This window comes from Saccopteryx bilineata, chromosome 10 (genome assembly GCF_036850765.1).
Source record: "Saccopteryx bilineata isolate mSacBil1 chromosome 10, mSacBil1_pri_phased_curated, whole genome shotgun sequence".
Taxonomy (NCBI): domain Eukaryota; kingdom Metazoa; phylum Chordata; class Mammalia; order Chiroptera; family Emballonuridae; genus Saccopteryx; species Saccopteryx bilineata.
In genome coordinates, this window is record NC_089499.1 from 81373182 (window position 1) to 81940189 (window position 567008).

At 39.2% G+C, this 567008-nt stretch overlaps 2 protein-coding genes across 12 annotated transcripts; both read left to right on the top strand.

Annotated features, from left to right (window-relative positions):
• Nucleotides 1-63828: 63828 nt before the first annotated feature.
• On the top strand, nt 63829-425172 carry CFAP20DC (CFAP20 domain containing). Of its 11 annotated transcripts, none has more exons than XM_066245008.1 (16): nt 63829-64210; nt 66844-66933; nt 69758-69851; nt 70561-70594; nt 172640-172754; nt 207599-207755; nt 232261-232401; nt 276369-276505; nt 277157-277319; nt 280254-280361; nt 283827-284149; nt 294587-294961; nt 330681-330884; nt 348902-348963; nt 404219-404313; nt 424627-425172. In XM_066245008.1, the coding sequence occupies exons 1-16, from the start codon at nt 64190-64192 to the stop codon at nt 424737-424739; spliced, it is 2232 nt and encodes a 743-aa protein (XP_066101105.1). In that variant the 5' UTR covers nt 63829-64189; the 3' UTR covers nt 424740-425172. The 11 variants fall into 11 exon arrangements, with proteins under 11 accessions (XP_066101105.1, XP_066101103.1, XP_066101104.1 ...); XM_066245006.1 differs by lacking the exon at nt 70561-70594 and adding an exon at nt 78556-78628; XM_066245007.1 differs by lacking the exon at nt 70561-70594 and adding an exon at nt 78556-78628 and having other exon boundaries at nt 232264-232401.
• Nucleotides 425173-510778: 85606 nt separating this feature from the next.
• Nucleotides 510779-552726, top strand: FAM3D (FAM3 metabolism regulating signaling molecule D). Its single transcript, XM_066244325.1, has 11 exons — nt 510779-510892; nt 523825-523875; nt 525657-525764; nt 535876-535930; nt 537352-537360; nt 539043-539195; nt 540612-540670; nt 543436-543486; nt 548612-548696; nt 549454-549580; nt 552637-552726. The coding sequence occupies exons 2-11, from the start codon at nt 523863-523865 to the stop codon at nt 552724-552726; spliced, it is 750 nt and encodes a 249-aa protein (XP_066100422.1). The 5' UTR covers nt 510779-510892; nt 523825-523862.
• Nucleotides 552727-567008: the final 14282 nt, after the last annotated feature.

The window sequence follows — 567008 nt, forward strand, 5'->3', positions numbered from 1 at the left end:
CATCATCTATCCAGGGCCTAAGGGGTGGGGGAAGCAGCGGGAGGGAATGCTCCACAGTTCATAGCAGCGCAGCTGCTGGTCCATAGCAGTGCATGACATGTGTCCGGCACTTGCTGACGTCATCAGTGGGTGGGTGCAGCAAGCGCCAGAGGACAGAAGCCTAGGAGGCAGAGAGGCAAGAGGCAGAGAGCCAAAAGAGCCTGCAAGACAGCCTGCTTGTGTAAAAAAGGTTAATAATGTAAAAACAGTACACACACCATACACACAATACTGTGTAAGTGTAAGGTGCGTTGTGGGTAATCATTACCCAGTACATAAAGCAGCTTACACTTACACAAAGCACCATACATTTACACAGTGTGAACTACATTGGTCTTATACTATAAGAGACCACTATAAGATGTAGTTCACACTGTTCCCCAATGTATAATTATCTCCCATATCTCCCACTATTTTCCCATATTCTGAATGAGGAAACTGCTGAAATCAGTGGTTTCCGGTTTTGAATCTGCCTCCTATTGATTTCATTGGGAGTGTGGCAGATTTTGTGGAAGAGAGCTCTGGAGAATCTCGGGTTACCACACAATCGGCTGCAGCCTCCTTTTGATTTCAATAAGAGGCAGAGAAATGACAGTTTCCAACACATTTCTTCCTCTCCTATTCAAGTCAATGGGAGGCCGCAGCAGATTCCGCTCAAATATAGAGCATGTTGCTTAATTTTTTTCATGCTAGAACTTTTCCTAGAGCAGAAAAATTCCAAAGGTGGAATCCTCCACCCCCAATAGACTGAAAGAGGCCTCACACTGAGGAATCTACTGTGCGGATTCTGCAGTGTAAAAGATCTGCCTCCTATAGCAGTCTGGCTCAATGTCATGTTCTTCAAAGAAGGCAGATAATGTAGGAAACATGTGAATTTTATTTTTATCCAATTTATTTTTCCAAAGCTGAAGTTTCATTTGGAATTATTTAATTTTTTTGGACAAATTGAGGCACGTTGCATTTGGTCCTTGCAGTGATAAATTTAAGTTATTCAAGATGACAAAGATGTCCACCAAGTAAGCTATTTTCTGCAGCTCAGTTTTATCACTAAAAAGTGCTTCGAATTGCGGTCTTGCTTTCTGATTAAAAAATGTTTTCAGTTCACCACGAAGCTCAAAGACACGTTTTAAAACTTTTCCTCTTGACAACCATCTGACTGCAGTGTGAAATAACAGAGCATTGTTTGGTGCATCTAGCTCATTGCACAGTTGCCAAAACAGCCGACTGTTTAAGGCGCTCAACTTCTGTGAAAGAACATTTGCATATGCTTGCAGATGAAATTTCATCATACTTTCTTAATCTACCTGACACCCCATTTGCACTTGCCAGAAGTCCATTCACAGTGAAAGTTGAAGATGTTCCAGAGACAGCGCAAGAAGAGTTCATTGACCTAATTAACAATGATGCAGCGAGAACAGATTTCTCTATGATGCCACTGACAAAATTCTGGATTAAGTGTTTACAGTTATATCCTATTCTGTCTGAGACTGTGCTGCCCCTTCTTCTTCTTTTTCCAACAACATATCTTTGCGAAACAGGGTTTTCCAGCTTGCTGGTAATCAAGTCTAAATACCGAAGTAGACTTGTTGTGGAAAATGATCTTCACTGTGCCCTTGCAAAAACTGCCCCAAGAATTTCTGAATTGGTAAGCAAGAAGCAACCACAACCATCTCACTGAATTTGGCAGCATACTGATGCAAAATATTGCACTGTTGTTTACTGTTATATTACTGTTGTTATATTTGAACCCATGCTATGCCATGGTGAAATGTTATTTATTTGGAATTGTTGTTATATTTAAACCCATGCTATGCCATGGTGAAATCTTATTTATTGGAATTAGTAATAAATATTTCTCAATATATAATTAAATATTGTTTTTGTGATTAATCACTATATTTAAATTATGTTTGATTTGTAGCAATGAGAATACATAATGCATATCAGGTATTTACATTCCAAATCATAACTGTAGCAAAATTACAGTTATGAAGTAGCCACCAAAATTATTTTTTGGTTTGGGGTCACCGCAACATGAGGAACTATATTGTGGGGTCACGGCATTAGAAAGGTTGAGAACCACTGGCCTATAGTGATATGAACTTCCCTCTTATTACTGCTTTTGCTGCATCTCAGAGATTCTGATATATCGTATTGTCATTTTCATTTCTGTGTATATCTTTTGATCTCCGCTTTTGTTTCTTCTTTGACCCACTCATTTTTTAGAAGTATGTTGTTTAATTTCCACATTTTTGTGGATTTCTTTACTTCTTTTTGCAGTTGAATTCTAGTTTCAAAGCTTTGTGGTCAGAGAATATGCTTGGTATAATTTCAATATTTCTGAATTTGTTGATATTAGTTTTGTGGCCCAACATATGGTCAATTCTTGAGAATGTTCCATGTACACTGGAGAAAAATGTATACTTCAGTGTTTTGGGATGAAATGTCCTGTAGAGGTGTATCATATCTAGTTGTTCTAGTGTTTTATTTAAGGCCAATATTTCTTTACTGATTTTCTGTTTGGATAAAAGATCTAGTACCGTCAGCAGTGTCTGAGGTCTCCAAGTATGATTGTATTTTTGTCAGGTTTTATTTTAGATCAGTTAATAAATGTCTTATATACTTTGGTGCTCCTTGGTTTGGTGCATATATATTAAGTAGTGTTATGTCTTTTTGATTCAATGTCCCCTTTATGAAATGACTATCTTTGTCTCTGATTACCTTTGCTGTCTTGTAGTCAGCATTGTTAGATATGAGTATAACTACATCTACTTTTCTTTGGATATTATTTACCTGGAGAATTGTTTTCCAACCTTTCACTTTGAATTTGTTTTATCCTTGTTGCTTAGATATGTTTCTTGAAGGCATCTTACAGTTGGATTTTCATTTTGATCCACTCTGCTACTCTGTGTCTTTTTATTGGTGAGTTCAATCAATTTACATTTAATGTAATTATTGACACTTGAAGGTTTCCTATTGCCATTTTATATATTGCTTTCTGATAGCCCTGTATCTTGTTTGGTTCTTCTCTTTTGTTTTTCTATCATTTGTTTTTGTTTGGTTATATTCCATACTTTTTCCTCTGTTTCTTCTTTTTTAAGCCATGTGTTTCTGTAGTGGTTTTTCAAGGGTGGTTACCACTAAGTAATAAAAAGGATAAATATCATATTCATTGTGGTATGTTATCGCATGAGTGCTTCTGCACTCCATCATCCTTTGCTATTCTGTTCATCTTTGTCCTCTCCCGTTTTTTGTTTGTATTGCCACAGATTAATCTTGTTTTTATTGTGATCTTATTGGAACTTTTACTTGTGATTTTGTTTTGTTTATTTTGTATCTGGTTGGATAACCTCCTTTATTATTTCCTGAAATGGGGATTTTCTGGAGATAAATTCCCTCATCTTTTCTGTATCTGTGAATGTTTTCATTTCCCCTTTGTATTTGAAAAATAGCTTTGATAGATATAATAGTCTTGGCTGAATGTTTCTCTCTTTCAGTCCTTTAAATACTGGGGTCCACTCTCTTCTGGATTCTAGAGTTTCTGCTGAGAAATCTGATGATTGTCTAATGGATCTTCCTTTATATGTTGTATTCATCTTTTCCCTGGCTACCTTGAGAATTTTTTTCTTTGTCATTGGTTTGTAATAATTTCATTATGATGTGCCCTGAAACTTTATGCCAAAATGTGTCTGTTTTGGTTAAGATAACTCAGTGTTCTGTTTGCTTCTTGGATTCAAGTCTCTAATTCTTTCCACAGGCTTGGGAAATTCACATCGATTATCTGTTTGAATATGTTCTCCATTCCATTTTCTCTCTCTTCTCCTTTTGATATACCCATTATTCTTATGTTGCTCTTTCTGATGGAGTCAGACAATTCCTATAGGGCTTTCTCTCTCTTTTTTTTTTTTTTTTTGTATGTTTCTGAAGCTGGAAATGGGGAGAGATAGTCAGACAGACTCCCGCATGCGCCCAACCGGGATCCACCCGGCACGCCCACCAGGGGCGACGCTCTGCCCACCAGGGGGCGACACTCTGCCCCTCCGGGGCATCGCTATGCGGTGACCAGAGCCACTCCAGCGCCTGGGGCAGAGGCCAAGGAGCCATCCTCAGCACCCGGGCCATCTTTGCTCCAATGGAGCCTTGGCTGTGGGAGGGGAAGAGAGAGACAGAGAGGAAGGAAGGGGGGCGGAGAAGCAAATGGACACCTCTCCTATTTGCCCTGGCCAGGAATTGAACCTGGGTCCCCCGCACACCAGGCCGATGCTCTACCACTGAGCCAACCGGCCAGGACCCTCATTTTTTTTTTAATTCATGAGTCTCTCTCCTCTTCTCTCTTTAGAACCTCTAGTTACTTGTCTTCTATGTCACTAATTCTCTCCTCTATCTGACCTGTTCTATTAGCTAAGCTTGTTGCCTCATTTTTTAGTTCATGGATTCAGTTTTTCATCTTTGTTTGGTTCCTTTTTATAGTTTCAATTTTCTTGGTGAAGTATTCTTTTTGTTCAATAAATTGTTTTTTGAGCTCTCTAAATTGCCTTTTTGTGCTTTCTTGTATTTTCCTGAGTATTTTTAGGACTTCAATTTTTAATTCTCTGTCACTTAACTCCAAGATTTTCAAGCAATTGAAATTTTTTCCAGAGATTTTTCATCATCTATCTGAGCTACATCTCTGTCTTTTGTATCCATAATGTTTGATTCCTTTTTTCTTAATAGGATTTGAGAGTGGTATTGTTAATAACACTAATAAGAGACAATTAAAAAATAAAATTAAAATAAAAAAGATACAGTGAAAAAATAAAAATTCTATAATGATAATGGAACAAAAACTACAGAGAACAAGGAGCAGGAAGTGAGGAGAGATGACAAAAGAAATAAAAAATGAAGTAAAAACACACAAAATGCCACAAAAAATATGAATCCAAAATATAATAATTTTTTGATAAATGATCAAATGAGAGAAAAAGAGAAAGAAAAAGAAGAAAAAGTAAAGGTTTTTGAAATGAAACCCTTATAAAAAACAAGAATGAAAAATGTAACAACTTCGGATAACAAAGTTCAAAAGGAAAAGGAAAGAATAAAAAGGGAAGAAGGTAAAATGACCAAAATGGAAAAAAAAAAGAAAAGTAAGTTATAAAAATGTAATTTTGTGCTAGTTTTGAGAGGTAGCTTCTTTCTTTTTTTGGTAGGTGGCACTGTACTACAGTTTTTGACTCTGTGGTGCTCTTGAAAAGAGGTTTGCTGTTGTTTCACTTGGGGGCTCTGACAGTGGAAGACTCAATTTTCCAGGTGCCTCTCCCCACGTCTCTCCCATCTGAGCTAGCAGCCAGGGAATTTAGCTGTGAGATTCGCCTCAGCCACTGCTTACAGAGCAAAGGCTCTAAGAGCAGCCAAGTACTTCCTCCAGCACTGCTCAAAGCACAGTTCTGGGTAAGGCTGTGCCAACCAGAGCTGCCAGTGAGAGCAGGCAGGGCAGGAAGCCAATTGCTGATCAGGGGCCTTTCTAAGGGCCAGTGGACAGGTCTAGCATGTCTCAGCATGCCACATCCAGGAGCCAATTGCAAATCAAACATCTTTCTAAGGGCCCCCAGGCATGTCTAGTACACCTCAGTGCTCTGCAGGTCTAATCTCCACAGGCTTCTCCCTTGTGTAGCCCACACGACTTCGGCAGTGCACATGGAGGCTTGCACCTGCCCACTCAGGTGGCAGTGCATGTGATCTCAGAGCCGTGAATGCAGGCCTGTGGAGGCGCACCTCCTGGACAGTCCCAGGCCCAGGGATCCTGGCTTTGCACACATCCCGTGCCAATGGTTGTGGAGCTGGGAGTGTACAAATATGGTGGTAGCAGCCCACACAGATGTATATCACTGATAATCTCAGGCTAAGCCCTCAAGCCCGCATGCACGCACCCACGCCAGTGGTGCCAGGTGGAGCCACTCACACGCACACTGCCTGTGATCATGGAGCTGGAAGCACACAAAGCTGCTGGCACAGGCACCCTGTGCTGAAAACCTTTGTCAGAGCCTGCCATCCATACCCATGTCTGCAATCTTAGGCAGAGCTAGCGTGGTCTTTCTTCTGCTTGATCATCCACTTCAGTCTTGCTCCTTCCCTCTGCCTCTGACCCTCTGCTTTGCTCGGCTTCAGAGGAAAGCATTCCTTCCTCAGATCAGTGAGGAGAGCGAAATACCTGTTCTGTCTTATTTCCTTCAGATGGATTATGTGCTCTCTTAAATGAGGTCACACTTTAGAAAGAGAGGTGTGAAAGGGGTCATTTCAAAATTGTGTTAACCTAGATGCTCAGAAACAATGGACAGGGCTTGCTTAAGGCCAGGATGAGCCTTTTACAAAGAACCTATATGTCTTGGGCATGACAACTCACTGTGACCTTTCCACTTAGGGATTTATGATCAGATCATCCTGTGGAGTCACATTCCATAGAACCACTTTTTCATCCACAAGAGCATGAGATAAGAAGAAACAGTCAAATGTTGCCATAGGAATTTGGGTTACATTTAAGAGCATTTCAGAGCACCAATGACAATGGGAATGAGGTTCCCAAAAAAGATTGAAGAATCATCTCCTGTAGAGACTCCCCAAAACACAATAGGGGTAAGGGGGCTGCACTGCCCAATATGGTTGCCACCAGCCACATGTGGCTATCGAGTTCTTGGAATGTGACTACTCTTTGTTGAGATGTACCATAATTATTAAATGCACAACAGATGCAGAATACAGGCAGAAAAAGTAAAACATCTCATTAATAATTTTTACATTGATTACATGCTGAAATAATATTTTTTATACTGGACTAAATAAAATATATTGCTAAACTTAATTTTATTTCTTTTTACCCTTTTAAAATGTGACTACTAGGAAGTTTACAATATATCATATGTAGCTCACATTATATTTCTATGAAACTGTGATGGGTTATAGTATTTCAGGATGATAATGTCTGCAGGTAGGCATGTTAGAGTGAGAAAAGCTGTTGATACAGATTTGAGTACTGTAAGAAGTCAGGAGGAATCTTTGTTAGTAATTGTTGGGCAAATAAGTTTGTAAAATTTGTATTATTTGATTTTGCTCACTTTTATTGTTAAATATGGCCACTGCTCACGTGATACTGCTAATTACCTTACTGCTTGGGAAGGGGCTTTATTATGCTAATGTGTGTTGGAGGAGGAGTTGTTGCGCCAAGAAAAGTTTGTGAAGAAGGAGACCAGAGGCCACGTTTTTGCAGAAAGAAGCAGTCAAGATGGCGGGGTGCTGAAGGAGAAGCCAGTTTGTGCAGAGATGAGAAGGGAGAAAGTATGCAGATGGGGAACAGAGGTGAAGGGCTTTGTGAGCTCTGCTGAACTGGTGGGGGCCTTTGATTCTAGGATAACCTGGATGTGTCAGTGGCTTTAGGAGTCCTGAATGGAAAAGGAAGTGTTTTCCCACTGTGTGTATTTACTCGCCCGCCAGTGCAAGGCTAGAATAAAGGCATGGCCCACCAGTTTTAGGCTCCGCTGTTTCTCTACCATCTGCCCGAATCTAATGGAAACCTGTATGTGCCTGGCATTGATGGCCATGACTATTGGCCATACAGTAATATATTTCTTTCTCCCAATACCAGCAAGTCCCACTTAGCTGGCCTGTGCTACTTCACCACATGTACAAATATTTGTTCAATTATTGTCCCACATGCCCACACAATCTTTACAAACTGAATTTCAAAGCACTTCTTTATGCTGTTATTTAATCAGTATCTTAAAGGCTGACATAAAGTTTGCAAAGTTCAGCTTTCTTACTTTATTGAATTCTAAATAGTCAGTGTGTTGACAGAGTGGGTGACTGGGACAGTTTTGGCATAACAAACAATTTATATCCAAGGTAACGAGGAACCAAACACTGCGAGCACCAGCTCTGTTTACAAGTGTAGTCACAGGGTTTTACAGATTCTTTTCATGCCCCTGAAAACTTCACCTCTTCTCAGAGTTTTCTTTGTATTCCTACAGCAGTATGCCCATTTTATTTTTACATGTTGTCTTACTCTTAAGATCCTGAGGCAAGTGACATGACTTTATCTTGGTATCTTTAGTATCTAACGTAGCACAGTGCCTGGCACAAAGAAGACACCCAATAAAGCTTTTCTAGAATGTGTTCAACAAATGAGTTTTTCCTCAGTCTGGTCACTCTTTGACTCGAACCTGCACACCTACTACAGATTCAATTTATGGGCTTGTAGTTAATAAAATATTGCCTAGGGAATGTTTTAGGACCATTTCATGAGTATGTATTCAGAGTGGCTAAATCAAAGATAAAGTCTTAAACTTCCCTATCATGCCTTGGGCTATACTTTAAGCATTCCACAGGTTCAATATATATTGAGTAACAAATTGTAATCCTTAGACCAAACACTATTCCCACATACAGGTAATGGTCCTAACTAGTGATTGCTCTTAGCATACCCTACTTCTTGGGTAACACTCTAACTTTATGTATAAAATTATTATTCACACAATTTAGTGAGTATACCTCCAAAATGTAAGCTACAGCTTTGGATAAAATGTTATCACTAAAATATAAAGGCCAAATGATTCCTTCTGAATATAAACTCTATAGAACATAAAGATATTGTAAAACTACATCAAGAGTGTGTACTGAAATTATTTCTTAAGCAATTAGGTGTAGGTGAGTAGAGCAACAAAGTAGTTGCATTTATGTGAAGGACTAATATATGCAAACTTTGTGTTTGACCAGCAGCACCCAAGCCCTTGCTTCTGCACAAGGACACTGGGAGGCCCCATGGTGTTTCTGTTGGCTGCCAGAAATCAAAGGACACAAATAACCTTGTGCTGGCAGCCCCAAAGAGATGCTTTGTTTCAGCCAAAGCATCAGGCAACTTAACTACATGAAGGACAACACAGCAAATATCCATATTTTTTAATAAATTTTTGCTAAGATGGCAGTCCAAGTGTACTCTTGGGCTGAGTTCAATACCTGAATGAAATTTGAACATTAACCACTTAGGTACAAGTAAATTGGAAATTCAGTTTGGGGTATTTCAACAGGATGACTCTCTTATTGGGAAATCACAATTTTAAGGCAGAAGAAATGTGCATCACAGCAGGTTTTTCCTCCATACTTGCTGCCTAGGCTGCAAGAGTTTCACAAGATAGTCTTCACTGCAATAGGTGTGTGTGTGTAGACTCCTCCACATTTTGTAAACCTATATAATCAACATTTATACACATAAATGATATAAATGGCTGACCTGGCCTATTTCCAGGCCATAACTACTTTTATCCTTGGTGGCCACTGACTGCCTTAGATCTAGAGAAAATGTGTATGAAGAAATTGCAATCTCATTTCAGTAATTGATAGATAATGTGTCATAGGCATTGTGGCAGTCACAACCTCCAGCCATTTCATTTTTCCATAAATAAAGGAATAATCTATTGATGTAGATTCCACTAGGGGAATAAACATTCTTTGTGCTAACATATTCTCTTCTTGCTAAGAACTGCAATTTGACATTTCCCAGACAATCAATGCTGCAAAGAGATCCCATACAAATTCATATAAGCTTATTTAACCCATTGTGTGGCTGAGATGCTTTGGAAATAAATGTAGATAAATAGGGAAGGGGCTCAAAGAAAAAATGAGATTTCACAGAGCAATGGTCATACATAGGAAAATTTCAAGGGTATTATAAGTTGATTTGAGCCATATTATGAATTAATTAAGATATTGGATTATCTGAAAACCCAACTACCATTTGTAATAATATTTCCATGGGAAATGTATCTAAAATAATTTTCTGAAATTAATTCTATTTATATCATTTTTGCCTAGAGAAAGATTTAAATGAAAAGCAGTAAAAAGGGGGGATTTATTCACTCACCCCTACTTAATGGAGAAACAGACAAGTAAACAAAGCACTTGGTGTGCTAAATGCTTTCACAAAATAAAAAATAACATGGAACACAAAGGAAGGGCATCTATCTAAACTTGATGAGGACAGAGAGGTGGTTAAGGAAGGTGTGGGAATTATTTGAGAGAATTGAAAGAAGATAAATTTAGACAAAATATTCTAGGAAAGAATAAAAAACAAAATACAGTGGTACCTTGAGATATGAACAGACCAACATACGAATTTTTTTTAAGATACAAGCTGTGACTCAGTCCGTATTTTTGTTCGAGATCTGAGTGAAATTCCGAGATACGGGAAGCTGCCGCTAGTTAGCGTGTTGGCGCACGGTTCCAGTATCGGCAGTTTGATATATGAGTTGACTAACTTATGAACTCGGTTACAGAACAAATTAAATTTGTATCTCAAGGTACCACTGTAACACTTCTGGAAGCAAGGGAAATTAATAGAGATAAGGAAGACTCCCAGGTTTCTGGTTTTAGCTCCAGGAACATAGTAGTATCATTCATCAAGAGAGGAAACAAATAAGAGGTCCAGCTTGAGGAGGAAGATGTGAACTTAGTTTTGGATGTGTGGGTCTGAAGTCCTCAAGAAACATACAGTGGTAGTATCAGGATCAGGTCAATATCTGGAGTTGGGGCTCATGAAAGACTTCTGAGCTGGAGACATAGATTTTTAAGCCATAGAGATAGTAATTGTAGATTTGGCAGAACACAATCATCACACACCCCTATCAGGAGTGTACTGATGTGAAAAGGGGCTGTAGACCAGAACCCAAAAAAAACAAGCAATGAAAAAGAAATGGCCAGGATGAGTGGAGGAAAAATTAAAGATGCCACTGAAGCAAAACAGAAGGAGGATTTCAAGAATGAAAGTTTGATCAACAAGGATGATCAAGTAAGATAAGGATTGATAAGTTATATGGGGGCCATTGGAAACTTCAGTAAGAGCAATATAGTATCACTGTGCAGGAGAACAGAAACAATTCATCGGACTAAGAGGTAGAGGCAGGTAAGTAGACATTTCTCAAAAAGTGTGACTGTCAAGATGTACCTGGAATAACATGTACTGGATATAATATAGGCTTGAGGGAGGGCTGCTTCTTCATTTTGCTTTATTTACTTGAGTAAAGGAACCAGCAAGAGAAGGGAAGAATTTGAAGATACAAGAGAGAGGGGGATAGTCAGGAAGCTGAGAAAATTTTAAAGGATGTGCATGGGAATCAGAACCCAGGAGAAGGGATTAACCTTAGATAAAAAGAAGACTGCATTCTTCATTAGAGGAACAAAATAAAGGGGGGAGAAAAAAAAGAGTAAGATGATAAGTTTGTTGGCTGTAGTTGAGGGTGTTCTTTTTGATGATTGCTATTGTTCTCTGTGCAGCAACAAATGAGCTCAGCTGAGGAGAAGTGGGAGCAAAGAGGTGTAGAGCGACTGCTTTGAGGAGAGTGGTGAGTAAGAGAGAAAGAGCTGAGTCCCCACACAGAAAAAGATTTGCCAAAAACACTGCAAAGAGCCTAATAAGGTTGTGTGGTTTTCACCTTCCACTGGCTGAAGTACTGGCTCGGCTTGTGGACTCTAAGCTCTAAGATTTATGGACTGGCAGAAAACATAATAGTAAAGGAACTGAAAGCATCTATGAGATGAAGGAATACTCGTTGCAGGAAAAGACTGAGAGGCCTGAAATAATGAGACAGATAGTTTTTAATTGATTTTTAGAGACAGAGAAAGGGAGAGAGGGAGGTACAGAGAGAGAGAGAGAAACATTGATTTATTGTCCCACTTATTCATGCCATCACTGGTTGTTACTTGTATGTGTCCTGACTGGGAATCAAACCTGAAACCTTGGCAGGTCAGGACAATGTTCTAACCAACTGAGATACCTGGCCCAGGGCCAAGACACATAAATTGAACATTATGAAAGTAGAACAACTCCAGATGATGACAAAATTCAGAGCGTGGTCACTGGAGTAGTTGGCTGAAGTTGGTGAAGATAAGAATCATGGGAGTTTATAAGGTCACAGAAGGGAGCAGAAAAGCTGTGATGAATGCCAAAATTGAAGTTCTTAAAAAGAAGAGACAGAGGAAAGGATGTCATAGGACATAAAAACCAACATAAAAAACTTCTAATAGCGAAAGCATTTTGAGCAACAACAAAAAAATAGTATTGGATTATAGCACAAACAAAATAAATATCCAAGAATTTATAGAGACATAAATGAGATTTCACTTATATACAGAATCTAATGAACAAAGTAAACTAACAAACAAAACAGAAACAGATTCATAGAGAGAGAACAGGCTGACAGCTGTCAGAGGGAACAGGGGTTGAGAAATTAGGTAAAAAAGGTGAAGGGATGAAGCAAAGACAAAAATATACTCATAGACACAAACAACAGTATGGGAGTCACAAGATGAAAAGGGGTGGGACTGGAAGAAGAGGGTACAGGGGTGACAATGGTGGAGGAAAGAGACTTGATTGAGGGTGGTGAACACACAATACAATATACAGATGGAGAATTATAGAATTGTACATGTGAAATTCATTTGATTTTATTAACTGATGTTACCCCAATAAATTTTTTAAAAATTTTAAAATGAACTAATAAAATTAAATAATTAAATAAATATGGAAGGGACGAGAATAATTTAAATAATAAATGTAGAAGAAATGAAGAAAACAGAAAATTACCATAGCAATCACCACAGACGAATGCTAAAAGTTGTAACCAAAACATTACAGAAAAGCAATATTTATATAGCCTCAAACTATATTCCTCAAAATATTTATTGTTGTGGTGATTTTAATATATGTCCAAAATTTTTTCAATATTCTTCCTTCCAAAAGGTGGGCTACACTTACTGGCTCACTTTTACCCAAGAGTAGAAAAGGGGAAAAATAGTAATTTCACAGTAGAGAAACCCATCAAAACATCCCCTTAGCCAAGTGATCAAGGTTTACATCACCAGCATGAAGTCATATGACACCATGCACTCTCAGATATGATGTGATGGGAAGGATACTTTACTTCTATGGTAGTCTTTGTCAAATCCATAACCGCAGTTTAATCATGAAAACATCCCCAAACCCAAATTGAGGCACCTTCTACAAAACATCCATCAGTACTCTTCAAAAGTGTCAAACTCATGAGAAACAAGAAAGACTGAAAGAACAAAAGACAGTTGGAGAAGACTAAGGGGACAACTAAATGCAATATGCTCCTGGATCAAAAAAAAAAAGACACGAGTGGAAAAACTGGTAAAGTAAGTTCAAATAAAATCTGCTGTTTAGTTAGTTCTGTTATGACAATGGTAATTTTCTAGTTTTGATAAATGTGCTAAGGTTAGATATGAGGTTAACATTGGGGAAGCTGACTGAAGGGACTATAGGAAGTCTATCTACTTTATTACAGCTGTTTTGTAAATATGAATTCTTGCAAAATAAAAAATTTAAGAAACAAGCTTTAAATGCATGAGAATGAGTAGTTCCGACACTGGCATGTTATTAAAAGATAGAGGGCATAGTGAGAGTCAAAGCTGGATGGCATGAGGATCAATGGTTAGGAGGTTTTACAGATAGTGAAGAAGGAGTCATTTGGCATAACATTATAGAGTAAAGAGTAGATACCAGGTTATCCTCTCTGCCTTAGAGCCTAACATTTATTTGACTTGATGCTGTTGCTATGTCTGGAGATCAAATAAGAATTAAAAAGTATTCACTGCATTTGGTAATTATCTGATGCAAGTATTAATGTGGACCACTGGTCCTGATTAGTAAGGCTATCATCCTTGAAATCTGTCAACAGTATCAGTCAGCTCCATTCCATTACCCATGGCAGATCTATGCTACTTCCTGCTTCAAAGTTTGCAGCCCTCACAAATAGTTTTATAAGTGATCTGAGGAAAGCCACAAGTCCTAAGGTGTTTTGCACAATAGAGATGACTGACATGTTTGGAACCTAGTGAATGAGGAAGCTCTCAACTCATCTTTCCAGCTTTTCCCACCTCTTTCGAAGAGGGAAGTTTTTCTGCAAAGTACTCTAAATGTTAGGTCACATCAGAAAAACAAGTTAGCCTGACCAGAGCGTCGGACTGGGATGCTGAGGACCCAGGTTCGAGACCCCGAGGTCGCCAGCTTGAGCACAGGCTCATCTGGTTTGAGCAAAGCTCACCAGCTTGGACCCAAGGCCACTGGGTCGAGCAAGGGGTTACTCGGTCTGCTGTAGCCCCACAGTCAAGGCACATGTGAGAAAGCAATCAATAAAAAACTAAGGTGTTGCAATGAAAAACTAGTGATTGATGCTTCTCATCTCTCTCCATTCCTGTCTGTCTGTCCCTATCTATCCTTCTCTCTGTCTCTGTAAATAAAAAATAAAAAAATTAAAATAAATAAAATTTAAAAAAGAAAAACAAGTTAATAAAAAAGGAATTAAAAAAAAACTAGTTTGTTGATTGTTTTCAAACTAGTAATAGATGTTTTATATAAATTATCTCAATTGAATAATTTGAAAATATAAATAAAAACAGGTAAAATTCAAGACACTTGTAAATTCATTGTACTAATTTGAAAAAACAATAATTTGAAAAAACTCTAAATTTAAGATTTAAGAAAAAGGAGAGTCAAAAGAATGAGAAGGAAAACACTTTAAGGTAGTGACAAGTGAACTCATACACAATAGTTTTAATATCATTTAGTTTAATCCATGCTTTCTCTAGAGTGGTTAAGTGCCAGCTCACGACTAGAGCAGAATCACAACTGCAAACAGAGAGCCATGAAACAAAGGAAAATGGCAAAGGCACAGAGAGTAGACATTCCTCATCACAACCAGGAAAGCAACTTAACTCTGCATTAATGTTCATCACAGCTCCAAAAAAAACCTCTCAACTTTAGAAGGGTCTCTCTTGATCAATCAGTCTCCGTCTGACAAATACAACTAGAATTAAAATGGATGATGATAAATAAGTGAAAAAGAGATGATAGATTAGATAGACAGACAGGTAGACAGATATAAAATGATAATAAATGTGTTCTAGGAACCAAATCTGAAACTTCAGTGAATAATATCCATAAGATTAAAAAAAAAACCACAACACTGGCCATATGGCTGGGTTGGTTAGAGTGTCATCCCAATACACAAAGGTTACAGGGCACATACAGAAACAGATCAATATTTCTCTCTCTCTCTCTCTCTCTCTCTCTTACACTTCCTTTTTCTCTAAAATCAATCAATAAATTTTTTTAAAGTAAAAAGACCTCCTAACACTAGCAACATTTAAGTACTTAAATAAACAGTAGAAAAACAATTGCAATAGAACATTGCAGATTTTTTTAGTGCTTGACTTTTGAGAAGCTTGAAGTGCTTTATATCTAATGTTATTTGCACTCCCAGATAATTAAGTTGGAATCAGCATCATAAATAAATTAATTAATCTACTCAAAAACAAAACTGGCTGGACCAAATAAAATCTGGGTAGAGTTAGCTCAGTGGTAGAGCGTCGGTCTGGTGTGCATGAGTCCCAGGTTTGATTCCCGGCCAGGGCACACAGGAGAAGCGCCCATCTGCTTATCCAACCCACCCCCTCTCCTTCCTCTCTGTCTCTCTTTTCCCCTCCTGTAGCCAAGGCTCCATTGGAGCAAAATTGGCCCAGGCACTGAGGATGGCTCATGGCCTCTGCCTCAGGCGCTAGAATGGCTCTGGTTGCAACAGAGCAACACCCCACATGGGCAGAGCATCGCCCCCTAGTGGGCATGCCTAGTGGATCCCGGTCGGGCGGGTCGGGCGCATGCGGGAGTCTGTCTGACTGCCTCCCCTTTTCCAACTTCAGAAAAATACAAAAAAAAAAAAAAAAATCCAGGTAGAGTGTTGTATACAACATAGAAGAGTTAAGGTGAATATCTGGAATGGCATGCTGAGACTGTCTTAAAAGACATACAGTACTTTTTTGTTCAGTAATAAAAAATCACAAGCTAGAAACAAAAGAATGTGAATTTGAATAGATGAGGGATTTCTAGGCTTTATTTTATATGGTTCCTGACTAAAAACAGAGACTTTAATAACTATCACATTCAGATGGACTTAGTAATTATCTCTAGAATTAATAAATGCAGTATTCTGACACAACTTAAAGACAAATTTAGTAAAGTACCACATAGGTAATATAGTCAATAATACTGTGATAACTATGTATGGCGCTAGGTGGATGACGGAAATATCAGGGGGAATCCATTGTAAAGTAGATAATTGTCTAGTCACTACAGTGTACACCTGAAACTAATACAAAATACTGAAAGTAAACTTTAATTGGAAAATAAAAATAAGCCCTGGCCGGTTGGCTCACTGGTAGAGTATCAGCCTAGTGTGTGGATGTCCTGGGTTTGATTCCTGGTTAGGGCACACAGGAGAAGCGCCATCTGCTTCTCCACTCCTCCCTCTCTTGCTTCTCTCTGTCTCTCTTTCTCTCTCTCTTCTCCTCCTGCAGCCATGGCTTGATTGGAGCAAGTTGACCCTGGGCACTGAGGATGGCTCCATGGCCTTTGCCTCAGGCACTAAGAGGAGCACAGTTGCTGAGCAATGAAGCAATGCCGCAGGTGGGCAGAGCATCACCCCCTAGTGGGCTTTCTGGGTGGATTCCAGTCAGGGTTTATGCAGGAGTATGTCTCTCTGCCTCCCCTCTTCTCACTGAATAAAAAATTAATTAATTAATTAAGATAAATAAAAATAATTAATACAAATTTAATATATACTGGGCTATATAATATATCAATAGGGGATACAAACTATCTACATTTTAAATTATTCTAGTTAATCAATAAACATGTTCAGATAATTTTATTCACTTTAAATATTGGAATTACCAGTATTTTAAAATACCTTTTATTGAAATTCATATATAGAAGTGCACCTATCTTTTTGTTTGTTTGTTTTAAATAGACTATTTTCATAGCAGTTGTATGTTCACAGCAATCTGACCAGAAGGCACAAAAATTTCCCATAACTTCCCTCTCCCCACATAGGCACAGCCCCACCCTTACAGCCTCCACCAGGCAGTATATTTGCTGCAATTGGTGAACTTACACTGACGCATCACTACCTCCCAGAGCCCATAGTTTACATTAGGGTTCCCTCTTGGTGTTGTACATTCTATGGATTTGGACAAATGTATAATAATATCTATTCATCATTACAGTAACATACAGAACTTTTCACTGCCCTAAAAATCCTCTGTAGTCCTCCTATTCATTCCTCTCTCCTTCTAACCCCTGGTTACCATTGATATTTTTACTGTCCCATATAGTTTTGCCTTTTCCAGAATGTCACAAAGTTGGAATCATGCAGTTTGTAGCCTTTTCAGATTGGCTTCTTTAATTTAGTAATACAAATTTAGCTTCTTTCATATCTTTTCATAGCTTCATAGCTCATTTCTTTTTAGCATTGAATAATATTCCATCGTCTGGATATACCACAGTTTATTTACCCATCCACTTACTGAAAGGCATCTTGATTGCTCACAAGTTTAAAACTTGTTTTTATTTATTGATTTTAGAAAGAAAGAGGGAGACACACAGACACACCGACACACACACACATCAATCTGTTTTTCCACTGATTTATGCATTCACTGGTTGGTTCTTGTATGTTCCCTGACTGGGATCCAATCTGCAACCTTGGTGTATCAGGATGATGTTCTAACCAACTAAGCTACCCGGCCAGGGCAAGTTTTGACAATTATGAATAAAGCTGCTATAAACATCTATGTGCAGGTTTTTATGTAGACATAAGTTTTCAAATCTTTTGGGTAAATACCAAGGAGTGTGAGTCTTAGATCATATGGTAAGAGTATTTAGTTTGTGTGAGATCTCCAAACTGTCTTCCAAAGTGGTTGTACCATTTTGCACTCCCACCAATGGGAGTCCTTGTTACTCTACATCTTCTCCAGCATTTGGTATTATCAGAATTAAAAATTTTGGTTATTCTGATAGGGTTGTAGTGGCATCTAATTGTTTTAATTTGCATTTTGCTGATGACATATGATATGAAGCATGATTTTATATACTTATTTGCCATCTGTTTATTTTCGTTGGTGAGGTGTCTGTTAAAGTCCTTGACCTTGTCAATTGGGTTGTTTTCTTATTGTTGAGGTTTAATAATTCTTTTAATATTTCAGATAACCATCCTTTAACTGATGTATTTTAAAAATATTTTCTCCCAGCCTGTGTCTTATCTTCTCATTCTCTTGACAGTGTCTTTGCAGAGCAGAATTTTAAAATTTTAATGTGAACTCAAGCTTATCAATTCTAAACTCAAGGTCCTCTAGAATTTCTTCTGTGTCATCTTCTAGGAGTTTTATAGTTTTGAATTTTACACTTAGATCTATGATCCATTTTGAATAAATTTTGGTGAAGGGTGTAAGGTCTGTATTTAAATTCACCTTTTTTTGCACATGAATGTCAAGTTGTTCAGCATCTTTTGTTAGAAAGACTATCTTTGTTCCATTATTGTATTTCCTTTGCTCCTTTTATTAAATCAGTGGACTATTTTATATGGTCACATATTGTAAATGTAAAGGGAAATAACCATATTTTAAATATTATGGATACATCCAATTAAACAAAAACTCTTCAGTTTTCCATATAAATGTTTAAATATTATCAAAAACATTTGCTGGCATTTTTATCCCTCATAAATAGGTAACCATTTTCATTTCTTCTGAATGGCTTTTCAGTTATCAATTTTAAGAAGTTGAACCCAATTGAAAGAAAATAAAAGTATCTGGTAACCTGCAACTTTGAGACCAAGCATATTCCTTATACAAATTCATTAGAGACCTCACCCAATTTCAGATTAAGACATGCTAATTTAAATGAGGTAAAACAGCTTTATTCCTGGTCTCCTGTCTTTTCTACAAATCTCCTCAGACATGAATGTAATGATTTCAAACATATGGACTCTGAGCTCTGTTTGTAAGGAGGAACTACAAAGGAATGATGATCATGTGGCTTTACCCACAGTCCTTGTAGCTGCAAGATAGACAGGGTTGGCCAAGCTTGGAACTAAGATAATATGAAATGAGGATTAGCTCAAGAGGAGTTGCTGAAACTTTCAGTCTTCTCAAACCAGTGGAGTTCTGAGCTATAGGGGAACCAGGAGGGATTCCAAATTATCACAGTGATGCTTCATTTCCAGCAAAGATATTCTCAATTCATGTACTTCCTCACACCCCAGCATTGTACAGATATTTGTTCTAAACCTAAATGGATGAAGCAAAATGAGAACTGCTCGATAACTAAAAAAATCCAAAGGTAAATCTGACTTTAGGCACAGCTGGGCACAATAGCCCAAATAAAGCCATACAGATCTAGCTCCTCTGTCTCCATCTCTGCAGACACCATTCTCAGATAGGCACTTTCACAGTAGTCTCAAGACAGCTCTCTGGAGGTCACAGGGCTATGTCTTTCTTCATTTGTAGCCAGTAGAAAACAAAGAGAGTTCTTGTCCCAGCATTCCACCAAACAAGGATTTGTGTGTCTCCTTGTCTCCCAACTGATCACATGAGATTCTCTAAATAAATCATGATAGCCAAGAAATGTGATATACTAATTGACTCAGACAGGTACAGGGGATCCTCAGGTTATGACAGTCTCAACATACAATGTTTAGACTTTACAATGCTCACTCCCATGAAAACTTTAAAAAATTGAGATGTGAGTATTTCAGCTTACACCATTAGTATCGTACTTAGAGACTATGTGGGTGAACTAGTTTGGTTGTGCATGGAAGAATAATACGTAGTAATGTGGGATGTTTGTGTTTTTATGTTCTAGATTATGATTTTACAACTGTGTTAGGATAGGTAAGTGACTTAGGCTACGGTGTGTTTCAACTTACACCAAAATTTGGGTTATGTCACTGTTGTAGGAACGGAACTGCGTTGTAACCCAAGGACCCCCTGTATATGCTCAACCCTAGATGGGCATTGAAAGAATAGTACCTCATTAGCACAAAGGAAAATGGAGATATAGTTATCAAGAGAAGGGAAAATAAGTACTGTGAAGCCAAAATACTTCAAAAACCTCCACTAGTAACACTGTCAAGCACTAAAAGTTGGAGAATCTGGTTTATCTGTAAAGACTTCCACACAAGGTGACCAATCCCATATTAGAATAACCGTCTTCTCACAAATGCAGGGAGTCTTTCTCAGTGTTGCCCCCAAAAACACCTTTAAGTAAAAGGAAGAAAAAGTAAACTTTATTTGTTTGAAATGTTTTCACCAGATGGATTAATTAATCTGTGAAGAGCTGTGACATGATTAATACATAAAGCACTAATTCCCATGATTTCAGAAAGGGCACCCATGGAAGTGAGAGCTCTCATCTTGAAGGGATTTGGTGGCTCATTGAAAAGCTCTGAAATGCTTCCACTGTGGCACAACAAAAAATAAAAAGAGAACTCATACAGAGATAAAGACCCCAGAAAAATAATGCAGCAGAACACATTCAGTAACAGTGTTTATATTAAAATAAACCTGCTGGCTAATGCTACTTGAGCTGGGTGTGGAAGCCTAATGAGTTCTGGCAGTCACCCAAAAGGAACCATTCTGAGAACCTAACAATTGCTAGAAAGGCAAACACTCAGCAGGGGTGTCCTTCAAAGGGCACAAAGAAAACAGTGGGCCAGAGGCTAATCATATGGTTGTGAAAAATGCAAGCTTTTTCTTTAGGCCCTATTCAGAAAACAGGCAAGTTTTCAACAATCCATGCTAAATGTGCAGTGTTATAAATTAATAGGTAATCACAGTAATATGCATGCAATCACACAGTGATAGCGTATAATAGCAATGGATTAAATTTCCTTCACTGTTTATGAAACTCTCTCTGAAATTTTTTATCTATTAGATCAGCAATGGCATTATTCTTTTATTATATGTATTGAATAAATAGATGCATTTATGCATGAATGAAGTGAATTAACAGCAATTAAACTTTGGAAGTTTTTACACAGTGTTAACTTTCTTTTATGTACTTGTACATTCAAGAATTAGTGTGTTTGCTCATTCTTGCAAAAATTATTTTGCTATGTAAGTTAATTTCATATTACATTACTAGCCAAATTTTAGTATGGTCATAATGCCTATATCAGAGTCATCCTATCCTATACATTGTGTTTGAACGAGTTAGAGAAGGTGTCTCTCAAAGATGAATGTAGCTTCTTGGGCATGTGACTTGGTGAAAATATGGAAAAGAAGTAGAAAGATAAAAGGTACTCCATTCTCTGGAATACTTCAGGAGGTGGCAAGGGACTGGGCTGAATTTCCATCCATATGACCTCATCTTTGTTGAAAACGTAAGTGTACAACCCAAGCTCAGCCTATAAGAATGCAGAAAAATTATAAAGAAAGGAACAAAAGTCAGAGCTTTCTTGCTATTTTGTTTTGTGGAGTCATTTCCTGCAGGACAGATTCTATTAATAAATGATATAATCAATAGTTGTAAAAAACACCTGATAGAATATATTTAAATGTTAAAAATTTAAATTTCTCTGAAAGTGTTTTTCAACCTATTATTTCTTACCAATATCATTTTTCCTAAAGGCCAAGTGAAATAAAATCATTATAAAGGTCATCCATGTATTATATATGGTCACAAAGACTTTCTAGTCTAATCTTATAAAAAATTTTCAAATTAAAATGTTATTGCTCCCCCAAGGTTATTTTTTTTCATTTCTTTTGCATCAGCAAAGGTTATTTTTATTTCTTTCCCCTATGACTTCCCAATGACTATTGTGATCAACTAAGTTCCCCCACTCTAATTCTAAAAGGCCAGATGCTCTCAGAGCAGGAAAACTGGACAAATAGTGATAAAAAATGGTAATGAAATCTATTTTATCCTGAAGCAATAACAAAATGAATTCAGTTTTACAAAAGGATTCTGATTTGCATTCTGTGTAGTCTTCATTAGGAAAGCATACGAGCCGTATTCTTTTCTTGCTATCTTATAGCCATGAAATGCGCTTGCCCCTTCCAGGTGTCAGGCTTTGCAAACCGAGGCCTATTCTGTGTGTTGAAACAGAAAGAAGGGGATTGGAAACCAGCAGATCCAGTTATGAATTTCAGTTTTTTAACAACTGTCCTTATTCATGACAAATGACTAAGTCTCTCAGTTTCATTAGCTGTAAGATAGAGGTGGGGCTAAAGAGGTGATTATACACACAATAGTGGCAATCATTTATTGACAGCCCACTGTGTATATTGTACCTGCACTGGGGTGAGCACTTGCAGTTACATTATCTCATCTAACTCTTAGACGTCCTTTAATGTGAATGATTTCACAGAAGCTGAAGCCTGAATTGATCAAATAACCTACCAGAGTCCTAGAGCTAAGACAAAACTAGAGGTCTCACTTAAAAGTCCACCTGGGATTGCTTCTTGCATATTTAAAGGTTAACTGAAAAGCAATCTACAAATGTGAATCTCAGATAAGAGCTATTTGCAGGTTTCCTTTTTTTTTCTTCACATACCTAAGTGTTTTAATTCCAGAAGCATACACTGAGTTATCCCAAATGCTATTTTAAAAGTAACAGGATAGCCTGACCTGTGGTGGCACAGTAGATAAAGCATTGATCTGGAACTCTGAGGTCGCTGGTTCAAAACCCCAGGCTTGCCTGGTCAAGGCACATGTGGGAGTTGATGCTTCCTGCTCCTCCCACTTCTCTCTCTCTCTCTCTCTCTCTCTCTCTCTCTCTCTTTCTCTTCCTTCTTCTCTAAAATGATTTTTTTTAAAAAGCTACAGGACTGCTCTCTTAGTGGGCATGCTAAAGGTGGCTCTCTGTAGACTTGGGAATATAACTTACTACTGCCAAATCCACTGCTGTGTCATATCATCAGGTATTTATATGTCCCATAGTGTAGATTCAGATTTCATTTTGCACAACTCATATTTTTCTTAAGAAATGATATGATGCAGCCTGAACAGGCTTTGGTGCAGTGAATAGAGTGTCAGCCTGGGATGCAGAGGACCCGGGTTCGAAACCCCGAGGTGGCTGGTTTGAGCGCAGACTCATCCAGCTTCAGCACAGGCTGACCAGCTTGAGCACAGGGCTGCTGGCTTGAGTGTGGGATTATAGACATGACCCAATGGTTGCTGGCTTGAGCAAGGGGTCATTGGCTCAGCTGGAGGCCCCTTCATCCCTGATCAAGGCACATATGAGAAAGCAATCAATGAACAACTAAGGTGATGCAATGAAGAATTGGTGCTTCTCATCTCTCTCCCTTCTTGTCTGTCTGTCCCTATCTGTCCCTCTCTCTCTCTCACTGAAAAAAAAGAAAAGAAAAGAAAGAAATGATATTTTGTGAAGAAAATACCATGGGTTATAAAACAAATTCCAAAAGAAGAATTCTAGAAACATTTTGAAAATGGTTCCATCATGAAACAATTGGGTAGTTTCTGAAATGGCTGTTTTGGCTAGAAGAGATTTTTAAGAAAATTGCTTCAGGCATTTTTGTTTTTCAAATCTATCACGTGACTTCAAAGACACATAGATATGTGGTAAGTGCTTATTTATTCACTCATTCACTCAATATAATGTATGGACTACTTATTGTTCTGGACACCAGAGATATAATAGCAACCAAGATGGAAATGGTCCCTGACTTTATGGAACATGCAGAGACAGAAAATAAACAAGCAAATAAATACACAAAATGAGTACAGATTGGGATAACTGCTGCAAAGAAAATAAGATGTTCTTGTAGGGAAAACTTAATGGAGGAGGAGACAGTCCATTTTAGCTGGGGTAGTTAGGAAAGTTGTTATTGAAATTTGAAGAGTGAAAAGAAGCTAAACATAAGAAGAATCAGGCTTTCAAAGGCCCTTTTGAAATGGAAAAATTTAGGAAGTTCTGGAAACCGCGTGTGGTTGCTACATAAGAAACTAGGGGTTGAAATTAATAGCTAAATATCACAATTAATGGTGAAAGACTACTTCTTTCTTTTTTTAATGTTTATAGTATTGATTTTAGAGAATGATTGAGGTAGGAAGAGAGGGAGAGAGAGACAGGAACATTGATGTGCTCCTCTATGTGCCCTGACCAGGGATGTACCAGCAACCTCTGTGCTTTGGGACAACACTCCAACCAACTGAGCTCTCTGATCAGGGCAAGACTACTTTTTGATATGAGATAATAGATATTAACTAAATTTATTGTAGTGATCATTTCATAATATATGTAAGTCAAATTATTATTCTGTATACCTTATACAATGCTGTATGTTAACTATATCTCAATAAAAATGGGGTGAGACAAATAATATTGTATGCTTCCACTAAAAAAAAAAAGTGGTGAAAGACTGAAAGCTTTCCCTTTAAAATCAGGAGCAAGACAAAGATATTTGCTCTTACCACTTTACCCAACATAGATTCTTAGGTAAGAAAAACAATAAAAGGCATCTCAATTGAACAGGAAGAAGTAAAGTTATCTCTATTTTAACATGACGTGATCTTGTACATAGAAAATCCTAAGGTATCTGCAAGAAAAGAAAAACTATTAGAGCTAGTAAATGGATATAGAAAAGTTTCAAGATATAAGATCAATATATGAAAATCAATTATGTTCCTATATGTTTTCTTTTTTTATTTTTATTCAGTGAGAGAAGGGGAGGCAGAGAGACAGACTCTCGCATGCACCCCAAATAGGATCCACCCGGAAAGCCAGCCAGGGGGCAATGCTCTGCCCATCTGGGGAATTGCTCCATTGCTTAGCAACCAAGCTCTTATTAATGCTTGAGGCAAAGGCTATTGAACCATTCTCAGCACCCAGGGCCAACTCGCTCCAATTGAGCCATGACTACAGGAGGGGAAGAGAGAGAGATTGAGAGATAAAGAGAGAGAAGCAAGAGGGAGAGGGGTGGAGAAGCAGATGGGTGCTTCTGCTGTGTGCTCTGACCAAGAATCAAACCCAGGACATCCACATGCCGGGCCAACACTCTACCACTGAGCCAACCAGCGAGGACTCTATATACTTTCAATAAGCAATCTGAAAATAGAATTAAGAAAATAATCATTTATAAAAGTATCAAACAAAATTAAATGTTTAGGAGTAAATTTAACAAAAAGTGCAGAATTTATACACTAAAACCTATAAAACATTATTGAAAAAAATAAAGAAAATCTAAATAAACAGGAAAACATCACATGTTGCAAGACATCATTGGAAGACAATATTGTTAAGACTATATGAACAGACTCCAGGCAATTTCTATTAAAATCTCAGCTGTCATTTTTTTAAAGAAATTGACAAGTTGGTCTTACAATTCACATGGAAATGCAAGGAAATCAGAATAGTCAAAACAATCTTGTAAAAGAACAAAGTAGGAAAATTCATACCTCTCAGCTGGAAAACTTACTACAATGACCCAAGATAGTGCAGTAGTGACTTACAGATTACTAGAATAGATTTGAGGGTCCAGAAATAAATCCATGTTTCTACGATCAACTGATTTTGATAAAGGTGCCAAGACCTTTGAATGTGGAAGTAGTCTTTTTAAGAAATTGGTGCTGGGTTAACTAGATATCCATATGCAAAATAATGAAGTTGAAGCCCTTCCTCACACCATATGCCCATATTAACTCATAATGGATTAAAGATCTAAATGTAAGAGCTAAAAAACAAAACTCTTGGAAGAAAACACATGTTTAAATCTTCATGACCTCAGTCCTGGCTGGCTCAGTAGTAGAATGTCAACTTGGCATGTGGATGTGCCAGGTTCAAATCCCAGTCAGGGCACACATAGGAGAAGTGCCATCTGCTTCTCTACCCTTCCCCCTTTCACTTCTCTTTAAATATATCTTTTTCTCTGCCCCCCTCTTGCAGCCATGACTCAATTGGAGCAAGTTGGCCCAGGTGCTAAGGATGGCTCCATGGCCTCTGCCTCAAGCCCTAATAAGAGCTCAGTTGCTGAGCAATGGAGCAACTCCCCAGATGGGCAGAGCATCACCCACTAGTGGGTTTTCCAGGTAGATCCCAGTCAAGGAGCATGCGGGAGGCTGTCTCTGCCTCCTCTTTTCTCACTGAATAAAAATAAATCTTCATGTTCTTGGATTGGACAATGGTTTCCTAGAAATGACACCAAAAGAATGAGCCACAGTAAATAAAAAAAATAAATTGTTATCAAAATTGTGAACATTTGCTCCTCAAGAAAGGAAAAAATCCAAATCCACTGAATGGGAGAAAATATTTGCAAATTTTGTCTGATAAGGAATTTGTATCTAGTACATATAAAGACTTCTTATGATTCATTAATAAAAAGACAACCCAACTTTTTAAATGAGCAAATGTTCTGCATTGACATTTCTCCTAAGAAGATATACAAATGGTCAATAAGCACATGAAAATATGTTCAATATCATTAGCCATCAGAGAAATACACATTAAATCCACAATAAAAAAGAATTTGCCACTGGAATGGCTGTAATAAAAAAGACAGGTAGTGACAGTGTTGGCAAGGATGTGGAGAAATTGGAACAAATGGAGAAAATATAAAATGGTACAGCTGCTTTGGAAAACAACTAGGCAGTTCCTCAAAAGATTAACTGTAGAATTACCATAGGAGCCCGTAATTCTACTCCTAGGTATATATCAAAGAGAAATAAAAATACTCTATATGTCCACATAAAATCTTGTACATGAATGCTCTCAGCAGCATTATTCATAATAGCCAAAAAGTAGAGACAATTCAAATCTCTAACAACTGGTGAATGAATATATAACATGTGACACATCTGCACAATGGAGCTTTATTCAGCAAAAAAGCAGAATGAAGCACTGAAACATGCTACAATATGGATGAACCTTGAAAACACTATGCTAAATGAGAGAAGCCAGTCACAAAAATTAGATAGAGTGCCATTCAATTCCATTTACATAAAAGATCCAGAAGAGGCAAATCTGTGGAGATTAAAAAGTTGATTAGTGGCTGCTTAGGGCTGAGAGTGTTGGAGGAAATTGAGGATGATTGACAAAAGGTACAGAGTTTCCTTCTGGAGTGATGAAAATTATCTAAAACTGATTGTAGTGAAGGTTACATAATTCTCTGAATATTCTAAAATCCATTGAGTGTACACTTTAGATGGCTGGATTTTATGAGATGTAAATTATAACTCAACATTGTTACCAGAGAAAAATGCAGAGGGGAGAAAAGAGATGAGGGACAGGGACGCACTTGGAGATGGAGGCACATGTGAGAGTTTGGAGAGATTTGTTGGCCATATTATGCAACTAGAATCTTATACTAAGGGCAGAGAGAGAGAGAGAGAAGCCACAGAACGAGCTTAAAAGAATGTCTTGGAAGAGGCAAAAGTGGAAGGAGGGAGGGCAGTAGAATGCTACAGCAGATGCCCAGGTAAGAAACAGATGGATTTGAGACATTTTAGAGATAGAATGTCATATATATATATATGAGAGAGAACAAGCAGGTGATTAGGGTCTTTTATATTTTAATATTACAGCATCAAATATATAAATATATATAGTTAATTAAAATAAAAAATTAAAAGCAAGTTTTGTTGAAAAGGTTGCTTTTGCTTAAAAATACATTTGATATTAAACTAGAAATCTGTAATGGACTAGATAATTTGGTGGAATTTTCAATTTACTTAATTCTATTTTTTTAATAAAGGCAATTTTTATAAGGAATAGATATATTACTAAAATTTTATCCAGTTTTAAAATTTTGAGATGGAATTACAGTCACACAAATATATAAAAAGTGTCTGTTAAGCTATGAGTTTTAATTTGGTAACTCTAACTAACTGTACATCATATATGCTCACAGAATATCAAGATTTCAGGGATCTTAAAAGTCACTCATTTAGTCTAATGACCCTGCCATTCAATGACTGAATTTTTTCTACAGCATTCCTTACAAGCAGTCAGCCAGATTTGATATCCTATCAATGCTTAATATTTATTAATATGGAGATACTGGATTTTTAACATCCCCAAAGACTTACTTTGGACACTAACTTTAACAGTTTTAGTGGATGCTTTAAAAACATAAGCATTTTGAAGCTACACTATATAAAAGTACTATAAAGAAATTAATTTTTGAATTTTAAGAACTATCATCTGGAAAGAAATTAATTTTTAAATATAGTTATTTTACAAATAATTTTGTCAAATGTTTCTTAATTCATTTTTATCTTTGTATGTAAAGGAAGAAAATTATCTCAATAGAGTCAGAAATCATTTTCTTCTCTATTAGATGAACTGACCAACCATCCATGAAAAGTTTATATATGGTTATTAGCAAAAATGTACTACTGAATTTAGACCACAATGAATGAATCAGATATCTAGCAACTACAGCAATAGCAGATTTATCTAGCAATGTTGAGAAATAAATTTTACCATGCAAATAAATTTTACAAATAACTTTCTATTATAATCAATTCATGGAGATACATCTTAAAACATTTCCCATGAGCCTGACCTGTGGTGGCGCAGTGGATAAAGCGTTGACCTGGAATGCTGAGGTCGCCGGTTCAAAACCCTGGGCTTGCCTGGTCAAGGCACATATGGGAGTTGATGCTTCCTGCTCCTCCCCCTGTTCTCTCTCTATCTCTCCTCTCTCCCCTCTCTCTCTAATAAAAATGAATAAATAAAATCTAAAAAAAGTAAATAAATAAAAAATTAAAAAAAAAACATTTCCCATGAAAATCTCTCTAAATCTGTCTAAAGTGTTACAGTTCACTATCATAGCAAATAGATGAACATAATTTAAAAGCTGTTGATAAATCTTATTAGGACCATTATTTTTAAATTCCATATAATAATGCTAGTGATATAAATAAAAGTTAGCTTGCCCACACTTTCAGTGTTTCCACAGACAACAGGGTGAATAGACTTTAATGCCCACTAGGTATCCTATAGAAGTGGTCTGATTTCCTTTGAGAAAGCCTCAGGGAAAACTTTCTGTGCCCCACTTATTTCAAAACATTTTATCCTGATTTACTACTTGGGTATACATACCTCAGGTTCACTGCATAAATATCCTATCCATAAAAAGAGCATCTTCCTTGTACTGGGGGTTCTCCTTTGAGTCAGTAAGGGCTTTTAGTTGAAAAGCAATAGTAACTTTAGCCAATTAATTAAGAGATGCAGTTCATTAAAGGGATATTGAGAGGCTCACAGAATAGGTAGGAGGACTAATGTTTAGTACTAGAAGGATTAGGTTTAAGACTGATTCCAGAATAAAGAACTAAAACCACTTTGAAAAACAAAAATAAAAAATTACACCGGCTGTTTGCTGCTCTTCCACTGTCATTCACACGCTTTCCTGCCAGAACGGGATCTTCTATATTTTGATATCACAGCATCAAACATATAGTAAATATTTGATACCTTTTTATTTAACAGTATCAAACATTTATTATGCTTCTTGAATTGAATTAAAAGCCCTCCAGTATTTCTAGTATTTTTATGTATATAAAGAGATTCTACTTTTTTTATCAACATATACTACATATTTAAGAACAAAGTACTGCACTAACACAAATTGTATAGGATTCTCATGTTCCTTGTGAACTAAAAGAATTAAATTAAATTTGATAACAAGTTATACAGCCTGAAATCAATATATATCTGAACTTCATGCATTAGCTGTAGCTTAAAATTAATTGCCTCAGGGAGTGGGAAAAACTACAATGTGGATTACTATAAGGCCTAATTTAAACTAATGACATAATCGTTGTAAGCACCCTACACCTGGTATGCATGAGTAGTTGCTCTCAGATTGGAAAAGATTGGTGCAGAGCTACATTTTATGCTTGCTTGATTAATGCTAAACTCAGCTAACTGTTCTGGATAAAAATGAATGTATAAGTATTGTAGAGACTCATTCATTTCTTTTCACCTTGAACTTGAGCTGTTAATTTCAAAGTTGTATTATTTTGCAAACAATGAAGGCTTAAAATCTTTATACATATAAATCATTCAGATGCAAGTTAGAAAATTAAATTGATTCAGATATGAGCCACTTGGAGGTCTGTATTGAGAATGAGAACCTAGTGTTCTGATCAAATTAGCTGCTGCTATCACATAAAAAAAGGCAAATCATTATCCTGTCCCCATCAGTGCTCTTGTCTTCTGGCTAGAGGTTTCTAATCAACAATTTCTGATCTTGCTATACAACACAGGGGAACACTTTTTTCCTTTAGTAATGTGAAAAATGAGCCCTGGACTGAGAGCTTGGTTGGTTAGCATCGACCCAAAATGCAAAGGTTGCAGGTTTGATCCCTGGTCAGAGCACATACAGGAACAGATTAATGTTCCTGTCTGTCTGTCTCTCTCTCTTTCTCTTCCTGTCTCTAAAATCAATCAATCAATCAATAAAAAATAATAATAATGTGAAAAAAGAGGCCCGAAAATGTTAAAGTGACATATGATTAGGTCAAAACTAAGACTAGAACCAAAGTCTTTGTATGGCCAGTTCCATAAGCTTTTCATGATACTAGTGTGCTTTTATGGAAGAACTCTTAATGCTTTGATTGGTCAATATTATAATAATTAGCCAACATACTTAAAATTTGAGATTTCATATCAAAATCTGGGTTGCCAGCTTCTCTTTAAAAAGAAGAAAATCCCTTGGGTGCAGTCCAGGATTAGGGTGAGGCAAAATAGACACTCTGCAGACACAAAATTTCAAGGGGAGCCAAAAAGCTCAGTAATCAAGATAAATATTTTAATGCAATCTTTAAAGAATCAAAATTAACAGAAAAAGATCTATGATGAACAAAATATCAAATGTAAAATGCAGACAGGCTATTTTTCATTTGTTTTATAGCCCTCTGTTATTTATTGTACAGTGGGAGTAGTCATTTCCAAATATCCCTCTGTTCTGGGGTCACTTGACCATCAAGTCTTCCCACTAGGCAGAATTATGAGTTGACAATTACATAATTGAGCAACACAGGGCTTTATATATAGTCATGTTTTTTATTGATCTTTTAGTAAATTTTTTCACATAGTTTAAATTATGGGAAGATATTTTGGTAAATGTACATAAAGATACATGCTCTTCCTTTTGCCTCAGTCCCCACTATGCCGTTGCAAGGTGGTGCTGGCAACATACAGGTGACACCCAGTAGCAACAGAGTCTTCAGCCAGAGATACACTTTTCAGGCAGCACAGTCTTCAACCATCTTCATTAGGCCTCCTTTGCTTTTCCTCTGCTATCTTTTTTTTTTAATTTTACCATTAATTTAAAAGGGGGTAGGGGAAGAGATAGAGAAAAGAGAGAGAGAGAGAGAGAGAGAGAGAGAGAGAGAGAGAAGCATCAACTCATTGTTTTACTTAGTTGTTCCATCTCAAATGCATGACCTCCATCCGGCATGCAGGGTTGACACTTTATCCACTGAACCACCTGACCAGGGCCTCCTCTGCTATCTTTTGAAGGTTAGCAAGCCCCAGAATTCAAAGCTGAGCCCTTTCCTCTTCCCTAGGTAATCTCATCCAGAGATTAAACGCCATGGTTTAAATGCCAACTATATGCCAGTAACCCTCAGGTATATGTGTCTAATCATGTGATCTTTCCTCTGAGCTCTAGATTTAAATATACAACTCCCTACTAGAATGATGAATAGAATAACAATGTGACCTGTTCAAAACAGAAAAACTTTTGATTTTTCCCCCAAACTTGTTTTCCTTCAGTCCTCTCCATCTCAGTAAATGATACCACCATCATTCTTGTTCTTGAGATCAAACATTTAGAAGTCCACTTTGATTTAATTTATCTCTCCATCCCGCACTTTTAACTCATTAAGAAATACTATTAACGTTTTTTAACAAAATCTGAAATCTACTCACTTTTTCCATCTCTATTTCTACTATTATAGTCCAAGATATCACACCATCGCTCTTCCTGTTGCAGAAGACTTTGCACTGCATCGCCTTCTCTATTCCATATTCCATTTAACAGCTAAATTGATCTAAATAGAATATAAATCACATATGTTACCACCCTATTTAAAGACCTTAGTGTCTTTCTGATACAATTACACTAAACTACACATTCCTTACTATGACCTACAAAGCATATAATATGCATCATCACATTCCAACCATACTGGCTTCTATATTCTCAGAAACACTCCAGGCACAATCCGTCCTAGCGGTCTGTTATATTCACTTGGCCTGAAATGCCTACGTGGCTGGTTTCTTCTCAATACTCAGATCTTAGCTCACCTATCACTTCTCCAGAAAGGCTTCTCTGACCAGTTTGTCTAGAGTAGATTCTCTGGCCACTTTTCCTCATATCACACCCAATCTTGTGAAATTACCCTGTTTGTTTCTTTATCATATTCTTTCCTCATGTGAAGTTCATTGATATATTCTCAGCATCTAGCTTAGTGCTAGGTAAGAGCACATGCTTGATAAATATTTGCTAGATGCATGCCTGGGTCTATGAGTGAGTAAATGAGACCAACCACACCTCAAGCAGAACTTAATAGGAGTATTAGCTATTGTAAATTATCTAATGAACCATTCAGATTAATTTTCTCTCTAGGAAACAATGCTTGTTTTTCATTTTGTTTGATTTTAACTTCCTTGAATGTATTTGAGTTTATCTGTATGTGCTCACATGTCCGTCTCCCTGCTCCTATCCTCCTGACATTTATTGCATTTTTTGAATTTTTAAAAATTAAGGTATAATTGACAGGTAACATTATATTAGTTTCAGATATACAACATAGTTAAATATTTGTATACATTAAATAATCACCACAAAAAGTCTAGTTAATGTCTGTCAGGTTTCATAGATACAAAAAAATATTGTTGTTTCTTGTAATAAGAACTATTGTCTCAGCAACTTTCAAATACGAAATATAGCATTATTAATCATAGCACTACAATGTTTTGTTTTTAAAAATGTTTATCTGCCTAAGCTTACTTTAGAGCGAAATATTTCATTTTAGGGGAACACACAAATCCTTACTGTGAAACAGTATCTGGGTCCTGGAAAATAATCTTAGAGAAAACTTAGAATCAACAACAACCACATGAAACTATGTGAATTAGAAAGGAATCCACAAAATGAAGACTTAAAGAGACTTAGAAAATGGTAGCAGCTGGTATAACTTTTGGAAGATAAAAAGATTCCTCTGTACAATTTTTCCCATGACTTTCATTTTTTAATAACTTTAGATAGCATTAGTCTCTGTGCACATTTATTGTTCTTAAGTGACAGAGGCTCTGGTCACCATGAAATCTGGTCACCAAAAACAGAAATAAAGTATCCAAAGAGAAATTATTTTTAGTCAGTTCAGTCTTATCTTATTGTTGTGATCATTCTAAATCAGCAGCAAAAATCAAGATGCCACTTTTGTCTTCATCTCCTTGCTGTGATTTGATACAATCACCATGTATGTTTAAAAAACAAAACAAAACAGCCTTTTTTTTTTTTTTGTAGTTTTCTGACGCTGGAAACAGGAGTGACAGTCAGACAGACTCCCGCATGCGCCCGACCGGGATCCACCCGGCACGCCCACCAGGGGGCGATGCTCTGCCGGGGCATCGCACGGTTGCGACCTGGCCAAGGAGCCATCCCCAGCGCCTGGGCCATCTTTGCTCCAATGGAGCCTCAGCTGTGGGAGGGGAAGAAAGAGACAGAGAGGAAGGAGAAGGGGAGGGGTGGAGAAGCAGATGGGCGCTTCTCCTGTGTGCCCTGGCTGGGAATCGAACCCGGGACTTCTGTACGCCAGGTCGACGCTCTACCACTGAGCCAACCGGCTAGGGCCAAAACGGCCTTATTGACATATGTAAACTATACAATAAAATTCACCCATTTCAAGGGTAGAATTTAAATTATTTTTAGCAAATTTAACAAGTGATGCAAACTTTGGCATAGATCAGTTTTAAAACATTTTAACCTCCCCAATAAAGCTCCCTCATACCCATTTACAGTTAATCCAGTTAATTCTAGATCCAGGCAATCACTAATCTATTTTCTGTCTCTATAAATTTGCCTTTTCTAGACATATTGTAAAAATAAAATCATACAATACGTACTCACAAACATATAATATACAAACATATAATATGTGCCATTTTTTCACGTTGTATTATGTATTTGAGGTTTATCCATGATCTACCATGCAAATACGTAGTAATTATTTTTACTGCTGAATAATATTCAATTATATGAATATATCATACTTTGTCTATTTATTAAGTAATTGATGGACATTTGGATTGTTTGCAATTATTGACTATTATAAATAATGCTATGAACATTCTTTTTTTTTTTTTTTTCTTAAGCTGGAAACAGGGAGAGACAGTCAGACTCTCGCATGCGCCCGACCGGGATCCACCCGGCACGCCCACCATGGGGCGACACTCTGCCCACCAGAGGGCGCTGCTCTGCCCATCCTGGGCATCGCCATATTGCGACCAGAGGCACTCTAGCGCCTGAGGCAGAGGCCACAGAGCCATCCCCAGCGCCCGGGCCATCTTTGCTCCAATGGAGCCTTGGCTGCGGGAGGGGAAGAGAGAGACAGAGAGGAAAGCGCGGCAGAGGGGTGGAGAAGCAAATGGGCGCTTCTCCTGTGTGCCCTGGCCGGGAATCGAACCCGGGTCCTCCGCACGCTAGGCTGACGCTCTACCGCTGAGCCAACCGGCCAGGGCCGCTATGAACATTCTCATACAAGTTTTTGCGGGAATTGATGTTTTCATTTCTCTTGGTAGATACCTGGGAGTGGATCTGGTGGCTTATATTGTATAGTTTTATATTTAATTTTTTTAAAACTTTCAAACTGTTTTTGAAAGTGGGTTTGAAATGGTATCTCACATGGTTATAATTTTTATTTCCTTCATGACTAATGCTATTGAGCATCTTTTAATGTGTTCACTAGCCATTCAAATATATATATATGTTTGGCTAATCAATGGCACCATTAATTTGAAAGATTTTTTTATTGATTTTACAGAGAGAGGAGAGGATGAGGGAAAAAGGAGTATCAATTCATGATTGCTTCACTTTAGTTATGCATTGATTACTTGTTATATATGCCTTGACCCAGCAAGCCCAGGGTTTCTAACCAGTCTCCTTAGCATTCCAAGCCAACACTTTATTCACTACGCCATCACAGGTCAGTTGCCATTCCAATATTCTTTAGTGAATGTGTGTTCATATCTACAGCTCATTTTTGATTGGGTTATTTATATTAATATTGAGTTTTAAGTGTTCTTATTAAATTCTGGATGAAAAACCTTTGTCAGAAATGTGGTTTCTCCCAGACTATTGATTATCTTTTCATTTTCTTAATGGTGACTTTTGAAATGCAAAAGTTTTAAATTTTGATTAAGTTCAATTTATCAACTTTTTTCTTTTATGGGCTGTGCTTTTGGTGTAGCTAAGAGATAGCCAAGAAACTTTTGTTTAACCTAAGGTCTCAAATATTTTCTCCTTTATTTATACTAAAAGTTTTATATATTTTTTAGCTTACATTTAAGATCATGATTTTGGGGGGAGTACAGAGACAGAGAGAGGGACAGATAGGGGACAGATAGGTAGGGAGAGAGATGAGAAAAATTAATTCTTTATTGTGGCACCTTAGTTGCTTATTGATTGATTTCTCATATGTACCTTTACTGGGGGTAAAGGCAGAGCAACTGACCACTTGCTCAAGCCAGCGACCTTGGTTCAAGCTGGTGAGCTGTGCTCAAACTAGATGAGGCTGCACTCAAGCCGGAGACCTTGGTGTTTTGAACCTGGGTCCTCTGTGTCTCAGTCTGATGCTTTATCCACTGCACCACTGGCTGGTCAGGCAAGATTATGATTTTTATGTATGGCATGAAGTAAGGAATTTTATCTTTTTGCATGTGGGTATCCAATTGTCCCAAATAATTTGTCAAAAAAATTACCCCTTCCCCAATGAGTTTCCTTGGCATAGTTGTAAAAAAATCAGACTATAAATATAAAGACTTATTTCTAGACTCTCAATTATGTTCCATTCATCTTTATGTCTATCCTTATGCCAGTAACAGTCTTAATAACTGTATATTTACAGTAAGTTCTGAAATTGAGAACATCTTCCAAATTGTCTTTTTCAAAATTGTTTTGGTTATTATACGTGTTTTGTATTTCCATGTAAATTTTAGGGTCTGCTTTTTCATTAATGTAAAAAAAAAACCCAGAATTTTGATATGCATTGCATTAAATCTATATAGCTCAATTAGTGGAGAATTTCCATCTTAGTAATATTAAATCTTCCAATTTACAAACATGAAATGTACCTCTATTTACTGAGATCCTCTGTAAATGGTATCAACAAAGTTTCTAAATTTTTGGTGTAAAAGTCATATAATTCTTGCATTAAAGTTATTCCTAAAGTATTTTATCCTTTTTGGTGCTATTTTGAATAGAATAATATTTTCTATCTTCTTTTTTGTCATTGCATAGAAATACAACTGAATTTTTTCAGTTTGCACACATAGCTCTACATTTTTTTGTTTTATAGCTACGTAATTCATATACCATAAAATCTATTTTTAAAATGTATAATCCAAATGTGTAATCAAATTCAGTATATTCCTAGAATTGTATGACTATTACCACTGTCTAGTTCCAGAATATTTTTATCACCTCTCCAAAGAAACTTTGTGCCCATTAGCAGTCATTCCTCATTTCCCCTTATTCCCAAACCCTAACTAGCAAGCACTAATCTAATTTTCATCTCTATAGATTTGCATACCTTAGAAATCATACAATATGTGGCATTTTGTGTCTGGCTTCTATCATATAGCATAATATTTTCAAGATTCATTCATATCAATACTTCATTCCTTTTTATGGCTGAAAATAATTCATTATACAGGTATATCATATTTATTCTCATTGTTGAACATTTGGTTTGTTTCCTCTTTTTGGTTATATAAATAATGTTGCTTTGAACATTCATGTACAAGTTTTTGTGTGAAGATATGCTTTCCTTTCTACTTAGGAGTAGAAAAGCTGTGTTATATGATAACTTTACATTTAACCTCTAGAGAAACTACCAAACTATTTTTCAAATTTGCTGCACCATTTTACATTTCCATCAGCTGTGTATGAGGATTCCAATTTCTCCATGTCCTCACCTACATTTGTCTTTTTATTTTAGCCATCCTAGTGGGTGTGAAGTGGTATATCACTATAGGTTTGATTTTTCTCTGATGGCTAATGATGCTAAACTTCTCACGTGCATATTGACTATCTGAATATCTTATTTGGAAAAAAAAGTCTATTCAGATCCTTTGCTCACTTTCAATTGGTTTGTCTTTTTACTATTAATTATAATAGTATTTTATATATTCTTGATACGAGTACTTCTTTATTATATGCAGCTTAAGTGTCTGTTTGTCACCAATAGCTTATTGGTTGCTTGCGTAACTATACTAGCCAATGGGGTGAAGTTGCCACGGCTGAAAGCAAACTGAGAAGGTCAGGGGGAAGGTGAACATTTGTTTGCATTGGCAATCACCTGTTTTACATAAAAACTATGTCTTAAGGTAATTTCTTTTAAGAATGCCTCCTAGAAAATACAGCACTGAAGAGGAGAGAAAGGAGCTAAAGCTGCACAAAAACAGCTTTCTCGACAAAAAGAAACCACTGAGCAGAGAAAGACAAGGCTTGCTTCAGTCGCAGAGCAAATGCGTCTTTCTCGGCAAAATGAGACTGATGAGCATAGAGAAACAAGGCTTGCCTCAGATGCAAGACAAAAAAGCCTGTCTCGACAAAATGAGTCCCTTGAACAAAGGCAGGAGAGAAATGCAAAGAAAACGACAGAGTAATGCTGACCAAAACGCAAAAAGGATTAAAACAGTTTCAAATGGAGAAACTTTAATTTTTGAGCATTCCTCTGGTGACATGAATATTAAATGTGAACACTGTCAGTCCTTAAACTTCAAGTTAAAACTAATCAATTTGACAGTGGAAAGAAAAAATGTTCTCAATGTTGCAAGTATGGAAACATTATAGTTCCACTAATTGAGAATTATCCACCACTCTTGAATAAATTATTGACTAATCAGCATCCAAATAGCAAACTCTTAAGCGTGTTGGCATTTTTTTACCTGAGCCTGCATTTGGACACAGTCAACTTTATGTTGCCTGTTCAAGAATTCGTGAAAGGACGGACATAAAATTAAAAATAATTGATGGTCCTCTGCAAGGCGAGTTTAAAAATGATGGAAAGATCTACACAAGAAATGTTGTGTACAAAGAGATCTTTGACATGTGAATTAACATTTTATTATTTAAATCACCTTTATTTATTGAGCTAGTGGTGGCTCTTAAGAAATGTGCCACCAGTGGTTTCCTTCATTGCACTCTACTTTAAGCAGTTAAGCAAGTAGAAGGGGGAAACACTGTGGGGCACTAAGCAAAGGGGCATCCTCACCACCTGCCCTGGGTAATTCAGTTTGAATTAGCAGACACCTTTGCACAAATCATTTTAATTAAAATTTATAATATCTAGAACAGCGGTCATTTCGTATGACCGCTGGGCTCTCTAGTTATTAGACAAATGATTTGCAAATATTTTCTTCCAATCTTATGTCTTTTCCTTGTCTTGGTTATGTCCTTTGAAGCATGATTTTTTTTGCTTTGATGGTTTAATTATCTATTATTTTTCTTTTGTGGATTTGCTTTTGGTGATATGGCTAACCAACCACTGCTTAATTCAAAGTCATGAAGATTTACACATATGACATCTTCTTAAAATGTTGTAGTTTTAGCTATTACATTTAGGTCTTTGATCCATTGTAAGTTCAACTTTGAATGAACTATAAAAAGTAGTGTGAGATAAGAGTACATCTTTATTCTTTTGCATGTGGATATCCAGTAGTCCCAGCACTATTTGTTTAAAAGATTTTTCTTCCCTATTGAGTGATCTGTGCACCATCACAAGGAATAGCATTAGTCTTAAATAATAAAATACCAAATTATGATGTTATAATGGTAATATTATATCCAGTTGTTTCTGGTCATTAAAAGTCTTTAAATAATTTTTTTTAAGTTAGACCAATACTAGGAAAAAATTTCAGAGGCAGTTTCCACTTTAGACTACCTTAATAATCTTAATAATCAGCTTGATGCAATTATCTCCAGCCTGAAGAAACTTCTTTGTCAGAATTCTGTTCTTGTTACAAAAGAAAATGATGCTAGATCTTTATAAATTAGGATATCTTCTACTATATGTAAGAGAAACTTAAATCACACTGGCTTAAATAAAAATAAATTTTATTATTTCATGTAAGAGGAAGTCCAGAGATGGGGCAGGCCCCTGAGATGGTTGATTTGTTTGCATACTGAGGAAGGTGGACAGCATCCAGGAAAGGCATATTCTCCAGTGCCCTCTTCAGATGTATACAGGAAGGATGATGAAAAGAAGATAAGCAAGGAGCCAGGAAAAAAATGTGCTAGGGAGCTACTTCCAGGAAGTAGAAACAGTGACTAATCAAGGGGTAATCCTCACCCCCAGAGCAAGAGTCTGTTGTGAAGTCTGTAACATCTCAGAATATAATGACATAGCTAATGACCGCTATGTCTCCCTTTCAGGAATGGGAGTACTTATTGCAGTTTATTGCAGTTACCCATCCCTATTATCCTTGTATATTGAATGTATGGAAAGTAGATAATTTACCTTTTGTAGTTCATAAATTCCTGGGGCAAGAGGAGTCACATCATGCTTTAGGCAGTGTTTTTCAACTGCCAGTCTGCTAGAAATTTTATGCAGGTTTGTGAAAAAGTTAAGCACCCTAATGTTGTATGAAGAAGATTATAGACACAGTGATCTTAGTTGAATTTGCTTATACTTAGGGTGACTGTCACTTATCAGCCTGTATCATCAGTGAAAATACTATTAAGGTTTTTAAAAATATCTTTGGAACTTGTAGGCTCATATGAACAACCTTTTGTACCATGCAGAGCATTTATAAATCATGCACAATAGACAAAAATCATTTGGACAAACTTATGTAGTAGTCAATGCATTGTACATGTAGAGTTTGGAAATCAAGCACCAGCTTGTACCATGATGCACTGTTATGTGTGTTAAGGTAAAACTTTATTTGTTGTACCTTTCCATTTCCAGTTGGCTAAGTCACCAGTCCCCAATTGTAAAAACATTGAAAATCACTGCTAAAGAGAAATTATCATGCTATCTTAAACTCTGAGCCTGATACTGTGATTGGATAGAAATACTGAGTTGTCCACCTTGGGTATGAAATGAGTATATTTTGCATGTAGATGGAAAGGAAGTGAATATTTGTGACAAGGAAGGTGGAGTGGTAAATTATGTGTATTATTGTTCAAAATACTTGGTGATTCTTTCTGAGGGAAAATTATACATTCCTACTCACTAACATCAGGCTTTGACATATTATTTCCTTTGGTCAATAAAATATGAGAAGCCATATATACCACTTCCAAATAGAATATTTAAGAGCCACTGCATGATTCTACTCCATACTTTACTTATCTTTACCATGAAACTGATAATGTTTCAGGTAGGGGCTATTCCTCAGAATGGGTTCCAGTAAGAATATAACATCAAACTGAGCTACAGCTGACCAATGTAAGAAATGTTGCAATATGCACCACTATATTCATTACAGCATTATTCATGGTGGCCAAGACATAAAAACAACAAAAATATCCCTCAATACATGACTGGATAAAGAAGATGTGTTACATATATATAATTAAATACTACTGAGCCATAAGAAAAGATGAAATACTATCATTTGCAACATAGATGGATCTTGACAATACCATGTTAAGTGAAATAAGTCAGGTAGAAAAAAGTCAAGAACCATATGATTTCACTCAGATGTGGGATATAAAACTGAAAGCAACAAATGAACAAACAAGACAAACTAAAACTCATAGACACAGAAAACAGTACAGTGACTACCAGAAGGAAAGGGGTGAGGGGATAGTGAAGGGTAGAGGGGTCAAGTATATGGTGATGGAGGAAGATTTGACTTTGAGTGAGGGGCACACAATACAATACACAGATGATGTATTATAGAACCATACACTTGAAACCTAAATAATTTTATTAACCATCATTACCCCAATAAATTTAATACAAATTAGAAACCAAACAAAAAAAAATAATGTCACAAGACCAGGAAATAAACCTTTGTTGTTTTAAGCTTCTAAGATTTTGGGATTGTTTTGTTATGACAGCATAAATGGCCTCAGCTGACAAAAAAAAATGACTATTTTACAATTGTTACTGCCCTTTTGTTTCTTTAAATACATCAAAAGAGGCCATAATATACAAAGGAATACTTTGTGTCCTTACTTACTTTTAATTCTCAAGTCTAAAATGTTAGGAAGAGGCTTCTTTTAAGACAATATGGGGCACAACTCTTATCTGCAAATTTAAATCTACATAAATTAGTATCTTCCTACTTAACTATTTGTAAGGTTTTAACATCTAAATTAATGATGATATTATTCCAATATTCAACTAGAGGACTTGGAGTTCTCAATCCACACATTTAAAAATTACATTAGATGAACAAACCCTGTAAACCACACTTATTCATATTTGCATAAGTATTTCCAAGTTAATTTGTTTTAGATAAAAAGCCAAAATGCATCCTTGGGGTGTCTTACATAAGATGGTTTTTAATATCATACATTAAGTACTTTTTTATACACCAAAAAAATTTTCTAAATTAAAGCCATTCAGTTCTCAATATATTGCAACTATGGTCAACTATTTGAAGCAAAATAAGGAAACAAGTTACCTATAACAATCTACATTTTGGTTGAATATGGCAAAAAAAATAAAGTTTGTCACAGCAGATAACAGCATATTTGTATGTTCTAACCTGAAATTAAAAAATGTTTAAATTTTGTATTTTATTAGTCTAACACTATTTATGACAATACCTAATGTTCTTTTTCTAAATTTTTTTCCATTAAGTTGAGAGACAGAGAGAGAGGGAGGGGAGGAGAGAGAGAGAAGCATCAACTCCTTGTTCCACTTAGTTGTTCCATTTTCAGTTGTGCACTAATTGAATACTTCTCATATGTGCCCTGACTGGGATCGAACCCACAACCTTTATGTGTTGGGTGGGGCAATGTTTTATTCACTGAGCCACCCAACCAGTGCTGCCTAGATGTTCTTACAGATTACATATTATAGTCTTAAAGAAAATCATAATTCCAAAACTAGTTCTTCTATTTATAAACAAGATAACTTACTAACAAACTAAAGAATAATTTTCTAGACAATAAACAGAAAACAAAGCTTCTAAAGTCTCTTCAAATATGTACTTTTTTGAAAAATACTGTTTTTTTAATTAGAGAATTTATTATTTTCTTACAATTTTTAATTACAGTTGCCATACATTATTATATTAGTTTCAGGTGTACACCCCAGTGATTAGATATTAGATAACTTACTAAGTGATCTTCCCAATAAAACTTGCAACCATATAACACCATATCTATATATGATAGTTATTAGAATATCAGTGGCTATATTTCTTATGCTGTAATTTACATTAGTGGTTTTCAACCAGCAGTCCACAGACTGATGTGGGTCTGCCAGAAATTTCATGCGGAACTTGAAGATACATAATACAACAGAGAGAGAGAGAGAGAGAGAGAGAGAGAGAGAGAAACACTGATTTGTTATTCTAATTATTTATGTATTTGTTGGTTATGTCTTTTATGTGCCATGAACAGGATTGAACCTGCAACATTGGATAGGGATAATGCTCTAACCAACTGAAATAAAAAGGGCTATTTTAAATTTGTGAGTGTTTCAGGTTTTTTTCTAGAACTATGTAAAAGATAAGTTTCCTGAGAGAATTAATAACAAGTAATTTTATCTTCTATCCTTTTGATTTTTAGATAAACTTGTTGCATAATTTTGAGTCTGGAATAATTCTCGCACTTTCCTCTAGTTCTGTCCTTCTTTCACAAGATCTCTGTTGTTATTAGAGGTATTTTGTGTTTTCATATAAATTTTTGGAATATTTGTTCTAGTTCTGTGAAATATGCCATTGGTAGCTTGATGGGAAGTGCATAAATCTGTAGATTGCTTTGGGTAGTATGGACATTTAAATGATGTTACTTCTTCCTATCCGTAATATATGCTTCCACTTATTTGTATCTTCTTCAATTTCTTTCCTCAGTGTCTTATAATTTTCTGAGTAAAGGTCTTTTACATCCTTAGTTGAATTCATTCCTCTTGAAATTGTGAATGGAATTGTTTTCTGAGTTTCTCCTTATGATAGTTCATTATTGGTGTTTAAAAATGTAACTGATTTCTGGATATTTATTTTGTATCCTGTTATTTGGCTGAATTCATTTATCAGTTCTAGTAGGTTTTTGGTGAAATCTTTAGGATTCTCTCATGTCATCTCCAAATAATGACAGTTTTACTTTTTCCTTTCCAATTTGAATGCCTTTTTTTCTCTTCTTCTTGTCTGACTGCAGTGGCTATAAATTTTAGTACTATGTTGTATAAAAGTGGTAAGGCAAATATTCTTGTCTTCTTCCCAATCTTTTTTTATTTTATTTATTTATTTTTAAATTAATTTTAATGGGGTGACATTGATCAATCAGGGTATATAGGTTTAGAGAAAACATCTCCAAGTTATTTTGACATTTGATTACGTTGCATACCCCTCACCCAAAGTCAAATTGTACTGTTACCTTCTATCTAGTTTTTTTTTGTGCCCCTCCCCTTCCTCATCCCCTCCCTTTCTTCATCCTTTCCACACTCTTGTCCATGTCCCTGAGTCTCATTTTTATGTCCCACCTATGTACGGAATCATATAGTTCTTAGTTTTTTCTGATTTACTTATTTCACTCAGTATAATGTTATCAAGGTCCATCCATTTTGTTGTAAATGATCCGATATCATCATTTCTTTTTTTTTTCTTTTTTTTTTTTTCTTTTTTCTGAAGCTGGAAACAGGGAGAGACAGTCAGACAGACTCCTGCATGCGCCCGACCGGGATCCACCCGGCACGCCCACCATGGGGCAACGCTCTGCCCACCAGGGGGCGATGCTCTGCCCATCCTGGGAGTCGCCATGTTGCGACCAGAGCCACTCTAGCGCCTGAGGCAGAGGCCAAAGAGCCATCCCCAGCGCCCAGGCCATCTTTGCTCCAATGGAGCCTCGGCTGCAGGAGGGGAAGAGAGAGACAGAGAGGAAAGCGTGGCGTAGGGGTGGAGAAGCAAATGGGCGCTTCTCCTGTGTGCCCTGGCCGGGAATCGAACCCGGGTCCTCCGCATGCTAGGCCGACGCTCTACCGCTGAGCCAACCGGCCAGGGCCATGTCATCATTTCTTAAGGCTGAGTAGTATTACACACTGTATATGTATCACATCTTTTTTACCCAATCATCTATTGAAGGGTTTTTTAGTTGTTTCCATGTCTCAGCCACTGTGAACAATGCTGCAATGAACATGGGGTTGCATGTGTCTTTATGTACCAGTGTGTTTGAATTTGGGGGGTATATACTCAGTAGAGGAATTGCTGGGTCATATTTTTAATTTTTTGAGGAACCACCATACTTTCTTCCATAATGGCTGTACTACTTTACATTCCCACCAAGAGTGGATGATGGTTCCTTTTTCTCCACAGCTTCTCCAACACTTATTATTACCTGTCTTATTGATACTAGAACAGGTTTGAGGTGGTATCTCATTGTAGTTCTGATTCACATTTCTCTAATAGCTAATGAAGATGAGCATCTTTTCATATATCTGTTGGCCATTTGTATTTCTTCCTGGGAGAAGTTTCTGTTCATGTCCTCTTCCCATTTTTTTATTGAATTGTTTGTTTATTTGTTGATTTTTATGAGTTCTTTGTATATTTTGGATATTAGGCCCTTATCTGTACTGTTGTTTGAAAATATCATTTCCCATTTAGTTGGCTGTCTGTTTATTTTGTTGTCAGTTTCTCTTGCTGTGCAAAAACTTCTTAGTCTGATGTAGTCCCATTCATTTATTTTTGCCATCACTTCTCTTATTTTTGGAGTCAAATTCATAAAGTGAATTTATAATCAAGGTCCATGAGTATAGTACCTATGTTTCCTTCTGTGTAATTTATTGTTTCAGGTCTTATATTTAGGTCTTTGATCCATTGTGAATTAATTTTAGTACAAGGGGACAAACTGTAGTCGAGTTTCATTCTTTTGCATGTGGCTTTCCAGTTCTCCCAGCACCATTTGTTGAAGAGGCTTTCTTTTCTCCATTGTGTGTTGTTGGCACCTTTATCAAAATTATTTGTCCATATACATGTGGTTTTATTTCTGAGCTTTGTATTCTGTTCCATTGGTCTGAGTGTCTATTTTTCTGCCAATACTATGCTGTTTTGATTATTGTGGCTCTGTAATATAATGTGAAGTCAGGTATTGTAATGCCCCCAGCTTTATTCCTTTTCCTTAGGATTGCTTTGGCTATTTGGGGTTTTTTATAGTTCCATATAAACCTGAAGATTTTTTGTTCCATTTCTTTAAAAAATTACATTGCAATTTTGATGAGAATTGCATTAAATTTGTATATCACTTTGGGTAATATACTCATTTTGACTATATTTATTCTTTCTATCCATGAACAAGAAATATTTTTCCACTTTATTATATCTTTATTGATTTCCCATAACAATGCTTTGTTGTTTTCATTATATAGGTCCTTTACATTCTTTGTTATGTTCATTCCTAGGTATTTTATTTTTGTTGTTGAAACCATGAAGGGGATTATTTTTTTGGGCTTGTTTTCTGATGTTTCATTGTTGACTTATAAGAAGGCAATGAACTTTTGTATATTAATTTTGTATCCTGCGACCTTACTGTATTAGTTTATTTTTTCTAGTAGTCTTTTTGTGGAGTCTTTGGGGTTTTTGATGTATAGGATCATATCATCTGCAAAAAGTGAAACCTTTACTTCTTCTTTCCCAATATGAATGCCTTTTATTTCTTTCTTTTTCTGACTGCTCTGCCTAGAACTTCCAGCACCACATTAAATAAGAGTGGAGAGAGTGGACAACCTTGTCTTTTTCCTGATTTTAGGAGAGAAGTCCTCAGTTTTATGCCATTTAATATGATGTTAGCTGATAGTTTATCATAAATGGCCTTTATCATGTTGAGATATTCTCCTTTTATACCCACTTTGTTGAATGTTTTAAACATAAAATGATGCTATATTTTATCAAATGCCTTTTCTGCATCTATTGATAAGATTATGTGGGTTTTGTTCTTTGTTTTGTTGATATGGTGTATTATGTTAACCGTTTTACATATGTGGAACATCCTTGAGATTCTGGGATGAATCTCATTTGATCATGATGAATTATTTTTTAATGTGTTGGTGTATATGATTTGCTAGTATTTTGTTTAGTATTTTAGCATCTGTATTCATTAAAGATATTGGTCTGTAGTTTTCTTTCTTTGTGTTGTCCTTGCCAGGTTTTGGTATGAGGGTTATGTTGTGTTTGGAAGTATTGCTTCTTCTTCAATTTTTTGGAAGACATCGAATAGGAACCAAGTCTTTGAATGTTTGATAGAATTCACTAGAATAGCCGTCTGGCCCTGGACTTTTATTTTGGGGGAGGTTTTTGAAACTTGTTTCTGTTTCCTCCCTGCTTATGTGTCTATTTAGCCTTTCTACTTCTTCATGACTCAGTCCAGGAAGATTGTATTGTTCTAGGAATTTATCCATTTCTTAAAAATTGTTAAATTTGGTGGCATATAGTTTCTCATAGCATTCTATAATAATTCTTTGTATATCTATGATATCTGTGGTGATTTCTCCTCTTTCATTTTGGATTTTGTTTATACAATATAAGTCTTTTCTCTTTTTTCCTTAGTGAGTCTTGCCAAGGGTTTGTCAATTTTGTTGATCTTTTCAAAGAACCAGCTCCTTGTTTTATTAATTTTTTCTATAGTTTTTTTTTGTTCTCTATTTTGTTTATTTCTGCTCTGATTTTTATTATTTCTTTTCTCTTGCTGGTTTTGTGTTGTCCTTGTTCTTTTTCTAGTTCCTTAAGATGTAAAGTTAAGTGGTTTACTTGGGCTCTCTCTTCTTTGTTCATATAGGCCTGTAGTGATATGAACTTCCCTCTTATTACTGCTTTTGCTGCATTCCAGAGATTCTGATATGTTGTATTGTTATTTTTGTTTGTCTGTATGTATCTTTTGATCTCTGCTTTTATTTCTTCTTTGACCCACTCATTTTTTAGAAGTACGTTGTTTAGTTTTTACATTTTTGTGGGTTTCTTTACCTCTTTTTTGTAGTTGAATTCTAGTTTCAAGGCTTTATGGCCAGAAAATATGCTTGGTATAATTTCAATCTTTCTGAATTTGTAGATGCTATTTTTGTGGCCCAACATATGGTCAACTCTTGAGAATGTTCCATGTACACTAGAGAAAAATGTATACTCTGGCACTTTGGGATGAAATGTCCTGTAAATGTCTATCATATCCAATTGTTCTAGTGCAGGGTTAGTCAATCAGTTTATACCTACCACCCATTTTTGTATCTCTGTTAGTAGTAAAATTTTCTAACCACCCACCGGTTCTACAGTAATGGTGATTTATAAAGTAGGAAAGTAACCTTACTTTATAAAATTTATAAAGCAGAGTTACAGCAAATTAAAGCATATAATAACAATTACTTACCAAGTACTTTATGTTGAATTTTTGCTAAGTTTGGCAGAATAAATCTTTATAAAACAACTTATTATAGTTAAATCTATCTCTTTTTTTTATTCTTTGATTGCTTCACCACCACCCACCATGAAAGCTGAAATGCCCACTAGTGGGCAGTAGTGTCTAGGTTTACTACCACTGTTCTAGTGTTTAATTTAAGCCAATATTTCTTTCTTTTTTTTTTTTTTTTTTTGTATTTTTCCGAAGCTGGAAACGGGAATGCAGTCAGACAGACTCCTGCATGCACCCAACCGGGATCCACCCGGCATGTCCACCAGGGGGTAATGCTCTGCCCATCTAGGGTGTTGCTCTGCCGCAATCAGAGCCATTCTAGCCCCTGAGGCAGAGGCCACAGGGCCATCCTCAGCACCTGGGCAAACTTTGCTCCAGTGGAGCCTTGGCTGCGGGAGGGGAAGAGAGAGACAGAGAGAAAGGAGAGGGGGAGGGGCGGAGAAGCAGATGAGTGCTTCTCCTGTGTGCCCTGGCCAGTAATCGAACCTGGGACTCCTGCACACCAGGCCGACGCTCTACCACTGAGCCAACCGGCCAGGGCCAAGCCAATATTTCTTTATTGATTTTCTGTTTGGATGAACAATCTAAAGCCATCAGCTATGTAATGAGGTCTCCAAGTATGATTGTATTTTTGTCAATTTTTGTTTTTAGGTCAGTCAGTAGCTGTCTTATATATTTTGGTGATCATTGGTTTGGTGCATGTATATTAAGAAGTGTTATGTCTTCTTGATTCAATGTCCCCTTTATCATTATGAAATGACCATTTTTGTCTCTGATTACCTTAGCCGTCTTGTAGTCAGCATTGTTAGATATGAGTATTACTACACCTTCTTTTTCTTTATGTTATTTGCTTGGAGTATTGTTTTCCAACCTTTCACTTTGAATTTATTTTTATTCTTGTAGCTTAGATGTGTTTCTTGTAGGCAGCATACAGTTGTATTTTCTTTTTTAATCCATTCTGCTACTCTGTGTCTTTTTATTCATAAGTTCAATCCATTTACTTTTAGTGTAATTATTGACACTTGAGGGTTTCCTATTGGCATTTTATATATTGCTTTCTGATAGTTTTGTATCTTGTTTGGTTCTTCTCTTTTGTTTTTCTATAATTTGTTTTTGTTTGGTTGTAATCTATACTTCTTTCCTCTGTCACTTCTTTTTTTAAACCATGTGCTTCTGTGGTGGTTTTTTCAGGGGCAGTTACCATTAATTAATGAAAAAGATACATATCATGTTCATTGTAGTACATTATCTCATGAGTACTTCTGTACTCCATCCTTCTTTGCTACTGTTAATCTTTGTCCTGTCCCCTTTTATGTTTTTGTTGTCACAGATTTATCTTGTTTTTATTGTGACCTTGGAGCTTTTTATCATACTTGTAGTTTTGTTTTTTTGGGTTTTTTTGTTTTGTTTTTTGTATATTGTCTGAAAACCCCCTTTATTATTTCCTGAAGTAGGAGTTTTCTGGTAATAATTTCCCTCATCCATTCTGTATCTGTGAATGTTTTTATTTCTCCTTCATATTTGAAGGATAGTTTTGATGGGTATAGTATCCTTTGTCTTCTACCTTGTAGAGTTTCTGCTGAAAAAATTTGTTGATAATCTAATGTGCCTTCCTTTATATGTTGTATTCTTCTTTTCCTTGGCTGCCTTGAGAATTTTTTCTTTGTCATTGGTTTGTGCCAATTTCATTATGATGTGCCTTGGAGTAGGGTTTTTAGGGTTATGATAACTCAGTGTTCTGTTTGCTTCTTGAATTTGAGGCTTTAGTTCTTTCCACAGGCTTGGGAAGTTCTCGTCTATTATTTGTTTGAATATGTTCTCTGTTCCATTTTCTCTCTCTTCTCCTTCTGATATACCCATTATTCTTATGTTGCTCTTTCTGATGGAGTCAGACAATTCCTGTAGGGCTTTCCCATTTTTTTTTATTCTTGAGTCTCTCTCCTCTTCTCTCTGTAGTGCCTCTAGTTGCCTGTCTTCTATGTCACTAATTTTCTCTACTGTCTGGCCTGTTCTATTGGCTAAGCTTCTTACCTCCTTTTTCAGTTCATGTATTGAGTTTTTCACTTCTGTTTTATTCATTTTCATAGTTTCAATTTCCTTGGTGAGGTATTCTTTCTGTTCATTGAATTGTTTTTTGAGCTCCTTAAGTTGTTTTTCTGTGCTTTCTTTTATATCCCTGAGTATTTTTAGGACTTCAATTTTAAATTTTCTGTAATTTAACTCCAAGGTTTCTAAACTACTGAAACTTTTTTCTGTAGGTTTTTCCTCATCTATCTGAGCTACATCTCTATCTTTTGTATTTATATTTGATTTCTTTTTCTTAGTGGCATTTGAGAGTGGTATTGTTAATAACACTAGAAAAGTTGATTAAAAAAAGAAAATAATTTTGAGAAAATGCAGTGAAAAACTGAAAATTCAATTGTGCTAAGTGGAATGAAAATATGTAGAATGGAGGGCCTGTGTTGGGGGGAGGTGACAAAAAGGCAAAAAACAAGGCAAGAACCCACAAAATGCCATAAGGAAAAAATTTGAATCAAGAATAAAATAATTTGTTTGTAAATAATGGTCGAATGAGAGAAATAGTGTAAGAGAAGAGGAGAAAAAAGAAAAAAATACAGTGAAAAATGAAAATTATATTGTATTGAGTGGAACAAAAACTACATAGAATGGAGAGCCAGAGTGGGGGGAAATACTAAAGAGATAAAAAGCAAAGTAAAAAGCACACAAAATGCCACAAAGAAGAAATTTAAATCCATAATAAAATAATTTGTTTTGTGAAGGAGATTCAAATTAGAGAAAAAGTGAAAGAGAAAAGAATAAACAAAAAGAAAGAGGGAGAGAGATAAAAAGAGAAAAACTTGAGTTAAGTGTTTTGGAATGTAACACTCATAAGAAAAAATGGAAAATGTAACACCTATGGGTAATAAAGTTCAAAAAGAAAAGAAAAGAATAAAACAGAAAGAGGATAAAATGACCAATGTGGAAGAGAAAAAAAAATTTTAAAAGATAAAAAATACAAGAAAAAATGGAAAATGTTATAAAGACTGTAGATTTTTTCTGGTTTTGAGAGTTTATCTTCTTCCTTTTTCTTTTTTTTCTTTTTGGCTGGTGGCACTGTACCCCAGGTTCTGCCCCTGTGGCACTCTTAGGCTGAGATTTGCAGTTGATGTGTCGCTATGCTGATGACATAAACTAGGCCTTGTTCCTGTTGGTAGGTAGGGCTTGTTAGCATTTGCAGGCTCCGACAATGGGAGAGTCCATTTTCCCTGAGCCTCTTCCTAAATCTCTCCTTCCTGAACCAGTAGCCTGCAGATCCAGCTGTGAAGTTGTCCCAGCTACTGCCTGGAGATCGAGAGGCTCTAAGAGCTGCCAAATCCCCTCTCTATCCCCGCTCAAAGCAGGGCTCTGGGTAAGGCTTTGCCAGCCAGAGCTGCCAGCATAATTGGTAGGGATGAGAGCCGATAGCTTTTCAGGTGTCTTTCTATGAGTCTCCGGGCATGTCTAGTATGCCTCAGCACTCTGTGTGTCTACCCCCCCCCCCAGGATTTTTGCACTTTATAATCTGTATCAGCTGGCAGGAAGATGCCCCAGTCACTGCTTGCAGAGCAAGAGGTCCTAAAAGCTGCCAAGTTCCTCCTCCACAAGCATAGCTCTGTGTATGAAAGCTTTGTCAATCAGAGCCACCAGCTCAAGCAGGCAGGGGAGTGAGCTGACTTCTGGTTCTAGTTAAATTTGCCTTAGTGCTCTGCAGGTCTGCTCTCCACAGGCTTCTCCCTTGTTGGGAAGCCTACAGCCCAGAGCCCGCCCAACTTCCCAGTGTTCTCTGAGGTCTGTTCCATGGGACTGTACTTTTTAACCTGTATTGTCTGGCTAGAAGATGCCCTAGCCACTGCCTGCCGAGAAAGAGGCCCTAAGAACTATCAAGTCCCTCCTCCGGGTCCCCTTAAATTACAGGCCTGGGAAAGAAGGCTTTGTCAGACAGTGCCACCAGAGTAAACCCACCGGGCAGTGAGCAGACTGTGGATTAGGCTCCTTTCAGCACTCAGTGGATATGCTCTCCAGAGACTGTCTGTGCACCCTTCCCTCCAGCACTTTCACAGTTCTCTTTCTCAAGAATGTGCTTTGTTCACCTGTATGGCTGACGGAGGTGCCGCACCCATAGGGAAGCTGACTCTCCGTGCACTTCCCGCATGCTACCGTTTGGGGCACCAGGATTATACAGAGACTCTGGTCACAGCCCACGCGGAAGGCCACTGCTGACAGTGTCTGACCCAGCCCCTCTGTCCAGGAATGCAGGCGCCCACGCCCAAGGTGCCAGGTGGATCCACTCACACTTCCCCCACTTGCCAATCGGGAGACGGAGTAAACAAGGCAAGTGCTCGCCCACCTGTTGCAGGGTCTGGAACTGGCATTAGCTCCGTGGGCTGAGCTACTGGCGCACTCTCTCCTCGGCTTGCACATCTCTGCCCTAGCCCAGCTCTTTCCACTCCCCATCCCTCCCTTCCTCTGAGTTCCAAGTGAAAGCAGCCCTTCCTCAGGTCAGTGAGGAAAGTGGAATACTCCATTCTCCATTTTATTTCCTTCATACCTTTGTTTGATGTATGCATATTTCAGATGCTCCTGTGATTGTTTTTCTGTCTCTAGTTGTTGAATTTGTTGAAATTTCAGGGAGAGGTTTCGGGAGCACCCCTCACAGCACCATTTCTCTGACGTCACTCCTTCTTCCCAATCTTAAGGGAAATGCTTTTACTTTTTGCCCACTGAGTATGATTATGGCTGGGGATTTGTCATAAATGGCTTATATTATGTTGAGGTATGTTCCCTCTATTCTCACTTTGCTGAGAATTTTGATCATAAATATGTGCTGGATTTTATCAGTTGAGTTTTCTGCATCTATTGAAATGATCTTGTGGTGTTCATCCTTTGTTTTGTTTATGTGGTTTATCACATTTATTGGTTTGAAAATATTGTACCAACCTTGCATCTCCAGAATAAATCCCACTTGATTGTGGTGTATGACATGTATTTATTTATTTATGTAAATAATCTTTGCAATGTATTTCTGGATCAGGTTTTTCATTGAGTATTTTAGCATTTGTATTTGTCAGAGATATTGGCCTATAATTTTCTTTCTTGTAGTGTCCTTATCTGGTTTTGGAATTGAGATAATGCCAGCTTTGTAAAATTAGCTTGGGAGTATTTCCTTCTTTTAAATTTTTGGGATAGTTTGAGAAGGATAGGTGTTAGTTTTTTTAATATTTGGTAAAATTCAGCTGCGAAGCCATTCAGTTCAGGGATGTTTGTTGAAACTTTTTGATTACTGTTTCAATTTTACTAGTTGTTATCTGTCTTATCAGATTCTCTGATTCTTCCTGATTCAGTTTTAAAGATTGTATAGTACTAGAAATTTTCCCATTTATTCCAGATTGTCCTATTTTTGGGCATATAACTGTTCATAATATTTTCTTACAAACCTTTATATTTCTTCAATGTCAGTTGTTACTTTTCCTCTTTCATTTCTGATTTTATTTGGGTTCTCTCCTCATTTTCCTGATGATTCTAACTAAATGTTTGTCAATCTTGTTTATCTTTTCAAAGAACCAGCTCAATTTCATTGATCTTTTGTAATTATTTAAGACTCTATCTCATTTATTTATGCTCTGATATTTATTATTTCCTTTCTTATATTCACTTTTGACTTTGTTTATTGTTTTCTTCAAGTTTCTTTCATTGTAAAGTTAGATTGTTTCATGCTGCCAGATATTAAACTATACTATAAGGGCATAGCGATCAAAAGAGCATGGTACTGGCATAAAAAGAAACATATAAATTTAAGAAATAGAATGAGCCTGACCTGTGGTGGCGCAGTGGATAAAGCGTCGACCTGAAAATGCTGAGGTCGCTGGTTCGAAACCCTGAGCTTGCCTGGTCAAGGCACATATGGGAGTTGATGCTTTGAGCTCCTCCCCTTCTCTCTCTCTGTCTCTCCTCTCTCTTTCACTGTCTCTCCCTCTCCTCTCTAAAATGAATAAATAAATTAAAAAATAATAATAAATTTAAAAAAAGGAACAGAATCAACAGCCCAGAAATAAACTCACACATTTATAGTCAATTAATTGTTGACAAAGGAGGCAAAAAATACAATGGGGTGAAGACAATCTTTTCAATAAATGCTGTTAGGAAAATTGGACAGATACATGCAGAAAAATAAAACTAGACCATTGTCTTACACTATATACAGAATAAATTCAAAATGAATTAAAGACTTAAATGTTAGACTCAAAACTATAAAACTCCTAGAAGAAAATATTGGCAGTAAAATTTCTGATATTTCTCATAGCAATATTTTTTCTGCTATATTTCCTTGGGCAAGGGATATAAAAGAAAAATAAACATATAGGACTATATCATATTAATAAGTTTTTGCACAGCAAAGGAAACCAAGACAACTTACTGGATGGGAGAACATATTCGCCAATGATACATCTCATAAGGGGTTAATATCTAAAATTTATAAAGAACTTAGAAAACTCAACACCCCAAAAAATTCAATTAAAAATGGGCAAAGGACCTGAATAGATACTTCTTTAAAGAGACCATACAGGTGGCAAATAAACATATGATAAAATGCTCAACATCACTAATAATCAAAGAAATACAAATTAAAACCACAATTAGATATCACCTCACACCTGTCAGAATGGTTCTCATCAATAAATCAACAAGTGTTGGTGAGGATGTGAAGAAAAGAGAACACTTGTGCACTGTTGGTAGGGATGCAGACTGGTGCAGTCATGTGGAAAGCAGTACAGAGTTAGCTCAAAAAATAAAAAATGGAACTGCCTCCTGATCCTGACCCAGTGATTCCACTTCTGGGAATATATCCAAAGAAACCCAAAACACTAATTTAAAAGAATATATGCACCCTTATGTCCACTGCAGTGTTATTTACAACTAGAAAGCCTGGCGGTCATACAAAATGACCACTGTTCTAGATATTATAAATTGTAATTAAAATGATTTGTGCAAAGGTGTCTGCTAATTCAAACTGAATTACCCAGGGCAGGTGGCAAGGACGCCCCTTTGCTTAGTGCTGCATGGGGTTTCCCCCTTCTACTTGCTTAATTGCTTAAAGTAGAGTGCAATGAAGGAAACCACTGGTGGTACATTTCTTAAGAGCCACCATTAGCTCAATAAATAAAGGTGATTTAAATAATAAAATGTTAATTCACATGTCAAAGATCTCTTTGTACACAACATTTCTTGTGTAGATCTTTCCATCATTTTTAAGCTCGCCTTGCAGAGGACCATCAATTATTTTTAATTTTACGTCCGTTCTTTCATGAACTCTTGGACAGGCAACATAAAGTTGACCGTGTCCAAATGCAGGCTCAGGTAAAAAAAAAATGCCAACACGCTTAAGAGTTTGCTATTTGGATGCTGATTAGTCAATAATTTATTCAAGAGTGGTGGATAATTCTCAATTAGTGGAACTATAATGTTTCCATACTTGCAACATTGAGAAAATCCTTTCTTTCCACTGTCAAATTGATTAGTTTCTAACTTGAAGTTTAAGGACTGACAGTGTTCACATTTAATATTCATGTCACCAGAGGAATGCTCAAAAATTAAAGTTTCTCCATTTGAAACTGTTTTAATCCTTTTTGCATTTCGGTCAGCATTACTCTGTTGTTTTCTTTGCATTTCTCTCCTGCCTTTGTTCAGGGACTCATTTTGTCAAGACAGGCTTTTTTGTCTTGCATCTGAGGCAAGCCTTGTTTCTCTATGCTCATCAGTCTCATTTTGCCGAGAAAGACGCATTTGCTCTGCGACTGAAGCAAGCCTTGTCTTTCTCTGCTCAGTGGTTTCTTTTTGTCGAGAAAGCTGTTTTTGTGCAGCTTTAGCTCCTTTTCTCTCCTCTTCAGTGTTGTATTTTCTAGGAGGCATTCTTAAAAGAAATTACCTTAAGACATAGTTTTTATGTAAAACAGATGATTGCCAATGCAAGCAAATGTTCACCTTCCCCCTGACCTGCTCAATTTGCGTTCATCCGTGGCAACTTCACCCCATTGGCTAGTACAGTTACACAAGCAACCAATAAGCTATCGGTGACAAACAGACACTTAAGCCACAGATAATAAAGATACCCAAGATTTTGAAGTAACCCAAGTGCCCATCAGTAGATAAGTGAATAAAAAAATCTGTAGTAATTTTCCACAGAATACTACTTTACAGGAAAAAAAAAATCTTACTCTTTGCAATAGCATGAATGGACCTGGAGAGCATGCTAAGTGAAATAAGCTAGACAGAGAAAGACAAGTACCATATGTTTTCTCTCATATGTGTAATATAGTAGATAAAATTAACTAATAAAATAGAAATAGACTCATAGATAAAGAACAGACTGACAACTATCAGAGTGGAGGGGGGTTGTGGGGCTGGGTGAAAAAGGTAAAGGGATTAAGGAAAAAAACTCATAGACACAGACAACAGTATGGTGATTACCAGAGGGAAAAGGGGTGGGGGAAACAGAAAGGAGTATAGGGAAATAATGGTGATGGAAGGAGACTTGACTTAGAGTGGTAAACACACTATACAGTGTACAGATGACATATTATAGAATTGTATACCTGAAAGCTATATAATTCTATTAACCAATGTCACCCAATAAATTCTATTAAAAATGTTCTCCCACTAAGCTTTATTTTTTTTGCCTTCAATTGTAAATTTTCCTGTATTTTTTACAAAATTGTGACAAAGGAACACTCCTTAAAAATCAGCACATATACATTTCTATTCATAATACTTGAAGTGGAAAAAAAATAAAATAATCTTCCAATTAGTAAACATTTCTAGATTATTGTGTAGCAAAACAAATTTTGATCATCAAACCAACACTTTTTTTTTCCATTATCTTTAAATGATTTGATTATAATCTGCAACCAAAATATAAATTACAACTATATTGTGGTGAATACTGTACATTATTAGTTCAAAAGAATACTATTTCTTGTCAAATTTATAATCAGATTATCTAACTTGAATGACTATATTGGCATACAAAGGCTCTACCTTTTAAAAACTGTTTCTAGTCTACTCCATTTTTTTAAACAGAAGAATATAAAATTTTACGACAGCCCACATGGAATTCACACAAGCATGAAAATTCTAAAGACAGGTAAAGTGGGGTATATATGTCATTTTGGACTAAGGAGAGGTTGGTAAACCTCTTGCATGGCTACCCAGAAACAATGGGACAAAAGGGCATTTAGCTGAACAGATTTTTGCTTGGATGCTCCCAGTCTGCCACAATTCATTCCTATGTGCTGGGGAAAATAAAGGTATGCTAAGGTTCCCTTCCTGAGCATGTTTTTATATCCAACTTTCTAAATTCTTCCTAATCTTGTTAGCCTTTGTTTTCAGCTAGAAATCATCTGCATGCCAGGGTGGCACATTCTGGGGATACTGGCTCCCAACCCTTACAATACTCTCACACAACAGTGAGTTTGTAGTCTACTCCATTTTAAATACCATCCAATATCCATTAATAATATTAATACACCAAATTACTTTCTTTGTAGAACAAAGACAAGCACTTTAAAGTTTGTAAAGTGACTAATTCTTAATGTTATCAAATTAAGTTAAGCAATTTAATGTAATTACTAAATATACTGACTTTTTTTAAAAATTGTAGCAATTAGAGAAATTCTTTTACTGCCATTTATAATATATATAAATAACTTGGCTTAAGCAAAGTTGTTTGGGCAGGCTGGCTCTTCTTTTGTGAGGGAGAGGGTGCTGAATTGAACAGCCATTCATAAAGTCATAGCCAAATCCAAGTTTTTGGTCATAGCTTGCATTTATCTAATTCAAACAAAAGCATTTAATATAATAACATCAGATCTCTTTTTATATCTGGCTTTGAATTCATATTGTTAATGGTAGTTTTCATCACAGACAAAACAATTTTGATCTGAGCTGGGCAGCCTTTAGAATTGCCCATTGCCTGGATAGGCCATATACCATATGTTTTAAATAAAAATCCAACTATAAGTCTCCTGAACTTGTTAGGAGTTAAGAGGGTTATGGAATGACCCAACCTTAGGACAACTGGGCCTTAGACAATTACTTTCTCTCAAGGAAATATGGAGTTTAAAGTAAATGTAACTGGCTCCTTCCAACCTTTAATTGAATAAACAGAGGATAAAATACAAAAATACCTGAATAATGAGACATTCTGAAACACTATGATTAATCACTTCAACTCTGTAACTAGTTTTTCTATCAATAAATTGAAGTTATTAATTCACCTTTTTATCTTAATGGATTTTTAGTTGCTTTCTTCTTGTTTTCTCAACACTGAAGCCTATGGCTGTCTTTTGAGACTATATTCATCCTTTACCTCCTTCCTCATTCATTCATTCATTCAGTTATTACTTTGTTATACCAGGTACAAGGTTGAACTAGTACACCAAGCACTAGTATACTAGTAAACAAAACAGACATAGTCCCTGTTCTTTTGAAATCTACAGTCCAATAAAGATGGCCATTATTACAAACACATAAAAATTGCAGTTATTATTTCAATAATGCTAAGTACCAAGATACTATAAAAATCTATAAATATGGGGATCTGATCAATTTAGGGAGATCAGAGAAGGCATCCTTGAGAAAGAGACCCCTGACCTAAACATTGTAGAACAAGCAGGCCTTCACCAAAGAAAGAAGAGAGCGAAAGTAATCCATGCAGGAGGAAAGCACAAAGGCCCCACAGTGAAAGCAAACATGCTGACCATAAACAATTAAAAGAAAATTCAATGTGATTGAAATGAAGGGGGCTGAATAATGTACAATGAAACTAGCGAGCAAGACAGGCTCTATAATCATGAAAGGGTTAGAAGTAAAGGACTAATATGATTGGATTTGTATTCTCTAAACATGACTCTGACTGCAATGTGGATATAGATTTGAAAGAGGGCCATAGTGGTGTGTGAATTAGAAGGTTATTAAAATAGTTCAGGGGAAAGAAATCATAGATAAATCAAAATACAGGCATGCCTGTTTTATTACACTTCATAGATAATGCGTATTTTACAAATTGAAGGCAAGACCTTCCACAAGTGAGTATCACTTTATTGCGGTGATCTGGAATCAAAACCACAGCATCTCCAAGATATACCTGTATAAACTCCAGTGGAGGAAGAGTGGATTGATTTTAAAAGTATTTATTTAGATAAAATAAATAGATTTTGGTAACAGATTAAGTATGGGAAGTATATTAGTTTTTTATTGCTGTGTAAAAAATTACCTTACAACTTAGCAGTTTACAATAAATATAATTTCTGTAGGTCAGGAATCAGGGTACAATTTAGCTGAGTGCCTCTGACTCAGGCATAACCATAGGCTGTAGGCAAGGTGTTAACCAGGGGATGCAGTCACTTCAAGGCTCTACTGGGAAAGGATTAACTGCCAAACCCACTAATGTGGCTGCTGCCAGGCCTCTAGTCCTTACTGTATGTTGGTCAGAGATATCAGTTCCTTGCCACATGAACTTCTCCAGGGAGCTATCACAACACAACTTGCTTCCTTCAGAGTGAGGACACAGAAGGGGAGGAAAATCAGCATGGGAGTGAAGGAAGGCAAGTAAGAAGAAAGGAATGACAAGCAGTCTCAGGAATGACATCTCAGCACTTTTGCCATTTTGTATTTATTAGAAATGAGTCACTGGGGCCACTCCACATACAAGGGGAGATTATACAGAGGGCAGGCATTCCAGAAGATGGAGATCACTAAGGTCATTTTAGAAGCTGCCTACCATAGGGAGTGAGGAAGAGAACATACTGTGGCATTAGTAAAATTGCGGAGAGTGGAAAAGGCCCAGGCTTGGAGTTTTGTTTTGGATGGTGAGTTTGAAAGGACAAAGTACCTTAATTCAATCAACAAATATGTGTTTATATAATACCTACTAGGTGCCACACACTGCTCTAGGAGATAAGATATAATGAAGAACACAAAATAATTCCTTACCGTCATGAAATTTACCTTCCAATAGCTAAAGAAAGATAATAAACAAACAAATGAAATTCAGATAATGATACATAAGGGGTAGAAAGGAAATTACAGGATGAAGTTGTAGATTTATCTTCAGCTATGGTTTCAAAATACCCTTTTCAGGGACCCAAGTAGATTGTTAAAAGCCTTAAGACATCTCTCAGATTCCTCCTGTTCTCAATATATCTTTTCCTTCTCTTATAGCATTTATCAAAAACTGCTTTGTATTACAGTACAGGTTAACCTTTGTTGTTGTTTTTTTGTGTTTTTGGTTTTTTGGGGTTTTTTTGTATTTTTCTGAAGCTGGAAACCGGGAGAGACAGTCAGACAGACTCCCGCATGCGCCTGACCGGGATCCACCCGGCACGCCCACCAGGGGCGATGCTCTGCCCACCAGGGAGCGATGCTCTGCCCCTCCGGGGCGTCGCTCTTTTGCGACCAGAGCCACTCTAGCGCCTGGGGCAGAGGCCAAGGAGCCATCCCCAGTGCCCGGGCCATCTTTGCTCCAATGGAGCCTCGGCTGCGGGAGGGGAAGAGAGAGACAGAGAAGAAGGAGGGGAGGAGGGTGGAGAAGCAAATGGGCGCTTCTCCTATGTGCCCTGGCTGGGAATCAAACCGGGTCCCCCGCACGCCAGGCCGACGCTCTACCGCTGAGCCAACCGGCCAGGGCCAACCTTTGTTTTAGGCCAAAAAAATGCCATGTTCCCCCTACCCCACAAGATATCTTCATCTACCCCCTGGAACATGTGAATGTTTCTCTACTTGAAAAAAGTGTCTTTGCAGATGCGACTAAATTGGGTATTTGCAAAAAAGGAGATAACCTTAAATAATCCAACTGGGCCCTAAATGCCATAACAACTGTTCTTATAGAAGACACAGAGGAAAAGACACACACAGGAAACAAAGAGGCCATGTGACTACAAAAGCAGAGATTGGAGAGATGGCAGCCACAAGTAAAGGAATACTAACAGCCTCCAGAAGCTGGAAGAAGCAAAGAGCAGACTTACCTCTAAAGTCTCGAAAAGGAATGCTACCTGCTGACCCCTTGATTTTGAACTTCTGGTCCCCAGGACTATGAGACAATTTCTGTTGTTTTAACCCACCTATTTTGTAATCCATTACAACAGTACAGAAAATTTACATACCATTCCAATGTTATTTTCTATCAATGGATGGCGTTTATCACAAGTTGTAATTACTTGATTGTTCACTTGTTTATTGTGTCTCACTCCATTAATATGTAAACTTCAAGAAGATGTGGGCCTCTCCTGTGCACATAGTTCTTAGCATAGTGTCTAGAATATATTGCATTTCTAGGAATTATCTGTTAATTGAATGAATAGATAAATATCCCTCTATTAGATAACAAGTCTTATAAGATGGACACCATGTCTATTGACCATAATTCCCAAAACTTCCAGCACAGAGCTTTGCCAAAAACTGTTGTTGAACTAGGCTTGAGCTCTAGAAATCAGGAAGTCAAGATTCCAGATATTGTACTGCAATTTACAGCTATGTGATAAATTGTGTCCCACCTCTATCTTGTACTCATCTAGTATTTGAAGTAGAGTTCAAGTACGTTTGTTCCTTATCTATTCTTCTAGTCCTGATAAGGAACAAGTCCAGATAGCATTCATTTTTACACACTGTACATGATCCAAGTGCTTGACATACTGTGGGGAAAATGAATACTTGAGACTTTTGGGTGAATAAGAATGTCAGACTAAGTCATAACTGACATCATCACCGCATCCTTGAGTAAATTCCTTGTCAACTCTGAACCTCAATATTCTCAATTAAACCCTTAACTCCCAGGTTGTGAACTTGTGAACTACTTGGCCTATAGTAGCTCCATGAGTGGTACCTAATAACCCTATGCCACTGACCTAAGTCAACATTGAGTATAGCATCAGAAAAGAGCTCCAAACTGGCTCCATTACTTCTTGGCCACATGATCTTGGGCAACCTGTTTTACCTTTCTGAGCCACAGTTCCTTAGCAAAAAACTGACAATAATAATCACCTTGTTAAAGAAGTTCTAACATAAAAACTAAATGTAACCGAAGAGTTAAACTTAGAAGACCTGGCTCAATAATGTAATTATTTTGAGCAAAAAAAAAAAACACAAAAAAACAAACAAACAAACAAAAAACCTGTCAGCTTTTTAATATGTGCAGTGATCTTGAATAAATACTCCCACTTTCTTGGGCCTTTAAAACAATGGAAGGTGCCAGCAAACCCTATTATTGCCTCAAGAAATCCAAGTTTGGGAACCTTTGAACCAAAGGCCACGTGAAGGTTCCATGATTCCATTACTCTTTCCTTCAGCAACCTACCAGTTATCAGTATTTACAATGAAGAGAGACCAAGCTGACCTGTTGACAGGTTTCAAGAACAGTCCAGCACCTGAGGCAGCTCTGAAACCAGCTGTCCCAGTAGAGCCCGAACTCTACGTCAATCAGGCATCTCTGATTCGACTTCCCTGTGCAGTGGGACACTCCTGCTTGTCAGCTGGGCTGGCAGCCTCTTCGAGATTACTCTTGAGGCAGCTATGAGGATGCTACTGATAAATGCCAACACTAAATGCCACCGGAGAAAAGACATGACCGACACACAAATTAGTTGCAATAATCACACAGGCAGTTTATTACTCACAAATCCTTTTGGCATGCCTGGGTACAGATTAATGGGGCCCCGTGGGTGTACTCCTCTCGGCTGGCTTTGGTCAGAGTTCAGAGTGGCATGGAGACAGTCCACATAATCATTGGAGCCTGGACAACTACTGTAGCAGGGGGCCCCTCAGCTTTAGTACCTTTTCTGGCCAAGCCTTCTAACAGGTGTCAATCTACAGGATTATCACCTCAAACCACCTTTTTGTGAGTTCCTTGCAGGGAATCCCCTTTTATGTTAATCTACTGAAATGTTTAAATCAAACTGCTGGATGTGAGGGCGATCTGGCTGCGACATCTGTCACCCCATTGATCGCCAGGGTTGATTCGGCTGATCTGGCTGGCTAGGCGGGTGTCCCCTTCCTCCCTCACCGCTCCATGTGCGTCCCTCCCGAAGCTGCGCGCTCGGTCGAAGAGGACGACCTTCCTCGCTAGAGGAGAGGACCGTTCTTCGGTCAAGGGTATACGAGTAGCTGCGCTCCCCTGCTAGAACCTCCAAACAAGTCTCAAGCTCCACATAAATCAAACTGCTTTTTAAGATGTTCTTATTTACATTAATTTACAAAGTCAATGTAAATAACACCAAACCACTTCTTATCTAGGTATAACTTCACACACATACAAACTGGGTCCTGCTTGAAAGTCAGAGTCTGTTTATCATATTACAGAGTTATCGCACCAAGCCAATCTATTAATTCCCATCCAAATGGCATAACTTTTTTTTTTTTTTTTTTTTTTTTTTTACAGAGACAGGGAGAGAGTCAGAGAGAGGGAGGGAGAGATAGGGACAGACAGACAGGAACGGAGAGAGATGAGAAGCATCAATGATCAGTTTTTCGTTGCGACACTTTAGTTGTTCGTTGATTGCTTTCTCATATGGGCCTTGACTGTGGGACTACAGCAGACCGAATGACTCCTTGCTCGAGCCAGCGACCTTGGGCTCAAGCTGGTGAGCTTTGCTCAAACCAGATAAGCCTGAGCTCAAGCTGGCGACCTTGGGGTCTCGAACCTGGGTCTTACACATCCCAGTCCGATGCTCTATCCACTGCGCCACCACCTGGTCAGGCAAATAGCATAACTTTATTTAATTTTAATGATTATTTTAATATCATTTTAATTACTTTTATATATCTACCATATATATTTATATTTATATATAATCACTATAACTTTATATTACTACAACACCAGGCTAAGTTGACGCTTTATGCAGACACAGGTCCCGACCTAAGGAGACCACGCCTCACAGACTGGGCCGCCTACCATCTCTCAGAGACGCCCTGAATTGCCAGGGTAACGGCTGACATCACAGCGTAGCTTCCTGCTTGTTGGCATGAAGCCCATACAGCTAACGCGCAGGCGCCTGGCGAGAGCCAATGGGCGCGACCGGGATGTTGGCGCTGCTCAGTCCCGCCCCTTTCCGAGCCGATTCGCGGTGGGGCTGGAACCGGTGTGTCCTTACCTGTCCTGGGCCCGCGTGTGGTTGTTTGAAGCTCCGTGGCTGGACGCCCCGTCACGTAGGTTACGCACACAACCACTCCGTAGGGTCCGCCCAGGTAGCTGCGCTCCCGCACCGGGGCACCCCGGAGACCCGGGCCGCGATGGTGCGGGTGGGGCGTCAGAGGTGGAGCTGACCCGGGCGGAGAAGAGCCCACGGAGTCGGGCCACCCACGAAGCCCTTCCCCGCCGTGGGGCTCGGATTCCCGCCCGCCGATTTCCAGCTGTCTGGGTCACGCTACCTGCTGGAAGTCCCGAATTCCGTGCCCCCCAAGTCCCGGCCCCACTGCGGGAATGTTCAAAAATGAGTATCAGGTAACCCCAAACGGCTCTTCAACCTGTCTGTATAGCTTTCTCCTGTTGGGGGTGAGGGCAGAGCTTCCCCAACTTTCTATACTACTGTCTCATTTCCGGAAAGACGAAATTAATGGGTGAGTGGTCTTGATCCGAAAAGGAAAAAAGAAAAGAAAGAAAAAGCATCTAACGTATGGGGATATGGTTTGACTTTGTTAAGTCTCCATGTTTGTGCTTTCAAGATCGCTTCATATGAAGTGACAAAATATCCCCTAATTTTTGTGAACAATGTATATAGATTTTCTGAGATTCTGATAAAAATACGGATCTTAAACCCCAACCAGACTCCTGAATCAAAGGCTCAAGGGCAGGGCGCATAAAGCTTGAGTTTGGCTTTGGAGCGCCTTGGTACTCACTACTGATAAACACACTGGTATATCAGAAGCTATTTAGAAGAGACTGAATGAGTGAGTGCATGTACGGTTAAACCAAGAAAGTAAGCACTTTGGCTATTTACTATTTTCTCCAAATCTGGGGGTCAGTGATTCTCAAATGATGGGGTATACTAGGATCACTCAGGGGTACTTACAAAAATGCAGATTTCTTGACCCTCACCCCAGATCTAGTGAATCAACTGCTGTAGATGGAGCTAGTGAATTTACCTTTATAACAACTTAACACCCTAGTTCATGCTGATGCAGCTAGTCCAAAGATCACAGGGGAGAAACTGATTGTGAGTCTTCCTCAGTCACCTCGAGCATCCTGTAGTGCAGGGGTCCCCAAAGTACGGCCCCCTGAGGCCATTTATCCGGCCCCCACCGCACTTCCAGAAGGAGCACTTCTTTCATTGGTGGTCAGTGAGAGGAGCATAGTTCCCATTGAAATACTGGTCAGTTTGTTGATTTAAATTTACTTGTTCTTTATTTTAAATATTGTATTTGTTCCCGTTTTGTTTTTTTACTTTAAAATAAGATATGTGCAGTGTGCATAGGGATTTGTTCATAGTTTTTTTTTATAGTCCGGCCCTCCAACAGTCTGAGGGACAGTGAACTGGCCCCCTGTGTAAAAAGTTTGGGGACCCCTGCTGTAGTGGCTCAGTGCTTGACCTGCTTTCCTTACTTCGCTGGCATCTCCCTCCCTGCTTTACCTTCACTCTAGTCTCCTGCCCTCCCCTCCCCATCCCTACCTGAGCATACACTCCCTATTTACAGTCTCCTTTCCACCCTACTTCTGTGTCTCCATGCCAGAACAGTCCTCACACTGGCCTCCCACTCTTGCTTCTACCTTTTCGCCAAACACTGCCAGCCTTCTCATGAGTGACCCAAGAGAAGAGAGAACTTTCTTTTATTCCAATTATTAGAACAAATTTAGACAGTTTCTCTCACTTAATGAAGGTAAAATATTATTGATATTTAAAAAAAGGAAGCATTTTCCTGCTGTGGGAAACTGGGAAAACAGGAGAAAAATAAATGGGGAATGGCAGTTTTCTATGTCACCAAGTATAACAAACAGAACAAGCTTCCTTAAATTTAAAATTCATGGTGAAATATGACCTGGTCCCAGAAGCTGTAGTAATTCTAGTCACACACAGTTTGCTCATAATAATGTCTTCAGTGATTATGTGTTAAAACTTAGAAGCAAAAACATCTTTATATTATTGAAAAAAATTAAAAGCTGAAAATTCTTTACAAAAGTCAGACAGATGTGCTCATGTGCTGCTTACAATTCAAACAGGCTATAAAAGAGAACCATATTTAGTCTTTATTTAATATTCTTAATTTCTTGCAATAAACACTTCCTCAGATATAATCATCTTGTTTAATTCCTCTCCTTTATAATTAAAAGTTATGTAAATTCAGCAATGTGTTTAGTCTTGTTACATAAGCATGTCCCTCCATGTTCTCAGGTTTACCATAAAGAATACTTAACATACCCATAGATACGATTTTTTATTTTTCTTGCACAGATGTTATAGATCTTCAAGTTAATCTATATTAAATATAATATAAAATATTTATAAGAATGCTCAAAATAAGAGTCATTCTTTCCCTCACTCCCTCCCAGACTTTTTTATTGATCAGACTGAATTATTAATTTGCTCCTTTTTGAATAATTATTGCTGTCAGCACTATTGAGCTTTTGCTTTGTGCAAGGTATTGTGCTTGATGCTTTATATTTACTATCCTGTGTAATCCAACAATCCATTTTACAGATGAAGAACCAAAAGGGTATGTAACTCCAAAGCCAGCTAGTTAATAAATGGCAAAGCTGGTATTGGAATTTGGGCCAGTATGATTAAAAAGATTGTAACTAAAGATGATCAGAATTTATTAGTCTGGGTTGAATACAATGTTTTGTAAGCGTGATCTAACCATGTCAAATAAGTGAACCTCACACTGAGAGACTAAGGTTTGTGTGGCACAATTTATTTTTATTATGCTGTAAAAAAAACTCCTTAAATCTAAGGTGACTCAAATCAGAACTACTGTGGCTAGATATGATCAAGGTCTAAAGCAGGAGCAATAACAGGGATCATTTTGTCTCCCAGATCTACTTATCTAACAGAAGCCTAAAGAGTGGTTGTAGACTGTGGTGGGGAGTATCTTCTCCTTAGCATTGTCTTTCACTTTAAGTATATCATTTTTGTTTTTTAGGGAGGTGCATCTGTTGAAATCTTTAGTGCTCAGGGAAAGAATCCTGGATCAAAATGGAAGATCCTTGGCAGTCCATCTGTGATTTGGAAAGTAAGTGTAAGAAATTAGAGCAACCTAAAACCTGGCAAGAAATGAGAGTGATGGTTATAACAGAAAGGGCTTGATCAGATTTCAGAACTATTTTCCCTCTTCATTCACTCCAAAATCCTTTCATGACAATTTGGCTGCAGTCCTCCCAGATGGCACTCCTCAGTTTAGGATGTAGGCACAGCCCCTTCTCTGTACACTAAGTCCTGCTGTAGTCTTAGGTGACTTCAGTATCTGGGAGGAAAATCTCTCCAAACCCTTAGCTTCTCAGTTTCTTGATTTCTACTGACCTCTTCCTCTCTACTTTAGCATCCAATCCCATTGTCCCACACTCTACCTTACACCACAAACTGCAGGGTCTCTGAAATTACTAAGCAAGACACAAAGACATCCCATTTGGACCCCACTCTTCAGTTCTTAAGGCTGCTTGTCCAGTTACTCCCGCTTCTTCAACCTAAGGCCATTGGCCATTCTTCTTTCCCCTGTGTTTAGTTTCATTTATGTGTGTATTTTCTCTGTCTTCACTTCCTTTACTCTCCAGCCTGGAATCCGCAGTCCATTTCAATCACTGCCCAGTGAAGACCTTGAATGCCTGCTCCTTCTTTCATCATGTCTGCCAGCAAACACCAGCTCTTTCTGAATCCCCGGTTATCTGTCTGTATCTGGGTTTCTCGGTACCTTTGGAGAAAATATCTATAGCTTCTCAGATTGAGGATGCTATAAATTCAACCTGAACAGCCCAGAAAGTTCTCCTAACTTCGCTTAGTTTCTAAAATAATTCTTTCTCCAGTATCTTCAGGATAAGATTCTGTGGGTATGGATCCCTAATCCCTACCCACACAGGTCCTCACTCACTCACCAGAAGACCTCACAACTTATTTCATGAGGAAAAAACCTCATGGAAACTACCTCAGCTTGCTGCACCAGATCTAAAACCTATATCCATCACTGTCTTCTCTTTCTCTTCTCTCTTGTACACTTGAGAGAAAGAATGCCTTTCTAGGAACTCTGTTCTAAGGATATATTTTTAAAACTATTAATTGAGTATGTACTGTTTGTCAAACACAGCATTAAGTATATTACATATGTTATGTAATTTGTATTGATACAATAGCCTTGTGAGATAGGTACCTTTATGTCCCTTTTATAGATGATAAAACTGAGGCATGAGAAGGTAAGCAACTTGCTCACCATTATACAGCTTTTACTATGAATGAGAGATAAATGATGCTGTTAGGGTATATGGTAGGGAAATTAAGAAAGGCTTCCCAAGGGAATGACATTTTGTTGCTAAGAGCTAACTAGGCACTGGGTGGGGCTGATGGGAAGCAGAGCATTTCAGGCAGATGGAAAAGTATGTACTAAGTCTTTGTCTCAGGAGAGAACTTAGAATTTTTAAGAAACTGCTAGAAGGCTACTAAGGCTAGGGTGCAGACAGAGTAGAGAGTGCAGGGTAGGAGATGGGGTTTGAAAAACTAGGCAGAGACCAGACTACGTAGGGGCTTTTGGACCACATTAAACATTTTGAAAAACTGTTGAAAAGTTTTAAGTATATGCTGAATTTGTGAATGGATGGAATAAATAATATACTCAGTATATGTATTGATATATTCATTTCAAATACATAAGAGATGCTATTGTGGTGGGTATAATGTAAATTTATTACATGTTACTTAATTCTTAGCAGCCACTAGTTACAATGCATGAATTAACATGTACAAAATGGGAAAGTGGGAGTATCTGTGAAACTTTTCGTGTATGTGACAGAGACAGAGATAGAGAGAGGGACATATAGGGACAAACAGGAAGGGAGAGAGATAAGAAGCATTGATTCTTCATAGCGGTTCCTTAGTTCTTCATTCATTGCTTTCTCATGTGTGCCTTGGAGGGGGGGGGGGCTACAGCAGAGCCAGTGACCCCTTGCTCAAGCCAGCAACCTTGGGCTCAAACCAATGACCTTTGGGCTCAAGCCAGCGACCATGGGGTCATGTCCATAATCCTAGGATCAAGCCGGCAACCTCAGGGTTTCAAACTTGGGCCCTCTGCATCACAGTCCAATGCTCTACCCACTGCGCCACCGCCTGGTCAGGCCTGTGAAATATTTTAATTTGAGCAAAGGGGTCTTTATACTCAAAGATTGAGAATTTGGTCCATTAAAAAAAATAGTAACCATTTACATACCACTTTTACTCATGGAAATTGGACTCTGACGTTAAGTTTTTCATATCCAGGTTGTTTTGTTTCATTTTTTCCTGTTTCTCGAACTTTAGTTTTTTAGGTCACTTTAATTGTAACACTTTAATTTGTACTGATTTTAAGTAAATGATACAGATTATAGAACTTTAAGTGAGAGCACTAGTAAAAATAAATAAATAAATTAAATAAATAACACAGTGATTAATTCTGTATGAGCCATGGCCAGAAACTAAGGCCCTTTCAGACTGGTTACAGCATAGGTCATTAGATGATGTATTGCACTGTAACAGGACATGATGTTCAGCCTGTGCTGTTAGACGGAAATACACAGATTAATGGAGAGGATGGGTAAATAAACTCTGGAAACTCAAATTAGTAACTTGAGAATCCCTACACTTGGAGAACTTTTTCTCATTTGAAGGAAGAGCACCTTGACATAATAGAGGACTTGCCAAGTGGATTAGTGTGTCTTCTGTATTCCAGTACCCAGCAAGTCTCAAAAGAATATTAAGAACTAAGTCTACTTTTAAGTCATTTGAATCTGGGATTTGTTTCCTGTGAGTTTTCAGCTCCAATTTTAGAATAGAAACCAAATAAAATAAGTTTCACTACTGTTTTCATTTTTTTATAGGAGTTTGATAAAGAAGTTAAAAGTTTTGTGTTTGTCCTGGAAGGCAGCAGCCAAACAAACAAAATTCAGTTACCAAAGGAGAATAAGCAAATCCGTAAGTAAGATTTTAAATATTGAAGCTTAACAATTGATGCTTAAAATTACACTTATTAGTCTCATACAAAGGCACTAGTTTAACTTTTAGTGGCATATATTGACATGAAGTGATAGGATTTTTAAATTTAGAGAATAACCTTATGCCAAGCTTTTAAAAATACCTATTCTGATTCACTGTTTACTAGAAATCTAGCAATATTTTTTTTGTTTTTTTTCCAAGTAAGAGAAGGGGAGATAGAGAGACAGACTTTCATATGAACCTTGACTGGGATCCACCTGGCAACCCCATCTGCGGCTGATGCTCTGCCCATCTGGGGCCATGCTCACAACTGAGCAATTCTTAGCACTTGAGGTGGAGGCTCCACAGAGCCACCCTCAGTTCTCGGGGCTGGTACACTCAAACCAATCAAGCCACTGGCTGCAGGAGGAGAAGAGAGAAAGAGAGCGAATGGGGAGGGATGTAGAAGCAGATGGTTGCTTCTCTGGTGTACCCTGACTGGGAATCAAACCTGAGACATCCACAAGCCAGGCTGATGCTGTACCACTGAGCCAACCAGCCAGGGCCAGAAATCTAGCAGTATTTTAAAGAAGATTTAGGGGATTATTTAATAGCCATTAATTGTACTAGTAATGGTGTTTTGTTGAGTACTTAGTATGTGCCTATGATTTTCTAAGCATCTCACATCCTTACTATTGCTCTCTTATAGATAAGCAGAGTTTGTGTCCTTGTCAAGAAATCAGGTAAACTTTGAAATAAACTCAGGAATTCCTAAATGATAGGAAACTAATTCGTGAGAAAAAAAATTATGTAAAGTACAATACATAATTTTGTGACATATCAGCTTATATACCTTTAAAAATGTTAGAGTAGATTTCAATTCTCATTTACTTTGGAAGTTAAAGTCAGCATTTTAAGCAAAAGAAACTGAGAGATCACCTAAATTTAAGTTGAGAAGCCAATTATTGGCAGAACTGAGGTTAAAATTTGAGGCTCTGCCACCAAATTAGGTTTTGCATAAACTGATGTGATTTAGGAAATATAATTTTTCAAAATGATTAATCAGATTTTCATCACCTTTGTCCTATGTTTTAATGATAGATTTTAGGTGATTTAACAAATATAAATAAAGTTTTTTTTTACATTTATGATTTATGTATTCCTTCATTCATTAAGAAAATTTATTGAATACTACTATATACTAGGTACTATGAAAAGACTGTTCTTAGTCCCTGATTTTTGCATTTTAATTCAGTTTTCTAATCATAGACTCTATGCTTTATGTACCAGTTCAAGCTACTACATGCATATTTTAAAAGTTTGAGACATTAAACCAAGCCGTACAAGTAATAGATAGAAGATGACTAACTTAAAAATGGTTTTACCAGTGTTTCTAAAATGAAATAAGAAATAGAACCTCAAAGAGAAGGAATAATCATTGTTAAAATAATTAAAAAAATATTTTTATTGAATTCACTGTGGTAACATTGGTTAATAAAATTATATAGGTTTCAGGTATACAGTTCCACAATGCATCATCTGTATATTACATTATGCTCTCCACTCCAAGTCAAGTCTCCCTCCATCACCATCCATCCCCCTCTCCCCTCCTCCACCTCACCCACGCCCTTTCTTTCCTGCAGTCCCACACTGCTGTGTTTGTTTTTTTCCCTTTGCTTTTAATTTACTACTAAAATCATAATTTTAAAAATTACGATTTCCTCATAGTTCCTGATTTTTTAATAGCAGAATTATTTTCATTCTCACAAAAATTTATACATATAAATGGGATGAAATAAGATGAGCCAGGGAAACGTATCTGAAATGTAGGTTATTCTTTTTACAGGAGACATGTTACATCTTTTTTTAAGGATATTGACTTTGTAAGATAAATGCATTTGATTTGCAGGAACATGACTTAATCTAATCCAATGTTCTTTTGTTTTCTTCTTATTGCTGGCCCATACTTCCATGTGAAGCCCTCAGTGTCTATGGATATGACCTTGTTATTGACAAAATCAGATCACTTCTAGGAGCCTTTCTCAGTTGGCTCTGAAAAATATTTCTCCTCTACCAAAGGTTTAGTGACTAAAGACAAGCTCCCTTTTCCTACTTTTATCTAAAAAACATTTTTAATGTATTATAATTGCTTTATAAATGCGAAGATGAGGCCCTGGCTGGTTGGCTCAGTTGTCGAGTGTCAGCCTGGAGTGTGGAAGTCCTGGGTTTGATTCCTGGCCAGGGCACACAGGAGAAGTGCCCATCTGCTTCTCTACCCTTCCCCTTCTCTTTCCTCTCTATCTCTTTATTTCCCTCCCACAGCCAAGTCTCCATTGGAGCAAAGTTGGCCCTGGGGGCTGAGGATGGCTCCATGGCCTCCACCTCAGGGGCTAGAATGGCTCTGGCAGCAATGGAGCAACACCCCAGAGGGGCAGAGCATCGCCCCCTGGTGGGCATGCCGGGTGGATCCTGATTGGGCTTATGTGGGAGTCTGTCTGACTGCCTCCCTGCTTCTAACTTCGGAAAAATACACACACACAAAAAAAATAAATAAAATAAACAGAAGGAAGATGATAGTTTTAATTGGAAGAAACAGAGGAATTTTTTAATGTGTTTCTTGTACAATGCCCTGTAATTAAAAACTAATCTGGCTCATCTGTAGCATATGCAACACTATAACAAATGAAACAGTTTTTGCAATCTTTATGATTAATTATTTGTAATTTTTGATAACAGCTTTATAGTTATTTTTGCTTGTATAAAATGACCTTCTGTGTGAAGTTGTTATAGTTAAATTTAAATTAAATGGCACACCTTGAATAGAGAATTGGCGTTCAATTAACATTTCTAAATTTACTTCAGTTACCATTATGTGTTTCTATTTTAAGAGTAAACATCTACTTTATTCATGTAAATTTGACATTAGGTACCCCATTACGCATTTCCTGCTATATTAGGTGCTTCTGGAGAGAGTTTAATAATGAAATTGAGTATGTTTATTTTTTCACGTTAAATAAGAGTATTTCTGAATTACATTTGAACATCTCTAAATATGTCAAGTGTTTTTTGTTTTTTTTTACATAGCATCTTATCAAATAAAGTGATATCAGATTGTGCACTTCTCCAGTACAGGAATCTTGCATCATCTGTTGTGTACCCTCCTGCCTTAGTGAATCATGTATAGTTGGTGTTTAATAAGTTTGTTAAATTTGTTACATAAAGACACTATAACAATTTAGGTTATAATTTCTAGATATAACCAGTTTGTCCTGATAATGAGACTTGAGTAAATTGTTAGCTGGATAAATGAGCTCATGCTGCTCTTTAGCCTGGGACATGTTCTGTAGAGTTGCCCATAAGAGAAGCAGCTCTGTCACACGTAAACATCTATCATTTGAATGGTCTGTTCCAGGACTTTCTATTTGAAGGCTCATCTTTGCAACCATTTTTTTTCTCTGCCTGTGGCATCTGAACCCAGTGGTATTTCTTGGGATCAGCATCCCTGAAGCCCTGTGTTAATCTAAGTTTCAGGTACTCTGGAGGATGAAATCATATTTATGAGGTTCCCCCAAAACTTCTCCTGCCTCCACTTTGATGCTCTTTTTAAAATAAATCTCATTAAGATTTCTTCTGTTTAAAACCCTTCAGTGGCTTTGACCTTACCGCTCTACTTACAATGCTCTGTTCGAGTCACTAGTCATCTCTGTATTTCTGAACCCAGTAGCCAGTTCTCAACCTCTTCTTGCTTAGCAGAACAGCAGCATTTGACTAGGTTGACACCCTGGGCCTCTTTGATATATTTTCTTCATTCATCTTCCAGGATGCCCACTCCTAGTTTCTCCCTGATTCACTGGTGTTCCTTAGTTTCCTTTCAGATTCTTCCTCTTCTCTCTAACCCAACTGAATGTTGCAGTGCACCTGGACCTAGTCCTTTACCCTCTGTCTACATGTACTCCCTGGTTTATACAATCTCTGTCTTACTCCAGCTCATATTTCCAGCTCAGACTTCTATTTCCAGCTCCTGATGTGTGGTATTTTCAGTTGCTTACTTTACATTCTAAATACTTAGACAGATTTACCCTAGAAATTTCTCCTCCTCCTCCAGCAGACAGCCCATCTCAGTTGTTAGCAACTTGTCATTTCAATTGCTCAACCCAAAAATTCTTAAATAAGCCTGATTTTCTTTCTCTTCATTCAGTCCATGAGGAAGATTTTGTTGAGTCTATGTTTAAGTTAGAGTCATTCTCTGACTGCTACTTCTTACCACTTCCAATGTTGCCACCCTTGTCTGAGCCATATCTCATGCTTGTAGTATTGCAGTAGTCTCCTAATTGGCCTCCTTGTGCCTTGCCTCTTATTGTCAAGTTAATGGCTAGAGTGATACTTGTAAGAGTGATACAGCATACACACTCCACTGAAAGTGTCCTGTCTCTCTCAGTAAAAAATAAAGATCTGCAGGATTCTGCAGTTGGTGCCCTCCTCACTGTCAGACCTTATCTCCTATTACTCTTTCTCTTGTTCACTTTGCTATAATCATGTAGGTGTTTGCTGTTTTCAAACATAGCCTAGTACCTTAGTACCTGTGCACAAGCTGTACCTTCTGTCCAGAGCTTCCTTTTCCACAGAGCTACATGGCGCACACTCTCCCTTTCCTCAGGCCTTAACCTTGACCTGTGCTTTAGACTGTCCCTGCACGTTTGATCCCTTGTACCTGCTGTACTTTTTCCAATAGTTCTTATTGCCATTTAACATGCTACTTATTTATCTTACTGTTTTTCTCATCAATTCTAGAAAGTAACTGCCACCAGCACAGAAATTTAACCTATTTTGTTCACCTAGAACAGTGCCTGGCACATAGAGGACATCCAGTAAATCTTTCTTGACTAAATTAATGAATATATGAGTGGCTTCATATTGTTTTGGGGCTGAACTGTGTCCTTCAAGGCCTTGAATGATTGAGTTCCTAGCTATTTGCTGACTTATTTCCTGCTGCTTTTCCCCTTCTGTTTTTCCTATATGCCCTTTAGGTGTCTTAGTTCACTTACTCTATGGCCTTTTTCATTGCATGATGAACTATTCCCTCTCCCTGTGAAATTTGTTACTCTCCCCTGTCCCCATCTTCCTTACTCAGTCAACCCCTGCTTATTCTTCCCAGCTGAATTCCAATGTTATTTCTTCAAGAAAACCTTCACTCATCATCCTTTTCGCTCCAGTGACCCAGGATGGATTATATGGTTTCATAGCACCCTGACCTTCTCCATGGAACTAGACTTTAAATTCTAAGAGGGAAGAGACCATGTTTGTCTGATTCACTATAAAAACTTCAACTCTGAGTGTTCCACATAGTAGATGCCCAATAAATATTTATTGGATAATCTAATTTAATTTATATAAACAATCTTCTAATTTGTAACTTGAAATTATTGACCCAGTTTTACACAGGAAATGTAATAGGGCCCAGCCAGCTTTTCTGATTTGCCAAAGAATATGGAATAACCCATAATGAAGGTATATTTTTTCCTGATGTCCGTATTGAAGTGGAGAGGTGCAGGTTAGTGTGCTGTTTGTACCAGGGCTATGATGGTAACTAGTGAATAGTATGAGTCATGATTTACCAGGTTACTCATAAAGGATGACTAGTCCCAGCTTATTGGACAGTGTAACACTGGTAAATGTATATGAGATGTACAACTGTCATTTTCTATAATAAAACTACTGTAAAACCACTGTTTAAACATCTCCTGGTATTTTACCAGTTAAATTTGTTTCAAAATAAGCAGAAGAAAAGGGACCTAACCCCCTAAAAATAGAAATAGTTTGCCTCAGCCAGAGAACAGATGATAAAACTGCAGAAACCTGCATAGTTTAGTAAAAAGACAAAACTTTTAAATTTTATGTGGAACTACTTTTTACTAATAGTAGTTCCACATTCAGCATTACTTACAGTGATTAAAAATATAATGTAGACATGAAGAGTCCATTTGAATTTACTAGGCCAGTGGAAAATTATTAGAGTATAGCTTTTCTGACGCACAGGATCAATGTATGTCAGACGTTATTAAAGACTTTTTCCTTTGTCAGGTCATCTCTATATAGTATTGTTATACTTCTTTTAATCTTAGAAGTGAATCCTTCTGGAAACTAGGGCTTCTATATGTAAGAAAGTTGAATTACAAAGGTTTCTTTTTTAAGGACAAGTGTGTTTCATATCTAAAAATGTTCATACTAAAATGCCCTGTATGTGTTGCTCTTTGTGTTTGAAGAGAACAGTGCTGATTCAGTGAGATTAGGGACATAAATTAGGGACCTGTTGTAAAGACTGCATTTCATTTATCCTGGTGCTCTCTCAGCTTTATATACAGGGGCCATTGTGCAGTAGAAAAGTACCATTGGGCCAATCATTGGAAGATGCAACAGAGAGATTGATTAACTGGGTTATTTAAGTCAGCCCATTTTGGTATCATATTTTGGTTTTGTAGTCCAGTCTTGTTGCCTCACTGGCTTTTTCCATAAATATGGTAGATTCTGATTCCTAGAAAATTTTCTAAGATCAGATCCTGTTTATTTTCTATTTTTATTATATTGCTTACTTATGGATGGCTCTCTTGAGCAGTTTATAAGCTTACTGTTTTAAGCAATAGTTATCCTTGTATGTTTGATTTGAAAATATTAAATATATTTGATCAAACTAAATTTCAGGTGAAATATAGGAACTGTTTAAGTTGTTTAGGAATGCTGTTAAATAACTTACCAAAGTATTTATAAACCAGAAGGTCTCATAAATTTTTTAAGCATGTATTATTACTTTAAAACACTTTTTTGTTAAGCTAAGTCAGAATAAATAGAAAATAACATATTTTAGACTAGTTGCTTTCTTTTATCCTATACTATTAGATTTGTAGGAAACATCAGATAAATAAAGAATTTCCATATCCTACCCAAAGTCCCACATCAGGAACAAAGTTCCTAAAAGGTATATTTTGGAAAGTAATGATACTAAAACATCCATTAAGAGCAGCATAATTGCCTGAGCAGGCCGTGGCGCAATGGATACAGCGTCAGACTGGGAAGCGGAGGACCCAGGTTTGAAACCCCAAGGTCCCCAGCTTGAGCATGGTCTCATCTGGTTTGAGAAAGGCTCACCAGCTTGAACCCAAGGTCGCTGGCTCGAGCAAGGGGTCACTTGGTCTGCTGCAGCCCCCCAGTCAAGGCACATATGAGAAAGCAATCAATGAACAACTAAGGAGCCACAACGAGGAATTGATGCTTCTCATCTCTCTCCCTTCTTGTCTGTCTGTCTCTATCTATGTCTCTCTCTGTCTCTGTCACAAAAAATAAAAATAGCCTGACCTGTGGTGGTGCAGTGGATAAAGCGTCGACCTGGAAATGCTGAGTTCGCCGGTTCAAAACTCTGGGCTTGCCTGGTCAAGGCACATATGGGAGTTGATGCTTCCAGCTCCTCCCCCCTTCTCTCTCTCTGTCTCTGTCTCTCTCTAGCCCTTTCTCTCTCCTCTCTAAAAATGAATAAATAAAAAAATAAAAATAAGAAAAATAAATAACTTTGCTAAAGTGAGGCAAAAAAAAAAAAAAGATCATCATAATTGAGAGATTAAGCAAAAGTTCAAAACCTAAGAGGAAAGGAATTAAATGAATGAATCTAAAGAGGTAATATGAAATTAATTGATTTTTGCAGCAGTTGCAGACTTTACCTATCAAAAGTGCCAAGGGATTGTTTTTTCTCCAAATATTTTTAATCAATGTTAAGCTGGTGATGTGGAAGAAAAATCACAGTTCTTAATTTTGAGCATTAGATTAATTAAAAGTTTGTTAAATTAACAAAAAGTATTATAAATGAAAATGTGTTCCTCTGTGCATCTCAACGTGGACAGCATATTTAAAAACAGATAAACTAGATATGGCTCATCAGACCTTCAGCTGTAGTTGTTAGAATTGCTTTTCTTGATCCAATTTTTTTTATTAAGTTGTTTAGTACAGTTAAAGCTGTCAATGAATAAAAATAATTGCCACATGCCTTTATGGCTGCCTTGATGGGGATTCTATAGTTCAATTTTATATGTCTCTATTGAATATATTCTTTCACAGCCTTTTAAAATTAGTAAATAAAAATTACTTTAAATATTTAAAAATGGTAAATAAAAATTATTTTAAAAATTTTCATACATTGGTGGAACATAAAAATGAGACTAAGAGGCATGGACAAGAGTGTGGTGGTTACCAGGGGTGGGGGGAGGGAGGGAGGGAGAGAGTTAGGGGGAGGGGGAGGGGCACAGAGAACTAGATAGAGGGTGGCGGAGGACAATCTGACTTTGGGCGAGGGGTATGCAACATAATTTAATGACAAAATAACCTAGACATGTTTTCTTTGAATATATGTACCGATTTATTAATGTCATCCCATTACCATTAATAAAAATTTATTTAAAAAAAAATTTTTTTTCATAAAATTTTCACCAAGCCCACAGCTGGGACTTCTAAGAGGCAACATTTGTTATTAGAGTTTGATTTGATTTTCATCATTTTTTTGCTTCCATAATGAAGTTGTAACTCATGGGCTGCTATTATAGTTCTATATTATGCTGAAGTACTAAATGTACGCTTGTTGATGGCCTTTGTGTTTGTTTATACGCACATATAACTAACTGGTCTAGACATGTGAATGTGTATTTTTCCCCTCTCATTCTAGTTGGACTGATCCAGAGGTTTCTTGTACTTCAGATTTATATACCCCTGGGACGAGACTTCTCCACTGAATTGCTGTAAGATACACAGAGCTTCTTTCAGTGTTTTTTATATTTAGACATTTGGTCAATTAAAGCAATAGGAATAGTCATTAATTATAAGTGGCGGTTTATTTTTATTTTTTTGTATTTTTCCAAAGTGAGAAGCAAGGGACGGGGAGGCAGGCAGACAGACTCCTACATGCGCCCAACTGGGATCCACCTGGCATGCTCACCAGGGGGCAGTGCTCGGCCCCTCTGGGCGTTGCTCTGCTGCAATCAGAGCCATTCTAACACTTGAGGCAGAGGCCATGGAGCCATCCTCAGCACCCGGGCCAACTTTGCTCCAGTGGATTCTTGGCTGCGGAAGGGGAAGAGAGAGACAGAGAGGAAGGAGAGGGGGAGGGGTGGAGAAGCAGACGGGCGCTTCTCCTGTGTGCCCTGACTGGGAATCGAACCTGGGACTTTCACACGCTGGGCTGATGCTCTACTGCTGAGCCAACCAGCCAGGGCTACAAGTAGTAGTTTTTGCATTAAGGAGCAGTGACATATCAAGTTGACATAAAGTAATTAAACTAATTTAATCAGATTTCTTTGATATCACTACAGTCTGGAATTTATGTAGGGGAAGGAAGCAAATTTCATCTGTTTAAGAAAATATCAAAGGATCATGAATTTGGCAATAAATAGCCTGTAACTTAAAGAAATAATCCAAAAGTTTGAGATTTTGGTTCCAATGAGGGGTAATGTAATTATGTTTTGTACTGTCTGCTCTTCAGAACTATGTTTGGTTTAAAAATAATTGAAATACATCTTTTTAATGTTGTGGAGTTTAGAAATATTGGTCCTTTCTGTTTACTTATAGACAACTTATACTATATTTTAAGTGACCTTTCTATGCACAGATTTAGCAGAAATGAGAATATACAACTTTTACTCAGTTGTGCTATTTGTTATCTGAGAAAGTTCTAAGAATGAAAACATTTGATTTGTACACTCATATAGAATTGAATATTAAGTTTTAATTAACACAGGGTAGGGCAAAAGTAGGTTTACAGTTCGTATGGAAAATAATACAATAATAAATAATAATACAAGCTAAACTCTGTTTTAAGTACTCACAACTGTAAACCTACTTTTGCTATACTCTTTAAATTTGTATACTTTCATTACAAGGTTACATTTAGGTTATGCTATTTTCTAAATTTTTTTTGTCATTAGTAGCTGTCCAAGGTCCAAGCTTAAGCTTTTACTTTCCCTGCTGGAATAAATGACTTTTCCTATTAATGAAGGTAATTTTGTACTAGTTACACTGGTACAAATGAAGAGAAAGCAGATTGTTCCTTAATAAAATGGCAATAAAATAAATTTGAGGTTATACATTTATTACTCTTTGTTTATGTGAATTAGAATATTAACAATTTTTACAGATGTTAATAAAATATTTTTGCTAAGAATTTACGATCTTGCTTTCTAGAGTGATAAAGGATACACAGAGCAATTTGTGCTTTTGTTTTGTTCAACTTTAAACTTCAGTGAATGTTTAAGATTTCGTATTATCGTCTGCAGTGGTTACCAGAATCTTTAAAATGGTTCTTACAGTAATAGGAACAAAACATTTTTTGAGGCTCTTATGTATCTTCTGGTTCTGCAGAGAGAATTTTGGTGACTCTAAATTCATTCTAAGTATGCAAAGAGTACCAAGTCAAGCTTTATTTTTAATGTAGGGAAAATGGTTCTCTAACAAATGGAAGAAGGCAAATTAAATTTTTTAAGCTTGTTAAGCTCCTTGAGTAGAAATCCAGTTCAGTCCCTTCTATTTTCCTGCTCTCTAACACTTATACTTTGAGATTCATAAGAAGCAGTGATTGGGGCACTGGTGGGTGACTTTTTGATAAAAGCTGTGGAAGACCCTTGGCTGAATCTTTTGTGGATACAAAAGGTTTTTTTCCATAACAAATTAAGCTTTATTTGTGTCCCCAAACACTTGAGCTCATCACCATAGCCTAAGCACTATACTTTTTTAACTAATTTAATAATAATTAAAGCTTTAAGTACTAAGGAATTAATAGGTATCTTAAATTGAACTTAGTCATAGCAAGAAAGCAGCTGTCATAAGTAACTCTGACTTCTTTGTTACCCTAGTATTAATGCTGTTTGTCTGTTTAAGGATGGGAAACTGGTTTCAGAGATGATGGGATTAATGATTAGTTTTTGAATGCAGTTGACTACTCATAGATTCTCTTGTTTTCATGTTCACATGCACATTTGGATTTCCCAAGATGGTTTTAGTTTTATAGTTTTAGCAATATAAATATCTGATAGACACAAGGTCAAAATTATTAAGTAACATTGGGAGGACATTCTTTGTCCTGACATTGTGAATTTACCAGATTATAAGAAAATATATTAACTCTCCATTTGAATTTGTGGCTAATAATCAAATTTATTTTGTTTTACGAAGTAATGACAGAGACCATGTTTTTACAAAGAAGAAAGTAGAATAATAGGTCTAGTTTGTCTAACTACAGCTTATTTTTTCTCTTAAATGAAAGGGCTTTTATTCAGCACCCTTAGTGTTCTACTGTATTTCCAGCAGCATACCTCCAGGCTATTTTAAATAATACATTTCTCTCACAAGCTTGGAAAGTCACAGAGCAGAAAGGTGTCTGGCTTCTAAAATTTTTCATTGTCAGAGTTGGAGAGGCATTTTGTTTTACAAAGATACATTAATACCTCAAGAGGTTTTCATAACTGGAGTCCTGCCAGCTGGTTTATGGATTTAATAACAATTTCTCCAATATCTTCCTGTGTCTCTCATGTGCCCTGGTGATTGTACTGCCCAGGGTGAGGTCGTGTGTCTGGGGTTAGTGGATGCCCTAGAATCAGCAACAGCCATGCTTGAAGAATCAGTAAGTCAATAAATGATTGCGTTCCTGTTATTGTCAGGCAGTGTGTTAGACATGAGGGAGTCAGTGGACCTTGAATCTGTATACTTCTCCCCATCCTTACTGCTACCCTGCTAGTCCCAAACCACCATCATGTTTCCCTTGATCTACTCTTAGAGAATCTCTGTGGATTTCCCAGATTCTCCTCTTGTCCTATTCCAGTCTGGTCTCCACATTACAGCTACAGTAATCTTTTGAAAATACAATTGTAACCTTGGCCAGGTGCTCATTTGGTTAGTGCATCATCCCAGCATGCCAAGGTTGCAGGTTCAATCCCTGGTCAGGGCACATACAAGACTCAACCTGTGAATGCATGAACAAGTGGAACACAAATGATATTTCTCTTTCTTTCTTCTCCCTCTAGGAAAATCAGTCAACAAAAAATAAATAAAAAATAACTAATTTCCATTGTACCAAAAATAAACTCCCAAATCCTTGATACTTCCATGTGCTTTAGTCATTCACCTCCCTTGTCATCTCAGTCCACTCTGCCCTGCACTCACCATGTTCAGCCACGCTGGCTCCTCTCAGCATGCTGGCTTTCCTTTCCTTGCACAACAGCTGAGGTCTCTTCTTAAAGTCCTGTGCACAAGTAGTCTAGATCCCCATTTCATCTTTTCTTTTTTTAATATTTTTGTATTTTTCCATACTTAGAAGCATGGAGGCAGTCAGAGAGAGTCCCACATGCACCCAACCAGGATCCACTGGCATGCCCACCAGGGGGCGATGCTCTGCCCATCTGGGGCATCGCTCCTTTGCAGTCAGAGCCATTCTAGCACCTGAGGCAGAGGTCATGGAGCTGTCAGCACCCAGGCCAACTTTGCTCCAATGGAGCCTTGGCTGTGGGAGGGGAAGAGAGAGATAGAGAGGATGGAGAGGGGGAAGGGTAGAGAAGCAGATAGGCGCTTCTCCTGTGTGCCCTAGCCGGGTATCGAACTCAGGACTTTCACACACCGGGCCGACACTCTACCACTGAGCCAACTGGCCAGGGTAGGTCCCCATTTCTTTGCCAACTTCTACTCAGCTTCTCATCACAGCTTGTGTCCCTCCTTTAGAGAGATCTTTTTTGATTTTTCCTTAACTAAATAAGTTCCATCTCTTACGCTCTTTTCTAACCCCTAGCTCCTCTCCTTTATTGCAACTATACAAATTTATAGTTATATTTTTACTTGATTATCTGTCTTTTTGAGTAGACTAAGTTCCATGAAGACTAGGACCCTGGCTGTTTACCCGGCATGATATCTCAGCTCCCAACAATGCCTCTCACAGAAGCTCTGAATCTGAATGAGTGGGCTGGAGAGGACTAACGGACTGAAATGAATATACAGGACCCAGTTTCTGTCCTCATATAGTTTACTCTGATGGTGAAAGATCAGTTGAAAGACAATTTAGCCTGACCAGGCAGTGGCGCAGTGGATAGAATGTCCGACTGGGATGCAGAGGACCCAGGTTTAAGACCTCGAGGTCGCCAGCTTGAGCGCCGGCTCATCTGGTTTGAGCAAAGCTCACCAGCTTGAGCCCAAGGTTGCTGGCTCGAGCAAGGAGTCACTCGGTCTACTGTAGCCCCCCCCCCCACCCCGTCAAGGCACATATGAGAAAGCAATCAATGAACAGCTAAGGAGCTGCAACGAAGAATTGATGTTTCTCATCTCTCCATTCCTGTCTGTCTGTCCCTATCTGTCTCTCTCTCTGACTCTCTCTGTCTCTGCCACAAAAAAAGAAAAAGAATTTAAATACACCTTGAAAAAAAAATACACTTTGATAAATGATATGATGATATCAGAGCAAGACCTATGGGAAATGTGAAGTATTAGGGAGAAGTAAGTGCACAGGCTTGAACTTAAACAGAGTGTCAGATCCTGTTTTACCTCTGTGGGACATTGGGCAAATTGTTTAACTCACCTTAACTATGGATGAGGGTAATAATACATACCTCACAGAAGTGTCAGTGAGAATTTAATGAGAAAATTAACGTAAAGTATAGTGGCTAACATTTATTAAGCACTTACTCTATACCAGGATTCACTTTAAGCACTTTGAGTTACTTTATTTCAGTTAATCCTTAAAGCAAACCTGTAGGGCAGTGGTTCTCAAAGTGTGCGTCAGGGCGCGCTGGTATACCCTAGAAGATTTCCAGGTGCGCTCTATGGTATTCCAGAGAAAGATGTGCCTGTTGGGGACCAAAAAACCAACAGGGTTTTGGAGTTTAGATTTTTGGGGGACAGAGGTGTAGGGAATTGGCTGTAAGCTGACAGTCTGCCCACCCCCCTACCCCACTTGCCTGATTAGGTTGCAAAAGGCTGTTAAGCGGTGATGCTGGATTGTTTACACTACCCCCCATGTTCCTGGAAAGACTGGAGGCAAGTTTCTTCTATCCTTTGTTTGGTGTAAAGTTAAGATGATATGTATGGTGGGGTTTTCTGCACTCAACACAATTAAGAGCAAAAAGAGAAGAATTCTTCAATGTATTGATGAAGAAGTGAAAGTTTGCCTTCAAATATATGTCCAAACATTGAAGAAATCGCTAGGACACATCAGGCTCATGTTTCTCATAAACACAAGAATGAAAAAACTTAACACATTCGCACTGGGACCTGCCGAATTTACTAAATCTTACTGAGAATGTATCTATTTATATAAAAAGATAACTTTTTTGTCATTTTCTTATTTTTTAATCCCTCTTTTTTATGAATTCTAAAAAGCATAACTCAAGAAATGTAACATAAAAATATTTTTAATGTCAGAATAAATTTAATTTTGCCATATTTATTTTAATTACCATAAAAGCACATTTGGACTTCATATTTTTTACTTAATATTGAACTTAATTATTATAACATATTTCTCAGAAATTTGTATATAGTGCGCCTACAATTGTTTGTAGGATTTTAAATGCACCCTGACTTCAAAAAGTTTGAGAATTGCTGCTGTATGGTAATCATAATTATTGCTTATGTTTTACCATTTGAGGACAATGAAGTCCAGAAAAGTGAAGGAATTTGCCAAAGATTATAGACCTACTTACTAACTCTTAGATTCAGGATTCAAACTTAAGTCTAAATCTACACTTATCTTAGTTAAGAGGCCAAGAAGTGAGTGTCATCTAAATCTAGAGCACCACCATGCCTACTGCCATACTTGTAAATATTGTTATTTTTCTAACTACACATAGGTGCATGTGAAGTAGGGATATTTTATGTATTTGAATTTTGATACAAGATTAAAGTGCTAAGCCTTCTACATCTGTTTTAGGGGCTCCCATACATAATACAGTGTTACCATTAAAGTTCCAGGAAGGAAAGGCCTTTCATTCTGAGATGTTCCTGTTTGTCTTGACTCTTTTAAGAGAGATATGCCTGAGAGTTAAAGGAATAATTTTGCCCAAATCCTTTTTTTTTCCAGTACTTTGCATCTCAGATGTGACAATGCTCATATTACACTTAAAAAAAAATGAAAGTTAAGAATCAACTTTACTCCTTTATTGATTCTTTACTTTGGTTCATACCTAGGCTTTTTTTTCTTTAACATCCCAAAATTATGTTAACTCAAAATCTTGCACCTGTGGGTAAGGTGCTTTCAGAGCTTAGTAGCCTGACCAGCAGTTACGCAAACACATTACATTTTGCATGTAGAACAGAGGGAGTGTTTACTGTACTAAGACTTAATATATCTAGCAATACAGTAACAGAATTCTCTCATATTTCTCTCTTTCAGTGTCAACCCATGAAAGAAAATTCCCTTTCTTGCTTTGTACAAATAAACCTTCTGTTTTGATTTGCTTATTTCTTAGTATCAATTTCAGTTTTCATTTTAGTGTACTTCTGTCTCACTGTTTGACCTGAAGTTAAATGATTCAATAAATAACAGATATTTAAGAATTCTTTCATCTTGTGGTCCGTTCTGTACTGCATCATCATGGAAGGGGGAAGCCAGCAACTCCTCTATGTGGGCTGGTGGGTGTTCCGGAGCCTGGGAGCATGGGAGAAGCCCCATGAACCAGAGGTCTTAGAAAGGAACCACTGCATCTTTTAGTAAAAATCCATTTTGCTAACTTTGATGCTGCCAATCATACTAAGGGACTTTGGATGGGAATTGTAATTCATTTTCATGAATATTGTTGATCTGCATTAATTCCTTTATGCTTATTTTGTCCTGATCTTGGTGAATTCTGAGATTTTGTACAGTTAGTGCCTCTAGTGAATTGACATGTCTCTCAGTTTTACTCAGCTCATCTAGTGCTTTTTCAACATGTGGGATGAATACACTGAAAGCCAGGGGTGGGCATCATGTGCCATTAGGAGAGGCTGGGATTTGTAGCCTGCGATTCCTAGGGAATATCGTTACCAAAAGGTTTCACATGTTGAGCCCAGTGCACTGGTTGGACACGGGGACTGTGGAAGCTCACAAGGCTTCTTGGAAGGGCATCCTTAAAGAGACTTGGAGCCTGGGCTGGTGAAGGAGAGAAGATGAGAGAGCATACCCTGACTTTAGAAACAGTGAGGGGTGACACACATGTGAGCCTTTCATTGTGGGCAGAGAGTATCTATCACACATAGCTGTTTGCAGTACTACTTGCATTTGAAATCTGATAAGGTAAAGTCTTTAAAAGAGAGACCTCTAAATGGGTCCCTAGTCCTTACAAATTTTAACTGATGCTTTATGATCTCTTTATTGCAGTGTTTTGAATTTGAAGTGTATCTGAGTAGGGTTTAATGATTTTACCCTAGAATTCAATGGATTTATGATGCTCATTCCAGTTTTTGTTTCATCCTTTGGCTCTGTCCCCTAATAGTCTAAGAAATTTTAGGAGGTTTAGATTTATGTGGATGTCAGTTTTTTGTTTTTTTTTCATTTCTGTAAAGTAGAAAATTGAAATACATCTTCTACAAAAGAAAGCCTTAGTGTAAAGGTAATTTAATGAAAATTACTCTTATATTCCCTTTTCTGTATTGTTACTAGTGAATTAGAGAGGTCAGAAGAGAAATTTAATAGAAGTTTTGGGTTCTTCTACCTTACTGAATTCTGTTCCTACTGTCCCTTCTTCAGTGATGTTGGAGATAGTAGACTCCTTTGAAGCTTTAAACCAAGTAAAGTGAATATGGCCTCACAGCTACGACCTGTCATCATGTCATCAGTCTCCTTCAGCCACTTTAAAGCTACCAGAATTGAGAGAATACCTAAAGTTGATATCTTTAGGTCAGAATGACATTGGTGAGAGATTTTTGAGATTGTGTCCATTAAACCAAACAGAGCTCTTCCTGTGGAAAATTTATCTTTTTGTCATTTTGATGCCTTCCTTTGAAGAAAATAGTGGTTGCTGTAAAAAAAAAGATGTTATCTAAGTACAAAGTATTATATTATCCAATGAAATCATGTGTCCCTGAGTGAATACATCTCTAAACTAGGTGTTTAGGACTAAGTGAAGTGACCAGTGCTTGCTCATTTTAAAGTAGAAGTATTGTATACTAAAGTGGGAACAACATTGCAAGTTTCATTAGCATTTTGAATGCATTTCATGGCTAATTCCAATGGTTATTTCTTCTTTCTAAATCATCAGTATTTAAATCTTGTTATTTTAATTCTATCCAATTAAGTGTACTTGCATAATCAGTATATTTCTTACATGCATTAGTAAAAAGCACTTTTAATATGCTTTGCATACTTACTTTCATAATATATTAAATTTGCATGCCTTAAAATAGGTTTTATGTGGAAGGTTTAGATAACACATGTGGTAGGTATATAAATCAGATGCCATATTCTTTATTAAATAAATTTTCTTTAGGAAATCTTTTCTTCCTTGTTCTTAGTTCAGTTTCTTTTACTTTTCCAAATTATTTTAAAAATACTCTTAGATCACCTTGACACATGTTGAAAGCTAAAATAAAACTCTAGCAAAAGAAAAATTGCTCATGTGGAAATATTTGGAACTGTTCTTACTCTGTAAAATTATAATAAAAGGCTTGGGGCTTTAAAAAATTTTTCTTAAGACTTTATTCATTTTAGAGAGAAGACAGAGAGAGAGAGAGAGAGAGAAGGAGGGGAGGAGCAGGAAGCCTCAACTCCCATATGTGCCTTGACCAGGCAAGCCCAGAGTTTTGAACCAGCAACCTCATTGTTCCAGCATTCCAGATCGAGGCTTTATTCACTGTGCCATCATCAGGCCACATATACCTGTTAAGCACCATGGAGTTAAAAGATTGCCATTTGCATTATTGAGGCACAAGTTAGGGTCCTGTGGTGGGTTGGATGATAGGCCTGAGAGTCACTGGCTCTCTGCCAGTATTAGCTTGAAGACTCTGGGCGAGTTGCTGAACCCTCTGTGAGTCATAGCCTCATCTCTACAATGGGGATGACATTTATACCTACTCAGTGAATAATTGCGAGGATTAAATTGGATAATGACAAGTATGTAGTAACTGTATAGTAAATATTAATTTGTATTTTTTACATCCCTGACTATAGCTAGGAATGCTGGGATATTTAATTTTTAAATTGTTCTTCTGAAACATTTTGAGAAAAGTTGAGTTTGTTCCTTTCCCTGTGAAATTTGCATGGTACTCATCCCTGAAGAGCGGAGGTGCTCTTTTCCTTGGGAGCCTACTTGACTGTTGACTCAGGCAGGTTCTCTGGAAGGAAGTGATCAAAACAAGAAGAGAAGTAATTCCATCATTTGGGTATGAATGCTAATGACTTAAAAGACAACCATAGGAATTACTGGTATCATAGTCTTCGTATGAAGGGAGTTACAAGTGACCTGGCCAACTGTAGAACTGCAGATAGAGAGGAATGGTCATCTGTGAAGTATCAGGACCTGGGAAAACAGATAAAGCAGGTAGACTTCCAGTGATGAAGAGCGTAAGAAACAAGCCTTTGTGTTTCCCACTGTCCATGTTCTCCTGCACTAACAGGGATGATTGAAGATGACACAGCTGTCAGATCTTCAGATGCTCTCCCTTCTTTGCTACGGCAGATTGGGAAGATGTGTTCCTCTAATGCCCTTGATATGTAGCTGACTGTTCATTGTCAGGAGAAATGTTTCCTCTGATTTGGTTGTCCTTTTCTCTCGCTGTATTTTATTTTTATTCTGGCAGTTAATTATTTTAATTATTCAAAATAAAAATGATTTTAAATATCTACAAAATAGATTATAATTACGTATATATTTTGGGCCCTAAATTTCCATGATAATATAATTTATAATAATTTAAGACATTTTCATTAAGGGAGTATTATAGAACTATTAAATATGGAAGAAAAGTTCCTGGTTAATAATCAAAATATACCCTGGAACTTTATGCAGTCATTTAGCTTTGATTAAGTTGGTCAGTAATAAATATAAGGAGAGGCTCTTTGTGGGGAGGGCTGGTATCTTTAGCTTTCCTGATTTTTGTAATTTTTTTCCATGAAATGTACAATTTCTTACCTGGATGGACAAATATTTTAGAATCTTTATTTGAACACACAGAAATAACTTTGGTGGAATGAAATACATGTAGTAAAACACAAATATATCTTATAGTAGCACTTTTACATAAGTCTGTTATGATTTTTATCTCCACAAACATCTCTTCATCCTAACTAGACCTGGAGATCTTCAGAGGCCAAAGCATTTGCATCCCGATGAGACTTTTCATTGACTTTTGTATTTCTAAGCTCCATTTGTAAAAGACATTGCCCAGATGTTACTGTAGGCAGCAGCAGAGTTAATTGGATTTGGGGTTGTTTACAGAGCCCTAACGTAGTAACGGCACGTAGTGCATGACCAGTAAATGTTCATTTTCTACTTTCAGCAATTTCTGATTCCTAGCATTGTTAGACTCCTTTAAATCAGTTTCAGTTTGTGGTGTAGTGTACCTCTTTTGCTGGTAAAAGTGGAGATATGGATGATTTAAAATAGATAACTTGGTAATACATTTATAATTTCCATTCATAGAAGTTTTGGAGCTAGTTGGAAAGGATATTTAAAATTATGTAATCCCTGTTTTTTTGTCTTTTTTTTTTTTAAACTGATTTAGCGAAAGAGAAAGAGAGAGAGAGAGAGGAACATCAGTCTGTTCCTGTACATGCCCTGACTAGGGATCCAACTGGCAACCTGCATGCTTCCAGATGATGCTCTAACCAACAAAGCTATCTGGCCAGAGCTTGTTTTTATACAGTGCTGAGTCACTTCTGTTACTTCAGACAGAATAGTCTCTCCTCCCATTTTTCAATCTGATATGCATTTTGGGATGAAAACGTTTATATGTTCATATAAATATGAACAGAGGATGTCATTGCTCCCTCAAAAGGTTGATATGGTTCAACCTTCTTTTTAAAACTGGGTAGTAATATGTAGTCAAATAAGATGACATTGCAAATTTTAACTACATTTCATTTCTCTATTGCCAGGAGCTCTAATACCTGCTTTTAGTTTTGAAATAATCAGTATAAATTTTAGATTTTAATCTTAGGCAGCCTAGATTCATGGGAAAAACCATCAGACTTGCTCTACTCAAGCTTCTTCATCCATATACCCCACAAAGTTGATGGTCGCTGGCACCCTAGGCTTTTCTGGATGTAATCTCAGACACCTCTCCCTCCAAAACTCGCATTCCAGTCCTCCCCCTTGCCATAGACACCCTGGCTGTTCAGCACCCTACAGCCCTTTAGGCCTTTGTCTTAAATTTTCATCCAGCCTAATTTCATCTTTCCTCCTTTGAAACCATAATCATTCTTTAAGGTCAAACTCAAATGCATATCCTTATGACTCCTCCCCAGGTCCTCCAGTTCCAGTAATATTCTCCTCAGTGTTCCCATACTTGTGTGCATGATTACTCTGAGGGTAAAGATGTCTTATTCATCATTGCAATCCCCACAGCACTTAGAAGAATTCCATGTGCGTGGTGGGTCCTCAAGAATGCTTATTGTACTGAAATTTGATCTATTGTCAGACTGGTTCCTTGTTTAGAAAAAGATAGGAAACAAGAATGAGTCAAGAGCAGGTGAACAGCTTTAGCAAAGTATCTAGCTTTCCTTTTCTCAACCGATAATTACTGGAAAACTAGTGTTGGAGCCCTAATTTAATTTTTTATTTGCCCTGCCAAGTCTAAAGTGCACTTCTTTTAGCCACACCTTCAGTGGCAGGATGGTGTTTATTTCAAAGAACAAGGAAAGATAGAACTTAAGTAAGGAGAAATAAAGACTTTAATTTCTCAAAATGATTATGTGGAAAGGAATATATGCAAGAAAATGTTTTCGAGACTGTACTAAAGCTGAGGAACACCAAGGACTAAGCCACATTTCTTCAGTGCTTTTCTAGCTAAATAGTAACTAATTTGTTAGGTTTATGAAACACCTACAGATGTTAGGCTCATTGCATACTGTGTTTGCCAGGATTGCTAAGACTCTTAGATGAAAAGTGATTATCAGCTCATACTACAACTCCCACAGAACTTTAATTAAAATCAACATATTAGTGATATATCTATTTCATACTTTAAAAGCTATTACAATAAACTGAAACTCTGACAGTGATATGAGATTTTCAGTATAATTGAGATTGGTTGCATTTGTTAGTAGTAAATAGAAATAGCTGTTCTGTTTCGTAGACATAGGTATTACCATATTTCCCCATGTATAAGATGATCCCATGTATAAGATGCATCTTAATTTTGGGGCCCAAAATTTGAAATGTATTACATAAAGTTATTGAACTCAAGTTTTCATCATAAAATTCGTACAACTCCTCATCACTGTCAAAACTCCCATCCATTAGCTTGTCCTCATCTGTGTCTGATGACGAATCACTGTCTGCATATATTGCCCCGTCCTCAGTTCGACCTATGGTGTTTGAAATGCCATAACCACTGTATAAGACGCACCCAGGTTTTAGACCCCAAATATTTTTTTTTTTAATAATTTTTTATTAATGGTAATGGGATGACATTAATAAATCAGGGTACATATATTCAAAGAAAACATGTCTAGGTTATTTTGTCATCAAATTATGTTGCAAACCCCTCGCCCAAAGTCAGATTGTCCTCCGTCACCCTCTATCTAGTTCTCTGTGCCCCTCCACCTCCCCCGAACTCTCTCCCTCCCTCCCTCCCATGTCCTCCCTCCCCCCCCACCCTTGGTAACCACCACACTCTTGTCCATGTCTCTTAGTCTCATTTTTATGTTCCACCAATGTATGGAATCATGTAGTTCTTGTTTTTTTCTGATTTGCTTATTTCACTCCTTATAATGTTATCAAGATCCCACCATTTTGCTGTAAATGATCTGATGTCATCATTTCTTATGGCTGAGTAGTATTCCATAGTGTATATGTGCCACATCTTCTTTATCCAGTCTTCTATTGAAGGGCTTTTTGGTTGTTTCCATGTCTTGGCCACTGTGAACAGTGCTGCAATGAACATGGGGCTACATGTGTCTTCACGTATCAATGTTTCTGAGGTTTTGGGGTATATACCCAGTAGAGGGATTGCTGGGTCATAAGGTAGTTCTATTTGCAGTTTTTTGAGGAACCACCATACTTTCCTCCATAATGGTTGTACTACTTTACAGTCCCACCAACAGTGAATGAGGGTTCCTTTTTCTCCACAGCCTCTCCAACATTTGCTATTACCCGTCTTGTTGATAATAGCTAATCTAACAGGGGTGAGGTGGTATCTCATTGTAGTTTTGATTTGCATTTCTCTAATAACTAATGAAGCTGAGCATCTTTTCATATATCTGTTGGCCATTTGTATCTCTTCCTGGGAGAAGTGTCTGTTCATGTCCTCTTCCCATTTTTTTATTGGATTGCTTGTTTGTTTGTTGTTGAGTTTTATGAGTTCTTTGTATATTTTGGATATTAGGCCCTTATCTGAGCTGTCGTTTGAAAATATCAGTTCCCATATAGTTGGCTGTCTGTTTATTTTGATATCAGTTTCTCTTGCTGAGCAAAAACTTTTAATTCTGATGTAGTCCCATTCATTTATCTTTGCCTTCACTTCTCTTGCCATTGGAGTCAAGTTCATAAAATGTTCTTTAAAACCCAGGTCCATGATTTTAGTACCTATGTCTTCTTCTATGTACTTTATTGTTTCAGGTCTTATATTTAGGTCTTTGATCCATTTTGAATTAATTTTAGTACACGGGGACAGGCTGTAGTCGAGTTTCATTCTTTTGCATGTGGCTTTCCAGTTTTCCCAACACCATTTGTTGAAGAGGCTTTCTTTTCTCCATTGTGTGTTGTTGGCCCCTTTATCAAAGATTATTTGACCATATATATGTGGTTTTATTTCTGGGCTTTCTATTCTGTTCCATTGGTCTGAGTGTCTATTTTTCTGCCAATACCATGCTGTTTTGATTATCGTGGCCCTATAATATAGTTTAAAGTCAGGTATTGTAATGCCCCCAGCTTCATTCTTTTTCCTTAGGATTGTTTTGGCTATTCGGGGTTTTTTATAGTTCCATATAAATCTGATGATTTTTTGTTCCATTTCTTTAAAAAATCTCATAGGGATTTTGATGGGAATTGCATTAAATTTGTATATTGCTTTGGGTAATATGGCCATTTTGATTATATTTATTCTTCCTATCCAAGAACAAGGAATATTTTTCCATCTCATTGTATCTTTTTCGATTTCCCTTAACAATGCTTTGTAATTTTCATTATATAGGTCCTTTATGTTCTTTGTTATGTTTATTCCTAGGTATTTTATTTTTTTTGTTGCAATCGTGAAGGGGATTATTTTTTTGAGTTCGTTTTCTAATATTTCATTGTTGGCATATAGAAAGGCTATGGACTTTTGTATGTTAATTTTGTATCCTGCGACCTTACTGTATTGGTTTATTGTTTCTAATAATCTTTTTGTGGAGTCCTTCGGGTTTTCGATGTATAGGATCATATCATCAGCAAAAAGTGATAGCTTTACTTCTTCTTTTCCGATATGGATGCCTTTTATTTCTTTGTCTTGTCTGATTGCTCTGGCCAGAACTTCTAGCACCACGTTGAATAAGAGTGGAGAGAGTGGACAACCCTGTCTTGTTCCTGATTTAAGGTAGAAAGTCCTCAGTTTTATGCCGTTTAATAGGATGTTGGCTGATGGTTTATCATATATGGCCTTTATCATGTTGAGATATTTTCCTTCTATACCCATTTTTTTGAGAGTCTTAAACATAAAATTGTGTTGTATTTTATCAAAAGCCTTTTCTGCATCTATTGATAAGATCATGTGGTTTTTGTTCTTTGTTTTGTTGATATGGTGTATTACGTTAACCGTTTTGCGTATGTTGAACCATCCTTGAGATTCTGGGATGAATCCCACTTGATCATGATGTATTATTTTTTTAATATGTTGTTGTATTCGGTTTTCCAGTATTTTGTTTAGTATTTTAGCATCTGTATTCATTAGAGATATTGGTCTGTAGTTTTCTTTTTTTGTGCCATCCTTGCCAGGTTTTGGTATGAGGGTTATGTTGGCCTCATAAAATGTGTTTGGAAGTATTGCTTCTTCTTCAATTTTTTGGAAGACTTTGAGTAGAATAGGAACCAAGTCTTCTTTGAATGTTTGATAGAATTCACTAGTATAACCGTCTGGGCCTGGACTTTTATTTTTGGGGAGATTTTTAATAGTTTTTTCTATTTCCTCCCTGCTGATTGGTCTGTTTAGGCTTTCTGCTTCTTCATGACTCAGTCTAGGAAGGTTGTATTGTTCTAGGAATTAATCCATTTCTTCTAGGTTGTTGTATTTGGTGGCATATAATTTTTCATAGTATTCTACAATAATTCTTTGTATTTCTATGATGTCTGTGGTGATTTCTCCTCTTTCATTTTGGATTTTATTTATTTGAGTCCTGTGTCTTTTTTCCTTGGTGAGTCTTGCCAAGGGTTTGTCAATTTTGTTGATCTTTTCAAAGAACCAGCTCCTTGTTTTATTGATTTTTTCTATAGTTTTTCTGTTCTCTATTTCATTTATTTCTGCTCTGATTTTTATTATCTCCTTTCTTCGGCTGGTTTTGGGTTGTCTTTGTTCTTCTTTTTCTAGTTCCTTAAGGTGTGAAGTTAAGTGGTTTACTTCGGCTCTCTCTTGTTTGTTCATATAGGCCTGAAGTGAAATGAACTTTCCTCTTATTACTGCTTTTGCTGCATCCCAGAGATTCTGATATGTCGTATTTTCATTTTCATTTGTCTGTATATATCTTTTGATTTCTGCACTTATTTCTTCTTTGACCCATTCATTTTTTAGAAGTATGTTGTTTAGTTTCCACATTTTTGTGGGTTTTCCCCCCTCTTTTTTGCAGTTGAATTCTAGTTTCAAGGCTTTATGATCAGAAAATATGCTTGGTACAATTTCAATTTTTCTAAATTTGCTGATATTGTCTTTGTGGCCCAACATATGGTCAATTCTTGAGAATGTTCCATGTACACTAGAGAAAAATGTATACTCTGTCGCTTTGGGATGAAGTGTCCTGTAGATGTCTATCATATCCAGGTGTTCTAGTATTTCGTTTAAGGCCACTATATCTTTATTGATTCTCTGTTTGGATGACCGATCTAGAGCCGTCAGCGGTGTATTGAGGTCTCCAAGTATGATTGTATTTTTGTTAGTTTTTGTTTTAAGGTCAATAAGTAGCTGTCTTATATATTTTGGTGCTCCTTGGTTTGGTGCATATATATTAAGGATTGTTATGTCTTCTTGATTCAACTTCCCCTTAATCATTATGAAATGACCATTTTTGTCTCTGAGTACTTTTTCTGTCTTGTAGTCAGCATTATTAGATATGAGTATTGCTACACCTGCTTTTTTTTGGGTGTTGTTTGCTTGGAGTATTGTTTTCCAGCCTTTCACTTTGAATTTGTTTTTATCCTTGTTGCTTAGATGTGTTTCTTGTAGGCAGCATATAGTTGGATTTTCTTTTTTAATCCATTCTGCTACTCTGTGTCTTTTTATTGGTAAGTTTAATCCATTTACATTTAGTGTAATTATTGACACTTGTGGGTTCCCTACTGCCATTTTATAAATTGCTTTCTGTTAGTTTTGTATCTAGTTTGATTCTTCTCTTTTGTTTTTCTATCATTTGTTTTTGTTTGTTTGTGTTCCATACTTCTTTCCTCTGTTGCTACCTTTTTTAAGTCAAGTGTTTTTGTGGTGGTTTTTTTAAGGGTGGTTACCATTAAGTAATGAAAAGGGTACCTACCATATTCATTGTAGTACCCTATCTTATAAGTATTTCTGCACTTCATCATCCTTTGGTACTGTTAATCTCCATCCTCTCCCCCCTTTTTTTCCTTTGTTGTCACAGTTTAAGTTTGGTTTTATTGTGTTCTTGGTGGAGCTGTTACTTGTGGTGTTGTTTTCTTTTGTTCTTTGAATCTGGTTGGAAAACCCCCCTTAGTATTTCCTGGAGTGGGGGCTTTCTGTTGATAAATTCTCTCATCTTTTCTGTATTTGTGAATGTTTTTATATCTCCTTCATACTTGAAGGATAGCTTTGATGGGTATAGTATTCTTGGCTGAAAGTTCCTCTCTTTCAGGGCTTTAAATATTTAGACCCCAAATATTTTTTAAAAAGATGTATCGTATATGTGGGGAAATATGGTACCATTTTCTTTTTTTTTTTTTTTAAGGTTCAGTGCCATTGATTGGAAAATTGCATTATTTAAAATCATGTAATATTGATGTACCATAAACAGTGATTTATAATAAATGGACCAATTCACTATATTTTAGAAATAAATGTGTTACCATAAGCTTTTAAAATGTTTTAGTAGCTCAATTCTCTATTATTATAGGGAATCTATAAATATTATCTAATTTCCCTATTTTTATATGAAAAAAAAAAAAAGCCCTGAGACTCAGAAAGGGATGTGACATTTCTCACGATACAAAGATGCTTATGGGCAAAGCCAAAGACTAAAATCCAAAGCTCCAGACCTTTAGCATTTTTCTAAATATTTTTGCTACTTTTGGTGTTTCAGTTGGAAAAAGGTGAAATGCAGTATGATTTTATAATCATGGTTTCTGACACTTTTAAAAATGAAATTATTTGTGCAACTGCTTTGGACTCTCAGTTGCAGAAAGTTAATTCTATTACCATAATCCAGATTTCTATTCCCTACCACCACCCCTGCCCTCTAATAAATATGTTAAATTTGGGGGGTCAGGATTAGTGAGGTAAAACAAAACAACTACTACTTTTTTTCTTTAGCAAGAAAGGCAGAGACAGAGAGAGGGACAGACAAGGAAACAGACAAGCAGGAGGGGAAAGAGATGAGAAGCATCAGTTCTTTGTTGTGGCACCTTAGTTGTTCATTGATTGCTTTCTTATATGTGCCTTTACTGGGAGGCGGGGGGGAGCTTCAGCTGAGCCAGTGACATCTTGTTCAAGCCAGCAACCATGGGGTCATGTCTGTGATCCCACACTCAAGGCAACGATCCCATACTCAAACTGGTGAGCCTGCGCTCAAGCCAGATGAGTCCGTGCTCAAGCTGGTGACCTCGGGTTTGGAACCTGGGTCTTCTGCATCCCAGTCCAGTGCTCTATCCACTGCACCACCACCTGATCAGGCAAACAGCTACTTCTTTTAAGGATCATTTGGTTGTTAGGAATTGAAATCTGTTTAAATTATGCCAAGCAAAAAGATAAGTGCTAGAAGAACATGAAGAAATATTAAGGAGCCCAACTGTAGCAGTTGATACAGGACTTGAGAGGTGACTGTTGTCGGCAGCTTCTCTGTCTCACAACTACTCTCTCATTCTTGTTCTGTAAGTCTGCTTCATTCCTTTTTTTTTTTAGCGAAAGGGAAAGACAGATAGGAAGGGAGAGAGATGAGAAGCATCATTCTTCATTGCGGCACCTTAGTTGTTCATTGATTGCTTTCTCATATGTGTCTGGGGGGAGGCCTCCAGCTGAGCCAGTAACCCCTTGCTTCAGCCAGCAACCCTGGGCTTCATGCCAGTGACCTTTGGGCTCATGCTAATGACCATAGGATCATGTTTATGATCCCACACTCAAGCTGGTGACCCCACACTCAAGCTGGCAAGCCCGCATTCAAAGCCAGATAAGACCGTGCTCAAGCTGGTGACCTCCAGATTTCGAACCTGGGTCCTCAGCATTTCAGGCTATTGCTGTATTCACTGTTTCATTGCCTGGTCAGGCAATATGTTCTATTTTAGGTGACGTTAACTGATCACTTGTTTAAAGTGATATCTGCCAGGTTTCCTCATGGTTAAGTTACTCTTTTTCTCTGTAAAATTAATAAACCATTTATGGGGACATACTTTGATATTATAAATATCTTAGTTTTCATCAAGCTTTTATTTACTAGTTTAGCATGATAATTCTTGCCTAAACTTATTTTCACTGTAACGGTTGCAAAATAAAGTGAATTTAAAAGATATTTACTAATTACACGCTTAAGAAAAAAGTGTGGTGGCATTTTTTGGTTTTATGCCTAGCATATTTTGCCACATTTTTCTCTTCCTGAAACCATCTCCCCTCCTGCCTAATGGCAGCCTGTGTACTTCTAGTAAGACTGATCACAAGATTGTCACTGGTGTGAGCTTTGATTAATAGGTCAGTTAGCACATTCATTCATTTAGACACATTTATTCTTTTTGAAGTGGGAATCTGAGCTAGTTTGGCCCAATCAGAGTATTTGGGATGCTGCACTAGAAATGCTGTGGCCGTGAGGATAAAGCTGATCCAGGTAAGCAGAAGGGGAGAAATAGAAAGAAAATGGGTCATTGATGGCTTTTTTAAGCTGTTAAGTCATTTTTCCCTGAAGCCTCTCCTACTTCTGTAGTTTCCAATAATGTGAGCTAATAAATTCCATTTATTAAGTGAGCCAGCTTGAGTTGGGCTTTCTGTTAACTTTTGACACAGAGAGTACCTAGTAATTGTTGTTTTACCTAATATATATATATATATATATATATATATATATATTTTTTTTTTTTTTTAATTTTTCTGAAGCTGGAAACGGGGAGAGACAGTCAGACAGACTCCCGCATGCGCCCGACCGGGATCCACCCGGCACACCCACCAGGGGCGACGCTCTGCCCACCAGGGGGCGATGCTCTGCCCCTCCGGGCGTCGCTCTGTCATGACCAGAGCCACTCCAGCACCTGGGGCAGAGGCCAAGGAGCCATCCCCAGCACCCGGGCCATCTTTGCTCCAGTGGAGCCTTGGCTGCGGGAAGGGAAGAGAGAGACAGAGAGGAAGGAGAGGGGGAGGGGTGGAGAAGCAGATGGGCGCTTCTCCTGTGTGCCCTGGCCGGGAATCGAACCCGGGACCCCTTGCACGCCAGGTGGACGCTCTACCACTGAGCCAACTGGCCAGGGCTACCTGATATTTTTTAAATGGTAAGAATGATGTATATGTAAAACTTTTCAACACCAAACAAAAACCCTTTACCTATTTGTTTTCTTTCCAGCGTTATGATAGCACCCTGCCACTGGTTGCTAAGGAAGGTTAAAGCACTGCAGTGCCTATTCCTGTGCAGAAGGCACGCAAGCTCATTTTTTGCCATAAAGCCGCTATGGTTGTGGAGAGGGGCTATTGATTTGCACTTTTTTTAGTTAACCAAACCAACCTGAGAGAATTAAAACACAGTGTGGGCATCATGTGCAAGTATATTGGGTGTCATAGGAAACCCAAGGACAGTAACCAGTTGGCTGTGAAAGCCAGCACTAGAAAACCTCAAGCACTCTCTCTCGTCTTGGCCTTTGTTGTGCTTCCACTTCATTCCCACTCCTACCAGGCAATTTCAAAGTACCTGGAGAGAGACAACATGATTGAGTTAGTTTGGGTCAGACCATTCATTCCTGTTCGGTTCAGTTGTTCTCATTGGTATCAAAACAGTTTCAGAAGACCTAGTGTAGCCCTAGCTGAATGGCCCAGCTGGTTAGAGCATCGTCCCCAGCACAGAAGTTGCCAGTTTGGTCCCCGGTCAGGGCACGTACAGGGACAGATTGATGTTTCTGTCTCTCTTTAGCTCTCTCCTGTCCTCTCTCTAAAATCAATAAAAAATAAATACTTAAAAACAAAAAAGAAGACCTAGTTCTGCGAGTACAGAGACTTCAGGCGGCGATTCACAAAGAAACTCCAGCGTTGGCTACTGAAGAAACATTTATGAATGCCACAGCCAGCTGAGGGTATAGTTGTAGCTGGAAGAAATGGTCAGTGCTGCCTTCTTCCCTCCCAGGACTCCTGCCCTCATTGTCAGCCTGTACTTTCTCACTTGAATTCTTGCTAAGATGCTCACTGACAGAATGTTCAGGTTTGGACTGTAATGATTTCTGGAAGTGTTTTATCTTATTAAGTCAGTGTTTTACACCAGCAGCATCAACTACCGAGACTTTGTTAGAACTGCAAAATTTGGGGCCCCACTTCTGAAGTATGGAGAGGGAAACCAGGCCAGGGCCCAACAGTTTGTGTGTTTTTTTTTTTCATTTTTCTGAAGCTGGAAACAGGGAGAGACAGTCAGACAGACTCCCGCATGTGCCTGACCGGGATCCACCCGGCACGCCCACCATGGGGCGACGCTCTGCCCACCAGAGAGCGATGCTCTGCCCCTCCGGGGCGTCACCATGTTGCGACCAGAGCCACTCTAGCGCCTGGGGCAGAGGCCACAGAGCCATCCCCAGCGCCCGGGCTATCTTTGCTCCAATGGAGCCTTGGCTGCGGGAAGGGAAGAGAGAGACAGAGAGGAAAGCGCGGCAGAGGGGTGGAGAAGCAAATGGGCGCTTCTCCTGTGTGCCCTGGCCGGGAATCGAACCCGGGTCCTCCGCACGCTAGGCTGACGCTCTACCGCTGAGCCAACCAGCCAGGGCAACAGTTTGTGTTTTAACAAGTCCACCAGGTGATGCTGATGCACTTGAAGTTTGAAAACCACTGCCTCTGGAAATTCTGAAAACACACAGTGTGATCAGGACCTGGTATTTTCTTCCCAGCATTAGTTTCCAGCTGGACCCATGAGTACTACTTGAATATAGAAACCTGTCCAAGTTGCCTTACCCAGCACTTCATAGAGAACCCTAATCTCTGGCCTCTAAGAGTAAAAGAGATTTTTAACAGCTGAAAGGCTGCCATCCCTAGCTCTCGAGCCCATGTGTCTTCAGTTTAGCCCCAAGAGACCACTGTGTGCCCAGCATTTTTGGGGCATTTTCTGCCCATGTGCAGAAGTCTGAATATCTTTTCTTCCTTATTCACATCCCTACTCTTTATTTTTTCCTTTTCTTCTCTTCTTTGTCCTTTTTTCTCTCTTCGTCTTCTTTCTCATCCTTCCTTTTCCTCTTCCTTATCTTTGCCTTCTCTCTCCTCTCCCCCTTTTCCCCCTTTTCTTTACTTTTGCCCTTTGTCTTCTACTTCTTTTTTTTTTTTTTTTGCTTTTTCCTTCTCCCTTCTCATTTCTTGTCATTTTCCTCCTCCCACTTCTGGTAGGGGTAAACTTACTCAAAATGAGAAGGTGAATGCCTCAGGAAGTGGTAAATGCCATTTCTATAGTACTGGTTGCTACCCACATACATCGTTAGACACCTAAAGCATCTTCAGGATTGTCCAGGGTCTCAGCAAGACCACAGTCTTACATTCTTCAGCCCTCAGTCCCCTCAGCCTCCTAGACCACCTCAACCCTGATTCCCACCCCACCCTGATTCTAGGAATGATCTCACACGGTCCTGTGCTGCTCAGTGTTTACTAGTTAGCTCTGGGGTGAGGGTAAGATATTGATGAGTCCTGATATTTAGCGCTTGCTAATTTCTGTGGTTTAATGGCCACTTTCAAGCTACCAGCCTGACATCAGTGACTGAGGAGCTGGGAATAGTTGCTTACCAGTTGACTTGCACAAACCAGTTAAACCTGTTCATCACCCACTAAGTACTGCATTGCCAACTGTGGTCCGTATGTAGCACTACTGCCTTCCCTCATTAGTGCAGATGTTTGGGGGATAGCTACTAATGCATGAATTACTGTAATTTCAAACATAAGATGTTTGTTCACTCCTTAAGAGACTCATTTTTTTTAAAGACAGACATTGGAATAATTAAAAACAGCAGTGTATAATTGCTACAACACTACCTTTTAGTTTGATTAAATAAAATTCAACTGCATTACTGCCCCCCCCCAAATTGCAGCCCTTTCGATGACTTATAAACCCTTTTTCTTGTGAGCCTGAGCTCAATCAAAATATTGCTATAAATTGTCAATACTTTTGGATTATAGATATAAAAAAGTTTCAGTTAATATTCAGTTAGTATGGAGAATATCATCCAGTCACCTTATCTTTTTTATTTGCATCTCTGATGGATTTTTATTATTTTTAAGTAGCTTCACATTATGTTTTATGATACATTTTTTCCTGCAACAGTTTTACATACAGATGGAAATGTTGGGAGTCTAGTTTAAGGCAGATCTTTTTTTTTAATTCTCTTATGTGATTGATCTGGTCAGTGAACAAGAAATTCTTCGAGGCCATCCATCACTCCAGGCAGCAGCTGAGCTAAACCTTCTAACTCACTGCTTCCAGTCAGTCATGCAAGATTTGGGTTATAAATATTGAATGTGCAAACAACTGTTTAAATTAGCTGTCCTGTCTATTTTATGCTATTTCAGTAGAAAAGCATGCTGATATATTGTTTAGTGGCAAGAAGTAGAAGACAGTGAATTTAGTATTATCCTTTCATACGTCATTGAATTCATCCTGTTGGCAAATAGTTAAAATACTCAGATCAAATTAATTCTTGTTCCCTTAAGTTAAATTAGAAGTAAGACCCCCGAACATATCATTTATGTAGTTTTTGGGGGGATTTGATAGTCAAACAGTACCAAGACTGTTAATACTTACTTATAAAGGTAGCCATCTGTCATAAGTATAGTAGACAATTGCCAAATGCTCAGTTCTGTGAATTTTGTTACCTCTTTGTAATAACAAAATAGCTTAATATTTGGAAAATATTTAGGCAGGAAAGAAAGTAACAACTGGTTTATCCTATCATTCCTGGTAAGTATCTAGAATTTTGAATTTATGCAAGTGTTTGTTCTTCTGCTACTTGGATTTGCAGCAAGAGTGCCTGCTTTCACTGGTGTTGATATGCACAATAGATAAAGTGCCAACCATTTGTAGAGACTCCTAGGAGTCATTTGGCATGTAATGAATTTAGATAAAGTTCCAAAATTGCTATCCGTGTTTTAAGTTTATTCCTCAAATTATATTATGCTGGGAACATCCTTTCAAGTAGAAGACATGTATCTAAGCCTACATTAATAGTGCACATGAACTGCTTACCAGAGAAAAGATTGTCTCCCCTACAGGCATGCAAGGGTTTAGTGGCATATGTCTCTTAGCAATTGGAGTGCAATCTAACAAAATTTGGGTAACATTTTATGTTACTTTCCGTACCAAACATTGCTTATTTATATCCATTTTTTCTCTTCTTTCTTTTGGTCAGGGTAGCAGTGAGCTCATCTAAATAGATACACCTTCCTAAACTCCCTGATAGCTGGAGATGGCCACATGCCCTAGTTATAGCCAATAAAATGCAAGTAGAATTTGCTTAGTAGTACTAGCAAAGCTTTTTAAAAGTGATAGACTCGCCCTGGCTGGATAGCTTGTTTGTTTAGAGCATTGTCCTAAAGGGTAGAGCTTGTTGGTTCGATCCCTAGTCAGGGCACATACAGGAACAGATAAATGTTCCTGTCTCTCTCTCCCTTCCTCTCTCTGAAATCAGTAAAAAGGGAGGGGGGGATAGACTCATAGAACTAACTTCTCTTTTAGCCCTTTGTCATTTGTCACTTTGTTTTTTCCTTGTGTTTTGCCTAAAATATGAACACAGTGCATGGAGGCAGAGTAGCCTTCTTGAGAGCATGAATGCAAAAGCTATTTTTTGAGAATGGCACAGTGGAAGGATGGAGAAAAAAATCTGTGTCCCTGATGCCATTATTTAGCCACTACCCTTTCCTGACTGCCAGTTCTTACACTTGAGTGGGTAAATGAGTCTTATTCTTGTTCAAGCTGCTGTTTTTCAGGAGTAGCCTAATATATGTATATTACTAACAGGTACACTTCTCCTACTGAATTATCCAAGTCTTAAAGAAATTATACATTGTGTTTTTTAAAACATAGCCTATTTTGGAATACAAAAATAAACTTATGCTTATGTCCTTATGTGGAAATAAATTAACCAGTATTGCCATATTAATAAACCTTATTATTCGTAAATGTAAGAATGGTATTGATTAACCATTTTGATAATAAATACCACAGTTGCAGCAAAAAGCTGAGGGAATTTTTGTTTTGTTTTGTTTTTATTGTTCTATTGATTCGAGAGAAAGAGAGAGAGAGAAATGGAACTCATTTCACTTAGCTATTCCATTTAGTTGGGCACTCACAGGTTGCTTCTTATATGTGCCCTGACCAGAGATCAAACCTGTGGCCTCAGTGGGCCAAGATGATGCTTTAGTCAGTGAGCCACCTGCCTAGGCCTGAGGGAGTTTTCTTACCTCATCTCTTGAATCTTACTTCTTTCTCTTTGATCAATTCCTGTCATCTTTTCTTACCCGTCAAGGGCTCATAGTCAGGTGGAGATTAATTTATATAATAATTATAATGTAGTATTGCAAGACCTAGAAATATTTGTTACAAAGGTAAATCTGATTTTATTTTTCCCTGCTTAAAAACTTTCCGTAATCTTTGATGTGGTATTAAAGGCTGTTTCATTCTGGTTCTCATTGTCTTGTCGAATCACATCTCCTCCTTCCCTCCCTCCCTTCCTTTCTCTCAATACATTCCCTTCTTTACCCTTTTACTTCTGTGACATTCCTCTCATCTCCATCTTTGAAATCCCACTCATTCTAAAAACCTGAGTTCAAACGTCTTTCTCTCTGAAGTGTTCCCTGACTCTTCCATATTCTTCCCATAACAGTCTTTTTATGCTTCTAAGATAGCACTTAAGTTAGTTTAGAGTCTGGTTAGTTGACAGGTCTGCTTTTCCCAGGAGATTTAGAGTTCCATAAGGAGATAAGCTATGCTTTATTTTGCAACTCCAGTATCTGAGTCAGTGTCTAGAATGGAGTAAAAACACAAAATTTTTGATATATTTTCATAACAATAAGGTAAAAATATTAAACTTTCTGTGCCTCTCATTGAGCACTAGATTGTTTATTAAATAAATGAATTCCTATGAAGGAGAAGCTGCTGGTGACTACAGCATAATCATCAATTACATAACAAGTAATAGTTCTTTAAAGTCATCTCTGCATCTGCTTTTATTGGCCCATGACTGGCTTTCTTACTTCTTTGTGTGTCTTTAATTTTTGGATTACATACCACACATTGCATGTAAACAACAGTGAAGCCAGAAGTAAATTGCATTCACCTTCTGAAAAGCACATGCCCTTTTTCTTATGCCAGTTGGAGGCAGAGACTGAGTCAGTCTGTTTGGCTGGGGCAGGGCTTTGTTGTAGTTTTGCATGATTAGGTGTTACTAGTCTTTTGAGGGCAAAGTCAGATCTTTCCCTTCATCAGGGCTTGAGCTCTGACAACCCACAAGATTTAGCAGGTTTACAGACACACAGCTTTTTAAATTGTAAGAGAGCTTTCCCTGCTGCAGACTAGATGCCAGAGCTTTAGGCCACTGGAGAAGTAGGTCTCCATTCTCAGTCTTGCCCCTGGCTTTTTGTGAGATCTCTTCCCCACCACCCTGCCTGACACTCTGCCAGCCTAGAAGGTCTCTAAGCTCTCCTGGTAACCCAGCCCCCGAAGCTAAAATAATTCCAGAGTACCTTAGATGAATTTCTCTCTTTTCCAGTTCCATCCTCTCTATTCAATGTACTATCCTCAGGACTTGGTGAAGACTCATGGGGAAAAGTTGGAGGACAGGCTTGCTTTGTGTGGGACCTCTCAAAATTGTGATTCATCCTTCAGACTACATGCAGCTATTGAAATTTAGGCTGCTTTCTCCTTAACCCCATCAATGGCCCATTTGTCTTCCTTTTGCCCCGCTAGTAATGGAATAGCCATGGGTTTCTCCTTTCCTATGAAGGCTCATTCACTTCTGGAATTTAGTTCATTGAGGTCTTTTTGTATCCTTGGCTCTCTGATACAAACAAGTTTGTGTTTATCAGATTTATTTTGGTTGTTGGGGTGAGAGTAACAGTCTTTTCCACTTTCTGTATCCTAACCTCCCTCTCCTTCTCTCCCCTTCCATATCTCCATTCATGCTGTGTGTTTGTGTGTGTATATATAATGTAGGGATATTTTAAAATACTGTATTTGGGGTATCCTTTCTCTTTCTGTACATCTGCAAATTACTAAAAGGTATTCTTTTATATCTGTCACATGTAGAAGGAAATAGTTTTAGCTTTCCTATGGAAATAATTTTTTTTTACTGAAAACCACATTGTTTTACCTATTTTAGTGTGTCTATGATATTTGGTGAATGAGGACTTACTATTGTAGTTCATATTGTCTTTTAGGCTTTATTATATCTAGAAATGAGAATAATCAATGCTTACATTTAACGTGTTCACAAATAATGTTGCCTCTATTGACCACAAAGAAGATTAAGAATCAGATGATGAAAGCATTCAATTACATTAACATATTGAAATAAGAGCTAATGATGGATAGTTCTGTGACAGTTATTGCCTACCTAGAAGAAGAGTGGTGGGATATTAAACATGGGTTATCATTATTATTTCATATCAGTTGAGTTTATCTACACTGGCCAAAGGGATGTAAAATGACTGAATACAAACCTCAAGTTTAATTCATATACAAATTACATAAATGCAATATCAAAATTATGAGAGAAAAAAATTAATACATGATATATTTTTAGTTTGTTATATTCTCCAAATAGAGTGGTATCTACTACGGAGCGTAGTGTTGTGTTAAGTGCCTTCATATCAGTGAGCTTTCTTTGCACAACAAACCACTCCAAGATTCTATAAATTAAAAGTAGTATGTATTGACCAATTACAACAAATAAAATTGAAACAGTTATAAAAAAACTCCCAGCAAACAAATGTCCTGGACCAGATAGCTTCACAGGTGAATTTTACCAAACATTCAAAGAAGAACTAATACCTATCCTTCTCAAGCTATTTCAAAAAATTCAAGAGGAGAGAAGACTTCCAAGCTCCTTTTATGAGGCAAGCATTATCCTCATTCCAAAACCAGGTAAAGACACTACCAAGAAAGAAAACTTTAGGCCAATATCCCAGATGAACATAGATGCTAAAATTCTCAAAAAAATATTAGCACACCAGATCTAGCAATACATGAAAAAAATCATACATCATGATCAACTAGGATTTATTCTGGAGAGGCAAGGCTGATATAGTATTTGCAAATCAATCAATGTGATTTATCACATAAACAAAAGGAAGGATAAAAATCACATGATTATATCAACAGATGCAGAAAAAGCATTTGATAAAATCCAGTCCCCATTTATGATCAAAACTCTCCGCAAAGTGGGAATATAGGAAAAATACCTCAACATGATAAAGGCAATCTATGACAAACCGAGAGCCAATATCATACTCAATGGGCAAAACTTAAAAGCAATCTCCTTAAGATCAGGAACAAGGCAGGGGTGCCCCCTTTCACCACTCTTATCCAACATAGTTCTGGAAATCCTAGGCACAGCAATCAGACAGGAAGAGGAAATAAAAGGCATCCAAACTGGAAAAGTAGTAAAACTATCATTATTTGATGATGACATGATACTACTATACATAGAAAACCCTAAAGTCTCTATCAAAAAACTACTGGACCTGATAAATGAATTCAGCAGGTGGCAGGATATAAAATCAATATTCAGAAATCAGTGGCATTTTTATACACAAACAATAAACTCTCTGAAAGAGAAATTAAGGAAACAATCCCCTTCACTATTACAACAAAAAAAATAAAGCACCTAGAAGTAAATTTAACCAAGGAGGTTAAAGACCTATACTCAGAAAATTACAAAACATTAATAAAAGAAATCAAGGAAGACACAAGTAGAAGCATACTCCGCGTTCATGGATAGGAAGAATAAACATTATTAGAATGTCTATACTACCCAAAGCAATTTATAAATTCAATGCAATTTCTATCAAAATACCAATGGCATACTTCAAAGATATAGAACAAATATTTCAAAGATTTATATGGAACCAAAAAAGAACACAAATAGCCTCAGCAATCTTGAAAAAGAAAAATAAAGTGGGAGGCATCACACTTTCTGATATTGAGTTATACTACAAGGGCATTGTACCGAAAACAGCATGGTTCTGGCATAAGAACAGGCATACAAATTAATGGAATAGAACAGAGAACCCAGAAATAAACCCATGCATTTATGGTCAATTGATATTTTCCAAAGGTGGTAAGAGCATACAATGGAGTAAAGATAGTCTCTTTAATAAATGATGCTGGGGAAATGGGACAGGTATATGCAAAAAAAAAATGAAACTAGACCACCAACTTACACCTTTCACAAAAATAAACACAAAATGGATAAAAGACTTAAATGTAAGTTGTAAAATCATAAACATCTTGGAAGAAAACATAAGCAGTAAACTCTTCAATATCTCTCGTAGCAATATTTTTGTCAATTTATCTCCACAGGCAAGTGAAATAAAGGACAAAATAAACAAATGGAACTGTATCAAACTAAAAAGCTTTTGTACAGCAAAAGACACCATTAACAAAATAAAAAGACAGCCCACACAATGGGAGAATATATTCACCAATACATCTAATAAGGGGTTAATAACCAAAATTTATAAAGAACTTCTAAAACTCAATACCAGGAAGGTAAACAATCCAATTAAAAAATGGGCAAACTGACCAGGCGGTGGCGCAGTGGATAGAGCGTCGGACTGGGATGCGGAAAAAATGGGCAAAAGAACCAAACAAACACTTCTCTAAAGAGGACATACAGATGGCCAACAGGCATATGAAAAAATGTTCAACATCATTAATCATCACAGAAATGCAAATTAAAACCACAATGAGAATACCACCTCATTCCTGTCAGAATGGCGCTTATTAACAAATCAACACAACAAGTGCTGGTGAGGTGTGAAGAAAAGGGAATTATCCTGCACTGCTGGTAGGGAATGCAGACTTGTGCAGTCATTGTGGAAAACAGTATGGAGTTTCCTCTAAAAGTTAAAAATGGGGCCCTGGCCATTTGGCTCAGTGGTAGAGCATCAGCCCAGCATGTGGGGGTCCCAGGTTCAATTCCCTGCCTGGGCACACAGGAGAAGCACCATCTTATCCACCCTTACCCCTCTCCTTTTTCTCTATCTCTCTCTTCCCCTCCCACAGCCAAGGGTCCACTGGGGCAAAAAGTTGGCCCAGGCGCTGAGGACAGCTTTATGGCCTCTGCCTCAGGTGTTAGAATGGCCCTGGTTGCAGCAGAGCAACGCCCCAGATGGGCAGAGCATTGCCCCCTGGTGGGCATGCTGGGTGGATCCCAGTCAGGTGCATGTGGGAGTCTGTCTGACTGCCTTCCCCCACTTCTCACTTCAGGGGAAAAAATTTTTTTTAATGGCATTGCCTTTTGATCCAGCTATCCCACTATTAGGAATATATCCTAAGAATACCAAATCACTGATTCAAAAGAAGATGTGCATCCCCATGTTTATTGCAGCATTATTTGCAATAGCCAAGATCTGGAAACAGCCCAAGTATCCGTCAGTGGACGAGTGGATTAAAAAGCTATGGTACATATACACAATGGAGTACTACGTGGCTGTGAAAAAAGAAGGAAATCTTACCGTTTGCAATTGCATGAATGGACCTGGAGACTATTATGCTAAGTGAAATAAGTCAGGCAGAGCAAGACAAATATGATCTCACAGTATTTTTCACTCTGTAAGACGCACTTTTTTTCCCAAAAAAGTGGAGGGGAAAATGCCTGTGTGTCTTATGAGCTAGAAATACAGTATTTTATTAAATATTTTAACACATCATTTGGTTCAGAATATTTTTTTTTATTACTTTCCTCCTTAAAACCCTAGGTGTGTCTTATAGTCAGGTGTGTCTTATGGAGCAAAAAATACATATATGTGGAGTCTATAGAACAAAGTGAACTGAGGAATGAAATAGAAGCAGAGGCAACATCACAGGGAGCAGAAGGACTGCAGTCAGAGGGAAGGGGGATGAGGAGATGGGGTCAAAGAAGGTGAAGGGATTAGTGAATTTATATATACGTAACACAGAGATACAAATAACAGGACAGCAAATCCCAGAGGGAAGGGGGAGGGAGTTTGAAGTAAGGGGGGGCTAAAGGGGTGTAAATAGGGACACGGAGGAGGGGGGAAGGGTGCTATATTCAGTGGGACACTTGAATCCATGTTAACACAATAAATTAAAATTAATAAAAAAAATTTTTAAAATAAAAGTAAATAAAATAAAATAAAAGAGATACTACAAATATCTTTCCCATCACAACAACCCAATCAAGAATCACCTCAGCACCCTGGCCAGTTTGCTCAGTGGTACAGCATCGGCCCAGTGTGTAGAAGTCCGGGTTCGATTCCCAGCCAAGGCACACAGGAGAAGTGTCCATCTGCTTCTCCACCCTTCCCCCTCCTTTCTCTCTCTCTCTTCACCTCCTGCAGCCAAGGCTCTATTGGAGCAAAGTTGGCCCAGGCACTGAGGATGGCCCCATGGACTCTGCCTCAGGTGCTAGAATGTCTCTAGTTGCAATGGAGCTAAGGCCGAGATGGGCAGAGCATCACCCCCTGGTGGGCATGCCGGGTGGATCCCGGTCAGGCACATGCGGGAGTCTGTCTCTCTGCCTCCTTGCTTCTCACTTCAGAAAAATACCAAGTAAATAAATAAATAAATAATCACATCAGGCTCATAATGAAAATTTGTGGAGGCCATTGTGTGAGGAATTAAACAAAGGATGAAGGCAAATAAATTGTATAGTTTAACTATCTAGAAAACTCTATTATTTTAATAGCCATTATTACACATGGCTATCAAAAAAGTAGTAATAACTTTTTAAAAAATGTATTATGTGTTATTTCTTATGTGTCTGTAAGATGGTTGAAGGCTGATCTTGCCTGGCTTGCCTAGGCAGCTGTGCTGGAACCATTGTAGGCAGTTTGGCTGCACACATTCCTGCTGTACTATTGCAGAGGGACTCTGTCCTCTCCCCGCAGGAGACAGACACAGGAGTGGGAATGGCCACTTGCCATATGACACACATATTTAAGCAGAATAAAGAAGAGCACACGTTGAGTCTGCAACCAGGAAAGGAACCCCCACAGTGTGATAAGTGCAGCACAAGCTGAGGACTCTCATCATCACTAGGTAAAGAAGTGTTCTGGGCACAGGCCCATTCTTGTGCAGCTGAGAGGGAGTTGAAAGACGGTTTACCATACAAGTCTGCCTTTCCCAACTGATACATTTCACTAAGAGTGTCTGTTAATCTAGCAGGTCTGTTAAGAGAGCTCCTCTGTTCTAGTTTAAGCAGAAGTAATTTTGAGAAGAGCCCTTAGTAGTTGGGGACAATGAACATGAAATTAGAAAACCTTTATTGTACGTTTTGTTTTAAGTACAGGTACAGGCTCCTCTGCTTTCTTCCTGCAGTTTAGTTTCATGCCTTTCCCAGAATGCTATACAGTGGTGAGATTAAGATCAGCCAATTTTACCATCATTAGGCATAGTCTATTACTTAGATATGTTGATTGCTTCATTTTTGTATTATACCTGGAAAATAAAACAGGTATTTTCAAACTATTGCCCCAGTAAAATGAGATTTCATCTGTCTATTTCTAGATGTATTACCATCACCATCACCAACACTATGTTTCTGATATTCTTAACTTAGATCTTCTATGGGAATACCTGTAGGTTGCTTTGGCATATATATGATTGTTGGTTTAAAAGGTAAAGAATAGGCCCTGGCCAGTTTGGCTCAGCGGTAGAGCGTCGGCCTGGCGTGTGGGGGACCCAGGTTCGATTCCCGGCCAGGGCACATAGGAGAAGCGCCCATTTGCTTCTCCACCCCCCCTTCTTCCTCTCTGTCTCTCTCTTCCCCTCCCACAGCCAAGGCTCCATTGGAGCAAAGATGGCCATGCCGCGGACCAGCGCAGCTCCAAACAACGGTGCAGAATTAAGGAAACACACTCTGTCAGAACAAGACCGATGGGACCGGGAGGACTCCTCAAACTGCCTGGCAGCATCTGAGTGCCTCACAGCCCCAGTTCACTTTATTATATGGACCTATGCAAATCAAGGACCCTGATACAAAGTTTCACATCAAAGGCTAAGACAGGAACTCTCCCAAGGCAAAAACAGGATACATTAGTGAAATTTACAAACATCTGAAACAAACAGAGTCAGAGGAAGGGTATGTATATTGCTTCCTGCAACCCAAGGAAGGAAGTGGAGTGGGTGCAAACACTCAGCATCAAAGCCAAATATGGAGATGGAGGGGGGAGAACTTAGCCTTTTGCTAAGCCTTGAATCTATAATGGCTTCCTGCCATTAACGGTCCACAACATGGCCCGGGCGCTGGGGATGACTCCTTGGCCTCTGCCCCAGGCGCTAGAGTGGCTCTGGTTGCGGCAGAGCGACGCCCCGGAGGGGCAGAGCATCGCCCCCTGGTGGGCAGAGCGTCGCCCCTGGTGGGCATGCCGGGTGGATCCTAGTCAGGCGCATGCAGGAGTCTGTCTGTCTCTCCCGGTTTCCAGCTTCAGAAAAGTACAAAAAATAAAAAATAAATAAATAAAAATAAAAGGTAAAGAATAGTACTATAAATATAACCCAACTATAAAAGAAGTCAATAGCTGGCTATTCTGAAAGACATCTGACTTTCCAAGTATTAATTCTGTGTCTTAATCTCTTAAATAGATGACATAACATCTATATATATCAACAAGCCTCTGGCTAGTAGATCTGTGAAGATCTTTACTACCTTCTCTCCTTCTCAGAACTTCTGTAGGATGGTGACATCTGTTTGCCCATGTGTACTCATTCTTCCTGTCTCTTAAAAGAGAGGAAGAGAGAGCAAGAAATAGGAAACTGAGTTGTTATAATTCATAAAATATAAGTATCTTCCTTCAGACAACTGAGAATCTTATCTATAGTGTTTTTTTATTCTTATAGCCTCCCTTCTGTGCTGCATTTTAAGTGTGAGAAATTATGCATTTTCTACCCCCTCCAAACTCCTGTAACTCTTGAAATGCTTACAAAATAGGTCTTTTGATTCATCATATAACCACCAGAAAGAACATAGGATTTTCAGCCAGAAATCTTGGATGTCTTATGACTTTTTCATTAACCCAAGACCTTGGGCGAGTGATTTAATTTTCCAGGAGCCCCAGTTTCTTTATATGTAAAGGAAAAAATGCTTACTTTTTATGAGGATTAAATTTGATAAGAAAATGCTTTTTAAGCTGTACAAATGTTATTTCTTACTATAAGAAGGTCATAAGCACTCTCTTTTTCATGTAAACTTTAAGTAACAGCCACTTGGATAAGGAAGAAAGGTGCAGAAAAATAGAACTGGCCCTGGCCAGTTATCTTAGTGGGTTAGAGTGTTGTCTCAAAACACCAAGTTGCAGTTTCTATCCCTTGTCAGGGAATATATAGGAAGTGAGCAATGAACACACAACTAAGTGGAACAACAAATGAGAGCTTCTCTTTCTCTCTCCCCCTTTCTCCCTTCCTCTTTCTCTCAAATCATAAAAATAAAAAAAGCATGACCTATGGTGGTGCAGTGGATAAAGCATCAACCTGGAATGCTGAGATCACCGGTTTGAAAACCTGGGCTTGCCTGGTCAAGGCAAATACGGGAAGCATCTATTATGAGTTGACACTTCCCACTTCTCCCCCCTTTTGTCCCCTTTCTTTCTCTCTCTCACTCAAAAAGAAAAAAGAATAGAACCAATGCCAACTGATAAGCCCAGGAACACCGATTTGACATTCCTCCCTCTGATCACAGCAAGCATATCAGATCTGTGGCTGAGAATAGGAATAGTACAATGTAAAATTCAGTAATTCTCTCTATATTAATGTATTAGTAACTGGTATCGTTTTTTCCTTGTAGTGGTATCCAGGATACACATCAGTATTCTTTCCTTCTTTCTTTCCTTCCTCCCTCCTCCCTCCCTCCCTCCCTCCCTCCCTCCCTCCCTCCCTCCCTCCCTCCCTCCCTCCCTTCCTTCCTGTTGTTCTTTTATTTAAATTTTTTCATTGCTTTGAGAGAGAAAGAGAGGAAGGAAGAGAGAGAAAAAAGGGTAGGGAGAGAGAGAGAAGGAGAGAAGCATCAACCCATTGTTCCATTTAGTTGTTCTTAGTTGTACACTCATTGGTTGCTTCTCAAATGTGCCCTGAGGATTGAACCCACAACCTTGGCATGCTGGAATAATGCTCTATCCTCTGAGCCACCTGGCTAAAGCAAGTATTTCTTCTTTTTCTTTTTTTCTTGAGAAGCAGGGAGGCAGAGGGACAGACTCCTGCATGTGCCCCAACAAGAATCCACCTGCCAAGCATCACCTGTGGGGTGATGCTCTGCCCATCTGGGGCCATTGCTGCATTGCTCAGCAACCAAGCTGTTTTAGCACCTGAAATGAGGCTATGGAGCCATCCTCAGTGCCCAGGGCCAACTTGCTCCAACTGAGCCATGGCTGTGGGAGGAGAAGAGGGAGAGAGAAAGGAGAGGGTTAGAGGTGGAGAAGCAGATGACTGCACTTCTCCTGTATGCCCTGACCAGGAATCGAACCTGGGACATGCATATATCAGGCCAACGCTTGACTGTTGGGCCAGCCAGCCAGGGCTGCAAGTATTGATATTTCTTATATTCAAAATTGTAGTCTCATCAATGAGCTTAATACATAAATTACAAATTACGTTTTTTAAAATTTTGAATGAGTTTAGTTAACAGTAAACAATGCCAAGCACATGATAGTTGCTCAGTAAAATTTATTGAATAAATGAGTGAATGATTTTACATTTAAAAAATACTTCCATCAGCTTTTCTTGCTTAAAGCCATTTTAGTTATGGATATAAAGCATATTGTTAAGAAACATTAATTTTTCACAATAACTTGTATGGAAGTTGGAGGTATGACCTCTGGGATGGGAAGCTAACATTTATTCAGTTTGTGTGTTTGACAGGTGCCCACATTAGCACATTCTCAACCACTTAGGAATAAGAAGGTATTTATTATTTCCCTTTTGTAGATGAAGACACCAAGGTTCTAAGAATATCTTTCTGAAGGCTTCTCAGCCAATTAACAGAACTGGGACCTAAACTTCGTTCTGTCAGGTTCTGACAATCCATGCATTTTATTTGAAAGAGAGAGAGGAAAAGTATCAATTCATAGTTGAGGCACTTAGTTGTTCATTAATTGATTTCTCATATGTCTTCTTGACCAGGGGGGCTCCAGCTGAGCCAGCGACCCCTTGCTCAGGCCAGCAACCTTGTGCTCAAGCCATCAACCTTGGTCTTCAAGCCATTGACCATAGGGTCATGTCTGTGATCCCACACTCAAGCTGGAAGCCCTGCACTCAAGCTGGTGAACTTATGCTCAAACTGGATGAGCCTGTGCTCAAGCCGATGACCTCAGAGTTTTGAACCTGGGACCTCAGCATCCCACATTCGTGCTCTATCCACTGTGCCACCACTAGTCAGGCTTTTTTCTTTTTCTCATTGAATGTTTTATTCTATCTATCTATCTATCTATCTATCTATCTATCTATCTATCTATCTATCTATCTATCATTTATTTTGAGAGGTGGGGAGGGAGAGAGGGGAAAGGGAGAGAATAGGAAAGAGAGAGGAACAACTAACTGTTTCTGTATGTTCCCTGACTGCGGATTGAACCAGCAACCTCTGCCCTTTGGGATGATGCTCTAACCTACTGAGCTATCTAGCCAGGGCCCATATACTTTTAACTTCATTATTCTCCCTCCTAGACAAATGTTTAAAATGGTGGCCAATCACCAGGCATTTTAGTACATTATGGATATTTTTAAATGCCAAAGTTATAGTCTTGTTTAGTAGTTAATTTTTTCTATTTAGAAAATTCTCAGCTTTGGGAATTTTTCTTTACCACTTCTCACCTTTTTCTCCTTCCCATCAAGCCACACAATTTGTGGACAGAGAACTGGGGGAGCCCGTGACTCCTATGAGAGGAGATGGTAAGGTCAGGTGCTTCCCCTTCTTACCTGAGGCCACCCCCCTCACAAGTGTTGCCTGGCTAGTTCTCTGCTTTTGAGCAATTAGAAGGGAAGACTTTCCTTCAAAGGCCAAGCCCCTACAGCATCAGGGTCACACTCCGTGTTCTCTGGTGGTGTGCCTTTTTGTCACTCCCTACAGTTGTGCAGAGGCAGTGTGCTGGGCCCAGGGTTTGTACAGTGTTATCAAAGAACCTTCAAGTATAAAGTGTCTAGATTAAGTAAATAAATTATAATTTACGGTTCTGTATTAATTAGTTTAACAGTGACTTAAATCTCTGGATCTCCTCTTTCCTTCTCAGCAGGTTTCAGCCCTTTGAATTTACTCTTTTTTCTAACTCTTATTTGATTCCAGTGTGCATCCTAGTTTTAGTAACATTTATTTTTTTTAAGCTTCTCGGAATCAAGAAAATAGGTGAATTCTTACTTTTCATTCATTAACTTAAATCCAGCTTTCTCTGTTTTTGCCTCATCAACTTCCTGTCACCCCACTTAACTCTCTCAATGGGTACTGTCCTTTTATGGCTGAGTTTCTGGTCAGTGCCCTCAATTTTAGTTCAAATTGATGGTATTTTTTATATGTTACATTTCATCTAAGCTCCAACGTAGCTGGTGCCTCTTGCACTCTGCCCCACGAACTCCCCAGATGGGCCTTTCCTTTGGAGGGCACAGTGCTCTGCCCTGCTCCTGGGAACAGCACTTCCAATATTGTTATTTCCTCCCTTATGCCCACGAGTTTGCCACCCGCTCTTCTGTATCTCTTTCTCTCTTTCTTTTTAGAGAGGAAGGAAAAGAGACAGAGAGAAACATCGATTTGTTGTTCTACTTATTCAGGCTATCATTAGTTGATTCTTGTATGTACCCTGACCTGCAACCCTTGCAAGTTGGAATGACACTTGATCAACTGAGTCACCCAGCCAGAGCTTCCTCTGCTTCCTACAACTTCTGTTGGGATGGGTCACATCTGCTCAGTTCCATTGGAAAAATCTATCACATGGCTGACCCTAGAATCATTGGGATAGGGATGTATTCTCCTCCCACAGGGAAAGGAACAGGATATTTGTCCATTATGATCTAGTCTACCATGCTGCCTCATAAGGTATTGCGATGTATAAATGAGTTAATAGGTGTGAAAGTTTAGAATGGGGTCTGATCTGACACATAATCAGGACTCAGTAAGTGTCTTTTGTTATTTTTAGTAAGTCTCGTGCCAGGTTTCTGTGGTAAGTACTTTACATATATTTTGTAGTTCACTCTTGAAAATTGATATTATCCCATTTTACAAATGAGAAAATGGAGGCTTATAGTGGATAGGTAAATTGTACATACTGAGACTGTTTGCAAGAGACAGAATGGGCATTTAAACCAGACAATCCAGACTTCAGTCTTTGCTGCTAACCTTTCTATTCAGTAAATGTGTGTTGGGAAGATCCCTCCTAAACTTTCTGAGTCTGTGTCACTGCTGCCACTGCAGCCTCTATCACCCCTGCAGACACTGCCTTGACCTTGAAGGGCTCACTCTTAGGCAGCTGCCCACACAAAGAAACACAGCTGCTGAAGTCCCAAGCCTTTGGTTATATAATACCTTTAAATTTTGGGTTACTGTTAAACTTGAGTTAGTGTAGTCAAACAACATAGAAGTCCATTCTATTGAAGGCCAACTGAGTGGTTGGTACATGGACTCTGAAACTCTCAGTCCTGTTTGGAGAGCTGAATTTGTATCCCACTCCTGACCTCGTTTTTTATGAGCTCCTGCTTGTCTCATTTCTTGCTGAGGCCCCCATTCCCTCTCCGCACATGTAGTCCATTAGACATGGCTATTGAGAAAATTACCTATTTGTCCCTCTGAGGAAGGGCAAAAGGTAGAATGAGGCATGTGGACACTTGCAATCCTGTCAGGCTACTCTGATCCACCTTCAAGCTTAGGGTTTGGAATATATCCTTAAGAGAACTTACTGGCCCTCACATTCCACTTTTCCGAGTACAGTGCAGGGCAGCCTGTCCACCTCATACTTGGTTCTCTTACTGGTCATCCATGGTGATATAAGCTTCACGAGGGTGTAGACAATATTTCCTGGCCCTTCTGCATTTCCCCACAATGCCTCTGAGCTTGGGAGCATCATTAGAGGCTGTCAGAGAGAACTTGCAGAGATGAATTAGGAACATCTGTCTTTGGGCAGCACACTGTCTAGGAGCATTGCCTCTCAGTTCTAAAACAGATAGTTTTGCATCACTGAATTGAGGATTCAGATTTAAGGCAAGGGCCATATGTGAAGTAGTAAGAGCATGCTTTAGATAGAGCCAGATTTATACCCCACCTCACTGTGTGTTGTCTGTGAAAACTCTGAGCTTCAGGTTTCTCATCTGTAGGGTGGGGATAGTAATACGGTGTAGTGCTTATTTCACAGGGTTATTGTGAGGATTAAGTGTTAGTGTAAGTATTGGGCATACAAATTTCATAAATGTTAGGTATTATAAATAACAACACATATGGAAACATCTAGAATTGCCTAGAACAGTGTTTTTTATCCGCCAGTCCACAGACCAGTGCAGGTCTGCGAAAGCGTTAGCCACCCTGATGTTGTATGAAGAGTCTGAAGTCACTGGGTGGTTGAAAACCACTAGCCCAAAACAGTGCTACTCAAAGTGGCCATCTGCAGAGAGATGAGTAACTTGTGCCATGATGTAAATCAACTCTTTCATTTCTTTGAAAAACTTCTTGTTAGGAGAAGAAATATATGCTTGGTGATAAAGCTGATTTACGTTCTGGCTCCAGCTGCTTATCTTTATATCAATATATGGTAGCAAACAGTTCACAGACCACTCCTTTTTTCCTGGCCTAGGACATGGTAGGTAGTCAGTAAATTTGTTTAATTATATATTTTAGCCTAGAAAAACTCTTTATGATGTTTTCTTAAGGAAAATAAATCTCTTACTTAATGAATTTTGTAGATTTGAAGTTCCCTGTGTCTCAACACCTTATAAATTTATGTATATTATACATAGTTATAGTCTTTCTGTCTCTTCAAAGTTACAAATAGTGTAAATCACAGCCATTTTCTGAGTAAAAGCTGTGACTTTTTTTTCAGTAGTGCATAGATAAAGGCAGCCAAATGGGTCATCATGTGAAGTCTAAACTGGGTTTTTCCTGAGAGCAGGAAGACTTGGAGCAATATCCTTATTTTCTTTTGTCATCATGTCAGCATTTATTTACAAAATCAAATATACGGTAGTCCTAGACAGGTCAATCGGTTGGTTAGAGCATTGTCCTGATGTGCAGACGTTGCCGGTTTAATCCCCGGTCAGGGCACATAAACAGATTGATGGGGTTTTTTCTCTCTCTCTCCCTTCTTTTCTCTCTAAAATCAATAAATGAAAAAAATCAAATCTGAAAACTAAGCACAGTATATACAGGTGAGATTTATGTAAATAAGTTTGGAAACTCTGCCTATTGTTTACCAAAAAATATCAAGTATAGTGATTCCTAGAAAGGAATTAATATTATGTCAGTACTATTTTGTTGTTGTTCCATTTATAACAAAGCAGTTGAACACGAAATTCATAATTGTGTTAGTTTGGGTTTGCAGAGAAATGGAACCAGTAATACATATATAATATTTCTAGATTTACATACATACACACACACACACACACACACACACACACACACACACATATAGTTTTTTTACAAGGAATTGGCTCATACAGTTATGGAGGCTGGGACCCAGGAAGAGCCAGTGGTATGGTTCCAGTCTGAGCCCAAAAGCCTGAGATGAGGAGGAGGTGGTATAAGCTCCAGTCTTAGAGTCCACGCCTGATTCTGAGTCTGAGTCCAAAGGCAGAAGACCAGTGTCCCAGCTGGAAGATAGGCAGAGAGAGTGAATCCTACCTTCCTGTGTCTTTTAGTTCTATTCAGGCCTTCAGCTGATTGGAGGAGCCCCCCCCCACCATTGAAAGGGGCAATCTGCTTTACTGAGTCTACAGATTCAAATTTTAACTTCATGCAGAAATCTCCTCACAGACACACCAAGAATGATGTTCAACCAAATATATGGGCACTCTATGGCCCAGTCAAGTTGACACATAAAATTAACCATCTCAAAGACACAATGCCCTCTTTGTAAAGTGAACTTCTTGGACTCCTAGAAACCTGAGGATGAATTCTTTTCAAAATTAATTACTTAACCTAGTTTTGGATTTTAATTCCTTATTTTTGAACAAAATTTATTTTATCCTCTTTTTAATTTTTATAAGTGCTATATTTATATGAGCAGTCATTACAGTCATTTCTGCTGCATTATAATTAAACTTAAAGACATACACCAGTGGTTGTTCTGGAAATGTTTCAGTTGCAGGTGAATCCTATATCTGAGCTAAAAAAAAATAGATATGATAGATTACAGAGGAAACCTCTGAGTGATGGGGCAGAGGAAGGCAGCCTGCTTGGTGCAGCAGAATCTGATATCCTTCTCTAAATGGCATTGTGAGGATGTGCAAGAGGGTGATAACCCTGTGTCCTTCAGGAGGAAGGGTGAAGGTAGTGCAGCCTGAAGGTTCTCAGGGCACAGAGGAAAAATGTTTCAAAAAGAGGAAAGGACCATTTGAAAATGCAAAAGAAAATGGATATCCTAGGAATAAATTGGATTATTTTTCACTGATAGCTATCCTATAACCCTAAGGAACAGCAGTACCATAGCTCCACCTACTGCACAAACAGGCAACCAGGCAAAATACTGTCGGTTCAAAAAAACCTGACTTCTCCCACCCCAGGATTTTTTTTTCCTGTTTTTCTTAATCCTTTGGTTCTCTACCCAATAAAGCCCTTAAAACTTCTTATTCCTTGCTTCCAATAATCCTTTTTCACTTCTTACTAATTTCATGTTTGAAAGATTTATGAGTATCATTTTAGAAGCTGACATTTCAAAGAAAATAGGAAATTATAATTTGATGATTTGGTTAAGGTATCCGGAAAAGCATACACATAAAGCACAATTAGATGCATATCATACTTGAATACAATGTGTGAGAAAGGCAAGAAGAGGGAAGCCAACCAGCATTGCTATCTGGAGAGCAGAGGGGGTGGGGGTGTTTAAAGACAATCCTCTGACGCTAATTTGCTCAGTGCCTTGGGCAAGTTACTTACCTTTCTTTGTGTGCTGCAGTTTCTCCTTTAAAAGAAAGAAAAAAAAAAGAAGATAATGGCATATGCCTTTCCTCTGCCTCATAGAGTGCTTATCAGAATGATAGAAGATCAAGTAATGCCCCACTTATCCAGCCATCATACTTCCAGCCCCAGCCATCTGTAATGACTTTCAGAAGCAGGCAGGAGAGAGGGCTGTGAGCCAGGACAGCACATGCTTTAAGAAAAGTCAGAGTCCTTTGACTTGGAATTAATTATGTGCAAATTAAGCTCAGTGTGTAAAGTCATCTGAGGCACATGTGCATATGTGTTTCTTCTCAGTAGTTTCCCTTTTCTGTAATAACCTAAGAAAACAGATTTTTAAAAAAGTAGAAAGACAGAAAGGATGATTGTAAGGCCAAGGGCCACCACTGCCATCATGGCCATTCACATGCAGGTTCTCATTGAATTTGGACAGACGGTAAAGAAACAGCGGAGCCGAAAACTGGTGGGCCATCCCTTTATTCTAGCCTTGCCCCCCGCTGGCGAATAAAAAAAAAAATTGGGCTCACAAAGCTACTGACACTTAAGGGTTTTTCTAGAATCAAAGGCCCCCACCAGTCTCAGAGCTCTCAAGAGCCCTCACCTCTCTTCCCCACCTCTGTTCTCTCTGCACAAACTGGCTTGTCCTTCAGCACCCTGCCATCTTGGCTGCCTCTTCTGCAAAAACATGGTCTCTGGCCTCCTCCTTCTTCCTTCTCCTTACACTTTTGGGGGTGAAAACCCCTCCTCCAGCACACATTAGCATAACAAAGCACCTTTCCAAGCAGATAAGTAATTAGCCATATCATCTGGGCAGCATCATCCATGTGGAAAGTGACATTTTTAACAATAAAAGTGAGCAAAATCAACACAAATTTTACACTTATTTGCCCAACAATGATGGAGGGAGAGTGCAAGTGTCTCCTTCGAAAGTGACTGTGAAGGCAACTGGAAAGGAGATCCTGGAAGGCCAGCAGCATTCTCAGGCCAGACTGGGAGTAAACAACTCTCTGTATTTTAGTTACTCACACTGTACTAGGTCTGTTTTAGAGTTTACAGGCCTTAGCGAAAATTTTCTGAATCATGTCTAGAATGCTCCTTTACAAAGAAGTTTGTACTGCATTTTAGGAAGAGTTCCATTTAAAAAATGTCTTTAAAGGGATATGCTTCATTAATGCTGAAAATTAATATATATGAACTGGCTCATTTTTCTCCATGTTGGTAGACACATTCTATATTGTAGGGCTAGTGGCTGTGGCCATGTAGGGTCACACTGAATTTGGGCAGACAGTAAAGGAACAGAAGAGCCAGAGGATGGTGGGCCATTTCGTTTATTAAAGTCCCACAATGGTGGATGAGCACACAGGCAGGAAGACTGTTTCTCTCTCTCTCCCTCTTAGGACTGACTAGCAAACAGACTGGGAGCGTTTCTCTGGCAAACAATAGCAGAAAATGGCCCCTCCAAATGGTGGCAAGTAATCCACAACCTACAATCTGCCACCCTGAGAACAAGCACCTGCAGCCTTACACAGACTATACACACATGGTGCTGCCCTGTGCTCATGCACCAATCAGGCAAAGTACAAGTGAGCAAGCCTAACACACCTGTTTGCCCAACATACATCTCTTAGATATGTTTTGATTTCCTCAATCAAATAGAAAAAAATCACTCCCCCAAATTTTCTTTCTTATGGCTTCTGATCTGATTTAAATCACTTTTAAAATTATTTCAAAGCGAAAACAAGGAGTTAGATTCTGGAAAAATTATTTTGAGGGGCAGAAGGCCTGTGTCTTACAAAATGAAAATGTAAATTAAATATTTTTCAATGTATTTAGCCTGCTGTAAAAAGGCTTCCTTTTTTGGGATGTAACTGAAATCCTGACTGGATGTTTATGTGGGTATCTTTCCCATACCTTAAATAACTAAGTATTATATTTTCCTGCAGTAAAGGCAATAAATCATTCACATATTTCATATTGAAATGCTTTTCTATAACATTTTAATTAAAATATGTACTGAATTTATAAATGTAAACTTGAACAAATCCCAAATTCTTTCTGTTTATTGTCTGATGAGCAGGCAGAAAGCGACAGCACCCTAGTGTTCTTTTCCCAGCTGAGATGAGAAAATCTTTTCAGCATTCAAATGAGGTTGCTGTAGATCAGGACTTCTTAAACTATTTGAAGTACCAAATTTTGTTTTGTTTTGTTTTTTAATTTTTTGTTTGTCTTAATCAATATGCTATTCGGCTAAACATACATAGTACCACTGCACAGGTAGGGCTACTCGTGTGTCTCTGACAACCCCTAAACTGGTCTATGTCCTGCCCAATGAGATGAGTCCAGTGATCACATATTTGGATGTCACAACAATGTCAAATTGCTATATAATTTTCTGAATATTTACTCTTGATTTTGGTACTTACCTGATCATGGACCAAAAACAATCTGCTCTCAGGCTAGCCCCTTGAAATAGCACTGATACATTAGTGATATAACACACACACCCATGAACCAGACTGCCTGGATTTGAATACTGGCTTTGCAGACCCAGGGACATCACTGAACCTCTGGGGATAACAATGCTAGATCTTCTTATAGGGTTGCCATAAGCATTGTATGAACTAAGTACTTAGTTCCTTAAAACTAATAACTTAATATAATAGTTTGCTTACTTCATGTTTAGCAGCAATGATATTGTCACTAAATCAGGCAAGATAAATTTTAAACCTCCCTGAAATTTCAATATTTTGCCAACTTACCTAGAATAATTGTTTTGAAAGCTAATTTACTTTTAAGGCTTATATTGTTAAGCAAATATAACCCATGAAAGTAAGGAATCTAAGTCAAGGGTATTATTCTGGGAGAGTATGACTCATCCATTCAATTGGATAAATGATTCAAACATTAAAGAGTATTGAATATTCAGTTTATTGGACATACTTTTTCATATTCAGCCTTTAGAGGACATCATTCAGTTCCTGGAGGTAAACAGTATGTCACTGAACTTCTGTTGGAAGTCACAGCTGAAGAAATCTGACTGGAGATGTGTTTATCTGTTAACTTGGTCACAAAGATGTTATTGTCAGTGTCAGTTCCTTAGTATGAACTATTTTACTTGGCCTCAACATTTAAGTCTTAATGCTTAGTGCCATATAGACTAAAGCAAATGTGAGTCCTTTGAGTTATCCATAACAAAATATCATTAATAGTTTTGTATTAGTGATATGCCACTGTTCATAGTAAGTTCTCTAAATTAGTAACTATTGATATTTCTTCTGGCAGAACTTATGAGTATTTGTTTTCTAGGAAAATAACTATAAATTGTTGAAGGTGGGTGGGGAGCAAATGGACTTTATACAATGTAGATAAAAAGGTACAGAAAATGTTATAAATGCCTTCCTATGGAAGGAGACATTCCATATTTTGTTTGTGATTGTGTACCTAGAAAACATTGCTAGTGTTTTTGTTCATTTGTTCATTTGATAAATATTTTTTAGTGTCAATTATGTGCCAAGTATAGTTCTAGGTGCTAAGAATATTTTTAATGGTCAATATAGAAAAAAATCTCTCCTTCTGAAGTTTACATTCCTAGTAGGGAGGCAGGAAAGAACAACATGGGTTTAAAAAGAACAAAACAAAATAAATTGTGTTACCAAGTAAATAGCAGTAAGAAGGTACATAACAGAAAGGTCTACTTTAGGGAAAGTGGTAAAATAAGGATAGGCTTTTCTATGGAAGTAGCATTTCACCTGAGACCCAAAGGACAAGAAGGGAAATCCCTATGAAGAGCTGGGAAGGGATATTCCAGCAATGGGAAAACTATTGTTTACTCTGTGCTGCGTACTAGGCATTTCAAGGAACTAACTTGTCAGCAGTGGTAGATGATACTATGTCTTTTCTCCAGCTGTTTATAACCTGTAGTGGAAGAATACAAAATGACTGCACCCAAAAAAACCACTTCTATGTTCATTTACCATTTCTGTATTCATTTACAATGCCAGTATTTTTATCTCTTTGGAATTGTTAATTTCTTCATCAACTACCATATTCTCTCAGGACCTGTCCAAGGGCTGATCAGGGCTGCAGTTGAGTTCCCAAGGCATTTTCAGAGCACAAAATGCATTCCATGTGCTCCTGACTTTATTATATGGTATCCATCAGTACACTGCAGGAACAACTCTGGCATTTAATTCTATGGAGGGATTTTCTTGATACAAATCACTTTCATTTACTGTAATTTTTAATACATTATTCACAGGATTAGATAGTTTTGAAACTCTAGACTAACACCTTTTTCAGAGGTTATAATTCTTTCTATATCTGCTATATCTCACGCCTTGCTTCCTGCTTTGCTAATAGTAAATCAATAAATTGCTCATTTTTTATTCTTGCCCCTAATGAAACCATATATGGTCAGTATCCATTAAACTTTTTTTTTGGTTTGAAAATCCTGCTGCAATTTGAAAATGTCATATATGCTTTGAATATGAATTTGCTTTCAATATTGAAATATTGATCATGAACTACTCACAGTGTCCTCTTTGCATACTTCAGTGATACTGAATAATTCTTAAAGACAATCGGATATGAGTAATGCTTTATCAAGAGAAACTCTAGGAAGAATTTTTTTATTGATTTTAATTTTACATAGTTACAAGTCTCCCCCGAATATATCTCCCTCCCCCCTGCATGTGTTCTCCATGATACCCTCTCTGCCCCCACCCTCCACTGCCTTCCCCCCTTCCCTCCATGATTTACTATCCTGCCCTCTATCTCTCTGGGATATGTGTATATACTTTCCCTAATGTCTTTCCTTTCTTTGATCTCCTCCCCTCATCCCCTTTCCCTCTGACCGTTTTCCCTCTGGACTCTTTGACCCCTTCTCTGCCTCTCTTCTGTTCCTCAGTTCACATTGTTCATTGTATTCCTCATATGAGTGAGGTCATATGATTTTTATCTTTCTCTGCCTGGCTTATTTTGCTTAGGTCCATCCATGTTGTCGGAAAGGGTAAGATTTCCTTCTTTTTCATGGCTCGTATTATTCCATTGTGTATATGTACCACTGCTTTTTAATCCGTTTGTTTACTGATGGACACTGTTTCCAGATATTAGCCATTGTAAACAATTCTGCAATAAACATGGGGGTGCATTTCTTATTTTGAATTAGTGATTTGTTATTCTTAGGATATATTCCTAGAAGTGGTATAGCTGGGTCAAATGGCAGTTCAATTCTTAATTTTTTGAGGAATCTCCATACTGTTTTTCACAGTGGCTACACCAAGTCTGCATTCTCACCAGCAGTGCAGGAGGGTTCCCTTTTCTCCACACCCTCACCAGCACTTGTTATCTGTTGTTTTGTTAATGAGTGCCATTCTGACTGGTGTGAGGTGGTATCTCATTGAGGTTTTAATTTGCATTTCTCTAATGATTAGTGATGTTGAACATTTTTTCATATGCCCATTGGCCATCTGTATGTCCTCTTTGGAAAAGTGTCTATTCAGTTCGTTTGCCCAATTTTTGATTGGATTGTTTACCTTTCTGGTGTTGAGTTTTACAAGTTCTTTATAGATTTTGGTTATTAACCTCTTATCAGACATGTTGGCAAATATGTTCTCCCGTTGTGTAGTTTGTCTTTTTATTTTGTGCATGGTGTCTTTTGCTGTGCAAAAGCTTTTTAGTTTGATATAGTCCCATTTTTTCATCCTGTTCTTTATTTCACATGGAGTTAAATCAGCAAATATATTGTTGCGAGAGATGTCAGAGAGCTTACTGCCTATGTATTCTTACAAGATGCTTATAGTTTCACGACTTACATTTAAGTCTTTTATCCATTTTGAGTTTATTTTTGTGAATGGTGTAGTTGGTAATCTAGTTTCATTTTTTTGCAGGTAGCTGTCCAGTTTTCCCAACACCATTTATTAAGGAGACTGTCTTTACTCCATTGTATTTCCTTACCTCCTTTGTCAAATATCAATTGTCCATAAAGGTGTGGGTTTATTTCTGGGTTCTCTGTTCTGTTCCATTCATCTGTATGCCTGTTCTTATGCCAGTACCATGCTGTTTTGATTACAATGGCCTTGTAGTATAACTTGATATCAGGAAGTGTGTTACCTCCCAATTTATTCTTCCTTTTCAAGATTGCTGAGGTAATTCATATTCTTTTTTGGTCCCAATAAATTTTTGGAATATGTGTTCTATGTCTTTGAAGTATGCCATTGGTATTTTAATAGGAATTGCATTGACTCTATAGATTGCTTTGAATAATATAGACATTTTAATGATGTATATTCTTCCTATCCATGAACAAGGCATATGCTTCCACTTGTTTGTATCTTCTTTGATTTCTTTTATCAATGTTTTGTAATTTTCTGACTACAGGTCTTTAACCTCCTTGGTTAAATTTACTCCTGGGTACTTTATTTTTTTTCTTGCAATAGTGAAGCGGATTGCTTTCTTAATTTCTCTTTCAGACAGTTCATTGTTGGAGTATAAAAATGCTGAATACTTTGATTGCTGAATATTGATTTTATATCCTGCCACCTTGCTTAATTCATTTATCAGGTCCAGTATTTTTTTGACTGAGACTTTAGGGTTTTCTATGTATAGTATCATATCATCAGCAAATAATGATAGTTTTACTTCTTCTTTTCAAATTTGGGTGCCTTTAATTTCTTCTTGTTGTCTGATTGCTGTGGCTAGGACTTCCAGGACTATGTTGAATAAGAGTGGTGAAAGGGGGCACCCCTGCCTTGTTCCTGATCTTAAGGGGATTGGTTTTAAGTTATGCCCATTGAGTATGATGTTGGCTGTGGGTTTATCATAGATGGCCTTTATCATGTTGAGATATGTTCCCTGTATTACCACTTTGCTAAGAGTTTTGATCATAAATGGGTGGTGGATTTTATCAGATGCTTGTAAAGCTTGTAAAGCTTGTAAAACTCAACATCAGGAAAGTAAACAATCCAATGAAAAATTGGGCAAAAGAACTGAATAGACACTTTTTTGCATCTATTGATATAATCACGTGATTTTTTCCCCTCCTTTTATTTATGTGGTTAATCACACTGATTGATTTGTGAATATTGTACCAGCCTTGCCTCCCCAAAATAAATCCCACTTGATCATGATGTATAATTTTTTTTTCATGTATTGCTGGATCCAGTTTGCTAATATTTTGTTGAGAATTTTACCATCTAAATTCATCACGGATATTGGCTTATAGTTTTCTTTATTTGTAGTGTCTTTGCCTGGTTTTTGAATCAGAATTATGCTCGCCTTGTTAAAGGAGTTTGGAAGTCATCCCTTCTTTTGAATCTCTTGAAGTAGCTTGAGAAGGATAGGAGTTAGTTATTCTTTGAATATTTGGTAGAATTCGCCTGTGAAGCCATCTGGCCTAGGGCTCTTGTTTGTTGGGAGTTTTTTGATAAGTGTTTCGATCTCATTTGTTGTAATCAGCCTGTTTAGGTTTTCTGATTTTTCCAGATTTATTTTGAAAGATTATATATTTCAAGGAATTTGTCCATGTCACCTAAGTAGTCTAATTTTTTATGTACAGTTCTTCATAGTATTTTCTTACAATCCTTTGTATTTCTGCTGTGTTAGTTGTTACTTCTTCACACTCATTTCCAATTTTAATTATTTGAGTCCTCTCTCTTTTTCTTGGTGAGTCTGGTTAAAGTAAAGGTTAATCAATTTTCTTTACTTTTTCAAAGAACCAACTCTTGGTTTCATTGATCCTCTGTATTGTTTCTTTAGTCTCTAGGTCATTTATTTCTGCTCTGATCTTTATTATTTCCTTCATTTTACTTCCTCTGGGCTTTACTTGCTCTTCTTTTTCCAGTTGTTTTAGATGCAGGGTTAAATAGTTTATTTGAAATTTTTCTAGCTTCTTAAGGTATGCCTATAATGCTATGAACTTCCCTCTCAGGACTGTTTTTGCTGTGTCCTGTAGATTTTAAATTGTATGCTCATTTTTAATTGTTTCAAGGAATTTTTTTTATTTCTTCTTTGATCTCATTGTTAACTTATTCATTATTTAATAACATGCTATTTAGTTTCCAAGTGTTTGAGTGTTTTTCAGTTTTTCTATTGTAGTTGATTTCTAGTTTTAAGTCATTGTGATCCAAGAAGATGCTTGATATGATTTCAACCTTCTTAAATTTATCGAGACTCGTTTTGTGTCCTAACATGTAGTCTATCTTATAGACTGTATCATAAGCATTTGAAAAGAATGTATCTTCTGCTGCTTTAGGATGAAATGTTCTGCAGATATTTATTAAATCCAGTTAATCTAGTGTATCCTTTAAGTCTGCTGTTTCTTTGTTTAATTTTCTTTCTTGATGATCTATCCATTGATGTTAGTGGGGTATTGAAATCCCCTTCTATTATAGTATTGCTGTTGATCTCTCTCTTTATATTCATCAAAATTTGCTTTATATATTTAGGTGCTCCTATATTAGGTGCATAGATATTTATAATTGTTCTATCTTCTTGTTGGATTATTTATTTTACCATTATGTAGTGACTTTCTTTATCCCTTTATTTTAAAGTCTATTTTGTCAGATATAAGTATTGCTACCCCAGATTTTTTTTCATTTCCATTTGCATGAAATTTTTTTTTTTCATTTCTTTACTTTCAGTCTATGTGCATCTTTTGTTTTGAGGTGGGTCTCTTGTAGACAGCATATGTTTGGGTCCGATTTTCTTATCCACACAGCTACCCAATGTCTTTTGATTGGAGCATTTAATCCATTTACATTTAAGTTTATTATTGATATGTAGTTGTTTATTGCCATTTTATTCTTTAAACCTACATTCTTCTTTTACTAGATTTTCCCCCCTTTGTTCTGTTTACAATAGTTCCCTTAACTTTTCTCGCAGATTTGGTTTGTTTGTAATGAATTCCTTAAGGTTGGTTTTTTTGTTGTTTTTTTGGTCTGGGAAGCTTTTTATTTCTCCTTCAATTTTAAACGATAGCCTTGCTGGATAAAGAAGTCTTGGTTGTAGGCTCTTGTTCTGCATTACTATGAATATTTCTTGCAATTCTCTTCTGTCCTCAAGTGTTTCTGTTGAGAAATAAGATGTCATCCTTAAGGGGGCTTCTTTGTAAGTGATTGACTGGTTTTCTCTTGCAGCTTTTAGTATTTTTTTTTTATTTCTTAGCTTTGGTATTTTAATTATGATGTGTCTTGGTGTAGGTCTTTTTGGGTCCCTTTTTAATGGGATTCTCTGTGCTTCTTGAAATTGTGTGACTTTTTTCTGCATCAATTTAGGGATGTTTTTAGCTGTGATTTCTTCAGTCAGGTTCAGTATCCCTTGTTCTTTCTCTTCTTCAGGAACCCCTATTATGTGGATGTTGTTTCTCTTCTTGTTGTCACAGAGCTCTCTTAGAGTTTCCTCAGACTTTTTGATACTCTTTTGTTTTGCTGTTCCGCTTCCATGCTTTTGCTTATCTTGTCCTCCAAATCGCTGATTTGATCTTCTGCTTCATCCAGCCTGTTTTTAATTCTTTCTAGTGTAATCTTTATTTCTGATATTGTGTGTTTCATTTCTGTCTGATTCTTTTTTATGATTTTAATATCCTTTAGATACCAGCTATCTCTTTGTTTAGGTGCTCATTTTTTCCATCCATTGTTGCTCTAAGATCCTTGAGCATCCTAACGATCATTATTCTAAACTCTGCATCAGTATCTTAGTTATTTCCATTTCATTCAGTTCTTCTTCTGGGGATTTCTCTTGTTGATTCATTTGAATTGCACTTCTCTGTCTTCCCATTTTGTCTCTGTTTAGACTGCTTCTTTGGATGTGTTGTTTGTGTAGCTGGCTGAGTATAGGGTTGATGTTGTCTGCCTCCTGCTTTCAGTTGTATTATTTCTAAATCTTGTTGGGATGGCTTCAGCTGTTTGTAACCTGCTGCAGACTACTTGTCTGCTGCTGCTCTTTTTCTCTTTGTGACAATGTTTTCTATGCCTTCAGCTGGGACAGGTGTGAGGAGCCTTTCCTTAAGATACCACTCTAACTATGGTTGTTAGATCCTGAGCTGATGCTCTCCATATCTGGCTGCTGGATGTACCAGCCCTGGACCTCCCTGGCCAGAACCTGGCACAGACCAGTAGGGGTGACTGGCCCTTAGTAACCTTCTTGGAGCTATAGGAGATCCAGAATTTGTGTCTGCCTCTGCTGGGCCCTCATGTCATTGTTAACTATCAGCTGCACTCTTGAAATGACATTTTTCCACCAGCACCCCTCTGGCTCCGCCTCCTCAGGTACTCGGGCATCAGCACTCGGGCATCAGCACGGGCTTACAGGCCAAGCACCGCAGTTGGGGTCTCCCGCCCTTTGGAGGGTACTCAGCAGATTGGGGGGGGCACGTAGCCCAGATTTCAGCACTCAAATCCTATGTTCCTGATGCACCCCCTGCTTCTAAGTATCTCTCTGCACAGACTGCAGCAGGAGAGCCTCTGGTGGGTGGGGTAATTGCTTCCCTTTGCTTGCTTGGTTCTTCCAGGAAGAATGGGAACTTTAGATTTGGGGAGCAACCCAGTACAGGAGTCAGGGTGGCTGTCTCCCACAGTCTCTCTCTGTGTTCCGGAGACCATACACTCTCCTCTCATAACTCCAACCCTCTCAGCGCTCCTCGCTTCCAGAGCCCCGGGTAAGTGGTTGTGAACAGGTTTTCTGCATAGTCCCTTTAAGATGGAGCCTGGGTCTGAGAGTTCTGTCTTCCTCTCGCAAACAGTAACCCGGCTCTTTCAGCTAACTACTGTCCATATGCTTCCTCTAGTCTCTGGGACTCCAGGCTGTGGTTCTGGTCCTGTGGCTGAGGGTCCACAACTCTCCAGGAATCCCACCCCACCATGAGAAACCCTCCAGGCCACCTCTTGCTCCTATAATCAGGGCAGCCCTTTCCATGTCTCTGCCCTTCCTACCAGCTTAGTGTGGTTCCTTTGGTGTTGTTTGGTTATAGATTACTCTTAGTTTAGTCCAAAGTTGGTTTTTCAAGATGATTTTTTCTAAGTTAAGTGGTAATCCACTTTGGTTCTGGGAGGTGGGAGTTGTAATGTCCGCCTACTCTGTTGCCATTTTCTCATCTTGATCTTTCTTTATTTAGATACTCATTAAGTTCATTTGTTGTAGCTCTAAAATCCTTAACCATCCTAACAATCATTATTTTAAACTCTGCATTTGGTAATTTGGTTCCTTCCATCTCATTCAGTTCTTTTTCTGGAGATTTCTCTTGTTGATTTGTTTGTATTACATTTCTCTCTTTTCATTTTTCCTGTGTGTGGTTTGCAAGCTTGTTGGAATTTTGTATTTGAGGTTGGTATATGGGATGTGGCTCCTCGTTCAGGGTTTAATCCATCAGCCTCTGCTGGTTGCTTGGATTTTAATTCTCCTTAACAAGTTGAGCCACATAAAAGTCTTAATTTCCCTGCTGTTGGTTTGCTGAGCCTAACAGGAAATTTCTATAATTAGAACGGTGCTAGTGAGCGTATCTTGCTCTTCGGTCCCACTTGAAACTCTATCCAGGCCTTTTTTTCTTTTCTTTTTTTTTCCCCCTATATGGTAAGTTCACAGGAATGCAGTTAGTGTGACCTCTGAGAACCAGAAGGTGTGGTCTGCCCATTTATTCTCCAGGAGTTGAGTTCGTTCTCTGTATCAGAAGGGGGAGGTGTAGCTCAGGTCTTCCTGGAAATCTGAGTCACTGCCCCTCCCCTTTACTTCCTCCTTTCCAAAAGGCCTTTCTCGCTGATTGGAGCTGGAGTGCTTTCTGGAGGTGAGTCAATTGGCCTTACGCTAGGCTTGTGCTAGATGGAGGGATTAACCCTCCGCATCTATGTCCATCTCAGTATTGGAGAATGACTCAGCACAGTTATTCTTCTCTCCATCACCGTTTGTGTCCCTGTGCCTCCATCCCCTCACTCTCCTTATGCAAGACCAGTCCTCTCAGCTCTTTTCAGCCCCAGAGCCCCAGGTAAGTGGCTGTGGGCGAGATTTTCTGCACTGGCCCTTTAAGGCAGCTATAACTTCTTTGCAAGCCATTTCCTGCAGACAGAAATCCCACTCTTGTCCTCATTAATGCTGTCAGGCTGTCTTCTCCAGTCTCTGGGTCTCTAGGCTGGGGCTCTGGTCCTGGGATTGAGGACCCCACCTCTCAGGGTCTCTCTCCCTGCAATGAGAATCCCTCTGGACCCTTAGCCATCCTTTGTTTCTGGCAACTGGGGAGCTCCCACTGTATCCCTGCACTTCCTACCAGTCTCGGTGTGGTTTCTTCTGTGCTCATTGGTTTTCGAGTCCTGTTCTTTTAGTCCAAAGTTTGTTTTTCACAGTGATTGTTCTTAAATTAATTTGTAATCCAGTTTGGTCCCGGGAGGTGGCAGTTTGTATGTCTGCCTACTCCACTGCCATCTTGAAATCACTCTAGGCAGAATTTAAAGTGTAATTATCATTAGCAAAAATTCTAAAAACAGCATGTTCTTACTCAGTACTTTTACTTCCTTGCTATATTAATTCTGTATATTTCCTTTTTTTACATAAGATATGCTACTATTAGTAGTACAGACCTAGTGCCAGTTATGATAGAATGACATAGATTCTTTCTGTTTTATACATCATCAGCTAGATTTCTTAAAATTACTCTCAACTTTATTAATAGCAAATCTATTAAAGTGAAAAATAAACATGATATAAATTTCAACTTTTGTGTGATTGGAGTGACAAAAGACTCTGAAAGTGGACACTCACCTTTTATCCATGATTTTTCTTTATTTTTATAATTTATCATTAATTTTATACTGAGTCTTGTTAAACTATAATACATTAATTTCCTCTTGTGTTATCTAAGTTGGGAAAATGGTTTTTAAAAACATAGAATATAAATACTTTAGGAATGTTTGTAGTCTGAAAATTTTACTACAATTCAGGGTAGATGTCATAAAAATTTGGAACTGTGGGTATTGGTATTCTCTTGAAAAATTATTACTTTTTCTTCAGGCTTCTGTTTGAATAATAATAATAAATACCTTCCCAAAATGAGAAGTATTTTTAAAATAATAAATAATGATTTAGAAAAAAAAGACTAATGGTAGAATAAAATTTAGAAGTATTGATCACTAAATATTGTACATTTATATTTTTCTTTTAGGACCAACTGAAAGTACAAAGTATAATAATAAATAATTGAATGCAATGGTTCACAACTCTTCTATATATAATAATTATCTGTCAGGCTTTTAATTGATGTTTGTGTTTGTATGAAATATGTGATAGTCTCAGATTCCTCAATACTAGCTAGGTGTTCAAAAACTGAATTCAGTTCTGACATGAACTCCCTGATTTAGGTTAAAGGCTCAGTCCTACAAGACTGTCTCCACTTTGGATGTCAGCTGCGTTAGTGTGCCCAGGCTAGCAATAATTCTGACAAGCCAGCTATACATTGGGGGTTTCCAGGACCCCTCCTGAGATTCAATAATTGGTGAAATGACTCAGAACTCGGGAAAGAAAATGCTTTCTCCTACTGGTATATTATAAAGGAACAGCCAAATGAAAGAGATGCATAGAGCAAGGGATAGCATAATGGGATGCAGAGCTTCTAAGCCCTCTGAGGGCACACCAGCCTCCCAATACCCTGATGTGTTCACCACCTCAGGTGTTCTCTTAACTTCATTGGTTAAGATTTTATAAAATTTCTATTAAGTGGGCACATTTGAGTAAATCATTAGCCATTGGTGGTTGGAAATTCCAAACTTTTAATCACATGGTTGATTCCTCTGGCAACCAGTTCCCATCCTGAAGTATCTAAGGGTCCATCAAGAGTTACCTTATTAGAGTAAACTCAGGTAAGGTTGAAAGGGGTATGTTATAAAATTTTTAAAATGCTCCTATCCCTTCTATTATTCAGGAAATTCCAAGGGTTTTAGGAGCTTTCTGTAAGGAACCAAAAACAAAGACTGAATATATATGTATTTATTTCTTAATATACCAAGGATGGTCATTGGGATTGTTTCCTAATATTACAGCTTTCCTTCCAGACATACAGTGGAATTTCACTTTCCTACCCCTAATTAAATTAATTTATACTTTTTATTTTCATCCTTATGTGGTTTTAGTAACAAGGTTATATTTGATCATTTAAGTTGGGGAATTTTTACTCTTTGTCTCATCTCAATCTATACTGAGAACCTTAAAGGTTTGATAGAATTTGTCTTTAAGATATCTAGACCTGGTGCTTTTTGGTAGATTGATTTTTGACAATTGATACCAATTGTTTAATGGTTATAGGTATTGTTAGGGTTTATTTTCCTTGAGTCAATTTTAATAAACACTGCTCACAAAAATTAGAGGATCAGGGAATGTGCAGATAATCTAGTACTTTTTTTGTATAGTGCATTTTCACCAATGAAATAAAAGTTGATTTTGCATCTCATTTGCATAATCAAACAACTTTCTTTGACTTGTTTGCTTTTCTGATGTTCTTGTTTAATAAAAAAAGATCAAATGCTTCTTTTTTTATCACTTCATATTCATTTTGAAATATCCTCTAATTATTGTGAACCATATATTACTCTAGATAAATGTCACTTTGTTTCATATTTAATAGCATAATTATAAAAGTGATGTTTACAATAAATATTATATAGAGGTATATATAGTTATAGTTTTTTATTCTCTACTGCATCAGTTTAATGTTAATATTATATTTTCTTTCTAATGTTGTATATTTTTTGTAATCATTCTTTTCCAAAATTTTATGTCATTAGTCTCTTCAAAGAATCATATATTTTTTGCTTGCTTTGCCAGCACATATACTAAAAAAAATCATATTTTTGCTTTAGTTGCTACTCTAAAGTTTCTTTTTTGATTATTAATTTTTTTTTTGTATTTTTCTGAAGCTGGAAACAGGGAGAGACAGTCAGACAGACTCCCGCATGCGCCCGACTGGGATCCACCTGGCACGCCCACCAGGGGGCGATGCTCTGCCCCTCCGGGGCATTGCTCTGCTGCGACCAGAGCCACTCTAGCGCCTGGGGCAGAGGCCAAGGAGCCATCCCCAGTGCCCGGGCCATCTTTGCTCCAATGGAGCCTTGGCTGCAGGAGGGGAAGAGAGAGACAGAGAGGAAGGACAGGGGGAGGGGTGGAGAAGCAAATGGGCGCTTCTCCTATGTGCCCTGGCCGGGAATCGAACCCGGGTCCCCCGCACGCCAGGCTGACGCTCTACCGCTGAGCCAACCGGCCAGGGCCTTGATTATTAATTTTTATCTTTTTTCTACTTTTGTGAATGATATTTTTCTAACTTTTTGAGTTGAATATTTAACTCAAGAGGATTAACCTTACCTTTTTAATAGGCAATTTAAGACTATACATTTAGATGCATATCAAATTTTTATATGTAGCACTTGATATTTAATTATTTCTGTTCTTTTAGTGGTTACTTTTAAGTTTATAACATTTTTATATGCATTAACAAAATTAAAAATAATAGTGCATCCCCTTACAAAACAAGCACCTTAGAAAGCTTTAACTCCAGTTGTATCCTGCCCATCTCCTTGTTTCTTCCTTTATATTTCCATTTTTCTTGTAATTTTCTCAGATCACTTATATGGTGTTTTATCTGTCCTTTATTTAAATTAAAAAATTTTTAATTTTGAGAATCCTATTTGGATTTTTCAAATCTGTGTATGGTAGTCTACTCTTTTATTACAGAGTAATAAACTGTTTTTTTTAAACATACTTTATAGCAGTGGGCCCCAACCCGCGGGCCGTGGACTGGTACGGGTCCACGGGCCATTTAGTACCAGTCCGCAGAGAAAGAATAAATAACTTACATTATTTCCATTTTATTTATATTTAAGTCTGAATGATGTTTTATTTTTAAAAAATGACCAGATTCCTTCTGTTACATCCGTCTAAGACTCACTCTTGATGCTTGTCTTGGTCACGTGATACATTTATCCGTCTCACCCTAAAGGCCGGTCTGTGAAAATATTTTCTGACATTAAACTGGTCCATGGCCCAAAAAAAAGTTGGGGACCACTGCTTTATAGTGGTTTTCAGATTGCTCTATTATCTCAAGCCAATCTTCCTGTTTGCTATCTATCTGCTGACTCTACCTCATGCTGAGAAGTTTTGCATTTTCTTCTGTTGGGTACCCCAAACTTTTGCTGATTCAGAATCATTTTCAAATATTTTTCTTAGCTTGGGATTTCCTCACATATGGGTAGTTTAAAGGCCGTCAAAATTCATGCATATTGTTTGAGTATTTTCTGCCTGCTATAAACATATAGACAATCTGGACAATTTAAGAAAAATGAAGTTTAAATGATAAAAGAGAACGTTGATCAGGTGTCAGGATGAAGAGAGAATGGAAGGCAGGGCTACTGAGCTGTATGTCCCACAGTAGACTTTTCCTTAGCCCACACCTGGCCAGGAACAAGGTTATTTTGCTCCCTAGAGCTGTGAGCAGAGGTTTCTAGAACTGCTCTCATGGAGTGTTGCAGTCATTTCAGGGTCTGGCTTTATGCAGGAGTTTCAGTTCCAGCTCCGCATCTTATGTTAACTCCAGGCCACATCTGTCCCCACATAGGAGTTACGGTCCTGGGGCCCCTGTCCATGATTTTACACAAACACGTACACATACACACACACACACACACACACACACACACACACACACACACACACACAAGCACGCACTTACACAGAGTTTGGTATCAACACTAGCTCAGCAGCCCTGCCTTTTATTCCCTCTTTATTCTGACACCTGATCAGTGTACCCTTTTATCATTTGAACTTTATTTTTCTTACATTTTCCAGACTGTCTATGTGTTTGTAGCAGACAGAAAATACTTATTAGCTCAATCTACCACATTGATAGAATCCATTATTTTCCAATAAAGGAAAAATAATGGCTAATCAAAGTAGAGAAATTATAATGGCTTTTGCCTGATAGGCTGAATCAGGGATGAGAGTGAACTAGTTGGAAAAAAAAAACTGCTGAAACAGTCTCCTTTAATATCTGATTAATATCTTTATTATATGTGGCTTAAGTGTCTGTTTGTCGCCGATAGCTTATTGGTTGCTTGTGTAACTGTACTAGCCAATGGGGTGAAGTTGCCACGGCTGAACGCAAATTGAGCAGGTCAGGGGGAAGGTGAACATTTGTTTGCATTGGCAATCATCTGCTTTTGAAACAATTTAAGGCTGAACGCAAATTGAGCATGTCAGGGGGAAGGTGAACATTTGTTTGCATTGGCAATCATCTGTTTTACATAAAAACTACGTCTTAACGTAATTTTTTTTAAGAATGCCTCCTAGAAAATACAACACTGAAGAGGAGAGAAAAGGAGCTAAAGCTGCACAAAAACAGCTTTCTCGACAAAAAGAAACCACTGAGCAGAGAAAGACAAGGCTTGCTTCAGTTGCAGAGCAAATGCGTCTTTCCCGGCAAAATGAGACTGATGAGCATAGAGAAACAAGGCTTGCCTCAGATGCAAGACAAAAAAGCCTGTCTCGACAAAATGAGTCCCTTGAACAAAGGCAGGAGAGAAATGCAAAGAACGACAGAGTAATGCTAACCGAAACGCAAAAAGGATTAAAACAGTTTCAAACGGAGAAACTTTAATTTTTGAGCATTCCTCTGGTGACATGAATATTAAATGTGAACACTGTCAGTCCTTAAACTTCAAGTTAGAAACTAATCGATTTGACCGTGGCAAGAAAGGATTTTCTCAATGTTGCAAGTACGGAAACATTGTAGTTCCACTAATTGAGAATTATCCACCACTCTTGAATAAATTATTGACTAATCAGCATCCAAATAGCAATCAGTACATGGATAGCATTCGATCCGTTAATAGTTCGTTTGCTTTTGTATCCATGGGAAACAAACCAATTGACTTGCCTGACCAGGACTTTATTGCTTTAGACTTCATGGTCAAGTTTACCATCAAACTGGAACTTTGCATCCTTCTGATGGGAAAAGAAAGTTTGCTCAATTATATATACTTGATCCCTCAGAAGCCAGTTCGGCACGTTTAGAATGGAATAAAAGAGTTCCTGAGACCTTACTTAATGAAATGGGGGAATTATTTCAACACATTAACCCATTTGCTACTGCATATAAAATGATGGAAAGATCTACACAAGAAATGTTGTGTACAAAGAGATCTTTGACATGTGAATTAACATTTTATTATTTAAATCACCTTTATTTATTGAGCTAGTGGTGGCTCTTAAGAAATGTACCGCCAGTGGTTTCCTTCATTGCACTCTACTTTAAGCAATTAAGCAAGTAGAAGGGGGAAACCCCATGGGGGACTAAGCAAAGGGGCATCCTCGCCGCCTGCCCTGGGTAATTCAGGTTGAATTAGCAGACACCTTTGCACAAATCTTTTTTTTTTTTTGTATTTTTTGTATTTTTCTGAAGCTGGAAACAGGGAGAGACAGTCAGACAGACTCTCACACGCGCCCGACCGGGACCCACCCAGCACGCCCACCAGGGGTGACTGCACAAGTCATTTTAATTACAATTTATAATATCTAGAACAGCGGTCATTTCATATGACCGCCGGGCTTTCTAGTTCACTATATGAGATTTTAAAAACTGTTCTAGACATTGGAGATACAAATATGAGTAAGATACAATTTCTTTCCTTAAGGAGTCATAGTCTGTTGAAGAAAATGACATTAAACAAATGAATGCAATGTGAGAAATGCTAACAGAATTATGTGCAATTACTATGGAGCCTTTAAGTAAATGCAGTTCTTATTTTTAGTATTAGAGACATGTTGATAGAGTAGATGATATTTCTAAAAGGTCTGAAGAAAAAAAAAAAACAAGTAAAAACTCACCAAAGGTAAGGAAGGCAGTTTGATGCAAAGGCAAAACATTTGTAAAGGCCATCACTGCTATTGTGTACTGGTCTGGCTAGAGAATTAGGAGTGAAGAAGTGATGGAGTTGAATCTGGAGACAAAAGCAAAGATTTTTGGACTTTATTCTTTAGGCAAGGGATTCTTTGTTCTTGTGAGTTAGGAAGACAACATTGGTATTTATCTTTCTAAAGATGTGTTTAAGTTGCTTGGAGAAAAATTAGAAGTGAGTCAAGATAGGAGGTTTTGCAGTCAGGCCAGTGAGAGTGGATCAATGTGGAGAGGAAGATGTACAGGTCAGAAGTGGGTATTCTAAGAGAAAATCTCAGTTAGAATAAACAGAGAATGGGAAGGACAATCAAGAACCAACGTTCATTGAACAGGGACATGCTAGGCATTTTGCCTTAATTCTCACAACTCCATAAGATAAGTGATGATTTATAGATGAGGAAACAGGCTCAGAGAAGTTTATGAATAACCCACCATCACAGCAGGAGCTGTAACCAGGGCTCTCTGGCCTCCACCCAGATTTCTACACTCCTTTTGTTGTCTCTCTGTAGGGAATTTTTTTTATTCTATTTTTTTTTACATCGAAGTTTGCATCATATTGTAGTTTTATAAAGTGAAATGATGAGCAATTCGAGTCTCTAAATAACTATAATTTGAAGCTTCAAATTACTTCTCACCTGTAAGCTAATTAAATCTCGCAAGGCCAGCCCCTATAATGTTGAAAAAGGATTTGACATCTCTTGTGTACAGCTATCTTTGCAGTGTGATGCTTCTGCTCCCTGCATTTTCTGTTAGTCGACATGTGGTCTTTGGGGCTGGGGGAAAGGGTATCATTTCCACACCCTCCAGTGAAATTTATCAGAAACTAATTCAGAGGCTGCACTCTCATCGCTAAGCTCGTTCACAGTGATAACTCAGGGATGTCTGACAAATACAGTGTCAGCATAAATTGAAGAAATAGGAAGCCAGTAACAATTATTGCTGGTTGATTACAGGAGAACTTCTTCTGGGCTTTCCAAAAGAAAGGTTTGGTATAAGTAAGATCTAATTGTAAATAGCAAGGATGAAATACTATCACCAGCATCTCGGGGGAAACTATAGGAACACTGAGAGGCAATCATGAGCATCAGAAATAGCCTGAACCCACTCCTGAAACCATGCCTTACTCATAAGCTAAATAAGAATTTCTGGGTCGGATGTGAAGAGAATATATATCCTACTGGTTGAGAGGACACATGCTAAGCCACACTGCCTGGATTTGAAACCTGGTTCTGACACTCACCAGTTATGTAATCCTGGGCAAGTTACTTACTATCCTATTCCTACACCTCAGTTTCTTTGTCTGTGAGTGGGAATAATAAAACACACACATCTAATGGGGGTGTTTGAGGATTAAACAATGTATGTAAAGAATTTATAACAGTGCTTGGCACAGAGTAAGCCCTATATAAGAGTTTATTTTGTACTATTATCCTTGATATTTATAAACAATAATTTCTTTCAGTGTGTATGGTGATTGTCGTTAAACTTACATAATAAAAATATTCGATATCTTATATTCAGTAAGCAATTTTTTGAGTAGAATAAGAATAGACAATCTCCTGTATGCTTGCCCATTATGGTATTTTGCTCTGATTTTGTTGTGTAAATCTTTCAAATAGAAAAGATTTAAAACTGAACCATAAGTTCTAAAACTGCTGTCTAAATTGAATATGACTTTTTTGCTTTAAAAAATATTTTTCTTTGTTAAATTGGAAACAATTTAGTACACCCACATTCCTTCTGTTTTAAGTAATCTATATAAAATTAAAATTACAAGAAAGGTGGGATTAACCAGATTTATGATTGGCAAAGAAAAGTTGCAAACAGCTTCCATGTAGCAGGTGTAGCTATTTTAAAAATAGATGTACCAGACTGGTTCATAAAACTACCCTGTTGCTGTGCTGTTCCACAGATGGCCCCTTAAACAATTTAATGTCACTGAAATGGTTCTAGTAAAGAATTCTTTAAACAAACTGCAGCGACATCATTGTGAACTGTCTGAAATATTGTACAATCATTATCCTAATAGCCCATTGTCCAAACAGTTTCTTCAAATGTTTTTTTCCCCTCCTCTGGCTCTCCTTTTTCTGTTTGAAACTTCTTTCACTTAATACCATTAATCAGGCTTAAGTCATATTTTCTAGCTTCCTCTAGATTTCCTTGCCTTGATTTGAGAAGCCTTCTGTCTTCTAATCCCATCCTTTGTGAGTTGATTTTAATGACATTTAGGGTAACCTTATCTTCAAATTCTGGGGACTACTTGATTGTGGAAGGAGGGCTACCTGAGGGAGGGATTAACATGTACGTACAAAGGCTCAGTGGTGAGACACCTATGGCCTTGCATTTAAGAAGGGATGTAAACATTTAGCAGGTCCTTATGTAAAGCTCAGCATGTTGTACGCTGTGCCCTGCTTTCAGCTGCGGTAATGGTTGCATGGCTAATTCTATCACAGAGATACCACGCGTCCGTGTTGATGGTCACAGCAGACAAAGTTAGTCAATCATAGTCCTCCTTAAGAGCACTCCAGTCGTCACTCCCAGTCATTTGTGTTGGAACTTAAGATGAAACCTATTTGCCTTCCGGGATATGACTTTTGCAAAAAACAGTTATTTTTCAAACGGATTCTTTCTCACATTGATTTTCCATAAAAAAAAAACAAAATAACTGAGGACAAAACATTAAATTTCAACTTAGTGAAGGCATTTCTTTAGGGAGGAAATATAATATTGTTCAGAACACCAGCCGTCTCCAGCAAGCCTTTGGCAAGTGCTAGATTCAGTCAGTTCATAGCGAATTTTTTGATAAGTGCCTAAAGTGCTAAATTCAATGCTGTTGCTTAGGGTGGTATCAATATACTGAGGACACCAGACTGGAAGCAGAGCTGGCATCCTCTTATAGAAGTCCAGGACCTGACTTTCATTCTCATCAGACTGGGGGCCATCCTCTGTTTCTGCAAAGGTGGTAAATGAGGTGGCTCATTTCTCAGGAGTTTTGGTTATGCTCAGCACCTGGATAAATGCTTTGTTGTAACCTCTAAGTCCTGGAAATATTAAGCACAGAGATGCTTACTTGGACTTTGCTAAGCACTTTGCATACATTATCACCTTTAATCCTCACAGCAGTTCCACAATGTAGAGAGGCTACTTTTATTCCTAGGTTGAGAAAAGGGAGCCCTAAATTGCCTAACATACTGCCGATCAGTGGGAGAACCATGATGTGTGTCCAGGCTGTCTGACCACAGAAGTTGTCCTCTTAACTTCCACAATGACCCTCCTTCACTTGAATTGCAGGTTTTGTAATCCCCCTTATTTGACAGATCATACCATCGAGTCCTGTCTCTTGCTCCACAGAAGCAAGCCCTTTGGTCATGTGGGACTTTCTTGAAGGTAACTTCTAGAGCTATAGCCCTGAGGTTAAGGTTTCTAGTAAATCACAGCTTCAACCATCACCACTCAGATAATCCCATTAAAGTCAGGCTCGAAGAATATACCAAGAATACTCCAAAACTTGGATTAGAGTGGCTATTTCTGAATTTAGCCAAGAGGAAGCTGGTGATTAATGAGAACTAAAAACCAGAGGAGTGCTTTTCCAGTGGTTAGCCATGCTTCTCAAAATGTGGTCTTTGGACTACCTGCATTAGAAGGGCTAGGAAGTCCCAAGTCTAGGACTCTCTCCCTCATACTGCTTTAATTAACAAAGTAAGACTTTTCTTACCACCTGTACATTTGGAGAGTTCTCAACTCTGAGACAATTAGATTGCTTTAATTGAGAAAATGGAAACAGGGGAAAGCCATTGGCTTCTGAAGCTTAGAAAGAAGCTGGGAAGTGTGAAGGTCAGGAGCAGACGGGCATTGGAATGCAGGTAGTGGGTAAGTGCAAGAGTGCTGATGACACTGCCTCATGGGGGGCTTTGGGGTGATGTTATCTCCCTTCTGTACCCCGAAACAAAGAGCTAGCTGTGCAGGCATCTCCAGACCCTTTCCTTATGGGCTCCACTAATTCTAGAAAGGAACCACCCATGCCTTTCCTCCCTTAGTTCCTGAGAAGAGGGCTGGGGTTTCCCCAGACAAATGGCTTTAGGTGACAGGTCAGGATCCTCACCTTGCATGCACCTTCTCGCACTTCTGCCAGCTTTTTATGCAGATTTCTAGCTGGCCTTGGCACCTTGGCGGAAAGGGGAGAGACACAAAGGTGAAGGTGAGGCAGCTCCTCCTTGCCGAGTGAAGCAAGTTTCATAATGTCTTCACCTCCTTTCAAATCTGCCACCCATCATTCCATTTCCTTTTTATGTGTTTAACATGTCACATATCAGACAAGAAGCTGTGAGGACTAAATTGTATCCAGAATTTTCTATCTCAAGTCTTGCCACATACCATGTAAACCCTCAATAAGGTTTGTTTGCAGGAAGCACTGTTTGTCATTCACAGGAACTCACAGGGCTACTATACAGGCCACAAGCACATTGTATACTGCTCACAAAAATTAGGGGATATTTTATCACTTCATATTCATTATGACATATCCCCTAATTTTTGTGAGCAGTATAGTTTCCTGGCTGCTGTCAGGCTTCCCCCAGTGTTTGCTAGGATGGCTGGTATTTTCTTTCAGAAGTGATCTGTATCTAACGATTCCTGTTGCTTATGAAAAACATTTGCTTCAATTGTTTTACCTCCTTTAATTCTGATCCTCAGCCTTCATATACCACATGGGAGTTTCTAAGTGAGAAAGGCTAATTGTTTAGGTATTTTGGTCAAATTTAAGTATCAGACAAAGGGCAGCAAGAGTTAGCTGGGCATAGGAACAAATTATATTAAAGAGGCTAGTCGTCTGTTTTCACAAGAGCCTTGCAAGTTAGGTAGTGGCCCCATCTTATAGATGAAGAAACTCAAGTTCTGACAAATTACTTGCTCTAGTTTAACAGACAGTAAGTGTTAGAATGAGCATTTCAAGCCAAGTTGGCCTGCACCTGTGGCCTGTGGTTCCTCCAGCTGCTCTCTTTTGGGATGCCAGGTAGTGACAGGAATGGTCTTAGTAGCACAAATGGCTCTCTGCTGCTGCTGCTGTGCTCTTCTCCTTCCCCAGAGATGATGATGTCAGCAGGCCTGCTAGCCGCCACCCAGTGTCTGGACATCCTTCTTTCTCATCTACTTCTTAGTTCTCTGTTTTTCCTTGCTGTAGCTCTATTTCTTTGCCTACTTTTACCTCCTTCTAGAATTAGGGTATTTTTTGGCTTCCCCTCTCTTGCCAACTCTCAAAATTACTTTAATCTCTGTTAACTGCTTAGATGTTGAGGTGCACCTTGTTGAATGGATCCTAAGTGGAGGTTGACCATTATAAATGCAGTTTCTCTAATAACAACATGGTGTATAAGTGAAGCCAGAGGTTGCTTTTTCCAGACTGTTTCTGCAGAAGCAAGTAGACCTTTGCCATACTCTGAAACCTACAACAGCTGATGCTCCTCTCTCCGAGGAGGTAAGAGAAGTGCTTGGATTTCTCAATTTGTAATCAAGTGAAAGGTCGTCACCACTGTAGATGGTGCTTTAGAGTTGCCATCTTATCGCATATAAAAATGGGGTAATCTCCAGTCAGATGTCCCTACATTCAAAGCTAATCCATGTTTCTTTGTTCCCTTTCTTCACTTAAAAAAAAGATGTTGAAATGCCTAATATTATAGTACCAAGAGCGTCACAGAAAAAAAGTGATTTTATGCTATTGCTATAGAAATAGCAATAAGAGAAGTGAGCATAAACCTTGCTTTTAAATGATCCAATTCTTCTTTTTTAGACCATTGGTGCAGTAATAGACATTCTCCTTTTAATTAAACAAGGGGTGGAGTGTCTATCAATGTAGATTTTTACTTTACATAAAGACATATTTAACTTAAAACATTGCCCTCTAGAAAAATAAAGGCTAAATGGGTTTTTAAATGCTTCTTCAGCTTAGAATTCATACAGATGTTTCTGTGAATACGTTGTCTCTAGACACAGTCTTAATGATTTTCCTATATAATTTGGCCAACATTCATTCAGTTAATATTTACTGAGCATGTACCATAAGGCAGAAATCTACTAGACACATTGTTACTGCTCTTATATTCTGGAGGAGAAGACAGAAAGAAAAAGAAGCTAAATAAAACACTTAAAATTTTTGGTGAATATTCTAAAGGAAACAGGCAAAGGATTAACTAAGGAGGTACTTCTAGGTAGGCTGATAAAGATATTAAATTATGACTTGAAGGAAGATGAATAACTAGCCATTTGAAGAGTGAAAGGAAGAGGGGACCCACAGAAAGAAAAGGCCTGTGCAAAGTCCCATTATAATAACATACCAAAAATTTTTCTTAAAAAAAAAAAAAGAAAAACACTAAGTATGAAATAGAGCAGTAAGGAAGAGGGACAGTGACACAAATGAGATTGTCGTGTGTGATTTATCCCTCTAAGACCACTCCTGATCCATGCACTGCCCTCTACCGTGTGCTCAGTGTCTTGGGAGATAGGTTCCTCCTGTTCTTCCACATCACATTGTATTAAGTCCCCAGATCCCTTTGACCTAAAGGCTTCCCAGCCAATAGGAAGCACCAGCAGATCAGAGGACAGAATGAGAGAAGTCAGTGAACTGCTTTCCTTCCTTCCTGATGTTATTTCTCCTCTGAAGATCCGGTTGCTCTGGCTTTAGTCCTCCCCTACCCCTGTAGACCTAGGAATGGTAATGACTGCCCAGTGTTGTATTTTTCGTTAATATTTCCTTTGTTTGTTTCCTCAGCCCCCACACCTCCATAAGGTGACATATCTATACTGTTTGAACCATGTAGAGTGAATTCTTTTTCCTTGGAGGTCCCTGACTATAGAGAATGAAGCCTGGTGAGTGAGGCAGGGTAATGTACAGACCTTGTAAGCTAGGAATTCAGATTCTCAGAGCAGCATGAAGCCATTGAAATATGATCCATGTAAGATGGTCACTCTGGCTGCTCTTGAGGGTATTGAGTGGGGGAAGAAGAGATAAAGAATGGAAGCAGTGTGCCTGATCAGGCATTGGCGCAATGGATAGAATGTCGGACTGGAATGCAAAGAACCCAGGTTCAAAACTTCGAGGTTGCCGGCTTGAGCATGGGGTTGCTGGCTTAAGCATGGGACCATAGACATGACCCCATGGTCACTGGCTTGAGCCTAAAGGTCACTGGCTTGTGCAAGGGGTCACTCACTCTGCTGTAGCCCCCTCACCCCTGTCAAGGCACACAAGAGAAAGCAATCAAGAAACAACTGAAGAGATGCAACGAAGAATTTATGCTTCTCATCCCTCTCCCTTCCTGTTTGTCTGTTCCTATCTTTCTCTCTCTCTCTCTCTCTCTCTCTCTGTCTCTGTCAAAAAAGAAAAAAGAAAGAAAGAATGGAAGCAGTAAGACCAGCTGGAAGTCTGTGCAGGCAAGGGAAGGTGTTACTTGGGCCAGAGTGGTAGTGTAGGAGATGGATACATGAGTGAATTCAACATTGAACTACAAAGAGAATGTATAAATCAAGAGTGAATCTTAGATTTCCAGTTTGAGCCACTGGGAAGAGGTAAGAATTGCGAATCAGGGCTCTTAGGTTTCATTCAAAATGTCTGTGCTATATCCAGGAAAAGATTCAAGTAAGTAGACTGAATTGTCAACATGGAGATAACATTTAAAATTAGAGTTGGGAATGCAAATAGTCCCCAAAGAAAAGAATGTTTAAAAACAATAGAAAAGAGAATGCAGGAGTTCCCAGATTTAAAGGTTTTTAGGAGCTATCTGAATGCATATTTTAATTCCTGCCAAAATATTGCTTTAATGGTATATAAATGCTTCAGAAATCAAGTGTGAAAATGCTAGGTATTATATACTTCTTCCCATAAAATAAGCTAGCTATCCAATTGGACCTATTTTTTAAAAGAGCAATAGCTCTGTGCCTTGTAAGAGCATTGCCTCACTTCTGGTCTGACCATTGGCACAAATATAGCTCATGTGCCCACTTTAGCCTTGTGCTGGAAACTTGTGAATTGACTAAAGAACTAAATGGTTAATTTGCCTTCTCATCTCAAGCTCTTATTTCTAACCAACAGGATTATGCTCAAGTGGTGAATTCTGCATATTGTCTAACTTAATTGGGAAAAGTGTTTACATTGATAAGCTTCCAGCCCAATTCACTTGAAGGAAACTTTCTAATTTCACCTTTCATTTACTAGAATTAAGAAGATAAAAGAATGTATGAAAATGTCACCATGTGTTACCAGTAACGCAATCCATAATAACCAAATTTGTTTACTGTTTACTTCAAAATAGTCATCAACCACAACGAGATATTTCTTAGTGTGGTTTTTTTCCTATATAAATGATCATCCTCTGACTCCAGGGACTTATAGATTTTATCATATGACCTTCCAGCTTGTATATTACAGCATTGAACTGTCACCTGTCACATCCATTAGAATGTTATTGACAAAATGTTCACGCATATTGAACTAAGCTCTTGATAAACCACTATAAGTAAATTGTGGTGCTCTTACCTCAAAGGATAGCCTATTGATTCTCCACATGAGTATGGTCCTAGCAGAATGACCCTAGCCACAGTTCCCTGTGGTACCTGGAAATGCTGCATAATGTCTTTTTGAGGTCCCCAGAAGTAAAGAATTTTTAAAACATTCCTTTTTGTGTATTGTTGTTTGTATAGAATTTATGTTTCAAATAGTTAACCACTAATCATTACTAAAATGCTTCCATTTATAAGTTATATTACATGATAAAAGTAACACATGCTTATAATAAGATAACTTGGAATCATTCTCCAAAGGTAACTGTTTTTAATAGTTTGAGTCCCTTCAGAGGTTGTATATGTGAGTGTGTGTGCATTTATATGATATTACAATTCTTTGCATACTCTTTGGAAATGTGTTTGGTGTGGTGACTGTTGGGCTTTCTTCTTTATTTCTGTATTACTACATATTATTTTGTCTCACTCTTTTTAAATACCTGCCATATGCATGTGTATAGTACAGCATATTTATCTCTAGATAGACCCTTATGATGGACCTCTCAATTTTCCCTCTATTTGTTCCTTGGTTTTTTTTATTAGTGTTATAATGAACATCCATGTGTCTTTATTCACTTGTGAAATCTCCTGCATTTAAAAACAGGTGATATTTTTATGTAAAAGAAATAGAATAGAGAATGTATATAATACCTAAAGAGTCAAAACTTTCTATAGCTCTAGTGAGCCATTCAGGTGAGCAGAGGTGAGGAGGGAGAGAAAATGTAAAGCATGCATGTTGGAAGTGCTCAAGGACATTTGACAGATTTTCCCACTGGTGGATACTGTCAAATTTTTACTGACAGGCAACTTACAGCAATTTTTTTAAGTAAGAGGAGGTGAGATAGATAGGCTTCTGCATGCACCCCAACCAAAATCCATGCGGCAACTCCAGTCTGTGGCCAATGCTCCAATCAGCTGAGCCATCCTCAGTGCTCAGAGCCAATGCTCCAATCAAGCCACTGGGGAGCTTGAGATTGAGAGGGGCGTAGGGGGAGAGAAACGGATGGTCACTTCTCCTGTGTGCCCTGACCAGGAATCAAACCCTGGATGTCCACTTGCTGGGCCAATGCTCTGTCCACTGAGCCAACTGGCCAGGGCCACAGCAAATTTTTTAAAAGGTGTTCAAGACTTTAAATAATTGGAAATCTCCAACAATCAGTAGTATTTTATATTGATAATTGTACATCCTAACTGACTTGTAATTTGTGAAAAATGGCACATACCATCTTCATTGTGGTATTCAGAAAATGATCATTTATGATGGTATTATTCAGTTGAACAGAATAGTCAATTAACTGGAACAGGCAACACTCTAACCCTTTGTCTAAACAAAAGGGTACAGTGCCTGATATTGTGTTTCCTAAAATGCAGGTGAATTTGTTGGAAATTTATGGCAAAGTGTATTTGGGGGGTGGGGATTAGGAAAGTGGGTAATATGAGAATTTCATAATTTGAATTCTCACTTTTATGTTAGAGATGGCTGTTTTTTAATGTACCGGTAAGCAATTTATGCCCAAACTGTGGTTCTAAGGAAGGTGAGTGTTGCTTGAAAACAGATGATCTTGAAGAAAGAGAAAACAAATCCATTAAAAGCGTACATCTGAAAGAGCAATATTCTTATAGTTACAAAGCACTTCACAGTTTCTAAAGAGTTTTCATGATCATTTTCTAGCACAATAAATGAATAGATGTTATCTCCATTTATAGGTAAAGGAATTGAGACTCCAAATGTTTGGCTCTAGTTCCTGTAACTCTTTGTCTTTAATAACAAAGATATAAATCATACTGTAGTTGTTTCCTAGAGCTGCCATGACAAATTACCACAAACTAGATGGCTTAGAACAACAGAAATTTATCATCTCACAGTTCTAGACACTAAAATCCCCAAAGCGGTGTCCACAGGGTTGGTTCCTATGGAAAGCACGGAACAAGTGCCTGTACCGTGCCTCTGTCCCCTAGCTTGGCCAGTCACCAGCAGTTTTTGGCATTTGTTGGCTTGTAGATAACATCACTCGAATTTCTGTATTGGTTGTCATTTCACATCCTCTCCCTATCTGTATCTGTGTCCAAGTTCCCCTCTTTTTATAAGCACACCAATCATTTGATTACCACGTACTGTAATCCAGCATGACTTATTTTAATTTGATTTTATTAGCAAATATTCTGTTTCCAGAACAGGTCACATTAACAAGAACCAGGGGTTAGGTCTTGGACATGTCTTTCTGGGTTACCAGGTCAACCCACAGTGATGACTGTGGGCCACTGAATTAATGTTTTCCAGGAACACAAGACATCATGAAACGTTGTGTTTTGTACTAATAGAATAGAAATAATAGTTCTATTCCTTTCTCTACCTGTTTCCTAAATTTCTATTTTCCCAAAGTCCCATCACCAATAAGTGTTGGAACTGTTAAAAGTTTTTTTGAGATACAATTCACAAAGCATAAACTTCTTTCTTTCTTTCTTTCTTTTTTTTTTTTTTGTATTTTTCTGAAGCTAGAAACGGGGAGAGACAGTCAGACTCCCGCATGCGCGCAACTGGGATCCACCCAGTTGGGAGACGCCCACCAGGGGGAGACGCTCTGCCCCTCCAGGGCGCTCTGTTGTGACCAGAGCCACTCTAGCGCCTGGGGCAGAGGACGAAGAGCCATCCCCAGCGCCCGGGCCATCTTTGCTCCAATGGAGCCTTGGCTGCGGGAGGGGAAGAGAGAGACAGAGAGGAAGGAGAGGGGGAGGGGTGGAGAAGCAGATGGACACTTCTCCTGTGTGCCCTGGCCGGGAATTGAACCCGGGACTTCTGCACGCCAGGCCGACGCTCTATCACTGAGCCAACTGGCCAGGGCAACTTCTTCCTTTTAAAATGTATTATTCAGTGGGTTTTAATATATTCCACAGTTGTGCAGCCATCACCATTATGTAATTTTAGAAAGATTCATCACCCTAAAAGTACCTATACCCATTAATAGTTACTTTTTTTGTTTTTTAATTTGAGAGAGCAGGACAGACAGAGACAGACAGGAAAGGAGCAAGATGAGAGGCATCAGTTCTTCATGTGATACCTTAGTGGTTCATTGATTGCTTTCTCATATGTGCCTTGACTGGGGGGCTCAAGCAGAGTGAGTGACCCCTTGCTCAAGGCAGTAAACTTGGACTCAAGCCAGCAACCTTGGGCTTCAAGCCAATGACCTTTGCACTAAAGCCAGCAACCATGGGATCATGGCTATGACTCCACACTCAAGTGGTGACCCTGTGCACAAGTTGGGTGAGTTCCCCCACCCAGCCAGTCAAGCTGGCTACTTTGGGATTTCGAACTTGAGTCCTCAGCATTCCAGGCCGACACTGTATCCACTGTGCCACCTCCTGGTCAGGCCAATTAATAGTTACTTTTAATTCCTGCTACCCTCAGCATTTTATTTCTTTCTCTGTAGATTTGCCTATTTTGAATATTTCATATAAGTGGAAACATACAACATGTAGTCTTTCTCTGACTTATTTTGCTTAACATAATGTTTTCAATGTTTATTCATGTTGTAGCATGTATTGATAATTTATTCTTTTAATGAATGAATAATAATCCATTGCATGGATCTGCAATATTTTGTTTATTCTCTTATCAGTTCATAGACATTTGAGTTGTTTTAACTGTCTTGACTGTTATTAATAATGCTGCTCTAAACATTCATGTGCAGATTTTTGTGTGGATTTGTTTTTAATCCTCTTGGGTATATACCTAAGAATGAAATTGCTGGGTCATATGGAACTCTACATTAATTTTTGAAGGACTGCAAAGCTGTTTTCAAAGTAACTATACCATTTTATATTCCCATGAACAATACAAGAATGTTTCAGTTTCTTTACAGCCTCAGCAACACATCATACTCATTCTAGAGCTAGTTGGGTATGATATGGTATTGCATGGTTTTGATTTGCATTTCCATGTCTGCTAATAGTGTTGAGTTTCTTTTCATTTATTTATTGTCCATTTATATATCTTCTTTGGAGAAATGTCTATTTAAATATTTTCCCATTTTTAATTGGATGAGTTCTTTTTATTGTTGAGTTGTATGAATTCTTTCTACATTTTGAACACTAGGCCCTTCTCAGATAAATAACTTGTAAAAATTTTCTCCTATTCATTACTTTCTTGAGTATCCTTTGATGATCAAAAGTTTTAAATTTTTATGAAGTCCATTTATCTCCTTTTTTCTTTTGTTGCTAAGAAATCATTACCTAACCCAAGGGCATAAAGATTTTCACCTATTTTTTTAAAGAGATTTGTAATTTTAGCTCTTACATTTAAATATTTGATCCAGATTGAGTTAATGTTTAAAAAAAGAAACTTCACAACCTAGGAAAAGAATTTTCTCGACCTGATAAAGGACATCTAATAAACCAGCTTATCATACTTAATAGTATAAGACCATGAAAGACTGAATGCTTTTCCCCTAGGATCAGAAATAAGACACTGCTGTCTCTTCTCACCATTTCTGTTCATCATTATATTGAAGATTCTAGTCAATGCAATAAGGTAGGAAGAAGAAATAAATAGTATAAGGCATCCATTCGTACTGGAAAGGGAAAATCATAACTGTCTTTATTCACAAACAACACAAATGTCTGTAGAAAAGTAATAAATGAGTTTAGCAAGGTGAAAGAACATGAAAATCAATTACATCTGTATATACCTGCAAAGAAAAATCTGAAAGTGAAGAAAACACTTCTATGCACAATATCAAAAAGAATAAAATGCAAGATTTGTATACTGAAAATTAAAAATACTGCTGAGATTAAATTAAAGATCTAAAGAAGTGGAGAGCCATTCTACTAGAAGGTTCAATATTGTTAAGTTGGCATTTCTCCTTGATCTAAAAATTCACCAGTTGATATTTTACAAAAGTGCTAAGGCAATTTAATGGGTAAAAGAATCATCCTCTCAAGAAACAGTGCAGGGACATTTGGCTATCCACATGCAAAAAGTTAATTTACACCGTACCTCACACTATATACAAAAACTAGCTCAAAATTGAATGTAAACCTAAAAGTAAGAATTAAAAGTATAAAATGTCTAGAAGAAAATAGAAGGAAATCTGTATGATTCCTCTGAGTTAGGCAAAGCATTTGTAGATGTGACACCAAAATGCAATCAATAAAAGGAAATATGGTAAATTGGACTTGATAAAAATAAAAAGGTTTTGCATTTAAAAGACACCATTAAATAAATGAAGACAGTCCACAGACTGCTGAAAGTATTTGCAACTCATATATATGATAAAGTTCTTGTATCCAGAACATAAAAAGAACTCTTCTTATTCATTAATAAGAAAGCATATCACCCAATTCAAAACTTAGTACAAGATAATCATATAGTAAAAAAAGATGGACAGGTGGCTTCATGATAATCTCAACATCATTTATTAATTGCAAACTGCAAATTGAAGCTACAATGAGATACTGTCTCATACTCACCACAATGGCTATCTTCCTGGGTATGTACCTAAGGAACATGAAAACATTAGGTCCTCACACAGAGCTGAACATGGATGTTCCTAGTACCGTTGTTTAGATTGGCCAAACCTGGAGACAGTCTACAGCTTCATCGGCTCACCTGGTGAATGAATAAACAAAATGCAGCATATCTATATATTGGGATATTATTTTGTAGTAAGTATTAATAGATGCTACAATATGAATGAGTCTCAAAAACGTTATGCTAAGTGAAAGAAGTCAGATACAAAAGCTTTCTATTTTTTATTCCATTTATATGAAATATCCAGAAAAGACAAATGTTTAAAGACTAAAACCAAATTAGTGATAGCCTGGGGTGGGGGTGAGAGTAGGGATTGATTGCAAACAGGCATGAGGGCTCTTTCGGGGACAGTGGGAATGGAACGTTCATCAACTGAATTCTGGTGATTTTTACATAACTCCTTAAATATACTAAAAATGTACATTTAAATAGTAATGTATATAAATTATACTTTAATAAAGCTGTTTTTAGAAAAGGTATCAGATGTTATTCATGAAAGATTCCAAGAGCAGCAGTCATTAATTTAATAGAAATTATGTGAAATATGCATTATAATAAACCTTAACTATTAAAAAAGGCCACTTTTTGTTTAAATAAGTACATGAAAGCATCTTAGGTTCAGAATTACTACTGTTCTTTATTAAGGATAAAAGAATGCTCAATGAATTTAAACTTTAGATGAAAAGATTCAAGAAAAACTAATGGAATAAAATTCCCTTTGTTGACTGTGAAGCATTGCAGTGAATGTGTATGGGAGACTCTATGCATGAAACCTCCTTCTATAGACAATAATTTTAAATTTCAGTATACAGCCATATTAGCTATATACCAAAATTCATTGCACATATTTAAATATACTATTTTGTAAACTCACTGTACCTTATTATACTGACAGTTATTTGATAGTATCACTGAAAATGTGCATTCAAATTTTGTTTTTTTAGGTCATGATAAGAAAATAAATACTATTTTGGCTTTAAGAATAAATGATTCTAGTAAATGAATCAAATCATCAGAAGTCCTACATCCATTTTGCAAGTTCATTCTAACCTGAAACAAGCATTCATAAATGGTTGTAAATGATTGTACACACAGAAGAAAAGTGAACAGGCAATCTGAACAGATGAATTTATCTATACTCTTGGATGGTTGTTACATTTACTCAAATACTCACTGAGATTGCCATTGTGAAAAAAAATTGTCAATCAAAGATGAAAATATAAAAGTAAATTGAAAAGTAATTTTACTTTCAAATGGTATGCAAATCTAGATGTTAAGTTTAGAATGAATGTCGTTAATGACCATAGCTCTGAGAGTTATACACCTGCTGATCACTAGAATATTATAATAAATGAGGTTCATTTTCCTGTTGACTACCCCATTTTTTCTCAGCGTGGTCTCATTACTTTTTCTATCACATTGCTGATCCTTACCTATAAATGCTCACTTACAGATATAAAAATGTATTAACTCTCATATGGTTTTTCAATGAAGTGTATCTTTAAGTGCAGGACAAGCGAGGCCATGGTTGCTTGTCTTTTTCTGCTTTGTTAGGTCACAAGAGTTTTAGATGGTGAAAATCCAGCCTGTAATTCAAGTGGAAAGCTGTTTTATAAGCAGCCTTCCTTACAGCAACTAAATTGTCCCTCCAAAAAGCACATCAGCATAATGACACTTTTAAGTAATCACACATATACATTTATATTCTCTCTCTCATGACTAATTTTAATTTTTTTAAAGTAGCAATTCAGCTTGCTTTCAGAACCATTTAAGCTTAGCATATGATTTTGTTTTCCCTCCTTAACCAACTCTTCTTAATTATGAGGTAGGGAAGTTTTGCATATTTAGTTTTGCAAAGACAGTAGAATAAATCCTCATCACCATATAATGGCTTAGACCTGATACCTCTGTCCTAAATTGGGCACATGATCCTTTAGAAATTCATCCAGCAACTAGAGACTAATAGTTGGATTTAACTGAGAACTCTTTTGCGCACACCAGACCTGGCCTCCACATGGGCAAACTCAGGCCATGCACTCACTGTGAGCCTTACAGCTTAGGGAGCCACCTCTCTTAATATTTGTTAAATTATATTAAACGATCCACTATAGAGAGAAACAAATCTTTTTTTTTTTTTTTAATTTTCACACAGTCCTCAGGAGTATTCTGTCTGGAACCCTCTTCCTCCAGATATCTGCATGGTTGCTCATGGCACATTCTCTGGTAGGCCCATTCTAACTACCTTTCCTAAAAGGACCTTTCCCACCCCACGTCTATCACCTTGCTGTACTTTATTTTTCTTCATGGTCATTATTGAGGGCTGACATATTTCATATATACTCACTGGTTTATTACTGTCTTCTCTTATTAAAACACATGCTTCATGAGGGCGGGCACTTGTTTTATTCCCTGTGATATCCCAGTATCTTCTTTCATGTGAGCACCCAGTAGGTGCTCAGTAGATGATCAACTATATCACTGCAGTAGTGCTTCAGCAAGGGCAGTTCAGCAAATATTTCCCCATTAACTACAGAGCTCTAACCCTGTGAGGTACTGTCATAATCATCACGTGGCCTCAGCCCTCAGGCCGCTGCAGGCTGGAAGAGGCAGACTGCAGATAACTGCCTGTGGTGGATCCCGTTCATGTTTTACCAAGACCCACTGCAGCAAGATGAAAGGTGTCACAGCCCGCACCACCCCACCCCCACGCTCCAGTACAGAGACTAGGACATTGCAGATGAAAGGTGTCACAGCCCACACCACCCCACCCCCACACTCCAGTACGGAGACTAGGACATTGCAGATGAAAGGTGTCACAGCCCGCACCACCCCACCCCCACGCTCCAGTACAGAGACTAGGACATTGCAGATGAAAGGTGTCACAGCCCACCCCACCCCACCCCCATGCTCCAGTACAGAGACTAGGACATTGCAGATGAAAGATGTCACAGCCCACCCCACCCCCACGCTCCAGTACAGAGACTAGGACATTGCAGATGAAAGATGTCACAGCCCACCCCACCCCACCCCACCCCCACGCTCCAGTACAGAGACTAGGACATTGCAGATGAAAGATGTCACAGTCCACACCACCCCACCCCCACGCTCCAGTACAGAGACTAGGACATTGCAGATGAAAGATGTCACAGCCCACACCACCCCACCCCCACGCTCCAGTACAGAGACTAGGACATTGCAGATGAAAGGTGTCACAGCCCACACCACCCCACCCCCACGCTCCAGTACAGAGACTAGGACATTGCAGATGAAAGATGTCACAGCCTGCACCACCCCACCCCCACGCTCCAGTACAGAGACTAGGACATTGCAGATGAAAGATGTCACAGCCCACACCACCCCACCCCCACGCTCCAGTACAGAGACTAGGACATTGCAGATGAAAGATGTCACAGTCCACACCACCCCACCCCCACACTCCAGTACAGAGACTAGGACATTGCAGATGAAAGATGTCACAGTCCACACCACCCCACCCCCACACCCCAGTACAGAGACTAGGATATTGATACAGAATTATATAGTCATGTATGAGCCACTTAAATTTTAGTTATTAGATAATTAAAGGCCAAAACCACACAGAGTTCACTAAAGAATCCACAGCAACTTAAGTTGGTGATAGGTGGTACTTAGGTAGAATTTTCTGTTTACCAGGTGCTCGCTAAGCATTTTTTTGTACACACATTTATGTAATACAACAATGCTAGAATACTATTATTTTTTACATTTTACTGAAAAAACTGAGACACAGAAGGTTAGTGACTTGCCCAGTGTCATACAGCTAAGAAGCCAGAATTTAAACCCAGAATATCTGGCTTCAAAATTATTGTTCTTGGCTCTAGCCGGTTGGCTCAGTGGTAGAGCATCAGCCAGGCTTGTGGAAGTCCTGGGTTCAATTCTTGGTCAAGGCACAGAGAAGAAGCAACCATGGCTGGAATGGTTTGAGCAAGTTGTCCTCAGGCACTAAGGAAGGCTCCATGGCCTTGCCTTAGGTGCTAAAATAGCTCGGTTGCTGAGCAATGGAGCAGTGGTCCCGGATGGACAGAGCATTGCCAGGTAGGGGGCTCGCCATATGGATTCTGGTTGGGGCACATGCGGGAGTCTGTCTCTCTGCCTCCCCACCTCTCAATAAAAAAAAAAAAGAAAATATATTGTTCTTGTCCATTATAGCATACTTCCACACTTATTGATAATATCATAACAGTTAATTATACACACAAAAAATAGCAGTACTTGAAAACTACAGTCAACTCAAGAAGGCATTACTGAATTTGTAATAAAAGCGATGAATTTGTAATAAATTGTCCTTCCCCCAAATTGCAGAAATTTTATCTCTCTTGTATCTGTACATGTGCAAACTATTTACAAACTGCCAAGCCTTTCAGGGAAGTCAGACTTTTTTGTAAAATTTAGAATGAGAAACTTTTAAACTCTAAAAATGGACTTAGAAATACCAAATTCTAGTAACCCTTTTAAACTCAATTAGAATGTTACTAGCAAGTGGTAAAACTGTACTATATGGACTGCATGTTATTCACCCAAGAAAACAAAGGAAAAGATTTGTATATTTGCATCAGATTATGGCCCATGAAGTGGACTATAGTTACTGACCTAGAACACCAAGGGGAAATGAAAATAATTCAGTAATAGAGGTCAGAAAACATGCTGTGGTAGTAAAAAAAGATGTGATTATTTTCAATTTGTAAATCTTAGTTGTTTTCAAGGAGGAGATGGTATTTCAAGCCAAACAGTGATGGATGAATATAATTTCAGTAGGCATAATGAGGGAAGGGGCTTCCAAGGGGCATGCCTAAGCAGAGGCACGGAATACAGAAGGACAGAATGTGTTTAATAGCAGCAAGGAGGATGGCATTGTAATTGTGGCAGATCATTCGAGTGTCCCATGTCATCCTCTGGGTCCACCTCTGATATCACTTGCAGATGCAGTGGACAGTTTGCTGTAAGCTTGCTTGGATAGTGTCCCACTAAGTGCTACCCAGGGCTTTCTTTGACTCTGTGGGAGCCTGCTCTGCTTACAGGCCAGCACATCCTAGAAATGCTGGGGCGTTAAGGCCCCCAGAGGCAACCCTTAATCATTGGGCATTGGGAGTCAATGGGTATGTGCTCTCCCCTCCACTCCTCAGCTGGACAATGCTAAGAGATGCCTGTACATGTCTTAGACATCCTAGTGGAATGGAGACCTTTAGCAGTATCATTGACAGTGTGTCCTTTCTTTGGCTTTTCTTCTTTCATTGTCTTACTCTCCCTGCTACCTCATTTCTGCTTCATGGAATCTCTCCAATAAACTCCTCTCACCTATATCCTTTTCGCAGACTCTGCTTTTGAGAGTTTGCTTCTTAAAGAGGCTGCATGACATGACCATGTATGTACATGAGATAGCTCAAAGGATTGGATTGTCAAACATGGGAGTCAGAGCTCTTAGCCAGTGCTGAAGCCCACGTAAAGCAGAGACAAACCTGGGACTACCATCACAGCTCCCCAGTCCTTTCTAAATGCACTTTGGCCCAGACTTACCGGCTACCTTCTCTAAGCAATACAGGCAGCCTCATCTCATTTCACGTCAGTTTACTGGGCTTCACAGATACTACTCTTTGTACAAATTGAAGGCAAGACTCCCTCCAATAAAAAGATTATGATTCACTAAAAGCACAGATGATGGTTAGCATTTTTTAGCAATATGGTATATTTAATTAAGAGATAAACAATGCTAATTGCATACAACAGACTACAGTATAATGTAAACCTACCTTCTGTAAGCACTTGGAAACCAAAAAATGGTGTGTGGCTTGCTTTATCAAAATATTTACTTTACTCTGGTGGTCTAGAACTGAACCTGTTAATATCTCTAAGATATACCTGTACCTGAGAGAGAGTGTCACCCACCCAAAGAGAGCTGTTACATTTAGAGATCATATGACTTTTTCAAGGAAGCCATATCCCATTAAGTGCAGTTTCCCCATCTACAAAACAGAGAACGAATGTCTTACCTTCAGCGAAGGGCTGTTCTGAGACTTAATAGGATAATGTCTATAAAATATTCTAAAAAGAGCTAAAGCACGTTATTTTTCTCTCTCTTGGATTATGATTTCTGTGTCTTAGCTACTTTCATATCTCTGGTACCTTGTACTGTGCACTGAGGCCTTGACTAAGTATCAGTGGAATAAATGAATGAATCAGAGGGAAAATTTAAGTATGTATGTTTGTATTTATTATATTATTTGAATTTATTGGGATGACATTGGTTTGCAAAACTATGTAGGTTTCAAGTGTTCTACCCAACAAAACACCATCTGAGCACCACATCATGCACTATTCGTCCCAAGCAAAGTCTCTTTCTATTCCCACTTTGCCCCCCTTTGTCCACTTCCACTTAACCTCCACCCCCCTTTCCTATTTGCTATTACCACACTGTTGTCTTGTGACAGCATTGATAGACTTGGAGATCATTGTGCTCAGTGAAATAAGCCAGTCAGAGAAACACAAATACCATAGGATCTTATTAATATGTGAAATCTAATGAAGAAACTAATGAAATAGAAACAGGGACATGGACACATGGAGCACTGACAGCTGCCAGAGAGGAGGTGGGTGGGGGACTGGATGATAGATAGTGAAGGGATTAAGAGGAAAACACATATATGGACGAAACAGGGGAAATTTAAATAGGAAACCATAAAGTCAAGCAGTTCCTAGTGACGGTGGGCTACAGAACAGGACTCTTCATGTAAGTTGCTAAAATGGAATAAAAGTATTGATTGTTGTAATGAAAGAGGTTTATGTTTAGATTAAATTTTATTCTCTGTGTAGACATTTAAAATCACCCAGAATGATGGCATAAGAGGTGCTAAATTGCCCAGAAATAAGAAGGAATGTTCTAAAGATCAGTATTAAGTAGACTTAAGAGAGAATAGATTTTAATATTTTAAAGTTTTAAAATGTTAAAATATTAAAGAGATTTCAGTGTATTTAAACCACTCATCAGTCATATGCTGAGTCACACAGTGTCTTATGACATTGTTTTTAAAGAGGAAACTTTACAAAGTATATTTTCTGACTACAGTGAAATCAAATTAAAAATCACCTGACCAGACAGTGGTGCAGTGGATAGAGCATTGGACTGGGACACAGAGGACCCAGGTTCAAAACCCTGAGGTTGCCGGTTTGAGCACAGGGTTGCTGGTTTGAGCGTAGGATCATAGACATGACCCCATCATCACTGGCTTGAGCCCAAAGGTTGCTGGCTTGAAGCCCAAGGTCTCTGGCTTGAGCCTAAGGTTACTGGCTTGAGCAAGGGGTCACTCACTCTGCTGTAGTCCCAGTCAAAGCACATATGAGAAAGCAATCACTCTGCTGTAGTCCCCAGTCAAGGCACATATGAGAAAGCAATCAATGAACAACTAAGGACCCGCAATGAAGGATTGATGCTTCTCATCTCTCCCCCTTCCCATCTGTCCTTATCTGTGCCTGTCTCTGTCTCTGTCATACATACAAAAAAAATCAATTGCAATGCAAATGTAGAAAAGACTGTACTGTTTGGAAATTAAACAGCACACTTCTAAGTAGCCCAGGATTTAAAGAAGAAATCATACAGAAAATTAGAAAAATATTTCAAACTGAATGAAATCAAAAGTGTTAGAATTGGGGGAATACAGGTAACATAATACTTAGAGAAATGCTTACAGTTTTAAGAGAACGATTTAAAATTAATTATCTAACTTTACATCCTAAGAAGTTGGATGGGGGAGTGAGGAACCCAAAGTAAGTAGAAGGAAAGAAATATCAATAATAAAAATAAAATTGGGAATCAATAAAATTGAAAACAAAGAATAGAGAAATTTTACAAAGTCAAAGTTGTTTCTTTAAGAAGATAAACGTGAGCCAGACCAGGTGATACTGCAGTGGATACAGCATCAACCTGGGACGCTGAGGACCCCGGTTCAAAATCCTAAGGTTGCTGGCTTTAGCACGGGTACAGCAACTTGAGTGTGGGGTCGCAACCTTGAGCCTTGGATCATAGATACGACCCCAAGGTTGCTGGCTTGAGCAAGGGGTCACTGGCTCAGCTGGAGTCCCCCAGTCAAAGTATGTATGAGGAAGCAGTCAATGAACAATTAAAGTGCCACAACTATGAGTTGATGCTTCTCATCTCTCTCCTTTCCTCACTGTCTCTGTCTCTCTGTCTCTTTCTTGATAAAAAAAGGAAAAAAAAAGGAAGAGGAGAAAAAGAAAAGAAGAAGAAAGAAGAAGAAGAAGGATAAACCTGATAAACCAAAAGAGATATTACAAATCTTAATGTCAGACATGAGAGAGGATACTTCTACAAATCCCATTGATATTAAAAAAGATAATGAAGGGGAAAAGATGAATAACTTTATGCCAGTAAACTCAGTAACTTTAAATGAAAACCACAATTTACCAAAACTGAATCAAAAAAAATTAGAAATTTGAATCGCTCTATAATTAAAGGATTGAGTGTGTAACCAAAATCTTTCCACAAGGAAATCTTTAGATATAAATGAATTCTGTTAGCATTTAAAGAATAACTAGCACCACTGTTATCAAATTTCCAGGCAATCAAAGAGGAGTAAATACTTTCCAGATCACTTTATGGGACTAACTTAATTCTGTTATAAAAACCTGACATAGATAGTACAAGAAAATTACAGACCAATATCCCCCATTAACATAAGTGTAAAAATCATCACCAAAGTGCTAGCACAATTGAAATTTATGTCAAGAGTACAAGACTGGTTTCACATACAAAAATAAATCAGTATGATTTAACATGTGGACAGAAGAAAGGAGATAAACAATAAAAACATCTCAATTAGCGCAGAAAAACCATTTGACAAGATATCACATTCTTTCGTTATTTAAAAAAATAACACGATAAAATTAGAAATAGAGGAGAACATCCTCAATCTAATAAAAGAAAATTTCTTTTAACATTTGGTAGAAACATATTGAACACTTTCCCCCTATTATCAGGAACAAGGCAAGGTTTTGTACTCTCATCACTTCTGTTCAGTATGTGCTGGAAGTCCTAGCCATTGCAGTTATGTGAGAAAAAGAAAAAGTACAGTACAAAGAGTAGGGAAAAAAGAAGTAAAAGTCTTTATTCACTGAAGACATGATTATTTATGCAGAAAATTTTTAGGAACCTACAAAACAGCCACTAGTACTCAGGAGTGAATTTAACAAAGTCACATGAAATAAAGTCTATATACAAAAATCAATGGTATTTCTATATACTGGTAGCATTTGGCTGGTAATTTTCAATTTTTTTTTTGTCATGTCAGAAAACAAAATAGGAATTAATTTAACAGGATGTACAAGACTTCTAAATTGAAAACTATAAAACATTGTGAAAAATTAATAAACAAGGACTACATAAATGGAGAGATATATCATGTAAGTTGATTGGGAGACTCAATATTGTTCTCCCCAAAATGATCTATAGGTATGGCATAATACAAGTTAAACCCTCAAAAACTTTTTTTTATAGAAAATGATAAGTGGATCCTAAAATCCTTAAGGAAAAGCAAGGACTAAACAAACCTTGAACAAAGCCAAATTGAAAAGGTTTTTTTTGTTTGTTTTTTGTTTTGACAGAAACAGAGAGTAAGAGAAAGGGACAGATAAGGACAGACAAACAGGAATGGAGAAGATGAGATGCATCAATCATCAGTTTTTCATTGCGACTCCTTAGTTGTTCATTGATTGCTTTCTCATATGTGCCTTGACCAGGGAGCTACAGCAGAATGACCCCTTGCTCAAGCCAGCAACCTTGGGCTTCAAGCCAGCAACCTTTGGGCTCAAGCCAGTGACCATGGGGTCATGTCTGCGATCCCACACTCAAGCCAGTGACCCCACGCTGAAGATAGTGAGCCTGTGCTCTAACGGGATGAGCCTGCACTCAAGCCGGCAACCTCGGGGTTTCAAACCTGGGTCCTCCGCATCCCAGTCCACTGTTCTATCTGTTGCACCACTGCCTGGTCAGGCTAAAGAGTTTTGTTCTTTTTTAAACTAATTTTAAGACTTACTATACATCTGTAGTAATCAAGGCAATGTGACATTAGTATAAAAATGGACAAATGGATAAATATATAAAAGAAATGGGTCAATAGAGTCCAGAATTAGATCCACACATATGTATATATAGCAATTGATTTACAACAAAGTAGCAGTGCATTTCAGGGAGTGAAGAAGAGTCTCTAACAAATGGTGCTGAGATGGCTGGATAAACATACAGAAAGAAATAGACCCACACCCACAACTACCTGACACAATGCACAGAAATTAATTAGGCATATATCATAAACTAAATGTAAAAACTAAAACTATAAAGATCTAGAAAGGAACATAGGAACGTATTTTTGCAACTTTTGGCTAGGCAAGGAATTTTTAGGACAAAGGAAGCACACCTGGCCCTGGCCAGTTGGCTCTCTCTCCTTCCCTCTCTCCCTCCCTCCCCCTCCTGCAACCATTGCTCAAACGGCTTGAGCAAGTTGGCCCCCAGCACTGAGAATGGCTTTGTGGCCTCACCTCAGATGCTAAAATAGCTTAGTTGCTGAGCAACAGAGCAGTAGCCCCAGATGGGCAGATCTTTGCCTGGTAGAGGGCTTACTAGGTGGATCCCCGTCAGGGCACACATGGGAGTCTGTCTCTGCCTCCCCACTTCTTACTTAAAAAAAAAAAAAGAAAGCACAACTGTAAATATTGATAAACTGAACTTCATGAAAATTAAAAACTTCTAATAAAGACATCATTAACCAATAAGCTAATCTAGACAAAGCATGTATGATTTTGTGTACTATTCTTGATACTTTTCCATAAGCTAGAAATTATTTTCAAATAGACAGTTAAAAAAGATACCATTAGTATAATAGGCAAGAAAATATTCACAGTACATATAATGATAAAGGATACATATTTGAAATATTTAAAGAACCCTTACAATTATAATAAAAAAATCAATAAAAATTGAGTAAAAGACCTAACAGACTCTTTACAAGATTCACTAGTAAATACATGTAAAAGTATCCAGTGTCATTATTCATAAGAGAAATGCAAATCAAATCACAATGATATCCATTTCATACCCATTAGAATTGGCTAACAATAAAGTCTGACAACACTAAAATTTGGTGAGGATGCATAACCACTGCAGCCACTTTAGTGAACTATGTCTTCAAAGTTAGACACAGAGTTTCCCCAATGACCCAGTAATGCAGTTCCTAATTATCAAGAGAATAAAAATACACATCCATCATAAGACTCTACAAGCATGTCCTTACAGGTTTTCATGAGAAAACAGTACTGGAAACAAATTTTCATCAATGGGAAAATGGATAAATGAATTGTTATACAGTGGTACCTTGAGATATGAGTTTAATTCGTTCTGTAACCGAGCTCGTCAGTCAGTCAACTTGTATATCAAACAAATTTCTCTCATTTAAAATAACTGAAATAGATGTAATCCGTTCCAGCCCTGTGAAACACCCCCAAACCATCCTAAATTATGAAACAAGATGTTTTTAATTAAGAAACACATGTATACTTTCCCAATGCATAACAAAATATATGAAATAAAAGAAAACGTGTTATTTAGTACTATATTTTTACCTTGGAGACAGATGAGTGCGGCTAACGGAGGTGAATGGTGGAGGAGGTGGGAGGGAGGAAGGGATGCAGGCACTGTAGACACATAAACTAAAACTGCACTTCCTTAACACTAAATGTAAACTAAAACTACATTTTCTTTACTTTAAACAAAACTAAAACTGCACTTTCTTTACTTAAAATGAAACCACAAAAACTTAATTGTAAAAAAAAAAAGCACTTTCTTAACTTTAAAATTAACCTAAGCTTAACATTACTTATTTTTCATTTAATCATCACCTGTTTTTGCCTTTTTGGCTGCACTTTCGGCACTTTCACTTGCAGGACTTTTGAATAAAAATCCATCCAAAGAGGCTTGCTTTTGCCTGCCTTTTAAAATGTTACGGAAATGTGACAAACAAGTGTCATTATAAAGTGCTGAAGCACGACCAGTTGAAAGTTTTTCTGGGTTTTTCTTTTCAATGAAATTTGAAAGCTTCTCCCACATTGCCAGCATGTCTTTAATTTCATTTGTAGAAACCACTTCCTCCAACTCTACCTCCTCCTCACTACTTACTAATCTCCTGCAGAAGCTCCGTATGTTGCATCATCTGTAGCTCTTTCAGCCCCTCAGTTGAGAGTTCCTCCTCATGTTCCTTGACAAGCTTGTTTACGTCACCCTCATCTCTACCTCCAGACCCATCAACTTTCTTGAGGGACACAATCTCCTCCAACGCTTCTACTTCAGTCTGTCTCTGGTTTGAATCCTTCAAAGTCCCTGTCTGCAACAACATCAGGTGATAACATATCACAATGCTGTAGTGATCTTTCCAAAACTCTTTTTTTTATATAAATAAATTTTTATTTTAATGGGGTGACATCAATAAATCAGGGTACATATATTCAAAGAAAACATTTCCAGGTTATCTTGTCATTTAGTTCTGTTGCATACCCATCACCAAAAGAGAGATCGTCCTCCGTCCCCCTCTATCCAGTTTTCTTTGTACCCCTCCCCCTCCCCCTCTCCTCCTCCCCTCCCCCCACCCCCCATAACCACCCCACACCTGTCCATGTCTCTTAGTCTCATTTTTATGTCCCACCAATGTATGGAATCCTGCAGTTCTTGTTTTTTTCTGATTCACTTATTTCACTCCACATAATGTTATCAAGATTCCACCATTCTGCTGTAAGTGATCCGATGTCATCATTTCTTCTAGCTGAATAGTATACCATGGTGTATATGTGCCCCATCTTCTTTATCCAGTCTTCTATTTTTTTTTACAGTGATTAAAAGCCTTTAAGCAAACTCTTGACCAATACAGCAAGAATCCATAAAAGAGTAGTGTCCTTAACATGTTCACCAAGTCCAAGTTGGCCCCCTCACCATGCCAAATTCCTGAAAAATGCAACCCAACCACAGTTCAGTGTTAGGAGCTGTCACAGGGAGCAGGAGTCCAGGAAAAGTCCACATCCAGGAAAAGTCCTCATGGCACTGGAATTGTTGTCACCATTCTATACTTTGCAGCTCATGTCCAAGTCCCAGTGACCGCTGCTTCTAGCTGGTAATGATTCAGGTAGACTTTTCCAAAACTCTTGAAGGGTTAGATTTGTATTCTCAGTCACCTCAAAGCAGCAGTGAAATAAGAACTTTGTGTAAAGCTTTTTAAAGTTGGAAATGACCCGCTGATCCATAGGTTGCAAGATTGAAGTCGTGTTGAGTGGGAGATAGAGGACTTTCATGAATTTGAACTCATCGAGAATGTCATCTTCAAGACCAGGTGGGTGGGATAGAGCATTTTCAAGGATTAGTAATGTTTTCATCTGGAGTTTATTTTCTTGAAGATATTTCTTCACTGCAGGACCAAAGACGAGATTTACCCATTCAATAAAAAACTGCTGCGTAACCCATGCCCTAGCATTGGCAGCCACTTAACCTGCAGTTTTTCTTTAAGAATCTTATGAATCTTAAAAGCTTGAGGATTTTTGGCCCTGGCCAGTTGGCTCAGTGGTAGAGTGTTGGCCTGGTGTGCAGGCGTCCCGGGTTCGATTCCTGGCCAGGGCACTCCTTCCTCTCTGTCTCTGTCTTCCCCTCCCGCAGCCGAGGCTCCATTGGCCCCGGCGCTGAGGGTGGCTCCATGGCCTCTGCCTCAGGCACTAGAATGGCTCTGGTTGCAACAGAGCAACGCCCCAGATGGGCAGAGCATTGCCCCCTGGTGGGCATACCGGGTGGATCCCGGTCGGGCGCATGCGGGAGTCTGTCTGACTGCCTCCCCTGTCTCCCCGTTTCCAACTTCAGAAAAATACAAAAAAAAAAAAAAAAAGCTTGAGGATTTTTGGAATGATACACTAGCAGCGGCTTTACTTTATAGTCACCACTAGCATTTGCACACAATGCAAGGGTCAGATCCTTCATGGGTTTATGGCCTGGCAGCTTCTTCTCCTCTGCTGAAGTCCTCCAGGGCATTTTTTTTTCCAAAACAATCCTGTTTTGTCACAGCTGAACACTTACTTGTTGGCGGATGTAGCCTTCCTTTGCGATAAGTGCAGCACAACGTGCAATGTACTCCTCAGCTGCCTTAACATCAGCACTCGCAGCTTCACCATGCCTCACCACCAAGTGGATGCCAGATCTCTTCTTGAAATTTTCAAACCAGCCATGACTTGCTTTAAACGTATCTTCTGCTGCCTCTTTTGAGGTTGATGGTTCTTTCTTCTTCAAGTTGCCGTAAATAATACGTGCCTTTTCGCATATTACAGTCTCTGTCACTGTATCTCCTGTCAGCTCTTTCTCTTTCACCCACACCAGCAGAAGCTTCTCCATTTCTTCATGGATATTTGTCCTTAATTGGGACAGAATTGTAGTTCCTTTCGCTGGATTTGCGCTTTGATGGCATCCTTTTGTTTAAGGATGGTACAAATTGTAGATGTATTGCGGTCGTACAGCCTTGCCAGTTCAATCACTGGTACACCACAGTCATGTTTTTCTATTATTTCTTGCTTTACTTCTATCAACATCATTCTCTTCTTCTTACCACTGTCCTTTACACTCACTTTCTTTGGCCCCATGATAACACAAAAAAAAAAGTTAGTAAGAAATGCAAAAATGATACAAGAATGAGTACAGCACATGATATTCAACTTGATTCTACTGGTAACACATGAGAAAGAATGAGATGCTGGTGTTGTGCTTCTGATACTGGACCCATGCACCAACGCACCAACTAGCGGCAGCTTCCCGAATCACAACTCGTATCTCAGAATTTCGCTCAGATCTCGAACAAAAATACGAACCGAGTTGTAGCTCGTATCTTAAAAAAAATTGTATGTTGGTCTGCTCATATCTCAAGGTACCACTGTATAGCCATACAAGACACAGCAATTTAAAAGAACTATTGGTACATGTAACAATGTGTATAAATCTCAAAAACACAATGTTATCAGTGAAAGAATCCACTTATAAAACAATATATTCTATACCATTCCATTTGTAAGAAGTTCAATAACAAACAAAACACCTAGGGTGATAGAAATCAAGAGTGATGATTGACCAGAAGAGTCCAGGAGGCAACTTTCTAAGGTGATAGAAATGTTTTGTATTTTGATTGAAATAATGATTACATGTGTGTATACATTTTTCAAAACACGTGAGATTGTACACTGAAATTTGTGCATTTCAGTTACACACAAAATTTACCCCAATGAAGAAATAAAAGAACACAACTATTTTTATGGTATCCATTCATCATGCAGGGAAGAATGTTGACTCTAATAGCTTCCTATTGTGAGCAATAAATTTATGAATTCCTTACCTTGGTGTAAAGACCCTGCATGATTTGGCTCCTGCCTGCCTTTTCTACTTCATGTCCTTTCCTCCCCTTCTAGTTGCAATGCCTGCTGGCTTTCCTGTCTAAGTAGGTCATTTCTTGATCTTTTATAGTTCAGTCTCTTTGTTTCTTCATTGCATTTACAATATTTGCATTTACTTTGTCTCTGTACTTTATCCACGTGCCTTTTTCACTAGAGGAGAAACTCCAGGAGGGTAGGGACTTTGCCTTTTTTAACTATTGTGTTCCCAGGATATTGCCTGGTTCAGGAAGTACTTGTTTTTTTGTTTTTTTTTTAAATTTTTTATTAATGGTAATGGGATGACATTAATAAATCAGGGTACATATATTCAAAGAAAACATGTCTAGGTTATTTTGTCATCAAATTATGTTGCAAACCCCTCGCCCAAAGTCAGATTGTCCTCCGTCACCCTCTATCTAGTTCTCTGTGCCCCTTCCCCTCCCCCTAACTCTCTCCCTCCCTCCCTCCCATGTCCTCCCTCCCCCCCCACCCTTGGTAACCACCACACTCTTGTCCATGTCTCTTAGTCTCATTTTTATGTTCCACCAATGTATGGAATCATGTAGTTCTTGTTTTTTTCTGATTTGCTTATTTCACTCCTTATAATGTTATCAAGATCCCACCATTTTGCTGTAAATGATCTGATGTCATCATTTCTTATGGCTGAGTAGTATTCCATAGTGTATATGTGCCACATCTTCTTTATCCAGTCTTCTATTGAAGGGCTTTTTGGTTGTTTCCATGTCTTGGCCACTGTGAACAGTGCTGCAATGAACATGGGGCTACATGTGTCTTCACGTATCAATGTTTCTGAGGTTTTGGGGTATATACCCAGTAGAGGGATTGCTGGGTCATAAGGTAGTTCTATTTGCAGTTTTTTGAGGAACCACCAAACTTTCCTCCATAATGGTTGTACTACTTTACAGTCCCACCAACAGTGAATGAGGGTTCCTTTTTCTCCACAGCCTCTCCAACATTTGCTATTACCCGTCTTGTTGATAATAGCTAATCTAACAGGAGTGAGGTGGTATCTCATTGTAGTTTTGATTTGCATTTCTCTAATAACTAATGAAGCTGAGCATCTTTTCATATATCTGTTGGCCATTTGTATCTCTTCCTGGGAGAAGTGTCTGTTCATGTCCTCTTCCCATTTTTTTATTGGATTGCTTGTTTGTTTGTTGTTGAGTTTTATGAGTTCTTTGTAAATTTTGGATATTAGGCCCTTATCTGAGCTGTCGTTTGAAAATATCAGTTCCCATATAGTTGGCTGTCTGTTTATTTTGATATCAGTTTCTCTTGCTGAGCAAAAACTTTTAATTCTGATGTAGTCCCATTCATTTATCTTTGCCTTCACTTCTCTTGCCATTGGAGTCAAGTTCATAAAATGTTCTTTAAAACCCAGGTCCATGATTTTAGTACCTATGTCTTCTTCTATGTACTTTATTGTTTCAGGTCTTATATTTAGGTCTTTGATCCATTTTGAATTAATTTTAGAGGAAGTACTTGTTAATATGTGAATGGATGAAGGAATGAATGAACAAATGTTCTTATTCTATATTTTGAGAAAGTGATAGTATATACTTATGTTTATCTATTTAGAATTTGACCCTTACCTAATTCCTACAAGTAAACCTTTAATAAAACTGTGTCTCAATTGAGTTTTTGGTTTTTGCAACCAAACTTTTTGTTTGATGCAAGGGAATGTTTTTTCCCCTTTTCCTTTCCAGAATCTCTGTATAGACTTTTCTTCCATTCCCTAATCAGAGCCTCTTACAGAAGAGACCCAACAGAATTACTTCTGACAATGCTTACCAATTATATTTGATCCTGTACTCTATTGGTAAAATGTTTGAACACACTAACCATATAGGTACATTTATTTATTTCAAAAAATATATAAATGTTTTGCTGTCCTACTATGTAATGAAATGTGCACAGAAATAACATTTCAAAAGATCAGGATAAAAAATAGTTTTAATACTTCCCTCTTGCACTTCGGGAGATTGCTGTGTTCCACCCCCTTCCCCACATGCTCATCCTAGGTTGAGCACATTGCCTTTGGGCAAATGTTATGCTACATTTACTTATACATCTAAGTGTAAAACTATAGTAGTATTCAACAGTTTTCCATTTAAAACCTTACCTCTAACAATGGATTAAAAAAATGTATTACTTTTTAAATGAATTTATAGCATCCTATAGTGCTGGTAGGGTAGAATTTTTAGCTTTATGGGCATACTGTGAAATTAATTTACTTAATTTTTATTGTACTTATTCTCAACATTGTTCAATGATAGTTTTCTGCAGAAAGATATGCAGAATTTTGTAAAGAAAGGAAATAATGTTTAGAAACATGGGCAGGGGAGGCAAAAAAGAGGTATAGAAAAGGCTATGTTGACTTAAAAAATAGTTAATTATACTATAAACATTGGTAACTGTATTTGAATGAAATATCTCCTTAGGGGATTGCTAGTTGCACAAAATTAACAGTTGGTACAGGTAGACAAGGTTAAAAATAGGGGGGGGGGATCACTATTCTCCAATAAAAAGATAGTTTTTCAGGAAGCATCAATTCTATAATATACAGCACCCTGAGACAGGTTTGGAGATTTTGAGCCTGCTGTGTTACCTTTGAGACCTCAAGGATGCAGAACATAAAAATGAGCCTCTATCAATTTGAAGCAAAGCTAATCTTTGTGATCATGCCTGTGGTCTAAATCTATTAAAGATGTTCAAATTCAGTGTCCTTGATATCACTGCAGGTTGACCTACATAGTGAGCAATAAACTTGTGTATTAGAATTCTGGTTCTAATGTGCTTAGGAAGTGAAACTGACAGTCAGTATTTTGTGACTGTCTCTAAGCAGACTAACACCCTCTCTAAAAGGACAGGTGTATTTTTAAGGAAAGAAACTCATAATGTTTTTCTATTTAGTAGGTGACAGTATGTCCCAAGATAACACAAGCTTAAGGGGCTGGAACAAGCATAATTATTAAAGGCTAGCAGTTTCTCAGTTCATACAAATTGAATTTTTTTTCATAGGCTGGAAGACTGGAAATCTAGTATTACTGAAATAAATTAGCATATTAAGTGAATTTATACATGCAAGCTTAGGAACACTTTGAATTTAAAGAAGAAATTTTACTATTTCTTGAAATAAAAAACAGTTATCAGAGTCTGTGTTTGATCTCCCTGTTGGAAAGCACCTATGTGAGATATATCATTTTGATGTTTATCCAAAAATGTAGTTATTATATTGATCAAAATATTGCTATCTTCTCTTTTTTTTCAGAATTACTGATTTAAGGAATATCAAAAGAAGATTATATTTATCAACAGTCCATAAAAAACTGTCCTCAACCCCTCTTCATGCAAAAATCCCACTCTCCATGATCAAACGCAAAATTGTAAGTGTTACATGAATATTAAATTCAATTTAGAAAATATTAATTATGGGCATAGTCTGCATATAAGGCACTTTGTTGAGTACTATAGTGGTATAAAAATAAATAAAACTCATGCTGTTCTTTTCCTTCACCTGAAACACTTAATATCTACCAGGTAGGAAAATATAATTATTGCTATATCAGAAATATCACCAAAAATGTAATGGGAAGGTACTGTTGGTGCAGTGAAAGGGAAAGAAATCCATCTGACTTCAGGATAAGAAAAGGCTAGTTAAAAGAGATAGCATTTGAAGGACTATATGATTGCAACAGGAAAAGTTGGGAAGCCAAGCATTCTAAGCAGAAGGAACAGCATGGAGGCTCAAAAGTGGTACATATTTGGAAATCAGAGAATGATTGATCATTGGTGCCAGATTTTTAAAAATAGTTTTATAGAAAATTAGACTTTTCTATATAACAGTCTTGTATAAGTTGGAAGATTTTATGCCTGTTGTGTAACCTCTGAGAACTAAAGCAATATATTATGTATGCATAGATGAGCAATAGTTTATAGGCCAATAAGCTTCGGCCTGATATAACTGACTAGGCTTTCTCAAATTTCAGTCATTTTAATACCTCTCTCATGACTACTGTGTTTGTGTACTACCTGTTGTAATATGCATTTAATAATTTCCTTTAAATTGACTCATTTGGGATGGCTTAAGTAAATTTATTTTAAAAGAAAAATTTACCTACCTGAATGCATAGATACAGATATAAGGAATCAAGGCTCATGAAAAATCAGGGAACTATGACACCAACAAAGGAAACTAATAAAGCTCTAATAACTTATCCTAAATAAATAGAGTTCTATGAATAGTCAGACAAATTCTAAATATTTCTTTTAAAGACATTTAGTTAACTTCAAGAATACACAGACAGAAAACTAAATGAAATTAAGAAAACAACACATGAACAAAATGAGAAGTTCAACAAAGAAATAGAAACCTCAAAGAACATCAAATAAATCCGAGAACTGAAAAATACAATAACTGAACTGAAGCATTTAACAGAGAGTTTGAAAAGCAGGTTCAACCATGCAGAAGAAAGAATCAGTGACTTGGAAGATAGGACAATTGAAATTATTCAGTAAGAGGAGTAAAAAGGAAAAGAATGAAAAAGAGTGAAGAAAGCCTATAGGTGTCATGAGAGTTAATGAAAGTAAACAATAATGGCTTTATGGGAATTCCAGGAGAAGAGAGATAAAAGGACAGGAAATATATTTAAACCAATAATGCCTGAAAACTTTCCAAATTTGGGATGAGAAATAGACAACCACAAGATATCAAAATACAAATACAGCAGGATAAGAAACAAGGAACAAAAAACCAGAAAACAATTAACAAAATGACAATAGTAGGTTCTTACTTATCAATAATTACTTTAAATGTAAATAAATTAAATTATTCAATCAAAAGACAAGAATAGCTGAATGGATAAAAAAACAAGACCCAATGATATGCTGCCTACAAAAACTCATTTTAGCCTAAAAAACTGAAGGGATAGGGCTGACCTGTGGTGGCGCAGTGGATAAAGCGTCGACCTGGAAATGCTGAGGTCACCGGTTCAAAACCCTGGGCTTGCCTGATCAAGGCACATATGGGAATTGATGCTTCCAGTTCCTCCCCTTTCTCTCTTTTTGTCTCTCTGTCCTCTCTCTCCCTCTCTGTCTCTCTCTCCTCTCTAAAAAAATTAATAAATAAAATTTAAAAAAAATAAAAAAAACTGAAGGGATAGAAAAAGCATCTTAAGCAAATGATAACCAAATAAAGCAGAAATAGCTGTAATTTTTTAAAAAAGGGATAAAAAAAGATAGAGACAGTTATTATATAATGGTAAATGGGTCAGTACATCAAGGGGATATAATAATTGTAAATATCTATGCACCCAACAAATACATAAAGGAAAAACTAACAGGACTAAAAGGAGAAATAAACAGAAATACAATAAGCATGAGGACATTAATACCTCAATCTCAACAATGGTTTAATCATTGAGACTGAGAATTAATAAGGAAACAGCAGATTTAAACAAGAACTACAAATCAGTAGACCAAACAAACATGTATAAAACATTCTATCCAACAACGGCAGAATACACATTCTTCTCAAGTGCACATGGAGTAATTTCTAGGATAGATATGTTTGGCCACAAAATAAGTCTTAGGAAATTCAAGATTTGTAATATATCTATAATACGTCTGACCACAATGATGTGGAACTAGAAATCAACAACCAACAGATCTTAGAAGAAATTAAATAGGAAACAAAAATGCAACATAACATACCAAAATGTGGGATTCAGCAAAAGAAGTTGTAAGAGGGAAGTTTATTGCAATAAATACCATTATTAAGAAGCAAGAAAGATCCCAAATAAATAACATCACTCTATGTTTTAAGGAACAATAAGATGAAGAACAAACTGAACCCAAAGTTAGCAGAAAGAAGGATATAATAAAGATTAGAGCAGAAATAAAATGAAATAGAGATCAGGAAAACAGTGGAAAAGATTAACCAAACTAAGAGTTGGTTTTTTGAAAAGATAAAATTGACAAATCTTTGGCTAGATTAACCAGAGAAAAAAGAGCGAGAACTCAAATCAACAATTTAAATTAAAAAGGAGACATTATAACTGATACCACAGAAATACAAAGAATCGTAAGAGGCTACTATGAACAACTATACACACCGACACTGGACAACCTACAAGAATGGAAAAATTCTTAGAAAAATGTAAACTACCAAGATTGAATCAGGAAGAAATAGAAAGTCTGAATACACCAGTTATTCATGAGGAAATTCAGTAAGTAATCCCAAATCTCCCAACAAATTAAAGCCCAGGATCAAATTGCTTCACTGGTGAATTTTACCAAACATTTAAAAATTAATTTTAGTTCTTCTCAAACTCTTCCAAAAAATTGAAGAGGAGGGAACACTATAACTCATTTTATGAGGCCAGTGTCACCCTGATACCAAAGCCAGAAAATGACACTAACTAAAAAGTAAACTACAGATCAATATCCCTCATGAATATATATGCAAAACTTCTCAATAAAATACTAGCAAATTAAAATGAACACATTAAAAGGATCATTCATTATGATCAATGGGATTTATACCTGGGATACAAGGATGTTTCAACATACACAAGTCAGTATGATATATCACATTAACAGAAAGAAAGAAAAATATTGTGATCATTTCAGGAGATGCAGAAAAAGCAGTTCTAGGTCTTTCACCATAAAAATCTTTGCCACAGGCATTTCTACCACAAGCATTTTCACTACAAATATTTTTGTGGCACAACTAATAGTCTGTAAGACAATTTTGCTGTAAAAGATAAAATAGTCGGTTGATAGTTTGGTTTCATTTCTCTATTGACAAAGTTATCTCAGTACTGCCATTGTTATATTATAGAAACTAGGCCAGATTGTATAGTATAATTCATTGACAAAATTCTCACAGTACTTCCTTTTTATATTATGTGCATCTTAGCCACATTGCATGCTATGCTAGAAAATGATAGCATACCAGTTTTTGCAAATTTTTCAGTGAGCGCAGTCATTCCTCCCACCCATCAAAACCAAGTTTACCAAGCTATGGAAAATATGAAAGAGGCATCTACTAATTCAGTCTCTGAGAGCATTAATTATCAGCTCTTTAGTTGGAAACTGATACCTCTCTTAATGAAGAAACACATTTAATGAATAAACAAATGGTATGCTACACAAGAAAACAAATCAACAAGCAAAAATACTATGAATGAAAAACTTAAAAGACAGTGTATTTTTATTTTTTACAATAAAGTCTTTATAATTTTATTAATTTTTCATGTTTTATTTTCTTTTTAATGCCTCTTTTATTTTTTGTTCTTTTTTTCTTTTATAGTTAAATTGTTTTATGGCCAGTTATATATTGAAATGTTGTGGTGAAATGCTTGTGGCAAACATGTATTTGCAGCAAAGTTGTTTATGCCTAAACTACTGGACATAGAAGAATTATTACAAAATTTACCATCCACTCATGATAAAAACTCTTAGCAAATTAGGTATAGAAGGAATGTACCTCAGTATAATAAAGGCCATATACTTTAAGCCCACAGCTAATATCATTCTCAATAGGGAAAGGTTAAAAACCTTTCCTCCAAGATCGGAAAAGACAAAGGTACACATTATCATAGTACCTATTCAACATAGTACTAGAAGTCCTTGTCAGAGCAATCAAGCAAGAAAAGAAATAAAAGGCGTATAATTGGAAAGGAAGAAAAAAAGTCTCTATTTACAAATGACATGATTTTATATCAAACAATTCTAAAAACTCCATGAATAAGACTGTTAGATCTAATCAACAAATTCAGTAAACTTGTGGGATACAGAATTCACATACAAAAATCAGTTGCATGTCTATACTATAAAAGAAATAAATCAATTCCATTTACAATAGCATTAAAATAATAAAATCGGAATAAACTTAATGAAGGAGATGAAAGATCTCTACTCTGAGAACTACAAGATAACAATGAAAGAAATCAAAGAAGATACAAATAAATGAAAAAAATTTTCATATTTATGGATTGGAAGACTTAATATTCTTAAAATGTCCATACTACCTAAAGCCATTTACAGAGCCAGTGCAATCCATATCAGGATTCCAATGGCATTCATTTTTTACAGAAGTAGAAAAAAAATTCTAAAATTTATATGGAACCACAAAAATCCCTAATAGCCAAAGCAATTCTAAGAACAAGGCTGGAGGCATTATATTTCCTGATTTCAAGCTATACTATAAAGCTATAATGATCAAGAAAGTATGGTACTGGCATATAACAGAAAGTGGGATCAGTAGAACATAATTGAGAGCCCAGAAATAAACCCAAAACATATTAGTCAAATAATATTTGAGAAGGCAGCCAAGAATAATCAATGGGGAAAAGAAATTATCTTCCATAAATGGTGCTGGAAAAATTGGATATTTGATGTGAAAGAATGAAATTAGACCCCTATTTGATACAACTCACAAAAATTAACTTGAAGTGGATTAAAATACTTAAACATAAGACTTAATAAAACCATGAAACTCCTAGAAGAAAACAGGAGAAAAGACCCTTGACATGGGTCTTGGCAATTTTTTTTTTGCTGTGACACCAAAAGTGTAAACAAAAAATAAACAAGTAGAACTACATTAAACTAAAAATTTTATGCACAGCAAAATAAATCAACAAAGTGAAAAGACAACTTACAAAATAGGGAAAAAACATTTGCAAACCATATATCTGATAAGAATTTAATATCCAAAATATATAAAGAACCCCTATAACACAATAGGAAAAAATAAAACAAATAATCCAATGTAAAAATGGTCAAAATACCTGTGTAGACATTTTCCAAGAATACATATGAAAAACCAACAGGTATATGAAAAGGTGCTCAAAATCACTAGTCATTAGGGAAATGTAAATTAAAACTACAGTGAGATATCACCTTATGCCTGTTTTTTTTTTTTTTATCTATAGTAACTCAGTTATTCCTCAGATTGACTTCAGATGGATATATGACTGCCATTTTCTTCGAAAAACTGAGGCTCAGAGAGATTTAAGTAACTTGCTTAAGGTTGCTGAGCTAATGAGTTGGAAAGCAAGATCCAAAACCAGGAGTAATTTATTCTCTACAATCTCCCCACCCCTATCCGCCCACCCTTTCACCTTATAGCCATGTGATGGAAATCTCCTGAGAGCTCAGAACAGACGGGCCTAAGTGCCTGCCTTCCCTATCCACACAGCCCATTTGGTTTCTAAGGTGCCACACCAGCATGAAGTAACAACCCTGTCGGTGATGGGACTGTTCTGCTGTTCACTTTCTGTCCCAAGAGGAGTCAAGGTGCAGGGGAGCAGCCCTTGAGCCCAGGGAATGATGACCATAGGGAGCAAAGACTCAGTGAGCTGCTTCAGGAGGGAAGCAGCTGCAAAACGGCATTCTAAGCTGCCAGGCCTGGAAGTGACTCTGGACTGTGTGCTACAGAGTGCTCCCATAAAACCATGGGCCCAGACACAAAGCACCTGGAGAAGTGCTTCCTTTGACAAAACAGTATTTTAAAGCCTAAGTACTATTTTGTGTTTAAGGCTCAGTACTGAAGCCTGCTTTTTGTTAAAAAAAAAAAGCTTATGAAGGTTTAGATTCACATTGAAGCTTTCTCTTGGGCATATCTAGGTTTGAAAGAAAACTGATGAAAGGAAAGTTTTATGCTGTGATCGAGTCATTTAATGCCACTCCCCTATACCACCTAAAATCATTTCACAAATGGGTCATGTTCCACTCTTTGAGAGCCACTGTTATAGAGAAAAGGAAACCATTAAAACCTTTGGTTTGTGGAAGAACAATCAGTTTTGTGTTTTTGGAAAAATAATCTGATGGTGATGTTTGGAGTGGTTTGAAGAGGGTAGAAATTAGAGAAGAAGAGTGTTAGGTCGCCAAAGGACGGATGCACAAGGTCTGATGAATTTTTTTAATTAAATTTAATGCAGTGACATTGATAAATCAGGGTACATATGTTGAGAGAAAACATCTCCAGATTATTTTGAAAATTGATTGTGCTGTATACCCCTCCCCCAAACTCAAATTATCTTCTGTCACCTTCTATCTGGTTTTCTTTGTGCCCCTCTCCTCCCCCATCCCCTCTCTCCTTCCTCGCCCCACCCCCCCATCCCCCAACCCCATTGCCATCACATTCTTGTTCATGTCTCTGAGTCTCATTTTTATGTCCCATCTATGTATGGATTCATATAGTTCTTAGTTTTTTCTGATTTACTTATTTCACTCCGTATAATGTTATAAAGGTTCATCCATGTTATTGTAAATGATCCGATGTCATCATTTCTTATGGCTGAGTAGTATTCCATAGTCTATATATACCAAAGCTTTTTAATCCACCCGTGCTCTGATGGACACTTGGGCTATTTCCAGATCTTCGCTATTGTGAACAATGCTGCCACAAACATGGGGGTGCATTTCTCCTTTTGGAGCCGTTCTATGGTGTTCTTCGGGTATATTCCTAAAAGTGAGATAGCTGGGTCAAAAGGCAGGTCGAGCCTGACCATGCGGTGGCGCAGTGGATAGAGCATTGGACTGGGATGCAGAGGACCCAGGTTCGAGACCCCAAGGTCGACAGATTGAGCGCGGGCTCATCCGGATTGAGCAAAAAGCCCACCAGCTTGAACCCAAGGTTGCTGGCTCCAGCAAGGGGTTACTCGGTCTGCTTAAGGCCCACAGTCAAGGCACATATGAGAAAGCAATCAATGAACAACTAAAGTGTTGCAACGTGCAATGAAAAACTAATGATTGATGCTTCTCATCTCTCTCCATTCCTGTCTGTCTGTCCCTGTCTATCCCTTTCTCTCTCTAAAAAAAAAAAAGAAAAAAAAAAGAAAGGCAGTTTGATTTTCAGTTTTTTGAAAAATCTCCATACTGTTTTCCACAGAGGCTGCACCAGTCCTGCAATGCAGGAGGGTTCCCTTTTCTCCACACCCTCGCCAGCACTTATTCTGTGTTGTTTTGTTGATGAGCACAATTCTGGCTGGTGTGAGGTGATATCTCATTGTGGTTTTAATTTGCATTTCTCTAATGATTAGTGATGTTGAGCACTTTTTCATATGCCTATTGGCCATCTGTATATCCTCTTTGGAGAAGTGTCTATTCATTTCTTTTTCCCATTTTTTGATTGGATTGTTTGTCTTCCTGGTGTTGAGATTTACAGGTTCTTTATAAATTTTGGTTATTAACCCCTTCTCAGAAGTATTGTGAAATATATTCTCCCATTGTGTAGTTTGTCTTTTTATTCTGTTCTTATTGTTTTTAGCTGTGCAAAAGCTTTTTAGTTTGATATAGTCCCATTTGTTTATCCTGTCTTTTATTTCACTTCCCCATGGAGATAAATCAGCAAATATATTGCTCCGAGAGATGTCAGAGAGCTTACTGCATATGTTTTCTTCTAAAATGATTATGGTTTCACAGCCTATATTTAATTCTTTTATCCATTTTGAGTTTATTTTTGTGAGTGGTGTAAGCTGGTGATCTAGTTTCATTTTTTTGCAGGTAGCTGTCCAATTTTCCAAACACCATTTGTTAAAGAGGCTGTCTTTACTCCATTGTATTTCCTTACCTCCCTTGTAAAATATCAGATGTCCATACAACTGTGGGTTTCTTCCTGGGTTCTCTGTTCTGTTCCATTGATCTATATGCCTGTTCTTATGCCAGTACCAGGCTGTTTTGAGTACAATGGCCTTGTAGTATAACTTCATATCAGGAAGTGTGATACCTCCCACTTTATTCCTCTTTTTTAAGATTGCTGAGGCTATTCGTGTTATCTTTTGGTTCCATATAAATTTTTGGAATATGTGATCTATATCTTTGAAGTATGTCATTGGTATTTTAATTGGTATTGCATTGAATTTATAGATTGCTTTGGGTAATATAGATATTTTAATGATGTTTATTCTTCCTAACCATGAGCACGGTATATGCTTCCACTTGTTTCTATCTTCCTTGATTTCTTTTATCAATACTTTGTAATTTTCCGAGTACAAGTCTTTAGTGTCCTTGGTTAATTTGCTCCTAGGTATTTTATTTTTTTGGTTGTAATAGTGAAGGGGATTGTTTTCTTAATTTCTCTTTCTGACTGTTCATTGTTGGTGTATAAAAATGCCTCTAATTTCTGGGTATTGATTTTATATCCTGCCACTTTGCTGAATTCATTTATCAGGTCTAGTAGTTTTTTGACTGAGACTTTAGGGTTTTCTATATACAATATCATATCGTATGCAAATAATGATAGTTTTACTTCTTCTTTTCCAACTTGAATGCCTTTTATTTCTTCTTCTTGTCTGATTGCTGTGGCTAGGACTTCCAGGACTATGTTAAATAAGAGTGGTGAAGGGGGGCACCCCTGCCTTGTTCCTGATCTTAAGGGGATTGCTTTTAATTTTTGCCCATTGAGTATGATGTTGGCTGTCGGTTTCTCATAGATGGCTTTTATCATGTTGAGGTATGTTCCCTGTATTCCCACTTTACTGAGAGTTTTGATCATGAATGGGTGCTGGATTTTATCAAATGTTTTTTCTGCATTTATTGAAATTATCATGTGGTTTTCTCCTTCTTTTTGTTTATGTGATGAATCACATTGATTGATTTACAAATATTGTACCAGCCTTGCCCCCCCAGAGTAAATCCCACTTGATCATGGTGTATGATTTTTTCCATATATTGCTGGATCTGTTTGCTGATATTTTGTTGAGGATTTTAGCATCTATATTCATCAGAGACATTGGCCTATAATTTTCTTTCTTTGCGTTGTCTTTGCCTGGTTTTGGAATCAGAATTATGCTCGCCTCATAAAAGGAGCTTGGAAATCTTCCTTCCTCTTGAATTTTTTGAAATAGTTTGAGAAGGATAGGAGTTAGTTCTTCTTTGAATATTTGGTAGAATTCAGTTGTGAAGCCATCAGACCCCAGACTTTTCTTTGTTGGTAGTTTTTTTGATAACTGTTTTGATCTCATTTGGTGTAATCAGTCTGTTTAGATTTTCTGATTCTTCCAGATTGATTTTTGGAAGATTGTATGTTTCAAGGAATTTCTCCATTTCATCTAGGTTGTCTAGTTGTTTGGCATACAGTTCTTCATAGTATTTTCTTACAATATTTTGTATTTCTGTTGTGTCAGTTGTTATTTCTCCACTCTCATTTCTAATTTTATTTATATGAGTCCTCTCTCTCTTTTTCTTGGTGAGTCTAGTTAAAGGTTTATCAATCTTGTTTACCTTTTCAAAGAACCAGCTCCTAGTTTCATTGATCCTCTGTATTATTTCTTTAGCCTCTATGTCATTTACTTCTGCTCTGATCTTTATAATTTCCTTCCTTCTACTACATTTGGGCTTTACTTGCTCTTCTTTTTCTAGTTCTTTTAGATGCAGGGTTAAGTTGTTCATTTGAGCTTTTTCTAGCTTCTTAAAGTGTGCCTGTAGTGCTATGAACCTCCCTCTCAGTACTGCTTTTGCTGTGTCCCATAAATTTTGAGTTGTTGTATGCTCATTGTCATTCATTTCTAGGAATTTTTTTATTTCTTCTTTGATCTCATTCTTAATCCATTCATTATTTAACAACCTGCTATTTAGTTTCCATGTTTTGGAGAATTTTTGAGCTTTTCTGTTGTGGTTCATTTCTAGTTTCATGCCGTTGTGATCAGAGAAAGTGCTTGATATGATTTCAATCTTCTTAAATTTGTTAAGACCACTTTTGTGCCCTAACATGTGGTCTATCCTAGAGAATGTACCATGAGCACTTGAAAAGAATGTATATTCTGCTGCTTTAGGGAGAAAGGTTCTGAAGATATCTATTAAATCGAGTTGATTTAGTGTGTCCTTTAAGTCTGCTGTTTCTTTGTTAATTTTCTTTCTTGAGGATCTATCTAGTGATGTTAGTGAGGTATTGAAATCCCCTACTATTATAGTATTGCTGTTGATCTCACCCTTTAAATTCATCAAAGTCTGCTTTATATATTTAGGTGCTCCTATATTAGGTGCATAGATATTTATAATAGTTATATCTTCCTGTTGGATTACTCCCTTATCATTATGTAGTGGCCTTCTTTATCTCTTACTATATTATTTATTTTAGAGTCTAATTTGTGTAAATATTGCTACCCCAGCTTTTTTTTCATTTCCATTTGCATGAAATGTTTTTTCCATCCTTTTACCTTCAATCTATGTGTATCTTTTGTTCTAACGTATGTCTTTTGTAGATAGCATATGTATGGATCCTGTTTTCTTATTCATGCAGCTACCCTATGTCTTTTGATTGGATCATTTAATCCATTTACATTTATGGTTATTATTGATATGTAGTTGTTTATTGCCATTTTATTCTTTAAAGCTGTATTCCTTTTTTGCTATATTCTTTTCCCACTTTGATCTGTTTACAACAGGCCCCTTAACATTTCCTGCAGCATTGGTTTGGTTGTAATGAATTCCTTGAGTTGTTTTTTGTCTGGGAAGCTTTTTATTTCTCCTTCAATTTTAAACGATAGCCTTGCTGGATAAAGTAGTCTTGGTTGTAGGTTCTTGTTCTGCATTACTTTGAATATTTCTTGCCATTCCCTTCTGGTCTCAAGTGTTTCTCATTGAGAGGTCGGATGTCATCTTTACGGGAGCTCCTTTGTAGGTGATAACTTTTTTTTCTCTTGCAGCTTTTAATATTTTCTCTTTATCGCTTAGCTTTGGTATTTTAATTATGATGTGTGTTGGTGTAGGTTTCTTTGGGTTTCTTTTTAATGGAATCCTCTGTGCTTCTTGAACTTGTGAGAGTTTCTCCTGCATTAATTTAGGGAAGTTTTCAGCTATGATATGATTGAACAAAGTCTCTATCCCTTGTTCTTTTTCTTCTTCTTCAGGAATCCCTATGATGTGGATGTTATTTCTCTTCATGTTGTCACAGAGCTCTCTAAGAATTTTTGACTCTCTTTTCTTTTTTCTTCTCTGCTTTCATGCCTTCATTCCAGTTGTCGTCCAACTCGCTGATTCGATCCTCAGCTCTATCTATCCTGTTTTTAATTCCTTCCATTGTGGTCTTTATTTCTGATATTGTATTTGTCATCTCCGACTGATTCTTTCTTATACTTGCTATTTCTTTATTTAGGTATTCATAATGACCATCCATTGTTGTTCTAAGATCCCTAAGCATCCTTACAATCATTATTTTGAACTCTGCATCTGGAAGATTGATTATTTCCATATCACTTAGTTCATCTCTTAAAGGATTCTTTTGTGGTTTCATTTTGATTGTGCTTTTTTGGCTTCTCATTGTCTGTGTTTGGGTGTTTTGTTTGTAGAGTTGGTTGAGTCTAGGCTTAGTGTTGTCTGCCTCCACTTTTCAGTTGTGTTATTTCTAGGTCTTCTTGGGTAGGTATCAGCTATTATATGTAATCTACTTTTGGATTTGGGCAGCTTTGAAGTCTTGATTTGTTTGTTTTCTTAACAGGTGATAGTCTTGTTTACTGATCTCAGCAGGGGGCTTCCTTGAAATTGTATCCAGGAATATGATGGGTGTAACCTGAGACTTCTGAAGGCCTCTTCCACCAACTAATCTCTCTGGGGGCAGGGTGTTTTCTCAGCTTCAGTAGGAGGAGGTGTATCTCAGATCTCCATGGAGACCTGAGTTACTGCCCCTCCTCCCCACTTCTTGTTTTCAGCTGTGTCTTGTTGCACTGATTGGAGCTGGAGAGATGTCTGGAGATCTCTGATCCGGAAGCAATTCAGTACTGTTTTGTGGAAGGTTCAGTCCCTCCCCCAGCTATGGCCACCTCCAGCATGGTTGAGTCAGCTTTTTTAGGTCGTCTCCTACATTCCTTAGCCCCTCACAGTCTGTCCCTCTCCCTGTCCTTTCCACTTGGGAGATAAGCTGGTCTTTTCAACATACCTCGCTCCCTGGTCACCAGGCAAGTGTCTGTGAGCAGTATTTCTCCTCTTTTTCCTGGAGTGAGATCCCCTCTGGGCTCTCGGCCTCACCCCCTACCCCGTTCCTGTAAGCAGGGGAGATTCAGGCACTCCCTATCAGGTTTGTTATGGCTTCTTCTTTGCTCCTTGGTTTTTGAGAGCTGTTCTTGTTGTCCAGAGTTGGTTTTACACGCTGATTTTTCCTAAATTGATTTGTATTCCAGTTTGGTGGTGAGAGCTGGGCATTTGTGTGTCCTCCTACTTCGCTGGCATCTTCAGGTCTCCAGGTCTGATGAATTTTATAAGAAATTTATTTATGCATCTGCAAACAGATGGGCTGAGTCCAAAACAGCATCAGCAGTGAGGGGAAGAGAAGTCTTAGCCTATATAGGATAGGGTTTGACAGTATTTCTTGCCACAGGGAGAAAACTTGTGATCTGTGGCAGTTTAAATAGTGGAGGGGGTGGTGATTAATGACTAAGTAACAGAATGTTCAGATAAGTGATGGGGTAGTGACTAACTGGCAGGGTGACCAAGGAAACAGGTATTGAAGCCAGAGGCCAGATTCTCACATTGTGGGGGGGTTTGCTTTCTTCTGGCCTGACTGGCTTTACAAGTAGGATATTTGCAATAATCCAAATTAGGGTTAATGAGGACTAGGGCTGTAGCAGTAGAGGATGAATGTGAAGCAACGTCGGAAGCATATAAGCAAATGAGCTAAGACATGTAAACAGACTTTTTTCATGTCATGTGGCACATTCTGGAATAGGAGGAATGCCAATGAACTATGAAGCACAGAGGAGTGGTCAGAGAAGGCCCTATGGAGAAGGGGATGCCTGAGCTCGGCCTTGTGGAAAAGGAGTTCATCAGGGTAGGTGAGGAGAGGGTTCTAGAAAAGAAAAAGCTGCATTAAAAGTAACTATATGATTATACATTATTATTGACTATATTATAACTGGTAATGTGTACTTCTTAATCCATTCAACTTTTTTCACCCAGTCCCCAACTCCACTCCTCTGTGGCAAGCATCAACTTTTTCTCAGTATCTGAGTTTGTTTTTGTTTTATTTATTGAGATGATTACTTCATAAGGTATAGAAATGTCTAATCACTATGTTATACACCTGAGACTAATATAATATTGTATGTGAACTAGAATTTAAAAATAAATTTAGAATAAAAGAGTAGCGGCATAGGATATGCAAGCAAGTCCAGTAATTCTGTATTACTGAAGAGAGACCAGGATCATAAAGAAGCTGTAAGGTTGTAGAGGTAAGCAGGGGCAGCTTTCTTGTGGGCCTTGCACTTCTCACCAAGGAGCCTGGACTTTTATCTTACAGGTGATAGGGAGCAGGGCTTGACATAGTCAGATTTGCATTTTAGCTAAAACATCAGTTTGGAGGATGGGTGGGAAGGGTAAAACTGGAGACCTACAGGATCAGTTAAATCCATTGCAGTTGTCAAGAAAGTAAGCTCCCTGAGAGCACGGTTCTGTCTCATTTTGGCACTCTTGTATTGCCAGTGCCTGTACCAGTACCTGGTTCTTCCTAGGCACTCAATAAATATGTAAGTGGGTGGGTGGGTGGATGGATGGGGCTGTAGATGGATGGGTGGATGTTATAGGTAAGAGTAGTGAAGTCCTAAGGTTGGAAAATATAAAATACGATGCAGAGAAGGGAACAGAGTTGAAAAATAACTTAAAATTTTGTTTTATTTTTTATTTTTTTTATTTTTACTAGGGTGACATAAAAAAATCAGGGTACATATATTCAAAGAAAACATGTCCAGGTTAACTTGTCAATCAATTATGTTGCATACCCATTACCCAAAGTCAGATTGCCCTCCGTCACCTTCTGTCTAGTTTTCTTTGTGCCCCTCCCCCTTTTCCTCTCCCCTCCCCCCTGTAACCACCACACTCTTATAAATGTCTCTTAGTCTCGTTTTTATGTCCCACCTACATATGGAATAATGCAGTTCTTGTTTTTTTCTGATTTACTTATTTCACTTTGTATAATGATATCAAGATCCCACCATTTTGTTGTAAATGATTCGATGTCATCATTTCTTATGGCTGAGTAGTATTCCATAATGTATATGTGCCAAATCTTCTTTATCCAGTCTTCTATTAAAGGGCTTTTTGGTTGTTTCCATGTCTTGGCCACTGTGGACAATGCTGCAATGAACATGGAGCTGCATGTGTCTTTACGTATCAATGTTTCTGAGTTTTGAAGGTATATACCCAGTAGAGGGATTGTTGGGTCATAAGGTAGTTCTATTTTCAGTTTTTTGAGGAACCACCATACTTTCTTTCATAATTGTTGTACTACTTTACATTCCCACCAACAGTGAATGAGGGTTCCTTTTCTCCACAGCCTCTCCAACATTTGCTATTACTTTTCTTGTTAATAGTAGCTAATCTAACAGGTGTGAGGTGGTATCTCATTGCAGTTTTGATTTGCATTTCTCTAATAACTAATGAAGATGAGCATCTTTCCATATATCTGTTGGCCATTTGTATATCTTCCTGAGAGAAGTGTCTGTTCATGTCCTCTTCCCATTTTTTTATTGGACTGTTTGTTTGTTTGTTGTTGAGTTTTATGAGTTCTTTGTATATTTTGGATATTAGGCCCTTATCTGAACTGTTTGAAAATATCATTTCCCATTTAGTTGACTGTCTGTTTATTTTGTTGTCAGTTTCTCTTGCTGAGCAAAAACTTCTTAGTATGATGTAGTCCCATTCATTTATTTTTGCCTTCACTTCCTTGCTTTGGAGTCAAATTCATAAAATGCTCTTTAAAACCAATGTCCATGAGTTTAGAACCTATGTCTTTTTCTATGTACTTTATTGTTTCAGGTCTTATATTTAGGTCTTTGATCCATTTTGAATTAACTTTAGTACAAGGGGGAAAACTGTAGTCGAGTTTCATTCTTTTGCATGTGGCTTTCCAGTTTTCCCAGCACCATTTGTTGAAGAGGCTTTCTTTTCCCCATTGTGTGTTGTTGGCCCCTTTATCAAAAATTATTTGACCATATATATGTGGTTTTATTTCTGGACTTTCTATTCTGTTCCATTGGTCTGAGTGTCTACTTTTCTGCCAATACCATGCTGTTTTGATTGTCGTGGCTCTATAATATAGTTTGAAGTCAGGTATTGTAATGACCCCAGCTTCATTCTTTTTCTTTAGGATTGCTTTGCCTATTCAGGGTTTTTTATAGTTCCATATAAATCTGATGATTTTTTGTTCTATTTCTTTAAAAAATGTCATTGGAATTTTTATGGGAATTGCATTAAATTTGTTTATTGCTTTGGGTAATATGGCGATATTGATTGTATTTATTCCTCCTATCCAAGAGCAAGGAATATTCTTCCATCTCATTGTATCTTTTTTTCCTTTGTAATATATTCTTTGTGTTCATTGAGTTGTTTTCTGAGCTCCCTAAATTGCCTTTCTGTGTTTTCTTGTATATCACTGAGTATTTTTAGGATTTCTATTTTAAATTCTCTGTCATTTAGCTACAAGGTTTCCAACATATTAAATTTTTTCTTCATAGATTATTCCTCATCGATATGTCTTTTGTATCCATGATATTCAATTTCCTTTTTCTTAGTGGCATCTGAGGGTGGTTTTGTTGATAGTAATAATGAGAATTAATAAAGAATAAAAAGTTAAAAAATAAAAAAGAATAAAAAAATATTATTCCCTCCCCTTTTTTTCCCTCTCCTCTCCTCTCCTCTCCCCTCCTTCTTGAGAAAATCTTGTGGTGAACTGTGAATTATATTGTGCTAAATAGAACAAAAACTACCTATAATGGAGGGCCGGAGTTGGGGAGAAGTGATAAAGGGGCAAAAAAGGGGGTATAAACCCAAAAAATGCAAAAAAGGAAAAAATTTCGGTCAAGAATTAAATGATTTGCTTTTAGGTGATGGTTGACTAAGAGATATGATGAGAGGAATAAGAGGGAAACAGGAAAAAGGGGAAAAAATTAAAAAATTACTATTGTATTTAGTGGAGCAAGAACTAGATAAAATGGAGAGCCAGGGTTGGGAGCACTGTTAGTGAGTTAAAAAAGCGAAATAAAAAAACCCCAAAGCACCACAAAGAAAAATTTGAGTCCCAGATAAAATAATTTGTTCGTGATTGAGGATTGAATGAGAGAAAAAGTAAAGGAGAAAAGAAGAAAGTAATATAGAGAGAGAAAAAAAAAGAAAAAGAAAAACACAAAAAGAAGAAAAAAGAATAAAAGGAGAAAGAGAGAGAGTTAAGGGTTTTGGAGTGCAACCCTCATAGAGAGAAAGGAAGAAGAAAGAAAAGATAGTGGGAGATGTAACACTTATGGGTAGTGTAGTTCAAGGAGAGGAGAGAGTAAGACCGGCAGAGAGTTAAAAGACCAAATTGGAGGAGGAAAATAAATAAATAAATAAAGAATGAAGATAAGAGAAACAAACAAACAAATATAATAAAATGGGATAGGTTATAAAGTCTGTGGATTATTCTTGATTTTGAGAGGTTATCTTCTTGCTTTTTCTTTTCTCTCCCTCTTCCTGGTCGGTGACTCTGTACCCCGGGTTCTGCCCCTGTGGCATGCTCAGGTAGAGGTTTGCAGTTGATAAGTCTCTATGGTGATGTCATATATTGGGCTTCAGTCTCGTTGGCAGTCAAGGCTCATTAGCATTTGCAGGCTCCGCCAATGAGAGCGTTTGTGTTCCCAGAGCCTCTCTCCTAGTCTTTCCTTCCTGAATTAGTAGCTTAATGATCCAGCTATGGGGTTGCTGCTGCCTCTGCCTGGATAGTAAGAGGCTCAAAGAGCTGACAAATTCCCACTCTATTCCCACTCAGCACAGGGCTCTGGGTAAGGCTCAGTCAGTCAGAGCTGCTAGCATAATCAGGCGGGGCTTCGGCCCACACAAAGACCTCTGGCTCTGCCCCTCTGTCCGGGAACATGGGCATCCGCTCCCAGGGGAATCTCTCGCCCACTCTCCACGCTTGCCGACCAGGATATCCGGCCAGCCACCCCTCACTCCTGGTGAGGCGCTCCGCCCACACAGAAAAGTTTGACGTAGGGAATTTTGCTCCCACTCACTCCCTGCACAATGCTTTTCAGGGTGCAGGGGCGACCTCAAGACTCTGGTTTAGGCCCACACAAGGGCCTCTGACTCTGCCCCTCTGTCCGGTAACATGGGCGCCCACTCCCAGGGCTCTAGGTGGAATCTCTTGCCCACTATCTGCACGTGCTGACCAGGAGATCAGGGCGGATGGCTGTCCCAAGTGCCTTTCTTTGTCTGGGTTTGGCGTGAGCATTGGCTTGTGTTGCCTGGTTTGCCACAAGCACAGTTTTTCCTCAGCTTGGATGTCCGTGCCACAGCCTGGTTCGGATGTTTGTGCCACAGTCTGGTTCTATTCACACCCTATACCCGCCTTAGTTCATATACTCTCAGTTCCTAGTGAAAGCGGCCCTTATTTAGGTTAGTGAGGAAGGCGGAGTGTTTCTTCCTCCTTTTTCCTTCAGGGTTGATTATATATTTAGTCAATTTTTCACTCGATCATACCTTCGCGTTTAGTGTGGAACTTCTGGAGACTCCAAGGATAGATTTTTCTGTCTCTGGTTGAAGATCTTGTTGAATTTTTGGGGAGATTTATCGGTATCACTCCTTACAGCGCCATTTCTCTGACATCACCTCCAAAAAAAACTAAAAGTTTTAATTGAAGATTAGTATTAGAAATGAAGAAAAAGTCAAGATGACTCTCAGATTTCTAAATGGAATGACTGGTCATACAATCAATGTATAGACAGAATCCAGGAGAAAGAACAGGTTTAGAAGGGAAGATGAGAATGTGGATTCAGATGGAGAATTTTGGAGATATGTATATGATAAGAGTCATAGAGAGAGGTCTAGCTTGGATATTTAGGTTTTTTTCAGCATAGAAGTGACAGTCAGTTATGACAATGGATGACATTGCCTGCAGAGAAAGTTCCAAACAACAACAATAACAACAGAAGAGGCTAGAGAAGGAAATTTAGGGCTTAGTTGCTCTAAAAAGGATTGGGTAAAGGGAACAAGTCAAGAAAAATCCATGAAGGAGACAGGGCAATAATAAGAAAGTGATATGAATCAGAGTGAAGTGTCATGGAAACCAAGTTTCAATAAAGGAAACTAGGCAAGATGTGAAAGTACTTGGGGGATGTGGCAATCAGGAGCCTATTAGTAACTTTAGTGACAAATTTCAATGTGTCAGAGAGGAGGCAGGCTAGTAGGCTGGTAGTAGTATAAGAAAATTGAAAGTGAAGACATCAAATACATGCTAATCATCTCTTTCAGTATGTAGATGTACTGGGCTTATTGTTAAAGTAAAAGAGATGAATCAAAGATAACTAAGATTTTGAGTCTGTGAAACTTGGAAATTATGGCTGGACTATGGAATAAATTGGTGGCTTGTATTTGCAGGTTAATATTTAAAAATCTATTTAGTATTAAGCATATATAAATGCTAAAATATTAAATTTAAATACTGTACCCTAGTTATTAAAGTTAAATCATTTAAGACATTAAGGAAATGCCTTAATGCTTTATAAATAAAATTATATGTTTTGATATTGATTTCCTTATTTATCTAAGATTGTTTAGAATTCAATGTTAGATATTTTCCAAAATAAAATCATATATGAGGTCAACATACTATTTTGTGTGTGGTTAATAAATCAAATTTGTCATTAGCTTTTATGAGTTCAGTCACCTATGTCAGTCTGGATATTTTATTGAAATCTAAGATAATCATTCTGTAAATGGCTATAATCCACATACACAGTGAATCCTTCATCCAGTGACATTTGTAGGAATACAGTATTTGGAAATAATTTTTTTTTTTACAAATAAACCTTGCTGAAATAGGAATTAAACTTGACTGAATGATCTTTCATAATTAATAAATGAGTCAGATGAATATATGCTAAGAATGCCAGCATAATTATAATTCCAATAACATAAGAAATTTACTATTCAAACAACAAAAAGTAGCTATAATAGCTTTTGTAGGGCATTGTTAGGAAAACAGCTGTGTTAGGCTTGCTTGCTTGCACTTTGCATGATTAGTGTGTGAGCACATGGCAGGGTCATGTGTGTACAGTCTATGTAAGACTATGACTGCTTGGGTGGATGGCAGATTGAGGATTGCCTGCCTGCCACTGGGAGGGCCTATTTTGCTGTTCATTCACCTGCTGCTGTGAAAAACTGTTTTCCCTGCTTGTTTGCTCATCCGTTGTTGCGAGAATCTATTAAACGGGATGGCTCCGCAGTTTCTCTACCATCGACCCAAATCCATTATGGACCTGCCTATCCTCGGCTACCAGCATTACAGTCAGTGTTCTATAACTCATCCATCTACCTCATCTTCTGGGCCCTGTCAGATGACTCAATAGAGAATATAAAAGAAAGAAGATGCAGGCAAGAATCTTGGGGTAAAGATATCAACCTGGTCACTATCTTAGGTGACTTTAGCTCATGCTTAATTTTAGAAAGCAAGCTGTCATTAATCTAGAACTTTTCTTCTGAAGGGGGTTGAATCCAGAAAAACTTGCTCACTTAGCATTTGAGGCCTTCCTAAGCTTAAGCAAGGATTAGGCATTTGTTTCTACAGTGTTCCCCATCCCAGTAAGATCAAGTCATAAGTACTTGTAATCTGTTCTAGTTATCCTAGACTTCATTAAATATAAAGATATAAATAACATGTAGCACTTAAGAGCATGGCATCTGAGTTCTGACACAGTTGTGTGACCCTATGCAAGTTCTTGCATTCATTTTCCTCATCTATAAAATGCAGATAACATGAGGTATGCATATCCTCATATTAAGGTCATTATGGTAATTTACACGAGTTAGTAAACATAAGGCTTTTAGAACAATACCAGACATGCGCCAAGCCCTAGATTATATCTTTGTTGGGCAAATAAGTTTAATGTGATTTTTATGCTCACTCTCGTTAAAAATGGCCGCTGCTGATGTGGTGATGCTCTCATGTGAAACAGCTAATTGCCTTTCATGCTTGGGAAAGTGCTTGGTTATGCTAACATGTGCTGATGAGGGACTTTTGTGCCAAAAAGTTTTAAAAGGAGGAACTAGGAGGCCATTTTGCAGAGAGACCACGTTCTTGCAGAGAGGGGAGGAACCCATGTTGTATAGCAGGGGAAGGGGAGACCACATGGAAGAGCCAGCCAAAATGCAGGCATTCAGAAGGGACTGAGTGAGGCCTTTGATTCTGGAAAAAAACAGAGAAAGTCAGTGACTTTGGGAGCCCTGAATGGAAAGGGAAGTGTTTTTCCACTGTGTGTATTTTCTCTCCCACCTGTTGCGAGCAGGAATAAAGGAAAATGGCCCATCAGTTCTTGGCTCTGTTAATTCCTTACCATCTGTCCGGATTAAATGCGAACCTGTGTTGGCCAGGTGGCTGTGATGGTGGCTGCGACTACTGGCTTTACAATCTTCTATTTAGCTAGCTCTTCAGAGGCTACTTCTTCCAGGAAGCCCTTTGTTATGTCCCCTCTGTGGGTTAGATGTTTTGAGTATAGCTCATTCCAAATCATAATCTTCACAACACTTCTTCACCTTGTATTTTAATCATATATTTTCTTCTCTATCTCCCCTTTTAGTCTTATGAGCACATCTTATGTGGCTTTCATTTCTAGCCCCTATAAGTACATAACATTTAGAAATTTTTCAATAAATGTTAGTTGACCAAATTGACAAGTCTTAATGTGCCTCTTGACATGGGGGATTAAATAATTAGTTCATTATGGACAGATTATATAAGCTTTCTAAATGTTAGGTAATTCCAGAAATATAGAGAGTATTCAAACAAATATTAAGAAATTCAGTTCTAAAACTTGCTCTTATCTCCCCTCAATTTCCTCCCAATCCAAGAGATTCTATAGCAGCAGAGGGTCGTTTCTTTTCTACTGCTGATTTAGTCTGTTCTTGATAAGCCCTTACTGAATTAAAGCTGAGTCATGTTTATGGGGAAATTTTTATATAGAGCAAGGTGACAGAATACTCCACCCACTCAGAATACCATCCCTAGGGTCCTCTCTGGTGTTGGTCAGGTATTGGCCCCAGTTCTCTGCTTTTTGCAAAAATACATTTTATTTCTTTCTATTTTTTAGGAAGTGTAGATAGTTTGGTGGTAAACTTTGCAATGCAATATTTTAAAAGCACTTCAGCTAACATTTATGTCAGAAGTTATCAACGTTAAGTCTGCAGAGCAAGCAGCCAGCTGGAGCTGAGGGGCAAGTGCCTCAGCTCCATGCATGCAGAAGTCCTGGGTTCAATTCCCGGTCAGGACATGCATGAGAAGCGATCATCTGCTTTTCTCCCTCTCCTTCTCCCACTTCTCTCTCTCTTCCCCTCTCACAGTCAGTGGCTTAATTGGTTCAAGCAAAGGCCCCAGGATGGAGTTGCCAGATGGATCCCCGTGGAGGTGATAGAGGTGCATGCAGGAGTCTGTCTCCCCTCCTCTCACTTAAAAAGGAAAAAAAAACTGTCACCACTACTTCACCCACTATAATACAGGGGGTACTTGGGTTACGACACAATTCCATTCCTACAATAGTAACAACCTGAATTTTGGTGTAAATTGAAACACACCCTAGCCTAAGTCACTTACCTATCCTGACATAGTAGTAAAATCATAATCTAGAACATAAAAACACAAAACTAAGCCACAGAAAAAAGAATACTGCGTATTCTTCCGTCATACGCAACCAAACTAGTTTGCCCATGGAGTCCCTAAGTATGACACTAACAGCATAAGCCGAAACACTCACGTGTCATTTTTTTTTAACTTTTTATGGGAGTGAGCATTGTAAACTCAAAACATTGTATGTTGAGACTGTTGTAACCTGAGAACCCCCTGTACTATGAGATATAAAACAATTCTTATATTTTCAGTGGAAACAGAAACTACTTTGGAAATACCTTTGGAAGTTTTAAAATTTACCTATTGATTCAACAATTCTACTTCTTTGTTTATATCCAAGGAAATGAACATATGCATAAACAAGGAAGACTAGTATGGGGATTTCACAACTTCATTCACAAAAGCCAAAACTTTAAATAACACAAATGTCTAAGAACAAAAGAATGAACCATCAAATTGCGGTGCAAACAAGAATGTACTACCAGTGCATGCAACAGCGGTACTTAACCTCAAGTATGCTGAGTGAAATAATTTATTTACTCTGTGATTCCATCTATAGAAAGTAGAGAACAGACAAAATTAATCTACGATGACAGAAATTAGTGGTGGCCTTTGAGACGGGTGAGTGCTGAGATTGGTTGGGAAGCTGAACAAAAGATGTGCCTGAGATGATTGAAATGTTCTGTACCTTGATGGGCTATGGTATGCAGGTGTACAAAAAGGTCAGAACTCATCGAACTCTACTCTTAAGGACTATATTTTATGGTATGAAGTCAGAAAGATTATAATTAACATATTGAGCACTTATATGCTAGGCACTATTATAAGTGTTTCCGTATATTTAGCTATAAGTCCTAACAAGTCTCTGAGAGACATACCATTATCAGCATTTTACAAATGAAGAAAGACTCAGAAAGATTAAGTAACTGTGAAGATTCTATAGCTAATCAATGGTGGAGCTGGAATCCAAACCCAGACAGTTGGGCTCCAAAGCTCAAACTCTTATATCCCATAGAGGAATATATTTAACAGGCATTGCCAGTAGGGTATAACTGGAGGAAATTACCAGAAAGAGAAAAGAGTAGAATATTGTGGTTAAATAATAGAAAATGATTTCTAATTCCAAACTTTGAAAGTTAAGTGTTTCAAAAATCTTAAGGTGTGGTCATGTGAATGGATTACAGAGTGAAGATGAGAGGAAGGCTTTTAAAGGAAAGGAGGTTAAGGGACTGTTGAGGTGTGGCACACTATGTCAAAGGCAAGGTGAACCGGCCCCAGACTGTCCAGTGTGGGTATAGGCTGGTGAGGCCGTGTCTGAAGGAGCAGGAGTGACTGAAGAGTGACTGGAAGACTGGTGACGCTGAAAGGACGGGAAAGCCTGCCAGTGCAGTGCCTCAAGCTTCAGAGAGCTTTGGATCATACCTCCTCCCAGTGCCGCTCGGCCTCACGCCTCAAAACGGGGCTTTACCAGCACAGGCGAACTCCATAAGTAAACTTCCACTCTGGGCTGAAGAGGAAGTACTATCTCAGAAACAAAGCCAAGTGTCAATTAAGGTAAGGTGTGCAGGATTCTTAGAAAAATACGGAGGGTATAAATACTTCTCAGGAGTAAGGATTTCTGAGGGCACAGTGAAAGGGTGAGTTGTGGAATTACTAAGAGAGAGATGGGGCTGCTTTTCAGGAAGAGATAGCTTGTTTGATGCGGGTGGGAATTAGGATGGAGGGATCAATTGCTGTACAGGTATGATGACAATATTCCACAAGGAACTTGCCTTTCCTTGGTTCAGCCAAGAGCTGCATCTCCAGCAATCCCAACTTCCCTCTGCTCTGTTCTTCCCATATAAGGACTTGTCATAATTTGATTTTCCTGGGGACATTGTTTTTAATACAGTAGTAATAGGTAATGCTTCTGACCATGTAGTTATAAAATTACTATTTCAATGTCTGCTTACACCATTTGATAAACACAATAGGGTGGTGATAGAGATGAATAAGATTGTTGTAAGCAGCCTTTTTTTGAGAAATTAAAACTAACGTGAAAAATTATTTTGAAAAGCACAATAAATGTCTTAAAACTTTGTTTTTTGTGGTCATTTAAAAACAACAGAATGAGCTTCTAAAATTCTAAGAAGAGATGTACTTTAAGATTGCTTGGTTATGAAATTGAGGTTTTTTGTTTGTTTCCTTTTAGAAAAGTAATGATGGCTAGAGCTGTGCACTGTTACAACTCAGGCTCTTTCTACACCTAGCAGAATGAATTTGATTATCTTCAGGCTTGGGAAATCAGGACGATGCTGGGACAATCAAGAACATGCATTAGAGTATATGTATGTGTGAGTGCCTGCACGTCCACGTGTGTGTGTGTTCCTTTCATTTGTATAATAAAGCCATATTGCCAGCATATGTCAGTAAAAATTAGAAATTTTTGCTTTTTTTTTTTTTTTTTTTTTTTCCTGAAGCTGGAAATGGGGAGAGACAGACAGACTCCCGCATGCACCCGACCGGGATCCACCCGGCACGCCCACCAGGGGCGAAGCTCTGCCCACCAGGGGCCGAGGCTCTGCCCCTCCGGGGCGTCGTTCTGCCGCGACCAGAGCCACTCCAGCGCCTGGGGCACAGGCCAAGGAGCCATCCCCAGCGCCCGGGCCATCCTTGCTCCGATGGAGCCCTGGCTGCGGGAGGGGAAGAGAGAGACAGAGAGGAAGGAGGGGGTGGGGGTGGAGAAGCAAATGGGCGCTTCTCCTATGTGCCCTGGCCGGGAATCGAACCCGGGTCCCCCGCATGCCAGGCTGACGCTCTACCGCTGAGCCAACCGGCCAGGGTGAAATTTTTGCTTTGAATCATTTTTTTTCTTTATCAGACAAGTGTTTTCATGCAGATTTACATCCTGGAAGTAACATAAGCTCTCTTATTAATCTAAGCAACAAACTAAACAGAACTATCTTCTCTCTGTCACATTACTGGCTTTCTGGGCAAACATTTTAAGAACCCATGATTTTGAATATTTTAGACCAAGAGCTTTTCCATGCTGGACTAGAGTTGCACATAAAAATAAAGTGATTAGAGATCAAGAAAAATGTCAGCCTGAACAGGAGGTGGCACAGTGGATAGAGTGTTGGCCTGGGATGCAGAGGAGAGGATCCAGGTTTGAATCCTCAAGGTCACCAGCTTGAGCATGGGCTCGTCTGGCTTGAGCATGGGCTCACCAGCTTGGGTGCAGGGGTCACTGGCTTGAGCATGATATCATACACATGGGGTCGCTGACATGACCCCATAGTCGCTGGCTTGACCCCATGATTGCCAGCTTGAATCCCAAGGTCGCTGGCTTAAGCAAGGGGTCACTGGCTCAGCTGCAGCCCACCCCCCCCCCCATCAAGGCACATATGAGAAAGCAATTAATGAACAACTAAGGTGACACAATAAAGAATTGATGGTTCTCATCTCTTTCCCTTCCTGTCTGTCTGTCCCTACCTGTCCCTCTCTCTGTCTCTGGCCTCTCTCTGTCTCTCTGCCTCTCTCGCTTAAAAAAAAGGGGGGGGGATATTTTAAGAATGGATGATATCACCTGACCAGGCGGTGGCACAGTGGATAGAGCATCAGACTGGGATGCAGAGGACCCAGATTCAAAACCCCAAGGTTGCCGGCATGAGTGGGGCTTATCCAGCTTGAGCGTGGGCTCACTAGCTTGAGCGCAGGGTCGCTGGCTTGAGCATGAGATCATAGACATGACCCCATAGTTGCTGGCTTGAGCCCAAGGTCGCTGGTTTGAGCAAGGGGTCACTCCTGCTGTAGCCCCCTGGTCATGGCACATGTGAGAAAGCAGTCAATGAACAACTAAGGAGACAAGGTACTGCAATGAAGAATTGATGTTTCTCTCTCCTTCTTGTCTTTCCCTACCTGTCTGACCCTCTCTCTGTTATCTGTTTCTCTCGGTCTCTGTCACAAAGAAAAAGAATGGATCATGTCATGAAAAATAATGCAAATGATATTTTATAAAGATCAACTATAATTCATATAATCCACCTATTGATAGTAAAAAGTTCACAGTCTTTACAAAACTTCAGGAGATATATTGCAGCATTTATATGAATAATGAGATATTTGTTGATGCTTATAAAAATTAGAATCTTTGTATTGATAAATATCAGCTAAACGAAAAAAAATTTTTTTTAATTTTTTTTAGCCAAGGAGGATTCTTTTCAGGAACTACTGTAGTTTCCCATGTAAAAGATGCTCCCATGTATAAAATACACCCTAATTTGGGGGCCTGAAATTTGAAAAAAAGACAAATGCAAAAAAGTGGGAAATGCAAGTAAAAAAATCTAATACAATATAAGCGCAAAAACAAGAGCAAAAAGTGGGAAATGCAAGTGAAAAATCTACAACCACTGTATAAGATGCACCCAGTTTTTAGACCCCAAATTTTTCAAAAAAGGGTGTGGCTTATATTGATATATGGGAAAATATGGTACTTTAATCTGTACTTCTAAGAGATTGATTCTCTAATATATTATCAACTCCTACACATTTATGGAATTTGTAGAGTGACTATAAAATGAGAGTTTGAAAGTGTATACACATGTGTGTAATCATACATGTCTTCATATATTAACACATGTACACACACCATTATTGGTTGAGTATTTTCCACAAACCATGAGTTCAGGAATAAAGGCAGCTTGACTGTGATGGATAAGAAAAGTGTGTAGTAGGTAAGGGCTGGTTTTTTGGAATTCAGAAGACAATGGACACCAATTCCCAACCATAGCGGATGAGGTCCATCCAGGTTGTCATAAATGACACTGTGTCATCATTTCTTATGGCTGAGTAGTGTTCCATTGTATGTATGGACCACATCTTCTTTATCCAACCCTCTACTGAGGCACACTTTGATTGTTTTCATGTCTTGACCACTGTGAATAATACTGTGATGAACATGGGAGTGAATGTGTCTTTCTGAACCAATGTTTTTGGATTACCCAGTAGAGCGATTGCTGGGTCATATGGTAGTTCTATTCTTAAGTTTTTGAGGGGCCACCATACTTTCTTCCATAATGGTTGCACTACTTTACATTCCCACCAACAGTGGATGAGGGTTCCTTTTTCTTCACAGCCTCTCCAACACTTATTATTACCTGTCTTGTTGATAATAGCCAGTCTAACAAGTGTGAGGTGGTATCTCATTGTAATTTTGATTTGTATTTCTCGAATAGCTAGTGCAGTTGAGCATCTTTTCATATATATGTTGAACATTTGGTGTTGTTGTTTTTGACAGAGACAGAAAGAGAGTTAGAGAGAGGGACAGACAGGCAGGAAGGGAGAGATGAGAAACATCAATTCTTCATTGTAGGTCCTTAGTTTTGTTCAGTGATTGCTTTCTTATATGTGCCTTGACCAGGGGCTACAGCAGAGCGAGTGACCCCTTGCTCAAGCCAGTGACCTTGGGCTCAAGCCAGCAACCTTGGGGTTTCAAACCTGAGTCCTCTGCATCCCAATTCGATGCTCTATCCATTGCACCACTGCCTGGTCAGGCTATATGTTGGCCATTTGTATGTCCTTTTGGAAGAACTGTCTGTTCAGGTCCTCTCCCCATTTTTTAATTGGATTGTTTGCTTGTTTGTTGCTGAGCTTTGTGAGTTCTTTGTATATTTTGGATATTAACCCCTTATCAGAGTTGTTGTTTGTAAGTATCATCTCCCATTTAGTTGGCTGCCTATTTGTTTTGTTGTTAGTTTCTTTTGCTGTGCAGAAGCTTTTTAGTTTAATACAGTTCCACTCATTTATTTTTGCCTTAAATACCCTTTCCTTTAGGGTCAAATTCATAAATTGTTCTCTCTGGCCAAGGTCCATGAGCTTAGTACCTATGTTTTCTTCTATGTAATTTATTGTTTCATATCTTATATTTAGGTCTTTGATCCATTTTGAATTAATATTTGTGCAGGTGGACAAACTATAGTTAAGTTACATTCTTTTTGCATGTGGCTTTCCAATTTTCCCAGCACCATTTATTGAAGATGCTTTCTTTTCTCCATGGTGTGTTTTTGGCTCCTTTGTTGAAGATGATTTGTCCATCCTTATACATGTGGTTTTATTTCTGGGCTCTCGATTCTGTTCCATTGGTCTGTATGTCTGTTTTTCTACCAATATCATGCTTTTTTGTTTTGTTTTGTTTTTTAATTTTTTTTTTTATTTATTCATTTTAGAGAGGAAAGGGAAAGACAGAGAGAGAGAGGAGAGAGACAGAGAGAGAGAGAAGGGGGGAGGAGCTGGAAGCATCAACTCCCATATGTGCCTTGACCAGGCAAGCCCAGGGTTTCGAACCGGCAACCTCAGCATTTCCAGGTCGACGCTTTATCCACTGCGCCACCACAGGTCAGGCTATCATGCTGTTTTGATGATCATAGTTCTGTAGTATAATTTGAAGTCAGATAGTGTGATACCTCTTGTTCCATTCTTTTTTCTCATGATTGCTTTGACTATTCAAGGTTTTTTATGGTTCCATACAAACCTGGTAATTTTTTGTCCTATTTCTTTTAAATGTTACATTTGGATTTTGATGGGAATTGCATTAAATTTGTATATTGCTTTGGGTAATATGACTATTTAAACTATGTTGAGTCTTCCAATCCATGTACATAGAATATTTTTCCATTTTATTGTGTCTCTTTCAATTTCTTTCAATAATGTTTTGTATTTTTTAGTATATAGGTCCTTCACATCCTTTGTTAACTTTATTCCTAGGTATTTTATTTTTATTTGTTGCAATTGTAAAAGGAATTGTTTATTTTAGTACATTTTCTGAGGTTTCATCATTGGCATATAGAAAAGCAATAGATTTTGGTATATTGATTTTGTATCCTGCAACTTTACTATATTGGTTAGATTTTTTTATGGAATCTTTGGGGTTTTCTATATATAGGATCATGTCATCTGCAAAGAGTGATACCTTTACTTCTTCTTTCCTGATATGGATGCCTTTTATTTCTTTCTCTTGCCTGATCACTCTGGCTAAAACTTCCAGAATTATGTTGACTAAGAGTGGAAAGAGTGGGCATCCTTGTCTTGTTCCTGATTTTAGAGGAAAAGCCTTTATTTTTTCACCATTTAGTATGATATTAGCTGATGGTTTGTCACATATGACCTTTATTATGTTGAGGTACTTTCCTTCAAGTTCGATTTTATTGAATTTTTTAAACATAAAGGGATATTATATCTTATCAAGTGCCTTCTCAGCATCTATTGATAGGATCATATAATTTTTTTTTCTTCATTTTGTTGATGTGGTATATTACATTGATCAATTTCTGTATGTTGTATCCTTGTGCTCCTGGAATGAATCCCACCTGATTGTGATGTATTATATTTTAAATATGGTGTTGTATTTGATTTGCTAGTATTTTGTTTAGGATTTTTGCATCTGTATTCATTAGAGATATTGGTCTGTAGTTTTCTTTTTTTGTGTTCTCCTTGCTAGGTTTTGTTATGAGGGTTACGTTGGCCTCATAAAATGTGTTTGGGAGTATTGATTCTTCTTCTGCTTTTTGGATGGTTTGAGAAGGATAGGTATCAAATCTTTGAATGTTTGGTAGAATTCGCTAGTGTAGCCATCTGGTCCTGGACTTTTGTTTTTGGGGAGGTTTTTGATAGTTATTTCTATTTCCTCCTTGCTCATAGGTCTATGTAGGTTTTTCCACTTCTTGGTGACTCAGTCTAGGAAGATTGTATAGCTCTAGGAATTTATCCATTTCTTCTAGGTTGTTGAATTTGGTGGCATATAGTCTTTCATAATATTCTACTATGATCCCTTATTTATCTATGATGTCTGTGGTAATTTCTCCTCTTTCATTTCAGATTTTGTTTATATGAGTACTTCCTCTTTTTTCCTTAGTGAATCTAGTCGTGGTTTGTCAATTTTATTGATCTTTTCAAAGAACCAGCTCTTTGTTGTTTTTTTCTTTAGTTTTTTGTTCTCTATTTCATTTAGTTCTGCTCTAATTTTTACTCTTTCCTTTCTTCTGCTGATTTTGAGTTGCCTTTGTTCTTCTATTTCTAGTTCCTAAAGAAATGATGTTAGGTCATTTACTTGAGATCACTATTGTTACTTGATACAAGCCTGTAATGATATAAACTTCCATCTTATTACTATTTTTGCTCCATCCCAGAAATTTTTGTATGTCATGTTGTCATTTTTATTTGCCTGTGCATATCTTTTGATCTCTGCTTTTATTTTTCTTTAACCCAGTCATTTTTTAGAAGTATGTTGTTTAATTTCCACATTTTTGTGAGTTTCTTTACTTCCTTTTTATAGTTGAATTCTAATTTCAAAGCCTTATGGTCAGAAAATATGCTTGGTATAATTTCAGTCTTCCTGAATTTGTTGATGTTAGTTTTGTGGCCCAACGTATGGTCTGTTATTGAGAGTATTTCATGTACACTGGTGTAGAATGTATAATCTGACATTTTGGGATTAATTGTCCTATAAATGTCTATTATGTCTATTTGGTCTAGTGTGTCACTTAAGACTGATTTTTCTTAATAATTTTCTGTTTGGATGATCTATCTAAAGCCGTCAATGGTGTGTTGAAATCTCCAAGTATGATTATGTTTTTGTCTGCTTCTACTATTAGATCAGTTAATAGATGTCTTACATATTTTGGTGCTCTCTGGTTCAGTGCATATATATTAAGAAGTGTTATGGTTTCTTGATACAATATCCCCTTTATCATTATGAAATGACTATCTTTATCTCTGGTTAATTTTGTAGTCTTGAAGTCAGTGTTATAAGATATGAGTATGGATACACCTTTCCTTTGGATATTATTTGCTTGGAGAATTGTTTTCCAGCCTTTTATTTTGAGTCTGCTTTTATCCTTGCAGCTTAGATGTATCTCTTGAAGGCAGTATATGGTTGGGTTTTGCTTTTTGATCCAATCTGCTACTCTTTGTCTCTTTATTGGTGAGTTCAGTCCATTTACATTTAGGATAATTATTGACATTTGAAGATTTTGTATAGCCATTTTGTTTTGTTTTCTGGTAGCTCTGTGTCTTGTTTGGTTCTTCTCTTTTTTGTTTCTGTCAGTTGTTTTTGTTTGGAGGCATTCTATACTTCTTTACCATTTCTTCTTTTTTTAAAGCTGTATATTTCAGTAGTGGCTTTTTCATGGGTGATTATCATTAGGTTTTAAGAGAAAAATGTTCATATGAACAAGAGTCCTTGGTATTCTTAGTGCTCCTTCACTCCATCCTCCTTTGATACTACAGATCTTTATGCTCTCCCCTTTTATGTTATTGTTGTCACAGATTATCTTTGTTTTTATAGTGACTTTGTTAGAGCTTTTACTTGTAGTTTTGATTTGTTTTGTTCTTTGTGTCTGGTCAAATAATCCCCTTGAATGCATATTTCCTGAAGTTAGAGTTTTCTGGTGATAAATATCCTCAGCTTCTGTATGTCTGGAAAAATTTGTATTTCTCCTTTATATTTGAAGGATAATTTGATGGATATGTATTCTTGGTGGGTAATTCCTCTTTCAGTACTTTGAATGTTTGGATCCACTCTCTTCTGGCTTGTAGAGTTTCTGCTGAGAAGTCCGATGATAGCCTAATGAGCTTTCCTTTATATGTTATGTTCTTCTTTTCCCTAGCTGCCTTGAGGATTCTTTCTTTGTATTTTTGGCAATTTTGTTACGATGTGCCTTGGAGTAGGTCTCTTTGGGTTGAGGTAACTCGGTGTTCTGTTTGCTTTAGATTCAAGACTCTAACTCTTCCCATGGGCTTGGGAAGTTCTCATCAATTATTTGTTCCAACAGGCCCTCCATTCCCTTCTCCCTCTCTTCTTCTTCTGATATACCCATTATTCTTAAATTGCTCTTTCTGATGGAGTCAGACAATTCTTGTAGAGCTCTCTCAGTTTTTAATTCATGAGTCTCTTTTCTCTTCTTTCTGTAGCATCTTTAGTTGCCTGTCTTCAGTGTCACTGATTCTTTCCTCTGTCTGGCTTGTTCTGCTAGCCAAACTTGTTATCTCAGTTCTCAATCCATATATTGAGTTCTTCATCTCTGTTTTTAAAGTGTCAATCTGCTTGGCGAGCTGTTCATTTTGTTTTCTGAGTTCATTAAGTTGCCTATAGTGTCTTCTTGCATCTCATTATTTTGAGAACTTCAATTTTGAATTTTCTATCATTTAAATTCAAGGTTTCCAAGTGATTTTTTTTTCTGGAGATTTTTTATTTTCTTTCTGAACTGTATCTGTCTTGTGTAGCTATGGTATTCGATTTCTTCCTTGATGGTATTTGAGAGGGGTGTTGTTAAGAACACTAACAAAAACAACTAGAAAAATGAAAAATAAAAAAATACAATTAAAAATGTAAAAAATTTTAAATTATGCCAAGTATAGAAGAAAACGACAGAGGAAAAAAAGATTGAAAACCAAAAATAAATAAAAATCCAGAAAAAAATAAGAATAAAATATATAAAAATTAAAATGAAATTCAAAAAAAGTGAAAGAAAACAGTATAAGAGAAAAAAGGGGGGAAAATGAAGAAAAAAAGAAGGAAAAGTAAATTTTGGTTTTGAGAGGTTTCTTCCAGTAGGTGTCACTATATAACAAGTTTTAGCTTTGTGACGTTCCTGGGCTGTCCTCTGCTGAGATATTGCTGTCACAGAGAGGTAAGCAAAGCCACAGTCTCAGTGGTAGGTAGGGCGTGTTGTGAGGACGTTACAGCTTTGGCTTTATGGTTTTGACCTTCTGGCTTTATGGCTCTAGTAATGACCATCTCAGGCTTCCAGGCACTCCTCCCATATCAACAGATGCGGAGTACACTACTGTTATTCAAGGGAGAGAGTGGCTCTGGAGAACTGGCTGTGGGGTTTGTCTCTGCCACTCTCCTTACTGCAAGGTGAGGGAGGGGGGTCTGGGAGGCTGGGGGCTCGCACTTTAGCTTTCTAGGTCTCTGCTGAGTGTGGGCTGCAGGCAGACCATGGGAACACTGGCTGCATTGGTTTATCTCCCCCTCTTCTCCTCTATCTCACCACTTCTCCCAGCAGAAGGAGACCCAGTCACTCCGAGTTTTCCTCTCCATACCCCTCAGACAAAATCCACAGATTTTGAGATTAATAAAACCCTCTACTATCATACTGCCTAAAGATCTAGAGTTCTTTCCCAAAGTTGACAGAATCTTTTCTCATGATGGGACCTCTGTGTATGACCAGTGTATGCTCTATATCAGGGGTAGTCTACCTTTTTATACCTACCACCCACTTTTGTATCTCTGTTAGTACTAAAATTTTCTAACCACCCACCGGTTCCACAGTAATGATGATTTATAAAGTAGGGAAGTAACTTTACTTTATAAAATTTATAAAGCAGAGTTACAGCAAGTTAAAGCATATAATAATAATTACTTACCAAGTACTTTATGTTGGATTTTCGCTAAGTGTGGCAGAATAAGTCTTTATAAAACAACTTACTATAGTTAAATCTATCTTTTTATTTATACTTTGGTTGCTCTGCTACTGCCCACCGTGAAAGCTGGAACACCCACTAGTGGGCAGTAGGGACCAGGTTGATTACCACTGCTTTAAATTATGATGGCTTCTCTGGAAAAATCAAAGCAGTTCTTTTTTATTATTATTACATGAGAGGTGGGAGGCAGAAAGACAGACTCCCTAGTTGAGAATCACATTTGCTTTGCCAGCCCTTCCTCGCAGCATGTGACGTAGGCTCCACAAAGCAGACACAGCCATGTCAGGCTTTGTTCAGGAGAGAGAAACATGAAGAAGAAGAAATCCACTTTGGTGAGAGTTTGCAGGGAAGAAGAAATCTAATTTTCAGGAGCAGGAGCAGCAATCACAGAAGTTCTGGAACCCAGAGCCCAGCACTAGAGTGTGAATTATGAAGGCCTTGCCCAGTGGCAGCAGCTACTGGGACCCTCCTCGAACAGTCCTGTGGTGGGGCTGGGCATGCTCTTGGCTTTAGCTTCCAAGCCTGACTTTCCAGATCTCTTTGAGATTCTTCTTCATGTTTCTCTCTCCTGAACAAAGCCTGACATGGCTGTGTCTGCTTTGTGGAGCCTACGTCACATGCTGCGAGGAAGGGCTGGCAAAGTAAATGTGTTTCTCAACTAGGGAGAAAGGACTTGTGTGGCAAAGTCACCAAAGTCCTGATCAAGATCCACCCGGCAAACCCCCTATGGTGCAATGCTCTGCCCATCTGGGGCCACTGCTTTGTTGCTCAGCAACTGAGCTATTTTAGTGCCTGAGGTGAAGCCATTGAGCCATCCTCAGTGCCTGGGGCCAACTTGCTCGAACCATTTGAGCCATGGATGCAAGAGGAGAAGAGAGAGAAGGAGGAAGGGGAAGAGAGGGGTGTAGATGCAGGTGGTCACTTCTCCTGTGTGTCCTGACTGGGAATTGAACCCAGGACTTCCACATGCTGGGCCAACGCTCTACCACTGAGCCAACTGGCCAGGGCCCAAGGCAGTTCTTAAGAAAATTGAAGCCCAAAGGGAGATATATTTGCCTAAAGGGAGAATTGATATGGGACTGGTTGATCCAGACCTTAAATCTCTGGACTTTCCACATACATATGGATTATTCATTTATGTGCTTATAGAAAGTACTTATTCTTTCTTCCTTTTCTTTATTTTAGTGGTGCAACCTATGCATTGACTTGGTGGCATTTACCAGTGAAATATTCAAGGGAGCGGTTTTCCAGTCACTGGATGGAATTACTGTCTCAGCTAACTGTAAGCTACGGAAGATCTTCACTTTAAAATCCAAGCCTCAAGACACTGCTGATGAAGATGGTATGTTCAAGTTGCTATCAAGATTTTAAATTCTCCAATGTGTTTTTAAAATTAGACATGCCTTTTGAGAGTATGAGTCCATGGTAGTGGGGTTTTGTTTAATTTATTTTATTTTATTGTGGAAAGAATACTTAACATGAGATCTATTCTTTAATAAATGTTTAAGTAGAGTCAGGGATTTTAGTTGTAAGCAACACAATTTTCTCTAGGTAGTTGAAAAAGAAAAATAATTTATTTAAGGAAATTAGCCGGGTCATAGAATCTCAAAGAGATCTGGAAAGTCAGGCTTGGAAGCTAAAGCCAAGAGCATGCCCAACCCCACCACAGGACTGTTCAAGGAGGGTCCCAGTAGCTGCTGCCACTGGGCAAGGCCTTCATAATTCACACTCTAGTGCTGGGCTCTGGGTTCCAGAACTTCTGTGATTGCTGCTCCTGCTCCTGAAAATTAGATTTCTTCTTCCCTGCAAACTCTCACCAAAGTGGATTTCTTCTTCTTCATGTTTCTCTCTCCTGAACAAAGCCTGACATGGCTGTGTCTGCTTTGTGGAGCCTACGTCACATGCTGCGAGGAAGGGCTGGCAAAGCAAATGTGATTCTCAACTAGGGAGAAAGGACTTGTGTGGCAAATTCACCAAAGTAAGAAGGTCTAAAAGATATTGGACATCTAAAATATGCCCACTATATTACCTTATTACTCTGTTTACATTTCTTGAAGTCATTTGGGAGAAATGATATTGATATATTAATTTTCTAATGATCATGTTCAAATAGAAAGATGGTTAAACTTTTCCCCATAATATATATTTCTAGAGGAACTGGAAACTTATGCATTAATTATTCTTTCTATGATTGACAAATATACTCTGTAGATAAGCAGGCCATCTAGAATTCATAAAGCAGCACAAACTCTCCTGTTAGGCTAATCTTAAACAACTGAAAGTATGAAGAGAATACCGATGCTGCCCTTTGATTTTCACCCAGGATTATTTTTTAACAAAATCAGTTCTTCTAGAAGCCCAGGGAACAGAACTGCACATAAGAAGCCAAAGGTGGTTTCTTAGAAGTTTGTATGTAGACCTAGACTTGTACTCCATCTGGATGAGGGTCTAAGAAATCCTTGTGTGGCTCCCTCTGTGAAACAGGACACTGTGCCTGTACATTTTATTTGATAATAAAACGTAGCAGTGAGTTACCAGCAGCTCTCCAATGAAATCACAAGCCAGAAAATGTGTTGCTCATCTTATGTACCACTTAATCTCTATATGAAAAAGTGAGATTCCATTTTTTAAAAAATAGAATTCAGCTAATACAAAACCTTTATAGAAATAGATATGCATTCCACATCAGATCATTAGAGGTGAATCATAACCTGATTTATATTTTTAAATGTCATGAAAAAAAAGCAAATCAAAAATTGACAAATTAAATACATTTTTTTATCAAACTGATCCTTCCCCAAGCCCACTAAAATTAATGTAAGAATAAAATGGGTATAAGCCCACCAGGATGAACAGGAGGTAAGAACAAATGATGTTCATAAATCTAGTGGGACTGAGGACTGAAAACTGACTTAGAATGGCAAAAACTGAAACTTTTGGGTTTATGGAAAATTTGACAATGAAATTTATAACATAGACCCTCAGAGGGCTCAAGAATTGGCAATCCTAGGTACTGCCATAGGCAGGGTAAAGGGGTGTGGCTAAAAATAGAGAGATTGGTTAAAATGCTACATAAGTTTCTATAGGACCCCAGGTCCCCTGTCCATGACCATATAACCAGGAAATGAGATTTATTCTCAGGGAAACTGAACCACTGAGCTTTTGGACTCAAGTAGACTGAGTACATGGTAGAGACACCAAAACAAATAAACAGGAAGAAAGAAATAAGGTAGAAAATAGATTTATGTTTTCTCAAAGTTAAGAAAAGATACTGACTTCATCTATAAAATGAGAATAATTTGTTCCTGCTTCAATAAATATTTTATTTCAGTTTATTATATAATAACTTTTTATATGCATATAAAAACATTCACAAATCATGCTCAGCTTGAGGAATTACTACAAAGTGAATCCATTTTTATAACTATCACCCAGGTCAAAAACAACACTACAAGCATCCTCTAAGCCCTGCTTTGTCCCCTCCCAATAATGATCTTCCTTTTCCATCTGAGAATTAACTATCCTAATATCTAACATCGCAGACTAATTTCAGTTTTATATAAATGGATTCCTGTAGTACATATTCCTTCATTCGTACATCCTTTCAGAAAACATTGTGTTTGTTTCATCTGTGTTGTTGCTGATTTTCACTACTGTGTAGTATGCCACTGTAGAATATACCACAATTTATTTATCCATTTTAAAGGCCCTGGCTGGTTGGCTCAGTGGTAGAGCATCGGCCTGGCGTGCAGGAGTCCCAGGTTCAATTCCCGGCCAGGGCACACAGGAGAAGCGCCCATCTGCTTCTCCACCCCTCCCCCTCTCCTTCCTCTCTGTCTCTCTCTTCCCCTCCTGCAGCCGAGGCTCCATTGAAGCAAAGTTGGCCCGGGCGCTGAGGATGGCTCTGTGGCCTCTGCCTTAGGTGCTAGAGTGGCTCTGGTCTCAACAGAGCGACGCCCCAGATGGGCAGAGCATCGCCCCCTGGTGGGCTTCCCGGGTGGATCCCAGTCGGGCGCATGCGGGAGTCTGTCTGACTGTCTCCCTGTTTCTGGCTTCGGAAAAATACAAAAAATAAAAATAAATAAATATTTATCCATTTTAGGTTATTTTGATGAGGATCTGTGTATGTGTTTCTCTGGATATTTATTGAGGAGCTAAATAAATAACATACTTTAGCATTGTTAATTCCAGTTGTTACATGTTTTTTATTCTAGAATTTTATTAGATTCTTTTTTAGTTTTTATTCCTCAGCTGAAATTTTCTATCTTGTTATCTAATTTCTCAAATATATGTACCAAAATTAATTTAAAGGCTGTGGCTAATAATTACAATTTCTGTCTTTCCTGTGAACCTGTTTCTGGTGCCTGTTTTTCTCTTGGTCTTGTCACTTGGTATGCCTGATAAGTTTTGAGTGAATACTATGAGGCTCTGTATTGTTTTGTCCTTCTCTAAAGATATAGTACCAAAAATATAAAATTAAAACAAAGCCCAAAAGATTGAAAAAGAAATGGAAATGTTTAAAATATTAGAAGTTAGTTCAAGAGGTTCACCATCAGAGTAATAGAATTCCAAGATGAGACACTAAAGAAAACATAAAGATGAAATATAGATTTTCCAAAATTAAAGGCCAGGTGTTTTCAGATTGACTTTCAACTCATACACACAAAAAAAAGGACTTACCATTGTATAATTTCAGAGCAGAGGGGAAAAGAGAATACCCTTATAAGTTACACACAAAGAACTAGGAATAAGAATGATGTCTGACTTCATACAGCAACATTAGATGGTAGAACCCCTTGAAAGTATACTTTCAACAGTCTAAAGAAAAATTATTTTCAAGTTAGAATTCTACACTATTTCAGTTTATCAATTAAATGAGTAAAGAATAAACATATTGCCTGACCAGGTGGTGGCACAGTGGATAGAGCGTCAGACTGGGATGCAGAGAACCCAGGTTCAAAACCCCTAGGTCACCAGCTTGAGCACAGGCTCAACAGCTTGAGTGTGGGGTCGCTGGCTTGAGTGTGGCATCATAGACATGACCCCAAGGTCGCTGGCTTGAGCAAGGGATCACTCACTCTGCTGCAGCTCCTCGGTCAAGGCACATATGAGAAAGCAATCAGTGAACAACTAAGGAGACTAAGGAGCCACAATGAAGGATTGATGCTTCTCATTTTTCTCCCTTTCTGTCTGTCTGTGTCTCTCTCACTGTCTCTGTCTCTCTTTCTCTGTCTCTGTCATACAAAAAAATTTTTTTAAATAAAAAGGGATAAACATATATGCAGACATGCAAGTTGTAAAAAATTGAATTATTTATATCCTTTCTCAGAAAATATCTGGAAGATATTCTCCACAAAAATTCAGGAGAAAATTAAGAAGAGGGCATATACAGGGTCCAAAAATCAAGATTTCATTCAGGAGAAAAGCGAAGGGAATTTCCAGAATTATGCTGAAAGGAATTAAAAGAATGGCACACACTTGTGCAGCACATTTAGAGAATAGTCCAGATTTTAGCAGGAAAATGGAGCTTTCATGGGGAAAGTCTTTAGGAAAACAATGTATCTGATAGAACATGATGTGTTTGAACACAGAAAATAAAATCAGTTGTGATTTTACAGTGCTAAGGAGGAGTTTGGGAAGAATTATTGTTAAGAATGTAGAAACTTCATGACAAAGCAGTGATCAACTCCAAGGAAAACAAAAAGTTGTATAATAAAGGAATTGTAATCATAATATATCGTATGGCTCAGATGTATACAACATTTTCTTTCATAGACTATTTTTTAGAGAAGTTCTAGATTCACAGCAAAATTGAGAGGAAAGTACTTAGAGTTTCAAATGTTCCTTTTCCTCACACATGCATAATCACCCAGCTATGACCACCCACACTAGACTGGTCCTTCATTACCATTAATGAGCATACATGAAAACAGCATTATCACCCAGAGTCCATGGTTTACGTTAGCACTTCAAATGAATAATTACCTGTGTCCACTGTGATAGTATCATACAGAATAGTTTCACTGCCCTAAAAGTATGAGTTCTAATTATTCATCTGTCCCCCCCAGTTACTGTCTGCAACCATTGATCTTTTTACGTCTCTACCGTTTTGCCTTTTTCAGAATGTCATGTATGTGGAATCACGCATCATGTAGCCTTCAGATTGACTTCTTTAACTTAGTAATATGCATTTAAGGTTCCTGCATATCTTTTTTTTGGCTTTAGAGCTCATTTTATTTTACTCCATTGTCTGGCTGTACCACAGTTTATTTATCCAGTCATCTATTGAAGGGCATATTGGTTGCTTCCAAGCTTTGTCAATTATGAATGAAGCTGCTAGAAAACATTCTTGTGCAGATTTTCATGTGGACATAAAATTTCAACTCATTTGGGTAAATACCAAGGAGCACAGTTGCCAGTTCATATGGTAAGAGTGTGTTTAGTTCCATAAGAAACTGCCAAAGTGTTTTCCACAGTGACTGCACCATCCTGCACTCCCGCCATCAAGGAGTGAGGGCTCCTGTTGCTCCACAGCCTTGCCTGCATTTGGTATTGTCAGTGTTTTGGATTTTTGCCATTCCAGTAGGTGTGTAGTGTCACTACTTTATACATAATTTTAATAATGTAAAACACTAATACCTTTTCCAAAAATTATGAAAAATCTTATTTGTAGGATGTAGTGAGGGAAGGAAGGCAGGGTGCTGGTTTAACAGTGCTAAATCCTCTTTTATCCAAAATGGGATATCAGAGATATTATTTAAAACTGTTAAGTGCAGAAATATTAATAAGGCTCCTATTTATAAATATAGATGTAAATATTAGAAGATTTAGAAGATGTAGGTGAAAGGCTTGAAAATAGTTTCTTCTGCATTGTGGGATGAAGTCAGAGGTGGCAGTTGGGGAACAATGGTATGATGTTTTTTTCTCATAATTTCCTAATACTCTTAATTTTTGAACAATATACATGCATTTTGTTTTATAATTAATTTTTTAAAGTTAAAGGATAATCTAAAAGATTCCAAGGACAAGCATTGGTGTAATTTCTTTCAGGTTTTTAGAAGGCCTAAAAAAAGCCTTATAAATGTGGCATCTCAGATGACATAGAATGTTCTGAATAGACTTGGGGAGCGTACTGTGGTGCAGGGCATTAGGAAGGAGAACCTCATGTTCCTCAGTTAGCTATAGGGACTTAACCTTGTAGAGCAGTGGTCCCTAACCCCCGGGCCGCGGACCAGTACCAGTCCGTGGACCATTTGGTACCAGTCCGCAGAGAAAGAATAAATAACTTACATTATTTCCATTTTATTTATATTGATATTTAAGTCTGAACGATGTTTTATTTTTAAAAAATGACCAGATTCCCTCTGTTACATCTGTCTAAGACTCACTCTTGACACTTGTCTCGGTCACATGATACATTTATCCGTCCCACCCTAAAGGCCGGTCCATGAAAATATTTTCTGACTTTAAACTGGTCTGTGGCCCAAAAAAGGTTGGAGACCACTGTTGTAGAGTACTTGCCCTATCTCTATGCTTCACTCTCCTCATTGGTAAAATGAGGATAATAATTGTTCCTGGGTTAGAGAAATCCTGTTATTATTCCTAGTGAAAGTATGTGTGTCAAACAAGTCATCTTGGTTTAAATTATCAATAAATTAAACTGATTAAATGTATTAATTAAACTGAATTGAAACTATAGAGCCTAAAGATATGGATTACTGTTTCCATAGTCCATTGCTGTGATCATGTACAAACTTTGTGTTTTTGTGTGTGTTCTGAACATGTCTGAACTTTGTTTCCTCCAACATTACTATAATATAAAGTTCTTGTGAAGATCTAATCAAATACAAAAATATATATGAAAAGACAAACTGTAACACAGTGTGCAGGTGCTACACATTTATCTGTCTCTATACATCAGGAGCTGGAATGCACACAGCCTCGGCTTCAAGAAGCTCGGGGTCTCGCAGGGAAATCTGTGTGTGTGTGCGGCTCACAGTACCTGGTGCGGGTACTTAACAGGCGCTAAGAGGAGAGTTTGGAGCACCAGCGCCCTGCCTGAGAGAACCACTCAGTGAGCACTTGATTTTTCAGATCGGTTAAAAACTTGAGCACCGACAAAGGTTGCCATTTGAATTTGCCAAATTAAAGCATTAAAACTACAATTATTTTCATTGTTTCATTAAATGAAAGGATGTTTAAACACACACATGCATAAACACACACAGGGAATGTCCTAATGTCAGAATAAAGGCTGACATTTTTTACTACAGGCCAGTAGAAATGAGTTCATGGATCAATATTTGTTTATACTTTTGTTTGGTCTATACCAGCATAGAGAAATAAGCCTTTGAAACTGCATTGTGAAATAATTTCCCAAGTTATGAAAGTGAACAATGAGAAAAGGGAGTATTTCGGGCAGAGGAAAAGAGTGTATGTGTTTAACGATACGACATCATGAGTGGATCTGATGTGTTAAAGGAGCAGGGAGTTCTTTGTGGTACATGGCAGGGGGAAAAGGTATGATATAACGTAATATTGCATTACTAGGCTGCATACTTGGGGTAACAGAGATGTAGGGCAAAGTGCTATCCTCAGAGTTCACTGTGTAATTATAGACAGTAGAAAAGTTAATGGTACAGGAGTTCATTCTGAAGACAATTAGCTAAAAGAGGGTAAAGGATAACATAGTATGGGGCACATTGAGTGTCCCTGGTCAAGGAGGTTGGCAACAGAAGTGATAGCAGTAGTGGTGATGATGATGATAGCAGCACTGTCTGTTGTAAACACTTAATATATATGGACTTAATTAAATCCTCATAACAACCCTATGAGGTGGTTGTTACTATTACCCTCATTTTACAAATAGGGACACTGAGGCACAAAGAAGTCAGATATTGTACCCAGTGTCATGCAGTTAAGAAGTAGAGGCAGGGTTTGAACACTGGCAATAATAGGACTTGAGTGTATGCTCCTAATTACTACTCTCGTGGGAACATAGAAGGGTAGGGAAATAAAGGAAAGATACAAAAGATGTTGTGGAAGAAGACCATGTTTAGAGTATAGATATTACAATAAATAATAGATATCTCTGTCTTTCTTAGTGAAGGAAGGGTTGTTTTCTTCTGCAAAAACAGTCTAGTCAGTCATAGTTTTGAGACTTTTAAACAGGGGACTTTTTAATCTGTATCTTACATTCCATTCTGGGATTCAATAAGTAAATATTGTATTAAATGTTTGCTTGAGCTCAATATTGTGTTGTCCTGGCCTTATTTAGATTTTCACTATCCTACTCTAGAACCTCTTAAACTCACCTAAACATTGCCCCACTCCTTTTCCATTTTCTGTTCCGTGGATCTAATAGAAAGTGAATCACTGAAATCTTAATACAACAATTAACTAGTTTTTCTCTTTCCTAGAGGAATGATCTGCTGGACAAGTAGCAAAGCAGGCTGATTTAATTTTATTTATTACTTTATGGTTCCTAATGGAACATAGAGTGGTATTTTTAGGTATTTGCATGACTGAATTACTGACTAACTTGTTTCTTTCTGCATTTTTTGAAGAAAAAAAAACAGAATACAATGTAGATAGGTAAAAGAAAGAGGAGAGAAAAGAGAAGACAAGAAAGAGCAAGCAATTATCCATTGAGAATGGCTATATGCTATGCCAATGAGGATTTTACAGGTCTCAGTGTTCTTTCTAAATTATCAGTACTGGGAAGTGTATATTCTATGCTTAGAGATGCAAGAAGAGAATAATTAAAGGTATGATTTCAGACTGAGATCCCGAGGTCATAGGTTGGGTCTCCACATTTTTATCTCTCCCGCATGACCTGGCACTGGTAACCTGTTTGATGAATTAATAAAGTAAGGATTGGCTAATTGTTCACTCAATTATTTATTCATTCACTCTCTGTGTTCAATAAACCTTTATTGAGTGTCAAGCAATGTGAAGAAAATTATCCCTTCAAAGGCCACAGAAAAAAATAGAATCACTGATGTCTTGCCTTAACAGACTCATTGAGCAAAGAAAGGTTTCAGAGGTCATCTAATCCAATATCTTAATTATGCATATGAGGAAAATCAGGCCCATTAGTTATGAGGCATCTTGTGTTGAGGTCACAGAGGTAGAACATGAGGCCAAGCCTCTGACTGACTGTCCCTTCCCAACAGTAAGTAGTACACAAATTTACCTTTCTCAGTAACTGGAATGGTTTAGCATTTTTCATAATTAACATTGTTGGGTGTTTTCCTACCTCTCTCTTTATCTCCAGGTCAGGAGAGTGCACATCAGACCCAAATCTCATCAGTTTAAAGCTGCATTCCTACTCCTTGTAGGGGAGTTGAACACAAAATAGCCTTGCCTAGCAAACCACTGCAGAGCAAGCAAGGGGACTGTCTCAGCATTGTCAAGTATGGGTCATGAATATCTATATATCAAGACTTGTAATTATTTAATTAAAATATCAATTTTATCATTAAATATTATAAAATATTTATCAGAACTTCACATATTAAAAATTCTAAGAATAACAATTCCACTTAGAACAGCATCCAAAATAATTAAATATCTAGAAATAAATTTAACCGAGCAGGTAAAAGACTTTTCACTGAAAACTATAAAGCATTGCTAAAAGAAATTAAAGTTAACTGAAATAAATGGAAAGACATTTTGTGTTCATGGATTGCAAGACTTACTTTTGTTAAGATGTCAGTATTATCCAAAGAGATCTAAAGATTCAATACAATCTCTCTCAAAATTTCAATAGCCTTTTTTTAAAAGAAATGGAAATATTGATCCTCAGATTCATATGGAATTTCAAGGAGATGGCCAAAAATAATCTTGACAAAAGAACAAACTGAAGTATTAACACTTTCAGAATTCAAAACTTACCTCAGAGTTACAGTAGTCAAAACAGTTTGGTACGGGTAGAATAGACATATAGCCCAAGGGAATAGAATTGAGACCAGAAATGACTTATACATCTGATTTTGACAGGGGTGCAAGGAACAGTCAATGGGGAGAGAACAATCTCTTCAGTAATGGTTCTGGGACAATTGGATGTCCACATGCACAAGAATGAGGTTGGACCCATATCTCACACCAAATATAAAAAGTTAACTCAAAATGGATCAGTGATCTAAATACAGAGGTGGGAAAAACTAGGTTTACAGTTGTTATACAAATAATACACTAGTTATTAAATAATAAAACAAGAATAATCTGTGTGTTTCATGTATTCACAACTGTAAATCTCCATTTGCCCATCCCTGTATAAGAGCTAATAGGAAGAAAATAGACCTGAATCTGGCCAAAGATTCCTAAATATGACACCAAAAGCACAGCAAAAAAATTTTTTAAATAGATAAATGGACATCAAAACTTAAAACTTTTGTGTATAAAAGAAGGCTATGAAATTGAAAAGACAACAAAATGGGAAAAACTATTTGCAAGATAGGATATATATTCTGGTTCTACATATACAGAGTGTATATTCTGTTATAATCTGATATCTGGAATATGTAAAGGACTCATACAACTGAACAAAAGGACTCAAAACCCAATTAGAAAATGGTCAAAGGGCCTGACCAGGCAGTGGCACAGTGGATAGAGTGTCAGCCTGGTACACCAAGGACCCATGTTTGAAACCCCAAGGTCACCAGCTTGAGCGTGGGCTCATCCGGCTGGAGTGTGGCTCACCAGCTTGAGTGTGAAATTATAGATATGACCCTATGGTTGTGGCATGAGCAAGGGGTCACTAACTCAACTGGAGTCTCCCAGTCAAGGCACATATGAGAAGCAATCAATGAACAACTAAGGTGCTGCAACTATGAGTTGATGCTTCTCATCTCTCTCCCTTTCTGTCTGTCCTTCTCTGATTTTCTCTCTCTCAAAAAAAAAAATATATGATCAAAGCACTTGAGTAAACATTTCCCTAAAGAAGATACAAAAGTAGCTGCAAACATGAAAAGATGCTTATTATCATTAGTCATTAGGGAAATGCAAATTAAAACCACAATGAGATACCACTTTACACTCAACAGGATGACTATAATAATTTTTATTTATTTATTTATTTTTAGTGAGACAGAGAGAGGGAAAGACAGACAGGAAGGGAACGAGATGAGAAGCATCAGTTCTTCATTGTGTCACCTTAGTTGTTCATTGATTGCTTTCTCATCTGTGCCTTGACCAGGGGGCTACTGCTAAGCCAGTGACCCCTTGCTCAAGCCAGCAACCTGGGCTTCAAGCCAGCAACCTTTGAGCTGAAGCCAGCGACCATGGAGTCATGTCTGTGATCCCACACTCAAGCCATTGACCCTATACTCAAGCTGGTGAGCCCATGCTCAAGCCAGCAACCCTGGGGTTTTGAACCTGGGGTTTCTTCATCCCAGGCCAATACTCTATGTACTGTGCCACTGCCTGGTCAGGCTATAATGATTTTTAATGGAAAATAAATGTCAGCAAGGGTTTGGAGAAACTGGAACACTTGCACGTTGCTAATGGGAACACAGAATGGTTCACCTGCTGTACAAAACATTTCAGTTATTCCTAAAACCATAAACATAGAATTACCATGACCCTGCAATTTCAATTTTAGGTATATAACTAGAAGAATGTAAAACAGATACATGTACATGCATGTTTATAACAGCATCACTCATAAAAGCCAAAATGTGGAAACAGCTCAAATGTTCATCAAGAAATGAATGAATAAACAAAATGTGGTATGTACACACAGACACAAAAGGGCACATATGGTGTGATCCCATTGATATGAAACATCAGAATAGATAGATCTGTAGAGAGAGAATGAAAACTTGTGGTTGTCAGGGCCTGGGCTGGAGGGAATGGAAGAACTGGTTAATGGGTACAGATTGTACTTTGGAGCAATGGAAACAATTTGGAACTATGTAGAGGTTACACACCATTGTAAATTTGTTAAATGCCACTAAATCACTCGCTTTAAATGTTTAATTTTATGTTAATATGAATTTCTCCACAAAGAAAGCCTCTTCAACAAATGGTGTTAGGAAAACTGGAAAGCCACATGCAAAAGAATGAAACTCGACTACAGCCTGTCCCCGTGTACTAAAATTAATTCAAAATGGATCAAAGACCTAAATATAAGACCTGAAACAATAAAGTACATAGAAGAAGACATAGGTACTAAAATCATGGACCTGGGTTTTAAAGAACATTTTATGAACCTGACTCCAATGGCAAGAGAAGTGAAGGCAAAGATAAATGAATGGGACTACATCAGAATAAAAAGTTTTTGCTCAGCAAGAGAAACTGATATCAAAATAAACAGACAGCCAACTAAATGGGAAATGATATTTTCAAACAACAGCTCAGATAAGGGCCTAATATCCAAAATTTACAAAGAACTCATAAAACTCAACAACAAACAAACAATCCAATAAAAAAATGGGAAGAGGACATGAACAGACACTTCTCCCAAGAAGAGATACAAATGGCCAACAGATATATGAAAAGATGCTCAGCTTCATTAGTTATTAGAGAAATGCAAATCAAAACTACAATGAGATACCACCTCACCCCTGTTAGATTAGCTATTATCAACAAGATGGGTAATAGCAAATGTTGGAGAGGCTGCGGAGAAAAGGGAACTCTCATCCATTGTTGGTGGAACTGTAAAGTAGTACAACCATTATGGAGGAAAGTATGGTGGTTCCTCAAAAAGCTGCAAATAGAACTACCTTATGACCCAGCAATCCCTCTACTGGGTATATACCCCAAAACCTCAGAAACATTGATACATAAAGACACATGTAGCCCCATGTTCATTGCAGCACTGTTCACAGTAGCCAAGACATGGAAACAACCAAAAAGCCCTTCAATAGAAGACTGGATAAAGAAGATGTGGCACATATACATTATGGAATACTACTCAGCCATAAGAAATGATGACATCAGATCATTTACAGCAAAATGGTGGGATCTTGATAACATTATACGAAGTGAAATAAGTAAATCAGAAAAAAACAAGAACTACATGATTCCATACATTGGTGGAACATAAAAATGAGACTAAGAGACATGGACAAGAGTGTGGTGGTTACCAGGGGTGGGGGGAGGGAGGACACAGGAGGGAGGGAGGGAGAGAGTTAGGGGGAGGTGGAGGGGCACAGAGTAAACTAGATAGAGGGTGACAGAGGACAATCTGACTCTGGGCGAGGGGTATGCAACATAATTTAATGACAAGATAACCTAGACATGTTTTCTTTGAATATATGTACCCTGATTTAATAATGTCATCCCATTAACATTAATAAAAATTTATTTAAAAAAATATATGAATTTCTCCTCAATAAATCAGTTTTAGAAAAACTCTAAGGTTATGATTCATTCAGGACAGCCAAGTATTACAGGTAATCAGCCTTATTTCACCCTCTAAACATCAAAACCTTTTATTATAAAAAGCATATACTAAAATATGGTGGTTTTGTCAACATTATAATGAAATATTTTACATCAATATTTGTTTATTATTAATAATGAACACATATAACACTTGCTCTGTAATAGGCACTATTCTTAGCCCCTTATATACATTAACTTATTTAATTGTCACAATAGCCCTATAAGGTAAGCATTTTTATATTCACGTTTTACAGATAAGGAGAATAGGACACAACAAGGTATGCCATGTGCTATGTGCTGTGTGCTATGCCAAAGTCACACAGCTAAGAAGCGGTAGAGCCAGGTGTGAGCCCAGGACACCTGCTCCGGAGCCTGTGCTTTCACCTCCTACAGAATTCTGCATAGCAATGTCTTTCTTCATTATATAGTAAAGCTCATGAAGGCTGGGATCTGAATCCATGCCAGGCCTAGATAAAATCTAATAGTTATATGGCAAATGAATGAATGAACAAAAAATAAACAGACTTTTTCTGAATATTGTTATAACATAAATGTTTGTATCCCCCTAACATTCTTATGTTGACACCCACCTAATCCCCAAAGTGGTGGTATACAAGAAAGGCTTTCTTCAGTGAGCAGGTCGTGTGTGTGTGGAGCCCTCATGAACAGGGTTAGTTCCCCAGGGAGCTCCTTGGGCTATGTGAGGGTATAGCAGTAAGATGGCCATCTCTAAACCAGGAAGAGGGCCCCTCACCAGATACCATTCTGAATCTGCTGGTGCCATCTCAGCCTCTAGAACTGAGAGAAATGAATTTCTATTGTTTATTAGCCACTCAGTCTCCCGTATTCAGTTATTACAGGCCAAACAAACTAAGATAAATGTTTGGCAGTTAGAGACTGTAATGTTTTCTGCTTGTCTTTCACTGGTGTTTCAGAGAGGTGGATTTTATATAAATAAGGCACTGTGCAAGGCACTTCAGGCTATTTCATGTAAATAAGATGAATATAACTGAGTCTGGATGAGTAAACTATCATAAAATTAGTTCTTATTTAAACTATATGAATTAGAAGAAGCCATGACCAAAACATTTATAAATCTCCTTATTTTACAAGGCATTCTCCTCCCCCCAAAAGTGAGTATGATGATTTCTCATGCGTAAGGTATCATATCTGTGTATTAAAATTGATGACAATTTTTAAAACTAGCTAAGATTCTCATCAAAGATATGAACATCTACAAATGGTTCATTTTACAGTGACTTTATGGCAAACAGGGTTACGACATAACTCAAACATCCTATTAATACACCAGCTCATACTTGGAACCGGACATCCAAAAAGCCACCACCATCCAGTTATGTTTGGATCCTCCGTGAGCAAATCTGTAACTTTCTCATAGCCTTCTCCTTCGTGTACCATTTTGCCATTCTGAGCTGACCATTCCAGCCAACATTATGGTCTTTCAGATTTGTCAAACTCTGAAGTATTTTAACAAAAACAGTTTAAATTCAACTATGTCATTTTTCAGACATTAATCAAGCAGTCTGCATGTTTCTATACACAGTCTATTCCAGAAGATAAAACTTGTCTGAAAGAACAAAGCAGAGCAGTCCTGGTCCTTCAGCATCTGACTGCCAGCTTGATTTGTTATTTGCCATCTGGGGAGAAAGATGTGACGTCCAAATAAAATGTGTATGGGGTACTGCTTTGCAGGATGTGGCTGAACAAAGCACAACTAAAGAAGAAACGTGGAAGACTTGGCAGCTGCATTTTATCTAGATCAGCCGTTATTAAGGGAGTTTTGTCCCTGACCATTTATTGAGCATCCCCTTTGACCAGATACAATACTAAATATATCATTTGGATGATCCCACCATTTTCTTTCACGCTAGCAACGCTTTGGCAGAATTGTCTTTCTTTCAGTTCCTACAATGCACCAGAGTTCTTTGCCTTCAGAATCTTCAGATGCTCTGTTCCCTTCATCTGAATGATCACTCCCACCCCATTTCCCCAAGCCATTTCCTGCTCATCCTTTATGACTCAGGTTAAATGTCTGTTTATGAGAGACTTTCAGTGACACCCTATGGTAGATTTCTGCATTACTTCTTTCATAACATCTTGAACCTTTTCAGAGAACTTAACAAAATTCTAATTAAATAGTTATTTATATTTAAATAGTTTCATATTCTTTGCTAGGGATAAGCTTCAAGAAGGCCAGGACAGAGTAACCACTAGTTTCCCAGCCACTAGATAAGTGCTTGACACATAGTAGAGATTCAGTAAGTCTTTGCTCAAAGATAAAATGAGTAAATGAATGAATGAAGACAAACCACACCCTCTACTGATTCACAGTGTAGCACTGTTTAATTTTTGTTGTAGAATCTGTGTATGCTCTTTTCAGAATTCTTATTTTTAAATTAAGTTGTAAATGGTAAAAATATCTATATATCTATATCTATATATCTATATAATATAAAATAACCTAGTAATTAAACATGGTGGAGGTGATTAGTGCTGAGGTAGACGGTGGAGAGATGAAATAACTTCCATTTAGGTCTATCAGACTATCCAACTACCTTGTCATGAAGCTTCTTCATAGTTTGGTTTCACAAAAATCAGAACTATAGGTCCTTTCCATGTATTCTTCCACAGAGCATCAGAGAAACTTTGAGAGTCAGTAGTTGCTAAATTAAATAGTCTTAAAGATTAGTCTTTATTTTGAAATAATGAACCTGTAGTTATTTTCTTTATTTCTTATTTTTTTAATCTTATTTTTATTAATTTTAGTGCAGTGACATTGATAAATCAGGGTACATATGTTCCGAGAAAACATCTCCAGATTATTTTGACCTTTAATTATGCTGCATACCCTTCACTCACGTCCTCCATCACCTTCATCTGGTTTTCTTTGTGCCCCTACCCTCCCCCCACTCCCTACCTCTCCTTCCTTGCCCCCTCCCGACCCCTTCACCCCACTCCCTTTTACCATCACATTCTCGTCCATGTTTCTGAGTCTCATTTTTATGTCCCATCTATGCATGGGTTCATATAGTTCTTAGTTTTTTTCTGATTTACTTATTTCACTCCATATATTGTTATCAAGGTCCATCCCTGTTATTGTAAATAATCCAATGTCATCATTTCTTATGGCTGAGTAGTATTCCATAGTATATATGTACCAAAGCTTTTTAATCCACTCGTCCTCTGATGGACACTTGGGCTGTTTCAAGATCTTTGCTATTGTGAACAATGCTGCCACAAACATGGGGGTGCATTTCTCCTTCTGGAACCGTTCTATGGTGTCCTTGGGGTATATTCCTAAAAGTGGGATGGCTGGGTCAAAAGGCAGTTCGATTTTCAATTATTTGAGGAATCTTTGTACTGTTTTCCACAGAGGCTACACCAGTCTGTATTCCCACCAGCAATGCAGGAGGGTTCCCTTTTCTCCACACCCTCGCCAGCACTTATTCTGTGTTGTTTTATTGATGAACGCCATTCTAACCGGTGTGAGGTGATATCTCATTGTGGTTTTAATTTGCATTTCTCTAATGATTAATGATGTTGAGCATTTTTTCATATGCCTATGGGCCATCTGTATATCCTCTTTGGAGAAGTGTCTATTCATTTCTTTTGCCCATTTTTTGATTGGATTGTTTGTCTTTCTGGTGTTGAGATTTACAAGTTCTTTATAAATTTTGGTTATTAGCCCCTTATCAGACGCAATGTCAAATATGTTCTCCCATTGTGTAGTTTGTATTTTTATTCTGTTCTTATTGTCTTTGGCTGTGCAAAAGCTTTTTAGTTTGGTATACTCCCATTTGTTTATCCTGTCTTTTATTTCACTTGCCTGTGGAGACAAATCAGCAAATATATCGCTGCGAGAGATGTCAGAGAGCTTACTGCCTATGTTTTCTTCTAAGATGATTATGGTTTCACGCCTTACATTTAAGTCTTTTATCCATTTTGAGTTTATTTTTGTGAATGGTGTTAGTTGGTGGTGTAGTTTCATTTTTTTGCAGGTAGCTGTACAATTTTCCCAACACCATTTGTTGAAGAGGCTGTCTTTACTCCATTGTATTTCCTTACCTCCTTTGTCAAATATCAGTTGTCCATAGAGCTGTGGGTTTATTTCTTGATTCTCCATTCTATTCCATTGATCTATATGCCTGTTCTTATGCCAGTACCAGGCTGTTTTGAGTACAATGGCCTTGTAGTATAGCTTGATATCAGGAAGTGTGATACCTCCCACTTTATTCTTCTTTTTTAAGATTGCTGAGGTTATTCGTGTTATCTTTTGGTTCCATATAAATTTTTGGAATATGTGATCTATATCTTTAAAGTATGTCATTGGTATTTTAATTGGTATTGCATTGAATTTATAAATTACTTTGGGTAATATAGACATTTTAATGATGTTTACTCTTCCTAACCATGAGCATGGTATATGCTTCCACTTGTTTGTATCTTCCTTGATTTCTTTTATCAATGTTTTATAATTTTCTGAGTACAAGTCTTTAGTGTCCTTGGTTAAATGTATTCCTAGGTACTTTATTTTTTTGGTTGTAATAGTGAAGGGGATTGTTTCCTTAATTTCTCTTTCTGACTGTTCATTGTTGGTGTATAAAAATGCCTTTGATTTCTGAGTATTAATTTTATATCCTGCCACCTTGTTGAAGTCATTTATCAGGTCCAGTAGTTTTTTGACTGAGACTTTAGGATTTTCTATATACAATATCATATCATCTGAAAATAATGATAGCTTTACTTCTTTTCCAACTTGAATGCCTTTTATTTCTTCTTCTTGTCTGATTGCTGTGGCTAGGACTTCCAGGACTCTGTTGAATAAGAGTGGTGAAAGGGGGCACCCCTGCCTTGTTCCTGATCTTAAGGGGATTGCTTTTAATTTTTGCCCATTGAGTATGATGTTGGCTGTGGGTTTCTCATAGATGGCTTTTATCATGTTGAGGTATGTTCCCTGTATTCCCACTTTGCTGAGAGTTTTGATCATAAATGGGTGCTGGATTTTATCAAATGCTTTTTCTGCATCTATTGAAATTATCATGTGGTTTTTCTCCTTCCTTTCATTTATGTGATGAATCACATTGCTTGATTTGTGAATATTTTACCAGCCTTGCCTCCCCAGAATAAATCCCACTTGATCATGGTGTATGATTTTTCCATATATTGTTGGATCCGGTTTGCTGATATTTTGTTGAGGATTTTAGCATCTATATTCATCAGAGATATTGGCCTATAATTTTCTTTCTTTGTGTTGTCTTTGCCTGGTTTTGGAATCAGAATTATGCTCGCCTCATAAAAGGAGCTTGGAAGTCTTCCTTCCTCTTGAACTTTTTGAAATAGCTTGAGAAGGATAGGAGTTAGTTCTTATTTGAATAATTGGTAGAATTCACTTGTGAAGCCATCTGGCCCAGGACTTTTCTTTGTTGGTAGATTTTTGATGACTGTTTTGATCTCATTTGATGTACTCGGTCTGTTTAGGTTTTCTGATTCTTCCAGACTGATTTTTGGAAGATTGTATGTTTCAAGGAATTTCTCCATTTCATCTAGGTTGTCTACTTGTTTGGCATACAGTTCTTCATAGTATTTTCTTACAATCCTTTGTATTTCTGTTGTGTCAGTTGTTATTTCTCCCCTCTTATTGCTAATTTTATTTATGTGAGTCCTCTCTCTCTTTTTCTTGGTGAGTCTAGTTAAAGGTTTATCAATCTTGTTTACCTTTTCAAAAAACCAGCTCCTAGTTTCATTGATCCTTTGTATTGTTTCTTTAGTCTCTATGTCATTTATTTCTGCTCTGAGCTTTATTATTTCCTTCCTTCTACTACATTTAGGCTTTACTTGCTGTTCTTTTTCTAATTCTTTTAGATGCAGGGTTAAGTTGTTTATTTGAGCTTTTTCTAGCTTCTTAAAGTGTGCCTGTAGTGCTATGAACCTCCCTCTCAGTACTGCTTTTGCTGTGTCCCATAAATTTTGAGTTGTTGTACGCTCATTATCATTCATTTCTAGGAATTTTTTTATTTCTTCTTTGATCTCATTCTTAATCCATTAGTTATTTAACAACCTGCTATTTAGTTTCCATGCGTTTGAGAATTTTTGAGCTTTTCTGTTGTGGTTGATTTCTAGTTTCATGCCGTTGTGATCAGAGAAAGTGTTTGATATGATTTCAATCTTCTTAAATTTGTTGAGACCACTTTTGTGCCCTAACATGTGGTCTATCCTAGAGAATGTACCATGAGCACTTGAAAAGAATGTATATTCTGCTGCTTTAGGGTGAAAGGTTCTGTAGATATCTATTAAATTGAGTTGATCTAGTGTGTCCTTTAAGTCTGCTGTTTCTTTGTTAATTTTTTTCCTGAGGATCTATCTAGTGATGTTAGAGGGGTATTGAAATCCCCTACTATTATAGTATTGCTGTTGATCTCACCCTTTAAATTCATCAAAGTCTGTTTTATATATTTAGGTGCTCCTATATTAGGTGCATAGATATTTATAATAGTTATATCTTCCTGTTGGATTACTCCCTTTATCATTATGTAGTGGCCTTCTTTATCTCTTACTTTATTCTTTGTTTTAAAGTCCATTTTTGCCTGACCTGTGGTGGCGCAGTGCATAAAGCATCGACCTGGAAATGCTGAGGTCGCCGGTTCGAAACCCTGGGCTTGCCTGGTCAGGGCACATATGGGAGTTGATGCTTCCAGCTCCTCCCCCCTTCTCTCTCTCTCTGTCTCTCCTCTCTCTCTGTGTGTCTCTCCCTCTCCTCTCTAAAATAAATAAATAAATAAATAAATAAATAAATAAATAAAAATTAAAGTCCATTTTGTCTGGTATAAGTATTGCTACCCCAGCTTTTTTTTCATTTCCATTTACATGAAATGTTTTTTTTCCATCCTTTTACCTTCAACCTATGTGCATCTTTTGTTTTAAGGTGGGTCTCTTGTAGACAGCATATGTACGGGTCCTGTTTTCTTATCCATGTAGCTACCCTATGTCTTTTGATTGGATCATTTAATCCATTTACATTTAAGGTTATTATAGACATGTAGTTGTTTATTGCCATTTTATTCTTTTTTTTTTTTTTCCGTTCTGAAGCTGGAAACGGGGAGAGACAGTCAGACAGACTCCCGCATGCGCCCGACCGGGATCCACCCGGCACGCCCGCCAGGGGTGACACTCTGCCCACCAGGGGATGATGCTCTGCCCCTCTGGGGCGTCGCTCTGCCGCGACCAGAGCCACTCTAGCGCCTGGGGCAGAGGCCAAGGAGCCATCCCCAGTGCCCGGGCCATCTTTGCTCCAATGGAGCCTTGGCTGCGGGAGGGGAAGAGAGAAACAGAGAGGAAGGAGGGAGGGGGGTGGAGAAGCAAATGGACGCTTCTCCTATGTGCCCTGGCCGGGAATTGAACCCGGGTCCCCCGCACGCCATGCCGATGCTCTACCGCTGAGCCAACCGGCCAGGGCCGCCATTTTATTCTTTAAAGCTGTATTCCTCTTTTGCTATATTCTTTTCCCACTTTGATCTGTTTACACCATGCCCCTTAACATTTCCTGCAGCATTGGTTTGGTTGTAATGAATTCCTTGAGTTTTTTTTTTTTTTTGTCTGGGAAACTTTTTATTTCTCCTTCAATTTTAAATGATAACCTTGCAGGATAAAGTAGTCTTGGTTGTAGGTTCTTGTTCTGCATTACTTTACATATTTCTTGCCATTCCCTTCTGGCTTCAAGTGTTTCTGTTGAGAAGTCTGATGTCATCCTTATGTGGGCTCCTTTGTAGGTGATAGCCTTTTTTTCTCTTACAGCTTTCAGTATTTTCTTTTTTTCACTTAGCTTTGGTATTTTAATTATGATGTGTCTTGGTGTAGGTTTCTTTGGGTTTCTTTTTAATGGAGTTCTCTGTGCTTCTTGAATTTGTGAGAGTTTCTCCTGCATTAATTTAGGGAAGTTTTCAGCTATGATATGATTGAATAAAGCCTCTATCCCTTGTTCTTTCTCTTCTTCTTCAGGAATCCCTATAATGCGGATGTTATTTCTCTTTATGTTGTCACAGAGCTCTCTAAGAGTTTCCTCAGACTTTTTGATTCTCTTTTCTTTTTTCTTCTCTGCTTTCATGCCTTCATTCCAGTTGTCCTCCAACTCACTGATTCGATCCTCAGCTCCATCCATCCTGTTTTTAATTCCTTCCATTGTAGTCTTCATTCCTGATATTTTATTTGTCATCTCCGACTGATTCTTTTTTAATATTTCAATATCCTTTTTTATACTTGCTATTTCTTTATTTAGGTGTTCGTGATGGCCATCCATTGTTGTTCTAAGATCCCTAAGCATACTTACAATCATTATTTTAAACTCCGCATCCGAAAGTTTGATTATTTCCATATCACTCAGTTCATCTCCTGAAGTAGTTTCATTTGGATTGCACTTTTTTGTCTTCTCATTGTGCCTGGGTGTCTGGGTGTTTTCTTTGTAGAGCTGGTTGAGTCTAGGCTTGGTGTTGTCTGTGTCTAGTTTTCCCTTGTGTTGTTTCTAAGTATTCTTGGGTTGGCATCAGCTATTATTTGTAATCCACTTTAGGATTTGGGCCACTTTGAAGTCTTGATTTGTTTGTTTTCTTAACAGGTGATTGTCTTGTTTGCTGATCTCAGCAGGGGGCTTATTTGAAATGGTATCCAGGAATGCGGTGGGTGTGACCTGAGGCTCTGAAGTCCTCTTCTGCCAGTTAATCTCTCTGGGGGCGGTTGCTTTCTCAGCTTCAGTAGGGGGAGGTGTATCTCAGATCTCCATGGAGACCTGAGTTACTGCCCCTCCTCCCCACTTCTTGTTTTCAGCTGTGTCTTGTTTGCTGATTGGAGCTGGAGAGATGTCTGTATCTCTATGACCTGGAAGGACTTTTGTATTTTGCTTTGTGGAAGGATCAGCTCCTCCCCCAGTTATGGCTGCCTCCAGCACTGAATGAGTCAGCTTTTTATGTCACCACCTATATTCCTCTCCCCCTCACCATCTGTCTCTCTCTTTCTGCTTTCTTTTTGGAAGACAAGTGGGCCCTTTCAGCACACCTCGCTCCCTGGTCGCTAGGCAAGTGGCTGTGAGCAGTATTTATGGCTCTTTTCCTTGGAGTGAGAGCCCAGCCTCACCTCCCTCCACCCCCCACCCCACCCCATTCCTGTAAGCAGGGGAAGATTCAGGCACTCCTTACCAGGTTTGTTGTGGCTTCTTCTTTGCTCCTTGATTTTTGAAAGCTGTTCTTGTAGTCCAGATTTGGTTTTTCACACTGATTGTTCATAAATAAATTTATAATCCAGTTCAGTGGTGTGAGCTGGAATTCTGTGCATCTGCCTACTCCGCTGCCATCTTCAGGTCTCCCCAATCATCTTTCTGGAAACACACAGCCCTGTTTCCTTCTTTCCTTTTGATAGAACACAAGAAATATTTCACATGTTTCCTTCTTTAAAAGAAAAACAACAGAAGAAGCAGGAATAGAAAAGGCAAGTCTGCTCTTTATTTCTTATTTTATTGAATGTTTAACACTGCCCAGAGTTTTCCTCAAATAATAATCTGATAAGTAGTGAAACAGTTCTGGATGCAAAGAGAAAATAGATATAATACATAGAAGGGGAAGGCAATACGGGAAAATTGAGCCATTTAATGTAAAATCTGATTTGCATGTTGACCACATTTCTGTAAAATTTAGCTTGCGTGTATAAACATGGTTAGAGTTTACACTTTCATAAGATTTTTTTTGAGGGATGATTGGTTGAATTTTTGTTACTACTCACATTTCACATATATATACAAACAAATGTTTCCACTATATTCTAAGATTTTTATAAAGCTTTATAAGAAAATAAAGCCTATGCTTAAGCTAGCCACCAAAAGTTATTTTATATTTTGGTATATTTCCTTGTTTTTTTTGCCATTCATATACTTTATTGATTTTATACAGTTGAGATAGAGTGTTATATATATTATTTTCATTTAACTTTTTATCTTGAATATGTCTCATATTATTGATCCATCTTCATGAATGGTTTCTTACAGCTCTTTATGGGAAATTCAAGGTCTTTATTTTTCAGAAATTATAAACACCTATTTAATAGATCTTTGAGTTTTTTATTTTTTTTACTTTAGGATGGCTTCATGAAGTGAAATTACTTAATAAAGTGGCATGTGCATTTTTAAGGCTTTTCATATATGTTTCATAAATTGTTCTTTAGAGTGCTAATACTAACTTAATTCCTACTTGCTACATACAGCAAAGCTGATTATCTGCCATTAAAGAGGTCATACAAGCCTGACCAAGTGGTGGCACAGTGGATAAGACAGAGCATCGACTTGGGATGATGAAGACTCAGATTCCAAACTCTGAAGTCCCTGGCTTGAGCATGGGCTCATCTGGCTTGAACGTAGGGTTGCTGGATTGAGTGTGGGATCATAGACGTGACCCCATGGTCACTGGCTTGAGCCCAAAGATCACTGGCTTGAGTAAGGGGTCACAGGTTCAGCTGGAGCCCCCTCCCCCTGGTCAAGGCACATATGGGAAGGCAATAAATAAACAACTATGGTGCTGCAACTATGAGTTGATACTTCTCATCTCACATCTCACTCCCTTCTTGTCTGTCTGTCCCTGTCTGTCCCTCTCTCTTTCTTGCTTAAAAAAAAAAGAGAGAGAGAGATCATACAAATAAATGAGAAAAAGTGTCCTGGTAGTAAAATAGATCAAGAATATGAACAGAAAAGAAAATTTACTAAAAGTAAAATTTAAACATCTATATAAATATATGTGAATGATATAAAATCTCATTAGAAATACAAATTATAGTAAAAATACTATATTAATTATAATAATTTTTTTTTGAAAGACTTCAAAGATAAGTTAACAGTAGGAGAAGCTGGGTCAAGGGCACAGAGAAACTCTGTGCAGTTTTTATAACTTTTCCTCAGATTTAAAATGATTTCAAAATAAAAAGTGAAAATTTTAACTTACTCATAAAATGCTGTAGTGCTCATTCAATACCGCCATTGTACTTATTGATCTTATGTAAATGAGCCAGTATGCTCCCAGAAGTCTTCACTGAAGCACACCTGACTAGCACTTCTCTCATGGTATGCTCTAGTATTGAAAAACAAAGACTCAGTGTTTCCAGTGAATGCTCTGACTTATGCACAAGACTCTGAAACTACTCCATATGTCATATACTCTATCTCATTTAATCCTTTCTACAATCCTAGAAATTAAGCAGTAAAATTATCATGTTCATTTTACAGATGAGAAAACAGAGGATGTAAGGTTGAGTGAAGGTTGAAGAACTCATCCAAAGTCATATTCCAAAATGATTTATTTCAGTTGGTCTCATTTATAAGACATGTCCACTTGGCAGAAATGGTTTACATTTCTGCATTGAATGTTTGTCTTTACTTCCAATGGGATTTGGTGTTCCCTTTCCAGCAGATGAACCTGCGGACATTATCCCACGAAGCTGCCAATTAACAGCAGATGTTCCACAAGTCACACAGCTGCTAAACATGACTAAACTCCACCAGACTATAGTAAAATTTGGAGCTCATCCCCTAATTTCAGCAGAATCAGGTATGCACTTATAATCCTAAATTATAAGCCTATTTATTTATAAGACCAAAATAAAGGGGGAAAAAACAGCATGCAATTCATCTTATAGCTTGAAGTTAAATATTGTGACACTTTAACATTGAATCATGTCACTGATAAATCATTATTTTAAATTTTTCTTTAACAACTAAAATATTTTCTGGGTTTTTTTCACATGATAAATCAAAACATCCTTAATTGTTTCTCTTCTTTTTCCACATGTTTCCAAGCCCTGCCAGTTATACCTCTTCAACATCTCTGAAATCTGTCTCCTCTATCTTGTTGCTACATCCATTGTTCAGTCCCCACAGTCACTCACCTTAGCCTCCCAGTTAATTTCCACGTTGCTATTGTAATTATCTTCCTGATGATAGAAATAGAAATGTGATCACATTACTCTTTAATTAAAGACTTGTACTGTCTTACCAACTATCTTAGAAGACAACATGAAAAGACCAGGGAAGCCAACTTCCCCTATCTCAAACCTACTCCACAGTTTTAGCGCCACACCTTTCCCCAGTGCCCCATGTGTGGTTTTCTGATCACTCTGTGGGCTCATATTGTGCTCACATGCTCATATTGGGATCACTATTTTGTTGGCCTAAAATGGCTTCCTTGCCTTTCTGCTTGGAAAAACTCTCTTATCTTTCTAGACTCAAAAGCTACCTTTCCTGATTCTAACAAGCATTGTTCTCTTTTTTCCATGACCTTTTTCCTTTTCTTTTTTCTTTTTTCTTTTTTTTTTAATACCTTTTAATATGTCTGCATTCCCCAATAAAGTGTGACTTCCTCACTCTTCTGTTTCCCTAGCTTCTAACACAGTGCTTGCCATGTACTGGGGCTACAGGCTCAAATTACTACAGAGTCAGTCAGATAACATAAATAAATAAACTGGCCTGGATGCCTGGACATTTGAGTCATGGAAACATTTTCTACTTCAACAGTGATAGCATATCAAAGAAATTGTTCTCTATATTAAAACAGCAACATGAACTACTTTATAAATGATACAGCCGGTGGTGATTAGCACTCAGTTCTGTGCAGGAGCTGTAGGGAGTGTGGAGGACTGCAGCACACAGGAGCTCCTCAGTCTTAAAGGGGTAACTGTAGTTCATTCAGTCCCACCCAAGTGTTGCCTTGCTGGAATTCAGCCTGTCTCACCAGATTTTCCTTTTTTTCCCCCCCAGACTGGGTATTCCACTGTTTATGATAAACTTCCCAATTTAAAAATATTACCTAAAGTCTAAATTTCTTTGGAAACACGGTATGAACCTAATAAAATGTGCCAGCACATGCCAGTTTCCTGCCACTGGAACAGTCACCCATAGCTGGTGACCAAATAAATGGATAGTATTTTACAAATCGCGAAACCTCGTAGTATTTAGATGAGTTGTTCTCGACCCTTCTGTATGTTAGAATCACCTGGGACATTTTTAAAATACCAGTAACTGATTTAAAAAAAAAATTTTTTTTTCTCTAATGTCTATGTTTCATTACCAGAGGTTCTGATTTAATTGGCCTGGTCAGACTTTTTAAAAAACTTCCTCCAGCAATTCTAATGTGCAGCCAGGGTTAAGAGCCATGGGGTCACTTATTCCCACAAAGGCCAGATGGTTTAGATGACACTCAAACACTGAAGTGACTCAGAGCAAAGTGTAATGGTCATAACAGGGCACCTATGGAGGAAGTATAATAAATTACTGTATGAGTGTTTATAATAAATAAATATAAGATTGGTGGAAGTGGAAGATGGTACAGAAGTCTGAGCAAAGATAGACAGCTCACTGTATGGCTGAAGTGACCAAAAGATTGCTAAGAGAAATGGCCCGAGTAGGTGGAATGGCTGTGTTGGAAATACAAGAGTGCACCACGTGTTTCTAAAGTAGAGGAATGATCATTTCTTTTGTAGGAAGTATGAATCTGTAAGTCAAGTGAGACCAGAGAGTAAAGATTACAAGTGAGATGTCTTTGCAGCAAGTTAGGCATAAAATGGCAAGTGGTTGTGGAAGGAGGACGAGAGGACCCTGACAGGAACTACAGGGAAAGCTGGCAGGACTTGGTGATTCTCAGATGACAGACGGGGAAGGGAAAGTGTTCAAAGTTTGAAAGAGGTCAGTAGAAACCAGACAAAGGAGATACCATGATGAAATGAATGCATTGCAAAAATGGCCTCAGTTTTACTCTCTACATTCATTCATCCTATGTTCACTGAGTCTGGTGAATTTCCTCTATATCCATCGTTATCAGCATTCATGTCCTAAATCATCTATTCCTAGAGAACTGGGATTGATTTTACAACTTTTTCAGTATAAATCCTAGCAGAGGGTAAATAGGCAATACATTTTTGAGCCCTTTATTCTGAAATTTCCAAACTTACAGAACAGTAGAGAGAATATATAATGAACCACCATGTCTCCATTACCTACTTTCGTGATTACCAACTTTGGGTAGGACTCTTTGATAACAATGAGGGGATAAGTAGTGAGAATTTGTAGATTTGGAGTGGAGAAAAAAAGGTGTGTGTGTGTGTGTGTGTGTGGAGTCTACCGGAAAGTTCTGTCCGTTTCTATCACAAGTTTCAACATGTAAGCACATGTTTATTTGGCGCATGTGTGCCTCTCTATTTTTATCATTTAATGTATACATACTGACGTAGCAAATTAACTAAAACAAAGTTGATTCACGTTAGTCTTATGTGTGAAGCCATAGTGTATCCATGGCTACTGATAAAGTTCATTTACGTCATTGTAATTTTTACGAATTTCAACAAGGAAGAAATGCTACAGAAGCATGTCTGTCGCATCCACCATATTCCCTGGACTTAGCACCCTCCGACTAGCACTTGTTTTTGTCCTTACAAAATTTTTTGAAGGGCAAAAAATTCAAAAATGAAGAAGATATTAAATAAGCACTGGTTCAATTTTTCGCATCAAAAGATAAAACATTTTTCAAAAATGGGATATACGAATTGCCCTCACGCTGGCAAGAAATCATTAATAATAATGGCAATTATATTATTTAATAAAGTTTATTGATGGTAAGAAAAATTTGTATTTTGTTTTAGTCCCAAAATGGACAGAACTTTCCGGTAGACCTTATATATATATAAATAAATAATAAAGAAGAATATATATATAATAAAAAAGTATTATATATATTTATATATATAAATATAATCCATTTTCACCAAAAGACCTTTAGAAAATACATAAAAGGATCAAACCCACCACCAGACAGTTACTATAAACACATTGGGTCACCATTCAGTCTTACTAGCAGTTTCACCACTGAATGAAATGAGTAAGAGTGTTTCCGTGAGCAGACTCTCTATCTGATCTAATAGGATGTGATAGTTTTCAGTAACAGAAATGATTAAGCTGTAAAGCCTTTCAGATAACCCTCTGTGATTGTAAATGCTATTTGTCTTCTTTGTATCTTAATGTTTCAAGAATTAATAATGTCTAAAAAGAAAATGTAAGTCTATAATCAGATATTTTAAGTGTTTTTATTTTTATTTAAAGTTCAAGGACACATGATGCCTGAGATTAAAGAGGAATTTGACTATGGCCCTGGCCAGTTGGCTTAGTGGTAGAGCATCAGCCTGGCATGTGAATGTTCCAGGTTTGATTCCCAGTCAGGCCACACAAGAGAAGTGCCCATCTGCTTCTCCACCCTCTGCCTCTTGCTTTCTCTCTCTCTCTCTCTCTCTCTCTTACTCTTTTCACCTCCCCTCCTGAAGCCAAGCTTCAATTAGAGTGAGTTGGCCCTGGACGCTGAGAATGGCTCCATGGCCTCTGCCTCAGGCGCTAAAAAGTGGCTCCAGTTTCAACGGAGCAAGAGCCCCAGATGGGCAGAGAATCACCCCTTAGTGGGCTTGCCAGGTGGATCCCGGTTGGGGTGCATGCAGGAGTCTGTCTCTGCCTCTCCTCCTCTCACTAAAATAAAAAAAGAATTTGACTAAATATTAATTGTATCATTAATTCAATATTATAATTAAACAGAAACTTCTTCATAAGCCATATTTGATTCCAACTTGTAGAAGAGGATATTAGTTCATATTTTACAAATTTCATAAATGGGCTCTTAATGCATAATAATAGTTCATTTGAGTCATATATATAGGAAATTAATAATCACCTAATAGCATATTTCTTCTGCCCTGTGAATCCCAATTATATTTATATTTATTTATAACCATAGAGTTTATGATTGTTTCTCTTAAGTAAATCTCTTGCATGTGTGTGGCCGCTGAGATTACATGAACATATTTTGAACTTCACGATTCTCTTTACATAAATATTTTTCAATTGTTAATTTTGACATGTGTGGCCTTTGAAAGTTACTATAGGTGATTATAATAATAATTGTTGTCTGTGTAAGATATTTTATCTGAAAACGTGTAGCTAATGAATAGTGTCCAGGGACAGACGTTTTAATCATTGAAAAGCCAGGAGATATTTCTTCATTTGAGCTGTGTGTTTTTGTGCTTTTCTAAAAAAGTAGACTCCCCATGGTGAGATTTGAATTGCATGAGAAATGACTGTGTGTTTTTGTAATTAACTGTACAGTACTCATGTAAAGTGTGTTTTATTATAAATGTACATATTGGAAGAGCCCCATGAAGCCGCTATAGAAAGAAGTAGGTGTTTCCTATAGATGTTTTCTTCTTTTTTTTTTTTTTTTTTTTTGTATTTTTCTGAAGTTGGAAATAGGGAGGCAGTCAGACAGACTCCTGCATACGCCCGACTGGGATCCACCCAGCATGCCCACCAGGGGGCGATGCTCTGCTCATCTGGGGTGTTGCTCTGCTGCAACCAGAGCCATTCTAGCGCCTGAGGCAGAGGCCATGGAGCCATCCCCAGTGCACAGGCCAACCTTGCTCCGATGGAGCCTTGGCTGCGGGAGGGGAAGAGAGAGACAGAGAGGAAGGAGAGGGGGAGGGGTGGAGAAGCAGATGGGCACTTCTCCTGTGTGCCCTGGCCGGGAATCAAACCCGGGACTCCCGCCCGCCAGGCGGACGCTCTACCACTGATCCAACCAGCCAGGGCCTGTTTTCTAATGTGTTTACCAAGCAAAATGGAAACATTGAAACTTCTGTTTTAGACTGCATTTCCTTGAATGTCATATAACTTGATCAAGAGGATTTAACAAATAGTTGTTTCTATAAAGCCATTGTTGCCACATATTTATACTGTTCACTTTGTCAATTCCATTTCTGGTGCACATTAGTTAATGAGTATTGGTCTGCAGATAACTGTGAAATCTGATTATTTTATTTTCATTAACAGAACCCTAGTTTAATTGAACCAGAGAATCAGGTTTGGTCATTGAAGTGGATCATTCAGCTACTAATGACAAGGTGTAGCACAAATCAAAACTACTAATTTACTTAAAAATTAGGAGGCAGTTCTCTCAAGCACCCTTTTCTCTACAGCATCAGTCTCGTTGGATTTTTGCTCCTTTTTTAAAAAGAAGAGACTGGCATCCCTATCTCCTAGTACAATTGCAAACAGTTAATACATCTAGCAAAATAATTATCTAACTGTGTTGGCATTAGTGAGATCTTTAAAATGTCTTCTTGGGTCCCACATTATGAAAGCAAAATTCAAGTCAAGCAACAAAATTTACTTAAAGAAAAAAGAGTAAGATTCTGACTTCAGGAAAAAACAAGATACTCTTTTAATTTCTTCTTTTCTAAACTCAGACTTTTGATAAATCTTGTCTTATGATTGCTTGTTAAAGAGATGCAACAATTTCTAGTTGCAACAATTTCTAGTTGCAATGTCTGATAATAATTCAGAGTAAATTCAGCCATCCTTTATGTTTGAAATATATATCCTCTTTCCCTGTCTTTAGTAAAAATTAGGCATAACTGATCACATTCCTTCATTAAAATATTTTTAAATGTGAAAGGAATTTAGTAATGGATATTGATCCAGTGTCTGTTGTAAGATGTGACAAATCATTTATAGAGTGAATTGTGCTATTTCTGCCAAATATTAAAAAAAAACTTTGATATATAAAACATAATATTAAGTATGAAAAATACAGTTAATGAGTTTAATAATTGTACTAACTTTGTGATAATGTGTAGGATTGACTCATTCCAAACTTTATATTTCTCCTTTAGATGTCTATTACAGCATTGCTGATAATAACAAAAACCCAGGGACAAACTATTTGTGCATAATAGGAAATTGATTAATTATCTACATAATGAGATTTGTGTGTGGGTAGAGAGACAACCTGATCTTCTTGTAATGGTCTGGAAAGGTCTCTCAGCCATGTCAGTCAGTAAGAAATGGCAATTGAGAATGTTGTTTCTGTATGATCCCCTTGGTTGTTGCTGAGGGATGGTAGTTGCTTGGTAGTATGCATGTGCATACATTTTTAAGGAAACACAAGAACTTAATAATTACCCTTAGGACAGGTACTGGTTGAGGCAGCAGAAGGAAGATAAGACCTATTTCTTATATTGTATCTTTATTAGAGAATTTTAATTTTCTAAATATATTCATGATTTAGTATGTCAACAGATGTATTATGTTACAATTATGAAACATTTCTAGTTTGATCTGCATAATTTTCTAACTTTGAAAACCCAAAGAATTGCTATAAAATTAAAATGTATTTCTCTAATATCAATATTTGCATTTAAATATATAATGGGAAGGAAATCCAGAATTATTGGCAAAATAAATCTTTAGGTATAAATATTAAACTTGTTTATGATATAATATACTGTATGATAATCTATACAACATTTGTATGAATTATGTTGACATATATTTTCACTAATGGTGAACCTGGGACTATAATTATCAGTGACCTCCAGCACCTCCAAAAACATTCTATAACATCACCCTATTTTTATTTCCATAACAGCACTTATTATTACCTAATATTTTCTTGTTTATTTGTTTCCTTATCAGTGCCTCCCATTCTGGAATTTGAGCTTTAAAACTACAAGATCCTACTTATAGTTGACCATTCCCAGCAGCTCAGTGCTTTACAGCTATCAGGAGCTCAGTAAATATTTGTTGGTTAAGTGATTAAATGACTAAATAAAATGGCAGCCAAGCCTGACCTGTGGTGGTGCAGTGGATAAAGCGTTGACCTGGAAATGCTGAGGTCGCTGGTTCGAAACCCTGGGCTTGCCTGGTCAAGGCACATATGGGAGTTGATGCTTCCTGCTCCTCCCCCCTGTCTCTCTCTCCTCTCTCTCTCTCTCTCTCTCTCCTCTCTAAAATGAATAAATTTTAAAAAAAATGCCAGCCAGATAATTTGAGCAGGTAACTATGTTAAGCAACAAATCATCGTCATTATCATCATCATCATCATCATCGTCATCTTCATCATGATAGCTAACGGTTTTTGAGCTTTTATTGTGTTTCAAGTATTAAACTCTTTATATACTATAATAGTCAAGGTTCTCCAGAGATATAGATATAGATGTAGATGTATACATAGATATACATAGGTAAAAAGATATATATGGATATAGATATAGATCTATAGATAGATATAGGTATAGATAATATGGATAGAGGGGGGCCAGACTTATTATAAGGAGTTGACTCACACAATTATATAGACTAGGAAGTCTCAGGATTTGCAATCAGCAAGTTGGAGATCCAGGAGAGTTGGTCGTGTATTTTCTGTCAAAGTCTGAAGGTCTGAAACCAGGAGAGTTGATGGTGAAAGGACCAGTGTGTCCCAGCTCAAGGAGTCAGACAGACAGGTCAGATTCTCCTGTCCTCCACTTTTTTGTTCTGTTCAGACCCTGGATAGGTTGGACAAGGCCCCTCCACACAGAAGAGGGCAGTCTGCTTTATTCACTCTACTGATTCAACTGTTAATTTCCTCCAAAATCACTCACAGTCACACTCATACTGTTTAATCTGGGTACCCTGTGGCCTAGTCAAGCTGACACATAAAATTAACCCTCTCACATAGTGTATCCCATTTAATATTCTTATACATCTTTTTATGTAGAAATCATTACAATCACCATTTTGTAGAAGGAGAAACTTGAGGCTTATAGAGACAGTAATTAGTGAGTGAGTGGTACAGCGCAGAGGACCGGCAGTCTGGTCTTAGAGATGCATTATTAACTAATAATCCCCATTATGATGCAGTTTCTCACTACTACTTTTTTTGTGACAGAGACAGAGACACAGATAGAGACAGACAGACAGGAAGGGAGATGGATGAGAAGCATCAGTTCTTTGTTGCAGCTCCTTAGTTGTTCATTGATTGCTTTCTCATATGTGCCTTGATCGGGGGGCTACAGCAGACTGAGTGACCCCTTGCTCAAGCCAGCGACCTTGGGCTCAAGCTGGTGAGCCTTGCTCAAACCAGATGAACCTGCGCTCAAGCCAGCGACCTCGGGGTTTCAAACCTGGGTCCTCCCCATCTCAGTCTGCGCCACTGCCTAGTCAGGCTCACTACTACTTTTAAGGATTGTCTTTTGGGGAGCCTTCTTGTGTTACAGAGAAATTGTATTTGCAAGCCCAAATGATGGAAGTTACTTACAAAAGCCTATATTATATATAAACTGTACTCTGTTCAAAAGGGAAAGTTCTCTTCAGAGGATAAAATTGTTTTTTTAAAAATGCTTCTTTAGCCTGACCAGGCAGTAGTAGCGCAGTGGATAGAGCATTGGCCTGGGACACTGAGGACCGAGGCTCCAAACCCTTAGGTCACCAGCTTGAGTGTGGGATCATAGACACGACCCCATGGTCACTGGCTTGAGCGCACTCATCTCTCTCCCTTCCTATCTGTCTGTCCCTGTCTGCCCCCCCCCCATTCTTTCACTTAAAAAAGTGCTTCTTTAGTCATTAAAAGTTAATTTAAAAACTAAACTAATTGTAACTTTTTAGTAGATTAAGACTTTGTGAAGGATAGTAATATCTTGTACTTATTATTTTTCATCCTGTTGACATATGCTATGTAACACACAGATTTTTTTACATAGTCTAAGATTCTACTCAAATTCAAAGGAGAAAGAGATATTCTAATTTTACTTTTTAATGTTATTGTATTACCTTTCAAATAGGTCTTACATTTTATTAATGAGATAAGGCTAAACACTGGTTTTAATTATTTGCAAAAGTTAAAAAATGATTTTACGTCTGACCAGGTGGTGGCGCAGTGGATAGAACATCGGACTGGGATGAGAGGACACAGGTTCGAGACCCCGAGGTCGCCAGCTTGAGCGCGGGCTCATCTGGTTTAAACAAAAAGCTCACCAGCTTGGACCCAAGGTCACTGGTTCGAGCAAGGGGTTACTTGGTCTGCTGAAGCCCACAATCAAGGCACATATGAGAAAGTAATCAATGAACAACTAAGGTGTCGCAACAAAAAACTGATGATTGATGCTTCTCATCTCTCTCCGTTCCTGTCTGTCTGTCCCTATCTATTCCTCTCTCTGAATCTCTCTCTGTCCCTTTAAAAATACATATATATATTTTTCTTTTTTTACTCACCTAGGGTCTTTTCTGCATTAGTCATTTCCCTACACATTTGTCTCTTTATCATGCATTCAAGGTTTACAACCTGACCGCCCTCCAATTGGCCTAAAAAAAATTTTTCATGAAAATCCTTTGGACAGAGCATGCATCTCAAATTAGCCACTGTTGCCCCGCATTCTACATGTGCCTGCTTGTTGCCTCTGTGTTACCTGCCTGGCACTGAGACCACTTTAGTTTGTCCCTCCATCCCACCCCACACTTTCTTTTCTCTGAGAACGGATCTTACAGTATTTTGTTCTATACTTGATTTCTCATAAACCCCATTAGACTTCATCACATACATTATCATATTTATGAAGTTCTAGTATTAATCTATGTAATTATTAATAGAGCTCTTTTCAGGTTAGAAAAAATGACAGTTTTTCACAAAACTTCCCAGAAAAAAAATAGTGGGCATAGGAAGACTCCCCTGTGCTGCCTTCCTGGGCTGGCAAGGGCAGCATCTGTATGGCGAAAATAAGGCCCAGAAAAGCCGTGGGACTGTTGGGTTCTGAGCCCTTGCTCTGTGTGGACAGATATCTAAACATTGCGAGTCTCGGTTTCTTCAACTGTGGAGAGGGGATAATACCACAGAGTGGTTGGAAATGACATAGAGATCACGTACGCATCATTGTACCATCATCCTTTCTATCTCAGTTAAATGTCATTACCTTGTCCCCAAAGACTGGATACTAGCCCTCTGTTAAAAACACTTGAAACCCTTTGAACTTTTCTTCATAGCTCTTATCACAGTTGTAATCATGTAGTTATTTATTAATTACTTGCTTTAATATCTGTTTCCCCAGTGAGACTGTGAGCTCCTTGAAGAAGGGGATATGTCCCCTTATTCCCTAAGTCAGTGCCTGTCTGCTCAGACTGGGTGCCCAGTCACTATGGAAAGAACAAGTGATTGTGACTTGGCTTTGCAAATTATTAAATGCTATTCAAGATGGAAGAAACTAATAACATATATACTAAGAATTTACTCCCTACTAAGGATAGTATTTAGCATATTATATGCATGTTTCATATAATAGAACAAAAACACATGACTTCTGTACTATTATTATGCTAAAATTATTATGCCTCATCCTAAAGAGGGTGAGGTTTAGAAAGGTTAAGTACCTTGTCTACTAATATTGCTCTACTAGACAATCTTTTCTTTTGTATTTTTCACATTCCTTATAACAGTGCACATATAGTAAAATAAAAATCTAATTCAAAGTCTGGATCCTGGTAGGAGTTTAATTCTGATTTGATTATTAGATAATAGATGTGAGTCTTGAGTGTGACCCCTGAATGACTTGAGTTGAAAATTCAGGTTTTTCTGGTTAAGCTTTGAAAACCCTGCAAACTGAAACAACTATAATAATTACAACATTGTATCTTGAGACAAAAATGAATGTTTATTTTTCTAAAAGACAATAGAGAGTAGACCCTCAGGTTTTATAATCTAACTACAAAGTCATGTACCCCTCAGTAAAATAGCAATATAATTAATGGTAACATTTCTGACATACACCAAGTTCATTTTACTCAAACTCAAAAAAATGAGCCCTGGCCGGTTGGCTCAGCGGTAGAGCGTCGGCCTAGCATGCGGAGGACCCGAGTTCGATTCCTGGCCAGGGCACACAGGAGAAGCGCCTATTTGCTTCTCCACCCCTCCGCCGCGCTTTCCTCTCTGTCTCTCTCTTCCCCTCCCGCAGCCAAGGCTCCATTGGAGCAGAGATGGCCCGGGCGCTGGGGATGGCTCTGTGGCTTCTGCCTCAGGCACTAGAGTGGCTCTGGTCGCAACATGGCGACGCCCAGGATGGGCAGAGCATCGCCCCCTGGTGGGCAGAGCGTCACCCCTGGTGGGCGTGCCAGGTGGATCCCGGTCGGGCGCATGCGGGAGTCTGTCAGACTGTCTCTCCCTGTTTCCAGCTTCAGAAAAATGGAAAAAAAAAAAAAAATGAACCGCCTAGAGCAGGGGTCGGGAACCTATGGCTCGCGAGCCAGATGTGGCTCTTTTGATGGCTGCATCTGGCTTGCAGACAAATCTTTAATAAAAAAAAATAATAACAGAGTGACGTCACGAAGATGGCGCCGTGAGCAGCGCGTCCGACAGATCTCCCCAAAATCTCAACAAATTTGTCAACTAGAAACAGAAAAATTTATCTTCGGAGCATCCTAGAGTTCCACACACACACACTGAAAGCAAAAGGACTGTTGCTGAGGAGGGAATACGCCTGTGGTGAGTCAACCCACGCGTGCAGCTGCCCGTGCCGCGTCCCGGGGAGTGCCGGCAACCACCAGCGTGCTCTGAGAAGCCGCACGCCCCCCCCCACTTGCCGTGTCCCGGGGAGTGCCCACAACCACCGGCGTGCTCTGAGAAGCCGCGCCCCCCCACCCAGCCGCGTCCCGGGGAGTGCCCACAGCCACCGGAGTGCTCTGAGAGGCCGCACCCCCCCCAGCCGCGTCCTGGGGAGTGCCGGCAACCACCGGCGTGCTCTCAGAAGCCGCGCACGCGCCCCGAGCCGCCGCGTCCCGGGGAGTGCCGGCAACCACCGGCGTGCTCTGAGAAGCCGCGCGTGCTGAGCCCCCGCATCCCGGGGAGTGCCGGCAACCACCAGCGTGCTCTGAGAAGCTGCGCGCGCCCTGAGCCGCGTCCCGGGGAGTGCCGGCAACCACCGGCGTGCTCTGAGAAGCCGCGGGCCCCGTGCCATAGTCTGGGAGGGGCGCCAAACCTGTCTTTCCTAGTCAGGAGATTCTCTCCGTGGACGGGGCACCTCACCCAGCCATTCGAGCTAACAATCAAGCGTTGGGCGAGGGGCGCGTAGGCAGCCTGAAATACTCTCTGGAGCACAGCTGCGGATCCAATCACTGAAATTAGCTTAACCCACAAAATCTACGCACCCACGGGGCTCTAATTGATAAGATCTCTCCCAGTTCAGTGATCCAAGACAAGAGGCATAATATTTTTCAGTGCCTTTCGCTAAAGGGGCGGGGGCAATATCTGATTGACAGAGCCTCCATATTCAGGGATATACCTAACAAGAGGGACTTGGCAGATATTAAGATCTATATAGCAAGCAGCGAATAGTGCATCTTCTTTCCAGCCAAAACAGGCTACAAAGTGTGGAAAGCCTGGGTTGAGTGGTCCAACTGAATGGTAGGCGCTGAACAGTCACCTTGACAACAATTGACTCCCAGCCCCACCTGATTACGCTGGAGGCTCTGACTGCCAGAGCCTTACCCAGAGCCTTGGGCTGAGTGAGGATAGAGTGGGAATTTCCCAGCTCTTTGAGCCTCTTACTCCCCAGACAGAAGCAGTGGCAGCCTCATACCTGGATCACCAGGCTGCTATTTCAGAAAGGGGAGACTAGGGTAGAAACTCCAGGAAAGCAAACTCTCTCTCATTGTTGGACTCTACAAACGCCAACAAGCCTTGACTACCAGCGAGACTAAAGCCAATTATATGACATTGCCATAGAATCCCATCAACTGCAAATCCCTACCTAAGCGTGACACAGGGGCAGAACCTGGGGTACAGAGTCACCGACCAGGAAGAGGGAGAGAAAAGAAAAAGGAAGAAGTTAACCTCTCAATATCAAGAAAAATCCACAGACTTTATAACTTGTTCCACTAATTCTTTGTTGTTGTTGTTTCTCTCTTCTTTCTTATTGCCTTTATTTGTATTTCCTCCATCTCGGTCCTTTTATTCTCTGCCCATCTTATGCTACCCTTTTCTTTCTTTTTTTTTTTTTTTTCATTTTTCTGAAGCTGGAAACAGGGAGAGACAGTCAGACAGACTCCCGCATGCGCCCGACCGGGATCCACCCAGCACACCCACCATGGGGCCACGCTCTGCCCACCAGGGGGCGGTGCTCTACCCATCCTGGGTGTTGCCATGTTGCGACCAGAGCCACTCTAGCACCTGGGGCAGAGGCCACAGAGCCATCCCCAGTGCCCGGGCCATCTTTGCTCCAATGGAGCCTTGGCTGCGGGAGGGGAAGAGAGAGACAGAGAGGAAAGCGCGGCGGAGGGGTGGAGAAGCAAATGGGCACTTCTCCTGTGTGCCCTGGCCGGGAATCGAACCCGGGTCCTCCACACGCTAGGCCGATGCTCTACCGCTGAGCCAACCGGCCAGGGCCCCTTTTCTTGAACTACACTACCCATGAGTGTTACATTTTATTTCTTTTCTTCATCCTTACTCTCCCTTAGGGTTACACTCCAAAACCCTTAACTCTCACTCGCTCCCCTTTTGATTTCTTTTTGTTCTTTTTTGTTTTTTTCCCCTTTCCTTTTTTTCTTCCTTCGTTTCTCTCTTTTTCTTATTTTTTCCTTTCTATTCGTTCCTTCTTTTCTCCTTTTACTTTTCCTCTCATTTAATCCTCAATCATGAACAAATTATTTAATTTGGGACTCAAGTATTTTTTTGTTTTTGTTGTTTGTTCTTTTTTTTTTTTTTTTTCTGCTTTTGTTTTTGGTTTTCCATTGTTTGTTTTTGTGGCATTTTGGGTACTTTTTACATTGCTTTTTAACTCACTAGCATTCCTCCCAACCCAGAGTCTCCATTGTATTTAGTCTTCACTCCACTTAATACAACAGATTTTTACTTATTATTTTTATTTTTTTCTTCTTTAAATATTACTTTTTCTCTCCTTTTTTCAGTTTCCCTCTTATCCCTCTCACTATATCTCTTAGTCGACCATCACTTACAAGCAAATCATTTTATGCTTGTCTAAGATATCCTCCTTTTTTTTTTTTTTTTTTTTTTTTTTGCATTTAGTAGGTCCCTACTCCCTTTTTTGCCCCTTGAACTCTTCACCCCAAATCAGGCCCTCTGTTATAGGCAGTTTTTGTTCCATTTAGCATAATATAATTCACAGGTCATCACAATATTTACCTAAAGAGGTGAGAGGAGGGGAGGAGAAGAAAGGAAAAAGGGGAAAATAATAAATCATTACTTTTTTTTAGTGTGGAGTGTTTTTCTTTTTTTTTCCCCCCCCTTTTTATTCTTTATTAATTCTAATTAACAATATCAACAAGACCACCTTCAGATGCCAATAAGAAAAAGGAAATCAAATATTATGGATACAAAAGATAGAGAGGTAACACAAATAGATGTGGAAAGATCTATGGAGAAAAGATTTAACATACTGGAAGCCTTGGAGCCAAATGACAGTGAATTTAAAATAGAAATCTTAAAAATACTCAGAGATATACAAGAAAACACAGAAAGGCAATTTAGGGAAATCAGAAAACAACTCAATGATCACAAAGAATATATTACCAAGGAAATTGAAAGTATAAAAACAAATCAAACAGAAATGAAAAACTCAATTTACGAACTGAAAAACGAGATAACAAGCTTAGCTAATAGAACAGCCCAGACAGAAGATAGGATTAGTGAAATAGAAGACAAGCAACTTGAGGCACAACAGAGAGAAGAAGAAAGAGACTCAAAAATAATAAAAAACGAGAAAGTCCTACAGGAATTGTCTGACTCCGTCAGAAAGAATAACATAAGAATAATAGGTATATCAGAGGGAGAAGAGAAAGAAAATGGAATGGAGAATATACTCAAACAAACAATAGATGAGAACTTCCCAAGCCTGTGGAAAGAACTAAAGCCTCAAATTCAAGAAGCAAACAGAACACCGAGTTTTCTTAACCCCAACAAACCCACTCCAAGGCACATCATAATGAAGATGACACAAAACAATGACAAAGAAAAAATTCTCAAGGCAGCCAGGGAAAAGAAGAATACAACATATAAAGGAAGACCTATTAGATTATCATCAGACTTCTCAGCAGAAACTCTACAAGCTAGAAGAGAGTGGACCCCAATATTCAAAGCCCTGAAAGAGAGAAACTTTCAGCCAAGAATACTATACCCATCAAAGCTATCCTTCAAGTACGAAGGAGATATAAAAATATTCACAAATACAGAAAAGATGAGAGAATTTATCATCAGAAAGCCCCCACTCCAGGAAATACTAAAGGGGATTTTCCAACCAGATTCAAAGAACAAAAGAAAACAAAACCACAAGTAACAGCTCCACCAAGAAAACAATAAAACCAAACTTAAACTGTGACAACAAAAGAAAAAAAGGGGGAGAAAGGATAAAGATTAACAGTAGCAAAGGACAATGAAGCGCAGAAATACTCATAAGAAAGGGTACTACAATGAATATGGTAGGTACCCTTTTCATTACTTAATGGTAACCACCCTTGAAAAAAACACCACAAAAACACTTGACTTAAAAAAGGTAGCAACAGAAGAAAGAAGTATGGAATACAAACAAACAAAAACAAATTATAGAAAAACAAAAGAGAAGAATCAAACAAGATACAAAACTAACAAAGCAATTTATAAAATGGCAACAGGGAACCCACAAGTGTCAATAATTACACTAAATGTAAATGGATTAAACTTACCAATAAAAAGACACAGAGTAGCAGAATGGATTAAAAAAGAAAATCCAACTGTATGCTGCCTACAAGAAACTCATCTAAGCAACAAGGATAAAAACAAATTCAAAGTGAAAGGCTGGAAAACAATACTCCAAGCAAACAACACCCAAAAAAAAGCAGGTGTAGCAATACTCATATCTGATAATGCTGACTATAAGACAAAAAAAGTACTCAGAGACAAAAATGGTCATTTCATAATGATTAAGGGGACACTGAATCAAGAAGACATAACAATCCTTAATATATATGCACCAAACCAAGGAGCACCAAAATATATAAGACAGCTACTTATTGACCTTAAAACAAAAACTGACAAAAATACAATCATACTTGGAGACCTCAATACACCGCTGACGGCTCTAGATCGGTCATCCAAACAGAGAATCAATAAAGATATAGTGGCCTTAAACGAAATATTACAACACCTGGATATGATAGACATCTACAGGACACTTCATCCCAAAGCAACAGAGTATACATTTTTCTCTAGTGTACATGGAACATTCTCAAGAATTGACCATATGTTGGGCCACAAAGACAATATCAGCAAATTTAGAAAAATTGAAATTGTACCAAGCATATTTTCTGATCATAAAGCCTTGAAACTAGAATTCAACTGTAAAAAAGAGGAGGAAAAACCCACAAAATTATGGAAACTAAACAACATACTTTTAAAAAATGAATGGGTCAAAGAAGAAATAAATGCAGAGATCAAAAGATATATACAGACAAATGAAAATGAAAATACGACATATCAGAATCTCTGGGATGCAGCAAAAGCAGTAATAAGAGGAAAGTTCATATCACTTCAGGCCTATATGAACAAACAAGAGAGAGCCGAAGTAAACCACTTAACTTCACACCTTAAGGAGCTAGAAAAAGAAGAACAAAGACAACCCAAAACCAGTCGAAGAAAGGAGATAATAAAAATCAGAGCAGAAATAAACGAAATAGAGAACAGAAAGACTATAGAAAAAATCAATAAAACAAGGAGCTGGTTCTTTGAAAAGATCAACAAAATCGACAACCCCTTGGCAAGACTCACCAAGGAAAAAAGACACAGGACTCAAATAAATAAAATCCAAAATGAAAGAGGAGAAATCACCACAGACATCATAGATATACAAAGAATTATTGTAGAATACTATGAAAAACTATATGCCACCAAATACAACAATCTAGAAGAAATAGATAAATTCCTAGAACAATACAACCTTCCTAAACTGAGTCATGAAGAAGCAGAAAACCTAAACAGACCAATCAGCAGGGAGGAAATAGAAAAAACTATTAAAAACCTCCCCAAAAATAAAAGTCCAGGCCCAGACGGTTATACTAGTGAATTCTATCAAACATTCAAAGAAGACTTGGTTCCTATTCTACTCAAAGTCTTCCAAAAAATTGAAGAAGAAGCAATACTTCCAAACACATTTTATGAGGCCAACATAACCCTCATACCAAAACCAGGCGAGGATGGCACAAAGAAAGAAAACTACAGACCAATATCTCTAATGAATACAGATGCTAAAATACTAAACAAAATACTGGCAAATCGAATACAACAATATATTAAAAAAATAATACATCATGATCAAGTGGGATTCATCCCAGAATCTCAAGGATGGTTCAACATACATAAAACGGTTAACGTAATACACCATATCAACAAAACAAAGAACAAAAACCACATGATCTTATCAATAGACGCAGAAAAGGCTTTCGATAAAATACAACACAATTTTATGTTTAAGACTCTCAACAAAATGGGTATAGAAGGAAAATATCTCAACATGATAAAGGCCATATATGATAAACCATCAGCCAACATCATATTAAATGGCGTAAAACTGAGGACTTTCCACCTTAAATCAGGAACAAGACAGGGTTGTCCACTCTCTCCACTCTTATTTAACGTGGTGCTAGAAGTTTTGGCCAGAGCAATCAGACAAGACAAAGAAATAAAAGGCATCCATATCGGAAAAGAAGAAGTAAAGGTATCACTTTTTGCTGATGATATGATCCTATACATCGAAAACCCAAAGGACTCCACAAAAAAATTACTAGAAACAATAAACCAATACAGTAAGGTCGCAGGATACAAAATCAACATACAAAAGTCCATAGCCTTTCTATATGCCAACAATGAAATATTAGAAAACGAACTCAAAAAAATAATCCCCTTCACGATTGCAACAAAAAAAATAAAATACCTAGGAATAAACATAACAAAGAATGTAAAGGACCTATATAATGAAAACTACAAGACATTGCTAAGAGAAATAGAAAAAGACACAATGAGATGGAAATATATTCCTTGTTCTTGGATAGGAAGAATAAATATAATTAAAATGGCCATATTACCCAAAGTAATATATAAATTTAATGCAATTCCCATAAAAATTCCTATGACATTTTTTAAAGACATGGAACAAAAAATCATAAGATTTATATGGAACTATAAAAAACCCCGAATAGCTAAAGCAATCCTAAGGAAAAAGAATGAAGCTGGGGGCATTACAATACCTGACTTTAAACTATATTATAGGGCCACAATAATCAAAACTGTATGGTGCTGGCGGAAAAATAGACACTCAGACCAATGGAACAGAATAGAAAGCCCAGAAATAAAACCACATATATATGGTCAAATAATCTTTGATAAGGGGGCCAACAACGCAAAATGGAGAAAAGAAAGCCTCTTCAACAAATGGTGTTGGGAAAACTGGAAAGCCACATGCAAAAGAATGAAACTCGACTACAGCCTGTCCCCGTGTACTAAAATTAATTCAAAATGGATCAAAGACCTAAATATAAGATCTGAAACAATAAAGTACATAGAAGAAGACATAGGTACTAAACTCATGGACCTGGGTTTTAAAGAACATTTTATGAACTTGACTCCAATGGCAAGAGAAGTGAAGGCAAAGATAAATGAATGGGACTACATCAGAATAAAAAGTTTTTGCTCAGCAAGAGAAACCGATACCAAAATAAACAGACAGCCAACTAAATGGGAACTGATATTTTCAAACAATAGCTCAGATAAGGGCCTAATATCCAAAATTTACAAAGAACTCATAAAACTCAACAACAAACAAACAAACAATCCAATAAAAAAATGGGAAGAGGACATGAACAGACACTTCTCCCAGGAAGAAATACAAATGGCCAACAGATATATGAAAAGATGCTCAGCTTCATTAGTTATTAGAGAAATGCAAATCAAAACTACAATGAGATACAACCTCACCGTGTTAGATTAGCTATTATCAACAAGACGGGTAATAGCAAGTGTTGGAGAGGCTGCGGAGAAAAAGGAACCCTCATACACTGTTGGTGGGAATGTAAAGTAGTACAACCATTATGGAGGAAAGTATGGTGGTTCCTCAAAAAACTGCAAATAGAACTACCTTATGACCCAGCAATCCCTCTACTGGGTATATACCCCAAAACCTCAAAATCATTGATACGTAAAGACACATGTAGCCCTATGTTCATTGCAGCACTGTTCACAGTGGCCAAGACATGGAAACAACCAAAAAGCCCTTCAATAGAAGACTGGATAAAGAAGATGTGGCACATATACACTATGGAATACTACTCAGCCATAAGAAATGATTACATCAGATCATTTACAGCAAAATGGTGGGATCTTGATAACATCATACGGAGTGAAATAAGTAAATCAGAAAAAAACAAGAACTACATGATTCCATACTTTGGTGGAATATAAAAATGAGACTAAGAGACATGGACAAGAGAGTGGTGGTTACCAGGGGTGGGGGGAGGGAGGACACAGGAGGGAGGGAGGGAGAGAGTTAGGGGGAGGGGGAGGGGCACAGAGAAAACTAGACAGAGGGTGACAGAGGACAATCTGACTCTGGGTGAGGGATATGCAACATAATTTAATGACAAGATAACCTAGACATGTTTTATTTGAATATATGTACCCTGAAATATTAATGTCATCCCATTAACATTAATAAAAATTTATTTAAAAAATAATAATAATAATAATAACATTAAAATATAAAACATTTACTGAGCCCTGGCCGGTTGGCTCAGTGGTAGAGCATAGGCCTGGTGTGCGGGAGTCCCAGGTTCAATTCCCGGCCAAGGCACACAGGAGAAGCATGCATCTGCTTCTCCACCCCTCCCCTCTCCTTCCTCTCTGTCTCTCTCTTCCTCTCCCGCAGCCAAGGCTCCATTGGAGCACAGTTGGCCCGGGCACTGAGGATGGCTCCATGGCCTCTGCCTCAGGCACTAGAATGGCTCTGGTTGCAACAGAGCAATGCCCCAGATGGGCAGAGCATCGCCCCCTGGTGGGCATGCTGGGTGGATCCCAGTCGAGCGCATGCGGGAGTCTGTCTGACTGCCTCCCCATTTCCAACTTCAGAAAAATAAAAAAAAATTAAAAATATAAAACATTCTCATGTATTACAATCCATTCATTTCCTACTGCTCATGTTCATGGTTGGGGATGGCTGGAGCCAATCACAGCTGTCCTCCGGGACAACACCAAATTTTTATTGGATAATGCGTAATGTACACGGGTCGTTGTATGGCTGTCACGGAATTACATTTTAAAATATGTGGCGTTTATGGCTTTCTCAGCCAAAAAGTTTCCCGACCCCTGGCCTAGAGCATGACTTTAATCTAATCTTGATTTTAACCTTGTTATGCATATTTATGTCAGCTCTTAAAAGAGCTCCTTTTAAATTAAAAGGGCATGCATTTCTGCTTATAGTTTTCTTTTAAGATTTTTCTCATTATAGAAACTTTGTCCCTTCTACTTTTTATTTTAGAAACCAAAGGTCTGAACTACTTTTTCTTGTAGGTTTTAATTAGGCCCCTATTATAGTAGAAACACTGTATGATACATGTTTATAGAGATAATTGTGACAATTAACATGATTATAAACAGAGAATTATTAAAGTGAAACAGGCATTAAGAATGTATGTGTTAATTGTACTGACCTGTTAATTTAAACAGGTCTGTTCATTAAAGAGATACTAAATAGAATATTAAATAATATATTTTGCTTCATGGGGTAAAAGTGTACAAAAATTTGTAAAAATTAAAAAATAAATTTAAATACACACTGGTATATTACTCTTTTTTTTTTTTATAATTTTATTTTTTTAATGGGGTGACATCAATAAATCAGGATACATATATTCAAAGATAACAAGTCCAGGTTATCTTGTCGTTCAATTATGTTGCATACCCACCACCCAAAGTCAGATTGTCCTCTGTCACCTTCTATCTTGTTTTCTTTGTGCCCCTCCCCACCCCCTATCCCTCTCCCATTCCCCCCTCCCCCCCGTAACCACCACACTCTTGTCAATGTCTCTTAGTTTCAGTATTATGTCCCACCTCCGTATGGAATAATACAGTTCCTGTTTTTTTCTGATTTACTTATTTCGCTTCGTATCATGTTATCAAGATCCCACCATTTTGTTGTAAATGTTCCGATGTCATCATTTCTTATGGCTGAGTAGTATTCCATAGTGTATATGTGCCACATCTTCTTTATCCAGTCATCTATTGATGGGCTTTTTGGTTGTTTCCATGTCCTGGCCCTGTGAACAATGCTGCAATAAACATGGGGCTGCATGTGTCTTTACGTATCAATGTTTCTGAGTTTTGGGGATATATACCCAGTAGAGGGATTGCTGGGTCATAAGGTAGTTCTATTTTCAGTTTTTTGAGGAACCACCATACTTTCTTCCATAATGGTTGTACTACTTTACATTCCCACCAACAGTGTATGAGGGTTCCTTTTTCTCCACAGCCTCTCCAACATTTGCTATTACCTGACTTGCTAATAACAGCTAATCGAACAGGTGTGAGGTGGTATCTCATTGTAGTTTTGATTTGCATTTCTCTAATAGCTAAAGAAGATGAGCATCTTTTCATATATCTGTTGGCCATTTGTATTTCTTCCTGGGAGAAGTGTCTATTCATATCCTCTTCCCATTTTTTTATTGGATTGTTTGTTTGTTGTTGAGTTTTATGAGTTCTTTGTATATTTTGGATATTAGGCCCTTATCTGAGCTGTTGTTTGAAAATATCATTTCCCATTTAGTTGGCTTTCTGTTTATTTTGTTATCAGTTTCTCTTGCTGAGCAAAAACTTCTTAGTCTGATGTAGTCCCATTCATTAATTTTTGCCTTCACTTCTCTTGCCATTGGAGTCAAATTCATAAAATGCTCTTTAAAACCCAGGTCCATGAGTTGAGTACCTATGTCTTCTTCTATGTACTTAATTGTTTCAGGTCTTATGTTTAGATCTTTGATCCATTTTGAGTTAATTTTTGTACAGGGAGAGAGACTGTAGTCCAGTTTCATTCTTTTGCATGTGGCTTTCCAGTTTTCCCAGCACCATTTATTGAAGAGGCTTTCTTTTCTCCATTGTGTGTTGTTGGCCCCTTTATCAAAAATTATTTGACTATATATATGTGGTTTTATTTCTGGACTTTCTATTCTGTTCCATTGGTCTGAGTGTCTATTTTTCTGCCAATACCATGCTGTTTTGATTGTCGTGGCCCTATAATAGAGTTTGAAGTCAGGTATTGTTATGCCCCCAGCTTCATTCTTTTTCTTTAGGATTGCTTTGGCTATTCGGGGTTTTTTATAGTTCCATATAAATCTGATGATTTTTTGCTCTATTTCTTTAAAAAACGTCATTGGAATTTTGATGGGAATTGCATTAAATTTGTATATTGCTTTGGGTAATATAGCCATCTTGATTATATTTATTCTTCCTAGCCAAGAACAAGGTATATTCTTCCATCTCATTATATCTTTTTCGATTTCCCTTAACAATGGTTTATAGTTTTCATTATATAAGTCCTTTACATTCTTTGTTATTTTTATTCCTAAGTATTTTATTTTTTTTGTTGCAATCGTGAAGGGGATTATTCTTTTGAGTTCCTTCTCAGTTGTTTCATTGTTGGCATATAGAAAGGCTATTGACTTCTGTATGTTAATTTTGTATCCTGCGACCTTACTGTATTGGCTTATTGTTTCTAGTAGTCTTTTTGTGGATTCTTTGGGGTTTTCGATATATAGGATCATATCATCTGCAAAAAGTGATACCTTTACTTCTTCTTTTCCGATATGGATGCCTTTTATTTCTTTGTCTTGTCTGATTGCTGTGGCGAGAACCTCTAGTACCACATTAAATAAGAGTGGAGAGAGTGGACAACCCTGTCTTGTTCCTGATTTAAGGGGGAAAGCCTTCAGTTTAGTGCCATTTAATATGATGTTAGCTGATGGTTTATCATATATGGCCTTTATCATGTTGAGATATTTTCCTTCTATACCCATTTTGTTGAGAGTCTTAAACATAAAATTGTGTTGTATTTTATCGAAAGGCTTTTCTGCATCTATTGATAAGATCATGTGGTTTTTGTTCTTTGTTTTGTTGATATGGTGTATTACATTAACCGTTTTACGTATATTGAACCATCCTTGAGATTCTGGGATGAATCCCACTTGATCATGATGTATTATTTTTTTAATATGTTGTTGTATTCGATTTGCTAGTATTTTGTTTAGTATTTTAGCATCTGTATTCATTAGAGATATTGGTCTGTAGTTTTCTTTTTTTGTGCCATCCTTGCCTGGTTTTGGGATGAGGGTTATGTTGGCCTCATAAAATGTGTTTGGAAGTATTGCTTCTTCTTCAATTTTTTGGAAGACTTTGAGTAGAATAGGAACCAAGTCTTCTTTGAATGTTTGATAAAATTCGCTGGTATAGCCGTCAGGGCCTGGACTTTTATTTTTGGGGAGGTTTTTAATGGTTTTTTCTATTTCTTCTCTACTGATAGGTCTGTTTAGGCTTTCTGCTTCTTCTTGACTCAGTCTAGGAAGGTTGTATTTTTCTAGGAATTTATCCATTTCTTCTAGGTTGTTGAATTTAGTGGCATAAAGTTTTTCATAGTATTCTACAATAATTCTTTGTATATCTACAGTGTCCGTGGTGATTTCTCCTCTTTCATTTTGGATTTTGTTTATATGAGTTCTTTCTCTTTTTTCCTTGGTAAGTCTTGCCAAGGGTTTGTCAATTTTGTTGATCTTTTCAAAGAACCAGCTCCTTGTTCTATTAATTTTTTCTATAGTTTTTCTATTCTCTAATTCATTTATTTCTGCTCTGATTTTTATTATTTCCTTTCTTCGGCTGGTTTTGGGTTTTCTTTGTTCTTCTTTTTCTAGTTCCTTAAGGTGTGAAGTTAAGTGGTTCACTTGGGCTCTCTCTTGTTTGTTCATATATGCCTGAAGCGATATGAACTTCCCTCTTATCACTGCTTTTGCTGCATCCCATAGATTCTGATATGTCGTATTGTCATTTTCATTAGTCTGTATATATCTTTTGATCTCTGCACTTATTTCTTCTTTGACCCATTCATTTTTTAAAAGTATGTTGTTTAGTTTCCACATTTTTGTGGGAATTTTTTCCTCTTTTTTGCAGTTGAATTCTAGTTTCAAGGCTTTATGATCAGAAAATATGCTTGGTACAACTTCAATTTTTCTGAATTTGCTGATGTTGTTTTTGTGGCCCAACATATGGTCAATTCTTGAGAATGATCCATGTGCACTGGAGAAAAATGTATACTCAGTTACTTTGGGATGAAATGTCCTGTAGATGTCTATCATATCCAGGTGCTCTAGTGTTTTGTTTAAGGCCACTATGTCTTTGTTGATTCTCTGTTTGGATGACCGATCTAGAGCCGTCAGCGGTGTATTGAGGTCTCCAAGTATGATTGTATTTTTGTCAGTTTTTGTTTTAAGATCAATAAGTAGCTGTCTTATATATTTTGGTGCTCCTTGGTTTGGTGCATATATATTAAGAATTGTTATGTCTTCTTGATTCACTGTCCCCTTAGCCATTATGAAATGGCCATTTTTGTCTCTGAGTACTTTTCCTGTCTTGTAGTCAGCATTATCCGATATGAGTATTGCTACACCTGCTTTTTTTTGGATGTTATTTGCTTGGAGTATTGTTTTCCAGCCTTTCACTTTGAATTTGTTTTTATCCTTGTTACTTAGATGAGTTTCCTGTAGGCAGCATACAGTTGGATTTTCTTTTTTAATCCATTCTGCTACTCTGTGCCTTTTTATTGGTGAGTTTAATCCGTTTACATTTAGTGTAATTATTGATACGTGTGAGTTCCCTATCGCCATTTTATATCTTGCTTTCTGTTAGTTTTGTGTCTTGTTTGATCCTTCTCTTTCATTTTTCTATCTTTTGTTTTTATTTGGTTGTATTCCATACATCTTTCCTCTGTTGCTATCTTTTTTATCTCATGTGCTTCTGTGGTGGTTTTTTCAATGGTGGTTACCTTTGAGTAATGAAAAGGGTCTCTACCCTGTTCATTGTAGCGAACTATTTTGTGAGTACTTTTGCACTCCATCGTCCTTTGCTACTGTTAATCTCCATCTTCTCCCCCTCTTTCTTTTTGTTGTTGTCACAGTTTAAATTTGGTTTTATTGTGTTCTTCTTGGAGCTTTTACTTGTGGCTCTGTTTTTTTTTTGTTCTTTGTATCTGATTGGAGAACCCCCTTTAGTAATTCCTGGAGTGGGAGTTTTCTGATGATAAATTCCCTCATCTTTTCTGTATCTGTGAATGTTTTTATTTCTCCTTCGTATTTGAAGGATAGCTTTGATGGGTATAGTATTCGTGGCTGAAAGTTCCTCTCTTTCAGGACTTTAAATATTGGGGTCCACTCTCTTCTAGCTTGTAGAGTTTCTGCTGAGAAATCTGATGATAATCTAATGGGCCTTCCTTTATATGTTGTATTCTTCTTTTCCCTGGCTGCCTTGAGAATTTTTTCTTTGCTGTTGATTTGTGTCAATTTCATTATGATATGCCTTGGAGTAGGTTTGTTGGGGTTAAGAAAACTTGGAGTTCTGTTTGCTTCTTGAACTTGAGGCTTTAGTTCTTTCCACAGGCTTGGGAAGTTCTCATCTATTATTTGTTTGAGTATGTTCTCCATTCCATTGTCTCTCTCTTCTCCCTCTGATATACCTATTATTCTTATGTTATTCTTTTTGATGGAGTCAGATAATTCTTGTAGGGCTATCTCATTTTTTTTAATTTTTGAGTCTCTTTCTTCTTCTCTCTGTTGTGCCTCAAGTTGCTTGTCTTCTATTTCACTAATCCTCTCTTCTATCTGACCTGTTCTATTAGCTAAGCTTGTTACTTCGTTTTTCAGCTCGTGAATTGAATTTTTCAACTCTGCTTGATTTGTTTTTATAGTTTCAATTTCCTTGGACATATATTCTTTGTGTTCATTGAGTTGTTTTCTGAGCTCCCTATATTGCCTTTCTGTGTTTTCTTGTATATCTTGGAGGATTTTTAGGATTTCTATCTTGAATTCTCTGTCATTTAGCTCCAAGGTTTCCAATATATTAAATTTTTTCTCCATGGATTTTTCCTCATCTAGCTGTGTTACCTCTCTTTCTTTTGTATCCATGATATTTGATTTTCTCTTCCTTAATGGCATCTGAGGGTGGTTTTGTTGCTAGTATTAATGAGATTTAATAAAGAATAAAAAGTTAAAAAAAATAAAAAAAATTCGAAAAGAGTTGTGTTTTTTTTTAAAAAATTAATAATGAAATAAAAAAAATAAAATAAAATAAAAATTTTTAAAAAAAGGAAATTATTCCCCCCCTCCTTTTTTCCTCTCCTCTCCTCTCCCCTCTTTCTTGAGAAAATCTTGTGGTGGACTGTGAGTTATAACAAACAATGCCTGTGATGGAGGGCCTGAATTGGGGAAAAGTAATAAAGGGGCAAAAAAGAAAAAAAGAAAAAAAAAAAAAAAAGGAAAAAAAAAAAAGAAAAAAGAAAAAAAAAGAGCGTATGGACCCACAAAAAGCAAATAAGGAAAAAATTTGGGTCAAGAATAAAATGATTTGCTTTTAGGTGTTGGTTGTCTAAGAGTTATGATGAGAGGAATAAGAGGAAAACGGAAAAATGGGGGGACAAATTAAAAACTTACTATTGTATTTAGTGGAACAAGAACTAGATAATATGGAGAGCCAGGGATGGGAGCACTGCTAGTGAGTTAAAAAGGTGAAGTAAAAACCCCCCAAAATGCCACAAACATAGGTTTGAGTCCCAGATAAGATAATTTGTTTGTTATTGAGGTTTGAATGAGAGGAGATGTAAAGGAGAAAGGAAGAAACTAATATAGAGGGAGAAAAGAAAGAGAGAGAGAGAAAAAAAAGAGGGAACCACTAAAAGAAGAAAAAAGAAAGGAGAGAGAGAGAGAGTTAAGGGTTTTGGAGTGCAACCCTCATAGAGAGAAAGGAAGAGAAGAGAAAAGATAATGGGAGATGTAACACTTATGGGTAGTGTAGTTCAAGGAGAGGAGAGAGTAAGACCAGTAGAGAGTTAATCGGCCAAATTGGAGGAGGAAAAAAAAGTATCAAGAATGAAGATAAGAGAAACAAACGAACAAATATAATAAAATGTGATAGGTTATAAAGTCTGCAGATTATTCTTGATTTTGAGAGGTTATGTTCTTGCTTTTTCTTTTCTCTCCCTCTTCCTGGTCGGTGACTCTGTACCCCGGGTTCTGCCCCTTTGGCATGCTCAGGTAGAGGCTTGCAGTTGATAAGTCTCTATGGCAATGTCATGTATTTTGCTTTAGTCTCGTGGGAGTCGAGGCTCATTAGCATTTATAGGCTCCGACAGTGAGAGAGTCCGTGTTCCTGGAGCCTTTCTCCTAGTCTTTCCTTCCTCAATTAGTAGCCTGATAATCCAGCTATGGGGTTGCTGCTGCCTCTGCCTGGATAGTAAGAGGCTCAAATTGCTGGCAACTCCCCACTCTATTTCCACTCAGCACAGGGCTCTGGGTAAGGCTCAGTCAGTCAGAGCTGCTAGCATAATCAGGCGGGCTTTCCGCTCACTCAAAGACCACTGGCTCTGCCACTCTGTCCGGTAACACAAGCGGGCGCCCACTTCTGGGGGGCGCTTGGAGGAAACTCTCACTCACTGTCTGCGACCAGGATATCCAGCCAGCAGTCTCACGCTCTGAGTGAAACCCCCAACCGCAGGGAAAAGTTGCAGCATTGGAATTGAGTCTCGCTCCGTCCCCGTGCGCGGCTTTTGCAAGGCGCTGGGGCGGCTCGAGATTCCGCTTTGGCCCACACAAAGGCCCCTGACTCTGCCCCTCTCTGCGATAACACGGGCGCGCACTGCCGAGGCACTCGGAGGAATCACTCACTCCTTATCTGCACGCGCAAACCAGGATATGAGGCCGGCCGCGGTTCCCTCTGAGTGAAACCCTCACCAGCACGGAAAATCTCCACCGTTGGAATTAGTTCTCACTCCCTCCCGTGCGTGGCTTTCCCAGGGCACTGGGGCTGCCCAGAGACTCTGTCCTCGGCCCACAGAAAGGCCTCTGACCCTGCCTCTCCGTGGGGCAACACGAGCACCCACTCTCGGGGCCTAGGAAGAAATTCTCGCCCACTAACTGCGCACCGACCAGGAGACCGGGTAAAATGGCCGCTCCGCTTGTCTTTCTTTGTTTGGGTTTGGCACGAGTGTTAGCTTGTATTGCCCGGGTTGCCACAGGATCAGATTTTCCTCGGCTTGGATCTGTATGCCACAGCCTGGTTCGGCCGTTTGTGCCGCGGTGGCCTGGATCTATTCACCCCCTTTGCCCGCCTCAGTTTCTATATTCACAGTTACCAGAGAAAGCCGCCCTGTTTAGGTTAGTGAGGAAGGCGGAGCATTTCTTACTCCCTATTTCCTTCGGGGTTTGGTTATATATTTAGCCAATTTTTCACTCAATCATACCTTTGGGTGTATTACGAAGCATCTGGAAGCTCCAAGTATACGTTTTTCTGTTTCTGGTTGAAGATCTTGTTGAGTTTTGGGGGAGATTTATCGGTATCACTTCCTACCCCGCCATTACTCTGACGTCATCTCCCCGTTATATTACTCTTAAAAGAAATCCTGTAGTAGATGCTCTTATTAAAATGTAGTTGTCCCAATAGAGTCCAAGCTCTACATGATCAGGTGTCCCCAATTTGATTTCCCTGATTTCCCTGTGCAGTGGGACACTCCTGCTTAACAGCAGGGCTGGCAGCCTCTTCGAGACTACTCTTGAGGCTGTTATGAGGATTCTACTTATTGGTACCGAGACCAATTGCCACTCTAGGAAAGACATGACCGACACACAAGTTAGTTGCAAGAATCACACAGGCAGTTTATTACTCACAAATCCTTTTGGCGTGCCTGGGTACAGCTTAAGGGGGCCCCGTCGGTGTGCTCCTTTCGGCTGTCCCTGGTCAGAGCAGCGTGGAGACAGTCCACGTACAACATTGGAGTCTGGGCAACTTTCACAGCAGAGGACCCCTTAGCTTTAGTACCTTTTCTGGCCCAAGCCTTCTAACAGGTGTCAATCTACAGGATTATCACATCAGACCACCTTTTTGGGAGTTCCTAGCAAGGAGCCCTTTTTAGGTTAATCTACAGAAATGTCACATCAAGACACTTTTAAAGTGTTCAAAGGGAAGCTTCTTGTTTATTTTAATCTACAGAGTTATCATATCAAGCCACTTTTTATCTATACATAACTTCACACACACACTAACTGGGCCCTGCACAAAATGCAGACTCTGCCTATCGTATCTGTACACACTTGTTCCTATCCAAATGGCATAGCCATATTCACTTGCCTTAATAGCTTTTAAAATTATATCCCAACTTATTTCTATATATCTTCCAATATTCTTCTATATTTTTACATATTTAATTACTATTACATAATATTACTGTAACAAAATAACAATTTTCTGTAATTTAGGGGATTATATCATAATAGGTTTATATCTATTTTTAATATTCACTGGATATCTACCGCTATGCAGGAAATCACTCTGGAATTCAAGATACTTAGGAATTTTAATTTTTTTTAATAACTATGAACTAACTGATAGGTTTATTTTGTTGGAATTACAGCTGGAACTATGTCAGTATTTTTTTTATTGGGATATAATTTACATGAACATTATATATTAGTTTCAGGTATACAGCATAATGATTTAATATTTGTACGTATTGTGAAATGATCACCACAGTAAGTCTATTTAACAGTTATAAAAATTTTTTTCTTGTGATGCGGACTTTTGAGATCTACTCTTAGCAACTTTGAAATAGCAATACAGTATTAACTATAGTCATCATGTATATTACATGTACATTATATCCCATGACTAACTTATTTTATACTTGAAGTTTGTGCCTTTTCAGTATGATATTTTTCAATACTCCCTTTTCCCCCAAATCCTCTTTTTAATCTTGGATACTGTTCACAATTTTTGGTGAGATTTATTCATTATCTACCATGTGCTATGCTGGGTCAGCAGATGGGGATATATACAGTAGCAAATAAATGGTCTTTCTACTCAGAGAAACAAATTAATTGGGGGAAACCTGCATATAGATTAAGAATATGAAAAAAAGTATCAAGGAAAAAGATGTTTGAACAGAAAGATATACCCATACACTCATGGAAAGAAAATAAAAAGGCTCTTATTCTGGTGCTGAAAACTCCCACCGAGGCCTGTGCCATGTCCCATAGAGCCCTGCAGTACTGTAGGTGGCTATTTGTTCCTGGGAAATCCACATTTGAAAACAAATTCAATAGTCCTGATTTGTTCTACTGGTCACAGACGGTACAAGTGATGAGTCTGTAATAGAGTTTTCTAGTTGGCCTGGAATTTATGTGTAATTTCTTTCTATTATTGATCCTGAGAGACTGTTTGTTGACTCTAAGTAGATATTTACAAATGACTGAAAAAAATACAGATTCACACATAGTGAAGTCTTTTTGTTAACACTACAAAATTTCACCTGTAACCTGAATAGACATCTGACTGTGGAACCAGTCAAAGCACTGCTGCTGTGAGAGCCACACCATTTATGTGAATATCAACGTCTTAGTCATGCTGGACCCTCCCTCTCATCTCCCGTATCCTGGCAGTTTTCCATTTCTGTTCAGTCTTCTCGATTTATACATAAAGCCTTCAGCTGAATTTTTCTTGAAATGGAATTCTAATTATAGCTAGAAATATTTAGTCATCTTGTTAACATAAGCAGGTAGCTAGATATTAATAGGGAAAAACAGCAGAGGAAGTTGGGACATTATATTTTATAAAACTTGGAAAGCCCACCTAAGTAAGAAGCATTCCATTTAGCTTAATTCGCCAGGATGCTATAGTATTCAGAGGCTCATTTGCACATTCCAGGAGACCATGTGGACTCAATCTCAAACTGGCTGGGAGGGGTCTCTTCAAGGCATTGAGGTCAGGTGCTGGAGGGAACAAGGGGGAAATTCTTGGCTGTGGAAGCCAGAAGGGCAGCCATAGAGGCCTTGCAGTCTAGCCTAGAAGAAGGATCTGATTGGTTAGTGGGGGGAACCAACGTAAGCCCATGAAATTTTAAAGAAACTGATTGGTTGCTTAAGGAAAGCTAGTCCATTTCAACCCAAAATATAAACAAAGGCTGAATAAAGATCCAGCCTTTCTCCCTGTCTGGAAACACAAACTGCCCCCATTCCCTGCCCCTGTTTTTCATGAGTCTTTCCAAGCAGCCATGCAGTCCTAAAAGCCACACAGGCTGGCCAGTTGCCAGCAACTCTGTGGACTCCAAACCTGGTCATAGTGCCAACCAGGGCACAGCCAGGAACAAAGAGTACACTAGCCAGACAAGTACTAAATGGATCGAACCCTGGCACCGGATCTCTGGACTATAATCTTTTCCCTGGGCCTGATGAAGACTAGACTGGACTTTTTCCTTGGTAGGACAGGTGGGAATAAGACACTGAAGACCTATGGGCTCCTTCTGTTCCCACCTCAAATAAATTTTACTGCAAAAACCTCATCTCCGGATGGGGGACCTGTAAAATGCTTTTTCTGTGACTCCATACAAGCACCCATGTCAACCACCAACAATTTAATCTAGTTCTCTTCTGACTCGTTATATTGAATGATTCATTCATTTTGCTCAGCAAGGATTTATTATGTACTTACTCTGTGTCAGGCACAGGCAAGGTGCTAGAAATACAGGGGTGACAAAGCAGGCCACTCAGTTTACATCTGCTGAAGCATATGTTCTCAGAGAAAACCACAAACACATGTAAAAGTGCAATTCTGACAAATTGTGTGAGGGAAAGGTTATGAAAGTCCCTATACTGGGGGAATTAGCCCCAGTAAAAAGGGTCCAGGAAGAACTGTCTGAGGAAGTGATATGTGAAATGAAACATAACGACCAACAGGAAAAGTATCTTCTAGCCACGGGGCCCAGCATGTGCAAAAGCTCTGGAAGGCAGAAAGAACTGAGGGGGCCAGCCTGCTGAGAGAGCAGAAAATGAGGGGTAGAAGGTATGAACTGAAGACAGAACATGCAGACTTTTTCAGGGGGTTTTAAGGACTTTTTTCTTAATCCTAAGAGCAGCAGGGAAGCCATTGAGAAGTTTTAAGTGAGGAAAGTGGTGAGATTTCTGTTTGAATAAGACCACTCTGGCTGCATTTTGGAGAAGGCCTGGGACAGGGAGCCAGAGTCCATGTAGTAGATCATTTCCGAGGCTTTAAAATCACCCAGGAGAGGAATGCTGGTCACTTGGATTGCATTACTGGTGGAGTCGGTAGAGAGAAGGAGATGTGGGCTGGGTATAGAGAGGATGGAGGAAGGTGTCAAGAATAAGAATGACACTTAGATTCTGGCTTTTTAAACTGGATGGGTTTTGGCACCATTCATTAGACCAGGTTTGCAGTTTGAGGTATCTCTGAGACTCCAGAGAAGCCCTGATCAAGAAGGCCACTGGATACAAGGAGTGGAGCTCAGAAAGGAGCACTAGCCCAGGGATAAAAATTCGGGAGTTATCTGTTATCTGAATATGCCAGACATATGCTTGAATATCCTCAAAGGAACAGAGAATTCACTGCCTAAATTCTACTTATTAGTTCTAATTCTGCCACTTAGACCAATGGAATCTGTCTTCTATCTAATAGGGCATTAGGAACTTGAAGAAAGCTGGAGAAAGTGTATCTACTCAGCACTTAGTCATCCACCTCAGATCTGTCTAGCAAAAAACAAACAAAAAAAAATCAGATCAATGCAGCCATCTAGCCCTTGCCCATCTCTTCATCTTTATTCCAAACAGAAACAGACCCCAGATGCACCCATACACCCATGCATATTACTTCCACTTAGATCTAAATATCTGAAGCTCTCCTAAGTATGGTATGTTTTCACAAACTTTTATGTCTTTTCTCATGCTATTGCATGGAAAAGTGGTTTTTAATTCCACCACATGTAGAATTGCAGCTCTACATCAGAGTAATGAAACCAACCAGCTAACTCTAGGACTGTTTTTAGGGGAATGAGTCAGACAAAACGTGGTCAGTATTGCTAAATGTCCAGGACTATAAAACAAATGTGGACGCACTCAGGGCCAACATCATAATATCTAAGTTGGTCCTATCTTGCAAGTAGAGCACAGCAGAAGGTTTTCTAGGTTGTAGGCAGTGTTTTGAGTTAAGAGCTATCATCTTACCTACTTGATTGGTTAGAGGAGGCTAACTACAGTCACAAAGAAGCCCATAGTTCTGGTCTAATCAAGAGTTCCTTAGGCAGCCTTTTGTAGGGTCATTCAGAGACCCAGGCACCTTTCATCTAGTGCAGGGGTCCCCAAACTTTTCACACAGGGGGCCAGTTCACTGTCCCTCAGACTGTTGGAGGGCCACATTATAAAAAAAACTATGAGCAAATCCCTATGCACACTGCACATATCTTATTTTAAAGTAAAAAAAAGGAGATGACGTCAGAGTAATGGCAGGGTAGGAAGCGATACCGATAAATCTCCCCCAAAACTCAACAAGATCTTCAACCAGAAACAGAAAAACCTATCCTTGGAGCCTCCAGATGTTTCGCAATACACCCAAAGTTATGATCGAGCGAAAAATTGGCTAAATATATAACCAAACCCCAAAGGAAATAGGGAGTAAGAAATGCTCCACCTTCCTCACCTAAACAGGGCGGCTTTCACTGGAAACTGAGAATATAGAAACTAAGGCAGGCAAAGGGGGTGAATAGATCCAGGCCACGGCACAAACAGCCGAATCAGGCTGTGGCATAGAGATCCAAACCGAGGAAAAACTGTTCCTGTGACAACCCGGGCAATACAGCTAACACTCGCGCCAAACCCAGACAAAGAAAGACAAGCAGGGCAGCCATTTTACCCGATCTCCTGGTCGGCGCGCACAGATAGTGGGCGAGAGATTCCTTCCAAAGCCCCGGGAGGGTGCGCCCATGTTACCCCACAGAGAGGCAGAGTCAGAGGCCTTTGTGGGGGCCGAGAGCCTCCGGGTCACCCCAGTGCCCTGGGAGAGCCACACACGGGGAAGGAGCGAGAACTAATTCCAACACTGGAACTTTTCCGTGTGGGCAGGGGTTTCACTCAGAGGGTGAGGCCACTGGTCTGATATCCTGGTCTGCACGTGCAGATAGTGAGCAAGAGATTCCTCCGAGTGCCTCAGCAGTGCCTGCCCGTGTTATCCCGCAGAGGGGCAGAGTCAGGGGCCTTTGTGTGGGTCAAAAAGTGGAATCTCAGGCCGCCCCAGTGCCCTGAGGGAGCCGCGCATGGGAAGGGAGCGAGAGCCAATTCCAACGCTGGAACTTTTCAGTGCGGGCGGGGGGTTTCACTCAGAGGGCGAGACTTCTGGCCTGACATCCTAGTCTGTGCGCACGGAGAGTGGGCAAGAGACTCCTCCCAGCACCTCAGGAGTGGGAGCACGTGTTATCCCACAGAGGGGCAGAGTCAGGGGCCTTTGTGTGGGCAGAAAGTGGAATTTTAGGCCACCCCAGTGCCTTGAAAAAGCTTCACACGGGGACGGAGCGAGAGCCAATTCCAACGCTGGAACTTTTCATTGCGGGCGGGGATTTCACTCAGAGGGTGAGACTTCCAGCCTGACATCCTGGTCTGCATGCGCAGATAGTGAGCGAGAGTTTACTCCAAGCACCCCGGGAGTGGGTGCCCGCCCGTGTTACCGGACAGAGTGGCAGAGCCAGAGGTCTTTGAGTGGGTGGAAGCCCCGCCTGATTATGCTAGCAGCTCTGACTGACTGAGCCTTACCCAGAGCCCTGCGCTGAGTGGGAATAGAGTGGGGAGTGGCCAGCTCTTTGAACCTCTTACTATCCAGGCAGAGGCAGCAGCAACCCCATAGCTGGATTATCAGGCTACTAATTAAGGAAGGAAAGACTAGGAGAGAGGCTCCAGGAACACGGACTCTCTCACTGTCAAAGCCTATAAATGCTAATGAGCCTCGACTGCCAACGAGACTGAAGCACAATACATGACATCGCCATAAAGACTTATCAACTGAAAACCTCTACCTGAGCATGCCAAAAGGGCAGAACCCAAGGTACAGAGTCACCGACCAGGAAGAGGGAGAGAAAAGAAAAAGCAAGAACATAACCTCTCAAAATCAAGAATAATCCACAGACTTTATAACCTATTCCATTTTATTATATTTGTTTGTTTGTTTCTCTTATCTTCATTCTTGATTTTTTTTTCTTTTCCTCCTCCAATTTGGTCGTTTAACTCTCTGCCGGTCTTACTCTCTCCTCTCCTTGAACTACACTACCCATAAGTGTTACATCTCCCATTATCTTTTCTTCCTCTTCCTTTCTCTCTATGTGGGTTGCACTCCAAAACCCTTAACTCTCTCTCTATCTCTCTCCTCTTTTTTCTTTTTTCTTCTTTTAGTGGTTCCCTCTTATTTTTCTCTCTCTCTCTTTCTTTTCTCCCTCTATAATAGTTTCTTCCTTTCTCCTTTATGTCTCCTCTCATTCAAACCTCAATAATGAACAAATTATCTTATCTGGGACTCAAACTTATGTTTGTGGCATTTTGGGGGGGGTTTTACTTCACCTTTTTAACTCACTAGCAGTGCTCCCATCCCTGACTCTCCATTTTATCAAGCTCTTGTTCCACTAAATACAATAATATATTTTTAATTTCTCCCCCCATTTTCCTGTTTCCCTTTTATTCCTCTCCTCATAACTCTTAGTGAACCAACACCTAAACGCAAATCATTTTATTCTTGATGCAAATTTTTTCATTATTTGCTTTTTGTGGGTTCATACCCCACCCTTTCTTTTATTTTTTACTTTATTTTTTTTTTCTTGCCCTTTATTACTTTTCCCCAATTCAGGCCCTCCATTACAGGCATTGTTTCTTCTATTAAATACAATATAATTCACAGTTCACCACAAGATTTTCTCAAGAAAGAGGGGAGAGGAGAGGAGAGGAAAATAGGAGGGGGGGAATAATTTCCTTTTTTTAATTTTAATTTTATTTTATTTTTCTTTATTTCATTATTAATTTTAAAAAACACAACTTTTTTCAATTTTTTACTTTTTTAACTTTTTATTCTTTATTAAATCTCATTAATACTATCAAAAAAACCACCCTCAGATGCCATTAAGGAAGAGAAAATCAAATATCATGGATACAAAAGAAAGAGAGGTAACACAGCTAGATGAGGAAAAATCTATGGAGAAAAAATTTAATATATTGGAAACTTTGGAGCTAAATGACAGAGAATTCAAGATAGAAATCTAAAAATACTCAGAGATATACAAGAAAACAAAGAAAGGCAATTTAGGGAGCTCAGAAAACAACTCAATGAACACAAAGAATATATGTCCAAGGAAATTGAAACTATAAAAACAAATCAAACAGGGATGAAAAACTCAATTCACAAGCTGAAAAATGAAGTAACAAGCTTAGCTAATAGAACGGGCCAGATAGAAGAGAGGATTAGTGAAATAGAAGACAAGCAACTTGAGGCAAAACAGAGAGAAGAAGAAAGAGACTCAAAAATTTAAAAAAAAATGAGATGGCCCTACAAGAATTATCTAACTCCATCAGAAAGAATAACATAAGAATAATAGGTATATCAGAGGGAGAAGAGAGAGAAAATGGAATGGAGAACATACTCAAACAAATAATAGATGAGAACTTCCCAAGCTTGTGGAAAGAACTAAAGCCTCAAATTCATGAAGCAGACATAACTCTGAGTTTTATTAACCCCAACAAACCTACTCTAAGGCATATCATAATGAAATTGGCACAAACCAATGGCAAAAAAAAAAATTCTCAGGGCAGCCAGGGAAAAGAAGAATACAACATATAAAGGAAGGCCCATTAGATTATCATCAGATTTCTCAGTAGAAACTCTACAAGCTAGAAGAGAGTGGACCCCATTATTTAAAGTCCTGAAAGAGAGGAACTTTCAGCCACGAATACTATACCCATCAAAGCTATCCTTCAAATATGAAGGAGAAATAAAAACGTTCACAGATACAGAAGAGATGAGGGAATTTATCATCAGAAAACCCCCACTCCAGGAATTATTAAAGGGGTTCTCCAATCAGATACAAAGAACAAAAAAAACAAAGCCACAAGTAAAAGCTCCAACTGTGACAACAACAAAAAGAAAGGGGGAGAGAGGATGGAGATTAACAGTAGCAAAGGACGATGGAGTGCAGAAGTACTCACAAAATAGTGCACTACAATGAACAGGGTAGGAACCCTTTTCATTACTTAAAGGTAACCATCATTGAAAAAACCACCACAGAAGCACATGAGATAAAAAAGATAGCAACAGAGGAAAGATATATGGAATACAACCAAATAAAAACAAAAGATAAGAAACAAAAGAGAAGGATCAAACAAGACACAAAACTAACAGAAAGCAAGATATAAAATGGCAATAGGGAACTCACAAGTGTCAATAATTACACTAAATGTAAATGGATTAAACTCACCAATAAAAAGGCACAGAGTAGCAGAATGGATTAAAAAAGAAAATCCAACTATATGCTGACTACAGAAAACTCATCTAAGTAACAAGGATAAAAACAAATTCAAAGTGAAAGGCTGGAAAACAATACTCCAAGCAAATAACATCCAAAAAAAAGCAGGCGTAGCAATACTCATATCTGATAATGCTGACTACAAGACAATAAAAGTACTCAGAGACAAAAATGGCCATTTTATAATGGTTAAGGGGACACTGAATCAAGAAGACATAACAATTCTTAATATATATGCACCAAACCAAGGAGCACCAAAATATATAAGACAGCTACTTGTTGACCTTAAAACAAAAACTGACAAAAATACAATCATACTTGGAGACCTCAATACACCGCTGACGGCTCTAGATCGGTCATCCAAACAGAGAATCAACAAAGATATAGTGGCCTTAAACAAAACACTAGAGCACCTGGATATGATAGACATCTACAGGACATTTCATCCCAAAGTGACTGAGTATACTTTTTTCTCCAGTGTACATGGATCATTCTCAAGAATTGACCATATGTTGGGCCACAAAAACAACATCAGCAAATTCAGAAAAATTGAAGTTGTACCAAGCATATTTTCTGATCATAAAGCCTTGAAACTAGAATTCAACTGCAAAAAAGAGGAAAAAAATCCCACAAAAATGTGGAAACTAAACAACATACTTTTAAAAAATGAATGGGTCAAAGAAGAAATAAGTGCAGAGATCAAAAGATATATACAGACTAATGAAAATGACAATACGACATATCAGAATCTATGGGATGCAGCAAAAGCAGTGATAAGAGGGAAGTTCATATCACTTCAGGCATATATGAACAAACAAGAGAGAGCCCAAGTGAACCACTTAACTTCACACCTTAAGGAACTAGAAAAAGAAGAACAAAGAAAACCCAAAACAAGCTGAAGAAAGGAGATAATAAAAATCAGAGCAGAAATAAATGAAATAGAGAACAGTAAAACTATAGAAAAAATTAATAGAACAAAGAGCTGGTTCTTTGAAAAGATCAACAAAATTGACAAACCCTTGGCAAGACTTACCAAGGAAAAAAGAGAAAGAACTCATATAAACAAAATCCAAAATGAAAGAAGAGAAATCACCACGGACACCGGAGATATACAAAGAATTATTGTAGAATACTATGAAAAACTTTATGCCACTAAATTCAACAACCTAGAAGAAATGGATAAATTCCTAGAACAATACAACCTTCCTAGACTGAGTCAAGAAGAAGCAGAAAGCCTAAACAGACCTATTACTAGAGAAGAAATAGAAAAAACCCATTAAAAACCTCCCCAAAAATAAAAGTCCAGGACCAGACGGCTATACCAGCGAATTTTATCAAACATTCAAAGAAGACTTGGTTCCTATTCTACTCAAAGTCTTCCAAAAAATTGAAGAAGAAGCAATACTTCCAAACACATTTTATGAGGCCAACATAACCCTCATACCAAAACCAGGCAAGGATGGCACAAAAAAAGAAAACTACAGACCAATATCTCTAATGAATACAGATGCTAAAATACTAAACAAAATACTAGCAAATCGAATACAACAACATATTAAAAAAAATAATACATCATGATCAAGTGGGATTCATCCCAGAATCTCAAGGATGGTTCAACATAAGTAAAACGGTTAACGTAATACACCATATCAACAAAACAAAGAACAAAAACCACATGATCTTATCAATAGACGCAGAAAAGGCTTTCAATAAAATATAACACAATTTTATGTTTAAGACTCTCAACAAAATGGGTATAGAAGGAAAATATCTCAACATGATAAAGGCCATATATGATAAACCATCAGCTCACATCATATTAAATGGCACTAAACTGAAGGCTTTCCCCCTTAAATCAGGAACAAGACAGGGTTGTCCACTCTCTCCACCTTTATTTAATGTGGTACTAGAGGTTCTAGCCAGAGCAATCAGACAAGACAAAGAAATAAAAGGCATCCATATCAGAAAAGAAGAAGTAAAGGTATCACTTTTTGTAGATGATATGATCCTATACATCAAAAACCCCAAAGAATCCACAAAAAGACTACTAGAAACAATAAACCAATACAGTAAGGTCGCAGGATACAAAATTAACATACAGAAGTCAATAGCCTTTCTATATGCCAACAATGAAACAACTGAGAAGGAACTCAAAAGAATAATCCCCTTCACGATTGCAACAAAAAAAATAAAATACCTAGGAATAAACATAACAAAGAATGTAAAGGATTTATATAATGAAAACTATAAACCATTGTTAAGAGAAATCGAAAAAGATATAATAAGATGGAAGAATATTCCTTGTTCTTGGTTAGGAAGAATAAATATAATCAAGATGGCCATATTACCCAAAGCAATATACAAATTTAATGCAATTCCCATCAAAATTCCAATGACATTTTTTAAAGAAATAGAGCAAAAAATCATCAGATTTATATGGAACTATAAAAAACCCCGAATAGCCAAAGCAATCCTAAAGAAAAAGAATGAAGCTGGGGGCATTACAATACATGACTTCAAACTATATTATAGGGCCACGACAATCAAAACAGCATGGTATTGGCAGAAAAGTAGACACTCAGACCAATGGAACAGAATAGAAAGTCCAGAAAAAAAACCACATACATATTGTCAAGTAATTTTTGATAAAGGGGCCAACAACACACAATGGAGAAAAGAAAGCCTCTTCAATAAATGGTGCTGGGAAAACTGGAAAGCCACATGCAAAAGAATGAAACTGGACTACAGTTTGTCCCCTGTACAAAAATTAACTCAAAATGGATCAAAGATCTAAACATAAGACCTGAAACAAGTACATAAAAGAAGACATAGGTACTCAAGTCATGGACCTGGGTTTTAAAGAGCATTTTATGAATTTGACTCCAATGGCAAGAGAAGTGAAGGCAAAAATTAATGAATGGGACTACATCAGACTAAGAAGTTTTTGCTCAGCAAGAGAAACTGATAACAAAATAAACAGAAAGCCAACTAAATGGGAAATGATATTTTCAAACAACAGCTCAGATAAGGGCCTAATATCTAAAATATACAAAGAACTCATAAAACTCAACAACAAACAAACAATCCAATAAAAAAATGGGAAGAGGACATGAACATACACTTCTCCCAGGAGGAAGTACAAATGGCCAACAGATATATGAAAAGATGCTCATCTTCATTAGTTATTAGAGAAATGCAAATCAAAACTGCAATGAGATACCACCTCACACCTGTTAGATTAACTATTATTAACAAGACAGGTAATAGCAAATGTTGGAGAGGCTGTGGAGAAAAAGGAACCCTCATCCACTGTTGGTGGGAATGTAAAGTAGTACAACCATTATGGAAGAAAGTATGGTAGTTCCTCAAAAAACTGAAAATCGAACTACCTTATGACCCAGCAATCCCTCTACTGGGTATATACCCCCAAAACTCAGAAACATTGATACGTAAAGACACATGCAGCCCCATGTTCATTGCAGCATTGTTCACAGTGGCCAAGACATGGAAACAACCAAAAAGCCCGTCAATAGATGACTGAATAAAGAAGATGTGGCACATATACACTATGGAATACTACTCAGCCATAAGAAATGATGACATCGGATCATTTATAGCAAAATGGTGGGATCTTGATAACATTATACGAAGTGAAATAAGTAAATCAGAAAAGAACAGGAACTGCATTATTCTATATGTAGGTAGGACATGAAAGTGAAACTAAGAGACGTTGATAGGAGTGTGGTGGTTACGGGGGGAGGGGGAAGGGAGAGGGAGGGGGGAGGGGAGGGGCACAGAGAAGGCTAGATGGAAGATGACGGAGGATGGTCTGACTTTGGGTGATGGATATGCAGCATGGTTGAAGGACAAGATAGCCTGGACTTGTTGATCTTTGAATATATGTATCCTATTTGTTCATGTCGCCCCATTAAAAAAATAAAATTATTAAAAATAAAGTAAAAAAAAACAAAATGGGAACAAATACAATATTTAAATTAATGACCAAGTAAATTTAAATAAACAAACTGACCAATATTTCAATGGGAACTATGCTCCTCTCATTGACCACCAATGAAAGAGGTGCCCCTTCCGGAAGTGCGGTGAGGGCCAGATAAATGGCCTCAGGGGGCCGCATGCGGCCCACGGGCTGTAGTTTGGGGACCCCTGATCTAGTGGCTCCTCTGGGGCTTTAAAGTCTTTCACTGAATCTTTTGCACCTTGTCAAGAAGTGAGAGAAGAGAGAGCACAGGGGATTATGCAGAAGGTTTTAGGGACCAGGAAGTGTTTACACTTCTCACATGCCACTTCTCAGGTCCCATTAACCAGAACTCAGTTACATGGCCCATGTAACTGCAGGGAAGGCTCAGAAATGTAGTTTATTTGTGCGCCCAAAGAAAAGGCAGCAGGGTTTCATTGGGCACACTGCCTTATTCTGGAGGCAACTTGTTTACTCTCTTTCTCCCCCAAATATTCAGTGATTCCCTGTTTCCTACCAAGTTTAGAATAGACTCAGCATTTTACAGTTCTTTGCAGTGTGACCCTAGTCTATTCTTCCAACTAAATGTGTAATTTCTATAAGGAATCACCTATCTAACTTTGAACCCTCTATAACTTGGATTGGGGAACATTAGTTAAAAGCCCTGAGTGAATGTTTCTTGGATGCAAACACCAAGAAACTGTGTGAGCGAATGACCTTTGTGTAGATACAAAGGAATGCATGCTTTAGAAAATTAACCTAGAGGTTCTTCTAGATGGTCCTTTCCTTTATGCTTGTTAATTAGCAAAAGAAAAAGAATGTACTGACCCAAATTAGCCCTTTCTCCATGTCAGCAAACAGCCATTAGTCATTCTTTCCCCTTATCACCCGGTCTCCCTCCCTTGTAATCCTGTTACCTCTGCTCTGCTTCTGATTAATAAAAGCTGAGGGAGAAGGAAATTCAGGAGGTCTTCTTTGCCTCCCTTGGTAGGCCTCCCCCTCTTCCTCTTGACTTAAGTTTGTGTCTTGAGTAAGTTTTTTCCACATGACACAGGTAGTTCCCAGTGGGCTGGAGTACTACAATTTCATTATTCTCTAAGTATACCCTACCGTTTTGCTCTTTCATGCCTTTATTCAGGCGCTTACTTCTACCCAGGGCACCCTACATCTTTTACTGAAATCTCACCATTCGTTCAAGGTCCATTTAAGAGGTCACTTATGCTTTTTCCCCCTGGTGTGCCTTATGTTACTACATTTACTTGTACTATCACTTCTCTTCAGGCTCCCTGAGGGCAAGCAATATGTCTTATCTATTTTGTGTCATGGTCAACCTCTATGAAATTCCTGAGAGAGTACTCAAGCAAAATTTTTTATTGAATTTATTGGGGTCGCATTTGTTCAGAGAACCACACAGGTTTCAAGTATACAACTCAATAAAACGTCATCTGCACATAGCATCATGCACCCATCACTCCAAGCAAAGTCTCTTTATATCCCCACTGCCCCCCACTTTGCCCACTTCCCCTTTTCCTCTGGCTGTTTACACAAAAGAAGGAAATCTTACCTTTTGTGACATCATGCATGGACCTGGAGAGCATTATACTAAATGAAGTAAGCCAGTCAGAGACAAATACCATATGATCTCACTTATATGTATGTGGAATCTAATGAACCCACTCAACTGAAAAAAATATATATAGAAACAGAGGCATGGACACGTGGAACAGATCAACTGCTATTGAGCAAACGTTTATTCCATTGATCTGAATAGTTTTTTTAAACTATTCCCTTAAAGATGTATTTTTAGTAGTTTTTCTCTTTTTTTTTTTGAGGAAAAATTTGTGGTATTAGTTCTCAAATGAGAGTGAGCTTATTAAATGATAGTAGAACTTCTTAAAATCATAGATTTATGCCCACCCACCCCCCCTGCACCCAAGGTTCAAATTCTACAGATATGATAGATCTGATATTGGGCCCCAGTACCTACATTTTCACAAAGTGCCCAGGATGATGAAACCTGGACTGTACTTTCAGAAATATTGCAGCATGATTTTGCCATTGCACTGACTAATGAACTGTTGTTGCCTTCTTTTAACAAAACAGATCAGTTCAATAACAGAGGGACAGGTAGTATGCGGAACAGTAAAAATCAAGATGTTTGTCATTTTGCCTTTGGATCCAAAGTTCTTGGACCACCTCCACTCTCTGGCAGAAGAAATAACATGAGGATATCCAGTAAGGTAGGAGTAAGGTTTGAAGACTTATCTACATGTGAGTGGCATGGGAAGGGGAGGGATTTTTCCAATGTGATTGTGGGGGGATGGGAGATAGAGAGACTACTTGCCAAAAGCAGGAGGCTTAAATAAATTTTGAACAGAAATTCTAGACTTTAAAAACCTCAAAACTATTTCTTTTTTGTTATGTCAATCCAACATTTTTAAGTAATCTTTTCATCAAACATGTTCACACAATTTAAAGGTAAACATATGTGACCATATTTTGTGGTCTTATTCTAGAAGTTCGATCATCACCAGTCACCCTACAGATTCTCAAATGTTATATTTTTATTTTTAACTTCATCTTAATTTCTGACATATGTAGTGATTTTCAACTCAACTCCTACCTACTAAAGAAGGAGTATAGCAAATAAGCACATTTTAATTTATGTGTCTAGGAGACTTGTCTTCTATTTTATCTCACCTTATTATTTCCTCCTTTCTAATTTTCTATCATAATTTTCTCACTGTCAACTTTTTAACTGTCTTGTTTCCTCAAGTATTTTTTCCTTACTCTTTATTTATCTAAATATTATTTCTTCTGTGTACATTCTACAGGAAATAAAGGCAGGCCCTGTATTTTAAAATATGCAGATTAATTTCTTTTTCTTATAGACTGCAAGATCCGTTGGGTCCAAAAATAACCAATTGGGCCAGCTGTCCACAGTCAAGAAATGTGTTAACAATACAAGAATGTCAGCCTTGCTGATATCTAAGTCTGAGGAGCAAGGAGATAAAGAAAATATTCACCAAATTAAGCAGACTGTACCTATTCATGGTAAGACTAAATCATGCATAGAGCTAATAGCTAGTGAAAATAGTGAGAAATTTCCTTGTTAAGATAAGTCTGAATTATATTCATGACTAGATCTTATATCCAGACAATTACCACTTAAAAATGAAAAGTATCATAAATATTAAATATATATAATATATACTGCTCACAAAAATTAGGGGGTATTTCAAAATGAATATGAAGCAATAAAAAGAAGCATTTGATTTTTTTTATTAAGAACATCAGAAAAGCAAACAAGGAAAGTTACTCAATTATGCAAATGAGATGCAAAACCAACTCATTTCATTGGTGAAAATGTATTATATACAAAAGGCTGAAAATACTGGAGTATCTGCACATTCCCTGATCCCCTAATTTTTGTGAGCAGTGTATATATACATACATAAATGTATATAAATATATATGTATACATAAATATATATATAATCTAGAATCTATCATTCTACTTATTTCATTATTTCAAATTCCTGTAATACCCTGTGTTTTTACTTTATGATGACTGGTAAAGAAATAATATAAATCCTCTGTCACTGTATTTTAGGAACTTTGTGTGCATTTTAAGTTTTTTAACTTAATTTTATCTTTTAATTAATATTTTTATTTGTAAAGTGTTCTTTATCTTCTCTAATTGATACTGAAACAACCCTGTTGGTGAAGAAAAGACTTTGTCTTATTTTATAGATTGAGAGTTCAAGGTTAATAAAGTGATTTGCAGTCTGTAAACATTGGAAAGAATTGAGACCAGAACCCACTTCCTGTCAATTTTTCCACTCTTACCTGTCTGACTTTTGTGAGAGCTAAAATGGAGGCATTTGGGTTTATTTGATTTGATTTAGAAGTCAGTGAGCACTATTGTAAACTATACCTCCCATGGGATATAAAACTGAGTAAGGAAATGAATAACAGATACTCAGTCCCGGCCCTACCACTGTCTATAGAACTACCACTGTCTGTGAGATCTTTATCAAAAACCCTGTAAGCCTCAGTTGTTCATCTGTAAAATGGGGATGTAGTTACTATTGGTGCTAATAGTAGTGATAAATAAGAGCTACTTCTAAGGGTCATTGTGAAGTTTCAATGAGAAATAAGCACATCATATTGTGCCAAGAAATTAAGGATTCAGTAAATATTAAATGATGCCTTGAATATTATTATTATTACAGAATTAAATTACACTTAAAAATTCTTTAGGTTTGATATCAGTCTTCCAGAGTTCTTTTGGAAACTACCCTCTAAGTTCTCATTGTATCATACTTAACTGTGCTTCCTCTATTATAGGAAGCAATGATTTTTTCTGTATTGGCTGTCATTCATTTTTTACATTTTTAATGTAGCATGTTGCATGATTAACATTGATAAATTACTTGTAGCTCTCCATAAGGTTATACAGTATTACATGAATAAAATGGATTAGTGATTTTGAAAGCCCAATACAGCTCTAATATTAGAATAGGACTAAACACCTATTTTCTGTGAAGGAATGAGTTTTTGATACAGCTTTACATAACATCAAAATGATACATGAACATTCTTATTATAGCTATAATTATATTTACTGAGTTATTGCCATATAGTACTTTCTGTTCTGGCTTTTTGTCCTTTGATACAAAAATCCTTTGATACAAAAACCAGACAATCTGCATATTATGCAGCCACATCCCCCTCAAGAACCATCAGCGGATAAGAATAATAACTGGAGAAGATTACGGTTGAAAAGCACCAGCAGAGGAAGGATAGAGACACCCAGCGTTATGGCATTATCTTGATACTATCTTATATCTGTGTATTATTCAGAGCAATGGAATCTCTCTCTGCAGGTTGTAAATTTCAAAGGATTATGAACCAATTCATTTAAAATATAAATGTCTGTTCTTCAGGGGTTATGGAAATCAAGTTTTCTGCAAAAGAATTGCTCTGGAGCTCAAACAGAGATTTGCTGTGTTAGATGGACAATGCCGCAGAAATAAAGGACTTTCTACTTCTACTCTCAAAAGCTGAATCAGTTTATATTCTTGTTTTTTAAGAACAGCCCATATTTGATAGAGGGAGTTTCTGCCTGTACACTTTACTAAAACTGAACTTAACCCATAATTTTTCATGTTTCATTTATGTCCCTTCTTTTTCCATTGAGCCCTTTTCAGATCGTTTTTGTATTTGCTGTCTCTCCCTTTGACCTCCTTGCCATCTGTTAGAATGTAGGTTAAAATTCCACTTTTTGCAACCAGGAAAGCATTAGACAAATATGTATAAGTGGCTATTATTGTTATTCCTTTAAATAATGGATTTGAGGCACATATATATAGATTTGTATACACATGCATTAGTGTATCCTAAATCAAGCCCAGAATGTATCATGTGCATATCTGTTAACATAATTTCTCAAAAATGTGGGGTTCTTCAGTAAGCTTTAATTCAGCTTGCTGAGTTTTATGTTATTTTTATAAAATAGTAGATAGAAAAATCAATTCAGCAGTAATGCCTTGCCCATTTTCTTAAAGTGCTGAAGGTGAGAGCTTGGTTTAAAAGAGTGGAGTTTAGTAAGAATTATAATTTTGAAAAAACCTTCCATTTCATGTGGAACCAAAATAGGAAAGAAAAATAAGACCCTTTAAAAATTATATGGGTTTTAGAATTCCTTTTATCACATATTATAAAACTTAAATCTAAAACATCCCCATGCAAATATCCAGGAATTATATGATGAATCTCTATAAAAATGCATCTGAGTCTATCTTAAAACATTCTACTGGAAAATAATATTTGCATATAATCTACAGTGTCACCTCTAACTTGCTTTACAATAGTCATATAGAAAAGTATACCAAATTAATACCATTCTTCAAAATTTAATTTTTATAAATATCCAAAAAGTAATATAATGGAAAATACTTATTCTAACAAAGGCAGTTCTTTCAGGAAACAACAGGAAGGAAGATAAAACAGCTACCCTCACCACTGTTTCCCAAGAAACAGCTGTGACATTGAACCTCAGCACTACAGCACTAGAGTCTTCTGATCAAGCAGGTTTGCAACTTTATTATGTCATAATTGTTAATAATTAATAAGATATAAATGTGTTAAATATTTCAAAATTTTGAAAAGCTGTGGTGCAGTCATTTGCTAAAATCTATCATGTTTTGTAAATCTCCTTTTAACCTCAATTTTATTTCAAACTTTAGTGAAATGAAAGAGTATTTTTATTTTCAAGTTTTAATGCACTGATTGTCCTGTTCAAAATGAAAGTTTAAAACTTTGATGGTTTCACATGACATTGTCACCCCCTCACCAAAGAATATCTGTTGTTGCATTTCTTCAGTCCTCTTTGTAGTGGAGATAGTTGGATTGTAGAGCGTTGAGCCCATCCACATAGCTTGCCTAGCTTTTATAAAGGTACATTGGTCTGTTTGGTTTTTTGGGGGGGTTTTGTGGGGTTTTTTCAAATTGTTTTTGAGCAAGGGAAAAGGGAAAATTAATTATAATTGTTTGTAGTTTGTCAGTCGTATTTATGCAATGTTGAAAACTTCATTAAAATGTTAGGCATAATTAGTGTCTTTAGCGTACATCTGACTGTGTAGAAAAACTAATTAGATGTTTAGGTGATCATTTTTGCATTTACTGTATCTTATTTGCTGCAGTATTGTGATTACACAGTAATTTACATATTTTCCTAAGAAAACACACCAAATTATTCATTATAATTGATATGGAAATATTTGAGGTAAAACTACAAATTCCAAAAAAGCATGTGGTAGTGAGATAATTACAGTTTGACATAAAAACACTCCTTTTACTTTGACTTTTTGACAGTTAATAATATGTTTGGCAATAGGTCATACAAGTTGTTTAATTGCATAATGAGGATTTCAGTATCTTTTCCTCCACTATTTTTTACATATTCATGAACATAACACAGCACATTGGTTTTCATAATCTTTTTTCAACCCTATTAAAGCACTTACTTTGTTTACAAAGCACCTGTTATGTGCTTAACACCATAGGACAGCCCAGTGAATCAATTCATTTCACCTGCCTGCAGCTATGCTGACTCAAGTCCCTCCATATCCCCCTGAAGGTGGTCAAATGAAGGAGATTCGACCTGCCTTTGGCCACTTACCTCGACTCTGTCCCTGAAGATATGAAAACCATGTCCCTAATAGATTTTCTCTAAGAAATGTACATTTATTGCCCTTTTTTTAGGCAAGTTCTGTTGCATAACAATAGTCTTTGATTAAGAAAAAGATGAATACAATTGTGATAAATACAATTTCATTTGTACAATCAATGTTATTTTTATTAAAGGTCTTTGTTGCTTCTAGCTTTAAAGTTTCAAGTTAGCAAATCTTAGATACCTCTTGGATACTTTTGTTGTAATGATAGATATAGTAGGATTCAAGAGTGGGGGTAAAATAACCATGTACACATTGTGATTCTGTTAAGCCAAATTCGGAGAGACCCAAAACATGAAAGACAGGAACAAAGTCCGTCGTTTACACATCAAAGCTTTATTGTCTAGCTTGGCCAAGTGGTGGCAGCTCCAACAGAAATCTGAGGGAGAGCTCGCTGGCCCTTTGTTCTACCTAGTTTTTATATTAATAGTTTTGTAAGTGGGAAGTACAGAAGCAAAAATTGTAATTAGGAGCCCTTTACCACTATTGGTTATAGTCATATGTCCTTTAACATGATAGGACCATGTTCAATTTGCAAGCCATACATCATTTTGGAGAAAACAAAATTTACAAGTCAACACAATGGTAGAAAGATGTCTCTTTACATATTAAAAGGCCTTCCTATATTTTCTAGAGTGCCATCTCTCTGTCCAGAGTCAGAGGTATTAACAACATGCATTTACATAGGAGAGGTAGTTTCCGTGGGGACAAATGCCTGCAAATGGCTCACTGCTATAAGAAAAGGTTTATTTTGGCTTTTTTCTTCCTGCACCTGGCTAGCCATTCACCCCTTTCCTCACAGGTGTGGTGGAATGTCTGGGAATTCTTGTTTTCCTTCCCTTTGCATTTACAGTACAATGCCAAGGGCCATCCTCACTATGCCAATCACACAGTACAGAGACTAATCTCACAATTTCTCTGCACATCTTAACCCAAATCAACAAAATGTTTCTCAAGCCTCCCAAAATATTAATATTAATTCTGCAGCTTTTGGTACTTTACAACACCTGTGGGTGAAATGGCTCAGTGGCTCCTCAGTTCTGTAGAACACAGATTCTAGTAAGAGTTTCATCATTAACATAATGCAGCAAAAAACTACGTTTCAAGAAAAATAGACTAAGAGCAAATGCTCAACTCTTTTCTGCTGTCATCCTAAGGAATGTAAGCATGCTTTTAGTCAATATTTATTATATAGATTTATGTTTTTTGATATGCCTGGATCATAGTTATAAAATCTATCCTAATGTGAGTAACAGATTATAATTTTTTTAAGTTTTGATACAAATGTATCTCAGGGATAGTATATAGTATTTTTTTTTTTTAAGTGAGAGGAGGGAAGATAAAGAGGTAGAGTCCCTCATGTGTCCTGACTGGGATCCACATGGCAACCCTATCTAGGACGAATGCTTGAGTACTGAGCTATTTTTAGCACCTGAGGCAGATGTGCTCCAATCCAACTATCCTCAGTGTCTGAGATCATGCTGTGGGAGGGGTAGAGAAAGAGAAGGGGGAGCAGGATCGGGAGAGAAGCAGATGGTCACTTCTCCTTTGTGCCTTTTACCAGGAATTAATCCCAGATGACCGAATGCCAGGCCTATGCTCTATCTACTGAGCCACCAGCCAGAGTCATTATATAGTATTTTTAAAGAAAACAAATAATGCTGTACAAAAAAATAAAATTTATATCAAACTATTCTCTCCTAAATGAAACATAAAGGTCTTATTCACCACCAAATTTCTCTAGTCACACTAACAAATATTTCTGTGGATTTACTATTATGTAAAAAGTCTACTCAGTTTAGTCTATTAATTTTCCTGTTTCAATTGGTAGAAGAAGAGAAAAGGCTGTCAACTTTCCAGTGATTTCCTCTCCCCTGTGATTTATAATCTAGACACTGCCTAGATACTTTGTTTCAAGAAGCTTGTTAAATACTCTTTCCTCCTTCAGTTGAAAGAAAATATTAGTACTCAACCATTTTAAATTTGGAAGGTTTCTCCCCATTGGAATGTCAAATTAATGAAGCTGTGCTAAAAAGAACTTGCTGCAAGGCAGGTAATAATTATTTCAGACATAAATTTCTTGGCCAGTGTTTCAACTCAGATGGTGAGAATGTGCATGTGAGTTGACTGTAGCTATCCGCACTCATCTGTGGGTTAAATATTTGGCAGATTATAAAATGGTGGATAAATCACCATCCTTTTTAATGCTTTTGCATTATTTAATAAATCTGTTTCAACAACAAGAAATTTTAACCTAATTACTTGCCTAAAGTAACACTTATGGAATACTACCCTAATTTTTGTTCCTTTTTCTAAATGTCAGATGAATGGGTATTTCCCGAAACTGATGATCGCATTCCTGATTTGAAGTCCAGCAGACAGTCCCTGCTTCTGGATGATAACTGTTGTCACACTCCTCACCTGTGTCTGGAAGACATCAGGGAGAGTGAACATGACCAACAGGCAGAGGAAACCCAGACTGTTCCAAAGGACATTTTCACTTTTTCATCAAGACCACGATCAGCACCTCATGGAAAGACTCAGAATGTGTCCCCAGAGGGGTGCCCATTTATTTTGGATCTGAAAGAGTATACTGGTGTGACTCAATTGGAGGATGATTTTTATGGCAGTGACAGCAGCGAAGAGGTACATTGCTTGATAAGTGAAGTAGTTTTAAAACTCAGTTGTTCCATTTCCTCCAATCAGCACTAAAACTAGTTGAAATGAAAGAGGGGAATCAACTGCTATTTATAAAAATGCAGCAGATTGCATTGTCAGTCAACAGTTGCCTCAGGTTGTTATAACTCTAAATTGCTCCCTTTTTTTTTATTAACAGTCAGCCAATTTCATTTTTAATTATAGAAACCAGTTTTTGTCTTTTCATTTTAATTGTCTCATAGAATCAGAAATAATATGCAGTCTCGTTTATAGCAGCAAAAGCAGTAAAACACTGAGAACACATTTTTCCAGATCTCTGGGGAAATGGTGTTACAGTTGCTAAGCATTCTAAATTGATGATTTTCTGGCTTCCTTACTCCCCTACCATCTTTTCACCTTAGACCTATTAGGACTCATTATTTTCCATATGGTCCCAGAATTTCAAGAGTTGTGCCAATTAAAGTTTAGGTAATGAATCATGGATTAGTTCTGGGACTTGCCTTACAAGGAGGTTTTTGTTTGTAAATATTTAGAATACAAATATAACTTATGAATCAGTAAATTTATAAAAAGTTTTTAAAAACCTATTAAAAATGAAACTGAATATAGTTCTGAAGCATTTATTTAATAAGTAAAAATTATGGTAACTCTTTCTTCCCCATATGAAATGAATTTATTTATGAAACTTCTTTAGCTCTATTCTGAAATGATTCCATTAATATTTTCTGGAAAAAATAAGTATTTAAAAAGCAAATTACAGTCAAGTTAAATAATTAGAAAAACTTTTATATGTTTACAAAACTTTGTTTTAATAATTATAACTGATCAAGAATCCCCTATAGACAGTGGGATGTAGATTAAATCCTTGGCTTTTACCTTCAGAGCCAGTTGAGAATATGGTGAGATTTTTTCAGGCGGTAATTATGGTCTTTTGCAACTTTTAATGAGTTTCTATAGGAAATTGCATGGGGAGCTCCTTTGCTCATAATACCTTTGCTTCTGAGTGTGGTGAGACTATTAGACCAAGTACATGGCTCACACAAATTAGGGGATATTTTATAGCTTCATATTCATTTTGAAAATATCCCCTAATTTTTATGAGCAGTCTGTAAACCTACCATGAACTCCTTTATGCATCAAATAGTACATCTGATGCTAGCATTTTAAATGTTGCTATGGACATCTTTGTTTCTTTCAGCTTTAATAACTTAAAGCTATAAAACTAAAGTAGACATTTGTCTTCATCATCTAGTATTGTCCCATTTCCAGAGGTCAATCCTTCTACAGTATTAATTGGCTAATCTGATAAATTAATTAATAACATTTTATTAATAGAATAGACTCCTTCTCTTCTCATGTGTACAACAGCATCATCTTTCTTACCTGACCTCCAAAAAACTGCTGTGATGGTGAAAATTTCATGGAAGGTGGGAAAGGGTAGTTCTCTGGAAAACTTTGAGAAAATATTATGGAGAAACTTCCCTTAACACCACCTGAGGATAAGCCTTGAGAAGAAGCAATAGAGTTTCATGGGAAAATGAAGTTCTGAGTATTTTATTTGTTACTACTTTTTGGTTTTCTTTTGCTACTAACTACTCTACTTCATGCATCCTTCAATGTTTATTATGTACACATGTTCTTATTACCAACTACATAAAATTAAAAATAAATTGATTGTGCATTATCCAAGCTCTGACTGTCATAGCTATCTGGTCAACCCTGAACCAGGACCATCAGCATAACCAGAAAGTAGCATATGACTAGAATCTGGGGTATCTCATTGCTAACACCTGCCTTCAACTACTTCTAGTTGAAGCCTATTTTAAATATAGCAGCCAGAAAGAGAGGCAGAAACCTCACCATGTTATGTAAGTTTTGGCATTTGCTGTTGGAGGCAATAGCAAGATAAAAACTAAAATACAAAAATATGAGCAACAAAAAGTGCCAAGCTATTTTGAAAAAGTTCTAGAATTTGTAATGGTCCCTTCTTTATCAGATAGGTTTGTATGGATTATTTTTAGTAAATTCTTTACAATGTAATTTTATAAATAATAATAGGATGAGTAAAAAATTACATGACTTATTATACTTGAAGTTTATAAGTTATAGTTATTTGCTGTTAGACCATTGAGTATTTTTAAAGGGAAATTAGATGTATTCAGTAGCATGTTATGATAGAGGAAAAGTACATTTGATAGGAAAGGCTAATTAAAATAAGCTTTAAGAGATACGTTCTCTGTGTAATTTAAGTTGCTAAAATAATTATTTCATATCATAGTTCTTCATTACTGTGAGAGCCTCAAAAGTATACATTTTATGTGTGCTTTTGTCTTAGTCTTTTCTTTACTGCATATTTTCTCAGGCCCTCATTTATACTAATATTTCTGATATTCAATTAATTTTGAAGTTGTACATCTTATTTGAAAAGCAAAGTATTGGAATATATTTTGTGGAGAGCTGTCAAATCAAGCCTGCTATGTGAAATGAATTCTCTACGGAGAGCCAGTAAACCGGATGCCTTTCATCACATAAACAAAAGGAAGGAGAAAAACCACACGATAATTTCAGTAGATGCAGAAAAAGCATTTGATAAAATCCAGCACCCATTCATGATCAAAACTCTCAGCAAAGTGGGAATACAGGGAACATACCTCAACATGATAAAGGCCATCTATGACAAACCCACAGCCAACATCATACTCAATGGGCAAAAATTAAAAGCAATACCCTTAAGATCAGGAACAAGGCAGGGGTGCCTCCTTTCACCACTCTTATTCAGCATAGTTCTGGAAGTCCTAGCCACAGCAATCAGACAAGAAAAAGAAATAAAAGGCATCCAAATTGGAAAAGAAGAAGTAAAACTATCATTATTTGCAGATGATATGATATTATATATAGAAAACCCTAAAGTTGCAGTCAAAAAACTACTACACCTGATAAATGAATTCAGCAAAGTGGCAGGATATAAAATTAATACTCAGAAATCAGAGGCATTTTTATACACTAACAATGAACTGTCAGAAAGAGAAATTAAGGAAACAATCCCCTTTACCATTGCAACCAAAAAAATAAAGTACCTAGGAATAAATTTAACCAGGGAGATTAAATACTTGTACTTGGAAAATTATAAAACATTGATAAAAGAAATCAGGGAAGATACAAACAAGTAGAAGCATATACCATGCTCATGGTTAGGAAGAGTAAACATCATTAAAATATCTATATAACCCAAAGCAATTTATAAATTCAATGCAATACCAATTAAAATACCAATGACTTACTTCAAAGATATAGAACACATATTTCAAAAATTTATATGGAACCAAAAGAGAACACGAATAGCCTCAGCAATCTTGAAAAGGAAGAATAAAGCAGGAGGTATCACACTTCCGGATATCAAGTTATACGACAAGGCCATTGTACTCAAAACAGCCTGGTACTGGCATAAGAACAGGCATATAGATCAATGGAACAGAACTGAGAACCCAGAAATAAACCCACACTTTTATGGACAACTGATATTTGACAAAGGAGGTAAGAGCATACATTGGAGTAAAGACAGCCTCTTCAACAAATGGTGTTGGGAAAATTGGACAGCTACCTGCAAAAAAATGAAACTATAACACCAACTTACTCCATTCACAAAAATAAACTCAAAATGGATAAAAGACTTAAATATAAGCCGTAAAACCATAATCATCTTAGAAGAAAACATAGGCAGTAAGCTCTCTGACATCTCTCGCAGCAATATATTTGCTGATTTGTCTCCACGGGCAAGGGAAATAAAAGACAGGATAAACAAATAGGACTTTAATCAAACTAAAAAGCTTCTGCACAGCTAAAGACAATAAGAAGAGAATAAAAAGACAAACTACACAATGGGAGAATATATTTGACATTGCGTCTGATAAGGGGTTAATAACCAAAATTTATAAAGAATTTGTAAAACTTAATACCAGGAAGACAAACAATCCAATCTAAAAATGGGCAAAAGAACTGAATGTCAGACACTTCTCCAAAGAGGACATACAGATGGCCAATAGGCATATGAAAAATGCTCAACATCACTAATCATTAGAGAAATGCAAATTAAATCCACAATAGATATCACCTCACACCACCCAGAATGGCGCTCATCAACAAAACAACACAGAATAAGTGCTGGCGAGGATGTGGAGAAAAGGGAACCCTCCTGCACTGCTGGTGGGAATGCAGACTGGTGCAGCCACTGTGGAAAACAGTATGGAGAGTCCTCAAGAAATTAAAAATCGAACTGCCTTTTGACCCAGCTATACCACTGTTAGGAATATACCCCAAGAACACCATAGCACTATTTGAAAAGAAGAAATGCACCCCCATGTTTGTGGCAGCATTGTTTACAATAGCGAAGATCTGGAAACAGCCCAAGTGTCTGTCAGTGGACGAGTGGATTAAAAAGCTTTGGTACATATATACTATGGAATACTACTCAGCCATAAGAAATGATGACATCGGATCATTTACAACAACATGGATGGACCTTGATAACATTATACTGAGCGAAATAAGTAAATCAGAAAAAACTAAGAACTATATGATTCCATACATAGGTGGGACATAAAGATGAGACTCAAAGACATGGACAAGAGTGTGGGGGTTACAGGGTGGGGGGGAGAAGAGGGAGGGGCTTGGGGGAGGGGAGGGGCACAAAGAAAACCAGTTCGAAGGTGACGAAAGACAATTGGACTTTGGGTGATGAGAATGCAGCATAATCAAATGTCAAAATAACCTAGAGATATTTTCTCTGAACAAAACAAAAAACAAAAAAAAAACCCCAGATACCTTTCACACTACTGCAGCATCTGAAAGAAAGGAAGCATGTTACTGTTATTGTCTCTGTTTTGTATCTTATGCCTTTATTCTCAACTTCGCTTCTAAGTATATACATCTGTTTTGCAACTTGAAATAGCTAGCTTTATATTAATATTTTAGTACTTCCCTAACTTAATTTTTTATTTAGAAACACTGTCATTTTTTTCCCTAACGTCTGGCTGTGTATCACATACTAAAGCAGATATTTGTGCAAGGACAGGTAATTTATCTTGTATAACAGTCCAGATTGGAACATTTGAGTCAAAAATCATCCATATTTTGACATGAATTATGTGTATAGACTACTTATAGTGTTCAGATTAGTTAGGAAGCTTTTAGATCTCCTCTCCGTCTGACTTTGTGGAGACCTGGAGGACAAAATTACAAACATCAGATTAAAAGGAACATTTTAGTCATTCCTCTTACTTTCCTGGTATTATTGCTTTCAAGGTATGTTTTTAGCACTCGGCAGTTAAACTATTTCACTTTTTTTCCTGATAGCTCATATTTCTGAGTTATACCATAAACCATCCACCCTTAACACTTAACTAATGGTTTTAAATCTCACACAGTTCATACACACAATAGAAAGAATATGTAGCCCACATGAAGCTACTTGTATTTCTGTGTAAACTTTAAAAGCTTTTAAATGTTAGTTTATGTGTTGGAAAAAAAAAACTTGGAAGGATTCTATATATTTTGCATATATTGCCTGGTATTTTTATTTCTGTATATTATGAATTACAACATAACATACTATCTAAACCTACCAGGCAGATTTAATATTATTCTGCATGAGTAGTTTTTTTAGGCTGTTCCCAACTACATATCTTTATTGTAATCTTTTGAAGCTCTGTTTTTCTCTGAAAAAGTCCCAGGCCCCTCTTCATTGTTATGGGCAGATAAAAGTTATAAACCCCTTGTCTGCTGAGAATAATATTCTACAGCTTCTGCTGAAAGATGAATATCTCAGATAAACATTTTGTATGGATAGCAGTTTTCACAAGAAATCTTTAAAGTGTTATTAGTTAAAAGAGGATGAAATCTAACAAAAAAAAATATGTGTTTGTCTTGAACAATTAAGAAAGTCTCATCATTTCTCCCAAATAATCACATGATGATGTTTGTCCTCTCATACAGTCCTTGTAATTTCTGCCAAGATTTGTGTGTGGTACATGATTGGCTACAGGTAAAGATGTTTACAAAAATGATTTGCCCAATCCCTTTTAATATGGAGCATGCTGCTGGTTAGTTACTTGTTAGAAAGTCACATCCTCCTTTCATTTCATTGGTTTATAAACAAGTAAACTGCATTAAAAGACACCATTATCAATTATCTTTGCTGCCCAGAGAAAACTGCATTGCTTTTATAGTTTTCTATAAAATCAAGAGGTTGAAGTAGAAATACTTCTTGGGGATGATTTTTAGTAAAGACATTTAAGATACATTTGAATGGTCAATCAAAGAAGAAATTAATTTTTTCATTCTGTTATGACTAATATCTTTAGCTATATTTATGCCAATAACTGTGCTCTTTTGTTGACATTGAAACACATACCTATATCATCCCTATTGTCTGCTATTCCAACTAAAAGGTGCTGTCAGTTCCCACATTTAGTCACAAAAATATTGGACAACAGTAAAAACCCCTGCTGACTCATTTTAATTGTGAATTCAAAACTGCCATCAAAGTGTATTTGGAATATTGCAGCATGTTATGTCATAGAACTTTTAAGAATGTTATATAAGACATTATTCACAGTGGACTGAATTAAAACATCAATTGAAATATAAATAAATACAATCATCCACTTTTACAAAGACTAAAACAGGGTTCTGTCCTGACTCACTCAACATTAAAGTTGTGATACAAAGAGCCTGGGTCCCATCTGCTCCAAGTAGATGGCCCTCAAGAGTCATTAAAATTTTCTTTTTCAAATTGCAGCTCAGCAAGAGCAATTCGTTTTGTGCATCCAGAACTCGTTCAGATGCCCATCTGCGTGTCCTTTTAAGAAACGCAGTTGAACAGAGGAGGTGCTGGCTCCTTGGGGAAATCATTCTCGTCTTCAGCGTACATATGCTGTGCTACAGTTAATCAGACAAATTCTATTGATGTTCCTGGCACTGGGGCGTGATTGAATATTTAACAAATAAATTCTTCTGAGCCAGAAGACAAACAGGTCAAGAGATTTGGTACTTTTAAAAAAGTATATTAAATCAAAAGCATTTTATATTTGTTCTTCTGAAAAATAGATGAACAGATGATTGGAATGTGAAAACGGCTTGACAATTTTTTATTACTCTGACAAACATGCAGTTGCCATATAGGTTGTCAGTAGCTAAATCATAAACCACAAGGAAAGTTGTGGTTGTTTTCAATCAGATCAGAGTAAGCTAACTTCTATGCTTTTAACAAATGTATGTTATATAGAAAAAATTAACCCAAAAGCATGTTAAGCCCAAAAGAGTTACCTATGTGAGATCAATAAACGTCATCTATAGCTATATCATCTGCTTTACTAATACAGAAGCATTACTAAAGGAAGAAATAGAGCTTTGCCAGTCACCTCTAATAAATACTACAGTATTTTTTATTCTTCATTTACTTCCTCTCTAAAGGAGAGGCTGACCCAACTTAAATCACAATATTAGTCTCATATATCATCCTGCCTTTCTCAATATCCTAATTCTACTTCCAGAATCTGGGATAAATTAGATTTAGTGGTTCTGGGCCAGCCAAAGTAAATTCACCTTCTGGATGTACCCTGCCAGATTCACCAGTTATTTGTCTTTTCCATATATTTTAAAATAGCATGGAAACATATTACTGTGGAAATGCAATACAACCAAGATAATGCTCACGGGGCAACACAGCTACATCTGTCTACTTCCTAAACCATCTCCACTTATTGGCCCATTGCATTAGGGAAAATGTGAGATGACTGTCCGTATACATACTCATGAATATTTCTGTGTATATAATCACTGCTCATGCCAGGGGTCAGGAACCCATGGCTTGTGATCCAGATGTGGCTCTTTTGATGGCTGAATCTGGCTTGCAGACAAATCTTTAATAAAAAAAAAACAACGATAAAAATATAAAACATTCTCATGTATTACAATCCATTCATTTCCTACCGCTCATGTTCATGTTTGCGGGTGGCTGGAGCCAATTACAGCTGTCCTCCGGGACAACACCAAATTTTTATTGGATAATGAGTAATGTTAACGAGTCATTGTATGGCTTTCACAGAATTACATTTTAAAATATGTGGTGTTCATGGCTCTCTCAGCCAAAAAGTTTCCCGACCCCTGATTTAGAGGAATGCATGGAAAACCAGATTATATGCTATATCATTTAAAAAGCACTTTACAAATAAATCCATTTGATAGGAAGTCTATTTTTTCCTCCTGTGATGGGTCAGACTACAGCCTTTTCTTCCTTTCAGCAGTTTACGCAGTGTAAAATATTTCTTTTTTCTATTTTTTGAGAGCTGTTCTTGCAGTTCAGTGTTGGTTTTTCATGCTGATTTTTTCTAAATTGATTTGTATTCCAGTTTGGTGTTGAGAGCTGGGCGTCTGTGCATCCGCCTACTCCGCTGCCATCTTCTCTCTCCTCCTCTTTTTTCTATTTTTTAATATATTTTTATTTTTCATATTATAGTTGTCATACAATATTAGCTTCAGGTGTATGACCCAGTAATTAGACATTTCTATAACTTTACAAAGTGATCACCACAATAAATCTAGTACCTATCTGACACCATACATAGTTATTAAAATATTATTGACTATATTCTCTGTGCTCAACTCTATACCGCATGACACCTACATGACTATTTTGTCACTACAAATTTGTGCTTCTGAATCTCTTCCCCTCTTTCACCTATCTCTCCAATGCCCCTCCCATCTGGCAACCATCAAAAAGTTCTCTGCATCTATGAGTTTGTTCCTGCTTTGTTTGTTTATGTTGTATTTTAGATTCCATATATGGCATATATGGTACAAGTGAAATCATATGATATTTGTCTTTCTCCCTCTGACTTATTTAACTTAGCATAATACCCTCTAGGTCAGGGGTCCCCAAACTATGGCCCGCGGGCCACATGCGGCCCCCTGAGGCCATTTATCCGGCCCCCGCCGCACTTCTGGAAGGGCACCTCTTTCATTGGTGGTCACTGAGAGGAGCATAGTTCCCACTGAAATATTGATCAGTTTGTTGATTCAAATTTACTTGTTCTTTATTTTAAATATTGTATTTGTTCCCGTTTTGTTTTTTTTACTTTAAAATAAGATATGTGCAGTGTGCATAGGAATTTGTTCATAGTTTTTTTTTATACTCCGGCCCTCCAACGGTCTGAGGGACAGTGAACTGGCCCCCTGTGTAAAAAGTTTGGGGACCCCTGCTCTAGGTCTATCCATGCTATTGCAAAGGCAAGATTTCATTCTTCCTTATGGCTGAGTCATATTCCAGTGTGTGTGTGTGTGTATCTATATATAGATGATATAGATATAGATATAGATATATAGATATAGATATATAGATATGGATATATAGATATAGATATAGATATATAGATATAGATATATCACTTTTTTCTTTATCTATTCATCTATTGATGGGCCCTTATGTTGCTTTCATATCTTGGCTATTGTAAATAATTGCTGCAGTGAACACATCAATGCATGTGCCTTTTTGAATTAGTGTTTTCAGTTTATTTAAATAAATACCCAGATGTGGAATTCCTGGGCCCTTCTTTGTCCCTTGTTATAGCCTTTGTTTTAAAGTCTATATTTTCTGGCTCTGGCATGGTAACTCAGTTTAGAGCAGCGGTTCTCAACCTGTGGGTCGCAACCCTGGCAGGGGTCGAATGACCAAAACACAGGGGTCGCCTAAAGCCACAGGTTGAGAACCGCTGGTTTAGAGCATTGTCCCACTGCACCACGATTGTGAGTTCAATCCCCAGTCAGGGCACACACAGGAGTCAACCAATGAATGCATAAATAATTGTAACAACAAATATTTCTCTCTCCCTAAAAGCTAATAAAAAAAAAAAAACTTTTTTAAAGTTTATTTCGTCTGGTATAAGTATCACTACTCCAAGTTTTTGTTTGTTTTCGTTTTCATGAACTCTTTTTTTGTTCCTTGATTTCCATTCTGGGTGTGTCTTTTGATCTGAGGTGAGTTTCTTACAAGTAGCATATATAAGGATCTAGTTTTGTTATCCATTCAGCCACACTATATCTTTTGACTGGAGTATTTAATCCACTTACATTCAAAGTAATTAATGATAGATATATAGTTATTGACACTCTCATTATTCATATCTTTGATTTTATTTCTTCTTAAAGAAGACCCTTTGACATTTTATGCAATACTGGTTTGGTGGTGATGAACTCCTTTAACTTTTTCTTGTCTAGGATCTCCTATTTTTCATTGCAGAATAAAATAAAATATATGTATATATTTGGGTTTATTCATAAAACATATGAACTTATTAAGAAATTGTACTCAGTAACTTACTTACCATGTGTTTTGGCTCAAAATTATTTTTACTTTGTTCCTCTGTGTAGGATAACCACAGTGCCCAAGATTCTCCTGGTCCAACAACTAGTTCTTCAGGGTTAATTCAGTTACCATCAGAGAGCATGCTGGGGAAGGCCACCAGGTGGACAAGTACAGGAAATGTCAAAAGTGCCTGCACAGAAGCAGGAGCATCAGAAAGCCAGACTTCCTTGGCAAAGCAGATAGATAGAAACAACTTCCAAACAAGTTTGATGCCCACACCATGCCTTTCTCCCCCCGGAAGGAGTGAATCCTCTCAGAAAACTCCAGATCCCATTATCAAAGCAAAGGACCCACCAGCCCATCAAGTGCCACCTTCAGTAAACAAAAGCTCCCTAAAGGAAGTCTCAGAGGAGAAGTTGAGGCCGATTCCCAAAGTGTCAGTAAGTGGTTTCACTCTCTTTTACAGATGCGGGGAGTACATCCTGCTGGGTTCTGTTTTGTCCCACATTGCACACATTTTCAGCAGTCTCTATTTTTCATCATTTGGGTGATCAGTAATCTATTTTCTTTCCTAGTAGATGTGTTTTAGCTCAGCCACAGCAGCTGTTAAAGAGTATTGCATATCCCAGTGATAATAGAATGCCTCATGTTTTTAATGAGAAAGATAATTATCATAATAGTTTTTTACTTCCTAGTTACTCCTCATTATTTTAGTTATCACTGCTTGCAAATTATAAATGAAGATCCTATTTTGAACCAAAGGCTTGCCAGTAAAATTGACAGATTTTCAATAACAATCTACATTAGGAGCCATAAAAACATCATTATTCTATTCACTTTATGGGCTCTTTGCAGCAGTTCCCCAAATAATGGGTGATATGAGTGAAGGTTAACAGTAAAGCAGTGTCATTGACTAAATCCCTAGGCTTGTTCGGTGGCTATATTCATGACCATCAGATTGAGTTTTTTCTTCCTGTGTTAGTGCTTTTCTTCCTTCAATTTCCCCATAGTTGAGCATAGAAACCAGAGGCTAAGCAGGACCAATGACACTTATATTCCATTTTTCAACAGTAAAGATTGTCTTTATTTGTCATATCCTAAGAATTCTATATGTGTTATAATGTAAAACTTTTGTTCAATTATATGCTAAGTGATTTAGATTGAAATAATTGTTACCTAGTATGGGTGCTAGACATATACACCATCAACAACAAGATAGAAATAACTAATATTTCTTAAACATTTACCACGTGCAAGTCATTATGCCGAGGCTTTCTCCATGAAGCATTTTATTTAATCCTCACAATGACCCCAAGAGGTGGAGACTGACATCATCCCCTTTTCTCAGATGAGGAAATTCTGGTTCAGAGCAGTTATGCAGCTCAAGTTAGTTTGGGAACCACAGCTTGAACCCAGATTTCCTGAGTCTGCCCACTGCTCTGTCTACCGTGCCATTCTGCATAACCAGGTGTTTAGTCATAAAAGCAGTGGTCAGTGGTCTTTCTTTTAAGAAACATCGAAAGATAAAATAAATGTGTTTTCCTCTTTATTTTTCATGCTTATGTGCATATTTGTATGTGTGCAGGTAAGAAAAAATAGTAACTCACTTAACCTAATGAAAGTGGATTTGTTTCATGGTGATTTAGGATAAAAGTGGTCAATAATATTTTTGCATGTTTTCTCGTTTTTTTAAATATTTCTAAAACAAATATTCTTGTTCTACCTAACTGTAACTTTTTTCTTTGGTTTTGTTAATAATTGGAAAACAGCCAATAAGCCTCACAGATTCATTCTACATTGCAAGGCTGCCAATAACGGAACCAGAGCCAGTCTTGGAGAAGAACTCCACCCCATGTCCCCCTAATTTCTTTGCCACCGCTTTCCATTAGGTAGACTCCGTCAATCTGTATAGCCAAAAGGTTGTTTATTTTCATTTTGTAAAATCTTCTGTAGAAATATTGTAAAACCAGAGCATCAAAATTAGGCACAAATGGACTTTAAGTACCTAGCCACTCAGCAAAGTCCACTTCCTGGAAAACAGTCTCTCATATACTGGGGAATAATGAAAGGAGCAAAGGGGATCAAGTGTGGAGAGAGAGCAGGGGCCTGTCCCTCACCCATTCTCTTTATTTAGGAAGCTTTTAGGATAAGACAGTTTCCAGATGCTGTTTGCATTGTTTCAGGAAACCCTCTTACAGCTGCTTGCTGCAGACTTTGCAGCGCATACCTGACATGTGTCTGTTGTACACAGGAGCCCTCTGAGCTACCGCCTGTCCACTTCCACTGAGGAGAATGGCAGACATGGCTTCAGGAGGAGGCGGAGCTTGGTCTTTGATGAAGGGATAAAGGCCAAAGCACTGTGCAGGGAGATTTGACCTCAGTGTCAAACTTCAGACTAATGAAATTTGATCTCTAACAACTCACATAATCACTACAGTATATGGTTTAGTTTGTGAATGTGATCATCTCAGTTTAATAGGTTGTAAAATTATTGAAGGCATAGACAGTCTGCTCATTTCAAAGTGAATTGACAGTGAAAATGGAGTGTTTTTCCAGAGATACCATTTAAATAGGAAATTCGTTGTCATTGTGAAAGGGTTCTAATTATTGACATTATCTCCATTTCATGTTTGCAAGTGAGAATCTGTGCAAACAAGATTGTGTGCATACTAACTCTACAAAGTGGTTTTCCCTGGATACCAGAAACTCTTAGGGGTGACTTTTAATGACTGTTTTACTAAGATTCAATTCACACAATACTGAAATCAACCTTTTATAGTAGATTTACAAAGTTGTGTAACCATCACCACTATCTGATTTTAAATCATTTTCATCACCCTAGAAGAAACTTCACGCTCATTAACAGTCCTGAGAACCATCAACCTACTTCTTGTATCTGTGGATTTGCCTGTTCTCAATATTTCATGTAAATGGAATTGTACAATATGTGTCCTTTGTGTCTGACTTCTTTCACTTAGCTAACTGTTTTCAAGGTTCCATCTATGTTGTAACAGTTTATTTGTTTTTATGCCCAAATAATAATTCATTATATGGATATGCCATATTTCCTTATTCTTTTATCAGTTGAAAGACATTGGTAGTTTCTCCTTTGGGGCTATTATGGATGATGCTGCTATGAACATTCATATGCAAGGTTTTGTGTAGACATAGGTTATAGTGCTCTTGGTATGTACATAGGAGTAGAATTGCTGGTCTATATGGAACTTTACATTTAACTTTTGAGAAACTGTCAACCTGTATTCCAGAATGGCTGTGCTATTTTATATTCCCACCAGCAATGGTGGAGGTGGGGATGGGAGAGGAGGTCCAAATTCTCCATATCCTGGGCAATACTTCTTATCATCTGTCCTTTTTACTTCAGCCATCCAGTGGTATGGTATATCGCTGTGGTTCTGATTTGCATTTCCCTGATGGCTAAAGATGTTGAGCATGTTTTCATTGCCTTTTACCTGTTTGTATATTTCCTTTGGAGAAATGTCTATTCAAATCCTTTGCCTATTTTTAAATTGGATTGTCTTCTTATTGTTCGGTTGTAAGAGTTTGGATACAAGTTTTTTGTCAGTTATGTGATATATAAATATTTTCTTCCATTCTGTTAATTGCCTTTTCATTTCTTAATGGTGTCCTTTGAAGCACAAAAAAATTTAATTTTGATGAAGTTCAATTTATCTATTTTCTTTCTTCTCTTTGTGCCTTTGGTATTATATCTAAGAAATCCTTGCTAAATCCAAGGTCACAAACATTTACTTCTATGTTTTTTTCTAAGAGCTTTATAGTTTTAGCTCTTAAATTTAGTCCTATGGTCCATTTTGAGTTAATTTTTATATATGTTCAGAGTGGAAAGTTCAACTACCTTCCTTTGCATGTGGATATCCAGTTGTGCCAGCACCATAGGTTGAAAGAGTGTTTTTTTCTGTTGGAATTGTCACCCTTTTTGAAAATCAGTTGACTATACATGTCAGAGTTTATTTTGGCCTCTTGGTTCTGTTCTGTTGATCTAGACGTCTATCCTCATGCAGTTATACACTGTCTTGATTACTCCAGTTTTGTAGTAGGCTTTGAAATCAGGAAGTATGAGTCTTCCAACCTCATTCTTCCTTTTCTTGCCTGATTTTGCTTTGCTGGATCCCTTGCATTTCCATATGAATTTGAGGATCAGCTTGTCAATTTCTGGAAAAATTTAAAAAAAAAAAAACGGCAGCTGGAATTTGTGGAATACTGCCATTTTAACAATAGTAAACCTACCAATTCACAAGATGTCTTTCTATCTATTTGTGTCTTTATTTCAGCAATGTTTTGTAGTTTTCAGTGTAGAAGTCTTACACTTCTTTTGTTAAATTGATTCTTAAGTATTTTATTCTTTTTTATGCTATTGAGAATGGAATTATTCTCTTAATTTCATTTTTGACTTGTTCATTGCTAGTATGTAGTAATACAATTGATTTTTCTATTGATTTTGTATCTTGCAGCCTTGCTGAACATTAGCTCTAACTGGGTTTTGTGAAATCCTTAAGATTTTCTATATATAAGATCATGTCAGTGCAAATATAGTTCTTTCTTCCCAAGCTGGATCTTTTACTTCTTTTTCTTACTTAATTGCCTCCACAAATGGATGTAATTTAAATGGAAAAGTTTTTTCTCTCTCAAGATGTTTAAGACTTAATACCATGACTGGTGTGGCCCCAATATTGAATTATAATACAGACATTATGAGTTCAGTCAGGCCTACAGAGAATCTACCAATATGACTCATAGGAAATGTACTGATGTAAGGAGAAGATTTTGATTATCCTGGGAGAAGAAGACCCACGTTAGCTGGGCCTCTGACATTAAGGGCCTCCAGCTGATGGTATACAGCTATTCTCGTTCTGCTTCTGGGATGAGTAAGAGCATTTCCCCCTCTGTTACACCTGTCAGGCCAGACAGCTACCAGGTGCTGGAGATACACTGACCAAGACAGACAGGAACCCTCTCCTTGGGGGGCTGCTATCTGTTGGGAGATACAGGCAATAACAACCAAGTGCACAAAATATTGTAAACTGTGATAAAGGTCTGGGAAAGAGAAACAGGATGATGGAACAGAGTGCAGGGTTGGGCAGAATGGGGATACTTCAGGGATTATCATATTTCCCCATGTATAAGACGTACCTTAATTTGGGGGCCCGAAATTTGGGGAAAAAAAATATTACATAAAGCCATTGAACTCAAGTTTTATACATCATTAAACAATGAGCAAGAGACAAGCGCAAAAAAGCGGGAAATGCAAGAAAAAAAACCCTATAGCCCTGTATTAGACACACCAAGTTTTTAGACCCCAAATTTTTTGAAAAAAAGGTGTGTCTCATACATGGGGAAATATGGTATCTAACTGTGCAGGTAACATTTCAGTTGAGAGTGAAGTCTAAGAAGCAGCCAGCTCTGCAAAGAACCCAGAAATAGTGCTTTAGGCATCAGGAAGAGTGAGTAGAAAGCTCCTGAAGTGAGCATTTTTTGAGGAATAAAGTAGGCTCATGTAGCTGGGACACATGGACAGGGAGAAAACAAAAGACGATGAGGTCAGAAGTAAACAGCCCTGATCACGTAAGGTCAGGAAGGCCACGGTAAGGATCTGGCATTTATTCCATGTCTTTGAGAGGCTTTAAGCAAGCAGTGATATTTACATTCAAAAAGTTTCCTTGCCTGACCTGTGGTGGTGCAGTGGATAAAGCGTCGACCTGGAAATGCTGAGGTCGCCGGTTCAAAACCCTGGGCTTGCCTGCTCAAGGCACATATGGGAGTTGATGCTTCCAGCTCCTCCCCACCTTCTCTGTTTCTCTCTCCTCTCTCTCTCCCTGTTTCTCTCTCTCCCTTTCTCTCTCCTCTCTAAAATGAATAAAATTTAAAAAAATAAAGTTTCCTCTAGCTTTGTCAAGAATGGATGCAACAGGGCAGGGACAGTAGCTAAGGCAATCCATCACTCCGATGGGAGAGAGTGCAGATGAAGGAAGTGGCAGATTGCTAGCATATTTGAGAGGTAGACTGACAGGATATAGGGAAGAGGAAACAGGAGGAATCGAGGCTGACGTTAGGTTTAGAACTTGAGCAACCAGGCGGATGGATGGTTATGTCATTTCCTGGGCGCTGACCACTGCAGGCAGATCTGAGCCATCCACCTAGCCAGCAAGGTACTGCAATCAGGAATTATAAGTGGACATCCCTCTGAAATTTTGAGCTCCCACAAAGTGGCAACAAAAAGCAACCTTATGACAAAGGAAAATTAAAGGCTCTTACAAAAACAAAAAAGTATAGGACAACTGGCTTTCTAATCCTCTGATAAGGAAGGGCACTAGTAATTCTTAAGGAGTGCTTACTTAAATTGATTTGCTGTTTGGTAAACTTCTTCCTTGCAATATTCTATTCATATTTTAATAGAGTTCAGATATTTTTAATTAAGAAAGAACTACAGCCCTCTGGGTAATATTGCAACCATGTAGATAGCTGGTAATTAAAATTCCCCACATACATAATTGCATTCAAACAATTTTGAATGAGTCATTTTAAACCTAAAAAATGTCATTATGTGCATCTTTAAACAAACAAGTAAGACATATATAACAGGCTTCGTGGCTCCAGAAAAAGTTTGAACTCATTGAAGAATGGTTATTTTCATAATGAAAGACAAAATAAGCTACCACTTACAAATTCAGGTATTCTCTTGAGGAAAAATAAACAAATAAATAACTTTTTATGGGAAAAAATTTGTAAAATGATTTATATATAGCTTTTGAGTTTAATTTTTACATTTCTATTTTGGGAAATCAAAACTGAATTATGAGAGGACACTTTTAAAGATATTTTTGGTCATGGGATAATGTGAGAAAATTTTTTCCTGTAATTATCAAACAGTTTACTTTGGATAATGAAAAAGGATGTTTCATTGTCCTCCTGACACACTTGAGCCCCATATTGGAGTAGTCATATTTATCATCATATTTTTGTAAAGTGATAAAGTTTACTATATTCAATTGGTGCTCTACAAAGTTAGAGAAATGAGAGAAAGGTGAATTTGTAAATTATTTTAGAATGTTAAAAGTAGTGCTCCATTATATAGAGTTCCGCATTTTCTAGGATATATAATACTCTTTGTTCAGAGAGAAGCCATCTGTCTTTCTTTGAGTTTGCCACTCAAGTATGCCTTGCAGCTGTCTTTCCAACAATACTACATTATTTGAAGAATTCAAAAATGTCATTTTTGACCCCTGACTTGCTTTAGCTACAACAATACTGCATTGTTGCAAAACACCGGCTTTGGGGTCAGATTGCCCTATGTGTTATATATACATCTCTGCTCATTGACCGGGCCCAAGTGTGCAAGGTCACTTAGGGTGACTGTTCCTCCTTCAGCAGCTTCCAGCACAGGTGCCCACTGGCCTCATGCTGCCCTGGGCCACCTGATATGCAGCCTTCCCTTTTGCCACCCTTAGGGCCTTTCCCAAATAGGGCTCTGTGTCAAGTGTATCTACATTTTCATTCTTCAAAACCAAGAAATCAAGAGTAGTGTCCTGCCATGATTCAGAGAACCAGCTCGACTCAGAATGACCTATATTTGAGTCCTGGTTTACTTCTTCCTACTTAAGTGACCTTGGACACATTTCTTAACTCTTTGAGCCTCAGTTACCTTATCTATTAACTTAGAGAAAATAATACATTTGCCATAGCCATTGTATTAAACGAGACGGTACATGAAGAACACTTAGCCCATAACCCAACAGGATATTTTCTTCTACCTGTTTCTGAGTAGTTAGAAATATAACCAGTATACATAGCATGCTGAAGAAAATGACATCTTTTCAAATTCAGTAAAATTCCAGAAACTACTTATAGGTACTGTTCAGTAGGTCCTAGCTATGTGTCCTTCTTCTCTGTTTATAGTTGAATCAAGTGCTAATGTCAGAGTGAATTAATGGGTCACTTCTGCCAGGTAACACATTAGTTTTTCTCAGGGATACATTAAAGAGGGAAAACTATTTACAAGCAGGACATGATGTCTCTCTAGTTATTCCCTAGAGACTGCCCTCTGTGTGCCCACCATGTTCCTGGAGCTCAATTGTAGATGGGTAGCTTCAGGATTGATAGAGTGAATTGAACTTGGGTAGAACTAGTTGAACCTCATAAAACATAATATTGACTATGGTAAGAATGTTTTGTTTATTAAATTGGACACTCCTACCAATTATTAGCCTTTGGTAAAGAGTCTGATATTTGATGTTTTCTCAAAACTATAGTCTTTCCTTTTCTCTGAAAACACAAGGTCATCATCTTAGTTCTGTCCATCAGTGTACTGCTGGGCATAGTGCTGAAGCTATTGAATTTGGTAATTAAATAACATCTGTGCTACCAGAAAAAGCATTTTCATTAAGCATAGAAATTTCCCAGGTGGAACTTGTTTCTAGCCCTTTGCCTTCCTTTTGAATATTTTTCAGTCCAAACTCCTGCTGATGCTACCAAGTGGTTTGTTCCTTTCACTTTCTTTGTATCCAGTGTCTAACTTAGTTGTTGACCAAGGCAGATTGTCTAGAGTAGAAATATGTTAAAATAACTTAAAATGGAATTATGGTCCCAAATTTGGGTGATTATATGAAATGTAAAAGTGATTAAGACATTTTGATGTCTCCATTTCTGAGCAGCTAAATATGCAAATGAAATGCCAATTACTCTAATGGGGAGCAGTTTCAAGTTCTCAAAAGTTTCAAAAATTGGAGATAGACAAACTTGACAAAAATTAAGAGACTATCAGAAGTATGATTCAATGAAAACACACTCTAATATTGCATTGTCAGTTCTTTAATATTCTAATGCATACTACTGGTCAAATGTTTATTGAAGAAATCGATCTTCTTTGATATCTTGGTTTTTATCATTTTAAATAGGAGCAAATCATACTTGCCATTTTCCTACTTTATGTAACAGGTACTGGGCTGACAATAGTTGCTAAACACATGAGATCGAGGTCTTTAAGAATCTTATTTGTGGGCCCTGGATGGTTGGTTCAGTGGTAGAGCATTGACATGGTATGTGGAAGTCCCAGGTTTGATTCCCAGTCAGGGCACACAAGAGAAGTAGCCATTTGCTTCTCCTCTCCTCCGCCTCCCTCTTCTCTTTCTCTCTTTCTCTCTCTCTCATTCCTTTTCTTTTCCTCCCACAGCCATGGCTCAATTGGTTCAAGTGCATCAGTCCTGGGTGCTAAGTATGGTTCCATTGGAGCCTCTGCCTCAGGCACTAAAAATAGCTTGGTTGCAAGTGTGAGCCCCAAGTGGACAGAGCATCAGCCCCAGATGGTGGTCACCAGTGGTTAGGGCACAAGTGGAAGTCTGTCTTTCTGTCTCCTCTCCAATCTTAAAAAAAGAAAGAATCTTGTTTGTGACTTTAAGGATCTAGGGTACTTGTATGTGCCAGGCCCTCTACAAAGTGCCCCTTACTTTATCTCCAGCCTCCCTCTCCACCCCTCCCAAGAGCCCTAACTTATTCCTGTTTGACAGATGAGGAAGCAGAGACGGTTTAGTTTGCTCACATCTGATAAGTAACAGAGCAGTGTCAAACCATGAGTTTGAAACAGAGAAGCCAGTGCCCCCCCCACAACACTGGACCTCCCCATCTCACCCCAAATTAAAAGTGATTGACAAAATTCTGTGATTGTGCAGCAACTTTACTTCTGTTGCCACTTTAAGCTTTGCATATTTTAATGTGAAGAAGTATGCACAGGTGTCTGTCATCACTGTATTGCAGGCAGACTCTTTTCTTTTCTAAAACAGTTCAAACTCAAAGTTATCATCTTCCCACTCTAGAAGTATCAGTTGGCTTATTCTGCTATTTTCATTTCCATGAGAAGTCTCAGTAATTGTTTTCCTCCAGGCTCTATAAATAATATTTTAAACTATGACTTAGTGAATGGCTACTATGCAGGTCCCACATACCAGGCTATATTCACCTTGTACAGGGCATATCCTGGAATACAACCTGTTCAATTCAATTTTTTTCCAGCATCCTTCCAGGCTATAGTTTATTATTAAACTCAGGGGATACTCAGAAAATAGATGCTGAAATATTACTGTTTGTTAACTCACTTTTAGGTTTATAAGCGTTCAGCTATATTTGTCAGAGAATTCTTTCTGAAAGTTGGTATGCTGACTGCTAAGGCAAAATGTATGGAAGTATATTTATTTCTTGTTAGGTCATAGATTAAAAGGGTAGTCTATACAAATATAGCAAATCAATATAAATATTTTTTTAAATCCCTTCTTGCCCCACCTCCCAAAAACAGAGAGAGCCACATATAGGAGATAAAAGGTTATCTGCAGTCAATTTTGCCACTATTGGATGTAATGCCCAGAGTTCTCCGCCTGAGACATTCTTAAGGAATTCGTTTGCATAGATCATGAGGTATGGATTAAGGCAGGGTTGTGGTGTCTCCAGGTCTCAAACTGAAACGTTTGTGGGAGATATTTCAGAGGTGGCACAGAGCTGGTTAAGCCTAAGTCCCCATGAATGCCATGACATAAAATATGACCTAGATGCTGACAAGCTAGTTCTTTCTAGCAGCCCAACTCCTGATTTATGCCATGTAAATTGCATCCCTTATTTGAGCAAAGTTTTTCAAGTTGTACTCTGGCCTGGTCTTTAAGTCTTGAATTACCTCTTTGCCTGGTGAAATACATGCTGAAAGCTGCCATATGTTGTGAATGAGTTACGTTGCCATGGACCAGCGTGGCTAGTAATTGTCCAGGTCCTGAGTGAGAACAGTGTGGAATGAAGAAACAAACTCAGAGAGAAAAAGGATGGAATTGGGAGGTCTCTCTGCAATGCCAAGGTAGCTTGCAAAAAGCTGAGTCTCTACCCTCAAACTGCATTATTTATAGGGCAGAGCATTGTGTAAATAACGAAGTCTCTGATACAAAGTCACACATCTCCAAGGCAACCCAAGAATTCTCCCAAATGCAGAAAACCCTCCACCCTACATAACTGAAATCAACCAACATCAGAACAAACAAAGGGTGAGAAGAAGGGCATGTAAATTGCTTCTAGCAATTTAAGCAAGCAAGTGAAGTGGGGGGGGGAGGATGGGATGAGTGCAAATACTCAGCTTCATAGCCAATATGGAGGTGTGGGGGGAAACTTAACCTTTGGCTAATTCTTAAACTGAGAGGGCATTGCCAGCTTTCAGTCTCCCACATTATGTCCTCCAGTATGTGTCACTTACAGCTCACATTGTGGCTTTGTCTTCTCTTCAGTCTTACTGGTAGTGGGCCTGCATCCCCAATGGATCAAAACAACCTCTTGTGTGGGATACATACCTCAGGAATTTGAAACGTGTTCAAGGAGTGCTAGTCGGGGAAGAAATGCCCTGAAACACTAATTATCATCAACTATTATTTAAAATGTCACTGTAGAAATTAAACACTCTCTGCAAATAGCAATAGAGAGGCAATTAATCATCAAATTAAATGTCAATTAAAGTTTAAAATTAGCTTTGGACAATGGACATTACAGCTTCAAAACTCTTAATAATAAATACAAATTTAAACTACCAGTGATACTGCCTCCCCAGCCACATTTGCAAATTTTCCCCAAGTCCAGAGTAAGCACCAGTGATTAACAACTAATCACTTTTGAGTCTTAGATCTTTAGTTCTCGTTGGTCATGGAGAAGTATGCATCCATGTAAGTAAACTTTGATAAAGTGTCACAAACTGAACAAGTCTGGGTGACCTCACCCAGATCAAGAAAGAGAACATCAGCACCCCAGAAGCCTGATTGTACTTCCTCCCTGTCATTGTCTCTACCTGTCACTGTCTCCTCACAACCCCCAAGGCTAGTTTTACAGTATGTACTCTCTTGTATCTGGTTTCTCTCACTTAGCATTTTGTAAGATTCAACATAGCGCTCATTTCATTGCTGATATTGTTTTACTGTGTGACTCTCACACTATCCATTCTACTGTTCATGGACATTTGCCTAGTTTCCATTTGGGATTAATGAAGATTATCTTTTTGTAAATTCTTTGATTTTTTTATAAGACTTGGAAAAGGAAGTGGAAAGCCATTTGATCTTTCAATTAAATTCTAGGTATTTCTATCCTTGTTATGTTGGAACAGTATTGCCAAATTTCTAAAACAGGATATATAAGTCTATTTCTAGTCTATTTAATACTTTCTATGAATATAATTGCCATACTTATGGCTTGCCCCATGCTCTCCTGCCTGATGGTTAGAATATGCTGCTATATCAGCTTCCTGTCCTTCAAGGTCCAGCTTAGAGACCATCTCCCTCATGAAGCTTTGACTGTTTATACAAATAACCTCTCTCTTCTCTGAGTGCCAGACTAGTTAATATATTTCCCTCATCTCATGTTGCCTTTTACATTATATTCTGTTAATAAGTCACCATCTCCTTTGAATCTTGCCATAACTTAAAAGAATACAAGGCCCTGGCTGGTGGGCTTAGTGGTAGAGCATTGGTTGGTATGTGAATGTCCCGGGTTTGATTCCCAGTCAGGGCACACAGGAGAGGCACCCATCTGTTTCTCCCCCACCCCTCTTTTCTCCTCCTGCAGCCATGGCTTGATTGGAGCAAGTTGGCCCCAGGCACTGAGGGTAGCTCCATGGCCTCTGCCCCAGGCACTAAAAAGAGCTCGGTTGCTGAGCAACAGAGCAACGCCCCATGTGAACAGAGCATTGCCTCCCTAGTGGGCTTGCTGGGTGGATCCCAGTTGGGGCACATGCGAGAGTCTGTCTCTTTTTCTCCCCTCCTCTTACTGAATAAAAATAAAAATAAAAAAGAATACAAAGAGGCAGGGATTGCCTGATAGACCTTTTATTAAAGTTTTTTACATGATGTTCCCTATGCCATTGGTATCAGGCACTGTTGTAGTGCAAACCTGATTTAGAAGGAGAGTCTTTGAGATTTTATAGGCTCCAGAATGAGAATGACAACCCAGTTTTTCTTCCAATTCTATTACACTCCCATCCATACAGAATAGACTGAGAATGAGGTTTTTCATCTGCTCTTATTAACCCATGGCCATGGCTCATTTTGGCTCTGTGCCTCCATTGTAAACTTAGCCTTGTGTCTCCCACCCACAATTCCTCTCTGAGGCTCACAAAGGCCTCAGAGAAGCCTTATAGGTAGATGTTTAATCAATTAAGCTAGTCTGTTTTAAACTCTTGAGAAGAGAGATTAGGCACAGGGCATCTAGTTGAAAGGTTATTTTCGTTTGTTATGTTTTATGATTTTGCTGTAGTTATTAGGTTCCCTTGTAATCATTATCAACATTCTGTTTGATTATTAATACTAGATCTTAGTATGTGCTCACTTATTGTATGCTCATTTCTTCAGAGTTCTTACTTGCCTTGCTCAATTGTAAGGCCTGTGAGAGCAGGGCCACGTCTTACTTGTGTTTGTACCCTCACTGTCTTAGGCTCCTAATAATGTCCAAAAAAAGATCAGGATCAGTGAAACAAAAGGCTTGGATGGCTTCAGGACAGAAGGACTTGCCTGGAGTCTGAGCACAACTGAATTATACAGCCCTGAGACCATTTTCTTATTCCTAAAACATGATTGATAATGTCTTCCCCTCTTCCCTACAAGGATATTTTAAGACACAGTTGGGATACACATAGCACATTGAGCCTTTCAGAGACAGAATTACATAAAGTGCTGGGCCTCTCAGCAGCTGCATAATTTAGTTCGATGGCATCCTGTGCTGGAGTTCACTTTAATGTGAAGATTTTATTGCAAGCCTTTTTAAAAAAATTAATGAATAATTTAGCCTCTCTGGTGATTTAGATATGGTTTAATGGATTGCAAATCAAATATGTATCAGAGGACTAAGTTAATTACCTGTCTCTGCCACCAGTTGCTCTATTCATGATCCTGGAGAAAGTCACTTCCAGCATGCAGCTCATCTCTGGCTGCCTCTGCCCAGGTGTTATCAGAATGCATTATTGCTGTTTTATGAAGTAACATCATGGAAACACAGAGTTCTAAGCAAACTTAGCACCAACAGTTCCTGGCGCATTTGTGGAATAAATGAGTGAATGAAGGAATCAGTGCATTTCCACCATGGCAGATTACTGCAATATTCCTGCCAGCTGTGATTTCCCCAGCCTCAGCTTCAGCCCTGCCAGTGGTGGAGAGAATTCACTCCCCGCTGAAGGTCACTCACTCAACTTGTCAATACACTTAATTGCTATCAACTGCCACCATAGACATCTGTGAGGCTTTTTGCCAGTTCTGCCGGGCAGTCAGTCACTCTGTGCTACATTTCTCAAGCATCTTAGATGTATCTCTGCAGTAGCGCTGATCACAGTATGCTTTAGAACCTGTTAGGCCTACCTGTCCAGACTGTGAGCTCCACGAGGACAGATGTGTGTCTTATTTTTTTTTACACTCCCTGCTCCTAGCATCATATAGAATGGATGAAAGACCGGACGGGCAAGGACAGGGAAAATGAAAGGAAAGAATAATAATAACAGGGAGCATATGTATCAATTGCCAGCTCAGTGGTCTCCTGAGAGGATTGTACTCACCCTAGTAGAACTGTCAAAAGTAATCCATTGGGCTCCAGGAGAAAAGTTTTAAACTATTTCCATTTATTTTTTTAAGCCTAACCATTTTTAATTTTTATTTTTATGTGTGTTTTTATATTTCATATATTATTTTAATATAGTTATACACATGTTTAATTTATAAATACCCATATATTGTAAAGTACATACTCAGACCATTCCTGATCAAAGTACAGATTATTAGGTTGAAGACCCTTAATTTGTCAGGTACTATGCTAAGTATTTGATATACATTACTTCACTTAGTCCACCAAAAATTCCGTGAAGTATATACTATGATTCCATTTTAGAAGTGAGGAAATGAGGTGAAGAGAGGTTAAGTAGTTTGCTCAATCATGTACAACTGGTAAATGATGAAACTAGCGCCCAGACTTGATCCGTATGGAGTAACAACTACCCCATTCTATCTCATTTTCCCATCCTAGCACCTGGAGTATACCTCAGGCACAGTATGGGCTTGTGGATTAAATTTGTAAATTAGATGAATTAATCATACTACATGTTAAGACTTTCCTAAGAAAAATTGTAAAACTGGAAATGAAATTTGATATCCAGTGGTTCCTCATCTAGTGCAGCAGTCAGGTTCCAGAACCCCCACGATAAGCAGAAATCTGCAAAGTAGGAACCTTATATTTATTTTACTATTTTAAGACTTTATAAACTCTCCCCACACTCTCATAAACCTTTCCCACACTGCTATTAACCTTTCCCACACTCTAATAAACACTTCCTATGCTCTTAAACCTACATAATTTTAACAACATATAAAATTCTATATGGGTACTCACCCGTGAATATACTACAACTTGAATGATGAAGATGATGATGAATTAGCTATGCAGTACTAATGAAGGTACCTCTGGTTGGTGGGCTCCCATCTATCAGCCAATAATGTGCCATGTACAATCTCACGTGGGCAAACTAGTTCAAGTGGAAGCAGTGGTAGCTGCATTTTCCATATGTGTGAGTCTTTGTCTACTCATCTACTATATGTTAAGTATTTTTTTTACTTAATATTATTTTAATGTTTTAATTAATATTTTATATATTTTTATATTGTTTTTAATTCTTTAAGCTAGAAAATGCTTATTTTAAAGTACCTAGGAATAAACTTAACCAAGGAGACTAAAGACTTGTACTCGGAAAATTACAAAGCATTGATAAAAGAAATCAAGGAAGATACAAACAAGTGGAAGCATATACCGTGCTCATGGTTAGGAAGAATAAACATCATTAAAATGTCTATATTACCCAAAGCAATTTATAAATTCAAGGCAATACCAATTAAAATACCAATGACATACTTCAAAGATATAGAACACATATTCCAAAAATTTATATGGAACCAAAAGAGAACATGAATAGCCTCACCAATCTTAAAAAAGAAGAATAAAGTGGGAGGTATCACACTTCCTGATATCAAGTTATACTACAAGGCCATTGTACACAAAACAGCCTGATACTGGCATAATAACAGGCATATAGATCAATGGAACAGAACAGAGAACCCAGAAATAAACCCACAGTTCTCTGGACAACTGATATTTGACAAAGGAGGCAAGGAAATACAATGGAGTAAAGACAGCCTCTTTAACAAATGGTGTTGGGAAAATTGGTCAGCTACTTGCAAAAAAATGAAACTAGATCACCAGCTTACACCACTCACAAAAATAAACTCAAAATGGATAAAAGACTTAAATATAAGCCGTAAAACCATAAGCATCTTAGAAGAAAACATAGGCAGTAAGCTCTGCGACATCTCTCGGAGCAATATATTGGCTAATTTATCTCCATGGGGAAGGGAAATAAAAGACAGGATAAACAAATGGGACTATATCAAACTAAAAAGCTTTTGCACAGCTAAAGACAACAAGAACAGAATAAAAAGACAAACTACACAATGGGAGAACATATTTGACAATACGTCTGATAAGGGGTTAATAACCAAAATTTATAAAGAACTCGTAAATCTCAACACCAGGAAGACAAACAACCCAATCCAAAAATGGGCAAAAGAGATGAATAGACACTTCTCCAAAGAGGACATACAGATGGCCAACAGGCATATGAAAAAATGCTCAACATCACTAATCATTAGAGAAATGCAAATTAAAACCACAATGAGATATCACTTCACACCAGTCAGAATGGCGCTCATCAACAAAACAACACAGAATAAGTGCTGGCAAGGATGTGGAGAAAAGGGAACCCTCCTGCACTGCTGGTGGGAATGCAGACTGGTGCAGCCTCTGTGGAAAACAGTATGGAGATTCCTCAAAAAACTGAAAATTGAACTGCCTTTTGACCCAGCTAGCCCAATTTTAGGAATATACCCCAAGGACACCATAGAAAGGCTCGAAAAGGAGAAATGCACCCCCATGTTTGTGGCAGCATTGTTCACAATAGCGAAGATCTGGAAACAACCCAAGTGTCCGTCAGAGGACGAGTGGATTAAAAAGCTTTGGTACATATATACTATGGAGTACTACTCAGCCATAAGAAATGATAACATCAGATCCTTTACAATAATATGGATGGACCTTGATAACATTATACGAAGTGAAATAAGTAAATCAGAAAAAAAACTAAGAACTACATGAATCCATACATAGAAGGGACATAAAAATGAGACTCAGAGACATGAACAAGAATGTGATGGCAACAGGGGTGAGGGGTGGGGGGTGGGGGGAGGGGGGATAGGGTGAAGAAGGAGAGAGGGGTTGAGGGAGGGAAGGGGCACAAAGAAAACCAAGTAGAAGGTGACAGAAGACAATTTAACTTTGGGGGAGGGGTATACAGCACAATCAAATGTCAAAATAATCTAGAAATGTTTTATCTCAACATATGTACCCTGATTTATCAATGTCACTGCATTAAATTTAATAAATAAATTTTAAAAATGCTTATTTTACAAAAAAAATAATTAAAATAATAAATATATAACAATACCTATATACCTCAAAATCTCACAATATAGCAAAAAATCCATGATAAAAAACTAGATATACATATACAATTTAAAAATCTGTGATACAGTGAGACCATGAAAAATGAACCTCAGCATGTCAAGGGATAACTGTACATGACTTCATTTTCATTTTCACTATAAAAGCATATACTGGCAATGACAAACCAAATAGCATACCTACCTGACACATTTGAACATTTAGTTCCATTTCTTTTTTTTTTTTAATTTTATTTTTTTAATTGGGCGACATCAATAAATCAGGATACATATATTCAAAGATAACAAGTCCAGGTTATCTTGTCATTCAATTATGTTGCATACCCATCACCCAAAGTCAGATTGTCCTCTGTCACCTTCTATCTAGTTTTCCTTGTGCCGCTCCCCCTCCCCTTTTCCCTCTCCCTTTCCCCCCTCCTCCCGTAACCACCACACTCTTATCAATGTCTCTTAGTTTCAATTTTATGTCCCACCTATGTATGGAATAATGCAGTTCCTGGTTTTTTCTGATTTACTTATTTCACTTCGTATCATGTTATCAAGATCCCACCATTTTGCTGTAAATGATCCGATGTCATCATTTCTTATGGCTGAGTAGTATTCCATAGTGTATATGTGCCACATCTTCTTTATCCAGTCACCTATTGACGGGCTTTTTGGTTGTTTCCATGTCCTGGCCACTGTGAACAATGCTGCAATGAACATGGGGCTGCATGTGTCTTTACGTATCAATGTTTCTGAGTTTTGGGGGTATATACCCAGTAGAGGGATTGCTGGGTCATAAGGTAGTTCTATTTGCAGTGTTTTGAGGAACCACCATACTTTCTTCCATAATGGTTGTACTACTTTACATTCCCACCAACAGTGGATGAGGGTTCCTTTTTCTCCACAGCCTCTCCAACATTTGCTATTACATGTCTTGTTAATAATAGCTAATCTAACAGGTGTGAGGTGGTATCTCATTGCAGTTTTGATTTGCATTTCTCTAATAACTAACGAAGATGAGCATCTTTTCATATATCTGTTGGCCATTTGTATTTCTTCCTGGGAGAAGTGTATGTTCATGTCCTCTTCCCATTTTTTTATTGGATTGTTTGCTTGTTTGTTGTTGAGTTTTATGAGTTCTTTGTATATTTTGGATATTAGGCCCTTATCTGAGCTGTTGTTTGAAAATATCATTTCCCATTTAGTTGGCTTTCTGTTTATTTATTTTTTTTTTTTATAATTTTATTTTTTTAATGGGGTGACATCAATAAATCAGGATACATATATTCAAAGATAACAAGTCCAGGTTATCTTGTCGTTCAATTATGTTGCATACCCACCACCGAAAGTCAGATTGTCCTCTGTCACCTTCTATCTTGTTTTCTTTGTGCCCCTCCCACCCCCTATCCCTCTCCCATTCCCCCCTCCCCCCCGTAACCACCACACTATTATCAATGTCTCTTAGTTTCACTATTATGTCCCACCTACGTATGGAATAATACAGTTCCTGTTTTTTTCTGATTTACTTATTTCGCTTCGTATCATGTTATCAAGATCCCACCATTTTGCTGTAAATGTTCCGATGTCATCATTTCTTATGGCTGAGTAGTATTCCATAGTGTATATGTGCCACATCTTCTTTATCCAGTCATCTATTGATGGGCTTTTTGGTTGTTTCCATGTCCTGGCCACTGTGAACAATGCTGCAATAAACATGGGGCTGCATGTGTCTTTACGTATCAATGTTTCTGAGTTTTGGGGATATATACCCAGTAGAGGGATTGCTGGGTCATAAGGTAGTTCTATTTTCAGTTTTTTGAGGAACCACCATACTTTCTTCCATAATGGTTGTACTACTTTACATTCCCACCAACAGTGTATGAGGGTTCCTTTTTCTCCACAGCCTCTCCAACATTTGCTATTACCTGACTTGCTAATAACAGCTAATCGAACAGGTGTGAGGTGGTATCTCATTGCCGTTTTGATTTGCATTTCTCTAATAGCTAAAGAAGATGAGCATCTTTTCATATATCTGTTGGCCATTTGTATTTCTTCCTGGGAGAAGTGTCTATTCATATCCTCTTCCCATTTTTTTATTGGATTGTTTGTTTGTTTGTTGTTGAGTTTTATGAGTTCTTTGTATATTTTGGATATTAGGCCCTTATCTGAGCTGTTGTTTGAAAATATCATTTCCCATTTAGTTGGCTTTCTGTTTATTTTGTTATCAGTTTCCCTTGCTGAGCAAAAACTTCTTAGTCTGATGTAGTCCCATTCATTAATTTTTGCCTTCACTTCTCTTGCCATTGGAGTCAAATTCATAAAATGCTCTTTAAAACCCAGGTCCATGAGTTGAGTACCTATGTCTTCTTCTATGTACTTAATTGTTTCAGGTCTTATGTTTAGATCTTTGATCCATTTTGAGTTAATTTTTGTACAGGGGGAGAGACTGTAGTCCAGTTTCATTCTTTTGCATGTGGCTTTCCAGTTTTCCCAGCACCATTTATTGAAGAGGCTTTCTTTTCTCCATTGTGTGTTGTTGGCCCCTTTATCAAAAATTATTTGACTATATATATGTGGTTTTATTTCTGGACTTTCTATTCTGTTCCATTGGTCTGAGTGTCTATTTTTCTGCCAATACCATGCTGTTTTGATTGTCGTGGCCCTATAATAGAGTTTGAAGTCAGGTATTGTTATGCCCCCAGCTTCATTCTTTTTCTTTAGGATTGCTTTGGCTATTCGGGGTTTTTTATAGTTCCATATAAATCTGATGATTTTTTGCTCTATTTCTTTAAAAAATGTCATTGGAATTTTGATGGGAATTGCATTAAATTTGTATATTGCTTTGGGTAATATAGCCATCTTGATTATATTTATTCTTCCTAGCCAAGAACAAGGTATATTCTTCCATCTCATTATATCTTTTTCGATTTCCCTTAACAATGGTTTATAGTTTTCATTATATAAGTCCTTTACATTCTTTGTTATGTTTATTCCTAAGTATTTTATTTTTTTTGTTGCAATCGTGAAGGGGATTATTCTTTTGAGTTCCTTCTCAGTTGTTTCATTGTTGGCATATAGAAAGGCTATTGACTTCTGTATGTTAATTTTGTATCCTGCGACCTTACTGTATTGGCTTATTGTTTCTAGTAGTCTTTTTGTGGATTCTTTGGGGTTTTCGATGTATAGGATCATATCATCTGCAAAAAGTGATACCTTTACTTCTTCTTTTCCGATATGGATGCCTTTTATTTCTTTCTCTTGTCTGATTGCTCTGGATAGAACCTCTAGTACCACATTAAATAAGAGTGGAGAGAGTGGACAACCTTGTCTTGTTCCTGATTTAAGGGGGAAAGCCTTCAGTTTAGTGCCATTTAATATGATGTTAGCTGATGGTTTATCATATATGGCCTTTATCATGTTGAGATATTTTCCTTCTATACCCATTTTGTTGAGAGTCTTAAACATAAAATTGTGTTGTATTTTATCGAAAGCCTTTTCTGCGTCTATTGATAAGATCATGTGGTTTTTGTTCTTTGTTTTGTTGATATGGTGTATTACATTAACCGTTTTACGTATGTTGAACCATCCTTGAGATTCTGGGATGAATCCCACTTGATCATGATGTATTATTTTTTTAATATGTTGTTGTATTCGATTTGCTAGTATTTTGTTTAGTATTTTAGCATCTGTATTCATTAGAGATATTGGTCTGTAGTTTTCTTTTTTTGTGCCATCCTTGCCTGGTTTTGGTATGAGGGTTATGTTGGCCTCATAAAATGTGTTTGGAAGTATTGCTTCTTCTTCAATTTTTTGGAAGACTTTGAGTAGAATAGGAACCAAGTCTTCTTTGAATGTTTGATAAAATTCGCTGGTATAGCCGTCAGGGCCTGAACTTTTATTTTAGGGAGGTTTTTAATGGTTTTTTCTATTTCTTCTCTACTGATAGGTCTGTTTAGGCTTTCCGCTTCTTCTTGACTCAGTCTAGGAAGGTTGTATTGTTCTAGGAATTTATCCATTTCTTCTAGGTTGTTGAATTTAGTGGCATAAAGTTTTTCATAGTATTCTACAATAATTCTTTGTATATCTACGGTGTCCGTGGTGATTTCTCCTCTTTCATTTTGGATTTTGTTTATATGAGTTCTTTCTCTTTTTTCCTTGGTAAGTCTTGCCAAGGGTTTGTCAATTTTGTTGATCTTTTCAAAGAACCAGCTCCTTGTTCTATTAATTTTTTCTATAGTTTTTCTGTTCTCTAATTCATTTATTTCTGCTCTGATTTTTATTATCTCCTTTCTTCGGCTGGTTTTGGGTTGTCTTTGTTCTTCTTTTTCTAGTTCCTTAAGGTGGGAAGTTAAGTGGTTCACTTGGGCTCTCTCTTGTTTGTTCATATATGCCTGAAGCGATATGAACTTCCCTCTTATCACTGCTTTTGCTGCATCCCATAGATTCTGATATGTCGTATTGTCATTTTCATTAGTCTGTATATATCTTTTGATCTCTGCACTTATTTCTTCTTTGACCCATTCATTTTTTAAAAGTATGTTGTTTAGTTTCCACATTTTTGTGGGATTTTTTTCCTCTTTTTTGCAGTTGAATTCTAGTTTCAAGGCTTTATGATCAGAAAATATGCTTGGTACAACTTCAATTTTTCTGAATTTGCTGATATTGTTTTTGTGGCCCAACATATGGTCAATTCTTGAGAATGATCCATGTACACTGGAGAAAAATGTATACTCAGTCACTTTGGGATGAAATGTCCTGTAGATGTCTATCATATCCAGGTGCTCTAGTGTTTTGTTTAAGGCCACTATGTCTTTGTTGATTCTCTGTTTGGATGACCGATCTAGAGCCGTCAGCGGTGTATTGAGGTCTCCAAGTATGATTGTATTTTTGTCAGTTTTTGTTTTAAGGTCAACAAGTAGCTGTCTTATATATTTTGGTGCTCCTTGGTTTGGTGCATATATATTAAGAATTGTTATGTCTTCTTGATTCAGTGTCCCCTTAGCCATTATGAAATGGCCATTTTTGTCTCTAAGTACTTTTCCTGTCTTGTAGTCAGCATTATCTGATATGAGTATTGCTACACCTGCTTTTTTTTGGATGTTATTTGCTTGGAGTATTGTTTTCCAGCCTTTCACTTTGAATTTGTTTTTATCCTTGTTACTTAGATGAGTTTCCTGTACGCAGCATACAGTTGGATTTTCTTTTTTAATCCATTCTGCTACTCTGTGCCTTTTTATTGGTGAGTTTAATCCATTTACATTTAGTGTAATTATTGATACTTGTGAGTTCCCTATTGCCATTTTATATCTTGCTTTCTGTTAGTTTTGTGTCTTGTTTGATCGTTCTCTTTCGTTTTTCTATCTTTTGTTTTTATTTGGTTGTATTCCATACATCTTTCCTCTGTTGCTATCTTTTTTATCTCATGTGCTTCTGTGGTGGTTTTTTCAATGGTGGTTACCTTTAAATAATGAAAAGGGTCCCTACCCTGTTCATTGTAGCGAACTATTTTGTGAGTACTTTTGCACTCCATCGTCCTTTGCTACTGTTAATCTCCGTCTTCTCCCCCTCTTTCTTTTTGTTGTTGTCATAGTTTAAATTTGGTTTTATTGTGTTCTTCTTGGAGCTTTTACTTGTGGCTCTGTTTTTTTTTGTTCTTTGTATCTGATTGGAGAACCCCCTTTAGTAATTCCTGGAGTGGAAGTTTTCTGATGATAAATTCCCTCATCTTTTCTGTATCTGTGAATGCTTTTATTTCTCCTTCGTATTTGAAGGATAGCTTTGATGGGTATAGTATTCGTGGCTGAAAGTTCCTCTCTTTCAGGACTTTAAATATTGGGGTCCACTCTCTTCTAGCTTGTAGAGTTTCTGCTGAGAAATCTGATGATAATCTAATGGGCCTTCCTTTATATGTTGTATTCTTCTTTTCCCTGGCTGCCTTGAGAATTTTTTCTTTGCTGTTGGTTTGTGTCAATTTCATTATGATATGCCTTGGAGTAGGTTTGTTGGGGTTAAGAAAACTTGGAGTTCTGTTTGCTTCTTGAACTTGAGGCTTTAGTTCTTTCCACAGGCTTGGGAAGTTCTCATCAATTATTTGTTTAAGTATGTTCTCCATTCCATTTTCTCTCTCTTCTCCCTCTGATATACCTATGATTCTTATGTTATTCTTTTTGATGGAGTCAGATAATTCTTGTAGGGCTATCTCATTTTTTTTAATTTTTGAGTCTCTTTCTTCTTCTCTCTGTTGTGCCTCAAGTTGCTTGTCTTCTATTTCACTAATCCTCTCTTCTATCTGACCTGTTCTATTAGCTAAGCTTGTTACTTTGTTTTTCAGCTCGTGAATTGAGTTTTTCATCTCTGTTTGATTTGTTTTTATAGTTTCAATTTCCTTGGACATATATTCTTTGTGTTCATTGAGTTGTTTTCTGAGCTCCCTAAATTGCCTTTCTGTGTTTTCTTGTATATCTCTGAGTATTTTTAGGATTTCTATCTTGAATTCTCTGTCATTTAGCTCCAAGGTTTCCAATATATTAAATTTTTTCTCCATGGATTTTTCCTCATCTAGCTGTGTTACCTCTCTTTCTTTTGTATCCATGATATTCGATTTTCTCTTCCTTAATGGCATCTGAGGGTGGTTTTGTTGCTAGTATTAATGAGATTTAATAAAGAATAAAAAGTTAAAAAAAATAAAAAAATAACAAATCGAAAAGAGTTGTTTTTTTTAAAAAAAAATTAATAATGAAATAAAGAAAAATAAAATAAAAATTTTTTAAAAAAGGAAATTATTCCCCCCCTCTTTTTTTCCTCTCCTCTCCTCTCCCCTCTTTCTTGAGAAAATCTTGTGGTGGACTGTGAGTTATAACAAACAATGCCTGTGATGGAGGGCCTGAATTGGGGAAAAGTAATAAAGGGGCAAAAAAGAGAGAAAGAAAAAAAAAAAAAAAAAAGGAAAAAAAAAAAGAAAAAAGAGAAAAAAAAAAGAGCGTATGGACCCACAAAAAGCAAATAAGGAAAAAATTTGGGTCAAGAATAAAATGATTTGCTTTTAGGTGTTGGTTTTCTAAGAGTTATGATGAGAGGAATAAGAGGAAAATGGAAAAATGGGGGGACAAATTAAAAACTTACTATTGTATTTAGTGGAACAAGAACTAGATAATATGGAGAGCCAGGGATGGGAGCACTGCTAGTGAGTTAAAAAGGTGAAGTAAAAACCCCCCAAAATGCCACAAACATAGGTTTGAGTCCCAGATAAGATAATTTGTTTGTTATTGAGGTTTGAATGAGAGGAGATGTAAAGGAGAAAGGAAGAAACTAATATAGAGGGAGAAAAGAAAGAGAGAGAGAGAAAAAAAGAGGGAACCACTAAAAGAAGAAAAAAGAAAGGAGAGAGAGAGAGAGAGTTAAGGGTTTTGGAGTGCAACCCTCATAGAGAGAAAGGAAGAGAAGAGAAATGATAATGGGAGATGTAACACTTATGGGTAGTGTAGTTCAAGGAGAGGAGAGAGTAAGACCGGTACAGAGTTAATCGGCCAAATTGGAGGAGGAAAAAAAAATCTCAAGAATGAAGATAAGAGAAACAAACGAACAAATATAATAAAATGTGATAGGTTATAAAGTCTGCAGATTATTCTTGATTTTGAGAGGTTATCTTCTTGCTTTTTCTTTTCTCTCCCTCTTCCTGGTCGGTGACTCTGTACCCCGGGTTCTGCCCCTTTGGCACGCTCAGGTAGAGGTTTGCAGTTGATAAGTCTCTATGGCAATGTCATGTATTGTGCTTTAGTCTCATTGGGAGTCGAGGCTCATTAGCATTTATAGGCTCCGACAGTGAGAGAGTCCGTGTTCCTGGAGCCTTTCTCCTAGTCTTTCCTTCCTCAATTAGTAGCCTGATAGTCCAGGTATGGGGTTGCTGCTGCCTCTGCCTGGATAGTAAGAGGCTCAAATTGCTGGCAACTCCCCACTCTATTTCCACTCAGCACAGGGCTCTGGGTAAGGCTCAGTCAGTCAGAGCTGCTAGCATAATCAGGCGGGCTTTCCGCCCACTCGAAGACCTCTGGCTCTGCCACTCTATCCGGTAACACAAGCGGGCGCCCACTTCTGGGGCGCTTGGTGGAAACTCTCACTCACTGTCTGCAACCAGGATATCCGGCCAGCAGTCTCACGCTCTGAGTGAAACCCCCAACCGCAGGGAAAAGTTGCAGCGTTGGAATTGAGTCTCGCTCTGTCCCCGTGTGCGGCTTTTGCAAGGCGCTGGGGCGGCCCGAGATTCCACTTTGGACCACACAAAGGCCCCTGACTCTGCCCCTCTGTGCGATAACACGGGCGCGCACTGCCGAGGCACTCAGAGGAATCGCTCACTCCTTATCTGCGCGCGCAAACCAGGATATGAGGCCAGCCGCGGTTCCCTCTGAGTGAAACAGCCTCCAGCACGGAAAATCTCCACCGTTGGGATTAGTTCTCACTCCCTCCCGTGCGTGGCTTTCCCAGGGCGCTGGGCCTGCCCAGAGACTCTGCCCTTAGCCCACAGAAAGGCCTCTGACCCTGCCTCTCCGTAGGGCAACACGGGCACCCACTTCCGCGGCTTAGGAAGAAATCTCTCTTCCACTAACTGCGCACCGACCAGGAGACCGGGTAAAATGGCCGCTCCGCTTGTCTTTCTTTGTTTGGGTTTGGCGCGAGTGTTAGCTTGTATTGCCCGGGTTGCCACAGGATCAGATTTTCCTCGGCTTGGATCTCTGAGCCACAGCCTGGTTCGGCCGTTTTTGCTGCGGCGGCCTGGATCTATTCACCCCCTTTGCCCGCCTCAGTTTCTATATTCACAGTTACCAGAAAGCCGCCCTGTTTAGTTTAGTGAGGAAGGCGGAGCATTTCTTACTCCCTATTTCCTTCGGGGTTTGGTTATATATTTAGCCAATTTTTCACTCAATCATACCTTTGGGTGTATTGCGAAGAATCTGGAAGCTCCAAGTATAGGTTTTTCTGTTTCTGGTTGAAGATCTTGTTGAGTTTTGGGGGAGATTTATCGGTATCGCTTCCTACTCCGCCATTACTCTGACGTCATTGGCTTTCTGTTTATTTTGTTATCAGTTTCTCTTGCTGAGCAAAAACTTCTTAGTCTGATGTAGTCCCATTCATTAATTTTTGCCTTCACTTCTCTTGCCATTGGAGTCAAATTCATAAAATGCTCTTTAAAACCCAGGTTCATGACTTGAGTACCTATGTCTTCTTCTATGTACTTAATTGTTTCAGGTCTTATGTTTAGATCTTTGATCCATTTTGAGTTAATTTTAGTACAGGGGGACAAACTGTAGTCCAGTTTCATTCTTTTACATGTGGCTTTCCAGTTTTCCCAGCTCCATTTATTGAAGAGGCTTTCTTTTCTCCATTGTGTTTTGTTGGCCCCTTTATCAAAAATTATTTGACTATATATATGTGGTTTTATTTCTGGACTTTCTATTCTGTTCCATTGGTCTGAGTGTCTATTTTTCTGCCAATACCATGCTGTTTTGATTGTTGTGGTCCTATAATATAGTTTGAAGTCATGTATTGTAATGTCCCCAGCTTCATTCTTTTTCTTTAGGATTGCTTTGGCTATTCGGGGTTTTTTATAGTTCCATATAAATCTGATGATTTTTTGCTCTATTTCTTTAAAAAATGTCATTGGAATTTTGATGGGAATTGCATTAAATTTGTATATTGCTTTGGGTAATATGGCCATCTTGATTATATTTATTCTTCCTAACCAAGAACAAGGTATATTCTTCCATCTCATTATATCTTTTTCGATTTCCCTTAACAATGGTTTATAGTTTTCATTATATAAGTCCTTTACATTCTTTGTTATGTTTATTCCTAAGTATTTTTTTTCTTGCAATCATAAAAGGGATTATTCTTTTGAGTTCGTTCTCAATTGTTTTATTGTTGGCATATAGAAAGGCTATTGACTTCTGTATGTTAATTTTGTATCCTGCAACCTTACTGTATTGGCTTATTGTTTCTAGTAGTCTTTTTGTGGATTCTTTGGGGTTTTCGATGTATAGGATCATATCATCTGCAAAAAATGATACCTTTACTTCTTCTTTTCTGATATGGATGCCTTTTATTTCTTTCTCTTGTCTGATTGCTCTGGCTAGAACCTCTAGTACCACATTAAATAAGAGTGGAGAGAGTGGACAACCCTGTCTTGTTCCTGATTTAAGGGGGAAAGCCTTCAGTTTAGTGCCATTTAATATGATGTTAGCTGATGGTTTATCATATATGGCCTTTATCATGTTGAGATATTTTCCTTCTATACCCATTTTGTTGAAAGTCTTAAACATAAAATTGTGTTGTATTTTATCAAAAGCCTTTTCTGCATCTATTGATAAGATCATGTGGTTTTTGTTCTTTGTTTTGTTGATATGGTGTATTACGTTAACCGTTTTACGTATGTTGAACCATCCTTGAGATTCTGGGATGAATCCCACTTGATCATGATGTATTATCTTTTTAATATGTTGTTGTATTCGATTTGCTAGTATTTTGTTTAGTATTTTAGCATCTGTATTCACTAGAGATATTAGTCTGTAGTTTTCTTTTTTTGTGCCATCCTTGCCTGGTTTTGGTATGAGGGTTATGTTGGCCTCATAAAATATATTTGGAAGTATTGCTTCTTCTTCAATTTTTTGGAAGACTTTGAGTAGAATAGGAACCAAGTCTTCTTTGAATGTTTGATAGAATCTGCTGGTATAGCCGTCAGGGTCTGGACTTTTATTTTTGGGGAGGTTTTTAATGGTTTTTTTCTATTTCTTCTCTACTAATAGGTTTGTTTAGGCTTTCTGCTTCTTCTTGACTCAGTCTAGGAAGGTTGTATTGTTCTAGGAATTTATCCATTTCTTCTAGGTTGTTGAATTTAGTGGCATAAAGTTTTTCATAGTATTCTACAATAATTCTTTGCATATCTATGGTGTCCATGGTGATTTCTCCTCTTTCATTTTGGATTTTGTTTATATGAGTTCTTTCTCTTTTTTCCTTGGTAAGTCTTGCCATGGGTTTGTCAATTTTGTTGATCTTTTCAAATAACCAACTCCTTGTTCTATTAATTTTTTCTATAGTTTTTCTGTTCTCTATTTCATTTATTTCTGCTCTGATTTTTATTATCTCTTTTCTTCGGCTGGTTCTGGGTTGTCTTTGTTCTTCTTTTTCTAGTTCCTTAAGGTGTGAGGTTAAGTAGTTCACTTGGGCTCTCTCTTGTTTGTTCATATATGCCTGGAGTGATATGAACTTCCCTCTTATCACTGCTTTTGCTGCATCCCATAGATTCTGATATGTCGTATTGTCATTTTCATTAGTCTGTATATATCTTTTGATCTCTGCACTTATTTCTTCTTTGACCTTCATTTTTTAAAAGTATGTTGTTTAGTTTCCACATTTTTGTGGGATTTTTTCCCTCTTTTTTGCAGTTGAATTTTAGTTTCAAGGCTTTATGATCAGAAAATATGCTTGGTACAACTTCAATTTTTCTGAATTTGCTGATGTTGTTTTTGTGGCCCAATATATGGTCAATTCTTGATAATGATCCATGTACACTGGAGAAAAAAGTATACTCAGTCACTTTGGGATGAAATGTCCTGTAGATGTCTATCATATCCAGGTGCTCTAGTGTTTTGTTTAAGGCCACTATATCTTTGTTGATTCTCTGTTTGGATGACCAATCTAGAGCCGTCAGCGGTGTATTGAGGTCTCCAAGTATGATTGTATTTTTGTCAGTTTCTGTTTTAAGATCAATAAATAGCTGTCTTATATATTTTGGTGCTCCTTGGTTTGGTGCATATATATTAAGAATTTTTATGTCTTCTTCATTCAGTGTCCCCTTAGCCATTATGAAATGGCCATTTTTGTCTCTGAGTACTTTTGCTGTTTTGTAGTCAGCATTATCAGATATGAGTATTGCTATGCCTGCTTTTTTTTTGGATGTTATTTGCTTGAAGTATTGTTTTCCAGCCTTTCACTTTGAATTTGTTTTTATCCTTGTTACTTAGATGAGATTCCTGTAGGCAGCATACAGTTGGATTTTCTTTTTTAATCCATTCTGCTACTCTGTGCCTTTTTATTGGTGAGTTTAAATCATTTCCATTTAGTATAATTATTGACACTTGTGAGTTCCCTTTTGCCATTTTATATATTGCCTTCTTTTAGTTTTGTGTCTTGTTTGATCCTTCTCTTTTGTTTTTTATCTTTTGTTTTTATTTGGTTGTATTCCATACATCTTTCCTCTGTTGCTATCTTTTTTATCTCATGTGCTTCTGTGGTGTTTTTTTCAATGGTGGTTACCTTTAAGTAATGAAAAGGGTTCCTACCCTGTTCATTGTAGCGCACTATTTTGTGAGTACTTCTGCACTCCATCATCCTTTGCTACTGTTAATCTCCATCCTTTCTCCCCCTTTCTTTTTGTTGTTGTCACAGTTTAAATTTGGTTTTATTGTGTTCTTCTTGGAGCTTTTACTTGTGGCTTTGTTTTTTTTTTTGTTCTTTGTATCTGATTGGAGAACCCCCTTTAATAATTCCTGGAGTGGGGGTTTTCTGATGATAAATTCCCTCATCTTTTCTGTATCTGTGAATGTTTTTATTTCTCCTTCATATTTGAAGGATAGCTTTGATGGGTATAGTATTCGTGGCTGAAAGTTCCTCTCTTTCAGGACTTTAAATATTGGGGTCCACTCTCTTCTAGCTGTCAAGTTTCTGCTGAGAAATCTGATGATAGTCTAATGGGCCTTCCTTTATATGTTGTATTCTTCTTTTCCCTGGATGCCTTGAGAATTTTTTCTTTGTCATTGGTTTGTGCCAATTTCATTATGATGTGCCTTGGAGTAGGTTTGTTGGGGTTAAGAAAACTCGGAGTTCTGTTTGCTTCTTGAATTTGAGGCTTTAGTTCTTTCCACAGGCTTGGGAAGTTCTCTTTTATTATTTGTTTGAGTATGTTTTTCATTCCATTTTCTCTCTCTTCTCCCTCTGATATACCTATTATTCTTATGTTATTCTTTTTGATGGAGTCAGATAATTCTTGTAGGGCTATCTCATTTTTTTTATTTTTGAGTCTCTTTCTTCTTCTCTCTGTTGTGCCTCAAGTTACTTGTCTTCTATTTCACTAATCCTCTCTTCTATCTGGCCTGTTCTATTAGCTAAGCTTGTTACCTCATTTTTCAGCTCGTGAATTGAGTTTTTCATCTCTGTTTGATTTGTTTTTATAGTTTCAGTTTCCTTGGAAATATATTCTTTGTGTTCATTGAGTTGTTTTCTGAGCTCCCTAAATTGCCTTTCTGTGTTTTCTTGTATATCTCTGAGTATTTTTAGGATTTCTATCTTGAATTCTCTGTCATTTAGCTCCAAGGTTTCCAATATATTAAATTTTTTCTCCATAGATTTTTCCTCATCTAGCTGTGTTACCTCTCTTTCTTTTGTATCCATGATATTTGATTTTCTCTTCCTTAATGGCATCTGAGGGTGGTTTTGTTGATAGTGTTAATGAGATTTAATAAAGAATAAAAAATTTAAAAAATAAAAAATCGAAGAGTTGGTTGTTTTTAAAAATTAATAATGAAATAAAGAAAAATAAAATAAAATAAAAATTTTTAAAAAAAGGAAATTATTCCCCCCTCCTTTTTTCCTCTCCTCTCCTCTCCCCTCTTTCTTGAGAAAATCTTGTGGTGAACTCTGAATTATATTGTATTAAATAGAACAAACAATGCTTGTAATGGAGGGCCTGAATTGGGGAAAAATAATAAAGGGGCAAAAAAAAAAAAAAGAAAAAAGAAGGGGATATGTACCCAAAAAAAGCAAATAAGGAAAAAATTGGGTCAAGAATAAAATGATTTGCTCTTAGGTTTTGGTTGACTAAGAGTTATGATGAAAGGAATAAGAGGGAAACAGGAAAATGGGGGGACAAATTAAAAAATTACTATTGTATTTAGTGGAACAAGTACTAGATAAAATGGAGATCCAGGGATGGGAGCACTGCTAGTGAGTTAAAAAGGTGAAGTAAAAACCCCCCAAAATGCAACAAACATAAATTTGAGTCCCAGATAAGATAATTTGTTCATTATTGAGGTTTGAATGAGAGGAGACATAAAGGAGAAAGGAAGAAACTAATAGAGAGAGAGAGAGAAAAAAAAAAGGGAACCACCAGAAGAAGAAAAAAGAAAAAAGAGGAGAGAGAGAGAGAGAGAGAGAGAGTTAAGGGTTTTGGAGTGCAACCCTCATAGAGAGAAAGGAAGAGGAAAGAAAAGATCATGGGAGATGAAACACTATGGGTAGTATAGTTCAAGGAGAGGAAAGAGTAAGACTGGCAGAGAGTTAATCAACCAAATTGGAGGAGGAAAAAAATATATATCAAGAATAAAGATAAGAGAAACAAACAAACAAATATAATAAAATGAAATAGGTTATAAAGTCAGCGGATTATTCTTGATTTTGAGAGGTTATGTTCTTGCTTTTTCTTTTCTCTCCCTCTTCCTCGTCGGTGAATCTGTACCTCGGGTTCTGCCCCTTTGGCATGCTCAGGTAGAGGTTTGCACTTGATAAGTCTCTATGGCGATGTCATGTATTGTGCTTCAGTCTTGTTGGCAGTAGAGGCTCATTAGCATTTATAGGCTCTGCCAGTGAGAGAGTCCGTGTTCCTGGAGCCTTTCTTCTAGTCTTTCCTTCCTCAATTAGTAGCCTGATAATCCAGTTATGGGGTTGCTGCTGCCTCTGCCTGGATAGTAAGAGACTCAAAGAGCTGGCCACTCCCCACTCTATTCCCACTCAGCACAGGGCTCTTGGTAAGGCTCAGTCAGTCAGAGCTTCTAGCATAATCAGGCGGGGCTTCCACCCACTCAAAGACCTCTGGCTTTTCCACTCTGTCCGGTAACACGGGCGGGCGCCCACTCCTGGGGCTCTTGGAGAAAACTATCACTCACTATCTGCGTGCGCAGACCAGGATATCAGGCCAGCAGTATCACACTCTGAGTGAAACCCCCACCTGCATGGAAAAGTTCCAGCGTTGGAATTGGCTCTCGCTCTGTCCCTGTGCATGGCTTTTTCAAGGTGCTGGGGTGGCCCAAGATTCCACTTTTGGCCCACACAAAGGCCCCTGACTCTGCCCCTCTGTGGGATAATATGAGCGTGCACTGCCGAGGCACTCAGAGGAATCTCTCACTCCCTATCTGCGTGCAGACCAGGATATCCGGCCGGCCGCCTCACCCTCTGAGTGAAACCCCCACCCGCACAGAGAAGTTCCAGTGTTGGAATTAGTTCTCACTCCCTCCCCATGCGCGGCTTTCCTAGGGCGCTGGGGTGGTCCGGAGATTCCGCTTTTGGCCCACACAAAGGTCTCTGACTCTGCCTCTCTGTGGGATAACACAGGTGCCCACTCCCGGGGCTTTGGAAGGAATCTCTCGCCCACTATCTGCGCGTGCCGACCCAGAGATCGGGGAAAATGGCTGCCCCACTTGTCTTTCTTTGTCTGGGTTTGGTGCGAGTGTTAGCTTGTATTGCCTGGGTTGCCCCAGGAACAGTTTTTCCTCGGCTTGGATCTTCGTGCCACAGCCCGGTTCGGCCGTTTGTGCTGCGGCCTGGATCTATTCACCCCCTTTGCCCGCCTTAGTTTCTATATTCTCAATTCCCAGTGAACGCCGCCCTGTTTAGGTTACTGAGGAAGGTGGAGCGTTTCTTACTCTGTATTTCCTTTGGGGTTTGATTATATATTTAGCCAATTTTTTTGCTTGACCATACCTTTGGGTGTATTGCGAAACATCTGGAGGCTCCAAGGATAGGTTTTTCTGTTTCTGGTTGAAGATCTTGTTGAGTTTTGGGGGAGATTTATCGGTATCGCTTCCTACTCTGCCATTACTCTGACGTCATCTCCTCCATTTCTTGACAGAAGAACAGTAGGTCACTTGATCACTATTGAACTTGAAGTCAAGCAACAGCTTGTTTTCACATCTGATTATCAACTACTTTTTTATTGAGATATAATTTATATGCCATAAAATTTACCCTGTTAAGGTGTACAATTCAGGACTTTTTAGTGTATTCACAAAATTCTGTAACTATCACCACAACCTAATATCAGAACATTTGCATCACCCCAGAATGAAATCCATGCCCATTAGCAGTCGCGTCACATTCCCTCTCTCCCTGCAAGCCACAAATCTGTGTTCTGTCTCTATGAATTTGCATATTTTGGACATTTCCTGTAAATGGAATTCTATAATCTGTAACCTCTTCTCTGGCTTCTTTCACTTAGTATATACTATAATGTTTTCAAGGTTTATCCATGTTGTAACATTTATAGCTAAATTATATTCATTGTATGAATAAACAAAAATCCATTCATCAGTTGATAGACATGTGGTTGTTTCCACTTTTGGGCTCTTATGAATAATGCTGCTATGGACATTCATGTACAAGTTTTTATATGAACACATTTTCAGTTCTCTTGCATATATATCTAAGACTAAACTGCAGGGCCACATGGCCCATGTTTAACATTTTAAGGAACTGCCAAACTGTTTTCCAAAGTGTCTGCACCCTTTCACATTTCTACCAACAGTATATGAGGATTCCAATTTCTCCATGTCCTCTCCAACACTTGTTACTGTATTATAACAGTCCCAATGGATGTGAATGGCATCTCACTGTGGGGTTGATTGCATTTCACTCATGACAGGGATGTTGAACATCTCTTCTTGTGTTTATTGTCCCCCCAATAATTTCTTTTGAATTTAAATTATTTATATTTCCTTTGTTTTCTTGCAGTGTTATTACAAATTTTGTCCCTCTTCTTGTCATATGTGTTGTCCCAAGAACTTTCAAAGCATGTTAAATACTTATGAACTCTCCTATTAAAGATCATATGGCCTCTCAGGGTGCCAAGCTGCTTAGAGTCATGAACTATAAGAATTTAAGTGAGTTTCCACCAGCAACTTTTCAGAAAATCTCCACATTGTATTACCAGATCGTATAGTTTCATATTTCCCAAATTATGATGAGGATGATACTGTATTAAAAAGATTTTTTTTTTACAGGGACAGAGAAAGAGTCAGAGAGAGGGATAGACAGGGATGGAGAGAGATGAGAAGCATCAATTATCAGTTTTTTGTTGCGTCACCTTAGTTGTTCATTGATTGCTTTCTCATATGTGCCATGACTATGGGCGGGCCTTCAGCAGACTGAGTAACCCCTTGCTGGCGAGCCAGCAACCTTGGGCTCAAGCTGGTGAGCCTTGCTCAAACCAGATGAGCCCACTCTCAAGCTGGCGACCTCGGGGTCTCGAACCTGGGTCATCTGCATCCCAGTCCGACGCTCTATCCACTGCGCCACTGCCTGGTCAGGCTAAAAAGATTTTAATGTTCTAGAAATGCCAAGAATCTTTTTCAAAATTATATATATATTTTATCTTTTACATCCTTATGAGACAGAAGAAGGCAGGGTCTTTCTCAAAGAGTCCTCTGAGAAAGTAATTATAGAGATTAGAATGTCTAAAAAATTCTACTGTTTTGTGGCAAAAAAACCAATGTCACAGATGTACAAGAAAATTTCAAGATTGTTTTTGGTTTTGTCTTTAAGTTATATGCCAGTGCTGTGTATTCATAATAATGCTCACATATAATGCTAACATTTTAGCAAAGTTGAAATTGGTATTTGTTATCAAATTTGTTTTAGGCCAGAGAGAAAGGAACGGTTTTGAAAATTACATATGCCAATTTTCTCAGTACAGTAAAAGAATATTTATATTAGCTTCTACAAATTTATAGTACTATTCAAAAAAAATGTGCCTGACAGATTACATATGTAGTAAAGTCCGTATCAGTAAAAGTGTTTATTGTATCTGTGAGGTCTTTCTGGCTTTCAGACCTTACACATTCCCATCTGAGGTTCATATTTTATTTGATGGCTTTTAACAGCATTAGTCATTCTCAGTATTACTGTAAGCTGAATGTGTTTGGTCATAATGTTGGCAAGGATGAAATTCATCAATTTCCTTGTAAAGGTGGACATTTTTATGGGAAGCAATTTCTCTTTAAATAAGAAAAAATTTATTTGAACTTTTGTTTATTTAGTCAGTCCAAATATTGGTTGAGCATTAGACATGGGAAGTACAGTGGGAGTAAGACAGTCACAGCACCTGCCTTTGCAGAGCTCACAGACCACTGTGAACACCAATGCCAGTTACTAACCATAACTATGATACAGGCTAAAAATGAGTACTTGAGGTTTTATGCAAGCCCAGAATGTGGAGGAGCTCACCCAGTTTTCGTGAGTTAGTAGCATATAATTTGGAATCTAAAACCATGTAAGACTTAGCCAGCAGATAGGACACAGGGAACTAGCATGGGCATAAAAGTTTGATGCTTAGAGACTCTCAGTGAAGCACAGTATGGCTGACATGTCAGGGAAAAGACAAGGTCAGGCAGGTCGGGTAGGCATTGTATAAAGACATGTTAAGGATGTGGCTCCTGTCATTGAGGAACCACTGAAGGGGTGAGCCGTGGAGTAGCATTTGTTGGTAGCCTATAAAATTAAGAAAGTCCAAATGACCCTTTTCTCTGTCTCTTTTTTCCTCTGTTGTCAGGAGTATGACTGCAGAAACTATCAGCCCAGCCAGATGAGTGAATCTGAGGTGCAAATGCTGGCAAGCCTACAGCGGCAACAGAGTGAAGATCTTGAGGACATGGGGGCTTCCCACATCCTGAGTACATCCCAAGTGGACAACTGTCATGTCAGCATAAGTACCAGCAGTGATGATACAACCACCTGGAACTCCTGCCTGCCTCCTGTGAGTCCACTTTGCATCTTCGTTGATTGCCTTAATGAAGGGCAAGCTTCTTTCTAGCAAAGCCCAGCCTTGCCTGGGACAACCAGGGCCAAAATCAGCACACTCCCTGTGGGAAACTCCCAGGGCTCATTCTGAAACAGCCGTTTAGGTGTGGGGCATTGATTATTTTTTATTGTTTTATTTAACCTCAAATAATATACGTTAATTTTGTGATAATAAATAAAACCATAAAGTAAAAGAAAAAAGAATAATTTTACTGTAAATTCTAGGTATGCCATTTCATCCCAGCTCCTAGTACAGGCCCTGGCACATAGGAGGGGTCAATATGTATTAAATGAATGAATAAAGAGGAAGAGACTATAGATATATTAAGTATTGCTTGGAGACCAGGTCAGAAAAGAACCTTCTGTAGAAATCAGATGTTTAAAAACTTCCCTGTGCCTAGGGCCATGATCAGCACTGCAGATGCCTCAAGGGCTTATATTTGCTGATATATAGATAGAGCACTTTATTAAATATGGCCCATTACCATCACTATGGACTGGCAAAAGAGTTGCAACATATCAAAGTCTTCCTGTTTTTCAGGCAAAGAAACTAAATTCTGGGCCCAACCTTCGGCACTTGGTCAGTATCAGATCGCAGAACAGAGCCCAGTGTTTTGACTCAGTCTGTTCTCCACAAAACTGGGTGGGGCAAAAATAGGTTTACAGTTGTGAATACATGAAACACAGCATTTACTCTTATATTATTATTTATTAATTATTCTGTTATTTTTCATATGAACAACTGAAAACCTACTTTTGCTCTACCCTGTTCTGTCCTCAAGGATCTTCTGGATTAATTAGAAATACAAAGCAGAGACTTCAACAGAACAGTCCTGTGCAGCACAAGAAATATGAGACAGACTAATAAAATTATTATTATAATAATGGTAATTATTAAGCACCTAGAGATATTTGAAATGTTACTTGACCAGGCCCATAAAACATTTACTGATAAGACCACATTCAACATCAGATCAAGCATATTAAAATGCAGTTTCATTAAAAAAAAAAAGCTGTGGTACATTTACACAGTGGGATACTACATGGCCATAAAAAAGAAGAAAATCTTACCTTTTGTGGCAGCATGGATGGACATGGAGATTGTTATGCTAAATGAAGTAAACCAAGCAGGGAGAGGAAAATACCATATGATCTCACTTATATGTATGTGGAATCTGATGAAGACAATAAACTGAGGAAGAAAATGGAAACAGAGGCAGGGTCACAAAGAACAGATGGACAGCTGTCAGGGGGCAAGGGGGAGAGGGGGTGAGATCAAAGAAAGTAAAGGGATTAGCCAAAATCATATATATAACACATATATACAGACATCAGGGTAGCAATTCCCAGAGGGGAAGGAGAGGTAGAGGGAGCTAAGGGGAAGAAACGGGGCTGGAAAGAGACTGCATGGGGCATAGAGGGCACGATACAGTGTGTAGAAGGTGTTATATTGAGTAGGATGCTTGAAACCATGTCAATACAATAAATTAAAAATAAAACATTTAAAAATATACAGTTTCATCCAACAGTAAATATAACTTTGTTACCATGCAGTGTTTGAAAGGAAATATAAAACCATGTAACTTTGATTCATATTTATATAAAATATTAAAATAAAATATATAGAGATCAAATTCAAGTGTAGTCAACAGTAGATAACTTATGTATAAAGTATTTCATTAAATATTGATTAATTTTATAATTTTCTCTTTGAATTTTAAAGCTAGTTTTTTTCTAGGTCTTCAACATCTTTGTCGCTCTTAGCACTCTCTCTCAGAGCCTCGTGCTGGTGTCATCCTTGTTGTCTGATTTACTCCTTCCTGCTCCCCTATGTGGTAGGCACGAGTGAGTTCCCATTTCCAGATGAGGGAATGGAAGCCCTTGAGCAAAGGGTCAGGTCTAGTATGGCATGACTCCTGAGTCTGAGCTACTTATCATCATGATACGGTGACTCAGTTGTCAAATGAGTGCTACCAACATCCAGCAGCAGGTGAGAATTCTGCTCTGGAGAGAACTTACCAGTCTTCACAGAGGAGGAATTCAAAGTGGCTCTAAGGAGATGTGTGGGCAGGGGCAGGGGGATGGTGTTCATTTTTCATTAGTGTTCTTTCTTCTCCCCCTGCCCACCGTCCAGTTTCTCTTGTCTTAGTTGTGCTTTCATTACATTGAATGATCAAGCATGCATAATGCCTGAGCAGCTTTGGTGCCAAAGAATATCTGTTTACCCACCCAGCAGAAATAACCCTGTGTGCTGGTTACTCAGAGCATCTTTGCAGCCAGAGCTAAAAACAGCAGAGTAAGTCGCAGATATTTGCCAATGCAATTTACAGTGTAATTGGAACATTGCATTCCTTATAAAATATCCCTCAGTAAGCATTTAAACCAAAAGAAAGAGGAGAACAATGGCCTCCTGAATGAGCTCATTCTGTCATGAAGTAGCTCGGAGACCAAGTGAAAAAAACACTTGGCACTGTATCTGAGATATAATAAGCATTTAATAAATTGAGGTTAGTTGTCATTTTTATTATCATTATTATTCACATTACTGATTTTTCTGAAGCCCAGATCTGATTTTATCTCTTCCCTGCGTAAAGCCCTTTATAACCCCCGTGGCCTCTTTAGTATGGTCCACGGGCCCCTGATGATCTGAGACTTGCCCCTTCAGCTTATCAGTCACCACTTCCCACCTCTCACTCCATGCTTTAGTCCCAGTTGTGATTCCCTAAATGCACTCTGCACATATCCTTGTACCTTATGCCTATCTATTCCACTACGAAGGGCAAGCTGAGGAATGATTATTTATTTACTGATTATGGACTGAAAAGGCTGAACTCTTGGTGGCCCTGAATACAGTGTTCTCATCACTGTCCTGTTCTGGGGAGGACCGAAGTCTTTATGTGTGACAACTCCTCTCCAAAACTAATCGGCCAACAATAACAGTATTGGTAATGAACTTAATAACCCCTCTATTGGACCAAATGAGAAATTGAAAACAGTCTATTTTTTAGACAGAAAATAATTGAAAAGCTAGCTTTGGTATTCCTAAGATATGTTTATTATTGCATCAAATTCAATTATTTCAATATTGGAACTATCACCAAATGGAAAATTACATTCCTTAATGAATTTTGCATCTTGTTGCTGTAGAGTTTAAATGAAGCAATTTACAAGAAACACTGTGGTCTTTCTGAGAGTGCATGCCTTTCTCTCTAGAAGTTGTACTGGGGCTTTAAAAAAGAAGAAACAAAAGAACTTATAACTTATTTGTCACAATAACATCCTGATTTTCTTGCAGCTCAGTGATGGCCCCACTATCCATGGTACCATTCAAACCAGCAATTAGAAGACATCTCTCACTCCTTCATTGTCTGTAATCAAATGGTCTCCAAATCCTGAATATCCTGTCTCCTTTTTACCTCCCTCCCTAACTATGCCATAATCTTGGCATTTTGTTTTTTATTCAAAATTCTTCAAAAACCTCCTAATACCTCTGTACTTCCAGTCCAAGCACTATAGCCGGATGGTTAGGAGCAGCTGCTCTGAAGTCATATTGTCAAGATTCACACCCAAGCTATGACCTTGAAAAAAACACTTGGCACTGTATCTGAGATATAATAAGCATTTAATAAATTGAGGTTAGTTGTCATTTTTATTATCATTATTATTCACATTACTGATTTTTCTGAAGCCCAGATCTGATTTTATCTCTTCCCTGCGTAAAGCCCTTTATAACCCCCGTGGCCTCTTTAGTATGGTCCACGGGCCCCTGATGATCTGAGACTTGCCCCTTCAGCTTATCAGTCACCACTTCCCACCTCTCACTCCATGCTTTAGTCCCAGTTGTGATTCCCTAAATGCACTCTGCACATATCCTTGTACCTTATGCCTATCTATTCCACAAGACTTAGCTCCAAAGCTTTCTGCAGCCCTTCTCAAGGCCTCACCATGAGAGATACACCTTCCTTTTTGCCACGAGAGCCAGCAATACCTCCATTATGACTCTCACCACAGCCCAGCTTGTCTGTCTCACATTGATGCATCACACATTTTGTTTTGAGTGGTACGGCATGCTGCGGACTATGGTGGAGATACAAATCAAGCTTTACCTAGCCTGGAGATGTTCACCAAGTTGGAGGAAAGCAGAGTCCAGCTCACTGTACATCCGGATAGTGAGTGATAATAAAATAAAGAGTTCTGGAGACAAGTGAGAGGGAGCAATTCATTCTTCCCATTGGTTTCACAGAGAAAGCTACAGTTAAATCAGAGATCAAGAATAAGTGCAAACTCGCCATGTAGAAAGAGAGAAAGGAATCCCAAGTTCCAAAAAGGAACAGAAGAGAATCTGTGGAGGGGAGAGTGCAGTCTCCCCATTAGCAAGATGACCTCATCTCAGGGCCTTTGCTTCTCCATCACCCTGAACCAGACCTGACCTGAGTGTTCGTGTGTCTCACATCACTGCTGACCTCCACCCAGCAGGCTCACGGAGCTGGCCTGCCATGCTCCAGCTGCACTGTGCAGGTCGCCACACCCTCCCCCCAGACCACGTCAGTCCTGCCCTACCGAGGCTCTTCCCTCTGCCTGGGGACCTTCCATCCTCTTCTCCTGAACACTCCTTGTGGCCCAATTTGAATGTTACTGTTTCATGAAAACCCTGTGACCCTCGGCCACTCTGATTTCTTCTCGGGGTCCCCATGACCTTCAGGCTCAATGCTGTCACTTACCACATCAGGTAGCCATCGTTACCAACATCACCCAGGCCCCATGTGAGCCCCGTGAGGGCAGCACCATGCTGAACACAGCCTGGCATGAGGTCACACGCAGTCACTGCTGCTTGTTAGTCACTGGTTGAATAATTAACCAATAATATTAAAAGATAAATAAGGTAGCTTTCACCAACATTCCAAAATAAATATGAGCGCTTTTTTTTTTCTTAAATAAATCCTGAATGATGCAGGCAATATCTTGCATTCAAGATTTGACAAATGGGTATTACATATACCCATAAAGGAAAAATCTCCCTCTGGGCACGGTTTAATGACCAATAGTTTAAAAGGGGGATTTAGGCAGATCACATTCAGTTTAGCATTTTATCTGATTTTACACACTGCAGTCTGAAACCAGAAAGCTCACGCAGAGTAAAATTCCTTTGTGTTGCTACAAGCTAAGACTCCTCAGCTCCACTCAGCATCTCTACAGTTCAGAGTCATATGTACTGTTTAACAGGTGTTTAGATATAATACAGTTTAAAACTGTAGTTAAATGTAACCATATGTCTCATAGCAAATTGGCTTTTGTTGGCATCTCATGCTAAGTAAATCAAGGCTACTGAGAAATCTGTTGGCCTTTGACAAATTTTTCAAAGTTTCTAACTTAGAACCAAATTCAATTAAACCAATACAACTTCTGTGGAAACCAAGCTACAAGTAATCGATTTTGGAGGGTTTGTGTTAGGAGTAGCCCTCATGAAATTTATTCAAAAACTGGGCTACAGGCAGCCTTGGGAGGGGAGCTGGGAGGTGGTTACAATGGATTTTTAACTGAATTTCATTTTGGTGGAGGATTTTGATTGACAGTAGCATAAAACCATATTGTGTGTGTGTGTGTGTGTGTATGTCTTTCTTTTTAAGGAAAAGGAATAGTTATTGATGGAGATAGCTTCATGTGATGACCAAAATATAGACTCTATGACAGCCATCCTGGGCTCATCCCCCAGTTCTGCTGTTCACTGGCACAAGCACCTCGCAAAGGGGAATAATAAAGAGCTTCCTGGTGTTGGTGTGGTAAAAACTGAATGAGAGCATAGAATGCATGTGTCTTGCACTAACAGAGCACACTCAGGCTAACTCTGATTGTCTGCTCCCCAAAATTATTCTCCTCAAAGAGCCACTTCAGTGATCAGAGAAGGTTTCTAGAACATTTTTCTTTTTTAAGACCACTGAGGGCTTTAAGGGGGGACAGAATTTTCTATTGTTCTCATTTTAATGTGAGTGTAACATTAGAATCCAGACCAACCCGCTCAGACCTTTACAACTAAATTCTTTCATTATTTCTCTGTCTCACCTCTAACCTAGTGTAAGGTATTTTTCCCCACTGAGAAGGAAGGAAGGGGCCAGAGCCACGAAGTGTGGAATAGTAAAAGGCTTTATTGAATAAAGAGTGTGCATCCCACCTGCGAGGTTCCCTGGCCCCGAGGAAAGATGGAGGCCAAGGAAGTCGCAAGTAGTGACCCACATGGGAGATATTTAAAGGGTCCCTAGGGTGGTCGAGACAATATGACGTGGTGAAATCTCACTGGTTGCTTTTTTCCAAAGGGTTCCTGTAAAGCCTCTCTTGGTGCACTTGGTTGTGGGTGGTCCTAGCCCAAGTTCGCGGGTCTGACCTTTCCCATTATCCACCGACCTTACATTCTGACCTTTTATGTTAAATAGAAAAGGGGCGCCGTTTATTGTCTGGCTACTTCCTGCTGATTAGGGGCATCGTGAGAAGGGAGAGATCGGAAGGTGGTGGTTTTGAGGGGTGTCAGGAGGAACATGTTTTGCTGTGAGTTGAGAAACTTCGCGGATGCAGTCCTGTAAGGATTTTTAAAAAAGAGGAGTAATAAGGGGATCTGCAGGGTCCAGCCTTTTGGTGAGCTAGAGATGAATGAAGACCAGTGGTAAGCTTTGCCGACTGCCAGTGGTCCTGTATGGAGGTAAGCTTGAGGCAAAACTGCATGTCAGGAGTGGCATAAAAAGGGGAAAGGAAGGGGTCCCATCCACTCGCATAACCGAGACCTGTGAGGGAACTAGAGGTCCAGAGTGTGATGGCAAAACAGAGAAGGTAGCCCCCATGTCCACAAGAAATGAGATGGACTTACCCACTTGTTGCAGCATACCTGGGTTCTCTGAGTCCAGGCCGTGTCCTAGGAGTTTGAGCAATGCACTCACCTGGCTGGATTGGCCTTCCAATTCAGGTGGCTTGTCCTCCACATAGAGGCACTGAGGAAAAGCCTGTTGCCCAAAGGGGCAATCACTCCGCCAGTGACTGGGCTGCTTGCAGTCAGGGCAGGGCTTAGTGGGCGGCCTCGGGCAGGGGCACTGCTGGGACCAGTGGTCCTGCTTGCCACACTTGAAGCAAGCTGCTGGTAGGGTTTCTCTTTGTGGCTTGGATTTGGGTCGGGCACTTCCTGTGCCTTGCCCCTGTTGCTCTGCTGGCCTCAGGGCTGCCACAAGAGCTAGAACATTTGGAACATTACCTTCTGCTGCATGCGGGCCTGGCTAACAGCCTTGGCCTGTTTCTACTAGTTGGGACTGTTAAAAACTTTAAATGCTGTGTTCACAAGTCCCAGATAGGGGTTTGGGGAGGTTGAGAATAAGAGGAGGGGGGCTCATACGGAGCCTGGCACCCAGATCCCATAGGAAACACTGGAGCCAAAGGCAGGACAGGATCAGAACTTCCTGCAAGAAAATTGGGGTTGGACATCCTGAAAACCGGTGTAAGAGCCAATGCCAGGCTGAGAATGGCCTGACGGAGGAGGGGTTTAAGAACACAGTGAAGGGAAGGGCCCCTGACCAGCAGGGGAGGAGAAAGAGAGAGGTAGTGATCAATAAGAAACAGGTTTTTGCAAAGGAAGGGGAGGGGGCTCTCAGAGGGAAGAGATCCGAGCACAAAAGAGGTCCACAGAGGGACCAGAGAAGTCCCAAGAGAGGGGCGCCCCCGGGGGTCAGACAGGAGGGAGAGAGAGTTGGGAGTCCATGGAGAAGGAAAGATTAGGAGTGGAGGTTTTAGGTGAGGTTTCTCTGGCCAGAAAAAGGCCTGCACGGTGGAACAGGCAGCACAGAGATTAAAGATGGGCACATGAATAATTAGAAGCCATGGATGTAAGAGATCTCCAATCAGTTCCCAGCTTTTTTGGCGATAGTTAAATTGGTGAGAGTGTTAACACCGAAAGTCCCTTCAGGAGGCTAATTCAGTGGGTTCTGTGGCCTGGCCACAGCAGAGAAGAAGAAGTTTCTTCTTTAAGGAGGGAGATTTCTGTGCCCCCACAGCCACCCTCAGTCCTTGGAGTGGTCAGATTTGAGTATTAGCATCCTAAAAACTCAGGGTCTGGCCATGGATAGAAAAGGTAAAGTGGAAATGCTCCGGACGTCTCCACAAGCACACGCACTCAGAACGGAAAAGACTTCCCTGAGGTAGCTACGGTTTCGGACAGGGAGTCTCAGAGGAAAGACCTGAGGGGAAGGCTGGAGGCAGGGGACTTACCACACCATGCGCCTAAGTGGGTGGAATGTCGGAGATCCTGGTTCTTTCTCGAAGGGAATGGAAAGAGGAGCAGTCCTTGCAGACTTCAAACTCCTCCCAGGTTTCAGCACCAAAATGTAAGGTATTTTTCCCTGCAGAGAAGGAAGGAAGGGGCCAGAGCTGCAAAGTATACAATAACAAAAGGCTTTATTAAGTACAGAGCACGCATCCCACCCGGAGAGGTTCCCTGGCCCCGAGGAAAGATGGAGGCCAGGGAAGTCGCAAGTGGTGACCTGCGTGGGGGATATTTAAAGGGTCCCTCTAGGATGGTCGAGCTGATATGACGTGGTGAAATCTCACTGGCTGGCAGATGGTCACTTTTTTCCAAAGGGTTTCTGCGAAGCCTCTTTTGGCGCGCTTGGTTGTGGGTGGTCCTAGCCAAAGTTCGCGGGCCTGACCTTTCCCATTATCCACCGACCTTACACCTAGATTCAAGAAAACCATTCCCTGTGTGCATGCTGCACTGTAATCAGATGCCCCAAAGCCACCATTCTTTCAGATTAAGAATTCCCATAACCTAATACCAAGTTTAAAAAAAAAAAAACTCATCACAGCATCCATCAAATGGCACACTGTGGAGAGTATTTGGAGAAAAACAAGGCAAGATGCACTTAATAAAATTATAAGCATATGGTGAGATTCTCAGACAAGCTATTTATGGTCTTGAATAACCTTTCAACATTATTGCCATTATCGTAGGTTTTTACATAACAACATGAAAATGTTGTCTTTACCTTTTAATATGGCAAGATTATCATATTTCCTGTTTCTTTATTTAGCCTTTATTTCTCTCCCTCACCCTCAAATGTCTATCAGCTGGATCATGGAAAAGCAAAGCTTCTTTGTGCTCAGTGATGGTTCATTTTATGTGAATGCGGTTTTCCCCTCAGTAGTGCATAGCAACAGCACCACCAAAAGGGTGAGGTCCCGAGTTTCTAGGACCTGTTCTCTTTCTTTGCTCATCGCATATCAGCGCTTTATGTGGTGACTGCTGGCTGCTATGTGTCTGATATATAATAAATAATATATTGGCATTTCAGGCTCTAATAGATCTCAATTTGTTTTGATCTACAGATTCATTTACTTCTCAGCTGGCTTTAGGTATGATAAGTTTTTTTAATCCTCCTTGAACTCAAAAGGTAAGCAGTTGATTGTGCTATGCTGCAGACAAATCAGATGATCAGATGTCTTATGCTACAATAGAAGTGATATACAAAAAGTGATATTAGAGTCAGTGTAATATCTGAGCTGTTAGAAGAAAATATTGAAATGTGAGAGTTGTTCTGTGTTTGGTGACTATGAAAGTCACCCCGTGAAAGAAACTTTCCTTGTTCTCAAAATATTGTCTATCTTATATTTATCCCAAATTCAGCAGTGTAGCCAAATTTATTTTCTTTAATTTTAAGTATAGAGTAACATGTAAGAATGTTACAAATGAATTTAATTTATGGTAAGGAGATAGTCTTATATATTTCAAATAAATGTATTTCAAGACCACTTTTATTTTTCCTGACATAAACTGGACTGAGTTTCTTGTATTTGTTATTCAAAAATTTAGGTATTCATCACTCCAGGTGAGCCCCTACCTGGATTAAGCATGGCACTCTGGTGGTTAGAGGGTCAACTTTAAAATATGATGACCTGGTTTCAAACTATGGCTCCACTGTTTTCTCGCTGGCATGACCTTGGGTTAACACCCAGTGTTTGAATTACCTCTTCTGTTCAATGGAGTTGTCAATCCTCTCTATTTCACTGAATTACTGTGAGAGAATATCTGACCAGGATATAATATAGAGTAAGTTCTCAGGAAATATCAGTTACTGCCATTATCATTATTGTCATGTGTTACTATTTCTTGGCTTCTTCTTATGGTATTCTCTAAATATGGCTGAATTCCAAAATCAGAAAATCAATTTTTTTTAACTGGTGCTTTTAAAAGATGGTGCCTACCTAGAAATAGTAGAAAAAGGCTTGCTGCTGTATATGGGTAGAAACATATCTATTTCCACTTGTGGACAGGGACATCTGGCTTGACAGCCCATAATATTCTCCCCATCCCCACTTTACCATGGTTAGAGAGCTTTAGAAATCATTAGGCCCATTCTCATGCATTTGGATTTGGGCCTAGGAAAACAAAAAGACCTCATCCAAGTGAAAGGTCTGCCCTTTCAAAGAATGAAAGCAAAATTATAGGAACTGAAACATCGTGAAAGAGCTCCTTAGCTGCATCATTCCCACAGATGCTTCCTGTCCCTGAGTCTCATTATGAAATTGGGAAACAGGTACAGAGAAAGGGAAATGGGTCACCCACTTTGTATGACACTACAAAGCAAACTTGCATTTTTCCCCAACTGAGTCATTAGCAATTTGGGTTTATAAGTCAGTCTGTAGCCATTACGTGTGTCAATTGGAGTGCTCTGCCATGATATGCTATTATTAAATTTAAGTTGCTTATTGAATAAAATATTTTGGCTAATAACTTTGTCAGTTTTTAATAATACAAATTAAGTTAAGGAATCAGGTATTTAGACCAGGTTACACAGTCTCCAATTACCTTAAGTGAATATTTTTACTTACCTCTCTGTCTATGTCTATAATCCTTACTACTTTGAAAAGTTTCTACTAGTTATTTTTTTTGTTTTCTTACACTTAAAAATCATTGTAACTATGAGTCCTTTATTAATTGTGTTCCCTTTTTATTTCTGTGTCATTGGATCTGTTTTATATAAACATGAGCAAAGATGGAAAGGGCTAGTCTGTGTCATCTGAGTGACAGCTGGGTCACAAACAACATAGGATTTTGTAGCCATTTCATTTCTCCAGAGGATGGAGTAAAGCATTTGATATAAGGGAGTTGGGAACAGATATAAATAGAATTAATGGGATAAAATTAAGAAAATAGGAATTTTGCCTGACCTGTGGTGGTGCAGTGGATAAAGCGTTGACCTGGAAATGCTGAGGTCGCTGGTTTGAAACCCTGGGCTTGCCTGGTCAAGGCACATATGGGAGTTGATGCTTCCAGCTCTTCCCCCCTTCTCTCTCTCTCTCTCTCTCTCTCTCTCTCTCTCTCTGTCTCTCTCTCCTCTCTCTCCCTCTCTGTCTCTCTCTTCCTCTCTCTCTCCTCTCTAAAAATGAATTTAAAAAAAAAAAGGAATTTGGCTGAATATCAGGACTGATGTTTACAGAGTTATAGAAATGCCTTGGAAAGTACCTAGGCAAGGTCCATTCCCTGGAGACCTGCATGCAGCAGCAGTACTGGAGTACTAATGGCAGTATTACTAGGAGTATTTCTGCACCAGTGTGAGTTGGTCTGGAGAACTTGCTAGGCACTTTGCATACTAAATCATAGAACTAAATTTCACTTGCAAATTGCTAAAAGTCTTATTTCTCTAGTTAGATCAAATATGTCTTATGACATGTTTTTCCTTCCACTGTTCTCCCAGATGTTGTTTCTTATTATTGAAATGGTGATGCGTTAATAGTGATTCAATTACCAAAGTATCTGAGTACATTTAAATTCATGGTGCATCATGGATAGTCAGGCTAAGTGACTATGATTATCATACAGGGTGTTTGACTCAAGTTAAAGGAACACTTTCAAGACATTATTTACAGGGTAAGACATCTTACTCTAAATAAAGAATTCCCATTACCCATGTCGTTAATATTTAAGGACCCATTATAATAAGGAATATGTGGAATATAAGAACTATGTGTTGTGTATGTCCAGGCACCATGGTTATACTGTTTTTTTCAGTTGGTATAGCACTGTAGGGTCACATTATGGATGAGAAAACATTAACACAAGCCCTATTGGGTAAGGAACTAACTGAAGCCCTTTAAATGCAGTTGAAAAATGTATACCAAATTCCAACTCATAGTAAAGTGAGAACATTAAAAATGATTTTCATATTACAATTACATGGTTATTAATCACATAAGAAAAATACTTTGAGCTAATGTTGGAAAAACAGAATTTGTATAGGTTATAATGGAATTTTCTCCTTTTATAGAACAAATGAAAAACATCAGATTCTTTTTTTTTTTTTTTTTTTTTTTTTTTATAATTTTATTTTTTTAATGGGGTGACATCAATAAATCAGGATACATATATTCAAAGATAACAAGTCCAGGTTATCTTGTCGTTCAATTATGTTGCATACCCACCACCCAAAGTCAGATTGTCCTCTGTCACCTTCTATCTTGTTTTCTTTGTGCCCCTCCCACCCCCTATCCCTCTCCCATTCCCCCCTCCCCCCCGTAACCACCACACTCTTATCAATGTCTCTTAGTTTCACTATTATGTCCCACCTACGTATGGAATAATACAGTTCCTGGTTTTTTCTGATTTACTTATTTCGCTTCGTATCATGTTATCAAGATCCCACCATTTTGCTGTAAATGTTCCGATGTCATCATTTCTTATGGCTGAGTAGTATTCCATAGTGTATATGTGCCACATCTTCTTTATCCAGTCATCTATTGATGGGCTTTTTGGTTGTTTCCATGTCCTGGCCACTGTGAACAATGCTGCAATAAACATGGGGCTGCATGTGTCTTTACGTATCAATGTTTCTGAGTTTTGGGGATATATACCCAGTAGAGGGATTGCTGGGTCATAAGGTAGTTCTATTTTCAGTTTTTTGAGGAACCACCATACTTTCTTCCATAATGGTTGTACTACTTTACATTCCCACCAACAGTGTCAAAGATCTAAACATAAGACCTGAAACAATTAAGTACATAGAAGAAGACATAGGTACTCAACTCATGGACCTGGGTTTTAAAGAGCATTTTATGAATTTGACTCCACAGGCAAGAGAAGTGAAGGCAAAAATTAATGAATGGGACTACATCATACTAAGAAGTTTTTGCTCAGCAAGGGAAACTGATAACAAAATAAACAGAAAGCCAACTAAATGGGAAATGATATTTTCAAACAACAGCTCAGATAAGGGCCTAATATCCAAAATATACAAAGAACTCATAAAACTCAACAACAAACAAACAAACAATCCAATAAAAAAATGGGAAGAGGATATGAATAGACACTTCTCCCAGGAAGAAATACAAATGGCCAACAGATATATGAAAAGATGCTCATCTTCTTTAGCTATTAGAGAAATGCAAATCAAAACGGCAATGAGATACCACCTCACACCTGTTCGATTAGCTGTTATTAGCAAGTCAGGTAATAGCAAATGTTGGAGAGGCTGTGGAGAAAAAGGAACCCTCAAAAACATCAGATTCTAATGGGGTCAAGTTAAGGTTTACATTGGATGTGGTTCTTACCTGTGTTTTTTTTTAATCAATAAATTTTTATTAATTTTAATGGGGTGACATCAATAAATTAGGGTACATATATTCAAAGAAAACATGTCCAGGTTATCTTGTCGTTCAATTCTGTTGCATACCCATCACCCAAAGTCAGATTGTCCTCTGTCACCTTCTATCTAGTTTTTTGTGCCCCACCCCTCCTCCCTCCCCCTCTCCCTCCTTCTCTCCCACTGCCCCCCATAACCACCACACTCTTGTCCATGTCTCTTAGTCTTGTTTTTATGTCCCACCAATGTGTAGAATCCTGCAGTTCTTGTTTTTTTCTGAATTACTTATTTCACTCCTTATAATGTTATCAAGATCCCACCATTTTGTTGTAACTGATCCGATGTCATCATTTCTTATGGCTGAGTAGTATACCATGGTCTATATGTGCCACATCTTCTTTATACAGTCTTCTGGGTTTTTTTACAGTGATTAAAGCCTTTAAGCAAACTCTTGGCCAATACTGCAAGAATCCATAAAAGAGTAGTGTCCTTAACAAGTTCACCAAGTCCAAGTTGGCCCCAACACCATGCCAAGTCCCTGATAAATGCAACCCAAACCCAGTTCAGTCTGTTAGGAACTGTCCCAAGGAGCAGGAGTCCAGGAAAAGTCCACATCCAGGAAAAGTCTGCATGGCACTGGAAGTGTTGTCACAATTCTATACTTTGCAGCTCATGTCCAAGTCCCAATGACCACTGCTTCTAGCTGGTAATGACTCAGGTAGACTGGAAAAGCCATCTGCAGCATGCATGGAGATGGAGCTTCTGTTCTTCTCTGCCTGGAGAGATGAGACCAGGTTGCTTTTCCCTGGAGCTCTGCGACTGTGGCATGGTAAAGAGAACCTTGGGATACACTAAGCTGGGTGGCAAAGGTGGATTCATAATAGCAGTTGGCAAAAGGGGGAAAGAGAGCTCTAAATTAGGAGTAGGTCCCAGCATGAAACATGAGTGGGGCATTGAGGTAGGAGGAATAAAGGAAACACTATATATTAAACAAAGCAGCAGAAAATAGGACTCTCAACACCCACAACAGAGATCTTCGAGGGAAGAATAAAAAACCTGACTATTCAGGCAAGACATAGTTAAGTGGCCCTTGTGCAAATGAGATCAGTTTACCTGCTTCTTGGAAGAAATACCCTATGCTCGTCCACAGTGTCATAGATGGGGTCGACGGCCCTAGGCACCTTCAGCCTTCAGTGGCAAACCCCAGCATTCTGGGCAAGGTTAGGTCATAAGAGCAAGGCTGGAAGAGACTGAACCCTCCCTTAGAGGAGCAGGGGGGAAGCCTACCTTCTAGTGTCCCTGTTTCCTCACAGCAGAGGTATGTAGGTCTGGCAGGCTTTAGCTCAATGACTTTCCTTTCCACTATTGAAGCAGGACCCAGATGGAACTATGAGACCTCTTTGGGGTGTTGGAGCCTTTAAGGGCGTATCCTAAAAGCTGGTAGTTCCCCTTATCTCTATTGGGCTTTTTCTGCCTCTTGGTATCTTAAAAGCCATGCTTAGAATATCTCGCTGAGGGGTTTGAGGATCCCCATCTGCCTATATAAATCTTTTCCATATATCTGGAGCTATTTGGAAAAAGACAAAACAGTGTTATTAGCTGGATCAAATGAAGAAGGTAGTAGTTTGCAGGAGAAAAAGATTTGGCATCTCCTGTTCATCAGCATTCAAAAGAAATTTAAAATTTTTTAAGTAAAAAGCATGGTATGGTAGACCCATAGAAGTTCTAGGATATGACTCCCCCCGTTTAAATTTTTTTAAATTGACCTTAAAATATTTGCTGGGTACATTTTAATAATACCTTGACTTTAAAGATTGTAAGAAATACACATAATTCAAAAGGTTTGACAATATACAGTAAATGCTTTTGCTCCACATGCAAGAGCATTGTCAGTTTAACCAGTTTAGGAAATCCAATAATAGAACAATGAATACAGACAATGAGCTATAACATGCTTAGCAGCCTCTCCTGTTCTGACAGAGATTACTTTAAATCCAGAATAGGTATCCACAAGATAACCTGGACATGTTTTCTTTGAATATATGTACCTTGATTTATTGATGTCACCTCATTAAAATTAATAAAAATTCAGGGACTTGGCATGGTGTTGGGGCCAAGTTGGACTTGGTGAACTTGTTAAGGACCCTACTTTATGATGGATTCTTGGTGTATTGGCCAAGAGTTTGCTTAAAGGCTTTAATCACTGTTAAAAAAAAAAAAAAAAAAAGAAGACTGGATAAAGATGTGGCACATATACACCATGGTATACTATTCATCCATAAGAAATTACAATTCCTAATGTGGACATAGGACTGTTTGCCAAATGAAGGTATATGAGTAACATCCATTTGCCAAAGTTGTCCTGATAGGGGTCCTTGAGGGTTAACTCCAAATTAAGGGACAGATTGTAGTATAGGACCCCTTGAACAGGATTTCACAATCTGCCGTGCTGCTTCCCGAGAAAGTTGAAACTGTTTACCCAGGGCTGCAGCGCTCTGGTGATGAATAGTATGAGACTGAATTGCTCGATCTGTCATGGTTACTCCAAATAATTTTCTTTTGGGTAGCTTGATCAACAAGGGCATTCCCTTGTGCTAAAGCTCCAGGGAGCATGGAGTGAGCTCGAGTATGTCCTATAAACATAGAGCTCTGTGTTGACATACCAAGTCTTTGAAGAAGGAGGAAGTGCTGAAATAGTTCATCAGCATTTGTCCCTAAGACCACAGTCTTTATAGTGGAAACACCATAAGTAAATATTTCCTGTCTGTATATAGATTAAAAGGGGAATATGGCAAATGCTGAAAAGCCATGATAATGGCATATAATTCTAGTCTTTGAGCTGATTTTAAGTTGACAGTTTCAGTATAAAGTCCATTGATTTGCAAGAGCGATTTTCCATTTAGTGGAAGTTTCCCAGAGCCATTGTTGTTGATCCTTTGAAAAAAGGAACAACAATAATTTTGAGGCTCAAAACCTATAAGCTGTAAGGGTCGCCTATGCCCCTTGATAATCCAGGAGGCAACAAGATCAAAATATGGAAGTGTATTCCATGGGCTATTAGATGGTTCAATGTGCCCAAGCTGTAGCTGCTCTTGTACCAATTGAGCAGCTGCCCTAAGTTTCTCCTGAGGAAGGGGCCATTGGTCTACCCATGCAGGATTATCTGATTTCCAAGTAATTGGGTCTGCACAATGCATTATTGAGGTAGCTGGAGCTACCAAGTCCCCTATGCTAAATTTTGATATCCTAATGCATACCCTCTGGTATTGGGTGCCACTTCTATGGGGGTGAGAATTCCTCGCTGTTCTTTCCCTAGACCCTTGGTGGGCAAAAATCCCCGATCAAGCATCTGAGTACTGACTAATAGCTGTGTTTTGAAATAGTAACTTAAAGGTTTCTTGTGAAGGGGAAAACTGAGATTTCGCATTTTTGTTGGATATTGGCATTACCTTTTGTAGTTCATTGATTAATGCATGAGGTTTTAGTATACATTTGGGGGAAATGACCGCCTTGATCTAAGGTTTACATGTGTAATTTCATTAATGAAAACATTAGTTTTCCTTGCAAACTTAGTAACATTGAGATATAAAGTTATATTCTAGATCTCCTGGTCATCAAGTTATTGCCTATACTTGCTATACAGCATTATACCCACAAGATATCTTGTTTTGTTTTGCTATATTTGGAAATATCAACCAATGTTAACAGCATAAATTTCAGCCCTGGCTGGTTTGCTCAGTGGTAGAGTATCAGCCTAGTGTGTAGATGTCCTGGGTTCAGTGCCCTGTCAGGGTACACAGGAGAAGCAACCATCTGCTTCTCCACCACCTCCTAACCTCCTTTCTCCCTCCTTTCTCCCTATCCCCCGCCCCCCCCTGCAGCCATGTCTCAATTGATTCAAGTGCATTGGCCCTGGGCACTGAGGATGGCTCCATGGAGCCTCTGCCTCAGGCACTAAAAATACCTCGGTTGGGAGCATAGCTCCAGATGGGCAAAGCATCAGCCCCAGATGAGGGTTGCTGGGTGGATCCTAGTTAGGACATGTGCAGGAGTCTGTCTCTCTATCTCCCCTCCTCTCACTTGGGAAAGAAGAAAAAAATAACAGCATAAAATTACACAATGAGAAGAATTCTACCATAGATGCTGTCTAGTCCAGTGACTAGATATTGAAATAACTTGTGTTTTCTAATATACATCACTTTGTTATTTGCTTGATCCCCAAATAGCCTGCAACTGCTCTATAAAATAAGCCAGCCCCTTCTTGCAGAGTGTTTCTTTAGAAAGAGCTATCATAATGAGAGTGCATGTGAAAGTATATGCAAGGAGCATAATGCTGATTAGTTACTCACAAATATTTTGTCTCTTACAGCCTGTCAACCAGGGTCGCCACTATCAGAAAGAAATGAATCCACCTTCTCCTTCTAACCCCCGGTAAGAATCATGAACAATTTAAATTTCTTACTTAAAGATTAGTTAGAAGATTGTGCATTTTTCCTTGGTTTCATGAAATTGGTTTTCAAAGTGTCCAAAGAAGTTTCCAGAGTTCCTTTTTTTAGAAGTCTTAGTTTGATCTACTTTTCTTATTCAGACTATGGTGTAGTGGTTAACAGCCCACCTACGCTTAAATAGCACATCTGCTGTGTTTTTTTTTATTTACTAGCTGTGGGACTTTGAGAAAGTCATTTAACTCAAATTCAGGCATAATATTTTCATCATAGTGTTTTGGGGAGGATCCAATTAATTAAATGAATTAATATATGTAGCACAATTCCTAGCACATAGCAAGCTCTCTTTAAGTATTAATTTATTCATTATTAATCTATTGGCTTAGATATTTCATTTTAATAGGTATTTGATGTTTAGTACATGTTAGGCATAAATCTTTAAATTTATCAAAGTAAATTGTACTAGTGTAAATGGCCATACATTTTTATAATTTCAAAATTTCATAGCCTCAAAATCCTTTTATTATTTTAAAAATGTCATTGACATTTGAGTTATTTGTCAATATAGAAAAACTTCATTGGCCCTGGCCAGTTGGCTCAGCAGTAGAGTGTTGCCCTGACGTGTGGATGTCCCAGGTTCAATTCCCTGTTAGGGCACCCAGGAAAAGCAACCATCTGCTTCACCTCTCTCCTTCTCCCTTCTTTCTTTTTATCTCTCTCTTCCCCTCCTGCAGCCATGACTTAGTTGGAGCAAGTTGGCTGCAGGTGTTGAGGATGGCTCCATAGCCTCACCTCAGGCACTAAAATAGTTCAGTTGCTAAGCAATGAAGCAACGGCCCCAGGTGGGCAGAGCATAGCCCCATAGGGGAGTTGCCAGGTGGATCCTGGTTAGGGCGCATGCAGGAATTTCCCTCTCTGCCTCCCTGCTCCTCACTTAAGAAAAAAAAAAAAGACATTATTTCAGGCTCATTAGGGACAAGGAAATCTTGTCCCAAAGAATTTCAGATTCAAAATATATGTATACATAGTATCACAGGGCTTTTTAACAAATAGCTAAATACCATATTTCCCCATGTATAAGATGCTCCCATGTATAAGACGCATCTTAATTTGGGGGCCCAAAAAAAAAGTATTACATAAAGTTATTGACTCAAATTTATAAATTATAAATATCATACAACTCCTCATCTATGCAAAAAAAGCGGGAAATGCAAGTAAAAAAATTTGCAACCACTGTATAAGATACACCCAGTTTTTATTGGGTTTTTTTAAGACACCCAGTTTTTAGACCCCCAATTTTTTCAGAAAAGGGTGCGTCTTATACATGGGGAAATATGGTAAACTAGTTTATCTGTATAAATCAGTATTACTTTATTTCTATTTATTATATACTAGGAATTTATTATAAATCAGTCTTTCTTGAGCTTCATGCACAAGGTATTAGTTATTGTAATGCATCTCATTATCCAAATGCATCTCATTTTTAAGCTCTTTCACCTGTACTGTGGTTTATCCCTTGAAATGGGCCCCAGAGTGCGATATTTATTACGTGGTGTCTAAATTAGGCTCATTGGTTGCACATATTAAAAACAATTTAGCTGGTATTAAAAGAAAGAGAGACAGAGCCTGATGGTACAGTGGATAGAGCATTGGAATGGAACGCAGAGGACCCAGGTTCGAAATCTCAAGGTCACCGACTTGAGTGTGGGGTCACTGGCTTGAGCCCAAAGGTCACTGACTTGAAGTCCAAGGTCGCTGGCTTGAGCAAGGGGTCACTCACTCTGCTGTAGCCCCCCGGTCAAGGCACATATGAGAACATAATCAATGAACAACTAAAGTACCGCAACTATGTGAAATTGATGCTTCTCATCTCTCTCCCTTCCTGTCTGTCCCTATCTGTCCCTCTCTCTGTCTCTCTCTCTCTCTCTCTCTCTGTCTCTGTCACACACAAAAAAAGAGAGAGACAGAGAGGACAGATTTATTATGTAAGAATATAGGGACATATCCTGGAGCCCAAGGGTATCCAGGCCTCAGGAGGGGCTGAAACTTGCTCCCTCTGCTCTGCTTCATATATGAGAACCAGCTTTGCCTGCTTCCAGTCACATAAAGCTGTCTAACAGCTCTTGAGTTGACATATTACAGTTCAAGATATATGCTGAAACTTGCAGGCTATGTCCAAATCGAGTTCTTACTTTCCAGGAAGGAGACTGTGATTGACATAGCTTGGGCCAAGTGACCACATCAGGTCTGATCAGCAATGAACAGCAAATCAAAGCCAGGTAAAACTACCATGGCTAGGCCCTGGCCAGTTGACTCAGCAGTAGAGCTTTGGCCCTGCGTGTGGAAGTCCCAGGATCAGTTCCCGGCCATGGCACACAGGAGAAGCGCCCATCTGCTTCTCCACCCCTCCCCCTCTTCTTCCTCTCTATGTCTCTCTTCCCCTCCCATAGCCAAGGTTCTATTGGAGCAAAGGTGGCCTCAGGCACTGAGGATGGCTCCATGGCCTCCACCTCAGGCACTAGAATGGCTCCAGCTGAAACGGAGCAACGCCCCTGATGGGCAGAGCATCACCTCCTGGTGGGCATTCCGGGTGGTTCCTGGTCAGGTGCATGCGGGAGTCTGTCTGACTGCCTCCCTGCTTCTAACTTCAGAAAAATACTAAAAACAAAAAAAGAACCAAAAAAAAAAAAAAACTAACATGGCTTTCAAAAGACAACCTACACACACAGTTTGCAAGACTTATAATAGGGCTCAGAATATTTATGACATAGGTAGAGTGTTTTTTATTAGGAATCCCTTATAAATGTTCCTGGTCTATACACTTGATCATTCTTTCCTGTTATTCAGTAGAGGGAATTGTCACTATCATAGATACAATAATAGGTTCAAAAGTGAGATGGTAATTTTAGTATATTTGAAAACGTGTTTTAACATAGTTAAAATCAGTTTTCTCTTGATATGTGAATATGTCACCTGCAATTATACTGCTCATCTAGATTAGACTAACAAACTCTTTATCTATACATGCATAAAGTTTCAAAGTAACTGGAAATCCAACTTTGGTCCAAATTATAACAAAGTCAGAATTTGTAGTCTGAACAAATGAAAGTGATAGTAAGACATGTTAAAATGTATAACTTTCATTTCAGTAAAAGGAGAAAAGGAGTCTAATTTTTATCTGAATTCTGCTACTAACACAATAAATGATCTCAGACAAGCCTCTCAATCTGTCCAGATCTCACCTAATAATATGAACACCCTCATGTGTAATAGAAAGGATTTGAGTTACATGCTTTCAGAAGTCATCCCCAGCCTGTGACTTTAATAAGACTCATTATAGATTTTACATATGAAAACCAGTTCCAGTACTGAAAGGAACATTGCCTTATATAGAAAACATAGTTCATAATATTAGATGAATTAATTATTTAGAGGTTATGTGTGGCTTTAATATCGCTTTAAAATTGGATTCTTAACAACCCAGGACAAACTGAGTTGTGTGGCTCTGGAAGATCACACCCATGATCTTCCCCCAAAACTGACCAGTATCTCCCCTGCTCCCAACTCCCAGCAGCCCTGCCCTGGTGAGATACAGTTCCTGACAGACTTTGAGACAGACTGAGTAGTGTGGCTCTAGGACAGAAAACAAATTTCCCTCACACCACCCGACTGGTACAGAGCCTTCCTTTCACATGGCCAAATCTTGGTCTTTTAGGGCCTAATAAACTCTGCTGGCTTCACCCTGACTACTCCTTGAGCCCCCACCCTACCACAAAGCTATGTGAACACCCAGAGCATGACAGCTAGACTAAGTATACCCTTGGACATTTGTTCAGGGATCTCAGTCCCAGCACTGGCACTGAGTTTGAACCTATCAATCTGGAGAACACCACTTGTCTCTACCTGGTGATTCACTGAGAACCTACCATATACAACTCAAGTACCACTGGAGGCTCTTTTAATGACTCAGCCTAACAGGCAGCCAAATAGTGAAGTCAGGTAGAGATGGATCTCAGGGATTCCTGGGCCTTTTGCTGGCCTGGCCCCAGGCCTGGTGCTGGTAAAAACCAGTCTTGGCTTTGATCCTTCCCACACATACCCAGGCCCATGAGAGGCAGCTATTAACCAAATTGCTTCATAGCTCCAAACAAGTTGCCAGGGCCAGTTACAGGCAGCATCTAACATTGGCCTGCACCAGAGTCCCTCTCAAGAGGTCCCAGAACCAACACACCCAGTGGCCAGCTTCAGACAACATCAAAACAAGATCAAATTAGCTTCACAAGCAGCATATTCAAAGGGAAATTTTGGCAAGCACTGAGGCAAATTCTGCTTTGTGTGGTCAGCACCTGCCCAGTAATCCATGCACTATGGTCAGAGTTGATTCTCACAATCAAGCAACCTGAGGGTTGACCCCAAACACAAGCAAGTCAATAGCAATCAAGACTCAATTACAACAAAAGGACTCACGTAACCCATACAAGGTTCATTTCTAGAACATACAGTGTATGTAATCAAGGAGACTGCACCATGGGGTCCCCACAGGACACCTACTACATAATGCCACCCTACCAAGACTGGGAGTCATAGCAGATTTGCCTAATACATAGAAACACACACACACGAGGCAGTCAAAAGGGTGAGACAAAGAAACATGCCCCAAATGAAAGAACAGGATAAATCGCCAGAAAAAGCTAAATGAAATTGAAGCAAGCAATTTACCAGATATAGAGTTCAAAAGAATATTTATAAGGATGCTCAAGGAACTTTGTGAAAACTACAACAACATGAAACAGACATGGAAACCATAAAAAAAGAACCAATCAGAAATAAAAATACAATGTCTGAAATGAAGAATTCACTAGAAGGAATAAACAGTAGGTTGTATGAAGCAGATGATCAAATCAGTGATTTGGTAGACTATGTAGCAGAACACACCCAATCAGAGAAGCAAAAAGAAAAAAGAATTTTAAAAAATGAGGATAGTTTAAGCATCCTATGAGACAGCATGAAGTAAACCAACATCCATGTCATGGAGTACCAGAAGGAGAATAGAGAAAACAAGCGATCAAGAACCTATTTGAAGAAATGATGACTGAAAACTTTCCTAATCTGGTGAAATAAAATAACATAAAAGTCCAGGAAGCAGAGAGAGTCTTAAACAAGATGAACCCAAGGAGGCCAATACCAAGACACATCATAACTAAAATGGCAAAGTTTAAAGCAGCAAGAGAAAGACAGTTGTTACCTACAAGGGAGCTTTCATAATATTGTCAGCTGATTTCTCAACAGAAACATTTCAGGCCAAAAGAGATTGGTATGAAATATTCAAAGTGATGAAAAGCAAGGACATACAATCAAGATTACTTTACCCAGTAAGGCTATCATTTAAAATTGAATGAGAAGTGAAAAGGTTCCCAGACATGAAAAAGCTAAAGGAGTTTATTACCACCAAACAAGTATTACAAGAAATATAAAAATGGGCTGCTTTAAGAAGAAGAAGAAAAAAAAGAAAAACAGAGGAACATAGTTAAAAGAATAAAATGGTAATAAATACATACCTATTAATAATCATTTTATATATAAATGGATTAAATGTTCCAATCAAAAGACATAGGGTAGATGAATAGATTAAGGAAAAATTATCCACATATATGCTGTCTACAAGTGATCCACCTCAGAATGAAAGATACACACAGGCTAAAAGTAAAGGGATGGAAAAAGTATTTCATGCAAATGGAAATTAAAAAAAAAAAAAAGGCTGGAGTAGCAATACTTATACAGGGGTTCCTCAAGTTATGGCAGTCTCAACATATGACCTTTCAAGTTTATGACTCTCACTCCCATAAAAATTTAAGATAAGTGAGACATGAGTGTTTCATCTTAGGCCATTTTCATCATACTTATGGACTATGTGGGCGAACTAGTTTGGTTGCATGCAGTGGAAGAATACACAGTCCTGTGGTGTTTGAGTGAGGGAGTTGGCGTCCTCCAGCAGGCTTACCTACACCATTTTGGACTGTTAAAGGTACAAATGTTCTATCTGTGTTGCTTTGGTGACTTTTTGGCCCTTATTATGGGTCCTAAATGAAAGTCAGAATCTTCAGATGGTAGTGCTTCAAAGAAAAGGAAAGCCATCACAATGGATGTCACAGAGCTACTGGCATCACATGGAGAGGAGCAGTCTGCTAAGGACCTCATTTGGCCGGAGAAGCAGCTGATTGAAGAAGAAAAGATAGAAACCCCCAAAACCCAAGAGATTTACTACCAAGGGTTTGGTAGGTTTTTCTATGGTAGAGGATGGGTTGGCAAAATTTCAGGCTGAGGACTCCAACGATGACAGATTCAGTAAGGTCTACAGAGCAGTTATGGATGCCTTACAATGCTATAGGCAGATTCTGGAAGAGAAGAAATCATCAACCTTCCAGACTAGCCTGGAACAATTCTTTGAGAAGGTAGAGAGGCCTGCAACAGATCTTCTTCCCTCTATATCAGCTGCTTCTTGAGATGAAACACCTGTAATACAGGTAGAATCATCTCCAGCATCTCCTGCATGCTCCTTAGACAATCCTGATTCACCTGACCCAGTATCTCCAGCACCTTCTGCAGGTTCTCCTGCCTCCCCAGCTTCCTCCTCCCAATAGGTCATTCTCTATCACCTTGCAATGTTCCTTCCAGCGTGCAAGCCAACCACAAGAATAAAAGTCAAGAATTTTTTTACACTCATTTTTTTGTCATTCTTTCTGTTACTACAGTACAATGTATAATATAGTATATATATTTATGTCCTTTTCCTTTTTCTATGGCTTAGTTGTGTTTTTATGGTCTAGATTATGATTTTACAACTGTGTTAGGATAGGTAAGTGACTTAGGCTAGGGTGTGTTTCAACTTACACAAAATTTGGGTTATGTCACTATTGTAAGAACAGAACTGTGGCATAACCTGAGGATCCCCTGTATCTGACACAAGAGACTTCAAATAAAAGCTATAGTAAGAGACAAAGGACACTACATAATGATAAAAGGAGCAATCCAACAAGAGGATATAACACTTGTAAACATTTATACACCCAACATATGTACACCTAAATATATAAAGCAAATCTCAATTGGCATAAATGGATAGATAGCAATACGATCATAAAGGGAACTTTAACACCCCATTGGCATCAGTGGATAGATCTTCCACAGAAATTCAATAAGGAAACAGTGGAAATAAATGACACAGTAGATCAGATGGCTCTAATTGATATCTTCAGAGCATTTCACCTCAAAGCAGAAAACTTATACATTCTTTTAAAGTGCACATGGAACATTTTCTAGGATAGACCACATGTTAGAAAACAAAACATCTCTCAATAAATTTAAGAAGATTGAAATAATATCAAGCATCTTCTCTGATCATAGTGATACAAAACCAGAAATTGATCACAAGAAAAGAAACTGGAAAATACACAAAGATATGGAGGCTAAATATCAGGTTACTAAACAATGAATGGCTTAACAATAGCAGGGAAGAAATCCAAAGATACCTTGAAAGAAATGAAAATGAGACCACTACCTCAGATCTATGGGACTCAGTGAAAGCAGTCCTTAGAGGAAAATTCATAGATTTACATGCCAGTCTCAAGAAACAAGAAAAATTTCAACCAACCAATCTAACTTAACACTTACAGGGACTAGAAAAATAACAGTAAACAAAGCCCAAAGTGAGTAGAGAAAGGAAATAATAAAGATCAAAGCAGCAATAAATGAAATAGACTCTAAAATAAAATACAAAAGATGAATGAAACCTAGAGTTGGTTCTTTGAAAAATCTAACCATATTGACAAACCTTTAACTAGACTCATCAAGAAAAAAAGAAAGAGGATCCAAATAAATAAAATCAGAAATAAAAGAGGAGACATAACAACTGACTACACAAAAATACAAAGAATTGTAAGAAAATAATACTAACAACTATATGCCAACAAAATGGACAATCTGGATGAAATTGATAAATTTCTAGAAATATACAGTCTTCCAAAACTGAATCAGGAAGAATCAGAGAATCTGAGTAGACACACTACAAGGAGTGAAATTGAAACAGTAACAAAAAACTCCCAGCAAACTAAAGATGGTTTCAGGGGTGAATTTATTCAAAGAAGAAATAACATCTATCCCTCTCAAACTATTTCAAAAAATTCAAGAGGAAGGAAGACTCCTGAGCTCGTTTTATAAGGCCAGCTTTATCCTAACTATAAAACCAGAAAAAGACACTACAAAGAAATGAAATGCAAAAGAAATTAAAGTAGACCACCTGCATACACCATACACAAGATAAACTCAAAATGGACTAAAGATTTAAATATTAGACTCAAAACTATAAAAATTACAAAAGAAAATGTCGGCAGGAAAATCTCAGACATTTCTCATAGCATTATTTTTTTCTGATGTATAACCTCAGGCAAGGGGCAAAAAAGAAAGAAAGAATAAATAAATGGAACCACATCAAACTAAAACGTTTTTGCACAGCAAAGGAAACCATCAACAAAATGAAAAGACAACCCACTGAATGGGAGAACATATTTGCCAGTGATACATCTGATAAGGATTAATATCCAAAATTTATAATGAATTAATACAACTCAACATCAGGGAGACAAGCAACACAATTAAAAAATGGGCAAATGGCACGAATGGACACTTCTCCAAAGAGGACATAAAGATGGCCAATAGATATATGAAAAGATGCTCAAACGTCACTAATCATCAGAGAAATGCAAATTAAAACCACAATGAAATATCACCTGTCACAATGGCTCTTATCAGTAAATCAACAAGCTTGGAGGATGTGGAGAAAAGGGAACCCTTGTGCACTGTTGGTGGGAATGCAGATTTGTGCAGTCACTGTGGAAAGCAGTATGGAGTTTTTTCAAAAAATTAATAATAGAACTGCCTTATGACCCAGTGATTTCATTTCTGGGAATATATCAAAAGAAACCAAAAACATTTGTTCAAAAGAATATATGCACCTCTATGTTCATTGCAGCACTGTTTACAATAGCCAAGATTTGGAAGCAGCCCAAGGGCCCATCAGGAGATGAGTGAATGGTGGATTGCTTCACTGAACAATATTATATAGCATATTTTTTTTCATATCTGAGTCAATAGTTTCCTCATTACCATGAAGTAAATTAAAATAAAGTGTTTAAATCTACTGCTTATGATAAAGACCAAATCTCATTCTAGTAAACATGAAATACAAAAAGAGAGAGAGAGAGATGAATGAAAACAAAACTTGGTACAGTTGCATAATGGAATACTACCCAGCCATGAAAAAGAAGGAAATCTTCCCTTGCAACAGCATGGATAGACCTGGAGAATATTATGCGAAGTGAAATAAACCAGTCAGAGAAAGACAAGTACCATATAATTTCATTTATATGTGGAATCTAATGAAGAAAGTAAACTAATAAAAAAATAGAAACAGACTCATAGATACAGAGAACAGACTGACAGTTGTCAGAGGAGAGGAGATGGGCTGAGTGAAAAAGGTATGGGAATTAAGCAAAAAACAAACAAAAACTCATAGACAGATAACAGTATTGTGATTACCAGAGGGAAAGGGGGGTAGGGCAAGGTAGGAGAGGGTACAGTGGGAATAAGTGGTGATGGAAGGAAACTTGACTTGGGGTGGTGAACACACAGTACAATATATAGATGATGTGTACCCCTGAAACCCATATAATTCTATTAACTAATATCATCCCAATAATTCAATAAAAATAAAATAAAATTCTTAAAAGTAGAATATATGAAATATGAAAACTCACTAATGAAATAGTATATTTTATTTAACCAACTGTTTATTCATTTAGGAAAATAATTAATTTAAATTTTAACATAATAAAATTAAAAATTACAATTTAAAGGAAAAAATAAAATACCACTAATCCCATCGCCAGCAGGTTATCCACCAGCTTTCTAGAACATTATTATATAACTGTTCAGAAAACATGAAGATTACAAGGCTTGGCTCTTGGCTTATAAATTCAGCAGGTTGGAGAATTGACAGAAGGGCATTATTGGGCCATAAATTAAAAAGATGATAAAATTATGAGATCAGCATAGATCATCATATAAAATGGGATAAATTGAAACATGTAATACCACAATTTAACAAAATTAAAAGCTATGATTCTTCTTAAGATTTGTATTTATTATATTTATAACAAATAGCATCCTATGTTTTAGACTCTAAAATACAAAACTTTAAAATTTAAAGATATTGATAATGAAAATGAAAAAAAAAACTTTTTTAGTCTACTCTCTTAGATAAACAAGCATCTAACCTGAATCCTGGATTGAAAGTTTGGCATACAGAGGCTCTGAACAAAAATGGAAAGTATGGGGGCTCTTGATTTCCTGAGTTAAGTGTGGTTGTGATCACAGCAATGCAAACATGATGGAGATGGGGACACAGGCGCCTGCAGGGCCAGTGAGAGGAGCATGTGATGGTGCCCACTGGCAGGTGCAATGGCCAGATTAGCCTCAGTAAAATATCTGCAATATCCAGAGACCTACGATTTTTTTTTCCCTTTTTTTTTTTTTTTAATAAATTTTTATTAATGGTAATGGGATGACATTAATAAATCAGGGTACATATATTCAAAGAAAACATGTCTAGGTTATTTTGTCATCAAATTATGTTGCAAACCCCTCGCCCAAAGTCAGATTGTCCTCCGTCACCCTCTATCTAGTTCTCTGTGCCCCTCCCCCTCCCCCTAACTCTCTCCCTCCCTCCCTCCCATGTCCTCCCTCCCCCCCCCCACCCTTGGTAACCACCACACTCTTGTCCATGTCTCTTAGTCTCATTTTTATGTTCCACCAATGTATGGAATCATGTAGTTCTTGTTTTTTTCTGATTTGCTTATTTCACTCCTTATAATGTTATCAAGATCCCACCATTTTGCTGTAAATGATCTGATGTCATCATTTCTTATGGCTGAGTAGTATTCCATAGTGTATATGTGCCACATCTTCTTTATCCAGTCTTCTATTGAAGGGCTTTTTGGTTGTTTCCATGTCTTGGCCACTGTGAACAGTGCTGCAATGAACATGGGGCTACATGTGTCTTCACGTATCAATGTTTCTGAGGTTTTGGGGTATATACCCAGTAGAGGGATTGCTGGGTCATAAGGTAGTTCTATTTGCAGTTTTTTGAGGAACCACCATACTTTCCTCCATAATGGTTGGACTACTTTACAGTCCCACCAACAGTGAATGAGGGTTCCTTTTTCTCCACAGCCTCTCCAACATTTGCTATTACCCGTCTTGTTGATAATAGCTAATCTAACAGGGGTGAGGTGGTATCTCATTGTAGTTTTGATTTGCATTTCTCTAATAACTAATGAAGCTGAGCATCTTTTCATATATCTGTTGGCCATTTGTATCTCTTCCTGGGAGAAGTGTCTGTTCATGTCCTCTTCCCATTTTTTTATTGGATTGCTTGTTTGTTTGTTGTTGAGTTTTATGAGTTCTTTGTAAATTTTGGATATTAGGCCCTTATCTGAGCTGTCGTTTGAAAATATCAGTTCCCATATAGTTAGCTGTCTGTTTATTTTGATATCAGTTTCTCTTGCTGAGCAAAAACTTTTAATTCTGATGTAGTCCCATTCATTTATCTTTGCCTTCACTTCTCTTGCCATTGGAGTCAAGTTCATAAAATGTTCTTTAAAACCCAGGTCCATGATTTTAGTACCTATGTCTTCTTCTATGTACTTTATTGTTTCAGGTCTTATATTTAGGTCTTTGATCCATTTTGAATTAATTTTAGTACACGGGGACAGGCTGTAGTCGAGTTTCATTCTTTTGCATGTGGCTTTCCAGTTTTCCCAACACCATTTGTTGAAGAGGCTTTCTTTTCTCCATTGTGTGTTGTTGGCCCCTTTATCAAAGATTATTTGACCATATATATGTGGTTTTATTTCTGGGCTTTCTATTCTGTTCCATTGGTCTGAGTGTCTATTTTTCTGCCAATACCATGCTGTTTTGATTATCGTGGCCCTATAATATAGTTTAAAGTCAGGTATTGTAATGCCCCCAGCTTCATTCTTTTTCCTTAGGATTGTTTTGGCTATTCGGGGTTTTTTATAGTTCCATATAAATCTGATGATTTTTTGTTCCATTTCTTTAAAAAATCTCATAGGGATTTTGATGGGAATTGCATTAAATTTGTATATTGTTTTGGGTAATATGGCCATTTTGATTATATTTATTCTTCCTATCCAAGAACAAGGAATATTTTTCCATCTCATTGTATCTTTTTCGATTTCCCTTAACAATGCTTTGTAATTTTCATTATATAGGTCCTTTACGTTCTTTATTATGTTTATTCCTAGGTATTTTATTTTTTTTGTTGCAATCGTGAAGGGGATTATTTTTTTGAGTTCGTTTTCTAATATTTCATTGTTGGCATATAGAAAGGCTATGGACTTTTGTATGTTAATTTTGTATCCTGAGACCTTACTGTATTGGTTTATTGTTTCTAATAATCTTTTTGTGGAGTCCTTCGGGTTTTCGATGTATAGGATCATATCATCAGCAAAAAGTGATAGCTTTACTTCTTCTTTTCCGATATGGATGCCTTTTATTTCTTTGTCTTGTCTGATTGCTCTGGCCAGAACTTCTAGCACCACGTTGAATAAGAGTGGAGAGAGTGGAGAACCCTGTCTTGTTCCTGATTTAAGGTAGAAAGTCCTCAGTTTTATGCCGTTTAATAGGATGTTGGCTGATGGTTTATCATATATGGCCTTTATCATGTTGAGATATTTTCCTTCTATACCCATTTTGTTGAGAGTCTTAAACATAAAATTGTGTTGTATTTTATCAAAAGCCTTTTCTGCATCTATTGATAAGATCATGTGGTTTTTGTTCTTTGTTTTGTTGATATGGTGTATTACGTTAACCGTTTTGCGTATGTTGAACCATCCTTGAGATTCTGGGATGAATCCCACTTGATCATGATGTATTATTTTTTTAATATGTTGTTGTATTCGGTTTGCCAGTATTTTGTTTAGTATTTTAGCATCTGTATTCATTAGAGATATTGGTCTGTAGTTTTCTTTCTTTGTGCCATCCTTGCCAGGTTTTGGTATGAGGGTTATGTTGGCCTCATAAAATGTGTTTGGAAGTATTGCTTCTTCTTCAATTTTTTGGAAGACTTTGAGTAGAATAGGAACCAAGTCTTCTTTGAATGTTTGATAGAATTCACTAGTATAACCGTCTGGGCCTGGACTTTTATTTTTGGGGAGATTTTTAATAGTTTTTTCTATTTCCTCCCTGCTGATTGGTCTGTTTAGGCTTTCTGCTTCTTCATGACTCAGTCTAGGAAGGTTGTATTGTTCTAAGAATTTATCCATTTCTTCTAGGTTGTTGTATTTGGTGGCATATAATTTTTCATAGTATTCTACAATAATTCTTTGTATTTCTATGATGTCTGCGGTGATCTCTCCTCTTTCATTTTGGATTTTATTTATTTGAGTCCTGTGTCTTTTTTCCTTGGTGAGTCTTGCCAAGGGTTTGTCAATTTTGTTGATCTTTTCAAAGAACCAGCTCCTTGTTTTATTGATTTTTTCTATAGTTTTTCTGTTCTCTATTTCATTTATTTCTGCTCTGATTTTTATTATCTCCTTTCTTCGGCTGGTTTTGGGTTGTCTTTGTTCTTCTTTTTCTAGTTCCTTAAGGTGTGAAGTTAAGTGGTTTACTTCGGCTCTCTCTTGTTTGTTCATATAGGCCTGAAGTGATATGAACTTTCCTCTTATTACTGCTTTTGCTGCATCCCAGAGATTCTGATATGTCGTATTTTCATTTTCATTTGTCTGTATATATCTTTTGATTTCTGCACTTATTTCTTCTTTGACCCATTCATTTTTTAGAAGTATGTTGTTTAGTTTCCACATTTTTGTGGGTTTTTCCCCCTCTTTTTTGCAGTTGAATTCTAGTTTCAAGGCTTTATGATCAGAAAATATGCTTGGTACAATTTCAATTTTTCTAAATTTGCTGATATTGTCTTTGTGGCCCAACATATGGTCAATTCTTGAGAATGTTCCATGTACACTAGAGAAAAATGTATACTCTGTCGCTTTGGGATGAAGTGTCCTGTAGATGTCTATCATATCCAGGTGTTCTAGTATTTCGTTTAAGGCCACTATATCTTTATTGATTCTCTGTTTGGATGACCGATCTAGAGCCGTCAGCGGTGTATTGAGGTCTCCAAGTATGATTGTATTTTTGTCAGTTTTTGTTTTAAGGTCAATAAGTAGCTGTCTTATATATTTTGGTGCTCCTTGGTTTGGTGCATATATATTAAGGATTGTTATGTCTTCTTGATTCAATTTCCCCTTAATCATTATGAAATGACCATTTTTGTCTCTGAGTACTTTTTCTGTCTTGTAGTCAGCATTATTAGATATGAGTATTGCTACGCCTGCTTTTTTTTGGGTGTTGTTTGCTTGGAGTATTGTTTTCCAGCCTTTCACTTTGAATTTGTTTTTATCCTTGTTGCTTAGATGTGTTTCTTGTAGGCAGCATATAGTTGGATTTTCTTTTTTAATCCATTCTGCTACTCTGTGTCTTTTTATTGGTAAGTTTAATCCATTTACATTTAGTGTAATTATTGACACTTGTGGGTTCCCTACTGCCATTTTATAAATTGCTTTCTGTTAGTTTTGTATCTAGTTTGATTCTTCTCTTTTGTTTTTCTATCATTTGTTTTTGTTTGTTTGTGTTCCATACTTCTTTCCTCTGTTGCTACCTTTTTTAAGTCAAGTGTTTTTGTGGTGGTTTTTTCAAGGGTGGTTACCATTAAGTAATGAAAAGGGTACCTACCATATTCATTGTAGTACCCTATCTTATAAGTATTTCTGCACTTCATCATCCTTTGCTACTGTTAATCTCCATCCTCTCCCCCCTTTTTTTCCTTTGTTGTCACAGTTTAAGTTTGGTTTTATTGTGTTCTTGGTGGAGCTGTTACTTGTGGTGTTGTTTTCTTTTGTTCTTTGAATCTGGTTGGAAAACCCCCCTTAGTATTTCCTGGAGTGGGGGCTTTCTGTTGATAAATTCTCTCATCTTTTCTGTATTTGTGAATGTTTTTATATCTCCTTCATACTTGAAGGATAGCTTTGATGGGTATAGTATTCTTGGCTGAAAGTTCCCCTCTTTCAGGGCTTTAAATATTGGGGTCCACTCTCTTCTAGCTTGTAGAGTTTCTGCTGAGAAATCTGATGATAATCTAATAGGCCTTCCTTTATATGTTGTACTCTTCTTTTCCCTGGCTGCCTTGAGAATTTTTTCTTTGTCATTGGTTTGTGTCATCTTTATTATGATGTGCCTTGGAGTGGGTTTGTTGGGGTTAAGAAAACTTGGTGTTCTGTTTGCTTCTTGAATTTGAGGCTTTAGTTCCTTCCACAGGCTTGGGAAGTTCTCGTCTATTATTTGTTTGAGTATATTCTCCATTCCATTTTCTTTCTCTTCTCCCTCTGATATACCTATTATTCTTATGTTATTCTTTCTGATGGAGTCAGACAATTCCTGTAGGGCTTTCTCATTTTTTATTATTTTTGAGTCTCTTTGTTCTTCTCTCTGTTGTGCCTCAAGTTGTTTGTCTTCTATTTCACTAATCCTATCTTCAATCTGGGCTGTTCTGTTAGCTAAGCTTGTTACCTCGTTTTTCAGCTCGTGAATTGAGTTTTTCATTTCTGTTTGATTTGTTTTTATAGTTTCAATTTCCTTTGTAATATATTCTTTGTGTTCATTGAGTTGTTTTCTGATCTCCTTATATTGCCTTTCTGTGTTTTCTTGTATATCTCTGAGTATTTTTAAGATTTCTAGTTTAAATTCTCTGTCATTTAGCTCCAAGGCTTCCAATATGTTAAGTCTTTTCTCCATAGATTTTTCCACATCTATTTGTGTTACCTCTCTTTCTTTTGTATCCATAATATTCGATTTCCTCTTTCTTATCGGCATCTGAGGGTGGTCTTATTGATAGCACGCGGGCGCACTCCCTGGCGGCTTGAATGAGCGTCACTGCGGTAGCTTCCTCCACACCCTCGTCTCTCAGATTCAAGTGATAACAGTCCTTTTGCTTTCAGTTTGTGTGGAACTCCGGAATGCTCCGAGGATAAATTTTTCTGTTTCTAGTTGATAAATTTGTTGTGATTTAGGGGAGAGCTGTCGGACGCGCTTCTCACGGCGCCATTTCCGTGACGTCACTCTCGACCTACGATTTTTAAATTATATAACTTATATCCACATGCATACATGTTTAGAGTGAACTTTCAATTAGCTTTATTAACATAACAGAACAACCAATATCCCCAAAGTCTTTCATTTACATTTTATTCTGTAAAGATTTTTATTTCTGTAACATAATTGCCTTCACAGTTTTTCATGTTTGTGATTAAAATTAAAGATAGTATGCAATCTACAAAGCAGGCAAATTTGGTTTTTGAAAAGTTGACTAGGAGGAAAATAGCTAAAACCTGCATATATTTATATATTGTTTTCCTCCGAGTAAAAAAATTCACTTGCATTCATAGGCAAACAAAGAAAAACTGACATTGGATAGAGGTGAGATACACAGGTAATCATTTTCTGAGATGCTTATAGTCTAGGAATTGAAATACACATGGTTCACCTCATCATAATCTCTTGCATGTCTAGATTTTCAACAAAGCCATTTCTCCTTGTGTTGTTAGATATGGGTACTATATTTCCCATTGTTTTTCCCTAACATATTGTCTGATATTTAGACACCATCTCAAATGCTGGGGCCCTTGCCTCCAATGTCCATCCATGTTGCCCCTTGGGATGCCAACAGCCTCTATGACAAGGTGCAGAAATGGCTATGGTAACGTGATACAACTTAGGAGTGTTAGGAGGAAACAATTTCACAGTTTATTCATGTTGAGAAGCATTTCCTAGCATGTAAACTTTGCTGCCAAATGGAGCAAAATGGATGCTGTTTGAAGCCTAATGTCATTCATTTCAAAATGCCTCCTATTGGTTTATGGGGTTTAGAACTGCCCCTTTGGCACATCTATGGATGTGTTTGTATAGATTCTTCAGAACAGCTCAAGATATTTTTACTCAGAAGTGGGTTTTTTTAAAAGATTTTATTTATTCATTATAGAGAGGGGAGAGAGAGAGAGAGAGAGAGAGAGAGAGAGAGAGAGAGAGAGAAAGAAGCGGGGAGGAGCAGAAAGCATCAACTCCCATATGTGCCTTGACCAGGCAAGCCCAGGGTTTTGAACCGGCAACCGCAGCGTTTCCAGGTTGACACTTTATCCACTGTGCCACCACAGGTCAGGCTCCTCAGAAGTGGTTTTTATAAAATAAGTGGTGATTATGTTCCAGTTGTCTGTTTATATGGATGGAGTTGATAACCAGTGTTTCAAATGATGATTATACCTGCTATTTTTACAACTCATTGGAAAATTATGGAGAATAGGGAAGGTAATCGAAGGCTCTGTACGGTTTGAAGTGTTTATAGAAATAAACAATACAGGGAATAATTCTAGAATACCCAGTAATAAATGGCATGGTTTTCTGAAGTGTTTGCTTTATGATTTATCATTCATCTGTATTTTTTTAAATGTCCTACAGATTGTGTTAGGGCTTGAATCTTTTGCAGCTTTGCCACATTTTGTGATGTAAATATACTCATAACTATAATTATCTGATACAGCCCTGCAGACTTCGACAAATGATTAATAACTGCTGACCTCAGTTCACGCTGGCTCAGCTGGCCAGACTGAGGCAGGCTGACCTGTCCCCATCACCTATAAGCACTACTCCAGACTGATCACAGTGGCTTTGTTTTTCTTTTCTCTCTAGTTATCGGGACTCAGCCTGAAGGGCTTCTCCTCTATGGTTTAAGTTTTTGTCCCATCAACACAAAAGAGAGAAATGTATAAATAAATACAATTAAATACAGACATTGCATGTCCTGTTTCTCTTCAAATGATTAAGTTTGGATCATTTTAAAACAAGTTGGGTTTTTAATAAATATTTCTCCTTCAGACTAATGCACAACAATTTCCTGATTAACTGTGATAGATGGATAGATAGATAGATAGATAGATAATAGATAGACAGATAGATGATAGATAGATAGATAGATAGATAGATAGATAGATAGATAGATGATAGATAGGTAGATAGACAGATAGATAGATAGATGATAGATAGATAGATGATAGATAGATAGATAGATAGATAGATAGATAGATGATAGATAGATAGAGATGATAGATAGGTAGATGATAGATAGATGATAGATAGATAGATAGATAGATAGATAGATAGATAGATAGATGATAGATAACCTGAGCCTGTGGTACTGGCACCCTCTTAAACTCCTGTGACTCCATGTGCCTCCTGCTCCCTGAGAGGCCTGTGGTCCACTGGTCTCTTTCAGCAGGCTTTAAAAACACCTGGTACAAAGAGACACAGCTGGGCCCCTTTTTGCCCCAGTTTGCAGCACAGGCCCGGCTCAGAATGGCTTCTCTAGCCCTGCCCCACCCAAGCTAAAGGCACTCCTATTAGTAAACCAAGACCCTGGAGAGTCTTCTTGCTTCTCACCTCTGACCACTCTGAACCTAGGGAATGCCCTGCACAACTTCAGGGGCACCATTCCCATTGGATTCCATGGGACCCAACAATTCACCAACAGACTTGAGCAACTCGTGGTCCCCTGCCCATCACTTACCCTCTTCCTTTGCTCTTGGCACTTGGCCTGCCTAGCCACCTTCAGTCCTGATTCTGATCATTTATTCTACCAAAGCCAGTTAGCTCACATTATGTACTTGGACCAGTCACCCTGTCCTGAGCCCTAACTAGCCGTCACCCCAGAGGACTGGGTGCCACTCCTGCCAACCTGACCAATATTTCTTCTCTTTGCTCTCTCCACTTGTTCATTCAGGCCCAGCCTGCCTGGACCTCAGCACAGTTAAGATAACTGCCTGCTCTTTGACCAAGTCTCTCTTGGGCCACTGAGACTTAGCACCTCACCTTGAGTCTTCATTTCCAGTTGTCCCCCATGTGGGAATCATAAGCCATTTGTGTCCAGGAGATTCTCATCAAAATTTTAGTTATCACTTTTTCCAAAATTACAAACTCATGAAACCCATTCCCATGAGAGTTGCAGAACAGCAGATTGCATTTCTCCCTCACCTCCCCCAAGCTTCTGTCTCTGAAATGATGCATCCCTGAAGAACCCTAGCATTTTAACCAGAACATCCAGCTCCCGCAATTACCTTGGCCTCCCCAGCCACTGTTATCTATCCAGATGATGAACTAAGATTACCTTTGGCATGGAGTCTAGAGAAAGAAGGTAATAACCAAAGCAATTATTTATTATTTTAATATTTTACAGCCTCGGCTTTTAATTAAAAGATTCAACTTCCCTTTCTAAAGTAATGAACACCTTTAAAAAGTCAAAGTTCTAATTACAGTTTATAACATTCACCTCTCTTCTATCTGAGGGGGAGGTCCAGGATGAGATCCAGGATAATGCCATGAACCTAAGAAATGGGAAAACCATAATTATGGTTAAATGACCACAATCAGTCCCATCCATGGACTGGCTGTTTCATTCTTCATTTTGTAACCTATCACACAGTAGCTTCCCTTGTTATTTAAATGAGGAACCACTATAGCACGAAATGATTCTAAAAGTATTACAGTTCATACCTTCAACAAGTTCAGTATATTTGAGGCAAGCACCTACTATGTGCAAAGTATCATGGAGACACGACTTTAGTGTACTTTAGTGAGCTTTCAGCCTCCCAGCACAGGAAAGTCCTCACTGCGGGTCACCAGGGCCATGTGAGAATGTCCCAGGGCAGGTGCCGAGGGTCTGGGAGTATGGCCGAGCTGGCACAGAGGGATCACAGCCTGTCCAAACCTGGGCCCCTCACACACTTTGCTTTTGTTGGCAGTTGGTTTTACTTCTTCCTTGTAATTTTTTTGTTTCTCTTGTTAATGAAAAACATTACATTTTGAAATTGATTCAAGTTAAAATTATACTTTTTCACTCAGACAATATATTATGTTTTCCAGAGTTTACAGCCTCATATTTTGCTGTTCATCACCACGTAAAAACCCACTCAGTATAACAAATACCGTGCAAATCAAATGTCCAGCCTGTTTAAAATGACTGGAAGGAGAAAAAGCAAACAACCTTTAGATGATCTGATTGAATAAACACTAACATTATTATTGACTCACTCTTGTCCATTGGTTTTTAGAAGCCTTTAGATCCCTTGCCATTGATTAAGGCAAATCAGATGCAATTTGATGCTCAGAAGAAAATGCTGTTGGGTTTGGGTGTGTGCATGGGAAATATACATGTGTGTGCTGAAATGAGATGGGATAGAAGGCAGCTTCTCCTTTTGCTGTAAACAACTTCTTTGCTTTTGACCTTTGAAGTTAATAGTGACCTTGGCTTTATGATGTGAACACCTGGATCAGTAACAGGTGAAGCCAAATGGTGACTTGTTGATGGTGTCCTGTATCTCTTAGTTAAGGTGAAAGAACACTATCTAGAATTTTACATATTCTTATATTTTTCAGTTCTTCATTCTCTTCATTTGCAGAATGTGTAGACTTATAAACAATGAAATCAAAGCAAGAAAGGAGGGGATAGTAAAATGTCTTCTGTTGAATTGATAGCAAGCAATTTTTAAACTAGCAAAACCATTTGTATTATCAAAATAGCAAAGAACAAAAAGCCTGTGATCTGGTCTGACCTAAGGTCAGTCAACCTCAGGATAAAAATGAAGGTCTCAGCTTCAATAAAATCAGTGTGGCTTTCAATTAAGCGATGGGGTTTATGCTACTACAACCCTGTCTTTTGAGGGGGTAAATTCATCCCTAAACTACTGTGTAACATCTTTTTCTTTCTTTCTAACTTTTTAAAATATCTTTTTCTTTCCAGTAGCATTAGAAGGAAATTCTGTTCTGGTCAGTGTTTGACTTGGCAAAGGGTGCAATTACTTGTATTTTACCATTTTCCCTCTTCTGACCTCTTTAACAACACTTCTACTGAAACCTGAAATTGCCTTCATGTTGGAAATACTATTAACTGACATTAAAAGTCCAGAAAAGTTTTATTTCTCCTGCTGGAATAATGGAAGAAATGGAAAACAAACAAGAACAACCACCCATGACATTTTCTAAATTCACTGGTGATTTTCTAAATTTCAGTGCTAGCAAAAAAGTAAGGTGCAGCAAGGCATACAGTAAATGAAGAGATTATGTATTAGAGAAGGAATGAATCTGTCATTTTGACGAATTGTGAGGTGAAGAGCAGATTAACAGATTACTCATAGTCAGAAGGCAGCTTGGTGTGAAAAATGTGCAGGAAATGATAAGTGTGGGTTGTGCTGCTTTATTGATATTTTTAAACCACAATAACACTCTAGTAGTATAATATAATAAAGCACTTTGCTTGTATTTATCAATCAACATATTTCCAGTTTGATCTTAAAAACATTTGGACCATTCTCTATTAAAATATATAACTTTCAAATTAGAAAAGTTGCCATCTAAGATATTACAGCAATGACCTTACAGGAAATTTCACTGGCTTTTAAAATCAGTTTTTTCCTAAACTGGCATTTGTAATACAAACTTTAATTATGTTTTACGCACACTGATACCACATTTACTTTTTCTTGAGGCACTTAAATTACTTACAACAAGAAATAATTTTCTAGCAACCGTTTCCAGGGAAATACTTCATGGATATTACTGATTCGTCTTCATATTTTCATTATAGGTTTTTTGCTTTGTAGTTGAGATCATGGAATACTTATAAATACAACTGTATTTTCCCACAGATAGTGGCTAGCAGTAGTTCAAATTTTAATTGAGTACTGAGTCATAGCAAGAAATGAGATGAATCTCTTGTTTTATTTTGCTATTACAAATATTATTGGAAAGCAAAAGTTTCTAAGAGGTCTACATTTTTATATAAATAAATATAACATATCTTTAATTAATTTGACAATGATAGACTGGCATTGCCAAAAATTTTCAGAATAAAATTTCTATAATGTATTTAAATGGGTTTTTTTCTATATCTTAATATTCAAAACCTGATATATGCCTTGAGTTGTTTCATATTATCTTCTCTTAGCTCACCAATGATGGCTTCACATAATTAGGTACAATGAAACTTGTGAGGGAGTAAAATACTACATTTTCTGTTTAACACTTGTGTGTAACATAAATGCAAATAAATGCACTACTGTGGCCTGCCCAGGGCTTGCATTGCAGGCATGATTATAGTTCAAATTGTATTTTACATATACAGAGACTTTTACCAGAATTCAGCCTATTTTATACATTTTCCCTCTTGTAATATGTTAGTACTCTCAACTGGGAGTAAGTAAACAAGCTAATAGAAAGAAGCAGTCAAATTCTTTTGATAGAAATTCTGAAATGTACACAGCAAAAGTTGTTTGCATGTTTTCTGGTTTCCTTGTATGTTTATTGTCTACAATAGTTATTAACATGGTTTGTCAAATATTTCAAGCTTTTTCTATTCCAAGCACATTGTTGGATTGCTCTTCTAAGTCCACTTGTTTTGAGTAGAGTCAGTTGATCCAACTAGTTTTAGCTAATGAATGGTGAGCAAATTTATCCACACTGTTGCTTGGCTGGAGAATTTAATTGCAAGTGTAAAACTTCCACCAGAAACTGACACCAACCAGGAACATTCAAGATGGTGGTTGTTTTGTAAGCCTGGCCACTAAATGACTATGATAAACGGAGTTCCCCTGCTCATCTGTTACATACATTTATCATGAGTAAAAAAATGTTGTTGTTGGGGGTTGTTTGTTACCAAGCATAAACTAGCCTTATTCTGACTTACATAGTTACTAGCTATGCCATTAACTATATTTTGTCATTGTAAATAAGGCACTTTAAATACTTGAATATATGAAGGTTTAGAAATTGGTTAAATTTTTTTTATCTCAGAATGTCATTCATTGGCATATAGTAGAATAATTGGTTTAGAAAGGAACATGGTGTGCTGGCTAAAAGTATCATCTCTAAAATCAAAATGCCACAAAATCTAAGCCTCAGTTAAGTTATATAAAAAATAGGGGTTGTATTCATTTACCTACTTTATAGTGTTATTGAAAGGATTAAATGAGGAAATGTGTGTAAAGAGTTTTGCACAGGGCTTGACATATATTTTCATTAAATGGGAGAAAGTGATGGTAGTGGTGGTAGGATATTAATAGGAGTATAAGAAATAAAGCTCCCCCCCCACCCAAAAAACAGATTACATTTTGAGAGAATTAAAGAATCTTAGAGAGTTTGAAGATATTATAGAGATGATTTAATCTAGCATCTCTTCAGAAGTCTCCCTGCACTCTTAGCCAGGGAGGCAGGCTCAGTGTGGCCTAAGGCACACAGTCCATTGCTAAGCATTCCTTATACTGAGTTTTCTAGGCATCCTTATAACTTCTCCTATTGGTTCTAGCTATCTTTCCAGAACAGAAATTTGAATCATCACTCTTTCACACAATCCCCCTTGAAATTATTTTCCCTTTTTCTTCTTTATCCAAGTGAGAGGTGTGGGGAGGTAGACTCCCACATGCACCTCGACCAGGATCTACCTGGCAACCCCCATCTGGGGGATGCTGTACCCATCTGGGGCTGTGCTTTCAACTGAGCTTTTTTTAATGCCCGAGATAGAGGCCCCACAGAGCCATTCTCAGTGCCCTGGGCCAATATGTTTGAATCAATCAAGTCATGGCTGAAAGAGGAGAAAAGAGAGAGAGGGAGAAGGGGCAGAGGGAAACAAATGGTTACTTCTCTTGTATGACCTGACCATGAATTGAACCTGGGACATCCACATGCCAGGCTGACATTCTATCCACTGAGCCAACCAGCCAGGGCTGAAATTTTTGAATATTGCTTTTTAGTTGTTCCATTTTCTCCTTCAGTTTCTCACTTCTCCAGCCTCTATTCCACTTTGCTGTTCCTAGTCCTAGCACAGTACTACTTGCCATCCTTTGAGTTTATCAAATCAGACACCTTTGAGTTTATCAAATCAGAGTTGTCTAAATTGAACAGGGTGATCTAACAGTTTAGACTACAATTAGACCATTGACCAGGACACTGTGTCTATTAGTGTAGCTTGAACTACATTTGTTTTTTTAGTACTGAGATCACAATAATAGCTTATCTTTGACTTTTGGTCACCTAAAGTTATCACTGTCTTTCTCTGGGACTGTTGCTACAGCTTCCCAAGTGGTCTTCCTGCATCCACACAGGATGTGCTTTTTTACCACAACTAATATCCATTCCCTGCAAAGCAGTCAGAATAACCTTTTCTAAACATAGATCTGACTGTGATACCTCCATATTAAGACCCTTCAGTGAATTCGCATTTCTTATAGAGTGAAGACCAAAATCATTCAATGGCCTGCAAGGCTTGAGTGGTTTGGGGCATGTCCACTGAGCCAGCTGTTTTCCTCTGGAGATTTGTGTTATTCGCATTGTCCTCTTTTTCGCCTTTCAAAACTGCCTCCCTCAGAGCCTTTGCTCATTTTTCCTTCTTCCCAGAAAGTTTTTCTCATACTTTACCTTCTACCTTGCCTGGTTAATACCTATTCATTTTACTAGACTTCCTCTCAAGCATCACTTCCCCCAGGGAACCCTCAAGTCTCTAGTCACATGTTTTCATAGCATTATTTAACTTCACAGCACTTACACATTTCTGTATGATTATCTGATTGATGTTGGTCTCATGTTCCACATTATAAGCCCACGGAGGACAGGAAATTTATTTTTGCTCATCATTGCATTTTGTGCCAAAATCTGGCACAAAATTGAATCTTGGTAAATACTGATGGAATAAATATTGATGTTGAACCAGTTTTCTTTTTTGTTTGTTAGGGCTTTTTGTTTGTTTGGTTTTTGTTTTTTGTTTTTAATGAAAGAGAGAGAAACAAGCAGGAAGTGAGAGAGATGAGAAGCATCAACTCATAGTTGTGGCACCTTAGTTGTTCATTGATTGCTTCTCATACATGCCTTGACTGGGAGGCTCCACCCAAGCCAGTGACTCCTTGCTCAAACCTGTGACCTTGGGCTCAAGCCAGTTACCATGGGATCATGTCGATAACACCATGCTCAAGCTGGCAACCCAACGCTCAAGCTGGATAAGACTACACTCAAGCCTGGTGAGCCCGTGCTCAAGCCAGTGACCTTGGGGTTTTGAAACTGGGACCTCAGTGTCCCAGGTCAACACTCTATCTACTGTGCTACCACTGGTCAGGCTGAACCAGTTTTTTTCTTTTCTTTTTTTGTGACAGAGACAGAGTCAAAGAGAGGGACAGATAGGGACAGACAGGAAGAAAGAAAGATGAGAAGCATCCATTCTTCATTGTGGCACTCTAGCCATTCAATGATTGCTTTCTCATTTGTGCCTTCACTGGGGGGCTATAGCAGACCTAGTGACCCTTTGCTCAAGCCAGTGACCTTGGGCTCAAGCTGGTGAGCATTGCTCAAACCAGATGAGCCCACACTCAAGCTGGCGACCTCGGGGTCTCAAACCTGGGTCCTTTGCATTCCAGTCTGGCGCTCCATCTACTGCACCACTGCCTGGTCAGGCTGAACCAGTTTTCTTTATTATCAAGGTCATTCTGAATCTCAGTTCTGTCATTCAACCTATTCTCTCTCTCAGCCCAGTGTCTTCCATAAATTTGAAGAGCACACTCACTGTCCCTATTGGACATTTATTACAACCTTAATAGATTATAGCTGAATATAAAGCCCTTTGGGCCTCTATTGAAGTTCTTCTAGCATGTTAACATTGACCAATGGCCAATTTGAAGTGATATGATTATAAGAGAGAAAAGAAGAACTTTTTTCTATATCCTCCTAGGTTCTGCATCTGGACCCTGAAAGTTAAACTTACAAAAGGCAGATAAACAAAAGAAAGGCATACAAATTTTATTTCTGTGTGCAGTGCTCAATCAACTACATGGAGAAACTCAGTGTCAGTAATGCATACAAATTTTATTTCTGTGTGCAGTGCTCAATCAACTACATGGAGAAACTCAGTGTCAGTAATGAGTAACTCAAAGGAGTGGTTAGAACTTGGAGCTGATAGCATCATAACACAAAACAATAAATTTGTAGAGAAGTGAGAAGACAAAAGGGAATGAGGTTTAAGTTTTGAGGGTTGGCAGGTTGTAAGAGAATAAATATATGGGGGAAACTGATGGAAGATAGAGTTCTTTTAATAAAGTTTGTTTTGTAGATTCCTGTTGTGCCCTTTCTGGGATGATAAGAATCTCTGGTTATTAAGTTGTACCCTGTACCAGAAAAGGCACCTTCCTCATGGGAAATTTTATGTTCTGCTTTTAGGTAGAAAGGGGGAGGTCAGAGAACCCTTCCTGAATCTGTTTCTGAAGTGTCTTCAGTTAAAAATAACATGTCAAAGTAGCATAGCTTGGGGGTGACATGTTTAGAAGCTTTACATGATGTTTCTAAGTTATTTTAATTTACAAACAGTCCAATCCTAATACACTTTTAGTGCATGATGATTCAATCATTGCTTATTATTTCTGGGATGTTAGGATTCATCCTCATGTGCAGCTATCGCCCTTTGTCCAATGCAGACATTGCTAGTGGATCACAATCTTCTTGCCCTTTGAGCATCATTATAGACTTAAAATTCTTCTCAATAAGGTATTCCAGGCAATACTACCAGTTGGAATTAGTGTGTGATTTATAATCTCTTTGAGCTTGTATTTCCATTATTTATTTAGTCAGCTATGTTATCAAATGGATTCTCTTCCTCATCCCTAACCCTGCAATTATCACCTTGCTAATATCTCCTACTCCAAAAGTCACCCCTCTTCTGTAAAAGTGAGATTAGGACTCCTTCTTCCCCACAACCCTGACTTAGTTCCCTACATCAACCATAATTAAATCCTGCAACATTAAATGACAGGCATACTATATTTTTATTTTTTTTTTTATTAATAAAAGAGACAGAGAGAGGGACAGACAGGAAGGGAGAAAGATGAGAAGCATCCATTCTTCGTTGCAGCACCTTAGTTGTTCATTGATTGCTTTCTCATATGTGCCTTGACTGGGGAGCTACAGCAGAGTGAGTGACTCAAGCCAGCGACTTTGGGCTCAAGCTGTTGAGCCTTCATCCAACCAGATGAGCCGTGTTTAAGCCGGACCTCAGGGTTTCGAACCTGGGTCCTTCGCGTCCCGGTCCAATGCTCTATCCACTGCACCACTGCCTGGTCAGGTGGCATACTGTATTTTTAAATAATATAAATTCTGGCTCTGGTGATGGCAGACTTAGTTGTTTTACGCTGCACTTCCCTCTGAGATCAACCAGAAAAGCCAGACAAAATATGAGAATCACCTGATTGAAGGCACTAGAGAGCTCCCAGAGCAGTGTTAACTTACAGAGCCTTGCTTCAGTGGGGAAGGGAAAGGAGGCCAGGAGAGGCAGCCTGCACAAAGGATCACTTTTGTCAGGAAAAACTGCAGCCAAGAGGCTGAAGACGTGAGCAAAGCCTCGTATCTTTATAGGCTTGGGGGACAAAAATTAGAATTCAGGACCTATGAGGAGATGAGGCTGTAGTAGGTTCTAGAGTGCTGCACCATAGGTAAAAGAGTTAACTAGCAATAGACCTGGGCTCTGGAGGATTCAAGATCCATTTATTTTGAACCATCCTTACTGCTGATAGCCCTTTGGCCCCACCCTAATGGCCTGCCAGACAAAGGAGTCACGTGTAGAGAAAATAGACATTCAGAGCTGCTGTACAATAAACACAGAGTGTGAGCAACATCTCGAATTTAAAATGTCCTAGTAACCATATTTAACCATTTTAAAACAGGTAAAATTAATTATAATATATTTATTTAACCCGCTATATCCAAAATATTATTATTTCAACATGTAATTTTAGGGAGAAAAACTTTTTCTTTTCCAACTGGGTTTGGGCAATTGTAAATTAACTGACAAGTTAACAGGAGAAAAGGTTTATTACATGTATCTATGGAAGCATTCTATAAGGAGTGGCCCTTTGAACAGCCAGGCTAAGGGTTTATACATCAGTTTAATGAGTGAAGTAGGAGGGCAGGGCTTTAGTGGAAAAGGATGGGAGGTTCTGATAAGGCTTGTTTACACAATTGCTTGGAATGTTCTGCTGCTAAGGGTCAGTTGCTTCTCTGACTGGAGACTTTCCCAGAGTGGGGGTTTTTAGGAGCTGATTCTTGAAAAGTTTTGCTTTAGTCCTGAGAGGGAAGTTCATAGCATTACAGGCCTACCTCAAGAAGCAAGAAAAATCTCAAACAATCTAACCCTACACCTAAAAGAAGTAGAAAAAGAACAACAAACAAGCCCTGGCCGGTTGGCTCAGTGGTAGAGTGTCGGCCTGGCGTGCAGGAGTCCTGGGTTCGATTCCCAGCCAGGGCACACAGGAGAAGTGGCCATCTGCTTCTCCACCCCTCCCCCTCCCCTTCCTCTCTTCCCCTCCTGCTGCGAGGCTCCATTGGAGCAAAGATGGCCTGGGTGCTGAGGATGGCTCTGTGGCCTCCGCGTCAGGCACTAGAATGGCTCTGGATGCAACAGAGTGATGCCCCAGAGGGGCAGAGCATCGCCCCCTGGTGGGCATGCCGAGTGGATCCCGGTCAGGTGCATGCGGGAGTCTGTCTAACTGCCTCCCCCATTTCCAGCTTCGGAAAAATGAAAAAAAAAAAAAAAAAGAACAGCAAACAAAGCCCAGAGTAAGAAGAAGGAACAAAATAATTAATATCAGAATGGAAATAAATGACATAGAGACTAAAAACCAATACAAAAGATCAATAAAACCAAGAGTAGTTTCTTTGAAAAAATAAACAAGATTAATGGACCAGACTCATCAAGAAAAAAAGAGAGCAGACCCAATAAATAAAATCAGAAATGAAAGAGAAGTAACAGCTGACACCACAGAAATACAAAGGATTGTAAGAAAATACTATGAACAACTATATGCCAACAGATTGGACAACCTGAGCAAAATGGATAAATTCACTTTTAGAAGGATCAGAAAATCTGAATAGATTGATTACAACTAAAAAAATTGAAACAGTAATCAAAAAACTCTCAGCAAATGGAAATCCTGGACCAGATGGCTTAACACATGAATTTTATCAAACTCAAAGAAGTAACACCTATCCTTCTCAAACTGTTCCAGAAAATTTAAAAGGAGGGAAAACTTTCAAGCTCTTTTGATGAAGCAAGTATTATCCTAATTCCAAAACCTGATAAATGAACTGCAAAGAAAATTATAGGCCAATATACCTGATGAGCATAGATCCTAAACTAAATCCACATGATCAAGTGGGATATATTCCAGGGATATGAGTTTGGTACAATATTCATGAATCAATAAACATGACACATCACATAAGCAAAATGAAGGCTAAAAACCACATGATCATATCAATAGATGAAGAAAAAAGCATCTGGTAAAATCCAGCACCCATTTATGATAAAAATCCTAAGTAAAGTAGGAATAGAGGGAACATACCTCAATGTGACAAAAACCATTTATGACAAACCCAAGCTCAATAGGCAAAAACCAGAAGTCTTTCTTCTAAGATCAGAAAAAAGACTGGGATGTCCACTTTTACCGCTCTTATTCAACATAGTGTTTGAAGTCCCAGGCACAGCAATCAGGCAAGAAGAAATAAAAGGAATCCAAATTGGAAAGGAGGAAGTAAAACTGTCATTATTCACAGATGACATGATAGTGTACAGAGAAAATTCTAAAGACTCCACCAAAAACATACTACTAGATCTAATAAATGAATTTGGCAAAGTAACAGAATACAAAATTAATATTCAGAAATCAGTGGCATTGTTATTCACCAATAATGAAATATCAGAAAGAGAAATTAAGAAAACAATCTCATTTACTATTGAAACAAAAAAAAATAATGTATCTGGGAATAAATGTAACCAAGGAGCTAAGACGGGTACTCAGAAAATTCAGGATACTGAAAAAGAAATCGAAGAAGATACAAATAAGTAGAAGTGTATACTGTGTTCATGGATTGGAAGAATTAACATAATTAAAAGGTCCATACTACCCAAAGCGATCTATAGATTCAGTGCAATTCTTTTTAAAATACCAATGGCATATTTCATAGATCTAGAACAAATGTTACAAAAATGTGTATGGAACCAAAAAGACACCTAATAGCTTCAGCAATTTTGAGAAAAAAAGAACAAAGTTGGAGGTATCACACTATCCGATATCAAACTATACCACAAGGCCATTTTAATCAAAACAGCCTGGGACTAGCACAATAACAGGCATATAAATCAATGAAATAAAATAGCCTAGAAATAAATCCACACCTTTATGGTCAATATTTGACAAAAGAGGAAAGAGCATTCTATGGAGTAAAGACAGTCTCACCAATAAATGCTGTTGGGAAAACTGGACAGCTACATACCAAAAAAAAAAAAAAAAAATGAAGCTAGACCACATTTTTACACCGTATATAAGAATAAACTAAAAAAAAAATAAAATATTTAAATGTAAGTCACAGAATCATAAAAATTCTAGAAGAAAACATAGGCAGTAAAATCTCAGACATCTCTCATAGCAATATTTTTGTTGCTATATCTCCTCGGGCAAGGGAAACAAAGGAAAATATAAATATCAACAAATAGAACTACATCAAACTGAAAAGCTTTTACAAGCAAAAGAAACCATCAACAAAATGAAAAGAGGAGCCACTGAACGTATATTTGCCAATGATACATCTGATAAGGAGTTCATTTTCTAAATATATAAAGAACTTACATAACTCAACACCAGGAAGCCAAACAATCTAATTTAAAAATGAGCAAATGACATTGTTGGGCAGATAAAATATATTATGCTCACTTTGTTAAAGATGGCGCTGCCCACATAGAGGCCATCACCCAGGTGATATTAATGTGTGTTAGGGGCAGGCTGTGGGCAGGCAGAATCCTTGTAGCCTGGGGCTTGGTTTTGGGATTAAGCCTTTCCTACTCGTTTTGATGTGGGGTGGTACAATCCCATCATGCCCCAGATAAGTGACTTTGTATTAGAGACTTCCCTATTTTGTAGATTGGATTAAAGGTTTGGATTTCTACACTATAAAATGGGGGCAGAATAGGAGCTTGCTCTCTCAGTTCCTGGGATTATTATCACTAGAGGAGAGAGCAGAGAGGAGAGGGGAGAAAGGCCACATGGAGGAGGCCAGGAGAAGCAGCCAAGATGGCGGAGTGTTGAGTGAGAAGCCAGTTTGTGCAGAGTTTGTGCAGGGAGAAGGAAGGAGATGGGGAACAGAGGTGAACAAGTCTGGTGAGCTAGAAACCTTTGATTCTAGGAAACTTGGATAAGTCAGTAGCTTTGTGAGCACTAAATGTGAGTGGGTTTTGGAGCCCAGTGTGTGTTTTTACTTGCCTGCCGGGTGCAAGCTAGGATTAAAGCTAATGGCCCACCAGTTCTTGGCTCCATTGTTTCTTTACCAACTGTCCAAATTCAATGCGAACCTGCATGAGGCAGGAGGCTGTGATGGTAGCCCTGGCTTCTGGCTTTACAGACATGAACAGACACTTTTCCAAAGAGGACATACAGATGACCAATAGACATATGAAAAAATGTTCAGCATCCCTAATCATCAGAGAAAGATAAATGAAAACCACAATGAGATATCACCTCACACTTGACAGAATGGCTCTCATCAATAAATCAGCAAACAAATGTTGGCGAGAATTGTAAAAAAGGGAACACTTGTGCACTGTTGGTGGAAATACAGACTTGCACAGCCACTGTAGCAAACCATATGGAGTTTCCTCAAAAAATTAAAAATGAACTTGCATTTTGACCCAGGTCTCCGACTTCTGGGAACATATTCTAAGAATCCCAAAACACTAATTTGAAAGAACATAAGCACCCTTATGTTCATTGCAGCATTATTTACAATAGCCAAGATCTGGAAACAGCCTGAGTGCCTTAGTAGACGAGTGGATTAAAAAAAAAACAAAAAAAAAACTGTGGCACTTTTGCACAATGAAATACTACTTAGTGCTTTAAAAAGAAAAGAAAAGAAAATCTTACCTTTTTGGGACAGCATAGATGGACATGAAGATTATTATGCTAAGTAAAATAAGCCAGTCAGAGAAAGACAAATACTGTTTGATCTCACTAATACGTAGATAGTCAGATACGGGAATTTCAGATAAGATTTCTCTCTGCATCTGCTATTTGTCTAAATGTTTTTCATTTAAAGTAATCTGTATGCCATTCTGGTTGTTTGTTGGTCCCTTCATAATCAATATAAAATATTGTATTAATGAGATACTTTACTTTTTTTGTATTAAGTCCTTGAAATTCAGTGTGTGTTTTATATTCATAGCTTAATTCAGACTAGTTCCATTTTGAGAGCTAGTGAATACTGTGTTGAACAATCAGATTATAGAAGGAAACTTCAAAGAACAGCTTTATGGCCCTGGTGTAGGAAAAGATTCTTCAAACAAGTCTCAAATTTCATAAAGGAAAATATTGATTAATTGGACTATATTAAAATTAGGAATTTAGTAAGGGACATTACTTAAGAGAGTAAAAGGCATGCCACAGAGTGGAAGAAGAAGTACACTGTGATTCACTCCACCCCACTACAATGGCTCATATATAAACTATCAGTAAATTTGTTGAGGATATGGAGGAACAAGAACTCTCACACAGTGCTGGTGGGAGTATAAATGAATACAGCTACTTTGGAAAACTGTTTTGCATCTACATAATCTGAACATACCATATTCTTTTACCCAATAGTTACCCTCCTACATATATGACCAATAGAATGCATACATATCTGCACCCAAAAACATGTAAATTGTGGGAACTCACTCAGACCCCTAAGGTTGATATGAAGATGATTTTACAGTGTAAATATTTGAGCTATAAAAGATGCAGAAAGAAATCCTATCTGAGTTTATCTTATTTGACTAAAGCAGGGCCTCCTGAAAATACAGACTGCCCATTCCTATTAGCATAAAAAGAATAGAGCCATCTATACTTTCCCTGTGAACACCTAAACCCACCTTTGGTAAATTGGTATATAAGCTTTTGTCTCTGGCTATTCAGTAAGTTACTTATTACCGAGCAACTCCTATGTGCACTTGTAAGTAAACTGTCTTTTCTCCTGTTAATTTGGCTATTGTCAGCTAATTTGCAGGCCCCCAACCACTGAACCTGAGTGAAAAAAGAAAAAGTTTTCCCTCTCAATATAAACACATCCATGACAGCCCCAAATTAGAAACAACCCAGTCTCTTTCAATAGTAGAAGGCATAAGTAAAATGTGATATATTCACACAATGGAATACTATTTACACTAAAAAACATGGATAAATTTTACAAATGTAAAATTTATTTTTCAAGGAAAAAGACAACTCACAAAGTTCAGAAGCAGGCCAACTAATTGGTGGTGTTTAGAAGTCACCATCTACAATTGTAAAAACTGAAACTTACATAATGTTACTAACCAATGTTACCCAGTAAATTTAATTTTTTTTAAAAAAGTCACTATCTGAGCTATTTGGGGGGAGCAGAGAGTATAATATTAGGTTGAGGATTAAAGTGAAGGTTCTGTTCTTGGCCCAGGTGGTGGTTGTGGTCACTTTGAGATCATTCATTGAGTTATATTATTTTGCACTTCTCTACATGTATGTTACACTTTAATAAAAGAACGTATTGATAGTGTAATTCTTAGTTTAATATAGTCAGTTTGCTCTTTCTGATATTTTAATGTTTCTGTATCTCTCTGCCTTTTTATAGTTTAGCATATCAACTTTCTATAGAACAAGGTCCATATTTAGGTTAAATAGCAGCTGCAGCGACACCATGAGTAATTATGATCATGGTGGCGGTTTGGCAATGGGAAAGAATTGTCCTCCTTGGCAAGCCCAGTTTACTCACTAGAATGATCCATGCAACAAAAGAATTCTGTTTATGTCCTACCAGTGTTTTAAAAATAGCATTATACTATCATATCTATTCAAAAGTCTATCACCCACGTCAGCATTCTATCACAATATTTTTCATTAACTGAAATGTTACAATTAACACATTCTGCAATGCTAGGAGATAAATCTAGTCAACTAAAGATGCTGTCAACTTTCTCCAGTTCTTTATTTTCTTGTGCAACCAGACAACACTGGGGAAAAATTAAATTGTCATTCACTTCACAGAGCCTTCTTTTTAGCATATCAACATTTTATTTGACTACTGAGCATAAAAGAATAACCAAACTTTGAAAAGAAAATGGAAATTAGTGCATAAATATGGCATCTGATAATCTGACACACTTGATTATGAAATTGATGCCCTGTAGTTATTCTTTACAAAAGCCAAGAGAACCAAATTAGAGCATTAAGTTAAACCACCTACTCTTCCTGCACCATTACATCCCATCATTCTGCAGAAAGGTTAAGGAGAAGGCAGTTTTCTAGTTATAGTCAGAAAATTCTACAGTTTTCTGCTCTTGATTTGCTAATGACTTCATTACAAAGCACTTAACACAAAGCTGCTGATAACTCTGTAAAAGGTGTTTACAAAAGTTGCTTTGAGAGTGAATCTTTTTTCTGTAATTTCAAATAATAGTAACTACTAACATTATTACTCTTACTATAATACATCTATCACTTATTGACTCCATCTCTATAGCAAGCACTAAGTGGTGAGAATTTCCATATGCTGTGTTACATTATTTTATCCCTGCCACAACCCAGTGTAGTCAATTCTGTGATTCTTATATTCCAAATAAAGAAACAGCGGCACAGAGTTTAACCCAAAAGTTACAAGGCTAACAGAAAATTTAAATAAAAAACTGTGCAACTTAAATTTGTATATATGCTATGCCATAACCTCAAATATGGGTCTCATGTCCAACTCCACACTGAGTTTTCAGGGTATTTTCTATTGTGGTGGTGATGGTTGTTGTTGTTTGCTATAGTTCTACCCTAGCCACTTGTTTGTCCAGATATGCAGCATAGGAATATGTTAGTGGTCCATTTTGTGACCAGCCAGGCCTTGCCAGGGGGTATGAAATCCACACTAGTAGATAAATTGGTCAATCCAAAGTCATGGAATTTTTCTTTTTGACTCCTCATTGCCTCCCCATTCTTTGCATAGTGCTCTACACATCTAGGCACTCGCAAACATCTGTGAACTCTTAGAAATAGCATTTCCCTGGTAAACATGGTTTAAATGTGAATTTCTTGTGTTCATCTGAGACGCCCATTATATTTGCATTTAGAACCAACCTGTATGCAATAGCTTGGAGTTTTTATGAGAACCTATCACCTTTATTGTGTGCTAAAACTTTTATTTATGAAATACTCATTAAATCTCTTAGTTTGAAGTTTTTAGACTTTTTGCTGCGTGAAATAATATTTCTTCTGTAGGGGATAGGAAAAACCCTCTTTCCTCTATCCTCCTAGACCTAGATTCTCCTGCAACTTGGATGAACAAAAGAAATATTAACAAGAGAAAACAAGTTTATTAACACCTTCAGTGTGCTTATACACAAAGGTACTCACTCACTCATGAGTGACTCAAAAGAATGGTTAGAACTTGATCTTATACAGCATCTTAACAGAAAAATAATAAATTTTGTAGAAAAGTGACAAAGAAAGGGACTTTGAGATTCTAGAGGTGGCAAATTGTGGGAGGATAAATATTTGGAAGATAAGCGCTAGTTAATAGGATTTGTTATGTAGATTCCTCTGGGGTCATCTCTGATAAGAGCCTAGATTTGTCTCCAATGATTAAGAGTCACCCTACCCTGCCTTCCTGGTAGAGATGAGGAGAGCTGAGAGTTTTTCTTGTGTCTTTTTCTCATAGCCTTTAACTCAAAATAATCCTTACATCAAAGAGGCACGTTTTGGGTTGGCATATTCTGAACCCTTTCACTTCTTTGTATCCTTGTTTATTGTCTGTCTCTAGCTCTAGACTGTAAATTCTGTATGAGCAGGGACTGTGACTTGGTCACTACTCTATTATCAATACCGAGAACTAAAGTATAAACTGGCATAGAGCAGACATTCAGATATTTTTTTAATGTTCCTCAAAAATAGGAAGAAGAAACCTGTTATTTCGAGGGACAGTTGTTTTCCCTGCATCTTCAGCAATGTTATGTTTATTTGGAAAGTAAGTCCTCGTTCTGTGTGTGTCCTTCCTCTGGATAAAACAATAATATTTGTCTCGCATAAAAATGTAGAGGTTCCAAAGGACGTCTTAAAAACATCATAGCTTCATATAGTTTTTCTCAGCCTTTCTTTTTCTGTTGGGAAAATACACTCAATAGATATCATTTCAATATGCACACTTTGGTGGACATGAGTCAGGACCTTGTTTATATACCCAGCAAAAGTCCAAGAACAGACTCTGGGTCTTATCTCTGCTCCCATATTGGGAGTGAAGGAAGATTTAACACTCAACCAGGTGAAGTAGGTTACCCACAGGGAAGAAGAGCTTGATCTCAGAAGAGGGAAAGGAAGTGGCTAACCAAAGTCATAGTACCACAACATATTACTAGTAGGCAAGCTTTAACTCTTCAATGGTTCACTCCATAAGTATTTATTGAATTACTACTATATGCCATGTGCACTCTTTCCTTTCCCCTTCATTTCAAGAAAACATGTGAATGGGAATGGCATTAAGATCCCCTTGAATACTATTCAGTTGATTTTTCTAGATAATTCCTTTACATATTTTCATATTTAAACTATTTTAGAACATTACATGCAACAAATGTAATATTTAATTGCAACACACTGGTTAGTAAATATTTATTTTTGCTCTTACTAAATTCCAAACAAAGGGGTTTTTTAACCCCAAAAGACTGAGAATAGATATGTTAACAGATAAAACTCCAGATTGCGTTGCAAAGATAAACTACAAAAAATATAATCACCATTTTATAGTTATAACTGTGCTTTTTAAAAGCAAGAAACAAACTATTAATAACCCAATATTGCATTAGATGTCTTGACATTTAAAATTCAAATAAAATAAACAACAGTGAATTTTTCAACTTACTCATCAGACACTAGGCGCATTTCACAGTCACATCTTAAAAAGGTAATAAGAAAAGTTTCATTTCGTTATGTCTGGCATGTCTGTTCCTGATGAATTCCATAACCAACCTGGATGACACTAAGCTGAGAGAAATCTCACGTCACTTTTTTGTCTACATTGAAGCATTCTGCAGTTACTACCCATTTCTGTTACTTAGATGAAACTTATTCTTCTGGCATAGAAATCTCAAGGGGAAGAATTGGAATGTCCTTGCCCATGGTCCTCATCATAAGGGAGTTTTTACTCTATTCTGACCTGACTTTGAATATTTAGGGAAAATGTTCAATTTGTAGCTTTAGCTAATGGCATTACAATGTCAAGCTTCTCTGTTTAACATTCAGCTTTGTTAATGAAGTAAAACAGATTGGCTCTCTAAATGTTGATGAAATTGATTACAGCTGGAGAGCCTTGATAGCATTTTTTCAAGTGCTCTAAATAATAAGACAATGCTTGATTAGTTTTTCTGTTTTGAGGAGAAAAACTGACTTCCTTGAGAATTTTCACAAACGATTCCCCTTCAGTGAAAGGTGAAGGATAAGTGAGCACTGCTTATGTTTCCATGGCACCAAGACCTTTTATCTTCCAGCAGTTAAAAAAAAAAGAAATAAAGAAAAGAAACCCTTTGAAAAGCAGATTAAAACATAATGTTAAACTTCTTTTCACATACTTTTATGACTACATCTCCTACAATGAAAGAAGTCTGTATAATTCTTCCTCTGAGCCTAGCCTAGCCTCCCCTCTATTATAGAGCATCTTCGAACTTTCCCACAGTAATCATTCTTTGTCAAGTTATGTCATTGAAATGTCCTACCCGACATTGCAGATTTCAGCCTAGGAACCATTTTGCTTTAATAATCAGGCTCAGCCCTGCCCAGGTGGTTTCAGTGGATAAAGCACCAGTGCGGAATAAAGGTCGCGGGTTTGTCCCTGGTCAGGACATATATGAGGAGTACAAATATCGATCAACTTATGACCTATGCAACTTATGACCCTTGGACTTTACAACCACAATTGCTAGCCACGACAGCTCTGCATCTGGCAGCACAAGCATTGCCCAGCTGGGCGTGGGATAGTGCGGACAAGCTTCCAGCAGCACTACCATCTCCGCGCACCATTTCAACTGTTATCCCAGACTCGGTACAGCAATTTGTGTTTTGTGTCCTGGATATTTTTCATCAAACCCCTCCCAAGATGTCTACCAAGAGGAAATTGTCTTTGTAAATATTAAACCAGTTGTACTGGTAATGCAGTGTTTTACTTAAACAAAATAGTGTAGAGATGATACAAATGGCATAAAATGAACAAAGAAAATTATGATATATAACAATAATGAAAGAGAAAATTACGATAAAATATGACTTAAAGATTTTTATAACATCATTTCACAGTACTGTACATATAGCCTACTCAACTTTCAACCAAATCGTGTTACGACCGGTCAGTCTGTCAGAACCAATTGTGATCGTAAGTCGAGCACTAGCTGTACTGAATACAAAACTAAATGGAACAACTAGGTGAAAAAATGAGTTGATACTTCCCCCCCCCTCCCTCTCATTGTCAAATAATAAGCCACCATCTATTTTCTAAGTCATATCTATAGCATTAGGTAAAGCAGCTGTTATTTATGCAAATGCAACAATTTCCAGGAACATTACCAAACATTCCCTTTTATCACTGAAGTTGGTATTTCCAATGGGAAAGGCTGCTAAGGTCAGCTCAGGTGGTGCACATCGGCAGGAGGAGGGCATTCCTTTTTCCTCTCCCCTCCACTGGTACAGGACCAGTCAGGACTGCTGTTTCCATTAAACACTATCACCCAAAACACTTTTTAAAAGATGCTTTGAAGCTGTGTTTCAGAGGAGTTTTTTTTTATATAAATACTATCAAATTGGAAGCTCCTAAAGAGACAGAAAGAAAAAAAATTCAACTGGAGTAGAAAAATAGAAAGTAAGAAATGGGTCTTACACCCCCAACCCCCTACTCCACATTTCTGCTCCCAGGTGTGATGACAGTTAATAGTTTCCTGGGCGTCCTTTTCTTGTGTATACACCAGAAAATATGTTTTATTTATATATTTTTCCAACATAAATGGGATGAGTCTCATTACTGTTCTACAATTTGATTTTTAGATTTTTAAAAAATAAATTTTGGACCTCTTTTTAATTTTCCCACATAAATGAACACAGTCTTCATTAATGACTAGATATTATTTTATTATTTGGATGCACTGTCATTTATTCAGCTGGTTATCTGCTGATTGACATTTAGGTGGTGTCCAGCTTTTCATCACTATAAACAGTGCTGTAGTAAACATCCTCATGTGCATGTCTTTGTGACCTTGGGGAAGTATGTGTTTACAATAAATTTCTAGCAGTGAAATTACTTGGTATTTTTTATAGCTATTACCCAATTGTTGACCAATTTACATTCCTACCAGCTCACATTTAAGTTTCATGAAACTTGAGAACTTTTGCCAAACTGCTATGGTCAGTAGTAGCTCATTATTTCATTTGTATTTCTATATTATATATATGTTCAATTTTCCATGATACAGGTGGGGAGCCATTTACATGACCTTCCTGGTCATATATTTGCCTAATTTTCTGGAACCATGTCTTGTATTTATTCAATATTCTTCTATATCCAGCACATGGTTGGGTTCTTGGACCCTCATTAACTATTAAATTTGACTTAGATAGTATATAGGACAAACAGGAAGAATCTAAAATAGTCCTTATTAGAGTGTAAGGTCCTTGAGGCTAACTGCCATCTCTAAAGACCTTCACTCTCACAGGATAATAAAAACAGCTGTCTTGCCTGACCAGGCGGCAGCGCCGTGGATAGAGCATCGGACTGGGATGCGGAGGATCCAGGTTTGTTTGAGACCCCGAGGTTGCCAACTTGAGCGCGGGCTCATCTGGTTTGAGCAAAGCTCACCAGCTTGGACCCAAGGTCACTGGCTCCAGCAAGGGGTTACTCAGTCTGCTTTAGCCCCATGGTCAAGACACATATAAGAAAGCAATCAATGAACAACTAAGGTGTCGAAACAAAAAACTAATAATTGATGCTTCTCATCTCTCTCTGTTTCTGTCTGTCCCTATCTATCCCTCTCTCTGACTCTCTGTCTCTGTAAAAAACAAACAAACAAACAAACAAACAAAAAAACAGCTGTCTTCTCAGGAGACTGCTGCACATCACAACCTTATTTTGACACAATGGGAAATGAATTTTGTCAAAGGGAAATTTTTCTGTTTCTCATATGTATTTTCATACACATATGTACTAAATTTCCAAAATAACATTACTCCTTGCCTAGATTATGCAACAAACTCCTAACTGATCTTTCTAGCTCTTCTCTTCTCCCCACCATCCATTCTCCACAGGGCTGCCACTCTGACCTTTCTAAAATGCAAATCAAAGATTCCTCTAACTTAAAACCCTTGAGGTGATCCCAGGGCCTTCAGAATAAAGTAGGAACTTCTTTGTTTACTAAGACCCCTGCCTCCTTCATCAATTCACCATAGTCACATCAGCCAGCACATATGTATACCAGTGCCCATCATTTCACAGTGGGTATGCCCAAACTCTCCACCCCTTTCTGCTTTAGTGAATGCTGTTCCTTCTAGAATGTTCTCCCATTTTTTCTGTTTTGCTGCCTTTTCCTTCAGGAACAACCTTTCATCATGTTTGCTAAAAAGCCTTATCTGAACCCTTCTCCTAACTGTGAGGGGTATCTAGGCTTACCTCTAACAATACTTACTTTACTTTCTTATAAGTGTTGGGTCTAACAATCTGTGTCTAGGAGACTTAATTCCTCAAAGACAGAATCACATCTTGCTCCTGAATATCTAGCATAAAGTCTGTAACACTGCATGGGCTCAAAAAACATCTATTCAGCATAAAATTATAAAGCAGCTATGCTGATAACACTGTTGAGAGGCACAGAAGGGGTCATCCTTTTTCCACATTGTCTCAAGGAGATAGGATATTACTGTTCACATGTAATAGTTGAATTTGATGGCTGATGCCTGGATTTCTGCCTCTAGAGTTAAATTACCTACCAAATCTAATGAGTTAGTGTCTATAAAATGGTCCCCAGATGCCATGTCATTAATATAAATTTTCTTAACCTGAGGGAAAATACTGCCAAATAGGAGAGATATTCAGTTCTGCAGAGAATATATAAAATATATTTAATAGAGTAAGAGAAGTGAATCATTTTTGTGATTTCCTGGAGCACCAAGAACTTAGAGGGAGCTGGGTCCTCTCTTTTATAGATTTTCTGACAAAGACATGGGCAGGAGAGGTGTTTTTGTAGAGGCCAGAAGAAATATGTTATTTCCCTTTTGGATGAGTATTTGTTGAATGTCTTCAAATACACATGGATTGATGGGAGATGAAAATACAGCACTTGTTTATGCAAGTACGTTTCCCACCTTTTGCAATGGAAGAGGTATGTTCCTATTCCAGGCAACATCCTCTGGGAGCATCTTTAGGGGTCAAGGAGAAGAAATCTGGCAAACGAATTCTCATATCACTCTCAACCAGCTGCCTCATTGGGCTCCTGCTGCTCCTCCCACTGCTCTCAGAGTGTGTTCTGCTCTCCTCTCTAGAGTCTTTCTCAGAGAACTTGCCCACTTCCTAGTCTTTCCACTCTTACCTCTAGGTACTTCTTTTATAGCCGTGGCCTTCCTACAGGAATTCATTCACTCATTCAACAAACATTTATTGAGCATCTAATATGTCAAGCCTAAAGTGAAGTCCAAGGTGAAAAAGACAGACCTAATTGTCTGTCTGGTCACAGCTCATCTTCCTTATTCATAGCCAGCTATATTTTTGTTGTAACTTCACCTGGTAGAAGGTATAAGGCAGCTCTTTAGAGTCTCTTTTATAAAAGCACTAATCCCAAATATGAGGGCTCCACCCTCATGACTTTAGCACCTCCCAAAGGCCCCACCTCCAAACACCATCATTATCGGGATTAGGTTTCAACAAAATTTTGGGTAGATGTTAATGTTCAGTATAGCTCTAGGCCATAGTGAGAAAGGGGACTAAGGTCCCTTTAATAGTTTAGCTGGTAGAGTAGAAGACTTGTAGTATTGAATATAAACTCTGACTGAAAAACAACTTTAAAATAATAAAAATAAAGAATAAAAAATGTAGCACCAAAAAAAATTTTTTGAACAAAATGTTAACACTTTTAAATCTGAGTAGTGTAGACTTCAGAATTTGACATGTTTGAAATTTTTCATAATTCAGCAGTTAAAATGTTATTATTCATGTATATAAATCCATTGTGCAATAGTAATAAACTATTAATTATAGAGATAAAAAAAGGAAAAGAGACTAAGGATGCGGCTCTGCCTCTTCCCTCTAAAGCTAAGAGCAGCATAGTAACAGTGAGAGAAAGGCACAAAAGTATTCTGGAGAGATAGACAAGACCAAACCATGCAAAACTTAAGCCAATGTAGTCATTTTTGATTTTGCTCTAAAAGTAGATTTTTTAAATCTCCTTCTAGATTGAATTGGAGGGAGTCCAGATTGGCTGGGGGATAAACAAAGGAGAGAGTCTAGAAGTATAGACTAGGATGGTGACAATGGGTATGGAGCTATGTCAACAAATTCAAGAGCTAAGCCTAGGACCTAATAATAGATCCCTAAATGTTTCCAGCATAGCTTCACTTGGAAAAACTACCAAGACCTCATATTCCTTATGTGTTAAACCAAACTCTTATGTCACCCGAAAATGGTTTCCTCTCCCAGTGTCCCCAGTTCATTCAGTGATACCAACACTGTTTCATCCTTTCATTCCCAGAATCTAGACTTTAAGCTACCTCGTTCTCTCTTCAGACTAGCTCCATCAACGTGACAGGAAATAAGGTAACCAGTGGCATCCGAGTTTCATTTATTTTGGCTTCCATCTTTAGTGGAGACTCTTATTTTCCAGTTTCAGAAATTCTAGGGATGCAGTGATTGGCCTAGATGAGGCCAGGTATCCATGTCCGGACCAATCAAATGAAGCTGTGGGCTCTTGTAGGATCATGGTAACTCCTAGAAAGCCATGTGTTTAGAGGAAGCTATTACAAGGAGAAGGGGAGGGAGTTCTGGAGAGACAGTCCCTTAGCTCTTCCTTACCATGTCTTAAAGAGAGATTAGAATTGTTTCTTGTAAGTGTCAAGAGGTAAGGACAAGCAAGTGGAGATGAAAATAAGACAGAGTTTACTTCAACATGAGGAAAAAACTTTTTAACAGTGTTGGGCAGATAAAATATATTATGCTCACTTTGTTAAAGATGGCACTGCCCACGTGGAGGCCATTGCCCAGGTGATATTAATGTGTGTCTCTGTGGGCTATGGGCAGGCAGGATCCTTGTAGCCTGGGGCTTGGTTTTAGGATTAAGCTTTTCCCACCCTTTTTGATGTGGGGTGGTGCAATCCCATCATGCCTCAGAGAAGTGACTTTGTATTAGAGACTTCCCTATTTTGTAGATTGGATTAAAAGTTTGGATTTCTACACTATAAAATGGGGGCAGAATGGGAGCTTGCTCTCTCGGTTCCTGGGATTAACATTAGAGAGCAGAGCAGAGAAAGGCCACGTGGAGGAGGCCAGGATAAGCAGCCAAGATGGTGGAGTGTTGAGTGAGAGGCCAGTTAGTGCAGAGTTTGTGCAGGGAGAAGGGAGGAGATGGGGAACAGAGGTGAATAAGTCTGGTGAGCTAGAAACCTTTGATTCTAGGAAACTTGGATAAGTCAGTAGCTTTGTGAGCATTGAATATGAGTGGGTTTTGGAGCCCAGTGTGTGTTTTTTACTTGCCTGCTGGGTGCAAGCTAGGATTAAAGATGATGGCCCACCAGTTTTTGGCTCCATTGTTTCTTTACCAACTGTCCAAATCCAATGCGAACCTGCATGGGCCAGGCTGCTGTGATGGTGGCCTTGGACACTGGCCTTACAAACAGTAAAAGCTGTTTAAAGATGAAATTTGGTCTTTGAAAGTAGTAGGTTAATGATGGTAATTAAACATAGTTAATGATGGTAATTAAACATAGATAACCACATGGTGGGAATGTTGAAGAAGGCAGCCCCCAACTCTAAGATGAAGTGTTCTTCTAACACTCAGAATCTGGTTAAAAGCCCCCCTGCAGAAAAGAAGCCAAAATTCAACAACAGCATCTTAATACTTATCTCACTCCTTCAGAGATATGCAAAAGAGTTCTCAACTTATAGTTTGTGTTTCTAACTTACAGTTTGGGCTTCCTACTTTAATGGAAGATGAATCATATGAAGAAAAGCTACTAAGCTCTTTTTGTCTTTAAGTTTTTTAAAAAGAATATATTGTCTTAGTTTTTTAATATTAGTAAATATATTTCTGAATAAGCATTCTGTTTTCTGAGACAGAAACTTGAAGTTTTCTGTCTTGGCCCCAGGTTCACCCCAGATGTGTGCATACCAAGCACATGATGAGGAAACAGTGCCATGCTCCTTGCAGATGGAGAAAGAGCAAGCTGCAGGGAAAATACAGAGGGGGTTGCAAGCAGCTGCATTATATGTCGTTATGGAATCTTTTAGCACTGAGAGGCCCTCGGTGTTATGCATTTGATAAATGTTGAGGAACTGCCAGGTACTCTGCAATGTGCTAGTTAGAGTCAAAATGGGGGAGACTGCATTCATCAAATGATCAAAGAAATGAGGATTAATTGTGAGCTGAAACAAAAGCTCTTAATGAGAAGATTACAGTTGCTCTGTTAGAAGGAGTAATAAAGGAACTTGGCTAGATTGACAAGGAAGCATCAAGGAAGATTTAACAAGGGAGTGGTGCTTAAGCCAAAATCTGAAGGTTGAGTATGATTTCACCAGGCCATGGGAAGGTAGGAATGGGAGGAGAGCAGGTCCACACGGGTACACAGGGTTGCACAACCTGGGCAAAGGTCCTGCAATGGTAGGGAGCAGGGTATATTCCAGGAATTGAGAGAAGACCAGTGTGACTGGAGCGTAGTGAATCAGAAGGAGAATATAGTTGGAAAAATACATAGATTAGTCTATGCAAAGGCTCAAGGTAAAGATTCCGGTCTTTCTCCCAAGTACAATAGCTTCCCAATGACATTGAAGGGTTTTAAACAAAAGATTGACATAATCAGATTTGAATATTGGCTACAGTGTGGAGAACATAGAAGTAAAACCAGATGAATGACTATGAAGGGATCAGTTCAGAGATTTTACTACAGATAACTGAGGCAAGATAGTTGCTTGGACTTAGGTCATAGAAGCAGAGATGGTGAGTGAGAAAGGTGAATTCAAAGGCATTTAGAAGGAACATTGACAGAAGGTTTCATAAAAGCCTTGAGATATTCCACTCTTCAGTTCCTCCCTCTAAAACAGGTTTCTCAGCTTCAGCCTGTGGGCCAAGTCCAGCCCATTACAGAGTATCTTCTATAAGTAAAATTGTATCAGAGCACAGCCATGTCTATTTACTAATTTTTGTGTGTATCTATTTTCACACAACAGCAGAGTTGAATATTTGCACCAGACACCTTATGGCCTGGAAAGCCTAATATATATATTTACTACCTGGCCCATAACAAAAACACTTTGCCAACCATGGATTTTATTAAAGTAGCCAACCTTTTTTTTTTTTTTCTTCTGAAGCTAGAAATGGGGAGGCAGTCAGACAGACTCCCACATGCACCCGACCAGGATCCACCCGGCAAGCCCACCAGGGGGCAATGCTCTGCCCATCTTGGGGCGTTGCTCTGCCGCAATCAGAGCCATTCTAGCGCCTGAGGCAGAGGCCACAGAGCCATTCCCAGCGACCGGGCCAACTTTGCTCCAATGGAGCCTTGGCTGCAGGAGGGGAAGAGATAGACAGAGAGGAAGGAGAGGGGGAGGCTTGGAGAAGCAGATGGGCACTTCTCCTCTGTGCCCTGGCCCGGAATCGAACCCGGGACTCCTGCACGCCAGGTCGATGCTCTACCACTGAGACAACCGGCCAGAGCCCAACTTTTTTACAATAAAAAGGACAAAAATAAATTGAAGAAAACAATATTGTAAATAAAAGAAACATTTTGTTCATTGCAACAATACACTATCATATGACAAATGCATAATAAAAACATCTGTAATATACTGTAATTATGCTTACATGCCTGTTACATTTTAATAATAATTGTAAGAAAAAAGTATTCATTTAGATACAAATACGTCACATCACACACAATAGATTGACTCTGCATTGATCAAATATGGACATTTACAGATTTGTCTTCCAATATCAAAAAGGAGGACATGTAGGAGGTTTTCCTCTCCATCCTTATTATTACTTGTGTTGTTGTTAAGAATGTTAAACATTATACAGTCAAAACTACACAGAATGACATATTCAGGTAAGAGTTACATTTCCCCCACCCCTTTCAATCTGTACCCATTCCTCATCACCTCCATACCATCCACACGCTATTCTATAGGTAATCAATTTCATTAGTTCTGGTATCTTCTTTCTGTTTCTTTTGGCAAAAAATAAGCAGATACATGTCTATTTTCATTCCCCTTCTCTCCTATGCAGAAGGTGGCATACAATAATTATTTGCATTACATTTTCCAACTTTATCATTCATACTAGTTCACAGTGTACTCAGTCTTACAGCTAAACAGTGTGGGTGTACTATCATTTATTTCACACTCTCCCATGTTTGGACATGTTTTCAACATTTTGCTTACTGCAAATTAACTGTAAAGAGTATTACAATTAATGCTGTGGTGAATTTCCATGGGCATATCTATACTGCTCACAAAAATTAGATAATATTTTATACTTTCATATTCATTTGGAAATATCTCCTAATTTTTGTGAGCAGTATATACTTGTGTACCTGGAGATAGATCTTCAAGGTAAATTGCTAGAAGTTGCATTCCTGGAACAAAAGGTAAATACACACTTGGCTTTGTTAGATATTGACAAATCCTTCCACCAGGTTGCTCTCATCTGTGTTCCCACCAGCAATGCATGATAGTGCTGGTTTCTTTACAGCCAGGTCACAAAAAGATGTTGACAAGCTTTTAATGATTTTGAATATAAGAGATGAACACTGGTATCTTAAAGTAGTTTCAATTTGCATTTGTTTTCATTATGAGCATTATGAGTGGAGCTAACTGTCTTTTCATATGCATAGGCTATTTATGTATATGCATGTGGTATTTTACATTGATATCTATATAAAATTAAATATGAAAGTGGAGAAGTAAAAACTGACACCACAGAAATACAAAGGATTGTAAGAAAATACTATGAAGATCTGTATGCAAAAAAAAAAAAAAATGGACAACCTAGGTGAAATGGATAAATTCCTAGAAATATATAATCTTCCAAAACTCAACCTGAAAGAATCAGAAAATCTAAACAGATCAATAACAACATATAAAATTGAAACAGCTATCAAAAAAAAACTCCCAGCAAAACTGGAAAGCCACATGCAAAAGAATGAAACTGGACTACAGTTTGTCCCCCTGTACAAAAATTAACTCAAAATGGATCAAAGATCTAAACATAAGACCTGAAACAATTAAGTACATAGAAGAAGACATAGGTACTCAACTCATGGACCTGGGTTTTAAAGAGCATGTTATGAATTTGACTCCATAGGCAAGAGAAGTGAAGGCAAAAATTAATGAATGGGACTACATCAGACTAAGAAGTTTTTGCTCAGCAAGAGAAACTGATAACAAAATAAACAGAAAGCCAACTAAATGGGAAATGATATTTTCAAACAACAGCTCAGATAAGGGCCTAATATCCAAAATATACAAAGAACTCATAAAACTCAACAATAAACAAACAAACAATCCAATAAAAAAATGGGAAGAGGATATGAACAGACACTTCTCCCAGGAAGAAATACAAATGGCCAACAGATATATGAAAAGATGCTCATCTTCTTTAGGTATTAGAGAAATGCAAATCAAAACTGCAATGAGATACCACTTCACACCTGTTTGATTAGCTATTATTAACAAGACAGGTAATAGCAAATGTTGGAGAGGCTGTGGAGAAAAAGGAACCCTCATACACTGTTGGTGGGAATGTAAAATAGTACAACCATTATGGAAGAAAGTATGGTGGTTCCTCAAAAAACTGAAAATAGAACTACCTTATGACCCAGCAATCCCTCTACTGGGTATATACCCCCAAAACTCAGAAACATTGATACGTAAAGACACATGCAGCCCCATGTTTATTGCAGCATTGTTCACAGTGGCCAGGACATGGAAACAACCAAAAATCCCGTCAATAGATGACTGGATAAAGAAGATGTGGCACATATACACTATGGAATACTACTCAGCCATAAGAAATGATGACATTGGAACATTTACAGCAAAATGGTGGGATCTTGATAACATGATACGAAGCAAAATAAGTAAATCAGAAAAAAACAGGAACTGCATTATTCCATACGTAGGTGGGACATAAAAGTGAAACTAAGAGACATTGATAAGAGTGTGGTGGTTGGGGGGGGAGGGGGAATGGGAGAGGGAAAGGGGGAGGGGGAGGGGCACAAAGAAAACAAGATAGAAGGTGACAGAGGACAATCTGACTTTGGGTGATGGGTATGCAACATAATTGAACGACAAGATAACCTGGACTTGTTATCTTTGAATATATGTATCCTGATTTATTGATGTCACCCCATTAAAAAAATAAAATTATTATGAAAAAAAAAACCTCCCAGCAAACAAAAGTCCTGGATCAGATGGCTTCACAGGTAAATTTTACCAAATATTCAAAGAAGAACTAACACCTATCCTTCTCAAGCTATTTCAAAAAATTCTAAAGGAGGGAAGACTTCCCAGCTCCTTTTATGAGGCAAGAGTATTACTCATTCTAAAACCAGATAAAGACACTACAAAGAAAGAAAACTATAGGCCAATATTCCTGATGAACTTAGATGCTAAAGTTCTCAACAAAATATTAGCAAACCAGATCCATCAATACATGAAATAAATCATACATCATGATCAAGTGGGATTTATTCTGGTAAGGCAAGGCTGGTACAGTATTCACAAATCAATCAATGTGATTCATCACATAAACAAAAGGAAGGAGAAAAATCACATGATAATATCAATAGGTGCAGAAAAAACATTTGATAAAATCCAGCACCCATTTATGATCAAAACTCTCAGCAAAGTGGGAATACAGGGAACATAACTCAACATGATAAAGGCCATCTATAACAAACCCACAGCCAACATCATACTCAATGGGCAAAAATTAAAAGGAATCCCCTTAAGAACAGGAATGAGGCAGGGGTGCCCCCTTTCACCACTCTTATTCAACATAGGTCTGGAAGTACTAGCCACAGCAATCAGACAAGAAGAAATAAAAAGCACCCAAATTGGGAAACTATCATTAGTTGCTGATGATATGATACTGTACATAGAAAACCTTAAAGCCTGACCAGGCGGTTGTGCAGTGGATAGAGCATCAGACTGGGATACAGAGGGCCCAGGTTCGAGATCCCATGGTCGCCAGCTTGAGTGCAAGCTCATCTGGTTTGAGCAAAAGCTCACCAGCTTGGACCTAAGGTTGCTGGCTTGAGCAAGGGTTTACTCAGTCTGCTGAAGGCCCACGGTCAGGGCACATATGAGAAAGTAATCAATGAACAACTAAGCTGTCACAACGAAAAACTAATGATTGATGCTTCTCATCTCTCTCTGTTTCTGTCTGTCTGTCCCTATCTATCCCTCTCTCTGACTCTCTCTCTGTCTCTGTAAAAAGAGAGAGAGAGAAGAAAACCCTAAAGTCTCAGTAAAAAACTACTGGGCCTGATAAATGAATTTGGCAAGGTGGCAGGATATAAAGTTAATATTCAGAAATAAGTGGCATTTTTATTCACCAACAATAAACTGTCTGAAAGAAATTTAAAAAACAATCCCCTTAAAAAAAGTCCGCTTCACTATTGCAACAACAACAGAAATACCTAGAAGTAAATTTAACCATGGAGGTAAAGGGCTTGTACTCAGAAAATTATAAAACACTGATAAAAGAAATCAAGGAAGATACAAACAAGTGGAAGCATATACCATGTTCATGGATAGGAAGAATAAACATCATTAAAATGTCTATATTACCCAAAACAATCTATAAATTCAGTTCAATTCCTACTAAAATACCAATGGCACACTTCAAAGAGATAGAACACATATTCCAAAAATTTATATGGAACCAAAAGAGAACATGAATAGCCTCAGCAATCTTGAAAATGAAGAATAAAGTGGGAGGTATCACACTTCCAGATATCAAGTTATACTACAAGGCCATTGTACTCAAAACAGCCTGGTACTGGCATAAGAACAGGCATACAGATCAATGAAACAGAACAGAGAACCCAGAAATAATCCCATGCCTTTATGATCAATTGATATTTGACAATGGAGGTAAGAGCATACAATGGAGTAAAGACAGTCTTTAATAAACAGTGTTGGGAAAACTGGACAGGTATATGCAAAAAAATGAAACTAGACCACCAACTTATATCATTCACAAAAATAAACTCAAATTGGAAAGAAGAATTAAATGTAAGTCGTGAAACCATAAACATCTTAGAAGAAAACATAAGCAGTAAGTTCTCGGATATCTCTTGTAGCAATATTTTTGCTGGTTTATCTCCATGGGCAAGTGAAATAAAGGACAAGATGAACAAATGGGACTATATCAAACACAGCAAAAGACACCATGAACAAAGTAAAAAGACAACACATACAATGGGAGAACATATTCACGTCTGATAAAGGGTTAATAACCAAAATTTTTAAAGAACTTGTAAAACTCAACACCAGGAAGATAAACAATCCAATCAAAAAATGGGCAAAAGAACTGAACAGACACTTCTCCAAAGAGGACATTTAAATGGCCAAGGGCATATGAAAAAATGTTCAATGTCACTAATCATCAGAGAAATGAAAATTTAAACATCATTAAAATGAGACATCATGTCACACCTGTCAGAATGGTGCTCATGAACAAATCAACACACAGTAAGTGCTGACGAGGATGTGGAGAAAAGGGAACCCTCCTGCACTGCTGGTGGGAATGCAGACTGGTGTAGCCACTGTGGAAAGCAGTATGGTATTTCCTCAAAAAACTTAAAAATGGAACTGCCTTTTGACCCAGCTATCCCACCTTCAGGAATATGTCCTAAGAATACCAAAAGTCTGATTCAAAAGGAGATATGCACCCCCATGTTTATTGCATCATTGTTTATAATAGCCAATATCTGGAAACAGCAAAAGTGTCTGTCAGTGAACAAGTGGATTAAAAAGCAGTGGTACATATACACAATAGAATATTATGCAGCCATGAAAAAAGAAAATCCTACATTTTGCAATGGCATGGATGGACCTGGAGATTATTATGCTAAGTGAAATAGGCCAGGCAGAGAAAGAAAAATATTAAATGATCTCACTTATATGTGGAATCTAATGAACAAGGTGAACTGAGGAACAGAATAGGGGCAGAGGCGGAGTCACAGGGACCAGAGGAACAGCAGTCAGAGGGAAGGGGAATGAGAGGATGGGGTCAGAGAAGGTAAATGAATTAGTGAAACTATTTATACGTAACACAGAGGTATAGATAACAGGTCAGGTCGGACAGCAAATCCTAGAAGGAAGGGGTAGGGAGTTAGAAGGAGGGGGGCAAAGGGGTTATAAAAAGGGACACAGGGGTGGGGGATGTGGGAGTTATATTCAGTGGGATACTTGAATCCATGTAAACACAATAAATTAGAAATTAATAAAAATTTTAAAAATGGAAGCAATATAGAAATAACTTAAATAAGTTTTATTTTTGTGAGGTATTATTTAATATTTTTAATAAATAGTTTAAAACATAACAATATAGTTTTGTGTACCTCTTTTATTTTCTCATTTAAGTATTAAATGCATGAAATAATTTTAAAAAAGAGAAGTGAATGTCTCTCTTTTTCTTTTTTTTTTTTTTTCTTTTCATTTTTCTGAAGCTGGAAACAGGGAGAGACAGTCAGACAGACTCCCGCATGCGCCCGACCGGGATCCACCCGGCACGCCCACCAGGGGCGATGCTCTGCCCACCAGGGGGCGGTGCTCTGCCCATCCTGGGCGTCGCCATGTTGCGACCAGAGCCACTCTAGCGCCTGAGGCAGAGGCCACAGAGCCATCCCCAGCGCCCGGGCCATCTTTGCTCCAATGGAGCCTTGGCTGCGGGAGGGGAAGAGAGAGACAGAGAGGAAAACGCGGCGGAGGGGTGGAGAAGCAAATAGGCGCTTCTCCTGTGTGCCCTGGCCGGGAATCGAACCCGGGTCCTCCGCACGCTAGGCCGACGCTCTACCGCTGAGCCAACCGGCCAGGGCTCTTTTTTTTTTTTGTAATTTTCTGAAGTGAGAAGCAGGGAAACAGAGAGACAGACTCCCTGCCCATCTGGGGCGTTGCTCCGATGCAACTGGAGCCATTCTAGCACCTGAGGAGGAGGCCATGGAGCCATCCTCAGTGCCTAGCCCAACTTTGCTCCAATGGAGCCTTGGCTGTGGGAGGGGAAGAGAGAGATAGATAAAGGAAAGGGGGGGGGGGTGGAGAAGCAGATGGGTGCTTCTCCTGTGTGCCCTGGCCAGGAATCGAACCCGGGACTTCCACACACTGGACCAAAACTCTACTGCTGAACCAACCAGGCAGGGCCGAATGTCTCATTTTTATAACAATCACACAGCCCCCCTGCCACCACATTTCCCATGTCCATGGACCATGAGTGGGTGCTTCTACTGCCATTGTGTAGAGTTTCAGTTTGTCTCTGGGGGTGTCATCATAGGATAACATTACTTTTCTCCTGTTCATCCTTGCTCTCCATCACTGTTCCTGAGTAATGAAGTCACTGGGCTGGTAATTTGTGTATGACCTTGTAATTATCTATAATGTAGGAATTTTTGGTCTACTATAATTAAATGGACTAAATAAAAGTGCTTATCAGAAAATTCCCCATAGCTTGAAAGTCTGTGGCAAATTCTTTTTGGTGTCCTTAATTTGTTACTATGAAATTCAATTGCACAGCATTGAATTTATTCACTAGCTTATTCACTAGCCATAACCTAGTGATAGCTGAGGTGGGCAGTCACTGAGAGGATCTTAAAATATCAAAGAGGAAAGGGTAATTTTTACATTAAGGTACTTTTTATACAAAAAGAATGCATGACTTTTGCAAGGAAAACTTTCACTGTATAGACTTGTAGTAATTCTACCATCCTGTACTGGTTTAATTTCAATGGAATACAATTTTTATTTTGGTTTCTCATCGGAGGTAAAGTCACATTATGATCTTCACTGATACTGAAGATGATGATGGTCGTAACTGAAATTTATTGAGTGCAACTCTGTAATGAGGGTTATGCCAAATGTTTTTCATCCTTTCTTTTTTTCATTAATCCTAACCAAAAACACCTGAGATACTATTATCACCTCCTTTTTATGATGAAGCATACAATGTTAAGTAACTGGACCAAGTTCTTATGTTGGGAAACATAGAGTTGGGATTGGCCTAGAGAGGCAGTGCTCTTACTTACTGGTTGGGACTGTCTCCAGTTATAGAGAGGGGCTGTGGGGAGTACAGAAATTTAGAAAGAAATTGCTTATTTATGAGGACAGGCTCCTGCTGAGAAGAATAATGTAGATCACAGGGTACTATATCATTGCAAGAAATTGATTCACGTTGGAAAATTCTTCACATTCCCCTGCTTGCTCCCTTCTCCTGAGAAGGTGCAGGAGCAAGTTTAGAAATGAGAAGGGCTTGAAGTAGAACGCACATCACACATGATGCGTTTTCTGGATGTCACCCTCACATCATACCCACCCAAGTTATCTACTGGAGGAGCGGGGGACTGGAAAAGAATGGAGGAGGAAGGAAAGTCAGGGGACCAGGAAATTCAGTTGGAAGTTGGAGGCAGAGGAACAGGGAACGTGGGAGGTGTCCTGAAGTGGTTTTGTCCCCGTTCATAATAGGAGAATTGAAGTAGTGAGTCACTCACGGACCTGGCTCCTCTCACTCTCCCTTCTCTCGCCTTCTGCTGCTGTAGAGCCCCAAATTAATGCAGACTGACTCGCACCATTGCGGCTGGTTCGTAGTCGCTCTCCAAGACTAACTTCTGCTTTGAATCACATGTGGAATGTTGTCATTCATGATATATGGCATGAGACTTTGTCAGGCTTTCTTACCTGAAGGTTATAAGGAGCTTTGTCTCTGCTGCATTTCTTCTGAGTTATTGAAATAATTTTCTCATATGAGAAAAACTGTACTATAGTGTAATAACAATAATAGACTTTGAGAAGAATGTCATCTTTATTTAGCTGATGTATTTATTGAATATCTACAGACAATCCTCACTTTGTGATAGTTCGATTTAATGATTTTTCAACTTTACAAGTGTACAAAAGCAATATGCATAATAAATTATACGAGATATTCAACACTTTACTATAAAATTGGCTTTGTGTTAGGTGACTTTGCCCAACTACAGGCCAATGTAAGTGTTCTGAGCACATTTAAAGTAGGCCAGGCTAAGCTATGACAATCAGTAGTTTAGATGTATCATATGCATTTTCAACTTACAGTATTTTTACCTTATGATGGGTTTATCAGGAAGGGGCCCCATGATAAGTCAAGGAGCTCTGACGTTAGTTAAGTAATTGACTTTTAACCAATTTATAAAACTGAGTATTAATTTTTGAACATCTTGTCTTTCTGAAATACGAAGGAGGAAAAATGTTTCTTTGTAGAAGCTCCAGGAAATTAAAAATCCAGGGGAAACAGAGGCGGATTTAATGGCGGGCACACCGGGTGCACACCCTGGTCCCCGACTTCTGAAGGGCCCCACAAAACCCCAACTTAACACTGTTTTCTAATGACAAGGGGCCCAGTATTTTCTTCTGCGCTCAGGGCCTCTACTGAGCTTAATCTGCCTCTGGGGGGGATGGTAAAATCTGCATATGGAATTACAGACACGTGTGTTCACTTACTTCCTCCTTTCTTTCAGGGACTGGTTAAACATGCTGAGCCCGCCCATCGTTCCTCCCAGTCAGCAGCCAGTGGAGCAGCAACAGGACTCTTCTGGAAGTCTGAGTGCTCAAGGTGGGAGTATGGAAAGTGCTACACGTGAAAAATAAAAATAATTAACTATGAAGAGAAAAATCAGTCTCTTTGAGATGCCACTATTTTTATTAAATGCTGATCAGTTAGGTTCACACACCCAAAATAGGTAACCTGTGCCTCATTTTATACAATGATGGGTTCTTTACAACTAAGAAGAATATGACAGAAATTGTTCTTGTTCTTCTAAAGATTAGTGCCGGGATAAAATTTAGTTTAAGGAGTAAGAGCATGGCTTTGGTGTCCAATCGACCTTCACTGAATCTCATTGCTACCTGCTGAGTGACCTTCATGAATTCTGGTCACTGCTTTTATAAAGTAAGACTAGTGATAGGGGGCCCATCTGAAAGTTTCTCAAAAAGATTCAATGAGTTATACTATATGCAAAGCACTTAGAATAGTGTCTGTCAAATCCTAGCTGTTGGTATTATTATAGAGCAGACTCAGTATTCCAATATCACTGAGATACATGCTTCTGTTGTTAATTCTGAACTACAGCAGGGATATAAGGGTTATTTGGGAGTTTTTAATTTTTTTTTAGTTATAGTTGACATAAAGCAAAGGCTGGCACAGAGCTATGTTGAGTAGTGTTACTAATGGAAAAGTTGGAAAGAAATGGGGATGAAAATTTGCCTGGGGCTCTCTTTGTTGGCAGAGCTGTAAAGATGGACCATTAGTTTCTGGCCATGAGCAGGGAACATGATTGTCAGGAGTGTAGAGAACAGAAGGAATCTTTGGTGGAAACAGAGGGCTTGAGATGGGGGTTATGAGAGGATCTACAGTGCATAATTGGAGTGACAAATGACCTCAGAGTAGGACTCCCTGAGACAGTTTTCTGAGTTGGATTTTGAAGAAGGTTAAAAAAAAATGAAACCAATATAAATTGCTCTAACAAAGGTACCAGTTTCTTGGGTGTCTTTTTTCCTAGTGCCCCAGGGAGAAAGTGGAACATCCATTTTCTTTCACATGTAGATAATTCAGAGTGAAAGCTTTGTGCTATGTTTTGGCCATCCAAAGGACAGAGATGTCTTTGTGATTTACTATCTGAAATAGCTTATGCCCCTCAAATTGGAAACATTTTTAGAGGTGTTCATTTATAATTACTTATGACAGAAAAGTAGAATCATGGCTGTCAGAAGGAGACCTTGCTGGGAGGGAACAAGTTGTAGGTTATGGAAAGTGTCCTAATAAGTACGCAGGAACAGCGAGGATGGTCCTTGAGCAAAGGGCACACGAGGTATGTATTAGTGATAAGTGGCTGAAAGGATGTCTTTTTTTTTTTTTAATTATAATTTTACTTTTTAATGGGGTGACATCAATAAATCAGGTTACATATATACAAAGATCAACAAGTCCAGGTTATCTTGTCTTTCAATTATGTTGCATACCCATCACCCAAAGTCAGATTGTCCTCTGTCACCTTCTATCTAGTTCTCTTTGTGCCCCTCCCCCTCCCCCTTTCCCTCTCCCTTTCCTCCCTCCCCCCGTAACCACCACACTCTTATCAATGTCTCTTAGTTTCACTTTTATGTCCCACCTACGTATGGAATAATGCAGTTCCTGGTTTTTTCTGATTTACTTATTTCACTTCGTATAATGTTATCAAGATCCCACCATTTTGCTGTAAATGATCCGATGTCATCATTTCTTATGGCTGAGTAGTATTCCATAGTGTACATGTGCCACATCTTCTTTATCCAGTCGTCTGTTGATGGGCTTTTTGGTTGTTTCCATGTCCTGGCCACTGTGAACAATGCTGCAATGAACATGGGGCTGCATGTGTCTTTACGTATCAATGTTTCTGAGTTTTGGGGGTATATACCCAGTAGAGGGATTGCTGGGTCATAAGGTAGTTCTATTTTCAGTTTTTTGAGGAACCACCATACTTTCTTCCATAATGGTTGTACTACTTTACATTCCCACCAACAGTGTATGAGGGTTCTGAAAGGATGTCTTAACATCACCATTGCAAAGTGATGTTTTGACAGCAGGAGCTCAATTAATTATATGCAGGTAAACAGGACTTCCAATGAGGACAAATTAATAAATTAAATTCAGAGAATTATAAAAATGTTCTGGCTAAAGTGAACCAGACCTGCCACCCATTCTCTGTACCACCCTAGACTTTTTTTTTAATTAATCTTAATGGGATGACATTGATAATTCAGGGTACATATGTTCAGAGAAAACATCTCCAGATTACTTTGACATTTGATTATGTTGCATATCCCTCACCCAAAGTCCAATTGTCTTCCATCACCTTCTATCTGGTTTTCTTAGTGCCCTTCCCCTCCCCCCCACCGCCTCCCTCTCCTCCCATCCCATTACCATCACATTCTTGTCCATGTCTCTGAGTCTCAATTTTATGTCCCATCTATGTATGGATTCATATAGTTCTTAGTTTTTTCTCATTTACTTATTTTACTCCATATAATGTTATCAAGGTCCATCCATGTTATTGCAAATAATCCAATGTCATCATTTCTTATGGCTGAGTAGTATTCCATAGTATATATATACCAAAGCTTTTTTTTTTTTTTTTTTTTTTTTCATTTTTCTGAAGCTGGAAACAGGGAGAGACAGTCAGACAGACTCCCGCATGCGCCCGACCGGGATCCACCCGGCACGCCCACCAGGGGCGGTGCTCTGCCCCCCAGGGGGCGATGCTCTGCCCATCCTGGGCGTCGCCATATTGCGACCAGAGCCACTCTAGCGCCTGAGGCAGAGGCCACAGAGCCATGCCCAGCGCCCAGGCCATCTTTGCTCCAATGGAGCCTTGGCTGCGGGAGGGGAAGAGAGAGACAGAGAGGAAAGCGCGGCAGAGGGGTGGAGAAGCAAATGGGCGCTTCTCCTATGTGCCCTGGCCGGGAATCGATCCCTGGTCCTCCGCACGCTAGGCCGACGCTCTACCGCTGAGCCAACCGGCCAGGGCTGTACCAAAGCTTTTTAATCCACTCGTCCACTGACGGACACTTGGGCTGTTTCCAGATCTTCGCTATTGTGAACAATGCTGCCACAAACATAGGGGTGCATTTCTCCTTTTGGAACAGTGCTATGGTGTTCATGGGGTATATTCCTAAAAATGGGATAGCTGGGTCAAAAGGAAGTTAGATTTTTAATGTTTTGAGGAATCTCCATACTGTTTTCCACAGTGGCTGCACCAGTCTGCATTCCCACCAGCAGTGCAGGAGAGTTCCCTTTTCTCCACATCCTCGCCAACACTTATTCTGTGTTGTTTTGTTGATGAGCACCATTTTGACTGGTGTAAGGTAATATCTCATTGTTTTTAATTTGCATTTCTCCAATGATTAGTGACGTTGAGAATTTTTTTTCATATGCCCATTGGCCATCTGTATGTCGTCTTTGGAGAAGTGTCTGTTCATTTATTTTGCCCATTTTTTGATTGGATTGTTTGTCTTCCTGGTGTTGAGTTTTACAAGTTCTTTATAAATGTTGGTTATTAACCCCTTATCAGAAGTATTGTAAAATATGTTCTCCCATTGTGTGGTTGTCTTTTTATTCTGTTCTTATTGTCTTTAGCTGTGCAGAAGCTTTTTAGTTTGAACTACTCCCATTTGTTTATTATGTCTTTTATTTCACTTGCCCATGGAGATAAATCAGCAAATATATTGCTGCGAGAGATGTCAGAGAGCTTACTGCCTATGTTTTCTTCTAAGATGATTATGGTTTCACGGCTTACATTTAATTCCTTTATCCATTTTGAGTTTATTTTTGTGAATGGTGTAAATTGGTGGTCTAGTTTCACTTTTTTTGCAGATAGATGTCCAATTTTCCGAACACCATTTATTAAAGAGACTAGCTTTACTCCATTGTATGCTCTTACCTCCTTTGTCAAATATCAGTTGTCCATAAAGCTGTGGGTTTATTTCTGGGTTCTCTGTTCTGTTCCATTGATCTATATGCCTGTTCTTATGCCAGTACCAGGCTGTTTTGAGTACAATGGCCTTGTAATATAACTTGATATCAGGAAGTGTGATACCTCTCACTTCATTCTTCCTTTTCAAGATCGCTGAGGCTATTCGTGTTCTTTTTTGGTTTCATATAAATTTTTGGAATATGTGTTTTATATCTTTGAAGTATTTCATTGGTACTTTAATGTATTGCATTGAATTTATAAATTGCTTTGGGTAATATAGACATTTTAATGGTGTTCATTCTTTCTAACGATGAGCACGGTATTGCTTCCACTTCTTTGTATCTTCCTTGATTTTTTTATCAATGTTTTATAATTTTCCGAGTACAAGTCTTTAATCTCCTTGGTTAAATTTACTCCTAGGTACTTTATATTTTTGGTTGCAGTAGTGAAGGGGATTGTTTCCTGAATTTCTCCTTCTGACAGTTCATTGTTGGCATATAAAAATGCCTCTGATTACTGAGTATTAATTTTATATCCTGCACTTTCCTGAATTCATTTTTCAGGTCCAGTAGTTTCTTGACTGAGACGTTGGGGTTTTCTATATACAATATCATATCATCTGCAAATAATGATAGTTTTACTTCTTCTTTTCCAATTTGGATGCCTTTTATTTTTTCTGATTGCTGTGGCTAGGACTTCCAGAACTATGTAGAATAAGAGTGGTGAAAGGGGGCACCCCTGCCTTGTTCATGATCTTAAGGGGATTCCTTTTAATTTTTGCTCACTGTGTATGATGTTGGCTGTGGGTTTGTCATAGATGGCTTTTATCATGTTGAGGTATGTTCCCTGTACTCCCAATTTGCTGAGAAATTTGATCTTGAATGGGTGCTTGATTTTATCAAATGCTTTTTCTGCATCTATTGAAATTATCATATGGCTTTTATCCTTCCTTTTGTTTATGTAATTAATCACATTGATTGATTTGCAAATATTGTACCAGCTTTGCCTCCCCAGAATAAATCCCATTTGATCATGGTGTATGCTTTTTTTCATACATTGCTGGATCCGGTTTGCTAATATTTTGTTGAGGATTTTAGCATCTATATTCATCAGTGATATTGGCCTATAATTTTCTTTCTTTGTGTTGTCTTTGCCTGGTTTTGGAATCAGAATTATGCTTGCCTCATAAAAGGAGTTTGGAAGTATTCCTTCCTCTTGAATTTTTTGAAATAGCTTGAGAAGGATAGGAGTGAGTTCTTCTGTGAATATTTTATAGAATTCAGTTGTGAAGCCATCGGGCCCAGGACCTTTCTTTGTTCGGAGTTTTTTTATAACTGTTTCAATCTCATTTGGTGTAATCGGTATGTTTAGGTTTTCTGATTCTTCCAGATTGATTTTTGGAAGATTGTATGTTTCAAGGAATTTGTCCATTTCATCTAGGTTGTCTAGTTTTTTGGCATAAAGTTCTTCATAGTATTTTTTACAATATTTTGTATTTCTGCTGTGTCACTTGTTATTTCTCCACTCTCATTTCTAATTTTATTTATTTGAGTCCTCTCTCTCTCTCTCTCTTTTTTTTTTTTTTTTTTTTTGTGAGTCTAGTTAAAGGTTCATCAATCTTGTTTACCTTTTCAAAGAACCAGCTCCTGGTTTCATTGATTCTCTGTATTGTTTCTTTGGCCTCTATGTCATTTATTTCCGCAATGATCTATATTATTTCCTTCCTTCTACTACATCTGGGTTTTACTTGCTGTTCTTTTTCTAGTTCTCTGAGATGCTGGGTTAAATTGTTTATTTGTAATTTCTCTAGCTTCTTAAAGTATGCCTGTAGTGCTATGAACTTCCCTCTCATTACTGCTTTTGCTGTGTCCCATAAATTTTGAGTTGTTGTATGCTCGTTATCATTTGTTTCTAGGATTTTTTTATTTCTTCTTCGATCTCATTCTTAATCAATTCATTATTTAACAGGCTGCTATTTAGTTTCCATGTGTTTGAAAATTTTTGAGTTTTTCTGTTGTGGTTGATTTTTAGTTTCATGCCATTTTGATCAGAGAAAGTGCTTGATATGATTTCAATCTTCTTAAATTTGTTGAGACTGCTTTTGTGCCCTAACATGTGGTCTATCCTAGAGAATGTACCATGAGCACTTGAAAAGAATGTATATTCTGCTGCTTTAGGGTGAAAGCTTCTGAAGATATCTACTAAATCAAGTTGATCTAATATGTCTTTTAAGTCTGCTGTTTCTTTGTTAATTTTCTTTCTTGAGGATCTATCTAGTGATGTTAGTGGGGTATTGAAATCCCCTACTATTACAGTATTGCTATTGATCTCGTCCTTTGAATCCATCAAAGTCTGCTTTATATATTTAGGTGCTCCTATATTAGGTGCATAGATATTTATAATGGTTATATCTTCCTGTTGGATTGCTCCCTTTATCATTATGTAGTGGCTTTCTTTATCTCTTACTCTGGCCTTTGTTTTAAAGTCCATTTTGTCTGATATAAGTACTGCTCTCCCAGCTTTTTTTCATTTCCATTTGCATGAAATATTTTTTCCATTCTTTTACCTTTAGTCTATGTGCATCTTTTGATTTAAGGTGTGTGTCTTGTAGACAGCATATGTACGGGTCCTGTTTTCTTATCCATACAGCTACCCTATGTCTTTTGATTGGATCATTTAATCTAATTAAATCCAATAACATTTAAGGTTATTATTGATATGTAGTTGTTTATTGCCATTTTATTCTTTAAAGCTGTATTTCTCTTTTGCTATATTCTTTTCCAACTTTGACCTGTTTAAAACAGGCCCCTTAACATTTCCTGCAGCATTGGTTTGGTTGTAATGAATTCTTTGAGTTTTGTGGGGGGTTTTTTGTCTGGGAAGCTTTTTATTTCTCCTTTAATTTTAAACGATAGCCTTGCTGGATAAAGTAGTCTTGGTTGTAGGCTCTTGTTCTGCATTACTATGAATATTTCTTGCCATTCCCTTCTGGCCTCAAGTATTTCTGTTGATAAATTAGATGTCATCCTTATGGGGGCTCCTTTGTAATTGATAGCCTTTTTTTCTCTATAATCTTTTAATATTTTCTTTTTATCACTTAGTTTTGGTATTTTAATTATGATGTGTCTTGGTGTAGATTTCTTTGGGTTTCTTTTTAATGAAGTTCTCTGTGCTTCTTGAACTTGTAAGAGTTTTTCCTGCATTAATTTATGGAAGTTTTAAGCTATGATATGATTGAACAAAGTCTGTATCCCTTGTTCTTTCTCTTTTTCTTCAGGAACCCATATGATGTGGATGTTATTTCTCTTCATGTTGTCACAGAGCTCTCTAAGATTTTCCTCAGACTTTTTAAGTCTTGTTGCTTTTTTCTGCTCTGCTTCCATGCCTCATTGAACTTGTCCTCCAACTCACTGATTTTATCCTCTGCTTCATCCATTCTGTTTTTAATTCTTCCATTGTGGTCTTTATTTCTGATATTGTATTTGTCATCTCTGACTGATTCTTTTTTAATATTTCAATGTCCTTTTTTATACTTGCTATTTCTTTATTTAGGTGTTTGTAATTACCATCCATTGTTGTTCTAAGATACGTAAGCATCCTAACAATCATTATTTTAAACTCTGCATCTGGAAGTTTGGTTATTTCCATATCACTCAGTTCATTTCCTGGAGGTTTCTCTTGTGGTTTCATTTGGATTACACTTCTCTGTCTTCTCATTGTTTGTGTTTTGGGGTGTATTGTTTGTAGAGCTGGTTGAGTCTAGGTTTGGTGTTATCTGCCTCCAGTTTTCAGTTGTGTTATTTCTAGGTCTTCTTGGGTTGGCATCAGCTGTTATTTGCAATCCACTGTGGGATTTGGCTTTTCTAGTAGAGCTGCTTTGAAGTCTTGATTTGTTTGTTTTCTTCTCAGTTTTCTTAACACATGGTAATCTTGTTTACTGATCTCAGCACGGGGTTTATTTGAATCTGTATCCAGGAAAGCAGTGGGTGTAACCTGAGACTCTGAAGGCCTGATCTGCCAGTTTGCCAGTTACTTTCTCTGGGGGCGGGTTGTTTTCTCAGCTTCAGTAGGGGGAGATGTATCTCAGATCTCCATGGAAACCTGAGTTACTGCCCTTCCTCCCCACTTCTTGTTTTCAGCTGTATCTTGTTGCACTGATTGGAGCTGGAGAGATATCTTGAGATGGGTGACCCAGAACCACCTTAGTCTTGTGTTATGTGGAAGGATAAACCCTCCCCCCAGCTATGGCCACCTCCAGCACTGGATGAGTCAGCTTCTCAGGTCCTCCCATGCATTCCTCTGCCTTTCACCATCTATCTTTCTCTCCCCCCCCCTTTCTTTTTGGAAGATAAGCAAACCTTTTAAACACACCTTGTTCCCAGGTCCCCATGCAAGTGACTATGAGCAATATTTTCTACTCTTTTACTTGGAATGAGAGCCATTCTGGGCTTTCAGCCTCACCCCTGTCCCTCCGTTCCTGTAAGCAGGAGAGATCCACTGCTCCTCGGCACTCCCTACCAGGCTCAGTGTGGCTTCTTCTCTGCTCCCTGGTTTTTGAGAGCTGTTCTTGTAGTCCAGAGTTGGTTTTTCATATTAATTGTTCCTAAATTAATTTGTAATCCAATTTGGTGGTGTGAACTGGGAGTCTGTGCATCTGCCTACTCTGCTGCCATCTTAGAATTGCCCCACCCTAGATTTTTATCAGCATTCTCTTCCCCCTTTTCTATTTTCAGGTCATTTGTAGTTAATTTATAGCATCAAAAACAAGTGTTTCTGGTCTGCTGAAGGCCCGCGGTCAAGGCACATAAAAAAACAAACAAACAAACAAAAACAATAAATAAAAAGAACCACTCTCTTTGGCCCTGGCTGGTTGGCTCAGCGGTAGAGCGTCGGCCTAGTGTGCAGGGGACCCGGGTTCGATTCCCAGCCAGGGCACATAGGAGAAGCACCCATTTGCTTCTCCACCCCCCCTCCTTCCTCTCTGTCTCTCTCTTCCCCTCCCGCAGCCAAGGCTTCATTGGAGCAAAGATGGCCCGGGCGCTGGGGATGGCTCCTTGGCCTCTGCCCCAGGCGCTAGAGTGGCTCTGGTCACAGCAGAGTGATGCCCTGGAGGGGCAGAGCATCGCCCCCTCGGGCACATGCGGGAGTCTGTCTGACTGTCTCTCCCCGTTTCTAGCTTCAGAAAAATCCAAAAAAAAAAAAAAATTTTTTTTTAAAAGTGTTTCTTATTTAGCTAATCTTTACATATTATTGCCTTAGTTTTAGACAGCATGGCACATACTTATATCTGAAGATACTATTTTCATCTCTTCTTATGAAGTATTTGTCAAAGAAAAATAATGGGTTCATTATCCAATTTCTTTCATCAGGAGAGAGGAGGTGCAGTGTGAGTAGTCTAGAACTCCTCCTGGATTTCTGTTTCATGATACTATTAATTTAGCACTTCCTGTATGCCAGACACTGTGCTATGTTGGTCCATTTACCTCTCACAGCAGCACCATGAGGAATGTGCTACTTTTGTGTATGTGTGGTTGTTTTTACCCCTAAGGAAACTGAAGCACAGTTTTTTAATAACCTGCCCAGTCAGGTAACTAGTCATTAACAGAGCTGGGATTGGAATCCAAACCTCTTGGCCTCAGAGCCCAACCACTTTTTTTATACTATTTTTTGGTTTTGAACCAAAATAAATAGTTTAGTTACTCAAAAAATAATATGCACAAAACCAGGAATTGGAAGATTATTCTATTGAGAATTTTTAATCAATAGAGAAAACAAAACATCTCAAGGATTCAGTAGCTAAGTTCTTTAAGGAAAAAAAAATTAGGCCTCTGGTCACCTGTTTCAGTCCTGGACCTGCCTCCCCATCCTTCCCAAGCTGTCCAAAATGACAGGTGGCCACACGGCCTCCTTGGGGGTGACTGAGGGATGCAGTGACTGTGTTGACTTTCTAGGACAAGACCACGGGAATGAGGTGGTGGTGAATGATGGACAAGATCACTGAATCCAGTCCTGTGGGGCCTGGCTGTTTGCCGGTAGCCCACTTCCCTGAGGGCCTTTCTACATGATCTTACTTGAGTAGGTTAGTTACTTTCATCTCACTCTGTACATTTTCTTTACACCCTTTTCACAATTTGTAATTTGGGAGTTGTTTACTTCTTTATTGTCTATTTTTCCCTAAGTAGCCTATGGGTTTTTAAGAGCAGGGACTTGGTCAGTTTGCTCACTCCTGGGTCCCTAAGACCCCATGCAGTTTCTGGTGTGTATGAACTATTCTGATCCCTCACTAGAAGGAATACAGGAAGGGATGAAGGAAGGAAAGAGGGAGAGAAATATTCAAACTGTCATTTTTTATCACAATCATAAAAAACAAAGTAGGGTGAATCATTGAAATCTGACTCAGTTTTCTTCCTAATTTCAATTTTTCAGTATAACTATATTTCTAAAATTCAACAATGAGAGAATTAAACTTAGACCCATGCATTTTAGCCGTTAAAAGAGTTATAGATGACATTAAGCAATGGCTCTTACACTTTACTTATAAGCAGTGAAAACTTTCCTTTCAAATGAAATTTTGTGTGGAATCTCAACATATAAAAGAGAAAAGCAGAACTGCTCTGGCTAAAGGGGAGCGGGGCTCTCAGAAACCTGCCTGGGCTCTGATGAGCCAGTTAAAAACACGGATGTAGTTCAGCCTCTTCAGTTTGACCTTGCCCAAGCTCAAATGTCAGAGCCCAAGCTGGGATCAGGACCTAGGCTTCCTCCACATCAGTGCCTCTTTGTAGAACCATTGCAGTGGGATATGAAGGTTGTTCTAAAGGTTGTGTCATGGAATGGTAGTCTCCCATCTTCAGACTTTTAGGATAAAATCAATAGTAACTAACATTTATTTCATCTGCGTGTGACTCACACCACCATGTATACTTGAATTCTCTGAATAGCCTTCTAGGATAGGTACTATTATTGCCCCATTTGCACATGGACACAGGGATTTAGAGCAAGGAAGTGTTGGGCTTCACCACCACATCTCCATCAGAGATGGAGATCATCAGAGATCATAAAAAACAAAGTAGGGTGAATCATTGAAATCTGACTCAGTTTTCTTCCTAATTTCAATTTTTCAGTATAACTATATTTCTAAAATTCAACAATGAGAGAATTAAACTTAGACCCATGCATTTTAGCAGTTAAAAGAGTTATAGATGACAGCTGGAGGCATAACTGCATTTTAATAGCAGGAAAGTTGGCCTGACCAAGATGTAATTCTAGAAAACCTGCCCCAGGCCAGAGAACAGTGAGTACACATGTTACACCTGGCCTTTGAGGCCCTGCTTTATTCAGTGCAAGTTTGTCACAGCCATAGTTTCTGCTCGGCCAGAATGTCTCAAGAGCATAACTGCCACTTTAAAGTGAACAGCCCGGCTTCCACAGGGCTGACCAGCCAACAGGAACAGCCACATGCTCCACACCATTCAACTAGATGGGGCATTTCACAGCTCTTCACATCTCCTCCTGGGCCAAGATCCACTGTGACTGTCAACTACTGGAGGCACGACCTTTAAACACTTAGTAAAATGTGTTTTCCTGGAGCTCATCTGAAATGTAAAAATAGGAAGTTAAGATTTCAGAACTTTATTCAAGAAAACTGCCAAACTGACCTTTTGAGACTGAACTGGACTTTGCTTTAAAAATAGTTGTCTGTTTGTTTTTGATATTTGTTCCTTTACAGACATGACCCTAAATTTTTCATGCTATAGCTCCAAAGTGGAATGATAATGGCTTCCCTCTCAGGTCTGCAGCCTCACCTCAGTTCACATAGATCTTGACTACAAGAGCCATTCAGGGGGCTTTGGAGTGGCCAGTCTCATAAAAATAACATTTTTTGTACCTTTTGTTTGGCAAAGCCACATAAGATATTCCTTTATGAACATTGATGGACCGCACTTGTGACATGAAAGGCAACAGACGCTTGTTTTATAGATATAATATCTAAATTACTAATACAGAAGTTACAGACTCCCCCTTCTCACAGCCAGCCAGAGAGAGGGAAAGCTGCACGCTGCTCGGGCTCCTCAGAGGGGTGCTTTCACAGTCCTGTGTCATCCACACAATTGTTTGACATTTACCTGATACTGAGTCGACAGCAGCCATATAAAATCTGTTTTATTAGTTACTTCACCACACATTACATTTCATCGAACAGCTGTGGTAACCTCAGTGGCACCTAGGACATAGTAAGCACCCCATAAATATCTGTTGAGCAGATGAGTGAAGCTTCTGCCCATGGGAAACAGGAGGATGACTTGGTATATATACTCTTTGGATATTCCCCATATCTTGAAGATTTATTAAAGATGTTAAGAAGACCTTCCCCCAAAAAGGCAATATTGGTGATTAAAAGTAATACTAGAAGTCAGCATTAATAAAGCACCCGCCATGTGCACAGTACTGAGTTGAGTTTTCTTGTGCATTACCTCATAATGACTAGTCCCAGCACCACCAGGCACGGAGCTATCTGTGTCCCCACCTTATAGGCGAGGTTAAGGTCACAGCCTGGGTCACAGACCCACTGAATGTGGAACAGGATGCTGAGCTAGGCCAGTCTTAACCCCCATGCTGCAATAGGATCACAGCATTTCCGGTTAGATCAATAAGAACTGTACAGTTAAAGTGTCCACTACAATTTCTTTTAATTTAGGAGGTTCTCTTTCTTGAAACTTTCTGAGTAAAAAAAGTACTCTCTTTAGTATTCTCCTTAGACCCTCAACTCAGCTTGTAAAATGATTCATTAGTATTTATGACATTCTTGAATCCAGAGTCCCCAACCTTTCCCCTATGAGATAAGTATTGCCTTTTGTTCTCTGATTAACCATGAGGTAGGGAGAGATTTTCTTTGATTGATTGATTGATTGATTGATTATTTGAGAGAGAGCAAAGCATTGATTTGTTGTTCCACATATTCATTCATTGGTTTATTCCTATATGTGCCCTGACTGGGGATCAAACCCTAACCTAGGTATATCAGGACAACACTCTAACCAACTGAGCTACCAGGCCAAGATAAGTAGATGTTTCCTCTTATACAGCTAGCAGGGTCCCAGGAGTGTCTCCTCTGCATAGAAGTGATTTGGGAGGAGGCTCAACACTCTCACTGATATAAAGAGATGTCTTGTTTTCCAGAGTACTGGAAGGGAACCCACCAGCAGAGAAGTAAACACATTTTTGATGTCTAGGGTACTCTTCCTTATTTCAGAACCACACCCACCTACTTAGCCACAAATGCACCAGAAGGGCTCTTGGCCCAGGATGTCCAGCGTCCCTTGCTGGGATTGGGATGCATTCCCCAACCCCCAGCTGCAGTGTGGCCACCTTGCCTGAAACCTGCATTGAGAAACACTGGGCTTTGTAGGCTTCTGACGTCAGTAGTCTGGCTAGGGACCTTCCTTCATGCAAAACAAAATGCGTTCAGAATTGAAAGCCACACATTTGTTTTGTGGGGTTTTTTCCAGCTTTATTGAAGTTTAAGGTGTACAATGTGATGATTTGATAAGCTGTACACATTTAAAAGTGGAAACTACCCAGGAAGGATGAAATTGCAGTTAACTCCTAATTAATCTCTAAATCCTTTAATGTGTCACTTTCAATGGCACTTTCAAGTAAAATACAGCCACTGGTTTTTATGACAGGGGTGATATACTTATTTCCCCATGAAACCTGCACTGTAATCATAGCATGTTATTTGCCTTCCAAAATACAATATATAGCTTTCTAAGGGAAGAAAGTATCTTTTCATTCGTTTTATTCCACTGTTGATCATTTATCTTTCTCCCATTTGAGAGTACATATTTGCTGAAAACCAAAATTCAGCAGTTCACAATGGACTTCCTTAGGTTTTAGTGCAAGTTAATTTTGCCCTCTCATGAGATATGTCAGTTGTAGAGTTCCTAAGCACTTGGGTTTCACCAGAATCTTATCTAAAATGTCATCTTTATTGATCCTAAGGCTGACTGTTCCCGGTGGTGATTCCTCACCATTGAATTGTTTAAACAATAAATAGTGTATTAGTATGCACATAAAAATACAGTCAATCAGTTCTCAAGATCTATAGGAGAGAAAATGCATTAACTTTTTTTTAAAAAATGTTCTAGATGGCAGTGTCAGAAAATCGAAAATCCAGTATGGTGTCTTGATTCAGAAATTTGAAATCTGTTAAACTCGTGCCACATCATTTATTTTCAAACTTGAAGACTTAGCTTATGCATATAGTTTTTCTATTGTCTATACTTAAAATGCATTAAATATAGATAATTAAACATTTGTATTAATTGACGTTCAGAGGTGACCCAGAGGGACTAGTCACTGAATCAGCTCTACCCAAGGGGCTAATAGCGAATGTTGCTGCGTCTGGTCAGACTGTCAGTTTTTCTTCTCTTATTGCTGTTAAACAATTTGAATGTGGATGCAGCTGAAAATGTGTAAATAGATTCTTATCTGAAAGGCAATTTTATTTCACTAGAAATGGCTTTATTATGTGAAGAAGAGTAAAAATATAATTTGGACCCCTGACCAGATGCTCTTATTCTGATAGGAGAGGATGGTTTTATTTGTTCATTTGTCCTTTTAGAGTTTCTGTAGCCAGTTTTTAAATAGAGCAATTTCACATTTTGAGGAAAAACAAACTCTGCACTATCCAAGAATATAATTGAAAATTACTTTATACCCAGCACACTAATTACCTTTCAAAACATTCCCCATTGCTTGACATCATAGTGGTAATTGCTTAATGATATTATCATTTCATTACACAGGGATTACAGTGGCAAAATGATGTAAATTGGAGGCTTTGAAAATTAAATTATAATGAAAACAAAACCTTTCATGTAAGTTTAAAGCATTTATTTTAGTATAAAATTATATGATACATAATGTCACCCAATTTTTGTACTAATGTCATTGTTGGTAGAGTTTTAAAATTTATCCATTTAAGGCTTTAGTATGAAACCCCACAAAACCTGCCTTAATACCATGGTTACTATGCATGAGGCCCCAGCTCCATAGTGGTGTGTGTGGGAGTGAATGCATTTCTGTGGCAGTTACTGCTTCACTCTGTAACATCAAGCAGTGGGACCTCTGCCACCAGATCAGCTCCACCTCCAACTCTCGGCAGACAGGCAGGCAGGTGGTAGGGACCCACGGCTCATTACAAAGGTTACTTTCCTCTAGAAAGGTTTCTGACTGGTCGTAAAAACTGTTAAATTTTCAAATTAAACAGCATCAGCTTAAAACTTTATCTTTTTAGACAGTACAGGCACAGAATGCACTGAACAATTAAATAGTTTGTAACTCGTAAGTACCAGAGGTCAGAATTGCCCCTGATGGTAGGTAAATATCTGAAATAATTTGACTATAATCAGTGATATGTGGTTTTAATATTACACCTGATGGAAAAATTAGTTTTGCTTTTTGAAAAATATATGATTTTTGGTATAAGAACTGTTTTTATTTAAAGATGAATTCATCATACATCCCTGTATAAAACTAATTGGGTGCGGCCTGAACTGTGGTGGCGCAGCAGATAAAGTGTCGACCTGGAAATGCTGAGGTCACCAGTTCAAAACTCTGGGCTTGCCTGGTCAAGGCACATATGGGAGCTGATGCTTCCTGCTCCCCCCCCCCATCTTCTCTCTCTCTCTGTCTCCCTCCCCCTTCTCTAAAATGAATAAAATAAAATCTTAAAAAAAAAAAAACTAGTTGGGGGCTTTATGTTTCATTCAAACCAAGTTTTTTTTTTCTTTTGGTAGTTAAAAATCAAGCAGATATAGTTTGGGGATAGGGAATAAGGTATAAGTGAACATTCTTCACTGTATCTAACTCCAGTATCTTAGTTTTCCATGATGCTGATTATAATGACAATATTTGTTGAATATTTACTGTGAGTGAGCTGAGTGTCATCTTGTTTAGTTCTTGTATATACTTTAAAGGGTACTATCACTATCCTTACTGTGCAGAGGAAGGACTGGGTCTCAGAGTAGTGACTTGTACCAGTGTCCCACAGCTGGGCAGTGGCAGAGCTGGGATTTGGACCAGGTCGGTCTGACTCCATTGTCTAAATGTCATGCTGCCTGTCTCTATGAAGCCTTTTCATATACATTAAGCTTTATCAAAGCTCCTGTCTTTAGTTACTAAAAACATTCTAGCCTGTATTCATGATTTATTTTGTTGTTATTACCCCTAATAGTAATAGTAATAATCACTTACTGAACAACTACTGAGTGTACTGTGCTATGCATATTATCCAGTGTCCAGATGTCTTCCACAAAGCCCTATGAAAAATAGGTATTGTGGCCCTGGTTCAGCAGTAGAGCATCAGCCTGGTGTGTAGAAGTCCCGGTTTCAATTCTCGGTCAGGGCACGCAGGAGAAGCGCCCATCTGCTTCTCCACCCTTCCTCCTCTCCTTTCTCTCTGTCTCTCTTTTCCCCTCCCACAGCCAAGGCTCCGTTGGAGCAAAGTTGGCCCGGGTGCTGAGGATGGATGGCCCCATGGCCTCCACCTCAGGCGCTAGAATGGCTCCGACCACAATGGAGCAATGCCCCAGAGGGGCAGAGCATTGGCCCCTAGTGGGCATGCCAGTGGATCCTGGTCAGGCATATGAGGGAGTCTGTCTGACTGCCTCCCCACTTCTAACTTTGGAAAAATAAAAAAGAAAAGAAAAAGAAAGAGAAAAAGAAAAATGGACATTGTTATTTGCATTTGGTAAATGAGCAAACAAGGGTCCAGTAGGGTGAAATAACCTGTCACCAGCCGAAGGTTTTTCAGGTAGGAAATAGCAGGATTCCAGACCCCCAGGTCTGTTGGGTTCTACAACCCAGGGCACTCTGTGGTCCCTGCAGATGCCACTCCCTGTGTAGCTCCATGTTAGTCTGTAGTAGCTGCTTTGTTTTGTGTGTGTGTGTCACTCCACAACTAGCCTGCTCAGTCACACAGCAGGCACACAGCAGTTACTTATTGATGAACTGATTTTGTCTGCTCTCTGAAGTAGACTAAATATGAAAGAGATGATGAACTGAATGTCTGAAAGGAAAAGACATGCACACTCTCCTTCGATGTACAGAAGTGACCTAAAGGGGGTCATGTTCGATCTAAAACAGCCACTTGGAAAGCATTCCTAACCTCTCCTACTTAGAGGAAGCAGGTGGAAGCAGGGCCCAGGGGACCATGCGTAGTTAACAATAGAAAATAAAGGAAAGGCAGCCTGCCTTCTCTGTGTTTCTGTTCTTAACAAGGTATTGTGCAGGGTGCTCAGGTCAGATACCACTGTTAATGTGACTGTTAACTAAGTCCTGTCGCACTTCAAGGACATAGCCACTGCAGCCAAGAGTCTCAGAGAGTCATCAAAGGCACCGCAGGGATCATTGGATCTAGTCCCCTGTCCTATGCAGGGTTCAACTACAAAATCTTGCACAAATGGTTGCCCTAGCTCCTGCTTCACCTTCCCTAGAGCCCTTGTTCCATTTCTTGGTCAGCTCAAATGTTTAGAAAATTCTTCTTTGTGCTGAAACAAAACCTATCTCCTTGTAACTTTCACCCAGTGATCCTATTCCTTCTCCTAGAACCCCACAGAATCTTCTTAATTTCTCATTCATTTGCCACCCTTTATATACTTGAAGCAGAAGGTTGCTGTCACCTCCATCAAGCTCTCTTTTCTGGATTTAATAAGCCCAGTTCCTTCAGGCTCATCGAGGTATTTGCCTCTCCTCTCCCATGTGGATGTTCTCATTTTCATCAGTGGTTTTTGAAACATGACAAATCAAATTTCTTTTGTTTCCAAATCTGATCTCTTTAAATGTAGGATACCTTTACAATTTTTACTGTTTTCCATGCTTAAATTACTGTAATATAATAGCTCCCAATTGAATGTGTTACACCACCTTCTTAATAAAAGCAGCAAGCCAGTATGGTCAAAAGAACACTGAACTGAGAGTCTGGAAACTCAAGTTCATCCCTGATTCTGCCTCTAACTCACCAGGTGACCTCAGGTGAGCTGTTTAACTTTGCAGACCCTGTTTCCTCATCTGTAAGTTGAATACAATAATTCCTGCCTATTTAACAGGGTTAGGAGGGTCAAATGAACTACTGCATGAGAAATTGCTTTCTAAACCAATGAGGGCTTTACCCAGATGTTAGTGGTCAAGGCAGATATAATGATTCCTTTGCTAAACTCCACATTTTAAAAACTACTAAAACTACATGCACAAGAGAGTCTCCTCATTTTAGGTTTTGCCTGGGTAACTGCACAGTCCTCGAGAACAGGGCCTGTTTCTTATATCATCACATCCCCAACACCTAGCTCAGTGCCTGGTGCAGGGAAGAATCGCGTTAAATGTCTTAGATAGTTGGCAAAGGGATAGGCAGAGGGATGGCTAGGGTACAGTCTCACACCCACTTCACCATTTTGGCTCCACTTCCTTGGATTCAATTCTATTTTGTCACTGTCCTGACAATGTCTGTGCACCAGCTTGTTCCAATTTGGGGGGCAGGGAGGGTAAGATGAAGACCCACCATTACCACCACTTTCCCTTACTCTGGGCAGATCATGGACTTTGTTTCACAGTCATTTATTCATCCTTTCAAAAAAATTTGTTTATTGAGCCTTTATTATGTACCAGCCCTCTCCTATGCCTACCACTTTCCAAACTGACCCTGTGAACTCACGATCTAAGAGTGTGGTTTCTTTGGTCCTTAGAGGCCTGTGGTAAGGGAGGCAGAGCGTGTTGTCTTATCTCTCCCTCCCACGTGAGTCTGCTCAGATGTCTCCAGCTCAGAGAGGCTTTGCTCTCCCAGCCTCTTAATTCCTAGTACATGGGTTTTCAGAAGTACTCAGAAGCACTCGCTGATGATGGCGCCAAGTACCCAAGTACTTAACACAGCATTTGGCACACGTAAGGTGCAACGGAAAATCTAGTAAAAGTTTTTACATTTCATGCTATTTGTTGAAAACCAACCAAACCTTGCTGATAACTTAAGCAGTAGGATCTATCTTCTTCTAAAACATCTAAATGGTCATCACAACAGCAACAACAAAAAAAACACCTCAATTCATGTTCATATTCCTGGCAAAATCAACAGACATTTTCCTACCACTGATAAAATTATCTCCTGCCATTGTGCTGTCCATATGTATTCTATGCTTTATGTATCTAATTTTATTAAACATTTTTTAAATTTTTATTGAATTTATTGGTATGACACTGGTTAATAAAAATTATGTAGGTTTCACCTGACTAGACAGTGGCACAGTGGATACAGTGTCGGACTGCCACGCAGAGGACCCAGGTTTGAAGCCCCAAGGTCACCAGCTTGAGAGTGGGGTCTCTGGCTTGAGTGTGGAATCATAGACATGACCCCATGTTCGCTGGCGTGAGCCCAAGGCTACTGGCTTGAGAAAGGGGTCACTGGCTCAGCTGGAGCCCCCCCCCAGTCAAGGCACATATGAGAAAGTAATCAATGAATAACTAAGGTGCCACAACAAAGAATTGATGCTTCTCATCTCTCTCCCTTCCAGCCTATCATGTCCCTGTCTCTCTCCCTCCCTCCCTCCCTCCCTCCCTCCCTCCCTCCCCTTCTCCCTCCCTCTCTCTCTCACTAAAAAAAATAAAAATAAAAATATGTAGCTTTCAAGTATACAATTCTATAATACGTCATCTGTATATTGTATTGTATGTTCTAATCATTTCATTTAAATTTATGTTTATTTGGTGGTCTCTTTAGGATATAGGAATGGGGATTGAGTTCTTTATTATGTCATTCCGTTCACATTGTTTTGCATTTGTACAACTCTGGCCCATGAAGACGTCCAGAACTGATCTTTAAGCTTTGAATCCAGCTGAAGTCTTCCTAACCCTAATTAACATAACTCTTGGACCTTTGGTCCCCTCCCTTTCCCCTCTGGCAAGTTCTTCACCTCAGTTTCTATTTTTATTTATTTATTCATTTTAGAGAGGAGGGGGGAGATAGATAGAGAGAGATTGAGAGAGAGAGAGAGAGAGAGAGAGAGAGAGAGAAGGGGGAGGAGCAGGAAGCATCAACTCCCATATGTGCCTTGACCAGGCAAGCCCAGGGTTTTGAACCGGCAACCTCAGTGTTTCTAGGTTGACGCTTTATCCACTGCGCCACCACAGGTCAGGCCACCTCAGTTTCCTTATCCTTTATACTGAAGCAGACTCTGTTGTCTCTTCTCTCCTACTCTGCGTAGTCTCATCACATCTGTAGTGCTCCTCCACTCCATCATCGGCATTCTGCCCACATAAAGAACATCTCCTGGAAGAGATGGTCATTCCTGTTTCATTGCCCTTCTGATGTTGCAGTTTAGAATTTCAGGCCAGGCCAGTAGCTAACCTGTATATGCTTCCCCTTCTCACAGGTGAGGAAGACCTGAGTGTGGAAGAGGACGAGGAAGTGCTGACTCTTCTGTATGACCCTTGTCTGAACTGTTACTTTGATCCCCAGACTGGGAAATACTACGAGTTGGTGTGATCCCACCCCTAGTGGAGCAGGACAGCAGTCTGATCTGCTGACACCACAACGTGTGTGTTGGGCAGGCCTGCAGAATCAAAAGTAATTGAGAAAAGTGAATTTCTTTTGTAAATAATATTCATTGTTAAGAATACCTACATTCTTTTTATAGATGTGTATGGTGTTTGGGAACTGTGAAGGAATTAATATACAGAACAAGATTTTAGGACTCTGAATTGGTTCTTATTTTTTGGTTCTCATCCTATATATAATTTCATTTTATATAATTTTATGTAAATAAATTAAAGAGTTATTAAATCAAAATTGTTGCAGTGTTAATCTGTAAATGATGGCTTGGTATACAGAAAATGTATTCTCGTGTAAAAGATATATCTGGGTACCTTTTATTTTATTACCTATTTGTGTTAAAAATAAAGTATGATGGTCAGAAGAATACCTTTTAAACAGCTTCTTTTTATTTACCCCACTTTCTTTATCAGAATATTCCTAAGTGACAATTATCTTCTCTTAGACTCTTAGAAAAGGAAACACTGTGAACTGTCAGACTTTATGATCACAGTTTTTGGCACTGACCTCACAGTTTCCATTTCATTGTAGTTCATCCAGAGTTTGCCTAAGATCACATTGTTAACCACTTAAGTTGCTTAGCACTGTACTTTGCTATTTTTTTTTTACCTATTATCTCTAAATTTTAATATGTGATCCAAACATAACTCCAAGGATCCAGATTTAATGAGAAATCATCCACTGAACACCCAGAGAGCTCACCACTTCTGGGACTCGGGCCTACAGAAATCCAGGAGGCTTCCTTTGATCCTCAAAGTTATGTCACTGTCCCTCTTCTTGCTGCATCACAAGGAGGAACTCTGTGCTTCCTGAATCTGAGTAGATGGCCTTGAATAGTGTGCAAGTATATTGATTCATATCTCAAGGAAGTTCTTATTATATTAGCTGGCATATTTTCTTATTTAAAAAAGATCTTTTAATAAAGAAGAGTACCATTGGAAATGAAAAATTATTGGTGTACAGTTGGGTTTAACCGTAGTACTATAATTTGATTTAATGTTTGATAGAGGATACATGAGCTCCTTTTTTCAGGAGTAAGTTTGGGCTCCTATTCAAAGGATCATATATTATTTAGAATCATGTTTGTATATGATAAGCTTTTAATCTTATTGTTCACAGAATATATCTTTGTTATGAATTTTTCTCCAAGATGTTTATACTTACAAAGTGCAAATAAATTACTGAAGCTTCAGAAAGCATGCCAAATGATAAAATAGTTGGGTTATCTTGATTATGACCTTGAAGGTTAGAGTAGGGCTCAGAAAGCCTTGTTCCTGCTTTGTTAAGTCTCAGGAACAGTCACATAAACAAGAGTCAATTAAAAGTTTGTACTAGTTAAGATGTGTAGTTACAATCATCAAAAATATCATAAGCTAAGAAAAACTTAAGGACAAGAGTGCCTCATGAACCCCCAAATAGAATACTACAAAGTCTCCAGATGGATTCCAACCAGGACAAAAAACAACAACAAACTATGGAAAACTGAATTACTATCAACATACACCCTTGATCCCAGAATTCAAAGACTTGTTGAATGATCAGATCCCAGGATGTACAGGAATTAAGGCAGCTCCAGGGAACCTGTAGCAGGAACCAACAATTTTTTGTGATGAAAGTCATCAAAATGATGGTGATGCCTTTTCTGCCTTGAGTGTCTGCTCTAGGAGTAGCAAGAGGCTAGTAGGCTTGACTTGTCACTTATCCCACCCCATATGGAGTGGGAGTGAGATAGTCCCTGACAGAGAACAGGATGCTATTAACAAAATGGAGAGGGATGCCAGGCAGGCAGCAATGACAGATGTCTACGCTGGGAATCCAGGTGCATTATTCCCTCTGATTCATTTTGTACATCTCTCCTCTCCCTTTTTCTCTCTCTTCCCCCATAGCTTTCTCACTCAGCTCACCTGCCAGAACATTCAGCCATTCCATAGTCCCACACACCCTACAGTGCAGAAATATTAGCTCTCAATTTCAATTCAGAAATCCAGACTTGGGATTCCAGGTGGCCCAGTTTGGTCCAATGTCCATGAGAAGCTTTCACTGTGGATAGGGGAGGACGGCAGCCAAGAAGTTTCTTGTGAAACAAGTAGGAACTCATAAGACATCTACCACAAGGTTGTATGATCTACCTTTCACATTTCATTTCTGTTGAGATTTCTACAGAAGAGTTGAAAGAGAGAAACAGGTGTGCTTCCCACTGCCAATTTTAAACCAAAATAGTACAGCAAGTCTGCTTGAAAATGGATTGACTAGGCTATTCTGCTTCACTAGTTATCAAATTTTGCTGTGTAATAGAATCTTGGGAAATTTATAAAAATACTAATGCCTAGGTTCCACCCCCTGAAAATCTGATTTGATTCATCTCAGGTGCAACCTGAACATCAGAACATTTTAAAGCCTCCTCTGGCCAATCTAATATGTAGTCATAGTGGAGAACTGTTGCTATAGATTAGATACAGCCCATGTGATGAGAGGGCAGAAGTTTCGCCTAATGGCACGTCTCAATAGGGAGCCTGTTGTTATTAGTTTCCATTATCAAGACTTTGCTGCTTTTCTAATCAAATGTGTACTGAAAATTGTACCTGAAAGTGACTTACAAATGGATCCTGAAATAAATAGTTAGATTCAATATGGAAATACATTTTAAGTTAACTGGTTATCAACTTTAGGACTGATCATATTTTTTGTTTTATATATATAATTTGGGGTGCAACTTGCAAGTAACTTGATGTTTTCAGTCTCTAGTGTATTTAATTAAAGAGCCCAGGTAATGGAAACTATGGGGAAAAACTGCCAGCTGATAGGAGACATCAGATCAATGATTTATCTTCCCTGGCAATTATACCTTCTCTCTGCAATTAATTTAATTTTCTTTTCTATTATTTCATTTTTTTTTTCTGAAGCTGGAAACAGGGAGAGACAGTTAGACAGACTCCTGCATGCGCCCGACCGGGATCCACCCAGCACGCCCACCATGGGGCGACGCTCTGCCCATCCTGGGCTTCACCATGTTGCGACCAGAGCCACTCTAGCGCCTGGGGCAGAGGCCAAGGAGCCATCCCCAGCGCCCGGGCCATCTTTGCTCCAATGGAGCCTTGGCTGTGGGAGGGGAAGAGAGAGACAGAGAGGAAAGCGCGGTGGAGGGGTGGAGAAGCAAATGGGCGCTTCTCCTGTGTGCCCTGGCCGGGAATCGAACCCGGGTCCTCCGCACGCTAGGCCAATGCTCTACCGCTGAGCCAACCGGCCAGGGCTAATTTTCTTTTCTATTAAAGGAAAACACTGACATATGCACAATATAGACACTTTTGCAAAATAATTTGCTCTATTGTATTTTTCTATATTTTAGATTAGCTTCATTTAAATCAGTTATTTCAACCTCATCTTGATTTTTTTAAAATGCAAACTGTGATTAATGACCAAGTACAGTGTAGTCACGGATTGTACAACCTAAAGGACAATTAATTAAAAGAACCAATTTTAAAGTTGCCTCTTGACTTTAATTAAAGATCTAGATGCTGAAAAGTTCTGGACTTTTTTAAAGTATTTAATGACAGCAAATATAGTGCTGAAATCAGCTTTATTCCAGGTTGCAACCTGTAACTCTGAATTTTCAATCAAAATGACCAGAATAATGAGGATTAAAAATTACTTATCCACTTGATTTTTATTTCAAACATCATTTATTTTACATTCTAAAAAAGTTGGTTATAAAGAATTCTTGTTGAGCAAATCCAATTTTCTCTTTTTTTTCCATCATGATAGTTGAGACAGAATCATCTAATTGTGCCTAGAAAGAACAATCAAGATCAATTCTTTAAACTCTGCTTTTACAACTGAGAGAAGAGGTTCAGTTTGGGAAGTTAATTGTCTACAGGCACTCTGTTGCACAGAGGAGAATGTGATCTATGATTCCTCATGTCAATCAAGATGACATCAACTCTCAGGGAGTGACGTCACGGAAATGGCGCCGTGAGCAGCGCGTCCGACAGATCTCCCCAAAATCACAACAAATTTATCAACTAGGAACAGAAAAATTTATCCTCGGAGCATTCCGGAGTTCCACACAAACTGAAAGCGAAAGGACTGTTATCACTTGAATCTGAGAGACGAGGGTGTGGAGGAAGCTAACTACCTCAGGGACGTTCATTCAAGCCGCGGAGGGAGTGCGCCTGTGTGCTATCAACAAGACCGCCCTCAGATGCCAAAAAGAAAGAGGAAATCGAATATTATGGATACAAAAGAAAGAGAGGTAACACAAATAGATGTGGAAAAATCTATAGAGAAAAGACTTAACATATTGGAAGCCTTGGAGCTAAATGACAGAGAATTTAAAATAGAAATCTTAAAAAATCAAGATGACATCACAAACACTGGACAGTGGGCACCAAAGGACCCTACAGAATTTGGGTTCCCTGGTTCTCAGTGTTTCCTTCTCTTTTGCTCTGTGCAGTCTTCCCTCCATTTTCAGCCTTCCACGTCAAAGGTCAGCATTTCCCAATGTGTGTTCAAAGAAACAGAAATTCCATTCAGGGTCAATCAATTTAATGGGAGTGGCAAGAAACCCATAATCCAGCAATGTTGGAAAACACTGGAGCAGCACAAATAGTCACTTGTCTTTACTGGAGAAGTTCTCCATGCTCTAGTAGACTGACCTGCAGAGGGAACCTGAAGGAGAAGTAGACTGCAATCCCTGAGAGATCTTACTGCACCAAGATTCCCAGAAATGTGTCTCACCAGGTTGTGCACGTGCATGTGTGCACGTACTGTTTGGTGGTGGTGGTAGGTGTTTTGCTTTTTATTTTTGTTTTACCCAGATATTTCACAGACACCCCCCCCTTTTTTTTAGTGAGAAGAAGGAAGACCAAGACAGACTCCTGCATGCACCCCGACCGAGATCTATCCGGCAAGCCCACTAGGGGGTAATGTTCTGCCCATCTGAGGTGTTGCTCCATTGCAACAGGAGCCATTTTTTAGCACCTGAGGGGGAGGCCATGGAGCCATCCTCAGCGCCCAAGGCCAGCTCACTCCAATCGAGCCATAGCTGCAGGAGGGGAGAAGAAGGAGGAGGAGAGAGAGAAAGGGATAAGAGGAGGAGGGGTGGAGAAGAAGATGGGTGCCTCTCCTGTGTGCCCTGACCAGGAATTGAACCCGGGACATCTACATACCCAGCCAATGCTCTACCGCTGAGCCGACTGGCCAGGGCCTCACAGACCTTTTTTACCTAAAACAAAGTATGCTGAAGCTGAACACTTCTTAAGTCAGAGGCCTTGGTCACCTAAGATGAAGAATCTTCTTTCTCCAATCTTAAATTATACAAACTTATAACTGTAGGTAATAAGGTTAACGTATGACAAAGGATAGATCTAAATTCAAGTTCATTTCTCATGAATATTGGAGCTTTACATTTTGATGAATATTTTGCTTTAGGTTTGGGTATTTTAATATCATTTAAAATCACATTAAGTCAAAATAATTTGACTTACAAGAATTAAATAACCAATAAACATGGGCCGCAGATAACACTCATTTTTACTGCTGACATATTCTTCCGTAGTTAATCACCTGTAATCCTGTGAAACATTACAGAAGCGAAGTGTGGGAAATGGTATTGATTGGTTTTTATCAGCTCGCTTATCATTGTCAATGTTTATGCTGAACCTGGCAAGATTTAAGCACATAAACTTGTTCCTGATAATAATGAGCGTGGCCAATATTTTAACCTGTGGATCAGGAGAAATTAGATCAGTACTCCTTCCAAGGGAGATATGTTCCAGGACCTCCAATCTGATGCCTGAAACCACAGATAATACCAAGCCCTGGATACAGGTATTTTCCTATGCATATATACCTATGATAAAGTTTAATTTATAAGTTAGGCACAGAAGGGATTAGTAATAATAACTAATAGTAAAATAGAACAGTTATAACAATATACTGCAATAAAAGTTATGTGAATGTGGCATTAAATAAAATAAGGATTGTTTGGACACAAACACTGCCATGCTATGATAGTTGCTCTGATAACCAAGATGGCTACTAAGCAACTAACTGGCAGAGAGCATTCACAGCATGGAGATGCTGCACAGAGGATGGTTCACATCCCGAACAGGATAGAGCCAGATTTCATGCTTCTACTGAGAATGGTAACATTGAAAACTTATGAATTATATATTGGATTTTTTTTTTTTTTACTGGACTTTTCCATTTAGTATTTTTGGACTGTGGTTGACCATAAGTAACTGAAAGTGTGGAAGGAAAGTGAAGTTGCAGATAAGGGGGGTGGGGCTACTATATCTCTAAGTTTCTGTAAAGGATACTTCCAAAGGCATGGGGCAGGAAGGGTGCTCCCTCAGACATTAATAATTGAGATAAGTACAATCTCTTAAGGCTGTTTGGCTTCAGAAGTCCAGGAGGGAAAATTACTCTTTATTTCTGATAATATGCCATTTTTTAAATGCAATTTCTATTAACTATGGAGTTTCAATAATCTATGAATAAACCATGTTTTGGGATTAAAACCATCACCAGATTTGCTTTATGGCTTCCTAAACATAAAATTATCCAAATTTTAAAAAATCAGCCTGACCAGGTGGTGGCACAGTGGATAGAGCTTCAGACTGGGATGCTGGAGACCCAGGTTCGAGACGCCAAGGTCACCAGTTTGAGCGTGGGCTCATCAGGTTTGAGCAAAGCTCACCAGTTGGACCCAAGGTCACTGGTTCAAATAAGGGGTTACTCGGTCTGCTGAAGGCCCACGGTCAAGGCACATATGAGAAAGCAATCAATGAACAACTAAGGTGTCGCGACAAAAAACTGATGATTGATGCTTCTCATCTCTTTCTGTTCCTGTCTGTCTGTCCCTATCTATGCCTCTCTCTGACTCTCTCTCTCTCTCCGTCTCTGTAAAAAAAAAAAAAAAAAAAAAAAAGCAAGCCCTGGCCGGTTGGCTCAGCGGTAGAGCGTCGGCCTAGCGTGCGGAGGACCCGGGATCGATTCCCGGCCAGGGCACATAGGAGAAGCGCCCATTTGCTTCTCCACCCCTCCGCCGCGCTTTCCTCTCTGTCTCTCTCTTCCCCTCCCGCAGCCAAGGCTCCATTGGAGCAAAGATGGCTGGGCATGGCTCTGTGGCCTCTGCCTCAGGCGCTAGAGTGGCTCTGGTCGCAATATGGCGACGCCCAGGATGGGCAGAGCATCGCCCCCTGGGGGGCAGAGCACAGCCCCTGGTGGGCGTGCCGGGTGGATCCCGGTCGGGCGCATGCGGGAGTCTGTCTGACTGTCTCTCCCTGTTTCCAGCTTCAGAAAAATGAAAAAAAAAAAAAAAATCAATCAAAATTTTAACCTTTCTTTTTTCTTTCCACATGCAAAAGAGATTCAGACATTTCAAACCCTGAAAACTTACAAACCTTTTAGCCAAGTCAGTTATTTCTAAACATTTTGGTTGGTCAAAGAAATTGATAGTATTCTCTTATGGGCTAATTCTATCTAATAAGCAGTATATCTTTTTTCCCATGATACTTGTGTTTCTTTTGACTTTTTATATTTAAATATTTCTAAAATTCATCTAGGTATGGACAATGAACTTATAATATCTTTCAATTCACTTATTTCAAAAGATTTTAATCCTTTTAGATCATGTACTTCACAAGAACATCTGCTATTATCCAAAAAATATTTTTTTTTACTTAAAAAATGATGGCTCCATTTGTTAGCCAAACATATCAACCTATGAGATGTTTCAAAGTCCAGATAAACAGAAAAAGAATTAATTCCAGAGATTTCTGTTATAATATGCTCTAATCAGAAAATACATTATACCTGGTAAAGTCTGTAACCTTAATTAATAAGGGATATCAGTGTTTGCATTTCTTATAATTTTTGAGATCCTTTTCCATGTTCCACAAATTGTTACTTTCAGTCTCATCTGAAAACTCAATCTTGCCAGCAGATTTATCTGGGGTCTCTACAAAATGCTGCTGAAGGGGTCTCCACCCTGGGGAGGTCTACCTCCACTTGGCTTGGCTGTGACCTGGGCATCATAATGTTTAAAAGCAGCAAGGCTAAGACCCTCTGGCCTAAGCCATTCTCATTTCCTGTTTTACCTCTGCTTTTACTGCCCAGGGTGCCAGAATGAACAGTGAAGATTCCCAGGGGCATATGGTGTCAATGACATTTGACAGTTTTAGTCAACAAATTCTCACTTGATGGATTTCATCTCTTAGTAATCCAATAATGTTCTGACAACTTGCTTTAGCCCCATGTGGGTGATGATTACTAGAATGGAAATCATGACTTGTTTTACTTTGCTTTCTTGATTCTGTCCTATAAATAGTTCAAGTGAAACTACTCATTTCCCTTCCAGGGTGTCAGATTATATTTTATATTAATGAACATATCTAGGTTCCAGCTCTAAATTATTAAAGGGAAGAAGGCTGATCAAGTGAGAGTGTGAAAATCCTGGGAGCCACTGTCTTCAGCTATTGAAATTAGTGTGTGCATATGTCTGAGTATGTGTTCTGTAACTAGAATTCATCAGTTCACAAAACCACTTGTAACCTATCATTAAGTCAAATACAGTTAGGAAGTTAGAGTCATCCCACTTATAGTAGTTCTTAGTGAGTTAGATCTATTTTTCTTCCACATAAAAATATCATTTTTTCCAATCTGAGAAAAGGTATAGAGCAGTGGCTTTCAATTTTCCAGTATCTATGGCATATTTCTAAATAGACCGCAAGAGACACACTGCTTAAATCACTCCCTTCAGAGCCATAAACCTTTTGTAAAGGTATTTTTCACACAGCACTGAATGAGAGGTGCTTTGGGCTGTGACAGAGTTAAGACAGTTGCTGTACTGTGGAGTGCCACGTGCAGAAAAGAGAGGGAAAGAGAAGGAAGGAAATTTATGAGTGGAAGTCAAAACCCAATAAGGCAATGACCAAGTCAGAGGGGACTTGGAGGACCTTAGGCCCCTGCCCAAGGGTCTGTACAGACTGACAATGACCTGTGGAGTGAGACCTAGCTTAATCTTTTTTTTTCCAAAATCTTAAAGGACAGTTTGACCCTAGCAATCTGGAGAACTTAGAGACATATCCAAGATCCAGATAAATGAACGACCCACGAAAAAACACTGAACACACAGCAAGCACTCAGTAAATGTTCACTACTGTGGTTGTTACTTATGCCTGAGCATGGTGGACCAGCAGCTTTCAGACTTGGCGCTCTGGTGATACACTGCGGCTATGGCATATTTCTGAAAAGTGTGAGGGGTATATTTATACTTTTATGTACCTAAGTTAGAATTTCATATTTTGCAATAAAACTAAGCTTTAAAAATGTTCCATCTGTACTCTAAAAGAACGAAGCATCAGTTTCGTGCAATAACTCATCAAGAAAACTAACAATTTTCTAAAAATTGGGGAAACATGACCAACAGTGATTACAGATTTAACATGTGGGGCCATGTAGCTGGAAAATGAACACTCCAGAGATTCTTTAGAACTGTATTTATTTATTATTTGTAATGACCCAGGTCTACCCTGAATGGTTGAATAATTGGCTCCACTATGACTTTTCAGAGCCTTACTCCTGAGCAAAGACCAAATCAACAACAGCTTTTCAAAACAAGGGTTTCAGAAATGATCAATGCCGGGCCTAGCAGCTCATGTCTGGTAAAGGTTTCTACTTTTATTCTTCATGGTAGTGTAAAATTATTTCAGCAGTCTCTAGCTCACCTTATTTTATCTATTAATACTTATTTTATCTTGGGGCATATGAGAAGTATTTGATATTATTAAACTATATGTTTAAACAGAATCTGTAATCCAGACTTTATAACTTTTCAGCCTGGTGCACTTCTCCATCAACTAAATCAGTGGTAGTCAACCTGGTCCCTACTGCCCACTGGTGGGTGTTCCAGCTTTCATGGTGGTCAGCAGCTGAGCAACCAAAGTATAAATAAAAGGATAGATTTAACTATAGTAAGTTGTTTTATAAAGATTTATTCTGCCAAACTTAGTGAAAATACGACATAAAATACTTGGTAAGTAATTATTATTATATGCTTTAAGTCGCTGTAACTCTGCTTTATAAATTTTATAAAGTAAAGTTACTTCCCTACTTTATAAATCACCATTACTGTGGAACGAGTGGGCGGTTAGAAAATTTTACTACTAACAGAGATACAAAAGTGGGTGGTAGATATAAAAAGGTTGACTAGCCCTGGGCTAAATTAATGGGATTTTCTAATAATTGGATAAGATTCTGTTAAGAAGTTAGGGTAATAATTGTGTTTAGTTTTGCCTGTATTTGCTGTTCAGAACATCATCCATCCTCTGCAAAAGTTTCTCCCCAACATTCTATCTAGAACTTAATCACAAGTCACAGATACAGAAGAGTCTACCACAGAAATACCAACCAAGATTTTCCATCCTTTTCCATGGTGTTTGCTGCCTTCAACAACTGACAAGTGGAAAGAAATTCACAGTCCCCCTCAGTAGCTGTTTTCACTGCAGCTTTTCTGCCATGTGAGTTGGGTGTTATAAACCCGTTAAGGTGAAAAGCAGTTTTTCTTCTTACTTTCTTCACTCTTCAATTAATCCTAGCACCATCCAGATTTTATTTCCATTTCCAATACCAAGCTGTAAAAAAGTTGTGCACAGCCTCCAACACAGTGTGTACAATCAGTTTCTTATAATGCTTTCTGAAAGTTAACATCTTTACCACCTGAAGCGACAAAGGACATTGAAAGCATTTCTTGACGACTCCTAGGCCATTGGAGGTTCTGGTGTCACTCAGCCACATGTTCACACTCTATAAACAGCATCCACATTATTATCCTAACAGTCACTGCTTCAGGTTTATATGCAAGACTCAGCGATTTTTAAAATGCACTCCTGTAGTTCTCCTATAGCACTTCTAGCCACCGGAATTTTACAGCTGCCATCAGATTAGATGTCAAAGTCAAAATTTTCCTTTAATCTAATGATTCATTCAGGGGAGGCTTTGGACTATGACTCTCCTCAAAGTTTCACTCTGGATAAAAATGACTGTCTTGGCCATTGTCCTTATCTTTATTGTCCTCACTACAGCCATTTATGGAGCTCTTACTGTGTTGCCAAGTATCGCACTGAACCGTATGGATACATTTTCCCATTTAATTCTCATAGCAGCTCTTTGAAGTAGCCATTAGTCCACTTTATAAATTAGGAAACTGAGGCACAAGCAGGTTGAAGAACTCTCCTGAGTGATAATGCGCGATCTTTCAGGCCTGGCTGATGTCAGATCTCATGACCTGACTGTGGGCAGCACTACTGACCAGCAATTGTTCTGGGATAACCAAAGCCCATATTGCTTCGTAACAGAGGGAAGTGTTCATCATGACACCTTGCTTTCCTGCTCAGCATTAATTCCATGGTTGTGGCTTGAAAAATATTTTTTCTGTTTATCTGTTGCATCTTATATGAAAAAAAAGAGTCCACAAAATTTTTTTATAATCCATGAGAATTCACTACAAATACCTAAATATATTTTAAAGTTATTGATATGTTTGCATACTAAAAACATTTCTTCTTATTATCTACACATTTTTTTAAGGAAAAATGTTAGAAATGGTTTACAGGTATCATTTTAAAAATCTGTTTCTTCTTCACAAAGCATCCTTTATACTCTTCCTATTCCCCTGGTGTTCCTCAACTACCGTCTTTTTGTTGGCACTAAAAGATCATTTATAATCAGTCCTCCAACTGTTCTGAATTTCACCCTCCAATTCATAACACAACAGAGAGCAGGTAAGTATAACAGGACCCAAAGCATTTCTTATCTTGAATTAAACTCACATGTTCAGAGGAGTGAAAATATAGTGAATGTGATATTGGAAGATTTAACTTTTAGCTTCACAACTAATAAAAAGAATCAAGCTGGGTTCTGGGATCATGAGAATCAACCTTTGCCCCTTCATCCCTGTTCCCTTCTCCTACCACTTACAAAATGAAGACTATAACTGACTAGAAATACTCTAATATCTGAGAAAAGAAAGTTTTAAAAACTTATCTTGCCCTGGCCAGTTGGCTCAGCAGTAGAGCACCGGTCTGGCATGTGGAAACCCCGGGTTCAATTACCGGTCAAGGCACATAGTAGAAGTGACCAACTGCTTTTCTACCTCTTCCCCTCCTCTCTCTCCCTCTACCTCTCCCTCCCACAGCCATGGCTCAAATGGTTCAAGAAAGTTGGCCCGGGCACTAAGGATGGCTCCATAGCCTTGCTTCAGGCTCTGAAACAACTTGGTTACTCAGCAATGAAACAGCAGCCTCAGATGGGCAGAGCATCGCCTTGAAGGGGGCTTGTTGGGTGGATCCTGGTTGGGGCACATGTGGAAGTCTGTCTCTCTGCCTCCCTGCCTCCCTACCTCCTTGCCTTCCACCTCTCACTTAAAAAAAATTATCTTTTCTGAAGTAACTGGGGGGTTTTTTGGGGGGGAGGTAGGGTTCCCCTGTAAAGTCTATAGCTCTTTTGTCTCCAGAACAGAATATGACAAGGCTTTTTTTATATCAATAATCAAGTAAAATAGATTCAGGGGCTGGCATGACAGAGGCAGAAGAGCCATCAGCTGGGCCTCATGATCACAAGGCACTCTTCTGGTCTTTTGGCAGGGTGAGACACACATTCACAGGGACACTCACGCCTCTAGTGAAGAGGACAGCCATCCTTCATCTTCAAAATGAATCCATGTTACTGAACCATCTCATTTGCAGTGTGTGATGAATTACTTTTTAAAGAATAAATTCAATAAATTTTTTTATGAATAGCCCAATTACATTGCATTTGCCATTTGGGAAGTTTGAAAGGATTAATTTTTCAAATGTAAACATTCAAAATTCACCAAACCAGTTCAATTCACAGGCTTTCTCCAACCATGGTCTTCCCCAACTCATTGGATGTCAAACCCATCCTTCTGGTTGCTGAGGCCAGAAAACTCCAAAGCAACCTTGGTCCTCCCCTTTTTTCTCAGCCCACAATCAGACTGTCAGGAACTCCTGAAGGCTTTACCCTCAATATGTCCACAATTTGACCACTCTGCTCTGAGCTCACTGTTCTCACCACTGTCTGCTCTCATTGTCTCAGGATACAGCCTAACAGCTGCTCTGCCTGCTTCAGCCATTGCCCAATGCCCCACCCCCAATCTTCTTTCAAGAGTGAACCCTTGAAGATATAATGTATCGTGTCACTTGTCTGCACAAAAGCCTTCAGGGGATTTCAACTTCTAATAATGGTGGACTAATTTGGTAAAGAGCAAACTTTTTGTTGAGAACAACTGAAAAGCCACCCCCCCTTAAAATATCTGTCTTTGTGAGCTCAAGCTGCTTTAACAGAATACCACTGACTGAGTGGTTTAAACACATTTATTTCTCTCACCATTCTGGAGGCTAGGAAATTAAAGATCAAGGTACCAGCAGACACAGTGTCTGGTGAACGCCCTCTTCCTGCCTTCAGACAACCAGCTTTCCTCTGTCTCTTCACATGGTGGGGAATAAAAGGGTGGGGCTGGAGGGGTAGGGGGGCAGTGCAGAGCACAAGCACTTGGTCTCTTCATCCCCTTTTAGGGCACCAATCCCATCATGGGGACTCCATCCCCATGACCGCATCTAAACTCAATTCCCTCCCAAAGGCCCCTCCTTCAATACCATCACATGGGGAACTGGGGCTTCAACATGGGGATTTTGAAGGGACACAAACATTCAGTCCACAGCAATAAACTAAAACTTGTTTGAAGGCATCAGAAAGTTTTCATGACAGTAAGAAGTCCAGGGGATGGACAACAAGATAGAACAAAAGGAAAAATGGGTGATTCCAACATTCCTACCTTTTCCTTTGCTGGCAGCCTGAGAATATAAGCAGAGGTTTCAGAAATCACACCTTCTAAAGAGACAAAATAACCTACCAAGAAGGAAGAGATCTGACTTGCTGGACACCCCTAAAGAGTAACGCCCTAGTTACAGAGGTTGAACTGGTTATAAAGTTTAGGTCTCACAAACACAAAAACTCATCCCCCAATCACTGATTGGATTAAGTTACCTACACCTATGTTAACTGCCCACGGCAAACTGTCTTAAACCTTTTTGTAGAAAGATAAAACCATCTACAGCCTCAAATTAGCTTTTACAATTTTTTTTCAAAATTTAACCCCAAAAACTATGCACAAAGAGACAAACCAAAATTACTGACAACCAGGAAAGAAAAAAAGACAATTAAAACAGCTATATCTTCATACTATGCCTGTTCTTTCCAATATGACATATAGAGCCAACAGGTCTGTCAGAGCTCTAGTATGTGACTTTTCTCTATCATCAGAAGCTTAGAATCAGTAGAATGCTGCCATTCATTCATTTCTCTGTACTTCTGTGTTCATTCAGCAATAATCAAGTCTGTGCTTTTCTTTCATTTCATCCCAAGGTCATGTCTAATATCTTCATTAACCTGAATAATATCTGGGAGGACATTTTACCCATATCCATGTGAAGAAGATTTTTATAATCCAGTTAAAAAGTTTGAACAACACAAAAATAGCCAAAATTCTATAGTCCTTGGCATATGTCCACTGGAACAATCCATTTTTAAGAATTCTTTCTTCTTGCCAGTTTTTTCTCTGTCATGAGGACTTGAACCTTCTTTCAACTACCTCTAGAATAGGACAGCCAAAGGTATTTCCTCATGAAAAAACCTTCAAGACAGGTAAATGGCATCCTTTTTGTGTTTCATAAACATGCTATTTTGGCCTTGTCCTACTCAGTAGAATAATAAAAGTCATTAATTTTACAGTTTAATCTCACTAACTGCTTTCTGGTTATATAGGTACATGCTCATCAAAATGCAATAACTTGTTGTGGTCACAAATATTCCCACTCTCTCTGCACTCTGATTCTGTTCCACTGCCTACACTCTGTGCCTCCTTACTGAGACTACAGTGTTATGACTACACAACACGTTAGCCAATAAAATGTGAACAGAAGTGATGTGTGTCACTTTCGGTTAGGAAATTAAGAGCTGAAACACTTTGCCACTTGTTTGGCAGCTGAAATGTTCAAAATATTCGATTCTCCATCAACATGGGTCCTGGGCTGAAGACAGCATGGCCCTGGAAAAGAGACTAAGAGCATTGCTCTCCTGCCAGGTCCAACAGGTTCAAGTCAAGAGGGCGAGAGGCATGTCTTAAAAAGAAGTACGAACATATTCTGGATTTAAAGTAACCTTTGTCAGAACAGGAGAGGCTGCTAAGCATGTTATAGCTCATTGTCTGTATGCATTTTTCTATTATTGGATTTCATAAACTGGTTAAACTGACAATGCTCCTGTATATGGAGCAAAAGCATTTACTGTATTTTGTCAAACCTTTTGAATTATGTGTATTCCTTACAATCTTTAAAGTCAAGGTATTATTAAAGTGTACCCAGCAAATATTTTAAGGTCAATTTAAAAAACTTTTTAAAGGGGGGAGTCATATCCTGGAACTCCTATGGGTCTACCATATCATGCTTTTTACTTAAAATTTTTTTAATTTCTTTTGAATGCTGATGAACAAATCTTTTTCTCCTGAAAACTACTACCTTCTTATTTTGATCCAGCTAATAACACTGTTTTGTCTTTTTCCAAATAGCTCCAGATATATGGAAAAGACTTATACAGGCAGATGAGGATCCTCAAACCCCTCAGCAAGATCTTCTGAGCATGACTTTTAAGATACCTAGAGGCAGAAAAAGCCCAATAGAGATCAGGGGAACTACCAGCTTTTAGGATACACCCTTAAAGGCTCCAACACCCCAAAGGGGTCTCATAGGATGCCATCTGGGTCCTGCTTCAATAGTGGAAAGGAAGGTCATTGAGCTAAAGCCTGCCAGGCTTACATGCCTCTGCTGTGAGGAAACAGGGACACTGGAAGGTAGGCTTTCCCCTCACTCCTCTAAGGGAGGGTTCAGTCTCTTCCAGCCCTGCTCCAGCCACCTATGACCTAACCTTGCCCAGAAAGCTGGGGTTTGCCACTGAAGGCTGAAGGTGCCTAGGGCCATCGGCCCCATCTACGACACTGTGGACGAGCATAGGGTATTTCTTCCAAGAAGCAGGTAAACTGATCTCATTTGCACAAGGGCCACTTGACTATGTCTTGCCTGAATAGTCAAGTTTTTTATTCTTCCCTCAAAGATCTCTGTTGTGGGTGTTGATAGTCCTATTTTCTGCTGCTTTGTTTAATATATAGTGTTTCCTTTAGCCCTCCTACCTCAATGCCCCACTCATATTTCAGGCTTGGACCTACTCCTAATTTAGAGCTCTCTTTCCCCCTTTTGCCAACTTCTATTATGAATCTACCTTTGCCACCCAGCTTAGTGTATCCCAAGGTTCTCTTTACCATGCCACAGTCGCAGAGCTCCAGGGAAAAGCAACCTGGTCTCATCTCTCCAGGCAGAGGAGAACAGAACTCCATCTCCACACATGCTGCAAATGGCTTTTCCAGTCTACCTGAATCATTACCAGCTAGAAGCAGCTGTCATTGGGACTTGGACATAAGCTTCAAAGTATAGAATTGTGACAATTCCAGTGCTATGGGTACTTTTCCTGGATGTGGACTTTTCCTGGACTCCTGCTCCTTGGGACAGTTCTTAACAGACTGAACTGGGGTTGGTTTGCATTTTTCAGGGATTTGGCATGGTATTGTGGCCAACTTGGACTTGGTGAACATGTTAAGGACACTACTCTTTTATGGAGTCTTGCTGTATTGGCCAAGAGTTTGCTTAAAGGCTTTAATCACTGTAAAAAAAATAGAAGACTGGATAAAGAAGATGTGGCACATATACACTATGGTATACTACTCAGCCATAAGAAATGATGACATCGGATCACTTACAACAAAATGGTGGGATCTTGATAACATTATATGGAGTGAAATAAGTAAATCAGAAAAAAACAAGAACTGCAGGATTCCATACATTGGTGGGACATAAAAATGAGACTAAGAGACATGGACAAGAGAGTGGTGGTTACGGGGGCGGGGGGAGGGAAGGAGGAAGAGGGGGAGGGGGAAGGGAAGGGGCACAAAGAAAACTAGATAGAAGGTGATGGAGGACAATCTGACTTTGGGTGATGGGTATGCAACAGAATTGAATGACAAGATAACCTGGACATGTTTTCTTTGAATATATGTATCCTGATTTATTGATGTCACCCTATTAAAATTAATAAAAATTTATTTATAAAAAAAAGTACGAGTGTAACTGTGGGCACATGAAGATGATCAGAACCAAATAGCCAATAGCCAGTGAAGTTTCTGAGAGCTGTGTAGCCAGAGAAAGCAAGAGTATGGGCTAAAAATATTTATGATTAAAACCATTTCTAGATTTGAAACCATTCTTGGGTCCCCAACCTCCTCAGGCAGGAAGCAGGCTGAGAAAGATCTTCAACCCCCAAGAAGGGTATGTTCTCCAGTGCTTACTTCAGTAGTAGCCAAGGATATTAAAGACAAAGGGAAACCTCCCAGATGATGGAGCCAACTGGACTGGGGTAGCAACAGAATCCAGATCTACTCCAGGACTATTCCTCGCACCCAGAGCAGGGCCCCTTAACACCTGACTACAACATTCAGAATTGCCGCACATGAGAGACTTCTCTGTCCTCATTGACATCATGCTGTCCCTCTTCTACCACTCTATTTTGGGTGTTTTGTGTGACTCATCTTTTTAATTCATAGATCTCTGGATTAACAGAAGCTGTATTCGAATGTGATATAGAGACCACTATCTGCTATCTTAAGATCCTGGCCTTTGAGCTGGACACCTTGATAAAATGGGACTTGGGGAATGACTCCTGGGCAGAGTGTGGACCAAACACTTGGTAAACAAAAGGATGGACTGTGGTTGTCACTTATGCTACTCACCAATCTTTCCAGCTCTCTGCCTCCAGAACATTGTAGGTTTGCACTTCCTGTCTTCCTGTGGTTGGATAAAATCCAGTAATCTCCTTTGACACATCTCCTTTGTGAGTGGAGGTGATGGGCCATTCCAGTGAAAGCCCTTCCAGAGTTCTCTTCTCCTTCCAGCAGGGGAGCCTGTGTCACTCTGGAGCCTGGGTCCTTGGGAGACGTTGCTAAGCAGAGCCCTTTGCCTGCCTGTGAGAACATGCAATGTGTGCAAGAAAAAAACCTTCATTGTCTGGAGCTTAGAGTTGAGGGCTGCATGTGTCTGCAGCACAGCCCCATTCTCACTGACACACTGTTGGAGCCAAGAATCTCATCTCTGGAGAAATTCCAATAATTTACCCCAAAGAATTTACCACAAAGTGGTTTCTCAGAAGAGGTCAGGTGCCTTACTCAGTGACTCCTGGGACTAAACAGGTGTTGAAATAATCAGACCTCATCCCAAACCCCTAGTCAGTGGCATACTCCCTAACTCTCAAGAACAGCTAAGGGGCTTTCATTGCTCCGCCCTCCTTATCTCCTTATGAATAAAAGAAATCAAGGACATTGTAGACAGAAAAGTCTTTTTGTGTTTATGATAAGAAATATAGTTAACTATTTTGATCTTAAACTGATGAGTTTTTTTTTATTAATAATTTTATTTTTTTAATGGGGTGACATTAATAAATCAGGATACATATATTCAAAGATAACAAGTCCAGGTTATCTTGTCGTTCAATTATGTTGCATACCCACCACCCAAAGTCAGATTGTCCTCTGTCACCTTCTATCTTGTTTTCTTTGTGCCCCTCCCCACCCCCTATCCCTCTCCCATTCCCCCCTCCCCCCCGTAACCACCACACTCTTATCAATGTCTCTTAGTTTCACTATTATGTCCCACCTACATATGGAATAATACAGTTCCTGGTTTTTTCTGATTTACTTATTTCGCTTCGTATCATGTTAAAACTGATGAGTTTTTAAAGCAATTATTTGAACTTCTAAGGGTGCTGGTACCTACCAACTTTAATCACCATAATTCTCAATAATATGAATATAATTCAAACATTTAATGATTCAGTAGCCCCCTCCAGGATGATGATGAGAACACCTCTGCCCCTCTCATCACCATCAAAATGTGACCTCCCTCTTTCTGGGACTTCCTCAGCAGTGCTCACAGACTCCACAAATCTGCTCGATTGGAAGCCCACTGGAGCTGGGTCTCAGGTCCCAGTCTTCGCTGCTCCCAAGCGTCTAGTTATCTGGTACCATCTCTCTCCTGGTCATTCCCCAAGTAAGTAGTTCTCATCACCTTCTGGCCAGAGAGGAGGTGTTGGGGGAGCTCCCCACCCTGAGTGGCCCCAGCAGGGAGGAGGGAGAGACCTAATGTCCACAGACCAACCTGACACCCCCACCCCCAGAGACCTTTCCAGAGGGCTTAAACCACAGCACCCTTCAATGAAGACTATGCATTATGTTTCCCCTGTGAGCCCAGGGAGCCAATATTTGCTGTTTCCACAGTAGATACGCCAGAGCCATAAAACGTGTGCTGGAGGGACTTGCCTCTCCCATTAGTGTCACTGGTGTAGTTTACATCATGCTTGTCCTTTCTCAGAAAAAAGATTTTTATTGAACTCCACCCACTTAGTCACCTTAATTATAATGAAAGCCAACAGCCATTGAGTGCTCCCAGGCAGAAAGAAGTGCCAGGGATGCCTTCATTATTACCTGCATTACTTAGTCGTCACACTAGCCCTAAAGGGACTGTACCATCTACACCCCCCTGAGAAAATGCAAAACGGAGGGCTGGAAACAAAGAGGATCTGTCCCAAATCACCCAGCTTTGGTGAGACAGAGACCTGCTGCCAGCATAGCCAGCTCCTGAGCCTCACTCACATGGCCTCGCATCAACTAGGCGCCAAGAGAACCATATAATAAATTGATACTTATTGATGCCTCCTTAGTTGGCAATAAAAGTGCAAGAATACTCCTTAAAGGCAAAGTCAAAAAAATTTCCAAGAAAGAAAGAAAATGTTCTTGAGAAGAGAGACCATATATAGCAGCGAATGTGCTCTTCACAATATAACTGCTGCTAAACTAGTACAATTGTTGAAAGTGGAATGCTGTTTACATTATGAGTTAAGTTTTTCCATTAAAAAGTATCATATTCGATGATTGTGCATTTTGTGTGTGTGAAGGCAGAGACTTTTCCTCTCTGAAATTGCAAATGTCAGTGCCAAGTGTTGCATATGTATTAGGCCATCTGCATTATGAGGGAATCTTACTATAAGCAATTTATTCACGGTTACAGTTTTACCACCTGATGTGCAAAGAAACAACACTGGGTAAGTAGTTACTATTCTGCTGAGTAATTCTGATTTTTAATTTAATTCATAACACATTTTAAAGACCACAAAAGTGAATGTTTGCTTAATATCCGGTTTTGTTTCCATATTTGGGTTGAAAAGAATAATCACTAGTACTTGGGGTGCTCAAGATGAGTGGCTCACCAGCATATCTCAGCGTTAACAACTATTTGAGGTTTTGGAAATCTGATTATGTGGTCGCGGATATGGCTCACTACCAAAATTGGCAAGATAAAGGTCTGAGAGGTGAGTTTGAATCAGGTTGCCCAGGTATTTATAGGGCAGATATCCGTTGGGAAACAGCTGCTGTATTTTGCTAAGACTAAATCCAACTGCAGTCCAAGCTGAGACTGTTTATCTCTCTTGGCAAAATACCAGCAGTGTATATACCAGCTGGAGGATCTTCCAAAAACAGCTGATCCAAAAATAACAATTATAAAGATTTGGGCAGACAATCACAGCCAGTGTGTGACTTTCACACCTAGAGAAAGGTTTAAAAAGAAAAAAAACAAATAACTAAGAGAATAGCCTCACTACTCAACACCCCGTCATGAGGCGGAATCAGGGCTTGTGAGCAGAACTCCTGAGTTCCAGTCTGACCTTAGGAGTCCAGCTGATATAGGTGCCCTCCTGCCGCCCTTGGCAAAGCTGCCTATCATGGCCCCTGGCACGTGTGCTCTTTTGATCTACTGCCGCATAACAAGCCATCCCAAAGCTACATGCTCTAAAACCGCAACCATGGTATTAGGCTCACAGATTCTGTGGGTCAGACATTCAGAGGGGGCCAGCCGGACAACTTACCTCAGCTTCACATTGCCTGGAGCCTCAGCTGGAAAGGCTCAAAAGGTGGAGGTGACCAGATATCTGACAACTGAAATGATCTGGAGGCTTCTTTATGCACATGTTTGGTACCTGAACTGAGGTGTTGAAGGCTGGGCTTTAACTTGGGCCATTACCTGGAGCACCTGCATGTGCCTTTTCCATGTGGCTTGGGCCTTCCCAAGTCGGAACACCCAGAAAGCCAGTGTTCCACAGGAAGCAGGCAAGAGCTGCACAATCTTTCCTGAACTGGCCTCAAGTCACACACTTTCTTTCCTACTGGTTCTACTGGTTATGGTTCAAGCCATTCCAGGTTCAAGGGGGCTGTGGCAGGGTCACTCTGCAGGAGGACATGAGGGCTGGGAGCTATTGTTGCAGCAATCTTAAAAAATACTGTCAGCCACTACATGATCAGGGCATGGTAATCTCCCCGTGGGGTTCCTGCCCTGGTTCTCTCAAAGGAAAGTGTTGAGATAGGAATAGAGGGCCCAAAAGAGGCAACTTTGGAAAATTCCAAACTAACTCTTATGTGTCAGAGCCATCAAAGTCCTCCGTGGTGTAGTCCTTCCCATCCCTCCAGACACCTGGATCACACAACCCCTCACTCTCCAGCTACATGGACCTGCTTTAGGTTTCTTGTGCCTGTTCCTGGGCCCCTCTCCCCAGGGCCTTTGCCCCTGCTTCCTCCTTCCCTCCTCAGCTTGTTAATGCCCTTGTTAATGCCCGTGTGTCCTTCAGATCTCAGCTTAAACATTAATTACTTCTTTGTGAAAAACTTTCCTGAGCTCCCTGTCTAGGTCAAACTCCCAGAATAGATACTCATAGCACTAAATACCTAATTATGATTGTATTTTTTAAACATTTAGTGTCTATTTTCTCATCTTGACTATAAATGAGGTCAACAATTCTATTTTTGATGACCATTGTAACCCTCCCCCACCCTAGACACACACACACACACAAAAAAAAAATTATGGAATCCTTGGTCAGAGAAGGTTTTTAATAACCACTGGTTGGAATAGATTTATGTAGTAGTTATTGAGTATGTCATACCCAGCAGGTGCTGTGTTAGGGTGGGAATACAGTTTCACTTCTGTCGTCTTGGAAATCACACCTAGCTGGTGAGACAGATGATAGACAACCTTAGGGGATGTGTGTGTTGAAAAGGAAGGGCTCTGGGACAGAAGAAGAGGGCACCGAACTTAGCCTTGGACTCTGGGAGCGCTTTCTCAAGGAAATGAGCTGTCTAGCAAGCCCTTCTCCCTGCTGCACACCGTTGAGTCCTCTGTCTCTAGCAAGCAGGTGAGGGCACAGGCCTCAGGTTCTTCCTTTCTTTTAGGAGCAAATAAATAATGGCTCCTTTGTAATTTACAATTACAATGTGTTGTGGGATAATTCAGTATAAGCCAAAGAAAAAGAAATATACATATACCTCACAGTGAGAATGGACTGTTTAATATTCTCATGTGCACTAATTAAGTTGTACATAACATAGACAACACTTTGACACTGTTAAACTTAATAACCCTCTACTTAAAGAGGAAAATCACATTTATGGTGAAATTATTGCCAGAGTTATAATTCCAGTGGCAGGAATGCCTTCACGTAGATTGTTTCCAAACACCTCAAAGCACCAGCTTTGAAATAATAACAATGTATAAATGGCAGTGCTGTCCTTCAAATAATTTTATTCTTTATGGAGTATTTCTTCTGCCTGTCCACACTATACAGCTCAAAATCAGAGAAGTTGATAACGTTTGGAGTTATCTTACTGATTCTTGGCATCCAGAAAGTATCAGGTGGGCAAGAAAGTTTTCAAATTCACCATATTGTATTAAAATCTCATATCAAGACCATCACTTCCAAGCATGAGTTTAATTAATCTTCATGACAACCCTCTAAAGCAGTGGTTCTCAAAATTTTTTAAGTCAGCACACATTTAAAATTCTATAAATATTGTAGATGCATTATATACAAATTTCTGAGAAATATGTTATGATAATTAAGTCATATATTAAAAAAATATATAAAGTCCAAGTGTGCTTTTATGGTAATTAAACTAAATAAATATGACAAAATTAAATTTATTCTAACATTAAAAGACATTTTTATGTTACATTTTTTGAGTTATGCTTTTTAGAATTTGTAAAAAAGGATTAAAAAATTAAAAAATGACAATAAAGTTATCTTTTTATATACATAGATACATTCTTAGTAAGATTTAGTAAATTTGGCAGGTCCCAGTGCAAATATGTTAAGTTTTTTCATTCTTGTGTTTATGAGAAACATAAGCCTGATGTGACCCAGTGATTTCTTCAATGTTTGGGCATATATTTGAAAGGCAAACTCTCATTTCCTCATCAATATATTGAAGAATTCCTCTCTTTTTACTCTTGTGTTGAGTACAGAAAACTCCCACCATACATATCATCTTAACTTGACACCAAACAAAGGATAGAAGAAACTTGCCTCCAGTCTTTCCGGGGAACATGGGGGCTAGTGTAAACAATCTAGCACCACAGCTAACAACCTTTTGCAACCTAATCAGGCAAGTAAGGTGCGGGGTTGGGCAGACTGTCAGCTTACAGCCAATTCCCCACAGCTCTGTCTTCCAAAAATCTAAACTCCAATAACCTTTTTGGTTTTTTGGTCCCCAACAGACACATATTTCTCTGGAATACTATAGGGTGCACCTGGAAATCTTCTAGGGCACACACTTTGAGAACCACTGCTCTAAAGTATACTTGTATCTATTTTAAGGAAATAGGCTCAGAGAGTTTAAATGACTTTATTTATTCCTCCATTCATTTCAACAGATAGGTTTCAAATGTTTGCTTTGTACCAGATCCTGTTCTGATCATTAGGGATTCAACAGAGGATAGCCTAAGCCCCTCTCCCCACGGTGCTTACATTCTAGTGGGTAATCCACATAAACACATGGACAACGGCACAGGGGGAAATGTGCCGGAAGAGGAACTTACAGGGAAGGAGGCCTCCAAGGGTATGGTCAGGAAAGCCCTTCTGGGTAGACATTTGACACAAAGGCCTGGCACGCACATAGTGATGGAGAGAGAGAGTGCCAGGTGGTCTACCGACTTGAATGTGGATTCCAGAACCCATGGTTCTGACCACTGTACTTCACAGTTTTGTACCCAGAAAAAAATAACATAAAGGAGCCTGAGCTGGTTGTTTGAAGAAAGAGAAGCCAAGCAGTGAGTTCTAGCTCTTCTAAGAGCTGACGTTACAGCTTCCTGCTGGCATGATGTGTACTCTGATTGCTATCCCTCTTGGCATGCCCAACCTCTGCTTGACCTGCACTTCATCACAGCTGCCAGTTTGCCTGGAGCCATTTGTTCAAAATGTATCCTCTTGGCTCCTTGTGACACCAACAGAATATCTTCCCCAGAGAGATGAATTGATGACCACTTCATCATTTGTAACAATGAAACCAAGTCTTTTCCTATTATTTGGCCATAATCCAGAGCCAGAGCCTAAGAAGGAAAAACCAGAAGGTCTCAAAAACTCATGGGGGGCCTGCCCTTGTCAGTGGCTGGGTAATGTGGGACCACTGTGGGGTTAAGCTCCTCAGCTACCAGCCTGGGGTCCTTTCATGCTGCTGCTGTGCTTCTTAAGGACACTGAGTCCACTAAGTGCACACTTCAGAGGCTTCTTGGATTGTTGCATAATATTTCACACCTGGAGTTAGACTATGATTGTATTAGTTATTTATTGCTGTGTAACAAATTACCTCAAGACTTGGTAGCTTAAAACAATAAACATTCCTGTGGTCAGGAATCCTGGCACAGCTTAGCTAAGGTCCTCTTCCTCAAGATCTTTCCCAAGCCTGCAGTCAAGGTGTCGGGTGGGATACAGTTTCATCTTATTGTTGGACTGAGGGAGGATCTACCCTCGTGGTTACTGGCAGGATTCAGTTCTTTGTAGCCTTGACTGAGGACCTCCATTCCTCACTGATTATTGGCTATTTCCTGGCCTCGTGGGTCTTTCCCTAGAGCAGATCACAGAGCAGCATTCAGCTTCCTTGAGAGAGAGCAAGTGAGAGAACAGCAGAAGGTAGGCAAGATGGAAGCCAGAATCCTTTTATAACCTGACCTCCAAAGTGACCCCTTCACTCTCGTCGCATTCTGTGCATCAGAAGCACATCATTGTATCCAGATCACACTAATGGGGAGGGGATTACACAAAAGCCTGAGTGAGCAGGCTTCCAGGAAGAAAGGATCACTGAGAGCCATCCAAGAAACTGCCTACCACAATGAAAGTTTTGTGACACTTTGTTCATATTTTATGCATGCATTGCATTTCTGAACCCAATTTCTTGTGCTTCCAACTCCAAATTGCAAGTATATTATTGCCTAGCACCAGGAATTCTCAACATGTGATTCATGGACATTGGGGAAATCCTCTGAAATTGTGATCCAAATTTTGGATATACCTAGATTTTGCTAGGAAGATTTGTAATTTTCATTAGATTCTCAAGTGGGATCAAGAATCCAAAAAGATAAAGAGCTCCCCATTATGTTTTTGAAACATCCATGTTCCCCAAATGCTATCAGACTCTACAAAGGACCGACAGAGGAAATGGCTAGCCACATGACAGGTCAGATCCATCTCATACAACAGGTAGAGAAACAGAGGCCTGGGAGAAAGGACGGGACAGGTAAAGGTACTGGGCCAGGGTCACAGGTGTCCTGACAGGCTTGAAGTCAGGGCTTGTTCCATTTCATGTAACTCTTATTGCTACATGATCCCACTAAAGAGTAAAACCATGCGTTTGGATGGCTGTCTTGCAAACATAAATCTTTGGCCAGCAAACCAATATAAATGTTGCTTCAATACAGTGTCCTAAATTATAAAGTCTACTCTCAACTCTTTGTTTACACTTTCTATTTTTTTCCTTCAACTTATTTGAAAAACCTTGTTTTATACTTCTAATAGCCATTCACTTTTCATAGGAAAGGAAAGGAAAAATAACCACATTGAAATGTATACTGTTTACTGTAGGGAGGGAGAGTGGTAGAGGGGACAGCCTTGCCCCTGATGAAGCCATTTTTACAAAGGCAGCCCTCTAATCCAAGTGCATGAATGAAATTCCAGTCAAGAGTGTGTCTGGCTTTGACTACCACCTCTGCATACTTAAGATATGTGACCCTCATGAGTCACATAACCTCTCTGGGCCTCACTTTCCCTGTCTGCAAAATGAGAATCACAACAGAACCCACCCTTCAGGGTGGTGGGGAGTATTAGATCTGGCCCAGAGTAAGCCCTGGAAACACAAGAGTTGGCACTGTTCTTGTCTTTTCTGAATTTTTAAAGGCTCAGGACTGGGAACAAGATAAAAGCTGGTGAACAATAAAGAATGCATGTTGTTTTCACTCCAGAGTTTGAACTTTTAATCATTAAAATATACAAAAATATCAATGGAAAACCTGGAGCCCAGGGAGCCCAATATGAGTCTCCACCACACTGACTTTCAACAACTTACTGTTCCCTCAGGCTTCCCAAGAGGGAGCAAGGAAGGCTTGCTCAGAGATGTTCAGGCCACCCACTCACTGCCCTCCACTCCAAGCTCCTCCACAACCACCAACTGCAGACACTGCTGGTCAACTGTGGCACCTGGGAAGGGCACTTGAGATGTGCCTGTAATCCATTCTCCTTCTTTTCATGGGATGCCTTGGAAAAAAAGGAAAGTGACCCAGTCAACCCCCCTCATAAACATGTTAATGACTGACTTTCTGGAAAGCACAGGTGATATTTATCTGGAAGGAGTTCTTCCCTGAGGACTCCTTCCAGGTAAATATCTGGAATCCCTGGATTTATGGGGCACGGCTCCCTGGAAGGTGTTGGGTAAACTTTGTGCTTAGCAGAAATGCTTCATGATCGTAATTGCTCTATTATGTGTAGGTTTGCCCCCACAGGCATTGTTTAAAGACTATTTGTTAAATCTGGAGTAGGGATCGTTCTAATATAGCAAGAGAGTGCCTAGGGACTACACATGTGGCCCTGGTCTCTCTGCTTCACCTGTCCCTGGCGATAACTTATGTCCTTAAAACTGTCAGTGAATTTGGGTACTGGGTGACAGCTCCAATTTTGCATGTTTGATTTGACATTTCAGTCTTTTGTGTTATCTCAGCACCCAGGGGCTAAAAAGAGTTTGAGCTATAGAGACTGCCAATACAAATGGTGACCTTCTCTTGGTCAGTGACTTTGCCCTGTCTCTGTGTCACACATTGGATCTGACCATAACAGGTGGTCAATAAACATTCACTGATTGAGTATGGGCTGTTTCATCTTTAGGAACTGACTTCTTAAAAGTCAGGCTTAACCTCTGACTGTTCAACAGAAACACTGTTATACATCTCAACTAGGAGAGCAGAAAGAGGAGTCAGAGGAAGGGGAAAAGTCATTGCAGAAAGCTATGTATTTCCTTCAATTCATTGTGTTTTTGTTTTTTTGGTTTTGTTTTTGTTGTTGTTTTTTAGCAAGAGACAGACACAGAAAGGGGGAGAGATAAGACGCATCAACTCATAGCTGCAGTACTTTAGTTGTTCATTGATTGCTTTTTCATACATGTCTTGAGTGACCTTGGACTTAAACCAGTGACATTGGGCTTCAAGCCAGTGATCTTTGGGCTCAAGCCAGCGACCATCGTGTCAATGTCTACAATTTCACTCTCAAGCTGGCTACCTTGCACTCAAGCTGGATGAGCCCATGCTCCAGCTGGTGACCTTGTGGTTTCAAACCTGGGTCCTCCATGTCCCAGGTCGATGCTCTATCCACTGAGCCACTGCCAGTCAGGTTTCTCCAACTCATTATGAGAACTTTAAGCCCAAAAACTACTGCCATGTGAAAGAAAGGTCTGGCCTGTGTTGAACACCCTTCTGAAGCAGTTCCATTAGCTCAATACAGTATTCCCAGCCACAGCAAAAAATAATCCATGAATTAAAAGAGATTTAGCCTGACCAGGCGGTGGCACAGTGAATAGAGCATCAGATTGGGATGTAGAGGACCCAGGTTTGAGACCCTAAGGTTGCCAGCTTGAGCACGGGCTCATCTGGTTTGAGCAAAGCTCACCAGCTTGGACCCAAGATCGCTGGCTCGAGCAAGTGGTTACTGGGTTTGCTGTAGCCCCACAGTCAAGGCACATATGAGAAAGCAATCAATGAACAACTAAGGTGTTGCAATGCATAACGAAAAACTAATGATTGAGACGTACCAACATCTACCTCCCAGAACCAAAGTGGATTACAAACTAATTTTATGAACTATCATCTGGAAAAACCAACTTTGGACTAAACTAAGAGGACTCTTCAACCAAGGAACACTGAAGAAGCCACACAGAGACTGGTAGGAAAAGCGGAAACAGAGAAATGCGGAGAGGGCTGCCCAGCTCCCCAGAGCGAACAGCAGCAGGGAGAGACTCGCGTGGCGGGAAGTGAGTTTAGCAGAGGGGGAAGGGTCCTGAGCCCCAGGAACAAAGCCCCAGCCTGTAGCCCCAGAGCCCAGAAGAGGCATAAGGACAGTATTTAGCTGGAAACAAGTCAGGATACTGTTTTTGAGAAAGAGTCTGATTTCTCAGACCCAGGATCCTTCTTAAAGGGACCGCGCAGAACATCTGTCTCATAACCACCCACCCGGGGCTCCTGGGGACCGGGGGGGGGAGAGAGGAGAGGACCAGAGTAAGAGGAAGAGAGTGTAATCTAGGAGGCACAGGGTTCTAGGCTAGCATTTTGGGAGATAGCCACCCTAACCCCTGGGACAAGTCACCTCCCAAAGCTGAAGTGAATATTTCCCCCAGAAACAGCAATACCAGCAAAGGGAAACAGGAGAGCAGCCAAACAAGCTCCCCCGTGGCACGCAGAGCAGAGTCGCATAGAAGGAGGGAGCTTTTGGGTCTACAGTAGTGGGTCTTAGGGTCTGAGCTGCAACGCCCCCACCCACGCGGCTGAGGGCACACCAGAGGGCAGGCAGCAGCAGGAGACAAAAGTGCGGTTCTGCTGGCAGGGGAGGAAGCCAGCTGGCCACCATTGGGCTCAGGTGTGAGCTCAATCTTGCCCGACTAGGGAGAAGGGGGCGTGCAAAAGTGGTCAAGCTCAGCTGCCGGCAGCCTGTAATCCAGCCTGTGGGGAAAAGTGTGGGAACCCCGGAAAGGGTGGAGACCAGCCCATGAGCAAGGGCAGAGGAGCACAGCCTTGCCCCGCCCGTGCAACCCAGGCTTGCGGTCTGACTTGGTAGCCGGCTCCTCCCGCAGAAGTGGACCCAAAAGCCCAGTAGAGGCAGAGTTCCGCTACTGAGCTGAGCTTGGGAATGCAGTCCTGCCCGGCGGTAGAGCCAAGGCTAGCAGCCGTTCCTCGAGTGGGCTCCTCCTGCAAGGGCAGGGCGAAAGCCCGGAAACAGGTGGAGACCTGCAGCTGAGCAAAGGTGCTCACCAGTGCCCTCAGGACTGAGCATAACGTCACACATGGGGGCGGGGAAAAGGCCAAGGTCACCAATGCTTGTGCACTCGAGCACAGGATCACAGCCACTCCCGTGAAGAGAAAATGCAGAGGCAGAGAAATACAACACAAATAAACCAGGAGAAATCCCCAGAAAAGGACCTAAGTGAATCAGATATAACCAAATTACCAGATGCAGAGTTTAAAATAACGATTGTTAGGATGCTCAAAGATATCAGAACAACCATAGATGGCCATTACAAAAACCTAAATAAAGAGATAACAAATATAAAAAAAGACATTGAAATAATAAAAAGGAATCAGTCAGAAATGACAAATACAATATCTGAAATAAAGAATACAATGGAAGGAATTAAAAGCAGGATGGATGAAGCAGAGAATCGAATCAGTGAGTTAGAGGACACAATAAATAAAGGCATGGAACCAGAGCAGAAAAAAAGAAAAGAGAATCAAAAAGTCTGAGGAAACTCTAAGAGAGCTCTGTGACAACATGAAGAGAAATAACATCCGCATCATAGGGGTTCCTAAAGAAGAAGAGAAAGAACAAGGGATAGAGACTTTGTTCAAACATATTATAGTGGAAAACTTCCACCAATTAAGTCAGGAAAACACTACACATATTCAGGAAGCACAGAGAACTCCATTAAGGAGAAACCCAAAGAAACCAACACCAAGACACATCATAATTAAAATACCAAAGCTAAATGATAAAGAGAAAATATTAAAAGCTGCTAGAGAAAAAAAGACTATCACCTACAAAGGAGACCCCATAAGGATGACTTCTGACTTCTCAACAGAAACACTTGAGGCCAGAAGGAAATGGCAAGAAATATTCAAAGTAATGCAGAACAGGAACCTACAACCAAGACTACTTTATCCAGCAAGGCTATCATTTAAAATTGAAGGAGAAATAAAAAGCTTTACAGACAAAAAAAAACAAACTCAAGGAATTCACTGCAACCAAACCAAGGTTGCAAGAAATGCTAAGGGACCTGTTGTAAACAGATCAAAGGAAAAAAAGAATTTAGCAAAAGAGAAATACAGTTTCAAAGGAAAAAAATGGCAATAAACAATTACATATCAGTAATAACTTTAAATGTTAATGGATTAAATGATCCTATCAAGAGACATAGGGTAGCTGCGTGGATAAGAAAACAGGACCCATACATATGCTGTCTACAAGAGACACACTTTAAATCAAAAGATGCACACAGACTGAAGATAAAAGGATAGAAAAAAATATTTCACACAAATGGAAATAAAAAAAAAGCTGGGGTAGCAATACTTATATCAGACAAAATGGACTTTAAAACAAAGACCATAGTTAGAGATAAAGAAGGTCACTACATAATGATAAAGGGAGCAATCCAAAAGGAAGATATAACCATTATAAATATCTACGCACCTAATATAGGAGCACCTAAATATATAAAGCAGACTTTGATGGACTTAAAGGGCGAGATCAACAGCAATACTATAATAGTAGGGGATTTCAATACCCCATTAACATCATTAGATAGATCCTCAAGAAAGAAAATCAACAAAGAAACAGCAGACTTAAAGGACATATTAGATCAACTCGATTTAATAGATATCTTCAGAACCTTTCCCCCTAAAACAGCAGAATATACATTCTTTTCAAGTGCTCATGGTACATTCTCTAGAATAGACCACATGTTAGGGCACAAAAGAGGTCTCACCAAATTTAAGAAGATTGAAATTATATCGAGCACTTTCTCTGATCACAATGGCATTAAACTAGAAATCAACCACAATAGAAAAATTGAAAAACATTCAAACAATTGGAAACAAAATAGCACGTTATTAAATAATGAATGGGTTAACATTGAGATCAAAGAAGAAATTTAAAAATTCCTAGAAACAAACGATAATGAGCATACATCAACTCAAAATTTATGGGACACAGCAAAAGCAGTCCTGAGAGGGAACTTTATAGCATTACAGGCATACCTCAAGAAGCTAGAAAAAGCTCAAATAAACAACTTAACCCTGCATCTAAAAAAACTAGAAAAAGAACAGCAAGTAAAGCCCAAATGTAGTAGAAGGAAGGAAATAATAAAGATCAGAGCAGAAATAAATGACATAGAGGCTAAAGAAACAATACAGAGGATCAATGAAACCAGGAGCTGGTTCTTTGAAAAGGTAAACAAGATCGATGAACCTTTAACGAGACTCACCAAGAAAAAAAGAGAGAGGACTCAAATAAATATAATTAGAAACGAGAGTGGAGAAATAACAACTGACACAACAGAAATACAAAATATTGTAAGAAAATACTATGAAGAACTGTATGCCAAAAAACTAGACAACCTAGATGAAATGGAAAAATTCCTTGAAACATACAATCTTCCAAAAATCAATCTGGAAGAATCAGAAAACCTAAACAGATCAATTACAACAAATGAGATTGAAACAGCTATCAAAAAACTCCCAAAAAAGAAAAGTCCTGGGCCTGATGGCTTCACAAGTGAATTCTACCAAATATTCAAAGAAGAACTAACTCCTATCCTTCTCAAACTATTTCAAAAAATTCAAGAGAAAGGAAGACTTCCAAACTCCTTTTATGAGGCAAGCATAATTCTGATTCCAAAACCAGGCAAAGACAACACAAAAAAAGAAGATTACAGGCCAATATCCCTGATGAACTTAGATGCAAAAATCCTCAACAAAATATTAGCAAACCGGATCCAACAATATATGGAAAAAATCATATACCATAATCAAGAGGGATTTATTCTTGGAGGGCAAGGCTGGTACGATATTCGCAAACGAATCAATGTGATCCATCACATAAACAAAAGAAAGGAGAAAAAACACATGATAATTTCAATAGATACAGAAAAAGCATTTGATAAAGTCCAGCACCCATTCATGATCAAAACTCTCAGCAAAGTGGGAATACAGGGAACATACCTCAACATGATAAAGGCCATCTATGACAAACCCACAGCCAACATCATACTCAATGGGCAAAAATTAAAAGCAATACCCTTAAGATCAGGAACAAGGCAGGGGTGCCCCCTTTCACCACTCTTATTCAACATAGTTCTGGAAGTCCTAGCCACAGCAATCAGAGAAGAAAAAAAAATAAAAGGCATCTGAATTGGAAAAGAAGTAAAACTATCATTATTTGCAGATGATATGATATTGTATATAGAAAACCCTAAAGTCTCAGTCAAAAAACTATTAGACCTAATAAATGAATTCGGCAAGGTGGTAGGATATAAAATCAATACTCAGAAATCAGAGGAATTTTTATACACTAATAATGAACTGTCAGAAAGAGAAATCAAGGAATCAATCCCCTTTACCATTGCAACCAAAAAAATAAAGTACCTAGGAATAAATCTAACCAAGGAGATTAAAGACTTGTACTCAGAAAATTATAAAACATTGATAAAAGAAATCAGGGAAGATACAAATAAGTGGAGGCATATACCGTGCTCATGGTTAGGAAGAATAAACATCATTAAAATGTCTATATTACCCAAAGCAATTTATAAATTCAAGGCAATACCGATTAAAATACCAATGAGCTACTTCAAAGATCTAGAACACATATTCCAAAAATTTATATGGAACAAAAAGAGAACACGAATAGCCTCAGCAATCTTGAAAAGGAAGAATAAAGCGAGAGGTATCACACTTCCTGATATCAAGTTATATTATAAGGCCATTGTACTCAAAACAGCATGGTACTGGCATAAGAACAGGCACATAGATCAATGGAACAGAACAGAGAACCCAGAAATAAACCCACAGTTCTATGGACAACTGATATTTGACAAAGGAGGTAAGGAAATACAATGGAGTAAAGACAGCCTCTTCAACAAATGGTGTTGGGAAAATTGGACAGCTACCTGCAAAAAAATGAAACTAGACCACCAACTTACACCACTCACAAAAATAAACTGAAAATGGATAAAAGACTTAAATGTAAGCCGTGAAACCATAAGCATCTTAGAAGAAAACATAGGCAGTAAGCTCTCTGAATCTGTCGCAGCAATATATTTGCTGATTTGTCTCCACAGGCAAGTGAAATAAAAGACAGGATAAACAAATGGGACTTTATCAAACTAAAAAGCTTCTGCACAGCTAAAGACAATAAGAAGAGAATAAAAAGACAAACTACACAATGGGAGAATATATTTGACATTGCATCTGATAAGGGGTTAATAACCAAAATTTATAAACAACTTGTAAAACTTAATACCAGGAAGACAAACAATCCAATCCAAAAATGGGCAAAAGAGATGAATAGACACTTCTCCAAAGAGGACACACAGATGGCCAATAGGCATATGAAAAAATGCTCAACATCACAAATGATTAGAAAAATGCAAATTAAAACCACAATGAAATATCGCCTCATACCAGTCAGAATGGCGCTCATCAATAAAACAACACAGAGTAAGTGCTGGCGAGGATGTGGAGAAAAGGGAACCCTCCTGTACTGCTGGTGGGAATGCAGAATGGTGCAGCCACTGTGGAAAACAGTATGGAGATTCCTCAAGAAATTAAAAATCAAACTGCCTTTTGACCCAGCTATACCGCTGTTAGGAATATACCCCAAGAAAACCATAGCACTGTTTGAAAAGAAGAAATGCACCCCCATGTTTATGGCAGCATTGTTCACAATAACAAAGATCTGGAAACAGTCCAAGTGTCCATCAGAGGACAAGTGGATTAAAAAGGTGGTATATATATATGCACTATGGAATACTACTCAGCCATAAGAAATGATGACATAGGATCTTTTACAACAACATGGATGGGCCTCGATAACATTATACTGAGCGAAAGAAGTAAATCAGAAAAAACTAAGAACTATATGATTCCATACATAGGTGGGACATAGAGATGAGACTCAGAGACATGGACAACAGTGTTGGGGGTACAGGGTGGGGGGAGGAGAGGGAGGGGTTTGGGCGAGGGGAGGGGCACAAAGAGCATGGCTTTTCAGCATTTGCCATATTCTTCCTTTAATCTATAGACAGACAGCAAATATTTACTTATGGTGTTCCCACTATAAAGACTGCTGTCTTAGGGACAAATGCTGATGAACTATTTCAGCAGTTCCTCCTTCAAAGACTTATATGTCAACATAGAGCTCCATGTTTCATAGGACATACTCAAGCTCACTCCATGCTCCCTGGAGCTTTAACACAAGGAAATGCCTTTTTTTTTTCTTTTTTCCTATTTTCTTCTCTTTTTTTCTTTCTTTTTTTTTTTTTGCATTTTTTATTTTATTTATTTATTTTATGTATTTTTCTGAGGATGGAAATGGGGAGGCAGTCAGGCAGACTTCCGCATGCGCCTGACCGGGACCCACCTGGCATGCCTACCAGGGGGGATGCTATGCCCATCTGGGGTGTAGCTCTGTTACAGCCAGAGCCATCCTTAGTGCCTGGGGTGGCTTTGCTCCGGTGGAGCCTTGGCTTCAGGAGGGGAGGTGAGAGACGGAGAGGAGGGAGGGGAGGGAGAGGGAGAGGGGTGGATGGGCGCTGCTCCTGTGTGCTCTGGCCAGGAATCGAACCCGGAAATCCTGCACACCAGGCCAATGACTCCTATGGGTCTACCATATCATGCTTTTTACTTAAAAAAAAAAATTTACATTTCTTTTGAAGGCTGATAAACAGGAGACACCAAATCTTTTTCGCCTGCAAACTACTACCTTCTTTATTAGATCCAGCTAATTACACTGTTTTATCTTTTTCCAAATAGCTCCAGATATATGGAAAACATTTATATAGGTGGATGGGATCCTTAAACCCCTCAGCGAGATCTTCTGAGCATGGCTTTTAAGATACCTAGAGGCAGAAAAAGCCCAATAGAGATCAGGGGAACTACCAGCTTTTAGGATACACCCTTAAAGGCTCCAACGCCCCAAAGGGGTCTCATTGGATGCCATCTGGGTCCTGCTTCAATAGTGGAAAGGAAGGTCATTGAGCTAAAGCCTGCCAGGCTTACATGCCTCTGCTGTGAGGAAACAGGGACACTGGAAGGTAGGCTTCCCCCTCGCTCCTCTAAGGGAGGGTTCAGTCTCTTCCAGCCCTGCTCCAGCCACCTATGACCTAACCTTGCCCAGAAAGCTGGGGTTTGCCACTGAAGGCTGAAGGTGCCCAGTGCCGTCGGCCCCATCTATGACACTGTGGATGAGCATAGGGTATTTCTTCCAAGAAGCAGGTAAACTGATCTCATTTGCACAAGGGCCACTTAACTATGTTTTGCCTGAATAGTCAGGTTCTTTATTCTTCCCTCAAAGATCTATGTTGTGGGTGTTGATAGTCCTATTTTATGCTGCTTTGCTTAGTATATAGTGTTTTTCCTTTAGCCCTCCTACCTCAATGCCCCACTCATATTTCAGGCTGGGACTTACTCCTAATGTAGAGCTCTCCTTCCCCCTTTTGCCAACTTGTATTGATATTATGAATTTACCTTTGCCACCCAGCTTAGTGTATCCCAAGGTTCTCTTTACCATGCCACAGTCGCAGAGCTCCAGGGAAAAGCAACCTGGTCTCAACTCTCCAGGCAGAGGAGAACAGAAGCTTCATACCTACGCATGCTGCAAATGGCTTTTCCAGTCTACCTGAATCATTACCAGCTAGAAGCAGCTGTCATTGGGACTTGGACATGAGCTGCAAAATATAGAATGGTGACAACAATTCCAGCGACATGCGGACTTTTTCTGTGTGGACTTTTCCTGGACTCCTGCTCCCTGTGACAGCTCCTAACAGACTGAACTGTGGTTGGGTTGCATTTCTCAGGGATTTGGCATGGTATTGTGGCCAACTTGGACTTGGTGAACATGTTAAGGACACTACTCTTTTATGGAGTCTTGCTGTATTGGCCAAGAGTTTGCTTAAAGGCTTTTAATCACTGTAAAAAAAATAGAAGACTGGATAAAGAAGATGGGGCACATATACACTGTGGTATACTATTCAGCTAGAAGAAATGATGACATCGGATCACTTACAGCAGAATGGTGGGATCTTGATAACATTATACAGAGTGAAATAAGCGAATCAGAAAAAAAACAAGAACTGCAGGATTCCATACATTGGTGGGACATAAAAGCGAGACTAAGAGACATGGACAGGAGTGTGGTGGTTACAGTGGGTGGGGGGAGGGAAGGAGAGGGAAGGGGAAGGGGAGGGGTACAAAAAAAACTGGATAGAGGGTGCCGTAGGACGATCTCTCTTTTGGTGATGGGTATGCAGCAGAACTGAATGACAAGATAACCTGGAAATGTTTTCTTTGAATATATGTACCCTGATTTATTGATGTCACCCCATTAAAATAAAAATTTATTTATTAAAAAAATAACTCTTGCCTGACCTGCGGTGGTGCAGTGGATAAAGTGTTGACCTGGAAATGCTGAGGTTGCCGGTTCAAAACCCTGGGCTTGCCTGGTCAAGGCACATATGGGAGTTGATGCTTCCTGCTCCTCCCTCCCCCTTCTCTCTCTCTCTCTCTCTCCTCTCTAAAAATTAATAAAAAAAAGAAGGAAATCTTATCTTTAAAAAAATAAATAAATAAATAACTCTTTGGAAAACACTGTTTTATCCAAAATGTTTGTTTACTCCCTTCCTCAGTTCATATTTCATGGCAAAGGCAAATAATGAAAAATCAGATAGGGAGTGTCACTGACAAGTAGACAGAGCTCAGGTGTGGAGTGAGAAGACCCAGAGTGTTTTATGGGAGTTTTGTCCATTTGACTACTTTTTATTTTGAAACTTTTGATATTCACAAGAAATTATAAAAACAGTACAGAGTTCCCATGTACACAGCTTAATGGTAATATCTAACATAACCATGGTATCAAAAAAATGACATTGGTACAACACTATTAATTAAGCTATTGTTGAATTCCACCAGTTTTTACCTGTACATTTTTTGGTGTATAGATTTATGAAATTTTATCACATGGATAGATTTGCACAACCACAACCACAAGCAGGATACACAGCTGTTCCATCAGCACAAAGAAACTCCCTCATGCTCTCTCTTATAATCACACCCTCCACCACCCTTAGTCCCTAGCAACCATCACAGTAATTTTGTCATTTTGAGAGTTATGTAAATATGTAGCCATTGATGTTGGCTTTTTCTCTCAGCATATCCTTGAAATCCATTAAGTTGTCAGGTGTATCAATAGTTTATTTTTTTATTGCTGAATGGTATTTTGTGGTATTCATCACCTCTTGAAGGATATTTGGATGACTTCCAATATTTGCCTACTGCAAATAAAGCTGCTATGAACATTTGTATGTAGGTTTTTGTGTGAACATAATGTTTTCATTACCCTGGGATAAATATTCATGAGTGCAATTGCTGAGTTGCATGGGAAATATATACTTAACTTTATAAGAAACTGCCAAAGTGTTTTTCAGAGTAGCTGTACCATTTTCATTCACACCAGGAATGTATGTGTGATCTACTTTCTCTGCATTCTTGTCAGCACTTGATATTGTCAGTATTTTTTATTTTAACCACTATAATAGGTGTGTCATCATATCTCATCTTGATATTGAATTTACATTTGATTAATTGCTAATACTTTGAACAAAGATTCATGTGCTTACTTGCCATCTGTCTCCCCATTTTGGGAAACGTTTGTTCAAATGTTTTTTCCTTTTTTTTATTAAATGAGAGGAGAAGAGGCAGAGAGACAGAATTCCACATGCACTTCAACCAAGATCCACCCAGCAAGCCCCCTAAGGGCAATGCTCTAACTATCTGGGCAGTTGCTCCATTGCTCAACAACCAAGCTATTTTTAGGACCTGAATGGGAGGCCACAGAGCCATCCTCAGTGCCCAGGGCCAACTCATTCAAACCATAGCCCTATGACTGCAGGAGGCAAAGGGGGCTGGAGAAGCAGATGGTTGTTTCTCCTTTGTGCCCTGACTGAGAATCAAACTCAGGACATCCACACACCTGGCCAACGCTATACCACTGAGCCAACCACCCAGGGCCTTTTGTCCATTTTCTAATAGAATTATTTTCTTACTCTTTCTTTACTATTGAGTTTAGAGAGTTATCTATACATTTCTGGATACAAGTCCTTTGTCAGATATGAACTTGCAAATATTTTTTCCATCCTTTAGTTTGCTTTGTCATCCCTTACCAGGGGCTTTCACAGAGCAAAGCTTTTATTTTTGACGAAGTCTAGTTCTTCAAATTATTTTTTAATAGAAATTGTGCTTTTGGTGTCATGTCTAAGACCACTTTGCCTTAGCTTAGATAACAAATATTTTTTTCTAAAAGTTTTATAGCTTTAAACTTTATATTTTTAGATATATGATCCGTTTAGAGTTAATTTTTGTCTGAGGTGTGAGGTTTAGGTCAAGATTCATTTGTACTTTTTTGTTTTCGTTTTTTGCCTAAGAATGTCCAATTATACCAACAGCAGTTGTTGAAGACTATCCTTTTGCCATTTTACACTTTTATAAAAAACAAGTTGGCCACGCATCTGTGAGTCTATTTATACAATCTGTTGTGTTCAGTTAATCTAGTGTCTGTCTGTCCATAAACTGTGAATATATTACTTTATATGACAAATGGAACTTTGAAGATAGGATTAAGGCAGCAATTTTTTACCTTTTTCATCTCATGGCACATGTAAACTACTAAAATTCTACAACACCCAAACAATATATATTTTCCAATCTGACAAAAACAAAATAGGCATAATTTTGATTCATTAATACTAACCAGCTATTGTGTTGACTGTTGTCGTTTTTAATTTGCCAATCTAAGGAAAAAGAGGTCAGCGCTCTTGACTAAATAGTCAGGTATTGCATGTTTTGTTGTGGCATACCAGTTGAAAATCACTGGATTAAGGTAAAGAACTTTGAGATTATTTTGGGTTATCTGGGTAGGCCCAAATATAATCACATGAATCCTTAAAAGCAGAAAAACTTTCTTGTCTGTGGTCAAAGAAGGAGAAATGTGAAGACTAGGGTAAGGGCCAGAGAAATGTCATATTTCTGGTTTTAAAGATGGAGGATAGGGACCATGAGTCAAAAAATGTGGGCGGACTCTAGAAGTTGGAAAAGGTGAGGAAACAGATTCTACCCTCGAAGCTCCAGAAAAGAATGCAGGTCTACTGACACCTTGACTTTAGACCTGTGTTGTACCTCTGATCCACATAAGTATAAAATAATATTTTCATGTTGTTTAAAGCCACCCAGTTTGTGATACTTTGTTAAAAAGGCAATGAGGAAACTAAAGCACTTAATAACTGTGGGATTTTGTCACATCACAGAATGTCTCTCCATCTCAGTTTTTTCACCCTCCAAATGATGATGAGAGGATACAGTTTGGATCCCAACATGTTTAAAATGTTTTTTTCTTGAAGTTTGGCACTGTTGTGAGAATTAGAAATGTAATGTACAAAGTGTCAGGCACATTATAGGCACTTAATTCAGGTCTCTTCTACTTCAGAAAAAAAAATGAAACCTTATAAAGGAAGAGATTGTTCTAAGAATGAGAGCTCAGTTAAAATGGAAAGGGATTTTTTAGTTTAAGTGTCTAACAGTTTCTGAACATCAGTATCCTCAACCATCAAAGGAGAATAATAATAGAGTGAAATCTCTGGTCACTAACCTGCAGGCACCCAGTCCACCCAATTAACTCACACCCTCAGGTGCACAGTGATGACTGTCCATCCCATCTCAAACATTCTCAGCAGCTCTAAAGACGGTTTCTGCTCCTTCCAGCCTATCCCCCATTTGAGCTGATGTTTTGATTAACCTCAAACTACAGATCTTAATTATACCAAATGAGAAGGCTCTTCTCCAGTATGCACCACCCAAGGGAATTATTGAACCCACTTCAGTGGTTATTAGTTGAATGTATTGTCTTTAGTCACCCAGGGAGGGGTATTCCAGCTTCATTGCTGTTAGAGCACATGTAGCTTATTCACTCCCTGTGGCTTCCAGGCAGGTGGGAGACAGTGCTCAAGCCTTTCCAGAGCTACTGAGCACCACAACTCAAGAGTAATAAGTGGGGCTTCTTTCCACAGCAGAGGAGGGGCAGGTGCTCTTTCATTGAGCCATGAAGTGTTCCTCCTATCCCTCCTTCCTGCCTGGGCCTTTCCATCTTCCTCTTTTTCACCGGCTGTGAGCTTGGCCTTTGCAAAGAAGTCAAGTCATGTAGAAAGGTCAACTTCTTTAAGTGAACACATGAGAACAGTGCTTTGGAAAAAAAATGATGCCCTTTCCCCAAAGCAGAAGATCATATTTAATTGTGCATCAACCCCTGGGCACACTTATGCATCAGATGTGGCTGTACAGTGTACTTGTTAAAATTCTCACTTGTGCGCACTTTAATTTCAAGCATGTATATGTAATAACTGCCCAGATGAGAGGATACAGTTTGGACCCCAACATGTTTAAAATGTTTTTTTTCTGGAAGGCAGGACCACATGACTTTTAATTCTTCTCTCTGTATTTGATTCCAATTTTCTACAATGAGTAGTACTATTTTTGTTTTATGGAGGAAAAAATAGATAAAATTTATTTTTCTGAATAAGAGTGCTGATTTAAGGGAAATATTTTCCAGAAGTCCATTTATACACTCTAAAACAACCCTTCAATTTGGGCTGTGTTTTTGGTCAGATGGGAGCCTGGCTTGCAGTTTTCATAAGTGCTCTCACAACCTTGACTCTGTCCTCTCACAGGATGAGAGACAAGGAGGGAGGTCCCAGGGCATGAGCCTTCAAAAATACCGCCTATGTCCACATCCCCAAACACCTCTTTCTAGCTGTGGGACTCTGGACTTTGTACCTCAGTTTTCTTTTTTGTAAAAAATCAACAACAATAACAACAACAGCAACATGGCCTCACATACACACATTTACATGAGCATGTAAGTTGTTTAACACAATGTCTAAACATAATAAGTACTCAGTAAAATTTGGCTATTTTTCCTTTCTCTTGCAATTTTCTATAAATGTTCTGAGTTCATCTCCATTAACTCCAGCACTGTGTCCTGAGAAGCGCAGATAAACAAAGAGTCTCTTGTGTCCACAGGTCCTAACTGGGTGGAGATTCATATGGAAAGATCTCTGTGCAGGTATAATCAAAGTTAAGTCTCACTCCTTAGGGAAATGGTAAAAGGCAGAAAAGAGAACTGTTGATAAAATGTGTGAACCAAATGTGGTAGCCAACCTTCAAAGTAGCCTCAATAATTTTTACTTTTTGATACTCACACCCATGAATAGTAGTACCCTCATTTACTAAATAGAGATGATCTGTGTCATCATTAGGACATTGCAAAAATAATGTGAACTTTGAAGCTGAGGCATAGAAGACATATGGTTTTGCTTTGCCCACTATTGGATCACTCTGCCTGAAGATGCCAGCTGCCATGTCATAGAGAATCTCAAGCAACCCTGAGGGAGACTCAGAAGAAAAAGAACTGAGGCCTCCAGCCAAGCAAGCCAATTTATCCAGGCTTGTAAGTGAGCTGTTGTGGAACAGAATTATTCAACCTTAATCAAATCTTCAAATGACTTAATCTCAGCAAACATTTTGACTATGACCTCATCATAACCTATTCAGGTTGCTATAACAAATATGTAATAAACTGGGTGGCCTATGAACAACAGAAATTTATTTCTCACAGTTCTAGAAGCTGGGAAGTCTAAATTCAAGGTCCTGACAGACTCAGTTTCTGGTAAAAGCTCAATTCTGGTTCTTAGATGGCCATAATGTCACTGTGTCCTCATATAGCAGAGGGATGAGGGAAATTTCTGGGGCCTCTCCCTATAAGGGCACTAATCCCAAACATGAAAGCCCACTTTCATGACCAATCACCTTCCAAAGGCCACACCTCCAAATACCATCACAATGAGGACTAGGATTTAACTTATGAATTTTGGGAGAACAAAAGCATTTAGTTTATAGCAAACTTCTTTTGAGATCTTGTGGTTTTGATCTAGAATTACACAGTTAAAGTACTCATGAATTCCTGACACACAAAAACTGTAAGGGATAATCAATATTATTGTCTTTTTATTAAATTTATTGGGGTGACACTAGTTAATAAAATTATATAGGTTTCAAGTGTATGATTCTATGATACATCATCTGTGGTAGGCACAGAATGCAATATATATATGGTCTTTTTAATCTTCTAAGTTTGGGGGCAATTTGTTATGTAGCCATAAATAACTAATATACAAAGACTGAATTATCAAAGGACCCTTTAAAATAAAATGGTCAAAGTGGAACACCGAGAGAGATGTAACAAGAGTCACAGATTCCAAGTAAAATAAGTCGAGCAGAGCTAAGCAGGCTGCCTCTAGAAACTAAGAATGATTCTGCCCAAAAGCCAGAAAAGAAATGAGGATCTCAGTCCTATAACAACATAGCACTGAATTTTGTGAACAATCTCAATCCTAAAAATGGATTCTCCTCAGTATCCAGAGGAAAGCCAAGACCAGTTGACACTTTGATTTTGGCCTCCTGAGACCCTAAGTGGAGTATTCAGATGAACCTGCCTCACTTAAGTCCTAGAAGGTGGTAAAAAAAACAAAACAAAAAACAGTTAATTGTGAGAATCAAGACTATTGTGAGAAAGTTTAAGGACAAGTTCACCAACATTTTGACTATAATCCTAGGCAATCCTGCAAACTCCAGCAAGAAAAGAGACAATTAAAGTTTGCTAACTATATTTAGAAAAGCCAAAAATTAAGTAAAATTTAACAGAAAATATGATTAATATCATGGCATTGCCATGTTGCCACTTGAGTTTTATGTTCTTTATTTTTACTGATTTCAAAATAGAAGATCAAGTGAGGTTGTACATGTGGCTTTGTTATTTATGAGATAGAGCCAGACAGACAAGAAGCAGAGTGATTCAATGCACAACCCAGTGGACACCTTCATACAACATTCAAGCAGGATCCAATAAGCTTCAAAAGCAGTATATCCAAAAGGAGATCTCAGCAAGCAACAAATCTTGCTGAAGCTAACTCTTTTTTGTGTGGTCAGCACCTGTATGGCAATTCACACAGTGTGGTCAAGGTTGAGCCTCACAGTCAATCAGCTTGAGGGTGGATCCCAGCATGAACAAGCTGATAGCAATCAAGAATCAATTACAACAGAAGGGCCCACATAACCTGCACAAGAAACATTCCTGAAGCACCCAGCTCAGGTGATCAAGGAGACTGTACCACTGGACCCCACAGGATACCAACTACATAAGGCCACCCTACAAATATTGGTAGCCATAACATATCTATCAATACATAAAAGCAAACAAAGAGGCAGCCAAATGGGGAGACAAAGAAATAGACCCCCAAGTGAAAGAATAAGAGAAATCTCCAGAAAAGATTTAAATGAAATAGAAGCAAACATGAGCAGATATAGAGCTTAAAAGAATGGTTATAAGGATACCCAACAACATAAAAAGAAGACATAAAAACCATAAAAAATAAAACAAAAAGGAATAAACAGTAAGTTGGACAAAGCAGATCAAACCAGCAATTTTAAAGACGATGTAGAAAAAAAACAACCAATCAGAGCAGCAAAAAGAAAAAAAATTAAAAAGAATCAGGATAGTTTAAGAGAACTTGGAGACAACATAAAGCATAAAATATCGGTATCATAGGGTTACCAGAAGGAGAAGAAAAAGAGCAAGGGATTAAGAACCTATTTGAAAAAATGACTAAAAATTTTCCTAACCTGGTAAAGGAAAAACACACACAAGTCTAGGAAGCACAGAAAGCCCTAAACAAGATAAACCCAAAGAGGCCCACACTAAGATACATCATATACTGCTCACAAAAATTAGGGAATATTTCAAATTAATATGAAGCCATAAAATATCCTGTAATTTTTGTGAGCAGTATAATTAGGATGGCAAAGGTTAAAGACAAAGAGAGAATCTTAAAAGCTGCAATAGAAAAGCAGTTAGTTACCTATAAGGGAATTCCCATAAAACTGTCAGTTGATTTCTCAACAGAAACATTTCAAGCCAGAAGGGATAGGCATAAAATATTCAAAGGGATGAAAATTAAGGACCTAAAACCAGGACTACTTTACCCAGCAAGATCTCATTTAAAATAGAAGGAGACAAGACAAAACTAAAGAAGATTGTTACTACCAAACCAGTATTACAAGAAATATTAAAGGGTTTGCTTTAACCCTAAGAAGAAGTGGAGAAAGAGGAGGAAGAGGAGAAGAAAAACAGAAGAACATAGTTAAAAGAATAAAATGGCAATAAATATGTACCTATCAATGATCACTTTAACTGCAAATTGCTTAAATCTCCAATCAAAAGATATAAAGTGGCTGAATAGATAAGAAAACAAGACCCACATATATCTTGTCTAAAAGGGACCCAACTCAATGAAAAATACACACTGACTAAAAGTAACAGGATAAAAAAAGTTATTTCTTGCAAATGGAAAGAAAATAAAAAGTTAAAGCAGCAATATTTATATCTGACAAAATAGACTTTAAAACAAAAGCTATAATAAGAGATAAAGAAGGATACTACATAATGATAAAGGGAGCAATCCAACAAGAAGATATAACCCAGGGGGGATTCCAAGATGGCAGCAGAGTAGGCAGATGCACAGACTGCCACCTCCCACTACCAAACTGGATTACAAATTAATTTAAGAACAATCATTGTGAAAAACCAACTTTGGACTAAAAGAACAGGACTTGAAAACCAAGGAGCTTAGGAAAATCCACACCAATCCTCTTAGGGAGTGTGGGGATGCAGTGGGGTTTCCACCGCTCCCAGGAGCTGAGGCTGATGGTCTAAAAGGGCTTCCATTGCAAGGAGAGAAACCCTGAGAGGTGAGGGTCCTCAGTCCCACGACCAGAGCCCCAGCCTAGAAACCTAGGGACTGGAGGAGACAGCCTGACAGCTTTGAATGGGAAGAACAGTGAGAGTTCTGTATGTGGGAAGTGGCTGACAAAAGAAAGCACAGCCTTAAAGGGCCAGCACAGAAAATATCACTCAGAGCCACTTGCCTGGGGTTCCAGGAGCAGGAAGGGCTGAGAGGACTGGTCTTGCATGAGGAGAGTGGGGAGATCGAGACACAGAGAAACAAACGGTGACAGGGAGAGGAGAGCCTGAGCTGACCTGAGTCATTCTCCAGCCGAGGAAGCCATAGCTGGAGGAGGGGTCTCTCCCTCCACCCTGCACAAGCCAAGTGTGGAACCAGCTGACCCACCTCCAAAAAGCTCTCCAGCTCCAAACAGCATGAAAGGTTGTCCAGAAAGGAGTAAGTAAAGGGGAGAGGCAGTGACTCAGGTTTCCAGGGAGATCAGAGCTACACTTCACCCTTCATACTGAGAACATGCCCCACCCCCAGAGAGGCACTGGGCAGAACACACTTTCAGAATCTCAGAGGTCACCCCACACACACATTCCTAGATAAAGTTTCAACTAAAAAATAAAAATTTTAAAATTTTTAAAACCAAGATACACTCACTTCTCCCCTTCTAAAGACAGAAGCCCCCTGCTGGGGTCAGCAAACATAAAAGCTCCCTGCTGGGATCAGCAAACAAACAGAAGGGAAATTAAGACTTTTAAACAGCTCTACTAGTTAAGGAGAATTAAAATCTAAGCAACAAGCAGAGGCTGAGGAATAAAGTCCTGGAGGAGAAGCCACATTCCATAAACCAACCTCAGATCCACAACTCTAACCAGCTTGCAAACCACACACAGAAAGAATGGGAAGAGAGATGAATATAAACCATATGAATCAATAAGAAAAATCTGCAGAAAAATAATGAATGAGATAAAAGTAATGAAATTACCGGATTCAGAGTTTAAAATAATTATTCTTAGGATGCTTAAGGATCTCAAAGCTACAATGAATGGACTTAATGAGCACTTAAATAAAGAAATTGCAAGCATCAAAAATCATAAAAAAGAATCAGAAATGGCAATTACAATATCAGAAATGAAGACTACACTAGAAGAAATCATCAGCAGGCTGGATGAAGCAGAGGATTGAATCAGAAAATTACAGGAAAGGATAAATAAAAATAGAGCAGCAAAAAGAAAAGAGGCTCAAAAAGTCTGAGAAAACTATAAGAGAATTCTGTGACAATATGAAGAAAAATAACATCCACATCACAGGGGTTCCTAAAGAAGAAGAGAAAGAACAAAGGATAGAGAACATGTTTGAAGAAATCATAGCTGAAAACTTACCTAAATTGATGAAGAAAAAAGTCACACAAGTTCAAGAAGCACAGAGAGTCCTGATAAAAAGAAACCCAATGAGTCCTATATTAAGACATATCATAATTAAAATACCAAAGTTAAGAGATAACGAAAAAATATTAAAAGCAGCAAGAGAAAAGAAGTCAATTACCTACAAAGGAGACTCCATAAGGATGGCATCCAACTTCTCAACAGAAACACTTGAGGCCAGAAGGGAATGGCAAGAAATATTTAAAGGAATGCAGAACAAGAGCCTACAGCCAAGACTTCTTTATTCAGCAAGGCTGTAACCAAGCTCGTAAGTCAGTCAACTTGCATATCAAACTGATGATACTGGACCCATGCACCAATGTGCCAACTAGTAGCAGCTTCCCGAATCACGACTCATATCTCGAAATTTCGCTCAGATCTTGAACAAAAATATAGACTGAGTCACAGCTCATATCTTAAAAAAAAATTTATATGTTGGTCTGTTCATATCTCAAGGTACCACTGTACTGTGTTCATGGATAGAAAAAATTACCGTATTTCCCATATATAAGATGCTCCCATGTAAAAGACGCACCTTAATTTGGGGGCCCAACATTTGAAAAAATATATATTATAGAAAGTTGTTGAACTCAAGTTTTATTCATCATAAAATTCAATGAGCGCAAAAACAAGCACAAAAAAGCGGAAAATGCAAGTAAAAAAATCTACAATAACTGTATAAGACGCATCCAGTTTTTAGAGCCCAACGTTTTTGAATTGTGGTGCGTCTTATACATGGGGAAATATGGTAACATCATTAAAATGTCTGTACTATGCCAAGCAATCTATAGATTCAAGGTAATTCATATCAAGATACCAACGGCATATTTCACATAACTAGAACAAATATCCCAAAATTTTTACAGAACCACAAAAGACCCTGAATAACAATAGTAATCTTGAGAAAGAAAAACAAAGTTGGAGGAATCATGCTACCTTATATCAAACCATACCTCAAAGCCATAGTAATCAAAATAGCATGATACTGGAATAAATACAGACTATAGCTCAATGGAACAGCATAGACAGCTCAGAAATAAACCTACACCTTTACAACCAATTAATATTTGACAAAAGATACTCATACTCTGAGTTAAAGATAGCCTATCAGTAAACAGTGTTGGGAAAATTGGGCAGATAGGTACAAAAAAATAAAACAATACTGCTTTCTCACACCACACACAAGAATAAACTCAAAATGGATTAAAGATTTAAATGTTAAACTTCAAAACATAAAAATCCTAGTGAAAACATAGGCAGTAAAATCTCGGCCATGTCTTGAAGCAATATTTTTTTGTATATGTCTCTTTATGTAGGGAAACAAAAGAAAAAATAAACAAATGGGACTACATCAAACTAAAAATTTTTGCACATTAAGGAAACATCAAGAAAATGAAAAGATAATCCACTCAGTGGAAGAACATATTTGCTGATACATCTGATAAGGAGTTAATATCCAAAATTTATAAAAAATTTATACAAGTCAACACCAAAATAACAGATAATCCAATTTTAAAATGTCAAAGGACTTGAATAGATAATCTCTAAAGAGGACAAACAGATGGCCAATAAGCATATGAAAAAGATGTTCAATGTCAGTAATCATCAGAGGTATGCAAATTAAAACAATGAGATATCGCTTCTTACCTGTCAGAATGGTTATCATCAATAAATCGACAAGCAATTGTTGGCAAGGATGTGAAGAAAAGGGAACCCTCCTGCACTGTTGGTGGGAGTGCAGACTGGTGCAGCCACTATGGGAAGCAACATGGAGTTTACTCAAAAAAATTAAAAATGGAACTGCCTTTTGACCCAGCTATTCTACTTCTAGGAATATATCCAAAGAAACTTGAAACACTAGTTCTAAAGACTGTATGCACCCCTTTGTTCATTGCAGTGTTATTTACAATACCCAAGATTTGGAAGCAGCCCGTGTCCATCAGTAGATGAGTAGATAAAAAAGCTTTTGTACATTTACACAATGGAATACTACTCGGCTGTAAAAAGGATGGAAATCTTACCTTTTGCGATAGCATGAATGGACCTGGGGATTGTTATGCTAAGTGAAATAAGCCAGGCAGAGAAAGACAAGTACCATATGATCTGACTCATATTTGGAATCTAATGAACAAAATGAACTGAGAAGCAAAATAGAGACAGACTCAGAGAGCAGGCTGACAGCTATGGAGTGGGCAGGGGCAGAGGTGGAGGGATTGTGCAAAACAGAAAAAAAGGAGAAAAAATCTCATAGACAGCAGTGTGGTGACTGCCAGGAGGAAAGGGGTAAAAAAAAAAAAAAAGGTAAGACACTCGTACCCCTTATGCTTCACCATGTGCCAACCTCTGCATTACAGGAAGCAACCGAACGAATTGCATAAAATGCCAATATTAAATCTGAAGTTTGCGTATTACAGAGCTCATTGGTTATTTACATTTTACACTCCCCTAGTGGTCAGCTCTCAAAATGTAGAATAAAATGAATTTGCAATTAAGCATCTTGGACCTGTGTGGGGTCCCTGAAATGATGAAGGACAGAGGGAGGGTAGGAGGAAGGTGACAGGAGCAGCCAAGTGCAGTGGAACTCTCCTCCCCAAGCAGGAAAAATGCCTCAAAATTTCTTCCACTGCTTTCAGCCAGCACACCTGATCTTTAAGGCCTCCCATTTCTCAGGAGGAGTCCAGCTTGTAAAAAAGACACATGAAATCCAGCTCTTCTCCAAACATCACTGGTTTTCTCCTACCTACTTCTACGTCAGTTCCACGAACAAAGGTGCGAGATGGCAGATGAAAAGATAAGCACTTGTGAAAACCTGGATAGCGTCTAGTTCTGATAAAGGTCTGTTGTGTGAAGAAAATACACCCAGCAATAAAACGCTTATTTGCTATAAGGAAATGATGACAGAAATGTATTTGGTTATGATTATTCCCTATAACCAAAAGCCATCCAGCTCTCTGAACACGTGTTCTCTAAAATATTTGGGCTTTTGTTTTTAGTTTTTAATTGAGGTAACATTGGTTTATAACAGTATATAAATTTCAGGTGTGCAACATTATAATTTAATATACTACATTGTGCCCAACCACCAAAAGTCTAGTTTCCATCTGTCACTACACACTTACCCCTATTATCTGTGTCACTCTCTCTCCACCCCCTTTCTCTCTGGTAACCACTGATCTGTTGTCTGCCCCTATGCATCTGTTTACTTATTGTTGCTGTTTGTTCCTTTGTTTTGTTTTTATTTAATATTCTAGCTATAAATGAAATAATTCAGTATTTGTTTTTTCTGTTGATTTATTCACTTAGCATAATACTCTCAATGTCTATTTATGTTGCCACAAATGGAAGAATTTCACCTTTTTATGGCTGAGTAGTATTCCATTTTGTGTGCATGCGCGCACACGTGTGTGTGTGTGTGTGTGTACACACATATATGTACCATACTTTCTTTATCCAGTTCTCTATTGATGGACATTTAGGTTTTTTCATATCTTGGCTATTATAAATAATACTATAATAAACATAAAAGTGCATGTATCTTTTCAGAATCATATGGCAGTTCAATTCTTATTGTTTTACGGAAACTCCATAACTGTTTTTTCCCAAAACTACATCATTCAACATTCCCACCAACAGTACAAAGCTTCTCTTTTCTCCACATCCTCTCCAGCACTTGCTCTTTCTTGTCTTTTTGATGACAATCATTCCAATAGGTGTAAGGTGATATCTCATTGCAGCTTTTATTTGTATTTTCCTAATAATCAGTAATGTCAGACATCTTTTCAAGTGCCTCTGAGACCATCTGGACGTCTTCTTTGAGAAAATGTTTATTCAAATCCTCTGCCTACTTTTTTATTGGGTTGTTTCTTTTCATGTTGAGGTGTATGAGTGCTGGATATATTTTGGATATTAAATCCCTTATCGGACATATGATTTACAAGTATCTTTTCCGATGTAGTAGGTTACTTTCTCATTTTCATTTTGTCTACGGTTTCCTTTGCTGTGCAGAGAAAATTAACTCAAAATGGATTAATGACTTGAATACAAGACCTGAAACCATAAAATACATAGAAGGAAACGTAGGCTCTAACCTTCTAAACATCATTCTTAGCAGTGTTTTATTTAATTACTTTAAAAAAAATTTAAATTTTTGTGAGAGACACTGGAAGAAAGGGAGATGAGAAGCATCAACTTGTAGTTGTGTCAGTTTAGTTGTTCACTGATTGTTCGACCAAGTGCACGTAGAAAGGCAGGCGAGAGTGAAAACTGAGCTGGACCAAAGATCAAAATGGGGCCAGAGTAATAGGTTTACCGCATGAGTTTTCTGTTTTGGGAAAATGTATCCTCTGAGTTGGGAATGGGGGTCCTCCAAAAGGCAGCAGGACTCTGGTTTCGGAACTTCCGCTGAGCCCAGATACTCCTTTCTAAGAGAAAAGAGACACAGACCATTTCTCCTAGAAATTCTGCCCCTGACTTGAGTGCTGAAAATCCACTGCCCAGCCCACTTAGTAGGGTCAAGAATTTCAGTAATTTACATTGATGTAGTCCCATTTGTTTACTTTGTTTTTGTTTCCCTTGCTGTTGAAGTGAATCCCTAAATATTGGCCAGTGATGGCATAGTGGATAGAGCATCTACCAGGGACACTGAGGACCCAGGTTTGAAACCCCAAGTCACTGCCATGAGTGTGGGCTCATCCGGCTTGAGTGCAGGCTCACCAGCTTGAGAGTAGGATCATCAACATAACCGCATGGTCACTGGCTTGACAAGGTCGCTGGCTCAGCTGGAGCTTCCCCACCCCACCCCAGCCCCCATCAAGGAACATATGAGAAGCAATCAGTGAACAACTAAACTGACACAACTACAAGTTGATGCTTCTCATCTCCCTTTCTTCCAGTGTCTCTCACAAAAATTTAAATTTTTTTAAAGTAATTAAATAAAACACTGCTAAGAATGATGTTTAGAAGGTTAGAGCCTACGTTTCCTTCTATGTATTTTATGGTTTCAGGTCTTGTATTCAAGTCATTAATCCATTTTGAGTTAATTTTTTTGTATGGTGTAAGATAGTGATCTAATTTTATTCTTTTGCTTGTGGCTGTCCAGTTTTTCCTATACCACTTATTGAAGCCAAATATCTGTTGGATTTTTCCATGTATGAATTAACCATTTTATTTCAAATATTTGTTTTCAACATTTACTTTTTGAGGGTGTGGGCAGAGACAGATGGAGCAGAACAGTAAGCAAGAGGATTCACTTCCAATCATGGCATAAGGGGTGGGGTATTCATCAAGCACTGGCTGGTCTAAATCAGCAAGGCAAAAGATGAGGCTAAACTCAACCACTGACTAGGGTACTGGGAGAGACTAGGTCTGTGCAACCCCAGACATAGTATTTCATCCCATTAGGAAACATGAAATAATCCCTGAATGCATTGTTAACTATTGAGAGAGATTTAAGCATCAAGATCCACTGGTGCCTGTCATCTGGAAGAGTGCCAGGAAGCCTCATGGGGAATTTCGAGCAAGTTCTTTAGCTTCTATATACTTTATCAGTAAAATGGGAACAATGATCCTAGTAAGCCCTTATATATTGAGTGTCAACCATGCACCAGGCAATAGGCTGCAGTTTATTTAGTCCCCAGAATACTAATATCTGATGAGAAAGTTAAACAATTTGCTGGGATTTGGCCTCAAGGCTCTCTAACGCCAAAACTATGTTGCTAACCACTGGGATATACTACATCTTTTTTCACAAGGGTCAGGTTGAGCAATGCAAGAAAAACTAATGTGTCAACCATAAAATGATATTCAGATATTAAGGCTGGTTGTTATTTTTAATTATTAATAATTAAGAGAATCATAGAAGCTAAGGTCATAACTTTTAGCAAATGACAGTCCAAAGCAGACTAGTGTTGGATGTAGATGTCTCTAATATGCACACAAGTGGATAAAAAGTAAACCAAAAAATTTTATTAACTAAGAGCTTATTTGTATATTTTTAAATTTATTTATTTTTCCTTTTATTGCATTTATTGGGGTGACCCTAGTTAACAAAATTATATGGTTTCAGGTGCACAATTTTACAACTCATCATCTGTACACTTTATTGTGTGTTCACCATCCCAAGTTAAGTCTTCTTCCATCACCATTTATCCTCCATAACTTCCTCCACCTCCCCTACCACCCTCCCTCCAGTGATCACCACACTTGTCTGTGTCTTTGAGTTTTTCTCTCCTCTATTTTCCTTTTGCGCTCAATCCCTCTACCCTCCTCACCCATTGTCCCCCCAACAGCTGTCAGCCTGCTCTCTATGAGTCTGTCTCTATTTTGCTTGTTAGTTCATTTTGTTCATTAGATTCCACATATGAGTGAAGTTATATGGTGCTTGTCTTTCTCTGACTGGCTTATTTTACTTACATAATGCTCTCCAGGTCCACCCATGCTGTCACAAAAGGTACGATTTCTTTCTTTTTTAGGGTCAAAGTAAACCAAAATATTAACAGATGAGTGAAATAAAAGGGACTAATATGCTAAGCAAAAAGAGACAACTGGCACAGCCATTCAATAAGGTCCTGCTTACCCACCTGCTGAGATCTTAGTCACTTCTTAAATTTTTTATTGATTGACTTTAGAGAGAGAGGAAGTGAGGCAGAGAGACACACAGAGAGAGAAACAAAGAGAGAGAGAAACATTGATTTGTTACTCCACTTATTTATGCATTCATTGGTTAATTCTCATGGGTGCCCTGACCTGGGATTAAATCCACAACCTTGGGGTATTGGGAGGATGCTTGAAATGAGCTACTGAGCCAGGGCATTTAGTCACTTTTGTTGATCCTTAAGAGGTCAAGACTCATAAGTGAGTGTTGATGAATTGTATACACATAGAGACAAAAAACTTCAATTAATATTTTGTCTGAACACTTTTCATCAAGGAGCCAGGGGCTTAGGTAAAGTAAAAAGCTATTACCCTTCAACAAAGAGTCTAAATGGGACCCACATCAAGGAATTTACTTCGCTCTCTTTATGGATTTAGGTCAAGGTTGACCTCTGCAATGAATTTCAAGCACTGTTTCAGCGACCAAGTGCATGTAGAAAGGCAGGCGAGAGTGAAAACTGAGCTGGACCAAAGATCAAAATGGGGCCAGAGTAATAGGTTTACCGCATGAGTTTTCTGTTTTGGGAAAATGTATCCTCTGAGTTGGGGATGGGGGTCCTCCAAAAGGCAGCAGGACTCTGGTTTCGGAACTTCCGCTGAGCCCAGATACTCCTTTCTAAGAGAAAAGAGACACAGACCATTTCTCCTAGAAATTCTGCCCCTGACTTGAGTGCTGAAAATCCACTGCCCAGCCCACTTAGTAGGGTCAAGAATTTCAGTAAAATTGAATTCTGAGATATTAGACTCTTAGAATCATAGCCTGTTAGAATCACTGAATTCCATGAATTCCTCCAGGGCATGGATCATTTCTTAATTATATTTGCTCCCTTGGTGCCTAGCACAGAGTCTGGCACAGAAGAGCCAATAGAATAAAATGTTTTTGTAACTGTAATAGATTCCAGACACTCCCCTGACTCTGTCTCTACAAAGTCATATTCAAATAAGCAAGGTCCAGCCTCCAAGAAGAAATTTTAAAAAATACCTGTTTTCTTGTGTTTATCAGGAAACCTCCCTGCAAGGGAGCCAGTTAGTAACCACCAAGCACTTCTGCTTCTTTGCCCAGTTTTCTCACACCCACAGGCAGCCTTTCTAGACCGAGGCTCCCTAGCACCCTCCAGTCCTGGCCTCCAGAGCATTTTCCTCTCTCCCTCCTCCATCCTAATCCCAGTCCATTAGACTATATCTCAGCTTGGATTCTCCAGCTAAGTCTTCCCTTCCTACTCTGGCCCTCTCCCTACATTTTCATAAGATTATTATATATGACAAAAGCTCTGAGAACCAGGCTCTCAACCACAGAACCATCTTGGATGGGAAGGGGAAGGTGTCAAATGTAAAGGAGGCCAATCAGAGTAATGCAAGGCAACATTTAGCAGAAAGGTGAGCTGGGAAACACTCTTCTCCACTGTAACTTGCTGAGAGGCCATTCTGAGTGGGTTGATGAATGGGGGGCAAGTAGAATATCAGGGTCTGCAAGGGTCCAGAGCCTACCTCATTCTCTTTCAATCCCTGACCAGCACCAAAAATTCTCTTTGTACTACTCAGAGTTTATAAAGCTTCCATGGGAACACAACTGGGAATCGGGAATACCTGTAGAGTAGTAGTGCCTAATGCGAGCACGTCTCTCCAGAACCCCAAATTGTGAAGGTGCATGAGGCTCAGTCAGGAGTGGGAGACCTCAAGCAGAGCTCAACCCTCACACTGCTCCAAATGAACAGCACCCGCCACACCTACCTCTCCTCTCAGAAAACTCCTGAAGAAATGTCTAGAACAGTGATTCTCAAACTTTTTGAAGTCTGAGCACATTTAAAATCCTACAAATAATTGTAGGCACACTATACATAAATTTCTGAGAAATATGTTATAATAATAATTAAGTCAAATATTAAAGAAAAAATATAAAGTCCAAGAGTACTTTTATGGTAATTAAACTAAATATGAACAAATTAAATTTATTCTGACATTAAAAAATATTTTTATGTTATATTTTTTGAGTTATGCTTTTTAGAATTTGTAAAAAAGAGGGGTTAAAAATTTTTTTAAATGACAAAAAAGTTATCTTTTTATATATATAGATGCATTCTTAGTAAGATTTAGTAAATTTGGCAGGTTCCAGTGTGAATGTGTTAAGTTTTTTCATTCTTGTGTTTATGAGAAACATAAGCCTGATGTGTCCTAGTGATTTCTTCAATGTTTGGGCATATATTTGAAAGGCAAACTCTCATTTCCTCATCAATACATGGAAGAATTCCTCTCCTTTTTACTCCTGTGTTGAGTGCAAAAACCCTCCACCATATATATCATCTTAACTTTATACCAAACAAAGGATAGAAGAAACTTGCCTCCAGTCTTTCCACGGAACATGGGGGGTAGTGTAAACAATCCAGCACCACAACTGAACAGCCCTTTGCAACCTAATCAGGCAAGTGAGGTGGTGGGTTGGGCAGACTGTCTGCTTACAGCCAATTCTCCACACCTGTCTCCCAAAATCTAAATTCCAAAAACCCTGTTGGTTTTTTGGTCCCCAACAGGTACATATTTCTCTGGAATACCATAGGGCGCACGTGGAAATCTTCTAGGGTGCACTGGTGTGCCCTGGCACACACTTTGAGAACCACTGGTGTAGAGAATACCAAGAAACAAATGAGCTAAAGGAAGGAATAGCAGGAGAAGACAAGGACAATGCTGTCTCCACCTGGGTGCAGAGCCTTGGCAGTTTCCACAGCCTGTTTGGGCACCAGATCCCAAGACTCTGGACCCAGGATGACCTTCAGTCCTCAGGCTGTGGCCTTTATTTCGTCGTCACCTTGCTCCCAACATTAAAGGCAAAGGTGTTTAGGAAAGCCCATTCTATTTCTCTTCTTTCCTGAGGCCTCATCCATGCTTACCAAAGCAGTGGTGGAGGCTTCAGTTGAGGCAGGCAAGAGTCCCCATGAGACTTGCCTGCAGAGGCCATTTTTGAATAAGTGCACCAACACTACCACACATCTCCTTGCCCCACAAGGAAAGAGCATGAGCACAGCAGGAGGTCACAGATACAAAAACCCACCTTCTCAGCAGCCCCAGGAGCTGCATCAACTTTCAAAGAGCAGTGTCTGGCAGATGTTGGGGCAGAGCAAATGATACATTCATATGTTTTCAGTAACTCAGAGCATGCCGGTGGGAAGCCAGCCAACAGCACCAGCTGCTGTCCTGGAGATGCTTCTGAAATGGCTGCTCCAACTGGGATCAATGGAGAGATAAGGTGATTGCATGTGAGATGTGGGTGGGTATCTACTCAAAGGGGAACAGTGGGAACATTTGATCAGGATGGCTTTGGGAAAGGGAAAGGCTATATATATATAACTTTCTTGTTGGGGCAAAGGTCAGAGTATGAGAACTGAGGACTTACATTGCTAACCATTTAAGGTGCCAATTCGAGACAGCCTCTTCCATTCACAGGCAAATTAGATGATTTGTGCACTTGCTATATGGTGGTCCTGACCTGACGCTGTGTGCCGTGGTTCGTGGACAACCCAAAGATGAATCAGTCATATATCAGACTGTTTAGTACAGTCTCCCATCAGACAGAGCCCAGTTAAATCCCAGTTTCTCCATGCTGTGGCTGTGTGACATTTTATGTTACCAAACCTCTCTGTACCCCAGTTTTCTCATCTTAGAAATAATGCCTGTATCATAGGTTGTGGGAATTCAATGAGATAGTACATTGTAAGGGGCATAGCATAGCACATTGTCAGTGCTTAAAATTAGATGGGACTGATTTTAGTAAATTAATTTTTAATAAGTTCCACAGCAGACTCTGGTTAGTGCAACAGTGAAAGGAATTCAAAAAAGAGCGTGTGTGAGAGAGGAGCAGGGAAGCCTCTGGGATGAAGAGATGCAGGCAAATTTATGACACCTGTTCCACTATAAGGTGCTGACAGAAAAGGTAACTTCGTCTTGAATCTTCACACTCATTTTAATCAAAAGGATTGGAAGGATGAGAGAAATATCCACAGATAAAAATTTATCAGAGGTAGATATCATTTTAAGAGGTAAAAATAAGTTAATAATGATCAATTATTAACTCTCATAGTCATGGAATCTAAGACACACCAATATTTCAATTACCACCAAGAAAGAACAATGCCCTAGTTGGACAATGATACAGTGTTATCTTAAGAGCAATTGTAAGATGCATTTATTTCAGATTTGTTAAAAGGTGAAAACAAATGTGCATTGAGAATCAGTGGAGTGTGGTACTTGCCATACTCTGCATGCATTTTAAAAACACTTTTATATTGAATCTACACAATTCAGTAGTTATATTTGACAGATGAGGAAGTCAAGACAGAGCAGTGACACAACTTGCCTAGGGTCCTGTACCTGGTAAATACAAAGCTGGCTATCTGATTCAGAGCTGCCTATAAGTCCAAGGCTCATGCATCAGGCTATACACAAAAGACCTAAAACTCAAAACAGCTGAGTGAGCAGGGAGAAGTGCTATGGACTAGGTCAGATCCTAGAGAACCCTGAATGTCAGGAAAAGGACTGGTCATCCACTCCAGGATCATCTGTTAAGCCCTGCTGTATGGCAGGCACCATGCTGAGCACTAGAGGGAAGATGGCACTGAGCAAGAGACAGAGTGGGGCCCAGCCTTCACGAAGTGAAGTAAGCCAAGTAAGGGGTCTGCAGCTTGCCGAACCACTTAGAAGAATGCATGCCAAGATGAGTGTATGCACAGGTCACACATAGGAGGAAACTTTGACCCAGCAATGGGTAGGTAGGGGAGGGTTTCCCAGAGGAAGTGACTTTTCAGGATGACCCCAGAAGTGGGTCAGAAGAGGAGAAAATGGTGGCACCAAGTAGTGGTTCTCACTAAACATCTCATATGTTGCCTACGTTACCCAGCCTCCTTTGCTCTCAGGTTGGAACCATGTGACCAATTTTGAACAGTAGAAAAAGTGACCTGTGGCACTTCTCAGCTGAGTGAAAAATGAAGTACCTCTTTTAACTTATTTTTCTTTGTACCAGTGACCATGGAGGCCACTTCCTCAGATTGAGAAGAAGCACCCAACACACACTGCACATTGCAGGACTGAGACATAAACTTTAATGTGCTAAGTGACTGAAATCAGGGGTTCATTTATTATCACCATATAACCTAACTGATCCAGACTAGTTCAATATGAAAGTGTTCCATGCAAGGAAAACATAATGTGCAAAGGCAGGAAAACATGGAAACTTGGAGCAAGTGAGTATTTCTTGTGGCTAGAGAAAGGACACCAGGGACTGGTGGCATGAGGTGAAGCCAGAGAGGAACTGGGTGTCTCTCAAGGCCCCGCAGGCCCTGTAAGAAGTTTGGGCTGCTGTGTCTCAGAGAATGGATTAAAGCTGGAAATAAGACAGGTGACAGATGCTGGAGACAGATATGGGAATAACATGACTTGGAGTTCATGTGGGTAACCAGTGAGACTGCTGGGTCAGAGTTGCCTCCAAAGTCTTGACTTGAGACATTGGTGGTGTGATAACATGGATGGGAAAATCCAAACAGAAACATTTATGGGGGATGTTCAAAGGTCCAACTTGGAACATGTCGAGGTTGAGGTTCTGAAGGAGCATCATGCAAGAGGATTTACAAAACAGGACTTGATCGGGTGCTGTCCTCTGCCCATTCCAGGGGTGCAGTTCCTCCCTGTTCCTCTCTAGTCACAACAGGTTCAGTTAGATGTACTCTCTAGATTAAGGCTTCTTGTGACAGCATAGGTTTTCCTAAATGCTTTTAAAAAACAATTAATTACATTAATTTATCTATCAGCTCTATTTGGAATGAGCTTCTAAGATATAATTAGACAATTGCCATTAAACCTATGGAAGAGCTCCCGGAGAACAGTCAATAATGAGACTGTGTTTTTCTCTGTGGCTGCCCACCTCACATGGTTATGAGGAAATACAAAGAAATAGAGGTAGAGAGGCGATAGGGATGGGAAGGAGCACATATGAGCCTCAAAGCCACCACCTGGTGATTCGCTTCCCCAGGAGGAATGTGCTGGGACCTGACAGAGATCTGCTCTGCTAGCACCTACTGGCTCCAAGATCTGATGATTAATTATCCAGGATTCGTATGGGCTAGTTGATGGCCTGAAGTTGGCCAGGGTGATGGAATTTATAGCTCAGAAATCAGCAAACACTTTGTGGAAGTAAGAGGAAACCAGTTTAGCAGCAGACCACTGGTTCATACCAAAGGAAGGTTGCAGGAAGGAGGGGTTGAAAGTCATCTCAACATCTGGTTCCACCCAGTTCTCCTGTGCACACCCAACAGTTATTCATGAGCCTGACCAAGAGGTGGCGCAGTGGGTAAAGTGTCAGCCTGGAATGCTGAGGACCAGATTTGAAACCCCAAGGTCACCGGCTTGAGCGCGGGCTCATCAGGGGTCACTGGCTAAAGCGTGGGGTGATCGACATGACCCCATGGTCACTGGCTTGAGCCTAAAGATCTCTGGTTTAAGCAAGGGGTCACTGGCTAGGCTGGAGCCCTCGAGTCGAGGCACATATGAGAAAGCAATCAATGAAGAACTAAAGTGCCGTAACTATAAGGAGTTGATGCTTCTCATCTCTCTCCTTTCTTGTGTCTATCTGTCCCTTCCTGTTCCTCTCTCTAAAAAAAAAAAAAAAAAGGTTTTTCAGGAGACCTGCCTTTGCTTCCTCCTCTGATCCCCATCCATCAAATACTCTCAAGTCCATCTCCCAAATATATTTTCATTGTCTGCACCTGCTCCCCTCACCTAGTATCCCTTTCCTTCTCACTTATAACACTCTGACCACACCAAGAACTCTTCTCACCTGTAACTTTGTGTACTCTGGACAGTCTTCCTACAATTTCTTCCCCCCATTATCAGGTCTCAACTTAAATGTCATTTCTCTTGAAGACCTCACCAGATGACATCACCTAAAACAGCACTCCCTTCACTTCTTTTCCTTTTCAAATTTTATCTTCTTCAAATAAATTTTTACACTCTTATTAAAATGTAATATTAAATAAATATTACACTCTTAAAGTAGGCAAGTTTATTTCCTACTTTACTACCCATGTCTCCCACTGACCTGGCACACAGTTGGGGCTCAATAAGTTTTGTTGTTGTTGTTGTTGTTTTGTATTTTTCTGAAGTGAGAAGCAGAGAGGCAGAGACAGACTCCACATGTGCCCAACTGAGATCCACCCAGCATGCCCACTAGGGGGCGATGCTCTGCCCATATGAGCATTGCTTCTTTGCAACTGGAGCCGTTCTAGTGCCTGAGGCAGAGGCCATGGAGCCATCCTGAGTGCCTGGGCCAACTTTGCTCCAATGGAGCCTTGGCTGCAGGAGGGGAAGAGAGAGATAGAAAGGAGTAGGGAAAGGCTGGAGAGGAAGATGGGCACTTCTGTGTGCCCTGGCCAGGAATCGAACCCAGGACATCCACACTCCAGGCCAATGCTCTACCACTGAGCCAACCAGCCATGGCCGCTCAATAAGTTTTCACTGTGGAAACATTGGATAAAGTAGCAACTCCCCAATTTTGTAGTGAGTGATGCCAGATCCCTTTTCTCAAGGTCTGGACATTCTTAGTTTGGAGGGTGTTCATACAAAAAATGTCAAACCAATGAAACTCACAAGATGGATGATTTCACTGATGCCATAAGGTCTCTCTAGTGACCCTCCAGGAGTAAGGGGATGAATGCTTCCTGCCTTCCTGACATTGGAATGCATTGCAAAGAAGATCTGTCCAAGTTACTGAGTTCACTTCTTCCATTGCATTATTTCACAACCTCCTCTCATCACCATGACAACCCCAGGCAAAATCAAGGGGAAAAATTTGTCTGTCACTGTGACCTTCACACCTAAGCCTGAGGTCTTTATTTTTGATGGTCTCTTCTTTTTTCTGGAGCTTCCTAATATCATAGGACACTCAGGACCTGCCTCAGAAGTACAAAAGGATTTTGGTTTACCAAACATCTTGGCACCAAGGAAACCATGTGGCTCCTCCCATGCGTTCAACACAGCATTAGATAAATATAAAACTTCTGTAGCTCAATCGTCTCCATGAGGGAAAGTTCTAAGGTGAGAAAATGCAGAGATTACTGGCTGACTTTTCTCAAAAATTAAAGCCATACCTTATGATGGGACGGAGGGAAGGGCTGCAGAGATGGCAGCAAGTATATGAAGCAGTGTGGCAGAGAGACCCTAATGACCTCTACTTCCTGGTAATCACATAATCCCCTACCCTGTGTGTAAATAGAAATGGTGGCTTGTTTCTACTCAAAAGAATAAGGCAGGAGAGAGACAAGATGGCCATGGAGTAGGCAGACATTCCAACTCCCACATCCCAGAACCAAAGTAAATTACAACTTAATTTTGAGAACAGTCATCTTGAAAGACCCACTTTAGACTAAACTATGAGGATTCTATAGCCAAGGACCACCAAAGAACCCACACAGAGACTGGTAAGAAAGGCAGAAACAAAGAAAGGGCTGCCTGACTCCCGGGAGTGAGCAGCGGCCTGGAGGAACTCTCATGGTGGGGAGGATTGCCCAGCGAGTTGTGGATTATGGGTCCTCAGCCCCAGAACTGGAGTCCCAGCCTAGAGCCCTGGAGCCTGGAAGGGGTGAAATGACTGTATTTGGCTGAGAAAGGAGCCTAGATACTGTTTGAGAGGAGACAGAACTCTCAGACCCAGGCTTCGTATTAAAGGGACTGTACAGAGAGCCTCATTCACAGCCAACTGCCCAGGGCTCCGGGAGCAGGGACTGCTGGGAGGACTGGAGTTGCCAGGGGAGAGGGTGGTCTCGGAGGAACAGGGGAAGACACTTTGAAGAATGAATACCCTAACCCCTGGGATGAATCACTCCCCAAATCTAAAGTGAACATTTTTCCTCAGAACAGCCACACCAGCAAAGAAAAGAAATTACTGCGCCCACCAGAGGCTCTCCTGCTCCAGTCAGAACAAAGAGGCACTTAGAATCAGACAGCATGTTAGGGACACAGGTAATGAGTGCTAAGGTCTGAGCTACACGAATCCTCCACGCTGATGAGTCCTCTCCCGGGGCAGGCGGGCTGGCAGTGGCAGCAGCGGGGTGCAGCTGCAGGAGCCAGGGCAGTCCGAGCGAGTGTGCATGGGTCAGCCCATGAAGGCAGAAGCTGTGGCTGCAGCTGTGGAGGTCGGAGTGAGCATGCAAGCCCGCCCACGGCGGGAGCCCAGATGACTGCGGAGGAAATCCCAGCGGGCCGCATGGGCCAGCCTGCCCAGGTGGGAGCCACGGCGGCTGCTGCGGAGGTCTGAGCTCACGCAAAATCCCGCCAGCAGCGCGAGCTCGCCCTTGGAGGCTGAGGGGGCCAGGACCACAGCAGAGATGGTTCCAGTGGCTGCACGTGGCCCACCCACAAAGGCAGAGGTCCAGAGCAGCTGCTGTGGAGGTCCGAGCTCCCCCGCAATCCTACTCACAGTGTGAGCCCACCCTTCATGCCGGCTGGGTCCAGGGCGACTTGAGAGGCAGTCAGAGAGGGTGCATGTGAGCCCTCCAGGTTCAGCGGAAGCCATGGCAGCCATAAAGGCAGGCTGGCACCAGCAGTGTCCAATCCTAAATGCCCAAGGCAGCAACAGGGGCAGTGGGGGGGGGGGTGGACAAACCACACATCGAGAGCACAGAGGCCACACCAATTGGATCTCTGTGACCACACACTTCTGAGTGCTGAAAAAGAAGAAAAAAGAAAAAACAAAACAAAATAAAATAAATAAAAAGTCTGGATACATAGATATGTGAGGCTAAGGGGCAAACCACATCCAATACCATACCTCATCACTGAATTACAGTACTGAGTCCAACAAGTAGCCAGAAATAAGAGGCAGCAGAAAGCTGATCTCAAGGGGACTTGAACTTTTAGAGGAACTTACCCCAGGCCAACAATTTCCTCCCCCCATTATCAGGTCTCAACTTAAATGTCATTTCTCTTGAAGACCTCACCAGACGACACCATCTAAAACAGCACTCCCTTCACTTCTTTTTCTTTTCAAATTTTATCTTCTTCAAATAAATTTTTACACTCTTATTAAAGTGTAATATTAAATAAATATTACACTCTTAAAGTAGGCAAGTTTATTTCCTACTTTACTACCCATGTCTCCCACTGACCTGGCACACAGTTGGGGCTCAATGAAGGTATGGAAGTAGAGCAGAAAAAAGAAGAGACTCAAAAAGTATAAGAAAAGTCTAAGAGAGCTCTGTGACAACATGAAGAGAAATAACATCCACATCATAAGGGTTCCTGAAGAAGAAGAGAAAGAACAAGGGATAGAGACTTTGTTCAAACATATCATTGTTGAAAACTTCCCTCAATTAAGGCAGAAAAACATCTCACAAATTCAAGAAGCACAGAGACATCCATTAAAGAGAAACCCAAAGAAATCTACACCAAACACATCGTAATTAAAATACCAAAGCTAAGCAATAAAGAGAAAATATTAAAAGCTGCTAGAGAAAAAAAAACTATCACCTACAAAGGAGCCCCCATTAGGATGACTTCTGACTTCTCAACAGAAACATGTGAGGCCAGAAGGGAATGGCAAGAAATATTCAGAGTAATGCAGAACAAGAGCCTACAACCAAGACTACTTTATTCAGCAAGACTATCGTTTAAAATTGAAGGAAAAATAAAAAACTTTCCAGACAAAAAAAAAAAAAAAACCTCAGGAATTCACTATAAAAAAACCAATGTTGCAAGAAATGCTAAGGGACCTGTTGTAAACAGATCAAAGGAGAAAAAGAATATAGCAAAACAGAAATACAGTTTTTAAAGAATAAAATGGCAATAAACAACTACATATCAATAATAACCTTAAATGAAAATGGATTAAATGACTCAATCAAAAGACATAGGGTAGCTACATGGATAAAAAAAAAAACAGGACCCATACATATGCTGTCTACAAGAGACACACCTTAAAACAAAAGATGCAGGGCCCTGGCCGGTTGGCTCAGTGGTAGAGCGTTGGCCTGGCGTGTGGGGGACCCGGGTTCGATTCCCGGCCAGGGCACATAGGAGAAGCACCCATTTGCTTCTCTACCCCCACCCCCTCCTTCCTCTCTGTCTCTCACTTCCCCTCCCGCAGCCGAGGCTCCACTGGAGCAAAGATGGCCTGAGCACTGGGGATGGCTCCTTGGCCTCTGCCCCAGGCGCTAGAGTGGCTCTGGTCACGGCAGAGCGATGATTCGGAGGAGCAGAGCATCGCCCCTTGGTGGGCAGAGCGTCGCCCCTGGTGGGCAGAGCGCCGCCCCTGGTGGGCGTGCCAGGTGGATTCTGGTCGGGTGCATGCGGGAGTCTGTCTGACTGTCTCTCCCGTTTCCAGCTTCAGAAAAAAGTACAAAAATTTTAAAAAAACAGATGCACATAGACTGAAGGTAAAAGGATGGAAAAAAATATTTCACGCAAATGGAAATTTAAAAAAAGCTGGGGTAGCAATACTTATATCAGACAAACTGGACTTTAAAACAAAAGCTATAGTAAGAAATAAAAAAGGTCACTACATAATAATAAAGAAAGCTAAAGGGTGAGATCAACAGCAATACTATAATAGTAGGGGATTTTAATACCCCACTAACATCACTAGACAGATCCTCAAGAAAAAACATTAACAAAGAAACAGCAGACATAAAGAACACACTAGATCAACACGATTTAATAGATATCTTCAGAACTTTTCCCCCTAAAGCAGCAGAATATACATTCTTTTCAAGTGTTCATGGTACATTCTCTAAAATAGACCACATGTTAGGGTACAAAAGAGGTCTCAACAAATTTAAGAAAATTGAAGTCATATTGAGCACTTTCTCGAATCACAATGGCATGAAACTAGAAATCAACCAAAACAGAAAACTAAAAAATATTCAAACACTTGGAAACTAAATAGCATGTTATTAAATAATGAATGGGTTAACAATGAGATCAAAGAAGAAATAAAAAAATTACTAGAAATGAATGATAATGAGCATATATCAACTCAAATTTATGGGACACAGCAAAAGCGGTCCTGAGAGGGAAGTTCATAGCATTGCAGGCATACTTAAGAAGCAAGAAAAAGCTCAAATAAACAACTTGACCCTGCATCTAAAAGAACTAGAAAAAGAACAGCAAGTAAGGCCCAGAGGTAGTAGAAGGAAGGAAATAATAAAGATCAGAGCGAATATAAATGACATAGAGATTAAAGAAACAATACAGAGGATCGATGAGACCAGGAGCTGGTTCTTTGAAATGGTAAGCAAGATCAATAAACCTTTAACCAAACTCACTAAGAAAAAAAGAGAGAACTCAAATAAATAAAGTTAGAAATGAGAGTGGAGAAATAACAACTGACACAACAGAAATACAAAATATTGTAAGAAAATACTATAAAGAACGGTATGCCAAAAAACTAGACAACCTAGATGAAATGGACAAATTCCTTGAAACATATAACCTTCCAAAAATTAATCTGAAAGAATCAGAAAACCTATACAGACCAATTACAACAAATGAGATTGAGACAGTTATCAAAAAACTCCCAACAAAGAAAGGTCCTGGGCCTGATGGCCTCACAAGTGAATTCTACCAAATATTTAAAGAAGAACTAACTCCTATCCTTCTCAAGCTATTTCAAAAAATTCAAGAGGAAGGAAGACTTCCAAGCTCCTTTTATGAGGCGAGTATAATTCTGATTCCAAAACCAGGCAAAGAACACAAAGAAAGAAAATTATAGGCCAATATCCCTGATGAATTTAGATGCTAAAATCCTCAACTAATATTAGCAAACCAGATCCAGCAACATATGAAAAAACTCATACACCATGATCAAGTGGGATTTATTCTGGGGAGGCAAGGCTGGTACAATATTTGCAAATCAATCGATGTGACTCATCACATAAACAAAAGGAAGGAGAAAAGACACATGATAATTTCAATAGATGCAGAAAAAGCATTTGATAAAATCCAGCATCCATTCATGATCAAAACTCTAAGCAAAGTGAGAATACAGGGAACATACCTTAACATGACAAAGGCCATCTATGAGAAACCCACAGCCAACATCATACTCAATGGTCAAAAATTAAAAGCAACACCCTTAAGATCATGAAGAAGGCAGGGGTGCCCCCCCTTTCACCACTCTTAATCAACATAGTTCTGGAAGTCCTAACCATAGCAATCAGACAAGAAAAAGAAATAAAAGGCATCCAAATTGGAAAAGAAGAAGTAAAACTACCATTATTTGCAGATGATATAATATTGTATATAGAAAACCCTAAAGTCTCAGTCAAAAAACTACTGGACCTGATAAATGAATTCAGCAAGGTGGCAGGATATAAAATTAATACTCAGAAATCAGAGGCATTTTTATACACCAACAATGAACTGTCAGAAAGAGAAATTAAGGAAGCAATCCCTTTCACCATTGCAACCAAAAAAATAAAGTACCTAGCAATAAATTTAACCAGGGAGATTAAAGACTTGTTCTCGGAAATTATAAAATATTGATTAAAAAATAAAACACAAAGACGACAGGCTGAGGGCATTACTGTAAGTGAGTGGCACTTCGAGAAGGTGGCTGACATAAATTAATATTGAAATTACTCCATCAGCTCTGCTTGCCCCCCATCTCACCCCCCAAGCAGAAACTAGTCTTCTTGTTGGATTGCCCATGCACTTGTTGCAGAAACAGCCAAGATCCTGGCTCTGGAGGATGTTGAAGGAGGAAGACACAAAAGTAGGATGACCCAGAAAGATTAAGCCTCTTGGTCCTGAAACAGTTCTGGAAGCCAGAAAGTATAAGATCACAGTGCTGGCAAGCTCAAGAGCCCTGCAGTAAGTAGATAAAGCCTTAAGAGTTATAAGCTTTTGACCTAGAAATAACACAACTGAAAACTGGAGGCAGACAACACCAAGCCTAGACTCAACCAACTCTACAAATAAAACACCCAAATACAGACAATGAGAAGACAAAAAAGTGCAATCCAAATGAAACCACAAGAAATCCTTCAGGAGATGAACTGAGTGATATGGAAATAATCAAACTTCCAGATGCAGACTTCAAAATAATGATTATAAGGATGCTTAGGGATCTTAGAACAACAATGGATGGTCATTATGAACACCTAAATAAAGAAATAGCAAGCATAAAAAAGAATCAGTCGGAGATGAAAAATACAATATCAGAAATAAAGACCCCAATGGAAGGAATTAAAAACAGGATAGATAGAGCTGAGGATCGAATCAGCGAGTTGGAGTACAACTGGAATGAAGGTGTGAAAGCAGAGAAGAAGAAAAAAAAGAGACTCAAAAAGACTGAGGAAACTCTTAGAGAGCTCTGTAACAACATGAAGAGAAATAACATCCGCATCATAGGGGTTCCTGAAGAAGAAGAGAAAGAACAAGGGATAGCAACTTTGTTCAATCATATCATAGCTGAAAATTTCCCTAAATTAATGCAGGAGAAACTCTCACAAGTTCAAAAAGCACAGAGGACTCCATTAAAGAGAAACCCAAAGAAACCTATACCAACACACATCATAATTAAAATACCAAAGCTAAGCGATAAAGAGAAAATATTAAAAGCTGTAAGAGAAAAAAAAGCTATCACCTACAAAGGAGCTCCCATAAGGATGACATCCGACTTCTCAACAGAAACACTTGAGGCCAGAAGGGAATGGCAAGAAATATTCAAAGTAATGCAGAACAAGAACCTACAACCAAGACTACTTTATCCAGCAAGGCTATGGTTTAAAATTGAATGAAAAATAAAAAGCTTTCTAGACAAAAATCAACTCAAAGAGTTCATTACAATGACACGAATGCTGCAGGAAACGTTGAGGGGCCTGTTGTAAACAGATCAAAGTGGGAAAAGAATATAGCAAAAAAGGGATACAACTTTAAAGAATAAAATGGCAATAAACAACTACATATCAATAATAACCATAAATGTATATGGATTAAATGATCCAATCAAAAGACATAAGGTAGCTGCGTGGATAAGAAAATAGGACCCGTATATATGCTGTCTACAAGAGACACACCTTAGAACAAAAGATACACATAAATTGAAGGTAAAAGAATGGAAAAAAAACATTTCATGCAAATGGAAACAAAAAAAAAGCTGAGGTAGCAATACTTATATCATACAAATTGGACTTCAAAACAAAGAATATAGTAAGAGATAAAGAAGGCCACTACATAATGATAAAGGGAGTAATCCAACAGAAAGATATAACTATTATAAATATCTATGCACCTAATATAGGAGCACCTAAACATATAAAGCAGACTTTGATGGATTTGAAGGGCAAGATTAACAGCAATACTATAATAGTAGGGGATTTCAATACCTCAATAACATCACTAGATAGATCCTCAAGAAAGAAAATTAACAAAGAAATAGCAGACTTATTGGACACACTAGATCAACTCGATTTAATAGATATCTTCAGAACTTTTCACCCTAAAGCAGCAGAATATACATTCTTTTCAAGTTCACATGGAACATTCTCTAGGATAGACCACATGTTAGGGCACAAAAGTGGTCTCAACAAATTTAAGAAGATTGAAATCATATCAAACACTTTCTCCGATCACAACGGCATAAAACTATAAATGAACCACAACAGAAAAGCTCAAAAATTCCTAAACACATGGAAACTAAATAGCAGGTTGTTAAATAACTAATGGATTAAGAATGAAATCAAAGAAGAAACAAAAAAATTTCTAGAAACAAATGACAATGAGCATACAACAACTCAAAATTTATAGGACACAGTAAAAACAGTACTGAGAGGGAAGTTCATAGCACTACAGGCACACTTTAAGAAGCTAGAAAAACCTCAAATAAACAACTTAACCCTGCATCTAAAAGAACTAGAAAAGTACAGCAAGTAAAGCCCAAATGTAATAGAAGGAAGGAAATAATAAAGATCAGAGCAGAAATAAATGACTTAGAGGCTAAAGAAACAATACAGAGGATCAATGAAACTAGGAGCTGGTTCCTTGAAACGGTAAACAAGATTGATGAACCTTTAATTAGACTCACCAAGAAAAAGAGAGAGAGGACTCAAATAAATAAAATTAGAAATGAGAGGGGAGAAATAACAACTGACACAACAGAAATACAAAATATTGTAAGAAAATACTATGAAAAATTGTATGCCAAAAAACTAGACAACCTAGATGAAATGGACAAATTTCTTGAAACATACAATCTTTCAAAAATCAATCTGGAAGAATCAGAAAACCTAAACAAACCAATTAAACCAAATGAAATCAAAACAGTTATCAAAAAAACTCCCAACAAAGAAATGCCCGGGGCCTGATTGCTTCACAACTGAATTCTACCAAATATTCAAAGAAGAACTAACTCCTATCCCTCTCAAACTATTTCAAAAAATTCAAGAGGAAGAAAGACTTCCAAGCTCCTTTTATGAGGTGAGCATAATTCTGATTCCAAAACCAGACAAAGAAAAAAAATTATAGGCCAATATGTCTGATGAATATAGATGCTAAAATCCTCAACAAAATATTAGCAAACCAGACCCAACAATATATGGAAAAAATCATACACCATGATCAAGTGGGATTTATTCTGGGGAGGCAAGACTGGTACAATATTTGCAAATCAATCAATGTGATTCACCACATAAACAAAAAGAAGGAGAAAAACCATATAATAATTTCAATAGATGCAGAAAAAGCATTTGATAAAAATCCAGCACCCATTCATGATCAAAACTCTCAGCAAAGTGGGAATACAGGAAACATACCTCAACATGATAAAAGCCATCTATGAGAAACCCACAGCCAACATGATACTCAATGGGCAAAAATTAAAAGCAATAACCTTAAAATCAGGAGCAAGGCAGTGGTGCCCCCTTTCACCACTCTTATTTAACATAGTCCTGGAAGTCCTAGCCACAGCAATCAGACAAGAAGAAGAAATAAAAGGCATTCACGTTGGCAAAGAAGAAGTAAAACTATCATTATTTGCAGAAGATATGATATTGTATATAGAAAACCCTAAAGTCTCAGTCAAAAAACTACTGGACCTGATAAATGAATTCAGCAAAGTAGCAGGATATAAAATCAATACTCAGAAATCAGAGGCATTTTTATACACCAACAATGAACTGTCAGAAAGAGAAATTAAGGAAACAATCCCCTTCACTATTAAAATAAAAAAATTAGGCCCTGGCTGGTTGGCTCAGCGGTAGAGCGTCGGCCTGGCGTGCGGGGGACCCGGGTTTGATTCCCGGCCAGGGCACATAGGTGAAACGCCCATTTTGCTTCTCCACCCCCCCTCCTTCCTCTCTGTCTCTCTCTTCCCCTCCCGCAGCGAGGCTCCATTGGAGCAAAGATGGCCCGGGCACTGGGGTTGGCTCCTTGGCCTCTGCCCCAGGTGCTAGAGTGGCTCTGGTCGCGGCAGAGCGACACCCCGGAGGGGCAGAGCATCGCCTCCTGGGGGGCAGAGCGTCGTACATGGTGGGCGTGCCCGGTGGATCCCAGTCAGGCACATGCGGGAGTCTGTCTGACTGTCTCTCCCCATTTCCAGCTTCATAAAAAAAAAAAGAAAAAAAACCCAAAAAAATAAAGTACCTAGGAGTAAACTTAACCAAGGAGACTAAAGACTTGTACTTGGAAAATTACAAAGCATTGATAAAAGAAATCAAGGAAGATACAAACAAGTGGAAGCATATATCGTGCTCATGGTTAGGAAGAATAAACATCATTAAAATGTCTATATTACCCAAAGCAATCTATAAATTCAATGCAATACCAATTAAAATACCAATGACATACTTTAAAGATATAGATCACATATTCCAAAAATTTATATGGAACCAAAAAGAACACAAATAGCCTCAGCAATCTAAAAAAGAAGAATAAAGTGGGAGGTACCACACTTCCTAAAATCAAGTTATACTACAAGGCCATTGTACTCAAAGCAGCCTGCTACTGGCATAAGAACAGGCATATAGATCAATAGAACAGAACAGAGAACCCAGAAATAAACCCACATTCTATGGACAACTGATATTTGACAAAGGAGGTAAGGAAATACAATGGAGTAAAAACAGCCTCTTTAACAAATGGTGTTGGGAATAAAGAAGGAATTCTTACCTTTTGTGACAACATGGATTGACCTACAAAAAAAAATGATACTAGACCACAAACTTATACCATTCACAAAAATAAACTCAAAATGGATAAAATACTTAAATGTAAATTGTGAAATCATAAGCAACTTAGAAAAAAATATAGGCAGTAAGCTCTCCAACATCTCTTGCAGCAATATATTTGCCAATTTATCTCCATGGGCAAGTGAAATAAAAGACAGGATAAGCAAATGGGACTACATCAAACTAAAAAGCTCTTGCACAGCTAAAGACAATATGAACAGAATAAAAAGACAAACTACACACCGGGAGAATATATTTGACAATATGTCTGATAAAGGGTTAATAACCAAAATTTATAAAGATCTTGTAAAACTCAACACCAGGAAGATAAACAACCCATCAAAAAATGGGCAAAGGAAATGAATAGACACTTCTCTGAAGAGGACTTTCAGATGGCCAATAGGCAGATGAAGAAATGTTCAACATCACTAATCATTAGAGAAATTCAAATTAAAACCACAATGAGAGATCACCTCACACCAGTCAGAATGGCACTCATTAACAAAACAACACATAATAAGTCCTGGTTCATTAACAAAACAATACATAATAAGTGCTGGTGAGGATGTGGAGAAGAAGGAACCCTCCTGCATTGCTGGTGGGAATGCAGACTGGTGCAGCCACTATAGAAAACAGTATGGAGTTTCCTCAAAAAATTATAAAAATTGAACTGCCTTTTGACCCAGGCATCCCACTTTTTGGAATATATCCCAAGAACACCACATCAGTGATTCAAAAGAAGAAATGCATCCCCATGTTTATGGCAGCATTGTTCACAATAGCCAAGATCTGGAAACAGGCCAAGTGTTCATCAGTGGACAAGTGGATTAAAAAGCAGTGGTACATATACACAATGGAATACTATGAAGCCATGAAAAAGAAGGAATTCTTACCTTTTGAGACAACATGGATTGACCTGCAAACTATTATGCCAAGTGAAATAAGCCAGGCAGAGAAAGAAAAATATCATATGAACTCATTCATTTGAGGAATCCAATGAACAATGTGAACTGAGGAATGGAATAGAGACAAAGACTGGATCAAAGGAGCCAGAGGGAAAGAGGACAGAGGGAAAGAGGATGATAGGATGGGATAATCCTGGAGAGAAGAGAGGAGGGCGTTGTGAGGAGGGGGCAAAGGAGATGTTGAGGAGAACACAGGGGAGGGGGGATGCATTTGGGCGGACACTAGAATCTTTGTAAACGCAATAAATTAAAATCAATTAAAAAAAGAATAAGGCAAAGATGAAGGGATTTTGTTAATTTAAGGTCCCAAATAAATTTATTTTGAGTTAATCCAAGAATAGATTATCCTCAGTGGGTTTGACTTAATCAGGTGAATGCCCTTAAAGCATGAACTGTGCTCTCCTTGAGGTGAGAGGAATTCTGTTTGCCAGCATGATGATGTATGCAGCAATGAGAAGGAATCCTGTTTGTCAAGGGACAGAGGGAGGTCTCTAGAACCTAAGGTCAACCTCCAGTCCACAACCAGAAAATATATGGAACCCTCATTCACACAACCACAAGGAAATGAGTGACATCCTCAGTCACACAACAACACAAATAAGTGTAGAAGTAGATTGTTCCCCAGCTGAGCCTTCAGATGAGAATGCAACCCCAGTAACATCTTGATTATAGCATTATGAGACACAACAGAAGACACAATTAAAATGTGTCCTGAATCCTAACACAAAGACATTTGGAGATAATAACTATTTGTTATTCATTAAGTGTGTGGTAATTTGTTATGTAACAGACCACTAACACAGGGAATGACATAGCTAATTCCAGGAAATAATAACAGGACAATCATCAATACCCGCCCTTCTGTAATACCCTACTTGTGGCAGTTGTCAGTGATTTCTTCTTCCAGAAAAAATATTTCAGACACTCCCTAGGGTGTAAAGTTGGTCATTCATCAGTTTGCTGAACACCTACAGTGTGCCAGCTGCTGTGTTAGGGACTGAGGACTCCAAAGATGACTATAATATTGTTCTTCTTTCAAAGAGTTTACAGACTAAGAGTACAGGTAATGCAAGTTACCCCTTCATGAACACATACTTACAGAGGGCTGACAGTCTGGCAGGTGCTGGGTTAACCATTGTGGCCAGATAAGGATAAAGACGTGCTCACCTTGAAGTATCAGTCCGGTTAGAGGGAGCAGGAGCCAGTTCAAATTGGCTCATAAAAACCAATTGTTAAATTTTCAGTAATTATGACCTACTTGTTAAACACAACCACTATTAAAAGTTAAATTATTTAAACTAAAAAAAATAAATTATATTAAAAATATAGTAATACATACTCAAAACTCATCAAGTCCTAATTATATTTCTACATTTTACTATTATTTATGCTCTTGAAACTATACACATATGTTGTCTATGCACATTGAAAAGTATATATACCATTAGTGATTTCACAGTGGTAGCTTGAAATTAGCCACAGAGTGCATATATACACCACAAAAATTGGCAAACATTACAAATGTGAGCTTGATTTAGTGCTTTGTTGGTTGTAGACTTAAGATATGCAATAGAAAAATGTTAATAATGCAGTAAATATAAAAATGTGTCATGTCTGTGGCCATTACACTTGAATTGAACAAAAAATTAAGGAAATGTTCTTCCAGTACTCAAAATCTAATGTCTGATTCAGCAGTCATTTGCATCATTGATAATCAAGTTTTGACGTATATCTTCAACATTTACTTTTATCTTACTCATTAACATAAATGAAAATATCAACCACCATTTATGACAGAACTACACTTGCTCATTAAATGACCTGAAAGACTTATTTGCTGAGCAGAAAGTAATTATTTATTCATGGTCTAATTTTGTCAAATCGTGGTTGAATTACAACCATATATTGGCTAATACAAGATGTTGGCAAAAATGAGTGAGAGCATTCTATGAGAGTCAATGACTATATGAAATTTATAAGAGAGAGTATTATGTATCTTATTATTATTTAAATAACAAATATGTGTTTGATATACATTCTTTATATCAGCAAAATATAATACACTTATGTATGTATAGATATATACACATTTTTTTTTCTGGAGAATTGGTTGTGAACAGCACACCACTTGTGAATATGGACACAGATGACTATCAGTGAGCTTGGGCAATCATTAAAGTATGTATAAAGTCATCAGGCAGTACTGGGTAGTGTTTTTCATCTCTAACTGAAAGGCTTTCATGGAGTGATTTCTGACCCAGGTCACTGCTCTGAACTTGGTTGGGGAAGATATGGCTGTACAGGGTGAGAGGTAAGACACCAACTTTCTACCTCACCCTCTCCCCAACTTGAGACAGGCTTCCAAACACCAGGCCTCTTTCCAGCTCAATATGAAAAGAGGCATTTAGAAATCAGTGTCAGTTAAGAAATTCCCTTTGCTGCTCCCTGAGTCCTGGTTCTGGACCTCTCCACACTATCTGGGAAATGGGACCATACTGCCTAAGGCAGAAAGTCGTCAGCATCCACCAGGATGGCTTTCTGCAAAAGAGAAGCACAGTGGAGTCAAGGAGTTCACAAAAAAAAGACATCAGCTGTCAGGGAGGAAGCATCCCACTCTGAGCCAGGTTCCATGCTGTGAGTTTTACCCACATATCTTATTGAATCCTTATGACAACACAGTGAAGGCAGCTCTCTTATCAACATCAGTTGACAGAGGAGGAGGCTCAGAAAGAGGAAGTGACTTGCCGGAGCCAGTTCACCTCTCTGGTCAGTGCCAGAGTTAGAATCTGAACCCAGGTAAATGAACCACATGCACACTAAAGTGATAGGTGGGGCCAAATCTTGCCCAACCATCTTGGTGAAGACAAAATGTGTGCATGGAGGGAAACATGGAGAACACGTGGAAAGTCTTTGTCCACACCCTTTACGATGGCAATGATGATGGCAATGATGAAGATGACAAAGTGTCTAGAAGAATCAAGAACAAAATTCTTCTATTTCAGTTGATTTTCAGATTTCTTTGCTATTAGATTGTTTCTTCCAGCTAACAGGAAGCAAATTTTTCATTCTTTTCAGAAAGTTTCATTGAGTTCCTAGTATATTCCAGGAATGGGAATTACAGCAAAGAACACCAGAAACTGGAAGAAACACACATCCCCCCAGACTATGTCAGGAGGCAGGTTTATTTTTGCTTTTCGTTGTACCCAGGAGTCCCAGCTTAGTGTCTAGCCCAGAGAAGGTATTTATTAAATATATGCTGATGAACAGCTGAACATCACAAGGATCGATCACACCTGAGTACAGTCTTACCTTTCCCCTCCAAAGGTGCCCAGACACAACTAGAGTGTAGTAGCTCCCAAATGTGCTCAGTGCTTGTCTTTTCTGAGTGGCCCCTGGGAGAAAACACACCAGCCCACATCCTGAATGGCCACCACTCAGAGCCCAGTCCCTGGAGGGGAATCTCAGGGTCACCCACCTTAGGCCATGGCTCCCTGAACCTCTGCTTTTCTCCTCAGTCACTGGAGAAGCCAGATCCCACTGCAGGAGGGCAGATTCCAACCAGCATGGCTTCCCAGAAGCTGGAAAGGTGAGTTCTCCCCTTTGGACTGAAAAAACAAATAGCTGTGAGCCCCTATTAAAAAGCTATGAGGTGACCGTAAAACCCAGGTTCTTCCTCTCAAGACCATCAAATTCCCAGCTCCACTTTAGCCTTTCCCATAGCCGAGAAAAGCAGGGTGCCTCCAGTTCCCTTTCCAAGGGTTTACCTGCATTGTTAACCCTGTGCCCGCAGCCAAGGAGGACTCTGGTCCTGAGAAGTAGGGCACTCAGTTGGAAGGAAAGGCCAGTGGAGACACAGAATATTGACTATGAATCTTACTGTAATTATTTTAAAGAGTGTTAACTGTAGAAAATGCAGGTGGGAGCAAGAAGAAGAAAATTAAAATCACTGTAATCTCACTTCCAAAAGATAGCACTGTTGGTACTGGTTCTACTTCTTATATCTACACACATGTCTGCTTCTCACATTGTGTTAATTGGAATCCTTCACAAAATACTGTTTAAAAATCCATGCTATGTGCAGAGAAGGGGATGCCAGATCGCTTTTCCACAATATCATTAAGCCCTTCCCCTCTCCCATTTTTTGGCAACCAGGAAGGATGCAAAGAGCTCCAGAATCACAGTTGGTACTGAATTTGCACCATGATTGATACTGAGGTTATTGCCACCCTGACAGGTGGAGGTTTGGTATGCGAATTAACTTGATTTAGAAGAATAAATAATATGGCATTTCTTACACCCATGGTATAAAGTAAAATCCATACTAGCTGAGTAGATAAGTTGATTGATGGATGGCTAGCAGGCAAGAGAGAGAAAGAAAAACAGAGAGAGGTACAAAAAAAGGGAAGAAACAGAGCAAGAGAGTCACCTACATATGCTTGTATGTGCATAGAAAATTCTAGGATACTTGGAAATTGTGAACAGCAATTTCATCTTAGAGAGTAGATAAAAGTGGCATTTAAATTATTATTTCAGGAGTGTAGGCCAATATCCTTGATGAACATAGATGCTAAAATCTTCAACAAAATGTTAACAAACTAGATCCAGCAATACATTAGGAAGGTCATACATCATGATTAAGTGGGATTTATTCCACAGATGTATGGTTGGTACAACATCTGCAAATTGATAAACATGATAGATCACATAAACAAAATGACAGAATAAAAATGACATCATATCAATAGATGCAAAAAAAAAAAAACCATTTGATAAAATCCAGCACCTACTTATGATAGAAACTCTCAGCAAAGTGGGAATATAGGAAACATACCTCAACATGATAAAGGTCATATATGACAGACCCACAGCCAACATCATAATCAAAGGGCAAAAATTAAAGGCATTTTCCTTAAGGTAGGAATAAGACAGGGATGTCTGTTATCAACACTCTTATTAAATATAGTACTGGAAGTCCTAGCCACAGTAATCAGACAACAAGAAGAAATAAAAGGCATTGCAAATGGAAAGAAAGAAGTAAAACTGTCATTATTTGCAGATAACATGATACTGTATATAAAGAACCCTAAAGATTCTGCCAAAAAACTACTAGAACTGATAAATGAATTCAGCAAAGTAGCAAGAGAAAAAATAAATATCCAGAAATCAGTTGCATTTTTATACACCAATAATGATCTATCAGAAAGAGAAACCAAAAAGTAATATCATTCACAACTGCATCAAAAAGAATAAAATAGGCCCTGGCCAGTTGGCTCAGCGGTGGAGCATCGGCCTGGCGTGTGGGGGACCCTGGGTTCGGTTCCCGGCCAGGGCACATGGGAGAGGCGTCCATTTGCTTCTCCACCCCCACCCCCTCCTTCCTCTCTGTCTCTCTCTTCCCCTCCCGCAGCCGAGGTTCCATTGGAGCGGAGATGGCCCGGGCGCTGGGGATGGCTCCTTGGCCTCTGCCCCAGGCGCTGGAGTGGCTCTGGTCACAGCGGAGTGACACCCGGGAGGGGCAGAGCATCGCCCCCTGGTGAGCAGAGCGTCGCCCCTGGTGGGCGTGCCAGGTGGATCCCCGTCGGTCGGGCGCATGCGGGAGTCTGTCTGGCTGTCTCTCCCCGTTTCCAGCTTCAGGAAAAAAATAAATAAATAAATAAAATACTTGGATAAATTTAATCAAGGATATAGGAGACCTGTACTCAGAAAATTATAAGACACAGAAGAAAGAAATTTAAGAAGATACAAACAAGTGGAAGCCTTTACTGTGTTCCTAGATAAGAAGAATTAACATCATTAAAATGTTCATACTACCCAAAGCAATCTATAGATTTGATATCATTTTTATCAAGATGCCAATGGCATATTTTACATAATTAGAACAAATATTTCTTTTTTTTTTAATAAATTTTTATTAATGGTAATGGGATGACATTAATAAATCAGGGTACATATATTCAAAGAAAACATGTCTAGGTTATTTTGTCATTAAATTATGTTGCATACCCCTCGCCCAAAGTCAGATTGTCCTCCGCCACCCTCTATCTAGTTCTCTGTGCCCCTCCCCCTCCCCCTAACTCTCTCCCTCCCTCCCTCCCTCCCATGTCCTCCCTCCCCCCACCCCTGGTAACCACCACACTCTTGTCCATGTCTCTTAGTCTCGTTTTTATATTCCACCAATGTATGGAATCATGTAGTTCTTGTTTTTTTTCTGATTTACTTATTTCACTCCTTATAATGTTATCAAGATCCCACCATTTTGCTGTAAATGATCTGATGTCATCATTTCTTATGGCTGAGTAGTATTCCATAGTGTATATGTGCCACATCTTCTTTATCCAGTCTTCTATTGAAGGGCTTTTTGGTTGTTTCCATGTCTTGGCCACTGTGAACAGTGCTGCAATGAACATGGGGCTACATGTGTCTTCACGTATCAATGTTTCTGAGGTTTTGGGGTATATACCCAGTAGAGGGATTGCTGGGTCATAAGGTAGTTCTATTTTCAGTGTTTTGAGGAACCACCATACTTTCCTCCATAATGGTTGTACTACTTTACAGTCCCACCAACAGTGGATGAGAGTTCCCTTTTCTCCTCAGCCTCTCCAACATTTGCTATTACCCGTCTTGTTGATAATAGCTAATCTAACAGGGGTGAGGTGGTATCTCATTGTAGTTTTGATTTGCATTTCTCTAATAACTAATGAAGCTGAGCATCTTTTCATATATCTGTTGGCCATTTGTATCTCTTCCTGGGAGAAGTGTATGTTCATGTCCTCTTCCCATTTTTTTATTGGATTGTTTGTTTGTTTGTTGTTGAGTTTTATGAGTTCTTTGTAAATTTTGGATATTAGGCCCTTATCTGAGCTGTTGTTTGAAAATATCATTTCCCACTTAGTTGGCTGTCTGTTTATTTTGATATCAGTTTCTCTTGCTGAGCAAAAACTTTTTATTCTGATGTAGTCCCATTCATTTATCTTTGCCTTCACTTCTCTTGCCATTGGAGTCAAGTTCATAAAATGTTCTTTAAAACCCAGGTCCATGATTTTAGTACCTATGTCTTCTTCTATGTACTTTATTGTTTCAGGTCTTATATTTAGGTCTTTGATCCATTTTGAATTAATTTTAGTACACGGGGACAAGCTGTAGTCGAGTTTCATTCTTTTGCATGTGGCTTTCCAGTTTTCCCAACTCCATTTGTTGAAGAGGCTTTCTTTTCTCCATTGTGTGTTGTTGGCCCCTTTATCAAAGATTATTTGACCATATATATGTGGTTTTATTTCTGGGCTTTCTATTCTGTTCCATTGGTCTGAGTGTCTATTTTTCTGCCAATACCATGCTGTTTTGATTATCATGGCCCTATAATATAGTTTAAAGTCAGGTATTGTAATGCCCCCAGCTTTATTCTTTTTCCTTAGGATTGTTTTGGCTATTCGGGGTTTTTTATAGTTCCATATAAATCTGATGATTTTTTAATTAGAACAAATATTTCAAAATTTTTTATGTAACCACAAAAGACCCTCCAATAGCCACAACAATCTTGAAATAGAAGAAGTTAGAAGAATCATGCTACCTGATATCAAGCTATACTACAAGGCCATAGTAATCAAAACACCATGGTACCTGTATAAAAATGGAAAGATAGATCAATGGTACAAAATACAGACCCAGAATCACCCCAAGCCTATATCAATTAATATGTGAAAAAGGAGGCAAGAACATACAATTGGATAAAAAACAGTTTATTCAATAAATGGTGTTGGAAAAATTGGACAGATATTTGCAAAAAAATAAAACAAGACCACCTTCTAAAAGAATAAATAAGAATAAACTCAAAATGGATTAATGACTTAAATATTAGAATGAAACTATATAAAAATCCTAGAAGAAAACACAGGCAGTTAAATCTCAGATATGTCTTACGGCAATATTTTTTCTGATATATCTCCTCAGGCAAGGAAAAAAAGAGAAAGGTTAAACAAAAGGACTACTATATCAAACTAAAAAGCTTTTACACAGCAAAAGAAGCCACCAACAAAATGAAAAGACAACCCCCTGAATGGGGAGGACATATTTGCCAATACAGAAATTACTATCCAAAATTTATAAGGAACCTATAAAACTCAACACCAAAAACACAAATAATCCAATTAAAAATGGGCAAAAAACTTGAACAGACACTGTTCTAAAGAGAATATACAGATAGCCAATAGACACATGAAAAAATGTTCAACATCATAATCATCAGAGAAATGCAAATTAAAGCTACAAAGAGATATCACTTCACACCTATCAAAATGACACTAAAGCAACAAACAACAAGAGTTCGTGAGGGTGTGGAGAAAAGGCAACCCTCATGCACTGTTGGTGGGAAAGCAGATTGGTATAGCCACCATGGAAAGAAGTACAGAGTTATTTCAAAAAATTAAAAATATGATAGAACTGCCTTTTGAGCCAGCAATCCTACATCCAGGAATATATGTTAAGAGGCTTGAGACACTAATTTGAAAGAATATATGCACCCCTATGTTCATTACAGCATTACTTACAATAGCAATTATCTGGAAACAGCCTGAATGCCTACCAGTAGTTGAGTGGATAAAAAGCTGTGGTACATTTACACAATGGAATACTACATAGCTCTAAAAGAGAAGGAAATCTTATCTTCTGCAACAGCATACATGGACAGGAGATCATTATGCTAAGTGAAATAAGCCAATCAGAGAAAGACAAGTACCATATAATTTCACTCTTATGTGGAATGTAATGAACATGAACTAACAAACAAAATAGAGACAGACTCATAGATAGTGAGCAGGCTGATAGCTACAGGGGGTGGGAGACAAAAGGACTGGGCGAGGGAGCAAAAAAGGACAAAAAAAAACTTTACAGACATGGACATCAATGTGATGATTGCCAGGAAGGGGAGAGGTGGAGAAGAGTATGGGGGCATAAATAGTGATGGATGAAGACTTACGTTAACTAGTGTCACACTAATAAATTCAATAAAAAGAATACATAATTAAAACATTAATAATTAAACCATTTAAAAATTTACTTGTTCTTTCATATAGCTATGCACTATCCTGGATATTTTCTCATGAACAAGCATTTCTTTTATAATGCTTAAAACATTTGAAGTGATTTTCTTGCTTCAAATATCATAAATACATTAGGGTCAATGGCAAAGGGGAATTAAGGCTGCATATATGGAATTAAGTTTGCTAATCAGTTGACCCTCAAATGAACAGATGATCCTGGATTGTACAGATAGATCCAAGGTAATCACAAGAGTCCTTAAAAGAGAGAGAAGAAAGCAAAAGGGGGTCAGAGAAAGATGTATGAAAGAAAGAAGGGTCATAAAGATGCAACACCAGGGCCTTGGACCGAAGAAGCCAAGAAATGGGAGTGGCCTCTGGAAACTGGAAAAGGTAAGGAACAGATTCCCTCCTTGAGCCTCCTGAAGGGGGTGCAACCCACAACATCTTCATTTTAGCTCACTGAGAGCCATGACCAACTTCCAACCTGATCCAACCACCCTGTCCCTGTCCCCACCTAGAGCAACAGATGCACACGGTGGACATTTTGGCCAGGCTGCTGGTGACCCAGGCTTCCAAGCCCAAGAGCTTGTCCCTGGCTGTCCACTCCCATTCTGGCATCGGTGGGAAGACATCCATCCCCACGGTGTGCTGTTGCTGTTGTTCAAAGGAACAGTAGGAGCACTGAAAGAAATGAATGGAGGAATGAATTATTAAGCTTGTGAAAGAACTTTCTAACTGTCTGTATTCTGTCATTGGCTGTGTCTCATGCCAAGGCTCGGATTTTATTACATAGCAGATCAAGGTATAAGTTACATGTGTCCACATTAGAGTTGGTCAACTATCAGGGTGAGAAGAACTATAAATTGTTAGTAGTTCGTTGATGGTGCCACTCAGCGTTGTGACGCTTTGTGTCTTTCTCTCTGGCTTCAGCGTGCACCTTCCTTCCTTTGTGATCAAGGCCCAGGCTGATTTGACACTGCAGACTGTACAAAGAGGACCTGCATAGGTCCTGGGCCCAGTTTCTTCTCAAAGATTAGAACTAGGAAACTCGATGTAGTAGATGTTTGTTTCATTAGGAAACCAACACTTTTGTCTTTGGGCACCCAGAAGGTCAAATACAGCCTATACACACACACCTGAGAAGCCCCGTGCACACTCACACTCACACACTATGGGAACCACACTCAGACACACACACGTGCACACACACTGCCGCTGCCCTGCTGTTTGGTCTGAGGCAGGCCCACGCTGGGTCTGTTGCTCTGGGCTTTTTCCTCTGAGTGAAGAGTTCTCATTCAGAAACTACCCCAGGTCTGAGAAAATAATCTTTAGTTTGTCTACCTGCCAAAAACATGCTCAATTTTTAAAAAGCGCCTCATTTCAGGAAATTCTGGGCATCCCTGGAAATCCTAAAGCCCTAGAGGAGGTGCAGCTGCAGGATTTTGAAGACCTCCTGGCTGAAGGCAGCTCTCATAGGGAGGTGTGCGTGCGTGCATGTGTGAATGTGTGTATCCCTCTTCAACTTCCTGCTTGCCAGTTGTGTCACCATAGGAGAATTACGTAACCTATCTGTGCCTCAGTTTCTCATTTTTAGGTAAATATAGGACTTCCCTTGGAGGGTTGTAGTTAGGATGAATTCAGATTACACATGTGCCTTGTTTACCAGAGCACCAGGCAGATGGTAAATGCTCCATAAGGCTGCCCCTGCTATTATTCCTAGTCCCGCACTCATCTACTCTCTCAGCTGTTTACAAACACACACCCAGAGAGGGGAACACACACAGACACGCCAACGAGCTGGGGCTTGAAGAGGCAGTGCTTCAAATTTGGCTTTCCATTTGTTCAGCTCACGCTTCTCCCCACAGTTTTGAAAGAACCCGGATATTCATTGTCTCCCTTTTGCTTCATAAAACCTTGTGGGGTAAGAAAGCTTGAATTATTGCTTCTATTTCTTTAAAGAATGAGGAAATAAAAGTGCACAAAGATCACAGAATATGCCTGCAAAAATCCATGACAGTGTACACACACACACACACACACACACACACACACACAGAAATGCCGAGCAGTGAGTAGGATAAATGAGATGGTGCTTTGTAACACGATCATGTGCAGTCATTAAAAGATCTGGTTTTCCAGGCCCAGAAAATGCCTCAGCTGTGATGATAAGTGAACAGAGAGGGTATGAGCGGGATGCACAGGAAGACCTCCTCTATAGGACTGGAGGGGAAGAAAGTCAAAATGTTAACCTCGTTCCCGATGCGAGATTATATTTGCCTGATTTCTTTTCCTTTATGCCGTCTGGTGTTTTCCAAAATGTCCACAAGGAACTATATAGTTTTTTTAAATTAAATAAGAGGAATAAGCTATTGAGTGACAATTACTACCCTGAGTGCTTACAGCCGCCTGATGGCAGAGCCATGCCTTGAGTGTTAGCAACAGAAGGAATTCCCACCACCTCCTGACTGTTGGGTCAGCCTTTGGCACCAACACATTCCAAGGAAGTGAATCAACTATCAAATACCAATAACTGCACTTTTAAGACCTCTGGCAAACTAGAGTTATTGGGCATCTACTATGGGCCCTGTTCTCCACCTTCATAGTAGGCTGGTGTAGGGTCTCCCTTGAGGAGGTGACATTGGAGGTCGGATCTGAATGATAAGAAGCACCAGCCCTGAGCAGAACTGCCCAGACTGGGGAGGGGGGGGGGAGACACAAAACCAGGCCCCAAACCAGTCAGGATGCAGGGAAGCATGGCCCGCAGGGGGCCCCCTTCTCTCCCCAGGGACCAGCTGGGCAGCCAGAACACAGGCCTAGGGGCCATCTCAGTGCCCAGGGGCCTCATCCTCCCACCAGCTCCCAGGAACTTGTCTCTATTTTCTGAGCATCTATCGGACCTCCTGTCCCTGGATATTCATTTCCAGCAGGCCACACACCCTTTCTGGAAGCAGCCAGGGTAGATATCGCCAAGGATAGAACCACATCCTGCTGACAAACAAGTGAGAAAGGCTCACAGGAGCCCAAGGGGAACACAGTGCCTCCTGGGAAATAATTCATCCTAAGGGGAAGAAGCCTTCCCCGGGATAAGAATCTAAGAATCATGACTAGTGAGAAGCCTAGGGGGGCGAGTAATGGATCGGGAGTGGGGGACCCTGAGCCCTTCCAAATGCGCCTGGAGTTCTAGGGAGAGAGACATTACACACTGCCTGAAGCACTGATATTCTACCACATGTTGGTCCTTCTCTGTTCTTTCTCCCTCTCTCTCCAGCTTAAGTTCGAACTCCATGTGCCCCAAGTGAAATGCAGAATCTTTTCCCCAGACCGCTTCCTCTCCCTGGTTTCTTTAGTCCTGATTAAGGGTTTCTCCTTTCCACTATCCAGGCTGTCAGCAGTCACCTTTCACCTCTCCTTCTTTGCTGCCCAGTGCAACCCACAGTCTGTCTGTGTCTCAGCCCCCCACGCTCACCTCCTCCCTGCTTCCTCCAGAAGCCCCACCCTGACTCAGGGCCTCTGAGCAGGTGTCAGAACCTTCACTAACTCACTCTGGCTCCCACTTTACCCCCCAGGGCCTAGGGAGGCTGGCAGCACACATGGGATTCTTTTGTTTGGGGTTGGGGCTGGGGGCAGTGTTTGGTTGTATTTTGTTTTGTGTTTTTAGGCAGCAGCTGTAGTATATTAGTCCCAATTAAGTTGCTCAAATTCCCACCCAAACCTCCTCTGCCAGGGCCATAACTGTGGTGAAGAGACACCCACAGCCAGAGACGGATTTAACAGTGGGTACACCAAACGTGTGCCCTGAGCCCTGACTACAGAAGGGCCCCGCTGAACCCCAATTTGACACATTATTCTAATGACACCAAGTTTGGTTTCATATGTGCAATTTTAACATTTAAATAGTACATAGTATCTTTTATTTATTAAACAATGTGGTTAACATGTATTTTTATTTTCCCTGTCTCTCTCTTTTTTTTAAAGGGCCCAATATTCTCTTCTGCACCCGGGATCTCAACCAACCTTCATCCACCTCTGCCCACTGCCTGGGCCCTAGCCAGGGCTCCAGGGACCTCCTCGCCCAGATAAAACTTTAAACTCATTTCCTGCCAGTGAGCCCTTAAATTAACTTCCTCCTTCCTGATGAGATGATTTAACAGGGCAGGGACAGTTTATAGCAGGCTTCTCCGAAAGAGGGCAGAGCCAGGGCAGGGCCAGGAGGAGCCGGCCTACTCAAGCTGATCTATGAGCCGCTTCGTCCTCCCTCCAGGCCTGCTGCATCTACAGATCGGCGTGGGAGACCAGACTCTTAACAGGGTGGTGGTCAGCTGACTCAGGAATCCAAATCACCAGCTGCAATCTCTTGCCTTCTCCACTGAAGCAAGGAAGTGGGAGCCTGGAGCCCTCAGGTACGTTTCTAGGAGAATGCAAAGGGCAGCTCCTCTCGGGGCACATTGTAGAGAGCAAGGAAAATGAAAGTGAGGTGGATGAAAATAAGGAGTGAGAGAGTCTAAGAGAAAGACAAGAAGAGAGGAAGAAGGAAACCACATAATGAAAAAGATTTTTTTATTATTATTTTATTTAGACAATTAACTTTAACAGGTGACATTGATCAATAAGCATATGTAGGTTTCAGGTAAACATTTCTATAGCATTTGAACTGTTGATTATGCTGTATACCTACCATCCAAAGTCAAATCATTTTCTGTCACCTTATATCTGTTGCTCTTTACACCTTTCCCCCACCAAGAGATTTCCAAGATGAGACTAAGGAAGGCAGGTAGATTTTATCTGAGGGGCCAAGTCTGATTAATTAATGATGGACCATGATAAGGGTTCTCAGGCTGGGTTCAGGCTCAGTACAAAGAAAGGTATGCCATGATTGATTGGTTATGTCTGTCATGGACACAGGGATGAGGTGGGGTAGGCAAGCCAGAGATTTGATAACCCACATGGCAGGCTTTTTTCCTTAACCACAGAGGCCTCTTGGTATTTCTTCATTCATTCACTCAACTATTCACTCAAAAAGCACAGTAGACCATCAACTATAAGCCACACAAATATTTAAAGAATAAATGAAGAAGAAAGGAATATTGTTCTTCTGCTCCAACTCTCATTTTTCTCAAAAAATAATGGCCTGAAAAGTTACAACAAAGGTTCATCATCTTAGGAGGTTTACTAGCCATGCAATGTCAGACAAACCCTTTCCTTTGATTAAGATTCGATTTTCTCATCTGTCAAATGGGAGTGATCATCCCCTATTAATTCCTGTAGTTCTCACTCTCTAGCATCCAAGATAATAATCACTAATCCACACACAGTAGCATCTACTATGTGCCAGGCTCTATTCTAAGTACTCTCTGTATAACACATTTCATCTTCATGCCACATTTATGAGGAAGACACCATTATTCCTCCTATTTTTCAGGTGGGAAAACCTGAAACCAAGGCACTGAGCACTGAGAGGTTAAACAGCTTGCCCTGGCAGTGGCCTATAGTATCTATTCTCCCCACTACCATGCAGCACTGCCTTTATGATGCAGCTGATTCTAAGTTCATGGCTAGAAGGGAGCTGGTGTGGGAGTATCTTTCCAGATGATTCCTTTAGTGAGCAATTAAGCCTGCATCTCCAATAAACAGGGATTACCAAGATAGGACAGCAAAGCTGATATGGTCCTAGGCAGAAAGTAAGAAAACGACTTGCACAGATAGTCATTTCAAAACAGTTTTGACACATGCCTTAAAGAAGATAGCCCCAGAATCAGGACAGACTTCTCCAAGATTAAATTTGCAGGGAACACTAGCAGGGGTAGGAGGGTGGGTGTGGGGGAGGGAATAAGTATTAAGCATACAGCAGAACCTAAGTGAAGTGGGAGAGGGAGGGCTGGAGAGGAAGGCAGTTCTCACAGAGTGGACAGGAGCTGGTAGTGGAAGGTGAGGCAGCGAGGTAGTCACTCCCAGGCCAAGCACAGCTGTGGGGAGGAGTTTGGCTTTGCTCAGTGTTTGCTCATCTGCCAACTGTCTGTCTGCTCTAGTGCATCTGCCAGCCCCCTGTACAGGCTGTCTGCTGCCCTCCTCAAGCTGCACCAGAACAGCCAATATGAGACGGGCTAGTCTCACCTGAGGCAAAGCAGCTGGCTGCCACTTGGGTTCTGTCCCATGATCATCCTTTACACACCTCTTTCTGAGCCCAAATCCCTGTTTACACACAGGCCCAGCAACCCCATTCCTATAGAAATTTGGGGACCTACAGGGCCAAGGGGCCCTTCCTGTGGTAAGGAACGCTTGAAGCCATGGTTTGCCAACATGTTGAATTGGGCAACTCCTCAGATGAGACCAACCCCTGTCTGATATTGGCAAACCTAGCACAGGTTTTGGTGGGCAGCAGCCAGCCTGTGTGAGGGGTGGCAGCCCCAACCCAGTCTGGAGTCCCACAGGGTAATTCCCCTGTGACCAAGAGATGGAGCACACTCATCAGGTAGTCCTGGTCCACGTAGCCACCCCTGGAGCCAGAAATGGGGCCAGCCCTACCCAACTGCATGATGGTATGAGGGCACTCATTAGAAGAAGAGAGAATGGATAGGAGACAGATGACCAAAGTAATAGATGTCTACCACATCCTACCTCCAACTGTTCCTACTTAATTTACAACACTACATGAGTCATTCTACTTGTGTGAGTCACATTCTACTTGGACAAATCACTTCATCTCTTCAACTCAACCCCAGTTTCCTCGTGGACAAAATGCAGTTAATGAAAGAATTTGCCTCACAAGATTGTTGAGAAGATTAAAAGAAAGGATAAAGGGTTCAAAATGGGCAGACTAACAATAATAACATTTATTAGAATCATTATTATGATTATTAGTAAGTCTTTCTCCTTCAAAGATCTCTGGATCCCATATCCCTCTATGGTAGATTTATTCCAAATGCCTTCTCAAGATCCTGTTGACTTCACCATGAAGGCTGCCATCTTGGTTAATCAAAGAGGCCAAGACCCAGCTACCTCTATTGGAAAAGAATAGCTTTACCCACTGGGTCTGAAGTGAACCTCCTCATTCTTGACCTGCTGAAGTGATTTGGACCGGCCAACAGCAGGCCTGCTGTGGTCGGGGGTGAACTCAGGTGTCCCAGGAAGCCCCTCCCTGACTAATCAGTCCTCTCTGGTGACTCACAGCCAGGCTCTCGGGAAAGAGGCACAAACTGGCCTTTTGGTCTCATGTATGTGAACATGCCCAGCGGCCTCAGAGGAACAGACACCGGAAGGGAAGGGGCTGTACATTTGGCTAGATGACCTCTCCTTTCTCCCGCTCCTCTGTCAGAGCCTGGAGGATCCCATTCCCCATCGATGCACACTTTTCTCTCATCCTGGATAGCTTTCTGCCTCCTTGGGAAGGAGGGTGGAGGGTATAGGGGACATCCCCAAGGGAGAGAGAGGGGGGCCTACTTGCTTAACAACTGTCTGGAACACTTCATCCTTGAGTGCATTCTCTCATTTAATCTTCACTAAATGAAAGATTGTGGTGGCCATGTACAGACAAAGAAACTGAGGCTGAGAGGATTATGCCCACAGACCCATGGCAGAACTCAGACAGGACAATGAAGCTCCACTCTTAATAGCCACGTTATACAGACTTGCAATTCCCAGCCAGATGAGGCTTCTGCAAACCTGAAAGTGCAAAAATGGCCTCCTGGTGCCAGGCACTGACCACAGCACCTTCAGGTGATCAGCTAGTTAGGTGAACAGGGAGGAAAGTCCCCCTGAAAACCCACATGGGGACAGAGGGCTGGCAGCTGAGTCCTGCACAGCAAGCAAGGGGCTGGTGGATGCTCCCTGTGAGGAGGGCACTGGCTGGTAGGGAGGGAAGAGGGACCAAATGTCAGGAACTCTCCCTAATCCCACGGAAGTCTTCCCTCTCCTCCGCTGTGACTGACCAAACCCAGACAGGCTGAAGCCCAGCAAAGGGAGCAGCAGGGCTGGTGTCCACCTTGGCTAAGAGGGGCCACACTCAGAGTGGGAGTCCACAAACTGCAGCCCGCAACCAAATCCAGCCCCTCACCTGTTTGGATAAATAATGTTTCATTAGCACACAGCCACATTCGTTTCCCTTCTCCACAGCTGCTTTCCTGTTACAATGGCAGAGTTGAGTAGTCGTGACTCGCAGAAGCCCCAGATATCTGCTCTCAGGTCCTTTACAGCAGTGGTCCCCAACCCCCCCTGGGCTGTGGACCAGTACCGGGCCGTGGGCCATTTGGTACTGGTCCGCAGAGAAAGAATAAATAACTTACATTATTTCCGTTTTATTTATATTTAAGTCTGAACGACGTTTTATTTTTTAAAATGACCAGATTTCCTCTGTTATATCCGTCTAAGACTCACTCTTGATACTTGTCTTGGTCACGTGATACGTTTATCCATCCCACCTTAAAGGTCATACCATGAAAATATTTTCTGACATTAAACCGGTCCGTGGCCCAAAAAAGGTTGGGGACCACTGCTCTACAGGAAACTCTCAAGCCCTGTCTAGAGAATTAGAGCTCAATGTGGGCTTCTGGCTAGTCTCTGCCTGGGTGTCTCTGCCTAGGTGTCTCTGCCTGGGACCCTTCCTTCCTCTGACTCCTACCAGCTGTGAGACCTGACCTCTCTGTGCCTCAGTCAGCCCAAATTCCTCATTGAGCAGTTGTAAGATGAAATTAGTTAAAATAAGGCAGAGTCGCACAGCAGTGCCTATTGTCTTATTCTGGGAAACATTTCAGGAACTAGGCGGGTAAAAGCTCTGAGAATCCTGTGGGTTACATCTTCCTACATCTTCCTGTGTCTCCTGCTGTGCGGCCCTCCATGGCCAATAATTCTACCACAGGCCAGAGCTGGAGGAAATCATTAAAACCAATAAATAAAATTAAAACAGGGCATAACGGAAATAATGGGCTTATTTCCTTTTGAAATAAATGTCACTGGGACAAATTGTTGGAGCCACCAGCCTTATTATTTATAGATTTATTCACTGTTTATCAACCTCTGTATTGGTGATGTGATCAATAATTGCCTATAAATACTGGGAGTTTACAAGAAAGACCACTTGGAAAATCAGAGGCTGCCTCTGGTTACATTGATTACCACACACAGGCCTGGGCCACGTTGGTTGGAAATTCAGGGCAAGAGGAAATCGGATCTGGGAAGATTTACACACATGCCCTGGTTCTAGGCCGGCTCTCAGCAACCCCCGACTCACAGGTATGTATTCAGGCATGCACATGTCACATGTGCATGCACGTCTATCGGCTTCAGCCTCACTGTCTCTGCCTCTGTGTTCTGTTCCTGTCCCTCTACCTCAGTCTTAGCTCTTTCTTCCTGAGTTGGTCTCCCTCAGACTCTGTCGCTCCCTCTGTGGTTTCCATCCCCCACACCCACGCATGCAGGATTCATCCCTCGCAATGACTTCCTGCCCACGTGTGGTAGAACAGAAAGAAGCCAGTGGAAAAACAGATAGTGCCCCCCTGCCTTTGGTGGCAACATTGAATCTACAGACTTTCCATGGATGATGAGGAAATTGACCCAAGTTTGAATTTCCAAAGGAGAATAGTTAGATTCTGACACCTGAGCAGGCCGTCTGGATGGAGTTATGCTCTGGAGAAAAATGTTGGGCCTGGGGTGAAAGGAAGCAACTATTTAGATGGAGGGAGCAGCTCCTGTTTTGTTTGTTTCATCCCTTATTTTCTCCTCCAAGCAGAAAGCCACTCACACCCTTCTAACAACACTGGTGCTAGCCCAGGGACGTGAGTGAGGGCACCGAAAGCCACTGCCTGGAGGGGACACTAGCCCCAAATCAGGGCTGAACGTGAAGCATGACAAGGTTCCTTAAAGGAAGAAGTCTCAGAAGGTCAGGGATGGGCCAGGAGCCAGGGGCCAGGACAGCTTCTTGGAGGCAGTGCTACTTCCTCCAAGCTGAGCTGAGGTTTCATCACTGTCCCTATTTAATTCTTCCTGTGCCCCCTCAGTGCCCTCAGAACAAAGCCTGAGCTCATTCCCTCACTCCCCAAAACCCTAGTGATTCACTTTGGTCTCTGCCATCAGAGTACCATGTTTATCTCTCTTCTGAGCCTCCGCACATGCTGTTTCATGTTCCTAAAACACCTTCCAGAAGCACTTCATCTGCCTAGATGTCACTTCCTCCAGGAGGGCTTTTCTGGCAGCTCCCTAGGCCAGGAGGTTCCCTGAAGGAACCCCAGCATAGTGATTTCTTAGAGGGGATTCTTGGAAAATATTGTAGAATGAAAAACTAAGTTGGATTTTTAAAAAAGATGTCACAGAGATCCCCAAATAATTCCTGACCAAGCAGATTTAAAGGGCTCAGACCTGCTCAGGTAATGATGTCTCAGGCTTGTCTGGAGGAAGAGGGTAGCGTTAGCCACATCCATGATGTTTCTTCTGGTTCACGAAGGCCATTCCAACTCCATTAGCCCTGCACTCTGCACGAGAGCCCCACTCCCGGGATGACAAATATCGCATGGGAAAGAACCCACACCCTCCTCTGTTCTCAGCCTTGAAAGGTGATCTGTTGCTCCACTGGGTCTAGCAGGAGTGGAGTGCAGAGTGGCTGCACACATGCTCATACTTGCCACCCCTGCCCCTAATGTTCAATTGCTAAACGAAGGATATGAGCCCCATGGTATTTAAATATCATCCTTGAGGTCAGGACAGTCTTAGTGTAGGTTCATCTCAATTAAAAGACATACTTTTTCAAGAGTCAGTCAAACCTTACTCGTGAGCACACAGAACTCCCCCGCACCCGTTCCTTTCCTGTTGGGCCGTAGTGGGCGACAGTAAGCCGAGGCCTGCTGGTGGTCCGTGTTTCCACCCCCTGCTGTCTGCGGTGGATGGTGTGAAGCCCAGCTCTGCCAGCCCAGCTGGGGGGCCCTGGGCACCTGACTTCCCCTCTCCAGCCCTCAGCCTCCTCCTGTGGGTAGTGAAGACAGTAATGAATCCAACTCAGGGATTTGGCAAGATATAAACATTAGATTTTTAGCCTGATTCCAGGTACTCAGCAAGCCCTCCATAAATAGTAGCTATTTTTATCATTTTATCTATAATCTATTATTGTTATTATCAGTTAAGCAAGTCTTGCTCAAGGACTCACTAAGAAAACAACCTGGTCTCCCTGCCCTGACAGGGCCCGGGGTTTAGACAGGCTGTGGATCCCAGGCAGAGGGAAGGGGGAAGGTAAGGAAGCTTCTTGGCTGAGCCCGGGCAGGAAGGAAGAGTCCCCTCCAGGCCAGGCTGGTTCTTCAGGACAGCCCTGGGTGTGAGTGGCGAGAAAGGCAGGGCCTGTGGGAAGACAGAGCCTGGAACTGGGAAGCCAAGGGCAGCAGAGAACCAATTGATTTTATATTGTTTGAGCTGGTTTCCTCAGAGGTAAGCCCTAAGGAAAAAATATATTTTATACAAGGAAAAATAGTTTATTTAGAAAGTGACCTCAGATGACACTGCCAGGTGAAGGGAGAGTATGGCAGGGAAGGCAGGACTCTATAAAGGGTGTGATAACCACCAGGCCACTACGGGCAACTGCGGCCGGTCCCATTGCAGGACTCCAGGTGACAGAGCAGACCACGCAGTGCCGCCAACTGGATGGCCAATGGCAGAAATGCATTATCTCAGTTCTGGAGGCTGGAATCCTGAGATCAAGGTGCCAACAGAGCCGTGCTCCGAAGGTGCTGGGAAGGAGTCTCTCCCAGCTTTGGGTGGGTCCATAGCTTGTGGCAGAAACTCCATTCTTCCCACAGCATTCTCTTGGTGTGTCTCTGTGTCCAAATTTCCCCCTATTAGAAGGGCATCAGTCATGCTGTATTAGGGGCCAACTTCATCTTAACTAATTACATCTGCAACCCATTTTCAAATAAAGTCACGTTCTGAGATACAGGGGTTAGGACTTCAACCTATAAATTTTAGGGGACACAATCCAACCCATAATACCCACGTAGGGATGAGAAGGCACGAGCATTATCTTCAAACCCTCAGCCATACTAGCTCAGGGCTGTTCCTGGGGCATTCATGCCCTGGCTCTCACAGCCTGCCCCCGGGGGGGCCAAGAGAAAGCCGGCAGGTGGGGTGTCACAGTTTCTTGTGATAGAACTCTAAGAATATGTCCTGGAAGGATGAATGTCTGTACTTCCTTCTTTGGTAAACTGTCTAAAATAGAAGTGGAAATCTGTTGTTTCTGCCTAAAGTGCTGAGTTGAAAGGGTTGAGGCCAAGGTCAGGATGAGCTGTTGATGTCTTCTGTGGGAGCAGGAGGATCAAGGCCACATGTGCTATGTGTTTGCCATTTTTTTCTCCCAAGTGTATCTAAATGGGCTTTTCCTGCTTGTGGGTCCCAAGTTCTGGAATTTGGGCAGTAATTTGAGGTCTGGCTCTGGACAGAAAGGAGAAAACCTGATTACCAGCAGGTGCTGGAAAACTGAAGGACCAGAGCTCGTGGATGGGTGGGCAAAGCTACAGCTGTGCTACTTACAACCCTTTCTCTAAGCTCGATATCTGGCTTCAAGCTCACCGGCCCTCAGAAATGGCCTGGCAAACAGACAAGTTGAATCTGGGGCTAATGCCCTTGTCAAGGAAGATGCAAAGGGTGTTCACAGAGGTCAGTTTCCATCTTACCTGTGACTGGGGGCTGGTTCTGAAGTAACTTTTGACTGAACCGGGATCCTCATGATGAGATAGAAAGCAGCTTCAGCATTTTGTCGTCCCCACAACAAAGGCATTCTTGGGTAAGGATCTGAGAAAAAGGAAGGGTTGCCCAAGGGTAGGAGGCAGGGAAGGGAAGTCTAAGTGGAGAGAGCAGCCTGCACCGGGCTGGAAAGCGGGAGAGCTCCCTGGGGCAGTTCTGGGTGACGGGCCAAGTGTGAGGTGGGGGCAGCACGTGATGAGGTTGGCAAGGTCACCCTCAGGTCAGGGTCAAGCTCGCAAGACCCTATAAGCCACATGAAATACTTTGGCCTTCATCCTGAGAGCAGTAGGGAACACAGACAGTGGTGGGATTCAGCTGGTTTGCACTGGTTCAGTTGAACAGATACCTAATTTTTTGTTGAGTTCGGTGATCCGGTTATTAAAATGGCACTTGTATTTAGGGTTTTCCCCAAGGTGGGCACCTGGGCAGTACCCAATGTGGAAATCACAAATTTACATCCCTTACTCTTTATTTTTAATTAAGTGAGAGAAGAGGAGACAGGGAGGCAGAGAGACAGACTCCTGCATGCGCCCCGACTGGGACCCGCCTGGCAAGCCCACTATCCCTTACTCTTTTTTAACGTTCATCTGCGCAACAGCTTATTCTAAGCGCCTGTAGTAATGTTCATTGCATCCATAGGTGAAAAAAATTGCAAGTGAGGATGCCAATCAAGAAGCAATATGTAAATATCTTAAATAACAGTTTTATTGTTTTTAATCAAGTATTATTTAATAGCTTTTTATTAATACTTTAAAACTCTTTCTTATAACATAATCTAATTTTGTGTACCTCTTTTGTTGTTCTTATTTAAGTATGAAATGCATGAAATAATAAACTACCTTTCAGTACATTGTATTTTTATACTTAAAATGGTTATTGGGGCAGAGAAACGGTTGTTAAATTATATGAATCCCACTACTGAGCATAGACAGAGTTAAGTGGGGAAATACCCACTTATTTCTTCATCGAGGTGCTTTCCTCAACTGTCCCCGCCTGCAGAGAAAGAAACCCTCTCCCCGTCCATGTTGATCTTGGGACAGGTTACAGTTGAGCTGAAAGGCCCCTTTGTACACAGGGCTCTGGGAAACAGTAAGAAACCAATGTCCTGGCTCCTATAGGGCCATTAAGAAATACCACAAGCAATCAGGCAGGGAGAGACTGTGATGGCATTTTGGTTCCACAGAAAGAACAAACATCCATGCAGGAACCCTGCCATGGAGTTGTACCGTCAGGAAGCCGCAGGTGGTGGGGCTGCCAACAGGGAGGAGATGGGCGATGCCAGCGGCCAGCACGCCGTTTCTTGACAGTTGGTTGCCCTGCTCCACACCCTGTTCAGGACAGGTAGATAGCATCTCTCTCACTTTACAAAACAGGAAGCGAAGGCTCAGAGAAGTGTGCCCCAAAACACATAACTAGTAAGTGACAAACAGCTGTCTGATCACACAGTCCATCTTTTTTCCTAACATCACAGGCATTTTACTGCCTGATTCTTTCAGGACCAAAAGCACACATACTGACCCCACTGCTCAGTGTCTGCACCTTTTGGTGGGACTTGTCTACATCAGGAGATGATGTGTTGTAATGGCTGAGAAAGGGACTCCAGAAGCCCCAGACTTACAGATGTCTAGCTTAGCATCATCAGAAGAGAAGAGCCTCTGCCCTCAATTTCCATAAATCCATCCAAAGGAAAACTCTGATTGGGTCATATGTTCCATCCTGAACCAATCTCAAGGAAAACATAATATTTTGATTGGCCAGCCCCTTTGGACAGGGTCATGATGAATGTCCCCAAATACAGGACCACAGGTAAGTGTTTAACCTTGATTTAAAAGATCAGAGAGACTTTTCAGAGAAAGTGACTTCTACACTGAGACCTGAAGGAAAAGTAGGAGTGTCCCAGGCAAAGAGGCAGAAGAACAGTGTTCAGAGGGCCCAGCAATGCAAAGGTCCAGGATGTTCCAGACAGTGTCTTGCTCATAGCATCCATGCCTAGTATACAGCCCTCTTTCCCACAAGTGCTTAAAGAATACTTTGGGAATAAAATCCATAATTTTCTGTGTGGCCTTAGATAAGCCAATTGCCTTCTCTGAATTTCAGCTTCCTTTTCTAGCTAGTGACTTAAGCATCTAATCTTCTAGAACATGCAAGAATCAAGTTCATTTAATCCCCAAATTCTCAGTTACTTCCTCAGTGCTCAACTTGTACTAGGCCTGCAGGAGGCAAGGCCTGCCTGCTATGGACAAATAAGGACTCATGCATTTGGCCAGATCTACAGCCAGAAATCAGAAGAGGTCCAGGGGGAGAGGCAGGATAAAGAGAGAGGCTCAAGCACAGTGAGTGTGGACAATGGGCTCCCCAGTCAGGGAAGGGAGGAACAGTTTTCAGCAATTCTTGACTTCCCACTCCCCATCCTCCATCCCCAACCCCTACGTTTCACCCTCCCACGCCCTCTACCTGTGATCACACACTACTCTGGAGCCGCCATATCCATGCCTGCACCCATCAAACAACGATACAGAGAGGGCAGTAGGCTGTTTCTCCCCGTGCCCTTGCCCCGGAACTTGCTAACAAGAATAACAGGTTGTGACAATCTCAGCAGGAACAAGAAGGAAGACACTGTTTCGGGTTTGGGTGGCTGCAGAGAGAATTCTTGTCCCACCTTGCCTACACACCCATCTCAGGTGACTTTTGCCCTCCGTCCCCACTGCCCAGCAGGCCAGTTTTGGGCTTCAACTCCAGAGCACCTACGGGCTGGCAGGGTGAGCCCTGCAGATAGCCTGCAAGTGCTGAGTGGGTGGTCGGGGACTCAGCCAGGAGGGACAACAGGCTGAGAGGGCTCTCACTGGCTGTCTCCCTGCTCTGAAGCCAGAGTTCCTGCTTGGCGTGGACATGACAGCAAGAGGCTAGTACCCTGCCCATGTATGTGCCCCACCCTACCTCTTCTCTCTCTGCCATCAGTCTCTCTCTCTCTCTCTCTCTCTCTCTCTCTCTCTTTCTCTCTCTCTCTCTGAATCTGGGTGTACACAGGTTGTACTTTTTCTTTCTCTCTCCTCCTACCTCCATTTCTCTGCTGTCTTGTTTTTTTTTCTCTTCCTGTTTCTGTATCTTCCTGATCCATATCTTGTCCTTGTTTCTCTAGTCTCTCTGTGCATACTGCCTCTATGAATATCCATGTCTGTCCATTCATCTCTCTACCCACTTCTCCTCTGTCTGACCCGTCCTGTCCACCCCCAAGTATCTTAAATCCTCCATGCACGGGGACCCCATGGAATGTCCTTGAAGCCTCATCCTGGGCTCCTGAGCTATTGGTCACTCCCAAGAACATTCAAGAGCATAATATATTCTTATATCTGAGGGTGAATAAAGGTTGGTCATTTGAATTTCAGGAAGTTAAGTTCTACAAAATCTCTGTGGAGAGGTCCAGGCGACAGCTCAGGTTTATCACCTCATAGACCCTAGGGGACAGGGCCTGGATGGGTGGGAGGAGTTTTACAATTCTCAAGAGGAGATGGAGATTTGTACTTGCTGTTGCTGTTGCTTAAATACCAATGACAGGCCAAGCCCAACCTCCTCAGCACCAGGTCTCCTAGCTCATATCTGGATCCGTGGCAGTTGTGCTTTGGACACCGTGTCTGTTGAGATGGATTCTTAGGATAAAGAAGGTTTTGAGGTGGGGACGGGACAAAAAGACTGGTGGGAGCAAGTCACTGCCACCAGAGACCTGTCAGAGACCCTCTGGCAGGTGGTCAGGAGTGCAAGACCTAGGACAGTTACCTCCACCCCCCCACCCCTACACCCCTGGCTCCAGAGTCCTGCTGGGGGTTCTCAAAGCTGCCAAATCACTGGTAACTGCCCAGTTTCTGGGGTTTGGCACAGGGGTGAGGTGGGTTCAAGGATGACTGTACCCCTGCCCAGGACTCAAATGAGGAAGAAACTGATTTCAACACTCCTCTGAGACTAAGAGCACTAGGGCCAGGGTTAGTGCACCCCCTATGGATACTGGGCAGCCAGAAGCCTGCATCCAAATTCTGACTCTTCTGCTTGCAAGTTGAATCACTGTGAGCTTAATGTGGTGAGTCTTAGCTTACCCCTAAAATGCAGGGCTGTGGGGGCTAAAGCAGATCATGCATACACAGCACCCAGCACAGACTCCTGTCATCTTCATTTCACTATGTCAGCAAGATCTCCCGAGTGCTCCTCCATGATGGTTTTCATGGGGCTAACTAGCTTAAAGCTTCCCAGATGCCTAGAGAAGTGGACAGATGGACAGATGAACAAATGGATGGATGGATGGATGGATGGATGGATGGATGGATGGATGGATGGATAAATAAATCAATTCTCCAAGAGATAGTGGCTAGCAGACTGTACCTCATTCTACTTTCTAATCTCAAAATGTGAAAAAGCTATATTAAATATATACTCCCAGGTGCAAAAGGGAAGGAGAGGTGGAGACAGAAAGAGAAGGAATAAAACTGCTTCTCTGTTCATACGGCAGATGGTGAGGAGCCAAACTGGGAGGACAGTGACCCCAGTTAGAGGTGCTTATCCCTACTCTTCAGCCTTGGTCACTTTCAGACCCCAGATACCAGTTTCCAATTCAATTTTCTTCTCTCAACAGGCGAACACTGACCCCAGGCCACTCCTCACGTGGACAGGATGAGAGTATCAGGTAGGGCCAGGTCTGAGGATTCTAAAGCCCCATGTTGAGGTCCAAAATTGGTTTTGGAATCATTTTTCTGTCAGCAGCATCTGCCTGTTCTGGGCTTGGAGGCCATTTCACTTTATCTTTCTCCAATGGTCAGTCCAGAATTCCAGGAGAAAACCAATCCTGGGCAAGCCTGGAGGAGTGGAAGAGGCAACTTTCTGCTTCAAGGCTGAAGGGCTGGACAAACCTTGGTACAGTGACTCGCTTGCCTGGGATCATGGGGATTCCTTATCTTGGAAATACCTAACCCTGGTTGGAAATTAGGGACAAAGTACTTGCTTTAAGGAAGACTCTTCTAGACTCCTCATACCATAGGGCTGAGTATGAGGAGAAGGCTTCGCCTTCTAGACTACACCTTCATGCAGTTCCTCCCTTGTACAATTGGAGAAACTGAGGCACCAAATAGAAAATGAACACTGTTTACTGAACTCCCAAACAGCTGTGAGGAGTTAAGAACACCAGTTTCAAAGTCAGTTTACTGCCCTGGGTTCAAATCTCACCTCTATCACTTATTAGCCAGTGACCACCTCTCTGAGCCCCAGTTTCCTCATCTGTAAAATGGGAATATCAATAAGATCCAACCCAGAGGATTACTGTGAGGATAAACTGAGATAATGTAAGTGAAAGCTGGTGGCACAGTGCCTGGCACAAAATGAATGCTGGTAATGTGACCCCGAGAGCAATTCTGGGTACCTCCACCACACTGTGTCCTAGAGTGTGAAGGACCCCACACACTTGAGCCCTACCCCACAGGATCCAGGGGGCCTTCTTACCCATCCAAAGTGGCTTGAGACCAACACGAGGCCACAGAGCTGAATTCAGGGCTGAGGAGAAGGATGATGCCCAGAGAGAGGTCAGGTGGGGAGCAAGGAACTTGCTGATGGTCGGATTGGATTTGGAAGGCAGCAGGAGCCACCAGAGTCCTTAGCAGAGGTGTATTGGATCCCACTGCTCACCTCGTGGGAGAGTGAAGAAAGGGACCAGGAGCTCAGGGTGGTCCATTTATGGGTGGGGTTGCTCCCCATGAAGGGGGACAGGGTCAGGCAGCAATCTGTGTGTGAGGCAGGGGAGACTGCCTCAGCAAGGCCAGTGTGTGTTCCTGTTGAGAGCTTTGTGTGGTTATTTGTGGTGGCTCTTGGAGGGAGTGGACAGAAAACGTGGGAGACCAACCCCACTCCCCAGCCACCCTAGAGTCTGCCTATTGGTAACAAGTATCACATTTCTCCCCACAAGCCATGGGCTCAGTGGCCAAGGTGTTACCATGTCCCATCTATGACTGAGGGACTCCAACTCAGAGAGGCCGAGCTCCTGTCTGAGATCACACAGCAGTGGATGGCTACCTGGGCACAGGGCACAGCCTTCCGGACTCCTGTGGCAAGGTTTGCCTCCAGGGCCACTGCAGCACACCCTGCCTCCTGCCTTCATGCTGCAGGTTCCCAGGCCTTACCCCCAGATTCTCCTTGTGGAGGGCTCCTGGAGGGGCATTTCTAACTTTCTCTCCCAGTGGTCCCACGGGGAAACATGGCCGTGTCATAATGCAGCATGACCCCACAAATCCCCTCGTCACTGATCTCACCTCATGGGCCCATGGACTGGTCCACAGTGCAAGTGTGGTGTGGACCTACAACGTGGGGTCTCACAGCACAGTCTCACTGTGGAGATCTGGCCAGGACTCGCGTGGAGTCTCAGCATGTGGCCTTGAGATGCAGTCTGTGTTCTCACAGCAGTGTTTCCTTGCCCTGCAGGACTGCTTCATTTCCTGGCCTTAGTCTTTGTCCTGATTACCTCGTGGACCCTTATCCACAGCTATGCCAGCTTCAACATGAGAACCATTCGTCTGCCCCACTGGCTGGGTGAGTGTGGCTCACTGCTGGGGTCAGGGCCCGTGGACCAGGGCAAGTGCCAAGGATCTATTCTTCCTCCACCCTGGGTGACCCCAAAGACACCACAGGATGTGGGCTTATTTCTGGGACCTCAGCCATTGAGGAATGGGAAGTGAGAGAGGATACTCCCAGGCTATAAAAAGCCTGGAGCCTTTGGGGAACAGAGAAGTGTTCCAAGACCCTGGACAAAGCATGTGCCTACATCAAGAGCTAGTTTGGAAATGTGACCCAAAAAGGAAGGATATAGGGAGGAAGAAAAGAAGAGAGGAAAAGGGGAAGAGAGAAAACTATCTGTGCATTGAGTGGCTTCCACCTGTATTTGCTTTCCCCTCTGCCTGGGACCCTCTTCACACAGATCTCCCTGTGGCCAGCTCCTTCACAACCTTCAGGTCTCTGCTCAAAGGCTACCTTCTCTGAGACACCTCCCTGACCCTCAGCTGTAGCCATACCTCCTTCTCCTACTACTTAGCCTCTCGTGTCAGCCAATTTCCTATACCACTTCATCATCAATGTCATTTATTTATTTGTTTGCCTGATTGTTGTCTATCTACACTCTCTGGAATGTAAGCTTCCTAAAGGCAAGGATTTTATCTTGTGTAAATCCATCTCTAGCACCTGTTGTAGAGCAGATGCTCAGTAAACATTTGATAAGTGAAAGAAAAATGAATGGTTGGATGGATGATGGGCAGATGAATGAATGATGAATGGGGGGTGAATAGGTGGATGATTGGAGGGATGGGTGTGTGATGGGTGCTAGCTTCTTACATGCATAGTCTCATTTAATCTTCACAGATGCCCCATGGAGTGATACATGGTGTGGCTGTGAAGTGGACTCATGCATGGCCTCATTTTGTGGTTTTATGTGCAGTCTAAGAAAACAGGAGCTCAGGGAGATTAAGAAATTTACCCAAATTCCCCTTGTAGATGTCAGAATAAGAATGGGAACCCAAGTCTCCCAGAGTCAAATCCTATCACAGGAAGGAAAAAAATGGAAGAGATTTGTTCTAATGAGTTTGTCATCCTCAGAGACCAATAACTGCCTCCAATGACATAGTCGAACATAATAACCTATAATGGCCCAGATCAGCTCACAGCTTCACATTAGTGAGAAGCTAGTACCCTGTCTTTAGTATAAACTACCCACAGTGGAGTCTCAGATATCCCTTACCTCACCCACATGTCAACCATGGTTTGTACCCAGGTCAACATCATTTATATAGATGTTTGATGGCCACCATGTCCCCAGGCCCAGGGCACTGCTTTTATAGACTAGAGATTGGCTGTGCTGTGCTGATGTCCTTGAAAGAGATGGCCCAGGTTGGTGATAGAGGCTCAGGGCAGGAGTTTCCCAGAGGAGAGGGCCCCAGCTGGAGGTATTTGAAAGGAGACCTCAGAATTGTTTCCCTCTCAGAACTCAACCGCCTGGGGTTTGACAAATCAACACCTTCCACCAAAATCATCAAGCAACTACTGTGTTAGGTCCCAGACCCTGAAATGAGGAGACAAACAGACTTAATTACAGAATATACAAAAACGAGAGTATATTAACATGATCCAGAGTCTTAAAAAATGCTTACAGTGGGGCTTTTGAAGATGGCAGCGGAGTAGGCGGATGCACAGACGCCCAGCTCTCAACACCAAACTGGAATACAAATCAATTTAGGAAAAATCAGCATGAAAAACCAACACTGAACTGCAAGAACAGCTCTCAAAAACCAAGGAGCAAAGAGGAAGCCACAGTAATCCTGGTAAAAAGTGCTTGAATCTCCTCTGCTTATAGGAACGGCAGGGGGGGAGGTGAGGCTGAGAGCCCAGAGAGGATTTCACAGAGGAAAAAGAGCAGAAACTACTGCTCACAGCCACTTACCTGGCGACCAGGGAGCAAGATGGGTTGAAAAGACCAGCTTATCTCCCAAGTGGAAAGGACAAGGAGTGGGATAGACTGTGAGGGGCTAAGGTATGCAAGAAACGAAATAAAAAAGCTGACTCATTCATGCTGGAGGCAGCCATAGCTGAGGGAGGGACTGAACCTTTCACAAAACAGAGCTGAAGTGCTTCCGGATCAGAGATCTCCGGACATCTATCCAGCTCCAATCAGCACAACAAGACACAGCTGAAAACAAGAAGTGGGGAGGAGGGGCAGTAACTCAGGTCTCCATGGAGATCTGAGATACACCTCCCCCTACTGAAGCTGAGAAAAAACCCTGCCCCCAGTGAGATTAGTTGGTGGAAGAGACCTTCAGCATCTCAGGTTACACCCACAGCATTCCTGGTTACAGTTTCAAGGAAGCCCCCTGCTGAGATCAGTTAACAAGACTATCACCTGTTAAGAAAACAAACAAATCAAGACTTCAAAGCTGCCCAAATCCGAAAGTGGATTACAAATAATAGCCGATACCAACCCAAGAAGACCTAGAAATAACACAACTGAAAACTGGAGGCAGACAACACAAAGCCTAGACTCAACCAACTCTACAAATAAAACACCATTATGAAAACACAAAGGAGTGCAACCCAAATAAAACCACAAGAGACACCTTTGAGAGATGAGCTGAGTGATATGGAAATAAACTTCCAGATGCGGAGTTCAAAATAATGATTGTAAGGATGCTTAGGGATCTTAGAACAACAATGGAGGGGCAGTTTGAAAACCTAAATAAAGAAATAGCAAGTATAAAAAAGGATATTGAGCCTGACCAGGCGGTGGCGCAGTGGATAAAGCGTCGAACTGGGATGCAGAGGACCCAGGTTCGAGACCCCGAGGTCACCAGCTTGAGCGCCGGCTCATCTGGTTTGAACAAAAGCTCACCAGCTTGGACCCGAGGTCACTGGCTCGAGCAAGGGGTTACTCGGTCTGCTGAAGGCCCGCGGTCAAGGCACATATGAGAAAGCAATCAATGAACAACTAAGGTGTCACAATGAAAAACTGATGATTGATGCTTCTCATCTCTCTCCGTTCCTGTCTCTCTATCCCTATCTATCCTTCTCTCTGACTCTCTCTCTGTCTCTGTAAATAAATAAATAAATATCTTTAAAAAAAAAAGGATATTGAAATATTAAAAAAGAATCAGTCAGAGATGACAAATACAATATCAGAAATGAAGACCACAATGGAAGGAATTAAAAACAGGATGGATACAGCTGAGGATCGAATCAGCGAGTTGGAGGACAACTGGAATGAAGGCATGAAAGCAGAGAAGAAAAGAGAAAAGAGACTCAAAAAGTCAGAGGAAACACTTAGAGAGCTCTGTGACAACATGAAGAGAAATAACATCTGCAACATAGGGGTTCCTGAAGAAGAAGAAGAAAAAGAACAAGGGATACAGACTTTGTTCAATCATATCATAACTAAAAACTTCCCTAAATTAATGCAAGAGAAACTCTCACAAGTCCAAGAAGCACAGAGAACTCCATTAAAGAGAAACCCAAAGAAACCTACACCAAGACACATCATAATTAAAATACCAAAGCTAAGCGATAAAGAGAAAATATTAAAAGCTGCAAGAGAAAAAAAAAGTTATCACCTACAAAGGAGCCCCCATAAGGATGACATCCGACTTCTCAACAGAAACACTTGAGGCCAGAAGGGAATGGCAAGAAATATTCAAAGTAATGCAGAACAAGAACCTACAACCAAGACTACTTTATCAAGCAAGGCTATCGTTTAAAATCAAAGGAGACTGACCTGTGGTGGCGCAGTGGATAAAGCGTCGACCTGGAAATGCTGAGGTCGCCGGTTCGAAACCCTGGGCTTGCCTGGTCAAGGCACATATGGGAGTTGATGCTTCCTGCTCCTCCCCCCTTCTCTCTCTCTCTCCTTTCTAAAATGAATTAAAAAATTAAAAAAAAATAAAATCAAAGGAGAAATAAAAAGCTTCCCAGACAAAAAACAACTCAAGGAATTCATTACAACCAAACCAACGCTGCAAGAAATGTTAAGGGGCCTATTGTAAACAGATCAAAGTTGGAAAAGAATATAGCAAAAAAAGGAATACACCTTTAAAGAAGAAAATGGCAATAAACAACTACATATCAATAATAACCTTAAATGTAAATGGATTAAATGATCCAATCAAAAGACATAGGGTAGCTGCGTGGATAAGAAAACAGTAGCCATACATATGTTGTCTACAAGAGACACACCTTAGAACAAAAGACACACATAGATTGAAGGTAAAAGGATGGAAAAAAATGTTTCATGCAAACGGAAATGAAAAAAAAGCTGGGGTAGCAATACTTATATCAGACAAATTGGACTTTAAAACAAAGGATATAGTAAGAGATAAAGAAGGCCACTACATAATGATAAAGGGAGTAATCCGACAGGAAGATATAACTATTATAAATATCTATGCACCCAATATACGAGCACCCAAATATATAAAACAGACTTTGATGGATTTAAAGGGCGAGATCAACAGCAATACTATAATAGTAGGGGATTTCAATACCCCACTAAAATCACTAGATAGATCCTCAAGAAAGAAAATTAACAAAGAAACAGCAGACTTATTGGAAACACTAGATCAACTCGATTTAATAGATATCTTCAGATCCTTTCACCCTAAAGCAGCAGAATATACATTCTTTTCAAGTTCACATGGAACATTCTCTAGGATAGACCACATGTTAGGGCACAAAAGTGCTCTCAACAAATTTAAGAAGACTGAAATCATATCAAGCACTTTCTCCGATCACAACGGCATGAAACTAGAAATGAATCACAGCAGAAAAGCTCAAAAATTCTCAAACACATGGAAACTAAATAGCAGGGTGTTAAATAATGAATGAATTAAGAATGAGATCAAAAAAGAAATAAAAAAATTCCTAGAAACGAATGACAATGAGCATACAACAACTCAAAATTTATGGGACACAGCGAAAGCAGTGCTGAGAGGGAAGTTCATAGCACTACAGGCACATTTTCAGAAGCTAGAAAAAGCTCAAATAAACAACTTAACCCTGCATCTAAAAGAATTAGAAAAAGAACAGCAAGTCAAGCCCAAATGTAGTAGAAGGAAGGAAATAATAAAGATCAGAGCAGAAATAAATGACATAGAGGCTAAAGAAACAATACAGAGGATCAATGAAACTAGGAGCTGGTTCTTTGAAAAGGTAAACAAGATTGATGCACCTTTAAGTAGACTCACCAAGAAAAAGAGAGAGAGGACTCAAATAAATAAAATTAGAAATGAGAGTGGAGAAATAACAACTGACACAACAGAAATACAAAATATTGTAAGAAAATACTATAAAGAACTGTATGCCAAAAAACTAGACAACCTAGATGAAATGGACAAATTCCTTGAAACATACAATCTTCCAAAAATCAATCTGGAAGAATCAGAAAACCTAAACAGACCGATTACACCAAATGAGATTGAAACAGTTATCAAAAAACTCCCAACAAAGAAAAGTCCGGGGCCCGATGGCTTCACAATGGAATTCTACCAAATATTCAAAGAAGAACTAACTCCTATCCTTCTCAAACTATTTCAAAAAATTCAAGAGGAAGGAAGACTTCCAAGCTCCTTTTATGAGGCGAGCATAATTCTGATTCCAAAACCAGGCAAAGACAACACAAAGAAAGAAAATTATAGGCCAATATCTCTGATGAATATAGATGCTAAAATCCTCAATAAAATATTAGCAAACCGGATCCAACAATATATGGAAAAAATCATACACCATGATCAAGTGGGATTTATTCTGGGGAGGCAAGGATGGTACAATATTCGTAAATCAATCAATGTGATTCATCACATAAACAAAAAGAAGGAGAAAAACCATATGATAATTTCAATAGATGCAGAAAAAACATTTGATAAAATCCAGCACCCATTCATGATCAAAACTCTCAGCAAAGTGGGAATACAGGGAACATACCTCAACATGATAAAAGCCATCTATGACAAACCCACAGCCAACATCATACTCAATGGGAAAAAATTAAAAGCAATACCCTTAAGATCAGGAACAAGGCAGGGGTGCCCCCTTTCACCACTCTTATTTAACATAGTCCTGGAAGTCCTAGCCACAGCAATCAGACAAGAAGAAGAAATAAAAGGCATTCAAGTTGGAAAAGAAGAAGTAAAACTATCATTATTTGCAGATGATATGATATTGTATATAGAAAACCCTAAAGTCTCAGTCAAAAAACTACTGGACCTGATAAATAAATTCAGGAAAGTGGCAGGATATAAAATCAATACTCAGAAATCAGAGGCATTTTTATACACCAACAATGAACAGTCAGAAAGAGAAATTAAGGAAACAATCCCCTTCACAATTACAACCAAAAAAATAAAGTACCTAGGAGTAAACTTAACCAAGGAGACTAAAGACTTGTACTCGGAAAATTACAAAGCATTGATAAAAGAAATCAAGGAAGATTCAAACAAGTGGAAGCATATACCGTGCTCATGGTTAGGAAGAATAAACATCATTAAAATGTCTATATTACCCAAAGCAATCTATAAATTCAATGCAATACCAATTAAAATACCAATGACATACTTCAAAGATATAGAACACATATTCCAAAAATTTATATGGAACCAAAAGAGGACATGAATAGCCTCAGCAATCTTAAAAAAGAAGAATAAAGTGGGAGGTATCACACTTCCGAATATCAAGTTATACTACAAGGCCGTTGTACTCAAAACAGCCTGGCACTGGCATAAGAACAGGCATATAGATCAATGGAACAGAACAGAGAACCTAGAAATAAACCCACAGTTCTATGGACAACTGATATTTGACAAAGGAGGTAAGGAAACACAATGGAGTAAAGACAGCCTCTTTAACAAATGGTGTTGGGAAAATTAAACAGCTACCTGCAAAAAAATGAAACTAGATCACCAGCTTACACCACTCACAAAAATAAACTCAAAATGGATAAAAGACTTAAATGTAGGCCGTGAAACCATAAGCATCTTAGAAAAAACATAGGCAGTAAGCTCTCGGACATCTCTCGGAGCAATATATTTGCTGATTTATCTCCACGGGGAAGTGAAATAAAAGACAGGATAAACAAATGGGACTATATCAAACTAAAAAGCTTCTGCACAGCTAAAGACAACAAGAACAGAATAAAAAGACAAACTACACAATGGAAGATCATATTTGACAATACGTCTGATAAGGGGTTAATAACCAAAATTTATAAAGAACTTGTAAAACTCAACACCAGGAAGACAAACAACCCAATCCAAAAATGGGCAAAAGAGATGAATAGACACTTCTCCAAAGAGGACATACAGATGGCCAATAGGCATATGAAAAAATGCTCAACATCACTAATCATTAGAGAAATGCAAATTAAAACCACAATGAGATATCACCTCACACCAGTCAGAATGGCGCTTATCAACAAAACAACACAGAATAAGTGCTGGTGAGGATGTGGAGAAAAGGGAACCTTCCTGCACTGCTGGTGGGAATGCAGACTGGTGCAGCCACTGTGGAAAACAGTATGGAGATTCCTCAAAAATCTGAAAATCGAACTGCCTTTTGACCCAGCTATCCCACTTTTAGGAATATACCCCAAGGACACCATAGAACGGCTTGAAAAGGAGAAATGCACCCGCATGTTTGTGGCAGCATTGTTCACAATAGCGAAGATCTGGAAACAGCCCAAGTGTCCGTCAGAGGACGAGTGGATTAAAAAGCTTTGGTACATATATACTATGGAATACTACTCAGCCATAAGAAATGATGACATCGGATCATTTACAATAACATGGATGGACCTTGACAACATTATACGGAGTGAAATAAGTAAATCAGAAAAAAAAAAACTAAGATGAATCCATACATAGAAGGGACATAAAAATGAGACTCAGAGACATGAACAAGAATGTGATGGCAACAGGGGTGGGAGGTTGGGGGAGGGGGGAGGGGGTGAAGACGGAGAGAGGAGTTAGGGGAGGGGAGGGGCACAAAGAAAACCAGATAGAAGGTGACAGAAGACAATTTAACTTTGGAGGAGGGGTATACAGCACAATCAAATGTCAAAATAATCTAGAGATATTTTCTCTCAACATATGTACCCTGATTTATCAATGTCACTGCATTAAATTTAATAAAATAAATAAATAAATAAATAAATAAATGCTTACAGTGGCAGAAATGTACCCATTGGGAAAAGTGACCATCAAAACTCATTAGTGTTTGGGCACAGGAAGAGGTAAAATTCATTTACTACAGAAGTTCCTAACCTGATCTCACATACACACACACAACTTGTAGTTAATACATTAATAAAGGAGCACATATATTACTATAGCACAAATTTATTTTTTAATATAATACAGTGGTACCTTGAGATACAAACAGACCAACATACAAATTTTTAAGATACGAGCTGCAACTTGGTCCGTGGTTTTGTTTGAGATACGAGCTAAATTCCAAGATACGGGTCATGATTCGGGAAGCTACTGCTAGTTGGCACGTTGGCGCACGGGTCCAGTATCGGCAGTTTGATATATGAGTTGACTGACTTTTGAGCTTGGTTATAGAACAAATTAAATTCAAGGTACCACTATAACTTATAGTCTGTTTCAGTAAGAAGTACTAAGTGTCTCAAGAGAATTAGGAATAAATTTGTTCACAGGTTTTTCCAGACTCCACAGGGGTTGATGGCACAGAAATCAGGAGATTGAGACACCCGATTTGCCTGGCAAATTAGTCAGGGTTCTTTTAGATAGGAATGACAAACCCAACTCTAACTAGTTTAAATATAATGGGATGTCTTGTGTCATGTAATTGGGAAGTCTATGGGCTTCAGGTGTGGCTAGATCTAGGGACCACCACAAAGCCTCCAGAGTCTCTATGAACCTGGGCTCTGCTTGTTGCTACTTAACCTCATCCCATGGGCAGCTTTCTCTCTAAGACAGGTATGATGGCTACCACCTCTCCAGATGTTCATCTTCCAGCTGTGCTGAAGGAAGCACTTCTCTCCCCCAGGGCCACATACCAACCCAGCAAAGGGTTTTCTCCAAAGGAATGTAACATTGTGACTGGTCCAGCTGAGGTCCTATCCTACTCCTGGAGTCTTGGAGGCAGAAGGAAAGGACACTCCAGGATGAACAGCCCCCTGATGACCAAATGGAAAGTGTTTCAGTGTAAGGGTCCCCCCAAAAAGGAGAGTTCTGTTCCCAGAATTTCTCTGGCCACTGGGACCCCTCTCCTCTAGGAGGTGGGTGCTGGTATAGTGGGATAACTAACATAGAACCACAGAAACAACCAGGATTCAGTGTGAATAAGATGTCAGGAAGTGACGAGGGTCCTTAGGCCCAGTGCGGACATTTGGTGCTGGGGAAGTCAGGAAGGGAACACTGACATGGCTGACTGACACCAGCCACACACTCCTGCCCCTCACTGAGGCCAGGGTGCCAGGCGCTGGGCTGGACCCTCACTGGACCTTCTCCACGGCCTGTGAGGGTGGGTGTGATGGCCTCCACTGTCAGTCAAGGAGACCTCAGACCTGGTCACCCAACCAGGAGTAGGGCTTCAACTCCAGTGATTCTCACAACAGAGCTCTGCTTCTTTGTAACCATGGCAGAGTTGTGTGTGGGCCTGTGTGTGCATGTGTGCATAAGCATACACACACATGTCTGTGTAAGAGCATGTGTATGTGTGTGTGCACGCTTGTGTGTATATATATGTATATGCTTATGTGTGTGCATGTTTATGTATGTGTCTTGTGTGCATGTGATGCTTGTGCATGCTTATATGTGTTTGTACCCATGTTTGTGTATGTTATGTGTGTGCCTGTGCATCTGTATGTGTGCATGTGTGTGTGTTTGTGTATGTGTGCATGTTTGTGTATATGTGTAGGCATGTGTGTGTGTGTGTGTGTGTGTGAAGGGATGTCAGCAGCAACTGAAGAAGGGCTTCCAGCTGAGATGGGACTTTTAGCTCATTTCAACACTCCCCGTGGGAGGGCACTGTGCTCAGCCAGCCAACACCACTCTCAGTTACCTTCTTCCCATTCCCGAGCCCCCACCTCCAACCACCATCCTGCAGGGAAGGCCCAAAACACCTTCTCTCTAATCAGATTCTGTCTTCTCTCCAACAGGTTCAGTCCCCAAGGAGACCTGTAAGTATCTCCACGGCACCCCCTTTGCCTTAGAGTGAGACAACCCAGGGTCTCTAGTCTTAGCATTTCAGGTTCCAAAAAAATCTCCTTTTCCAAAATCTGTCCAGCTCTCTCCTCCCATAGCCCAGTGTGCCTTCTGAATCCCTAAGCCCCGTGGAAGGAATGGCTCAGCTGTCCTCCTTCCTCAGTGCCCCCTCCCCTGCACTTTGGATTCTGCCCACCCCCACCTCCCCTGTCACAGACCTTGGCCTCTCTCCTCTCTGACTCCCTGCCAGCTGGGAGCCCTGAAGATGGAGGCTGTGCTTAGTATCACCATTGCTCTGACCCCAAGCTTGGCTCCTAGTTTCTGCTCAAAGTACCACACCAGCCCCCTGTCAGGCACTACTGGGGCCCCCAGGAGCAACAGGAAGGGGTGCTGATTGTCTGCTGGGGTAGAAGTGCCAATTGTGCCAAGAGAGGTGGGGCCTAGTGTTCTGAGCTCCAGGGGGGCTACTCCCTGCCAATGGGATGGAAAAAGCATCAAGGAGGGGGTGACTCTTTAGCTTTGCCTTGTGGAAGCAGAAATGGCCTATGCAAAGGGCCACAGACAGGAATAATGGGACTCCCGGGGAAGCCTTGGCTGCAGAGTCAAGGACATGAGGAGTGGAGAGTGGAGAGCACAGCACACTGGGGGGCAAGGATGCTGACACCCCAAATGCTGGACACTGCAGACATCTGAATGGCAAGACCCCCATCTCCCCAGGTGCGAAGGTGGAAGGGAGAGATAGCTATGATGATGATAATAGTAATAATGACTGTGTGCCTAATGAGTGCCAGACAGTATATTTAGAACTTTACAGGCATCTTATGGAATACTCACTATAGTCCTATGTAGGTGCTGTAATTATCCCCATTTCATAGATGGGGAAACTGAGGCTCAGAAACATGAACTCTCTTAGCCAAGGCAATGAAGCTATAGTGGTGAAGTGAGTCACCTTCCCATCTACTTCAAAGCCCAAATTCTTAACGCTGCCTTACAAGAGGCAATACCATCAGGTTCCCCCTCTCTCACCCCATCATGGTGGTAACTGAGCAGGAATGCAGCTCCAGGAATGGGATTTTACATGATGGAGATGCCTGAGAGGCCCAACTCACTATGAGATTACAGAGAACAAAGACTAAGAGTGAACACAAACCAGTCACCCTACACCCCAACCCCATCTGCCTGAAGCCTCCTCAGAGGCTTCAGAGTCACAGCATCTTGGTGCTAAGCAAACACTCAGATGTCAACTGCAGGGAAGATGGCAAATGCAGGCACACCTACTGCATTCCACCTTGCCTGGTACCATGGTAGACATCACCAATCAATCCCAGCACTCTTTGCCTCCCACAGGCAGCCTCTAATAAGAGATCCATTGACACTAAAAGGAAACCTTTTTGACGACCCTGATCTAAACCAACTTCCTCATTTTTCAGTTGGCAAAGGTAAAGGGAGAGATTTCTGGCAAGTCGCACAGCAGATTAGCGCAGAGCAGCCCCAGCGTCCTGACGGCACCCCTGCAGTGCTCAGTGTACCCCTAAGCAACAGCACGAGGGACTCCCACAGGACTTGGGCAGCTTGTGAGGCAGCCCCTAAGCCCAAACTCAAAGAGCAAATCCCCTGCCTTCCAGTGGCTGAGGACCCTGGGCATCATCCCCTTTTCATCCATCAGCCCACTGTGAAGGCTGGATGGTCAGAAAATCAATTTTGGAAAAGCCTACTTAAGCCGACCTGTTGACATCGGGTTTATCAGACTTAGCTGCAGTTGATTAGGCTCTGCGCAAACTCTCGGGTGGTTCCCGAGGCCTGGAACAATGCCTCCAGCACAGGTGAGAACCTCTGGTTGCAGAAGTAAACTGGCCTCTCCGTGACGGGGCAGGTGGTCAGAAGTGGGGTTCCAAGGCTCATAAGAGAAGAGGACCACTCCTCAGCCTCATCCTTGGCCAGTCCCGCTGCAGGAACCAGGCCCCTTTGTGGGGGGTCCTGTTCCATCTCCAGCTCTCCCCCGCCACACTGCCTCCTGCATAGCTCCTCAGCGGTGTTCCTACTCCCTGCTCTCTGTGTGTATTCACTGAGCGCCCACTCTGTGCCTGGCACAGGAGCTATTGAAACGATTTCACAATATAACAAATGTAAAGCACTTGCCCCGTGCCCAGCACACAGCAAGCCCTTGGTATGTGCCAGCTTCTCTAAGGAAGTCTGTGAGTTTGCTCCAAGCATGCGCTGGCATAGCTCAGGTAGATGCCCTGTGCAAGTCCTGAAGGGCAAAGAGGCTACCCAACCACTTTCCCTTTGTAGGCAAATTTCCTCTAATTCCATATTTACCAGTTCTCTCTAATGATGCCTTCCCAACTGTCAGGTGGTGTTAAAAACACCCATTAGTATAAATTAGAACCTGCCGGGCTAAGAGCACAGGTGACACCCCAGCTCACAAAGATCAGCAGAGGCTAGTGGCTCAGCAGCTCTGTCTGGGGGTGCCACCCATATGTCCCACCTTTCCTGGGCCACCTGGGTCAGCCCTGTGAGGATCATATGGAGAGGACATGGAACTTAACAGCAGCTGCAATAAGCAGAGGTGCCACATAGGGAAAGAGTCCTCAGTGGGTTCCAAGAACCGTGCTAAGCACCCAGGTGGGTGGGCTGACACTGCCCACTGGTTCCCTGTTGGATCCCAGGGTCCAGCCCACGGTAGCTGCTCAATAAATGAGTGATGACTGGATGATGACAATGGAAAGAATAGTCAATAGTAAACTGTGCTCACTTATCCTCACAAGAACCCAGTAGGGAAGCTACCATAGTTATCCCATTTAACAGATAAAAAAGTTGAGGTCCAAGGAGGTTGAAGACTTGCCCAGGGGAGCCCACTGGTGAGAGGCACTGCTACCCACAATGCTAAGGCCCCCACAGGTTGTCAACAAGGACTGCCTTTCTGGAGAGAGGGAGTTTATGTGGCCCCAGAGAAAGATTCTCAAGAAAATCTCTTTATCATGGTGCCTGTCATTATTACCAGCTCTCATACTCCACTTGCACTGAGCAGGGGCCTGTGCTGATTCAGGCACTGTGCGGGCTGGGGCTGGGGCTGTATCGGGAGGCCCAAAAATGTGTGCTGTGGTGATCCCTCACACAGCTGCTGCCACCAAGGCTGGTCTGTTTCTTCCCCAGGGGTCATGAACAACAAGTGTGGCCTCAGCAAGCCCTGCCCAAAAAACTTCTTTGCATTTAAAATCATCAGTGGTGCCGCCAACGTTGTGGGCCCCACCATATGCTTCGAAGACCACATGTAAGTACCGGAGGGGCTCCTGTGTTTCGTTTCTTCTATTTCATTCATTTGTTCATTCATTAGCTAATTCAGAAGCTGTGGGGGCAGCCCTGAGATAAGCCCACACCTTCCACATGCTTCCTTTCACTCTGGGTGGGTGAGTCACAAATAGCAGTAATCCTAACAGCTTCCTGTCCACTGGCACTGTGCTGAGTGTGGACAGCAGCATCTCACCTAATCCCTCAACACTCCCAGAGGTCAGGCTGTAATTCTCCCCCTTGTAAAGATGGGGAAATTGAGGCTCAGGCAGGGTCACCCCACTAACTGGTGGTAGAGCCAGGATTTGAACTCAGGTCTGACAGCCAAGCTGTTGGGCTTCCCGTGAAGTGGGTTCCTATGGGGAGGTTCATGATCAAGATCCAAGCATCAAAGTCTGAACCCAGGAGGTACCAGGACTTCCAGGTGTAAGAGAAAGGCTCAGGTAGTAAAGGCCATGGGATAGCAAGTTCATCCTACAGAAGAAGCCAGAGATGGAGGTTTGAGTCAGTATTCTGAACCTACCTCCAACTTGCTTAGACACAGCAAGGAACTTAGTGGTTCACGGACCTGAAAGGCCAGAGGCAGTGGCTTCAGGACTAGCTGCATCCAGGGTTCAAACCATGTCATCAGGACTCCCTCTCACACTGTCTTCAGCTCTGCTTTCCTCTGTCTTTACATTTTCTCTACTGAAAATAAGCTTCATCATTGGGAAAGGGAGAGGCCACAGCCAGGTTAACCCATTAGCCCAAACTAGTACCCCACAGGAAAGAGAGCTTTCCCTCTGAATTATCCCTGTGTTAGTCCCCAGACTGTATCTCATTGGCGGGCTTGGGTCCCATGGCTGTGACTGAGTCTCATTGACTGGCCTGGGTCACATGGCTGTGGCTGGTCCAGTCACTGTGGTCAGAGGCACAGGTTGCTCTGCTTGCCCAAGCCTGGGAGATCAGTCAGTCCCGAGAACCACCTGGCCTGAGGAGCAGGACAGTTTTCCCAAGGAACACCAGAAGTCAGGAGTGAGGATACTGGGTGGGCAAGGACACAGCTGCAGTTCACATGGGAATCCCAGATACCTCGGAATAGCAGCAACATTCCAGGCTGTGCCTTCCTCACGCCCGGGGGTGAGGGCTGGCCATGCTTCCAACACTTCGAGCCCCAGGCAGGGACCTTCCCTCTTCTCTGAGTAGACTGTCTGGTCCCAACAAGCCATGAGGGACTCCTTGGAGAATCCAGCCCACCACTCATTTCCAGAAGGAAACAGATGGCTCAGATTATTGTGTGCAGCTCCTGACGCTTCTGCATCACACCATGTGGGCCCTCTCTGGTTCCAGAGTCACAGAAGCAGAGTTTCATTCCACACTCACATGGACTGTTGTATTTTGTTTTTCTTTTCTTCTTCAGGATCATGAGTCCTGTGAAAGACAACGTGGGCAGAGGCCTGAACATTGTCCTGGTGAATGGTGAGTTGCTGATCCACTCCCTTACACAGCACCACCTTGGTGGGGAGAGGGTTGGGAGGAGGGAGATGTGCCTTCATTCAAGGACATTGTCTCACCTCCTACCACATACCCAGGGTCATTGGTAGTATCAGGAGGCGAGGCCTGTCTGGCCTGTGGGAACAGAAGGTATGAAAGACCTGGTCCTATCACAGTCCTAGCCAGGCCCTGGCCTGTGTGCCTGTCCCAGGAGGACATACTTCTCCTTGAGGCTTAAACCAACACCCATGAAACTGCAAGAGACAACCAACAACAACATGAGATCACAAACGGAGTGCACATCATTCATTATTCAACCAATTTCTACAGCGGCTCTGGTGTGCCAGGCCATGCCCAGACCTAGAAGAACAGGCTTCACAGGCCCTGTGGGTGTCCATGGAGTTCACAGTCGCCATGGGATAAGCTGCTATGGAGAAGGAAGCACAGCTCTGGGGGTTGGGACCCAGAGCTGGGCACAGGAGCAGTCAAGAGAGGCGAGGTGATGGTCAGCTGAGGCCTGAAGCATAGCAGGAGTGGGGAGGTTGCATCCAGACAGGCACAATACTGTGCAGGGAGCCCAGAAGTGAGGAGGGAGGAGAGGGCGTTGGGGTCCAGGCAGGGTCTTTCTGGCTGTGACCTTGAAGCAGGCAGTGGTGAGAACGACGGCTGGAGAGGCTGCAGAGCCAGAGGACAAGGGGCTATGTATCCTACTAGAAAGTGTGGGCTTGCAGCAGAAGGCAGTGAGGAGCCTCGGAAAGGCTTTGAGTAAGGCATGATGGCCCAGCCCTGCATTCCAGAAACTACTTTCTAGCTTGAAATAGGGAAGCTGGAAGCAGGGAGACCCAGGGGGCAGCCTTCCAGTCTCACTAACCCTGCATCTCCAGCAGACAATGAATGAGAGGCCAAGCCGGAAACAGGGATGCATTTCAGGAGGGGGTGGTTTTATAGGGATCAAGAAGGACCGGTGGTCTGGCCCCAGCCAAGACCCTCCTCTCTGCTCCTAGCTCTTAGTTGGGGAACAAAGGCCATCTCCCTGGATCTAAAAGCCACTTCCCAGGACAAAGATCAGGGCGAATGGGAAAAGGGCATAGTGGACTCTCAGGAGGGAAAGGCCAGGCTTGTGTGTGGCATGTGGCCACACTCCTGCACTTAGGAAGTGACAGGGTGGAACTGAAACCTCAGGGAAAGGTGGGGGCTTAAATGGGTGGGAGGCCAAGAAGAGTGGGCCTCTTCCAAAGTCTTGATGAGAGGAAGGCCTGATTTGCTCCAACAGTGGCCCCTTCCTGTAAGGAGGGTTTGCAGGCAGCTCAGACCGGTCTCAGAGCACTCTTCATGTATGCAGGAAATAGGCCTGGCTAAAACCTGCTGGCCTTTCTTCCCCCAACTGGGTCATAGCCAGAGAAGGCGTCTTGAGTAGTCTCTGATGAAATGGGCTCAGATGGAGGCCCCCTTCCCCAACCCTCACAAAGCCCAAAAATTAAAAAAATCAACTAAGCTAACATTTATTGAGCATTTATTATGTGCTATTATTTCATTTAATCCCATCACCATGCTGGAATGTTACCATACTCAGTATCCTATATTCCAGGTAAGCAATGGAAACTCAGAGAGGTTAGGCGACTTGCCCAAAGTTACACGGCCACTAAACCATCTAGATTTTAACCCAGATTCCACTGAACTACCTCCCTAGCTGAGAAATGTCTCCAAGCATGCATACAGTACCTGCTGTATGCCACCATCAGGAAATCCAAGGAGTCACTCCTCAGGGCAGGGCCTTCATCTGTGTAACGAGCCAGAACAACAAAAGGATTGTTAAAGACTGGTGGTTTTAATCTCTGTGGGGCAGAGATTACTTTCAGAAATTGTTCAAACTGCATATCCTCCCCCTAATTCCAGAACAGTGCACAAATGCACGTGAGCTCTGTTTAACAGTCCAAATTCCTCCTTCCAAGAGCCCCAGGTGAAGTGCCCTCGGTGCGTGGACATTAGTGGCTGGAAGAATCCGGGAGGGGCTGCAGTGTGAACTCTCAACCCCTACCCAGCAGAAGAACATTCATTACCTAAACCCTAGGTAGTGAATTCTCTTCAGGAAATCACAAACTACGGTGGAAGCCTGGGGAGGGACCGGTGGTGAAAAGGCAGACCTGCCATTCCCTCTGCAACACCCCCATCTAGTGGCAGAGCCTAAGAACTGCCAGTTTTCTCCAAAACACTGTTCCCTGCAGATCTTGGACCCTCTGCAAAACCCACAAAACGAAATTGAAATTACAGAACTCAGGCCACTGAGTACAGTTTAGCCCATTGAAAATCTCTTTCCTTTAAAGATTCGGAGTACTCAAATTGCATATTTCCTATTTAGATGAGAATAATGATGCCAATTATAGTTACTTTTGTTACTATTTTGCAACTAAATTGTATCTTGTATACTGACTATCTACTCTAAATACGTCTTATTTAGTTCTACAGCCCTTTGTTCAGATGCAAAAATTGACATGAAAATGCTAAGTTGTGCATTTTTAAGAAGTGGTGAGGACCCAGATCGATGGGGTTGGATCCCAGAGACCCTGCTCCATTATGTTCTCACACCTCTCAGGTTGGCCCAGTAGTCGTGGGGCACCTACTTAGTCCTGCACACTTTCTATAGCACATGACTTTATCCCATTATCATTCTAAAAAATATCATTTGCAACAGAATGACAGGCAGAATGACACATTATATCAAATAATAGTTCTGGTCTCTCATCCCTTAGGAACCACGGGAATGACGCTGAGACAGGGCCACTTTGACATGTATTCTGGAGGTAGGCCCCTCTGTTGGATGGATTGATCTCCTTCCTGTGGCAAAGGATCTCTCGGGGTGCCAGGAGGGTTTGGTTCTTGTTTCTACAGAAGACAACCAGAAAGAGGCCTGGTGGGGGTTGATGTCATCCTGCTACCTTTGTGTGACAGGAAAATGACACCCAAACAGAGGATCATAGACACCCAGACAACTTAATAGAGGAAGAAGAATTTATCAGTAGCCAGCAGAGTACGTGGATCTAGTAGCACCAAAGCACGAGCTCCTCGAATTTAGATTTCTCACATATGATATACCTTTTACAGTGTCCATGCAAGGAGCATGTGATTCCTTTGTCTGAGGTCCTATGTGCACCTTGTGACTCAAGGTGGGGAAGGGGAATTTGGGCGGTGCAGCAAGGGGGAAGTGGTTTCCAGACCCCTGGTCCTATCTATTTACAGATCCTGTTTTTCTCATGAGTATTGTAAGAGTCTCCAGGGATGTGGATAATCTTTAACTGGCTAAATCAGTCATTCCTGCCCCTTCTCTTGCATTCTTCTGGTTTCTCCCCTCTCGTTTGCAACTTCTTCTCCTGTCTTACTGGGCTTTCCTAGACACAGATCCTGAGACAAAGATACAAGTTTCTTGTTTTCTTTGGGAGGCAGTGAACTCAACACATATCAGTAGAGACATGAAAAGGGAAAGGCAAGCGCCCAGTGCACTGTGTTCAAACCACTGAACACTGCAGGTATTGAAACTTGGGAGCCAGCATTGAGCACAGGCCTCAGCCTCGAGATATCCCAGAGGGAAAGGGAGCTGGGGGTCTCCTACCCCCAATTCCATGGTATTTTAACACTCTGGACTGCCCCAGGGCACAAAAGAAGATATAGAGGCCAAATAAGACCCTCAGGCAAAGAAATGCTGGTGCTGGCAGTTCGAGACCAGGCATGTATGCAACTGAAGTGTGGCCCAGTTGGCTCTGCTATATAAAGAGTATTTTATTTTAAGGCAACATGAGTCTTCAGTGGGCCTAAGAACAAGACAAGGCCTCCCAAGGCCCAGAAAGAACAGCCGTAAGGTTCCACACTCTCTGTCTTCCTGCAGCTGCTCTATGTACCGGCCACCACTTAAGACAGGGACTTTCAACTGGTGTGCTGCAAGAATTTTCAAAACATGCAATACCTGACTATTAGTCAAGGGCACTAACATATTCTATTTTATTTTATTTCATTTTATTTTATTTTATTTTATTTTATTATTTGACAATCTAAGGGCAAAGATGGAGCATACCATATTTAGCTGGGCTCCAAGGAGTGTGCTGGACTGAATTCATCTGTCCCCATGGAAATATCCATGTATCTGTGATCACAGAGCCAGCTCTAGGCCCGGGTAATCCCCATGTGCTGAGCATGTGACCACCTACCCTGGCTTCTCACACCATGAAAGGGGCTCTGCTCCTGCCAGTGAGCTGGCTTCCTTCTCTCTTGAATTCCTTTCTTTGCCTCCACATCAAGAAAAAACCTTCTTTACTGCACCCACCTAAACACCTGAGCCCAAGAGCAGAGAAAACCACCAGGCAACAGAGAGCAGGAAGCCTCTAGGATTTGCAAACAGAGGAGGCGCTGAAAGGAGGAAATGGGAACCTGCTGCCAGAGAGTCACATCTGGGCTTGTTTGAAACATGATCTCTGGCAGCACCCATACAGATGAACAGCTGGGACCCTGCCTGAGCCCAGGGCTTCACAAGGTCCCACTATGGCCATCCTCCAGCCGCATCCCACCTCACAACGGGGTCTGCAGGCTAGGGATACGCTGACCTAAAGTCTGCCTCAGGGCTCACATGGGCATCTTCAGGTGTGCCTCCAAGCTGCAGACACACCACCAGGACCAAGGGGTGGCCAGGAGGTGGCTGTTACTGAAGGGGAGGGTGGCATGAGTGGAGCCTATCCAGGAAGACTGGGTTGTCCACTTGCAGGCAGTCAAGGCTTCTGGTGCAGAATGGAGGTGGAAACAGGCATAAGAAGAGATGGGGGCAGGCCTTGGGCTGAGGGTCAGAGGTCTTTATTTGTTCTCTCTGTAGGAACCTGAAAGTGTTCTGGGTGGCCTGGGGCCAGGTTTACGGAATAAGTCCAGTCTCTGGAGTCAGAGACTTCAGGCTACATGACCTGAGGCAGGTGACGCCTCTTGAACCTCAGTTCTACCATCTATAAAATAGAGGTAACCATAGTGCCCATGTCATATGATTGATTTGAGGATTAAATAACTTGCAAAGGTTGGTAGGAAGGACCAGCCTGGCTGGTGGAGGGCCCAGAGAAGCTCATGCAGTTATCTCTCTTGCCTTCCCTTCTCCCTCACTCTGTCCACTTGATTTAGAAGCAGAATTCATCTGTCAGAATGGAAAGGGAAAAAATAAAAAGATAAAACTAAGTTTCATAATGTCTTGTTATGAAGTTAGATATAACCATGGCAGGAGACAAAGAGGACAGACAATGACGTCTCAAAGTGAGATGATAATGAACAGAAGGCTCACTTCCTGTTCAAACATCCACTATCCCCCCAGAGAAGAGCCAGGCCTTGTTACTGGCTAATGAATGATTGAAAAGGGTGCTTTCAGAACTCATTCTCTTCTCTCAGGAGTTCAAGGGCCATTTCTCTAACAGAGCCACTGGAGTCACTGATTGGAGGCCTCTGTGTGACTACTTGGTTGGTGGCTGGCCCTGCTGGGGGACTTGATTCTTCCCCTCAGTCTAAGACATCCCCATAGAATGCTAGGAATCAGAGCAGCTCCTTGGGTGAGTGCCCTGGCCCACAGTCACACAGGACCTGAACATAGAGGAAACTCATACTAGGTTTGATATTCTGTCATCACAGTCTTGAAATTTTTAATAATTTTTTAACAAAGGCCCTACATTCTCATTTTGCACCAGACCCCGGATATTATGTAGCCTGATGTGCTAATAATTATAATTCCATTATAGTGTACTGACTATATGCCCAGAGTCATTGTCACATCTGATCTTTACAAAAACGCTATGACCAGGGCTATTAATGTTCCTCAATTGATAAATGTGGCCCCTGCTTTACCTACTAGGCCAGTCTTGCCCACACATGAATCATTCAAGAGCCCCCTGCACAAGGTACAGCATATCCAGAGAACCAGCTGCATTATTAGTATTTTTCTTTAAATGGCTTAGTTTTTTTAATCTAAATAAATATCTCTTAAAAGGAAATTATATCACTGCCCTAACTGGAAAACCATTATTGCTTTTTTTGGTCACAAAAATTAGCACAATGGGCCCTGGCCGGTTGGTTCAGTGGTAGAGTGTCGGCCTGGCGTGCAGGAGTCCCGGGTTCGATTCCCGGCCAGGGCACACAGGAGAAGCGCCCATTTGTTTCTCCACTCCTCCCCCTCTCCTTCCTCTCTGTCTCTCTCTTCCCCTCCCGCAGCCAAGGCTCCATTGGAGCAAAGTTAGCCCGGGCGCTGAGGATGGCTCTGTGGCCTCTGCCTCAGGTGCTAGAATGGCTCTGATTGAGGCAGAGCGATGCCCCAGATGGGCAGAGCATCACCCCCTGGTGGGCGTACCGGGTGTTTCCCGGTCGGGCGCATGCGGGAGTCTGTCTGACTGCCTCCCCGTTTCCAGCTTCAGAAAAATACAAAAAAAAAAAAATTAGCACAATGGAAACAACTCAGTGTTCTAGAAGGGAGCAGGGAGCTGATGTTCCTCTGGCCCATGCTATGCCTGCTCTCTGTTAAATGCAGAGATTTCACAGGGCAGGGAGGTGTTAAGGATGCAAATAGAGCCTAGGAGAGTTGTAGGAACTTAACATTCTCTCTCAGTGACCCCAGTTGTCTGCAACCCAGTGGGTATGCCCTTCAAAGAAATCCAAAATATTAATCCAAAAAAACATATGCACCCTATGTTCATTGCAGCATTATTTACAATAGCTAAGATATAGAAACAACCTAGGTGTCCGTCACTAGGTGAATGGATAAAGATGTGCCATATATGTATATACACATACAGTGGTCGCTCGTCTATCATGGGGGTCAGGTTCCAGAACCCCCCACGATAGGCAAAAATTCACAAAGTAGCGACCTTATATTTATTTTATTTATATATATATATTAAGACATTACAAACCTTCCCCACACTCTTATGAACTTTTTCAATTTTTTAGACTAGAAAATGCTTATTTTACCACAAAATAATTAAAATAATAATTATATAAAAATACCTATATATTGCAAAATCCCATGATATAACGAAAAATCTGCAATACAAAATTAGATATATACAATTTAAAAATTCGCAATACAGTGAGACCTCAAAAAGTGAACCGCAATGTGGCGAGGGATGACTGTAGTCTACTATATGTGATATATGTGTATATATAGTAGACTATAACTCAGCCAAAGAAAAGAATGAAATATTACCATTTATGACAACATGGATGGACATGCAGGATATTATACTAAGTGAAATAAGTTAAAGAAGAACAAACACCATATGATTTCACTTATATATGAAATCTAAAAAAACAAAACAAACAAAATAACAGATGCAGAGAACAAACTGATGGTTGCCAGAGGGGAGGGGGACAGAGGATGAGTGAAGAAAGTGACGGGAATAAGAGGTACAAAATTCCAGTTATAAAATAAATAAGTCACAGGGATGTAAAGTACAGCACAAGGACTATAGTCAATAATATGATAATAACTTTGTAGGGTGATGGATGGTTAGTAGATTTATCTGGTAATCACAAGTCAGAACACACAAACTGGGTCCTTAATCAGTATAGAAGAAGCTGGCAAAGGATGTGCAAAGAGCCCAGAGCTCCAGAGATAACTAAGCTTCCTCCCCTGAGTGACAGTCCCCAGTGGCCCTTACACCAGTAGTTCTCACCCCCCACTGCACATCAGAGTCACCTGGGAACTTTGAAATTCCAGAACCGGCTCAGATTACCTGAATGACGGTGACTTCACTCCTCAGTTCAGAAGGTACCACCTCCTGCTGGGCCAGAACTGCAGATGAAGCTTGGAGTCAGCCTGCCCAGGCCACTCCTAGACCATTAGGGCAGCCAGAGAGAGTGAGAATAGCCAACAGTCTTTCCTCTAAGTGACCAGCACCCTGTTTTCCTTTACTACCCCAGATGCTACGCTCCTGTTGAAATTCCTTAAAGAAATTCCAGAGGGCATGTTGATGCTAGTGGCCTCCTTTGATGACCCAGGGACCAAGTAAGTGGGAACCACCCCCTGCCAGGCCAGGGGGAGAAAGGAACCAAATGCTTCCAAACCCTCCATGCCACTTCTCACTTCCTCCAGCCCCATCTTCCAGCAACTTCTAAGGAAATAACCGGACAAGTGGCAAAGAGATGTTTTAGGAGATTCATTACATTGAAAAACTGGACACACTCTCCCTGTCCAATAGAGCTGACTAGTTACAGAAATCATGATACGTAGTGGTATATGACACCTTTATATATACCAGAGGATATACTGCATCAAAAATGGTGATGGAAAAAATATTTAAGATGGAAGAATAATTATCCTTTAGTATTTTTTTATTTTATTTTTTATTACAGTTTGCATTCAACACTATTTTGTATTAGTTTCAGGTGTTCATCCTCTGGTATTAAGTTTAAAAAAAGCAGGCTATGAAAGAGTTTGTATGATTGGGAAAAGACATGTAGAAAATATATTAAAATTTTACAATAATTATGTCAATGGGGTGAGACTGTAAGTGATTTTTAGTTACTTTGTAATGTTCCATATTTGCCAAGTGAATACGTATTACATTTGTAAACAGAAGCAAAACAGTCTGACACCGCTCCATCTCCCTCCAAGAGGCCTGCAGAGGAGGGCTGGCCCCATTGCCCTGGTCCTCCTCAGGATTGTGCAGCCTCTGTGGCACACGGTGCAGGGGCATCTAGTCCTCGACAAGCCCGCCCTTGTCCTGCCCTGCTGCCTGACTGTTCTCTCTGGTCCTCTGCAGAATGAACAATGAAATCAGGATGCTCTTCTCCAACTTGGGCAGCTCCTATGCAAAGCAGCTGGGCTTCCGGGACAGCTGGGTCTTCTTAGGGGCCAGAGACATGCAGGATAAAAGCCCCTTTGAGCAGGTGGGTTTCCTGGCAGCCTCCCCATCCCAGTGAAGGGTGACTGGGGGCAGTGCCAGGACTGGGTGGACAAGGACTGAGGTGGCTTGAGAAGGACACACAGGACAGTGTGGGGAGGGCCCTTGGCTGTCATCCACCTCAGAGGTCAGGGTGGCCTGATTGGCTAATCCCCCAGCAGGAAGTGACCTTGACCATTTTGCAAGAATATATATAAATGCACAGATACATAGATAAGTACCAAAAAGGAGGAAAAGGAGAGAAGAAAGGGGACAGGAAAGGGGAGGCGTGGAAGGAAGAGAAATGAATGGAGAGGAAGCCTGAATGGTGGGGAAAGGGAGCCCAGAGCAGGGCTCAAGAGGCCTGGCTTCTGGTCCCACCTTAGCCAAGCCCCTCTTCCCTCCAGGCCTCAGTCTCCCCACCTGTAAAAGGGAGAGTTTGGACCAGGAGAGCCCACCTGAATGTGTGGAAAGAGTTATAGGGCTACACATTCACAATCTGGGGTGGCCCAAAGAGAGGGGGTTAGGGAGCCACCCAGAGGTGGAGGAGCACTCAGAGGATGAAGGGTGAGTTGATAGCACATTGAGGTCTCCAAGAAAATGTTTCATTTTCTCCCCCTGCCAAAGGCAGGCCCTATCTGTGCATCCCCAGCTCAGAACAACTCTGAAACCTGAGAGAACTGTTCAGGCTTCCCTGGCATGGTAATGAGAATATTCAGCTCTGCCCAGGTCCAAGATGGGAACTAAGAGTCAATGACCTAGTCATGTGGGACCGCAAGGACATGGACTCTGTCCTGAAGGCAGTGGGGAGCCATGGGAAGCTGAAGAAGGAGAGTGGTGAGAGCAGATTGATGGTGAGAAACCTAGCATTCAGCAAGCACTTGCTCTGTGCAGGCCATAGAGCAAATCCCCTGCAGGGTCTTGTTTAACACCCGCCATGAAGTGGGAATAATTACCATCCCATCACAGAACAAGATCAGGAGCCTTGGGGAGGTTTTAACCAGCTTGCTCAAGTCTCAGTAATGAAGCTGGGTTTCTCATCCAGGTCTGCTGTCTCCACAAAGATTTTCTGTCTACTACTTTTAGAATGGCCACCCTGGCTGAGCATGGAGAGCACTGTGGAAGGGAACCTTCAGAAGGCAGGGAGGAGAGGCTGCAATGATCAGACCCAGACCAGCAGCCTGGAGGGCATGAGCCCTGGAAGCAGAGCAGGGATGGAGTTAAGAGGCCAAGTGCTGACAACCGGGGAGGGGGAACCACAACTGGGGGTAAGAGTTTCTGCCTTTTCTGGGAAATACAGGCCTGGTTTGTATGCCTGTGTTTCTAAGAGAATGTATATTCAGGTAAGCAGAAATCACTTTTTAAAAATAAGGGTTCAGGCGGTGGCGCAGTGGATAGAGCATCGGACTAGGATGCAGAGGACCCAGGTTCAAGACCCTGAGGTCGCCAGCCTGAGTGTGGCTTCATGTGGTTTGAGCAAAAGCTCACCAGCTTGGACCCAACATCACTAGCTCGAGCAAGGGGTTACTCGGTCTGCTGAAGGCCCACAGTCAAGGCACATATGAAAAAGCAATCAATGAACAACTAAGGTGTCACAATGCGCAACGAAAAACTAATGATTGATGCTTCTCATCTCTTCGTTCCTGTCTGTCTGTCCCTGTCTATCCCTCTCTCTGACTCTCTCTCTCTCTCTCTCTCTCTGTAAAAAAGGAAAGGATAATACAAAGTAGCTGTGCTAGAGGTAGAAAGATGACCCTGTTTATATCCTCTGCATGAAGAACACAAGAGGCAGAGGCCAGCATCTTCAGAAAGTCCCTCAGGGGAGGAGGACTTTCCAGAAAGATGCCATCAAAACTGGCCCAAGATAGCAGAGACGAAGCACATAAGTAAAGGGAAGTCAGCACCATCCTTTACCTGAAATTTATGATCAGCTGACTGGGACCCATCACCCAAAAATGAATCAAAGACCATGATGTCATTAAAAACATCATGTCATTTGTTCCCACAGATGGGGAACTGGGTTTTAGAGAGCAGCATCTAGAATCTATTCTTTCTTTCTGAGAGTTAGCCACAATCATTCCAACTGTAGATTTTGCCATTTACACTTTTTCTTCTGTAAAATAAACTCAGGCATTTTAAACACAATCTTAACTGTTGTTATTACCTTTATATACCATATTTTGCATGTATAAGACACACCCTTTTCCGAAAAATCTGGGATCTGAAACCTGGATGTGTTTTATCCAGTGGGTTGTAGATCTTTTACTTGCATTTTCCACTTTTTCGCGCTTGTTTTTGCGCTCATTGTTGAAGATAGTGATCAGACACAGGTGAGGACAAGCTAATGGATGGGAGTTTTGACAGTGATGAGGAGCTGTATGAATTTAATGATGAATAAAACTTGAGTTCAATAACTTGATGTAATACATTTTTTTCAAATTTTAGGCCCCAAAATTAAGGTGCGTCTTATTCATAGGAGCATCTTATAAATGGGGGAATACAGTAGTTACTGTTAATAGTAATTTATATTACATAGTGGTTGTACTATGTACCAGTTACTTTGGCCTCCTGTGCCCCAGTTTCCTCATCTGAGTAACAGGATGATAATAGTGTCACTTCTTAGGACTACTGTAAGGATTGAACACATAAGGCACCTTGTGCCTGGCATAAAGCAAGCATTCAGTAATTGCTAGAATGCTTTTTTATTGTTGTTATTTTTGTTTTGGTTTGGATGTACTAAAAGGGCTGATGGAAAATTTTGGAGAAGAGCTAAACTGTGCAGCCCCACCCCCACCCGTGGTATTCCCCACACCAATCCCCCAGGACAGGCAATGACTAGGCTCTAAACCCATCTCTGAAAACTTGAACAAGTTACAACCCCTATGAGCCTCAGTTTTCCCATCTGTGAAATGGGCTAGTAATATCCAAAACTACCCCCTGGATTAGTGGTGAGGATGAAGTAAGTGAAAGCATTTAGGTTTTAAAGCACAATGCAAATGCAGATATGAGTCCTGAACATCCTCCCATATTGTCAATGTTTCTCCCTCTTCTCTCGCTCTCTAGTTCTTAAAAAACAACGCCAACACGAATAAATATGAAGGCTGGCCAGAGCTGCTAGAACTGGAGGGCTGCGTGCCCCAGAAGGTGTTTTAGGGCTGCTGCGGCTCCCCCTGGGTTGCACGAGCTGGACTGACTGGAGCTGCAGGACAAAGTACTGGGGACAAGGTACCGTCTGCAGCAGCTTGGAGGTGCTGAGGGTCAGCACACTCTCTGTGCACTTCCCTCTTCAGGAACAAAAGCCTCCATGGTCTGAGGGGTCTGTCCTACCTGGAACTAGCCAGCCTCAGAGGGCCTTTCCAGAGCCGCTGTGGAGAGAACAGGTGTGTTTCCCCTCAGGAACTCTGACTGTTGCCCCGAGAGAGGGCAGACTGCTCACCCCTTGGCAGAATTAAAATTTATTTTTGCTGATGATGAATGAACTTTCTTACCACTCAGTGTGCATGCAGTGTTTCTCCCTGGGATCAAAATTGTCTGTATTGTGATTACTTGGGTCGGTGACAACTTCTGGCACCTGATTTGCAGCTGGAAAGAAGGTTGATTTCATAAGGATTTCTATTTAGGCATGAAAAATTCACAGTTCCCAGCATCCGATGTAAGACCCACAAGAACATCCAAGGGCTGGATGCAAAGAACATTGCACCTGCTGTGTGAGTGAGAACTGGAGAGGAGGGGAGGTGGGGAGATCTGACAGAGGCGGGAGGGAAGAGCCAGGCTGGGAGGCAGGCTTCAGGGAGAGCTTCCTAGCTGTCTTCATGACATTTCCCAGGTACAGCCCCTGAGATCTAAGTGGTTCTAGAAAACACCAATAGGGGGATGGGGAAGTAAAAGAGGGAAGAGAAGGAGTCAATAAAGGGTGTACCTTGAGTGAGTGAAGCTAACCCTGCAGACATCTTTAGGAGTCAGCTGGAGTATGCACTCCAGAGATCTCTTAGTCAGGGTCAGAGAGCTGGGATCCTTACGTACAACCTCCCATTGGTCATTGTTGGAAGACTGCTAGTATCAGGGCCATGTGAATTCTTGGGCACTTCTCATCTGCTCTACATAGGAAAGAGTGGTCATCTTTCCTTCACAGAGATGTAGATACCAGCTGGTGGAGCCCACTGAAGTGACAAGACCTAAAGGATACAGTGCTAAGACCCGACCAGAGGTCTCTGAGAAGGGCCAAGGAGCCCTAGACCAAATCCTGGAAGCAAAAAGCCCTGGCACATGGGCTCCTGGCATGTGTACCAGGAAGACTGAAAGGCTCATGGAGAAGATGCTCGCACCCCAAGTGCAGCTGCCCCGAGCAGTGGGACAGCAGAAGCTGAAGTCCTGCGCACTCCACTGGTGTGGGCTCACAGCTCCCCGGCCCTGGGGACAGGCAGGGCTTCAAAGGTGCATAGGAGACCTGAGGTAGGGAAGGACAGAGAGCGGGAAGCTTTGACAGGGGCCGTGGCAGGCTGGGACACAGGCTGCAATTCCCAAGTTAAAAGCCTGATGGAAAGGGGCCCCAAGAAAATTGTTGATTGGGCTCTTCTGATTTTGCCAATTGGATTTTTAAAAAATAGGTCAGGAACTCTCTGAAATGGAACTAACAATACATGGGCATAAATTTAAAGGACTTTTAGATACTGGAGCTGATGTATCTATTATTGCTAAGCTATTGTACATTGGCCTCCTTCCTGGCCCACTCATGCAGCAGCCACAGAATTACAAGGTATAGGGCAGAGTAAATCCCCTCAACAAAGTTCTAGTTTTCTACATTGGGAAGATTAAGAAGGTCATTCTGGGATTTTTAAGCTGTATGTGCTCCCTGGATGGCCAGTTAATTTGTGGAGTAGAGATGTTTTGAAAAATACAGGAGCATTGCTTGTTAGTCCTAATGGTCTAGTCAGTACTCAGATGCTTGATCGGGGGTTTTTGCTCACTAAGGGACTAGGGAAAGAACAGCGAGAAATTCTCACCCACATAGAAGTGGCACCCAATACCAGAAAGTGTGGATTGGGATATCAAAATTTAGCAAAGGGGCCTTGGTAGCTCCTGCTACCTCAATAACACATTGTGCAGACACAATTACTTGGAAATCAGATAATCCTGTATGGGTAGACCAATGGCCCCTTCCTCAGAAGAAACTTAGGGCAGCTGCTCAATTGGTACAAGAGCAGCTACAGCTTGGGCACATTGAACCATCTAATAGCCCATGGAATACACTTCCATATTTTGATCTTGTTACCTCCTGGATTATCAAGGGGCATAGGCGACCCTTACAGCTTATAGGTTTTGAGCCTCAAAATTATTGTTGTTCCTTTTTTCAAAGGATCAACAATGGCTCTGGGAAACTTCCACTAAATGGCAAATCGCTTTTGCAAATCAATGGACAACTTTATACTGAAACTGTCAACTTAAAATCAGCTCAAAGACTAGAATTCTATGCCATTATCATGACTTTCCAGCATTTGCCATATTCCCCCTTTAATCTATATTCAGACAGCAAATATTTACTTACTGTTGTTTCCACTATAAAGACTGCGGTCTTAGGGACAACTGCGGATGAACTATTTCAGCAGTTCCTCCTTCTTCAAAGACTTGTATGTCAACATAGAGCTCCATGTTTTATAGGACATACTCAAGCTCACTCCATGCTCCCTGGAGCTTTAGCACAGGGAATGCCCTTGTTGATCAAGCTACCCAAAAGAAAATTATTTGGAGCAACCATGACAGATCAAGCAATTCACTCTCATACTATCCATCACCAGAATGCTGCAGCCCTCCGTAGACAGTTTCAACTTTCTCGGGAAGCAGCACAGCAGATTGGTAAATTCTGTCCAAGGGGTCCTATACTACAATCTGTCCCTTCATTTGAAGTTAACCCTCAAGGACTCCTACCAGGACAACTTTGGCAAATGGATGTTACTCATATACCTTCATTTGGAAAACAGTCCTATGTCCACGTTACAGTGGATACCTATTCTGGATTTATAGTAACCTCTGTCAGAACAGGAGAGGCTGCTAAGCAGGTTAGAGCTCATTGTCTTTATGCATTATTCTATTATTGGATTTCCTAAACTGGTTAAACTGACAATGCTCCTGCATATGTAGCAAAAGCATTTACTGTATTTTGTCAAACCTTTCAAATTATGAGTATTTCTTACAATCTTTAAAGTCAAGGTATTATTAAAGTGTACCCAGCAAATATTTTAAGGTCAATTTAAAAAAATTTAAAAGGGAGGAGTCATATCCTGGAACTCCTATGGGTCTACCATATCATGCTTTTTACTTAAAAATTTTAAATTTCTTTTGAATGCTGATGAACAGGAGACGCCAAATCTCTTTTTCTCCTGCAAACTTCTACCTTCTTTTATTTGATCCAGCTAATAACACTGTTTTGTCTTTTTCCAAATAGCTCCAGATATATGGAAAAGGTTTATATAGGTGGATGGGGATCCTCAAACCCCTCAGCAAGATCTTCTGAGCATGGCTTTTAAGGTACCAAGAGGCACAAAAAGCCAAATAGAGATCAGGTCAACTACCAGCTTTTAGGATACACCCTTAAAGGCTCCAATGCCCCAAAGGGGTCTCATAGGATGCCATCTGGGTCCTGCTTCAATAGTGGAAAGGAAGGTCATTGAGCTAAAGCCTGCCAGGCTTACATGCCTCTGCTGTGAGGAAACAGGGACACTGGAAGGTAGGCTTCCCCCTCGCTCCTCTAAGGGAGGGTTCAGTCTCTTCCAGCCCTGCTCCAGCCACCTATGACCTAACCTTGCCCAGAAAGCTGGGGTTTGCCACTGAAGGCTGAAGGTGCCCAGGGCCGTCGGCCCCATCTATGACACTGTGGACGAGCCTAGGGTATTTCTTCCAAGAAGCAGGTAAACTGATCTCATTTGCACAAGGGCCACTTAACTATGTTTTGCCTGAATAGTCAGGTTCTTTATTCTTCCCTCAAAGATCTATGTTGTGGGTGTTGATAGTCCTATTTTCTGCTGCTTTGCTTAGTATGTAGTGTTTCCTTTAGCCCTCCTACCTCAATGCCCCACTCGTATTTCAGGCTGGGACCTACTCCTAATTTAGAGCTCTCTTTCCCCCTTTTGCCAACTTCTATTATGAATCTACCTTTGCCACCCAGCTTAGTGTATCCCAAGGTTCTCTTTACCAAGCCACAGTCGCAGAGCTCCAGGGAAAAGCAACCTGGTCTCATCTCTCCAGGCAGAGAAGAACAGAAGCTCCATCTTCACACATGCTGCAGATGGCTTTTCCAGTCTACCTGAATCATTACCAGCTAGAAGCAGTGGTCATGGGGACTTGGACTTGAGCTGCAAAGTATATAATTGTGACAACAATTCCAGTTTCAGGTAGACTTTTCCTGGATGTGGACTTTTCCTGGACTCCTGCTCTGTGTGACAGCTCCTAACAGATTGAACTGGGGTTGGGTTGCATTTGCAGGGATTTGGAATGATGTCGGTGCCAACTTGGACTTGGTGAACATGTTAAGGACACTACTTTTTTATGGATTCTTGCTGTATTGGCCAAGAGTTTGCTTAAAGGCCTTAATCACTGTAAAAAAAAATAGAAGACTGGACATAGAGAGATGACGTCAGAGTAATGGTGCGGTAGGAAGTGATACCGATAAATCTCCCCCAAATGTCAACAAGATCTTCAACCAGAAACAGAAAAACCTATCCTTGGAGCCTCCAGATGTTTCGCAATACACCCAAAGGTATGGTCGAGCGAAAAATTGGCTAAATATATAATCAAACCCCGAAGGAAATAGGGAGTAAGAAATGCTCTGCCTTCCTCACTAACCTAAATAGGGCTGCTTTCACTGGGAACTGAGTATAGAAACTAAGGCAGGCAAAGGGGGTGAATAGATCCAGGCCACGGCACAAACAGCCAAACCAGGCTGTGGTATGGAGATCGAAGCCAAGGAAAAACTGTGCCTGTGGCAACCCAGGCAATACAAGCTAACACTCGCACCAAACCCAGACAAAGAAAGACAAGTGGGGCAGCCATTTTCCCCGATCTCCTGGTCGGCGCGTGCAGATAGTGGGCAAGAGATTCCTTTGAAAGTCCCGGGAGTGGGCGCCCGTGTTATCCCACAGAGGGGCAGAGTCAGGGGCCTTTGTGTGGGCTGAAAGCGGAATCTCCAGGCCGCCCAGCGTCCTGAAAAAGCCACGCATGGGGAGGGAGTGAGAGCCAATTCCAACGCTGGAACTTTTCCGTGCGGGCGGGGGTTTCACTCAGAGTGTGATACGGCCAGCCTGATATCCTGGTTGGTGCACAAAGAAAGTGGGCAAGAGACTCCTCCAAGCACCTCAGGAGTGGGCGCCCGTGTTATCCGACAGAGGAGCAGAGTTAAAGGCCTTTGTGTGGGCCAAAAGAGGAATCTCCAGGCCACCCCAGCGCCCTAAAAAAGCCGCGCACGGGGAGGGAGTGAGAGCCAATTCCAACACTGGAATTTTTCTGTGCGGGTGGGGGTTTCACTCAAAGTGTGAGACTGCCGGCCTGATATCCTGGTCTGCGCGCGCAGATAGTGAGCGAGAGATTCCTCCGAGTGCCTCGGCAGAGGGCGCCCCTGTTATCCCAAAGAGGGGCAGAGTCAGAGGCCTTTGTGTGGGCCGAAAGAGGAATCTCCAGGCCACCCCAGCACCTGAAATAGCCGCGCATGGAGAGGGAATGAGAGCCAATTCCAACGCTGGAACTTTTCCGTGCAGGAGGGGGTTTCACTCAGAGTGTGAGACTGCCGGCCTGATATCCTGGTCTGCACACAGATAGTGAGTGAGAGTTTCCTCCAAGCGCCCCAGGAGTGGGAGCCCGCCCATGTTATCGGAGAGAGTGCCAGAGACAGAGGTCTTTGAGTGGGCAGAAGCCCCACCTGATTATGCTAGCAGTTCTGACTGACTGAGCCCTGTGCTGAGTGGGAATAGAGTGGGGAGTTGCCAGCTCTTTGAGCCTCTTACTATCCAGGCAGAGGCAGTAGCAACCTCATAGCTGGATTATCAGGCTACTAATTGAGGAAGGAAAGACTAGGAGAGAGGCTCCAGGAATACGGACTCTCTCACTGGCGGAGCCTATAAATGCTAATGAGCCTCGACTGCCAACGAGAGCACAATACATGACACTGCCATAGAGACTTATCAACTGCAAACCTATACCTGAGCGTGCCAAAAAGGCAGAACCCAAGGTACAGAGTCACCGACCAGGAAGAGGGAGAGAAAAGAAAAAGCAAGAACATAACCTCTCAAAATCAAGAATAATACGCAGACTTTATAACCTATCCCATTTTATTATATTTGTTTGTTTGTTTCTCTTATCTTCATTCTTGATTTTTTTTCCTCCGCCAACTTGTTCATTTAACTCTCTGCCAGTCTTACTCTCTCCTCTCCTTGAACTACACTACCCATAAGTGTTACATCTCCCATTATCTTTTCTCTCCTCTTCCTTTCTCTCTATGAGGGTTGCACTCCAAAACCCTTAACTCTTTCTCTCTCTCTCTCTCTCTCCTTTTTTCTTTTTTCTTCTTTTAGTGGTTTCCTCTTTTTCTCTCTCTCTCTCTTTCTTTTCTCCTTCTATATTAGTTTCTTCCTTTCTCCTTTACGTCTCCTCTCATTCAAACCTCAATAACAAACAAATTATCTTATCTGGGACTCAAACTTATGTTTGTGGCATTTGGGGGGGGGGGTTACTTCACCTTTTTAACTCACTAGCAGTGCTCCGATCCCTGGCTCTCCATTTTATCTAGTTCTTATTCCACTAAATACAATAGTAATTTTTTAATTTGTCCCCCCATTGTCCTGTTTCCCTCTTATTCCTCTCATCATAACTCTTAGTCAACCAACACCTAAAAGCAAATCATTTTATTCTTGACCCAATTTTTCCTTATTTGCTTTTTGTGGGTCCATACCCCTATTTTTTTCTTTTCTTTTTTTTTTTTTTTGCCCCTTTATTACTTCTCCCCAATTCAGGCCCTTCATTACAGGCATTGTTTGTTCTATTTAGAACAATATAATTCAGAGTTCACCACAAGATTTTCTCAAGAAAGAGGGGAGAGGAAAACAACGAGGAGGAATAATTTCCTTTTTTTTTAATTTTTATTTTATTTTAATTTTCTTTATTTAATTATTAATTTTGTTAAAAAAACAAGTTTTTGATTTTTTATTTTTTAACTTTTTATTCTTTATTAAATCTCATTAATACTATCAACAAAACCACCCTCAGATGCCATTAAGGAAGAGAAAATCGAATATCATGGATACAAAAGAAAGAGAGGTAACAGATAGATGAGGAAAAATCTATGGAGAAAAAATTTAATATATTGGAAACCTTGGAGTTAAATGACAGAGAATTTAAAATAGAAATCCTAAAAATACTCAGAGATATACAAGAAAACACAAAAAGGCAATTTAGGGAGCTCAGAAAACAACTCAATGAACACAAAGAATATATTTCCAAGGAAATTGAAACTATAAAAACAAATCAAACAGAGATGAAAAACTCAATTCACGAGCTGAAAAAAGAGGTAACAAGCTTAGCTAATAAAACAAGCCAGATAGAAGGTAGGATTAGTGAAATAGAAGACAAGCAACTTGAGGCACAACAGAGAGAAAAAGAAAGAGACTCAAAAATTTAAAAAAAAATGAGATAGCCCTACAAAAATTATCTGACTCCATCAGAAAGAATAACATAAGAATAATAGGTATATCAGAGGGAGAAGAGAGAGAAAATGGAATGGAGAACATACTCAAACAAATAATAGATGAGAACTTCCCAAGCCTGTGGAAAGAACTAAAGCCTCAAATTCAAGAAGCAAACAGAACTCTGAGTTTTCTTAACCCCAACAAACCTACTCCAAGGCACATCATAATGAAATTGGCACAAACCAATGGCAAAGAAAAAATTGTCAAGGCAGCCAGGGAAAAGAAGAATACAACATATAAAGGAAGGCCCATTAGATTATTATCCGATTTCTCAACAGAAACTCTACAAGCTAGAAGAGAGTGGACCCCAATATTTAAAGTCCTGAAAGAGAGGAACTTTCAGCCAAGAATACTATACCCATCAAAGCTATCCTTTAAATATGAAGGAGAAATAAAAACATTCACAGATACAGAAAAAATGAGGGAATTTATCATCAGAAAACCCCCACTCCAGGAATTACTAAAGGGGGTTCTCCAATCAGATACAAAGAACAAAAAAAAACAAAGCCACAAGTAAAACCTCCAAGAAGAACACAATAAAACCAAATTTAAACTGTGACAACAAAAAGAAAGGGGGGGAGAGGATGGAGATTAACAGTAGCAAAGGACGATGGAGTACAAAAGTACTCACAAAATAGTGCACTACAATGAACAGGATAGAAACCCTTTTCATTACTTAAAGGTAACCACCATTGAAAAAACCACCACAGAAGCACATGATTTAAAAAAGATAGCAACAGAGGAAAGATGTATGGAATACAACCAAATAAAAACAAAGGATAGAAAAACGAAAGAGAAGGATCAAACAAGACACAAAACTAACAGAAAGTAATCTATAAAATGGCAATAGAGAACTCACAAGTGTCAATAATTACACTAAATGTAAACGGATTAAACTCACCAATAAAAAGGCACAGAGTAGAAGAATGGATTAAAAAAGAAAATCCAACTATATGCTGCCTACAAGAAACTCATCTAAGTGACAAGGATAAAAACAAATTCAAAGTGAAAGGCTGGAAAACAATACTCCAAGCAAATAACATCCAAAAAAAAGCAGGCGTAGCAATACTCATATCTGATAATGCTGACTACAAAACAGCAAAAGTACTCAGAGACAAAAATGGCCATTTTATAATGGCTAAGGGGACACTGAATCAAGAAGACATAACAATTCTTAATATATATGCACCAAACCAAGGAGCACCAAAATATATAAGACAGCTACTTATTGACCTTAAAACAAAAACTGACAAAAATACAATCATACTTGGAGATCTCAATACACCGCTGACGGCTCAAGATCGGTCATCAAACAGAGAATCAACAAAGACATAGTGGCCTTAAACACAACACTAGAGCACCTGGATATGAGAGACATCTACAGGACATTTCATCCCAAAGTAACTGAGTATACATTTTTCTCCAGTGTACATGGATCATTCTCAAGAATTAACCATATGTTGGGCCACAAAAACAACATCAGCAAATTCAGAAAAATCGAAGTTGTACCAAGCATATTTTCTGATCATAAAGCCTTGAAACTAGAATTTAACTGCAAAAAAGAGGGAAAAAATCCCACAAAAATGTGGAAACTAAACAACGTACTTTTAAAAAATGAATGGGTCAAAGAAGAAATAAGTGCAGAGATCAAAAGATATATACAGACAAATGAAAATGACAATACAACATATCAGAATCTATGGGATGCAGCAAAAGCAGTGATAAGAGGGAAGTTCATATCACCTCAGGTATATATGAACAAACAAGAGAGAGCCCAAGTGATCTACTTAACTTCACACCTTAAGGAACTAGAAAAAGAAGAACAAAGACAACCCAAAACCAGCCAAAGAAAGGAGATAATAAAAATCAGAGCAGAAATAAATGAAATAGAGAACAGAAAAACTATAGAAAAAATTAATAGAACAAGGAGCTGGTTCTTTGAAAAGATCAACAAAATTGACAAACCCTTGGCAAGACTCACCAAGGAAAAAAGAGAAAGAACTCATATAAACAAAATCCAAAATGAAAAAGGAGAAATCACCACGGACACCGTAGATATACAAAGAATTATTGTAGAATACTATGAAAAACTTTATGCCACCAAATTCAACAATCTAGAAGAAATTGATAAATTCCTAGAACAATACAACCTTCCTAGACTGAGTCAAGAAGAAGCAGAAAGCCTAAACAGACCTATTAGTAGAGAAGAAATAGAAAAAACCATTAAAAACCTCCCCAAAAATAAAAGTCCAGGCCCAGACGGCTATACTACAGCGAATTCTATCAAACATTCAAAGAAGACTTGGTTCCTATTCTACTCAAAGTCTTCCAAAAAATTGAAGAAGAAGCAATACTTCCAAACACATTTTATGAGGCCAACATAACCCTCATACCAAAACCTGGCAAGGATGGCACAAAAAAAGAAAACTACAGACCAATATCTCTAATGAATACAGATGCTAAAATACTAAACAAAATACTAGCAAATCAAATACAACAACATATTAAAAAAATAATATATCATGGTCAAGTGGGATTCATCCCAGAATCTCAAGGATGGTTCAACATACGTAAAACGGTTAACGTAATACACCATATCAACAAAACAAAGAGGCCCTGGCCGGTTGGCTCAGCGGTAGAGCGTCGGCCTAGCGTGCGGAGGACCCGGGTTCGATTCCCGGCCAGGGCACACAGGAGAAGCGCCCATTTGCTTCTCCACCCCTCCGCTGCGCTTTCCTCTCTGTCTCTCTCTTCCCCTCCCGCAGCCAAGGTTCCATTGGAGCAAAGATGGCCCGGGCGCTAGGCATGGCTCTGTGGCCTCTGCCTCAGGCGCTAGAGTGGCTCTGGTTGCAACATGGCGACGCCCAGGAGGGGCACAAAGAAAACTAGATAGAAGGTGACGGAGGACAATCTGACTTTGGGCGATGGATATGCAACACAATTGAATGACAAGATAACCTGGACATGTTTTCTTTGAATATATGTACCCTGATTTACTGATGTCACCCCATTAAAATTAATAAAAATTTATTTATTAAAAAAAAAATCTGACTATGTAACCAAGTGGGGCACTTAGATTCATATGAGTATCCTGCTTGAAAAAAACTTAAGTGTATTTTCTCTTTTCTAATAAACTGCTGCCCACTTTGCTAAAAAAAAAAAAACAAAAACAAAAAAAACCCTGATGGAACAGCTCTGAGCAGGCTTGGCTGAGGAAAGAGCCAGCCAGCCACTTGCCAGTTCCATAGCCCCTCTCCCCCACCCACTTGTAGTTCCTGCTCAGGGATGAAAAGAGAGGGGTTGCTGGCATCCTCAGCTGACCATCAATGTAATGCTTAGCAGCTTTCAGATTTGCTCCATTCTTCCTATTTTTTACCAAGTGGCCAGGCCCTCCACCCACACTGGACAGAAGGTACTAGACCCAATGCCTGCCTTCCCAATCCCCAGGACTAATTTTTTTTTTTTAGATTTTTTTTATTCACTTTTAGAGAGAGAGGAGAGAGAGAGAGACAGAAGGGGGAGGAGCAGGAAGCATCAACTCCAACATGTGCCTTGACCAGGCAAGTCCAGGGTTTCAAACCAGTGATTTCAGCATTCCAGGTTGACGCTTTATTAACTGGGCCACCACAGGTCAGGTCAACCCAACCCCCCAGGACTAATTGAGTAAAGCTGTGGGGTGGGGGGCTTCCACAGGCTGTGGACCCTGCCAAGCCACTCCTTTTCTCTCGGCTGACTCACTCCTGTTGTCACCAGTAGCTGCCTGCCACCAGCTGTGTGGCTGCACAGAGGCTGGCGGCCTGGCTCTGCACGCTGGCTCTGCCACTTGCTAGCTGGGTAAGCAGCCATGTCACCTCTCTGAGCCATAGTTCCCCAGTGAATAGGAGATTATATCAGTTTCTCACAGGCTCATCTACATTAAATATTACAAAATAGCCACATCACCCAAAGTTAGAAGGGAAATAAATAAATAGAAAACATCTGACCAGATACCCACTCTGGAATGAAGGTGGCAGAAAGTTCCCATTATTACCACAAACTACCTCTGTGTGTTTAAATACTTTTCTTTATAACAAGCAAAAACACCTTATGAAATTGAAAGAAAACCAGTAAGGATTACTAACATGAGTTCATGGCCAGGACCTAGGCTAAGCTCTTGGCAGTGGTGCTACTTGGACCCGTGTGTTTTTTTGTTGTTGTTGTTGTTTTTAATATATTTTTTAAGACTGTATTTATTCATTTTAGAGAGAGAGAGAAAAGGGAGGAGGAGCAGACATATGTGCCTTGACCGGACAAGCCTCGGGTTTCGAACCAACAACCTCAGTGTTCCAGGTCAAAGCTTTATCCACTGTGCCACCACAGGTCAGGCCATGTTTTACTGAATTCATCTGCCTGCCTGCACACCCTGGCCCGGGGAAATGCAGGAGCAGTGTCGGGAGCCGATTCACTAATGCTGGCTAACTAGGTCACAGCAGAAGAAGATCCACAACTGCTGGTTGACAAAGTCACAGCAAAAGAAGATAGAGTCACCGCAGTAAGACCAACAGCTGCGGGTTGACAAAGTCACCGCAAAGGATAGGCACAATGATACTCCCCCCTTTAATCTTTTGAATTAATCTGGCCTTATATTCCCCCCTTTTTCTGGGTGTGTGCTATTATTTATGGCACAGGGATAATAGTACCGTGCTTTCCCTGTAGATTTGTAGTAATTTCTTTGGAAATGAGACAGAAGGTGTAAGTTGCACAGAAAAGCCTGTAAGCCCCTTGAACTAGGCTCATAAACATAAGAGGCTGGCCATGATATCCCTCATAAAGGGTTAAGTTTGTAGAAGAACTTCTTCTTATTAATCATGTTAGAAAGAATAAAGTTAGAACTTAGCTAGTATATGAATATAGTAAATGAATAAAGTTTAACTAGACATTAGAATCTTAGGTAAAGTGTAGTGGAGTGGCCTGTTGCGTTGGCCTTGGATAGGAGTGCAGCTGGCTAGTAAAAAATGTTTTGTTAAAAGACTTGTTTTGTCACTGAAGACAGTCACTGGGCTTTTCTCAGTAAAACATTCTCATGAGATTTTTGTATTTTCCAAGAATAGGAGAGGTATGTGGTGGCATTCATAGCAGCAGTAGCAACGAATGCCTTCTGATATTATGTTGCTACTAGCTATCTTGCAGGTGCACTCTATGTATCTCTAAGTAAAAATTACTCTTTTTTTTTTTAATAAATTTTTATTAATGGTAATGGGATGACATTAATAAATCAGGGTACATATATTCAAAGAAAACATGTCTAGCTTATTTTGTCATTAAATTATGTTGCGTACCCCTCGCCCAAAGTCAGATTGTCCACCGCCACCCTCTATCTAGTTCTCTGTGCCCCTCCCCCTCCCCCTAACTCTCTCCCTCCCTCCCTCCCATGCCCTCCCTCCCCCCACCCCTGGTAACCACCACACTCTTGTCCATGTCTCTTAGTCTCATTTTTATGTTCCACCAATGTATGGAATCATGTAGTTCTTGTTTTTTTCTGATTTACTTATTTCACTCCTTATAATGTTATCAAGATCCCACCATTTTGCTGTAAATGATCTGATGTCATCATTTCTTATGGCTGAGTAGTATTCCATAGTGTATATGTGCCACATCTTCTTTATCCAGTCTTCTATTGAAGGGCTTTTTGGTTGTTTCCATGTCTTGGCCACTGTGAACAGTGCTGCAATGAACATGGGGCTACATGTGTCTTCACGTATCAATGTTTCTGAGGTTTTGGGGTATATACCCAGTAGAGGGATTGCTGGGTCATAAGGTAGTTCTATTTTCAGTTTTTTGAGGAACCACCATACTTTCCTCCATAATGGTTGTACTACTTTACAGTCCCACCAACAGTGAATGAGGGTTCCTTTTTCTCCACAGCCTCTCCTAAAAATTACTCTTTATACTATGTCAGTTTCTTAATAGCAAGCCTTTTGTAGTCTTGTGAGAAAAGAATTAGGACACTACATGAACTCAAGGCTATTTCCCTGAGCAAGCGGTGGTCCTCTGCTAGTCCTTGATGATTTCGTCTGCTATCTCTTTCTGTGCCCTTGACTCACAACAAGAGTAAAATAGAGTTATTAATTAGTACTAATCTTTTAGAAGTTTGTACCAATATTATTATTACTATTGTATAACTGTACTTTGAATAACTTACCACCTGACTTGTAACTTATAGATGTGAATTAACTGTTATCTAGAAATGTGTAACCATAGTGAAACTAAAACAATGATGTATTCAAAATACCATGTGATTGTAACTTAGTGTGTGTGCATAAAAAGTAATGTTAGACCAGCCATTGAGAGAGATGCCTGGCAGTAAATGCTAACCAGAGAATAAAGAATTCGGCTCTCTCACTCGATTTTCGCCAACGCCGTCTCCTCCTGTGGGACCCCTGGATTCCCCCTGGGGCTGGACCCCGGCAGAGCAGACGTTTGCTGTTTAGAGAGAAAAACAGTTTAATATTCAATTGGCCGATGTGGACACAGGGAGCTTATGCTCTAACCCTGACTCCCTGATGGCATGTAGTTTACAGATTCTAGATGGCAAAATCACAGGGCACCATGGTCTAGGGGTTCAAAGTCATGCTGGGAGCTGACTGGTCAGAGGTGAAGTGAGGGTAATGAATCATTTCTTTTGGTCTGGAGGACAGTTCTGAGGTCTTTTCCAATATTCCTCTA

What these genes read in the sequence shown, in the direction of transcription:
- CFAP20DC (XM_066245006.1), top strand. Translation starts at nt 64,190, where the DNA reads ATGTTCAAAAATGAGTATCAG. An exon ending in TGTTCAAAAATGAGTATCAG is followed by an intron (nt 64,211 to 66,843) that starts GTAACCCCAAAC and finishes TTTGTTTTTTAG; the next exon opens with GGAGGTGCATCTGTTGAAAT. An exon ending in GCAGACTGTACCTATTCATG is followed by an intron (nt 277,320 to 280,253) that starts GTAAGACTAAAT and finishes CAGTTCTTTCAG; the next exon opens with GAAACAACAGGAAGGAAGAT.
- FAM3D (XM_066244325.1), top strand. An exon ending in CTTTGACATGTATTCTGGAG is followed by an intron (nt 543,487 to 548,611) that starts GTAGGCCCCTCT and finishes TTACTACCCCAG; the next exon opens with ATGCTACGCTCCTGTTGAAA. An exon ending in ATAAAAGCCCCTTTGAGCAG is followed by an intron (nt 549,581 to 552,636) that starts GTGGGTTTCCTG and finishes CTCGCTCTCTAG; the next exon opens with TTCTTAAAAAACAACGCCAA.